Source organism: Narcine bancroftii, chromosome 4, assembly GCF_036971445.1.
Source record: "Narcine bancroftii isolate sNarBan1 chromosome 4, sNarBan1.hap1, whole genome shotgun sequence".
Taxonomy (NCBI): Eukaryota; Metazoa; Chordata; class Chondrichthyes; order Torpediniformes; family Narcinidae; genus Narcine; species Narcine bancroftii.
The window spans coordinates 122820987-123397702 of NC_091472.1; the positions used below are offsets into that span (position 1 = coordinate 122820987).

The 576716-nt window shown below is 41.5% G+C and overlaps 5 protein-coding genes and 2 long non-coding RNA genes across 16 annotated transcripts; 2 read left to right on the forward strand and 5 right to left on the reverse strand.

The window, feature by feature from the left end:
• Positions 1 to 1240: 1240 nt before the first annotated feature.
• On the reverse strand, positions 1241 to 14823 carry slc7a4 (solute carrier family 7 member 4). Its single transcript, XM_069932670.1, has 5 exons — positions 14760 to 14823; positions 8428 to 9564; positions 6841 to 7508; positions 3711 to 3819; positions 1241 to 1837 (listed from the first exon to the last, which is right to left on the reverse strand). Exons 2-5 carry the CDS (start codon positions 9407 to 9409, stop codon positions 1644 to 1646), a joined length of 1953 nt encoding a protein of 650 aa, XP_069788771.1. The 5' UTR covers positions 9410 to 9564; positions 14760 to 14823; the 3' UTR covers positions 1241 to 1643.
• A 5616-nt stretch (positions 14824 to 20439) lies between these two features.
• Positions 20440 to 40261, reverse strand: dgcr6 (DiGeorge syndrome critical region gene 6). Of its 2 annotated transcripts, XM_069932675.1 has the most exons (7): positions 40175 to 40261; positions 38169 to 38329; positions 28627 to 28650; positions 25298 to 25458; positions 24011 to 24111; positions 23033 to 23173; positions 20440 to 21432 (listed from the first exon to the last, which is right to left on the reverse strand). In XM_069932675.1, the coding sequence occupies exons 2-7, from the start codon at positions 38276 to 38278 to the stop codon at positions 21355 to 21357; spliced, it is 615 nt and encodes a 204-aa protein (XP_069788776.1). In that variant the 5' UTR covers positions 38279 to 38329; positions 40175 to 40261; the 3' UTR covers positions 20440 to 21354. The 2 variants fall into 2 exon arrangements, with proteins under 2 accessions (XP_069788776.1, XP_069788777.1); XM_069932676.1 differs by lacking the exon at positions 28627 to 28650.
• A 6150-nt stretch (positions 40262 to 46411) lies between these two features.
• Positions 46412 to 106090, forward strand: hps4 (HPS4 biogenesis of lysosomal organelles complex 3 subunit 2). 4 transcript variants are annotated; one of them, XM_069932672.1, is made up of 15 exons: positions 46412 to 46698; positions 61658 to 61728; positions 62565 to 62666; positions 67198 to 67288; positions 72570 to 72713; positions 72828 to 72935; positions 75228 to 75344; positions 76298 to 76392; positions 78462 to 78534; positions 80183 to 80201; positions 89641 to 89740; positions 90167 to 90962; positions 92882 to 93011; positions 100460 to 100562; positions 104391 to 106090. In XM_069932672.1, coding segments are annotated over exons 3-15 (1950 nt in total). In that variant the 5' UTR covers positions 46412 to 46698; positions 61658 to 61728; positions 62565 to 62664; the 3' UTR covers positions 104563 to 106090. The 4 variants fall into 4 exon arrangements, with proteins under 4 accessions (XP_069788773.1, XP_069788772.1, XP_069788775.1 ...); XM_069932673.1 differs by lacking the exon at positions 46412 to 46698 and adding an exon at positions 57375 to 57487; XM_069932671.1 differs by lacking the exons at positions 61658 to 61728; positions 62565 to 62666.
• Positions 106091 to 128757: 22667 nt separating this feature from the next.
• asphd2 (aspartate beta-hydroxylase domain containing 2) lies at positions 128758 to 166102 on the reverse strand. Of its 5 annotated transcripts, none has more exons than XR_011356107.1 (8): positions 165694 to 166102; positions 157844 to 158974; positions 143230 to 143343; positions 137454 to 139327; positions 136843 to 137196; positions 136644 to 136741; positions 135944 to 136101; positions 128758 to 128861 (listed from the first exon to the last, which is right to left on the reverse strand). XR_011356107.1 is itself a non-coding variant. In XM_069932678.1 (4 exons), exons 2-4 carry the CDS (start codon positions 158727 to 158729, stop codon positions 139218 to 139220), a joined length of 1110 nt encoding a protein of 369 aa, XP_069788779.1. In that variant the 5' UTR covers positions 158730 to 158974; positions 165968 to 166102; the 3' UTR covers positions 137204 to 139217. The 5 variants fall into 5 exon arrangements, 2 of the variants coding, with proteins under 2 accessions (XP_069788779.1, XP_069788778.1); XR_011356108.1 differs by lacking the exon at positions 128758 to 128861 and adding an exon at positions 128955 to 129742; XR_011356106.1 differs by lacking the exon at positions 128758 to 128861 and adding an exon at positions 128955 to 129747.
• Positions 165777 to 412857, forward strand: LOC138761089 (uncharacterized). 2 transcript variants are annotated; one of them, XR_011356110.1, is made up of 7 exons: positions 165777 to 166069; positions 182617 to 182759; positions 391275 to 391408; positions 391591 to 391729; positions 391836 to 391939; positions 411595 to 411699; positions 412576 to 412857. It is a non-coding gene; the product is annotated as an uncharacterized lncRNA (long non-coding RNA). The 2 variants fall into 2 exon arrangements; XR_011356111.1 differs by lacking the exons at positions 391275 to 391408; positions 391591 to 391729.
• LOC138760233 (seizure 6-like protein) lies at positions 186172 to 312584 on the reverse strand. Its single transcript, XM_069930565.1, has 17 exons — positions 312413 to 312584; positions 309394 to 309643; positions 307926 to 308049; positions 285657 to 285849; positions 278652 to 278837; positions 274224 to 274392; positions 262433 to 262599; positions 255529 to 255723; positions 244910 to 245048; positions 231666 to 231862; positions 222436 to 222630; positions 213590 to 213781; positions 202724 to 202918; positions 198499 to 198531; positions 196939 to 197053; positions 194574 to 194676; positions 186172 to 190561 (listed from the first exon to the last, which is right to left on the reverse strand). Exons 1-17 carry the CDS (start codon positions 312582 to 312584, stop codon positions 190532 to 190534), a joined length of 2655 nt encoding a protein of 884 aa, XP_069786666.1. The 3' UTR covers positions 186172 to 190531.
• LOC138759947 (uncharacterized) lies at positions 410711 to 411185 on the reverse strand. Its single transcript, XR_011355266.1, has 2 exons — positions 410906 to 411185; positions 410711 to 410822 (listed from the first exon to the last, which is right to left on the reverse strand). It is a non-coding gene; the product is annotated as an uncharacterized lncRNA (long non-coding RNA).
• Positions 412858 to 576716: the final 163859 nt, after the last annotated feature.

Below are 576716 nucleotides of genomic sequence, written 5' to 3' on the forward strand. Positions count from 1 at the left end.
TCAGATATGAAGCTTCAGAAAGGTTTGCTAATTTACATTCCTTCCCCTCTGTGATAAGTTAAAAGATCAACTGATTGATAAAGTTTCATAAGCACATAATTTGAAGTACAACATGTTCTATGACCCTTTTAATGCTCAAAATCTAATGACTAGTACTTCATCTCAGGGTGATATTATCCTTTGGGCTGCCTGTGTTATGGGGTTCACCCCTCTTTGAGCTATCTATACTCTCAGTGCGATGGCCACAGGTGAAAAGAAACATGGGAATACACTGAGGCAGGGAAACTTTGAGTTGAGAAGATCATTGGCCACATGCAATAAGAAGACTTGGGGATGGAGCTAGGCAGGAATAGGTGCTTAGCTTCAAAGGAGGAGGAAGGAAAACTGAAAGAGGGATAGGGCAGATGGTTGAAGATATGAATGAGGTTTGGAGAGAAAAGCAGGAATGTTATCTCAGTGTCAAAGGTTGAAGCGAATCAAGACAGGATGTCAGTAGATGATGAAAGAGAAGATGATGGTGATAAAGAGAAGAGAAGGCAGTATGTATTTAAAATCCACTGTACTGCAGAGAACCTTGAGAAGCCAAATTAACTTTAATGGAGCCTGGTTGGAAACAAAAGTAACCAAAGGGAACTGATTCTAATGTCAGTGTTGCAAGAGTAGATGGAATTAGGTGGCAAGCCCAAAATGCAGAGCATTAAAGATGAAAGAGTTGGCAGGCCATTTTGCGAACCCTTGAACCGGGATCACATGACAGAGATTCAATGGTTACTAAAATATATATGAACCCATTGAGCTGATTTATTATTGATGAGACCAGACTAGTGGCATTGTGCAGTTTCCTAGTGCAGACAGGGATGTTCCTAAGATATTTTCTTTCCCCATTTTCATATGATGGGACAGGAAAAACTAGGGTCAATGGATTAAGGAATTGGGGTCTGTAAAAATGAATAAATGATACCTTCCAATTTGCTTCATCCTCAATTTCGGGATGCCCTATCTCTGCTTCTGACAATCCCGAAGGGTGCTCACTGTTGTAATACAGGAAACACAGCAACCGATTCACTTATGTTCATAAACAGCCAAGTGTCAATGACCAAATCGATTTTGTTACTTTCAGTGAGGATTAAGTTTAAACTGGAGGGTTCAGGTTCTCTCCTCTGTCCTTCAAAACAATTGCACAAAATCCACTTGAGAGAACAGTTAGGGCTTGGGTTAGACATCCCAACCACAAACCAACTCAAATGTACCTATCTTTATTTGATGTGCTAAAGCCTCAGGAGTGGACCATGAACTCAAAACCATCTGCTCATGACACAGGAGTTGTTTGGCAGTTTGCCTGAAATGGTTCCATTTGTGACTTCTGATGGTGATGCTCTCCCACTAAAACTAGAATTCATTCACATTTCCTTCTGCTTCACTCCAGGACTCTCTTCAACAACAGCTCCGAATGCAGGTGGATTGAAATGAACAGCTCAGCATCAAATAGTCAGAACCTGGCCTCCAGCAATTCCGGTGATGTGTGGAGCACCTTTGTCCAACTGCTCCTGGGATGGAGGGAGGCCAGGAGGAAAGGGTGATGGTGGTTGTGGGGCGAGTGTTGAGGGAACCTCCCCACAGAGCTGATTGGCTGGTGCTCGCCACTATCTACTCTCCTCTTCCTCAGTCACTACCTCAATGCCGGTGACATCCTGCGACTCTGGCTGCACAGTCTGTACCATCTCCACCAAGCTGCCACTGGGGAGCACAACATAACGGGCAGAGACATTCCGAGGCTTGGGCTCTTTCAGGTTTTCCTTGCTGTGCCATATCCCGTATCCAAAATAAAGAAAAAAACCTTTCAACAGACAAGACGGCATTAGAAGTTTCCAAGTTCAAGTTGACGCCAGTTCTCTCAACAACAAAACAATCTGCATTTATATCATGTCTTTGAATAGTAAAATATAACATAGTTTGGAATGATCTCCTGATGACACAAACTGAAAGCGCATCATGCCAGCTCAGTGTTGTCCTCTCTGTTTGAATCTATTCCACAAAGAGCTACTCTCTGAAATATACTGAATCTGACGAAGCGGACTGCTCTCCAAACCATGGCAGAATGGGGCCAGTCTTTAGTTTGATTAGATTAGAATTTGATTAGATTATGATTAGATTAGTCTAAGAGTGGACTGCAGCAGAATCATCCAGCATGAAGTGAGGCCATTCAGCCCACAAGCTCCATGCTGGCCATCAAACACCCATTTACACAAATCCCATCTTAATCCCTTTATCATTCTCCTCACATTCTAATGAACTCCTCCTAGATTCTATCACATTCTAGGTCATTTGAAGCAGACCATTAACATTTCAACAGGGAGAATATGCAAACTCCGATAGTCAATTACAGTAGCTACTTCACTTCCTAACCCCTTTGGAATGTAGGAGAGTGAACCATCAGAAGGGAACCCACCTAGATGCAGGGAGAAGGTGTCAACTCTGCACAGATAGCACTGAAGGTCGGGATCAAACCTGGGTTGCAGGAGCTGAAAGGCAGCAGTTCTACCTGTAGTGTCACTATTGCAGTCTTCTCTGCTCCTTCATTCATTGGCTGTAACATATACCATTCCCTTTAATCAGATGGATTGTTCATTCCTGGGTTATTCTCTGTACTGCCCTGGAGGTTTGCAGAAATCTCCCAGACAGTCTGGCACTATTGGTAATCAAATGCCAGCCACAGAATTTAAGTTAAACTATTAACTCTGAAATGAAGAAGTTGCCAATGTGCCTGTGAATTGGCATGGTGGAGCAGCGTTTAGTGCTGCTGCTTCAGAGCTCCAGGAACCTGTATTCAATCCTGACCTCTGATGCTGTCATTGTGGAGTTTGCATATTTTCCCGTTTTCCTCTGGGTGCTCCAGTTTCCTTCAAGATCCCCAAAATGTGTGGGTTGGTCGGTGAATTGGTCAGTGTAACTTGTCCCTAGTGTGTAGATGAGTGGTAGAATCTGGGGGTAGTTAATGGGATTGTGTGGGGAATAAGAAATGGGAGTAGTGAAGGATTAGTGTAAATGGGTGGTTGATGGTCAGTGTAGAGTTGATTGGTCATATCCATGATACTATTAGAGGCAGTTATCCATGGCAATAGGTTACTGCTCATATCATACCACTACTGCCCCATTTCTTATAATCTATATTTGTTTTTAAGTCTGGCATGTTCTACCTAGTACAGTGAGAAGTATTCATCTGTGAACAGTTTAACACATTTTCTCTAACATCCATATACTGTAGCCTTTTAAAGAGCATAATTTACAGAGTATGTAGTAACAATGAAAATAAAGATCAATTCGCACCAAGCAAGGGCAGCAAAGCAGCACTGTTGTGGGGTTCATTTTGTTTATGTAGGGAAGAAATGGTCTTGAAGCCTGTTGATGTGTACTTTCACACTCTTGACCTTCTCAGTGGGAGGAGGGAGCAGAGAGTGTATCCAGGCTGTGATGGGTCCTTCAATAATATTGGCTGCCTTTCCTAGGCAGCAGTAGATGATAACGTAACTTCATGACATTTCTGTGTACAACTGAGGAGTTGTTGATGAGTTAGGAGTATGACAACAGTAGCCCAGACCCCCTGATCCACAACCTCCATGAACTAGTCAACAGAAACTAACCGATAGAAAGCAATTGTTCAAACAGAAACTTGAGATAAAGAAGAGAGCTTCAGAGTAAAGTTGTCATACCTACAGCTATCCAAATGGAAAATCTCACCCAGGTCATCAAACTCAGCTTTAACATCAGGAACACATTGAGGAAAATACTTACAGCAGGAATTAAGGGTACCAGTGGGACCTGTGAAGATACAAGTTGTCTGATTGGTGATACAACTCATTGTAACTTACATTAAAGTCCCTTCCCCAGAAGAACTGGGGTGGCACGTTTAGAGTAGCAGTTAGTGCAAAGCTACAACAAGCTACCCATGTTCCAATCCAATGCTGTCTGTAAGGAGTTCTCCCTGTTTCACCATGGATCCGGATGTTCTAGTTTCTTCCCACTCTTCAAAATGTACAAGGGTTGTAAGTTGATTGGGGTATTTGGACGCCAAGGGCTCGTGGGCCAAAAAGGCCAGTTACTGTGCTGTATGTCCAAATTTAAAAAAATTAATCTAAATTTTTACTGATACAAAGGGGCAGAGCATCAACAATTAACATTGTTTAGTTCAGAGAGGGAAAAGAGCCTGAAGGATAAGTTCAATTAAGCAGGGATTCTGGAGATTGAGAAAAGAATCCACAGTTGGGGTGCGGACACCCTGCCCAATGAGCTGGAAGTGATGGACAAGGGTACAATATTCTGTAGAGCTCTGAAAGTGGAACAGAGGGAAATGGAGCCAGACCTCTGCTGAGGACTGATCTGCTGAGGACTGATCTGCTGAGGACTGATCAGAAAGGGTAAGATCAGGAGAGTAGGGCAAAGAGTGGAGATGAGTGGTCAGAGGAAAGTGCATGGGGTGATGGGTCCAAAGGAGTATTTTGAGTTCAAAAGCTGTTGGACTTTGCAACTGCTGGTGTTTGAGAGGAAGTACTTTTGCTGTTAAAACACTTCATGTGATTCAGGATAAAGAGCAACTATGGAGCAGGAGAGTCCTGAGATAGAGTCCATGCTGTTGCAAAGAGAGGTCAAGAACGTACTTGTGCTGATGCCTGGCACAATGTGAAGTCGCTTTGTGAGAAAGGCAGTGATTCAAGAAGCTTCCACACCCTGTGATCCTAGGGATCTTAGGTGGATCCAAACCATGGTGGGCAAGATTTCATTTGGAACCTATGCAGAAGAATTGATTAATTGTTCAAAATATATGGGATTGTAGGTTAATTGGATGCGATTGGACAGCATGGGTCTCAAAGGGTGGAATTGGCTTCTTTCACGTTGTAAATAAAATTTAAATTTAAAAAGTCAGGGTCATGTTGTGGGTGCTCAGTGAGGCAGTGTGCTTATAGTGAGAGGCTTTCTCCAGCAATAGAAAGAGGCTACATAGCATACAGACGAGTTCATCTACGTTGTCAGTTTCTCTCACGGTGTCAGTTCCTCTTAGCACCAAGGGTTATTGTTGCCATCTCAAGCAAACCTCAAACACCCAGGGATAGATCTAACATTTTAAAACTACTTTCTCCTAACCTTTGATTAATTAATCATTTAATATCTGTGTGTACTTCTGGGCTCAAACCAAGAAGCCTTTCACCCCACTTTTTAAGCAGTGTTTAAAGAAGTATTCTCACTCCATTGCCTTCTCTTCCAAATAAAATTGTGCCTTCTGTTCACAAACTGCCACTTTTAACTTGGAATGATAATTAAAATTTCCCTTCATAGGGTCACAGAGCACAGAAACAGGCCCTTCAGCCCACCTTGTACATGACAACCCTTTTGCCCATTAACCAATTCCATTTGCCCTCATTAGTTCCATATCCTTCAATGCCTTGTCAATTTAAATTTATGTCTAAATACCTCTTAAACCTTGTAATTGTAGCTAATTCCACCTCTTCCTCTTCTGAAAAAGAACACACTGTTCAAAGTGCTTTGTTCAATAAAATAGCATCCCAATTACTTGAGTAGGTAGGAATTATTGATCTGCAAGGTACAGATGCATGGGATCCATGGTGAATTGATAGTCTGCATTCATAATTGACTGACCCATTGGTAGTGGAAAGGTGTTATTCTGGTTGGAGGCCCATGACCCAAGATATTCCACAGGGATTGGCGTCGGGACTCCAGTTGTTTGTGATAATATACAAGTGATTTTGATTTTAAAAAGTAGGTGGGTATGTTATAAAGTTTACAGATAACACTAAGATTGGTGGAGCTATGGACAATGTAGAGGTCAATGAAAGAATACAGATGGTCCTATATCAATCTCAGATTTGGGCAGAGAAATGGCAGGTGAAGTTTAATTTGGACAAGTGTGAGGTATTGCATTTTGGGAGGTCAAATGTAAGAAGAACATGGCAGGACTTAAAAACAGTGATGTGAAGAAGGATCTGGGGGTTCAGGGCCATAGATCCTTGAAAGCACCCATACAAGTTATAGGGTGGGCAAGAAAGTATATGGTATGCTTTCCTTCTTTGGCCAGGGCATTGATTACAAAAGTAAGGAAATTTTGTAGTAGCTATATAAACTACAGTTATGCTACACACAGTACAGTATTTAATCCTGGAGGCTTTCAAAAGGGGACGGAAGAGATTTACCAGGATGCCACCTAGATTAGAGGATATGAGCTATTACGAGAAGTTGAACAAATGGGTTGTTTTCCCTGGAGCATCGAAGGCTGAGGGGAGACCTGACAGAAGTTTAATCAACATGTGTTTAAAGGAGACATGTGGGGTAGTTTTCTTTAAACATGGTGGTAGGTATTTAACCAGAAAATTGGCAGATTCTAGCGTCTAGTGCAATGCACAAAAGGAGCTGCCTCCTGCATCCGAGATGAGCTTGTCAACTTTTTTTATCCACATCACTGCCATTCTGTCAGAGTGATGCGCCTGCAATGGGCTGACAGGATAATGTTGAAAGCAAATACAATAGTTGCATTGAGCAGGCAACTAGATAGGCACCTGAATAAGCAGGGATCTTGTGCAACAGCAAAATTTTAGTTTAACTTGGGCATCATATTTAGCGTAGACATCATGGGCTAAAGGTCTTGTTCCTGTGCTGTGTTGTACTTCCTGCTAAGTGTAGTTATAGAGTACCATTTCAGCTCAGAACTTGTGGTATTTTCTGTTATGATCAATTACCGACAGTAATAATTCAGGCCATTATGTGGTGCCATGCAAAACAATGTCTGAGCTGAAGGAGCATTTCCTGAAGATCAGCTTGCAAAGCACTTACCTGAAAGGTATTCAGCTTCTGATGTTGCTCATGAATCCATATGAGGAACAAACTGACAAGATAACCAATGGCAAAGAGAGTGACAAATAAAATGAAAGCCCACTGTGGAAGATGGAGGTAACTGCTACCATATATCAATGTGGAGCTCAGGCAGATGGAACAGGCAACTAGAGTGACAACTGCCACTGTCACGAGCTCTCCTGGTGCAAAACAGCCCAGGAAGTGTAAATGAGGCTCAAAAGAGGACTTAATTTGCCCTGGTTCCCTCTTCTCTTTGGTTGACTTTTGCTTCTCCACCAGCTGAAGCTTATCTGAAAATGACTCATATTCTTTTAGCCCCCCACTCTCCTGGGGTTGGGGGCTCTGAGTGGAGGTCGGCAGCTCAGAAGCCTCGGCTTTTCCCATCCGGTATCGTAGCACAATGACACTGGCAGCAACAAAGGTATAAGCAAGCAGTGTTCCAATGGACAGGAACTGCACCAGAGCTTCCAGGTCAAACACCAGTGCCATGACGGCCATCAGGATTCCGAAGACCACGATGCCAATCACAGGGACCTTGGTCCTTGAGTTCACCTGGGAAAATATCTTGAAGAGCAGCCCATCCTCAGACATGGCATATGCAATCCGTGGGAGGGAGAAGAGGTTGCTGAGAAGAACCGTGTTCATTGCTTGAGAGGAGGAAAAAAAAGGGGATTGAGGATGTTCAAGAGATGGGATTCATTTTTCTTGCATAATGGTTTCTGAATATTGATTATCTATGTTCCGTACATATTATCTATTTTGAATTTAATTGAAGTATTTTTTAATGAAGCACCTGTTCAATTGCAGCAAGTAAAAATTTCAGTGCATACTGAATGTACATTGTGTGATGTATATGACAAAAAACTCATTACCTGTATCAAAATCACCGTAGACCAGATCATCCACAATCTCCCCTCAATCTCACATTGATCTCATTGGCTCAGTTTAAAAGGAGTTAAACTAGGGCTGAAATGTTGGTTACCTTTTCCTTCCTATGGATGCTGTGTGATGAGTCTCCAGCAGGTTTGTCTATTGCACTCAGGTTGAAAGGAATTTTGATCGATCACTGGATTAGAAGGGTTTAGAAGGATATGAGCAAATGCAGGCAAATGGGGCCAGATACCAACTTGGACGGCATAGATAAATTGGGCCGAAGGACCTGTTCTGTGCAGTATGGTTCTATGGGTCTATCTGGGATATTCACCATCACATTTAGCTTTCACAGTTATATGACTGGTCTACCAGGTGCAGTGTTCTGTAAGTAGCAACCAACTTAGACCCACCCTGATGGTCTTTCTACACCTCATATCAGAGCACCTTTTCCAGTGTCTGTCTCTGAAAGTTATGATACTTTTATCTTTCTTTTTAAATGATTTTTAAAAATATAATCTAATAATAATGTCTAAAAAAGTTGCTTTTGCTCCATACCCACTGATCACTCTGTAGCTCTGCACTTCATCTTACATGTTGTACTATGCTTCAATGTCTCCTGTTCTGCTTACAAAACCTCTATCTCTGCATCTTTGAAACACGTGACAATAAACTTGAAAGGTCTCCCACTCTTACCACAGATGGATCCCACAGCAACGATGAATCCAGCCCAGGCATATCCTCGCCTGTAAAAGGCATCTGAGAGGGCGGAGTCTGGGTTCAGGGAGTGCCAGGGAACCATCAGGGTGAGCACCGTGGACACCAAAGTGTAGGCAACGGTGGCCAGGGCCAGGGAGATCGCTGTTGCTATGGGGACAGACTTCTGGGGATCACGAGCTTCTTCGCTGGAGGCCGCTATGACATCAAACCCTACAAAGGCGAAGAAGCAGGTTGCCGTGCCAGCCAAGATACCCGAAAATCCAAAAGGGGCAAAGCCACCCTCCTTGGCACTGTAGTTCGTTGGATCAGCCAAAATGAAGCCAAATATCAGGATGAAGAGAATCACTCCCAAACTGATTGCAGCAAATACATGGTTCAACCAAGAGGACACTTTAGCCCCACAGGTGATAAATGCGGTGGCAACCAACAATATCCCTGCAGCTAACAAATCTGGGTTGTGGGACACGAAGGGTATGCTCCAAGTGATGATGTATGTTTCGGTGAAATTCTGTATCTTGTGGTTGAAAATGGAATCCAGGTAGCCACTCCAGGCACGAGCCACAGCAGCGCCACCAATCATGTATTCCAGAATGATGTTCCAGCCAATCATGAAGGCCCAGATTTCTCCAACGGAGACATAAGTGAACATGTAGGCCGACCCAGTCTTTGGAATGCGGGATCCAAATTCCGCATAGCAGAAAGCAGCCAGTAGAGAAGCGAAGCCCGCAAATATGAAGGAAATGATGACAGCAGGACCAGCAATATCTTTTGCAACTGTGCCTGTAAGGACGTAGAGACCGGAACCAACCATTCCACCAATGCCAAGCATGGTCAAGTCCAGAGTAGACAGGCACCTATTCAGGGCGGTCTCCATCATATTGTCCTCCAAGGTTTTCACTCTGTTTAGCTTTTGGCAGAACCGAGCCAGAGAATTTCCACTGAACAACCTGCTCACCATCGTTGCTCACTAACTGTGTCCCAGATACTCTGGTTAAAACTGAAGGTTTATTTACAGAAGAGATGGAGAGTTTGCCTATCTGCAGTTCATCTTGGTATCCAGTTCATCAGAGAACATCTCATCCCAAGAAGAAGAGTAGTTGTCAGACCTGTGAACTAAAGGAAAAAAACAATCTTTAATTTCTAGACATGACATGGTAGCAAGCCCTTCTTGGCCATGAGTCCATACCACCTATAAAAACCTATATGACTAATTAACCAATAAGCCCCATACATCTTTGGAACATGGCAGGGAACTTGAGCACCTGAAGAAAATCCAAGCAGACATGGGGAGAATGTACAAGTTCCTTATGACAGTAGCTTATTCAACCCTGGGTTACTGGCACTGTAATACCATTGCACTAACTGATATATTAATTCTGCCATCCATAAACCTTGTAATCATATTCCTCCTCAACAGCCTTAAACTCTCCTTCCATTTTCATTTTATATCTAACCCTCCCCCCCCCACCCCCATCCAAGTGGTCTCTTCCCCAGCTTTTCTCTCCATCTCTCCCACCTTCCTCTGCCCAGCACCCTATTACCTCTGAGCTCTTCCCCTTTACATACTTGAAATCTCCCTTTTGCACTTTCACCTGAAATGCTGACTAACGATATCTCTCTTGGATGCTGCCTGATCTGCTTCTCTTTGTTCACTCAAGAAAACAAACCAATCAACTGGCAATCACTCTCTTTCAAGCAACCTAGAATCAATATTGAAGAACGGATTCAATAAGGCTTTCTTAGAATTATCTAATTTTTTTTATGTCTTGTTATCAGGACTTTATTTCTAAGCAAGCATTTTAGATTCAAATTGGTGGCTTACATCATGTTTACATTCAGACTATGTTCGTTTTCACGTAATGTTCATACACCACTTGTGAGTTCTGAGCAGCTCCACAGCCACCAGCCACGTTTAACTGGATATTATTTGTGCTTGTATCTACTGCAAGGGCAAACTTAAGAATTAAAGAATCAGGAGCAGGATTAGTTACAGGGGGCCCCTTGTGTCTGCTTTGCCATTCAGTGAAGTTGCTCGACCTGCTGAGTTGCTCCAACAGATCGTAGCAATGTTAAAAATGATGTACTAACTGCAGTTGGAATCCTCTAACTCAAAGTTTTATTAAATGACTAGGATTAGGAGGAGGCCATTCAGCCCATTGAGCTTGCTTTGCTGTTAAGATTATGGATGAGATCTCACTTCCCACCCTATCGTCATGACTTGAAAGTCTTTGCTTCCAAAGACATTGATCTGCATTGAATATACTCAAAAGAAAAACGAATATCCACAGCATCTGGGAGTAGGGAATTTCAATAATTCACAAGCCTGAGGGAAAACATTACTTCTCACTCCTAAATAACTGCCTTTTACCCCCAAGACTCTGCCACTTAATTTTAATCTGATCATGATCTTACTGTCATAAACATGTACAATCCACATATGCACTGAAATTCCTACTTTCTGCAGCCAAACAGGTACTTTTGTTTAAAAATAAATTACCAGAAGATAGTGTCAACACCTCCGTATAAGTTGTGCCTTATTCTGCCATAGAATTCTATTCATTATTTCCTCATTGTAGAGCGCATCGAAAGAATCAAAGACTTGTTGATCCAAACCAAGGCTTTTATTAACTAAAAGACTGGAGCATATCACATGTAGGTCGACCAGTCCAAAATGACCTGGTCTGGCAAGGAGCAATCCTTTTAAGACCTGCCAGTAGGTGTGACTACACTCTCAGCCAATCACAGTCATCCTACACTACCATCTGCATATATACACATTGGTGATAGAATCTGTACTATCACACTCATGTTACAGTTCTGTCAACCCAAGGATCAATCCAATGAATCCTTGTTGGATTCCCTTTACGGCAACAATATCCTTCTTGTGCTCAGGCAGTAAAACTATGCCTTTGGTCAGCAAGGACAATTTGGGCTGAAGGACCTTTCTGTTTGCAAAACTGTGCGTCTATTTCTCCAGCAGTGATCTCACAAGAAAAATGCAGTGAGAAGTAGGTTCATGGTATTATAGTAAATATACATCAGGCCTGTATTGATCAAAACAAAATAGTTCCACTTCCCTGCACTGGTTCCATTGTCATACACATCAGACCAATCAATTGTTCATATTTATTTTCTCTGCCATCCTAGCAGTGAGTTCCAGACTCCCACAACCCTGGGTAATAAAGATCTCTACATCCCAACTCTAATCCTTCAATCTTTATGCTAAATCTGTGCCACCCAGCCCTGATGAACTGCTCAGGCCTAACACAATGACTGCCTGTTGCTTTCCGTGGACGCTGCATGACCTGCAGTGTTCCTCCAGCATTTTGCTGTATTGTTCCAGTTCTCCAGCAATTTGTAACCTTGTTTACCACTGCTTCCTGGGATTTTCTTAACCTCTTTGCTATGGGAAACATTCTTCTGTCTAGATTCAAAATTCAATGCATTGTCCTGGACACAAAATACACAAAAATTGTTTCCAGCGCCATTACTGAAACAAGAAAGAAGCAAAAGAAAGTCTCTTCAGAGACATCAAGCGGCCGTGGACCCCAAAGTATAGGAATGGAATGATTTAAAATAAATTAAACCCCCCCCCCAAAAAAAAACTCTGGTATCCTTGTTACTCACTAATCAAGTCAAACAAAGAAAAAGCTTTATGCTCCTAACATTGGAAATTTTTCAACCATTATAACTTTCCTTCTTATTCATTCATTGTTTGGAATCTGAATATCATTGTGAATGCCAATATTTATTGCCTTCCCATCACAGTGATTCTTGATGGAAACCTGCCTTCATGTCATTCTGCTGAAGGAAGTCTCACAGTAAGGGAATTCCACTGATTCTGAAGGAACAGAGATTTATTTAAAATTGTCATTAAATACAGGTGAGGTGTCAAAGTACTGGAGGATGGAAAATATTGTCGCTCTATTCATGGGCTGCAGAGAAATGCCTGAAATTACAGGCCAGTGAGCCTAACATTTGTGGTTGGTATGTTACTAGAGAGTATTCTAAGGGAGAAGATTACATGCACTTGGATGGACAAGGACAAAGGCTGATTGGGGATAGTCAGCAGATTCTTTAAGTGGTAGGACATGTCTCACAGATCTGATTGAGTGTTTTGAAGATGTCACCGAGAAGGTTGAAGAGGATAGAGATATATATGTTGTATATATGGATTTCAGCAAGGCCTTCAATAAGGTTAAAACAGTAGGCTGCTCTGGAAGGCTAGCTCACATAAGGGAGAGAGAGAGAGCAGTCTGGATAGGAAATTGGCTTCATGGAAGGAGAAGGATAATGGTGGAAGTTTCTTTTTACAGACTGGAGGTCTGCGACATGGCGATATAAATGAAAACATACATGATATGATTAACAAGTTTGTGGATGACACCAAAGTGATATCCAAAGATTGCAAGAGGATCTTGATCAGTTTGCCAGGGGGGCAGAGGAATGGTTGATAAATTTTAATACAGAGAAATGTGAAGTGTTACATTTTGGGAGGTCTAACATGGGTAGGACCTACACAGGGAATGGTAGGAATCTGGGGAGTGATGCAGAGCAGAGGGATCTCAGACTATAGATATATGGTACATATATGGCATCACAGGTAGATAGGGTGGCCAAAAAGGCTTTTGTCACATTGGCCTTCATCAACCAGAGTATTTATAGTGTATAGAAGCTGGGAGATCAGGTTGCAGCTGTATAAGACATTGGCGAAGTCCCATTTGGAGTATTGTGTTCAGTTTAGGTCACTGTATTTGCAGAAAAGATGTTATCAAACTGGAGAGAGTACAAAGAAGATTGACAAGGATGTTGCCAGGACTCAGGGGCCTGAGCTATATAGGTAGTGGTTGAGCAGGCTAGAGCTTTATTCCTTGGAGCTCAGGAGGATGAGGGGTGATCACCTAGAGGTATACAAAATCATGAGAGGAGTAGATTGGTGAATGTCCAGGGTAGGGGAATTGGTAACCAGAGCATAGATTTAATGTGAGGGATGGAGAGATTTAACAGGAACCTGAGGGGTGTCTTTTTTTCAATCACAGAGGGTGATAAGTGTATGGAAAGAGCTGGTGGAGGAGATAGTTGAGGCAGGTGCTATCACAATGCATGGCTACATGGATAGGATAGGTTTAGAGGCAGGTGGGACTAGTGTGGGTGGGTCATTTTATTTGGCGTGGGCAACTTGCCTATTTTCATATTGTATGACTCTTATGTTCGAGTCTGTTGAGTTCAAGGGCATGAGGGAACATCGAGAAAGCAGTGAAGCCAATGACTTTCTAACTGATGAACATTTCAGGGTTGAGAAGAGTTGAGAGGGTTTTTTTTCAATCATCTGGCTGAATATGCAGCGCGCAGATTCTCATTGAGACACTGCCATATGGGACATTAATTCTTTCTTTTAAAGCCAACTTTACAGAGCACGCTTAGTTCATTCACGAACACGTAAAAAAAAAATTCATGGGAATTAAAGTGAGGCAAAGTGACATTTGGACAGATATACAGATCAGAAAGATTTCAAAGGATATGGACCAAATGCAGGAAAATGGGACCAGCCCAGAATGCCAATTTGGTCAGTCTGGATGAGTTGGACCAAAGGGCCTATTCTGTGCTGTCTGACTCTGTGGCCACGTTGTCAGCTAAAGGCCAATGGTGTAAGTTAACAGAACCAGCTGAGCTGGAGACAGAGAAATGGAGTTTAGACAAAACGATTCAAACCAATCATTGAGCAGAGCAGATAAACCGCAAATGATCACACCATGAATTCAAGTGTCCATCGTTTAACATGCAAAGAGTGCCATTTGCATCGATCCAGATAGTGTCCTTTCTTTTGGTATCTACTTGGTTACATTAACGTCAAACGCCTGAGGGAGCCATAGGGTGGGTGGTGTCAATGTCACCCTATGGACAAAACCATTTGCATTACATCCTAGGTTACTCGCCGGCTTTAGACTCGGAAACAAGTGGAAAGATATAACAGTGACAATAATATTTCCGTTCCAGCTCCATCAATAATTTAAACCCAGCGATAGCACATAGGATGTTGTATTTAGGGGAGTAATATTACAGACAACACACACAATGTAAAACTGAGCATCCACTTAATTCCGGGCCGGTAAAATTAGCAGTTTAATTTCCACAATCGTACAAACCAGCTCCACGAGCGGCCATGGAAAGCTTTCAGTGGGAAAGAAGCTCGCCGCTGCTTGGAGAGGCTGTCTGCTTCAGGGAAGGCACGGTAAACACAGTACGGCAATGGTCCTTCCAAAAAGGGCGTGCAGACATTGGGAAGGGTGCAGACAGAGACGGTGTACCTGGTTCTCTTAGTCCTTTGTCCCGCCGCTTCTGACAGTCACTCTCTGCTTGTCTCTCCGGTGAAACTGACGTCAGAAAGTGCTGACGAGAAGGAAATAGAGAGAGAGAGAGAGATAATACTGGGAATGTTCAGCATTGGGCGATCACCTGTAGAGAGATTGACGTCTTCGGGAGGTGTGTGTAAGAGAGAAAGACAGAGGGGGGAGAGAGATACAAAAGGAGAAAGAGAGCACTGGGAGTAAAAGGACGGAGTTCAAGGGACACGGGTTTTAAGGTGACCTTCCAGGACCAGAGGACCCTTGGCCAATTCAACAGGTCTTCTGAGTCAAGCATCCTTGGAGAAGAGAGACTCCACCAGCGACTGGATCTGCGGCTCCTTCATGGATCGGGCACTTCAGTGTGTTCCGGTGGACAGGGGTCCAATTTTTAATAGGTTGAAGACACGATGATGAATTTATAAAAAGCGCGTTAAAAAAGGGATAAAATATCTGGTTTCCGAGCGAGAAATTGTTATAAAAAGCCCAAAGCCTTTTGGCCTTTCATAATGGAACCTACGAGCACTTAAACGTGAAACAACCCGATCGACTTTGACCGCTGGAAAGCCGGAGTTCGAGTTACTTCGCCGACGAAGAATTAAATCGCCGAGTCTGTGTTCCGATTAATGACCACTGTCACCAACCCAAAAACACCATGAAATCTATCGGACGCGATGGGAAGTGGATCAAGTCGGGGAGGACGGATGAATTGATTTTTTTTTCTTCTTCTTTATTTAATCCTTCTGCTTGGATTTATAGATGGGCGGAGGCGAATTTTATCCAGTAATTTTTGGGGAGTGAATGTTGCCCTGTAATTGGCTGGGGGCGAAATTTGCCCTGTAATTGATTGGGGGCTAAATTTGCCCTGTAAATGGCTGGGGGCGCATTTTGCCCTGTAATTGGCTGGGGGCGAATGTTGCCCTGTAATTGATTGGGGGCTAAATTTGCCCTGTAATTGGCTGGGGGCGCATTTTGCCCTGTAATTGGCTGGGGGCGAATGTTGCCCTGTAATTGGCTGGGGGCTAAATTTGCCCTGTAATTGGCTGAGGGCGAATGTTGCCCTGTAATTGGCTGGGGGCGAATGTTTCCCTGTAATTGACTGGGGGCGAATTTTGCCGTGTAATTGGCTGAGGGTGAATGTTGCCCTGTAATGGCTGGTGGCAAATTTTGCGATATAATTTTTTTTGGGGGGTGTGAATTTTCTGCTGTAATTTGCAGGGGGAAAATTTTGTGCCTGTGGTGATGTTTCCTCCATTGTATATAGATATGGCTGACCAATGAATATATGCAGCTGGACACCCACTAATGACTCACCCTATGACCCCTCCCTCATGGTCCTGGTCCATAAAGGTCCAGCCACCTTTTCTTTCCTGCCATTACTATACCTAGATCTGGGCCAGTAAGGTTCTTCTGTACATTAAAGCCTAACATTCCCTCTGCCTAGTCTTTGTGGTTACTGGTAGTGCACTACAGTGCCATAATTTGCTGGGGGGTGAATTTTGCCATGTGGATTTGCTCAGGCTTAATTTATGCTGTAATTTGCCGGGGATCAAATTTTGCTCTGTCATTGCCTGGAAGCAAACTTTGTAATTTTCTGGGGGTGAATTTTTCACTCCAAATTTTGCACTGTAGATTTAATTACAAAAAGTGCAGTGTTGCTTTAAAAGATGTCTAATAGACTAGAGCACCCATTCTGAATACCTGGACCCTAGAGAGTGGAGCAACAGGGCGACCATGTGCTGGAGAAGCAGCAGATCACGCAGCATTCATGGAAATCATTGGGCAATCGATGACTTGGGTTTGAGCCCTTCTTCAGGTATGCTGAAAGATGGTAGGTGGGTGAAAGAAGAAGGGGGTTAAATAGGCTATCAGCTAATATATGGATTTTGGTGGGAGGGGGAAGAAGCTGAGAGGTGATGGGGAGGAAGCAGAGGACTGAGGAAGATGCGTTCTGATAGGATAAAGGAACGAAAGGGGTTGGGGAGCTGAAGGAAGTGAGTCAGGTGGATGAGGGAAAGCAAAAGAAAGGAGGGGGTTTGTAAGGATGCTGTAGACCTACAACTCCCTACAGCTGGGAGCTCCAAGATGGAAAATAAAGCTTTTTAGTATTTGACTGGAAGATCATGCTACAAATGTATAAAACTGGGTCAGCTACAGCTAGAATAAGACACACTTTTGGTGCCATGCAAAAAGGAGAGGGTGCAGATGTTGAAGAGTTTGGACTGGAAACTTCGACCATTTTTCATCTACTCAAGCTGGTCCACCCCCCCAAGTTCCTCCAGCAGTTTGTGTTTGGTTTAAGATTCCAGCATCTTCAGTCTCCTAACGGTCTGCCTGGGAATGGAATGTTTCCTTTATGAAGAATCAAAATCAGAATTTATTGTCATGAACATGTAACAAAATTCATTGTTTTGTGGCAGCTTCACAGTGCAAACATTTATGTAAAGCACCTTACAAAATAAATAAAAATAGCGCAAGAAAAAGTGAAAGTAAGGCAGTGTCTGTGGATCATTGGATCATTCAGGAATCTGATGGCAGAGAGGGGAGAAGCTGTCCTATGCCACTGAGTGTTCATCAGGCTTCCATATATTTTTCCTGATGGTAGCAGAGTGAAGAGGGCAAGGGCCTGGGTGGTGGTGGTCCTTGAGGATAGAGATTGCTTTCTTTAGACACTGGCTCCTGTCACAGGCTGAATTAACAATTCTCTGGAGCTTTTCTTGTTCTAAGCGTTGGCATCTTCATACCAGACAGTAATGCAACCTAACAGAATGTTCACAGTACATCAGGATGATTCAAATGCTCAGTATTCACAGTGAGATATTAAACTGGGTTAGACATTGGCTATACAGGAGAAGCTAGAGTGGTAGTGGATGATTGCTTTTCAGAGTAGAGGCCGGTGACTAGTGGTGTGCCTCAGAGATCAGTGCTGGGCCCATTGTTGTTTGTCATCTATATCAATGATCTAGAAGATAATGTTGTAAATTAGATCAGCAAGTTTGCAGATGACAAAGATTGGAGGCATTGTGAACAGTGAGGAAGGCTATCAAAGATTGCAGAGGGATCTGGATCAGCTGGAAAAATGGAAGGTGGAATTTAATGCAGATCAGTGAGAGGTATTGCACTTTGAAAGGAGAAGGCAAGGTAGAACATACACGGTAAATGGTAGGGTACAGAAGAGTGCGGCAAAACAGATGGATCTAGGAGTACAGATACACAATTCCCTGAAGGTGGCATCATAGGTAGTTAAGGTTGTAAAGAAGCTTTTGGCATATTAACCTTCATAAATCAAAGTATCGAGTATAGGAGTTGGGATGTTATGGCAAAGTTGCACATGGTTATTTTGGTGAGGCCAAATTCGGAGTATTGTGGTCACCTAACTACAAGAAAGAAATCAATAAATTTGAAAGAATACAGAGAAGATTTACTACAATGTTACCAGGTCAGGAGATTTGATGGAGGTATATTACGAGGGTATAGATCAGGGGTGTCAAACTCAAATTCACGGAGGGCCAAAATTAAAAACTTGGACTAAGTCGAGGGCCGAACTAGATATTTATTGAAAATTTTCAACAACATCTGCATGTTTTCTCTTCTTTCAACATATGTAATGTTAAACTTTTTCTTATTAAAATAAATGTTTAATAATAGTTTTGGATAAACTCTTTCCAAAAGCATTAACAAATGAGAAATAAAATATTCAATAAATAATATTTCTCTATAGAGGATTTGTCAAATGTTGCTAGTGTGCTGTCGAATAGTAAAATCTGAGGGCTATTGAGAATGTGGGAGAATAACATGATTCCTGAAACAATCAAATGGGTGACTGATTGTGGGCATGAACTCTAGCAGGGTTTCCTAATGAGCTTGTATCCAGGTGCAGGACCATTTTTAACCAGGAATATATTTATCACTTTGACACGAAACTATTGGAAGATCGTTTTATCCTGAGATTAAAGTTCATAATCCTTACTCAGGCTTGTGTGCGGGAGGGCGGGGTTTGCGGGCGATCGGGTTGGACAACGACAGTGTGGGGGTATCGGCTCTCGCTGCAGGGCGGCATCTCGGCGGATCAGCGGCCCCGTCACCGTGAGTCGTGGATCGGCCTGCGGCAGGGAGGGGGAGTGGGCTACGGTCCTAGCGAGGTCAGGCCCGAGGCCTCCGGTTCCGGGCACCGGGAAGCAGCCTTGGCTTCCCCTGACACCGGCCAGGCCCCAAAACCAGAGTCCACAGTGAGACCCTGCAGAGGAGGTGGGGGCGATTAGCGGGCTGACGCCAATGCATTCTGGGATTTGTCGTATTACTGTGCATGCGCTATACTGGCACGGCGGCCAGCGGGCCACCTCCAATACATTTTTGAAATGATCTTGCGGGCCAAATATAATTATATCGGGCCAGAGTTTGACATGTGTGGTATAGATGAAGTAAATGCAAGAAGGCTTTTTCTAGTGAGGTTAGGTGAGATTCAAAGCAGCTTCTTCACAGAGTGGTGGGAGTGTGGAACAAGCTGCTAGCTAAACTGGTGAATGCAAGCTAAATTTTAACATTTAAGAACAATTTGGACATGTTCATGGTTGGGAAGGGTATGGAGGAATATGGACTGGGTGCATAGGGACTAGGGAGAATAGTTTGGAACAGGCCTTTTCTTCTGTGCTGCAATGTTCTCTGATTCTTGGTATGTGGTTTTCCGCATTTCTGATAAAGGGCTCAGGGCCAAAACATTGGTTGTCTTTTATTTTCTATGGATGCTGTGCAACCTGCTTAGTTTTTTCTGAACTTGTGTATTCCACTCGATCTCATCGTCTGCACATTTTCTTATAAGACACAAAAAAATTGTTTAAAAGGAACTAAAAACACCACATGAAAGATTATGTGCTTGAAACTCAACCCACTCTCTCAGGTGAGTTTGCAAGTCAATTGATGCAAAGGCACTAAAAGGATGGGCAAAAAATCCTAGACTGGTTTGCAATGACTCTCATGGGGCTAGCATGAAAAAAAAAAGTTGATTAAAAAACACAAATGACTGAAATATCTATCCAAAACATCTGATTTTTCACTATTTTGTGCAAAGGGTAGAAATTCTCATCTTCCACTCCATGGAAATGCACCTCAAATGTAATCAAATTCAAACACAAAATAAATGGGGATTTAACCCATTACAAATCTTGTTATTTTCTGATGACATTTCACCACCAGTTTTAAGGGGAAAACACAAGATAACCAGTTTAATGGTGCTAATTCTTAGGTACTTAAAAAAATATATCATCTTCGGATCACCTGACAATCCTTGACTAAGGAGCAAGTCCTATCAAGATACAATCTCACCAGAGCACATTAAAAAAAAAGCTACTGCAGATATTCCAATCAATGTTTAAGACAACCTGTTATCAGGTTCTCAAAATAAGAGAAATGTCACCTTAAAATATCAAGTTGAGATACTGAATACTAAAGATAATTGGACACCAAGTTACATTCATGGAACTTTTAAACTCTAAAAATAACTAATGGCTTCTGGTCTCAGCCATTTTGTGATGTCTCATGATTCTATTTGGTTCAGCTGTACATTTCAGTTATCCAATTAAAGAAAGCAGGGCTACGAGTGTGTTTACAAGACCAGAATTTGATTGACACCAAAACACAACATTGATAGAATTCTAAGAATTTTATTCAGCAATGTGAAAAGTAAATTACTGAGTTATTTAAAGAACCACATGCAGATGTAGAGCACACCAAATGCAATAAATAACACTGATTTGTTAAGGCAATTTCAGAACCAAACCAAGGAAAAATTTTGGCAGCTCAATGAGTGATTCTGGTAAGATAGCCAAACCTCTGGCTTTCCTGTTGGTGATTTGAACTTATCTTCTTGTACGAGTTATTTTCTAGCTTTGTACTAACTGAATATACTTAGGCAAAACATTTCAGATATTTGGATGCCAGGTTCAGTACCCAAGTACATTTAACTTTTAAAAAAAAACAATGATTATACACAATTTTGCAATGAATCACAATTTTTAGCATCAGTTATAGTCTGAAAAACTAATTACAACTTTCCCTCATCAGTACTTCATTGATTTAAATTTGTTCCACTTACCTTAAGATTAAAGGAAAACTGGACATTTATTTATTGATCCTTTCAAAGATCTTGGTCAATTTGGACAAAATAGACTAGACCAGACTGAAAGGTCAGGTGCAAGTTGTGCCATGAGAAAACAATGCATTCGCAAAGTGGTACAATGCATGTTAAACATCCCATATATAAAAAGCAACAGTGAACACACAAAAGGATGAAATAAAACACTGATGTGGGCATTATTTAAACCACAATCAGCTTTCATGGTTTATATTAAATACCTTGACATGACATTTAATACTGGAGACATACAAAAACCTTGTGAATTAACCAAACAGGATTCATCTAAGTACATACTGGGCAAATTAGCATTGTTCAGTGGATAACAAAGGCTTTGGCTCTGGCGCCATTTCCAATGACTGCTGGAAATTTTGTGATGAAACTAGTCTTCCTCCACTGTACTTTTTCCAAACTGGACCCAATCCTGGATCAGCAGATCCCCAACTCAGATACTTTCTGTTGCATTTTTAAGATCAGTTCCAGCAAATTCATCTGTAACGTCAGCTCCTGCACAATGAAGAGTAACAAAACTGGTTAAATCATGAATAAAAGTTTTCCTAAGCTTTAAATACATATCAAGGTTATAATTTTTTTGTCCATAATTCTGTATCTTATAATCCTATCATCTAAAACATCGCCTATACTATAAAAAAAAATCTACCCAAGGAACTCAACTGGTCAAACATCATCAATAGGGAAGAAAGGAATCGTAAATGTTTTGAGCCAACTCCCTTCATCAAGGTTGTATTTTTTTGATAGTTTTTTGCTAAAGATCCCAGCATTTATAGGTTCTTGTGTCTCCTATCCTTACCCGTATTGATTCCTGACATGCTACCATTCAACTATTGACCAGAGCAAGCTTGTCATATCAGCCTATTGTTGGCAGGCTACTTGATTTTGCATCGTAGCTGATTCCAGATCCTCAGGATACTCATTTGCACTTCCAGGATAGGCTGCTGAATGGCAAGAATAAGCTTTTAATCCTTTCCCTAACTCAGGTGCAATCCACCAATTATGGTCAGAAATGACACAATTTATCAGAGATTGTCACAAGGCACACAAATGCATTTGTTATTCATTAATGATTTTTCACAAAGCCTTGCAAGTATAACTGGCCTTAGTTAAGACCTGCAAGGAGCTAGAATGCACATCTTGTAATTTGCTGAGTGCACTTTCTAAGCTTCAGCTCGAATCTGCCAAGGCAAAATATTGAAAACATCATGAAACTAAAATAAAATCAGGGTATAATAGAAATGCTCAGCTGGTTAACCAACATTTTTTTTTTATTTTTTAAATTTTTTATTTTTCACACCATAAAACACGTTAGCCATGATATACACTTTTTCATTTTCACACATATACAGTGACTTTTTCTCCCCCCCCCCTCCCTCCTCCCAAGCCACCCCCCCCACCCCCCCCTCTCATCCATTTTAGGTATACAATCTAAGTTGCATTAAGTCAGTCAGACAATGTTGTCATTCAACAAAAATACACCAGAAATTCTACTGAGTCCATTCTTTTCTTTTCTTCTCCTTCCATCAACTTAGGTAATGTTTGTTCCCGGTAGGTTTTCGCTATTGTATTTAATGTAAGGCTCCCATACTTGTTCGAATATTTCAATATTATTTCTTAAACTATATGTTATTTTTTCTAATGGAATACATTTATTCATTTCTATATACCATTGTTGTATTTTCAAATTATCTTCCAATTTCCAGGTTGACATAATACATTTTTTTGCTACGGCTAGGGCTATCTTAACAAATCTTTTTTGTGCATCTGTTAACCAACATTTTTGAAGAGGAAGTGTTCACATCTCTTTAAAGACTTCTTGTCAGAACTGGAGAAAGGTTACTGATTAGTCTGGATTTCTTTGTCTACTAAATGCAGCCCATCTGTTGAGTATTTTTTTTAAAAGAAATTATATCTGCATATTTGAGTTAGCGTAACAAGAGCTTGTGACTGAAGCATTCACAAATTTAAAAGTTTAATGGTAAATGCATCTCGTTTATTTTCTGAAATGTAATCAACAATGAACTAGCTGAAAGAAAAGCAACTCTTTAAGACAGATAAATATTAATACTCGAGACAATTTTTAAAGATTTACCTGAGGATTTGTAGTAATATAAAATCCTGGAACACCAGCCTTCTCCAGAGTGTTCTGTTGATCAATCACTTTCTGATCCAGTTCTAAGACAATTTTCTCATCCATCATCCTTTGTTCTTCTTTAATTCTTTGCTCTAGAGCCTAGAAAACAGTGATCAATGAAAGAGAAGAAGAAAGAAAACAAAGATTTGTTTTAAAAGGACTCAAAACATAGTTTAATCATCCCTTACTCTACTATAATTTCATTTCAGCAATCGGAAGAATGATACTCATGAGCCACAATTAACATTGACTCCCTCCATTGCTGATGTACCTCATCATGCACTGCAGTAACACATCAGCCTTTGCTAAACAGGATCTCAAATCCCTTGCCATGTGCATCTAGCAGCACATCCAGAATAAGGACCTCCACAAATTGCATACTTCCCTTCCAAGTTGCACAGACCAGAAATGTAAATGTATTGGTGCTCTTCCCTCAGTCAATACCTTTCAACCCAATAGTTTTTTGCAGCACCTGTGCCACACATATTTGAACGGTTCTAGGCAGCAGGTCTGCATCCCAGTCTCTGGGGCTATTATAGAAAGGTATTGACTACGTAATTTGCTAGATGTTCAATGGTATTAGTTTCCAACCTATCACTGTTAGGAGGTGACCACTTGAAAACTCAAATTATAATCAGCTATGTATTGGGCAACCTGAATATTTCCAATAAAGGATAAATATTCAGAAATTAAAATTCGATTTGAAATAAAAATGAAAAGAAAAATAATTATGGCATTTACCTTTGTCATTTATATTTAAGGACAGGAATGCTTTGTGATAGGAACAGATATCTCAATACTTTTATTAGTCTGCACTTTCTGTATATTATATTAAAATTACCAACACAATAGTCGACAAAGTTCACATGCAGACTTGAAAATAAATCAAGATAATCCCTGAACTGTGCCAAAATCGGATGATCAGAATAGACGTACCTCCAGCTCTCTTTGCTGTGTAGTACGGAGCACTGTTAGATTGTGAATCTTACAGCCTTGCAGGGCTTCCTTGTGTTTTCTTAGCAGCTCCTGTTTAAGAGCTAAAAATCAAGAAAAAGTGTGCAATATATTTTTCCAATAAGTTATTTTATCAGAATATTGCAATAAAGTTCACATTTAATTTTTTTTTAAATTTAGACATTCAGCACGGTAACAGGCCCTTTTGGCCAATGAGCCCATGGTGTCCAATTACACCCAACTGACCTACATCCCCTAGTACCATTTTTAAGGGTGGGAGGAAACTTGACTCCCCCAGGAGAAACACATGCAGACACAGGGAGAATATATAAACTCTACAGAGAGCGCAGGATTCATACCCTAGTCCCAGCATTGCACTAACCGTGATTTCTAAGTGTTGATTTCTAAGTCAACATTTGAAATAAAGTCGTTCTCATAAATTATGTAGAACTAACACTGTATCATAACCATTTTAGTGTTACATTGGATTCTTGGATCAACTAATGTCTCTTTGTAGCACATCAGGTTATGGTCTGATAGTACATCTTTATGGATTTCAGAATGCTTTAGTGCATTAAGGGCAACATTTAAATGCAAGTTGGTTTAAACCTGCAGTAAGGCCACTGAACCCACATTGAGGAAATAAGGCAATGGCTCCAGGAACATTCATTTGATGGAATAAAGACTTGCTCCCTTCATGATGGGATATGGCTGACTGTTGTTATTAGCATATGAAATGGATTCAGCCAAGCGAAACAAACAGTAAGTATCCATATTCCTGAATATGAAGGGATCATACTCTGACAGAATGCAGGCCCTTGCCTGTCTTGACTTGTCTCAGAGCATCTTTTGATGCAGTGGCAGATTGAAGCTAGATGAACTTTCACAACACAATACATTTGAGTATTCATTTCATGATTGCCTGAGGAAGTGGATGATTCAAATAGCTTGCTAAGTTTACCACCCAAAGAGAAACTCGACAGAACCAGTAAAATTTCATGCTCTATTATGAAGGTCAGCTGATCTGAAATATTAACCATTATTCTCTCCACAAGTGCTCCATTTTCTTATTTTATGTCAGATGTTCAGGATCTGCAACATTTTCTATTCTTGGAGAATCTTGATCATTCGTGTTTGAAGCAAACTGACAAACTAGTATTCAGCCAAGTGTCAGTCTCGCTAAAGGTAACTGAGGCTTTTGTGCTATTGGCTTATTCTGTTTCACCGTTTAAACTGTTCAAGTTCTGTTCTCAATCACAGTATTCCTACCTCTGTGCTCACTGTGCAGTTTCAGGCGCTGGTTGTAGAGATTTTTCTCAGTCAAATGTTGAATCTCAAGCAAACCCTGCACAATCTCAAAGACAGTGCCATCAATCAAAGCCAAGGCCAGGTTACTCAGTGTGTCATAGGACAAACGTTGTTGGCATGAGCTTTTAAAATAAAAGACAGGCATTAATCAAAAGTTAATCTCATCATTCAGGATCTATGGTTAGAATAATAAAAGGTCTTTCAACACAGCTGGTTATAGAAAGGAAAGCAGAAGGTTCTGTAAATTGCTTAATGAGAAAAAGGAGATGATTATATGGCTGAACTGAGAGCCATACAAGCCAATACAACATGGAAAATTACAGTATGGCAATCTATTTGAATGAATATGCCCAATTCAGTCAAAATGACAGCTTTTTAAAATTATTATCCTCTCCCAGCTTGCAAAATGACAATTTCATGGTAGTTATGCTTCTTCCATTCCAAACAGGTGACAAAGGTTTAAACTTTCTTTTTAGGCAGCGAGATTAGATTTTATGTCATTGATTAGCAGAAAAATAATCCTCAATTCCCCTTTACTGCTTGTCTCAAACCTGAATCTCCCAGTTATTGACCTATTAACTGAGGAAAACAGAATGCTTTTGTTTAACCCTGACTCAGCCTTTCTTATTCTGATATAGCCTGATTAAATTGTCCATCATTTTAGCAATACAAATCAAAATCTAAAAATTAAACACAATGCTTCTCTCTTTTCTCTTGCTCTCTGGCCTCAGAAATACTCAGCTGAAATCTATCAAGTTTCTCTCTGAAAAGTTACCATTTTGTGCTCATCTCTCTCTTCTAGACATATGTAAAATGCCTTTTTTTCCTATAAAGAATAAAAAGGCTACTCCTAATTTAAAATTTATTTTTGTCATCCATTTGCAAGAGGTGCATCCAGCTGCAGCTTCTGGAAGACTGCATGAAGGAAGTGGATGAATTTGGGATCATTCGAGAGGCAATTAGAGAGAGGAGCTTCAGGGAGACAGTCACCCCTAAAGGGCAGGTGACAGGTAACTAGGTGTCTGTTAGGAGAGGGAAGGGGAAGAGGCAGAGCACTCCTGTGGCTGTTTCCCTCAGCAACAAGTATAGTCTTGGATACTGTTGTGGGGGGGGGGGGGGGAAGAGAAGGGGGTCAATCTACCAGGGAGAAGTCATGGTGGTTACGTCTCTGGCACAGACTGGCCCCTTGGCTCAGAAGGGAGGGGGGAGAAGAGGAGAGCTATGGTAATTGGGGACTCATTGGTTAGGAGAGCAGATAGGAGGTCTGGTGAATGAGATCGAGGCTTCCAGATGGCATGTTGCCTCCCAGGTGCTAGGGTCAGGGATGTCTCTAATCGAGTTTATAACATGCTGGAGGAGGGTGAGCGTCTTGATGTCGTTGGCCACGTGAGATAAATTACATATATAGGAGTAGGGATGAGGTCCTGAAGAGAGAATATAGGGAGTTAGGAAAGTTAAAAAGCGGGTGGTAATCTCGGGATTGCTACCTGTGCCATGCGCTAGAGAGGGTAGAAACAGGAAGTTGTGGCAGATGAATGAGTGGGTAAAGAGTTGGTGCAGGGGACAGGGGATGAGATTTCTGGATCATTGGGATTTCTTAAGGGGAAGGTCTGACCTGTACAAAAAGGACAGATTGCACCTAAACTGGAGAGGGATCACTATCCCTCCAGGTTTGCTGGAGCTGTTGGGGGAGGGCTTAAACTAGTTTGGTGGGGGAGGGGAGGTGGGAATCAGAATGCGAGTTCAGAGGTTAGGGTAGAAGGACAAAAGAATGATGCTAGGAGTTGGTGAGGAAGGACAGGCAGGGGTCAAAACATAGATGTTGCCAGTTAGAAAGGTTGAAATATGTCTATTTCAATGCTAGGCGTGTTAGGAATAAAGGAGTTGAACTTGGAGCATGGATCAGTACGTGGAACTACGATGTCATGGCTGGAGGAAGGGCAAGATTGGCTGATACTGGGGTTTAGGTGTTTTAAAAGGAATAGGTAGAAAAGGGGGTGGAGGGGAAAGAGTATCAGGGTTAGTATCATGGCTATAGAAAGAGGGGGACGCTGCAGAGGGAGTGTCCACTGAGTCAGTGTAGTGGAAGTCAGAAATAGGAAGAGATCCATCATTGTGCTGGGAGTGGTCTATAGCCCCCCAAATAGCTCTCGGGACACTGACGAGGAGATAAGCAGGCAGATTTTGGAATGGTGCAGGAAAAACCAGCTTGTAGTTACAGGTGATTTCAACTTCCCTAATATTGACAGGCACCTCCTGATTGCAAGAGGTATAGATGGGGCTGAATTTGTCAGGTGTATTCAAGGACACATATGTGGACTGGCCAACAAGAGGAGATGCCATACTGGATCTGGTTCTAGGTAATGAATCTGGTCAGGTGGTGGACCTCTCTGTGGGGTAGGATTTTGGTGAGTGACCACAACTCCCTTAGTTTCAGCATAGCTATGGAAAAGGATAAAAAGACAAAATGGGAAAGTGCTTAACTGGGGAAGGGCTAATTATGAAGGGATGAGGCAGGACCTACCAAGAGTAAATTGGAAACAGATGTTTAAGGGTGAAAGCACAGAAGTAATGTGGAGAAAGTTTAGGGACCACTTGTGCAGGGTTCAAGATAGGTTTGTCCCACTGGGACATGGAAAAGGTGGTAGGAAAAGGGAACCATGGCTGAAAAACAGGTCAAGCAATTAGTCGAGGAAGAAGGAAGCCTATGCTAGATATAGGAATCAGGAAAGAGGAAGGATTCATGAGAAATATATGGTAGTCAGGAAGGAGCTTAAGAAAGGACAAGAGAGCTCGAAGGGGGCATGAGAGGCCTTGGCATGTAGGATTAAGGAGAATCCCAAGGCGTTCATACCTATGTGAAGAACAGAAGGATGAGGAGAATGAACGTGGGGCCACTAAAGGAAGCAACATGTGCCTGGAGGCAGAGGAGGTTCTCATTTTTTTTGAATAATTTATTTATAATAAACACATACAGTTTTCATATATCAAAATAGTATACAAAGAAAATGATTAATACATGTTGAATTTATATATAGAGTGAATAAAGAAAACACCATCCCACCCCCCTCCCCAAAACCCTCCTACCTATCCAAAAAAAACTAAAACTACAAAATACATATTAAAAACACCAATATACTAAAAGAATAAGAATACATATTGATTTGGGATTACTCTTGGAAACACTCAAAGATCTCTCATAAAAACATTACCACAAAAAGATAATTCATTAAGGGAAGACTTCATGAAACCAGAGAAATCAAAGGAATTATTTATAAATTTAAACCTACTATTTGAGCATACAGGCTCCAAATCTGTAAAAAAAAATAGAATATTTACCTCTCAGATTATACGGAATACAACTTTGAATTTCTACAAGCCATCTTCCTAATGTTGTATTTCCAAGTAATGGCAATGCATTTTCTCACTATTACCAGAGCTAATTTAGCAAATTTTAATTGAGAATCTGATAAATCTAGTTTAGGAATTATATTTCTAAAATTACCCAACAAAAATAATTCAGGATTTAACAGAAAAACACCAGTTACTTGTTGCAAAAAGTTACTAATAGAAATCCAAAATGGTTTAACTTTTGTACAAGACCAAGTTGAATGTAAAAATGTTCCAATCTTATTATTACACCTGAAACACTGATCTGAAATATATGATTTCCATTTATTCAATTTTTGAGGTGCAAAATATAGTTGATGTAAAAAAATTATATTGAAACAACCTATAACTTATTTATTGCATTAATTATATCTTTACACAAATTTTGCCATGTCTGTTGATCTATCAATGGGGAGGTCCTAAATTAATACTTTGCCTCAGTATTCACAAGAGAAAAGGACCTTGATCACGGTGAGGTTGAAATTGAACAGGCCTGTGTGCTGGACAATGTGGAGATTAAGGAAGAGGAAGTGTTGGATCTTCTTAAAAACTTCAATATTAATGTCCCCAGGGCTAGTTATGATATACCCCAGGTTGCTGTGAGAAGTGAGAATCCTCTTTGGGTACAAGAGGTGCCAGAGAATTGGAGAATGGCAATGTAGTCCACTTGTTTAAAAAAGATAATAGGGAGAATCCTGGGAATTATAGACTGGGAGTGTTACATCAGTGATGTACAAACTATTGGAGAGGATCTATGATCATTTGGAGAAGTATAGTCTACTCAAGGATAGTCAGCATGGCTTTATGAAGGGAAGATTATGCCTCACTAGCCTAATTGAGATTTTTGAGGAGGTAACAGAAGAAATTGATGAGGGCAAGGTGGTAGATGTGGTCTACATGGATTTTAGCAAGGCATTTGACAAGGTCCCCCACAAGAGACTTATTCAGAAAGTCATGAGGGATGCAGTTGGGCAGAAAAATGGCAGATGGAGTTCAATCCAGATAAATGTGAGGTAAAGCATTTTGGAAAAACAAACCAGAAAGCTGAGTACAGGGTTAACCGTCGGTTACTTAAGAATGTGGATAAACAGAGGGACCTTGGTATTCAAATCCATACATCCCTCAAGGTCACTGCACAGGTTGACTGGATGGTTAAGAAGGCCTATAGGATGCTGAGATTCATTAATAGGGGGATTGAGTTCAGGAGTAGATAGGTCATGTTGCATCTCTACAAATTTCTGGTAAGACTACATTTGGAATATTGTGTTCAGTTCTGGTCACCTCATTATAGGAAAGATGTGGAAGCTATGGAGAGGGTGCAGAGGAGATGTACAAGGATGTTGCATGGATTGGAAAACAAGTCTTATGAGGCAAGGTTAGCAGAGTTGGGACTTTTCTATTTGGAGTATAGGAGGATGAGAGGTCTACAATATTATGAGAAGCATAGATAGGGTGGACAGCCAGTTCCTGTATCCCAAGGCAGAAACAGCAAACACCAAGGACATGTGTACAAAGGGAGGGAAGTCTAGGGGAGACATCAGAGATTTTTGTTTTAAAAACAGAGAGTTGTGGGTGCCTGGAATGCCTTGCCTGGGATGGTGGTGGAAGCTGAAACAATAGGGGCATTTACGAGATGCTTAGACAGGCACATGGATGAAAGAAAAATAGAGGCTTACAGGGTAGGGAGGGTTTAGTACTTTTTAAAAAAAAAGAATATATGGATTGGCACAACATCAAGCGCTGAAGGGCCTGTACTATGCTGTAGTATTCTATGTTCTATATGTTCACCCATCACTCAAGGCTCTAGACTTCCTAGCAGTTTCAGAAGTACAAGCTAACACCACATGCTCCTCATCTTGGACCACTCAGGCATGGATTTCCATAGAAAACAGGCTGGGAGTCAGAGTGATCACATTCAACCTACACCAGGGGTGTCAAACTCAAATTCACGGAGGGCCAAAATTAAAAACTTGGACTAAGTCGAGGGCCGAACTAAATATTTATTGAAAATTTTCAACAACATCTGCATGTTTTCTCTTCTTTCAACATATGTAATGTTAAACTTTAGGATATAACTTTAGGAGGGTAATGTTACAGGTCAGGAGTAGGTAGCTCAAGTTCACCCTTTGCTTAACCTGAGGGAAACATATTTGGTCTCTGTGGAGATGTAGTCAGCATTCACAGGCTGTGTCCATTTTGGCCTGCATGAGGACTCAGCATTTCCTGCTCACTCCTCAGGCTCTAGGCCTCTATTCACCCTCGACCCACCATCCCTCTACCTGACCAGTCCTTTACCCAACCTCTACTCACCCCTCACTCCACTCGCTCTGCTTCTTCCCACCCCATCCTATACACGCCCCTCTACTGCCTCTCCCCTCAACCTGTTCCTCCCTCTACCCGTCTCTCACCCTCTAATCACCCTCCCCTACTCGCCCTGCCCCTCCCCTTTTACCTCTTCCCTATCCACCCCTCCTTCTACTCATCCCTCCCTCTAACTGCCCCTCGCACCACCATAACTTCCCCTGTCCATTACTCCTCACCTACACACTCTGCCCACCCCTGCTTACCCACCCACTCAGGCCCAGCGCGCTGCCGATCAGCCTTTGCGGACAGCCACCATCTCTCTCTTCACGTGCAGGGCCGAACCAGCCGTCCCTGGGGTCCGCGCAGGTGCAAGCGCTGAAGGCCGTGGCGACCGGGAGAAGTGCGCTCGTGCTGTGGAAGGGCCGTCCGGTGCCAGTCGCGCAGGGCTCGTGCTGCCCGGGGGCCGTGCGCAGCCTGACATGCCCGTCGCGCCGACAGGAAATCACAGGCGCTCGCCCATCCGCCGCCCTGCTCGACAGGTGGGAGAAGTGACTGGTTGTGCGGGGAGCCTTCCAACTGGCTTGCCGGCTGATGACATCGACAGACTTCTCGTGTTACAATTTCTCGTGTTACAATGGGGAAGGATGTGCAATGAAGGGGGAGGATGGTAGGGGTGACATTACCAAAAAACAGCATCGGCTCTCGCTGCAGGGCGGGCCACCTCTAATACATTTTTGAAATTATATTGCGGGCCAAATTTGGCCTGCGGGCCAGAGTTTGACATGTGTGACCTACACCATACAGACCACAAAGGGATTATTCCAGGCCAATAAAATTTTACTTGAAATCTATTTAAAGGAAATGTTTGTTTTCACACATTCTATTCACCAGTGCTGTTGGCGAGAACTTCCATGATAATTATTATTTCAGGAACAGATAGCTCTGTTCAAGAGCAACAATTGTTAATATGCTTATTAAATACTTAATTATGAAAATTAATTCCATCCAGTAAAATTTTGGCTCCTTAAGGGAAAGGTTGGATGGAAAGATCAAATCTTTCCCTCAGTTAATCCCTTCTGAAATTGTGATGTTTGAAACCAATCAATCTTGTTGCAGATTCCAAAAAGAATCACTTGCATCTTTCCTGGAAACAAATGCAGATTACACCACAACTTTAAATGAAAGTACACAATGGGACAACAAGGTTACATTTACAGTGCCCTCCATAATGTTTGGGACACAACTCCCTTTTTCCTTTATTTTCCTCTGTGCTCCAGTTTTAAATTTGTAATCATACAATTCACATGTAATTAAAGTGCACATTCCTGATTTTATTCAAGGTTATTTGTATATATTTTGGTTTGACATGTAGAAATTACAGCACTTTTTATACTTAATTCCCCCCATTTCAGGGCACCATAATGCTTGGGACATTTGGCTTCACGGGTGTTTGTGAGTACTCAGGTATGTTTATTTGCTTCATTGGTGCAGGTATAAGAGAGCTAGGGTTGCCTCTAAACTTTTCATCATCTTTGAAGTCTATAGTTGTCATTTTTCAACACGAGGACCAGTTATGCCAATAAAAGTCAAATAAGCCACTATGAGACAAAGAAACACTAAGACACATCGGCCAAACCTTAGTATTACCAAAATCAACAGTTTTGACTGTCATTAAGAAGAAAGGGCACACTGGTGATCTCAGTAACAGCAAAGGGACTTGTATTCCAAGGAAGACCTCCACAGCTGATGACAGAAGAATTCACATCGTAATGAAGAAAAATCCCCAAACATATGTCTGACAGATCAGAAACACTCTTAACAATCTCCAGGAGGCAGGTGTGGATCTGTCACTGACTACTGTCTGCAGAAGACTTTATGAACAGAAATACAGAAGCTACACTGCAAGATGGAAACCACCAGTTAGCCACAGAAAGGATGGCTGGATTACAAATTTGTCAAAAAGTATTTAAAAGAGCCTGCCAAATTCTAGAAAAAGGTTGTGTGCACAGATGAGACCAGAATCAACCCAATTCAGAGCAATGGCAAGAACAAAATGTGAAGGCGTAAAGGAAATCACCAAGATCGAAAGCATACCACCTTTGCCATGGTTTGGATCTTGCTGTGTAGCCTCTGTATATCTGCTCATGAAGTCTAATGCGGACAGTATTTATTGACATATCTACATCTGCCTCCTGAAGAATATTTCTGATCAGTCAGACATACGATTGGGGATTTTTCTTCAATGATGAGAATTCTTTTGTCTCAGCAGTGGAAGTCTTCCTTGGAATACCAGCCCCTTTGCGATTACTGAGATCACCAGTACGGTCTTTCTTCTTAATGATGTTCCAAACTGTTGATTTTGGTAATCCCAAGGTTTGGGTAGTCTCTTACTGGTTTATTCTTGTTTTTCAGCCTCATAATGGCTTCTTTGACTTTCATTGGCACATTTCAGGTTCTCCTGTTGAAAAATGGCAATCACAGACTCCAAAGGTCATCAAAAGCTTAGAAGCAAAGTTAGCTCTCTTGCACCAATGAAGCAATTACACATACCTGAGTAATCACAAACCCCTGTGAAGACAAATGTCCCAAACATTATGGTGCCCTGAAATGGGGGAACTATGTATAAAAAGTGCTGTAATTTCTGCATGGTCAAAATAAAATGTAATCAAATAACCTTAAATAAAATCTAGAATGTGCACTTTAATCACATTGTTTGATTCCAATATAAACTGTGAAGGACAGAGACAAATAAAGAAAAAAGTCTTTTCCCAAACATTATGGAAGGCACTGTATAAACAAAACTGGTTTATGAAATGACATCCAAGAGTTTTGTGAAATATGTCAGAATTTGATTCATACATAAGATACAGAATTTTTTAAAGTACAAATTTGATGTTCTTCTGGCAGATTTCTCACGTGAATCTTAGATTTGATGCAATACAGTAAAATCCCCATCATCTGGAATTAAATCAACTGGAAACTCAAATAACCAGCAAAAAAAAGAAAAAAAAACCGAGGAAATGAATAATAAGAAAGTAAAATAAACAAGACTGGGTGGTGGGACCCTGTGGGGGGAGCACAGACCTCGTTGGATATGCACAGATTTGCCCAGCAATACCCCTGAATTCACACCCATTCTTTTCACTATTGTTACTTGCATGGAGGGGGGTTGGGTTTGCGTGAGGAAGGTGTGCCAAGGGCCTGTCAGGGACATTTGTGTGGAGACGAGTCAGACTGTTAGCGCAAGGAAGGTGCATCAAGGGTCTGACCGGGACATTTGCGTGGAGGAGTCAAATTACCTGCGTGAACATGGGTGGAAACATTCAGCCAGTGGAGCGCCCCGGTTGCGTCCCAGCTGCAGCAATAAAGTTGTGTTAGATTAAAATGGCGGGGGTCAGGATGAAGAGCAGGTTGATGCAACTCGCTGTTGGGATGACTGTTCCAAATTGTCTCAAGTCAAATCAACTTTATTCATCGTTCATACCATGCTCGCATGGTGGGACAAGATAGTGTTTCTCCAGGACCACAGAGCATATTTACATAGATAACTTATTTCCACAAGTTAGAAAAACAGTTAACACATTAAAATATTAAGGTACTAAGATGTATAGACTGAAAGTCCACAGTATACTATCCACCTCTATACTGGGAGTTCAGAAGCACAATGGCTTGGGGGATGGGAAAAAACTGTTTCCCACTCTGGACGCAAGTGCCCGAGTGCTACAGGACCTCCTGCCAGATGGCAGAAGAGAGAACAGTTTACATTCAGGATGTGTGGAGTCTTTCACAATGTTTACTGCTTTCTCCCTGCATCGAGTGTAGTCGGTGTCCTTCATGCTAGGAAGAGGTTCTCCAATAGACCTTTCTGCTGACTTCACTATCCTCTGCAGGGTCTTGCAGTCCGAGGTGATGTAGCTTCCCAACCAAGTGGTGATACAGTTGCACAGGATGGTCTTAATACATCCTATGTGGAATGAAGTGAGGATGGAGGGAGAGAGATGGACTTATCCCAGGAAGTAGAGGTGCTCCTTGGCTTTCTTGGCTCTGGAGTTGGTGTTAAGGGAGCAGGAGAGATTTTCTGACAGGTGCACTCTGAGGAACTTGATACTCTTGACGACCTCAACGGTAGTGCCATCAATGGTCAGGGGATCGTGATCACGCTGGGCCCTCCTGAAGTCGACAACCATCTCTTTTGTTTTATTACGTTCAGATACAGGTTGTTAGCTCTACACCAGTTTGTTAGTGTCTGCACTTCATCTCTGCATGCTGCTTCCTTATTCTTGTTGATAAGGCCCATCACTGTTGTGATGTCAGCAAACTTGATGATGTGGTTCGAGCTGTATTTGGCTGTACAGTCACGGGTCACAGCATTGGACTGGGCATGCAGCCCTGGGGGGCCTCCGCGCTCAGTGTGATGATCTGGGTGCTATTTCCGATCAGGACCATCTAAGGTCAGGAAGTTGAGAATCTAATTGCAGAGTTTAGATCCAGCAGGCCCAACTTCCTTATCAGGTACTGAAGTACGAGCATATTAAATGCCGAATTGAAGTCAATAAATAGCATTCGAACACATGAGTCCTTTTTTCCACATGGCTGAGGGCTAGATGTAGGGCAGCAGCAATAGCATCATCCGTGCAGCAGTTGGATCTATGTACGAACTGCAGGGGGTCAGCAGGTATTTGATGTGCCCCATGACGAGCCTCTCAAAGCACTTCATGACGATGGATGTGAGTGTTATAGGGCAGTGATCGTTGAGGCAGGACACAGACAACTTCTTTGGTACAGGGATAATGGTGGCGGCTTTGAAGCACATTGGGACCACAGCACTTCTCAGGTAGACATTAAAGATGTCAGTGAGAACATCTGCTAGCAGAGCAGCACAACCCCTGAGCACTCTGCTGAGAATGTTATCTGGTCCAGCAGCTTTCCTTAGGTTGACTTTGTCTAGTTCTCTCTTAACATCAACCACTGTAAGACACAGCACCTGATCATTTGGAGGAGGGGTGGTCTTCTCCACTGCCATATCATTTTTCACCTCAAACCGCGCGTCGAAGTTGTTCAGTTCATCTGGGAGGGAGGCATCACCAGCACATGCAGATGTAGTAGTCTTGTGGTTAGTGATATCTTGGATCCACTTCCGTGTGCATCATGTGTCCTTGCTGTCCAGAAAGTGAGTATGAATGTGCTGAGCCTGCATATGCTTACCCTCCCTGATGGCCTTAGACAGCTTGGCTCTTGCAATCCCTAGGGCTCCCTCGTCGCCCACTCTGAAGGCCACGTCTCGGTTCCTGAGCAGCACCCACATTTCTGTAGTCATCCATGGCTTCTGTTTAGAGTGAATAGTGATGGACTTGGGCACAGTGACATCATCGGTACACTTACTAATTTGGCTGGCCACTGTTGCTGTATGCTCGTCCAGATTTATGCAATCACCAACTGTTGCTGCTTCCTTGAACATGTGCCAGCCAGTGAGCTCAAAGCAGTCTTGAAGTGCATGAATGGCCCCCCGCTGGCCAGGTTTTAACTTGCTTTAGGACTGGAGGGGGTCAGCAAGTGATTGATGTACTCCATGACAAGGAGGGGGGAACTAGTGGAGTTGTTCAAGTGAACCACCGTGGACTCGAAGGGCCGATATGCCCTGTTTCCGCGCTGTACACTGTTAAAATGGTCTAGCATCTATCAAGCGGTCTGTATGCTGGGATTAGTATTACAGAGATGTGGTCTGAGTATCTGAGGTGGGGTCAGGGCTCCATTCGATATGCATTGAAGATGTTCATATAAATGAGGTCCAACCTGTTTGCCTTCTCATAGCAAAGTCATCATACTGGTGGAATCTGAGTAGCCCTGACTGGAGGTTTGCCGGTTGAAATTCCCAGCGATGATGATCAGTCCATCAGGGTATGTGGTCTACAGTTCGTTTATCGCCTCATACAATTCCCAGATCGCTTGGGTGGTGGGGTAGGGTGGGGATGTACACAACTGCTATGAGGACTGTGGTGAATTCCCGTGGTAGATAAAATGGTCTGCACCTGACAGTCACAAATACCACCAGCGTTGAGCAGTGACTGGAGACTCGTACCAAATCCTTACACCATTGCATGTTGATGTAAATGAACAGGCCACCACCACAGGCTTTTCCACTCTGAGCAGCATCTCTGCCAGCCCAAAATAAGGTGAGCCCATCGAGATGAACCATGTCACTGAGCCATGTTTCAAGTAGTCCTTGTACTCCCACTGCTCCGACTTCTGGAGTCAGATGTTGTCAATTTTATTCACCAGGGACCAGGCGTTGGTGATCAGGATTGATGGGAGAGCCAGGCAGCAAGGGTTTGTTCACAGCCTAGCACAGACCGCTGCTCGCTTACTGCGCTTTCTCCACCTCACGCACCATTTCCTTCTCCTCTGCAATCCCACAGCAGCCTATGGTCGTGTAGCACAGCCCGGAGGTGAGTTGCTGCATTTCTAACTAACTTTAAGTTTTTTTTAAACTGTAGCAACAGGTAGTCATGACTTAATAAACTTAAAATTATATAACTCTACAACACTTTAACTGAACTATTTAACTGTCATTAAAAAAAAAGTAAAACTACTGGTGTCCTGGAGAGGCCGCTGCATCCGACGTTGTGCCACCTCAACTGTCTCCCTATCCCTCTTTATTTTTATTTGTATTAAGAATATTAGTAAGGCTTTATCTGTAAAGTTAGGAGAGGGGGTTAATTATGACAGCGGCACAGTTAATACAATGCTATTACAGCACGAGCAACCAGGGTTCGAATTCAAATTTAGTAAGTTAAAGGAATAATTTGATTAACGTGAACTTTACATAATTAATGACTAAAATACTTTTTAAAATTACTTTACATTTTGCAGTCTTTTAAAAGGTGTATTCTTAATGAAGATGTATTAGTTAGGTATTGTAAGTGTGTCTTAGTCAACTGGAAAATATGAATTTCCAGCATCCACAAACCCTGTAGGTGCCAGATACTGGGGATTTTACTGTATTCTAAAAAGGTACACAAATTACAGAATCAGAGCTTATGCAAAATAGTTCAATACTTTAAAAAAAAACAGGTCTTCATTTTCAACATGGTGCCTAAATACTACAAAAACGGAGACTTGAAAATCATAATTCCACTACCTTGTTAAGTCTTTGACCAGACTCTGCAGTTGAGAGAGAAGGAAGTAGTGCTGTTCCTGCTGTTTAGCAAGATCTGCTGAATCTTCATATATCCCTGTGCTTTTGTTCATATTTGATTGGATGTTTCATAATACTCACTGCTTTCAAAATGAAGCCATTCCCTGAAAGGGAAATCCAGTAAGTTTAAAAGTTCACTAACAATGTAACTAGCGCACAGGACATCATCTTCAGTGATCACTGTTGACCAGATTAACTGATTAACAATGACCACCTCCATTAAAAATGCAGTCTTAAATATATAACAAAAATGAGGTGTACTTTTTGGCTCTTAATAGAATCTTACCTGCCTTCAGAGCTTTAAGTCAGTGTAATGGAATAATGCATCCACCTGCAAGCAGGAGCAGCAATATCCCAGCATTCCACAGTCAGTAGACTGATGTGGCAGTTTGTTAAGTGATAGTGAAAACTCATTAAAATTATTTTTGTCATTACTTTGCTGGCTTTGGGCCACCCCTTCCAAGGTGAGCTGTAGCAGAAGTATTAAGGGAAAGAGCACCTAAAGGTTACGCACCTAATATTAAATACTCTCCTTCATTACTGATGGGCCAATATTACATAATCTCCACACAGGAATTTTGTATCTCTGCAGCTGTTTTTCCATACAGGCACCTTACTAACACCTTTCCTAAACAGTTAGTACTGAGGTAATAAATGTCTAGCAGGGTTTGTAACTCGTATACCATTTGCAGAAACAGCTTTTCAATATTCTTTTCAATTTGCCACTTTCACTGCAAATAGTAGGATAGGAAACATTAAAAGAAAAAACATGCCTGTAAGTAGAGGAGTACAAAGAGCAAGGAACTTTGAAAACAAGAGCACAATCTCTCCTGATCAATGCACATTCATCAGAGATGAACACAGAGAAGGAACATCTGTTGATAGATTGGGCCAGCCATCTGAACTATGTACACTAATCACAGTGATTAAACCCATTCTATTTTGCCTCGATTTACATTTATAAATTTGTAACACCAGTGACCATGACACAGTGACCACAATTTAATTTTCACTTCTCCTGAAAGTAGCACACAGAGTAATACCAATGGAAAAGGAGAAACAGATTCATCATCTCGTTACACACCCTCATGAAAATTTACCTCGACAACTCCAATAAAACTGTTCGGGAGGGGGAGGGGGAATTCTTGTGTCTCAACAACATGCTTGGTTATCACTATGTGAAATTAAAACTTTAGAAGCAACTCAACCAATGATAGTGAAATTACAAGATTCCACCTCATTCACTATACTACAAATGAGGAAAGAGACACAGAAAAGACTGCAAAATCTGGATCAATAAAACAATCTGCTGGAGGAGCTCAAATGGTCCAGCAGTATGGATGGGGGGGGGGGGGGGGGGAATAGGATGGTAATATTTTTCTCTCAGTGATGCTGTTCAATCTGCTGAGTTCCTCCAGTGGGTTGTTTTTGCTATCACAGACTAGGAAATCCTGTGGTCGTAAAAGGCACTAAAAAAAAATCCAATTTATTTTCTTCCTTTAATTCCTCGTTACTGAAGCACTTTAAAATATATCACACCCACGGTTGGTCTAGAGTTGCTCAGGAGCCAAAATACAAGTGGAGAATTCATGTTCCCTGCCATCCAGTCTTCAAAACATCCCTCCCAACCCACAATGATCAAATATTTAAGTGTAAATTCAAAAAAAAAAGTTTTATGCGTTCTTCTTCCCAAGTGTAGAAAAAAACAGCAGAATTTCGTGAAAAGAGGCAATCCTAAACCAAGGTGAGATGGTAAGTGGAGGTGACAGAGAGACTCAGTATATGGATGAGCACTGAAGAGCAATCAGTGACTACAAGACCCTCTTCAAACCAGTTCACGTAAGCAGGGTCGGACTGAGGGAGAAGGAGCATAAAAACCAACTAAAATGCATTATAAAATTCTACTTAAATCCAACAAATCCAAATGAAATGTAAACACTAAGACGCACCACTTTAATCATTCACAACACACGCTACTATTGCAGCCATCTTGAGTGCGGCGTTCCACGTGACGAGATAAGGCTTCTGGTGACGTCACCCAAAGGCCGAAACCTATGGCGCCGCGGATGATTGGGCCATGTGATGTGATTGCGGATGATGTCGGCGCACGTCCGCGAGTCTGTCTGATCCGCCATCTTGTGTGTGGCGATCTCTCACCTGAGAGGCGGGGCCTGGGTGCACTGCTGAATTATCACTCCAACGTCAGGGAACTTTTGATTTGCAGGTAATGCTCGAGTTCTTGTCTATTTGCAACGTTTTCCGTTGTTAGTTAAAATGTCCTGTATCTGCCGTATTCCCCTTTGGGATTTCTGACGCACAAGATGAATGTTGGACCAAATAGTCATGAGGGAAGTTGTTGATGTTACAGATTTAGAACCCTGCATCAGGACTCAAAGGAAAGACTGCCAGTCTTCAGTAGGAAGAGGGCTGGGACTGATGTTTGCTCTCACCCCTTCCCACTTCAGTCTCAAAAAAGGGTCATGACTCAAAACATTGAATGTTAATTTCTCACTTTGGATGCTGCCTGACCTACTGAGTCTGGTCATGCAACAACTTGTGCAGATTCTTGACAATGAAATGAAGCTCAATGTACATATGGATTCAATCCCACTTCATAGATCTTAGCCAAATTTCAGGCATTGGCAAGACTTTTCTGTATATTGTTTGCTTGAGTCCATAACCTCTTGTCAATAATTATAAACAATTCATATTTTTACTTTAATTTTGCATCATGCAACACCTTTACCAATTGGCTAGCTGCTACTACTACTTTTGACCCCATCTTTTTGATATCTTACACAAGAGCAGGAGTCCATTCACCTTAACAATATTATCTCACAGAGCAACTGGCTGTCCAGCACTTGTTTATAACAAGAAGAAAGATGTTGTCGATGCTGGAATCTGGAACAACACAAAAACAATGCTGGAAAGCTTGGCAGGTTAAGGAGCATCTGTGGTGGCAACTGTTGGAAATGTACATTTCAGGTTGGAGCCTCTGCTTCAGTACTGAGAGGGAAATGGAAAGACTGTCAGGATATTAGAAGGTATGTGTTGAGGAAATCATCAGATCTCTCTGCATGATGTGACTATTCTTGACCACATATCATTCTACCTATCCAGTTTAATCATGCTGTTAACCCAAATTGGCAATAGCCAGAAAAGGCAAAAAACAAGGCTTCTACAGCAAATGTATCCCTTTTTGTTTAAAAACCTAACTGAATCATTGTACTAATTTCTTTTAATTGAATTCTGTGTTTTGGTAATAAGGACAGGACTTGCTGCGCTGGTTCACTGTTTCAGGAAAAAGGAACTTGTTTAATCATGTGTATAATTTTGAGCGGAACCAGGACTGATGCAAATGACAAAATGTGGATCAACAGGAAATCCACTAGAAAAGTTGAAGTATGAAATCCTACAAAATGACATATTACTTAAATGTTAGTCAGCCACACGAAAAGCAAAGCAGCTTAGAATTTGGAAATATCAGGAAAATGTAAAAAAAGGCAAGGGTTGTTGACATTCTGAGACTTAAGTAAAAACTGTCCACGGGCTAGAAGGATGAAGGTTACTGGGAAGTGTAGTCAAATTTGAATCGATCGTTAACATTTCCTATTGTTCCCCCATCAATCCAGCCTCCAAGAACACCAAAGTCCTAAATGCGTTGATCGAGCTTCCTAGTTGTTGTGAAATGTTGGCAAATTGAGTGATGGAGCTTGAAGTTTCCAAAGGATCTGTCAACTGAATCTGCCGAGTGAGTCTTCGCACAGGAAAAGTGAACCCTTTAATTTCAATGGATGATGCTCTATCAGTGACTCCAAAGACTAGAAGTTACCTGACTGATTGGCTTTAATTACCATAAACTGATGGCACATCTCATGCTGTTGACCCAAGACCCAAACTTGTTCTTGGGGTGGGATTATGGCATTGCTGTCTTTATTAGGGGAATCAAAGGGGAGGAGCCACGGGTATAATCATCAAGGGGCAGGTCAACCATACATGTACGAACAGTAATACAGTGGTTCCATCACATTCACCCCCCTTTTAAAAAAATGTCTGGCAGGGTGAGGTGGATTGATGTCCATCCAGGTTCAGTCTGTCCTGTGGTCTTGTCTGCTGTTGTGCTCGTTAGTGCCAGTTGTGACTCACCTGTGGTCTCCAGGACAGTCTGGCCATTGTCGGCGGGTGGAGTGTCCAGTGACTGAACTGAAACAGTTGGAGCTGGGGTAGGGTGATTGGAGGGAGTAGATGTACTGGTTGGTTAGCCGGAGTCCCCGCAGGGTCTCTCGCGAGTGCCAGATCCCATTTGGACACTGTCCGCAAGCCCTTCTGGGTATGCCAGATAGGCATTTTGGGGGTTTGGCATGGAGGATGTGGACCTTCTTGACCAGTGGGTCAGACTTGTGGCTTCTCACATACTTCCGGAACAGGACTGGCCCTGGGGATGTCAACCAGGATAGCAGCATGGTCCCCGACCTGGATTTCCTGTAGAAGGGAAACATCTTTTCATGAGGGGTTGTATTGGTGGTGGTGCACAGGAGGAATCTGATCACTTGGAGCGCTTTGGGGAGGACCTCTCATCATTGGAGACAGGCAGGCATTTTGATCATGGCCCTCCAGACGATGGTGTTCTCCCTTTCCACCTGTCCGTTCCCTCGGGGGGTTGTAACTGGTGGTCTTGCTAGTGATGATATGTCTGGCCAGCAGATATTGGCACAGCTCATTGCTCATGAAGGAGGACCCCTGGTCGCTATGAATACAGCAGGGGTATCCGAATCAGGTGAAAGGTTGCAGCGGTCACGTCTGGGCAGGGAATGGCAAACAGGAACCGTGAGTACTCATCAATGATGGTTATGAAGTACGTGTTGCTGCTCGAAGAGGGCAGGGGCCCCTTGAAATCCTTGCTCAGCTCAAGGGGTGGGTGGCCTTAATCAGATGTGACCTGGTAGAAGTGTGGTTTGCTCTCTGCATGGTCATGGCAGTTCCTGGTCATCGTCCTGATGTCCTCAATTGAATAGGGAAAGTTGTGGGCTTTGATAAAATGGTAGAACCTGGTGACCCCAGAGTGGCAACATTCGGCTTGGAGGACTTGCAAGCGGTCTATGTGCGCTCTGGCACAAATCCCTTGGGACAGGGATCCGGAGGCTCGTTGAGATTTCTGGGCTGGTGCAAGATATCATAATTGTAGGTGGAGATTTCGATTCTCCACCTCAGAATCTTGTTATTCTTGATTTTGCTCTGCTTCAGGGCAAATCGTTTGCTTGCCAGATAGTGCCTCCAGTGCCGTACCGCCTCAATGATGGCCTGGGCTTCTTTTTCAGTGGAGGAGTGCCAGATCTTGGGGCCTTGGAGGTTGTGGAGAAAAAAAAATGCTATGGGTCTGCCTGCCTGCTTAAGTGAGCATCCAGGGCAAAGTCAGACGCATCACTTTCCATTTGGAACAGGGTGGATCTGTCCACAAAGTGTATTACGGCCTTGGCAATATCACCTTTGATGCAGTTGAAGGCCTCCCAGGCCTCTGCTGACAGGGGAAAGGAGGTGGCTTTTACGAGGGGGTGGGCCTTATCTGCATAGTTGGGGACCCACTGGGCATAATAGGAGAAAAACACCTGGCTGCTTTTCAGGGCCTTGAAGCTGTGGGGAAGTGAGAGCTCCAACAGGGGGTGCATGTGGTCGGGATCAGGGACAATAACTCCATTCTCCATGACACAGCCAAGTATAGCCAGGTATAATGTGCGGAATACACATTTATCTTTGTTGTAGATGAAATTGAGGGCTTTGGCTGACTGGAGGAATTTCTTGAAGTTGGTGTCATGCAGGTCGTGACCACAGATGGTGACACGAGGTAGGGAAATGTGGCCAGCATCCTGTGCTCGACCACCATTCAGTCCATCTCCCTCTGGAAGACGAAGTCTCTATTGGTGATCCCGAAGGAGACTCTCAAGAAGTGAGAGAGGCGGTCATCTGCTTTGAACAAAGTGTGCTGGCGGTCCTGCAGGTGGATAGGGAACTGGTGGTATGCCAACTATTTACCATGTCGGCTATGTACTTTTATCCTGGGGTGAAAATGGCAAATAACAGAAGAATTTGTTTAAGGTGAGTGGAGGAAAGTTTAGGGGAAATTTTAGAGGCAAGGTTTTTTTTAACAGAGTTTAGGGTGCCTGAAATGCATTGCTGGGGGTGGTGGTGGTGGAGGCTGGTACAATAGAGATATTCAAAACACTCTTAGATAGACACATGGATGAAACAAACATGGATGGTTATGTGTGTGAGGTAGGCAAGGATTAGATTGTTATAGTGTAGGTTTACATAGGTCAGCACCTCTTTGAGGGCTGAAGGGCTTTTGCATTATGCTGTAATGTTCCATGAAGAATAGAAATAGCCTTTTGGGGTAGGGAAGTCCAAAACAAGAGGACATAGGTTTAAGGAGAGTGGAAATTTTTACCAAAGAAGGGCCAATTTTTTTTGATACAAAGTGTGGAGTGTATATGGAATGAACTGCCAGAGGAAGCTGTTTGAGACTGACACAACCAGGACTTTCAAAACATTTGGATAGGTACGTGTATGGAAGTTTAGAGGAATAACAGGCCAAGAACAAGCAAATAGGACAAGCTCAGGTTCAAATTTTATGACATTTGATCAATTAAAGGAGAAATATGGGCTATTACAAAATACAATATTTTTCTATTATCAATTACGATCCTGTTTGAAGAAGAAGAAAATAGGAATGGACGAGACTTCTGAAGTTGAGTCAATTTGAATATGTTATAACAGATATTATTATTCAAAGATTTATAACTACTATGTATAATAAATTACAAGAAATAAAGGAAAAGGATGATTTGTATAAAACTAATTGAAGTGTGAACAGGATTTAAATATTCAAATTCAAGAAGAAATATGGATGAAACTGTGTCGAGATAGTGTATCTAATACAATCAATGCTAGATATCAAATGGTTCAATATAATTTTTTACATCAAATGTATTACACACCCTATAAGTTGAATAAATTTAATCTAAATTTTTCTACTCAATGTTTTAGATGGAAAAAAAAGAGGTTGGTAATTTCTTGCATTCAGAATGGTTGTGTGGAAGGGTAAAAAATTTCTGGAAAGAATTATGTGTTATGGTAGAGAAGATATTAAAAGTGAAGGTTAAATTAGATCCAAGAATTTTTTTGTTGGATATATATGATGAAGATATTAAGTTGGAATTAGATAAATATAAAAAGAGATTCTTGAGTCTAGCAACAGCAATAGCGAGAAAGTGTGTAGCTAAAACGTGTAAATTGGAAAGTCATGCAAAAAATATAAGAATGGTTTTAATGAAATAAAATATTGTCTCCCATTAGAAAAAAAAATTGGGAGCCATGTATGACATTTATGAATTTAAACTAAACCAGACCTTCTAATCCAATCCCACACCCACCCCCCACTTTGAAAATATGGAACTTTCATCAAGAAATGTATTTTGGTATTATTAATGTGGTTATAATTATTGCCATGAATGTGTTCTTTTTTCTATCTTCAGGGGACGGGGTGAAAATTGAAAATTATTTAGTATCTATGATGTCGTGATATTGCAAGTTAATTTGAAATGCATGAAAGATACTAATAAATAAAATTTTCACCAAAAAAAAGCTCATGTGGGCAATTTAGTCGGTCGAGGTGGACGGGTTGAGCCGAAGCCTGATTCCTTGCCTTTCGGTTCTATGACTACGCAAGTTCGCTTACAGATGTTATCTTCTGGGAAACCTCAGAGGCAGCCTGGAAACATACAGTGTGAATCAAATCGATTTCCCTTCCAGTCCTGAAACCCCTCAGACCCACTGGAGTTCAACGGTATCGGGAACGATCACGGTTGAAGGAGCTGTAAAACGTGTGATTTATTCCCATCGATTTACAATTCATAAATCAACCACATGTGGACGTGGGTTCGACGTTGCCCTTAAATTATCAGGAAGTGCCAACTTCACCAAATGTTTGGTGCACAGTATTATCACTGGACAAAGCGGGTGATTGGTGCAGGGTCCCACTCGAGATCGGAAACTAGCGTCCAAGAAGCGAGGTTGAAAAATTCCACTTTCCTTCTGCTCTATGTACATCACATTTAAGTAAACGACCAAAGCTGTCAACCATGCCTCTGTTAGCCAATGCTATCATGTGGGCGTGGAGGGAGGGAGGAAGCAGAACGATTCTGCTCCTATGAATTAACAACGCACAACAGGAAGTTTTATTTTATTTGACAGTCGTGGGAGCAGTTTTTAGAGTTTGATCCCCAAATAGATATAATCTTTCCTTAAAATGCATTCAGTCGGGAAATGAATTCGTGACAGTTGGCGTCTGCTTTTTACTGGAATTCGCTACGGACCCATACCTGATGCCAGCGTTGGTACTGCTGTTAACTTTGGGAGGGACCTATTGCTGGTAGTAAATGGCCACCGCTGTTGCCACAGAAAAGAAAGTCACAGCGTGGTAAGTTGATGTTCTCCTAAGCTGCGGTACAACAAAAACAAACTCCTGGAGGAATCTGTGGGGTGGAAATGTGGGGTTTTCTGGCAGAGACCCTGCATCAGAATAAAAACAATCTCAATGCAAAATACAGGGAAGAAAAATTGGCATCCTGCCAGTTAACGTGGTATTGGAAAAGATCTGTCTAAAGTGATTCCCAAAAAGAGAAGGTTGTGTGATAGGTAAAAGGAACTCAAGAGTGCAGTCAAGTGTGGATCCTTCTTGCCTAAACGATAAGATGCTGGAAGAACTCAGAGGGACAGGCAACAAACAGAGTCAGTGATTGTTGCTTATCTGGACCCTTCATGGAGATCAAAGTACAAAGAATGATAGAAATTATATTAAGGGGGAAAAGAACCTGGCAGGGCAGAGAGGTAATAGGGTGTTGGAGAGATGAAGAGACAGATAGAGGGAGAGACAATGGGATGGAGAGAGGTGAGGAGAAAAATGAAAACAGGAATGTAGGTGGAATAGTTAGAAACTCTGAAGAATGGATGGAAACTTCTCTCTAACTGTCCCTTCCCTAAACCATCTCTACGCCCTGAATGGCCCCTGACCTGACCCCATTCAGCATCTCATTGTTTGCTCAAGCTTCCAGCATCTGCGGTTTTTGAAGGAATTCAATTTTCAAAGAATTCCTGCAGCAGATTGTGTTGCTCCAACATCCAATAACAACATCTGCAGTCTCTCATGTGCTTACAGTTCCTACAATGAAGGAATTTGTAAACCAGAGCGAGAGCATTAAAATCAAGACCTGGCTAACTTGGAAGCTAATTATTTGCATTGTGCTGAGCCGTGAAAAGGTCTCAAAAGAATCGCCCTCTTCTTCATGAACTCTTCATCTTATTATCACTGCAAACATATTGCACAATGAAAATTTAGTCTTTGATGCATTTTAGATTTAGGTTGCTGCATCAGATGTCCAGGTTTATTTCAAGCAGTATTACATAATGGAATTCTTTCTTTAATCTCTCTCATCTTCATTTGTGCAGTGCCCTGGTATCTCTTTGCCCCTCCCCTATTTTATGCTTACTATCTTTCCTTCCTACTTTAGTCATAGCCCCATAATGTTGACTGACCATATCTTTTCATGGATGCCTGCCTAACTTGCTGAATCCTTCAGTTTCTCTTTGTTCACTTCTCCAGTCTTCACAGATCTAAAGTTTCACATGTATAGTAGGTCAGTTCAGAAGTTTTCTTTATTAAGTACTTCTGCTCAAGTCTTCCAGGATCTGATGATATCCACACAAATTCCTCCCACCGTTGACACTCTTGTCTTCCCAAACTCTGGAATTCCCTTTCTCTTCCCTCTTCCATTACTAGCTCCTTGAAGCCTCCCTAATCTTATCTAAATCTTCATCTATCAAATTCATTGTACTACTTGAGTGTAATGTTCTTCCCCAAAAATTGCAAACGGCTTTTTCACCAGAGTTAATTATGTAATGATGAGATCACAGGCCGATTCTTTCTGTTCCATCAATCCAAGGTTCTGAAATTTAGGCTTTGCTAGTTGCTGAGATCAGTTTTTTAAAATATTCACATTGCAAAGTTTTTTTTCCCCAATCTTAAATTCTTCCTCTTCTCCCACCCCAGAGGTTAGAAGTGCATGAATCAAGATGAAACTAGCATTTGAAATGTGTTAGTTCGTCAGCACTCCCTGCAGCCAATATAATGATTGCCAGGGACAGGATAACATAGTTATTTAATTATTCTCTTTTCCCAATTACAAGATGAAGGAAAGATTGGCTTTTGTTGCTAATTGCTGCATAGAAGGTGAAATGAGATGTAATCTGAATATGGCTTTGGACCGGCAATTCCATGATTTTGAATTGGTGACAATGTAAGAACAGTTATATATTTTCAGGTTCTATTTAGGTCAAAGTCATCCAGCACTGAACATGTCCTCAGCCCAACTCATCCTTACTGACCTAGTTGGCATTCTGGGCTAGTCCCATTTGTCAGCATATAGTTCTTGTTCTAAGCCCTTCCTGTCCATAAACCTGTCCAAGTGCCTTTTAAATGGCAGAATTGTGCCCATTTCTATAGATTCCTCTGGCAGCTCATTCCAGAGACAGACCACCCACTTGAGTGAAAAGCTTCCCCTCCATTCCTTCTTCTATATCTCCCCTCTCACTGTAAACCTATGCCCTCTAGTCTAGAATCTTCTACCCTGGGGAAAAGACTCGTTTCATAGCAGGTTATCTCTGTGAGGTCGCTAAGATAGGCTGTTGCAGTGAACTGGAACTCACTGTCTATGTATTGTTCAGATGGCTGGCTCCTCCCCTGACTCCACCCTCACCTACCCCAATATAAACCTTGATTTTCCTGCCTTGCCGTAGATTCACCTGAGGACTATTGTGTCTGCTAGCCCTTGATGGTAAGCTATTAAAAGCCTATTTGTACTCCTCACTTGTCTCTGAGGGCATTCAGTCGCGTTACAGCTGTTTAAGATCAAGTGCTGAAATTTTTATCACAATGCTTCATAAGTGATAGGGACAGCTTTTGGTAATAAAATATCTTTTTTTTGTTCATTGCACCATGAATCATATCAACAACAAGTGTTCATCATTAAAATATATCCAGTGACATTTCCTTTTTTTTCTCCCCCCTTCATCCCTCCCCACCCCTTCAAAAACCAATAAATAATAAAAAAACACACAAAACAAAAGAAAACAAGAAAAAAAAAGTTGTATCGTCCACATTTCCAAATTTTAGTCTTATCGTGCTTGTATTCATATCACTTTAGGAAATGGAGGTCTGAGGTCGGCATTTTCTTTTTAAAAAATTTCTTGCACTATGAATCATTTCAGTAACAACATTCACAAATGATCATCACTAATATATACACAGTGACCTTTCCTCTCTTCGCTCCTTTTCATCCCTCTCCCCCTCCCCACCTCTTTCAAAAACCAATAAAGAATAAAACACATACAACTTCTTTTCTTCTTGTTATTTCTTTGTTTTATCGTCCACTTTCACATATTTAAATCTTAATGTGCTCATAATCATGTCGCTTTAAGAGATGGAGGTCTGTGGTCAGCATTCTCTAACATTTTATGTATGGTTCCCAAATTTGTTCAAATAAAGTACATTTGTCTTTTAGATTGTATGTAATTTTTTCTAATGGAATACACTTGTTCATTTCTGTATACCATTGTTGTATATTTATGCTTGTTTCCATTTTCCAAGTTGTCATTATACACTTTCTTGCTGCTGCCAGCGCTATCATAATAAATTTTTTTTAGGCTCTATCTAATTTTAGGCCTAGTTTTTTGTCTCTTATATTATTTAACAGAAAAATTTCTGTATCTTTTGGTATGTTATTTTTTGAATTTTGTTTAATATTAGGTTTAAATCTTCCCAGAAAGTTTTCACCTTTGGACATGTCCTAATTGGATGTAATGTTGTTCCAATCTCTTGTTTACAGCGGAAGCATCAATCCAATGCTGTTGGGTCCCACCCTTTTAATTTCTGAGGAGTAATGTATAATCTGTGTATCATACGTAACCTAGTATTTATCGTGTTCCTCATTGTTCCTACACATAACTCCTCCCATGTTTTGTTCTTTATCCTTATATTTAAATCTTTTTCCCAACTTTGTTTACGTTTACAATCTTGTTTCATCCTCTTCCTTGTATTGCAATTTGTTACACATTTTTTTTTACTATCATTGTGTCTGTGATTAACTATTCATAGCTGCTACTTTCTGGTAATCTCAAGCTATGTCCCAGTTTATCTTTTAAGTTTTTAACTGGTACTATGCAAACATTGTACCATACGTTATTCCATGTTTGTCTTTTAATTGTTCAAATGTTAAATTATTTCCCAAAAAAGCAGTCTTCTATTTTCTTAATTCCTTTTCTAGCCCATTCTTTGAAAAATAAATTGTGTATTGTAAAAGGGATTAATGGGTTTTGTGTCAAAAACATTTATGGCATTTGATAATTTATCTTTTTTTCTTCCAGGTGTATTCTCTTCCATATTTTAAGTATATGATGTAATACTGGTGAATTGTTGTATTGCACCAGCTTCTCGTCCCATTTATAAAGTATATGTTCCGGGACATTTTCTCCTAATTTACCTAATTCTATCCTAATCCAGTCTGGTTTTCTCCTGTCTGATAAAAAATCTGATAAATATCTTAACTGCGCTGCCCTGTAATAATTTTTGAAGTTTAGTAACTGCAGCCCTCCTTGTTTGTATCTCCATGTTAATTTTTCTAATGCTACCCTTGATTTTTTTTTTACCCTTCCGTAAAAACTTTCTTATTACTTTTTTCAGTCCTATAAAAAATTTCTCTGTTGAGGGAATTGGTAAAGCTTGGAACAGATATTGTACCCGTGGAAACACATTCATCTTAATACAGTTTACTCTCCCTATTAAAGTTAACGGCAGCTCTTTCCAAGTCTCTAAATCTTCCTGTTTTTTTTTATTAGTGGTTGGTAGTTTAATTTGTACAAATGGTTTAGGTTATTATCTATCCTGATGCCAAGGTAACGTATTGCCTGTGATTGCCATTTAAAAGGGGATTCTTTTTTAAATTCTGTATAATCAACTTTGTACATTGGCATCACTTCGCTTTTATTGCTGTTAACCTTATATCCTGATATCTCTCTATATTCTTTCAGTTTCATATATAACCTTTTTATTGATTTATCTGGCTCTGTTAAATATACTATGATATCATCTGCAAATGGTCTGATTTTTAATTCTCTTTTATTTTTATTCCTTTTATCGTAGATTCCTTCCTTATCAGCCCCTCCAATGGTTCTATATCCAAGGGAAGGGGACAATGGGCATCCTGTCTAGTTGACCTGCTCAATTTAAAGTGATCTGACACATATCCATTCACTACTACCTTAGCTAAAGGTCCATTATACAATGATCTAATCCAATTAATAAATTTTTTGGTAATTTAAATTTCTGTAGCACTTTAAATAAATAGTTCCATTCTACCCTGTCAAAGGGTTTCTTTGCATCTAGCGTAACTGCCACCATTGCTGTTTTATTCATTTCTGCTGCATGGATTAAATTAATGCTTACAGACATCTGCTGCTCATCTTTTTTTTAAACAAATTCAGTTTGATCCTACTGTATCAATTTTGGTACCCAGTCAGTCAGTCTATTCACTAGTGGTTTTGCTATTAATTTTTAATCTGCATTTAGTAAGGTTATTGATCTATATGATGCTGGCGACAGCAGGTCCTTTCCCATTTTTGGAATTACTGTAATTATTACTGTTTAACATGATTCGGTGCCTTGTGGGCAAAGCCTCTTTATCAAAGGCTAAGAGACAGTAAACTCTGAATTCAAACCACTTGCTGCCTTGCAGGTTTTGCCTCTTTAGGCAAAGGTTAGGAGAAGGCAACTCTGACTTCAAATTCCCAGGCTCGGCTTGCCCAGCCATCAGTAACTGGAAAGGGCCCAGCTATGGGCAAATAGCACATGTCAGTCTGGCAGCAGGGGCTGGCAGCTGTGACAAAGCGCGGGAAACAGTCCATAGCGGTCTGCAGCAGCAAACCCAGTGACAAAGGATCTGTAAGGACAACGGTCAGTGAGTATGATCTTGAAACAGACCACTGTGGGGCAATCCCACGTCACTCTGGCTGTCGTGCCTCGCACTCCGCCAGGCTCAGTGGCATGGGACCCAGAGGGAGGCATTTGTCCTGGGCAAGCACTTTCCTCCAAGTCCTTGCCCTGGCACATGGTGTCTAAAGCTGAAAAGCTACAAGGCACTGTGTTCATCTTTGCTTGCGAAGGGATGGGCCATGGATGGTTGGATGGATGGGACATGATTCAGGTAGATTTTGGGTCTCTTCCACCTGTTTCATTACTTTTAGAAGGGCGGGGGGGTTAATGTTCTTAAATACTTTATAAAACTCTGTAGGGAATCCATCTTCACCTGGTGTTTTATCGTTTAGTAGTTTCATTAATATATCCTGTATTTCTTCAGTTTTAAAGGGATTTGTCAATTTATTTTGTTCTTCTAATTGTAGTTGTAATAGTTCAATATTGGATAAAAACTCGTCAATTTTATCATTCTTCCCTGTATTTTTGGTTTGATACAAATGCTTGTAGAATTTTTTTTAAATTTTCATTAATCTCTAATGGGTTGTATGAGATCTGCTTATCATCTTTTCTTATTGCTAAATGGTTCTTTTTGCTTGTTCTGTTTTAAGTTGCCAGGCCAATATTTTGTGGGTTTTCTCTCCTAGTTCATAATATCTTTGCTTTGTTTTCATAATGTTTTTGTCCACTTTGTATGTTTGTAGTTTTTTGTATTTTATTTTTTTCTCTGCCAATTCTCTTTTTTTTCTGTATCTTCTCTTTTCACTAATTCCTTTTCTATAGTTACCATCTCTTTTTCCAGCTCTTCTACTTCCCGGTTGTATTCTTTTGTTAATTTTAGTCGTATAACTAATTATTTGTTCTCTAATAAAGGCCTTCATTGCGTCCCATAATATAAATGTATCTTTTACTGACTCTTTGTTTATCTCAAAATATGTTTTAATTTGTTGTTCAATATATTAACGGAAATCCTGCCTTTTTAACAAATAAGGTTTAGCCTCCATCTATGTTTTCGGTGGAATATCCTCTAATTCAATTGTTAAAAACAAGGGTGAGTGATCAGATAAAAGTCTTGCCTTGTATTCTGTCCTTCGAACTCTCCACTGAATCTGCGCTGACAACAAGAACATATCTATTTTTGAATAGGTTTTATGTCTATTTGAATAATATGAATACTCTTTTTCTTTTGGATGTTGTTTCCTCTATATATCAATTAATTTCATATTCTGCATTGATTTTAGCGTAAATTTGGTTACTTTTTTTAATTAATTGTCTTCCCTGTTTTATCTATCACTGGATCAAGGTTAAAGTTAAAATCCCCCCCTAGTAAGATGTGCCCATGTGTATCCGCTATCTTTAGAAAGATGTCCTGCATAAATTCTTGATCTTCTTCGTTAGGTGCATAAATGTTTAGCAAATTCTGAATAAATCTGGCACTTCATCATTACAAACCTACCTGCTGTGTCTGTTATGACTTAATTTATCTTAATTGGCAAATTCCTGTTAACTAGTATAGCTACTCCCCTGGCTTTTGAGTTGTATGATGATGCCACTATATGACCTACCCAGTCTCTCTTCAATTTACTATGCTCTATCTCAGTTAAGAGTGTGTTTCTTGTATAAATGCTATGTCTATTCTCTCCTTTTTTAAGTAATGTCAGTAATCTTTTCCCTTTAATTTGGTTGTGAATTCCATTAATATTTATGGTACTCAATGTACTCCTCTTATTCATCAGCTTTAAATTCTATCTTGCCTCTTCAACCCCTCCATCTCCCTTTTTTCAGAATCACTCTTTAAATTTTTCTTACTCTTTCCAGTACACGACGATACAACTAACAAAAAACCACAGAAGCCCCAACAGAAACAAACACAAAATATACTCTTTAAAAAAAACATTTCCTCTCCCCCCCCCCCCACCCGCAGTATTGAGTTTGTCTTTGGCTCCTTGCAAGACAATTGCAACTCCCTTTTCTAACTGGGTTGCGATAATGACCGCAAGCGTCAACATATTTCACAGTGGTAGATCATCCCCCTTCCCCACCCCAACTCAGAGAAACACTATACATTTTTCTAAAAATATAACAAAGCTCTTCCTTTTTTCTTTGCCTCCCTATCTTTTTCAACCCTAAACATCTGTATTCAAATTATCAACTTTTCAATTTATTTCTATACATTGTCTTAACAGTTTTTTTAATACTCCTCACCTCGCTGTCTGTTTGGCAATCGTTCAGCAAAGCGATGGGCTTCTTTCGGATCTGAAAACAGTCTATTCTGCTCACCAGGGCTGAATACCTTTAGCACTGCTGGATGTTGTAGCACAAAATCGTAGCCTTTTTTTCCATAATACCACTTTTGCCAAGTTGAATTCCTTTTGTTTCTTTAAGAGTTCAAAGCTAATGTCCGGGTAGAAAAATATTTTTTTCCTATTATATTCCAATGGTTCTTTATTTTCCTTCACTCTTTCCTTTGCCAGCTCCAATATTTTCTCTCTCATTGTGTATCGTAGTAACTTTTTTGATGTGGTTGTGGCTTTGGTGCCAATGTTCTATGGGCTCTTTCGATTTCTATTTCTTCTTGAGTTCTTCCACTCCCAAGATTTGTAGGATCCATCTTTTTATAAATGTCTGTCCCTTCTTCGCCTTCTTTCACACCCACTATGTTTATATTGCTATAATTCACCAAAACGACAATTTTTTGAGCTAGCAAATCTTGTGACTCCTTAATTTCCTTGTCTCTATCTTCCAGCTTTTCTCTTAGGTCATTCATCTCCATTTCCACAGCTGCCACTTCAACTCTTTTTCCTATCTCTGCTATACCAAGTTCCATTCTCTGCATTCTGTCTTCTGCCTTTTCCGTTTTTTGTTATTGTATTAAATTCTATCATTAAGATGTCCATTAGTGTCTTTATTTGTTCATCAAAATATTCCTTATCTATTAGCTGCTTTTGTTTTTTTAACTTCTCTCTTCCCATGTGGGTTTTTCTCTTTCTCTTTGTCTTCCTTCTCTGGCTCTCTTTCTTGTCTTCCTGGTGCTTCCTCCTCCATCGATGTCTCCTCTCCGGTTCCTCCAGCTGTTTCTGCTGTGTCCCACTGCCAAGCTCTGCTCCTATCAGCATCGGCACTGTACTCTTCGCGCATGCACAGTTGCGCTGTTTTTGGATCTGTGAGCCATCTTTGTAGTCTGTCCCAGGAGCCACCCAGCTGGCCACTTACTGGCTTCGGAAGTTGGCCCAACCTTTTGGTGGGAGCTCCCTGCTCCCGTGTACAGGTAAGGCCTTCTTTTTTTCTGGAGGTTTTCTTTCTTCTTCTTTGCCTGTCATTCTGATCTTCTCTTTCTTTGGAGCCATCGGTTGTCTTGCAGCTTCTCTCTGTTTTCTTTGTTCTGCTTTGTTTTTTTACTCTTTTCAGTTTCTCCGTGGAAAGCTGGTTTTCCCCTAACCAGCCACTACTCCATCACGTGACTTCCCTGGTTGTAAAATATATTTGAATTAAAAAAATCTGTGGACTATTCATCATAATCTTAATATATTAACAGCAAAACGCCTGTTATATGACGGAGTCTACATTTCACAATGAAAAGGGCAAAGTTATTCTGTACATGTTTTTTCCACCTCAGATTCTCATCTCGTGTATATAAAAACAAATGTGTGTTTAAAACCGAAAATTCTGGAAATACTCATCTCTTGTAGAAAGGTCAATGGCTCATCTGAATGGTTTGGGTTTGATTATTGAGTATTTTTGTAAAAAATGTTTGAGACACCCAATATTAGATGACATGGACAAAATATTGAGCGTGAAACATTTATCTCTCCACAGATGCCTTTTGACATGCTGAGTGTTTCCAGCGTTTTATGTATTTGTTTCAGATTTTTTTAGCAGCTGCCAGTTTTGTTGCTTCTCAATTATAGTTGGTTTGTCTAAGGTGATGACATAATGAAATCACTGACTATACTTTGTGAGAAGTTTGAGGAGATTTGGTATGTCACCAAAAACTCTCAAAAATTTATATAGGTGGTACCGTGGTGCATATTTGAAATCCTAGTTGAAATCCCATGAAATCCCAGATTGGATCAGGGCCCCAGGGGACGGGAAGATCATGCACCATCTGAGAGGGAGAAGTGGAGGAGATGACCCGTGGGGACGGTGACCAGGACTACGAACCCGGTGGGGGGGGGGGGTGCTTTGTGGCTGAGGGCAAGAACCAGTGGAAGCAGTGGGTTACTGAAGATTGCTGTTGGGAGACTTGCACCGGCCGGGCTGCAGACTGCTGGAGACTGGCTTGAACTGGCTGGAGGAGTACCAGGTCTTGAAACCGGGATGTGAGGAGGTGTCGAGGGTGCAGGAGGATCCCTGACCACGTCGGAGGTTAGCCAATGATTTGGACAGGATGGCTGCAGAAGCACTGGAGGCGAATCTCCGGACACTCGGTGACTCTGGGAAGACTCTCTTTTGCTTTTCTCCCTCTGACTAAGACTATAAGAGGTGCTTAGGCAGATCCTGCCGGTGGCGAATCTGTCTGCCTTGCAGCAGGCAGAAAGAAACTTCATGTAATATGACACTGTGAAAATAAATTGAAACCTGAATCTTAGTTGCATCACTGAGTGGTATGGAGGTGGCACTGAACACGACAGGAAAAGAAATCCAGCAAGTTGTTAACTCGTCCAGCGCCATCATGGGCACCAGTCTTTACTCCATCGAGGACATCTACAAGAGGTGGTGTCTTAAGAAAGCAGCCTCTATCCTCAAGGATCCTCACCACCCAGACCATGCCCTCCTCACATTGCTACAATTGGGAAAAATTTTACAGGAGCCTGAGGATGAGCACCCAGCAACAAAAGGACAGCTTCTTCCCTTCTGCTATCAGATTTCTGAACGGACAATGCTGGATATTGATACCAGACACAACCTCACTTTCTCCTATTTTCTTGCACTATTTATTTATTTTTGACAGGTAATTTTTAGCAATATTTGCTCTGTAATGTTGCCACAAATCAAATTTCATGATGTGTTCATGACAATAAATTCTGATTCTGTTTCTCCACTGTTTTCATTGCAGGATAGTTGAAGATTTCTGAAGTCTTTGAATATTTCTTGGACAAGAGTCTAATGACTATACAGCAGCTACTAGAGCTGCCATCTCATAGCTCCAGTGATCCTCGTTGAATCCTGACCTCAGGAGAAATGTGTATGGTGTTTGCACCTTCTCCTTATAATCCCATGGGTTTGCTTTGGGTGCTCTGGTTTCATCCCTCATCCCAGAGAAGTGCATTAGTAAAGTTGTCCTTGGTATGTAGGTGTGTGATAGAATCTGGGGAGAGTTGATGGGAGTATTGGCAGAATAAACAGTTGGGGAAGGATTAATATAAAAACGTTTGATGGTCAGGATGGATTCAATGAAACAAAGTCCCTATTTCCATGTCCTAAATGACTTAAAACTAAAAATAGAAAATCTTGGAAAGCAATCAGCTGCCCAAACAGCATCTGTGGAAAGAGTAAAGGAGTTCATGTCTCTTGTCAGAACTAGGAAAGAGAGAAAGTATGTTATGTTGCAGAACAAGAGGGATGGGAATTTTCCTGATAGGCTGAGACCAAATGAGTTCAGGTGTCTAAGCTTTGCTGAAGGAACTCATTGGGTCAAGCAGGGTAAGCGGGAGAAAAAAAAGGTTGATGTTTCTAGCCAAAACTCTTTATTCTCCCATTTCCCTGTCTCAATAAAGAGTTTAGTCTCGAAACATTGACCATTCCCCCACCCCCCCACTGATGCTGCTTGACCTGCTAAGTTCCTCCAACAGTTTGTTTCTCTTCAGAATCCAGCATGTGCAGCCTCCTGTGTGTCTTGAGTTAAAAGTATGAATTAGAATCAGAGAATGATGCATTTTCTATGATGTGTAATTAATAGCCAAGGCTCTTGGCATGCCCAGCAGAGCAGGCTGTACTAATGGAGAAAGAAAAACTAATCACTGATTCACAACAGACAGAAATAGCCGATTCTGACACAGGCAGAAAGAAAGAGTGCATTGCCTAATATTGGAGAATTTAGTAATGAGTCCAAGAGTCTGCAATGAAAAGCATTTAAAGATATTGAATAGCATAACATTCCAAACTAGAGATTGATAAAACAATGAAGCAAGACATGTTTGGAAGCCATGATCTGGGTTTTCTGTTTTCTATTTCAGTTTAGAAGTAAGTGGGCAAAGCCCAGTGTTTTGCTCCACTCATGTCCCAAGGAAAGGAATGGTGTTAGTATAAAGCACTGCCATTGACGATGTGTGTGAAGTTTGGATTGGGAGTTGGGAAAATTCTTCACCTCTGGCATTAGAAACAGGGCTTTTAATGGTGGAACTTAAATGAGGAAATTAATATTGTATAGAGACTAGAATTATTGGAGCCATTGTATCTTGGAAGAGTGTATGGTTGGCTGAGATTATAGAGAATGAAAGGAATGAAAATATGTAGGAATTTGAAATAAAGATGAGAATTAAGATAGCAAAATAAAACTGCATCATGCTGTGGAAATTTAACAATGCCATGTTTCCTTTATAATGGTGATGTCAAAACCAGGGTTGCAAATGAAGGGAGCTCTTTATTTGTGAACTTGCATCTCAGAACTACTCCACTTCCACAGTAGTGTGGAAGATGTAGATCTCCAGTTAATCCCATCTCCCCACAGGAAAATGATTTGACATTCTCCTCTTCTCAATGTGTTATTACGATCAATGGTGGAATTTTTCATTTTGTTAGTAAAGTTGTTTTTTCCTGATCATTGTCCTACTGGTTTAATAGATTTCTCTTCCACAATATAGAGGATATTTTTTTGAATATTTAATTAAAAAATTATAAACCACAATATTAATTACATTTCATTAAATTTAAAAATTAATTCAGAAAGTTATACATGTGGTATATAACAACCCTCCTCCCATCTCCCTCCAAAACCCTTAGAAATAAAAATAAAAATAAGAAAAAAAATTAAAGAAAGAAGAACTGGAGAAAGCCAAGGGAATAAAGCATTTACAGTAAAACTCTGATTATCCGAAATCGGATTCTCCGAAATCCTTAGTTATAAATCCAAAATTAAAAAAAAAAATTTGGATAAACGAGGATATCTGAAATCCTCATTTATCTGAAATCCTCATTTATCTGAAATTTTTTTTTAAATTTGATAAAGGAGGATATCCAAAATCTCTTCGGACCCAAACTGACCGGGAACGTCAGGCTTCCGGCGGCGGCAGCAGTGGACCTCGGGGTCCCAGTGGTGGCAGGGACCTCAAGCTTCTGGGGAGGAGTGGGATCCTCGAGCTTCTGGCACGAGCAGGGCCTCGGTGGGAGGTGTCGGTGATCAGCGGAGGCCAGCATTTTTTTTTAGTGAGATTTAAACATTATTTTAATGCTTAAAAAGGCTTCCCTTGTTGTTTGTTGTTGTTTAAACACTGTTACAAGTGATTTGCTGTTGCTACTGGGCTGTTTTTTAAAAAAATGGCCAGTTCTCCAAAAGAAACATTTATCCGAAATGGGCCCGGTCCTGACCATTTTGGATAATCAGAGTTGTTTATCATAAAATCTAATATGGAGGTTACCAAGAAGTGAGGTCAAATGCACAAACCCACATTTTGTAAATGTGGGTGCCATATTTTCCAAAACAAATGATACTTATTTCATAAACTATAGGTAATCTTCATTAATGGTATACAGCTATGAAGTTCTGCTTGCCACCTTTCCATTACTAAATCTGTATCTGACTTCCATAATATTGCTATGTAGTGTTCGCTCTACACATACTCCAAGAATGACACATACTCCAAAGCCTTGAAGTCAAGATTGGTTTATTACACTGACCATTGCATTTATATGGGCCTCAGGCACTGATATCAGGGCCCTGAGTCATTGGGGCACTGGCCTGGGATTGGTCGGCGTTCCTGCCACAGTACTCTGCTTTCCTGCTGTGTGGGAGGTTACCTAGGACGACGGCCGGTGTCATCACCAGGTCTGCACGGTTGCCACGTTCATCAGACATTTTGTAGGCTGGTCTGTGTTTCCATGCATGGGCTGCTCCACCACTGCTCACCCCCCCCCCACCCCCAGCACCTGTAATTGGGCCGTTGTCTGCTAACTTTGGCAGTCTGCCTTTGCATTGTGGGGGAGGAGTGTAGACCAGCTGGTCACAGTCCAGATATGCTGGTTTCAGGCAGTTGATGGTAAAGATCTCCTCCTTATCGCTGATGTTCAGGACAAAAGTGGTGCTCTGGGACCCCAAATCTGGACACCCATATGTCGATGATTGCCTTGGCGCAGGTTTTTGTGGTATTATCAGCCAGTGGGACCGCCTCAGGCCACCTCGTAGAACGGTCAGTAATGGTTAGAAAATATCTCGCCCCACGGGAAACTGATAGCGGCCTCACTATATCAATATGTGCGTAGCTGAAGCTGCACCATGCTGGTTCAAAAGTCTATGTGGGCGCCTTCGTGTGAGTCTGCACTTTTGAGGACTGGCAGTTCTGTTCAGGTCTTGGCTCACTGGCCGACCTGCTGGTGGAGGCTGTGTCAGACAAACCTGCTAGCCACCTTCTTGAATGAGTAGAGGTAGAGTCTGAGAAGTTATGATGTGCACAAAGCACCGTCCCTTGAGGTCTGCAAGCAGACAGTGGGCACGAAGGAAATCAGCCCCCAGGAACGGTTGTACCACTGCTGTGAGAGTAAAGGTCCATGTTGCCGAACCAAAGAGGGATGGTGCAGGTACCAAAAGTCCAGATGGAGCAGCTGTTGGCTGCCCTCAGTGCTAGGCCATGCTTGTCGTTATGGATATTGAGGACTGCGGAAGTTAGGACGCTTATCTCAGCACCAGTGTTGACCAGGAAATGCTTGCCCGACAAGGAGTCTGAAACTTAGAGGAGGCTATCACTTGGGCCAACCGCTGCAGCCATCAATGACAGTGGGTCAGGGCATTTCCCGGAAAACCACAGGGAGGGCAGTATCGATGGGCCTCATACCTGAATTTGTAGAATCAAACTTTTCTCTGAATAATAATTGTAGGTGACCTTCCCAGCTTCTAATATTTCTCAATCTCAAAACATGTCACCTTCCAAGAGAAGCCTCGATATTCCGAATTGTAGCTTATTCATCCAAATCAATCAAACTTTGTAATTGCAACTGTAAATAGTTTTAATTTGTTGTTGATAAAAGCGAATAAACATTTTCATAGCTCCCCACTTCATAACGATGAGTAAAACAAAGCATATTGTAAATGATAATGATATTACTTCAAACAAATATAAATGAATTAAAATGATACTGTACCTTTGATTACTGTGCCTTTAAAAAGACAAAATGTTAAAGTATTTAATTTCTGATAATGCAGATCTTTGAATGCAATTCCAGAGTAAGTTTGCAAGAGCCAACAAGAACATAACATTTACAGCACAAAAAAAGGTAATTGTGCTCAACTTTTGTATGTAGCCCATACGTATCATTCTACCCTAGAGTAATAGGGTTATACAGCACAGAAACAAGCCCTCTGTCCCATCTTGGTAATTCCATTTGTCTATTGGAGCCAATCCCATTTGTTTAATTTTGGCTCATATCCCTCAGATCCAGGTACCTGTCAAAAAGACTTTTAAACATCACAATTGTACCTGCCCCACTAGCTTCCTGTGTCAACTTCTAGAACGAAAGTATATCATAAATAGGAGGACAGCTGGTCAATATGGGCCCTCATACCTGCAGAGGCCATGTGGCCCAGCTGTGATAGGGAACTGTGAAAATGTTTTTGGAAGTCATAAGGTCAATCACTTTTAACAGGACCCTCAATCTCTGACTCATTTATGTAACCACAGGATTTATGTAGCTTATAGCTGTTGATTTCTTAGATAATGGTGCTCATTGGGATATTGATATTGGGGGAGGGGGAACGATCTCAGCGATGAAAATTCCACTGAATGTGAAGTCATCACATCCCCCTTGGACATGATCATTGCTTTGCACATATCAAACCTCAACCCGTATTTTTCAGTATCCATTCCTGAATTTTGTCTGGGTGTTGCTGCACTCGGATATGGACTGCTCCATTTGCTAAGAATTGTGAACTTTGCAGAGTCATCAGTGAAGATCCATTCTTTTTCACCTCATGATGGAAGGAGTGAAACAAATGAAGATTGTAGGGCTTGGGATATTGTTCTAAGGAACTTATGTAGCAATGCCCCAACAACTGATTGGGGTGGTTGACTTCCAACAATCATAACTATCTTCTCTTTGCCCACTGACTTCAGTTTTACCAGGCCACTTTGATGATTAGGACAGTAACTCTCGTCTATCATTTGGATTCTACTCCTTCGTCTGTATTTGGACCAGAGTGTTAATGAGATCTGGATGTGAGTATGCTGGTTAAGTACAAATGAGCATCCTTGAGGAGGTTAATATTTCTTGTACATGGTTATTGATACCACAGCCAGCAATATCTTACAAAACTTTGCAGCAAAGAATAAAGTTGGGCTGGGCTTTTGTTGGAAGGGTAAGAATGGGGAGGAAGGTGGGTGAGGGGGAGGCAGAGCAAGAGCTTGAGAGAAAGGGAAAAGGACAGAAGTAGGGAGGGACAAAAGGAAGTGAAGCCAAGAAGGAAAGTGTGAGCAAGACTTTTACTTTGATCCCATGTGGTTTGTACATACACTCAGAATAAACCTATATAGAAAAATTCTACTAACAAACTAATTGAATCAAATTAAAAGCCATTAAAAACATAAGATAGTTAATAAATATTCCACTGCAAGACCTGCACGCGGACATTCTGTGGTATTTGGAACATGATCAAATGTTATCAAACCAATCTGCAGTGAAGCAGAAGGAGGCCATTGTTTTCTTAAATCTTTGCATTAATTGTGATCATGAGATTGGAACGCAGAGGGAAGGTCATTTGGCTTTTGGCTAAACTCTCTAGGATTACCTATAGCTCACAACCCCCATTATGCTCTCCAGTTTTCACCTCCAACTGTAAGAATCTGCATTTAACTGGACCCTTTAAAGTAATAACATCTTCCCAAATCATTCAAAAGGAAAATTATTGTGAGAGGTGAACTTGTAAAGTCCTTAAATGAGTCTCTAATTAAGTTTGTCATTGAGGAGTGGGTGGAAACAGGAACACACAAAGGAACCCACGCAGACCTATGGAGAATGTGCAGCACTGGATTCAAACCTGGGTCACTGGTGCTATAATAGCTTTATGCTAACTGCTACACTAGGCTTAGTAAAAAATATTGTTTATTCCAAGGATAAGGGTTCCCTCAGGAAAAATCTGCTTTGTTGTATACACTTACCAGCCAGGGTGTCATTGGTAGGATCCTTCTTCCTCCTCTTGAACACTGGTAACTGGGACGGCACGGTTGGTGTAACGGTTTGCACAACGCCTTTACAGCACCGGTGATTAGGGCCAGGCTTCGAATCCCGTGCTGTCTGTAAGGGGGTTGTACGTTCTTCTGGTGCTTGTGTGGGTTTTCCCCAGGGTCTCCGGTTTCCACCCACCATTCGAAATGTACTGGGTGTGTAGGTCAATTAGGTGTCAATTGGAGAGCACTGACTCATGGACTGAAATGACCTGTTACCATGCTGTATGTCTAAATTTAAAACTTAAATAAAATTCAACACCTCATCCTGACCAGCTGCCCGCTCTGGATCTTTATATTTCCAATTGCAGTTGAGACATCAACCGTCTCAACTTTATCATTTCACATTCTAATCTCACCCCGTTCTGAACGCTCTGCCCTCTACTCTCTCCACACAAATCCCAACCTCCCAATCAAACCGCCAGCAAGGGTGGTGCCATTATGGTCCGTTGCACTAACCGCAGCATTGCCGAGACTAGATGACAGCTCTCAGACCCCTCCTCTTACTTACACCTTCACAGGACCCCACCAAAGAACATCAAAACACTGTCTCACATACCATCTCTAACCCCATCACTTCTGGTTATCTCACACCCACAGCCTCCAATTTCATTGTTTCTCACTGCCCGGTTCTACCTCCTACCCAAGATACACAAACCCAATTATCCAAGTAGACCTATTGTTTCCACATGCTCCTGCCCCACCAAACTAGTATCATCAACCTCAGCTCCATTTTTTCCCTGGTCTAGTCCCCCCCTACCAACATCTGAGAGACCTCATGTGCCCTCCATCTCTTCAGTAACTTCCAACTCCTTGACCACTTTATTTTCACTATGGACATCCAATCTCTCTACGCCCCCATCCCTCATACTAAATGTATCAAAGCCCTTTGTTTCTTTCTTAACCACAGGCTGAACCAGCTCACCCTTCCTCTGCCTGACAAAACTTGTTCTTGCCATCAACAACTTCTCCTTTGACTCATTCCAGCTATGCCTCCTTTTTTGTTGGCTATATGGAGCAATCCATGCTACAAGTCGACACAGACAAGGCTCCACAACTCTTCCTCCGCTGCATTGATGACTACATTGGTGCTGCCTCATGCACCCATGATGAGCTTGTTGACTTCAGACACTTTGATGCTAACTTTCACCCTGACCTCAAATTCATGGCCCATCTCTGGTGACACTCTCCCATTTCTTCATCTTTCTGTCTCCTTGAAAGGCAAACTTTCTACAGATTTTTTACAAATTACCAACTCCCACAACAACCTTGACTACACTTCTTCACATCCAGTCCCCTTTAATGATTCTATTCTTTCAGTCAATTCCTCTGTCTCCATTGTATCTGCTCCCAAGAAGATGTCTTCCATTCCAGATCATCCAAGATGTTCTCCTTCTTCAAAAAATGTGGCTTCGCCTCAAACATGAACTCACCTCTTACCTGCACCTCCTCCATTTCCCACACATCTGTCCTTGCAAACCTCCCCCCCCCCCCACTACTGCCCCTAGGTTCAACAAGAACAGGCTGATCCTTGTTCTCACCTATCACCCACCAGTTTCTGCATCCAACATGTTATCCTCCATAATTTCCGTCACCTAAAACATGATCTCAACACCAGACATCCCTTCCCCTCCATTTTTTTGTAGGGACTGCTCCACATTTTTGTAGGGTCCATTCATACCTTTCTACTACTTTCCCCCTTGGCACCTTCCCCATGACTGCAGGAAGTGCCACACTTATACCCACACTTACTCCCTCACCACTATTTGGGGTTCCTAACAGTCTTTCCAAGTGAAGCTTCATTTTGTGTGTACCTGTATAAGTCATCTACTGCATCCTGTTGTTGGCTTTTCTACATTGGAGAGACAGGATACAGACTGGGAGATGGCTTCGCTAAGCACTTTCACCCTGTCCACATCAATGGCAGGGATCTCCCAGTGGCCAACCATTTGAATTATATGTCCTACTTCAGCACCAACTTGTCTGTCTATGTCCTTGTTCACTGTCAAACCAAGGCTACACATAAATTGGAGGAGCGACACCTAATATTCTGTTTGGGCACTCACTAACCAGATGGCATTAACATCAATTTCTCTGTTTTTATGCTCGACCACTTCCTGTTCTCCCTCTCTTCCCTGTCCCTCTGTCACCTTTCGTTCAGCTTTCCACCCCCTTCCCTCTCCAATTTCCTCTTGCTTGTAGATCTGTGCTCCTTCCTCTCTCCCCCACCATTTTATTCAGGCGCCTGCCTACGTTTTGCTCACAAGGGGCTCAAACAAGAATATTGGTTATGTATCTTTACCTTTGCTGTGTAAAGTATTGTTTTTAACTATATTCCAAATTGTTCAACTCATGTTTTAACTTAATTGAGATGAAACCTTGAAGCTTGTCCAGGAATTAGTTACTGGGTTGTCAAAATTCATTCCTTTTGGCACATGGAGCAAATAGTCTACAAATAGAGTAAAATCTTTCCTGATTATGATGAAAATCATTTCCTCAGGCACTTTTCATGGTTTTATTGTTTTATATATTTTGTATTTACCTTTTGATACTGAAAAGGTTGGATGAATTGTTTAATTGAAACTGATTCCAGCTAATGGTGAAGAATTAAGGAGTGAATATGGAAAAGGGATGTGAAATTAGAAAGGAATTTGATTCTGTGGAATGAGTTGGAATCAGGCCCAGAAATCTGGGACTGCATTCAGGAGGGGAGAGAAGAGTTGCATTTGAAAGATAACTAATTTATAATAGCAGTTTAATTTATTTTGCATTTTCTCTCTATATTTGGACATGCAGTAGTTTTTCTCTCTGTATTCCTTATTCTTTGCACTAGAATAATGAGATCAATTCTGAATAAAACTACTGCAACCAACTACAAAGACTGAAAGCAATTCATTATAGGAGTGAATCCAAGTTGATGATGTAGATGTTGTAGCACATCTTAAAGATATATGACCTGGCCTCTGATCCAGTCCACATTGATGGCCAAAGTACCTGTTAACAGCGAGTATCCTGCATAAAGTGCGTTCAACCATTTTTAATCCATTTCTCCAGAGTCCCCAAACTCATTGTGATCCAACTTATTGCATAAACTGTTTTCTTCCAACAAGGTAGGTGATCCTGAGAATACTTTGTTTTATTGAATAGAGACTGAAACATGACTTCAGCTGTCTTGATCTTGGGATATTTGACAAAGACATTGAGTGGTTGAAAAGCAGTGTTTAATTCCCAATCACCAATATCTTTCCTTGTGTTGAATATGGACATAATGTGATATGATATGAGATTTATTGCCATATACCTAAGTATAACGTGCAGATGCATTAAAATTCTTAGTTGGTGCAGCCACACAGGTAAGAACACATGAGGCATGGAAAAAAAATCTAGTCTAAAGCATCATTTCCAAATTTGATTTGGAGCAGTTTCTTAAATGTAAAAATGTACAGTTATTAGAGCAGTGCAGTTATTATCAACATCTGTACATTTGTATCTAATCTTTCTCCTTTTGTTTTCCCACTTTCTCCAGGTGTGATTATTTTTTCCTTTATGATTCTTCGAAAGTGAAAGAGGAGGGCGATCCAACTCGTGCTGGGATCTATTATTTTTTTCCTTCACAGGTGAGATAGTTTCATTAGTTTTGAAAAAGGTATGGGGAAGAAGTGTCGAGAAACTGATTCTTATTTAATTATGGATATCAAACTTCACTTGTTGCTCAGGTGGTGATTTGGTTTGTTGTACATTTGAGATTTCTGTTATGTCTTAGAAGAAAGTATCACATGCACTTGTTTTTTTTTAATTTTTTTGTTTTTCACACTATGAACCATATTGACCAAAATACACATAAACATTTCCCTCTTGAATATACAGTGTCATTTTCTCCCCTTTTTCCCCCCTCCCTTCCCACCTCCCTCCCCACCCACTAAACGTTCAACATATACGATACATTAAACCCATTAAACAATGTCATTACACAATAAAAATAAACAAAAAAGTTGTGTCATCTACTTTTACACACCGGGTCAGTTCATTTCATCTTTTTCTCATTCTGTCATTTTAGGGGGTGGAGGTCCGCGGTAGGCCCTCTCTGTTGTGTTTCATGTACGGTTCCCAAATTTGTTCGAATACTGTGATGTTATTTCTTAAACTATATGTTATTTTTTCCAATGGAATACATTTATTCATTTTTATGTACCTTTGCTGTATTCTCAGGCTATCTTCTGATTTCCAGGTTGACATAATACATTTTTTTGCTACAGCTAAGGCTATCATAATAAATCTTTTTTGTGCTTCATCCAAATCGAGGCCAAGTTCTTCTTGTATTACTTAGAAGAAAGATCTCTGGATTTTTTACAAGCACTTGTTGATGTTACATTGATTGTCACTGTCCAGACATTTCATTTCCCATTCCCATTCTAACACTGACATATCTATGCTCGATCCTCTCCATTGTCACAATAAAACCAAATACAAACCAGAATAGCACCTCATTTTCTCTTTCTTTTTCAATCTGTTTATTGAATTATATTGAACATATATACAAGAGGAGAATTACAAACATGTTTTTACAAGTGTGTAAGAAAGAGAACATATTAGCATTTAACAAATATATATTAGCCATAGATTTCTTCTCCTTTCATAAAACCAAAAGAAAAAAAAAGAGAAAAAAATTAATTTTTAATGCAAAATCTCCTCTAACTAATCTGAAAAAAGGAAGAGGGTCTGGGCAGTCCGTTTTGAGAGTAAAGTATAAAAACAAAGGGTATCCTGGTTAAAACCAAACTTACCATAAGGAGCTAAGAGAGATTCCAGTATAAAAATGATTCTTAAATTATATGAAAATATTGAATAAATGGTTGCCGAGTTCTTTGAATTTAAAAGCTGAATCAAATATCCGACTCCTAATTTTCTCCAAACTTTAACATGACATGACAGCAGAGAGCCATTGAAGTAGAGTAGGTGGGTTAGGATTCTTCCATTTAAGTAATAAGGCTTTTCTAGCCAATAATGTTGAAAAGGGCAATTATTTGCTGTGTGGAAACAGGGATAGTGGAGGCCTAAGCTCCACTGGTATGATTCCAAAAATAACTATCTAAATTTGGTTGCAATTCTGGAACTTTTGTTCGTGTTTCAAAGACACCTTTCCAGAAATTATCTAGCTTTGAACATGAGCAGAACACGAATGTTAAAGTGGCTACCTCAACTTTGTACCTATCTCAAGAAGGGTTTACATTGGGAAAAATACAGACCAACTTATCTTTAGACATACGTGCCTGATGTACCACCTTGAACTGAATCAAGGAATGACGGGCACAAATTGATGAAATATTTACGTTGAAAAATATGATCCCATTGATATTACCTTAAGTACCTTTAATTTTATCATTGAATATCAGGTGCAAGTTAAGTAACCGATTATATATTGTAGCTATTAACCGATTTTGAAGTGGATACACCTGAAAAAGGGTGTCTATCATATTAGATGAGTAAGCAGAAGGATAATTTGGAAGTAAAATGCGCAGAAAGTCCCTAATTTGCAAATACCTAAAAAATTATGCCTTGCTCAAATCATATTTGTCTGCTAACACCTCATTCTATTTGAGCAGCCAATACACTAGTGGTATGAAAATTGAATTTTCCAATTTCAGGTAACCCTCTCCCCCAGTGTTCCTTTCCATCTCCCACCAGCCCACCTGTTCTCTCTCCCTCCATTCGTATTTTCCACCTCTCTCCCTGGCTGTGTTATCAAGACATCACCCACCCCACCTCCCCCCTCCAACTCCCATCTGTCATCTATCACAGACCTATCCATCAGGTTTTCCTTTCTCTTGGTTCACCTTTCCCATTCCCAGTTCCCATCTGCCCATCATCGCTCCCACATCTGATTCTGCTCATCACTTCCTTTGTGAACAGTTTCCATAATCTACAGCAGTTTGATGTCTCCATTCATCATTCTCCAGCCTCTGTTCCTGTCTCCATCCCTCTCTCCCCCACCTGCCTCTATCCGCTCATCAACCCATCTGCATCTTTTATTTACCAGCTCCTGCTCCACTGCTTTCCCTTCATCTCTTTGTGCTGGCTCTCTCCCTTTCCCACTCTCAGTCCTGATGAAGAGTCTCCACCTAAAGAATAGTCAATTCCTTTGCTTCCATCAATGACCCACTGACTTCCTCAGCAGCACAATTCTACTATAATGTATTGACAGGGCAGCAAGAACTTGAGAGAAGGATGTGCAGCCAGAACCAGTCACAAACATTTTCCTGCATTTATACAGACAGTAACAGCTACCTGTGACTCCACCTTCAGGGAACGATGTATCTGTATTCTCAGATCACTCTGTTCTACCACACTCTTTAGTTCCCTACCATTTACTGTGTATGTCCTTTCTTGATTTGTTCTTCCAAAATGCAACATCTCACACTTGTCTGCAGTAAATTCCATCTGCTATTTTTTTTTTTTTTTAGCCCATTTTTCCAGCTGGTCCAGATTCCTCTTCAAGCTTTGAAAACCTTCCTCACTGTCTTTGCCTCCAATCTTTGTGACATCTGCAAACGAGCTGATCCAATTTACCCACATTATCATCCAGATCATTGATACAGATGACAAACAACGATGGTCCCAGCACTGATCCATGAAACACACCACTATTCACAGGCCTCCAGTCTGAGAAGCAATCATCCACCACCTGTATCTGGCTTTCTCATATAGCCAGTGTTGAATCCAGTTTATTATTTCACCATGAATACCGAGCGTCTGAATCTTTCTGATTAACCTCCCATGTGGGACCTAATTAAAGGTCTCACTAAAGTCCATGTAGATAGAATTCACAGGTTTTTTTTTCCATCAACTTTCCTCAAAAAACAATCAGATTGGTTCAAAAATGACCTACCATGCACAAATCCAGGTTGATTGTCCCTAATCAATCCTTGGGTATCCAAACGCTTGTATATTCAATCTCTTAGAACACCTTCCAATAATTTACCTACTACTGATGTTGGGGTCACTGGCCTATAATTTCCAGGGTTACTTTTGGAGTCTTTTTTAAACAACGGAACAACATGAGCTACCCTCCAATCTTCCGCCACTTCACCTGTGGCTAAGAACATTTTGAATATTTCTGCCAGAGACCCTGTAATTTATATATTAGCCTCCCTCAAGGTCCGAAGGAATATCTTGTCAGGCTAATCCATCCTTATTTGCTTTGACAAGGTCCCAGAATGTTAGAGCATGGAATCCAGGATGAGCTAGTCCATTAGATACAAAATTGACAAGGTGGTAGGAGCCAGAGAGTGGTAGTGTAGGGATGTTTTTCAGAGTGAAGGCTTGCGATCAGTGGTCTGCTGCAAGGTGGGTTGGGTGTCATGTATTTTAATGATTTGAGTGAGAATGTAGGTGGCATGGTTATTACATTACCAGAAAACAAATTGGTGGTATGGTAGATCATGAAGAAGGTTGTCTCAGTGTACAACAGAATTTAGATCATCTGGGAAAGTGGACCAAGGAATGGCAAACGGAGTTAACTTGGAAAGTGTGAGTGATGTATTTTGGGAAGTTAAAAAGTGAATGCCAGGGCTTGGAGAGTCTTTGAACAAAGACTTGTACACAGTTCCCTGAAAGTGGCAACACAGGGAGCTAATGTAACAAATAAAAAGAATGAAATTCTTGCCTTCATTGCTATCACTGGGTACGAGAGTTAGAATGTGTTGTTACAGTTACACAAACCATTGGTCAGAAACTGAAAATAGCACATAGCCATTCAGACCTTTGAACCTGCTTCACCTTTTAATGTGATCAAGTCTGATCAAATGATTTCAGTCCCCTATTACTGCTTTCTCTCCATACCCCTTGATCCCTTCAGCCAATAGGGCGATATCCTTTTGAATATATCTAATGAATTGGCCTCAGCAACTTCTTGTGGTAGGGAGTTCCGTGTGTTTAGATCCCTTGAGTAAAAAGTTTTACTACATTCAGTCCTAAATGACTTCTCCCTTATCCTTAATCTATGACCCCTCGTTCTGGAAGGTTGCTCTTGCAGTAGTCGTGGTTGCCATGCTTCAGAAAAGATGTGAAGGCGAGGAAAAGATTCACAAGGATGTTGCCTGGAATGGAGGGCTTGGGTAAAAGGCTAGGTCTGTTTTTCCAGTCACAGATAATGAGAGATGAATGACAGAGGTATATAAATCTATGAGGTACTTTGATAGAGTAGAGCAAAAGTCTGTTTCCATGGGAGGGATGTCTAAAACGAGAAGGCATAAGGTGAAAGGGTGGATGTTTAAAGAGTGCCTGAGGGAGAAATTTTTCACACAAACAGTTGATATCTGGAATGAGCTGCTAGAGGAGCTGGTGGAGACAGCAACAGAAAGAATATTTAAGAGACATCTTGACAGATACTTGAATGAATAAGTTATAGAGGGATATGGAATTAATGTAGGGAAGTAGGAATAACATAGAGAAGGTCAACCCAGATGCAATGGACTGAGGTCCTGTTTATATGCATTAGAACTCTCAGTAACCAGAACTGTCTTGTTTTATGCATCTACATTATAAAGGCAGTCAGGTGATACCTTACTTGTACTTAATAAATGAATAACCATTTTAAATGTTCATTCTACTTGTGGAAACTTTACTCAGTTCATCTCTTAAAAGCTTTATTATTTATTTTGCATTAGACATTTAACAGTGGCCCAGTCTGCTCTGTGGAGTGTAAATGCAAAAAAAAAATCTCTTCCTTGAATGGTGGTGAATAATTGTTTTTTTCTCAGTCTTTTAGGAACTCTTAAGTATCTATTCATTATTACAGTGTGGACACTTTGCAAAAATTCACAGCAGGATATTTCATGAGCTATGTGGCATCCTAAGGTTGCTAAGTAAATACGTCTTTTTTTCTTGTCTCTGGAGCAGACCAGCATTGACCAACAGGAACTGCTCTGCGGGCAGGTCGCTGGCGTAGTTTGCTGCATTACTGAGATTTCAGGAACTCCACCCTGCCTAATCCGCTTGCGAAAGCTAAAGTTTGCTATCCAAGTGAATGGGGAATACCTTTGGGTATGTATGATATACCTTTGCAACCAAGACATGATTGGCTCTTGAGAATTTCCACCCTCTGTTGATTTTAATTACTTTTAAATATATATAAATATTTTTTGTGGTCTATTAAAGGCTCTTGGATGTGCCATAGATACCCCTGATGTGAGCTGTAAGCACTTTCTGGATCAACTTATAGGCATCTTTACATTTTACAATGGATCCAATAAGTATATATACCAGGTAATGCTTTGCATATCTATCCAGGTGTGAAAGTTTATACAAAATCTCATTCACTTTGCAATGATAAACTTGTTGCAGTGGTATTCAAAAATATGAGTTCAAGCCCTTCAATTTAGGAATTGCCTACCTTCTGAAATGACCTGGGAAGCCATTCAAATCAGAGGTTGCATAAGAATGGAAACTAAGAACCGGTTATACCCTAAACCTATAAACAAATAAAGAAGAGTTTGCTTTTCTCTATTGCATGCAATTCTCTAATCAAGGTCAGGATCTTGCTCTTTTGATTGTATTTTTCTGGGCTGGGCTGAGTGTGTAAGTTATTTGCATGAACAGTCAGGCAATTTTATGTCCACACATGATCTTTACAAAGAATGGTTTTTGTAACACTGTTGAATCACTTGTTATTTTCTTAATACCGTGCCCCTTAAAAGGGGTAAGTGTTCAGTACCTGAGATGACTTGGTATCACCTTTGTTAGTCCTATCAAATAGAATTGTAATGGTTTACAGCATGGAAACATGCCCTTCGGCACATCCTCCCCATCCTGACCATGCTAGTCACGTTTGCCTGTGTTCAGTTCATAATCCCATAATACCCTTCCTGTTCATGTAACCTGTTCATGAGTAAATGTTTCTTGAACATAACAGTTGTCCCTGCTTCTACACTTCCTCTGGCAAAGTAATCTATATGCCCACCACTGTGAGAAGGTGCCACTTTAGGACGCTAATAAATCTTTCCCTTCTCACCTTCTGGTTTTAGATTTGCCTACTCTGGCCAACAGGCAATGACTATTAAAATGATCTCTTCCCCTCATAATTTTCTAAACCTCCGTTAGGTCTCCCCTCAATCTCCTAATGTCCAGCCCAATGTCCTCTCCATGGAGAAAAATCACAACCTATCAGCCTCCTCTTATAATTCAAGTCCCCAGTCCCAGCAGCATTCTCACAATTTTTTTGTGCTCCCAGTCAAAGCATTGTTACAGATACAACTAGTGAAGGAAACCCGAGATTACTTTCACAGAAATGTTTCAGATTTGTACATGTGTATAACTTCCCATCCATGTCTAATCAATTTGCTCAAAGTTCAACATGTTACTCATCAAAGGAAATCAGCCATAGTTTTAACTGAACATAAATAAGTTGCTTGAGAAATTCAGCGAGTCCAGCAGAAACTGTAGAGGTTAATGAAGAGCTGTCATTTTGATTCAAAGTTTTCTTCATCCCAGGCTTGATGAGGATGTTGATTCAAAATATCAACTCCCTGTTTAGCTCCACAGATGTTCTCTGACCCTCTGAGTTCCTCCAGCAACTTGCTTTTTGCTCCAGATTCCAGCACTTCAGAATCTTGTGTCTCATGGTGTTATTTGCAGCCCATGGGCACTGGTTGGAATCAAAGCAAGCTCAAACCATTGAGGATCCTTAACTATCAGATAAGTTTTTCCAGCACTTTTGTGGACTGCATTCAACCCTGAATCTGCAGATTTCCTTGTTTATGTCACACAAATGCTGGAGAAACTCAGCAGATCAAACAGTGCCTTTATGTAACAAAAGTGAAGATACATCACCAACATTTCGGGCTTGAGCCCTTCATCAACGTGTGGAGGAACATGAGAGATGTCAAGCCTGAAATGTTGGTGATGTATCTTCACCCTTGCTACATAAAGGCACTGTTTGGCCTGCTGAGTTTTTCCAGCATCTGTGTGTGGGTTTTTCCCCCACTTCATCACGCTGTCAACAAAACACGCTTCTTGTTTATAATCATCAGTTGAGTTCTCTGAAAATTTAAAATCAAAGATGAGCTCATTTGATGGCTTAAACAAGTTAGTCCGCTGGTCATACATTGCTTCAATGCAAAATTGTGCAATTCAGTTGTAAGAAATACAATGTCTGAATTTCTTTGGGTAATGCACTTAATTTTGGGCAGAAAGGTTATAAGTAAATAGGAAGCTGTGCGGCCATAGGTCAGGGCAATTTTGTTACCACTAACATATAAAATCAACAGGGAAAGCTTTCAGCTTTGAGATGACCATTCCATGTGGAGACTGAGATCCTGAGATCAAAAGTACATCTCTTGTACCAGTATGCAGTTTTCCATTTCAGGCATAAAATTGTCAGCTTGCATCAGATTTTAGCCATGCCCTTGTGCCAACTAATATATCGGGTCTTTAAGTGAGAGTTGCTATCCCATTGGTTTGCGCCAGGTTCAGTAAGACCAACACCTTGTTTTTCAGAATCTGTCTGAATGCAGCTTGTGTTTTTCCAAATTATTGACATTTCTTGGTTTTCCATTTCAGGTGCAGGAACAAGCAGAGCTGGCCCGTCAGTGGGATCTGTACATGGAACATATCCAGCAAAACAGCTGTGGTCTACATCGGACTTTCAACTCCTTGTGGAACCTGGACAGAACTGATGTAATGCAGGGAGATATTCAACTTTTGCAACTTACATTTGAGGATTTATTTTGAAACAGTACTTATGAATAGTTAAAGCAGAAATAAATAATAAAAAATCAATTTGGTCACTAAAATGCAAGTTCAACTTGATTGTCTCATATTTTGTGAGCAGTTCAGTTATACATAGTATAGCAGTAAAAACACAGTAATCAGTGCAGAAATACAGAGAGAGACCAGTTCTCTCTGTAGTACAGAGCAAAGCCAATGTTATTTAACTTGTGTGAATTTTGTGCAGGATTTTGTAACAGAGAGAAAGAAACTGTTCTTGAATCTAGTGGCGCATGAACTCACACTTGTGAATCCTCTTCCCACCAGGGGACGCAGAGGAGAGTATGGCTGGGATGGGATAAGGCTTTAAATAAGTTGGCTGGTTTTCCAAGACACCGGGTAGATAGAGTTAACAGAGGGAAGGGGCATGCTTGTGTGATGGTCTGAGCTGTGTCCACAGCTTTTTCAGGTATCTTACCATTGACTTTCACTATAGGGAATGCAGTTACCATTCCTGAAGTAGCTGTAAAGCCACAATCGTAAGAGAGTAAAGTACTTGAGTAAAGAACAGTTCTAGGTAAGTGGTACTGAGTAAGTTGTTACAGCTGTCAGCTCTCAAGTCATTGCGTCCCAGTACACTTCATCCCAATGCCTTCCAGAGGTAGAACTGATGGCATAACCTGCGTATACTGAATAATCAGGGGAAGTAGTTTGGCTACTGACCTGACTGCATGCTGGTAATGCTTTTCTGCTCAGCATTATCTGTATGCTGAGTGAAAAAGCTAACTACTGGAGGAACTCAGTGGGTCAGGAAACATCCATGGAGGGATATGGACTGTCAGACTGGTGGTCTGAAGTTACGTTGTTGCCATCTGGATGGGTGAAAGGGTGGTGAGCAATTTTCTGTTGTCTCTCACCACCAGGTGGATCCCCTCTTGCTGTTGAAAGCTGCACTTATTCTACAGAGCTGTCAGCGCTGCCCAGAGATCCTGGCTGGTTGCATCCTGTATACAAACCTGTAAGTCTACACTCAAACATATGCAACACACCAGCATCCATTAATGGCTTCTGTTTAAGGATGCATGAATTTGTTGAGGTAAAACCTTTTAATTACTTTAATGTACGTAAATTGGCTTTGTTTGTGCGTTAAGTGTGTGAGGTGGGGAAGGTCTGAGCTTCTGTCTCCAACTTGGGCTCTGGCTTAGCATGCTCTAGGTTAATGGGAACTGCTGCATTTTGGCAACTCCTCCTCTAGTTGTGTTGGGCAGACTTTGGATGTTGGGGAACTGGAGGATGAGGAGTTTATTGCCACCAGGGCCATGTTGGGGTGAAATGTCCTTCTTGACTTCTTGCTTTTGGCTCAAACTTCACATGCTGTGGAAACTCCTTGCTGTACTGGGGTTAAACAAGCTTCTTGAGGACACCATTTGGCCTATCAGCAATGGGGGCAGAAGGAGGTTAGGCCATGCTCAGTGAACACCCATGCCCCTCTCCCATCATGTGGTTCCATCGGCCATGCTCTTGAAGGTTGCAGGAATCATTGACCATTCCAGATTTATTGTCAGAGTACACGTATAACATCACATACAACCCTGAGATTCCTTTTTCTTCAGGCGAGGCAGAATTATCATTTATTGGTAGTGCACAACAAAAGACTGTACATAACATACACATGTAAACAAATAAAGAAATGTAAACCAACTGTGCATTACAGAGAAGAAAGCAATGAATAAAGTGCAAGTGTCCTTAAATGGGTCCCTGATTGAGTTCATTGTTGAGGACACTGATGGTGGAGGGGTAGCAGCTGTTCCTGATGGTAGCAGCGAGAGCAGAGTATGTGCTGGCTGGTGTGGATCCTTTATGATTGCTGCTCTCTCCTACTGCATCGTACCCTGTAGATTTTCTCGTTGGTGGGGACAGTTTTACCTCTGATGTCCTGGGCTGTGTCCACTACCTTTCACAGGGTTTTTGGCTCAGGGATGTTTGTGTCCCCTTACAGACTGTGATGCAGCTGGTCAGCACAATTGCCACCACACATCTAGAAATTTGCCAGGGTTTCTGATGTCTTACCAAACCTCCTAAACTCATGAGGAAATGGAGGTGCTGACATGTTTTTTTTTCATGATGCCATTAGTGTGTTGGATTCAGGAAAGATCCTCCAAGATAGTGACTCTCAAGAACATAAATTTGCTCATCCTCTACATCACTGATCCCCCAGTAATCACTGAATTGTACACCTCTGTTTTTTTCTTCCTTGAGTGTGAAGTTGTTGTTGGTGGACAAATCAGCCAGGTTTTCAATCTCCTGCTAACTCATCATCTCTTTTTTTTTTACAACTCACGACCATGGTATCATCAGTGAATTTGTAGATGGTGTTCTCATACTGAGTAGAGCAGGGGATAAATAACACAGCCCTGTGGAGCTCTGATACTGATGGAAATTGTGAAGGAGATGTTCTTAGCAATCTTCACTGATTGTGGTCTGCAAGTGAGGAAATACAGGATCAAATTACACAGTGGGGTGTTCAGCCCCAAGCCTTGGAGTTTGCTGATCAGTTTTGAGGGGATGATGGTGTTAAATCCCGAACTGTGGTCGATAAAGAACATCCTAATGTATGTATCTTTGCTCTCCAGGTTTTCCAGGGCATTGTGTAGAGCCACTGAGTTGGCATCTGCCATAGACCTGTTGCTATGATAGGCGAATTGGAATGGTTCCATGTCACTGTTCAGACAGGAATGGATATGTTTCAACACCATCCTTTTCAAAACGTTTCATCACAGTTGGTGTGAGTGTCATTTAGGCATGTTACCATATGCCTCTTGGGCACGTTGTTTGAAACAGGTGGTACCATGCCCTGCCGGAGAGATGTTGAATATATCCATGAATACATTGGTAAGTTGGTCTCTGAGCAGGGGTGACGCTGGCAAAGCAAGGCAGGCTGGTCTGGCATCACCACCTGCTTCTGCCTGTGGGCCCGATCCTGGTTGAGGTGGCAGAGGGGGGAGCAAGGACTTTTAGATGGGGGAGAAAGAATTCCACTTCTTACTAGGGTCAGAATGTTAACATACACTGTTTAAACTTTCACAGAATCGTGAGCTCTCAACTTCCACCTGAACTAACAGCCAAAATACTGGCTTATCAACCAAGAGTTTGCAGTCAAGTGAGTCACCAAATCTTTGTTTACACAGTGACAATTTGTAAATACTCTAAATTGATGAGTAATTTTCTATAGATTTACTTGGTGAAAATTTGAAGCTACTCTTGAGAAGTTTCCCTCTTTGAAATATCCAAAATATTTTATAGCAATGCAAGGGTTAAGTCTTTCCACCTTGTTGTCTGCTTGCTACAATGTTTGTGTGACAGGAAGCATTTTTCTCAAACATTTCTCTGTGCTTTCTTCAGTGTGTGGCAAACCAAAATGCTCTAATGGTGTACTCCACTTCAATGATACAAGTTTTTATCTTTTGGCTTATTTGATGATTAAAGGCCCTCTCCTGACTGCTGCAGTTCTGGGATGTTCAATAATTTAGCCTTATTGAGAAGAGAGTGCTTCAACATGGTTTGCTTTAATGACACAAGCAGTTTGGGAAAGGTTTTTCAATTTCGAGGAATTATTTCTTCTGCCATCTTCACTCAACATTCAACAGTGTAAAGTCAAGGTTTACTTATGTTAAATTAACATAGCCCTTAGATATACACAAAGACTTGCTTCCGAAGGAGGCTCTCCTTCTCTCCAACATCCTCAACTCCTATGGCTCGATGACTGTCCTGCACATGCTGTTCCCCAGTTTTATAAAGATCAAGTTCAATGTGTGCTCCTTATAACTCACACTGAACATTTGTTTTTGCATTGTTAATTACTCTTGTTTTTACTATCAAGAAAATAGGAGCAGGTGTAAACTGCTTGGTCCTTCAAACTTATCCTTTCATTCAGTATACCATAATTATGGATGATTTGGCCCAGCTTTATTTCCTATTTTCTACCAGTTCCCCACAGCCACAGTCTTTCAAAAGTTTATCTACCTCTTTAAATGCCTCCAATTATCTAGAATTCAAAATCCTCTGGGATAGGTATTTCCAGAGATTCTCCACTCTGAGAAGAAACTCTCACATCCTTTCCACCTTTCCACCTATTTTAAATGTCACCCCTAATCTTGCAACCATGCCCCCTCTTCCGAGAGATTTCCCCCCCATTCCACCCTTGTTATATTCTTGTTATATTCATTTACGACTTGAGTATATTTCAATAAGATCAGCACTCATTCTAAACTCCATAAAATGCTAGCCAAACTTATTTAATAGTTTGTGATGGGAGAGCTTTTCAATATTAGGAATTAGCCTCGTGAAACTCATTTGATCTTCTTCCAATGTCAGTGTATCTGTACAAGAGATTTTTCATAGTTTTCATCATTTTGCCAATCCTCTTTCTTGAACAAGGGCCATCGCATTCATAGTTTTCCAGTCCACTGCTTCAAACATCTGACAATGCCTTCCACTCCGAATCAAAACTCCAAAATCTCATTCCTCCCTTGATTTTTAAATTATGCAAAGCTTTCATTTCCCCCCCCCCACCGGCCCCATCTCCCCTTATTCTTTTCAAAAAGATAAAGGCAAGGAGAAAGTTTCTGTCAGAAATGCACAGGTAATATTTTCAGGCATTGTATATTTTAGAATATATTATTCACTATTTTTCATTTGTTACAGGATTATGCACACCAGAGAATAGACAGTCTCTGGAGTCTGATATTGAATATTTGTGCATAGTGTTTACAGGGTTTAATTATGTCACACTGCCTTTTTCTTTCTAGAATCGGACAGCAAGATCAGGTATGATTAATTTTTATTCAATTCCTTGATTCACCCCACCTCACCAAAGCTAAGTTTGTTACACCCCTTAATATGTTCTTGTGTCCCACAGTTATAATTTCCTTGCATTTGTAGGATACAGATACCCTGAACCACTTACCAATATTTCACCCAAAAGCACAGATTTTACATATGAGCTTAGAAAGTGAATGTGGCGGAAAATTAACCACATTACACCATTTATTCTATGAATTGCATAATGTCTTCATGGTTTTCAAAATAATCGCTTATGAAAATAACTGATTATCTTTGTGCGAACATTCTCCATGTGTTCACTGGCCCCAGCCATGCACCTACCATAAAGTTAAAGTATGTCACAGAAGAAGCTCCTTTTGATCTTGTGTATCTATGCTGATTCCCAAAATTAATGAAAGGTGTTCTAAGAGATCAGATATGCAATTATTTGGATAGCTAGGGACTGATTAGGGATTAACAGCATGGGTTTGTGCATGGTAGGTTGTTTTTAACCAATCTTATAGAATTTTTTTCGAGGAGGTTACCAGGAAAGTTGACGAAGGAAAGGGTGTGAATGTTATCCTCATCTTTGTTGAGGTCCCACATGGGAGGTTAGTCAGGAAGGTTCAGTCACTGGGTATTCATGGTAAAGTAGTGAACTGGATTCAAGGATGGCTGGACTGGAGAAATTAAGAGAGTAGTGGTGAAAGATTGCTTCTCATGTTGGAAGCCTGTGACTAGTGATGTGCCTCATTGATTGGTACTGGGACTATTGTTGTTTGTCATTTATATCAGTGATATGGATGATAACTTAAATTGGATCAGTAAGTTTGCAGATGACACTAAGATTGGTTGTGTTGTGGATAGCTAAGAAATTTTTTCAAAGCTTGCAGAGGGATTTGGACCAACTGGTAAAATGGACTTAAAAATGGCTGATGGAGTTTAATGTAGGTGTTGAGGTGTTGCATTTTGGAAAGACAAACCAAGAAAGGACATATAAGGTAAATGTTAGGGCATTGAGGAGTGGGGTAGAAGAGAGGGATCTGGGAATACGGTTACATAATTCACTGAAAGTGACATCACAGGTAGATAGGGTTTGAAAAAGAGCTTTTGGCATATTGGCCTTCATAAATCAAAGTATTGAGTATAGGAGTTGGGGGTATTATGGTAACGTTGTACAAGACATTGGTGAGGCCCATTTGGAGTATTGTGTGTCTAACTACAGGAAAGAAAGCAATAAGATGGAAAGAGTGCAGAGAAGATTTACTAGGATGTTGCCCGGACTTCAGGAATTGAGTTACAGGGAAAGGTTAAACAGGTTAGGACTTTATTCCTTGGAGCATAGAAGAATTGAGGGGAGATAGACAGAGTAAATGTAGATAGGCTTTTTCCACTGAGGTTAGGTGAGATACAAACCAGAGGGCATGGTTTAAGGGGGAAAGGTTTAGGGGGAATTTCTTCACACAGAGAGTGGTGGGATTGTGGAATGAGCTGCCAGCTGAGGTGGTGAATGCAGACTCAATTTTAACCTTTTAATAAGAATTGGGACAGGTACATGGATGGGAGAGGTACGGAGGACTATGGGCAAGGTACAGGTCAGTGGACTAGGAAAAAAATGGTTTGGCGCAGACTAGAGGGGCCAAGGTAGTCTGTGCTATAATTGTTCTGTGGTTTGCCCACTCCTCAGCTTTTGGCCCAGACCCTGACAAAGTTTGGTTTTTCAACTTTTCAGCAAGTGTTCCCTCCCAGGCAGGGAGTTCCAGAACACAGCCTCTCTATAAATGAAGAGCTACCTTCTGGTCCTCCTACCAATTAACTTCAATGGAAATTGGTTCCTTCTGTTACATCCATATCAACCTCTCATAATGTTATGCACAATTGGATCTTTGCTCAAAGTCCTTTGATTTAAAGAATATGCCCCAGTTTGGCAGTGACCTATCATGGACACAGCATCTCCTCGCTTGTCAGGAAGACACAACAGTGACTGCACTTCCTGAAAAGACTGAGGCAGGCAAGGCTACCAACACTATCTTGTCAACCTTCTACAGTTGTTCTATTGAGAACATCCTGGTCAGCTGCTGTAGAGAATTGGATTGGAAGTCAATCCACAGGACCATAAGAATGGCAGAGTGGATTACTAGGGTCCCCTGCTTCCACACTGACGTGATCTACCAGGATTGTTGTTTGAAGAGGGCACACAAATTTGTTGAGAACCCTACCATCCTGCAAACAGCAGGGTTCTCAATTATTTGGCTACTCCCATTGGGAAAGAGATACAGAAGTATCAGAGCCAGAACCACCAGGCTGCAAAACAGGTAGTGAGACTGCTGAACAACTGTATGATTGCTGATATTAACTCTCTGAGACACATCTATTTATTAAATGATATTTATTTTCTTTTATGTATGTATACAGTAAAATCTCTGTTATCTGGAATTCTAGCAACCAGCAAAAATATTGCAGAAAATAAATCGGGTAAAAAATACAAAAGTTTAAAATTGGCATCCCTAGCAGTTAGTTTACCAATCAACCCAACACGCAATCTCAAGCAAATGGCAAATACACTTTTACAGCATCTACCAATCTCCATCGGTGCCATATACTGAAGGATGTACCATATATGTACTGTATATCTATCCCTTGTCTGTCTGGTTGTGTGTTTGCATATTTTTGCACCGAGAACCAAGAATACTGTTTACTCATGTTGTACCAGTACAATCGAATTATAATAAACTTGATCTTGGAGTGTCAGGTTTTTGGAAACATCAGGAAATAAAAAATAAACCGATGAGCTGAACACCTATGCCTGTTTTGAGAAAGAGAACCAAACAGTGCCTTCCAGGCTGAGGACCCTGTGATATCTGTCTCTGAGGATGATGTCAGAACATTATTCAGAAGGGTGAACACTCGCAAGGCATCCGGCCCTGACAGCATACCTGGCAGGGTACTGAAACTCTGCACCAACCAACTAGCTAGAGTATTCATGAACATTTTCAATTTCTCATTGCTGCAGTCAGAGGTTAACACCTGCTTCAAAAGGGCATCAATCATCCCAGTACCCAAGAAGAGCAGGGTGAGCTGCCCCAGCGACTAATGTCCAGTCGCACTAATTTATACTGTGATGAAATGCTTCGAGAGGCTGGTCATGGCCAGAATTAACGTACCCACTGCAATTCACCTATTGTCACAATCGCTCCACAGCAGATGCAATATCACTGGCTCTCCACTCAGCTCAGGCTTAACAACATTATTCCCTCCGTACCCCCCCTCTGCAACTTGATCCTTGATTTTCTCTTTGGAAAACCACAGTCAGTATGAATTGGAAGCAACATCTCCTCCTCACTGATTATCAACACAGGCTCACCTGTTATGAGCCCAGAGGACCCCAAAACCTATCAGCAATAGAAATTCACCAAGATAAATGGTTACTTAAACAAAAGTTGCTTTTAATTATCTTTAATCATGAAAACAGGATCAAACTTTAACTTATTACTATTAACTTAACCTAACCTAACTTAACCCCCTTCTAATTCTAAGCGCACGAGTATGTAATGTGTGTGTAAGTTCAGAAAAGTTATTTGATTCTTAATCCAATCTCACATTTCACTCCTTCAAGTTCACTGGTAAATTTTTATACTGTGCACAGAATTTAACATTTATAAAGTTCACCAGGCTTTGGTGATTGAAAGGTAAATGGTTACTGCTCAGGAAAGTTCTTGTCAGTTTTCAGAGAGGGATTTGTTGGTCATTGGACACCCACAACTGATTCCTTCTGATCAGCCACTTCAGTGTCTTGCTGAAGAAACTTGCCTCATCAGAGTTTTCCATATGATAACCTTTCTTTCAGGTCACTATTGAGTTCCTTTTTGTTTCCCTTATTTCAAGTGAAACATTAAACAGCCAGCCATCTCCTCTTGTATGGACCAACACGACTTTGACCAGGCTGAACTAAGGACTCACAACCCGTCTTCAAAATGGGGTTTTTCTGCCAGCTTGTCCTGTTCCAGTCCCAGCTGCTGCTGTAGAACTGAATTCTCTCGCTCTCTCTCTCTCCCACACGACCCTCTTAGAACAGCCAGCTGCACTGAGACAGATTGCGGTTCTGCATCTAATATAACCATATAACCATTTACGGAGCGGAAACAGGCCATGTTGTCCTTTCGAGTCCGCACCGGTTCACTGATTTTGTGCGCCCTCTTCAGGCATTGGACCCGATAGTCTTTCAGCAACTCCTGTCAGGAAAGAGTAAAAATAAATCCAAAGGGTTTCTATAAGTACATTAAAAGTAAAAGATTAGTGAGAGATAAAATTGGACCCCTTGTAGATAGAGAGGGTAGGCTGAGTGAAAAGTCTGAGGAAATGGGGGAAATTTTGAATGATTTCTTTGCCTCGGTATTCACTAGGGAAAAAAATGTTGAACCAGTTGAAGTAAAGAAAAATAGTGGGGAGGTCATGAAGCATATAAGGATAACCGAGGAGGTAGCGATGGCTGTGTTAAAAAAGATAAAGGTGGATAAATCTCCCGGACCGGACAAAATATTCCCTAGGACACTCAGGGAGGCTAGTGGACAGTTAGTGGGGCCATTAACAGAGATATTTAGGATGTCACTGGTCACGGGGGTGGTACCAAAGGATTGGAGGGTGGCGCATGTGGTTCCTCTGTTTAAGAAAGGGTCCAAATGCAAACCTGGGAATTATAGGCCTGTAAGTCTGATGTCTGTGGTGGGCAAGTTGATGGAAAGTGTTCTGAGGGATGCTATTTACAAATTTTTGGAGGTACAGGGATTGATAGGGAGTAATCAGCATGGTTTTGTCAGGGGTAGATCATGCTTGACAAACCTGATTGAGTTCTTCGAGGGGGTTACAAAAAAGGTTGATGAAGGGAAAGCTATGGATGTTGTCTATTTGGACTTTAGTAAGGCTTTTGACAAAGTTCCCCACAGGAGGTTAGGAAAAAAGTAGGCATTAGGTATAAATAAGGAGGTAGTGAAATGGATTCAGCAGTGGTTGGATGGAAGGTGTCAGAGAGTAGTGGTAGAAAATTGTCCAATTGGAGGCCGGTGACTAGTGGAGTTCCTCAGGGTTCGATCCTGGGTCCACTATTATTTGTTATATATATTAACGATCTGGATGTAGGGGTAGAGAATTGGATAAGCAAGTTTGCGGATGACACAAAGATTGGTGGTGTTGTGGACAGTGAGGTAGATTACCGTAGATTAAAAGGTGATTTAGGAAGGCTGGAGGTGTGGGCTGAGAAATGGCTGATGAAATTTAATACAGATAAATGTGAGGTGCTACATTTTGGAAAGGCAAATTTAAATAGGTCATATACATTGAATGGTAGACAATTGAGGAGTGCAGAGCAACAAAGGGATTTAGGAGTTATGGTAAATAGTACCCTCAAGGCTGATACTCAGGTAGATGGTGTGGTGAAGAAGGCATTTGGAATGTTGGCCTTCATAAATCGGAGTATTGAATTCAAGAGTAGGGAGGTTATGATGAAATTGTACAAGGCATTGGTGAGGCCAAATTTGGAGTACTGTGTACAGTTTTGGTCACCAAATTATAGGAAAGATATAAATAAAATAGAGAGAGTGCAGAAAAGGTTCACGAGAATGTTGACAGGATTTCAGGGCCTGAGTTACAGGGAAAGGTTGTGCAGACTGGGGCTTTTTTCTCTGGAGCGTAGAAGATTGAGAGGGGACTTGATAGAGGTGTTTAAGATTTTAAAAGGGACAGACAGAGTAAATGTAGATAGGCTTTTTCAATTAAGAAAGGGGGAGATTCAAACTAGAGGACATGGTTTAAGATTGAAGGGGGAAAATTATAAGGGGAACATGAGGGGAAATTTCTTTACGCAGAGGGTGGTAGGGATGTGGAATGAGCTTCCGGCAGACGTGGTCGAGGCGGGATCATTGGTTACATTTAAGGAAAGACTGGATCGTTACATGGATAGGAGGGGACTAGAGGGGTATGGACCGGGTGCTGGTCAGTGGGACTAGGCGGGTGGGGATTTGCTACGGCATGGACTAGTAGGGCCGAACTGGCCTGTTCTGTGCTGTAAGTGGTTATATGGTTATAAGTATCAGAGCCAGAACCACCATGCTGAGAAACAACTTCTTCCCATGGGGAGTGAAACTGCTGAATGACTGAATGAACTGCTTATACAACTCCTCTGAGACTCCACTATAAATTAAACAATATTTCTTTATGTTTATATATGGATGAGAATCTTCTGAGTTTGTTCATCTGTTGCTTTCCAAAACAATAATGCAATACTCCACAGCATATCCAATTAACACCTACTTGTGAAGTCCTTAGGTATTCTTCAAAGTTTTTGCAAAGGCACCCGGAGCCTGAACTGTCTGGCTTGAGCAGAGCTCTGGCATTTTAAATTAGATCCGTTTTGAAGTGTTTGTACGTGACCTACACTAAAAAACCTGTCACAATTTATTTCCTTTAAAACATATCTTTATACAATACAAAATATAACATGAACTGTCACACACCCGAAGGATGTGTGTTCAGCCCACTGCTCTACTCGTTATACACCCATGACTGTGTGGTCAGGCACAATTCCAATGCCATCTACAAGTTTGCCGATGACACCACAGTTGTCGGCAGAATCACAAATGACAATGAGGAAGCGTATAGGAAGGAAATAGATCAGCTTGTTGAATGGTGTAACAGCAACCTTGCGCTCAATGTCAGCTAAAGCAAGGAGATGAATGTGGACTTCAGGAGGAAGTCAGGGGAACATGACCCAGTCCTCATTGAGGGCTCAGTAGTGGAGAGGGTCAAAAGCTTCAAATTCCTCAGTGTCAACATCTCCAAGGAGCCTCCATGTTGATCCAATCACAAAGAAGGCTAGCCAGTGAGTATACTTTGTGAGGTGTCTGAGGAGATTCGGTATGTCACCATAGACTTTTGTAAACTTCTACAGGTGTACCTTGGAGAGCATTCTGGCTGGTTGCATCACTGCCTGGTATGGAGGCACCAACTCTCAGGATAGGAATAAACTCCAGAGGGTTGTTGACTCAGCCTGCAACATCACAGGCACCAGCCTTTGCTCCACCAAGGCCATCTACATAGGGCGGAGTCTCAAAAAAACCAGCCTGTCTCCTCAAAGGCCCCCACCACCCAGGCCATGATCTCTTAACTCTTCTACCATTGGGAAAAATGTACAGGACCCTAAAGACGAGCACTCAGCGGCAAAAGGACAGCTTCCCCACTGCCATCAGATTCCTGAATAATCAATGAACCAAAGACACTGCTTTGTGTTTCGTCCACTTTTTTAAAATTTATTGTTGTAAGGTGGTTTGTGTGAATGTTTGCTCTATGACGCTGCCACAAAACTCTGAATTTCAAGACTCGTTCATGACAATAAATTCTAATTATGACAACAACAAAACCCTCCCAGAGGGTTGTTAACTCAGCCTGTGACATCATGGGTAACAGTCTTCACTCCATTGAGGACTTCTACAAGAGGTGGTGTCTTAAAAGGCAGCCTCTATCCTCAAAGATCCCCCCACCACCCAGGTCATGCCCTTTTCACACTGCTACCACTGGGGATAAAGGTACATGAGCCCGAAGACAAGCACCCACTGGCACAAGGACAGCTTCTTTCCTGCTGCTATCAGATTCCTGAATGAACAATGAACCACAGACACTGCCTTATTTTTTCTTGCACTATTTTTATTTATTTTGTGTGTATGTTGGCTTGGCTTCATGAATGAAAATTTAGGAAGGAGCATAGACATGGGCATGTCCTTTGAGCCCATGCAATGGATATTTTCGGTGAAGAGCTGTGTGTGCAGTAGTGGCCCCCTGGCCTAGCATGCTGGATGGTGACAGTCAGGTCCTTGGGTCGTAGGTGTAAAATGTGAAGTGTCTTTCTCCTAGGTGGATGGCCTGACAAGGCTAATGAGCCCCATCTGCCTGGATTTGAAATCAGAGTTTTCCTTCTCTTAGGCTGGGCTGCCAACCAAGGCTAACAAGCCCAGCCTACCCGTCCATGGCTGGACTCTGGGTCGCGCCATGATGTAGCAAACTCGGTGAAAAACTTGAGACACTGGCGAGAAGGTGTGGCTACAGCTGCAGTAATGTAGGAGAGGCCATTTGCAGTGACCTCCTGCCTGGCAAGCCAGATAGTGGCCACGCAGCGATCATTACACTGAGAAAAGAGAGGCCATGTATTACGCGTGCACTTTCCCTGGGTGAGTGGGACATCAGACCCAGACTTCACCCGCCCCATAAGGTGTTTCTATAAATGTTTGCACTATTGATACTGCTGCAAAACAACAAATTTTGTTGCATGTTCATGACACTGAATTTTGCTTCTGATCATATTGGAGGTTTGGACCTGGAGCTTGGGTTGCCATTGGATTGAGCAGGAGTCTGTGCAGCTGCGGGAGTGCTAGAGGCAAATCCATTGATCCTCTGTGTCTCTGAAGTGACTCTCTTTTGTTTCTCTTTCCCTCTTACTGTAAGGGGCACTGGGTTTTCCCCAGGTGCTCGGGTGTCCTCCCTCTCTTCAAAACATGACAGAGTTGTAGGATAATGTGGACTTAATTGGGGCAGCACAAACTTAAATGGCCCAGAATCAGTTTCTACTGTGCTTTAAATTAAAAAAAAAAGCTTCTTGGGACATTTAAAATTTGGAGATATACTCATTTTTTCTTTCTGCTCTGCAGCCTTGACTGTGGTCTTTCTTGGTTTGGGAATTTCAGCGCATCATTGTGGGCGAAAAGGCCTGTACTGTGCTGTGATGTTTTATCTTCTGTTGCTGTACTGTGAGTGTCAATGGCGAGGCCTGCCTTAATTGCTCCTCAGTTGGTTGCCCAACTCCTTGAACTGCTGCTCTTGTCTGATAAAGATACTCTCCATGTTCTATCAAGGTGGAAAATTACTTGGGTAGGCCACTTCACAATAGGCAGGACATATCCGATCTGACTAATCACTAACCTATTCATCTAACATGAACCAAATTGCTGAATTGCACACTCGACATCCCAGAGGTTCATGTACTATAGACTAATTAATATCAGATTTGGTGCTGTTTTATAAGTGATGTGGCATCATTGCAGCAATAACTAGCGTTGACACTCTGTCAGTGCAAAATTCCCATTGGAAATAGTCTCACAATTCATTAACGTGATTGCCATTTCAATCCCTATTGATGTGGCCACCCAGTCTGCCGGGAACTAATTCCAAATATTGCAAGGTAGAATTAACCTAGTGTTGCTTTATCATCTGTAACCTCGGATCCAAGTGCAGCAAGTTACAACCTTTGTAATATTAGGAATTGGATGAGGGCAGCTTGCTTGGAGACCAGATACTGGCATGCTACACCATGATTGTAATTTTCCAGTGAATACAATGGGATTATCTTATTGATCTGTGTAATGTTTCACTGCATATTTGCACCTTTGTCTCTCATTTACAGATAGTGCTCCATTACCTCAGGATGTAACAATTTTGACTGTATTTGTTACTGAAGAGGAATCTGCAGTTCTACGGCAGTACTCAGTTGAATGGATGTCTGGGTGAGCTGGAGTTTTATAAGGGAGTCTGGCTTGTCATGCAGTATGCATCACTGTAATACCCTAGCCAATGGCCACAATAACATTGTGAAGCCAGATGATGTCTGACGTTCAAGTTACCAAAGTATCTAAACTACACTAATGATGCACATTTTTTTCTGCTAGTATCTTTTTCTCCACAAGGAAAGCAGCTTGGCTGTGAAGATGCACACTGGAAATATGTGTGTTCCTTGATCAGAATATTCTGGGACTTGTTAATGACAGAACTGGTAATAATGTCCATGAGATTGAAGTTATTGGAGGAACCATACTCCAGTAATGTTTTAACAACTGGGTAGAAAATTGGTGAAAGCTCTTCTGTAGCTCAATGGAAAACTGAAAATTCAAAGTAAAATCTGGAGTATTTTCCATGTTTTCGCCATTTTGCAGGTTACCCAAGAGCCCAAAACCAGATCTATGTGAGAAAAGGATTCAGAAGCTGCTGCTCTCCAGAGCATTGGCAGACAGTCCAGATCCTGAGGAACTGAGAACCGAGTGTAGCTGCTCCGAAGCAGAGTGTGGAAACTCCTCTGAGTTTGAGAGCTCTTATCCAAACTCCAAAGACAGTAATACACCAACAAACGTTGTGGATCCCGCTGAAAATTATCAAGGGAAGCTCATCACACAATCTCATCCAATGGAGTTTGACCACAAGTCTACAAGAAGCGTAAACCCTCATCCACAGAAAAAAACCACGTTGTCTTCCTCTCCTAGACACTCTTGGTTTTCACTGCATTTGGATGAAGGGAAGACTGAGGATGACTCCAAGCACTTTGTTGATCTCTACATGGAATTGACAGAAAACAAATTAGATAATATAAGTAGTTATCCAACCTCTGATTCTGCAACAGAGCCCCTTGCGCCTTATTCTGGAAGCAGTTCTGGTTGTGACCAGAAAGAGGCAAATGTCACATCTTCTTCAATATGCTTGACTGATGACCAAAGTTCACCCCCGCAACAACGTCAGAGCTCTCTGCCTCATAATGCTCAGAAGACCCACAGTGCTGTAGGTTGCAGTGAGGATGATGCAGACATTAAGCAGGCTACGTCCCCAATACATGATGAATCCAAAGACCATGAGAGCTTGGTGAAACTGAGCATGTACGTTCATACAGTGAAAGGGTTGGTAATGTCGCTTCTGGCTGAAGATGGATTTAGAACCAATCACGGAGCAATTGAAGATGTTGTAAGTAACTGTTAATTAGTGAAGCTAAACTATGAATTATCTTCTTGCATGTACATTGGCTATAAATGAGACAGTGATATTATAAATCCCAACAGGCTCTTGCCAATAATCTTATTACTGCTGAGTGAGTCCCTGGTATTGAGTGTTTTCAAAAACTGAGATGATCATTTTATCCTCCATTATCACTGAATATGCTGGTTTCATCCACCCTTGCCTTGAATTCATTTATTCCTGTGGATTCAACCATGAGCTTCCCTATGAGGTTGATTCTCAAGGATTTGGTAAATGCAGTCCAAATACCCATGACATCGATAATAATTCATATTGCAATTATGCTGCATCAAGAGCTTTGGTGCCTGATGCACCATCAGTTCTTCTGGGTCAACCTGTTGAGCCGTATAGTAGTACAGCATGGACCAGGCCTCTTGGCCCAACTCCTCGATGCCAACCAAGTTGGCATTCTGGAAAAGTCCCATTTACCTGCATGTGGCCCATATGCTTATAAGCCCTTCCTTCCTATTTCAAATATCTGAGCATATACGTTTTGAATATTGTAATTGTACCATTTCTATAGGTGCTGTTGGCATTACCTTCCAGATATGGACTACCTTCTGAGTGAAAAGGTTGCCCCTTAACTGTACGGCCATCTTAACTGAAATCCGATATAGGAGAAGGTTTTGGAGGGATGTTTGCTCACTCTCTCGTCACATCTTGAGAGTACAGTATTATCCTGAAACCAATTTGATAATAATCACTGTTACACTCACTGGCGTCTAATATCAGTGAAGATAAGCTTCATTTTCCAAATAAGTGCTTTACATAAGTTGATTATCTACCAATCAATCTTCTGATGTCCTATGTGAATAGATGCAATATGAAGATGAGTGTCTTTTTAGATAATTAAACAAATAGTAAGCAATAAAATTTTATTTCTGCTCTATTTGCAGCCCAGGACTAACATGATTATCTTAAATTTGTGTGAATTTAATGTACTTCCTAATCTATTTAATATTGAAAGTGTAAGCACCAAGACCACAGAACCTAAAACGATTTTCCTATATTTTAACATCTTACAAACTTTAGATGCATCTCCAGGACAGCAATTGCAATGCGCAGCATTTCACTCTATATTTTATTCAGTGATAATGGAGGATAAAATGATCGTCTCAGTTTTTGAAAACACTCAATACCAGGGACTCACTCAGCAGTAATAAGATTATTGGCAAATAGTGACCATTTCTCGTTCTCCCTAGCGTAAGTTATCCTCCCAACTCAATTTCTGTGTCATTTGTCCAGGTTTTGTGGTCACACCCTTTGGAATGCATTGGGCAATTACTAAGTTGTGCCAGAGGTGACATTTAGTGGTTATCCAAGAATAATTAGGAACTGGGAAATCTCCACTAAAAAGCAGAGAACGTTGGACAGGTTAGGAGCATCCCAGCATAACTGGAAGCCCTTTCTGTTAAATCTAGTAATTATCTCCGCTCCCCAGTCGCTACTGATCCTCCCCATGATGCCAGTGGAATTCATCATCTCTATGCTCATCCATTCCTAAACATATAATCGTCCTTCCCATCCACCCCTATCTGGCCCAATTTTGTCTGCAACCACTGTCCAAACTCCTCTACTTTCAGGAATGCTTTCAGATACAAAGAATACATCACTGAATTGGTTCCAAAAGCTGCTGAAATTCATGTCGCTGCTGAAGTTCCCGTGAGTTGAGAGAGCCATCAGCACCCCACTGCGTAACATGGGTCCACTAGTATCTCAAGACCAGGACATTTCTAAGCCAGCATCCATTGCATTTACACAACGTTACTGTATGATTAGAATTAATGATCAATTATCTAATTATTTTATTTATGATCTCTCTGTATTTCTTGACCAAGGGACTCTAACCACCTCTGCTTCCTCCACAGTACCACAGCTCATTGGCATCCTTAAATGGGTTGGAAGTGCACTTGAATGAAACTTTATTCAGCAGGAATTTCTCCAACTTACTTGGCTTTAACTTTGCACATTATGACCGTATTCAACATATACTCACAGGTCAGTAGAGGTGTGTGTGTGTATGTATATCTGTGTGCGTGTTCTCACACATGAGTGCTGTCATGGTTCAAGTGGAAATGATCTGGGGACACCACAGAAAGGTTCTCTGAAACCCCATAGTTGCAACAAGTCCATTTTTCATTTAATTTAGATTTTTAAAAAAATACACAATAAAATTTTCAATATTCTTACAATATATCACAATATATTGAACTTTTTCTTAAAAACAACAAACAAAAACAAAACAGTCTCTCCTTCCCTCCCGCTTCCATACACTATTTCACAAATTCCATACACCATCAGAACTTGCATATCTTTTAAATATATACAGAATACAATAGGGGAAACCACGCTTAAATATATATCATAGTTGCATTTATAGTCCTTTTTCTCTTTTTTTAATTACTGTATTTGGGCCCCTTTGTGGTCCATATATGGCTGACAGATATTTACAAAAGTTTCATATTTATTCTTTAAATTATATGTGATTTTTTTTTCCCATAATATACAGCTGTTCATTTCCACAGTCCATCGTGTTATCAGTAGAGGGGAGTCAGACTTCCAAGTGATCGCAATACATTTTTTTTGCTATAGCCAGATTTATTTTCAAAAATGAGATTTGATATTTAGTCAATTTGTTGCTTATTTCCATAAAATTACCTAGCTCTGGGTCATCCGTGAAGGCCATTCCTGTTATCCTGGTTAATTTTTCTGTTATGCCTTGCTAAAATGGCCTCACCTTGACCCATGACCACGTGACAGCGTACCTGTCTCAGTTCCACATCTGAAACACATCTCTGATATTTCTGCTTTAGATCTGTGTAATGTCTGAGGGGTAAGATATAATTGGAGTTTTAAAAAAAATTATACTGAGCCTGTCCATATCTTACATTTATAATTTATGTCATGCTGTTCTTACACCAATCTAACCAGCTTTTTTCTGAAATCACCACACCCAAGTCTGACTCCCATCTTTCTCTTGACCTCCTTAATCCTGGTTTTGCAATTTTGCTCTGGAGAGCATAGTACATTTTTGTTATAAATTTGGGTGTATTCTCCATCCAGACCATTCGTTCCATTTCACTAATTTCAGGTGGGGTCAACACTGGTCCCCATCTTTCTCTTAAGAACAATCTGAGCTGAAGAAAACAGAACAAGATCCCATTGGCTACTCAGTATTTGTGTTTAAATTATTCAAAGGACCTAAGAGTTCCTTCCATGTAGCAGTCTTCAATATATCTTATACCTTTTTCATACCACGAATTTAATATTCTATTGCCCATGTTCAAAGGCAATAACACATTTTTAGACAATAGTGCTTTTATTGATCTCCCTGCTTTGTTTTTCCTATACATTCTTTAATTTCTTGCCACGTTCTGATCATATGTATTAGTATGGGATTATCTGTCTTTTTTTGTAGAGATTTTACACTCAGTTTAAAGATAAAATTCTTTGCTTCCCCCTCCTTCATTGAGTACATTCCCTTCTGAATTTGGGCGGGGTTGTCTTCAATGAAGAAGGCTGCGAGAAATCTTCCCTGTGCAGCTAAGTAGTATTTTTTAAAATCAGGAAGTCTAAGTCCTCCCAGCTGTAGTCCCATGTCAGTGCAATTTTTGGTACCTTATTATTCCATAAGAACTGTCTAATATGATTGTTTAGTAGTTTAAAAAAGTTTGTAGGTAACAGGATAGGCAACAATTGAAAAAGATACTGCAGTCTTGTCATCACTTTCATTTTTACGCAATTAATCCTTCCCACTAAAGTAATCAGTAAGTTGTAGCAGGCTGGGTCAACCCCACATATGACGGGCCGAATCACTGTAGTGAACAGTCAGCGTGGCAGGCCATGGGCTTTCCCCCACTGTGCAGAAGTTCCAGGCTGCAGGAGCGCGTTGCCAGGGGAATGGCCAGGCCTCACAGCAGCATTATGACATCACTCCCATGAGCTGTCACCTCACATAAAAAGGAATGCACATGGTTTGAATAAACGGCAGTTACTGGTTTACTTGCTTGGTGAGGACAGCATTTATTTCATCAGCCCTGCATTTAGCAGTGCTACAAAGTCTCTCCATTTCTGCAGGTCCCTTTCTATCTTCCCATATTTCATAAGTTTTTGTCAGTTGCTATTCCAAGATATTTTCTTCCATCTGTCTTCCATTTAAATTTACTTCCTTTTTGGTATCTTTCATATTGAAAATTTGTTAATGGCATTATCTCACTTTTGTCCATATTTATTTTATAACCTGATATTCTTCCATATTTTTCTATATTGTAATTTTTCCAAAGATTTAGCCAGGTCTGATAGACATAGTAGCACAAAGTTAGCAAATAGACAAATTTGATGTTCTTCTTGTCCAACTTTGAAGCCCTTTTTTATCCAGATTCCCCCTTGTTATCTCTGCCAGCTCTTCAATTGATAAAATAAAAAGTGCTGGGAACAGGAGGCATCCCTGTCTACTAGATCTACTTAAGGGGAACACCGCTGTCATCTGATTATTGGCTATAATTTTAACTTGCGGTTTATGTTATAAATTTTTAATCCAGTTTATAAATGTTTTACCTACACCTAATTTTTTCCAGTGTTTTAAATAGAAAGGGCCCTTCCAAATGGTCAAATGCCTGTAACACTTGGATTCTGTTTGAATTTTGCTGTATGCATTACATTAAATAATTTTCCTAGATTATGTGAAGAATGTCTTCCTTCAACAAATCCTGCTTTATCTGTATGTATCAATTTTGATAAATATTGTCCTAACCTTTTGGCCAAGGCTTTCACTAGTATCTTGTAATCAGCATTTAATGGGTCCCTCTTTTTTGGTAACAGTGTATTAATCACAGTTGAGAATGATTTCAGGAAGGTCTGTGTTTCTATTGCTTGCTTCAGAACATCCATTAACAGGGGCATTAATAGTTCTTTAAATTGTCTGTAAAACTTAGGTGGGAATTCATCCTCCCCCAGTGATTTATTAGCCTGTTGGGTACTCAGGGCCTTTTTAATTTCTTCCTTTGCAAAAGGAGTGTCTAGTTCTATCCTTTCTCTCTCTCTTCCAGTTTTAGAATTTCAACATGCAACAAAAATTCTTGCATTTCATTCTTGTCTCCTAGTAACTCTGATTTGTTTAATTTTGTGTAATATTATCTAAAAAGGTCATTGATTTCCTTTTGTTTATATGCTAGAGTGTCTATCTCTGTTTTTATAGCATTTATCATTCTTGACGACTCATCTGCTTTAATCTGCCAAGATGAAACTTCGTGTGCCCATTCACCCAACCCATTGTATTGTTGTTTAGTTTTTAATATAACTTTTTTCTGTTCTATATGTTTGTATGGTAGTGCTACAGAATCAAGAGATGCCCACATGGTGCGAGGATGAACTGATAACTGACTTTATTGTTTGAATTCTTTGCGCTGTGCACAGAGAAACACCCACTTCTGGTGACTTGTGCGCCAGCTTCTGGAAGTGACATCAGTACATCGCGGTGTCACTCCTTGACCAGTGGTACACCACCTGGAAGTGGTGATGTCCCCTGGGCTGCGTGTCATTAACCCCGTGCTTCTCGGGAGTGAAGGAGGACCTGCGCCATTTTGAGTCCGACGACTGGGGCGGCGATTCGGCCTCTCTAACTGCGTGGTTGCTCAGCCTGCTACACCACCCCCCCCACCCCACCCCAGGATCGCTGCAGCCCTCTGAGTAGATTATTGTACAGTCTTTGAGTGGGTGTCCTCTGCATCTGACCTGGGGGTCCGGGACAGGCTGGCCTGAGTCCAGATATTCTGCCTTGAGATGGTCGATCATGAACTTGTCCTGTCACCCGCCAATGTCCAGTGTAAAAACGGAACCTTGAATGGGCCTTCGTAGGGGCATTCCTTGCTGACGTCTCCACACAAAAACGTAGTCAGCAGACTGTAGGTCCATGGGGATGTGGCAGGGTGGAGAGCCATGTCAGGAAGGTGGCGGGGGGCTTCTGTTTACCTGCTTGAACCCTCAATCGTTGGAGGACGTCTAGGGCACTAGGCTGTGGGCGGGGGGGGGGGGAGGTTTGAAGTGAATGTCCCCAGGGATGGTAATTGGGAAGCCATACACCATCTTAGCAGATGAGGCTGATAGGTCCTCCTTCGGTGCTGTGCAGATGCCTAAGAGCATTCATGGGGGTTCTTCCATCCAATTCGGGCCTTGTAGTTGAGCTTTTAGGGCTGCCTTCAAGTGGCGGTGGAAACGCTTGACTAGGCCATTTACCTGAGGATGGTAGGTAATGGTGTGTTACAACTGGCTGCCGCAGAACTTGGTTAGGTCAGCCCAGAGCGAGGAGGTGAATTGGGCCCCTCAGTCTGAGGTGATGTGCGTCAGGACTCTGAAATGTGTGACCCAAGTGGACAAGAAGGCACTGGTACAAGTCTCTGTGTCACATGTGGGTATGGGCATTGCTTCCGGCCAATGGGTAAAACGGTCAATTATTGTGATCAGATACCACATACCTTGGCTCACGTGGAGTGGGCCGACAATGTCTACATGCACATGCTCAAATCAGCACTCCGCCAGATTGAAAGTTTGGAGTCGGGCCTTCGGGTGTCTGTGCACTTTGGTGCATTGGCACTGCAGCGGCTGCCCTGCCTGTTTCCCATCACTGTGTTTGGTCTGGCGGTAGGGTAGGAGCATTGGGGGGGGGGGGGTGGGGGTGGGTGCACTGCCACGAGTTTCAGCGCCATCTGTGGTGGTAGAAGCAGTATTCGCTTCATTTGTCTGGGCGCTCGTTGCGCTGTGCTTGGGCCGTGACTACTGCTGGGGGGGGCGGGGGGCCAGCAGGGGTGTTGAAGTGGTGACGCCGATGGCATAAATGGCTGCACGTGGATCGAGATCTGTTGTGGGGTACCGAAAAGTCCATCTGCTTCCTTGGCTACTAGGTGTGGGTTACTGAAATCCACATTGGAAACTGCCAAGGAAACGTGTACCGGCAGCTTGGAGAAGAACAGGGGCTCAAAAAGGAAACAGTTCATGTGTCCATCCTCTAGGGCCATCATTTTGTGCATGAGCTCGAAGGCGTTCCTTTTGCCCAGGCCTTGCATATTCAGGATGCGAATGGTGCGCTCATGCAGGCTATTCCAGCGAATCAAGGAGGAAATGCTGGAAATGCTCATACTTGCGCTCCATGGGAGGATTTTCCACGAAGGAGCTTACTTTAGCTGCGGTGGTGGCGTTCAGGTCGCTGACGATGTTCCAGAACCTGGTGTCCTCTGAGGCAATGCCTCTGATGTGGAACTATGAATCGGCCAGAAGGGCAGCAAATGCACGGCCACCATGTTGGTTGCAGCCATCGCGACTGTAGCGGTAGCAGCATCCTGCCTTCTGTCGTGTTCGAGGTGGATTCCAAAAACGTTGGACCATCCGGGTCACCACTGTAGCGTCTGCTACGGCAGTGCTACAGAATCAAGAGATGTCCACATGGTGCGAGGGTGAACTAGTAACTGACTTTATTGTTTGAATTCCTCACGCTGCACCCAGGGAAACACCCACTTCTGGCTTCTGGAAGTGATGTCAGCGCATCGCGGCGTCACTCCTGACCAGTGGCGCGCCACCCAGAAGCGGTAATGTCCCTAGGCAACGTGTCGTTAACTGCAGGCTTCTCCTCAGGAGCGAAGGGGACCTGCACCATTTTGAGTCGGACAACTGGGACGGTGATTCAGTCCGTCTAACTGCGTGGTTGCTTGGCCTGCTACAGTATTGTATTATATCTTGGCTTTTTATTCTCCGATAATCTATATTCTTCTTGTAATTCTGTTCTTTGATTTTTTTTTTTCTAATTCTATAATATCTTTCTCCAAACTATTTACTTCTGCCATATATTTTCTCTCAAGATTTTTTGAATAGGATATAATTTGTCCCCTCAAATATGCTTTGAGTGTGTCCCATATCAAAAAAACTGTTGTTAGTAGACGGCTGATTTGTTTCACAAAATATTTCTATTTGTCTCTTTATAAATTCACAGAAGTCTGTTCTTTTAAGTAGCATGGTATTAAGACGCCATCTATATACATTTTCTTTTCCGTTATTGCAATAGTTAATGTTAGTGGTGAGTGCTCTAATTGAAGCCTCACTCGGCATTCTGTTTTTATCACTCTACTTTTTAACTGGGCAGACATAAAGAATAAGTTCATCCTTGTATGTGAATCGTACACCCTTGACTAAAAGGAGTAGTCTCTTTCTGTGGGATTTAATTGCCTCCATATATCGATAAGATTTAGATCCTTCATGTATGAAATTGTGGTTTTTTATGCTTTCGCCCTCATTACTGTTCTTGCAGTAATCAAATTATTTGATTGTGAAGAGTGTGAGAAGAGCAAACAAAAATTAAAATCTCCTCCAACCAATATATTTTGTCTTCCCTCTGTTGTTTATAAGATATCCTTCATAAAGGCTTCATCATCCTAGTTTGGAGCATAAATGTTCATAAATATCCATGCGTCCCCATAAATTTTATAATGTTCCATTACATACTTCCGGCTTGATCGAATTATCTTCTATTTACACTGGTGTATTTTTATTAATTAGAATCATTACCCTTCTTGCCTTTCAACTAAAAGAAGACGATATTATTTGTTCTACCCATAGTCTTTTTAATTTATCATGTTCCAATTTTGTTGCCTTGATCTTTTAGCACTAGTTTTATCAATTTTTGATGATAAAATTCTGTTTTTTGAGCTTTCAAACCATCTTTTTAATATTTTCTTATGGAGGGCTCTTTCAAAATACGTCTGCTCAGATCCTCAGCATGGCCACGCTCCCATTTCCCCCAAATGATTGAACCAATAAAAGCCAATTGTAATCATTCCCACTGTGACATTGTTTAGTTCATTAGGTATGACCATCCCCAGTGCTGAAACTTTTGGGCTTAAATCCAGGGATAACATGGAAATATCCATCTCTACAGTAATTTGGTTAGCGATATAGAATCTTTTCCTCATCTAGTTTGTGCCAAACTATCTGCCTAGTCCCATTGATTTTCAGGTTGTAATCCTAGAATTGATTGTTATTGTTTTCCTAGTGCAACATCTGAGGGGTGGTTTTCTATGTTCTATACTTATGATGAAAAAATGTAGGAAGAGATGTAATAGCAGTTTATCACAATCATCATTTTGCAGCAGTCACTTCTCAGTTGAATGCAAGTCAGCAAAGACACGATTGAAGAGAATTTACAATTTGAAAATGGACCAGCAGATGTCCTCAGTGGTCTCTAAAACAGATTGTCACCGCTTTTGAGTTTGTTCATGAGGAACAGATAAACTCTGGGTGGGAGGACATTAAGGGATTTGACCAGTGCATGATTTGAGACTTTGAAGAAGTATCACATCCAATATGACACACTCGAGCAGGACATGTATTGGTAAAAATTCTGTCAACAAACAATCCTTCCCTTTTACGATTGAATAACCACTGTCATATTTTCTTTAAAGCTCAGCTCTCTCCTGGGGAGCAGAAGGATGTCTTTCTCAGAGCAACTTCCTTGATGCACACTGACTTGACCCTCAACAGTGGCATTCGTGAGATGACAGTCAGGTATGCAGAGTAGTAGTACACTTTGCAAGATTCTGCGCGGTTGGGTTGGCTGCACATTTGTAGTTGCTTGTGCTGGTCGATCCATTCAAGCTGGAGTTTGAAGTGAAGGGAACGGCAACAAGAAGACAATGGATGCCCCATATAATGAGATGTCTGATGAGGGAGCACCATCAATTGTCCTGCATGAAGCTTCACCTCATTGCTGGAATTAGTGTAAAAACAGAAATTGCTGAAAATACTCAGCAGGTCAGACTACGTCTGTGGGAAAAGAAACAAGATTAACAATGTTGAAAATGCTTCATCAATTGAAATTAGTGGATTTTCTTTATGCCAGCTCCACAATCAGTTACTTGGCAAATTATTTGATTGTGAAGAGGGTGAGAAGAGCATTTTTGTTTTTGCACTACACAACTGTACAGCCATTTGTACAAGTATATTTATTCATTTCTTTATTCACTTTTATTTTCTCATGGCACATTTTGTTAATCTAATTTATAATTATTGTTTGTTAATGTGGTTGAAGTACTTTGTAGCTGCAGCAAGCAATATTTCATTGCATTTGTGCATTGTTCTGATATATATGACAGTAATATATTAACAGGGCAGCCTAGTGGTTAGCATGAGGCTCTTGCAGGGCCAGCGACCTAGGTTTGAATCCAGTGCTGTCTGTAAGAGGTTTGTATGTTCTCCCTATGACTTGTGTGGGTTTCCTTCCACCCTCCAGAAATGTACGGGATTGGTAATTTAATTGAGTATAATTGGGTGGCAAGTATTTCATGGACCTGAAATTAAATTAAATTCTGATCTCAATTAGGCCAACCATCATCAATGAGGGTTGATTCATAGTACTAGCTATTGCAGCCTTAAGTGATGTCTGCTTGGAATTTGGTCATTCTCCCCATTAAGTGGAGTTCTGCCAGGTGCTCATGTTTCCTTCCACATTCCAAAGACGTGCTGGTCGATTAATTGGCCCGTGTAAATTAGCCCTTAGCTCATGTATGTATCAAAGGAATCAAATGGGAGTTGCTATGAATACGAGTTAGAATAAATTGCAGGGCTATATGAAAATAAGGAGAAGGGGAATGAAACTGATGTGATTTATTATTTATTGTGTATCATTGTGTGTCCCAGGATGCAGTGAAAAGATTAGTTTGGATGCTATCCATGCATCACAAAAATCTCCTGCTCCATTTTGCATTTAAAAAATTCACAGTGGTAGGATTAATTAGAACAATGGTCCAACCGGGTCTCAAGCATTTTATTGTAACAGGCAAATCAGAGTCATTCACGATGGCTTCCTTCCACTTCTGTTGTAGTCCAGCAGCCTTCCTGGTTTCCTTTTCCACCCAAGTACTGGGAGCCAGCAATGACCCAATAGGCCGAACGTTTCTGTGTCACAATAAGTACTGTAAGTAAATACTTTGCTGGGCAACCTGGAATCAGCATGTTGCTAAATAATCAGGAGTGAAACTGGAATCATCTTGATGGACTTATTCACTGGGCACAGGAGCACTATTGTGATGCTTTTGAGGTGAATGCACAACTGATACATGTGACACTTCATGCACAATGAAGTACACTTTTGTACAATGCATCATAGATTCAACGAGTTAATACAGCATGGAAACAGGCCCGTCAGCCCAACTTATCCATGCTGACCTGGTTGGTCTAATTGAATGAGTCCTATTTGGTCCCCATTCCTCTAAATTTTTCCTTTCCATGTACCTACCCAGATGTCTTTTAAACATTATAATTGTACCAATATCTACATCAGTGGTTCTCAACCTTTTTTCCCCACTCACATACACCTTAAGTAATTCCTTACTAAGCACAGGGCACCTATGGCATCCTATTAGTAGGGGTGAAAAAAAAGATTGAGAACCACTGCTCTACATCTCTGGCAGCTCATTCCACATCCTCACTACCCTCTGTATGGGAAATATTTGCCACTCAGTTCAGCTCTAAATCTTTTGCATCTCAGTTTAAATCTATATGCTCTAGTACTGTATTAGCCTTTCCAATCCTGGGGGAAATAAAGACTGTCAATCCATCCAATCCATGCCTCCTAATTTTATAAAACTTCTAAGAGATTACCCCAGCCTTCTTTGCTCCAAGGGAAAACATTTTCAGCCTACAAATCGTACTTTTTCACTCAATCCCTCCATGAAGGCATTATTCTTGTAAATCCATTCTGCTCCCTCTCTTTTAATCACATCTTTCTTGTAGCATGACAACCAGAACTACACATGTGATCTTGCCATGCCTCCATGTCTGTACACTTCCACAGTTTTTTTTTTCCCTAACATCTCAAAAAATGGACCCAATCCAAATGTGAGGTTATCCGTTGTGGACGCAGTAACAAGAGAGCAGAGTATTATTTAAATGGAGTCAAGCTAGGGAGTGGGGTACTGCAAAGGGATCTGGGTGTACTTGTACACCAGTCACTGAAAGCTAGCATACAGGTTCAGCAAATGGTGAAGAAGGCAAATGGTATGTTGGCTTTCATAAAGAGGGGATTGGAGTATAGGAGCAGAGATGCCCTTCTGCAGTTGTACAGGGCCCTGGTGAGACCTCACCTGGAGTATTGCATCCAGTTCTGGGCCCCATATTTGAGAAAGGACATACTTCCTATAGAGGGAGTGCAGCACAGATTTACAAGGTTAGTTCCCGGGATGGCAGGATTGACATATGCTGAAAGGTTAGAAAGACTGGGCTTATATGCAATGGAGTTTAGAAGGATGAGGGGAGACATGATTGAAGTATTTAATATTATCGAGGGGCTAGACAGGGTGAAATTGGATTATGTGTTTCCAGTGTTGGGAGAGACTAAGACTAGAGGGCATAGTTTAAGAATACAGGGAAGGCCCTTCAGGACAGAGATGAGGAGAATTTTTTTTTACCCTGAGAAGTGTGGATCTGTGGAATGCTTTGGCACAGAGGGTGGTAGGGGTAGATTTGTTGGATATGTTCAAAAGGGAGTTAGATAAGGCTCTTATGGGCAGGGGAGTTAAGGGTTATGGGAATAAGGCTGAGAATGGGTACTGATAGTGAATGATCAGCTATGATCTGAAAAATGGCGGTGCTGGCTCGTCTATTGTCTATTGACTCTCTTTCTCTCCGTGGATGCTGCCTGAGTACCTCCGGCTTTTCTTTGTTTCCTGCACTACTTCATTGGCTGTGTGGTGAATGGATAAACTTGAATCTTATTTCTCTTTTTAGTTTTCAAATTACTATATTTCCATGGTAGTTTCAATGTTTTAATGTAAAAATAGAGCAGTACAATACCAGAATAGGTCCTTCAGCTCACATGTCTGAACTGAACATGATGCCAAATTTAACTAAATATTTTCTACCTGCACAATATCCATATCCTTCCATGTGTCGATCTAGAAGCCTCTTAAATGTTTCTATTATATCTGCTTCCTCCGCACCCTCTGGCAGCCTATTCCAGGCACCTATCGCTCTCTGTGCAAAATAAAACTTCTGCTTGTCGCACATCTTTAAACTCTTCCCTTAAATAACTATATTTGATCTTAAATGCATGTGTTCCAGTATTGTTGATCCCACATGTAGAACATTTGCTTAGAGGTATTGCTTGAGGGATATGTGTTGGACAGGGCTCTTGGGAAAACTCCTATGCTCTGCAAAATAATGCACTGTATATTTTTATTATCTATGCGAGGTGTTGAACCTTAGTTTAACATCTTATCTGAAAGTTGTCATTGCTGATGTTCCAGCACTCCTTTGGTACTAGCAAGTATAAACTCAAATATACAGGCATAAAATTGAAGAACTGCCTTCCTTAATCATTATCCCTTTCTTTAACAGAAATGCCTCCACCGCTGTTTACAGCTGCCGTAGCTCAGCCCAAGAAACTCACTTCCAGTACCTCACAACTCCCGTCCGCAACTCTGGAGTTCCAAATCCACACGACAGTGCATTTGCTTTACCAGGAAGAGCCAAACAGAAACTGCTAAAGTATGGAGTGAACCTGCTCTGAGGAATATCGGTCTCTGAGATTTGTCTGTGGTAACGAACATTTGCTGGCGTGTTTATATTTTTTAAGAAATAGTTGAAAATACTTTTCAAAGTATTTACTATGATAACTTGGGTCTCAGGGACTGCCTCACTGTTTTTCTGCTTAAATTGAGTGAGGCCTGGATCACGAATGATTTACTTTCATTTTGTTCTGAAGAGAAGCGATGCCAGACATCTTGCTGAACTTGAATCAAGCTCTTTGACATTAGGCAAAATGATTGCTGGATCTGCCCTGAGCATCGGTCAGGTGTTTTCTTTGTTTGAAGTTGAGAGTAGCTTCAGGTATTATAGAATAAATCGTATTGGCAAATTACTAACGGAGGAAAGAAACACAAGAAGCTGCAAAAGCAGAAATATGGAGCCAAAAATCAATCTGCTGGAGCAACTCAATGGCAACAGTGGGCGATAGAGAAAGGTTAACATATTTGACATATTTTATCGAATACCAGGTTTTAAAACAGGAATGAGGGACATGGGAAGGCTAAGTGTACACTATGCCGATGACAGGTTTTGTCAACACCATTCCATTTTAGATACTGAGCAGCGCTATTTTAACACTAGTTCACAATCCCTTCTTCAAGTCTCAATGAAAGGATCCAACGCAAAACAGTAACCTTTTTTTTCTCCCACTGATGCTCCTCAACCTGAATATTTCCTACAACAAATTGTTTTTTTTTCCCTTGTGGAAGAAATTTCAATTCCTCTAACCTTTGTTTAACTGTCACGTCAGTCAAAGAAAAATAACATTTTGCATCTTGGTCATAAAATGTCCCAGGCTCACAGATAGGTGATCAAACAGAATTTGATCATGAGGACGTTTGGAATATATTACCCAAAGTTTGGTCTGATGAACCCTTCAGGACCATCTTGAAGTAGTTTGGAGAAGCAGATTATTTGAGAAGGTGAACTTCAGAGTTTGTGCCTGCTGAAGATGGATAATATCACTTTCAGTTTTCAGGTCTTGAACAGAATGACACTACTGGAGCACTTTTTAGTGTTTTTTTTAAAATTTTCAATATTTTGCTTATTCTTCTGTTGTACTATGAGTGTTGACCCGTGTGAACCAAGGTAACATTGAGGACATTGCAATCAACTTCAATCTGACATTCAGCAATGTGTGTTCATTTTAGTCAGGAGTATGAGCCCATCCACACAAGAGGTACTGAGGCAAATACTTCCAGCAGTACGGTGACACATCAGCTTGAGAAAGGTTCCGGTCTTTGATGCTGCTCAGCCTTGCTGGATTCCTCCAGATTGTGTTTTATTCTACCAGCAAGTCCGTTCATCGTTCTGTATCACTGGACATGTTCTAATTGATCTGTATTGCACCTGGATCCGGGTTATTATGCTGATTTGACAATCTATTATGCAGATGGGTTTTCCATGTCTACTACTGTAGTATTTTTATATTAATGTGAAAATGTCTTTATTAATGTTTACTTTTTATTTAAGTTTTGCATTGTTCACAATAGCAAATGATTTTAACATTATTAATACTGTTAATTTCTGGTTTTATTAATATTCACAGTTTTTCCACAAACCATATAATGTAATATGGAACACATGAACAGGTATTGCAAGCAAATACAAGAGGTTCTAATGTGGGGATGAGAAATATGGGGAGGTGGAGGTCCCACTTAATGGTGATGGCAGGTTCTGACAAAGCCATTCCAATTTAGAAACTAATGGCTTTTAGCACCAGTTCACAATTTGTCTGATCTTTCCTTATAGCTCAAGCCTTCTAATCCAGGCAACATCCAGGTAAATCTCTAATGTACCCTTTCCAAACCCTCCAGATCCTTCTTGTAATGTACACAGTACTCCAAGTGCACACTAACTAAACATTTATCTACTATAGCCGCAACATAACCTCATTAGTCTTGTACTCATTGCCTCAACCATTGAAGGTAAGCATGTCATACACCTTTTTTCGTACCTTATCTACTTGCATGGTCACTTTCTGGAAGTTATGGACATCCGTTTAGATCTCACTGCACATCAATGCTGTAAGAGTCTTACCATTCATTTTTCCCTTTATGATACTTTCCTTTTATATTTGACCTCTCAATGAGCAATGCTTCATATTTGTCATCTGCCATTTCTCTGTCCACATTTCTAACCATTCTATAATTATCTTGTATTCTTCACTAGCCCTCTACACTTTTCACAACTTTACCAACCTTTGTGTCATCTGCAAATTTAATAACCCATCCACTTACTTTCTCATGTAAGTCTTTAATATGTATCACAAACAAAAGCCACTTTCAGGTGGCCAGAATACCCGAATATAAAGCCGTCTAAAATACCCCAATGCGGCTGTCAGATCACCTGAAAGCGAAAAACCCGTCCCCGAGGTGTACTTACTCAACCCACCTCGGGGAGGTATATTCTCCGCTTCTGAGTGCTCCCCCTAGGCACCTGAAAGCAGCAACGCAAAGCCGGCTAGCAGCTTTCAGTTGCCTAGCAGGGGACGGGCTGATGACAGTCAGCTGGCGACCCAACTCCCCACCGCCTGACAGTTCCCCCCAGCGCGGGACTACGGTGCTGGTGCGGCCAGTGTGGGACTTTGGGCCCCATAGTCCCGCAGCAGCCGCCCCAGCCCCGTAGTCCCGTGCTGGCCACTCCAGCCCTGACGTCCCGCACTGGGGGACTGTCAGGCAGCGGGGAGGGGGGCTGTCAGATGCTGCCCTGCCCCAAATCAGGAGCCGGCATTTGCTCCGTGGCACCTCTCCCCACAGCGGATTTTTCAGATAGCAGAACACCACCTTCAGCGCTGCCACCTGAATGTCCCTTCGCAGAATCCCGCAGCCGGCTCTGGAGCTGCATTCTCCCAGTGATTCCACCTAAAGTGGATCCCTGCAGAACACCACTGATCACGAATTTCCATTCTATTACTACCCACAGCCTTCTATGGACCAGCCAAGTCAAAATCAAAACTATCAATTCAAGATTCAAAGGTTTGTTTTAAAAAGTCAAACGCTCTGAAATGGCTTTAACTAGTGTGTATTTGGGATGGGGAGGAGGGAGGACAGACTTGAGCAAGCTGATACACTCAAATTCTGGTTCCAATGAGCAACTAATAACAATACAGAAAACATCTATTCAGCTGTAGGTCCTACCCTGGGAGAGGAGCCATGCGTCTGCATTGAAATTGTTAATTTGATGTGCACAGTGATGGATGTCTTACACTTACAGTAGATTAGAGTTATTGTGGTTTGGCATTGAACAAAAGGTGATAGATTAGAGAAAACAAATTAACAAGGGAGCTCATTGAAACCCCCTTTATAGAATGGCTCCAGATATATGGCTGGAAAGGACCAGTGAATAGCAATGTTGTATTGAGACATGTAGCAGACTTTAGGGTTGTAAAGGAATGAGCTTAATGCATCCTTTCTTATTCAGAAAACCTTTCTTTGCTTTTCCACCCATCCCACATACATTCTGGGTAATGAATTTACAGAGCTGGTGACTTTTCAGGCATAGGTTTTTTTAAAAAAAGCTTTACCTAATAGGTCAAATTTAATTTTTTTTAATTTTTAAATGTAGAGATACAACATGTTACTAGCCCCCTTGCGTCTCAGGACACTCCAGTACACCCATGTGATCAATTAACCTACTAACCCTGAGTATCTTTGTAACGTGGGAGGAAAGTCAGGTGAACAGTGAGCTGGTAGCAGTAACTACTGTTTAACCTTTTACCCTGAAGATCACATAGAATATGGCGCAGTTCCTCGCTTTAATCATAAACCTCCTCCATTAGATTTATTCAGCATTGTCTCAGTGAAAAGTTTCCCTTTGCATGCAGTTCAATGGCTGACGAGATAGTCACCACGTTCTGGTGCTATCTTGCAAACTAAAAAGATAGCAAGTGATAGTAAGTGGTTGAGGATCACACCACCTCCTCTGATTACCCAGATGCACTGCCACATAACTGCCACCATAGCAGGGTGACTTGTTCCTGCTGTCCTGCATGTTTTTTAGCTGCTGGGTACATGTGGATACTGAACTTGAGCCCCCGTATTCATCTGCCTGTTCTCTATCACACCTCCTTGACCCTCAGATCAGGTCAAACACTATTTAGTGCCATGTAATAAACAGAAATGTCACATTACACAAATTTGCCTTTAGTCTGCCATAAACATTGCCTGGCGCTCCTTATGATCAGAAAAAGAAGCAAAAGAAAGTTCCCTCAGTGTTTGTGGATTCGCTTCTGTCAATCCCACAGGTGTTGAAGCTGCACAAGACTCCAGTTCAGATCAAACCATCTGCAACCTGAGTCCAGATCCAAATCTGACTTGATGAGGAAGTCTTCAGAACCTAGAGCCCTTCTTGCCAACACACCCTCTTGAATCCCGTTTCCGAAACCTGGTTGTCGTGAGCAGGTCTCCTGATGCGAGTCCATTGACCTCAAGTCGCGAGCAGCCTGCAGCTTGTGTGGATTCCTTGCCCACAAGTTGCGTGTGTGTGTGTCCTTCAGCCACAGAGCCCCTTGCGGGTCCACCACTGTGGTCACCAACCTTGCGGTCATCTTCTCCACTTCTCCTTCTCAACAGGGGGGTGGGTGGATGTTCTCTCGGTTACTTCTGTCCTGTGCCAATCCATTGTGCTCCCCCGATCTCTGCAACCCCTCGTAGCTACTGCCGAGTGTAGGCACCCCCATCTTGGGCACAGACCTTGCTGTCGCAAGATTTTAAATATAGTACCGTCTGCTCCTTTAACAGGCTGTTTAAAGCCTGCATGGAGCAATCCGCAGTCAGACTAGATGGTAGGACCCTTTGGAGGAGTGATGTGTCCTGATTCTCCAAAGCTTTTGGTCTTTTGAAACAACACTGTGTCTTTGGCCACAAATGACTGATGTTTTTTTTCAACCTGCCTCACCTTTCAGCTTCCCAAATGAAAGGACCAGGTTTATTTAACATGATTCAGACAACTCTAATTAGCCTTGCAGTTTTCTTGCGATTTGATAAATTTAGTATTTATTGAAAGACTGAACTGCAATCTGACCAAATCATTTTTTTTAACTACCTGCTAACATATTGATTATCTGTTAGCCATGATACTGATGGATACTTGTTTTAATGGTGCAATAAATCTCCAAGACTTGCCTGCGCTACTGCTGTGGAACCACTGGTCATGGAATGCCCATGGAGACATTGTACAGAACGGTGCCCTCACTGCGAGGAGTCGGGAGGTCCTGGAACCGCAGGTCTGTGATGGCAGTCCTGAAGGCCCAGGTCTCCTTGTCGGACTTCTGGTCCCAGGCGAGCTGGTCAAAGTCGAAGCTGGGTGTCTGTGCGCAAATGGCCATGAGAGTCCGTTAGTGACCACGCTGTCTTTCCCCGCATTGTGCCGAATGTCGGTGGTGAACTCCGACACAAAGGAGAGGTGACGCTGTTGGCGGGCCGACCAGGGATCTCTTGCCATAGCGAGCGCCTGAGTGAGGGGCTTGTGGTCGGTAAAAATGGTGAAAGGCCTCCCTTCCAAGAAATAGCGGAAACGACGATGGCCAGGTACTTGCCCAGCAACTTATGATCGAAAGCGCTATACTTGCGCTCTAGCGGACGAAGAAGTCGGCTAAAGAATGCCAATGGTTTCCATTGTCCATTCACCTGCTGCTCCAGGACTGCGCTGACGGCTGAGGCAGGGGCATCAACGGAGAGTGCCATATGCAGGTCGGTGCATGGGCGGACGAGCAGGGTAGCCTTCACGAGGGCATCTTTTGTGGCTTTGAATGCCCTTCTGGCCTCTGGAGTCCAAGCGAATGCCTCATCTTTGGCCGCGATGAGGGCGAAGAGCGGCTGCATGATGCGCACAGCGTCTGGAATGAAACGGTCAGGTGTGACTCCTTCGGCTGTGATGGTATGCCCCAGGAACTGCATGGACTCTTTCCCGAACTGGCACTTGGCTGGATTGATCGTTAGGCTGAAGTCGGTCAGTCGGGAGAAGAGGGTGCGCAGGTGAGACTCGCGTTGTGCCCGATTTCTGCTGGTGACAAGGATGTCGTCCAGGTAAATGAATACAAAATTCAAATCCCTGCCCACTGTGTCCATAAGGCACTGGAAGTCTGGGCGGCATTCTTGAGCCTGAACGGCACGCATAGGAACTCGAACAAGCCAAAGGGGGTGATGATGGCCATTTTGGGTATGTCCTCAGGGTGCACTGGGATTTGGTGATACCTGTGCACCAGATCGACCTTGGAGAATACCCTCGCGCTATGCAGGTTGGCTGTAAAGTCCTGGATGTGAGGGATCGGGTACTGGTCAGGTACCGTCGTGTCGTTAAGCTGTCGATAATCTTCGCAGGGGCACCAGCCACCGGAGGTTTTTGGGACCAGGTGGAGTGGTGAGGCCCAAGGGCTGTCAGAGCTCGAATGATCCCCAGCTCCTGCAGATGCGAGAACTCTTCCTTCGCTATCTGGAGCTTGTTCAGCGGGAGCCAGTGTGCCTTGGCATGCTGACCGTAGCCATCTGCAGCTGCTCTGTGCGGGAGGTGTTGAGGTGAATGGATTGGAAGGTACGGGCATCTACCAGTCACCTACCTCGAATGTCAACCAGGGGTCCGTGGGCGAGGAGGAAGTCGACACCTAGGATGGCGGTTGGAAGGGACGAAATGGTGAACCTCTATGTGAACTTCCGCTGGCCGATCTGGAAGTGGATGGTCTTGTCTCCATACGTCCGGATCTCCATCGAATTGGCTGCACAGAAGGGAGGTCCTCGAGGCAGGTTCTGGGTTTCGATGGCTGTGGCTGGGATGACGCTGATCTGGGCCCTGGTGTTGACAAGGAAGAGTTGGCCGCTGACTGAATCCCGCAGGTAGAGAAGGCTGTGTTCTTAGCCAGCCACTGTGGCCATTAACAGCGGCCGGCCTGCTTGTTTCCCTGGAACGAGCAGGGCTAACAACACTTCCGAGCCTTGGCTCCCCAGAGCTGGTGGAAGAAGCAGAGGCCTGAAGTGGATGACTTGCTTCTGGCCATGCTCTTTCAGGCCCGTGTAGGGGCCGGGTGTTCCACCACAGCACTAGAGGAAGGCTTGGCGTGGTCATGCCAGTGACTCGTAACCTGCTGGACTGCTGAGCCCTCCGGAAATCATTCGAGCCATAGCTCCTGAGCCTTTTGAGTGACCTTTCTAGGGTCGACAAAGCACTCCTGGGATAGTAACGGCTGGATGTCTTCAGGCAGATGGTTGAGGAAGATGCGCTCAAAGAGTGGGCAGTTGGTGTGATCGCCCATGAGCGGGAGCATCTCGTCCATCAACTCGATTAGAGTTCTGTCTCCTAAGGTGTCGAGGCACAGCATCTGAGCGGCACGCTGGCGCCTGGAGAGGCCTAGGGAGCCAGTGAGCACCCGCTTGATGGTCCCGTACTTACCTTCCGCGGGTGGGTGCTGAATGAGGTGCAGCACTCGTTTGGAGATGGCCTGGTCCAGGGCAGCGACCACATGGTAAAACTTGGCCGAATCCGATGAAATCTGGTGGAGGTGAAACTGAGCCTCTGCGTGGCTGAACCAGGTCTCCAGCTCCTGAACCCAGAAGTCAGGAAGCTTGATGGCTATAGCATTGATCGAAGGGTTGTTCATGTTGGGTTCAAAGTCGTTTGAACCTGTCGGGGTCACCAATTTTAGCGAGCTACACTGCTAAATGAAGGATCGCACAACCAGATGGGTTGAGTTCAGTGAGCAAAAACTGATTTATTGCAGGATGCCTGGCTGGTCTTATACTCCCAGCCCAGACCTGGCTGAGAACCGCGCTGGGGGGCCCCAACGTCACTGGGGCATCACGTGGATCCCCAAGCACGGGCTTCTGAGCCCGGTGCTGAGATTGGGAGGAAACCCCCCCCCCCGACGGCGCCATTTTGGCTGGCTGCACTGCCGTGTGCGTGACAAACAGGGCCTGCCTAATGGCGTACAGCCACAGTGGTATAATAAACTTTTCACTGAAGCCAAGAGTTTAAAGAATGTATGGCATAGAACCTCTTGATGGTCAACGTGGCCCTTGTGGGCTGATATGCTTCTTTTGGTTCTGAGACTCTAGGCCCTTTCAAATTGCCCAGTTAGTGACCCAGTTACATGGTGATTTGAAAAACTACAACCAGGTCAACCCAGTCAGAACTCAAACGGGTCCCTGATCTACCTCAGAGGTGGTCAGGGAGCCCAGTAAAACTTAGCCAGGTGTCCTGCTCTGATGGTTTGAAAAGGAAAATGGCTGACCCAGTTACTCTGGTGATGTCAGCACTTGTGCGCTGGCGTCACAGGGACACCCCTGGCTGAAGTGCCTGCTACAATCGGGAGGAGAGGGGGGATCGCTGCTGTGGGGGGGTGGGGAAGAGGGGGCTCGTTGCTGCGGAGGGGAGAGGTCACTGCTGTGGTGCCGTGATCGGCGGGAGAGGGGTCGCTGCCGTCGGGGTAGAGAGGTCACTGCCGTGGTCCATGATGGGTGGGGGGGGAAGAGTGGGGAACCATGAATTGCTGCTGCTGTGCAGTGATGGCTCAATGTTCATGGCAGTGGAATGTTGCTGGGGGCTGTGTGATTGACGGGGTGGGTGTAGATTGACGGTGGGGGAGGGTGCCTGACTCGGGGGGTGGTGATTGACGGTGGGTGGTGACTAACAAAGGGAGCAACTGATGACCTGTGGGGGTCGGGGGAGACTGACTACCGGTAGTTCCTGTGAGTGCGTGACGCGTCATTTACTGCATCATCGCGGGTGTGGGATTTCCCCTTAGACCGCCGGGTTGGTGTTTAGAAGGTTGATCCCCCTGTGAGTTGAAAGGTGTTTTGCCCCAGTAATTACATCTGGGTCCCAGGAGGATACCCAAGAGCTGCAATTGAAAGGGGCATCTGAAAGCCTAGTGAGTTAACAATCACTTTCCTCTAGCTGGGTGACCAAAACTGGGGGCAGCACTCCGTGTGGTTCAGCACAGCCGCATCACAAGTCCTTGTTCCTGCACTCCTTGTCTTGACTGATGGAGGCAGGTGTGCCAAATATCTTCTTCATTGACCTGTCTACATATGTCGCATTGGTTGGCATGGACAAATTGAGTCAGAGCCTGTTTCCATGCTGCAGAACTCTAAGACTCCAATCAGTCCTTGCCATTCCAAACTCTGCTAGACCTTGTCCCTCAGGATCTCCTCCAGTAACTAACTTTCCCACCACTAGGCTCACCAGCCTGTAGTTCCCTGGCTTGTCTTTGCAGGCTATCTTAAATAAAGGACCATTAGCCACACTCTCGTCTTCCACTATCTCACCTGTGGCTAAAGATGATGCAAATATTTGTGCCAGTGCCCCAACAATTTCTTCCCACAATGTCTAAAGATGTACTTGCTCAGGTCCTGGGGATTTATCCACCTTAATATGCTTAAGTATTGGGACAGCACAGTTGGCATAGCGATTAGTGCAATGCTGTTATAGCTCCAGCGATCGGGACTGGGGCTTGAATCCCACGCTATCTGTAGGGGCCTGTACTTTCTCCCTGTGTCTGCGTAGGTTTTCCCTCGGGGCTCCAGTATCCTCCCACTGTTCGAAACATACTGGGGTGTAGGTTAATTGGGTATAAATTGAGTGGCACAGACTCATGGACCGAAATAGCCTGTTACTGTGCTGTATGTCGAAGTTAAAAATTTTAAAATGTAAGTATTTGGAGAACAGGTATGTAAAGACTTGAAATATCGGAGAATAGAGAACTGGCACAGAAGAGCAGTTAAAGCCTTTGGGCAGGTCAGCCAAGATCATATTGAAAGGGCAGCAGGTTTGAGGTACTGAATGGCTTGCTCTTCTTCCTACCTTCTCATGTGTTTCCCTCATGTTTTCCCTCCCCCTACATCTTCATGACATCGCTAATTTTAAGCAGACTTCACATTTAGCTCTGGCCTTTTCAGTTGTACTTTGTTAATTATTGGATTAACTGGCTGAGTCATCGATGTGGGATGGGGTGGGAGAGTGGGGGCTCATATTTTCTGCTTACTGATTAGATTTAAAAGATGCTTACTGGTAAATCTTTGAGAGTATACAGACAGATGGACCTTCCCCAGTTGAGAAGCCTGACAGATGGCAATGGACAAATTTAGGGCTTTCACATAAAAGCACTAAATCCTGTACTTTGCATTAAGCATGGCCACGAATGTAGATTCTACATAACAATTTAGTTTAGGTGGGTTTAATTCAAAGAGCTACAGGAGGGTCTTTGGATTTCAGGCTATTCATCCCCAGAAACATTCTCACCTCATTACTCTCGAGGTAAGGGCTGGGCTATAGATCTGCATTTGAATGGTAGCCTGACTAAAGAGAGATATTGCCCTCCCTTTCTCAAGGACCAGCTCCAGTTCAAAACCAGAGTATACAGGAGTTTTGTTTTAAATTAACTTAAAAATGAAAAACAGAGAATGCTGGAAATAGTGCGGTCAAAGAAATCAGGTCAACATTTTCTATTGATAACTTTTCAGAAAACTTTTCTATTATAGTTTATAACCTCTCACTGGCATTTTATTAATGACTGTTTTATTGCCCTTTTGGGTGTTGTGTTTAAAATCATAAATGAGTTGGGCCATAGAACAATTTGAATACAGGAATAACCAGAGACCAACATTAAATGTTATAAATTCATCCAAGGATTGCAAAACACCAAATTTCATGGTTTGTTCATGACAGTAAATTCTGATTATAAACATTTGTGATTTTCACATTCTTTTTTGATATCATCATAAGTTATGATTATGGCACTATCTTCCTGCTGTTATTTCCATTCCCACTTTTCTTGCTCCACTTCCCCTGCTTCAACTCATCTAATATAATGGTTGTCTCATTGTAGGAAGGATGTAGATGCTTTAGAGAGGGTACCTGGTTTGGAGAACATGTCTTATATTTTTTTAGATAGACTTTGCATGATTTTACCGGCCTGAAGACTTTCCGACATCTCAACATTGGTCACGTACGAATGACAAAAACTCCAAATCCTCGTTTCTTTACATGAGTTTAGACAGCATACCGGATGTGTGGTAAGTAAAGAAGCGGGGCTTCCAACGCCACTATGGTGACTTCCAATTCATTAGCTCGTTGTTCACAGGATGCCTGAAGTTCACATTCTGGGAAATTGACAAGGGGTTTAGGAGGTAAAATGTCAGAACGGGAATGGCACCCACATTCCCGTTCCAAGCTTTTTACACAGTGTGCGTTCTGAGAAAATGGATACATTTGCCTGGAACACAGTGGCTGTGTAAAAAAACAAAACATATATGAAGCTTTACTCTTTGGACTGACGAAGAATGAGAGGTAACTTAATAGGGGCATATAAAATTAAGAGGGGCTTTGATAGGGTGGACAGCCAGCACCCATTTCCTAGGTTGACAACAGCAAACACCAGAGGACATCTGTTCAATTTGAGTGGAGGAAAGTTTTGTGGGGAATGACAGGTATGTTTTTTTTCCACATGAAGTGGTGGGTGCCTGGAATGCATTGCCAGGAGTGATGGTGAAGTTAAAAGCGCTATTAGTAGAGACAATGCAAGAGCAAATTGTGCTTTCACACCCCCAGAAGGCAATTAGTGAGATCACTTAGTCAGACTCTTGACACTTGCCCCCACCAAGTGCCAGAGTTTGCCTGAATTTAACAGGAATTTAGCTTGCCCTGCCAAATTGGGACATTTCACACCACATGGACAGACCCGCTAAATTCGCCAGTTAACCCACACGGAATCAGCAGTGTGAAAGATAGACGATTATGGGAAAGGTGGCAAAAATGGGATTGTTGTAGGTTTATACGTCAGCACAACATAGTGGGCTGAAGGGCCTGTACTGTGCTAAACAGTCAAAAGTGCTTCAGAAATGTTCTTTTTCTTTGGCTTAACTCAGAAATGTAGTCTGTTGAAAAAGCCATTGAATGATGTAACAGGGAAAAAGGTCCTTCAGGCCAGAGTTCAATCTGATCATTTTCATATTACTCCTAAACCCATTAATTTCTCCCAACATTCTCACTCACTCTCCCAGATTCTCCCCCTTCCCTATAGACGAGGGAGATTTGCAGAGGCTGTTTCTCAAACGAACTAACATGTTTTTGAGATGTGGGAGGAAACTGGAGGACTCGGGCTGAAAGAATATACGAACTGACCTGCGGTGCTGCCTGTGCAGTTTGCACCTTTGCCCTGAGTCTATGGATTTTGTCCAAGTGCTTCAGATTCAAGGGCAGAAGGGATGTGCCCATACAGAATTAATGTCTAATTTTAGCAATTCATAAGTAATGAAGCCTGTTGAAAGTTGATGTGATCAATGACATTTATAGACCATTTTGTGATTTTAAAAGACAATTTTTAAACATTGTGCCAATTTCTTTCGTAGTTTAAGATCTATGCAGTGGGGATTTTGGCAGATCCTGTCATCAAACTATAATGAATGTAATGGTTGAGTGATGAGTCTGGACACAAATGTTACAATCACACAGAACTTTTATTAACATATGGGAAACAAACGAGAGAAAGTTAAACAATACTCTTACCACTATTTCACCTCAAGTGATAATATAGACATTCACCTCGGACTTTGGTTGGACTCCAACAACAGAAAACCTATACTTGACACTCTTACACACATAGACCTGGTTCCCTGACTTCTGGGGATGCAGCTCTCTGCAAGTACTAACCAATCACAGTACTAATAGCTCAGCTTTAGTGTAATGCACACCTTACCCGCAACACTTTTAATGATGTCGACAGTAGCAACCTGGCATAGAGCGATGTCTGGGGCTTGGACCAAGAGGCTGTACGTTGGTAATCTGTGCTTCTAGTTTAACCCTAGGTGATTTAAATTAGCCAATGGCAAGGTGTGCACCAATGGGTGGCCAGAGTCCAACAGGTAATGTGATGTGACTTCCAAATGAGTTTCACCAACAGGTAATGTGATGTGACTTCCAAATTAGTTTCAGACAGGGAGGATACCCGCAATGCATATTTGAGACAGGCACGGAGGCCACGTTTCTTCCACACACACCATCACATGTAGGAACACAGGCCATTCGACCCATCAAGTCTGCTCTGCAATTTGAATTATGCCTGATGTATTTTTCCTCCCAACCCTATCCTACCTTCTCCTCATAACCTGTATCACCCTTATTAACTACAAACCTATTAACCTCTGCTTTAAATCTACCTGGTGACTTGGCCTTCAGATATCTTCACCCTCTGGCTCTAGAAGTTTCTCATCTGTTCTCCTTTTCAACCTCACATTCATAATCCTCTATTTTTCTTGCATCCATGTGCATATCTAAGTCTTTTAAATGTTCCTATTGTACCAGCCTCCATCACCCCTGCTAATGCATTTCAGGCACCTACACTCTCTTCAATTAGATCCCACCTCATCCTTCTAAACTCCAGAGTACAAAGAGCCATTAGATACTCCTCAAACATTAACCCTCTCCAGAATCCTTCTCGTAAACCTCTCCAATCCAAGGTTTCCTTAGATATGGGGCCCAAAACTACACACAATACCCAAATATAGTCTAACCACATCTGAAGAAGCATCACGATTACATCCTTGCTTTAATATTCTAGTCCTCTCAAAACAAGGTTAACATTGCATTTGCTTCCTTATGACTGACCCAGCTCATAGGTTGACCTTTAGAAAATCAAATCCTTTTGGACCTGTGCTTTTTGAGTTATTTCCCCATTTAGAAAACAGTATACATCTTTAATTCCTACCAAAAGATCATGAACATACACTTGCCTACACTGTATTCCATCTACCACTTCTTGGCCCAACTTGTCCAAAGCTCCCAGTATCCTCAACCCTAATTAAGAGTTGTGTTCAAAACATAGAATAAAAATCATCTATCTTGGATGAAGGATAGTGGCTTCATTCCATCAAAGTTTCATCTTGTTGATGATGCTCGGCCACACCACCCACCACCACAGCTTGCAGAAGATTGGCATCCAAGATAAGATGATCTTGAGCTGTTTTCCTCGCAAGGAATTTTGGCAAAAAATAAGAAAAATATAAGAAACAGCAAATTGGCCTTGAAGAGATATGATTTTCTTCCAGAACAATCAAACACTACAGCAGAATCAGGCCCTTTGGCCCATCTAATCTATACCAAACTATTATTCTGCCTAGTTTCAATGACCTGCACCTAGACCATATCCCTCCCCCATCCATGTACTCACCCTCCTTCCTCAAAGACCCCTACCCTCTTCACACTGCTACCATTGGGAAGGAGGCACAGGATAAACACACTGGCACAAAAAGCTTCCCCTCTGCCTCAGATTTCTGAATGCATATTGAACCAGACATTACCTCACTTTTTCTTTTTGCAATCATTTATTTTTAAATGTAATAGCAATATTTGCACTTTAATGCTGAAACTAATTTTGTGACGTGTTTGTGACATTAAATTCTGATTCTGATACCTGTCCAAATTTTTCTTAAAGTCAATATTGAGCCCACATTCACTTTAGCTGGCAGTGCATTCCATACTCTCACCACTCTCTATGTGAAGTTCTCCCTAACGTTCCCTTTAAACATTTCACCTTTCACCCATAACCCATTTTCTTCAGTTCCTGTTTCACCTAACCTCAGTGGAAAAAAAAAAGCCTACTTATATTTACTGTCTTCTTCTTTGGCTTGGCTTCGCGGACGAAGATTTATGGAGGGGGTAAAAGTCCACGTCAGCTGCAGGCTCGTTTGTGGCTGACAAGTCCGATGTGGGACAGGCAGACACGGTTGCAGCGGAAAATTGGTTGGTTGGGGTTGGGTGTTGGGTTTTTCCTCCTTTGCCTTTTGTCAGTGAGGTGGGCTCTCTTTATATACCTTAGTAAACACAATAATGACCATACCTGGGTCATTTTGTGCCAACTCCAGAAATTCAGCTGGTTGCTTCTGTCCTTATTGCTAATAATAAACATGGCTTCCTTGGGTGAACCCTATGGAACATTTTGGGGAAGCTAGAATATTGTTGACCAACTGGTCTTCCTTCCCAAGGCACCACTGGATTGGTACCAATATCACAGAAGTCAGTCAAACAAACACTAACCAATCTCCATTATCATTTCATTTGCTGACTTCCCACTCAGTTGACCACAGCCCCTTTTGTCAATACCACCCCCATTTGAATCTGTGGTTACAGATCATCCCAAACTCTGATACTGTCACAGGCTAGAGTATCTAAAGCACATTTCAGAATTTGAAAAATTAGATTACCACACACACCCAGTAATTTAATTGTCATCAGTTTTTAAGATGCTAAATACCGATACACAACACAATAAAAAAAGATTTAATCACTTCTCAAATTTATTTAACTAAAGAACATCAATTTTAAACATAAATAAATTCAATCTGTATTTACAGGTTATGTTTGCCCAAATTCTGTACATTATTTCCATTCTAAAGTGCATGTAACGAGAATGTGCCCAACCATTTTCTTGGTCTCTAACCCAGAGATCACATTGTAGTATTAATATTTAAAATGTTCATTAAACGTAGCAAAAGTAAGCTAACATTTGAATGTTAATATCACAGTGCAATGTCTGGACCATTATTGATACAAATGATGACACGTAGTAGTGATTATAGCCTAAATGACCATTTACCCAAATGGATCATGAAGACAGTTCTGTTGGATCCCACAAACTACCAGTGTGATTCAGGTAAATTGTTATGACTCCAATAATTTCTTGAGGTTTAATCATAAGTTTCGATATTTGTACTTGAGATCTTCAAGTTAACACACAGGAAAGAGACCATTTGTTCCCTATATCTTCACATCAGCTCTAGCAGATATACTGTGAGCTTGATAAATCCCATTTCCAAAGAGCTAGCAATCCACCTGAATTCTTAACCCCTTGCTCCAGCATAGTTTGTCCGTGAACAGTGTGGCATCATTGCCAATTTTTCTTCAACCATGTTGAGCCGTCCGTTTCTTACCGAGATACCAAAACCACTTATTCGTGTTGAAGAGTCAAACCATTAACTTGATTGTGATTTTAAACACTTGTTGCATGAGTGAATCTCATCTTCAGGATTCTCATTCACACTGTGTCAGTATTCTCTATAAATGAATGAATCTGACCATGAAAAATCCCTTTATTAAAAAGCAGGTCCAAGCACTGATCTCTTGCTAAACTGTATGCCTCACAAGTCTAAAGATAAGGTCCCCCAGTCATTCAAAGGCTCTTTGCATCAGGTGTCTCCTTGCTAAAAAGTGCAATGTACTGTTATTCTCTTAAAGAATGAATCCCACAACAAATTACAAGGCTCAACATTCAGACCTCCTTACTCCAGATTCACTGTCAGGCAGACTAAAAACTGGTGGAAGTTTGAATGAATTTTGACAGGGAGCCTAACAATGCACCAGATGCAAGGTGCTTTAAACGTAACCGATGGCCATAAATGGGGCACGCAACACACTGATGCCATGGTCTCGACAGGAGAGAGGCTGATTGTTCAGAGAACATTTCAGTATCAGCAAAAACTGGGTGGTCCCTCCACCTTCCTTGAGATGTGTTTCCTTCATGAATTTGAAGAGGAAAAGGGTGTCGAAGGCCAGCTCGGACTCAGACATGGTGTGCCAGATGATGTTGCTGCAACACAAGGATGGAACAAATAGTGATATAAGCAACAAGCGATCAAAATGTCCAAAGCACTTGCAGGAAACCTGTACGGGCAGGATGTTCAAACTCAACACCACTGAACACAGACACGCTGCAAGGCAGTGGTTCTACCAGCCGGGTGACTCTACCTCTCAAACAATCTACTGGCCTCCTTAGGTGAGTTTAGTGACACAGCTGTAGTACCACTGCTTCACAGTGCCAGGAGGCCAGATTTACCCCTACAATCCCTGGACGTGGGGGTTCTGAAGTTAACTGGGTATTGTGGGTGACAACTGGTGGAAAGGTCAGTGGTAGAACCTGCAGGGAACAGCTGAGAAACTGGGGAGAATAAAAAAGCACATCAAACTGCTGGAGGAACTTAGTGGGTCAAGGCTGAGTATGAGCTTCCCTAGTTTATTTGCACCCCTCATCAGCACAATCTGATTACCTATTCTGCAAACCCCTCTTCTCTACCCCCTCACCACCCTCCCTCTCCCTGTCAGTCTTCTCTATTCCAACACTGACAGGGATCTGTCTGCCCTGATCAGTTACCATCAGTCAATACATTTTTTCCATCCCAGTTATTCTGGTGATCCAGTTTAAGCCAGCTGCCTCACGAAAAAAGTAGGGAGAGATCTTAAATTTGCAATTTGCATATTCCTATAGCTACATAATTTGTATTCATTCTAGAAGAGAACCTCGAATTTGGAGAATTCATGAGTTCAGTGAAGTTCCAGAACAAATTACCATTGATAAGGAGAAAGAAAATGTTGCTTAGAAGGCTTAAAGGTAAATAGATGCCCAAGCCCTGATAGGATATAGCTCAATGCTACGTAAGAAAAGAGACATTGCTGGGACTTTAATAGAAATGTTCAAATCTTCTAAAAGAGACACAAGAGATGCCAGATAGCTGACAGACTTATTCAACAAAGAGAAGTAGTGAAATACAGGCAGCCTGGTCTCTCCAGTGCAATGAAAAAGATTGGGGAAAATTTGAATGAACGAGATTAATTGGAGAGCAACTGTAAACAATGGCAGTGTGGTTACATTTCAGGGGAAATCTAGATGAATTTTTTGAGGGGATTGTGTGTTAGTTAGTGAGGTAGCCCATTTGGATTTGAGAAAGGCTTTAGAAAAGATCCCACATGTGGGATAAAAGGTAAAAGGTACATGATCCAGGACAATTTGTCTAATTTTACACAAAATCTGGCTTGGTGATAGGAGGCAGTGGAGATGGTGGGAGAGTTGATTCTGTGAGTAGAAGCCTGTGCTAGGGATCAGTGTGGTGACCCTTACCAGTTATACATATATACATACACACACATACATACATACACACACACATATGTTTGAGTGTGTGTGTGTGTGTGTGTGTGTGTGTGTGTGTGTGTGTGTATATATATATATCTATATACACACACACACACACACATAAAATAAGTACTGAAGAGCAGAAGGACCTAGGTATACCTGTTCCAAGGTGCTTGAAGGCAATAGCACTGGAGTTATGATGGATAACATGACAAACAGGATATTTACCTCCATTAGCCAGGAACAAAGTATAAGATCAAGGAGATTGTGGTATAATTATAAAAAACATTAGTTAGTCCAATTTGAATATTGTATGCACTTCTGTAAAGGAAGGTTGTGACTGGAGTGGATAGGGTGCAGAGGAGATTCACCTGAACATTGCCGAGCATGGGAAGAGACTCAATGGACTGGGCTTGTTTTCTTTGGAGCTGAGGAGGAACCTAATTGAGATACAAGTTGTGAGGGGCATAAATGGGGGCAATAGAGAATTCATAATCAGAGGCCACGTTGAGACTAGGAGATTCAAGGAGGATTTGATGAACAATTTGTTCAGCTAGCAGCAGATACTTAGATAGGGCAGGATTTGTTAGGTGATCCAGGAGTTTCCTGAAGGGGCCATACTAGACCTTTTGCTGGAAAAAGTCTGGTCAGGGGAGTCAATGGGGTAGCACTTTGGGAAGTGAACATAATGCTGTAAGTCTTAAGATATTGTGCAGTGCATCAGTGTTCACTAAGGATGAGGACATGGAGGACAAATTGGGGTGGTGTACAATGAGGGTCAAAATCCTGGATCAGGAGTGAGAGTGTACAAGAGCGAAAACCATTGTAAAGAGGTGAGAGTGAGGAGCAAAGCAAGGGCTGACATGCAATAGATAGAACCAGGTAAAGAGAGAGATGATAGGCAGATGGAGCCAAGTTTGGGAGAGGATGGTGAATGTAGAGGCAGAAGGTGGAAAGTGATAAATGGGAAATGTAGGATTTCTTGTAGATATCCCCAGGGCCTGATGGAATCTATCCCATGATATTGAGGAAGGCAAAAGAAGAGATTGCTGGAACCTTGACAATGATCTTTGTATCCTCAAGAGCTACAGGCAAGGTCCCAGAGTACTGAAAAATAGCCAGCGTTCTTTCTTGGTTGAATAAAGGCAACAGGGACAAACCAGGAAATTATAGCTTGATGAGCCTTAAGTCAGTGGGCAGGAAATTATAGAAGATTCTTAGGGATAGGGATTTAGTCAAGTTGGAAATGAATGGAATTAGAGATAGTCAGCAAGTGTGGGGAAGGTCTTCATTGAGTTATTTCAGGATGTGACAAAGTTGATGAAGGTAAAACAATGATAGGCTAATCTATTTGGTGGAGAGGAAGGTTGCAAAGGATACATTAGCATGTAAGTCAATTAGAAATTGGGGTGGAGCAATGGCAGTTAAGTTTAATCCAGACAAGTGTGAGATGTCGCACTTAGGGAGGTCAAATGTAAGAGGAAAACATTCAGTAAATGGAAGGTCCATGGGAAAATTGATTTAGAGCGGCATCTAGGGGTCTAAGACCATAGCTCCTTGAAAGAGGCAACACAAGTGGATATGGTGTGTACCATTGGTTGGGGCAAGAGCACCAGCTACAAAACTTTGGTTAGGCGGCACTTGGGAGTACTGTGTGCAATTTGGGACACCCCCATTACAGGAAAGATGGGGAGGTTACAGAAAGGTCTGGATAAGAGGAGTCTGAGATACAGAGATTGGACAATTTTCTCTGGCACATCGATTGGTGAGGGAAAACTTGATGGAAGTTTCTAAACTATGGGAGGCATGAGTAGAAGGTCTTTTTTCCCCATTGTTGAAATGTCAAATACTAGGAGGCATTATTTTAAAGTGAGAGGACAAAATTTTAAAGATTTATGGGCAAATTCTTTTCCACAGAGTGACAAGTTCCTGGAATGCTCTGTTAAAGGGAGTGGTAATGGAAGCAGAAATTATAGCAACATTTAAGGTTTTTAGACAGGCTAAACATTTGTATGAACACAAGTGGAATTGAAGGGGTGTGATCACTTGTAGGCAGGTGGGGTTAGTTTAATTTGATGTCATGGTCAGCAAGGATATTGTGAGCCAAAGGACCTATTCTATTTCGAGAGGATGGTTGGAATCTGGACGCGCTACCTGAGTAGGTGATGGATGCAGAGGGAGACTCTCTTGATTATCAAGTAGTATTTGGGTGAACATCTGAATAACATTGGTATATTGAGAAATAGGATTTTTATTGACGGCCGCCAAAGTGCCTGTTTCCGAGCTGTACGAGTCTGACTCTAAATTGCTGCACTTGAGATGCACTAGTGATTTCTATCACTAAATGTGCCAAAACACTGAAGTCATATGATCCCAATCCTTTCTCAGTGGGTGACCAAAGTAATGAGGATTTGCTGCACCAAAGCACTTGATCGATGTAACTTGTTAGTAGATGGTATTTGGAATTTTATCTCTTCCTTCCCTCAATGCAGTTGTGCTGGAATTGCCTCACTGTCTCAAGAATTGTCATAAACAAAACAGCAACTGATCACTGAAAGACCAATGGGAACATCACAGCTTGGACTTCCAGCAACAGTCTCTGGATTGCTTCTACCCCAGGAAAATGTGACTATTCTTTGGCTTGGCTTCGCGGACGAAGATTTATGGAGGGGGTAAAAAGTCCACGTCAGCTGCAGGCTCGTTTGTGGCTGACAAGTCCGATGCGGGACAGGCAGACACGATTGCAGCGGTTGCAAGGGAAAATTGGTTGGTTGGGGTTGGGTGTTGGGTTTTTCCTCCTTTGCCTTATATCATTTGTATGGTTGAGTTGTGAAAGATCAGCCCTTGGGTTCCCCAGCCCATAACCACTTGGTCACCAGTGCACGTACACCTGCAAGTCTGGTGGATTGGCCAAAATTCATCCATATTGTTGATGCCTCCTTACCGTGTCTTTGTGGCAACAGTAGCCCCCTGCATTTTCACTCTGATTTCTGCCTCCAGCATCACTCTGTCCGGATTGGCAACGTTCAAGTGCATCTGTGCTCTGAGTACATTCACGAATAGGTACTCTGGTCTCAGGAAGAACTCCATCTCCCTGTCATCATCTGAGGAACAAGAAATACTTTGATGAGACCTTTGCTCCCCAGGACTTCATCTGAGGCAGACAGCATAACTGTATATCATTCTATAGGTTCATACTATTCATTACAAGACCTGGAATTCAATTGTACTTCAGTCTAAAAAGGTGCTTAAGTCACTGCTAAACAGTGAGGTTTTCCCAGACTGGCCTGTCATCACACTCCACTCATCCATCACGGAACAGGCCCTTTGGTCCAACTTGTCTACACCAACCACGCTTCCATTTTGAGCTACTCCCACATGATTGCATTTTGTCCATTCCAAGCTCTTCCTACCAAGTTATCTGTCCAAAAGCCTTTGAATATTGTGATTAACATTCCAGACCCTGACTTGCACTCTGGTTTCAGAATCTTCTACTCTGGGAGCATTCACTCTATCCACATCCTATACGATTTTATAAAGATCTATAAGGTTGCCTCTACACCCCCCCCCCCCCCCCCCCCACCCAGGGAAGTCATCAGAATGGTCTCCGTTTAGACTGAACCGTGCACGACAGAGGCAGTGGCCAGAGGTGAACGAATTTCCATGGTTTCGCGTCCACAGTTCCGGAATCTCACCAACACTTGGGTTTCTCACGGAACTCGTGTATCAATAAATTCTGCGGTGGATTCATCTCCTCTCCAAACCCTCCTCATTTTGAAAGCTGAAAAACAAACCAGCTTCACTCCATCTCCCAACACACCAAGTCTTGCCACACGTCCCTCTATGATCACTTAGGTGGAAGGAAGGGCTGTTATCATCCAATAGCCCACACAACTCCTTGCTCCAATTCCCTCCACCAGGAAATCCGTTTCCATGAAGCTCTCACGTGAATGTTCTTGTTCAGACCAATGTGCTGGTCTGCCTGAAAACCACAACCTGCGAGAGGTCAATTCGCCCGTGATTCCTAAATCGTGAACACGGGTGGAGAACATGGGCCATTCTCTGGTTCGCCGTCGCTGCTTGCTTGCCCCCAACTTTCCCACTCGCCCTCTCTCAACCCGAAATGGGAGAAATTGTCCGCTCCAACACGACCACAAGTCGATGGAAATATTAAAAAGCAAAAGCGAATGCTGGAAACCTGGAATAAAGACAATCTGCCAGAAACACACAGGCAGCATCTGCGGAGAAGTGGAACAGCTCGGGACTTAAATAAATGAGAGAATTCACATTTTCAACACCAAATCTCATGTCGTGTGATTCCCCCCCCCCCCCCCCCCTGCTGTATCAGCCTGAGACTGTTGACTCCCAACTCCTCTTTCTCCCTTTCCTGCCCCCAGTGGGATCTCATAGCCCCCCCCCCCCCCTTTATTGATTAGGGAGGCACAAAAGATGGGGAAATCTGGAACACTCCGTGGTGGTGGGGGGGAGGGAATGCTCCAGCAGGGTGATTTATTTTGTTCCGTGTTGCACTTACGTCCGATTAGACGACCTTGATACCCTTTGATTTTCTTGCAGGGATATCCAATCCTGCAGCAGTTGTAGAAGCGCTTCATGAACAGGATGAGATGCCAGAGTGGGAAAACCTTCCACGGGGGTTCGCTGGAGGCGGTGGTGACAGTGACTCGGTACAGGATGCTCTCGGAGAACAGGGCAGTGCTACTGGATACCGCCGACCAGTGCTCGCTTGGTTTGGAGCAGTGGTGTCTCAGCCCGACGAAGGTCTCCCTCCGACCCATCCGCTTGCTGCTGGCGTCGTCTTCCACCTCCACCTCCAGGCTCCCGCTGAGAAAATCGCGGAATAGGTGGTGGTCTTCAAGCGGGAAGGATCTGGCGCGCCTCTCGGACTGGACGGGCAGCGCCCAGGGAACAGACGGGAGGCTCAACAGAGCGCCGAGGACGAGGGCAATGCGCTGCATGGTGGGGCCCGTTTGAAGATTCTGCGAGGTCTTGGCGGCAGACTGGCGTCTACTGTCTTTAAGCCACGCATGAGAGTTGGTGCCACACGGCTTTCCCCTGCCTGCGAGCTCCGAGGGTGTGCCTCCCTTTTGTGACAGCCACTGGTCTGAAAAGTCATTTGCCTATGAATGGCAAGAGGAAGCTCTCATGAGATTTCCCACCTGAAAGCGCCCCATTGACACAGAGATGGGTACATCTTGTGTCTCCGATTCAGCTAACCCACCCCCCGCTTATTGTTTAATTGGAGAGTTGAGTTCACAAACGAACTACTGCTTTCTGGGGGAGAACTCGAACACGTCCTGAAAGGTTGACCATTCTTTTCCTTCCACTGATGATGCCGAGCAAAAGCAAAAGGCTTTTGGACCTGACCTTCTCTTACTTGAAGTCCTCGGATCATATGAAACAGGAGAGTCTGCACACGTAAACCACACAGAAATGCTGGAGGATTCAGCAGCCTCCAGAGGAAATAAAGATATACATATATATGTATATATATGTAACCGACCTCTCGGGCCTGAGCCCTTCTTCAAGGTATCCTCCAGAAGCAGGACTGGAGAAACAGAATGGTGAATACTGGCACACAATAAGGTGGGGGAACTCATCAGGTCAAACAGCATCCATGCAGAGAAATGAACAGTCCATGTTTCTGGTCAGAACCCTCTCCCAGAGACCCAAAAATGATATTGTCAAAGGATATGACACCCCCCACCAAAACAAAGTATGCTCATTTCTCTCCAAGGATGTGACCTCACCAGCTGAGCCATTTGCGTTATTTCACACATGTCAAACTCTGGCCCGCGGGCCACATTTGGCCCGCAAGATCATATTAAATATATATTAGAGTTGGCCCTCTGGCCGCCGCGCAAGAATAGCACACGCACAGCAGCAAACAATACCATAGTAGTTTTTAGCACTTCCACAGCAGGCACAGCAGTACACCGATATAGTTAACGGGAACGTTAATTAGATATTCACAGCGGTGCCGATACAACGGACCCGCCGCCTAGCTCCAACGGACCTGCCGCCTAGCTCCATGTGGCTGGACGTGGTGGGTCACCTCCGCGTCTCCTTGAGCTTCATCTGTGGGTGGGTGCTGCTGGGCATCGGACTTTCCGCTGGGGTGGAGGTCGCGGACGAGTTCCACCGCTCTCACGGTATTCCCGGTGAGATGGCGAAACCAGCGGGGACTCCTTGGGTTGTTGGCGGCGGTTGCGGCAGGCGGAGGCGGGGGCGAAGGAGGGAGAGGGGGCGGGGGGGGGGGGGGGGGGGGTGGGGGATGCCGCTCGGGTGTGCTGGCTGGGCTGGGGAGGGCTCCCTGCAGACCTCCGCTCCCTGGCATGCTTCTCGGCAACGTGCGATCCTTGGCTTAAAGGCTAGAGAGAAATATTATTTATTGAATATTTTATTTATTTGTTAATGCTTCTGGAAAGAGTTTAACTAAAACTATTATTAAACATTTATTTTAATAAGAAAAAGTTTAACATTTCATATGTTGAGAGAAAACATGCAGATGTTGTTGAAAATTTTCAATAAATATTTAGTCCAAGTTTTTAATTTTGGCCCTCGGTGAATTTGAGTTTGACACCCCTGCTTTATTTACTCTTGTTCAAAGTTCAGAGTACATAACCCCCCCCCGCTGGCCAGGCAGAATGACCACTTATTGGTAGTGCAAAAAAAAACTGTACTGAACATATCACATGTAAACAAATAAAGAAATAGAAACAAACTGACTGTACTATATAGGAGAGAGAAAAAAACCCCAATAAAGTGTAAAATTAAAAGTCCTTAAATAATCTGTTGTTTGGGAGTCTGATGGTGGAGGGGTAGCAACTGTCCCTGAACCTGGTGGTGTGAGTCTGAGTTAGGGATGTTCCAGGTGTCAGTGAGGAGGTCACATTTCAATAAATAATGAGGCAACAGCTGGTATTTTCAAATCCACAGAACTATTTGAAAATCCATGGAACTTCAGAATAATGACCTCCAGGCCACCCGACATTTCCTCTTTCAAAATTATGGGATGTAGATTTTCAGGTCCTCAGTAACTTTTCAAATACAGAATCAACTGAGAAATGTAATATTTCTTCTTAAATAATACTTTCATTCATGATTTGCTTTTGGCACTGCAGCAATTCTGACAGGTGTGATCTTTCCTGAAAACAGACGCCGTGTTGGTCTAATTCATCTTCCATTTCCTTCCACGAGACACCAGAGTTTAACAATCCAGGCAAAGCACAAGTGTGGTTCCCAGTATGTGCTGCACTGTGGATAAAACAAGATTTATACCCTCAGCTCCTTCCAATCTACTGAGACCTGCTCCTTCTAAGTAATATATGACCCCCCCCCCCCCCCCCCCCAAACAACCAGGTCACTTTTAACTGATCTTTTCTTCTTTATCTCAAAGTTTGTAAGACATTTGATGCTCCTGTTCTAAATGCAGAAATGGAAGTCAGATAATAGGCCTTTCTACATTTATTAATACTTTATTGTAATTTATTGGTCTCCACACTGGAATCAGCTGCATAGCTGATTAACTGCAAAATCAACTATTGTGTTCCTGATACAAAACCATTCATGTACATTCACATACATTCATGCAAATTCACAAATTCACTGGCATGTAGCTCTTTCTTTTCAGGGATGCTTGCGAGTTTACTATAAGTGGTCAAGGAGATGGGGAGAATAAAATGGATTGTGGGGAGGAGTTGAATGTTGATGTCACATCAATAGTGAAGAAGTGTTTTGAAAGGCTGGTGTTGAAGCATATCAGATCCTGTCTGAGCAGTGATGTGGATATGTTCCAGTTGACCTATAGTAGCTGATGCCATCTCACTGGATCTACACAAAGCCCTGGACAGCAAAGATGAATACATCAGGGTGCTCTTTTCAACTAAAGTTCTGCATTCAACACCATCATCCCCTCTAAATTGATCTGCAAACTCCCAAGATCTGGAACTCAACACCCAACTGTAATTGAATCCTGGATTTCCTCACCTCCAGTGCCCAATCAGTGACAATTGGTAAGAACATCTCTTCCTCAATCTTTATCAGTACCAGAGCACCATAGAGCTGTATTCTTAGCCCCCTGCACCTAAAACTGTGTAGCTCAGTACGACAACAGCATCTACAAATTCGTGGATGACACTACGGTACTGGGTTGTATAAAAAGGGACGATAAGTCAGCATACAGGAGTAAGATTGAAAACATGGCTGAATGGTGCACCAACAACAACCTCACTCTCAATGTCACCAAAACCAAGGAGCTAACTGTTGAGCAGGAAGGGAAAACCAGAGTGTACAAACCAGTAATGATTGGGGGAATCAGGAGTGGAGATGATGAGCAAATTTAAGTTCTTGGGAATCACTTTCTCAGAGGATCTTTTCTAGCCCCAAGACACTAATAGCATCATGAAGAAAGCACGTCACCGCCTCTATTCCTCATGAGTTTGCGAAGGTTTGGTATGACAACAGAAACCCTGGCAAATTTCACGCTGCATCATGGTCTGGTATAGGAACACTAATACCCCTGAGTGTAAAGCCCTCCAAAAGGAAGTGGACACAGCCCAGGACATTACAGGCGAAACCCTTCCCACCATCAAGAACATCTACAGGGAATGCTACCATAAGAGAGCAGCAGCAATTGTCAATCCACAGTACCCAGCACATGCTCCATTCTTACTGATTCTATCAGGAAAGAGGTTTAGGTGCCACAAGACTCACACAAGGTTCAGGAACAGCTGCTGCCCCTCTACCATCAGACTTAATAAATTCAATCAGGGACTCATTTAAGGATTCTTACTTTTGCACATTTTTTTTTCCTTCTCTCTGTGTATTGCACAGTCAGTTTACTCTCATGACCTATCTGGCCGTGGACTGAGCTCCACTTAAGAGATGAGGAGGATGAACTGCTATTCCTAGAGTGGAGAATCTTTGGAAGCAAGTAGCATAGTGGTTCCAATTACGTATCATTAAAACTGTGCTTTTGAAACTTTTTCTTTCCACTCACATACCACTTTAAACAATCCCTATGCCAGGTGCTCTGTGATTAATAAGGGATTGCTTAAGATGGTATGTGGGTGGAAAGAAAAAGTTTGAAAACCACTGTTTTAATCGTACCTAACTGACTCGTTATGTGCAAGGTTTCATAAGTCCAAAGGAAATGGGTCAATGACAATTTTTCTCAAGCAAAATATTTCAGTAACAATTGGGGCGAAAGCGGTGATTCTCAACCTTCCCTTCCCACTCGCACGCATCCCACCTTAAGCATTCCAACAGATCTATACTAACAGTTATTTTTCATGAAAACTTTCTTCAACCACAGTTTATTTAACACTATCATATCCTCAATTCATCTTTTGATCTATCTTTCCTATGTATAACTCAACTACAGTTTTATCCCTGAGTGGGTCAGATTCACACCTTTACCAACCATATGAGTAGAAGATTCTCAAAATTTATAAGGATCTATTTGTCCTAATCGCCTGGCACAGGAGTCGTATAGGAGACTGCAGATGCTGGAATAACTCAGTAGGTCGTGCAGCATCCATCAGTGGGAGGAAAAGAATGGGCTGGAATGCTTCATCAGGACTTTATAAAAGATCCCTATCACCCTGGCCACAATCTCTTCTCGCTGCTGTCTTCAGGCAGAAGATACAGGAGCTTTAATCCAGCATCTCTAGATTCAAGAAGTCTTTTATGAGAGGGATAGATAGAATATTTCAGACAAGCAGGAACAGGTTTAGAGGACCTGTACTGGTTTCTTCCACCATTCAAAACTTACAGGGGTACAGGTCAATAAACTAATGGAGAGAGCACAAAGTCCAGCTACCATTCTTCTTAATCTTTTGTTCATTTTAATTTGTTACTCTGGACAATTATTTTACCCTCACTGATGCTGCTCGGCCCGCTGAGTTCCTCCCGCAGATTGTTGGTTGCTCGGTCGGTATTCATGCATCTCCTGTGAGGGTCCTCGTAAATCTTTTTTTTTCCCTCTCTACCTTAATCAACCCAAACTGCACACTATTATTTTACTTCAATAAGGAGACCCTGATTCCTCCACATTAAAGGTCGACATTTATAGATCCCATCACATTAATAGTCAATGGTCAGTTTCTGGTAAAAATATTTCAGTAACAATTGGGGCGAAAGCAGTGATTCTCAACCTTCCCTTCCCAGCTGCAGGCTCGTTTGTGGCTGACAAGTCCAATGCGGGACAGGCAGACATGGTTGCAGCGGTTGCAGGGGAAAATTGGTTGGTTGGGGTTGGGTGTTGGGTTTTTCCTCCTTTGCCTTTTGTCAGTGAGGTGGGCTCTGCGGTCTTCTTCAAAGGAGGTTGCTGCCCGCCAAACTGTGAGGCGCCAAGATGCACGGTTTGAGGCGTTATCAGCCCACTGGCGGTGGTCAATGTGGCAGGCACCAAGAGATTTCTTTAGGCAGTCCTTGTACCTTTTCTTTGGTGCACCTCTGTCACGGTGGCCAGTGGAGAGCTCGCCATATAACACGATCTTGGGAAGGCAATGGTCCTCCATTCTGGAGACGTGACCCATCCAGCGCAGCTGGATCTTCAGCAGCGTGGACTCGATGCTGTCGACCTCTGCCATCTCGAGTACTTCGACGTTAGGGATGAAAGCGCTCCAATGGATGTTGAGGATGGAGCGGAGACAACGGTGGTGGAAGCGTTCTAGGAGCCGTAGGTGGTGCCGGTAGAGGACCCATGATTCAGAGCCGAACAGGAGTGTGGGTATGACAACGGCTCTGTATACGCTTATCTTTGTGAGGTTTTTCAGTTGGTTGTTTTTCCAGACTCTTTTGTGTAGTCTTCCAAAGGCGCTATTTGCCTTGGCAAGTCTGTTGTCTATCTCATTGTCGATCCTTGCATCTGATGAAATGGTGCAGCCGAGATAGGTAAACTGGTTGACCGTTTTGAATTTTGTGTGCCCGATGGAGATGTGGGGGGGCTGGTAGTCATGGTGGGGAGCTGGCTGATGGAGGACCTCAGTTTTCTTCAGGCTGACTTCCAGGCCAAACATTTTGGCAGTTTCCGCAAAGCAGGACGTCAAGCGCTGAAGAGCTGGCTCTGAATGGGCAACTAAAGCGGCATCGTCTGCAAAGAGTAGTTCACGGACAAGTTTCTCTTGTGTCTTGGTGTGAGCTTGCAGGCGCCTCAGATTGAAGAGACTGCCATCCGTGCGGTACCGGATGTAAACAGCGTCTTCATTGTTGGGGTCTTTCATGGCTTGGTTCAGCATCATTACTTTTTACCCCCTCCATAAATTTTCGTCCGCGAAGCCAAGCCAAAGAATTCCTCACAGTTCGGCAGGCAGCAACCTCCTTTGAAGAAGACCGCAGAGCCCACCTCAATGACAAAAGACAAAGGAGGAAAAACCCAACACCCAACCCCAACCCACCAATTTTCCCTTGCAACCGCTGCAACCGTGCCTGCCTGTCCCACATCGGACTTGTCGGTCACTGGGAAAGGAAAGGAATAAAAAACCTATCTGATTGTTTTTTTTGAAGGACATTTTTGTTCTTTTGAGGAATTACAAAAGAAATTTGGTATTAGTGGAAATTCTGTATTTGTGTACTATCAGTTAAGATCATTTGTAAAACAGATATGTGGTCGGCAAATGACTTTATTGCCCGAAACTAGTTTTGAGAAATATGTACTTTCAATACCAGAAAAGGGGTATATATCTGATTTTTATTGTATTTTTACAAGAAAATGAAAATAAGAAAGATTGGGATAAAGATAAGTTGAATTGGGAAAAAGATTTAGGTTCTACAATAGCTGAAGAAGTTTGGATGGAAATTTGTCAAAACAGTATTCGGAAATTGATTAATGCTAGATTAGCGATGATTAATTATAATTTTATACATCAATTATATTTAACACCAGAAAAATTTAAAAAATTTGGTCTTAGTAAGTCAGACTGTTGTTTTCGTTGTGATCAGACAGCTGGTACCTTTTTACACTGTCTGGTCCTGTGACCGATTGCAACAGTTTTGGAAAGGTATTCAATCTATATTTAATAGATTATATAATATTTGTGTTGTATTAGATCCTGATATATTTTTATTAGGAATATGCAATCATTAATTGATTTAGGATTAAATGATTATCAGATTTCTTTTATCTATTTAGCTTTAGCAGTGGCCAAGAAATGTATAGCATCTACTTGGAAAGATAGAAATATACTAACTTTGGATAGGTGGTATTTAGAGATGAAGTCTTGTTTAATTATGGAAAGGATATCTTTTTCAATTCAAGATATCTTTTTATAAGTTGAAGTGGACTCCATTTGTTAAGTATATGCAATTAAGTTTGATTTAAGCATGTTCTTAGATGTGATATTTTAGATCTGATAAATCTTTTTTTAATTATTTTTATTTGTCATATTTTTCTTTTTCTTTGTGTGTGTTTTTTTAATACATAATATTGTTAATTTTACAAATTCTTCGCTCTTTATTTTGGGGAGGGGAAGGGGTTTTTTTATATATAGATTTTTTTAGTTCTTGTATATGTGGGGGGGGGTTAGGTTGAATTAAGTTAGGTTATTAATGTTGTATTGTAATTATATTATTTTATTTTATATCCTTTCTTTAAAAGTAATTTTTCTTTTTATTCCTGTGATAAAATCTTTAAATAAAGTTTTAAAAAAAAGGACTTGTCAGACACCAACGAGCCTGCAGCAGACGTGGACATACCCCTTCATAAATCTTCGTCCGCGAAGCCAAGCCAAAGAAAGGATTTCTGTGGGTTTTCTTGCTGCTGAAAGGTGCCCCACACACAAAAAAAAGATTGGGATTGTGGTAAAACAACTCACAACTCTATACCCACTGTATTTTTCCAAGAGCATAAGCACACTGATTAGGAGGTTCCCATTGTTTGCCTGATTAGTAATTTAAATTGTCATTCACACGCTGTTTGAGTATTTAATGACCAATTCACACCAGTCATTGCTGAAGTAACTTGGTTTTGTTCCAAGTTTTTTTTGGCATTCAGCAGTTAAGGCCAATGGTTTGTAGTTCCAACCAAGTTAATCCTGCAAAGCCACAGTGAAATCACATTAAATCCTTCATCCTACAAAATGTAGGCACAATTTCACATAATGCAGTCTTTGCAAACCAATAGGCTCAGTTAGGAAAAGCAGCTGAATCACAGTATGCAGTTTTTAGAACAGCAGGACCATCTTGTGGAATATAAATGAGATTTGACTTCTTCAGAATCTGATGCACCCCATGGCCATACTGCAGGGCCTCTTAAATAATTACCTCATTGATTGTGACTGCAGAGAGACAAAACTAAAACTGGAGATAAACGTGCATTTATTGAGGAAGAGAGAATGCTGAAATGCTTTCCCCAGTGGCCAGTTGTCTCTGTCAGTCTGATAGTATCAGGAAAAGGAAAGAATACAGTTCAAGGACAAGACTCAATGGCAGAGGCTGGTGGCCTACTCACCTTGATTGGATGGTGTTTACGGAAGAGCGATTCAGTTCATTCAACAAGACAGCTTCAGCTGGAAGGGCAATTTAGGTCCCTGGTGCGACACTTTGAGAAGACGTGCAGTTTGAATCCTTTTGCATTTTAACAGCTCCGAAGGAATTTTCTGCACATGGCTGGAATTTTAAATAAACACAAGTACAGGAAATACTCCAAAACACAGCTGGTGAAGTTGTATATGTAAAGCAGGTAACAGAGTGGATACTTTTAGACATACATACATGCTGCACGATTAAACAGACCCTTTCAGTTCACAGGCCTGTGTTGGAAATTACACCTAATTGACCTGTCCCCTTGTAAGTTTTGAATGGTGGAAGAAACTGGAGCACCCAAAGAAAACCAATGCAGACATGGGGAGAACTACAAACTCCTTACAGACAGTGCTGGATTCGAACCCCAGTCCCGGTTGCTAGCACTGTAATGGTATTGTGCTAATTGAACACCATTAATAACTTGGAGAAAGGGCCTGATACCGTGCTGTTCGTCTAAACTAAACATAAGAGGCATCTTCATCACCCCTGCCTCCCATTCTAAACTACAAAACAAAACTGAACACTAAACCATAACAAAATTAAACAGACAGAAGGTAGGGAGAAGAATATTCGGGAAACAGGGCAGTACGGTTAGCATAGCGGTTAGAGGAACACTGTTACAGCACCTGAGAGCCGGTTCTAATCCAGTTCTGTCCATAAGGAGATTGTATGTTCTCCCTGCGTCTGCATGGGTTTACTTCAGGTGCTCCAGTTTCCTCCCACCCTTCAAAATATACGGAGGTTGTAGGTCAATTACCAGAAGATTTCAATGCATGTAACTGACTTCAAAATCTGCATTTTAAAAGAGCGAAAGACAACACTTACTTTTGAAATTGTGCATATTCCTCAACCTTTGGTCTGCACACCGTTGGTGGCCCATGGGTTTGTTATAGGTGGTTCTCAATGAAAACAAATATTACTGATGCAATAATATAATAAAACATGGTCACTGCAGAGGATTTAAGGGTAGGTGTCAAGTTAAGTTTGGGATTTGTTTCACGACTTTGACAAGGCAATCTCAGCTCAAATCAGCTGCAAAAATATGAATGTGGCATATTCCAAAGATGAAAACATCTTAATTTTGGATTTCCAAGTTGTTTGGTTCAGAGATTATTACGCATGACAGCTGAATGCTTTATTGAGCAACACAGTATTTCACAACTTGGGATAACTTCATGGCTACAGAATGAAAGGTAAAGGAATATTAACTTTGGGAGAAAAAACACAGCAATTAAAACTTAATATGTGTGGTTTATTTATTCAAATCTTGCGCCAGCATAATTCCATGTGTAGACATGCAACACATTAGCTATCATATATATAATAAAGTGCATCAATAGAAGTAATTCACCCCACTGTTTGGGGAAATCTTGTGGACAGCAGAGGTAAGCATTCTTATGAAAATATAGTTCATCAAATGGAAATGTCAGACTCACAGAAGGAGGCAAGCATAATGTTGCATCATGAAGATCACAGATGTTAAACTGAATTCTGTGGCATTGCATTAGTTCCTTTTAGTCGCAAGTTCACATAATGCTAATTCACTGGTGGCACAAGTAGAAAAGTAATATTTTACAACATTTGTAATTGAAGTAGATAACTAGCACTACAAGTTCACATGGTACACAGAGCATAGGCTTGGTCACAGCTGAATTAGGAAGATAGTTTCTCCTGATCAGGCAGCTGCTTAAATGTTCCAAATTCAAATCGATTTCATTTCAACACAAATCTACCACTCAAAACTGCCAAAAAATCTGTAGTGGTTAACCTTTTTTAAAAAAACCCACAAAATTGGACAATCTTATTCAGAGCTCATTGGGACAGATAAGGCTTGATCGAACTAAGTATTTACGACATGGAGTTAGTGATGGGAAATAATTTACAGTTCCTTTTCTTGCATAGAGCTCCTGTCCATTTACGTGGCACAGTGAAGCCTATAGCTAATGCAGTGGCACATCAACCTTCACCGCAGCCTGAAGTTCTGCCCAAGTGGAAAAATAATCTTCTAATTCGGTTAACCATTCTGTTTCTTTGATTATGCCAAAAGGAATAGCAAAAATAATTCTACTTAACTTTCATTTTAATCCTGAAGTACATTGATAAAATTAAAAATAATGACCCAAATGAGTATTCATCAGATTGAAGAAAGTGATAAAAATAAATGTACATCTGTCATGTACCTGTTTATTATTGAAACTCAATGATGGTATCTTCTCATTTATTTCCCATAAAGTCAATGACTCATAACTTAATATTCATTCCCACTGAATGGGACAATGAATTGTACTTTTTTATAATAAAGGACTTGCATTTCAAAAGTAATTGTGATAATCACAGCAACACTTTCTAACGATGTCTTTCTATATACCTAACACCCTGGTATGACCAATCCATCTGCCATTTTCCCCGATGAGAACAGAGCAAATTTTGTGTGCAACTTTCCTTTAATCCATTCAATTTTTTTAAAAATAAAACAAATTCTTATTTTAAATGTTGCTTTCCACTGCAAAATACATTAAAATCGCTGAGGTACAGAAGCGAGACAGTAAGCATTCTGTGTGAAATCGCAAACCAGTCGAGAAACTCTGAATCAGAGTTTTTAACATGCTCAATTAGGATCCTACTTCACTCATCTGTACATGGGCACACAATCCCAGGAATTTCTTTGGAAAATTCTTGGACAGCAATTGCATTTTTCCCCCAACTCTTTTCCCCACCCACCCCTACTAAAATGAATACTAAACAACCAGATAAACTGGGCCAAAAAACCTTCACTGTCGAACTAGCTCTCAAAATGATAGTTTTTTTAAAAAAAAACTAAAATACACAGCTCAAGGAAAATAGTTAAATAGTTCTCCTGGCTACAATTCAGCGAGAAAGAGAGAGAAAAAAATCAAGGCGGCAGTAGCGACCAGTGGAAAGAAAGGAAATTGAGCCTGATTCACTTTGTTAAAAAAATAAATCCGAAGCAGTACATAAATAAATTAATCTTGGACTGTTTTTCTCCATCTAACCATTAACACGACATTGCGTGCAATTTCAGCAAATAAAGCTTATATTTTCCTTATTTTGCCCACTTCTTCCTTTCTCATGAAATGAGAAGGGGCATCAGGTCTAATATCCAAGAGCCCTCCATCCAGTGCACCATTCCTTCCAAAGTCTGCCACTCAGGAGGAAGAATAAGAAAGGACTAAGTGGAGTCAGCGGGCTGGAGAAAAGATGAAGTCTAGAGCTTGGCGCTCAGTGGCCGCAACGTTCGGGTGCCACAGGTCAATCATGAAGACGACTCGGGGACCATCTTCAGCTGAGCCTGTAATCAAAAGTAACAAAATCTAATCATCAGAATTGGTTTAGACATTTCTTGAATAGTCAGAAGAGAGAATGAAGGCTGTTCAAGAAGTCCTCATTTTGTCCAACAAAATCAGAGATCCCATTTCCAATCATTACCCAGATACCTCTACTGGAAAGTATTTGTGTGAATGAGATGATGGGAGAAGATGAGAGAACAAGTCTATTTTTTTTTAATTTAAAAAATGTAGACAGTAACAGGCCCTTCAGGTCCTCAAGCCAGTGCCCCTTAAATACACTAATTAACCTACATTTGGCATGTTTTTGAAAGGTGATAGGAAAATGGAGCACCTGGAGGAAACCCATATACGGGATGGTAAGAACGTACAAACCCCTTACAGACAGTGTTGGATTCAAATCCGGTGGTTGGCGCGTAATTGCCTCGCATTGATCTCTATGCTAACTTGTCACCCCGAGTGAGGAGACTTTCACTAGAACAGGTTCAAATACTCCGAGCATTGATTAGAAATGAATTATGACCACAATGAATGGACAGAGGGTATCCAGGACAACTAGATGAGCAGCAGCAGATAACAAGATGCTGGAGAAACTCAGAGGGTCACACAGTATCCATGGGCAGAAATGATCAGTCAATGTTTTGAATCTGGACCTTTTATCGAGATGGGGGACAGGAGCTAGAAGAGAGCAGGAGGTGATAGGGTATTGGATAGAAGTTTCGCCCAACACCTTCACACTCTCTGTAGGTCTAAGCTTGAACTTTCTGTAGGCAACCATTTCAATTTCCTTCGCTATTCCCTCAGAGACACATTTGTTCTTATCCACTGTCAGGGTGAGGCCAAAGATAAACTTGAGGAACAACATGTATTCCTCCTAGACAACCTTAAACCCAACAGTATGAAAGTCAATATATCCAATTTTAGGTAGACTCCCATCTCTACCAGGTTCCACTGTTTCCAGCTCTTCCTTACTGACTGATATCCTTGATTTTGTTTTTAAACTTTCCTCCTCCTCCCCCCCCCTCCATGTACTTTCCCTCACCCTATCTCCTCTCCCACCTCTGTCCAATACCCTATCATGCTCTTTTCATTTTAGTCTTGATAAAGGGTCCCATCTGAAACATTGACCGACTATTTCTAACCATGGCTGCTGTCTGACCCACCGAGTTTTTCACAGGTCAATATTTGTTCTCAATGCCAACATCTGCAGTTTTTGTTTCTCAACCAGCAGCAGGTCCTAATTCTAATTTCCATAGCGCTCAACAAAAGCCACGTCACTGGCCTTTAGACCACAAAACATTGGAGCAGAATTAGGCCATTTGGCCCATCGAGTCCACTCTGGCATTTCATCATGGCTGAGTTACAATCCTTTTCAACCCTATTTTCCTGTCTTCTCCCCGTAACCCTTGATTCATTTCCTAATCAAGAACTTATTTATCTCTGACTTAAATATACTCATTGACTTGGCCTCCATAGTCATTGCTGCAACAAATTCCATAGATTCACTACCCTCTGGGTAAAGAAAGGATCTATGGATCTCTGTTCTAAAGGGATATTTTTGTACTCTGAGGCTGTATCATCTGGTCCCAGACTCCCCCACCATAGGAAACATCCTTTCAATATCCACTTTATCCAGACCTTTCCCAGCACTTGGCCTGTTGTCATCTTTGTTGAGACATTTCAAAGGCTCTCCTGAATAGTTCTCAAATGTTGTGAAAGGCCCTACCTCCACTCCTGGAAGTGTGCTCCAGATTTCAAAAACCCTCTAGTTATAGGTAGCCCTGCAAAAAGGGAAAAAAAAAAGTGTTCCCCTACATAACATATCTAGGAGTCTCTTGGTTTTATTTATCTCAACCAGATCACTCCTCAGCTTTCTCTTCTTCAAAGAATAGAAAGTTAACATAACCAGTTACTCCATGCTGTGAATGTGTTTGATCTCAGGTAAGATGGTGAATCTCCTCTGGTGCAATTACATACTTCCCATATTATAGGAATCGGAACTGTAAACAGTCTTAAAACTGTGGTCTAACTAATAATTCATACACAAATAGTTCTTGACTTCCAATCTACGGGACCAAAATTAAAAAAAAATCTTTATTAAAACTACTGTACAAGTACATATTTTGTATTAAAAGTACTGTACACAGTAGTCCCCGTTCCCCATGGGAACCTGAGGACCCTGTTCCCCGACTTATGACCAAACCTGAGTTGCAACCAATCCTTCTGTCTCCATTATGGTCGTAAGTCAGGGACTACCTGTATGTACCAAAAGCTCCTGCTCTTGCATTCTATGCTCAACTAATGAAGGCATAATGGCCTTTTTAACTGCTTTACCCATTGATGTTACAACATTCAGGGATCCTCTGCACCTCAGTAATTCCTAGGGTCCAACCATTAATTTGTATATTCTAGTCTTATTAACTATCTCAAAATGCATCACCTAGCATTTAACAGAATTAAATTTGATTTTCTATTGCTCTGTGCATCTGACTTGACTAAGGAAAAGTGCGGTGTCTCTAGTGCAATTGATGGCATAGAAGATGATTTATTGTGGGACGCTGATGACGAAGCTGAAGCTGCCTCATCAGATATAGACTGGGACCCATATGATGACTGTTTAAACAGTGAGAGTATGGATGTGGTTGCCGCCATCTTTGCTTCAGACGATGATAACGAGAGTGATTTTGAAGGATGCTTATTATGTTGTTGCTTTCAATAAAAATCTCAATGTATATCTGTCTCAGTCGGGTTTTTTTTGGTTTCTCAAAGGACGACTTATACGCTGAATTGGTTTTTCAAGGGTCGACTATGCACTGGATCAGAGTGGATTGGATTTTGAGCTGAATTTAAGGTCTCAAAAGTATATCAGGCGTACATCCACCACAATTTTTGAGAGTTTTTTTTTGTGTTTTTCGACTTATACGCCAAAATATACGGTAATTCAGTAACCAAAAAGCACCTGCTTATTAACAACAGCATCCATCTTCATGCCTTGTGCAAACTTGTTAATCGTACTCTCTACATTCACATTCAGATCATTACTGTACATAGCCAATTAGAGAACTAGCATCAATCCTTCTGGTGCACCACTTCTAATCACCTGATTATCAATCTGTGATCATCAAGCTAATTTCAGAACCAACTGGAAAATCGTTCTGGATCTCATTTTTTGAAGTCGGGTCCCATATAGGACCTTATAGCTACATCCATTATATGAAGTCCATGAACAGCGTTATCCTTGGGTACACAGTTGGTCATATCAAAAAGTTCAATCAAATTAGTTATACCCTAGGGTACTGGTGTATAGTTCTTTGAAACTGGCATCTCAGGTGGACAAGGCAGTGAAGATGGCTTTTGGAAAGAGTATAGCATACAAAAGTATGGATCTTGTGATTCAGCTGCACAAACATTGGTGAGACCACACTTGGGGGTACTGCATGCAATTCTAGTCACCCAGTCATGGGAAGGATATTATTAAGTTGGAAGGGGTGCTGAGGAGATTCAACAGGATACTGGCAGTACTGCAGGGGTTGAGTTACTGGGAGACGTTGGATAAGTTCCAAATGACACCATTTTAGTTGGGAGTCTCTTGCAGATCTTAATTCCCTCGAGCAAAGGAGGCCGAAGGGTAAACCTCAATGTTTATAAAATCATGAGGGGCATGGACAAAGTGAATAACCACTATCCTTTTTCCAGGGTTGATGATTCCAGAACCAAAGGCACTGGTTTACAGTGAGAGGGAGAGACTTAAGAGGGACACAAGAGGCAACATCCTCATTTGGATGGTAGACCGTATCAGAAATGAGCTGTCAGAGGAATTTGAACCCGAGACAATGGTGGGATTCAAATCTGACAGTGAAATAGCAACCACAAGAAGTTAACAACTCAGTGACCACAGTAGCCTTACCTCCATGGTATGCCGTGTGAAGGAAGGAATCATCAAATAGCAAACACCGCCCGTCCGCCCAGCACTGAGGCTCTCCACCTACCACCAGTTCACAGTTGTTGGGAACCTTCAAACCTATCACAGCATGAGACTAGAGTTACAAATCAATATTCAGACAGAACATATCTGAACAGCATTAAAAATAGAAAACAAAATAATCTTAAATGTGGGAGAAAAAGAATGTTCAACACTCTGGGTCAGAACTCTTCATCCAGGCTGCCTTGATGACGGATTCTGACTGGAAATGTTAACCAATCCTTTTTCTCCCACTGAAGCTGCTCAACCTGCTGAATTCTTCCAGAAGATTGGGTTTTTTTTGCTCCAGATTCCAATATCTGTGGTCTCTTCTCATGTGTCTCCAAACTTAAATGTGTTCAGAATGATTGGTGCCATCTGCTAACCCACATTTGAATATACAGCAGGCTGAGAGCTCGGGTTTGTGATATGTTCAACACCCTAATCACATTTAAAATTAGAAAATGCTGTAATTATCTGTATGTCTTCAGTGGAGAATTAGCATCAAAAGGTTCCAAACTGCCTTTCTTCGACTTCTCCAGTTTCTATTTAATCTTCTGAATAGCTCCAGCATCTTTTGCATTTAATTTCTGATTTCCACCATCTACAGTATTTTAACTTTGTACCAGTATTAGAATGACATAGAAGATTACAGCACAATACAGGCCCTTCAGTCACAATGTTGTGCCAACCTATGAAAACTTACTCCACAATAATCTAATTTTTCCCTACCTCACACACATAACATTCTCATTTTCTTACATTCAGTGCCTACCCAAGAGTCTTTTGAATGTTCCTATTGTCAGTCAGCTAGTTTAGTAAATAGGATGTTATGAAAATGCCAAAGCAGGTATCAACATTTGCTGGGTTCTGAACAAGTGGTGCTACCAAGTTCTGCATTGGCCACATCAACAAATTAACTATTCAGTTTGATGGAACTTTAATGCCACAGCACATCTGGTTAAACTTTAGCAGAAACTAGTGCATGTAGCACAGAACCTCTCTGTTTACTGACTCCTGACATCTCACTGCCATGGATGTTCTTCCTATCCTTACACAAAGATTAAGCCAACAAACTGGGTTGGTTTCATTCCAAATGCATAAACAATGCAGATTTTATAGTTCATTCCATTACTTGCCTTCAATTCTCATTCCATGGAAGCTCAACTAACTGAACAATCTGTTCTTGTTCCCAAAATGTAAATTCACTGGCACTTTTATGTAAAAATAATTTTAGCCAGAGCTCTTCTTGCCTCTTACTTCTGCTGAGTACAAAAGATAATCGATTAGCCAAGCTGCAGATTGTTCAGATAACTGTACATTGTGACCAGATATCAGCATGGGTATTCTGGGAAGATAAGGTCACCATAAAACAACAAGCCATTTTTTAACCTTCACCTCAAATACTAAGCTTAAATCTAGGTGGGATACAGTTATGTAGCAGTTAGCACGACACTACTACAGCAGCAGCGACAAAAGTTCAAATCTGGAATTGTCTGTAATGAATTTGAATTTTCTCTGTGTGCTTTGGTTTCCTCCCACCCTCCAAAATTGGACAAGGTTGGTAAGTTAATTGGGTGGCACCAATATCATGGGCTGGAAAGGCCTCCCACTTAGCTGCATCTTTAAAACTAAAATTGTAGAAGAGTTTCTTTGAAAAGCACATCAAGAATCTGGAGTGGATACGGACTAGCATTACAGGATCAGAACCATTACTGAAAGGCTTTCTGTTGTGTGGACTAACAAGATATTGATATTGTTTTTAAAGAAACTAAAGAGAGATTTAAATGAATCTATTCTAAATTACAAACCAGTGTGGTGGATGGATGATTTTCCAGAGATTCAAGAACCATATAATAGAATTAAATCTAGTGCCAAAAAATAGAAAGTGAAATAAGCTTTATTTTAATCCATTATTAAACCATTGTCAATGGAGAGCTTTGCTTCATATGATGATCCAACATGTTGCAAAAGTAACCTTCAAAATAAGTAGATACATGGTAAAGGGAAAATCTGCTGGACTAATTGGACACATTTCCCAGAGCTGATAGAGGGACAATGGCCTCCCATTTCCCTGTATCATCTCTGATTTTATGACTATTAAATTCACATGTTGTTACACAGTGGCATTGGAAGAAAGCCTAATGTTGAAATATTGCCTCTTAGACTATTTAATTACAGAACAAAAACAGTAGGATTAACAGCACCTTCACTCTAAACATCACAGCAACTGTGACATTTAGCACCTAACACAAGATAAATAGCAGAGCCAAGCAAGTGGAAATGCAAATAATCTTAGGGCCATTTTATTCTCTCACACCTTAAAAATAGAGACATACACCAGAGAACTCGTTTATCCATTGTTTTCCACAATACTGCCTAACCTGCTGAGTTTCTCCAGCATGTTGCGTGTGGCGAGAGTTATACAGCATCTGTAGACATTATCTCTTTCATATTCTCGAGAAACAGGTCCTTTAGTTCACCATATCCATGTTAATCATCAAGAATTCATCTATTCAAATCAAATTTAGCAGCACTGGCTCCTTGGCACTTCAAACATTGGGAGAACATCACTACAGACCCCAGATCAGCGTGCCCCAAGTTCCAACATGGGAAGTAAAAATTAACAAAGTCCCCCTAACTCCTCCAAACCTCCCATCTCTGATTCATATACATCTCTGATAAATCATTGTGAAAAAATTGGAAACAAGTGTGTGTGTGGTGGATGGGGGGGGGGGGGGTGGAAATGCGCTTATTTGATTGTTTTGTGAGCCAGCATAGCTGATGGACTGAATGGACATTGTTGCAAGGAAAATATGAAATAGGAATGTGTAGAATTGGAATTAATCTACTGGCTGAGGGAAATCGAGGGCAAAAATGCTAAACAGTGAGCAATCAGGTGTCAGGACCATTTTGATTAAAACTCATTGAGCTGAAATATTAACTCTGTCACCAGATAGTGCCAGACTTGCATCTGCAATATTGTCAGGTTAGTTAGAAATAGATGGTAGAGAGAGTAGGAGTATGAGCCAGGTACCATGAAACCAGGACTTAAACTGGAGCTTTCATTGGTATTCATCTATTGCCTGGATGAAAGAAGGGCCACTGACTGCTGAGCAAACTACTTCAATTGACACAGTCAATAGTGTAGCAGGGAGCAGGTAGGCAATGCTGAATTAGATTAATAGGCAAAGCTATGGCAAATATTAAAGTGTGGAAAAAAGACTAATTTGTCTTTTTGTCTTACAGAGAACAATTTTGTCTTTTTGTCTTACAGAGAACGATTACCAAAGTATTTTCTAAAGACACATCCTCTTGCAGAATATGGATCATTAGGGATGCCAACACTGTCCCCAATGACTTCATCTGTGAGAAGTGCACTCAATTGCAGCTCCTTAGAGACCATATTAGGAAAATGGAGCTGGAGTTGGATGAATTCCTGATCATTCTACTGCTGATATGAAAAATTACATGGATAATTTCCAGCAATCTGTGATGTTATTAATGGAAGAAGTTAAAAAATATGGAGAGTATAGCTGAAAACAAGCATTTTATAAGGAAAGTGGGAAAAAAAGATGCAGCACGTGGGCAAAAGATTTGAAGTTCTGGATAGAAAAAATAAAAGAAACAAATTTGAAATTCATGGCATTAAGGAACAAATGAAGAAGGTTCAACTAGAAAGCGGCTGCAACAAAATTTCAATTAATGCAAAAGATTGACATTTTAGAAAATTTTAGTAGAAGGAAAAGCAGAAGTAAGACTTAAAAAGGCAATGAAGGACAGGAAATTAAGAAGTTTTTACAGCATTGGATTCCAGAATCTTGGGGGGGTAACTGAATTTCAAGGAGACATTGAGATTGAGAGAGCACTGAGACCAAAGCCACAATCAGCTCAGAGACCTCATCTGATACTGGTTAAATTTCTTTGTTATGAAGTAAGAGATAAGATCTTGGAACTGGCAGCTAAACAGTCACCTTTGATTTATAATGGGAATAAGATTTTCTTTTACCCTAATATAAGTTTTGTTTGTTAAAAAAGAGAAAAGAATTTAATGCTCTTAAAAATATATTATGGAAGAAAAGGTTATACCTTTGCCTTGAGGTATCTGGCAGTTTTTTTTTGTAACTTTTTACTTATTGCACTATGAACCATATCAGCAACAATATATACAAATATTCTTCATCAAATATACACAATGACATTTTTTTTTTCTTTTAGGTATCAGGCAGTTTTGAAAGTTTTCGTTCCAGATGGGAAAAAGAGGTTTTTTTTTATAAAAAATGGAGCCTAATGAGGGAAAGGTGTATGCTGATTCATTGCCAGAAGGTGGATGTTGACACTTGAAAGGAATCTATGACTGACTAAGTTAAGATGTAACTGAAAATTTCAAGAGTTTAATTGGGAGGAGTGTTTTAACCACTTGATCCATGTATGTGTGCATATATATATATATCTCTATATCTATAGATATAGAGATATATATATAAAGGGCTTATATAAAGGGCTTTGGCAAATACTAGAGCGCCTCGGATGCCCCCCAAAGTTCCTCAACATGGTTATCCAACTGCACGAAAACCAACAAGGTCGGATCAGATACAGCAATGAGCTCTCTGAACCCTTCTCCATTAACAATGGCGTGAAGCAAGGCTGCGTTCTCGCACCAACCCTCTTTTCAATCTTCTTCAGCATGATGCTGAAACAAGCCATGAAAGACCTCAACAATGAAGACACTGTTTACATCCGGTACCGCACGGATGGCAGTCTCTTCAATCTGAGGCGCCTGCAAGCTTACACCAAGACACAAGAGCAACTTGTCCGTGAACTACTCTTTGCAGACGATGCCGCTTTAGTTGCCCATTCAGAGCCAGCTCTTCAGCGCTTGATGCCCTGTTTTGTGGAAACTGCAAAAATGTTTGGCCTGGAAGTCAGCCTGAAGAAAACTGAAGTCCTCCATCAGCCAGCTCCCCACCATGACTACCAGCCCCCCCACATCTCCATCAGGCACACAAAACTCAAATCGGTCAACCAGTTTACCTATCTTGGCTGCACCATTTCATCGGATGCAAGGATCGACAACGAGATAGACAACAGACTCGCCAAGGCAAATAGCGCCTTTGGAAGACTACACAAAAGATCCCAAAAAACAACCAACTGAAAAACCTCACAAGATTAGCGTATACAGAGCCGTTGTCATACCCACACTCCTGTTCGGCTCTGAATCATGGGTCCTTTACCGGCATCACCTACGGCTCCTAGAACGCTTCCACCAGCGTTGTCTCCGCTCCATCCTCAACATTCATTGGAGCGACTTCATCTCCAACATCAAAGTACTCGAGATGGCAGAGGCCGACAGCATCGAATCCATGCGGCTGAAGATCAAACTGCGCTGGGTAGGTCACGTCTCCAGAATGGAGGACCATCGCCTTCCCAAGATCGTGTTATATGGCGAGCTCTCCACTGGCTACCGAGACAGAGGTGCACCAAAGAAGAGGTACAAGGACTGCCTAAAGAAATCTCTTGGTGCCTGCCACATTTGACCATCGCCAGTGGGCTGATATCACCTCAAACCGTGCATCTTGGAGCCTCACAGTTTGGCGGGCAGCAACCTCCTTTGAAGAAGACTGCAGAGCCCACCTCACTGACAAAAGACAAAGGAGGAAAAACCCAACACCCAACCCCAACCAACCAATTTTCCCTTGCAGCCGCTGCAACCGTGTCTGCCTGTCCAGCATCGGACTTGTCAGCCACAAACGAGCCTGCAGCTGACGTGGACATTTACCCCCTCCATAAATCTTCGTCCGCGAAGCCAAGCCAAAGTAGAAAAGATATATATATATATAAAAAAAAATATATATATATATATATTTTTTTTTTAAAATAAGAATGTATAGTCATAATGCAACAGGGGTCTGTATTGCATTTCAAGTGAGCTAGTTGGGAAAAAGGAGCTGACTACTATGGAATCACGTGAACAAGTGTGGTTTTAACTACATCCCGTATAGATCAGGGTTTTAAAGAAGTAAATTCATCATGCACCTTTGGAGGGGGGGGGGAATGGGGGAATTTCTTCTCTTATTTTCTTTCTTTCTCTTTTCTATTGTACACCTAGATTAATTAAGAATATTATGAGATATGTTGTTAATACTATGAGAGTGGGAGGTTAGGAGAGGAGGGATGTACAAAGGATTTTATAAAGGTACTTGATGGCAGGGCAATTGAATTTTACTATTATTAATATAAATGGAATACAGAATCCAATAAAATTGAAAATATTGTTAATGTACAAGAAAAAAACAAAAGTAGGTATAGCTTTTTGACAAGAAACTAATTTAACGGAAAAAGAGCATAAAAAGTTGAAAAGAGATTGGGTTGGATTGGTATTGGCATCTTCATTTAATTCAAAAGCTAGAGGTGTGGCAATATTAACCAGTTAATATTTACCAGTTAAACTATTAGATACAACTATAGATACAGTGGGAAGATGTGTAATGGTTAATTGTCAAATTTATTCAGAATATCGGACTTTATTGAATTTTTATGCACCAAATGTAGATGATGGAAAATTTATACAAGATTTATTTATGCAATTAGCAAGTGCAAAAGGAAAAATATTAGTAGGGGGAGATTTTAATTTTACCTTTGATCCAAAATTAGATAGATCAGATGGTAAAACTATAAAAAAGTAAAGTAGCTAAGATTGCAACAGGTTTAATGAAAGATATGGGAATTATAGATATTTAGAGAATAACTCTTCCAAGTGATAGAGACTATTCTTTTTATTCTTTTAGACATCTGCACAGCTACAAGCTAGAGTTCGAAAGGTTGAATATCAAGTGAGAGTTTTATCAGATCATTCACCTTTAATTTTGTCATTTGCATTGGAGGAAGAACAAAATATAGATCGTGGATGGATATTTAATACAATATTATTAAAGACAAAATATTTTTAGTGATTCTTATGTAACAACAAATTTTTTTCTAGAAACTAATAAAGGTATACTTAAGAGGTCAAATAATAAGCTACACTTCTAAGATAAAGAAAGAACATATGAAAGAAGTAGACCAATTGGAAAAGGAAATATTAAATTTAGAGAAGGCCTTACATATCCAAAAAATGAAGAGAAAAAAAGATTGTGGAATCAAAAAATTAAGATTTAATACAATACAAACATAAAGTAGAAAGAGATATAATGAGAACATGCTAGAAGTATTATGAACTAGGTGAAAGAGCTAATAAATTATTAGCATTGCAATTAAAAGCTGAATAAGTATCAAGATCATAAATTGCTACGAAGAAGGAAACTGATCAAATCACATACAAGATGCAAGAAATAAATGATAATTTTATGAATTTTTGCAAAGAATTATCAATCAGAATCTCTGAAGGATGAAAATAAGAGAAATATTTATTACAAGTTAAATTACCTATGTTAAATATGGATGAAAAATTAGAGTTATCTAATCTTTTTTCTGAGATAGAAGTGCATGAGATTCTGATGTCATTATAAAACAATAAAGCCCTGGGAGAAGATGGTCCTCCTCCCCCCCCCGACCCCCAACCACCACAGAGTTTTACAAAGAATTTAAGGAATTGTGAACTCCTGTATTAATGAGAGTATTAGAAGACCGCAGAGCCCATCTCACTGACAAAAGACAAAGGAGGAAAAACCCAACACCCAACCCCAATCAAACAATTTTCCCCTGCAACCGTGTCTGCCTGTCCCGCATCGGACTTGTCAGCCACAAACAAGCCTGCAGCTGACGTGGACATTTACCCCTCCATAAATCTTCATCCGCGAAGCCAAGCCAAAGAAGAGATCAAATGAGAGTCACATGATCTGCTAGAATTTTTTTTAAATTTCTTTAAAACAGCATTAATAAGTTATTCCAAAATAAGGAAAATATCCTTTACAATCTTCTTCTATGACCTATATCGTTATTAAATTCAGATTATAAAATTGTATCAAATTATTAGCTAATAAATTAAATATTTACCAAAATTAATAAATATGGATCAAACTGGTTTTATTGAAAATAGAAGATCTGTAGATAATATAGTTAAATTTATGAGTTTATTAAGGGTAGCACAATAAGAAATCAGCAGTAGTGGTTGCATTAGTGCAGTGGTTCCCAACCTTTTACTTTCCACTCACATACCACTTTAAGTATTCTGTATCCCGTAAGTATTTTGTGATTAATAAGGGATTACTTAAAATGGTATGTGGGTGGAAAGAAAAAGTTTGAAAACCACTGTTTTAATCATTCCAAATTGACTCGTTACGTGTACGGTTTCATAACTCCAAAGGAAATGGGCCAATGACAATTTTCCCTCAAGCTAAATATTTCAGTAATAATTGGGTCGAGAGCAGTGATTCTCAACCTTTCCTTCCTACTCACATACCACCTTAAGCAATCACTTACTAATCACAGAACATTTATGGCATAGGGAATACTTAAATTGGTATGTGAGTAGAAAGTAAAAGGTTGGGAACCACTGCATTAGATGAAGAAAAAATATTTGATAGGTTAGAATGGGATGTTTTATTTAAAGTATTAGATAAATTTTGAATTCCAAATGTTTTTATAATCAACCAAAAGTTAAAGTGTCACAAATGGCAAATATCAAAGCCTTTTCTATTAGAAAGATCATCTAGGCAAGGATATCTGTTATCACCATTTTTATTTGCTCTGGCTCTAGAACCTATGGTGGAAATAATTAGGAGAGACAATGAGATTAAAGGTTTTGACATAGATAATAAAAAACATAAAATTAGTTTATTCGCAGACGACGTTACAGTCTATTTAACAAAACTAGAAATATCATTGTGCAAACTAAATGTAAGATTAGCAGAACATGGTTTAGTTTCAGGCTACAAAATAAATGTTGATAAGAGTGAAGTGATGCCTATGGTTGATATGGATTATACACAAAGTAAAAAAAAAAGACAAAATTTAAGTAGCAAAAAGAAGCAGCCCAATTAAGATTCTGGTCTTCCTGTTATCAAATTGGAGACAAAACAGCATGTGCCCAGATTGAAATTAATAAAATAGGAGAAATTAATTCATAACAAATTTTGCATAAATAGAACAATGAGTCATTGAAAAAGACAGAAGTACCGATTTTAAAGTATTTGCTTAAGGTATGGAATGGAATTCATATGGAAAGGGGAATTAAAAATTATCAAATATCTAAGATTATGTTAAAACAAAATCAACTTATTCCTTTTACTTTGGATAATTCTTTATTTGATACTTGGTAGAGTAAAGGTTACACAAGATAAAAGATTGTTTTTTTAGGTTCCTTCTTTACGACTTTTGAACAAATGAAAAAGAAATATGAAATACAACATAATACAATTTTTTCATATTATCAACTTAAATCATATTTAACAGGGAAATTAGATTCAAATCTAATACTCCTGGAAAAAAGTAAATTTGAATATTTAATTACAGATATATTTATTGAGAAATTTATTACTAATATGTATATAAAATTACAAGATACTATGGGGGGGAAGAATTATACAAATCAAAAATGGGAAAAAGATTTAAATATGCAAATTCAAGAAGAACTTTGGTCAAGGTTGTGCCAACAAATACAATTAATGTTAGATATCAAATGGTACAATATAATTTTTTACATCAATTATACTATATTCCATATAAATTAAATGGACTTAAAATTATTCCTATAAATGCTTTAGATGTAACAAGGAAGTAGAGACCTTTCTACATTCAATTTGGTTCTGTGTTAAAATGGAAAATCTTTGGAAAAATTTGATGATATTATTAGGACAAATTATGAAGATAAAAATACAAAGACCTGAAAATATTTTTACTTGATAATATACATGAAGCAGATATAAAATTGACATGAGATAAATATCAAGTACAATTTTTGAGTATAGCAATAGTGGTAGCAAAAAAATGTGGCAGTAAAGTAGAAAACAGAAAATTTTATAATGATGGAGAGATACAAAATTGTATACCATTAGAAAAAAAATTACTTATAGTTCAAGGTATCAGATTGGGAACTTTTATAAGATTTGGGAACCATATATGGAATTCATTAACAAAAGTCCATCCACATCATCTACTCCTCTCAATGAATAATTAGAAGATACAAAACTATGTTAGGAAAATATGAATAGTGACTAATATATAGTTTAGGTGCTTTCTTTCTTTTTTTTATAGGGGAGGGGGTGGGGAGAAAAAATTGTATCATCTTGTATTGAATAGTATTGTAATGTACTATTTATATACAATTGAATAATTGTTTGTCATTGGTACAAGTGATAAATAAAATTTTCAAAAAAGCCTTCATGAGAAACTGGAGTGCATTCAGTGGATGAAAGATACTACATCTGCGGTCCAAGGGTGGTGGAAAAGTTGAAGAATGTGGAGGCATGTCATTTAAACACAATCTCTATTATGTAGCAGTCATTGTATAATCAATTAATTGGAGTAGATTGTGAAGGATGAGGTTACAGAGTACCTGGAGGTGCATGACAAGATAGGCCAAAATCCTTAAAGGAAAATCTGCCTGACAAATCTCACATATTTGAGGAAACCACAAACAGGTTGGACAAAGGAGATGCTGTAAATATTGTATGAGTTTTCAAAAGGCCTGTGGCACATGAGGCCGCTTACAAGAAGAGAGCTCACGAAATTAGAGGATAGATACTCGAATTAGAGGGTAGAGAATTGGCTGATTGGCAGGAAACAGAGAGTGGAAATAAAGGGATCGCATTCTGGTTGGCCACCGGTTACCAGTAGTGTACCACAGGGGTCGGCTTTGGGGGTCACTTTTTTTACGTTGTAGGTTAACAATTTAGATTGTGGAATAACTGGATTTGTGACTAGATTTGCAGATGATGCAAAGATAGGTGGAGGGCAGGTATTGTAAGATGAAGAGAAACTGCACAGAAACTTGGATAGATGAGGAGAATGTGCAAAGAAGTTGCAAATGAAATATGGAAAGTGTATAGTCATGCACTTTGGTGAAAGGAATAAAAGGGCAGATTATTATTTGGATGGGGAGAAAATTCAAAATTTAGAGATGCATAGGGACTTGGGAGTCTTCATGCAGGATTTCCTAAAGGTTAATCTCCAGGTGGGGTCGGTGGTGTAGAAGGCACATGAATGTTGGCATTCATATCTAGAGGAATAGGATACAAGAGCAGAAATAAGATGGTGAGGCTTTATAAGGCACTGGTGAGGTCTTCCTTGGAGTACAGTTTATGTTCCTCAATTAAGAAAGGATGTGCTGGCATTGGAGAGGGTTCAGAGAAGATTCCTGGAATAAAAGGATTAGCATACGAGGAACATTTGTCAGTCTTGGTCCATACTCCGTAGAGTTCAGAAGAATGAGGGGAGGACCTCAATGAAGCATTTGGAACGTTGAAAGACTTGGACAGAGTAAATGTGGCTTGGTTGGGGAGAATAGGATAAGAGAGCAGAACTTCAGGATTGAAGGAACCCATTTAAAACAGATGCAGAGGAATTTCTTTCGCTTGAGAGTGGTGAACTTCTGGAATATGCCACCATGGGTAGCAGTGGAGGCCAAGATGCTGAGTATATTTAAGACAGAGATTGACAGGTATCTGAATAGCTAAGGTATCAAAGGTTAGGGTGAGAAGGCTGAATGGGAAAATGGTCAGCTCATGATAAAATGGTGGAGTAGATTCAATGTGCTGAATGGCCTACATCTGCCCTTATTTCTGCTCCTATATCTTATGGTCTATTGAGTGAAAAGCACCTAATGAACTCTCCGCCTGTTGTTCTCAAGATAGATTGCTCAAAATTTGCTGCCACATAAACCAGTGAGGAGTTGCTCGTAATTACTTTCACCTATCATTTATTTTTGAATATATGTACTGATGGTACAACAATTTGGTAGTCACTTTCTCGACTAATACCCCATAACACAAACCAATAAGAATAATCATATCATGAACATTCTAATCTTTCAGCAACTGCTTATTAGTACTGGTCAAGAAGCTCCAAATCCTGGGCCTCTTCACTCCCTTCTGCAACTAGATCCTTGACTTCCTCATCAGAAAACCACAGTTGGTATGAATTGGAAACATCTTCTCCTTATTGACTATCTACAAGGTGCACCTCGAGGATGCGTTCTTAGCTTAATGCTGTACACCCTTGAATGTGTGGCCAGGCACAATTCCAATGCTATCTACAAATTTGTCAATGTCACCACAATCGTCAACAGAATAACACACGGCAATGAGAAAGTGTACAGGAGGGATATAGATCAGCTCGTTAAGCCAACAACCTTGTACTCAATATTAGCAAAACTTCAGAAGGAAGTCCAGAGAACACGATCCAGTCCTAATCGAGGGCTCAGTAGTGGAGAGGATCAAGAACTTTGAATTCCTGTGTCAACATCTCAGAGGATCTGTCCTGGAGCCTCCATGTTGATGTAGTCATGAAGGTGGCTCGCCAGCAGCTATACATTGTGAGGTGCTCGAGTAGATTCAATATGTCTCCAAAACTTCTACAGCTATACCGGGGACACATTCTGGCTGATTGCATCACTATCTGGTACAGAGGTTCCAACACTTAGGACAAGAAAAATAACTCCAGAGGGTTGTTAACTTGGCCTGTGACATCACGGGCACCAGACTTCACTCCATCGAGGCCATTGACCAAGCAGAGTCTTGAGAAAGCAGCCTCTATATTCAAAGAGCCCCACCACCCAGGCCATGCCCTCTTCACTTTGCGACCATTGGGAAAAAGGTACAGAATGATTAATTAACTAAAGACACTGTCTGACTTTGATTATGAATGCACTATTTTTATTTATTGATGTACGGTGGTTTATATGAATGTTTGCACTGTGATGCTGTCATAATACAATGAATTTCGTGACTGGTTCATGACAATCACTGATTTTGAACTGCTTAATAACCCTAACCAACATCAACAAAAACAAGACCTTTAAAATAGGTGTCGTAAGGCACTTCATCATACCATAACTCGATCGTGATCCCACATTTTAGAAGGTAGTACAGTACAGCATAGGAACAGGCCATGCTAAACAGGATGACAAATTAAACTACAGCTCTTCTGTCTGCACACGATGACCTCCTCACATCCTAATCACAATGATAGTTTTTGAAGGTTGTTACTGCTTAAAATGCAAGGTACAGATTTGCATGCACACTGTGAGTTCTTACAACTAGAAGTTTGCAACAAGAAGACAACATGCTAACTATTGGCCATGATACAATCCCAATGCATAAGCACAGAATCTGTACTCAAACCTTGGCAGTGGATGGAACACATAAATAACTGACTTATTTATGGAGAGAAGTTCGTGATGAACTGCACCCAGAATGAGGAGAAATAAAAACCAGTCCTACGACCAATGCTCAACAATTGCATGCTCTCACACACTAATGGGCCTCCTTCCCTGTGAAGCAGTCAAGTTTAGTTGGTTTCTTCTACTACGGACTACACAAAAAAACCTTTATGATTGCAGTCCATGGATCCCCTTATATGTGCTGTGCACCCCCCCAAGCTAGGGATGGGGGTAATATGGCCTCCATTAAGAATGGCTGCTTTAGAACACTGCACATCCAAAATAGTTAAAATATTCACAGCAAAACAATAGTTAGAATGTCACTGAAGCTTTGTTGTATTAGAACATGAATCTTTCCTCAAATTAGCTCCATAACATCAGTATGCGGTACACAGCACTGCAGCACAGAAACTTGACAAAAAATGGAGGAACAACTGTTAAAGCCATTTCACTGTCTTTTTCCACAGTCAATTCAGTTCAGTTTATGAGGAGGCCTCAAACCACAAGTGAAAATAAATTTTCAGAAATCTTCACAAAGGACATACAAGTTGGTAAATAATCTCAATCACACTGACAGCATGGTCCAAAACACAAAAGAAATAAATAGGTGTTAAAAAGATTTTTTTTCAATTCAGAAGGCTCTGGGGTGTTGCAGAAAATGGATGTACAGGTTAATGGGAACATTTGGGATTAGGACGGTGCAGTGGAGAAATAAACATCTGCATGGACAGGTTGCCCCAAGGTGCTTGTTTCCACATTGTAACACCCCACAGGGAAGTGATGATGCTTGAATTGAAAGATCCAGCATCCTTCATCTGAATGAAGATAAAGTGCAAAGCAAAGAGAAAAATACACACAAATGGCACTATTTAATGCTGCTCTATGTATGATTGTAATAAATTATTCAAATCAACACTGTCCAAGGTGGATGATGGGAAAAGCAGTTTAGAATAGTATTTTGCTCTACGATGTCTGGCCAGAATGTGATGCCCAAATTAACCTAAAAATTCTTTGCTTGTACATGATCCGTACCCTTCAGTTCCCTGCATATTCAAGTATCCATCTAGAAGCCCCTTAAATTCTTCTAATGCGTCCGCTTCCCACTTTTCCTGGCAGCCCTTTCTAGGAGCCGTGCCCTGCACACTTCCTTTGAACTCCCTCCCCCCCCCAATAAAAAAGCCACATTTAAAGACATGTGCCATACATAACAATTATTATGTCAATAATCAACTATTCGCATACCTAAGTGACAGCGGATCCGCACATTTGTGGGGCCATAGTGTTCAGTGATGAGCGTTTCTGGGCTTAGCACAGAGAAACAGGCATTCCCAAAGACATTATTACTGATGAAAGTGCGAAGACTGCCCAATAACCGGTACGTCCGAGGGCACTTTCTGCAATTACTGGGAAGGCAGATGCCCTGGTTAACCAGATAGAAGGTGAACCAATCGCCTCTTGGGGTAGTGTTCACCTTCCAGCCCTGTGGAAGGCTGCAGTTTGAGAATGCCTTGAAAATCAACTCGAATTCGGCAAGGATGGCTTGGTAGTTTCTCTCCAGCAACTCCACATCGTGCTTCTGAGCATCTCTGGAAAAATAAGGAGTTGTCGGCAAATCAGGCAGGAAGAAAACTTCTGGTTTCTGAATGGATGGCCTGTTGTTCAAATATCGGCTTTGTTCCCTGATTCCTTTGTGGATCCGTCCCATTCCTGACCATGAGTAGTGCTTGGCATACTCCTGCAGATTGTGATAAAGTTTCTGATTGCGCCCCTCATTATGAGTGCACCTTATGCAATCAGCAGATTGGCAACTTGCATAACCATTTTGCAATCCACTCATGTCCGTGCTCTGCATCATGGCATTCACTGGTGTGTGGCTGCGGGGCTGCTCACTGCCGATGTGGTAACAGTACCATACAAAAAGCCCCAAGATACAGGCAAAGGTGGTCACTGCAGTTACATCACACTCTCTCATTGCTTGCACGCTCGCCAAGAGCAAGCCCTTGATTTGGTCCAGTGTCAAGTCCCAGTCTATTAACCATTCAATCAACATATTCAAGAGATTCTTGTTAGATTGCTGTAGCAAGGCAATGTTGTCAGCCCTTGACTTCTGCATAGGCATCCACACCATGCAGTGTTAGTAATCTTCTATGTAGAAGAAAAGCAGTTGTGGTCTAATTGACAGGCAAAGATGGCATTTTGGCTCCAAAGCAGTATACTGGCAGCCAGGAAACATTTAGTCTGTCTGCTTGTCTCATAGAACATACACATAACCGAGATCTTCCTGCTGCATAGGAGAAACCAGCAAGCCTCGATTTAAATTGTTGTATTATGGAGCATTGGGTTATAAATCAGCATTGCTAAATGCTCCAGATCCTACAAACGAGAACACAAAACAAGATACATACTCATTAGTTCTGTAACAAACTGGATTCAAAGAATATTACAAACAAGTCTAGCATTCAAACATTGTTTTAAATCAGCCTTTTCACACTGCATATATTGTTAATGCCAGGAGTGAGTTTGCAAAAATGGAGAACTGAGCACTTGACATTACAGTATAGAACATGCCAGTGAAATAAAAATGTTAATGAAATGGCATTTTAAAACAATCATTTTAAAATGATAAAAGTATAGAATAAAGAAAGGATGCAAAATTGACAAAAAGTATGCAGGTAGAAATCATTTGGTCTTGCATCAAACTAACTAAAAACTGTGAACTTCAATCATTCCAATTACAGACAAGAAGACAAATTACTCACTAACCTTTGATTGTCACTAGCTTGGAAAACATTGGACTTGGAGAAGAGCCTTCATGTAGTGACATTTCCAAACAGTTTCTGGATTCTAGGAAGTGCAGGCTGTGAAAATGGGAGTTGCTACAGCAACCAATTGCATTAGAGGTTGCAACTACTATATGGAGGAGGGCATGCAGTTTTTTTAAGGCTATGCTAGGTACCATTTATGACAGCTGCTTTATCTTGGCAAGTTTGAGCTTCTTTAATGTTGCTTAACAGACACTTATACTCTGGATTTGCACTTTAAACAACACACAGGATTTGGGAAGTCAAAGTGAATTTTCCTTCATCCATTTCACGAAAATTAATCATTGTCAATTTCCCAGGTTAGGTGATTCCACAACTAGGGGACACAGATTCAAGATTGGAGGGGCTGAGATTCAAGAGAGACCTTACGGAAAAACCTTTTTATACAGAAGGTAGACTGTACTTGGAATGAGCTGCTAGAGACTACTGGAGAAGTGAGCATTCGAAAGGCATTTGAACAGATCTATGCATAGGAAAGGATGTACTTTATTTCTTTATACGAAGAATGATATCGACCAAATGCAGATAAATGGAGTCAGCTTTGGAAATAAGCGATATTTTATCAGTAACAAAATATTATGAACCTGAGAAATAATACAGAATGCAGCTGATTAGAGATTACAAAATAATTATACCAGAGATAAGGGATGAAGGAGCTGGGGAATCTGCAGCACATAATAACTAAAGTAGGAGGGGAATAATTTTCAGTGCAGTCCACTTAAATCTAACAGTCTACTTTAGCACAATGGGTTCCAATGCAATGCTGGATATTATTTATCTAATTATTGATTTTTGCTGAATGAACTGGTCTTGCTTTGGTTATGGAGTTTGCAAATCAAGGTCAAACAATGAGCTGCTGGAGGAACTGAGTGCATCATACAGCATCCATTGGTTGAAATGGTCAATCAATGTTTCAGATCTGGTACCTTTATTGAGACCCTTTATTGGGAACTTAATAGAGTCCACGCTGCTGAAGATCCAGCTGCACTGGGTGGGTCACATCTCCAGAATGGAGGACCATCGCCTTCCCAAGATCGTGTTATATGGCGAGCTCTCCACTGGCCACAGTGACAGAGGTGCACCAAAGAAAAGGTACAAGGACTGCCTAAAGAAATCTCTTGGTGCCTGCCACATTGACCACTGCCAATGGGCTGATATCGCCTCAAACCGTGCATCTTGGCGCCTCACAGTTTGGCGGGCAGCAACCTCCTTTGAAGAAGACCGCAGAGCCCACCTCACTGACAAAAGGCAAAGGAGGAAAAACCCAACACCCAACCCCAACCAACCAATTTTCCCCTGCAACCGTGTCTGCCTGTCCCGCATCGGACTTGTCAGCCACAAACGAGCCTGCAGCTGACGTGGACATTTACCCCCTCCATAAATCTTCGTCCGCGAAGCCAAGCCAAAGAAAGAAAGAAGAGAAAGAATGCTTGTGAATATAAAGAACAGGATTGCTTCATATTTTAATTGCTTCCATGATCCTTTTAAAAATCACCTGACGTAAATAGGATTTCAGCCATTTAATTTTGAGACAGAGTATTTAGAGGTGGTTTGGGAGGAGTGGCCAGAGCAGCTTGCGCGCGCACACATTTTAAAACACAGAATATTTGCAGGACTTTTGCAGAATGTTTTTTGCAGGACTTTTGCAGAATGTTTTTTGCAGGACTTTTGCAGAATGTTTTTTGCAGGACTTTTGCAGAATGTTTTTTGCAGGACTTTTGCAGAATGTTTTTTGCAGGACTTTTGCAGAATGTTTTTTGCAGGACTTTTGCAGAATGTTTTTTGCAGGAGGCAACAAAGTACCAATGGCAGGAGCTTGCCTGGGAGAGCATGTGATCTTGGCAGGCAGAGGAGAAGAATTTTGCTCTCAGAGAGGGAGGGTGTGAAACAGATAGAGGAGTCACAGAAATTATTTCCAGGGCAAAGCTGGCACACTTTGGAAGGCTGACTGGTCAAAGGAGAACATTGGTGATCTGAAAGGTGACCTGAAAGAAAGAGGATCATCTGGAGAACCCTGAAGGGGGCAAGTTTCGTCAGCAAGACTGATTGAGAAGGAATCAGTTGAGGATGTCCTGGAAAAGGAATCTCTCTCTGCAAACCAGCAAGAACCCTCCTGAGTGGTATCCATTTGCCTGTTAAGCACCAAAGACTGGTGAACTTTGTTAATGCTAACTTATGTGCCTGCAACCAGTGAGATTGGACTGTGATCCAAAGAACTTTTCTAATCTTAAATATACATTACACACTTAGTATTGGGGGGGGGGGGGGAAATTAAGTAAGTAGGTTAAGTAATAAGTTAAAGTTAATTCTGTTTTCTTGTTCAAATATATTTAAAAACTACTTTTTTTTTTAAGTAACCCTGTGTTGTAGTGAATATCCTTTGCTGCTGGTTTTTGGGATCCTCCGGACTCCGTAACAATTTCCTTTCTAACCACTACTGCTTCTGACAATGTTTTATCAAAAATCTTCACATCATGAGGCATAGGATCTACCCTGATCTCACTGAAGAGTGGAATAAGTCATAGTCTAACAGCACAGAACAGGCTTTTTGGCTCAACTTGTCCATACCAATCAAGTTGGCGTTTTGGGCTGGCCCCTTTTGTCCACATCATTCTCAGCCCCTCCCATTCATGAATCTGTCCAAACATCAAAGCCATCTCACTTTAGCAGTCTCATTTGGCAGCTTATCCTTGACACAAACTGCTCTGAATGAAAAAGTTGGCCCTCTAAAATCTCTTTTCTCTCATCTTAAACCAATACCCTCTTGTCCTAGAATCTTGGGAAATAGACTGCAACTATTTACTTTATCTAAGCCGGTCATGATTTTATCAACCTCTGTAAGAATCCACTCTCCTCAGCATCTATGCTCCAATAAATGAAGACCTAGTCTATCTAACCTCTCTCTATAACCCTCTAATCCCAATAACAAACTGGTGAATCTCATCTGCACCTTTTCCAATTTATTAATATCATGCCTAAAGCTGGGCAGCCAGAAGTGTACACAGTACTACTCCTTGTGTGGTCTCATCATTGCGCTGTATAGCTGAATCATGAGGGCCTAATTTTGGAACTCAATTCCCTGCCTAATAAAAACAAGCATGTCAAATAACAACTTTATCACTTTGTCAACTTGAGTTGACATTTTGAGGGAACTATGCATGTGCACCCAGAGGATTATCTGTTCTGCAGCACTCTCCAGGCCCCTACTGTGCAAGTCCAACAAAATGCAGACTTACAAAAATGCAGCAACTCACACTTGTCAAGAGTTCAATTCCATTTGCCACTCCTTGGTCTGTTTTCCCAACTGATCTAGATTCTGTTGTAAACCTCAATATCCTTGGTGCTGGATGTACTAATCCTGCTTCTATTTCTTCTGCTCCTATTCAGTTACACATTTAGTGTAGCATGATGCTATTACAGCACCAGCGACCCAGATTCAAATCTGCCGCTGTCCGAAAGAAGCTTGTAAGTTCTCCCAGTGTCTGTGTGGGTCTTACCCAGGTGCTCCGGTTTCCTCCTACCCTCCAAAACATATGGGATTGTAGGTCAATGTGGGTGTAATTGGGCAGCATGGATTTAAATGGCTTCACTATTCCATTTGCTCCACTGATGGTAGGAGTATTTTCTGTCTTGCACAGAAGTTCCAGCACATGACATGTTCATAGGCCAAAGGTGCTGATGTCCTGACAAGAAATGCGGGAATGCCTGCCAGAAAAGTCTGATTTAGCAACTTTATTCTAAAGGGTTAATAGGGCATCACTCACCCACATAAATTGAGACATTTTTCCACCCATCAAAATGTTATGTGCTAATATTCTTTAAGATCAATGACATAACTCAATTTCATAACATGTTATTTAACAGCTGCATGGCACTTTGAAGATTATAATACTGACCGCTTGCATTTAAAAAAAGCACCAATTAAATTGTCACACAGTGAGTGAATGAGTAAATGGCTTCAATTTGTCATGCAGTAACCCATCCTTATGCTCGTAGTGTGTAATCTGAAGGTTAAAAACAAAAACCTCATCTTTAAAAACCTGCAAGATTCACAATGTTGGGAAGTAAACAACCTCTTATTGAGAAAAAAAAGAATCTGAAGGTCACAGTGGTTCAAACAGAAATGATTATGATCCTACCTAATTAACACCCCTTTATAAAACAGTACATCGCAATGGAGATTTCAAACTACAATTAAAACATTGCTTAACTATAATTTCCATAAAGAGGATTAAATAATACAATTTCCATAAAGAGGATTAAATAATGCATTTCCCAAGTCTATAACCTCCATCCAGAAGGAAGAGGACAGTGTGCAAATTGGAACATCATCACCTCCACACTTTGCTGAAAGTCACACACCACCTCATATGTAAAAAACATTTCCATTCCTTCATGGTCACTGGTCTAAATCCTGGAACTCCCTATCAACAGTATTGTGGAGTACTTTCACCACTTGGACTGCAGCAGGTCACAGTTGGAGTTTATTACCATCTCAATGGAAACTGGATTAGGGCAAGAAAAAGATGGATTTGCCAGATATATAGACAAAATGTATATCTCTTTGGCTTGGCTTCGCGGATGAAGATTTATGGAGGGGTAAAGTCCACATCAGCTGCAGGCTCGTTTGTGGCTGACAAGTCCGATGCGGGACAGGCAGTCACGGTTGCAGCGGTTGCAAGGGAAAATGGGTTGGTTGGGGTTGGGTGTTGGGTTTACATAAATAAACAAACAAACAGACTTTTGAAGCACGTTTGATTCTGAGACTACAATAAAAAGTGTATCAGGACAACTGAAGTAACACCAAGGGAGTTACAGCAAACAATGGTAAGTTAAGTATTTCAAGGGAAGATCACTGAAATGACTTTTTTGTGAAAATTTGTAAGTACAATTTCTCATATAGAAAATTGTCAAATCGAAACCATAAACACATGAATTTACTTGGATATGTTCACCACTTCTGGAGTCATGAACCAATTTACCAAAATACAAGATCCTACAAAATAGAAATCATATAAAATAAAAACAGCTCACAAGATAAATACTGCAAGGACAAAAGAGAGTATTTCCAGTTCTTCTTCAGTATATGTTGAGCATTTTTTTTCTCCTTGGAAGACTGGGCTATGACCTCTCATAAGAAAGGCAGCACCTTGTCAATCCAGTTGCCCATCAATAAGGCACTCAAGATTGACCCAGATTCTTGCTCAGAGGACTTTAGAAAGGGACTTGACAGATAAACCTCAGACTTGGGAATGAAAACTGTGCACCAACAGGTTTAAAGATAGTATCTTTGCCACAGTCATTAGGCTCTGGAACTAACCTCATGCTCCCCTTGGCTTGGTACTACATTTCTTTTGTTTCCCATTGTACTCTGAACTCAGAGAAATGCAAGTTTCATTGACCCAAAACATGAATCCTCTTTCTCTCTCTATATTTACTCACCTTCCTCTACCAAACGTCCATGTCTATTATTTCAGATTTCCACCATTTGCAGTTTTTAAAAAAAATTGGTAGAACTTTCTAACAGCAGGGAACGGGGGAATTGGGCTTTGCAACCTTTGTATTACTCACAACCTATTACTTCAAGTCCTACTGAATAAGTTTCAGGAGCAAGAATCCTGGATTGAACCACTTTTGCATTAAGTAGCAGTAAAGGAATGAACTATAATGCAAGCAAACCAAAAATTCTACAGTGAATCAACATTATGAATTTATTATAGATATTTTGAAACCTCTCCATAGTGGAAGAGCAAAATGCATTCAATCTTACACGAGAAAAACAAGCTCTTCTAAAAAGGTTTCATGACAAAAAGAAAACTCTTTCTGCGATGAAATGAACATTTATTCATTTGTTCGCTTGGAGGGCCAACTCGTCCGTTTTCAGCATTACATGTGCATTGTACCTGCACCAGCATCAAGGCTTGCATTTGCAGTCTGGCCTTGCTCAGAAACAGGAGGGAAGGGGGTGGGTGTTGACACACACCTGTGACCTCCCCCCCCCCCCAACCACACACCACAATAAAGTACTATCATGCTCACCCCTTTTTGCAGGTGAGGAAACCGATCAGGCCCGAGTTTGATCCTGCATTAACGAGATACAGGGAGATAGGAGGAAAGGACAGAATATTGCTATCAATACAAGCTGAGTCGCGGCTAGGCTGCAAATACATTGGTGACTGCATCTCTCCAACATAAAAATCAAAGATGACTGCATTTATACCCTTCCCCCCCCCCTCCAGCTTTCCCACCCAATGCAGAGACAGTGCCCACCTGAATAATGCCACCGACCCGATTCATTAATCTGCAGATTCCTCTCGCCAGCCAGCCGTGACGTCATGGCGTCGCTCACCCCGGCCAGCGAGAGCCCCCGTGACGCAATCGCGTTGCGCGAACGGCCTCGCCCAGCTCCTCCCTCTGCCACTTTCCTGACGTCTGGGACTTCCAGCCGTTTCCCTGGTGATTGTGACCCCTCCGCTCGGTCCTGGCTTGGAGATTCAAACCTTCTCTCTCCTCTGGGCAAAGGCACCTTTTTGTTCCACTTTACCTATCATTTTCTCTTCATGAATGAGTTCTCCGCTCTTTGTGGCTCTGAAGTTAAGACGCCGTGAATGCTGACTTCAGCCAACACCGCATCTACCGTAACACGGCAAGTAGATGAAAAACTACAACTCCCGGCGATTATTCCTTATCTCCACTGCGCAAGCGTATTGCCGGGGCACATGACAGTTTAACAGGCCTCCTGCAACCGCGCCCCTTGAAGGGTCGCAGAAAAATTGCAGCTCTAGTCTTTTGCAGCTTGAATATCTGTCATATGAATGCAGGCAAAGAAAAAAATAGATACACAGTGTGACGTTTCTTTAATTATAATAAATAATCTTGGGTTCTTTTAAAACAACTACATTAGCTAAAGCACACGATCATCTTGAAGCTGCAACAACTAGTCACCAACTCCCTCAGGAGTGTCACTAGCACTCCATCACAACATCCCTTTTCCTTGAGATATTTAGCAACATGACATACTAATACAGTTTTCATTTCAATTTAAAGTTTAACACAAATGTAAGTGCAAACATCAGCAGCACAAACTTTTTAAGTGTGCAGTTCTTTTTCCTTTTGAGATTCAATCTGTCAGGTGCTTTGATAACGCGTGTCGATCTTCTTAACACAGGTGCTTGTGTTGGCTCTGCTGGTCCACTACCGTCTAGCGCTGGTGGTGTTTCCTCTGTTCCTGTGCAGCTGGATCTTCATTTGTTCCTGCAATGTCTCGAGAATTTTCAGCAATTCCTTCTCAGTATTTTACTATCCTCTGTTCTGACAGTGCAGAATCTTGGATTTACTGCCTCCAGAACAGTAGCCTTTTTGTCCTAGGTGTTGGAATCTCTGAGTCTCACTGTGTCACGTGGTGCCAGTGTGTTTTATAGTAGAATAATGTGAACTATTTTGTAACCGTGTAAGAATACACCCTTCTCACTGTAGTAACTGTAATGCACCATTGTGGAGTGTATGTATATGTGTGTGGGGAGTAGTTTCCTGAGATGGTGAAAGACATCAGTAAGTAAAGGCTCTTCTGTTATTGTTTATTGCATCTCTAAGTTATTTAAGAATCCTCCCAAGTATCACACAGTGGCCCTAAGCTTCTTGCTGACTTGCCATAGTTTGCTTTTTGTCTTCAATACAGATGCTTTTGTTTCCATTCAACATCTTCAACATCTCTGTTCTTGTTTGGATCTGCAGAGTAGGGAAGTGTGGTGTGTAATCTACATCGCATCAGAAGGTCATACCATGTTCAAGTGGCGAAGCTCTGTAACTGAATAACGCTAGATGCAGATCTGAGCCACTATCTTGTGCTTTCTTGAGCAACTATTTAACTATGTGAACTCCTTTCTCTGCTTTGCTGTTTGACTGTGGATGCAGAGGACTTGGTCACATGTCAGAAAGCATACTCTTCAGCAAGGTTCTGGAATTCTCTACAACTGTAGCATGGTCCATTGTCACTGTAGACAATTTGAAGAATTCCGTGTCTTGCAAAGATCAATTTCATATATTTGATCACACATGCAGCAGACATAATAGAAGCAGCACAATCTCTGGATAGTTCGATAGATAATCAACAACCAGCAAGTAATTCTTTAATTCTATGTGGAACAGATCAGTCCCAACTTACTGCCATAGTTCCACTTGTAAGTCAGTTATTATCATGGGTTCCTTTGTCTGCTTTGCATGATATTTCAAACAGATCACACAGCTTGAAACCATCCTGTCAATGTCAGCATTTTATCTCCGGCCATTAAAGAGCAGTTCTGGTCCTCCTCTTGCATTTTTCAATTCCAAGGTGTCCCTCATGCACCCTTTTGTCACAGTGACTGAGGAATGACAATTGTACTCTGTCTGAGTAGGAGCCCATTGACAACACTCAGCTCAGCTCTGATCTTGTAGTGTAGCTGACATTTACCTCTAGCCATCCTTCATTCAGATTCTTGATGACCTTCTGTAGAACTGCATCCTTTTCTGTTTCAGCTGTGATCTGCTTGGATTTCATGTCAGATACGGGAGGAGATTTAGTGATCAGATCACATAGAGATTCACTCATTGTGTGCTTCACTCTGCGTTGATGCCCTGGATAATGCATCAGCTAACACAATAAGTTTCCCTGGTGGGTACACCAATTCAAAGTCATAACTTTGTAGCTTCATCATCAGTCTTTGGATTCTCGGTGACATTTCACTGAGATTTTCCTTGATTATTGTTATTAATGGCTTGTGATCTGTCTCTGCTATGAATGTTGAATTTCTCAAGTCCATAGACCAGACCTAGATCTGTGCACATCGACATTCAGATATGGTCATGGTCATTGATGCATGTGCTACTGACCTCCAATCTTCTCCCACAGCCTTAAGTAGTACAGCACCTATTCGATCTTTTGAAGCATCCATGGATATTTTTGTCTTTCTGGGTGCATGAAAGAATGTCAAAAGTACTTGTTCTGTAGTTAGAATGGTCTCTAGTCATCCCCATTCTTTCTCTTGGTTGTCTATTTACTTGAATTCACAAATGTCCTGTACATTGTTTAGGAAGACAGATTTGGTGTGAATTTACCAGTGAAATTGCCTTTTTTGTTAGTGGGTCTGGGGATCTCTAAAATTGTTTTCACCTCACTCTTGTCTGCCTCTACTCCTGTCTCAGACAGTTTATCTCCCAAAAAAGGTGATTTCCTTCACACCAAACTGACATTTTTCCCCTGTTTAACTTTAATCGATACTTCTGGATGTGTTGAGGCACTTTGATGAGCCTCTCGTTGTGTTATTCTTGTGTGGACATGTCATCCATGTACACACATGCCCCATTTATGCCTTCTATGATGTGCTCCATTGTCCTGTGGAACACTTCTGGAGCTGAGGAAATTCCAAAAGGCATTCTCAGACAGGAGTATCAGAAAAATGATTTATTAAATATACAGTATTTTGTGCTATTATCATAAAGTTTTATTTTCCAGAAGCCCTGGGATGCATCCAATTTAGTTAAAAACTTTGCACTTGTAATTTCACCCTGGTTGGAATCCGATAATGTTCCCTCTTTATATTGGATTTCAGGTCTTTTAGGTCCATGAACACGGTTCTTCTTTGTGACACATACAATTGAATTCACCCATTCTGTGGGCTCCTCTACTTTATTTATGACTCCTAGTGATGTCATTCAGTCGAGTTCCTGGTTGAGCTTTTCTTTTAGTGGTGCTGGATCCTGCCTCAGGGCATGCACTACTGGCTGTGTGTCCTCCTTTAACTGCATCTTATAGGTATTCGGCTCCGAATAATGGGTCCTCTACCGGCATCACCTACGGCTCCTAGAACGCTTCCACCAGTGTTGTCTCCGCTCCATCCTCAACATCCATTGGAGCGCTTTCATCCCTAACGTCGAAGTACTCGAGATGGCAGAGGTCGATAGCATCGAGTCCACGCTGCTGAAGATCCAGCTGCGCTGGGTGGGTCACGTCTCCAGAATGGAGGACCATCGCCTTCCCAAGATCGTGTTATATGGCGAGCTCTCCACTGGCCACCGTGACAGAGGTGCACCAAAGAAAAGGTACAAGGACTGCCTAAAGAAATCTCTTAGTGCCTGCCACATTGACCACCGCCAGTGGGCTGATATCGCCTCAAACCGTGCATCTTGGCGCCTCACAGTTTGGCGGGCAGCAACCTCCTTTGAAGAAGACTGCAGAGCCCACCTCACTGACAAAAGGCAAAGGAGGAAAAACCCAACACCCAACCCCAACCAACCAATTTTCCCCTGCAGCCGCTGCAACCGTGTCTGCCTGTCCCGCATCGGACTTGTCAGCCACAAACGAGCCTGCAGCTGACGTGGACTTTTTACCCCCTCCATAAATCTTCGTCCGCGAAGCCAAGCCAAAGAAGAAGACTCTGTTCTGCACCACCATGCCCATGAAAAGTGTATCACTGAGAGTAGTTTCTTCTATAGTGTGTACACTTTTACTTCTGTTCAGTTTCCCTTTGAAAAACATCACTTTGCATAGTGATTCTTCCCTTAGAACTTGTTACAGGCTTTTCCATAAGTTGGGCATTGGTTTTCCGCATGCTTAGTTTCGTATTGTTTACAATTGAATGCCTCTCCATCTTTTTGTTAGTTCCTGTATCTCATTTTTTGCTTATGTGTGTATTCAGACACTGTGGCTATGACTATGCTTTCATTTTCACTGGCTTTTACAATATCACTGAATTTTTTCGCATGCTGCAGAACTAGTTCACTGGCATGGCCTGTCTTCACAGCTCCAGCTAAAGTAAACTTTGTCTCTCACAGCAACCTCTGCCTCACTTTCTTATAATTAATTCTGAACCAATTTGATCACGGATCATTGAATCTTGCAGCAATTCAAAATTACATGTTTTTACTTTTAATTTTAAGTCTGTTAATAAAGTATCAAAGTTCTCTCCCTGCATCTGTGTGTGCGAGCAAAACACATACCTCTCGACGGTTTCATTTTTCTTTGGTCAAACACCTTGATAATCTTGTTGAATTTGCTCTGGTCTTCTGCCTCAGCAAAGACAAACATGTTGAAAACCTCTCAAGCTTGAGTTCCCACCATGTTAAGCAGCAGTGCAATCTTCCATGCATCTGGTTTGCAATCGATTCCAATGGGTTGCAGGTCACTGCAGGTACCACATAAAGCTTTATTTAAATAGCCTCCACTTGTGATCGACATGTCCAGTCCATTTTACAGCATTAGGAGTTTTTAAACTCTCCATATTTTCACTATTGATATCGACTGTTACTCACTATGCACACTATGTGTTTCTTTTTTTTTCTTTCACTCCCATGCACAGCAGAAATTGGCTGTTTCTTTCTCTCCTGGCTGTTTCTTCCACTCCTTGTACCATGTGATGTTTCTTGTATTACAATAAAGAAACAGGTTCCTTTTAAAACAATTAGATTTATTAACTAAGCAAGCAGCACAAAGGACAGAACATACAGACCTCATGTGGAGGCATGCATCTTGAATCTATCCAAGATGCAACAGTATTCCCCAGATGCTACACACGCTATCTCCGATTCCTCCTAGTAGTAGTACTCTATCTCTACTTTGGTTGTCCGTTCTCCTGGGGCCGAGGTTCTGATGGGCTCCATAAGTAGTTTTTCTTTGAATTTTCCTACTCCTTGCACTTGTGGGATCCACTCTTCAAAGAAATTCTCCAGGTCCTTCCCCTTGGTCCCATCTCTCAGCCCGACGATTCAGACATTATTTCTTATGCTGAAATTTTCCATGTGGTCAATTTTATCCAGAAGCAGTTGTTTATCTGCTTTCCACTTCCCTCCAGGGTTTTAATTTGTTCTTAGGTCATTATCAGGTCGTTTTCAACCTGGCTCACCCGAGTATTCAGGTCTTCAATCACCATTGTCATTGCTGTTATTTTTCTTGCTACCTCTCTTAGTACATTTTTCACCTTGGAGAATCGTTCACTCAGAACCTCCACAGATTCTATCATATTTTGCAAATAGGTTTCAATCCCCACTTCCTTGGGTTTGTGCCAACATCTTGGCTGCACCTTCTCCACCACTCCCTTGTGGACTTTCTGTCAATGAATTTGACAACTTTTGAGCTTTGTCAGTTTTATTTTTCTGGGTTGTGTTCTTCTTACCCATCAATCCTTTATTTTTAAATATAATTTTTAAAAATTTTGATGACTTTAAATCAGTCTTTTAATCAATCTTCACAGAGAACTCTTCCAACCTACATCTGTCCAGGTCCTCAGCATGGCCACGCCCCCACACTAGTCTCTCTTTAAGATTGTGAGAAATCAATTTACTTATCTTGGAAAACAGTTACAAAGAATCATAAGTACATTTTTAAAGAAAATTTCCTTCCTTTATTAAAACATGTGAAACAGTCTTTAACGTCATGGTTGCCTCTGTCTATATCTCTGGTCAGTTATATTAATTCTATTAAAATGAATGTTTTACCCAAATTTTTATATCTTTTTTCAATCCATACCAATTTTTGTTCCTAAATCGTTTTATGATTCATTTGATTCAGTTCTATCATCTTATATATGGAAGGATAAACACCCTCATCTAAATAAAGTTCATCGTCAAAAATTCAAAATTAACGGAGGTATGGCATTACCTAATTTCAAATTTTATTATTGGGCGGTCAATATACGTAACCTTATGTCCACGCTGCTGAAGATCCAGCTGCGCTGGGTGGGTCACGTCTCCAGAATGGAGGACCATCGCCTTCCCAAGATCGTGTTATATGGCGAGCTCTCCACTGGCCATCGTGTCAGAGGTGCACCAAAGAAAAGGTACAAGGACTGCCTAAAGAAATCTCTTGGTGCCAGCCACATTGACCACCGCCAGTGGGCTGATATCGCCTCAAACCGTGCATCTTGGCGCCTCACAGTTTGGTGGGCAGCAACCTCCTTTGAAGAAGACCGCAGAGCCCACCTCACTGACAAAAGGCAAAGGAGGAAAAACCCAACACCCAACCCCAACCAACCAATTTTCCCCTGCAGCCGCTGCAACCATGTCTGCCTGTCCCGCATCGGACTTGTCAGCCACAAACGAGCCTGCAGCAGACGTGGACTTTTACCCCCTCCATAAATCTTCGTCCGCGAAGCCAAGCCAAAGAAAGAAAGAATGTCTTGGTTACATTTTAATAACCGAGTGGACTGTCCAGTGTGGGTAGCAATGGAGTTGAACTCTGTTAAAAGTTTCTCCATTTGAGCACTTCTGGATCCTCACTTCCTTTTTCTTTAAATAAATCATTTGTCAATTCGGTTGTCAGGCAGACTCTTAAGAGTGTGGCTGTAGTTCAGAAAATGTTTTAGACTTTGTGGTTTTTGTCCTATTCTGTTCAATCATCTTTTTCAACCTTTTTACATGATTTTGCTTTTCATGATTGATACAGGTTGGGTATTGAACGTTTCAAAGATCTTTTTATTGATGACAGCTTTGCGTCATTTGAAAAGTTTTCTGAAAAGTTCAATTTACCAAATACTAATTTTTTCAGATTCTTGCAAATCAGACATTTTCTTCCATCTCAGATAACTAATTTTCTTATGACACCTGATGCAAATGTTATTGATATGTTTTTTACTTTACAACTTTATTGCACATGTCTAGTATCCATTATTTATGATAAGTTGGTAGATTTAAGACATACTCCCTTAGTTAAAATTAAAAATACCTGGGAACAGGATTTAAGCCTTTCAATATCGGACGAGGTTTTGGAATCAAATTTTATATTGGTTTTATATTGTAGCGATGTGCTACACACAGCACTGAAATATCGACAACATCCATATTTAAAGTCGTACTCAAGAATGCTTTATTTGGACCTGCAGGCCCAATTTTATACGCACTTCCGTTTCCGCTGTTGTCAACAGAAATGACATCACCAGCGAATACAAAAGGTTCTTCCCGTCATGGGCTTCTTCTCCTCAATGAAGGAAGCCCCACACCATCTTGGGAGCTGGCCCCTTTGCCAATGTGTAACTGCCATTTTGGGGGAGCTGGTTCACGTGCATTGTGAGTGGGCCGCCACGTGACACAGCCTCCCAGAACTGGCAATGCCCCTCCCAAAACCTAAAGTCTGGATTGGTCTCTGTTTTGGCGGTCTGCCCCTGTGCCGCGGTGCCTGGACTTCCACCAGCTGGGCCAGGTCTTCATGAGCTGGTTTAAGTCGATCTATCATGAAGACCTCCTCTTTCCCCCCCAGTGTCCAAAACGAATGTGGACTTATTGTTCTTAATCACCTTAAATGGCCCCTCGTATGGTCTCTGCAATGGTGCCCGATGATCCCCCCTTCTTACAAAAACAAATTTACAGTTCTGCAGGTCTTTGAGCACACTGGTCCTGCTCCATCAGTGATGTGATGTCAGCATGGGGTCCAGGGTACCGAGCCTCTCATGTAGTCTGTCCAAGTCTGCTGCAGGTTCTTCCTCTTGCCCCCAACTTAAATCAACTTGGCTGATGAGGTGTCCAGTTCTTCCTTGGGTGCTGTGCCAATTCCTAGTAGGACTCCAGGGAAGTTCATCTACCCAGTCGAGCCCCTTTAGGCAAGCTATAAGCACCGACTCTAGGTGTGGTGTAGCTGCATTCCCTAAAGGCTGGCTAGGGCTTACCACAGGCTAGAGGTAAATTGAGTACCTCTGTCAGAAGTTATGTGGGCTGGTTGTCTGAAACGTGCTGCCCAGGTTGCAATCAGTGCTTGTGCGCAGGAATCAGTGGTCATGTCAGTGAATGGGGCTGTATCTGGCCATCATGTGAAGCGATCAACTATGGTGAGGTGATAACATTCCCCTTGTGACACCGGCAGGAGCCCCACAATATCTACATGGATGTGGTTGAACCTTCAGTGGCTGCGAGCAAATTGCTTCAATGGGGTTTTGGTGTACTGCTGAACCTTGACTGTTTGGCACTGTGTGCATATTTTTGCCCATCTGCTGACTTGTTTCCTGAGCCCATGCCACATGAACCTGTCGGCAACCATCTGCACAGTTGTCCTGATAGACGGGTGCGTCAGTCAGTGTATGGAGTCGAAAACTTGCCATCTCCATGCTGCTGGGACGATGGGGGAAAGGCTGACCTTTACCATCATCGCATAAGAAGGTCTTCTCGCCAGGGCCTTCTAGTATGTATTGTAGTTGTAAACCCGAGACTGCGGTCTTGTATCTGGGCATTTCATCATCCACCTGCTGTGTTCCGCCAGTGCTGCAAACCTACCCCTGGGACACGGCCTGGATAGTTGGCCTGAAAAGTACGCCTGTCATGATGTTGTCTTTTCCCAAGATGTGGTTGAAGTTTATTGTGCATTCGAAGATGTAGGACAGATGTCACTGCTGGTTGCTGACCAGGAATCGGACCTCTTCGCCAATATGAAAGTCAATGGCTTGTGATATGTCAAAGCAGTGAAAGGCCTGCCTGTAAGAAGTATCTGAAATGTCAGATGGCCAACAACTCCTGGTCGAAGGCCCTGTACTTAAGCTTAGACAGACTTAGGAGTCTGCTGAAGAACGGCAGGGGCTTCCAGTGCCTTTCGATGGACTGTTCCAACACCCCACCAACTGCTGTGTTAGGGGCGTCCACTGTGAGGGAGGTTGGGATGTCTGTCCTGGAATGGGTCAGCAACACGGCATCTCCTAGGGCTTCTTTTGCTTGCACAAAGGCAGCTGCAGAGGCGTCATCCCAAGTGACGTCTTTGGCCTTACCTGACCTCAGAGCGAACAAGGGGCGCATGATGCAGGCCACTGTATGGGTGAAACGGTGATTAATCCCTTGACTCTGTTGGGCCTGGCAAATTGTCGGATGGTATCTACTTTAGCAGGCAGTGGCTTCACTGTCTTCTGTAATCCTGTAGCCCAGGAATTCAATGGTGTCAAGTCCAAACTGGTATTTGGCCAGGTTGATTGTGAGGCCGAACCCTCTCAGGCAGGTGTGGAGTTTATGGAGGTGGAATACATGTTCCTGGAGACTGCTGGCTATCAGGATATCATCCAGATAGATGAACGCAAAGTCCAGGTAGCAATCCACCCCGGGTCCATTCGCTGTTGGAATGTCTGTACGGCATTCTTCAAGCTAAACAGCATGCAGAGGAACTCAAACAAGCCAAACAGGGTGATGATGTCTTCGAGGTGTACCGGGATCTGACGGTTCAAGGTCCACTTTGGAAAAAATGTTTGTCCCGTGTAGGTTTGCTGTGAAGTCCTGTATGTGTGGCACAGGGAAGTGATCTGGACTTATAGCCTCGTTCAGCCGGCAGTAATCCCCACATGGTCTCCAACCTCTGGCTGCTTTCGGCACCATGTGCAGAGGGGAGGCCCATGGGCTTTCGGATCGCCGTTTGATTCCTAATTCCTCCATCTGCTGAACTCCTCCTTCACGAGGCAAAGCTCGTCTGGGGGAAGTCTCTATGCTCTGGCGTGGAGTCATGGTCCCTGGGTCAGTATGTGATGTTGCACTCCATGCTTTGGCATGGTTGATGTGAACTGTGGGGCCAGCACCAAAGGGAGGTCTGCCAGGATTCTGGTGAACTTGTCCTCTAAAAATGAGTCCAGATGTGGGGCTGGTAACCTGGTTTAACTCAAGGAGCATGTCTGGAACATCTTGGTATAGATCAGTCTTCTCCCCTGTAGATTGACCATCAGGCTGTATGCTTGCAGAAAGTCTGCCCCTAGGAGTGGTTGGGCCACAATGGCCAGTGTGATGTCCCACATGCAGCTGGACTGCACAGGTGCCATAGGTCTGTATCGCATTGCTGCTTGCTGCCCAGTCTTCCTGCTGCGGGTGTCATGCCCCGTTGGGGGCAGAACGCTGATCTCCACTCCTGTGTCGACCAGAAAGTGGCATCCGGACTGTTTGTCCCAGATGTACAGGAGGCCGTCCGGATGGCCAGCCGCCACAGCTATCAGTGGCGGCTGGCCCCGGTGTTTCCCGGGAACGTGCAGGGTGGACAACAACTTCTGTTCCCCGTCGCTCATGGTAGAAACACCACTGGTCATTTAGTGGTGAGCATTCTATTGCTGGGCCTGGTCTGGCCTGTTGCTGCCCAATGGCCTAATGAGCAACATATTTGCCCTCTTCCAGAGGTAACTGTATAAACTCTGCGATCTGGCTTGCTGTCTCCTGGACCTTACTACATAATAGTAGTATGTCGAGTTTGAGGTTACTTGCGGGATTGAAACTGGGCTTCAGCTTGGTCGAAATACAGACGTGGCCGCAACATCCAGAAGGTCAGTAGTTTCAATGCGACTGCGTGTATGGATGAGTCATTCATCATTGGTCCAAATAGCTTCTGGACCGTCGGGGTCACCAATTGTAGCAATTTCTACATAGCGGGGAAATAATGACAACGTGCCCATTAGGAGTCGTACTCAAGAATGTTTTATTTGGGCCTGCAAGCCTGACTTTATACGCACTTCTGTTTCCGCCGTTGCCGCGGAAATAATGTCACTGGCAAATACAAAATATTATTCCAGTGCACAGGCTTCCTCTCCTTGATGAAGGAAGCCCTGCACCATCTTGGGAGCTGGCCCCTTTGCCAATGTGCAACTGCCACAACATCTTTATGCACATGTCACTGTTTGTTACAGTTTAATGTTGTACATAGGGCTCAAATGTCTAAAGTTAAATGATCTTGTATTTATTCCGATGTAGACCCTTGCTGTGATAAATGTAAGAGGGGAGAGGCTTTTCTAATCCACATGTTTTGGACGTGTCCTAGTCTCGAAAGTTATTGGAGAGATGTGTTGCAAACTTTATCCTTAATCCTTAATTTAAATTTAGAGCCTAATCCTTTGGTTGCTCTATTCAAAACAACTGGAGAGGATGAGGTTCTTAATATTTTATTAATTCAACATATATAATGTAAAAAATTAAGAATATTATAGCATAAGTACACAATAAAATACTAACAAATATATGCTGAAACTTTATTTATAAAATCTAAAAACTAAAAAAATTACAAACTACAAAAAAACCCTATTAACCCACCCTTCCCCCAAACTAATCTAATCCCAAAACTAAAATATAAGATATTTCATTTTAAACAATTGCAAGTAATTAATTTGGATTGTGTCAGTTGACACTCAAAGACCTCAAATACATCATAAAGTTGTTATATTTTTAGGGGAAACTCCATTGATCAAAAAAGAAATTAATAAATTTACCTATTACAGTTACAAAGAATCATAAGTATCTTTTTAAAGAATATTTCCTTGCTTTATTAAAACATGTGAAACAGTATCTAATGCAATGGCTGCCTCTGTCTATATTTCTGGTCAGTTGTATTAATTCTGTTAAAATGAATATTTTACCTAAATTTTTATATCTTTTTTCAATCTATACCAATTTAGCATACAGACCCCAAATTTGCAAAAATGAAGAATATTTATCCCTTAAATTATACATATTTTTTTTCTAATGGTATACAGCTTTGAATTTCAGCATGCCATCTATCTAATGTTAATGAAACTCGTATTTCCTTGCTATTACTAAAACCAAATTAACAAACTTTAATTGGAAATCTGACAATGCTAATTTAGGAGTAATACTTTCAAAATTTCCAAACAAAAGTAATTCAGGATTCAAAGGAAAATTCACTCCTGTTATCGGTTGTAAAAATTTGCTAATAGATACCCAAAAAGGGTTGACCTTTGAGCAATACCACATAGAATGAAAAAAAGTTCCAATTTCTGTTACATTTAAAACATTGATCCGATAAATCCGATCTTCATCTACTCAATTTCTGAGGAGTAATATATAATTGATGTAAAAAATTATAATGAAGTAATCTATATCGTACATTAATAGTATTTGTCATAAACTCTTTACACAAATTTTGCCAGACTTGTTGATCCATTATTGTGTCCAAATCCCATTCCCATCTTTCTTTTGAATTAAACAATCCTAATTTTGGTGTCTGTTCTTGTAATACTATATATGCAATTGAAATAAACTTTTTAATCATTCCATCAACCATAATTTGTTTCAACTTTTAAAATCATTTCCAGTCCTAATTTTTCTCTCAAATAAGCCCTCAGTTGAAAATAACAAAATAATGTACTGTAAGGTATACTATATTTAATCATTAATTGATCAAAAGACATCAATCCATTATTATCACAATATCCAAATTAGAGATTCCCTTGTGATATCATTTATTTAAAAAAGATTATCTTTTGAAAAAAGCATTTTAATGAAATAATATATCCATCAATTTCTAATTTAACTTTATTACAGATGTTCAACAAATGTTTTATTATCGAAGCTTCCTTACCTATTACATTGGATTTAAAATCCCATTTATAAATGAACTCATCTGGTTTAACTTCTTCTATCTTATTTAGTTCAATATCCACCCATGATGGTTAAATTTTAACAAACATAAAAATAAAACTCTTAATTGTGCTGCTCTGTAATCATTCTTAAAATTGGGAAGTTGTAATCCTCCTTGTTCATATTTCCATGTTAATTTTTCTAATGCCTTTCTTGCCATCTTGCCTTTCCAAAGAAATTTCCTAACTTGCTTATTTAAATCTTTAAAAAAATTGAGGTAGAGATATAGGGAAGAATTGGAATAAATATTTAAGTCATGGAAAAATATTCATTTTAATACAGTTAACTCTCCCAATTAATGTAATCGGTAAACTTACCCATTTCTTTAAACCTTCCTCTATCTTTTTAAGTAATGGAATATAATTTAATTTATATAAAGTTTTCAAATAGCTATCAATACATATACCTAAATATTTAATCTTATCTCTCTATTTAAAATAAACCTTTTGTCCACATTTTAATCCAATTTATCTTATATCCCAAAATTTTCCCATAATCTAACAAATGACTATAGGGTCTTGGTAATGATATTTGTGGTTGAGTTAAATAAACTAATACATCATCAGCAAATAAACAAATTTTATGTTGTACCTTATTTATCTCAAATCACTTTGTTGATCATCTCTAAATTTTTGTGCTTCTTTTGCTAAAGCAAACAAAGCTGGTGATAAAGGACACCCCTACCAACTAGACCTATTTAATTTAAAAAATTGAGATATATGTCCATTAGTAATCACTTTAGCTTTGGGACTTCTATATAAGGCCTTAATACAATTTATAAATATATAATTTAATATAATTTATAAAGTTAATACCAAAATCAAATTTACTTAACACTTTAAATAAAAAAAATCCCACTCTAACCTATCAAAAGCTTTTTTGGCATCTAAAGCTACAATAAGACTTAAATCTTCTTTTTTCTCAGCTCAATGAATTATACTTAATAACCTTACTATATTCTCCAAAGTTAATGAATTATACTTAATAACCTTACTATATTCTCCAAAGTTTGTCTATTTTTAAAAAATACCTGTCTGATCCATATTTATTAAATCAAGAAGATATTCATTAATCCTATTCGCCACTACTTTTGCTACAATTTTATAGTCTATGTTTAACAAAGATATAGGTCTATAAGAAGTAGGCTTTAATGGGTCTCCATCTTTTTTAGGAATAATCATAATTATTGCCAGAGAAAATATTGTTTAGAAGCCTATTCTATTATTTTCATAAATCATGGAATCAATAAATCTTTAAACACTCTATAAAATTCAACTGGAAGCCCATCTTCATCTGAAGATTTATTATTTTTTAAACTAGTAAGTGCATCATAAATCTTCTGCTCAGTAAAAGGACTCTCTAATTGATCTAAACATTTTTGAGTCAAAGATGGTAATGTTAATTATGACAAATCTATCGTCTCTTCATCTTGTAGTGATTCAAATTCATTAAATACATTATTAATTCTTTGTGGCTTATATGTCACTTCATCATTTTCCTCTTCTATAGCATTAATTGTTTTAGAAGATTGTTCTGCTTTTAATGGCCAAGCCAAAACTTTGTGATCTTTCACTTTCTGCTTAGATTGTAATATCATTTTCTCTGCTATATATGATAACATTGTATTATATTATAATATTTTATTTGCTAAAATTCTATATTAATCCTCAAAGGGTGATTTTTGAATTTCTTTTGCCAAGAAAGTTATCTCCTTTTCCAATTTGTCTATATCTTTCATATATTCTTTTTTGTTTTGATGAATAACTTATAATTTGACCTTGTAAATAAGTTTTCAATGTATCTCAAATTACAAACATATTATCTACTAAATTTAAGTTAGTTTCACAAAACAATTGACTATGTTGTGTTATAAATAAACAAAAATCCAGTCTCTTCAATATTAAAGAATTCAATCTCCATCTATAAATTAAATGTTGTTTTACTGCAAATTCCAACTCAATTAAAAGAGAATGGTCAGATAATTATATAGGTTTATAATTCATAGCAATCATTCTTCATTGATTTTGAGCAGAAAGCAAGAAAAAAATTCAATTCTAGAATATATATCAAATCTGTTAGAATAAAAAGAATAATCCCTTTCTTTAAGATGCATTCTTCTCCATATATCAATTAAATTAAAATCTTTCATTAAAAATAACAATGTTTTAGCTGCCTTTGATTTCACTATATGTCTTAAAGACCTATCCAATACAGGTTCTAAACAAATATTAAAATCACCACCCACCAAAACATTTTTGTGTACATTCACTAAGATTAAAAAAGTATCCTGTATAATTTTTTGATCATCTAAATTCAGTGCAGAAATAGTCAATAAAGTCCATTCTTCAGAAAATATTTGACAATTTACTATAAGATACCTTCCCACTGGATCTGTAATTACATCTTGAATTTTAACTGGTAAAATTTTAAAGTAAAATTGCCACTCCCCTAGCTTTAGAGTTAAATGTAGAGAAATCTATTTGACCTATCCAATCTCTTGTCAATTTTAAATGTTCACCTTCAGTTAAATGAGTCTCTTGTTAAAAAAAAACAATATCTACTCCTAATTTCTTGATATACGATAATATCTTCTTTCTTTTTATGGTTCCATTAATCCCATTAATATTAAAACTTAATATCTTAACTGTTTTACCCATTATTTTACAAATTATTAACGTACATTCCTATCCAGGAAGAATTTGCATACATTAAATTGGTCTGAGATTTCATCATCTGCAATCCAAAAGCAATGAACTTATTCAAAATAAAAATATTATGTAAAAGTGTTAAATTAACAAATAAAAACCCTCCCTCCCCAAAATGCCAGATAAATCAGCATTACTCCCCTCCATTTTACGGGTCATAGTTAAACCACAAAAGCACATGTCGTTGTCAGAAACTAACAAACACAATCCCTGACTTCTGAGGAAAATGAAAAAAAAATTATAGAAAGAGGAGAACATACTCCCCATTTTAATAAATCATTTCAACAAGTCCTTTTGTGGTAGGCAAACCATGGACAGATCTTTAACAAAATCTTTGGTCTGAATATAGTTGTTGAAGAAGGCATTCGGCTGATTTGGAATTAAAATCTTTCAAAGTTGCTGAATATCGCAACACAAATCTATAACCTTTATCATATAAAGCCTTCTTAACCGGATTAAACTCTTTCCCAAAAGAACTTGACTCAGATCTGGATAAAAAAAGATCTTGTCACCCTTGTAATTCAAAGGTCCATGTTCTTTAGCACTTCATAGTTTAAAAATCTGATCAATATAGACTGATGTCTTTGATTTGGTTGCAGATTTTGTTGGAGAGCTCTATGGGCTCTCTCAATAAAAATTTTCTCTTCGAAGTTTCCTTGTCCAAATATTTGTGGAATCCAATCTTGAAAAAAATGAATTACATCTTGACTTTCTTTATCTTCAGATATTCCAACAATTTAAAGATTATTCTTTCTACTATAATTTTCCAAAATATCAACCTTCTCTAATAATTTTCATTCATAGAAACCAAAGCAGTGACAGAGTCCTCATTAACATTTGTTATTTCTGCTATGTGTTGAACTTCACGGCCATCCTGAATTATTTCTTCTAATTTATCGACCCTTTCTAAAACATTATTGATTTAGTTAAATCAATTTTAACTTGTTGTATTTCTCCAGTTAAAAATTTAAATTATTCTCCATTGCATTTGCAAGATTATCAATTTTAGCCTCAATTTTATCAAATTTTTTCTTAAACCCGCCTTGCCTTTAAATTCTTCTTCTATAGTTGTGTCTTCATCTTCACTTGTAGAGTCACTAGAATCATCTTCCACACCAAGTAAGTCTTCTTCTTCTTCTTGCAGACCTGGAGTGCTGGACTGGCCCATTAAGAGAGGTGAAGATTTTTTCCCTTTAATTTTTTCATCCCCAGCGTGCACGCTCAGTGAGGAAGTAACTTTCGGGATGGCGCCATCTTTGTGGAGAGCCACAGGGATGAGTTGAAGAGGTAGGCCCGGGTTCTTTTTCTTTCCTTGGTTCGTGTTTTTCTTTTGGTGTACTTTTCGGAGTTTTTTCTTTTTTCAGTGACATTATAATTAAAGTTGTCAGTGTTTTAAAAAGACTTTAAGTTAACTTTAATGGTAAAAACAATTAGCATTTTTAAAATGAAAATCCCCATGAGTCGTAAGGGAGCACTGCGTTCCCTACAGCATCATGTGACCTCCCCTCTGCCCCAGGATGAGGTTCTTTTAACTCCAATCAAATGTCAAATTCTGTTTTTTGCCTCTCTCTTAGCCAGGCATGCAATATTGCTTCGATGGAAGGATACTGCCTCGCCTACCATGCTCGGTGGTTAAGGGACGTTATGTCCTGTTTAAGTCTAGAAAAGATTTGTTTCTCAATTAGTAACTCAAATATAAGGTTTCAAATGTTGTGTGAATAATTTTTGAATATTTTCCATAACCTCTAGGCATAATAGAAATCCTAAGCTTTAGTACTTTGGTGTTTAACTTCAGGAGAAACATACCTTCCTCTGTTTTCTTCTTTTAAGCCATACAACATGGTAAGGGGTTTAGAGACATGTCTAACCATGTTAAAATAATTAGATGTGTTTTCTGTGTTATATTATTGTGGATTGAATCTATATGCCTGTATAACTTGCTGAGCTATGTAATTTATCATTTTTATTGTGCATGCCATAAATGTATTATATATGCATTTTTATGTGTATATAAAATCAATAAAATATTCTACAAATATTATTAATAATAAATAAAAATTATAACCCCTCTGGTTTATATGTATAAAGCTGAGGGGTTATAAACAGAAAGATTGAACAGGCTGAAAAATTTCCCTTCAGAAATGAAAAGGATGACCGAATAGAGGTATTCTTATTTACAAAGATATCTTCAAGCGAGGGTTTAGAAAAATAAGATTATCTCTAAAAGATGTAATAAAGGTAGGAAAAAAACTACAGAGAGGCTATTTAGAATTTGAAATGTATAACTGCAAGGCAGAGTTGAGACAATGTTTAAAGAGAAACTAGATTAGGCCCTGAACAAGAAAGAAGAGGATGTGTTGTCTAGGTGAGATTAAAAAATTGGGAGAAAGCATGTTACATAGAAACTCCTGCTTGTATTGATTGATCTGATTCTGTACTGTAAATCCTACATACTTGACACCTTAGCTTTTTAGTTAGAAACAAATTCTCCCTTCTACATTTATCCACATTACACTAAGAATTTCATTTATCACTATTCTTTTGCATTAGTACAAACTCATTTCTGAGAATTTCCTCCAAGATCGATCATCTGCAAATATGCAGTCGTAGAACAAACGTTCGCAACCAAGCTGATGATTATATTACCAGTCATGGAATACATTTCTCTCCTTTTATTTTGTTTCTCCCTTCGTGGCCTGTGGGATATCCCATGATGAGCAGTTGAATGGACTTTTCACTGAATGTTAGAGATGTGAGAAGTGATCTTGTTGAAACACACAAATTCTGAGATGGGATCACAAGTCAGAATTCAGAGCCAGTTTCTTCTGGCTCGTGAATCCAATTTTAGGGTAAGGGCTCAGATATACATGAGTCTTTGGAATTCTTCAAGGGGGGGCAGTTGATGCTCAATTATAAAGATGTTCAACACAAAAACAGGTCCTTCACCCATCTCCTCACTTCCATCATTCAACATCAGTTCATTCTAATTGCGCATTAAACCCATTTTTAAAAACTTTCCCTACATTCCCATAGGAGAATTAAACAGGCTATTTGGTCCATCAAGTCATGCTGACCATCAATATTCAGTAAATTAGTCCTACACCATCCCACCTTTTATTCTCATCAACACCCTCATATTCTACCACTCACCTATATGCTAGATGCAATTTATGGCAGCTAATTAACCTAACAAGGCAATCATCTTTGGAATGTGGGAAAAAAATCAGGGCGCCGAGAGGAAATCCACACTGTCAAATATTTTTACAAAGTAGGGGAATTAAGGGATATGGGGAAAAGGCAGGTAGGTGGAGATGAACCTGTCATCAGATCAGCCATGATCTCATTTGAATAGTGGACCAGGCTTGATGGGCCGGATGGCCTTCTCTTGCTCCTATTCTTATGTTCTTATTAGAAGAATATTAAATTAAAGCACAGATAACACCTGAGGTCAGGGTTGAAGCATGTCTCAGCATTTCTTATGGAGTTAAACAGGAAAGTCTGCAGATGTTGGGATTGTAGTGCAATCAACAAAAGTGCTGGAGAAACTCAGCAGATCATGCAGCATCTATAGGCAGTTTGATGAAGAGCTCTGGGCTGAAATGTTGGTTACTTCCTGTATATGCTGTGTGATCTGCTAAATTTCTCCAGCCATTTTGTTCTGCATTTTTACGACTGTTTTGATTCAATTTTGCAAAATGGATAAAAATATCTTGTGTTCATTATAATTCAGGATGAAGATGGTAACACAATGATGTGTTTGTAGGGCAAAACAATTAGACATCCGCAATACACAAACGTGCTAAAGAAACTCAGCAGATCACACAGTATCTAGAGGAGGTAAAGGGTTAACAATGTTTTGGGTCTGCGCCTTCACCAGGCATAATACAGGCAGGTACCTGAATAAAAAAGGTGTGTGGGGCGGAAAAGAGAGAGAAAAGGGCAGGGGAGGAGCACAGTTTAAAAGATCATGTGGCTGTAGAACTCGAGAGCAGCGGGGATAATGGGGAGCGATGAGAGAGGCGCTCACAGAACTCCCTTCAAAGAGAGAAGAACTTCCTCATGGGTGGGCATCCCTTGAAGAGACTTCTGAGTAAGCTTTGTGTTGTGCAGGACCTGCTGACAAGAATAATCAGAGCAAATTTTAAGGGCAAAAACTTTAACTGTAAAATGCCATCCAAACAGATGCAAATATGCCACAAGGGAAGGTAACTTATGGAGATATTTAAATAAATAGAGGTTCCTGAGTTGCAAGGGATTTAGAAAAATAAGGAAAAGACAGGAAGGTGGGCTGAAATCTGCCAGAAGTAAGAAATTAATTCCAATTCACCCCATTCTGTTGTATTTAGATAATGCATGGTCAAGTTTGGCTTCATTCCACGTTTTGGAGCATGCTGCATAATGTATGATTAATATAGGATTCATTTCTTCATTCTATCAGTCATTTATTCATATTGCATGCCATATGTAGAACAATCATTGCTGTAACATCTGGTAATTCTGATAAAACTTAAAATTAAGTTACTGCGAATGTCTGTAGGATTTCAAAATGTGCACATATCAGAGCAGATTGTCAAATTATAGCACTGGGAATGGAAAGTTAGATCCACAAAAAGTGAATCACAATTATATGGAAATTCATTTATAATTTATAATTGACCCTATACTCCAAATAATACATTACAAACCAGCAAAGACTCCATTACATTTACAGGTAAGGATACCACACAATTAATTGCCCAATTTTAAAAAAAGTGTCAAACATCATAAATTTAGAAATGGTCCCTTTTATTATCTCAGAAAAATGTGGCATCCATAAAGGCTGTTAGCCTTGTTAAGGAGAAAGGGTGGTTATGTTAACAGACTGTATAAATAACAACAGCAAGACAGCAGTTATCAGACAAAACTTGCATTTATATGGTATCTTTCACATCATATCAGAACACTTCACAAACAACAAAATACTTTTTGAAGTGTACTTATAATCTACTGTAGGAGGCACAGCAGTTGATTTGCACACAGCCATCTCCAACATATTTCAATGTGCTAAACTAATTTGAAAATGTTTAGTGATCTACACCTATGACATTCTTAACCCACAGTACTGGAGAGGTTCCAATGAATGTAAAATTCTGCTTGAATCTGTTACCAATGCCTGATCTAATCAATGTTAGTGCAGTCTATCCTGTTTTTTTTTGTTGTTGCAAATTTAATGTGAACAACTCACTTTCTTTATGTCAAAAGGCTGACCATTTCTGTTCAAGATTGAGCTGTTGGACTCCAAACTAACATTGCATCAAGTTATGTAATTGTATTGTACAGGAATATATTGATTTTTTTGGCAGATGCTTACCTAATTGGATCTTCTTACTATATGATAGCAGCAGGAATCAGTAATGGCTATGCACGCACCTTGACAACCAACACAATTATCCATTTTTCACATGAGTGGCAAATTGTGTTGGAGCATAGGTGGATCACAGATCATCCTGACCTCTAGTGCCTGATATCAGGTAACTATTGACTGGACTATATCTCCTGGACGTGAATAACAAGTAGCCCAATATCAGATGGCAGAGGCCTTTGTACTTAGGTATGTGGTACGGGAGAGGTTTTGAGAGAGAATCACCCATGTGCAAGGTGAGTGATAGGAGAATCAGGGGCAGTAGTCACCCTGTGGGAGTACTGCTCTCTTTTCTGATCTCTCACCAAAGAGCCATAGAAATTTACAGCAGAGGAAGGGAGGCCATTTGCCAATTGTGTTCACGATGGCCAAAAATAGACCTTAACTCATCTCAATCCCTGTTGTTTGGTCCTTGGCTCTATTGGTTACAACAGTTCAAAAACTCTTGAAATAAAGAAGTAATGAAATAAAAATAATCCAAATTATTTTGGACTACTTCTTCACCTTGTTCCTCTATCCATGGTTTCATCATCATGGGTAAAGTAGATGTCAGGCCTTGATGAGAGCTTGAGCAGTAAATGTACATACATATAGGAACCTATTGCATCTGTTGGCTCTCCTTCCCAAATGTTAGGATTGGCTGGTTAAAGCTGATGCTTGTGAGAAATGATCAGAGTGTAGGGCACTGAAGAATTTTAACTGTCCACATACCTGCTGAGAGAACGATTTTGAAGCCATTTCTCAATATTAATGGGCTATTTAGCTTAGCTTCTTGGCAGAAATTACTGCACAATCTTCATAGAAAGGCTAGTATCCTTATACTGTAGTCATTTTCACCAACTCCCTGTGTTCCAACTTCACATGTAATAAAAAAACTTTTAAGAATGTATCCATTGTTATAATGTAGGAAATGCAGTAGCCAAATTGCACACAGCAAAATCTCAGGGACACAAGACCGAAACCCATCTCAGCAATTCCAAGGATAAATGTAGAATTCATTCAGGTGAATTGGATGAAACACAAAAGTCTGCAGACACTGTGATTATAGGAAAAGCATGAAAATGCTGGAGGCATTCAGCAGGTCACCCAGCATCCATAGAAAAAATATATAACCCCCAAACTTTTTTTTCTTGTTCCATACATGCTGCCTGTGCTGTTGAGGTTGTTGAAATAAATGCAGCTTAACAACTAAAGAATACCAAAGTAATAGTTGACATAATTTGTAGAACTTTTGCTTTTGACTCAGAAGATTGTATGTACCAGTCTGATCAAAGAAAACTGTAGCCTGATGTACAAGTGGAGTATTAAAGTTTATTACAAGGTATTAGATGTCCCTACACATAAATCCAAAATATTCCCTCACACTCTTGACTAAAATCAACCCCAAATTCAACATGAAAGGGAATCACTTCCTCAGGTCATTGTTGTCCTTTGTGTGAGGTTGCTGCTTGTAGATTGAACACCACATTGTAGTACCAGAAGTACCTCACTGACTAAAGCTCATTTGTACATGATGGATCACAGAAAGTCACAGTGTTCATTCATATTTAAACTCCACTTTTGCGATCATTTTCCTACCTAAGCCAAGCCAACTGGAGGTAAGACAGAATATTGCAATTACATCCTTGGTGAAGAAATATTGGGTAATCTTTGTAGAGTAAGGAGTACAGAAAGTTATTTTAAAAATAGTGATCTCTTGCTGCATAATTATCCACCTTTCCACGCAGTTCTCCCTTTAACCATACCTGTCACACCATGGTACAATATCTAGTGCTCACTCTTTGTGGGTAAGGTTAGACAAAGTGTTCACCAGAATGTATTGTTATTTAAGTTGAACAACACAGCTGAATTTTTCCAGTCCATACCTACCTGTGTCTGTGGACATGGATGGGAAGCAAGATCTGAGCTGATGATCACCTCAGCTTCTCAGCTTTTAGGGCAGCTCCAAGACTCATGTCTGTTCTTAGGTGATATAGCTCAGCTTTGATCTGAGACTTGTTTCCTCAATGGAGAGAGTCAAACAGTGCCATTTTAACATCATTAGCTCTTAATATTTATGTATTTGGGGCAAGGGATGAAATAGCAATATATTTTGTAACTGACCACAACAACATTTAATCAGAACAGAATTCTCCAAGATATAACTTTATCAGTAGAATAAAAATCTTCATTATCAAGTAGCAAAGGTTCAGGTCCAAAAAATTCCTTCCCTATCCAGGTATGCTGGTGTCATGCACTTTGTTTTCATTTATGTTCCAAATATAAGCAGAAATATTAACAAAATCTATGTTACCAAGGGCATGTATGGATTCTGTGGATGTACAGCAAGAATATACAGATGCACATTACATCACATCAGAAGCCTTTTAATTAATTAATTTACACAGACATACAGTACATGCATGTATACACATGTATGCGCCTGTATACAGATAATATATACACAGGGAAAGTACGTACACAGATGGTGTACAGTTAGACATAAAGAGACTTTCGAAAAATATTTGTCAAGCAATTCTCCCATTATAGGGACATGTAGAAACATAGGGTCAGACTCAAGTCAAACCAGTCTGTCATTAAATCTTATCATGGGAGATCATGGGTGAACTAGGTTTTTCCTCATTGTCCTTCAATGCTTTTGGTTTACAAAATACTGTCAATCTCAGACTTAACAATTGGCTCACTTGACAAACCCAAATACTTTGAACATTAAAGAAGAGGGGTATTTTGCAGTTAACATCTACATTACATGTTATCAAAATATTCACTATTGAAGCTACTGTTTTGAACTATAAGAAGTAAAATTCCTACAGAGGCAGTACACAAAAGTGCTGGAGAAACTCAGCAGGTCACGCAGCATCCATAGATAGTAAAAGGCAGTTGACATTTCGGGCCTGAGCCCTTCTTCAGCACTTTTGTGTACTGCACTAGACCCCAGCATCTACACATTTTCTTGTTTACCAAGTAAATTTCCTAATTCTCCACATAAGGGAGAACCACCATGTTGGATCATCTTCATCCCAAGCCAACTTTGTGAGATTAAGTGCTGCTTCCACATGGATACCATGCCTGGAGGATAATACATTTTCCATAGGTGAGACTGTGAAAACCTATTGCACCCACCACCACATTCTTCCCACCAGCCCCCAGCTCAAACCTAACATCTGGAGTCACACAAAACAGTTTTACAAAATACCTGGGCCCATTTGGTAGCAGTGTGAAAATGTTGTACTGTGCTTCCAAAGTCAATGTAATGAAATTTAGTGGCAAAGTACAATGAACTGATGCAACCAAGTGGGAATTAATTTCTAGGAATTCACTACTTTAAGTGGACATTTAGGAATTGCTTTGACCAGAAATAAATTGCTGCATAATTTTTCTAAAGTCAAATGTTAATTTGGTCTCCTTTAAATACTCAGTTTTGCTTCCGAATAACATCTGGAAAATTTGAGGAACTTGTCCCACACTGAGATGCAAGGCTTATTTACAGGGGAACATAGCTGGGTGCATTACACTTAGGGGAGCATCCAGGTCTTGGAGGTCAGTGATTGCTACTCTGGAATGGAAAGCATGGAAAAGTTCATTCTCTGGGTTCAGGACTTGCAAGGCTCTGGCAGTTTTCTGGAATCTCCTCATTGTGCCTCTTCCTTGTCTTTATTCATATGGAAACTTCATACTCTCTAGTGTCCTGGAATCAAATGGAGGAATAAAGGTAGAATATTCAGAGCATTGCTTTACCTAGCTACCTCAGCAACAATGACAACATTGTTATATCAACCTCAGACCATCTTGGTAGCCACCATTAAGGGATTTATCAAAAGAGAAGCAGAGGTAAGAAGTACCACCTGCTGTCTTGGAAAAGCTGTAACCATATTGAAGGACACACCCCACCCCACTCTTCTCCCCCTTCCTTCAGACAGAAGATAGTGGAGAGGGTCAAGAACTTCAAATTCCTGAGTGTCAACATTTCTGAGGATCTGTCCTGGAGTCTCCACATTAACGCAATTACAAAGAAGGCTCGACAGTAGCTATAGTTTGGAATGTCACCGAAGACTCTTTTAAACTTCTACAAGTATATTGTGGAGAGCATTCTAGCTGGTTGCATTACAGCCGGGTATGGAGGTGCCAATTCTAAGGACAAGAATAAACTCCAGAAGGTTGTTAACTCGGCCTGCGACATCACAGGCATCAAGGACAACTACATGAGGCGATGTCTTAAAAAAGCAGCCTCTATCCTCAAAGACCCCCACCATCCAGGCCATGCCCTCTTCCCTTTGCTACCATTGGGAAAAAGGTGAGCCCTCAATGGCACTGCCATCAGATTCCTGAATAATCAATGAACCAAAGACATTGCCTTACTTTTCGTGCACTATTATTTTTATTATTTTTTTTAAGTAATGGTTGTCAGATGGTTTGCACTATAATGCTGCCACAAAACATCAAATTTCATATTTGTTCATGACAATAAATCCTGATTCTGAGCTTGAAAACACAAACCTCTAAATCTAGGACAGTTCTTTCCTCCTGTTATCAGACTTTTAAATGAACTGCTCATTGGTAAAGAACAATGGCTTTAGCCTGTGTTAATTATACTTTCCTGAATACCTTCCACTCTTTGACTTACTGTAGCATTATGCCCTGCATTTTGTTTTATTATTGCACAATCTTCTGTACTTATGGGTAAGTGTTCTTTTGGATCTCAACTCGGGGTTGTGGGAACAAGCCGCGAGAGAGGCAAAGTGAGAAGGTTCCAAGCAGATAAATTGGCAATGGGATTGGTAAGTATTCTCTTGAATCTCTCCATTGGCCAATTAGCTCCAGCCAATAAAAAGAGGGGAAGCACAATTGGAGTAGCCAGTGAGGAGCTGCCAGTTTGTGAATGGATCAAGGTAGGATTGGGACTTTGAGGCTTCGACAAGCAGAGCCTAAGGAGAATAGGGCCACCCTATTCGAGGATCAAAATTGATTCAGCTATTAGGCACAGGTAAGGGCAGGTTTTATTTATATAATTTTTTTCATCTAGTCATAAGCAGTGGGAATGGCAGCCAAGGGGAATGCTCCTCTTGCAGAATGTGGGTCAGGGAAGCAGTATCCTTGACGACTGCATCTGTGAGAAGTGCATCCAGCTGCAGCTCCTGACAAACCATGTTAAGGAATCAGAGCTGGAGTTGGATGAACTCCAGATCATTTGGGAGGCAGAAGGGGTAATAGTTAGGAGTTACAGGGTCATTATCACACCAAGAAGGGAGGAGAAGGGTAGCTGGGTGACATTCAGGAGAGGCATCCCTGTGACCACTCCCCTCAATAACAAGTATACCATTTTGGATACTGTTGGGGGGGACGGGACACTGACCTACAAGGGACAACCCAAGGCAATCAAGTCTCTGGCATGGATTCTGGTCTAGTGTCTAAGATGGGAAGGGAGAAGAGGAGGCGAGCTATAATGATATGGGATTCCATAGTTGGTACAGATAAGAGGTTCTGTGGAAGGGATTGAGAGTCCTAAATGGTATGTTGCCTCCCTGGTGCCAAGGTCTGAGATATCTCAGATTGAGTTCACAGCATTCTCAGGAGGGAGCATGAGCAGCCAGATATCATGGTCTCTGTGGAGATCAATGTGATGTGGTCCTGCAAAGAGAGTTCAGGGAGTTAGGTGATAAGTTGAAGGATAGGACCTCTGCGGTTGTGATCTCAGGATTGCTCCCTGTGCCACATGCTAGTGGGGTTAGAAATAGGAGGATTATGCAGATTAACATATGGCTAAAGAGATCATGCAATAGGGAGGGCTTCAGGTTTCTGGCTCATTGGACTCTCTTCTAGGGAAGGTGGGACTTGTTCATCTGAACTGGAAGGGTACTAATATCCTTGCAGGATGGTTTGCTGGCATTTAAACTAGATTTGTAGGGGGGTGGGAATCAGAATTCCAGAGCAAATAGGGGAGTGGAAGAGGAAAAAGATGAAGTGAAGCTGGCATGTAACATCAGAAGTCAAAGGCTGTGTACATGGAGGAAATATTCTCAGGTGCGTCTATTTCAATGTAAAAAGTATTGTAGAAAAGGCAGATGAGCTTAGGGGGTGGATTGGCATGTGGAATTATGACATTGTGGTCATTAGTAAAACTTGTTTGCAGGAGGGGAATGAAAGGGGGAGGAGTGGCATTGGGTGGATAAATCCCCAAGGTCTGACAAGATATTCCCTCAGTCCTTGAGGGAGGCTAGAGTACTAATTGCAGGGACTCTGGCAGAATATTTAAAATGCCCTTAGCCTCAGGTGTGATGCTGGAGGATTAGAAGGTAGCTCATGCTGTTTCATTGTTTAAAAAAGGCTATAAAAGTAACCCAGGAAATTATAGGTCAGTGAACCTGACATTAGTAGTAAGTAAATTATTGGAATGTGTTTTAAGAGATTGGATATTCAAGTATTTGGATAGCCAGGGACTGATTAGGAATAGTCGTCATGGCTTTGTGCATAGTAGATCGTGTTTAACCAATCTTATAGAGTTTTTCGAGGGAGCTTGCCAAGGTCCCACATGGGGGTTGGTCAGGATGGTTTAAACACTTGGTACTCATGGTGAGGTAGTGAACTGGATTTGACATTGACTACAGGAGAGAAAGCCAGAGAGTGGTAGTGGATGATTGCTTCTCAGATGGCAGGTCTGCGTCGAGTGGTGTGTCTCAGGGATCAGTACTGGGACCATTGTTGTTTGTCATCTATATCAATGATCTGGATGATAATGTAAACTGGATAGGAGGGGTATGGAGGGCAATGGACTGGGTGCAGGTCAGTGGGATGAGACAGAATAATAGTTCAGCTCAGACTAGAAGGACCTGCTTCGGTGCTGAAATGTTCTATGGTTTTATGGCCTGGGTTGACTTGCCTGGACAGAATGCAAAATAAAGCTTTACACTGCATCTTATTAAACATGACAATGAATATCGGCTTATTCATTCAATCATTCATATTTTCTGACAAGATTTTACTTTACCTGGCAAGTTGTTAGGACCTAGAATGCACTAACAAAAAAAGGTCTGGGTGCAGACACTTCATTGATTTACAGATTTACAGAAGTGTACTGCACTGTACTGTACCAGCACTCTAGCTATGGGGAGAGATTAGAGAGGCTGAGCTTGTTTTTACCTGAAGCAAACTAAGCTGAAGTGTAATCTGATTGGGTATATAACATTTTGAGGCTTAGGAAGGGTAAATAGTCAATCTTTTCTTCTCTGATGGTAGGACTATCAAAAACAAGAGGGCAGATTTAAAATGAGGGAAATAAGTTTTAAAGGGGATTTATTGTGTGTCAATAAAAGTTCTCCACCTGAAACATTGACTGACCATTTCTCTGCTACTTGACTTGCTGAGTTCCTCCAGCCTCTCCTTGTTTATTGCTCATTGCCTTATCCCTTGAATGAATCATACCTCTACTTGCTGCTCTGCACAGTTGCTTACAAGAACCTTGTTATGTTCATTTATTAGCACATACTTTGAAGACGTTGTCCACCATAGGGGAACAAAGCAACATCATCAGCTCATTCTTGTCGCGTCATGTTATCTCTGTAACTGCACTTGACGTGTCCAGCCCCAATAAACGTTCTATCTCCAAATTTTCCCCCATCCCTTTTTTAAGAATATGGATGCAATAAGGTCGTTGAAACCACACTCCCTTCTACATTTATAAGTGAGATAAATAGAATACATACACCTGTCTCAAAGATGGGATTGTCGAAGGCTGTTTCCACCGTGATTTGACTGTATGGATGAGAGGACATCAGAGGCAGGCGCAGGTTTGAGTGATATCGGCACCTGGATAGAGTGAGAGAAAGGAACAATGACTGGACAACAGCTGTGCACAAGACTTTTAAAGATCTATTGAGTAGCATGTGAGAGCCCCTCCAGAATACGTAACCATAGACTGAATGAAAAGCAAATCTATGTATATCAGCCTCTTCATGATAAGCAATATAACAAGTCAATTTACTGGCAATAATTTTGATTCCTTCATAATGCGAGAATCATCTGCACCAAATCCCATTCAGCTAGTAAGTGACCTGGTTTGTCTGCTACAGGCTTGATTTGTGATTTTTATCAACAATCTGGGCACAACCCCAGAACCCAAGCCCCATCACGAAGAACAGTTGTCAACAGTATCACAGTGGTTACATTACTAGACAAATACTCAGGGACAAGGATTTTAATTCCAACCTGATACATGGTAAATTTTATAGCACTATTGGGTTGTTGGAAAATACTGGCTCATTTCCTATGTCTTTTAGGGATGAAAATCTACTATTCATACCTTCTATGGGTAAAAATTACCTCGAGATACTCAATAATGTGAGTGACTATCAACAATTCAGCAAGGCACTTGGTTCATAAGACCATGGACTTTGGAGCAGAATTAGGCCATTTGGCCCACTGAATCTTCACCATTTAAACCATGGCTGATAATATTAATCCTTTCAACCCCACTCTTTGAAGCCCTGAGTAATCAAGAATCTATCAACTGTGGCGGCTCGCCCATGCAACAGGCGAACTGACTCACGGAGTCACGGGAAAGTCCACAGCAGATCTGACCATGAGAGCTCCGGGTGTAGGGCAAGCCCACAGCTTAGCGGCTGATGTCATAAAGGTCCCAAGAGTCACAAGCGTCATCCAGTTCTGAGGGATTTAAATGCATGTGAGAGTTCTATTAAAGTTAGTTGGATCAACTCAGTTTCAACTCTGTGTGGTTCTTTCGCTCGCTGCCTGCCTAGTGCGAATACACAACCTCTGCTTTAAAAATACCCAATGGCTTGGCTTCCACAACCCTCCAAGGTGCCTAATTCCACAGATTTACCACCCTCTGGCTGAATAAATTTCTCCTCATCTTTGTTCCAAAGGGACATCCTTTCATTCTGAGGCTGTGTCCACTGGTCCTAGACACTCACACTGGTGGAAACATCTTCTCCACATCCATTCAATCTAGTCCTTTCAATATTCAGTATGTAAATATTTGGTTCATGTGGTTTTACCCTTTCACATCCACTGAGTGAAATAAAAAAACATTGTGTTAGCATTTCCACCATCTAGACTTTTTTGCCAGAATTGTGCTTGTGGTTTCCTGTTGGATGTGTTCAGGGCAGGTATGATCACCACATTTAAATGATATTTGGTCAGATACATGGAGAGGAAAGATTTACAGGATATTGAGCCAAGCACAGGCAAATGGAACGAGATCACACAGATAGCTTGGTCAGTGTGGATGAATTGAGTCAAAGGGCCTTTTTACCATGCTATGCAAGTCTGTGGGTTTTTTGTATGTTTTAGACACCCAAGAACTTTAAATGCCTCTCTCATGCTTCCAAACAGAGAGTATGCCAAATTTGATTAATCTTCCATCTTAGGAAAACTCCCAACTTTCAGAAATCAATCAAATCCATCGTTTCAAAGGAAAATATACCTCATCTAAAATAAGAAGCGCAAAAATGTTCATGGCACACCAGGTGTAGTTTCATCAAGGTTTGGATTTGTCCCAGAAGGTTTGGAGAGTTTGGAATAGAAACTGGCTGCTCAACTGGCATCCAATAAAACCTGACCACGTTCTGGGTTTAAGTAGGATCTGTACTTTATGTAGGTTGTGATAATTTGGTACATGTGATTTCTGTCCTTGATTGATGTGCATGCATGCAGCAGGGCAAGTCTTTTTCACCTGCTTTTTCTGCAAATGTCACTAGGATGGGATGGAGTTTAAAGGGGGCCTGAGGGTTAATATTTTCATCGAATGGTAGTTATGTGGGACTAGTTGCTAGAGAAATTGGTAGAGGCGGGGAAAATTACATTTAAAAGGAAGGTTCATGAATGGGAAAGGGTTCGAGGGATATGGGCGAAGTGCAGATAAGTGGAAATCGGGCACTTGGTCATCATGGACAATGGGCTGAAGGGCCTTTCTCTCTTTGCTGTATAACTCTACAGCACTAAGTCACAGATTCTGCATTTGGGTTGGGTTCAAGTCAGGCTATAATTTTATTCATAAACAAGTTTTGTATTTGAATATTCAGAAGGGTTAAGAGAATTACTGTGGCTTACCTGGTAATGTAAATGTAGGCGCTTCCCAGCAGTATGGAGATGATGAGAATGGGGATGAATATTGCCAGAGCCATGTTTCCACCATCTATAGGTCTTTCTGCAGCGGCCTGTGCTGCTGGTGAATGGGGAAGAAGCAAGAGAAACACCACTTTATTCTCACAAAGCTCCCTCAATCCAACGTCAAAGCAGTGTGGGACCTTCCTCTCCCCCTCTTTCCCTGAAGCTACTGAGACACCTCTTCCACTGAGTAAAGACTGAGAGTGTTGGCTTTGTCAGACAAATACGTAGAAGCTCCAAATATGCCACATTTTGATTGGAAGAAGGATAAATGCCTTTTTGTCCTTGCTACTTTAATCCCTTTTGCTCTTTTAACACAGAAGAACTGGTTTAACAATGATCAAAATAAATTAATAGTTAATGGAGAGGCTGGCTAATGTATGAACTATTCCCACCAATTTGATTGGAGGGCTGAACACAGTACTCCCAAGTCACTGTGGAAGGGAAATCGAAACTTGGCCTCTACTGTTACCCAATAAATCATTTGCCTCTTTCCAACTTAACCAGGTAACAACTCATCTTTTCTAGTTTCCATTCTACACACCAGACCCTCGGCTGCTTGTGGTGAATGCTGTCATTGCCTTGTTTGTATTAGGCCTCCATTCTCATCTCAGTGCACGTCAATATAGTGAGCACATCAGGCTTTCAGGGTGCAATATGGGCTGTAAGAAGGTTTGATTAAACAATGGCCCAAGAAGAGGTGAGTATCCAGAGAATCAAAATACAAAATATAATTAGGCTTTCACTTGAATTCCGCCAAATGATGTTAGAAACAAATTTTTTAAAAGGTGTAAAAAGATGGTGCCAGATCTGCTGATTGCTTCCAGCATTTTCTGATTTCACTTAAAATTTCTACCAGTCGTAGTTTTAAAAATTTTTTATGTATTGGGTCTTCGATTCCTTGATGTGAGCACAGTGGCAATGGTTTAAACACGCGCACAAACAAGTTTGGAGCAGGAGTATGGCCAATTGGCCACTGAATCCTGCTCTTTCACTCTGGCTGCAACCTCAACTCAGCATTCCTGACCACTCCTGCCCCCCCCCCCCCCCATAACCTCTCATCTCCTTGGTTATCAAAAGTCTATCTATCCTTTGATTAAACTATTTAAAAAATCCACAGCTCTTTGAGGAAGAGAATTCCTTAGACAAACACCTGTGAGAGAGAAAAAAATTGCCTCATCCATTTTAAATCAGTGACCCCTTTATTGTTAAATAATAACCCTAGACAGTCCGACATGCTTAATTTCTTCAGCTTCTAATGTAGTGCATCCAAGCTGAGAGTGGTTAATGAGACATTACAGAGACCTCTTCTCTGACCCCAGTGCATGCAGTTACTGTTATCCGTGAACGTGTGGGCAATACGTAGAAAGTTTCTATCTCCATCCCATCCCATCTTGCATTTTCTTAGAACCTCTGCATGTAACATTACATTATTTGCCTGATCATTTCTTGATCCTATTCATTCTCACCAAAATATCAGTTAAAACTCTGCTATCAACTCACCTTCCAATGAGTGCTCGAAACCAAACTGGGCAGCTGAAAACAAAAAAAGAATGAGTGTTGTTTTGAAAATAAAGAAAATACTTGAAGTTGAGTCATGTGAACCTGTACTCATCAGAACAATCGTGCAAAAAGTTGATCAAGCAACAATATCGTGTTGAATAAAATTCTGGCCATAAACTCATGTTTAATTTAAAAATAACCCTGTATAGAGCTAGAGCAAAAAGAAGCTAAACAAAACCTGGAGCTCCTGCAAGCAGATTGTGTTTAACTTCATATTCCAGTGGCTGCAGTCTCCTGTGTGTCTTAAGCTAAAATCAGTCTTGTACCCTGCTAATACCACATAAAGCATCATCATGTCTGTAGCTTTGGGAATTTAACAAACATATTTGAAGATATATGTCAGGGATGGCTGAACAGGTAGAATCCAATCCAGAGTCAGAGGTTCCAGACATTTACTGTAAAACCTGAGCACAAAAGTTCAGTCTGGCACTCCAGTGAGGGAATACTGTAAGAGGAACCATCTTCTGGATGAGACAGGAGGAGGATGTAAGAGATCCAATTGCACTATGATTAAAGCAAAGCAACTCTCCACACTGTCCTCACCAGTATTAATCTCTCCGTCAACATCACTTAAAAGCATCTTATCCAGTAATTAGAATATTGCTGTTTGTTGAAGCTAGTTAATGGCTCTGCAAAAAGTAATTAATTGAAAGTGTTTTGGACAGCAACGTGAAATGCACGCCTTTTAAGATTATGAAAGACAAGTTTCAAGTGCAGTAAATCTTAGCCTGGGCTTTCTTGGAGCCAATTCCTTCAGTCCCACCACCCAATAATTTCCCAGTATTTTAGAATTTACAATGAAATGCCTTGAAACATATGGGAAATGATGCTGCATAATATGGTTGTAGCTTGAAATTCAGAAGTCAAGCAAGAAAGAGGAAAAACACCTCAGGGGTTTCAGGACTACAGTGAAACCTCGTTAGAACGCGATTCGTTAATCCGCGGAATTGCTTATAGCGCGGGTGTCTGTTGAATCCAAACGTTGATTTTAGGATGCCAGACAGTGGCTAACAGCCAAAAACTCAAAAATGGACTTTTACGACAGGTGAGGGGGCGGGGGAGACCGGCAGCGTGAGTCAGGTGGGCGAGGGGGGAGACCAGCAGTGCTAGTTGGGCAGGCGAGGAGACTGGCAGCATGAATAGAAGGGGGTGCGGGTGGATACAGCAGCACAATTCAGGTGGGCTTAAATCTGGCTTTCCGAAATCCGGAAAAATCTGAAATTCGGAACACACTGTCCCCCAAGGGTTTCGGATAAAGGATTATGTACCTGTGTGTGGAGTTTAAAGGTCTTATTATAGGGTTTGAGTCACAGTATTCTGTTTTCCTGCTTCCTGAATCATGACCTATATGCATCTGCTCCATGACTCGGCTGTAACATGGTTTGAAATCTTGGACCCCAACTACCGTGTTCTAACGAGGTTTTACTGTATATCTCAGTCTTTAATATGTTTAGTGGCTGTACCTCTGCAACTTCAAATGTTGCCTTTCAGGTTTATTACAATGAAGCATTTTTAACATCACCATTGCCCTGATTGCAGAAGACAGCTGTCCATTTATTCCCAGCAACCACTCAGCAGGGTGATATTGGGCAAGTGCATCCAAACCATCATTCCCCGGTCTGGTAATTGAGACAAATGGGAACTCTTCAGCCAAATCTGAGATCAGGTACCAATCCTCCAGCCTCCCCCTCCAGCACATTATGCTAGTCTCACTGGGACACATGACAGATCATGAGAGAGCCTTCAGGAGAGCCTTCTCCATCCTCCCCCCTCCCACCCCCCCCCCACATAAAACATTGTGGCATTGGATCTCCTGAGTGGTGACAATGAAATCAAGTGAGTGTGAGACTTTCTGCCCTTGCTACTTATAACCTGTGAAGTTCAACTGAAAATCAGAATATTTCTGTTATGTCAGGAATTTTGAGAGTGGGACAAGTGCTGCAAATCTTTCAGAGCATGCAGTTGAGCACATGCATGGATGGTACAAGTTGCTTTTGATTAATTACACACATATAAATGTTCTGAGGCTCAACCGTGTTGCAAATTATATGTAACATCAATGCTCAATGTAGGTGAATCTCATTAAAGATTGCAGGCAAGAGAATAGGCCGTTGAATTCAGGACATTTTAGAAACAAGAATAGTGATAGGAAATGCAGCTTAAAAGTTAAGATTTTAAACACAAGTGAGGTGAAGGAGTGGCAAATGTACTTGCTAAAAATGGCTCGGATTTAATTTGGATAGAGGTGTAAGGTGTAAGATATAAAACCACAATTTGACAATATTGCATAGTTCTGAGGGAACTTAAGTTGAAGGTTTGAGAGACCAGGAAAAAGACGGAGCACTACCAGGAAAATAATGGCGGTCATTATAAATTGAGTCACCACAGCCGAAAAGTTTGTATTTATCCAAGAGTGCTTCAGGGTTCTGAAGGAGTGCAGCAGGGCAAATGTAACAGACTGCTCAGCACAATGCTAATAGGAGAGAAAAATGTAAGATAACCTTGAAAGAAAATAAATGGGATTTTTGTAAGCCTCTTCAGGTGAAGGATGATGACAATTTGGAATTCACTACCACACAGCTGCTGATATAGAGCTCTTCAGTTTTTTTCATGAGGCACTTAAGCGGAACCTATGCTGAAACATTTTCTGATAATTTAACGCTGCTGGCAGATACTCAAGGGAGCAGTTTTTGGAATATTGTTTATACTTGCAAAATATTATTGGATACCAGTACCATTCCAAGAATCTACAGCACTAGCATGTAAAAATAGAGCAAAACAGAACAAGCTAATCAATGGTTAGACCTTTTATGCTAACAATGCAAGAATAACGAAGAAATCTAAGGGAAAATTATCGAATAGCTAAGGTATCAGAAAGAAGACTCAGACTCTGTACAAGTTGTGGGATAGTTCTTTCCCTATATCCCATAGCTCTACCCAGAGTCCTAGACTGTTACAGGTACTGCTGTTAGCATTTCAGGACATCTTTTCATTGTACTTATGTGTAACTCTCATACTCACGTTGAGTACTGCACTGTACAGCCAGCCTTTTCTTTAATGTTATTGCAAAGATATTAGCTGTGCCCATGATGTAATTAGCAAACTCATGTAATTATTTCCTGTCATGTTCCATTAGCTTACGGTTAAAGCCATTTTTGAGAATAGAACCATTTTGGGTTTTGCTTCTTTCTCTTCCACCCTCCCACCTGTATTCACCCATTAGTCTGTGCTCCCTCCCCTTCACCCCCTCACTCACACCTCTATATTTAGGCATCTGGCTGATTTTCAGCACTCTTGAAGAAGGGCTGAAGCCCCACACATTGACTGCCTTTGACTTACTGTGGATTATGCATGACCTGATGAGTTTCTCCAGCGCTTATTTGCCTCAGCACCTACAGACTTTCTTGTTTACATCCTGGTTGAACCAGCTGTTTGGAAGCTTTTGACTTGGTTTCCCGGTTTGTTACTGCAGGTGTACCTAAAAGCCTGTTTCTTTTGTTGTGGGTTTTCAGACTTGGACGCTGCTTCATTAAATGCCCGTGCACTGAACTCTTGATGCTTGCGCTGTCTCTTGTTGCTCTCATTCTTCCTCCTTCCCCCGTCACAATTGGCAGGTGGGCTATATTTTTCATCCTCCACGATGGTGAACTGGCTTATAAACAGCACAGTTTACACTGGCATCTTGACAATGTGCCGACACACAGCAGAATCTGGAGCAAGACACCATCTCTTGGAGGAACCCAACAAGGCGAGCAGCATCCGTGGGAGAGAAAGAAATTGTCAACATTTCGGACCAGAACCCTCGATGAAGGGCTCCGACCAAAAATCTTGACCATTCTTTTTTCTCCCACTGATGCTGATCATCTGCTGAGTTCCTGCAGCAGATGATGTCTTGAAGAATAATCGTCACGTTGTGAGTGTGGCTAATGAATGGGCACCATGCCAACTTTCTCTCATGGGCACTGTCCAAAGTACAGGCAACATGCCAGTTCAGACTGAACTCTCAGCTCCTTCCCCATTTGTTTGCACTCTGGATATCAATTTTCTGTTACAGCCCCACCCTCCAATCCCCTGCGAAATATAAAGGCATTCCAGGGCTGCGCGGAAGATGGTGAAACCTTTGGGCGCTTGGGAGTGCCCAAGTGGGTGCAGAATTTGGCCTTACCTTTGCATAAAGGCAGTGGGCCACTCCAGTGGGATGGATGAGCAATGATGCATCTGATGGTCACCTCTCCAACCAGCTCAAACCCTTCATAGCACATGAAGGTCAAAGTCTCTCCCGGCAGGTACAGCCGCTTGTACAGAATCTGATAACCATTTTCTGGTAGTCCAGGGTTCTCACATGCTACCGACTCCTCCGCTGAAAGAGAAAATGTAGATGGTTGGAAAAAGAACATTACAGGACACATTTATACAACGGTTTTCAAATCATCCAAGGATATATTTTTGAGCAGAAGAATTATCAGGTGTTCTATTGAAGAATTCACTGACAGCTTGGTTGATAAAATGGCCTCTAGAACAGTGGTTTTCAATCCTTTTTCACCAACAGACTACCTTAAGTATTCTTTTACTGACTGCAGACCACTTCTGATCACCCATAAACCACCAAAGGTCCAAGGACCACAAGCTGAAAAACACTGAATATAGAACTGTAGACCCTTCAGCCCTTCCAGTCTGTGCCAAACTATCATTCTTCCTCAATCTACTGACCTGCACCTGGATCAGATCCCTTCGCACCTCTCCCATCTATGTACCTGTCCAAATTTTTCTTAAATGTCAAAATTGAGCCTGCATTCAACTGGAAGCTCCTCCCACATTCCCACCACTCTCTACATGAAGAAGTTCCTCCTAATGTTCCCCTTTCACCCTTAACCCATGTCCTCTAGTTTTATCTCTCCCAAGTAAAGGGTTTGACTGAAGTTCCAGGAATACGTTCACATTCCACCATGTCAACTAGGAAAATTGCATTTCCGTTATCTTTGTTCATGTTTGGGGCAGTCTGGTTTCACTGGCAAGAGCAGTTTTTTTTAGCACTGTTACTAACTGCAAATATTTATTATTATTATTTTGCATTTACCTGTTATATAATTTTTTTCTCTCTTTTCTCACCTGTTGTGTCCATCTATTTAGGAAGATGCAGCACGTAAGACATTCATTGCATTTGTACATTGTATATATGAATATGATAATAAACTATTCATTTATTTATTGTCTATCTATAAGTGCTCTCGAGAGGCCAGTTATTTTGAATCACAGCAGTCCTTATTTCATACTTCATCCCAATGGAGAGGGAGGCCGTTTATCCCATCAAGTTCCTGCTTGGTGTCAGAGTGTCCCTATCAATCCAATTCTATCGCATGCCTACCAAACCCACTAATTCTTCTAGCAGCCACCTGCACAAAAGGGTTCGTTCACAGAAGCCATTTAGCTACCCACCACCAGCATTGTCTTTGGGAGGTGGGAGGGGAAACTCTGCGCAGATAACACTCAAGGTCTGAAGTGAACCTGGGTCACTGGGGTTCAAGCCACCTGCCAATGGCACAGTGCCACCCTGGATATCTTTAAACCTCCTGCCTCCCTCTCACCTTATATTCTTGTATTTGACATTTTACCATGGGGATAAAGATTCTTGTCTATGCCCTTGCTTATGAGTAATTAGTATTTCTTTCTCTACTCTGTATATTGCTGTTTATGTGACTGTATGGATGTTAGATGTAACCTGTTAGCCTGTTCACAGAATAATCCTTTTCACAGTATAGGTATCATGTGACAAATAGACGTATGAAAACTGACTTTTGACTTATGATCTTGTTAGCTCATATTTGAGCCTAAAGTCTTCACGGAATCAGCTGGAAAGAATGGGCAGGGCAGCAGTCTTATCTCTTCGCTTGTCCCCAAGGAATCACAATCTGCTCTGCCATCTGCAAACACCAGTCATAACTGCAAAGGTAAATCTGAATGACAGGTAGCACTGGGATCACAAGCCCAATGCCATCTGGCTCAGGAAGCCACCTTGTGGACACTGTTTGATGTCTGTTATCTGTTGTTGAGGGGATTGGAATAATAGCCTCTCTTTCTTCTTTTTCCATTAGGTTAAATAATTTCCATTGCTTCTTTAAACAAAGGAGATATGTTCATAATTTAAATGCATTCCTTCATAACAAACATTCTTCTCTGATCGACTGCAATTAAATTATGAACTCATCATCTCTCGATTGAGAATAGACTGGCTGTGTCTAACTGCCACACACTTATACTTACACAAGAGCATTTGGTTCCTGCAGAAGAACACATGGCAATTAAAAAAAACTATAACTTTATGTTCCATAGAGATTTTGGATCATGATGGCATAATTCCATTGATTTCATTTAATTAATTAGACGTACTTCTGGCCCATGAGCCCGAGCCCTGTATGTTTTAAAGGGTGGAAAGAAATTAGAGCACAAAGGGAAAATCCATGCTCTTTGGCTTGGCTTCGCGGACGAAGATTTATGGAGGGGGTAAAAAGTCCACGTCAGCTGCAGGCTCGTTTGTGGCTGACCAGTCCGATGCGGGACAGGCAGACACGATTGCAGCGGTTGCAAGGGAAAATTGGTTGGTTGGGGTTGGGTGTTGGGTTTTTCCTCCTTTGCCTTTTGTCAGTGAGGTGGGCTCTGCGGTCTTCTTCAAAGGAGGCTGCTGCCCGCCAAACTGTGAGGCGCCAAGATGCACGGTTTGAGGCGTTATCAGCCCACTGGCGGTGGTCAATGTGGCAGGCACCAAGAGATTTCTTTAGGCAGTCCTTGTACCTTTTCTTTGGTGCACCTCTGTCACGGTGGCCAGTGGAGAGCTCGCCATATAATACGATCTTGGGAAGGCGATGGTCCTCCATTCTGGAGACGTGACCCATCCAGCGCAGCTGGATCTTCAGCAGCGTGGACTCGATGCTGTCGACCTCTGCCATCTCGAGTACCTCGACGTTAGGGGTGTGAGCGCTCCAATGGATGTTGAGGATGGAGCGGAGACAACGCTGGTGGAAGCGTTCTAGGAGCCGTAGGTGGTGCCGGTAGAGGACTCATGATTCGGAGCCGAACAGGAGTGTGGGTATGACAACGGCTCTGTATACGCTTATCTTTGTGAGGTTTTTCAGTTGGTTGTTTTTCCAGACTCTTTTGTGTAGTCTTCCAAAGGCGCTATTTGCCTTGGCGAGTCTGTTGTCTATCTCATTGTCGATCCTTGCATCTGATGAAATGGTGCAGCCGAGATAGGTAAACTGGTTGACCGTTTTGAGTTTTGTGTGCCCGATGGAGATGTGGGGGGGCTGGTAGTCATGCAGACACGGGGATAATGTACAAACTCCTTACAGACAGTGCTGAATTTGACTCAGGTCACTTGCATTGTAATAGCGTGGTGCTGACTTCTTGCTAACTGTGGCGCCCAAAGAATGATTCTGTGCCTCATTTTCTCTGGTAGATCAACAGAGCCATCAAGCCATGCAACACATCAATGGTTGCTGGAAGTACATCTTAAAAACTGTGATACAATATACAAAAGTGCTGGATAAACACAGCAAGTCATGGAGCATCAATAGGAAGCAAAGGGGAACCAATGTTTCGGGCACGAGCCCTTCGTCAAGGTATGAGGAAAATATAGGCAGGCGTCTGAATAAAAACAAAATCGCTGTGAGCATTGTAATGTCTTCAGAATGCATTGAGATGCAGGACATATATTTCACAAGTAGATCTGATGCAGGGTGGCATTCTATGTACATAATGAGCCTCTGGTTTCAAAATTGTATATTCTGCACTGCATGTAGGGCTGATTCATTCTTTGAGAAGCACAGACACATCATTTAAAATCACAACATAATCACACTGATAAGACACAGAGGAAATAGCTTGAATCATGCAGCTAACCTGACAAAGGGCTCAGGCTCAGAATGTTGGTTACCCTTTACTTCCTATCAATGCTGTGTGACCTGCTGAAATAGAAACACTGCGTTGTGGTCTCCTTCTCGCAATCTCTTAATGTGCAAAGCCTTAAAGCACCAGGAGATGGCAGCAAGACGCTATTCACTGCTACTGGTTGGAAAGTGGTGATTTGATGTCCAGCAACTACATAGAAAGCATCACATTTATATTCAGCAGTGCTAATTCCATGATTGTCCATTTCCAGCTGTTTAGCTTCTTCTTGTTTCTTGATGCATTCCTTTGACGCACATCAAGAGCATTTGTAAAGAAAAGCAGGCTTGCATTCATACAGTACAGGTCATATTCCTGTCAGGATGCCTGGTGTGTGCTCTGCTGCCCATGAGGTTCTTTTGAAGCAATCATTGTTGGGATCATTGAGGCCAATCCTCAACAGTTGTGTGAGAATGAGATGACAATCTGGTTTTGGCATGTGATTTTGAATGATGGAAAAATATTGTCCAGGATACTGGAGAGAACTCCCCACCAAACCCCCCCACCCACCCATGATCTCCCCCACCCTGTCCTCCTTCCTTCCGATCTTTTCTTAGTCCATGAAATGATAGTCTGGATCTCTCTTTAATGTCTCATCTGAAGACCAGCATCCCCAGCCTGGTCTACTCCCACAGTATGGAATTGGATGATTGGCCTCATACTCAAATCTTTTCACTGAACCTAAAGACCTTCCAATTGATCTTCCAAAATCAAACCCTGCTTCTAGATAAAGAGGAAGATAAGGAAAGGTAATGATGTTCATGATAGCTCTGTTTCTGTTATCCTTCAACCTTGCTGCAACATGATTTTGTTACATATTCAATTTCCTAGCATAATACAGCATGTGTGCAATATCCTGCCTCATTCCACTGTCATATTGAGCAGTAACATCTATTGCTCAGCGCCATCGAAGCCTGACAGCTTGGAAATAACATGGTTGAGTCACACAAGAGTCACACAGTGTGGAATGGGTCCTTCGGCTCAAGTCGTCTGTGCTGACCGAGTTACTATTTTGGACTAATCCCGTTTGCCTGGATTCGTTCCAAATCCTTCAAAACATTTCCTCTCCAATACATCAGTCCAAATATCTTTTGAATGTCAGAAACATGCCCACTTCTAAAGCTTCCTCTGAGAGCTCTCTCCAGATACGGACCACTCTCTGAATGAAAAAAAATATCCCTTTGGTCTCCCCTCTCACCTTAAACCTATGCCCTCTAATTCTAGAATTGTCTACCCTGGGAAAATTTACTGTGAGCACTGAATTTATCCATGCCTCTCATTATTTTATAAAGCCCTCTCAAGTCTCCCCTCTGCCTCCTATTCTCAAAGGAATGAAGATCCAGCCAAAATGACCTCCCGACAACTCAAGTCCTCCATTCCTTTTAATTTCTGTTTTTTTGAGATTGAGGCTTGAGTGGGGCATTAACCCCATTGGAGACCTTATTAGCCCAATGACTAGCTTTGAGTTGTGGTTTCTGTCCAATTATCACACTGATATTTGTGTAGAAGCTTGCTCTGCCCAAATCGACTGTCTGGTTTTTATCCCAACGTCAGCAACGCCACTTGGGAAGACTTTTGTTGGCTAGCATACACTTGGGAACATGCTGAGGCAATAAAAAGTACAATCTCCATTCAAGTCTTCCAAATGACTTGATGTGAGAGAGCCAATAGCCATTTCACACCACACACACTGCAGCTGCCTACATCTTGATGCCATCTGTCTCATTTTGATTGGAACCTTGGTTTGTGACCAACGGCACACTAATTCAATGCACTGAATTACTTATCCTTGCAAAAGTTTCATAATTGGATCACATATTAATAATTGTAGACTGAAATATGAAGTGTGACAATTTATGTGCTATATTTGAATAAACGTCTCAAAGATTTATGAATGCTCTCTCTGGGGAAATTATTAACACAGTGGTCTGTTTGTTGATACATTGTTGCTGCAACTTGTGTACGGCCCTCTCCCATGGGGAATGTGAATCTCTTGGTTAGTTTTCTTTTTGTGCTGTTAGGCATGCTTGATACGATGTGTGCAGCCAATCTGTCTGACATCATTTGGGAGTCCACCTATAAAAATGGACAGGTCGCAAACCATCAAAGCAAACAATGCGTTTGCTTCCCCACAGAGCAAAAGCAAAAGCAGTGAGGGGCAAACAAAAAAACACAATTGTTAAAGAGATGCTGAATGGTGCAAATCTGCAGGTCCTTGCTCCTGGTCAGATACTAGAAGTAGTTCCACAGTCTTGGACATCCCCAAGTAAATACTTTAGACTGTGGTAAGGTTACCTGTTGTTGGAAGTGGCATTTCTACCCCACATAGGTTATCAACATTACTCAATGTTATTTATAAATGTTGTTATCTATCTGTGACATCATCTACCCATGGCATGGAAGCACCATCTTCCTGTCACAGTGCTCAACCTCACACAGTTCCTAGTGACAATGAAACATCTCATTAATATTAATCACCATATGAATTATCATTAATGAAGTAATATTCAAACATTTGTACCTGAACATTACCTTGAAGATCCCTTAATTCATACCTTCTCTTTCCAATGCGCAGTTCAGCTCCCTGTCTCCTCGGAGACCATGTTGGATGGCCTGGCAGTTGACATTGTTTCCCTCAATGAATAGTTCTGAGGTTAATATTAACTATGCAACTAGCTTCGGACTTTCACAGGGAGAATCTACATCCAATAATCACATGCAAGTTTTTGTATAGAAAGGTTCTTGTCTGATTTTTCACTCTGTCATTTCACAGATGGCAACTTTAGACAGCAGACAGTTCCATGTTTTACTGGGCCAAATGTATGATTCCAGCCTCATTTCTCAAATTACAACACAAGAGGAGGATATGTGGTTCATTAAGTTCAAGCCATTTTGTAGAGATCCCCTCAATGATATTGCCTGATATTATCTGTAGCATATTCTCACATGTCCATCAACTTCATCCTCTTCTTCTACCACCTACCCATACTGGGGGGTGATTCACACTAACCAATTAAGATTTAACATTCAAGATTCTTTTATTGTCACGTAATAAAAAGGAAAATGAAATGTTACATGAATTTTTCTTTAGTCTGACGTAAGGCATACAGTCTTATGTACAGTCAGTATGACTCAGAAACAATGTCTCCTCCTCACTGACAGTCAACACAGGATACGTGCTTAGCCCACTGATCGTCAGCAAAATCATAGACAGTAAAGAGGAAGCGTACAGGAGAGAGATAGATCAGCTCGTTGAGTGGTGTCACACCAACAACACTGCACTCAATGTTAGCAAATCCAAGGAGCTGATTGTAGACTTCAGGAAGGGGACATCAGGAGAACACAAACCAGTCCTCATCGAGGGAGTCAGCAGTGGGAAGGGTTAAGAACTTCAAGTTTCTGGGTGTCAACATCTCTGAAGATCTGTCCTGGGGCCCCCATGTCAATGCAGTCATGAAGAAGGCTCATCAGTGGCTATAATTCTTGAGGAGTTTGAGCAGATTTGGTATGTCACCAAAGTCTCTTGTAAATTTCTACAGGTGTACTGTGGAGTGTATTCTGACTGGTTGGATCACAGTCTAGTATGGAGGTGCCAGGAAAAAAAAAACTACAGAGCTGTGAACTCAGTCAGGCTCATCATGAGCATCATTCTTCATTCCATTAGGATATCTACAAGAAGCAGTGTCTCAAGAAAGCAGATTCTGTCATCAAGGACCCTCACCACCCAGGCCATGCCCTCTTCACAATGTTACCATCATGAAGGAGGCACAGGAGCCTGAAGATGAACAAATATCAGAATCACAGATACTACCTCATTTTCTCTTAGTTGTGCATAAATTTATTTATTTTTTAAAATGTCATTTATAGCAATATTGCTGCCACAAAAAAAAACTAATTTTGTGACATGTTTCTGACAATAAATTCTGATTCTGATGCATTCTGTTTTTGAGTTCCCATTAGTATTGCCCAGCGCCCTTTATAGTAAGGAAAGAGAAGCAAATGGGAGTCCCTTCAGGGTCACTGATTGTGTGTGGATTCATCTCCAGTGCTCCTACATCCCCTGTTCTGTCCTTTGGCAATCCAAGCTGCAGATCCAAACCTCTGATATGATTAGGAAGGCTTCAAGGCCCTTTGGGAGCCCTTCTTGCCCTCAGCACCCTCTTGATTTCCATTTCAGATACCTGGTTTCCCAGAGCCAGTCTCCAGCAGCCCATGTCCTGTGTAGGCCCTTTGACTGCAAGTTGTCAACAGCCCACAGCCTGTGTGGGTTCTTCAGCTGCTGAGCCCCTTGCTCACTGTCATGTAGGGTAGTGTACTTGCTTCTTCTTCTCAATTTGGGGTGTTTCTCCCATTTCTGGTGCCCTGCGCTGGTTCATTGTTCCCATGGAGTCTGCGACCCCTCAAGACTACCAGTGCAGGTGCCACCATGTTGGGAACAGATCCCACAGTTATAGGATTTTAGATAAAACACCATCAGGTCATTTAAAGCCGTAGGTCAGCAGTAGGACCGGCGGTTGGACCTTGCAGAGCAACTCTGTGCCTCCGCTCCCCGTTCTCCTAGGTCTACACCAGCAGCAGCCCTGCCATTACAGCAGCATCTCCCAAACTCTGGGATGCAGGTGGAAACAGGTGCTCTCAAGGAGAAGCCATTGTGTCCCAAAAAAAAACAACAGTGGAGCTCTGGATCTGGAGGCAACTGCTCTAACTGCCGAGCATTTCATGTGGATTTAAATTCTCCAGGGTGCTGTGCTGAGATTTTATCCTACCTCTCCAGTTCATCGTTTACTAATCCAGGGACAGAGCTACCAAGCCAGTGATGAAGTACTGTAAAATCAGCTTCTCTCTTGGAGAAAAACGTTGTAAGGGGTATCTTGTAGGCGATTAATGGGCTACTTTTATTTGAGGCAGGGTTAGGAATTCAATGGAAAGCGGGAAAAGAGTAATATTACCTTGATGAAGGACTCAAGCCCGGAACATTGGTTTTGAATCTATATCCTTGCTATATATAGTACAGTTCAACCTGCTGAGTTTCTCCAGCATTGTGTTTTTCATACAATCCTTTCTTGTGGAACATGAAACCTAATAACAAAGTGGCTGTGTTGAATTTTCACATTGTTATCAGTTCTCTGATGCAGTTTTTGGAAACTCAATTATAGAACCTTGCAGTGGCATTTTAAGCAGAATTTTTCTTTGGATTGCAGTTTCTCAGGAGGAAAGATGTTTAAAAGTTAAAGCTTTCTGTGTTGAGAAGGCTATTTTGCTGAAGGGTGCTGGCTTTCCATTTATATAGAGTCTTTGATGTTGAAAGCCCAAAGCACTTCAGTCAAAATAATAAGGGCTGCATGCTACAGAGGAAGATATGAGCGTGGACTGGGAGGATTTTAAGGAATGTCTTAAAGGAAAGGAATGATCAAGTGCCAATGGTCAGGGTGATGGAGCACAAGCCCCTCAACAGAAGAACAATTACATTCAGGGAAGACAGAATTGAAAGAGTGCAGCTGTCCTGGAGGTTGGTAGGGCTGGGGGAGAAGAGTGCAGGGAGTTAAACAAGAAAGTCTGCAGATGCTGGGGGCGAGTGCAATGTGCAAACATGCCAGAGAATCTCAGCAAGCCATCCACAAGAAGTAAAGAGTTACCAACGTTTTGTGCCTGGGCCCTTCATCTGGTAGCAGAGTGCAGGGAGAGATGTGACCATGGTAGAATCTGACAGCCAATATAGAAACTGAAACTTTAAAATGAATGTGTTACTTACCAAGGATGCAATGAATCTCAACAAGCACAGGGGTAGTGAATGAATCAGGTCTAGGAGAGACTAACCAGGTGTGAAATGGCCTGGTCAGATTTGGAGCTGCTGCTACAAAGAGGCTTTGAGTGATTACATGGTGACTAGATAGCTTTGATTAAAGATAATTGTGGAAAGAATTGGTTCCTGTGCTACACTGTTCTATGTTCTAAGGAATAGCAAACATAGTTAAATGACCTTCTGTGACAATTGGTTAGTCACTTCTAAAGAGAAATACTAAGGAGGTGTGGGAGGTGAGGGATAACAACCAAGGGCAAAATAATCAGTGTGGGTTGGATGGACTGGAATATTTGTCTCCGTGGTGTCTCCACTCTAAATCATTGCTGAAAGTCAACAACTGCTACCAGAGGGATGTGTGTAATACATTGTAAACACATAAACATGAAACATGCATCACACAGACTAGATTTTACAGGAACTTTATTCCCCTGAAGTTTCCATCTCAAGCAATGATATGCTTCTTAGTCAGACAAACACAGGAGTTAATGTTATAATGCATCCTTTGTAAAACGAGGACGAAAAGGAATTTGCTCGAGAGTGATACCATCTATCTTGTATCACTGAAATGAAAAGGGGACAGAGAGAGTGGGGAAGAGGGTCAGGGAGGGATGAGAGGTAAGTGGTCAGTTTAGAATAGAGTAATGTGGCATGGAAAAGGACTCAGGCCTACTAACCTTGCTGACCATGAACACCAATCCTAGACCAATCCCATTTTGTTCTCCCCTTAGGGCCATCAACTCCACCCAGATTCTACCCCTGACATGGGCCTGTGAGGAAACTTACAGTGGCCAATTAACCCACCAACCTGCACAACTTAGGGATGTGAGAAGAAATCAAAGTAGCCCTCATGGTCACAGGGAGAATGTGAAAGTCAACACAGTCAGCACCAAAGGACGGGATCAAGCCCAAGTCTTGCCTCTAGGCTGTTAGGAGAGGGGATGATGAAGGAACTGAGGAAGGGAAGAGCGGAGTCTTTGATGTCAGAGGGAGCAGAGGGAATAAGGAGGGAGAGGGAGGGATAGAGAAAAAGGGTTTGGGAAATGATAGGGGTGTAGAGGAGAGCAAGGGAGGAAATCAGTAAGCTAAGAGAGGCAGACAATGTAAGGGGTAAGAACTTTCAGGCCAATATTTCCATTCATTGAAACAAATTTATTGACCCAACCAGTACCTTAGGTTTGAGTAATTACACCATTAGCAGTAATTATAAACTCTGCTTTGTATTTCAGATTTTACTGACATGAGTTCAAACAACAATGAAAATGCCGTTTTTGAAGGTCTTTGACTTACGTGCACAGTGCGGTAGGGTCGATGTCCATAATGGGGTGCCAGTCTCACGGCTGTAACAGGTCACCAGCGCATTTCCATCCAGTATGAAACCTGGATCACAGCTGAACTGTATCGTGGATCCCACCAGCAACTTGGTGTCTGAAATTGTGCGACTGGCATGTTTCACATCACCTGGATCGGTGCAGTACATAACTGGGGGGCAGGAAGGGGAGTCAGAAAGAAGGAAGGGTGAAGAGAGGGGATAGAGGGAAAGAGAGGGGGGAGGGAGCGGGGAGAGAGAAAAAGGGGTTAGAGATGGGGATAGGGAGGGAGAGGGAGAAAGAAAGGGGGAAAGAAAGGAAGAGGAGAGAGGTGGAGAGATAGGGAGAGAGATGGAGAGAATATGAGAGAATGGGGAGAGAAAGGGAGAGAGAGGAGGGGAGAGAGTGATGTTATCTGCAATAATTTCATGGTCAAGTTTGCATTCTTACAGAATATTAGATGATCTCAGGACATGATTTTGTGTTTTACAACAAACAATGAATACTTTTGATGTCACTGTTGATAAGTAGGAAACATAACAGCCAAACCTGATGCATAAAGCCCTCACAAGCAGCAATATGGCAATGCCAAATGATCAAATATTGATTGAGGGATGACTTTGACACAGGAGACAGGTTCTGTGCTCTTCACAGTGGAATAAGATCATTTAAATCTATCTAAGAGAGCAAATGGGACTTCAGTTTAAAATCTAAGGCAACAGCTCCATGACGGAAGCACTCCCTCAGCACTCTACTGATGAATCCCCCAAGAATTTTGTGCTCAAACTTCTGGAATAGGTCTTAAATTAAAGATGCAAACATCAGAGTTATTTTTATCAACTACATTTTGGCATTCAACACCATCATCCCTCAAAATTGATCAGCAAATTCCAAGACCTTGGCATCAATACATCAATACCCACTGTGTAATTGCATCCTTAATTTCCTCATCTTCAGACCACAATCAGTGAGGATTGGTAAGAACATCTCCTCCACAATCTCCATCAGTACTGGAGCACCACAGGGCTGTGTTCGTAGCGCCCTGCTGTACTCACTTTACACCTATGACTGAGTGACATGGTACAACAGCAACACCATCTACAAATTTGCTGATAATACCATGATAGAGGGTTGTATAAAAAGGGGCATATAGGAGGGAGACTGAAAACTTGGGTGAATGGTGCACCAACAACAATCTTGCACTCAATGTCACCAGAACTAAGGAGCTGATTGTTGACTTCAGGAAAGGAAAACCAGAGGTGTACGATCCAGTGATCATTGGGGAATTGGAGATGTAGAACATGAGCAAATTTAAGTTCTTGGGAGTCAACTGTGAATTCTGAGGGAAACATCTGTACAGATGTTTCTTGCTCTTGAATGTTAATCCATACAAAGTCTTTTTGCATTTTTCTATCAGACCTCCTTTGCAAATCAGGGTCTGATAAACATTCCTGACCTTCCCTATGGAACCTTAGCAGGAGATACTTTAGTTGGCGATGATGCCATCAGAAACATGTTGATAATCTATACTTGTCTGGAGAGCAAGAACAAAGTCCATCCATGCTTGTGCATTGGGAGGTTGGAGGGAAGATCTTAGAACTATATTGTGCATTGATATTTTGCCTTGTCGCTTTGGCCACTGGGCAAATTTTGCAGCTCTCCAAGCAGAATTGAAATTCTTCTTCCCTTACTTGTTCTGCTCATTCTCTGCACCCTCTCCAAAGCCTCGAGATTTCTCCTGTGTAGAATGTCCAGAAATTGATGGAAGGCTCAACCAAATTCAGGCCTAATTTTGACATAAAATCCTCATTTTCCATCCCAGTCTTTCTCCTTCTGTGGAAATACAGTAGCTCTATAGTTCTACAGGCAATGGCCACACTTCATCCATATCTAACAAGCATAGAGACGGACACTTAAATAGGAAAGGCATAGAAGGATATGATCCTAAGGTGGGCAAATGGAATTAGTGCAAAAGGTAAAAAAAATGAGCATGGCCATGATGGGCCAAAGGATATTTCTGTGCTGTACTACTTTAAGACTTCATGACTTCTGTGATAAGTTTAGCTGCAATCATCACTTTGTTCTTTCTTCCCACCCAGCATGACTCGATCATGAAGATATGAATTATCCAGCAGCTGGGGGGAGGAAAGTGAATCCGTCTACAATTGAGAAATGAGGATTTCATGCCTTATGTTTGTAATTCAGATTGTGGCCACACACAATGATAGATCTGATGGGATCTGGGATTGTGTTTTGATTGGAAATTTTCACACATGTGAGGACTTCTCCAAATCTCAAAGTTACCTTTTGCCTGAAATCTGCAGATTTTAAAGTCATTTATCTTAGATTAGACCATAATATATAGGAGCAGAAGTAGGCCATTCATCCCATTGAATCTGCTCCACCATTCCATTGTGAGCTGTTTATTGTCATCTAATTGTACAAGTACAACCTGACAAAACAGCATTCTCCGGTCCTCGGTGCAAAACAAGACACACAACCAGACATAACACACATACAGATAAATAATACACATGCAAGATAAGTATTTTACCTCTAAAAATAAACAAATAACTGTTGTTTTGTGCAAATTAGAGTCTTGTGAGCAGTTCCTTTGTTCATTCAGCATTCTCACTGCCCGTGGGAAGGTGTTCCTCAGCCTGGAGGTGCTGGCTCTGATACTTCTTCCCCAATGGGAGTAGCTGAAAAATGATGTGTGCAAGGTGGAAGGGATCCTCAATGATTTTGTGTGACCCCTTCTTTCTCCCACTCAGGAGTATTGTCCAAAAGCTGTCAAATGTCCCTCATATGCTCATCCCTTCATTCCAGGAATCATTCTTGTAAATCTTCTCTGAACCCTCTCCAATGCTAGCACATCCTTTTTAAAGTCAGGTGCCTTGTCGCTTGGTGTGGGCAATCATGTCTCTCCATCTGGCATGATCTCTGACCCTCTGAATTGTAGTTGTTGCCTCCCCTGTTCTTGTTTGGTGAAGGCTCCATCTTTGAGCTGAGGCCATATTCAATGTTGAGTTCATAATTATACAAGGGAAAAATACTGAAGTGGTTTCCTGTTCCCTTCTTCAGTTGCAGTATCCATATTGGATGGGTAACTCTGGCCATTGATCCACAGATTCATCTGCCCAGCATTTTTAGTTTTACAACCATAAATTCTAATTTATAGAATCTCCTTGAAAAAATCATCTGCAATCCATGGCTTCATGTGACCCTGATTTGTAGGCTAAACAGGTACGACACCTTGCCCAAGGGTGATCTGCAGGCTATTGGATGGAAGGAGATCCTTACACCTCCTTTTTGCTGAGTAATTGCTCAGTGCTGACACTAACCTTTATTTAAAATATAAGGAGTCTAAAACTGTACCCCATACTCCAAGTGAGGCCTCACCAGTGCCTTACAAAGCCTCAACATCACATCCCTGCTCTACTCTCCTATTCCTCTCGGTATGAATGCCAACGTTGCATTCGCCTTCTTCACCACTCAACTACCTTCCTAATGACCATTTTACTTGCCTTCTGTATGCTTTTAAAAGCTTCCCAGTCCTTTATCTTCCCAGCTATTTTTGCTTTCGAGTATGCCACTTTGTTTCCCGTTACTTTGGCTTTTTTTTCTCTTAACAGCCACAGTTGTGTCATTTTTTTTCCCATTCAAATATATCTTCTTTTTTTGGTATATCTGGCCTGTAAATTTCTTATTTCTTGCAGAAACTCTAATCATTTGCTGTTCTGCTGTCCTCCCTGATAGTGTGCCTTTCCAATGAACTTTTGCCAGTTCCTCTCTCACACCTCTATAGTCCCCTCTGATTCTAGTTTCTCCCTCTCAAACTGCAGGGCAAATTCTATCATGATGACTTCTTCCTTAGGGTTTCCTTATCTTCAGTTCTCTTATTAATTCTGGTTCATTACCCAATACCAATTCAGAATTGACATTTTCCTGTTGTAAGAAGTCATCTGTAGGCATTTTACAATTTCTCTCCTTTGAGATCTAGTCCCCCAACCTACTTTTCCCAATCATGTTAAAATCCCCCATGACTACCATAACATTGCCCTACTGATATACCTTTTCTATTTGCCTTTGTAATTTGTGCCAACATCTTGGCTACTATTTGGAGGTCTGTATATAACTGCCAACAGTGTCTTTTTCCCCTTGCCATTTCTTAACTTAATCCACGATTATGTCACATCTTCTGATCCTATGTCGCCTCTTTCTAAGGATGCAATGTTATTCTTTACCAACAGGCATCTTCCATTTACCACCTGATGCACCTTTGTGTGAGGTCCTCTCAAAGGCCTCCAATGAGTGCTGATCTCTCTAGTCATTTGCCATATCAAATAAACTTGATATTGAAGATGGGAATTGAGGCTTTTTTTTAATAAGAGTTGAGGCCCTTTTGATCATGAACACCACTACATCCCTCCCATTGCCCACTCCTCCCACATATGCCTGGAATCTTGGTGGACAGACTTATACTAATGTGGATGGAGTGTCTAACAAAGACCCTTAAAGTTTAATCCTTTGATATAGATTCTCTGACTTTGCTTGTTGATTTTTGTTAACAACAGTTTTTTGATACATTGAGTACAGAACATTAGAATTCCAGTGCTTCTTTCAATTTTGTCTGTAGCCATTTTGAAATCATTTAGAGAAGCAGTCAATTTTTATGGTTGGACTGTCTGCATTAACCTAAGTTGCCTTCTTTTTGACCCAGTAACCACAACTGCTGTCACTTCCATTGTCTTCGCAGTTTGGTGACGCCAGTGGTCTGATCTATTTGCAAATTCTTTTCTGACCCTGGAGCTGAATATTAACCTCCAAAAATTGATAAGTTGATGCTGGATTGATAATAAAATTGAAAAGTATAATCTGAGTCCCTACCTTGGCCTGAGTGGCTGACAATTTACCTTGCAACTATGATCTTTGGTTTTCAATTCTCCCATCTGAAGGGAGAGCCTCCGGGTTCCACCCTATCAGGGATCCTCTCTTTGTCCCATTCATCTCTCCAAGCTTCTAGTTGCCTGTCACTTTCATTCTTCATTCCACTCCTACTCTGACTTGCTTGTCTTCCCCCACTGTTCCATCAGGGTGCTATGTAAGCTTGCAGACCAACAACTTATCATCTGTCTGGGCACCTTACTCCCTTCCAGACTCAACATTGAATTCAAGAAGCCCTCATTGAACCAAACCAATTTTCTGTTCATTACTTGAAACTTGAACCATGTAATCATTAAAAATGATTATTGGCAGTGCTACTGAACATGCCTACAGCGATGGTGAACTGTTCAAGACTCCATGTGCACTTGAGCTGGTTCATCGATTTAACACAGGAGTCATAAGAGACTGCAAATACTGAAATCTGAAGCAAATTTGATGCTGTTCAATTGGATGAGTTTCTGCAGGAGGAACTCATTTTAACTCATAGTTAATTGAGACAAGTTGTTTCTAGAGAGAACTCAACTGAAGACTTCAAGTTGTGGAGTTTTATGGCAGAGGAATAGACACTGTTTCATAGCAACATTCATCGCGAACCATCTACCCACAAACTAATTGCATTCAATAACATTTTTTTTTCCATTTCCCCTCTGCATACTAGAAGGATTTATTTTCGTTATTCCTGAAGGTGTGGACAAGAGAAAGAATTGCTGTTAGTACCCTACACAATTATATTGAAAGCTTATTTTTTTCAGTATCATTCTTGATCTCAAGCAAAGTACCGAATGTTTAATCTGTTTCCTACTTGGTACGAGTGTCTGCAAATGTTGGGGGTTGATGGGTATGGCACTGCAGCAAGAATTTGCATCAGTATTTCCTGAGGTCCATCAAATGGAAAGGAAATAGCAGTGGGTTGTAGGCTTCCCTTGAAATCCTTCTGAAGTGAAGACATATGGTTATTTCTTCACCAGTTTTGGTTGCCCGGCTATAGAAAACATATCATTAAGGAGATTTACCAGGATTTTGCCTGGATTGGAGAAAATATCTTATGAAGCAAAGTTGACAGAGCTAGGGATTTTCTCTTTGGAACAGCAAATATTAAGAGGTGATTTAGGAGGGGTACATAAGATTAGGAGGGGCTTAGGGTGGACAGCCAGCACCTTTTTCCTATGGTGACAATAGCAAATGCTAGAGGACATCTGTTTAAGGTGAGTGGATGTAAGTTTAGGGGAGGTGTCACAGGAAAGCTATTTTACACAGAGAGTGGTGGGTGCCTGGAATGCATTGCTGGGGTGGTGATGGGGGCTGGTACAAAAGACTCTTGGATGCAAGAAAAATAGAGGGTTATGGATGTGAAGTAAAAACACAGGAATGCTGGAGGAACTCAGTAGGTCACACAGCATCCATGGGAAGTAAAGAAAAATTTCCGATGTTTTGGCCCTGAGCTGTTCCTCGAGATGGGGAGGAGGTTTAGATAGGTCCGCACAACATTGTGGGCTGAAGAGCCTGCACTATGCTGTAATGTTCGATATTCTAAGCTGGAAAGGGTGAAAAGATTCATAACAATGTACCAGACTTGACTTTAAAGGAGAGGCTGGAAAGTCTGAGACTTTTCTCCCTGGAAAGTAGAATGCTGATGGTGGGACCTTAGAGGTTTATAAAATCCCCCCCCCCCCCAGAATTAGGGAATATAAAACAATAAGGCATAGATTTAAAGTGAGAGGGGAAAGATTTAAAGAGACCCAAGGTACACTTTCTTCATTCAAAGGGTGGTGTGTATATAGAACGAGCTGCTGGAGGAAATGGTAGAGGCATTTATCATTTGAATGTTTAAAAGGCATTTCAGCAGATATATGAACTGGAAATATTAAGAGGGATATGGGCCAATTGCAGGCATTCATTTAGAAAGGAATAGAAGTGCAGGGATGTGATGTTGAGCCTTTATGTGGCTCTGGTGAGACCTCACCTGGTGTATTGTGAGCAGTTTTGGGTTCCTCGTTTAAGAAAAGGTGTGCTGAAGTTGGAGTGAGTTCAAAGGAGGTTCACAAGGATGTTTCCAGGAATGAATGAATGTTACCATTAAATTGGCCTGTACTCGTTGGAATTTAGAAGAATGAGGGGAGATCTCATTGAAACACTTCAAATGTTGAAATGCATGGACAGAGTCAATGTAGAAAGGTTGTTTCCCATGGAGGGAGAATCTAGGACAAGGGAGCACAACTTTAGGATGGAAGGCCACTTGCTTAGAACAGAGATGCATTGGAAACCTCTTCAGCTAGAGGGTGGTAAATCTGTGGAATTTGTTGCCACAGGCAGTTTGGGAGGCCAGGTCATTGGGTACAGTTAAGACAGAGATTGATAGGTTCTTGATTAGCTAGGGCATCAAAGGTTATGGGGAAAAGGCTGGGGAGTGGAGCTGAGTAGGGAAATGAATCAGCTCATGATTAAATAGTAATGCATACTCAGTGGGCTGAATAGCCTATTTCTTCTATGTATTGTGGTCTTATGCATGGACAAGTCAGGCAGAAGAGCCAGTTTTTACACTATACAACTCTTACGATTCCATGACCAGGTCTAAGTTCTGTAATTCCCCAACAACTCCATGGGAGCAGCTTAACCAGGAACAGCTTGAGTGGGCAACTCACCATCACCACTATCTGAAGATTAAGTAGGAGTGGGCAATAAATAATGGCCTTTCCAGCAAATCCCACATCTTGTACATGATTGAATAGAATAAAAATTCAGAAGGCCTAAATAATCGGCGCAGGAAATTAATAAATGTGCTAATATCATTTGCTGGCCTGTATTACATTAATTGCCTTTGACCATTTTCATAGAAGATCTCCTATCTTTTTTAAGGTTGGACAGTCTGCTACACCCACCAGCTGAGAGCTGGTGAAGCAATTCACATTCATCTTGCTGAAACAGATGCTTGTGCTATCAATCACATTTATATCGTCAGTCACTATGGCAGAATGATGGATTGCTTGTGGAATCTAAACAATAGTTTATTTTGGATATATCAGGTGCCATATATTCTTGTCTCCAGCAATGATTTGGTTTACAAAATAAAAAAAAGACCAGTAGATAATATCCTTGATGATAGCTCTCTTGAAAACCTCTCCAGCTTTGGTCTGAAAATGCATCCCAGATCAGTGATCCATAGAATATTTATCAAAAGCTTGACACTGGATAACAATTCCCCAGCACTGCAAACCTTACTTTTAAAAACATTTCCACTTACCCAATGGTTAAAACGTAAACGTACAAGTATTCAATGCTCTCTGAACACAAATTCCAAACGCTGACGTGAAGGGTAATTTTTTAAAATTCCATGTCACACTCAGTTTACACATACAGCTCACAAAATGGCACGGAAGGAGGCCATTCAGCCCATTGTGTCCTTGCTGACTAAAAGGGGGATAATTGACTTCACACTTCCCACCTCTGTTCTTGACCCTGCAAGTTCAAATGGTTCATGTTCCCATCCAAAGTGTCCTGAGAGCTTCTGCCTCCAGGCCCGTGTGGTTCTCTAGGTAAAAATGAAATTGCCTCAACTCCCTACAATTCTCCTATGTATTGTCTTAAATCTATTTCTCCGTATTTTCTCTTCAATGGAAAATAAGTGTTTATTAGTCATCCCATTTAGAACCAAAGAACACATAAGTTCTTCGGTCCATCTAGTCCATGCAGAACTATTTTTCTGCCTAGTCCCACTGACCTGCACCCAGACTATAGCCATCTGTACCCCTTCTATCTAAATTTTTCTTACATGTCAAAATCGAGCACGCATTCACCATTTCAGCTGGCAGCTCATTCCACACTCTCATTACTCACTGTGTGAAGAAGTTCCTCCTAAAGTCCTAAACCATGGACACTTACTCTTCTCACAGAATGGAGGATCGCTGTTCCATGTGAGATCCCACTGGCAAGTGAGGGTGTCGCTCCCAAGGATGTCATATCCTGGGTCACACTGATAGGTTATCATGGTTCCTCGGACCATTTCTCTGTGTGAAGTGGTTTTCCAGCCATTGGGAATCTCGGGAAGGTCCGAGCAGGTATCATTTCGAGAGACCTCTGGAAGAAGAGAAAAAAAATTTAGGGATCAGATATTCAAACCATCTTCAAGACATACAATGTGGGAGAAGGACATCTGATCAATAGCAGAGCATGCTCATTCTCTGCAATTGATTCTCTCTCCCATGTCCATCAGCTGGCCTTTGATTCTTTCATCACGACCTACACTCAGTGGTAATTCACAGCACTCAGTTAACATACCTGCATGTAATACACAAAATTGTGGAGAAACCTAGCAGGTCAAGCAGAATCCATAGGAAGCAAAAGGCAGTCAACGTTACCGCCTGAAGCTTTCTCAGGAATTCCTGATGAAGGTCTTAGGCCTGAAACATCAACAGCGTTTTACTTCTTTTGGATGCTGCGAGACGTGCTAATTTATTCCTGCACTTTTAGGTATTGCACTAGACCCCAGCGTCAGCACATTTTCTTGTTTAATAAGCTAATTTATCATCTTGTGGGAGAAGATCAAAGCACCCAGCAGAAACCAACACAGTCACAGGGAGAACATGCAATCTCCACACAGGCTGGATCCAAGGTTAGCATCCTGAAGCTGTTTGCAACTGCATCGCTGCCATGCTGCTGGTCTTATCTCATCGCTGATTTAATTGAAGATTCTGGGAAACCATTCCACACTGAGACTCACTCTCACCACATTTATGAGGTCTTGGGTTCCAGACCCACTCCAGAGACTGTGGCATGTAATCTACAACCTACTGAGGTACTGAGATAGTTGGAGATACCATCTTACAGAGCAAATGATAAACAGGGCTCTGTTTGCTTCCTCAGATGACACACAAACCTCAAGGCATTTTTCGAAGGTGGAGATTAAAGAGATCTGGTGACAAAGTGGCGGGAGGTACAAGATTGAATGGTTAAATCGAAATAATTTACAAAGTTTTACTGCATATCTCGCATCAATAATACTGGACAACAATTTTTTTCAAAAAGTTTGCTTCCTGAAAGAAAATTGGGGATTATGATAGACAACTTCAAGTTGAATACAACATTATTTCATATTTGCTGTAGGAAGTTGGAAAAACATAAAAATACTTTTTATTGAATTTAGCTTGTTTAATAACATAATGATGCTGACACATTGTGTTAGTTCAACTGATCTAAAAATGATTTGGCATTGATGTTCATTTGTACTCAGGATTTGATACCTCTCGTGTCAATGTCCAACAATAGTTGGCCAGCATTGATGGATTCTAGTTGCCCAGATACTGCTTTTTCATGGTCGCAATGTCCTGGTAAAACCTTTCACCATATTTGTCATTGACTGCATCAGATCAGCAGGGAGGAAGTCCAAATACAAATACTGAAAATGAATTTTCAATGATATGTTGCTCTTCATGGTTTGTCTGCTTGAAGCATGTTGTCAATCAGCTGGATGTAGCTTGGTGCTCTGTAGTGGCCAAGATCTTTAAATGCCTTCCAAGCATGGCCCAAGCCTAAGACAACAATTACATAGCACCTGCACTGAGTGCAAGCCTAGGTATGCTTGGACTGTCCAAAACAGCTTGCTTTGTGGGCAATATACTGTAGACTTAAAATAGAGTAGGAAATCACAAAAATAGGTTATATCTAAAAATACAGTACGTGATAGGAAAATTTTTAAGGAGATTTTCATGATTGGCAGCCCAAAATCCATAAAATACACCCAAAAGTGTTTAGGAAGCAAAATATATGTGGTCCAGTGTAACTGGAGTTTCATCTTCAATCGGATGAACAGCATACTTGAGAATGGTTTATTTCTAGCAATTGTTGGTTCATCTATGGTAAAAATGATCTCCTAGGTCAATTTCTGTTTGGCTCCGGATAGGTTGGGTTTGTTGTTCAGTTATAATTGTAAAACGTCCTTGTGAATCTTTTTTTCACCCTTTCTAGCTGGAACTGTACAAGATGCCATTCTTTCATTTAGACCAGTGGTTCCCAACCTTTTTCTTTCCACCCACATACCACCTTAAGCAATCCCTTACTAATCACAGAGCACCTAAGGCATATAGAATACTTAAAGTGGTTTGTGAGTGGAAAGAAAAAGGTTGAGAACCACTGTACTGCATTTCCCATGTGTGATAGTACAGATTGTATCACCAATGTGTATCCCTTACTAATCACAGAGCACCTATGGCATAGGGAATACTTAAAGTGGTATGTGAGTTGGAAGAAAAAGGTTGGGAACCACTGATTTAGAATATTATTGCAGTGTGGATAAGAAAGGCAATGGAAACTTTTTAATGCACAGATGTATTTGGCAATGTTTCTCATAACTAAACAATGTCAGACCAAAAAAGCTCTGCATTCAATGATGGGCTAATTCTGGGATAATTGACCCACTGTCAGAGGCCTGAAGTTGGACTCAATGCACATTGGTTGAGAAAGAATGTGAAATAAAGAATTGATGAGGCTTACCCCTGGCTGCCATTTGCAGTCAGGGAAGAGTAGAGCTGAGACATGGGGATTCTATATGCTTTGCCTCGCTGTGGCAAGCCATAGCAGTGGAGATGGCAGAAAGCTGGGCGATCTGGCGAATCATTCCCCAGCCCAGAGTGTCTGTGGTGGAGGAGGGGAGAGAAAGAGGATGCTGCTCTGAGTGAAAATAAAGTAGAATGGAAAATCATGGGTCTCTGTCTGTTTCTGAACTGTAATTTAATTTTGTGCCTTCTCTCCATTCTCATATATCACTCATGCTTCACTGTGTATGTTTATGTCAGAGCAGCCAAGACTAAATTAGTATCTAACACATCATTGCCAACAAATTTACTGTCCTGTAATTATACAGTTTAAAATGTGCATGAATTATTTAGTTTAATTGAAACCCTTGGATGTGTTTATATGCTATATCCAGCTTACTGCTGCTGTGAATGTGTTAAAAATACTCACCTGACAAGAAAATGGACAAGTTCCAATTATCAAGTGAAGGGAGTCTCTCAGGGAACTGCATATTATATGCAAATCACACCAGACGATTTTGTTGACAAAGAGATGATTTTATTTACTCAAGGCAGGGTCTGTGCCAGAACAAGTCTTAGCAGGGTGCAATAGGGTAAGGGGGAGGGGGGGGGGTGGAATTTGCCACTTGAAAACTCTCTCAGTGGGGTAGGGGGGGGACTTACCATTTTAAATGTGATGTCCAGGAGTCCATAGGCCATGCGTGGCCATGTTTCTTCCTGTGTGCATGTAATACTGCCAGCTTATACATGCCACTAGCATCACTTCCCCCACCCTCTGGCACTAATGCATATGCAGAAGAAGAAACATGGCCACGCATGGCCTATGGACCCCGGGACGTTCTAAATGGAGGACAGCCTAAAACTGTGGGTTTTAAAATGTTGTGGGTTGGGTGGGTCATAATATCTCGTTTGGGGAGGCAGTGCCCTCAAATGCCCTCCCTTGGCGCCAACACTGACTCAAGGCTCTACCAACCAGTCTTCTACCTGTTGTCTGTTTTTACATGATATAAAATGAACTAAATCTGCACCAACCAATTTATTCCAAAATCACGTTATTTAAAAAAAATCTCATCTTTGTCAATTATTTGAAATCCGTGTCCTCTATTTCAAGTTTTATCTTTCTTGTGATAGGCCATTTGTGAGTAGTACACCAAATCTCCAAGTAACGAGCTCTCTCGAGGAAAGTTGGGCATTTTAGCATTAAGGTTAGCGTAATGCCATTGCAGCGCCAGTGACTCGGGTTTGAATCCGCCGCTGTCTGTAAGCAGTTTGTATGTTCTCCCCATGACTGTCTGGGTTTCCTTCGGGTACTTTGGTTTACTCCTATGTTCCAAAGATGGACATGGTTTGGAGGTTAGGTGGTCACATTGGGTGTAAGTGGGTGGCGTGGGCTCCTGGGACAGAAGGGCCTGTTACCATGCTGTGTCTTTGAAGTAAAAGCAAAATATTATAACAAGTTCTGACAGCTTTGAACCGTATTTCACAACATTTAACTTTCTTTTTCTTTCTAACTTCCCTCATTAATCTATCAGACTTCATCACTGTGGCAATCTTGGCTTCATCTTATCAGAGATATTCTTTTTGCCCTATCCATCTCTCCCACCCACTCTGCAATTTCAAGTTAACTTGTTATGACTCCTAGTTCTGTTAAAAGGACTTTAGCCTGAAACATTAACTGGATTCTCTTTCCTTAGAGATCGCTGAGTGCATGCAACATTCTCTGTTCTTTTTTTCATTTTAAAGATCTGTAACCTCTCCTGCTTTAAGGAGTACAGGCCTGTCCACAGAATGAAAGCTCCTTATCCCTTCATTGTTTGTTAAATCAATGCACCTTCTCCAAACCCAAGACAACCTTTCTTGATTCCATTGACCAGAAACTAAGGGTTAATTTTGAATTGCTACTCTCCCAGGTTTTCTCCTTCCTTGGAAATACCATAGCTCTACTGGCAATAACCACACATTGTCACCTCATGCACGCTGAGGAGACAGTGGAATGAATGTACACCCAAATAGCAGGGCTTAGGAGCATAGGGCTCTAATGTAGGCAAATGGGGTTAGTATAAATGGACAAAAGGGTTGGCCTGGACATCGTCAGCTGGAGAACCCATTGTGATAGTATGGAATCCTATCACCACTGTATACATTTACATATAGCGATAGTGATTGGCTGAGAGACCTACTGGCAGGTCATAATGACCTAACTAGGCCCAGGTCATTTGACGCGCTACACCCATCTCCATTATTGTAGAGCTCGATGATAAGGGATTCTTCTTGTGTGATCCCAGACATCTGCTTTAGAGGGAATGAGTAATGGGGAGAGGTTGAACCTGAGTTGAGGCTGAGGTGCGACCTGATCGTAGCTTATAAAATCACAAGAGGCATTAAAAGAGTAGAGAGACAGTATCTTTTCCCGAGGGTAATATGTCACTGACCCGAGGACATACATTTAAGGTGGGAAGTTTAAAGGAGATGTGTGGGAAAAACCTTTTACAAAGCAAGTGTTGAGAGCCAGAAGCGGTCTTGGAAGCAGAAACAATATTAATATTTAAGAGGCTTCTAGATAAACACAACAATATGAAGGGAATGTGGGGATATCAGAATAACAACATGAGTCTCAACATAGACAAGACAAAGAAGATGACGGTGGATTTCAGGAGGACCATGGATGACCAGCCTCCATAACACATTAATGGGATCGGTAGTGGTGAGAGTAGAGAACACCAAGTTGATCAGAGTCCACTTAATTAGTGACATATCCTAGACACATATCTCCTCACTTGTCTGGCAGGTATTACAGCAACTGCACTTCTTGAGAAGACTGAGGAAATCAAGATTATGGCTACCATCCTGTTAACTTTCTACTGGAGATTTGTTGATGGCATCCTGCCTGGCTGCATTTCAGTGTGGTACAGTTATTGTAGAACATTGGATGCACAGGACCATAAGAGCAGCAGTGAGGATTCTCCACCATCTCCTCCCCCCGCCACCCCACCCACCATCAACATGATCTACATGGAGAAAAAAAAAAAAAAAACATGATCTACATGATCTCCCAGGATTGTCTGATCCCTCCCACCCTGCACACAGCATCTTCCAGCTACTTCCATTGGGAAAGGTATTAATGCCAGAACTATCAGGATGAGGAACATGGGCAGTGAACTGCTGATTGACTGATGAACTGCTCACACCAACCACCCAAGACTCTATTATTTAACAATATTTATTTATTTTTAGATATGTAGTGCATATAAATAGCTTGTAAATCTGTGTGCCATGTTATGTATGTTTGCGTGTTTTTACGCCAAGGACTGAAGACCACTGTTTCATCCAGTTGTACTTATACAATTAGGTGATAATAATAAACTTGAACGATTAAGTTCAAGCAGCAGGGTTTTAGTTTGATTTGGTCATCATATTCACACACACATATAGCCAAAGGACCTGCTCGTGGGCTGACCATTCTATGTTCTACCTACTACCCGCCAGATGTCTATCAGAAACAGGAAGCTTGGGCGCTACAAACCTTCTCCTGGAAAGGCTGAAGAACAGACATTCAAAAATGGGTAGAGCGGCAAGGAGTAATACGGTTAACATGGAGAGGCTGGAGTAATTGAAACAAAGATGGTTCAAAAATTAGTGGAAGAGGACGAGATCATGACTGCTTAAGAGAGCAATCGAGAGAGGGAAGCTGTTTTTATTAGTGATGGCTCAAGGACAACGTGACATGGATTTAAAAAACATGGCAAAAGGTACAGATATAATGGGAGGAGTTAGGATTTTACTCAGGGAGTACTAATGATCTGAAATTTTCTGCCTATTGGGATAGAGATAACAGCAAGTCAGGGTATTTGAGTTGATACTTTAGTGGAAAATAATTTAAGAGAAGGAATAGGGAGAATGAGACTAATGGTTTTGCTGAACTAGGATCTAGCATAGACTCAATGGGCCAAATGGTGTAACAATTCTATGATTCCTCTTGCACAGCGCATCTCCAAGAGAAGTCACCTAATTCCACCCAGAGCAGAATTCACGCTGGAAACCTATGGGTTGAAATCGTTTAATTCCACAGGGTGTTTAGGGTCACCAATGTCCCTTGAAACAGATGGCATCTTTATTTTCCATTCCCAATGCAGTTAATTCAAGTATTTAACATTCATTTTGGAGTTAAGAAGAAATGATTACTGTGCAGCAGAATTTACTGGGAGTTTGTTCATCTGCCAAGCCCTCCAATTGCCCTTCATATTATTAAAGTCATTGCTTGTCACAATTGTAGTACCGTACTTCAAATCATGATTCCTGTTGCATTATTTTCAAAAGCATATTTTGTTTCAAGGTCAGCACATTCAGCAAAAGATTCTCCTCACAAACTGGGCTAATTGGAATCTGACAAGGAGTCTAAAAATGTGAGCACAAGAATATCTTTTGTCATGGAGAGCTCAGGTCATCACAATGAGTGAGCTGGAAATGCCAGAGGCTCACATGCACAGTCCCTGTCACACTGAAGTCAGCACCTGAATTTTCACATAGGTCATGATCCATTTCAGACCTCTCCTCGATGAGTATGTGGGAGAGATTTTGTTTTCTGTCCTACCCTTTCTCTGAATTCTCCAGCCATGCCTTTATCACCCACAGTTAAAACATATTTCAAAGGCTTCCAGTTTGTGTTCAGCAAACTGTAAAAGGATACCTTATTTTCCACTCTTCCATGAGCAAGCCCGGTTTATCCACTACAGTGTAGTTCTGTCCTCTATTGGCTCCTGTTTTCCTCAAAGTCCTAAATGCAAGATTGTCTTCACTGTTATGGACTTGCTCCCACCTTTCTAGTACTGTAAACACCTGAGGCCATATATCCTTTGCGAGGTATTCTTTCAGAGTTTAATCCAATGATAACTGAACTGTGACAATGGACACAAGGGCCAAATCACTCAAGCCAAAAAACGCTGCCTATGTACCTTTATCTTTGCTATATAAAGCACACTGAATGGGCAACTAAAGCGGCATAGTTGCCCATTCAGAGCCAGCTCTTCAGCGCTTGACGTCCTGTTTTGCGGTAACTGCCAAAATGTTTGGCCTGGAGGTCAGCCTGAAGAAAACTGAGGTCCTCCATCAGCCAGCTCCCCACCATGACTACCAGCCCCCCCACATCTCCATCGGGCACACAAAACTCAAAATGGTCAACCAGTTTACCTATCTCGGCTGCACCATTTCATCGGATGCAAGGATCGACAACGAGAAAGACGACAGACTCGCCAAGGCAAATAGCGCCTTTGGAAGACTACACAAAAGAGTCTGGAAAAACAACCAACTGAAAAACCTCACAAAGATTAGCGTATACAGAGCCGTTGTCATACCCACACTCCTGTTCGGCTCCGAATCATGGGTCCTCTACCGGCATCACCTACGGCTCCTAGAACGCTTCCACCAGCGTTGTCTCCGCTCCAACCTCAACATTCATTGGGAGCGACTTCATCCCTAACATCGAAGTACTCGAGATGGCAGAGGCCGACAGCATCGAATCCATGCTGCTGAAGATCCAACTGCGCTGGGTAGGTCATGTCTCCAGAATGGAGGACCATCGCCTTCCCAAGATTGTGTTCTATGGCGAGCTCTCCACTGGCCACCGTGACAGAGGTGCACCAAAGAAGAGGTACAAGGACTGCCTAAAGAAAGCTCTTGGTGCCTGTCACATTGACCACCGCCAGTGGGCTGATCTCGCTCAAACCGTGCATCTTGGCGCCTCACAGTTCGGCGGGCAGCAACCTCCTTTGAAGAAGACCGCAGAGCCCACCTCACTGACAAAAGGCAAAGGAGGAAAAACCCAACACCCAACCCCAACCAACCAATTTTCCCCTGCAACCACTGCAACCGTGTTTGCCTGTCCCGCATAGGACTTGTCAGCCACAAACAAGCCTGCAGCTGACGTGGACATAACCCCTCCATAAATCTTCGTCCACGAAGCCAAGCCAAAGAAATAAAGCACACTGTTTGATCTGTTGGGTTTCTCCAGCGTTGTGTTTTTACTTCAATCACAATGTCTAGAGACTTTCGTGTTTTACCTTTTTGTGAAGTATACCTGACAAAGGGTGCAGGCTCGAAACAGTGATCACCCTTCACTCCTCTGGATGCCGTGTGACCTGCTGAGTTTCTTCAGCACTTTTGTGTATTTCAATATCATTGACTCTAGGATTCGGTACTCCTGTTTAATTCATCCCCATTCAGCAGCCCAAAACATGCTCAAAGTTATGGAGCATGCATCTAAAATATATTCCACTGATTTCCATGAATTTAATTTGGAGGTAGAGTCCAAAGTGAGGTAGGGTTCCGCTGACCAGAACCAAAGTTTCCAGATAATAATGCCTCAGATGTTGCCTCCCTGCATAACCATCAACAATGGACTTTCCTTCCTTCATTCCTTCATTGAGCTTTTGATCCTCCTCTCTTAATATTCCCTTTCATCAGTTTTGATTCCATTTTTTAATGAAGCAACTTAGGCCAATTTACCAAAGGTATCTGATCAATTAAAAATCAGCTATAGTGTCAAAACTTAGTTGGCCATTCTTTAAAAATAAATGTTCTACACACCATAATAGTTCATGATAAATCCTTGGCCCTTCCCAAAAATTAAGCCAGCTGGATCAGAATGGAATCGGACAGTGAGATCGGAAGTGGTGGAGTAAACCTTCAATGGGGCATTGGTTCCGACGAATTGACCGAGGATCCTCATGGTTAAGTCATCTCCATCATACAGGGACAATATATCGCTGTTAGTGAGGTTCAGTCTGCAATGGAGGATGGAGAGAAAACAATTATTAGTATTTCCACTCTTGTTTGGTCAGTTCTCGTTCTGGAGTTGCTGTACCACAGCAGGCTGAAATCACATAGGTATCAACCAGCCTCCATTCTCTTGCCCAGTATAACACCCCTTAAGCTGCAGATTGCAACCCAATTTGGTGCTATAACGCCATCAAAGTAGACAGTATGGAAGCAAGCCAGCCCTTGCGGACCAATTGACTCCCTAAGCTAGTCCCATTTGTCTGGCTTTGGTGCATGACCTGCCTGTCTATGTACCTGTTAAAGATATTTTAACTGTTGCTCTCCCCCCCACCAACTCTACCACTTCCTCTGGCAGCTCATCCCACATACTCACCATCCTCTATGTCACACATGTCAAACTCTGGCCCGCGGGCCAAATTTGGCCCGTGATATAATTATATTTGGCCCACAAGATCATTTCAAAAATGTATTAGAGGTGGCCTGCCCTGCAGCGAGAGCCGATGCTGTTTTTTGGTAATGTCAGCCCCACCATCCTCCCCCTTCATTGGACATCCTTCCCCATTGTAACACGAGAAATTGTAACACGAGAAGTCTGTCGATGTCATCAGCTGGCAAGCTGGTTGGAAGGCTCCCCGCACAACCAGTCACTTCTCCCACCTGTCGAGCGGTGTGGCGGATTGGCGAGCGCCTGTGATTTCCTGTCGGCGCGACGGGCATGGCAGGCTGCGCACGGCCCCCGGGCAGCGCAAGCCCCGCGCGACTGGCACCGGACGGCCCTTCCACAGCGCGAGCGCACTTCTCCCGGTCGCCACGGCCTTCAGCGCTTGCACCCGCGCGGACCCCAGGGACGGCTGGTTCGGCCCTGCACTTGAAGAGAGAGATGGTGGCTGTCCGCAAAGGCTGATCGGCAGCGCGCTGGGCCTGAGTGGGTGGATAAGCAGGGGTGGGCAGAAGCTGTAAGTGAGGAGTAATGGGCAGGGGAAGTTATGGTGGTGCGAGGGGCAGTTAGACGGAGGGATGAGTAGAAGGAGGGGTGGATAGGGAAGAGGTAAAAGGGGAGGGGCAGGGGGAGTAGGGGAGGGGTGATTAGAGGGTGAGAGACGGGTAGAGGGAGGAACAGGTTGAGGGGAGAGGCAGTAGAGGGGCGTGTATAGGATGGGGTGGGTAGAGGCAGAGCGAGTGGAGTGAGGGGTGAGTAGAGGTTGGGTAAAGGACTGGTCAGGTAGAGGGATGGTGGGTCGAGGGTGAATAGAGGCCTAGAGCCTGAGGAGTGAGCAGGAAATGCTGAGTCCTGATGCAGGCCAAAATGGACTACATCTCCACAGGGACCAAATATGTTTTCCTCAGGTCAAGCAAAGGGTGAACTTGAGCTACCTACTCCTGACCTGTAACATTATCCTCCTAAAGTTATATCCTAAAGTTTAACATTACATATGTTGAAAGAAGAGAAAACATGCAGATGTTGTTGAAAATTTTCAATAAATATTTAGTTTGGCCCTCGACTTAGTCCAAGTTTTTAATTTTGGCCCTCCGTGAATTTGAGTTTGACACCCCTGCTCTATGTGAAGGAAGTGTCCATTAGGTCCCTCTCACCTCACCTTAAATCTGTGCTCTTACAGAACTCCCTCCCCAGTATGTCTAGAAAAGATTATGAATATTTGTCCTATCTATGCCGATGATTTATATACCTATATCAAGAAGTCCACCTCTCCTTCACTCCAAGGAAAAAAGTCCTAACCTATCCAGCTTCTCTTTATATCTCTCATTGCAAAGACAAGCAGAATAATATGGCAAAGGCTCCTCAAAGTGTGATATTAGTTGGATTTTTTTTCAACTTGACAACATCTCCTATCACCAGCACCTCAACATTTGCACATTCAGCAAAACCTTTTAATTAATACATTTATTTACAGTTCCAAGGCACAAATAAATATTCCAGGTGCATTATTGGAAATGTACCGTGCGGAGAGAGTCCACATTATCTTTTGTCATACTATCTGCAGATAAAATCATAAAGCATAGAACAGGCTCTTTAGCCCCACGCCCATGCTGACCAAGTTGGTATTCTGGTCTGATCCCTCTTCCCTTCATTTCATCCAGATCCTTCAAGACCCTTCCTGTCCATATCTCTGCCAAAATGTCTTTTGAACATCTTAATTGTATCCACTTCTGTTGTTTCCTCTGCCAGCTTGTTTCAGATCTGGACTATCCTCTGAGTGAAAGGGTTACCCCTGAATCTCCCTCTTCAATCTCTCTCCTTTCACTTTAATCCTATGTCTTCTAGTTCCAGAGTCATCTCCCTGGATAAAATAAACCTGCAAACATTCATTTTATGCATGGCCCCTCATGACTTTATAAACCTCTGTAATGTCATCCTTCAGCCTTCTTCACAGTAAGGAATAAAGGCCCAGACTATCCCTATAATCCCTATAATTCAAACCTTCCTGTCCCAGCAACATCTTGGTGAATCTCCTCTCCACTTCTTATTGAAATCCAGTGTCTAGAGTGCTGACAATACCAATGCAGCCTCACCAATGCTAGAACAGCTGAATCATGAGGTAGCAACCTTTGTATTCAATGCTCCTCTCAATGAAGGCAAGCATGTCAAATGTGTTCTTTACCTCTGTCCACCACTTTCATGGAACATTGCACCTGTACCCCAAGGTCTCTTTGTTTTACAACACTGTCCAGGTCCCTGCCATTTACTGTGCAAGTCTCAGCACTTGCACTTGTGAGAATTAAATTCTATTTGTCATTATTTGGTCATCCTTCCCAACTGATCTAGATCCCATTATATACTTGGGGTAATCTTTCTCACCTTCCACTACACAAAGTTGGTTGCATTACTGGGAGCTTTGGTAAATATGGTGTGTTCCTTCAGTGTGTAGTATGGATTATGGAGTGTCATTTGACCCCTTGTCCAGAATCTGGTGAGAATGTGGATTGCGCAGGGGCATGTAACTTCTCTGAATGGGAAGTCACTTCACCTGCCAATCAAGGTCAAGCCTTGCCCACAGGTCCGCGCAAACCTGGTTATTGGTCCCTTTAATTGCATCATTGATACCTGGGCCAGACTCTCCCACTAATGGTACTTTTATATCCACTACATGTGAGCCATCATTCTCTTTCACTTCTGGGATGAACCCAAGCTCCACTCCAGGATCCATGGGCAATGCTGAAGGATAATTGGTAAGGTGTGCACAGACAAAGGGTTGGGAGCTGTAGTATTGTGTTCCTAGTTTAGTTAGATAAGAGCTGTCCCTGCCAGGGATATCAAGGGGAGGTGGACATCGTATGTTGTTACATGATTGTTAAGCCTTCTACTGGCGAGTGGTTGCGAGTGTACTGTTTAACCCAGTGAGTGTGTGTGTGTGTGTGTGTGTGTGTGTGTCTTTTACCCTTTTTGTGACTCCCATACACATGTAAGTAAAAACTACTGTTCAGTCAGCTGTGTTGAGACTCATTACTCTTGGGACCCATTGAGCTGGTTTCACACACACAACATAGAGTCCAGTGAATCCTGTTTGCTGTGACATGGATTGCATTGGAAACTTTGTGCTGACAAGTGGCAAAACATCAATCGTGAGATGGGGACAGGAGGTGGGTGTGTCAGGAAGTTGATAGGTTCTGGTCAGAGCCAGGGTCCAGAATCCTTGTAATCTTATTTTGACGGTGTTAAAACTACATATAAGCAGCAATATCCACTGTACATCAGTGCAGCCTTCATATCATGCCAAGGGGTTTAGTGGCATCTGTTATCCTAATACCTGCAGGAAGTTTACGTTGCTATCCCTTATAAACAATGAGGAATTACAGTACTTTCATATGACAGGTCACTTGGCCCATCAAGTTCATGCAAACTATCTCATTAATCCCATGCTCACTTTTAGTTCCTTGTAACATGTTCTTCCACATCTGCCCATTAACACCACATGGATTCTCCCAGCTACCTGCACCAGGAGTAACCTACAGTGAACAGGTATCTAATGACCAGGATGTCCTTGTTACATGAAAGGAAGCTGGAGCAAATGGGGTAAACCCACAAGTCACAAGGAGAACGAGAGGAGTCACGTGATGGAGTAGTGGCCGGTCAGGGAATTCCAGCCCTCTCCCGAAAAGTTAAAAAAAAAACACACAAAGCACAAAGGTACAAGATTAAAATTTATAATAAAGTAAAAATAAAGGTGAGAAGAAAATGGCAGCGAAGACAGAAAAGTCAAAAACAACGGGAAGAAAAGAGGAAGAAAGAATGTCGGAAGAAGAAGGTGAAGGCCTTACCTGTCCGAAGAGGCCCGCCGCGGAGAGAGAAGCCCGCTCCCGCAGGTCAGTGGAAATCCCGGGCTCGGGACTACAAAAATGGCTCGAGGAGCCGAGTAAAAGTGCGCAACCGCGCATGAAAAAAAACACACTGACGGGAGGGGGGAACAGCTGCGGAGTCGATATCCACAGTTGAGAGAGACACCTGCAACACAGCAGCAGGTGCAGAACATGGAAAATAACGACAACAAGAAAGAAGAGGGTAAAAAGAAAACAAGGAAACAACAGATGGTCAACCCAGAGGAAGAAGAAGAAGAAGAACAGAAAGAAGTGGAAGAAGAAGAGAAAGCAAGACAATGGATGTATCTTTTTTTAAAGAATATATGGAATCAGTGAAAGAATGGCAATTACAAGAATTTGATGAGATAAAAAGAAGAATTAAGAATGCAGAAGAAAAAATGAATAAAATGGAAATGGCCATGTCATAGATAGGAAAAAGAATGGAAAATATGGAAGAACGAGAAACAATTGTAGAAATGGAAGTAGAGGAATTAAAAGAGAAATTAGAATAATCTAATAAAAAAGTTAAAGAGGCACATGAGCTGTTAGCTCAGAAGATAGATATAATAGAAAACTATAATAGAAGAAATAATATAAAGATAGTGGGCCTTAAGGAAGATGAAGAAGGCAAGAATATGAGAGAATTTATAAAAGATTGGATCCCCAGGGTCCTAGGAAGACCAGAATTACAGGAAGAAATGGAAATAGACAGGGCACATAGAACATTAGCCCTGAAACCACAACCGCAGCAAAAACCAAGATCCATTTTAGTAAAATTCTTAAGATATACAACAAGAGAAAATATATTGGAGAAAGCAATGAAGAAAGTAAGAGAAGACAAAAAGCCACTGGAATATAAAGGTCAAAAAATTTTTTTCTATCCAGACATAAGTTATGAACTCCTGAAGAAGAGGAAAGAGTTCAATACAGCAAAAACGATCTTATGGAAAAAAGGATACAAATTTATGTTAAAGTACCCAGCGGTACTTAAAATAGTTATTCCAGGGCAACAAAACAGACTATTCTCGGATCCAGAGGAAGCAAGGAAATTTGCAGAACAACTACAAAATAAGCAGAGAGATGAAGACATGTAATGAGAGTTAAAAATGACCACGAACTATATGTATGTGTGTAAAGGGGTATATGTGTGTATATATATAGTGTGTAGACATGAATGTATCCGTATTTAGAGGAAAATATATAGAGTATAGACAAGAATTAATAAGGGAGGGAAAGGGAATAGAGGGAATAAGGAGGGAATTAAAAGAGTGACCTTTGTTACATATGAAAATTGAAATCTTTTCTGCGGGGGGCTGGGTGGGGAGGAGTTACGGTCACTACAAAATCAGTTGACGTTTGCGAGTGAATTCGCAAATCCAAATGGAGAGGGGAGATGTGGTTGCCCGACAAGGGATAAAGGGCAACTCAGGAGGGAGAGGGGAGAATGGGGTTAAAGAAGTTTTAAATAAGAGAATAAGGAAAATGTTTGATGTTTTAGAAATGTTGTCTTATAAAGTGTTCAAAACAAGAAAGCAGAAATGGATAAGAAGGAAAGGTGATGATGGAGAAACGGAAAGGGAAGATAAACAAAGTATAAAATGGCTACACTGAACTATATGACTTTAAATATTAACGGAATACATAACCAAATTAAAAGGAAGAAACTGCTAAATTTACTGAAAAAAGAAAAAATTGATATAGCATTTGTGCAAGAAACACATTTAACTGAATTGGAGCACAAGAAATTAAAGAGAGATTGGGTAGGACACGTAACAGCATCGTCGTATAATTCAAAAGCAAGAGGAGTAGCTATATTAATTAGTAAAAATGTGCCAATTAAAATAGAAGAGGAAATAATAGATCCAGCAGGGAGATATGTAATGATAAAATGTCAGATATATTCGGAGTTTTGGAATCTACTCAATGTATATTCACCTAACGAAGAAGATCAAAAGTTTATGCAAGATATTTTTTTGAAGATAGCAGATACGCAAGGGAACATATTAATAGGAGGGGATTTCAACCTGAATTTGGATTCAAATATGGACAAAACTGGGAAAAAAATTAACAGAAAGAACAAAGTAACCAAATTTATAATTAAATCGATGGAAGAAATGCAACTCTTGGATATATGGAGGAAACAACACCCAAATGAAAAGGAATATTCATATTACTCGGCTAGACATAAAACATACTCAAGAATAGACCTATGTAAAACAGCAATAATTACAGTAATACTAAAGCAAGGGAAAGATCCACTCACACCAGCGTCATATAGACCAATATCATTACTTAACACAGATTATAAGATAATAGCTAAACTATTAGCAAACAGATTAGCAGAGTATGTACCGAAAATGGTAAATCTAGACCAAACTGGATTTATTAAAAAAAGACGCACAACAGACAATATTTGTAAATTTATTAACTTAATTCATGCAGTAGAAGGGAGTAAAGCGCCAACAGTAGCAGTTGCTTTAGACGCAGAGAAGGCCTTTGACAGAGTAGAATGGAATTATTTATTCAAAGTATTGCAAAAATTCAGTTTACCAGAGAAGTATATTAATTGGATTAAAGCATTATATAAGGGGCCATTGGCGAAAGTGACAGTAAATGGATATATATCAAAGCAATTTAACTTAAGCAGGTCAACACGGCAGGGATGCCCACTATCACCCTTATTGTTCGCGTTAGCTATAGAACCACTAGCAGAATTGATAAGAACAGAAAATAATATAAAAGGGATAAAAATAAAAGACAAGGAATATAAAATCAGTTTATTTGCGGATGATGTTATAGTATACTTAACAGAACCAGAACTATCAATAAAAGAATTATATAAGAAATTGAAGGAATATGGAGAAGTGTCGGGTTACAAGATTAACGTAAATAAAAGTGAAGCAATGCCAATGAATAATGCGGATTTCTCAAAATTTAAGAAGGAATCAACATTCAGATGGCAAATGCAGGCAATAAGATACCTAGGTATACAAATAAATAAAAATCTCGGCCATCTATATAAACTCAATTATTATCCACTAATGAAAAAATTACAGGACGATTTAGAGCATTGGAAAGATTTACCATTAACACTAATAGGAAGGATAAACTGTATTAAAATGAACATTTTCCCAAGGATATTATACCTATTTCAGGCATTGCCAATACACTTGACAGAGAAATTCTTCAAGGAGTTAAAGAAAATAATAAGGAAATTTTTATGGAAAGGGTGGAAACCGAGGATAGCACTAGATAAATTAACAGAATGGTATAAACAAGGAGGCTTACAACTGCCAAACTTTAAAAATTATTATAGAGCCGCACAATTAAGATACCTATCAGATTTTTATCAAACAAGGGAAAAGCCAGATTGGACTAGATTAGAATTAGATAAAATAGGGGAAAAGATACCTGAACACATATTATATAAATGGGATGAAAAATTGGTACAACGTAGGAGTTCTCCAGTATTACATCATCTACTCAATATTTGGAAAAAGATTCATGTAGAAAGGAATAAAACAAATTACCAATTACCAAAACTAATATTGACGCAAAATAAGTTATTCCCTTTTACAATAGATAACCTTTCCTTTGGAGAATGGGAGAAAAAAAGGATCAAAAGAATAGAAAATTGTTTTTCAGGAAATAGATTATTATCCTTTGAACAAATGAAAGATAAATACAATATAACTCAAGATACAGTGCTGGCATATTACCAATTGAGATCCTACTTGAAGGACAAATTAGGAAGCAGTCTGAGGTTACCAGAGGGAAGTAACTTTGAATATGTGATTACAGATACAATGATAATCAAAAGATTTATAACAAATATGTATATTAAACTGCAAGAAAAGGAGAATGAGGAAACAAATGGTAAAACTAAACAAAAATGGGAACAAGATTTAAATTTAAGATAAAAAAGGAAACATGGGAGAAGTTATGTTCTGGAACGATGAGAAATATAATAAATATGAGGTTACGTATGATACAATATAACTGGATACACAGGCTATACATTACACCTCAAAAGTTAAATAAATGGGACCCAACAGTATCTGACAGATGTTTTCGATGTAAAAAAGAAATGGGAACAACAATTCATGCAATCTGGACATGTGAGAAAGTAGAAAAATTTTGGGAAGATCTCAATCATATATTAAATAAAATAACAGAAAACAATATACCAAAGAATCCAGAGATCTTCCTCCTAAGTAACATAAAAAACAAAGAATTTGGAATTGATTTGGATGGTGCACAAAAAAAGATTTGTTAAGATAGCTCTAGCCGTAGCAAAAAAATGTATTATGTCAACCTGGAAATTGGAAGATAATTTGAGAATACAACAATGGTATATAGAAATGAATAAATGTATTCCATTAGAAAAAATAACATATAGTTTAAGAAATAATATTGAAATATTTGAACAAATATGGGAGCCTTACATGAAACACAATAGAGAAAACCTACCGGGGACATTCACTACCTAAATTAACGAAAGGAGAAGGAAATGAAAAGAATTGACTCAGTGGAATTTCTTGTTTAATTTTATTGAATGACAACATTGTTTGACTGGTTTAATGTATCTTAGATTTTGTACTTTAAATGGATGGGGGGGGAGCTAGGGAGGGTGGGATGGGAGGAGTGGGGGGGAAGAAAATGACACTGTATATATTTGAAAAGGAAAATCTATGTATCATGGTCAATGTGGTTTATGGTGTGAAAAATAAAAAAAATTAAAAAAAAGTCACAAGGAGAACATGCAAATTCCACACAGATAGCATTGAAGGGTCAGGATCCAGCTTGGGTCACTGGAGCTGTGAGGCAGCAGCATTACCTGTGGCATCACTCTACCGTGACCGGTGCTTGGGTGAGATAAGTAATTCTATGAAGGGATACTTCACCAGATGTAACACATTTAAGTGTCCAAATACCTTTTTTTTTAGGTTTCAGTATCTTTATTCCACCGGTGGAGTTTGATAAAGGCACATATCAGCTCACTCAATCCTGGCCTGAACTCAATGCTGGTGTTTAGTTGGGATTGGAAAGGACCATTCAATGGGCAGCAACTCCTTCAACATCCCTTGATCTTTACCATTGGGTGAGACTGCAAGCTAGGGCTCTAGGTGGGGAGGCTTGATGTCCAGAGGTCTCACCACCACTAACTCAAGTGTAGAGTGTCCCATCACATCTAAAATGAGTCAGGAGAAATGAAAGACTGGAGATGCTGAAATCTAGGGGAAAAGCCAAACTGTTGGAGAGACACGGCAGGTCAGGCTGCATCTGTGGAGAGAAAGGGACAGTTGATGTTTTGGGTCATGACCCAGCTTCAGGACTGAGGGGCCGTCCATTTCCTTCCATGGATGCTGCCTGATCTGCCGAGTTCTTTCATTAAAAAAATATATTTTTATTGGTGTTTATATTATAAATACTTAACCAGTACAGATATATATTGTGCTATAAGATTCAAAGGAAAATAAGATATTACAAAAAAGCTTTTCATGGTAAAAAGAATTCAGAGTACAATCATATTCACCACACAAAAAAATGCAAAAGAGAAAAAAAATAATCAAAACCCCCTACAACTAAACAAGGTTAAAAGTTAACATATAGGAATCAAATGACAACTACTTGGAAATGGACAGCACAGCACCAACACTTCAGAACAACCCTCATTGTTAAGATTATGTGAATGGTCCATAAAAGGGCCCCATAGGACGAAGAAATAACGCAGTATTGCTGAGTTCTTCCAGCAATTTGTTTTGTCGCTAAACACAAGGCAGCTTTCTTTGTGTTGGACTGTAGCAGAAAATTATTAATAAAGACAAGCCAATGGGGACAGAAGAACTAAAATATACGAAGTTGGGTTTAATTAGATTGCTGCAGGGAAACAAAATGTCCAGGGGTTCGCATCAAACATGATGGCTAAATTTAACTCAGACTCTGCTGCTTCTACATGATATCTGTTTCTGTATATTTGTGTGTGAAACACAAAAGTCTGCTGACTTTGTATTATAGTAAAAACACACAGAAATGCTGGAGGAACTCAGCCAATATCTCAACATCTATAGAAGGTAAAGATATACTACCGACATTTCGGGCCTAAGCCCTTCTTCAAGGAATAAGCAAAGAGCCGGAAGGTGATGGAATAAAGACTGAAGACTGGCAGAGGGAGGAGTCCAGACCAACAAAAGGTGTTAATTGGATATGATAAGAGAACTGAGAATTTATTTTGGTTATGTGAAAGGAGACAAAGGGAAAAGAAAAAGACATACATAGAGAGACAGAACTGGGGGAAAGGTGACATGGGGAAGAATGGAGGGGTGGTGGTTTTAATGGAACCCGGAGAAGTCGATGTTGGAGGGTGCTCAGAGATGAGGTGTTGTTCCTCCAATTTGCGGGTGGTCTCAGTGTGGCAGTACATGAGACCATAGACAGACATGTCAAAAAGGGAACAGGATGGGGAATTGAAATGGGTAGCCACTGGGAGATCCACACTATTGTGACAGACAGAGCCGAGGTGCTCAACGAAGCAATCTCCCAGTCTGCAACCAGTCTTTCTGTTGCAGTCGAGACCACAGCAGTAGATGACCCCTGTAGATTCACAAGTGTTGCTTCACTCGGAAGGATTGTTTGGGGCCCTGAATGGTGCTGAAGGAGGACGTGTGGAGCATTTCCTCCAGTTGCAAGGGATGGTGCCAATGGGACGATTGTTGAGGAGGAAGGAGTAGCAAGGGAATCATGGAGGGAGCGCTCCCTGCAGAAGGCGGAGAGGTGAGGAGAGGGAATATGAGTCTAGTAGTGGGGTCAAGTATTAGGTGGCGGAAATGGCGGAGGAGGAGGATTTGAGGCCGGAGGGGTGGTAGGTGAGGACAAGGGGAATCCACATATTCATGTGCCTATCCAGAAGCAGTTCAAAAGGTATCTATGGTTTCTGCTTTCACCACTACTCCTGGCAGCCCGTTGCATGCACCTACCACTCTATGTGATTAAAAAAAACTTGCTCATGTCTCTCCTTCAACCAACTTTAAACACATGGCTTTCTAGTATGTGATATTTTTACACTGGGGAGAGAGAGATTCTGACTCTTTACCCTATCAATATCTCTCACAATGGTTATTGTGGGGATGCACAGTTAGCATAGCAGTTAATGCAATGTTATTACAGCATCAGTGAGCCAGATTTGAATCTGGCACTTTCTGTAAGGAGTTTGTACATTCTCCCTGTGTTTGCGTAGGATTCCTCCGGGTGCTCTGGTTTCTTCCAACATTCCAAAGTACATGGTTATGAGGTTAGCTGGTCACATGTAGAGAAGTATAGTCTACTCAAGGATAGTCAGCATGGCTTTGTGAAGGGAAGGTCGTGCTTCACAAGTCTAATTGAGTTTTTTAAGGAGGTAACAAAGAAAATTCATGAGGGTAGGGTGGTAGATGTGGTCCCTATGGATTTTAATAGGGCATTTGACAAGGTCCCCCATGATGGACTTGTTCAGAAAGTCATGAGGCATGGGATCTATGGATAAAATGGCTATGTGGATAAAAAAAATTAGCATGCTTGTAGAAAGCAGAGAGTAGTAGTGGATGGAAAGTATTCTCCTTGGAGGTCGGTGACTAGTGGAGTTCCGCAAGGATCTGTTCTGGGATCCCTGCTCTTTGTGATTTTTATAAATGACCTGGATGAAGAGGTGGAAAGATGCTGATAATAGGAAGACTGGAGGAGTTGTGGATGATGCTGAAGGTCATTGTAGGTTAGAAAAGGATATAGACAGGATGCAGAGTTGGGGATGGAGTTCAATGTGGATAAGTGTGAGGTGAATACAGGGTTAATGGTCAGTTACTTGTGAGTGTGGATGAACAGAGGGACCTTGGGGTCCAAATCCATACATCCCTCAAGGTCGCCGCGCAGGTTGATAGGATAATTAAGAAGGCCTATGGGATGTTGGGCTTCATTAATAGAAGGATTAAGTTCAGAGTCAAGAAGCCATGTTGCAACTCTACAAATCTCTGGTGAGACCACACCCGGAGTATTGTATTCATTTCTGGTCACCTCATTATAAGAAGGATGTTGAAGCTATGGAGAGGGTGCAGATGAAATTTACCAGGATGCTGCCTGGATTGGAAAATATGTCTTATGAGGCAAGGTTAGCAGAGCTGGGACTTTTCTCTTTAGAGTGTAGGAGGATGCGAGAAAATTTAATAGAGATTTGCAGAATTATGAGAGACATAGATAGGGTGGACAGCCAGTTTAGGGAAGTTTAACACAGAGAGTTATGGGTGCCTGGAATGCCTTGGCAGGAATGGAGGTGGAGGCTGAAACATTAGAGTCATTTAAAAGACTCTTATATGGGCACATGGATGGAAGAAAAATAGAGGGTTATGGGGTAGGGAGGATTTCATATTTGTTTAAGGAATATATGAGTCAGTACAACATTGAGGGCTGAAGGGCATGTGCTATGCTATAGTGTTCTATGTTTGTATTTGAATGGTGAGGGTTCATGGGCCAGAAGGACCTGTTACCATGCTGTATCTCTAAATTAAATTAAAATTTAAATTATATTTACATTTAAATTTGTCCATTGCTACATGGCTAATTTTTCTTACAACAGTAACACCACAGGAGAAATACTTCGTTGCATGCCAAGTGCTTTGAGATGTTATAAGTAACACTACAGGAATGCAAGGCTTCCTTAATTGTTTTCCCAATGATAAATGAGCACATCGGTGTGAAATACTCACAGCTGAACATCAAGCAACACACGCTTGTCCTCGCCAACGTGAATCTTCCAGATACAGTCTTCTCCTTCATCGTATGGTTCTGGCCAATTTGGTGAGAGAATAATTCCAACCTGGGTGTTCAGTTCTCCACCGCACAGTGCTAAGGCAAGGCGGGGGTGGGGGGGAGGGGTGCAAATCAGTTAAGATTAGGCTTAACCACCAGCCAAACCAATGATACAAAACTGAATACACGTCAGTAACACTGAGGTCCTCTTGTCAAAGGAAACTCATTGTCTCTTTCTAATGTTAGCTCATTGGTCTGAAACATTCTTTTCTCTTTTTATTTTAATAGACTCCAACTGACCTCCTGAACATGTCCAGCATTTTGTGCTTTTATTTCCAATTTGCTCTCAGTTGTTGGATACAAAATGCACTTGGATTTCATGAGATCACGAAAGGCATTACATATTGCAGATATGTCCAATTACAATGGACAACAAAGATTTTGCTTCCTGAACACTTCTGGGTGTATTTGGGCTGCTGATCATGAAAATCACCTTAAAATTTCCTATCATGTACTGTAGTTAGATATAACCTAGTTTTGTGATTTCCTATCATATTTTAAGTCTATTTGTCTATTGCTTACAAAACAAGAGGTTGTTTTGATCAGTCCAAGCATGCCTGGGCATGCACTCAGTGCAGGTACTATGCAAATGTTGTCTTAGGCCTGGCCACGCTTAGTCAGAATAGATGCAGACAGGCTATAAAAGCAGCTCACATATACAGATTCTGTGCGTTACATTAGATTGAATGCATATTGATGCACTTGTTCTTCAGGCAATAGCGTAGTGAATGTATGTAACAATAGCAACATGTCTGGAACATCTGGTGATCAAGTGTCACCCATTCTACCTGCTGAGGGTGTTCACCTCCATCATCCTTGTTGCAGTGAACATTCTGTCCCAGGCTAGCGTCAGGTCAGCACTGGAGGGACTGAGCACTGTGATAAACAGCCTAAAGGACGGAACACCATGATGCCTTCCTGATCATTGTGAGAGACTTCAATCAGGCCAACCTGAAGAAATTTCTGACAAACTACCACAAATACGTCACATGCGAGACCAGGGGAACCAACACATTTGACCACTGCTACACCACCATGAAGAATGCATACCAAACCATACCATGACCGCACTTCAGCAAGTCTGATCACCTGGCTGTATTTCTACTCCTGGCGTACAAGCAGAGACTGAGGACCACAACACCAGTAATAAAAATGGCGAAAGTATGGTCGAGGGAGGCAAAGAAGCTTTTGCAGTTCTGCTTTGAATTGGTGGACTGGAATGTATTCAAGAACTCATCCATAGACTAATGAATATGCAACAGGTGTCATCAACTTCATCAAGATCTGAGTGGACAAGTGTGTGCCCACATGCACATACCGGGTGTTCCCCAACCAGAAGCCCTGGATGAACCAGAGAATTTGCAACTTGCTGAGGGTGAAAACAAGGGTGTTTAAAGCTGAGATCTAGATCTTTACAAGAAATCCAGGTACGACCAGTGGACGGCCACCTCTGAAGCAAAGTGGCAGTTCCAGATGAAACTAGAGACAGAGACAGATACATGGCAGCTATGGCAGGGAATGCAGGCCATTACAGGCTACAAAGGGAGGGCAAACACCATGGATGTTGCGATGCTTCACTACCCAATGAGCTGAACACCTTCTATGCCCACTAGAACCAAAGAACTAAACATTGCCTTCAGGTACACAATCCTTTATCCGGACATCTAAAATCTGTAAAGCTCCAAAATCTGGCAGGTGGGGAGAGAGACGGCAGTGCGAGTCAAGTGTGCGAAAAATCGGCATCATGATTCGGGCGGGTGAGGGGGAGACTGGCAGCATAAGTCGGGCGGGCGAGGGGGAGAGACTGGCAGCGCTAGTCTGGCAGGTGAGGTGGGTAGAAAAGATGGCAGCGTGACTGGAAGGGGGTGGGGGGTGGATATGGCAGCACAATTCGGGTGGGCTTAAATCTGGCTTTCCAAAATCCAGAAAAATCCAAAATTCAGAACACACTGTCCCCCAAGAGTTATGGATAAAGGATTGTATACCTATAATCCCTGCACTAGAATCCCTGCAAAGACTGAGGATCCTGTGATAGCTATCTCTGTGGGCGACATCAGAACATTAATCAAGAGGGTGAACCCTCGCAAGGCGTCAGACCCTGACAACGTACCTGGCAGGGTACTGAAAGTTTGCGCCATCCAACTGGCTGGAGTGTTCACGGACATTTCAACCTCTCATTGCTGCAGTCAGAGGTTACCACCTACTTCAAAAGGGCATCAATCACCTCAGTACCCAAGAAGAGTAGTGTGAGCTGCCTCAATGGCTATCACTCAGTAGCACTAACTTCTACTGTGATGAAATGCTTTGAGAAGCTGGTCATGGCCAGAATTAACACATACCTAAGCAAAGATCTGGACCCACTGCAATTCGCCTATCATCACAATCGCTTTACAGCAGATGTAATATTACTGGCTCCCTACTCAGCTCTGGATCACCTCGAAAACAGCAACTCATACATACAGCTGCTTTTCAAAACTACATCTCGGCCGTCAATACCATTATTCCCTCAGTGCTGGTCAAGAAGCTACAAACTCTAGGCCTCTGCAACTTGATCCTTGACTTTCTCATAGGAAGACCACAGTCAGTATGAATTGGAAGCAACGTCTCCTCCTCACTGATCATCAACACAGGCGCACCCCAAGGATGCATGCTTAATCCACTGCTCTACTCATTATACACCCATGACTGTGTGGCCAGGCACAATCCCAATGCTATCTAAAAATATGCCGATGACACCACAGTTGTTGGCAGAATCACAAACGCCAATGAGGAAGCGTACAGGAGGGAGATTGAATAGTGTAATGGTCAATGTCAGCAAAACCAAGAAGATGACTTTGGTCATCAGGAGGAAGTCAGGGGAATACAGGCCAGTCCTCATCGAGGACATCAAGAAAGCTCGCCAGCGGCTATACTTTGTGAGGTGTCTGAGGAGATTCGATATGTCACTGAAGACTCTCATAAACTTCTACAGGTGTTCTGTGGAGAGTATTCTGGCTGGTTGCATCACTGCCTGATATGGAGGCACCAACTCTCAGGACAAGAATAAACTCCAGAGGGTTGTAAATTCAGCCTGCGACATCACAAGCACCAGACCTCACTCCATTCACGACATCTACCTGAGGCAGTGTCTTAAAAAAGACCCCCACCACCCAGGTCATGCCCTCTTCACTCTATGACCATCAGGAAGAAGGGATAGGAGCCTAAAGATGAGCACTCAGCAGCACAAGGACAGCTTCTTCCCCACTGCCATCAGATTCCTGAATAATCAATGAACCAAAGGCACTTTTCGTGCAATATTATTTTTACTTTTTTTTAATAGTAATGTCATAAGATGGTTAGAATATGAATGTTTGCTCTATGACACTGTTGCAATCACCAAATTTCATGTCTTGTTCATGACAATAGATTCTTTTGATTCTGATTCTATGTCATTGAAAATTTATTTTCTGTTTTCACTCTTGGACTTCTTCCCTGCTGATCTTGGTGCAGGCAGAGATGAACATGTTGAAAGGTTTCACCGGGAAAAGTGGAATCAGGGCAATTGGAATCCATCAAGCTGGCCAACTATTTTTGGACATTGACATGATGGGCATCAGATGCTGAGTGTAAATGAAAATCGGCGGCAACATTTTAAAGTCAGTTGAACTCACGCAATATGTCATCATCATTATGCAATTAAACATGCCAAATTCTTTTAAAGTTAATTTAATGTTTCTCCAATTTCCTTTGTGATATAGCAAATCTGAAATTATCTCTGTGTTGAGCATGAAATTGTGTATCATAATCCACAATTTTTTTTCAGGAAGCAAAACTTTTGTAAACATTTGTTGCCCAGTGTTATTCTTTGAACTGGTCTTGAATTTGAGCAGAGACCTGATATCAATTGCGTTAGGTGAAGGCTTGGTTTGAGCATCTAATCTGATTTTTTACATCCAACAACTCTGACATGGGTTTTACCCCACTGGATAGAAATCGTAACCAAATTTGCCAATAATACAAAGCTTCAAAAAGGTAAAATACTTATAAAACCCTTGGTAGATCCTGTGGATAAGTGTGAATTCTTTCATTCAAAATGAACGCATTTCTTTTGAAGGTCAATAGAGAGAATTGTTCTGTTAGGGATCTTGCAGTGCAGTTTATTTGATTATCTGCATCATTAGGCATTGCTCTGAGCTGTAACTGTGAATATCTGTTTATCTTTATTGCCTCTTTTTCTGCACATGGCATGTTGTAATTTAATTTATACTACTAGTTGTTGGTGCTTCTTACATGGCTACAGCAAGTAAGAATTTCAGTGTATCTGTACATTGTCTTTGCCCTCAGACAGCTCCAAGAAAAGTGTAGAGAACAAAACAAAGGACTCTACATCACCTTTGTTGACCTCACCAAAGCCTTCGACACCGTGAGCAGGAAAGGGCTTTGGCAAATACTAGAGCGCATCGGATGTCCCCCAAAGTTCCTCAACATGATTATCCAACTGGTACTTATGTATATGACAATAAACTCTCAAATTGTACTAGTAACCAGAAGGCAAATGAGTGATAGTTAGATTTAATCTTAATCTGTTCAATATACTAAGATCAAAGACAATCAGCAAGGTAGATAACTTATTGAGGTTCCGTTGCCAGGTATGTTGTCACATGAGTGGAATTCATTTTTGACCTCTATTGGGGGGGGGGGGGTAGATTGGGACAAACTATTTGCCGGTAGTACTCCCCTCTCAATATGTGGCTCTGTTGTTGCCAGCAGATGATCATTATTATAGCACTTGATTGATGTTGCTGATCAAAAATGAATTCTTACCTCTCTGTTCATTCCGATATTAAAGATTTTACAACTGTAATTAACAGAGGGAAGCAGCAGCTACACTGCTCCTGCAATAACACACACAACCGGACGGGTTGAGCTCAGTGAGCAGACTAGTTTATTGCAGGCTGCTTGGCTGTACTTAATACTCCCAGCCCGGACCTGGCTGAGAACCGTGCTGGAGGGTGCTGACGTCACCCGGGCGTCACGTGGTCCCCCAGCACGGGCTTCTGAGCCCCATGCTGGGAGGAAGGGAGCACCCCCGACAGCGCCATTTTGGCCGGCTGCCCCGCCGTGTGGCTTACAAGCGGGGCCGGTTCGCCTGCCGAGTGGTGAGCCGCCGCACAGCCGCCTCCAGAACCAGTCCTTTTTCGCCGGGTGGCCTCTCTTCTTGGGCTGGGCTACGACCACGGGCTCAGTGGGATCGAGGTGCCCTGGCTTCAGCCTGTCCATGGTAAACAGCTCCTGCCTGCTGCCAATGTCAAGCGTGAACGTGGAGCCAGAACGCTGTATAACCCTGTTCGTCCCCTCGTATGGTCACTGCAGAGGTGCCGTGGTTGGTCCCCGCTGAACGAAAATGTACTCCACGGAAAGCTGTTCGCCAGGAACGTGAGATGGGCAGGTACCATGCCTGGGTAGTGATGGGGGTTTGAATGAGTCCAAGCATGCCCTGAAGTGAGGAAGTAGTTCATGCGGCGACTGCTAGGGATTGTGAGGTGCATTGACGAACTCACTTGGTAGTGCCAGCGGCACACCATAGACCAGCTCAGCTGATGATGCCTGCAGATCTTCCTTGGGAGTGGAGTGGATGCCTAGGAGCACCTAAAGCAGTCGTCTGCCCAGTCGGGACTGGTGAGGCAGGCCATGAGTGCTGACTTAAGGTGGTGGTGCAAACGTTCGACTAGTCCATTGGCCTGCGGGTGGTAAGCCGTGGTGTGGTGTAGCTGGATCCCCAACCTGTTGGGGAGCTGCGCCCAGAGCGCAGATGTGAACTGGGCACCCCGATTGCTAGTGAGGTGACCCGGGACGTCGAACCGGGCGACCCAATCATGCAACAGTGCCCGGGAGCAGGAGTCGGTGGAGGTGTCTGGCATCGGGATCGCCTCAGGCCAGCGAGTGGTACGGTCCACCATCATAAACAGTTAACGGTTGCCCTGGGAAATGGGTAAGGGCCCGACGATGTCCACGTGAATGTGGCTGATCCGTTCCTGGACATGCTCGAACTCCTGTATGGGCGCCCTGGTGTCCCTGTGCACCTTGGACATCTGGCAATGGTGCATGTTCTGGCCCTGCCCGCAATCTGCTTCCTCAGCCTGTGCCTTATGAACCATTCTACCACCATCCGGACCGTGGACCTGATGGACGGATGTGAAAGGTCGTGGATGTGACGGAAGACCTGCATGCACCACTGCTGGGGAACCACTGGTCGTGGGGTGCACATGGAGACATCACACAGGATAGTGCCTTCGCCACTCGGAGTCGGGAGGTCTCGGAACTGCAGGCCCGGGATGGCAGTCTTGAAGGCCCTCGTCTCCTCATCAGACTTCTGGACCCGGGCAAGCTGGTCGAAGTCGAGGCCGGGCATCAGCGTGCAGAAGGCAGGCCATGAGAGTACATCGGCAACCACATTGTCCTTCCCTGCCTTGTGCCGAATGTTACATAGAAGATAGGAGCAGGAGTACGTCATTCGACCCTTCGAGCCTGCTCCGTCATTCAACGAGATCATGGCTGATCTTAAAGTTCAGTACCCCGTCCCTGCCTTCTCTCCGTAACCTTTAATACCCTTATACTGAAGAAATAGATCTAATTCCCTCTTAAATAGATTTAATGAACCTGCCTCTACTGCCCTCTGTGGCAATGAATTCCACAGATTCAACACCCTCTGGGTAAAGAAATTCCTCCTCATCTCGGTCCTAAATGGTTTGCCTATTATCCTCAAACCATGGCCCCGGGTTCTGGATTTTCCCATCATTGGAAACATCCCATCTGCATCCATTCTGTCCAATCCTGTCAGAATTTTATATGTCTCTATGAGATCCCCTCTCAATCTTCTAAACTCCAGGGAGTGTAATCCCAATTTGCGCAATCTTTCCTCATAAGTCATTCCTGTCATTCCAGGTATCAGCCTGGTGAATCGCCTCTGCACTCCCTCCTTTGCAAGAACATCCTTCCTGAGATAAGGTGACCAAAACTGCACACAATTCTCCAGGTGTGGTCTCACCAAGGCCCTGTAACAGCTGCAGTAAGGTATCCTTGTTCCTATACTCAAACCCTCTTGATATGAAGGCCAACATACCATTTGCCTTTTTAACCGCCTGCTGTACCTGCATGCTCGCCTTCAGAGACTGATGTACAAGTACTCCTAGGTCTCTCTGCACTTCCCCATCTCTTAATCTATTGCCATTCAAATAGTAATCTGCCCTCCGGTTTGTATTACCAAAGTGGATAACCTCACATTTATCCACATTGTAGTGCATTTGCCATGTATCTGCCCAATCCCTCAATTTATCCAAATCACACTGGAGCTTCCTGACCCCCCTCTTCTGTGCACACAACCCCTCCTAGCTTAGTGTCATCTGCAAATTTGGAGATATTACATCCAATCCCCTCATCCAGATCATTAATGTAAATTGTGAACAGCTGGGGTCCCAGTACAGGTCCCTGTGGTACCCCACTGGTCACCGCCTGCCATTCAGAAAACGAGCCATTTATCCCAACTCTCTGTCTTCTACCTGCCAGCCAGTTCTCAATCCACATCAATACTTTGCCCCCAATCCCAATGAGCCTTGATTTTGGAAGCCAGTCGTTTATGCGGGACCTTATCGAAGGCCTTTTGGAAGTCCAGGTGGTGGTAAACTCCGAAACGAAGGAGAGGTGACACTCCTGGCGGGCTAACCAGGGATCATTTGCCATCGTGAGCGCCTGGGTGAGGGGTTTGTAGTCAGTGAAGATGGTAAAAGTCCTCCCCTCCAAAAAATAGTGGAAATGCCGCATCACCAGGTACATGCCCAGTAACTCGCGGTTGAAGGTACTATACTTTCATTCCGGCGGGTGGAGCAGGCGGCCAAAGAATGCCAGCGGCTTTCAATGTCCATTCACCTGCTGCTCCAAGATGACACCGACGGCTGTGGCAGAGGCATTGACAGAGAGTGCCATATGCAGGTCGGTGTGCAGGTGGGCAAGCATGGTGGCCTTTGCGATGGCGTCCTTGGTGGCCTTGAATGCAATGCAGGCTTCTGGGTTCCAAGCAAGCATTTTGTGCTTGGCTGCGATGAGGGCGAATTGCGGCTGCATGATGTGCACAGCTCCCAGGATGAAGCAGTTGTAAAAGTTGACCACACCCACGAACTCCTGAAGCAGTTTGAGACTGTACGGGCGTGGGAACTCCCTGATAGCGGTGAAATTCGCAGCGGTGTGCATGGCTCCTTCGACTGTGATGGTATGGCCCAGGAACTGCATGGACTCTTTCCCGAACTGGCACTTGGCCGGGTTGATGGTAAAGCCGAAATTGGCCAGCCGGGAGAAAAGGTGGGCCTTGTGTTGTGCCTGGTCCTTGCTGGCAACGAGGATGTCATCCAAATAAATAAAGACAAAATCCAAGTCCCTGCCCATAGAGTCCATGAGGCACTGGAAGGTCTGAGAGGCATTTTTGAGCCCGAACGGCATGCGCACGAATTTGAACAAGCCAAAGGGGGTGATGAATCCGTCTTGGGTATGTCCTCAGGTTGCACCGGGATCTGGTGATATCTGCGCACCAGGTCAATCTTGGAGAAAACCCTTGCACCGTTCAGATTGGCTGTAAAGTCTTGGATGTGAGGGATGGGGTAACGGTCAGGAACTGTTTTCTCGTTGAGCCGTTGATAGTCTTTGCAGGGACAGCAGCCGCCGGAGGCTTTTGGGACCAGGTGGAGTGGCGAGACCCACGGGCTGTCAGACCGAGGAATGATCCCCAGTTCCAACAGGCACGAAAACTCCTCCTTCACCACCTGGAACTTGTCAGGTGGGAGCCAGCGTGCCTTGACGTGAACCGGTGTGCCCTAGGTGGGGATGTGGTGGGACACCCCGTGGCGCAGTGTGGCATCGGAGAACTGTGGCTTGAGGTGTGTCGGGAACTTGACCAGGATTCGCTGGAACCCGTCTCTGGGCGTGCTGATCGTAGTCATCTGTGGTTGCTCCGAGCAGGAGGTGTTGAAGCAAATGGCCTGGAAGGTACGGGTATCCACCAGGCACCTACCTCGAATGTCCACCAGAAGCCCGGTGCGAGGAGGAAGTCTGCACCCAGGATGGCAGTCGGGAGGGATGAGATGGTGAACCTCCACGCGAAATCTCGTTGCCCAATCTGGAAGTGGACTGTCTTGTCTCCATACGTCTGGATTTCTGTTGCGTTGGCCGCACAGAGGGGAGGTCCATGAGGTCAGTTCCTGGACTCGATGGCTGTGTTTGAGATGATGCTGATCTGGGCTCCAGTGTCAATGAGGAACCGCTGGCCACTGACTGAGTCCCATAGGTAGAGGAGGCTGTGTCCTTGGCCAGCCACCACAGCTATTAACAGTGGCCGGCCTGGTCGTTTCCCTGGAAAGAGCAGGGCTGATGACACTTCCGAGCCTTGGCTCCCCAGCGCGGGTGATAGAAGCAGAGGCCTGGAGCGGATGCTGTGGCCTTGGTTATGCTCTTGGGGGCCCTTGCAGGGGCAGGATGCTCTACCGCAGTTCTAGGGGTGGGCTTAGCGTGGTTGTGTCTGTGCCTTGTGACCTGCTGGACCGCTGAACCCTCCGGGAATCACGCGAGTCATAGCTCTTGGGCTTTCTGGGCCACCTTCCTCGGGTCGGTGAAGCTCTCCTGAACCAGCAGGGGCCGGATGTCCCCGGGCTTATGGTCGAGGAAAATGTGCTCGAAGAGTTGGCAGTTGGTGTGCTCACCCATGAGCGCGAGCATCTCATCCATCAGCTCCATTGGGGACCTGTCCCCCAGGGCATCGAGGTGCACCATCCGAGCAGCACGCTGATGTCTGGATAGTCTGAGGGATCCGGAAGCACTCGCTTGATGGTCTCGTATTTGTCTTTGGCAGGTGAGTGCTGAACAAGGTGCAGCACACGTCTGGAAGTGGCCTGATCCACATGGTAGAATTTGGTCGGGTCGGACGAAATCTGGTGGAGATGAAACTGAGCCTCCGCGTGGCCGAACCAGGTCTCTGACTCCTGAACCCAGAATTCAGGCAGTTTCACGCTATAGCGCTGATCCCAGGCTCGCTCATAATGGGTCAAAGATGTTTGAACCAGTCGGGGTCACCAATTGTAGCGGCGGCTACACTGCTCCTGTAACCAGACGGGTTGAGCTTAGTGAGCAGACTAGTTTATTGCAGGCTGCTGGGCTGCACTTATACTCCCAACCCGGACCTGGCTGAGAACCGTGCTGGAGGGTGCTGACGTCACGCGGGCATCACGTGGTCCCCCAGCGCGGGCTTCTGAGCCCCATGCTGTGAGGAAGGGAGCACCCCCGACAGCACCATTTTGGCCGGCTGCCCCGCCGTGTGGCTTACAAGCGGGGCCGGTTCACCTGCCTAGTGGTGAGCCGCCACAAGAGCAATTTATTCTAGTGCCAAACATTCAGCCTGTTGGAGATGCTAATCACCTTGCTTTTTTGTGAGTCTTAGCTCTACTTCATTGGCTCAAGAACTGTTGGCAGGAAACACATTGAAGCTTGTACTCACCCCGACAGAGTGGCTCAGACCCATTCCAGTAGGGGTCCCTGATGTCAATGCATTCAATGATGGGTGATCCGTGTTCCATTGTGTAACCTGGATCGCAGGTGAACTCCACCACTGCCCCTACACTGTAGGAAGGATTGGTTGTCGTGAAGTTCCCGTTCTGCATGTACGGCTCGAAACAGTGTCCGCGCTCAAAGGCTGTGAAGAAGGAAGAAACATCTCACTCAGTTTGGGGGGAATAAAGCTACAACTTTGAAGGATTTGAGATAAAAAGCAGACAAAAAGGGAGATGTCTTTATTTAGCAAAAAGCTTGAAAGGCTTGAATAGAAGCCCCTATGGTAATGGAAAAAGCATGGCTGCCATTTGTGCCCTGCAAGTTCCCAAATGCTGCAAGGTAATCCTTTGCTCTTCTATCATATTGACAGAGCAAAAAATGCCAGCTGGGACATCAGAGAGGAAGCACACATTGAGTCTGTCTGAACCTCAGGACCATAACCCCAATTTTGAGGCTGGTGATTTCATTTGTTCCTTTTCTCTGATTATCATGTCAGTCAAAGGTTATAGCACTGCACTCTGGCAATGAAAGAACTGAAGGAGCATTTGGCCCTTTCAAATTGCCATGTAAAATGTAGTTAACCAGGAAATTTGTATGTTTATCAACCCAGGTACATGGCAATTGAAAGGGTTCAACTGGATCAACCTGGTGAGAACCAAACCAGGTCCCTGACCGACCTCAGAAGTAGTCATAGAACCCAGTAAAACTTACCCTGATATCCTGCTCCAGTGGTTTGAAAATGGAAATGGTGATGTCAGCACTTGCTGAAAAGAAAACCTCTGGCTGAGGTGGCCGCTGGCGCGATCAGGGGAAAGTGGTCACTACCGCAATAGGAAGAGAGGGGTTGCTACCACGATCTGGGGAGAGAGGTCACTGCTGCAATTGGAGGGAGAGAGGCCGCTGCCACGATCGAGGGGTGGGGGAATGTGAGGAGTCACAAGTGGTGGCTGCTGTCACAATCAGGGGGAGAGTGGGGGCTTCTGGGATGTGCCGCTGCTGCGAATGCCACTCCGGTTCGCAGCGATGGCTTAATACAAAAGCAATGGCTGTCTTCCTTACCCATAATCCCCTATGCCGCTGGAACTGCTCTGGTACTGGCAGAGTGGTTCCAGTGGCATGGAGCATTATGGGTAAGAAAGATGGGATTGCTCCCACACTCCCGCATTGAGCCGTCGCTGCGAACCGGAGTGGCGTTCACAGCAGCACCCCGCCACCCCATTCATGGCAGCGGCACGTCGATGGGAAGGATGACTGAAGGGGGGGGGGGGGAATGAGGTGACTGACAGTGTGGTGGGGGTGACTGACAGGTGGTGACTGATGGGGGGGGACTGACGGGGGTTGGCGGCTGATTGGAGGGGGGGGCTACTGACAGCTGGTGAGGGAGGAAACTGCCGACCAGTGAGTGCGTGACATGTCACTCACCACGTCATCATGGGGATGTGGAAGTCAGCCTGCACCTTTGAAATGAAATCAAACGGCAAAAGAACACACAGCAGAAATATTTCTTCAAAGCTGCAGATTTTATTATAAATGTTCAATTCGTATATGGGAAGTGAGGATGACGAGTCAAATATCTCAAGCAGAAATCTCCTTGAAGTCTCAGCTCTCACATCAAACATACAGATGGTTGCTTCTATATTTATACAATTTCAAATGAGTAAGGGGCAGAATGACCCTCATTTTTAATGTTACATCATTCTATATATGAAAAAATGGTTTTCCAGCCCTGGCACCTGGCTTTTTGGTGTTTACTTTTCATAAGACAGAATAGAATGATGTTATGCTAACTTTATCTTTGCTTTTCATTGTATCAGTGCCAATTCTCAAAGCATTGCAAGATAATATTTGCAGCTGTCTAACTGTATTCAGCCATCTTATGTCACACTAAAGGTTTGTCTCCCATCTTGTGTTAAAAGCAAAAGTTTTAGCATTGAGATGCAAGTTAAAAGCCTTAAAATATAAGTGAGATATAATTCATTCTTCTACATGGGCGGGATCCCCCTTAAATCACTGGGTTGGCGATTTATCAGGTAGGTCTGGCTGCTATCCTGCACCTACAACCCAGTTATTGCACCTGGATCCCAGGAGGGCTACCCGGGTGCTGCAATTTGAAAGCACCTACTGAATTATAACATTGTATAGGCAAGTGTTCCACTTCTGGGTGAGACCAAATTGTCTTTCCTCTCTTGGCAGTATTTTAATGAAGAGTGAGCAGATTATCCCTGGAGTCTTGGCAAATATTCAGCCCTCAGCTAAGACTTGTAACAGGTGATCTGGTCATTGTGAGAACAGTTTGTGAATAGGGTGTCATGTAATTTTCTACATGACAACAGAGACTCTACACCAATGACATGATGCTTTTTGACATCCAGATGTTAGAGAAAGTGTTACATAAATAGAATTCATATTTAGACCCAGCAGTTTTGCTGTTTCTTTTATCTGTCAAATCAGGCCTCTGTCAATCCGGGGAAGTGTGAAGTGATACATTTTGATAGGTCAAACTTGTAATTGGAGTACATGGTTAAAGGCAGGAAGAACAGAGGGAATTTGGGGACCAAAACCATAGATTTCTCAAGGATTGATAGGATAGTTAATAATGCTTGTGGTATTCTGCCTTTCATTAGTCATGGGAGTAAGTTCAAGAGCAATGAGATAATGTTGCAGATCTATAAAACTCTGGTTAGACCACACTTGGAACACTATGTTCAGTTCTGGTCACCTCATTGCAGGATGTGAAGCCTTGGAGAGGATGCAGAGGAGATTTACCAGGACATTGCTTGTATTCGAGAACATGTCTTATGAGGAAAGGTTAACAGAGCTAGGGCTTTGGAGTGAAGAAGGATGAAAGGTGACTTAATAAGGATCTAAAAGATTAAGAGAAGCATAGATCAGGTGGACAGCCAACACTTTTTTCCCCAGGGTGACAGTAGCAAACACCAGAGAACATTTGTTTAGGGTGAGGGAAGGAAAGCTTAGGGGAGACATCAGGGGTAAGCTTTTTACATGGAGAGTACTGTGTGCATAAAATGTGTTGCCATGGATGATGGTGGAGGCTGGTACCATGGGGATTTAAAAATTCATAGACAGGCATATGGATGCAAGAAAAATAGAGGGTTATGGGTGTGAGAAAGGGAGGTTGAGATTGTGGAGTGGGTTTATATTGGTCAGCACAATATCATGGGCCGAAGTGCCTGGACTGCGCTGTAATATTCAATGTTCTATGTTGCATCTCTCAATTATAAACACAAACTTCTGTCTCCTCCATTGACTCCATGTACATCTCCGGCTCCTATAAAAGTCAGCCAACGTTCTAAAAGACTCGGCACTAGCAGGTTTTAAGATAATTTCTTCCCTGCAGCCATCATGCTCCTGTACAATCCCACAATAGTGCTCCCCTTGAATGTAAATAAATAATTAATGAATTGGCTGTATGAATATTAGATAGAACCTGATAGTCTGTTTGCAGAAGAACTTTTCTCACTGTACTAGGTAATTTGTGACAAATAAATTGTAACTTATATGCTTAAGTGTTTACATTAAGCTTGACTTTATTCTTTACAAACCTTGCCTGAATTTTCCTGAACTTTTTCTTGATGTGTTTTCTAAATGTGTGAGAACTAGTGTTTCCACCAATGCTTTTCCATTTATATAAATTGGAATGCAGTTCATTACAACACATCAATAGGCTGAATGATGGGTGTTCAAATTTTTGTCTATTAACATGAATGAAAGCTATTAACTTTTCAACAATCAACAAAAAAAAAGAGAAATATAAAAACTGCAGATGCTGGAACTTTTATCACCCATCATTCAGTTTATTGCCAAGGTCAGTGTTGTAATAGTCAGAGCTCCCAGAGATTGAGGACCTTGGAAATATTTTTGAGCCAACAATGAGCTGTTGGATGAATTCAGTGGGTCAGCATCCATGGGTAGAAATGAGACTTGAGTTAGGGTCCTGATCCAAAATATTCTGTCCATGGATACTGCATCAAAAAATTGGGAGAAAAGAAAATAAGAAATAGGAGCAATAGGGCCATCTGGCTATTCGAGCCTGCTCCGCTATTCAATAAGGTCATGGCTGATCACCTACCTGCCTTTTCCCCGTTCTCTTAATTCCCTACCCACTTTGGCTAATTGAATCGGAAGTGCATGCACGTACACAACCCAGCTCCCCCACACACCCACACCCACAACCACACACCTGAAATTCGATGGGCCTAGGTGGAATAAACAGTTTGCAAAAAATTAGATGGGCCAATGGTTTCTATGCTGTAGTGTTCCACGGTTCTAAATTCTAACCAAATTGCTTTAGACCAGGGGTGTCAAACTCAAATTCACCGAGAGCCAAAATTAAAAACTTGGACTAAGTCGAGGGCCGAACTAAATATTTATTGAAAATTTTCAACAACATCTGCATGTTTTCTCTCAACATATGTAATGTTAAACTTTTTCTTATTAAAATAAATTTTTAATAATAGTTTTGGTTAAACTCTTTCCATAAGAAGCATTAACAAATAAGAAATAAAATATTCAATAAATAATATTTCTCTCTAGCCTTTAAGCCAAGGATCGCACGTTGCCGAGAAGCATGCCAGGGAGTGGAGGTCTGCAGGGAGCTCTCCCCAGCGCAGACAACAAACCTGAGCGGCATCCGCCCCCCGCCCCCTCTCCCTCCTCCGCCCCCGCCTCCGCCTGCCGCAACCGCCGCCAACAACCCGAGTCCCCGCTGGTCTCGCCATCTCACTGGGAATACCGTGAGAGCGGTGGAACTCGTCCGCGACCTCCACCCCAGTGGAAAGTCCGATGCCCAGCAGCACCCGCCCACAGATGAAGCTCAAGGAGATGTGGAGGTGACCCACCACATCTAGCCACATGGAGCTAGGCGGCGGGTCCGTTGTAGCTAGGCGGCGGGTCCGTTGTAGCTAGGCGGCGGGTCCGTTGTAGCTAGGCGGCGGGTCCGTTGTAGCTAGGCGGCGGGTCCGTTGGAGCTAGGCGGCGGGTCCGTTGGAGCTAGGCGGCGGGTCCGTTGGAGCTAGGCGGCGGGTCCGTTGGAGCTAGGCGGCGGGTCCGTTGGAGCTAGGCGGCGGGTCCGTTGGAGCTAGGCGGCGGGTCCGTTGGAGCTAGGCGGCGGGTCCGTTGGAGCTAGGCGGCGGGTCCGTTGGAGCTAGGCGGCGGGTCCGTTGGAGCTAGGCGGCGGGTCCGTTGGAGCTAGGCGGCGGGTCCGTTGGAGCTAGGCGGCGGGTCCGTTGGAGCTAGGCGGCGGGTCCGTTGTAGCTAGGCGGCGGGTCCGATGTAGCTAGGCGGCGGGTCCGTAGTATCGGCGCCGCTGTGAATATCTAACTAACTTTCCCGTTAACTATATTGGTGTACTGCTGTGCCTGCTGTGGAAGTGCTAAAAACTACTATGGTATTGCTTGCTGCTGTGCATGTGCTATACTTGCGCGGCGGCCAGCGGGCCAACTCTAATATATATTTAATATGTTCTTGTGGACCAAATATAATTATATCGCGGGCCAAAGCACACGCTTTAGAGCCTCAATATTTCCATGTTATTCGCTAATTTAAATCTACAAATTTCAGCACCAGGATTGGTCATACCTAATGAACGACACACAATGTGGCAGTTTTATTGCTTCAATCATTTGGAGGAAATTTCTTCTTTGGCAGAACACTCTTGCTGAAAAATTGACTTGTTGCAACTACAGATAGACCCTGACTTATGGTGACCCAACTTGCAATATTTCAAAGTTACAATACTCACAATCTGGTACTTTCAGTTTCAAGTTATGGTGACAGGCGGCGTGGTGACGCAATGATGTTACTCTTTCACAATGCTGGGCAATTGCAGCATAGCACGAGAGTAGCGTTCAGCACACACTAGCAGTCATGAGTGCACTGTACAATACTGTACAACAAACTAGCCAAGATATAAAATTTGCTTCGCGTCCAAGTCGCGTTGTGTCAGAGCTGAGTTGCGCCAAATTTGCATTGTGTAAAAATGCTCATTGTGTCATGTAAAACTCGGGTCGCATCAAATCAGAGTTATGTTATGTCAAGTTTGTGTCGTGTCAAATTTGCGTCGCATCAGATTGTGTTATAATAAAGGTTTTCAGCATCTAAATAAAATTTAAATTAAAAAATGGTAGGGTGAATTGCAGTAATGTTTTTTTTTCAGTTTAAATTGTGTTGTAATAAAGGTTTTCAGCATTTAAATTACTGGTAAAGTACCATATTGTTTCAACATGATAATTTCAACTTATGATACAAGTCCCAGAATGTAAGTTGGAGTCTACTTGTATGGGGTTTCAGAGAACCTCTCTGTGGTTTCCATAGACCATTTCCACTCTAACCATGAGCAGTAATCATATGTGAGAATACACACACACACACACACACACACACACACACACACACACACACACACACACACACACACACACACACACACACACACACACACACACACACATGAGAGAAATGTGGAGAATCTGCAGCAATTCCGTGCAGTGACTGGGAGATCGTACAAACTCAATCACCAGAGGTCAGGATTGAACCTGGGTCACAGGAGCTGTGAGGTAGCAGCTCTATTAGTTGTGCTACCATGGTTACAAATGCATTTTTGTCATTTTTCAAAGGATTGGTGACATTCAAGTTCCCATCTCGAGATATTTTCACTGTTATCCTTGGGGCGAGTCTAAATCCTGTCTCTCACACAATATCTACTTCTGCACCCATTTCCCCAATTGCAATGAAAGGGAGTTAGTTGGGGTGTGAGGGGAAGGTTGAAATTCTTTTCATTTACTGGACCCATTGATTGTATGTATGACTTGAAGTGAAAAATGATTGAATACCTTCATATCGAATGTTGAATCCTCCTGCTGTCGATGTTTCATCAGAGGTGAACTCAATCTGGACAAAGTGACCATTGCTAATCAAGCCTTCGAGTGGGAAGAATTCATTCTTTGAGGAATCGTACAACACTGAGGAAGAGGCACCTTGTCCACTGTAGATGATGAGTCTAATCAATAAAGAGAAAGCAAAGGAAATAAGAAACTAATGTGTCACATCCGATGAAGTATAATCAAGAGTGAAGAATCTTGAGTTGTTCTTGGAAGAGCGATTGTTGTGAGAGGTTCTGATGAAAGAAGGTCACGACACAAAAGGACTGAACAGAGGGTATAGAAATTACTCTCAATAGCGGAAGATTTAAAGGGATATTGCCCAAATGCAGGCAAATTAGACTATCTTAGGTAGTCAACTTGGCTGGCATGGACAAGTTGGGCTGAAGGTCCTGTTTCCTTGCTGTACAATTCCATGTGTCTAAAAAGCAGAATGAAAGTCTGGCATAAAAACAAAAGCTGGCAGGAGGAATATCTTTTCTATGCACTGTGATTAGGATCCATAATGAACTGCCAGAGGGAATGGTGGAGGCAAATTTGGTGGCAGCATTTAAAAGGAAATTAGACAAGCTCTGGAAGGAAAAGAAAATAATTGGACAACGAAGAAAGGGCAGATGAGCAGGAGTAGCTCGATTCCTCTTGCAAGGAGCTAGCATGGACTCGGGCTGAGTGATCCCTCTGTCATTCTGCCAAGCAGGACACTGAATTTCTAATCCAGCGATTTAATGAACAATAGGACAAGAGTTCAAACACTTTGTTCCCTCTGTCCAATTCCCTGATTGAATTGCAAAGGATTTGGTGTTTATAAAAGGTTCTGTACAGGTAGAAATGCATCTTTTCCTTCAATTATAATACTGCACTGGTGATTGAATCAGATTCCCCCCAAAAAAGATCTGTTCATAAAAATTAGCAGAATATAACAGCTTTACAATGTTAGGGGCTGTTAAAAGCCTCCTTAACACAGATGTCAATAAATTATTGTCAATTCAGAACTCCAGGAGGTTCCTAGTGTCAACGGACTGATTCAAAAAGCAAATGAGTGAATGAAGAATTCATCATCATTTGCATAAAAGTGTACAGATGCAATGAAGGTCTTAGCTGCTGCAGCTTTCCAGTTACATAACAAGAATTTAAGTATAATTATCACATAAACATCACCAAAATTTAAAAAAAGCGTGTGAATATAAAAGGAGGAGAAAAATATTCACAGATGGCAGGTAATGCAAAAAGTGCTTATGTCAGTGATGCAGACAAATCTTTGGTTTAAATAGTTGATGCAAATTATAGTTAACCTTGCACTTAACTCAAGGACACCTGAGGACAATATGTACTGTGTTTAAAGCATCAGACATTGAACAGTACAGGTATAGGGTCTTCGACTCATGTGTTTGTGCTGAACATGAGGTCCAAATCAAGGGGTTGCTTGCACATGATATCCCCTTCATATTCATGTTTCTATACTGACCTTTCTTAAATACTACTTTTTTTAAAATCTCCTTCCACCACTACCCTGGCAACCTGTTCCAGGTGTTAACAAAGCTTGTTCTACACATTTCCCTTAAACTTTCTCCCCATCAGTTTAAAAGGATGCCCTCTCGTGTGCGACGGAATTTACCCCCCCCGGGTAAAGATTCTGACTATCCACCTGATTTGATTTGATAATGATCAATCAGGTCTCCCATCGTCCACTAATGCTCCAGGAAAAATAACTCAAGTTTGTCCAACCTCTCTCCATAACTCATACCCTTTAAGACAGGCAACCTCCTGGTGAATCTCTTCTGCCTCCTTTCCAAAGCCTCCACATCTTTCGTGTAAGGTGCCAAGCAGAATTTCACACAGTATTCCAAGTGTGGCCCAAACAAAGTCTTACTGTAAGCAGCTGCAATCTGACTTCCTTATTTTCATACTCAATGCCATGCCAATGGGGCAAGTATACCAGATGCCTTCTTTATCACCTGATCTATTTGTGTGACCACATTCAAGGAGTGAAGGACCTGGACACCAGACCCCTCTGCAGATCAATAGTAGAAAGTTTAGAGTGGGAGGGGTGGTGGTGTACTCCCACCATTAGTTGTTTGCTGCTACTTCTTTTATACACTGGATAAGGGAATCCCAGGAAATGGACTTGTCCCACCTTGGCACTCAGCCACCTGTGAATTGACTGAGCTCAGACAATTCACAAACTGTTCATTACTTTTCATAAGCTGGTTGAATGGGTTGTTAACTGCCAAAGAAGTACAAAAGGATAATTTTCATAGATGCACTGTGAATGAATTATTTTTGCCAAGTTCTGCCAACTGGATTGTGATGGTTTGAACTACCATATAACTATTTAACAGTTTACTGCGCAGAAACAGGCCATATTGGCCCTAAGAGTCCATGCTGGTTCACTTGAACAACTCCACTAGCTCCCCCACCCCCATTCTCCACCCATAGCTCTCCAACTCCCTCATATCCATGTACACATCCAGCCTTCTCTTAAATGACAGAAGGGACCCTGCTGCAACTATCTCCTCTGGAAGATCATTCCATTCTGCCACCACTCTCTGAGTGAAGAAGCATCCTTTAACATTTCTCTTAAAGTTTTGCCCCCTTACCCTTAACTTATGCCTTCTTGTTCCAACCTCCCCTGCCTCAGGGGAAAGAGTCTACTTAAATCTAGTCTATCTATTCCCTTCATAATTTTAAATACCTATATCAAATCACCTCTCAACCGTCTACATTCTAATGAATAAAGTTCCAGTCTCCTTAATCTTTCTCTGTACTCTAGATGTTGTAAGCCAGGCAACATCCTTGTAAATCTTCTCTGTACCCTCTCCACCTTATCTATATTCTTTCTATAATTTGGAGACCAGAACTGAACACAATACTCAAAACCTGGCCTCACCAATGCCTTAAACAGTCGCAGCATCACTTCCCAGCTCCTATAATCTACACTATAATTATTGAAGGCCAGCACTCTTAACCACCCTGTCTACATGGGAATCCACCTTCAAGGAACTCTGTGCCATAACCCCAAAATCCCTCTGTTCCTCTGCATACCTTTGTGCCCTCCCCTTGACTGCATTTGTCCTATTCTGGTTATTTTTTCCGAAATGCAGCACCTTGCACTTGTCTACATTAAATTCCATCTGCCACTTTTCCAAATCCTTCTGTAATCCAAGAAATCCTTCCTCACTATCCACCACTCCCCATATTTTTGTATCATGTGCATATTTGCTTACCCAGTTAACCACCCCCTCTTCCAAATCATTAATATAAATGATAAATAACAGGGGACCCAGTACCGATTCCTGAGAAACACCACTCTTCACAGGCTTCCTTCCTGACAGACAGTTGTCCACCATGACTCTCTGCTGTCTATCTTCCAGCCACCTCTGAACCCATCTCATTATCTCTCTATTAATTCCTAGTGATTGAACCTTCCTTACTAACCTTATATGCGGAACCTTATCAAAAACCTTACTAAAATCCAAATTTATATCACGTCAACCCCCCCCAACCTTCATCCACTTTTCTTGTCACCTCTTCAAAAACTCAACAAGATTCATCAAACATGACTTTCCCTTCACAAATTATGCTTGGTGCCCTGATCAATCCCTGCCTCTCCAGATATTTGTACATACTATCTCTAAGAATACTTTCCTAACACCTATCTGTCTTTCCTTTACACTGAAACTTGCTGAATTTCTCTGTTTGCTTTGTTTTGTGCTCCCATTTTCAGATTTTTTAAAATTTGTGTGGGACTGTCCCTTTAAGAGAATAACTTTTGCACTGCCCTGCAGGCTTTTGGAGTGTCTGTGAAACTGGCAGTAGGCTTTGAACAGCATATTCCTGAAATGGATGCATTTGAAGAGAAGCAAGGCAGTGTCCCTAAATCCCATGTGCAGAGACCATGTGACCAGCATATTGAAGAAGCAGTACACGTCTTTGTTCAGGGGCCACGTTAAGGAGACAGCACAGGAGAAAACAGCTCTCTGAAGAAGAAATACTGTGCTGGATTGGTGTCATACATGGTTATAGACAATCTGTCTGATTTCCTCCTGTTAGTTGTAGAGGATGGAGTTATATAGGCAATCTGTTTGATTTCATCTTGTTTATTATATAGGAATTAGAAGACCACTCCATGCCCGAAAAGAGTTGAGGACACTTTTGTCCAATTGACCCACGAAAAGAGTTCTGGGAGCTTTGTATTCATCATTTGCTTTGTGTTCCCTATGCCAAAGAAGGGGGAGTTTTGCTTGGCACTCGTCTAAAAAGGACATTTTGTTGGAAGCACCTCCACAAGGGTATCATAAGTTAATCAACATTCTGTTATCCCCAGTCTTTTTCACCCACTTCATGCACTGCTAATTTCATCTTAAGCCTGCATGTCGCATCCATCTAAAGCCTGCGTGCCACGTCAATTTCAAGCCTATGAGGCAACATTAGGATTTTCTGAAACTGAACTTTGAACTTCCTTTTGAGAATTGAGCCTTGAGGTGTAGTGGCCTGGGGTATTCCACACACATATACACCAGTATATTCATGCAGAGTTGGGGGTTAAGTTAGATAAGTATAGATAAGTTTAGTTATGTTTAGATACATGTAAATGAATTAGATGAGATGTTATAGCATTGTAAATTAATAATTAAAAATATTATTTTAAATACATCACTGTCTGGACTAATTTCTATTGCTACTGTCTGGTACATAACAACCTCACTACAGAGAAGTGCAGCTATTATGTGTCAGTGGTAGACTGAATGGGTGTGGATGGGGTGCCATCAAGCTTGTGTTGAGCTTTTTGTGTGTTGTCAAAGCTCCACTCATCCAGGGAAGTGGAGGATGTTCCATCACACTACCGACTTGAGCCTTGGACAGAGTTGGGGGAGTTAAAAGGTGAGTTTCTCACCGCAGAGGAGATTTGCAGCACAGTTAGTGTAATGGTTCATGCAATGCTATTACAGCACCAGCAACCCGGGTTCAAATCCAGAGCTGTCTGTAAGGAGTTTGAACGTTCTTCCTGTGACTACATGGGTTTTCTTTGGGTGCTCTAGTTTCCTCCCACAGATGATGTTGGTTGGCTAACTGATCACAGGAGTGGAAGGATCTGTAACCATGCTCTATCTCTAAATATAAAATATTTAAAAAGTCAGTGGTTTATTTTATATAAATAATTTATTTAAATTTAATTAATATTCACGTTGTAATTAATTTCCAAAAGTTGAATGTGATTTTAAATTAATGCATTATTTTAACATTGTTCTTACTTTTTTAATGTTCATAAATTATTGAGTTTTTTTTCATCTGCTTCTAAATTCAGATCATGGATTGAAATAGCAATTTTTCTGAGGAAGCTTTTCAAGTGTATAAACTCATATTTAGTTTGGTTTTAGGAGAATTTCTGTAAAATAGCTCAGCAAAGTGATGTGGCCATGCAAAGGACTTAGACGTGTTTTGGTTGAGCTCTCCGTGAAGAGTACTAAATAGACAGTTAAAACTTGAAAATCAAGATTTTCTTCATCAAAAATGGATAAAACTAGCACGAAGAAGCCAAGGCAGCCAAGAACAAAGATTGAAGAAGCTCCTAATCAACCAGGAACATCGGGTGAAAGTCCGAAAGGGAGCCGTGCAAAAATGGCGACAGGACCGGCAGAACCAGGTAAAACTGGGGAGTCGGGTCAAGAATGAAGCTTCATCCTCGAAAAAATGGAGAATTTGAGTAACAAATTCATAAGTGTTAAGACGGTGATGAGAGATATGATGGAGTTTATAATGACCGAAATAAAAGAGATTGTCGAAGACCTGATGGAGAGAATGGACTGAGCAGAGCATGAAAAACTTGAGGCTTTGGGGAAAAAAAAGCCAAAGAATGGGAGTCGGATAAACAAGGACTGCTTGACAAAATTGACCAGATGGAGAACTTTAGTTGACAGAATAATGTCCGAATTATCAGACTAAATGGAGGAATCAAGAGAAGAGACCCAATGAACTTTTTTTTCAAAAATGGATCCCACAAGTATTGGGAAAAGACAAATTTGGAGAAAATCTGCATATTGAGAGAGCTCACTGAACACAGACCCAGAAGTCTCTGGTGAGACTTTTAAGCTACCAAGAATGGGAGATAATTTCTGGGACCAGCATATGATTACTCTAAGTAGAATAATGGCCCGCCCGAGGTTGATCATGAAAAGGTTCTATTTTTTCAAGACTTTAGCCCGACCTTGATTAAACAAAGAAAAGAATTTGAAGATGTGAAAAGACAACCACGTGCTAAAAACTTGAAATACTCAATGATTTATCCTGCAACCTTGAAGTCAAAATAGCAGAAGGAAACCGGTGAATTTTCAAGACCAAGAACAGAATGAGGTGGAAGACTTTCTGCGAAGTTTATAATGAGAAAAAGATCAAGGTTGTTGAGGGAGAAGATTGTGAAAATATTTATAATGGAACTAAATAAAAATACTAAAGGTTGTATTATTTTATTTGAACAGTAAATACAAGATGGTTTTATAAAAAGCTAAAGTGGATAGAAATGCTAACGGAGAGTTCAGTAAAGGAAAAAAACTGGGAAAAGTGGTAGCAGGGTGGAGCAGGTTGGTGCCTGGAAAGGAGTAACAAAAAAACATGGCGCTAAAGGGAAGGGTTCTTCTTTCTCGAGAGATTCCATGGGCTTTTGTCACATGCTTTCGGGGCTCTACCTATAGGTCACTGTTGGGGCAGGGACAGTGTTTGTTTTTCTTAAGGGGGAGGAATTAATTTGTTATTTAAAGAGTCAAAGAGATTTTACTGTTAAAAAATATTGCTCTAAAGAAGAATATGGATAGAACATTAACATTTATTGGTTTTAATGATAATGGAATTAAAGGCTGGTGAAAAGAAAACAGGTCTTGGCATAAATTATAGACAGAAATAGTCTTTTTACAAGAAATACATCTTACCAAATTTGAACAAGCAAAATTAAAAAGAGGATGGGTGGGGCAAGTAATATCATCTTCATTTGGATCAGAAGCAAGAGGAATAGCAATTTTAATAATAAAAATATACCAATATTAATAGAAGAGACATTAAATGATTAAGCTGGAAGATTTGTCATAGCACACTGTAAAATTTATGCAGAATCATAGATGTTTATGATCATTTATGCCCCAAATTATGATGATGAAGTCTTTATGAAGGATATCTTTTTAAAAACTGAAGGCAAAGTATATTGATTGGAGGAGATTTCAATTTTTGTTTTGATCGAGTATTGGCCAAATCAGCAAGAATAGTTACAAGGGTGAAATTTGAAAAAAATGACATGAACATTTATGAATGATTTAAATTTAGCTGATATATGGAGGTGGCTCAGAAAGAGACTACTCATTCTATTCAAGGGTACATGATTCACATACAAGGATTGAGTTATTTTTGATGTCTACCTAGTTACAAAGTAGAGTGGTAAAAATGGAGTATTTGGCAAGACTTTTATCAGAATACTCGCCGTTAACTATTGCAATAATGGAAAAGCAAGAAAGTATGTATAGATAGCACCTTAATGCTATATTATTAAAGAGGAAGGATTTTTTGTGATTTTATTAAGAAACAGATAGAAATATTTTGTGAAAACAATCTTTCTTCCCCTGACAATGGTTTTCTAATATAGGATACTGTGATGGATTACATCTATTTTATATTGTATATAGATATGTTTTTGAAGGAGATACATTGTGGGGGCAGTGTAGGTCACAAACAAACACAAACACTTCACAATACCGATCTCATTTAAAATACCAGAGCTCTGATCAAGCCAGTCAGTCCAGGATCCAAGTGCCTTTGCAAAAACTTTGAAGAATGCCAATATAGACTTCACAAGTAGGTGCTGTGGAGTAATGGATTATTGTTTTGAAAGCAACAGATGAACGGACTCAGAAGTTTTGGTCCAGTGCTCCAAATGCAGTTTGCTTTTCTAAGAAGATCATGTGGTTTTGCAAGCAGAGAGAGAGTAAGGAAACCAAACAGGCATTTTCTAAAAGAGAGAGAGAGAGAGAGAGAGAGAGAATTGGTTTCTGCAGCATGGCAAGCTGGCAGGTTGTTTAAAAACCCATTGTGAAGACGAGTTGTGAGTTCTGAGTTCAGCCCGATGTGGTCCATACGAGAGGAAATGGCTGGCTAGAATGTTTCACCTGAAATAAGGGAAACAAAATGGAACTCTGTGGGGACTTGCAGAAGAAGAGGTTATCATTTGGAAAACCCTAATGGAACAAGTTTCTTCGGCAAAGCACTGAAGTGGCTGATTGGAGGGAATCAGTTTGTGTGTGTCCAACAAGCGACAACTCTCTCTGAAACCAACAAGAACCTTCCTGAGCAGTAACCAATAACTTTTAAACTCCAGAACTTGGTGAAAATTCATAAATATTAAATTCTGTGCACAGTGTAAGAATTGCTTGATACCGGTGAATTTGGAAGAGTGAGAAGTGAGATTGGACTGGGAATCAAAGAACTTTTCTGAACTTATGCACATTACATACATGTGCGCTTAGAATTAGAAGGGGGTTAAGTTAGCTTAAGTTAATAGTAATAAGTTAAAGTTTGATCCTATTTTTATATTTAAAAAAAATTAAAAATACTTTTGTTTAAGTAACCATTTGTCTCGGTGAATCTCTATTGCTGCTGGGTTTTGGGGTCCTCTGGACCTGTAACAATACGTTTAAAGCTTATTTGATGGGACAAATGATTTCTTACACTAAAGATCTTGAGAGAATATGTGAGAGAATTAGAAGGCCTAGAGAAGGATATATCAAAATTGGAAAAAGAATATCGGATATCAGGAACACAAGAAAAATATAGAATATTAGAGAACAAAAGGTTACAATATAAAACACTACAAACATATAGAACAGAAAGAAAAGATATTAAAAACTAAACAAAAATATTATGAACTAGGAGAACAGGCACATAAAGTGTTAACTTGGCAGGTTAAAGCAGAGGAGTTCTCCAGAACAATAAATGCAATAGAAACAGAAGCTGATACTATAACATACAATCAAAAACAAACAATAGTACATTTAGACAATTCTATATGAAACTATATAAATCAGAATTAGTAAGAGATGAAAATGAGATGTGTGTGTGTATATATATATATATATATATATACATACACATATATCTATATGTTTTGAAAGTGGAAAATTTTGATATGCATATTTGTGGAAAAAACAAAAATAAAATATTTAAAAAAAGCTCCTTGAAGCATCCAATTCTTTTATCAAATACTCATATCCCCTAGGCTAATTTTTCACATCTCATATCCATCACTTCATAACTTATTCAGCTGCAATATTTACTTAGGTATAAGCATTTGAGGAGGAAAAGCACTCTGACCACTAGGTAACTCAACAAATAATTCAGTTCCATAACACTTAATAGAAATTCTCTCTCTCTGAAGCATCAGATTTCAGATTTATTGTCAGAGTACATACATGATATCACATACAACCCTCAGGTTCCTTTTTCCTGCTGGTGCAGCAGAATTAGTCGTGCAAAAAATAAACTGCACACAGCATAAACAATGAAAGCAAACAAATAACTGTAAACATACAGAATGTAAACAAACTGATTGCACAATACAGAGAAAATAAAAAGAAAATTAATAAAGTGCATGTAAGAGTCCTTAAATGAGTCCCTGATTGAGTTTGTTGTGGAGGAGTCTGATGGTGGAGGGGTTGCAGCTGTTCCTGAACCTGGTGGTGTGAGTCTTGTGGCACCTAGACCTCTTTCCTGATGTTAGCACCAAGATAACCAAGAACCGAGCGTATGCTGGGTGGTGAGGGTTTTTGATGATTGCTGCTGCTCTCTGAGGGCAGCGTTCCCTGTAGATATATTCAATAGTGGAGAAGGTTTTCCCTGTGATGACCTGGGCTATGGTCCACTAACTTTTGGAGGGCTTTACGCTCAGGGTGTTTCTATACCAGACTGTGATGCAGCCACTTAGCACACTTTCTATCACACCTCTGTAGAAACTTGCCAGGGTTTCTGATGTCATTCCAAATCTCTGCAAGTTCCTGAGGAAGTAAAGGCGCTGATGTGCTTTCTTCACGATACCATTGATGTGTTGGGCCCAGGAAAGATCCTTCAAGATAGTGACTCCCAAGAACTTAAATTTGCGGACCCTCTCCACCTCTGATTCCCCCAACTTACATTTGCTCACTCTCTTCACCTCTGATCCCCCAATGATCACTGGATTGTACCTCTTGCTTTCAATGGAGTATGCTCAATTTACAGGTAGAACCAACCAAGGAAATTCCTGAGGAATGAGTAAAACATGAAAGTCTTCAGACACTGAGTAAAAACACAATGCTGGAGAAACTCAGCAGGTCAAACAGCGTACTTTAAAGATCAAAGAAACTGTTTGACTGACTGAGTTTCTTCAGCATTGTTTTTATTTTTAAATTCCTGAGCAATACTGGATAGTACTCTGAAGATAGTACTCTGGATTATTAATAAGAAAACATTTGTTCAAATGTTTATAACAGCATGAAGATGATGCTGAAAGGAGAAAGCTTTATTTAACTTTAAGTGGCACTTGGGTAATTGTGATCAGATTATGTGATCATGGGCTTCATACAAGGAGGCAGAGGTAACAAATGCAGGATTTGATCACAACACTAAATGTCACAGTAAAGGTGCACGAGATTATTCATTGAGTAGTTCATAGTTTATTTATATTCTCTACCTTGAATATTTTTTTTCCTTTTTGATGTGTTAATTGTACTCAAACTGTTGTTAGTGTTTTATGTAACTGGTAGCTGCAGCAAGTAAGAACTACATTGCTTCTATACATTATACTTGGGTATGTGAGAATAAACTGCATTCATTCATGGATCTTCTCTGCTGTGGAGGACTCAAGGAGCCTCAAAAACATGTGATCTGGTGATTAACTTTGCTTTGCTATGTATAAATAGATTGCCACAGATCTTTAATTTCAATGGAAAGTACACATCAAAATTACTTATTTCTCTGTGAAAAAAACATCCAAAGGCCATGAAAGATTCCATTGGAAATACAAATAGAAATTCACTTTTTAGATCCTGGCAAATGATCTTCTTTCTTATTATGAGCAATAGCTTGCATTGGGTTCCCAAAGGGCTCCCAAAGGATTCTCAAAGGACATTGGGCACTGAAGGCTTTTCATTGTGTCAGAGGTTTGGATCTGGGCTCAGGTTGCCAATGTTTTAAACTGAACTGAAGTCTTGTGTGGCTACAGAGCTCAGGGGAGGACCACAGAAGAATCCATGGACCTTCAGTGACTCCTGGGGACTCCTTTTTGCTTCTCTTTCTCTAACTATAAGGGGCGCCAGGCAAAACTAATTCTAACACAAATCTTTGTCTGCCTTATGCAATTCATGCAATTTCATTTCATATTACAGCTCAGTTTTATTACATGACAATAAATAATATCAGATAATGGTTCAAAAAATGTTCAAAAACCACTGTTTTAATCGTACCTCATTGACTCGTTATGTGCACAGTTTCAGAACTCCAAAGGAAATGGGCCAATGACAATTTTTCTCAAGTAAAATATTTCAGTAACAATTGAGTCTAGAGCAGTGATTCTCAACCTTCCCTTCCCACTCACATACCTCCTTAAGCAATCCCTTACTCATCACAGAGCACTTATGACATAGGGATTACTTAAAATGATATGTGAGTGGAAAGAAAAAAGTTGAGAACCACTGTATTAGACAATGAAGGAAAATGGCTCAGTCCTCACTCTTACCTATCTCCTTTCCCAGCAAGGGAGACCTTTTCAAAATGCATGTGGAACTTTTGTCCTTTGGTTCCTTCGATTGTCCAAGTGCATGTTAAGTTGTTGCTATAGTTTGCTGGATAATTGGGCGACAGTACTCTTCCTATTGTACCATTTGATATTGTTCCACCACAGAGAGCTAAAGAGAGAAGGACAAAGATATTACATGTTATCTAGGGAGACCATAACTCCACATCCCCATCTTTGTCTCCCATCCCTCCACCCACCCACCAGTTTCCTTCCTTTCAAAGGCATGGGTGTTTGCAGGGTTGGAGGCAATTTCTGTTACTGTTTGTGTACAGCCATCCTCCAAGTTTTGGTAGGCTATCAAACTTTGGAGGGTGCCAGAGCCAAGCCTGAGTCTGTAGTCACATCACACGTCCATATATAGACCAAGACACGCACACACACAAACTCACACCCTCTTGCAGGATCATTGCAACTTTGTATGAAGGTATGCAACTTGATCGTGAGCGTATTATTGAAGTCACTGGATTGAACCATTTGATGGGGAGTTAGTATACTGGGCTTCAAATGATCTATTACTTATTTTATACCAATAAAATTCTTATTATTTCTGCATTCCTGTAGTATGGAGGGTTATGAGACCTAGTCAGATGTCACCACATTAGTCAACCAAGGTTAAGACCACCCATGGTGAGCTCACACCATGCCGTTGGCTCCTTTAACAGAATACATACGTCACCTCCCGCTCCTTTAATCACCTGCCGTATTTTGGGCATACCTGTGCTGGCCCCCACTGACCAGCCTGGGGTATAAAGCCCAACACGTGGAGCAGCTGGATCTCTTTACCCCTGAGGATGAACCCAAACTCCACTGCAGGTCACGACCCAGACTGCGCTGGTTAATGTTCCAGTAACGGTTTGGGGGTGGGGCCTTATTGTTGTCATGCACATGTAAAAATCAATCATTGTAAATTCTTTCCCTCTGAAGTAATTGGGGTGCTGTACCTGCACCAGATTGAGGGGTGGTTGATACTGCAATTTTGTCTTTGTACTATATTGTCTAGATCATGGTGTGCAGGGATTACTGGTTGGTAGTTGCATCTGATGCCAATGTGTTGCATGTGTCTTGTGTGTGTGTGTGTGTATGTGTGTGCGTGTGTGTGTGTGTGTGGGTGGGTGTGTGCGGGGGTGTGTGTGTGTGTGTTTGCAATCCTTGTGGAGATTTTCCCTCTTTTGCAACAATCGACTTGTTTTAGACTCATTGTTTCTTGGACCTGCCAAACCTGCTCCTCACCTCACAGTTCCCTAACCCTGCTAATACTGGGGAGTCATGTGATGGAGTAGTGGCTGGTCGGGTGGAAACAGCCCTCTCCAGAGAAAAGGAAAAGAAAGTGTGAAAAAGCAGAGCTCAATAAACATAAAATACAGGAAGAGAAAGATAAAGTTACAGAGAAGAGATAGAAGATGGCATCCAAAAGAGAAAAAGAAAGAATAACAGAGAAAAGGGAAGAAGGAAAATCACTGGAGAAGAAAGACGAAGGCCTTACCTGCACATCAAAGCAGAGAGCCACCGTGGAGAGGAGTGGCCGATCTCTGGTGTTGGTGAGTCCCCAAAGGAGCAGTGTCCACCCAGCCAGCAGACTCCAAAAATGGCTCTCAGAGCCAAGAAGAGGTGCGCAACTGTGCATGTGCGAAAAGTTGCACATGTGCAGTGCGCAAGTAAAAGAAAAGGTTAACGCCGACGGGAGGGGGACTCAGCTGAGGAGCGGCCTGCTGCGGAGCGGTCAGCTGAGAGATGCCCGGGATTGGGGCGTTCGGCTGGGGGAAGTAAACAAGAAAGAAGAAAAGAAGAGTGGTGAGAAAGAGAATGAAGGGCTGGAAGAGGGTAAGTGGCAACGGGGCGATCGACAGGGGGACGACCTGCAGCAGGAAGCCCAACGACAGGAGACACAGCAGCTGGAGGCCCAACAAGGATACAGAAGCAGCTCACCAGAGAAGGATGAGGATACAAAGATACAGAGAAGAGAAGAAGATCACACAGACATAGATATAGACACAGAAGAGGAGGAAGAAGACCAAGGATTTCAAAGGAAAGAAGAAGGTAAAATAGAAGGACAAAGTTTAGATAAAACCTTTTGTGAAGAACAGATGAGGTCATTAAAAGAATGGCTATAATTAGAATTTAGTTCAATCAAAAGAAACAATGAAAAGAGCTGAAGACAGAATGCAAAGCTTAGAGTTGGTCATGACTGAAATAGGGAAAAGAGTAGAAAATGTGGAGGAACGAGAATCTGCCGTAGAAATGGAGATAAATGATTTAAGAGGGAAGTTGGAAGAGAGCGGAAAAAAAATTAAAGAGACACAAGATTTATTGTCACGAAAAATTGACGTATTGGAAAACTACAGTAGGCGAAACATAAAAATAGTTGGCCTGAAAGAAGGCAAAGAAGGGTCAGATATGAAGGAATTTATAAAAGGATGGATCCTGAAGTTGATGGGAACGACAGATTCACATGAAGAAATAGAAATCGAAAGGGTGCATAGAGCGCTAGTACTGAAACTACCACCACATCAAAAACCGAGATTCATATTGGAAAATTTCTAAGATATACAAGAGAAAACATACTGGAGCAGGCAAGAAAGAAGGTTAGAGAAGACAATAAGCCATTGGAATATAAGGGACAAAAAATATTTTTTTACCCTGACATAAGCTTCGAAGTTTTAAAGAAGAGGAAGGAATTTAACACGGTGAAAACAATCTTATGGAAGAAAGGGTATAACTTTATATTAAGACATCCAGCAGTACTCAAAGTATTCATTCCTGGGGAATGGAATAGACTGTTCTTGGACCCAAAGAAAGCCCAAGAATTTGCTGAACATTTGCAGGACAGGAGAAGAGACAAGAAGGATGACCTGCAAGAAAATGTACAAAAATATGTAAAAATATAAAGTAAAGATAATGTACATATAAAGATTTAAAGATGGATAAGAGAAAGGGAAGAAGGAAAAAAGAGAGAGCGAGCTTTGTTATAAGTATAGGAAAATAGTATTCTCTGGGGGGGGGGGGCTGGGGATGGGAAAATAATGGTCACTGCGAAATCGGTTGACGCCTGCGAATAAGTTCACAAACCGAATAGAAAAGGGAGTTGTGGTTGCCGTCAAGGGACAAGGGGCAATCCAAGGAGAGGAGGTTCATTTGGGGTTAAAGGGTTATTGATTGTGGGGATTGTTGGGGTATTTCATGTCTTAAATGCGTTGTCATATATTGAGATTAAAAAGGAAAACTTAAAAAACAGTAATGGAAAAAAAGGGGATGGAGGTGGTGAAGAGGCGGAAAAGTGAAAATAAAGATATAAGATGGCTACGTTGGACCATATGACTATAAACAATAATGGAATATATAACCAAGTTTAAGTGTATCCCATTGGGGGGAAAAAACAATCACATATAATTTAAAAGACAAAGTTACAATCATTGGGGAAACCTGGGAACCATACATGGAACATGGCAGAAAGAGCAGGCCGAGGACCTCCAGCACTTAAAATGATAAGAAGATAAACACGATCAGATTTAATGTGAATAAGTAGATGATGATACGTCTTTTTTTGTTTGTATTCCTTTTGTATAAATATATTGTTTTATTGTATTTTATATGTCCAATATCTACTGTTTTTGGAGGGGGGTGGGAAGGGGAAAGGGAGGTTTGGGGGGAAAAAAGAGAAAATGTCACTGTGAATATTTAAAGAGATGCATCTGTAAATATATTGGTTGATATGGTTCATAGTGCAATAAATAAAGAATTTAAAAAAAACCCAGCTAATACTTTGCCATGCAGGATGAGACGAGAAGATGGGAACCACTGCTGAGCTATTGACCCTTCCAAACACAGGGTTACTAAAGTCAGTTGAACTGAGTAGATCCCACTCAGTTAGCACTGAATTAAATCTAGACTTCACTGGATTGGCCTAACACTGATCTTCCCCAGAAGGGTTCTACTGCTGCCCTACTCCTGCGGCAAGCCTCGAGCTGATTTTTTTCTAACTCCACCTTACATGCATTTTTTTCTATTGAAATCCTTAAGAAAGATTGCTCATTTTGCACTTACAAACTTTAATGGGGATTCCTATTTATCATAGTCAAAAAAGCTGAGGTCAATCATTGCCAGAAAATGGATGATTAATAGAGTGGCAGTTTGCTATTCACCTTGTCCACTTATCATTGATACACTTTTATGGACACTTGATAGGTTACTCCCCATTTCAAATAAAATTGCTACATGATGATATATTGGATATTCTATGGATTCCAGAGCTAGATGGAAAACTGAAAATAAAATATTTAGGATTGCTGTGGTTGGTAGGAGGATGATAATTTTAATGCATTTTTTTTTCCATTGTTACAATCTAAACAGTTTAAACCTTATGACGTTTACCTAGACAACTTGGTTCTTTCGTGCTCCAGTGTGGCTGTGATGCATTCATACAAGTCAGTGTTTGCAGCCCCTGCAGTTGGTAACCAGGGTTGCAACGGAAGTGTGCAGTGCCATCAGCATGCAAGTCCAAGACGGACACGTCTCCGTAGTCAGGTCTCCGTGGAAAGATGCAACTCAACATGAAAACTGGGGGAGCAAAATGACAGGAGTCACACCAACATTTTGTTTCCATTCCCAATCAGCTCTGGGTGCATCTCTCTCTATATTTTTTTATTACATTTAAATTAAATTTAGATGCATGGTAATAGGCCTTTTTGGATTAATATTGTCTGCTTTGTGGAAAGGAACATGTTGGCACACAGATAGGGAACAAACATCAGCTACCACAATAAAAATGTATCACATTTAAAGTCCAAAATACACTTTTGAAATAATTTTGAGGTCCCCTTTTGAACCAGAGACTCTACTTCACTGCAGTAAGGACATCATTGGGCCCAATTTGTCCCTTAATTGAAAGTAGCAAAAGATAGTATTTATTAGTTATGCCATATTTGGTTTTTCATTAATCAAATGACATTAATTTCCCTACTCGTAACAATCCTCAACACACCTTATCTCGTTTTGAGACCAGGTGTTCAGGATTTTATTGTCCATTGTAAAAGGAATAAACCTATTTTGAGCTAGAGACATTTTAGGAGATAGGCCCCCTTTATTCCCAATTTGATAATTTATTTAATTCCAATTTGATAAGGGGGTGTTTTTTACACCTGAAATTAATTTTTAATTCATTCATATATATAAAATTTTCTGCTAACCTCTTTCCAACCTTATGCAGCTCTATTTTTGCCCAAGAAGGCTTGTCTCCTCCATCAAAGAGGGAAGTGACAAACTTCATTTGGGCTGCCTAATAATATTTCTTGGAGTCTGGGAGGTTTGAACCTCCCATCTCATAATACCATGATAATTTATCAGTACAGACTCTGGGTGGCTTACCCTTCCAGAGGAATTTCCTGATGCTTTTGTTTAAGTCTTGAAAAAACTTCTGAGGTAATAGAATCAGTATTGTCTGTAAGAGATATTGGGCTCTTGGCAACACATTCGTTTTTATACAATTGACCCTGCCAATAAGATTTATTGGGAGAATCATCCATTTACCACAGTATTACCCAGTTCTCTTAAGCAAGTAGAAATTTATTTCAAAAGTATACTTCCTACTTCAAATGGGTACCTCGAAACAGGGGTTACATAAATCTAGACAAAGGTGGGAGACAGATTTGGGTAAACTGATTGATGAAAAAAATCTGGTCCAACTTATGTCGGGACAGCATGACCATTACTGTTAATGTAATATATAGATGGACACAATACAATTGTTTGTACGAACTATATCTTACACCACAAAAATTACACAAATTAAAATCAGAAATATCAGATCAATGTTTTAGATGCAGCAAAGAAACAGGAACATTTTGTATTCAACCTGGTCATGTTCCAAGGTGAGGCTTTTCTGGGAAGATTTGGGAAATCTTCTAGAACAAATCACTAAGATTTGATTTATGCAGATACTGGAATTGTTTATACTGGGAAATATAGCAGATATAAGACCTAAAATGAGGCTGTCAAAACACCAATTAGAATTTGTAAAGACTGTATTGGCAGTGGCCAGGAAGTGTATAACTGTTACCTGGAAATCTGATTCCCATCTAGATATGACTCGTTGTATTCCCCTGTAGAAAATTACTTATAACCTTGGAAAAAATACCACGTTTTTCTAAAAATTTAGAGTCCATATCTTCAATGATGCCCCCCACTGCCCTCAGCTCCCTGCATCTGGGAATCACCTAGGATTCTGCGTAAGTCAGGATATTTGTCTCTTGGCTTTAGATAGATGAATCCAATGAAACTTTTTTTTTCTTCTTTTCTTTTTTCATCTTTTTTTCTTTTCTCTCTTCAATTCTAATGACTATTTTTCTCCTTTTTTCCCTGCATGGATATTAAGTTTATTTTATGTAATTGACGAATTTCATGTTGATTTGAAAATATAAATAAAATATCAAAAAAAGAAATTTATATCTCAGTATAAGGCAGCAGAAGATTTAAGATGTAGTTCAAACTAAATAGCATCTGCAGTTCCAGCAAAATGCCAATCGTTGATTCTAAAGGCCTTACTTGTTGGTAGAAATTTTGAAAGCCAATAATCCAGCTAACCTAATACTCTAGCCATTCCCAGCTTTGAATACTGATGGGGACATTCAACCCTTCTTAACTTGGATGACAAATTTTGTCATTAACTGGGAGTTTATGAGCATTCCACTGCCCCCTTTCCAACACACTAATGGCCCCCCTCTAACATTCATTCTGACGCCAACTCTGAGAAAACCGACCAGCTCTATTTTCCCTTAATCAGGCATAACATTAATCAGGCATAACTTTTGTTCATATTTGTTCATATTTGCGGTTTTAATCTCCCAGATGGTTTTTAAAGAAAAAGGGAATGGCCGTTTTCTTAAGTATACAATATATATATATATTCCATCATAATGATTCAATCTTATTTTACTGTGTCTGGGACCACACAGTGTACAAATAGCCTGATGTGTAGTTTACATTTCAGCAATGTCTATACTTCAATAGCACCTAATTTATAAGGTGATTTAGGATTTCCTAAGGTTATGAAGGACAATGCAGAAATGCAAAACATTTTCTCTTTGCTTGTGGATTAAGATGCTTGGCAAGATTACTTGGAGTAGAATTAGCTCTATCTTCTTCTTTGGCTTGGCTTCGCGGACGAAGATTTATGGAGGGGGTAAAAAGTCCACGTCAGCTGCAGGCTCGTTTGTGGCTGACAAGTCCGATGCGGGACAGGCAGACACGATTGCAGCGGTTGCAAGGGAAAATTGGTTGGTTGGGGTTGGGTGTTGGGTTTTTCCTCCTTTGCCTTTTGTCAGTGAGGTGGGCTCTGCGGTCTTCTTCAAAGGAGGTTGCTGCCCGCCAAACTGTGAGGCGCCAAGATGCACGGTTTGAGGCGTTATCAGCCCACTGGCGGTGGTCAATGTGGCAGGCACCAAGAGATTTCTTTAGGCAGTCCTTGTACCTTTTCTTTGGTGCACCTCTGTCACGGTGGCCAGTGGAGAGCTCGCCATATAACACGATCTTGGGAAGGCGATGGTCCTCCATTCTGGAGACGTGACCCATCCAGCGCAGCTCTATAGAATGTTATAATTATCATGGCTTAGCTTGACAAATGAACATTTAGCAAATGGGCTGTCCACGTCTGCTGCAGGGTCACTGAAGGCTGATGAGGACATTGCGGGACAGACATGCCCGTCATCCATGGCTGGAAGGGAAATTCTGTTCTGGATTTGGTGCTGCTGTATCATGGTTCGTCCTCCATCTCCCTTTGTCCTCAAGGCCAGCCCTGTGTGCATTCTCGAAGGAGGAGGCAGACTGGTGAATGGTGTGTTGGTATGTCACCAGGTCGCGCGGTGGAAGGCTAGAGCAGACTACTGGTGATGGTCAATGTGAGAGGCACCAAGGGATTTCTTCAGAGAGTCCTTCTATCTCTTTTCCAGAGCCTCTCTGTCATGGTGGCCAGTGAAGAGTTTGCCATACAGCTCAATCTTGGGCAGGCGATGATCCTCCATTCTAGAGACATGCACTGCCCAGCATAGTTGTGTCTTCAACAGCATGGTATCAATGCTGGTAACCTCTGCCTGTTCAAGGACTTCAATGTTGGTGATAAAGTTTTTCCAATGGAAGTTGAGGATGGTGTGGAAGCAGCGTTTGTGGAAGCACTCAAGGAGTTGTAGGTGGTAACTGTTATGTAGAATGTAGCCACATAACAAAGCCATAACCAGCAAGAGTGGAGATTATCAGATAATTTCCCCATCAATCAAGCCAAAAATTATTTAGATTAATATTATACACAATATTAAAAGGTAATTTTTCCTTCACATTGGATTTTTTTCTGGAAAAATTATCCTGTTAGAAATTGCTGTAGTTTCAGTTTCCTATCACAATGTAAATAAAAGGATCTAGTTTCCTGTACTGATTGCTCTATGTCATAGAATTCTCATTTGTTGATGCATGTGGTATCTATATGTTTTAATTAAAAACACTATTTTTGTTTCCTTGTTTTCATTGTATCCTCGTATCCTCGTGGTGGCCTGAGTCAACAACCGAATATTACCTCTTATATTCTCAAATTGTTAGGGCCACCAGGCAATGCTCGGAAAATTTTTTGTTTTGCTTACTGCAGACAGAAGTTGAAGTATATCAAGTATATTACATTTTTATATATTATTATGTGACAATAAAAGGAACTTTGAAATAGTCTTTTGATAAATTGTTTGGAGTGGTGCAAAGGATTCAATTCAAAATAATTATATCACTGGATTCTGAACCAGTATCCACTGTGCATCAGGATTATGCATGTTTCACAGATTTTATATATAAAGCAGTGACTATGTTGCACTGGATAATGGATTTATAATGGGATTGAATGTGTGCTCGTGCCTCACTGGACATTTAGTCAACCTGTAGTTTTGAGAAGTTATTTTGAAGATTCCAAAAAAATATGGAGACATGAAATTGTTGCTCATCTTTTAACGTCAGCCTCAGAAACTGGGTTTTGAAGGAAGTGGAAGAGATGGTTCACAGTTAAACTGCCTTGTTTCACCTTCTATGGCACGATGACATGCAAGCCCTGCCACAGCTGCCGAGCATCAATATGAAACCTCAAATTTGTCCAGAACTCTTATTGCATTGGTAATGGCCTTTTGGATATTGGACCTACACTTCCTGTGCACCTCTGAATTGCCTGATCTGAACACCACAGATCTTTCTCTCTCTTCCCTTTTCCCTCTGCCTCTTTTCACAGAGCCAAATCAATTCTCACCTTTCCTGTAAGCATATCCAATTAACACCTTTTGCTGGTCTGGACTCTTTTCCCACCCTCTCTTTAATCTCTTTATTCTTATGTTTTCCTGTTCGCTGCTTCTTCCTTGAAGAAGGGTTCAAGACTGAAACGCCGATAATATATCTTTACTTCTCATGCAAGACCAGTTGAGTTTCTCCAGCATTTCTGTGTGTTTTTGCCACAGATCTTATCTTCAACAATTAAAACATCTCTTGGTTCAACCATGGCTTCTGGTTAGGATAGAACTAGATAATCTTCATAGGAACACATTCATCCAAGCCTTTCCTGGTAAAGTCAGTAACAACTGTGGCATAGTCACCCACCATTTTATCATTGGACTGAAATGTCAACATTGTTTTTCTCTACAGACTGTGTGGAGTGTTTCCTGGATGTTCTGTCTTATTTCAGATTTTCAGCATCTGCAGTAGTTTTAGGTTTTGGTTTTATCTTGATCTCCCTTGTTTTTCAGAAGGCACGACTCTCGCCGAATTGAATTCCTTTGAATAAAAAAAAGGGGCGATGGGACCATTGCAACCAGAGAGAGTTGTGTTGAATGGTTTGGAGGGAGGTACATGTTGGTGTTATTTTCTGCTTATTCTAGGAGTACCACTGTTTTTTGATGCATGTTAATGATTTGAAATTGGAAGCCAGGCTACAATTTCAAAATTTGCAAATTATACAAAATCTAAATGCTCTATAATTTGGAATAAATATAACTGTGGAGATCAACCCGGATGTTAAAATAGACAGTCACGGAGCAGATGAAATTCAACCCAGAGGTCATTATTTTTTTACTGAAGGAATGAAGAGTGGCAGCACATAGTAAATGATCCAACTTTTAAAGAAGGTTCATGGAGAGATGTTTACATAAAACTCAGTTACCTCACCTCTATCTCGCAAGCACCGTTCTGTCTGTGGGTCCAAGCTAGTGCCTAACTAAGTTCATTCCCCTCACTACTCCCACACAGGCATGTCTGTCCTTGGCCTCATCCGTTGCCAGGGTGCGGCAAAACAAAATCTTAAGAAACTCATCACATTTTTCCCAGTCAGCCTTAAACCCAATGGCATGAACATTGATTTTTCCAGTTTACATAACCCCCTCCAAGAACCATAGAACATTACAGCACAGACATAGGGGTTTTGGCCCTTCTAGTCTGTGACAAACTATTTTTCTGCCTAGCTCCACTGACCTGCACCCAGTCCATAGCCCTCCCATCTATGTACCTGTCCAAATTCTTTTTACATGTTAGAAATGAGCCCACATTCACTTCAGCTGGCAGCTCATTCCGCACTCCCAACACTCTATGTAAAGAAGTTCCCCCTCATGTTCGCCCTAAACTTTTGCCATTTCGCCCTTAACCCATGTTCTCTGGTTTGTATCTCACCTACCCTGAGTGGAAAAAGCCTACCTATATTTACTCTATCCATATCCCTCATAATTTTGTATACCTCTGTAAAATCTCCCTCATTCTTCCACACCTGGGAATAAAAGCATATCCTTTCTCAGTTCCTGAAGTCCAGGCAACATCCTAGTAAATCTTCTTTGCACTCTTGTTCCTCGATTGGGATGTGTTTACCTCCTGCAATACCACCTCAGTCTTTTGAGCCAAAGCCTTTCCACTCTGACTCAGTCCACTCCAACGATGGCCACTCCTTCTATCAGGTTCCATTGAATCATCTCTTCTTTACCTGCTCTTGTTTTCATTTTTCTCTGTAACCTGACCCCCTCCCCCAAGTAGTCTCTCTTTCTACCCATCTCTCCACCTCTCCCACTTTCTGTCTCATACCCTTTCAACTCTTTGCTCTCCCCTAGTCTTTCCCCCCCACTTACCAACTCCTTTTTTACACTTGATATTTCTTCTTCCTATTTTGGTCTCGATAAAGGGTCTCAACCAGAAATTTAGACTCACCATTTCTCTCCATGGATGCTGCCTGACCTGTTGAGTCCCTTTGTTACCTCATCTCCATTGGCTACACTTTTCATCTGGTTAGCTTTATTTTTCCCTTGCAGTCATTTCACATGACCCATAGATATGATCATCAAAATGCTTTTTCCCAGTTAGTCCAACACTGTGCCCATCACTTACTCTGATAATGGAGTCGAAACGATCCAATGCCTCCGTACTGGAAAGAGCGGAAATGCACTGAGATAGTATTAGTGGGACTTCGAATGACCTGGCCTTCAACGAGCAGAACTTGATTGGCCAGAACTATCCACTTGTCCTCTTCCAACCCACGGATAGAGAGCTGTTCTCCTTCAGAGAGGTTCAGAGTCTTAACCTGAAACAGAAAGAATAACAACTCAGCAAACAATTCGTGTAAGAAGCTTACAAGAAGCTGAAATGAAATCATGGCAATTAAAGAAAGAAAATTACTCGATCTTTATTTCAGGGGCATCCAATCACAGACCACACTTGGAATATTGTGAGCAGTTTTGGGCTCCATATCTAACGTAAGATGTTACAGTACTGAAGATGGTCTAGAGGAGATTTGCAAGGATGATCTCTGAAGTGAAAAGGTTTTTGTATGAGGAGCATGTGAAAGCTCTGTGACTGAACGATGGAGTTTAGAAGAATGAGGGGGAATCTCATCAAAATCTATCAAAAAGTTAAAGGGCTGGATAGAGTGGACATGGAGAGGATGTTTCCTATGGAGAGGGAGTCTGGGACCACAGAGCACAACCTCAGAATACAAAAACATCCCTTTAGAGCAGAAATTAGGAGGAATTTCTTTACCTAGATGGTTATGAATTTTGGGAATTTGTTGCCGCAGACAGCTGGGGAGGCCAAGACATTGGGGATATTTAAGACAGAGGTAAATATGTTCTTGTCTCGGAAGGGAATCAAGGTTTACAGGGAGAACACAGGAGAATGGGGTTGAAAAGGGTAGTAAATCAGCCATGATAAAATGGCAGGGTGGATTTGATGGGCTGAATGGCCCAATTCCACTCCTATGTCTAATGATCTCATTCAATTTTGGAAGTGATCCATTGACTCTCCAAATGGCATAGGGACAGCTTGACCCTTTATGCTTGTGCAATTAACATTCTCAATTTTAGAATTACTGATGTCTCCTAAATGGACATCTATCCATTACCAACTGACACGAGAAAAGGTATGAATAATGTAAAACTCTGTGTGATGTTAATTGGATTGTTGCCTCACATTTGGGATTTGGCTGTGAAGTAATGAAGTAATGAAGCATGATGCTGAAACAAGCCATGAAAGACCTCAACAATGAAGACGCTGTTCACATCCGGTACCGCACAGATGGCAGTCTCTTCAATCTGAGGCGCCTGCAAGTTCACACCAAGACACAAGAGCAACTTGTCCGTGAACTACTCTTTGCAGACGATGCCGCTTTAGTTGCCCATTCAGAGCCAGCTCTTCAGCGTTTGACGTCCTGTTTTGCGGAAACTGCCAAAATGTTTGGCCTGGAAGTCAGCCTGAAGAAAACTGAGGTCCTCCATCAGCCAGCTCCCCACCATGACTACCAGCCCCCCCACATCTCCATCGGGCACACAAAACTCAAAACGGTCAACCAGTTTACCTATCTCGGCTGCACCATTTCATCGGATGCAAGGATCGACAACGAGATAGGCAACAGACTCGCCAAGGCAAATAGCGCCTTTGGAAGACTACACAAAAGAGTCTGGAAAAACAACCAACTGAAAAACCTCACAAAGATTAGCATATACAGAGCCGTTGTCATACCCACACTCCTGTTCGGCTCTGAATCATGGGTCCTCTACTGGCATCACCTATGGCTCCTGGAACACTTCCACCAGGGTTGTCTCCGCTCCATCCTCAACATTCATTGGAGTGACTTCATCCCTAACATCGAAATACTCATGATGGCAGAGGCCGACAGCATCGAATCCACGCTGTTGAAGATCCAACTGCGCTGGGTAGTTCACGTCTCCAGAATGGAGGACCATCGCCTTCCCAAGATCGTGTTATATGGCGAGCTCTCCACTGGCCATCGTGTCAGAGGTGCACCAAAGAAGAGGTACAAGGACTGCATAAAGGAATCTCTTGGTGCCTGCCACATTGACCACCGCCAGTGGGCTTATATCGCCTCAAACCGTGCATCTTGGCGCCTCACTGTTCAGCGGGCAGCAACCTCCTTTGAAGAAGACCGCAGAGCCCACCTCACTGACAAAAGACAAAGGATGAAAAACCCAACACCCAACCCCAACCAACCAATTTTCCCTTGCAACCGCTGCAACTGTGTCTCCCTGTCCCGCATCAGACTTGTCAACCACAAACGAGCCTGCAGCTGACGTGGACATTACCCCTCCATAAATCTTCGTCCGCGAAGCCAAGCTAAAGAAGAAGAATGAACTCTGGTGAACCGTCAAGGGATATTGAGGCTCTGGTCAGGAAAAAGGCGGCATCAGGTATAAGCAGCTGGGATCAAACTATCGTCTTGAGGAGTTTAAAGGATGTAGTAGTCCACTTAAGGCGGAAATCAGGAAGGCAAAATCAGCTTTGGCTGATAAAATAAAGAAGAATCATAGATTTTCCAAGAATACAAGAGGGTATAGATCAGCTCAGGAATGGGAGGCAGAGTTTAACTCAGACAAGGAGAAAGGTTATTAAGTTTTTCCATGGAAGCCACTTTTAATGAATGCTCATTTAAAGAGGGTGGTTCAAATGTATTGGGAAGATACAAATAGAGTAAAATTCAAACATAAAGACTAACGGCATGTTTTGGCCAGGAGACGGTTTTTGAAAAGGGTGAGTAAAAATCAAATAATTACATTAGCTGTTTTAGAACATAGTTACGTTTATTTGTCACAAAATACCTAAGTACAGTGAGAAGGGTTCTTATGTGAGCAGACTGACAGGTTATCTCTAACATTTATACAGCCATTTAAAGCGTACAAGTTCACAGAGTGCAGTATTACAGTGAAAAGGAAGATGAATTAGCATTAAGCAAGGGAAGCATGGGGCACAGTTGTGGGGCTCATTTTGGGGCTTGATGGCTACAGGGAAGAAACTATCTTTAAGCCTGTTGGTGTGTCCTTTCACATTCTTCAGCCTTAAGAAAGGAGGGAGAAGAGAGTGTGTCCTGAGTGTGATGGGTCTTTCAGTGTGTTGGTTGCCTTTCCTTGGAAGTCGGAAGTGTAGATGTAGATGGAATCCATGGCGGGTAGGGAAGTTTGATGATCCTCTGACCGTCACTTCTTCTGATCGTGAGCAGCTCCAACACCCTACTGTGATGCATCCAATAGGACTGCTTTCAATCGTGCACCTACAGTATAGACGTTGTTGAGGGATAAGGAGGACACGCCAAAGTAAATTATTCTAATTGTAATACTGGGACCCAATTATATTTTTCCTGTGAATCACTGTAAGACTGTTCTTGTGAAGATTTGTAACAATTTATTGATCTTTTACAAGTATTAACACATTTTATTCCAACCTATCAGAAACACAGAGAATTAACCTGCTATTTCTAGTTTTACCATCAATCTCCTGTGGAGGCATCCGGTAAGATCTTTTCACTTTTTACAGAAGCCTTGTCCCTGGGAGTGTGATTCTGGAAATAGTAGATGTGTAGACATGGTGGACTGGATGTTCACCTTTGGTCATGTGATCTAGAAACTATCCACCTGATTACTCATCTCCAGATATTCAGTCTCTTTTCTTGACATCAAATAAATGAGAAAATAAAGCAACATTATCATCTTGCTCCATTAAGACATCAAGTATCATTTTTGAAGAAATTCCTCACTAAGGAGAGGCCATATTTGATTAACAATCCCACAGTCCACAGCATGAATTCTTCATTTAGTGGAGCATTTACAGTGGAATGATCTTTTTAAATGACAGGTAGCATTAAGTTTAAATCCTCCAATACCTTAATAATGCTCCTAAACATGATATATTTTTATTATTATGGGCAGAAACAAAGAGTATACATAAGAAATGACATGGCGTCTGAAAGGTTCAATATTGTGATCACTGATTGGTTACTCATATATTTTAAGCTAGAAGTTATCAAGAGGTTTTCATGAATGATACTCATCACCAGTGTGATAATTAGCTGGCCAGATGACGCTAAGGCGAAGGCAACCCTTAAGAGGAAAGACTGAAATTAAATAGACAAGACCTGTCCAAGCACAAGAGCATCCAATTGTATACAAGACGTTTGTGCCTGGTGCTGAAATATCCCATGATCTCTGGTTCCAGTGTTTGCTTCTGTTGGGAAGCAATATAGCACGTTATGTTTGAAGAACAAAGATCATGGCTGATCTATGCTGTTGTGCCAGGGGCAGGGAGTTTCAGATAGTTGTTACCCTTTTTGAGGAAAAAAATGACTATATACAAATAAGTGGTCCCTTACTTGGTAGCTATGTCCCCTTATTCATAACTGTCCCATCAAGCTTACAGAGGATTTTTTTTTAACAAAAGGTTACCCTTAATTCTTCTAAACTGCAAGACCTAACTGCTTTGTCTCTATTGATGGGAAAATCCTCTCATTCCAGGAGTTAGTCTGGTAAATCTTCATCAGTCTGCATTCATGCTTGGCTCATGGAGTCATTGAGTTGCACAGCAGAAAAAACAAACCCTTTGGTCTAACTGGTTCGTAGAACACTTCAGCACGGAAACATCCCTTCAGCCCATCCAGTCTGTGCTGATCTACTATTCTGCCAAGTCCTATTGACTTGCACCCAGACCACAATCCTCCACACCCCTCCCAAATTTTTCTTAAATGTCAAAATCAAGTTTGTATTCACTACTTCAGCTGGCAACTCATTCCACAATCTCACCACTCTCTGCATGTTCCCTTGAAATATTTTGCCTTTCACTTTCAATGCTGGTCTTGCCCAACCTCAGTGGAAAAAGCCTGATTGCATTTACTGTATCTACACCCCTCATAATTTTGTATACTCTTGTTTGATGATAATCAGGGTGTCTATCTAAGCAAGTTCCATTTACCTGCGTTTGACCCATGTCTCTCTGAACCTGTCCTCAATGTCGTTTGAACATTGCAATTGTACCCACCTCTACCTCTTCATCTGGAAGCTCATTCCACATATCCTCTGTGTGAAAAAAGTGCCCCTCGAGTCTCTTTTAAACCTTTTCCCCCTCATCTTAAATCTATACCCCCCCCCAGTTTTAGACTCTCCAACCCTGGGAAGTAGGCAATGATCTTTACCTTAAGGTCACCCTGTTATGTGTGGAGTAAACATGGCCTTCCTGACTCTCAGGAATGTATGTATTGTGGGTGGTCACGTGTCCTCCCTGTCTGAAACCTATTCAGAAGTCACATCACCTGTCAATCAAGATACGACTCTGACCACACCTTGCCGTTGGCTAATTAAAATCACCTTTGGTCATTATTGGCTAAAAACACGGATTAGCACAATATATAACACCAACACACAGCACATTCTTTCTCTCTGCCTCTTGGTCCAAGCCCCGGACATCACTTCATGCCAGCTCACGACTGTGGATATTGCTGGGAGTGCCATAGGTAAGATGTGTACTACACTGAAGCTGAGCCGTAGTATTGCAATAGATCAATACTTGCAGAGAACTGCACCCCCATTGGTACAGGAAACTGGGTGTGTATAAGAGTCCCTGTTTGTAGTATATGTACTCAAGTGCATGAGTGTGTTGAGTATAGGTTCACTATTGTCAGAGTCCAACCTAGGTCTGAGATGAATGTCTATATCGTTGCTTAAGTGAAATAATAATTGAGTACTGTTTAACATTCTCCCCGTTTGTCTCTCATATGTATGATTGTAACACTTGTATCCAGACTCGTTTCTCTGTGAACCCACCAAACCTGATACTCTTCCCAATAAGACACAACCCTCAGCCTCTTTTGCTTAGTGGGAAAAAAGTCCCAGTCTCCTCATAACTCATGCCCACTGGTCGCTTGAACCTTTTCTGCACATTTCCAGATTGATGAAATCCTGCCTATAATTGCACTACTAGAAAAAGTTTGTCGTCGGAAACCTTGACAAACTTCTGCAGATGTGTAGTGGAAAGTGTGCTAACTGACTGCATCGTGGCCTGGTATGGGGGCACCAATACCCCTGAGCAGAAAGCCCTGCAAAAGCTAGTGGTCTCAGCCCAGTACATCAAAAGCAAATCTCTCCCCACCATTGAGAAAATCTACATGGAATGTTGCTGTTGGAGAGCAGCAGCAATCTTCAAGGGTCCACACCATTCAGGACACACTCTGTTCTTGTTGCTCCCCTCAGAAAGGAGGTATGGGTGCCACAGGCCTCCGACCACCAGGTTCAGGAACAGTTGCTATCCCTCTACTATCAGATTCTTGAGCAATAGACTCATTTAAGGACTCGTATTTTGCTCATTATTTATTTCTGTATACATCTGCATTTACACGGTCAATTTTTCAAAGGTGGTGGTGCCTCTGGTGGGCAGAGTACTGCAAGTGGTGGGATACTTTAGGGGGCAGGGACCACCACAGGGGTCCAGAAACAAGGTGAACACCCTCTCATTGGGAAGGATAAGTATAGGAGACAACCCTACAGGATGTTGACTTTGGCAGCGGACCAGTGAGGAGCTCAGTGACTGAAGGACCTACAGAGACTATGGGCTGCTGGGAACTTGCAGTCAAAGGATTCATATCAGGCTGTGGGTTGATGGAGACTGGCATATGGGAAGCAGGTATCAAGAACGGGGATTTGAGGGGGTGCTGAAGGCAAGAAGGGCTCCTGAAGGGTCTTGGGTGCTAAAGCCTTCCTGATTGTATCAGAAGTTTGGATCTAGACCTTGGGTTACTGATGGATTGAATCGGAGTCTGCGTGGCTGCAGGAGTGCTTGATGCAACTTCTTGGACACTCAGCGACTCTGAAGGGATTCTCTTTTGCTTCTCTTTCTAATATTGTAAGGAGCACCGGGAAATGCTCATGCCAAGTCTTTGTTTGCTTTATGGCAGTCAAAAGTTGAAGTATATCACACTTATTGCATTTTTGATATAACAAAATAAATATTTGAACTTTTTGCGTAGCAACCAGAACTGTGCACTATTCTCAAGTATGATCTAATCAATGTTGTGTACAATTGTAACATGATGCACAATGCCTCAATTGATGAAGGCAAGGGAAAAAGACTGTCACCATTTCCCTCATCTGTGCCCATGCCTAGTTGCCTTTACTCCGCCATTTCCAGCCACTCCTTTTAACTCGTACCCTCCAGTCCTGATAACATGCTTGTGAATCTTTTCTGCTCCTTCTTGCTTAATGGAATCTTTCCTGTCTCTAGGCCGACCAGAACTGTGGCCAAAGGTCCAAATGCAGACTGACCCATTGTTTGTACAGCTGAAATGTGGGGACCCTAACTTCTGTACTAAATGCCCTGACTGATGACGACAAGTGTGCCAATTACCTATTCCACTGACTGTTCTGTCTACAGGTGTCACCACTTTCAGGGAACCATGGGCCAGGTTCTGCTGCCATTTTGTTCTTGGCTACTCTGACCCTTTACACGAAATTTGGCCCAAAGCCCGTGTTAGAACAGTAAGGATGTTGTACACTATTTGCCAGCTCAGAAGTCCAGGGATGAGGAGGGGGGAAAGGTGTCTGGGATCAGAGGATGAGCACTGGGCTGCTGTAGTTAGCCAGAACTGGAGGGAGATGTTCATCAATGATCTGGGGCCAAGGATCAGTGGCTGGCTTTGTTCAAGGTGGACTGATTCATAGTGGAGATGGGTATTTATTAGGGACCACAGGGCTTTGGGATGTTGGTGCATAGGAATGGCATTGGAAAATCATGTGGTTTGTGAGTTATTTATTGGAACAATTGGATTTGTCTTGGAGGACTTGGCTATTGGGGTTATTGGAGGGATAGGAGTTCAAGAAGTGAAGTTCTAAATCTTGGTGTTGAGAGAAGGGTCAATTGATGGTTGAGAGTTGGAAGAGGAGATGTTTAGGATAGGCATCAAATGTAATTAAACTATTTACGTTATATTGGCCAAAACCAGTCAGTGGATCCACTGCCTCAGTGTGTAGGATTCTTGGGTTCAGTTCCAACCTCAGGTGCTGTCTGTGTAGAGTTTACAGGTTTTCTCTGTGACTGCATGGGTTTCCCGAGTCCCCAGAGTGCTTTGGTTTCCTCCCACATCCGAATAGCGTGCAGACTGATGAGTTAGTTGGCCAGTGTGAATGGCCTCTGGTGTGTAAGTAAGTGGCTGAATCTGGGTGGATGTGTGTTGATGGGAATGTGGGAAGAATAAACTGGGATTAATGTAGGATGTGTGGTTGATGGTGGAGGTGGACTCAGTCAGTCAGAGGTCCTGGTTCTATATATTTTAAATTTAGACATACAGAATGGTAACAGGCCATTTTGGTCCAAGAGTCCATACTGCCCAATTTGCGTTTGATTAACCTACAACCTCAAGTACATTTAGAACAGTGGGACGAAACTGGAGTCCCCGGGGAAAACCCACACAGATACGGGTGGTGGGGGGTGGGGGGGGGAAGGAATGTATAAACTCCTTACAGACGGCACGGGATTCAAACCTCAGTTCTGACTGCTGGTCCTGTATAGGTGTTGTGCTAACCAATATGCTGCACATACTGATTCTATGATCCATGCTCTTCAGACAACCTTGTTCCTCTCTAAAGCTCCAGAAGTGTTACTAGGTGGAGAACAATTGCATCCTCTGCTCAATTTATGTGAGAATCACATCAGCCAGGTAAAGATGACTCTTGCAAAAAAGAACTCTTTCTGCTTTCTGGAATGATGCAAAATCAACTGAAAAAGGTCAGTATCACATTGATGAACTGTGAAATAGATCACTATTGGTATTGAAGAAAATAATGTTTTGTACTTGAACATCTCTAGGCAGTCTTTTCAGGAGGCCAAGACAAACGTAAACAAGTCACCTTTTGCTTGATGTCATAAGAGTTTTACAACCAGTGAGGCACATTTGAAATGTATCTGCTAATATAACATAGAAAGCCTGGCAGCATCATGCCATCTCTCTGTGGTTAGTTCAGATAACCCTGCACCTACTTGTCTTGGGAGTGCTTGATATTTCCAGTGGATAAAAAGCACTTTCCCTGTCAATGTTGCTCTTCAGTTTAATGAGAAGGTGAACAAAAGAAACCAATTATTTTTGTTGAACTTGGTGCATTGTAATTTGAAACCTTTTGCCAGACACCATGAGTCACAATACTCCAGCATGCAGCTCAAAGACATGCTCAATGATCCAAAAAAAGTCATTTCATTAATTGCCATCCCAAAGCAGGGAAATTCAATTCCTGTGCAATATAATTCAATTTAATTCTGCGCTGTCATTTATTTCCTGCAGTAATTGTCAGAGCCAATCAAAGGAAAGCAAAATAGACTATTCCAACTGCACAAAAAAAAAATCTGGGATTCTGCAACTTGATCAGAAAATATGGATTTACTCTTGCAAAGTGTCAAGAAGCTAGAGATTATTTAACCTCAATAAATAGACCACAACTGTTTTAAGTTATTTAGCAGTTCATCAGTCATGTGAAATTCTTCATCCAAAGCTGTAAGAAAACAGCTTCCGTTCTTTCGAAGTGGAAGCTGTCAAAGTTTCACTCAGTGGTAAAAAAATAGTTCTGTGTCCAGTGTTTGTGAATGTATCTTCAATTGATTTTGAAGACGTTAGCAGAGGACGGCACGGTTAACTTAGCGGTTAGCACAATGCTGTTTCAGCGCCAGTAACCGGGGTTCGAATCCGGGTCTGTCTGTAAGGAGTTTGTACATTCTCTGCCTCTCTGTGTGGGTTTCCTCCAGGTGCTTCGGATTCCTCCCACTGTTCAAAAAACATGAGGGGATTGTACATCATTTGGGAGTAATTGGGCGTCACAGGCTCATGGGCTGAAAGAGCTTGTTACTGTGCTGTATGTCTAAATTTAAAATTTAAATTTAAATCCCACTCTCTACTAGCTTCAAGTTTATCTTTATGGTCATGTTTATTGTCAACTCACATATAGTACAGCAATTAAAACTGTACTGAGTGCAGTCACAGGGAGAGAGTTAGTATAGAATAAGGGCAACATTATTTTGTCAATGTGAGGTTTGTTCAAGAGTCTGATAGCAGCAGGAAGAAACTGTCTCTGACTCTGGCTTTGCATGATCTCACACTCGTAATTCCTCTTCTCGATAGGTCAAAGGAGATAAGAGTGTGACCAGGATGAGTCCTTTAATATGTTGGCTGCTTTTCTGAAACTGCCGGGAAGTGTAGATGGAGTCAATGGAGGGGAGTGAGGTTGGGAAGAGGTGGGGGGGGGGAGGTTTGTGCGATGGTCTGAGATTTGTTCACAACCGTTATGAGCTGAGTTTACAACTCCACTGGAAAGTTCAGAATATGCTCTTACCCACCCATTCATCTGCTAATAGCCACTATTAATTAGAAGTGACTGCTCTGCAAGATTCCTGTGATCAATCTACAGGGATATTCATTTAGATAAGCTTTCCTGTTCTGGTGTTTCAGGTTTCATAAGGAAGTAGGTTCTTTTTTACATTCTATCTGGTCAACCGGTACGGACTCGAAAGGCCGACATGGCCTGTTTCCGCGCCGTAAATGGTTATATGGTTATGGTTATGTTCCTGAGCTTCCACTTACCTGGCACTTTAATTCCAACCACTCTGACCTCCCTTTTGTTGATCCCCTACATCAGGGGTGTCAAACTCAAATTCACAGAGGGCTAAAATTAAAAACTTGGACTAAGGGCCAAACGAAATATTTATTGAAAATTTTCAACAACATCTGCATGTTTTCTCTTCTTTCAACATATGTAATGTTAAACTTTTTCTTATTAAAATAAATGTTTAATAATAGTTTTGGTTAAACTCTTTCCAGAAGAAGCATTAACAAATGAGAAATAAAATATTCAATAAATAATATTTCTCTATAGCCTTTAAGCTCCTTTTAAATGTATTTTTTTTCACAAGCCAACAAGTCAAAAAAAATAACAACTTGCTTCAATGAAAATCCAATCTTTCAACTATAAACAGTCCAAAGTTAACCAAAGAAAATATGAATCCAAGCTTAGCTTGCTACACTGTGATTTACTCTGATGCACCTGGGTCTAAACCAGATACTTGGCATCTCTTCTTAGATGCAAGTTCATCAAACTCTGCGGTCAGAGTTTGCCTCCCACCTGTCTTGAAAGGTCCTGTTTTCTGTCTTTCGTTTGGCCATTTTTCGTAAGGGGTTTATTACATGTGAGTTGGGCGACAGGTCGCAGATGCTAATGAAAGTAAAGAGAGGATTAGCGGGCTGACAGGCCGGCGCCAACGCATTTTCAAAGCATTCTGGGATTTGTAATATTAGCTGTGCATGCGCTATACTGGCGCGGCGGCCAGCGGGCCAGCTCTAATACATATTTGATATGATCTTGCGGGCCAAATATAATTATATCACGGGCCAAATTTGGCCCACGGGCCTGAGTTTGACATATGTGCCCTACATTGTTTCCAAACCTGTCCTCTTTCTGAATCCAACAATTTCACACAATTAATCACTCCAGCATTGCATCACATTTGTCCAACACTTGGTTAATTTCTCTTTACACTTCAGGTAATTTAGACAGCCGTCACATCCTCCTTTTCCCAACTGTTGCATTTGCTGAGTATTAAATATATTGCACTGCTGAGGACAATTTATTTCTTGCAAAGAAATTTAAGCCACACTATTTAGAAACATGTCATTCAGTCCAACTGGTCCAGTGTTGGATTTAATATCGTATATCCCTATTGGACTTTATCAGTGCACTTTATCAGAATATCACAAATGCAAACTAATAATAAATAGACATTTTGCTAATCAGAAATAACAAAGTGAGGACAGAGTCACAAGTGTGGACTAACAATGTCCTTCAGAAGAGGATGATTTACTCTGTTTCATTGCTTATAAGTACAACATTACTAATGTTACTTTAAATTTTATTTATAGTTTTATAAGCGTTCTTTTAAATGATATTGTAACTAGCACCAGATCAAAGTTGAACTGTATAAATTCATTATCTATATCTTTTGAATTCATCGCCTTTTTAAATTCAAATTATGTATTCAATTTTAATCCTTTTGATATGAAGTACCTGTTTGGCTGCAACAAGTAAGAATTTCAGTAGACTTGTTCAAATGGATTGAACATTGGCTGAAAAGGAGAGGCCAGAGTGGTAGTGGATAATTGTCTGTCAGGTTGGAGGCCGGTGACCAGTGGTGTGCCTCAAGGATCTGTATTGGGCCCATTGTTGTTCGTTATTTACATTAATGATCTAGATGATGGGGTGGTGAATTGGATTAGTAAATATGCAGACGATACTAAGATAGGTGGAATAGTGGATAATGAAGAAGGTTTTCAAGGATTGCAGAGGGATTTGGGCTGCTTAGAAAAGTGGGCTGAAAAATGGCAGATGGAATTTAATGCTGATAAGTGTGAGGTGCTTCATTTTGGTAAGAAGAATCAGAATAGGACATACGTGGTAAATGGGAGAGCATTGAGGAATACAGAAGAGCAGAAAGATTTAGGAGTAACGGTACATCGTTCCCTGAAGGTAGAAACTCACGTGAATAGGGTGGTGAAGAAGGCTTTTAGTATGCTGGCCTTTATCAATCATTGCATGGAATATAGGAGTTGGGAGGTGATGTTGAGATTGTATAAGACATTGGTGCGGCCTAATTTGGAGTTCTGTGTGCAGTTCTGGTCGCCTAATTATAGGAAGGATATAAACAGAGTGGAGAGAGTGCAGAGAAGGTTTACCAGAATGTTACCTGGGTTTAAGCATCTAGAGTATAGGGAGAGATTGGACAGATTAGGTCTTTATTCTTTGGAGCGTAGAAGGTTGAGAGGGGATTTGATAGAAGTATTTAAGATTATGAAAGGGATAGACAGAGTGGATGTGGATAGACTATTTCCGTTAAGAGGAGGAAAGATTAAAACAAGAGGACATGAGTTAAGAATTAAGGGGCAGAGGTTTAGAGGTAACATGAGGGGGAACTTCTTTACTCAGAGAGTGGTAGCCGTGTGGAATGAGCTTCCGGGAGAAATAGTGGCGGCGGAGTCAATTGTATTATTTAAGAAAAGGTTGGACAGGTATATGGATGAGAAGAAGATGGAGGGTTATGGGCATTGTGCAGGGAGGTGGGACTAGAAAGGGGTGTTTGGTTCGGTGCGGACTAGAAGGGCCTAATGGCCTGTTTCCGTGCAGTAATTGTTATGTTATGTTATCATGAAATGTATATGACAATAAACTAATTATCATTTAGAGAAGTTAGGATCTTTGATTGAGAATGTCACTGGCAAGCCCACTATCCATCACCCTGTAGCATGAATAAAAGCTCTCACAACTGGAGGGAGAATAAAATGCTTTTATTAGCTTATATGGGTAGAACTACTCTTTGCAGACGATGCCGCTTTAGTTGCCCATTCAGAGCCAGCTCTTTAACGCTTGACGTCCTGTTTTGCGGAAACTGCCAAAATGTTTGACCTGGAAGTCAGCCTGAAGAAAACTGAGGTCCTCCATCAGCCAGCTCCCCACCATGACTACCAGCCCCCCCCACATCTCCAACGGGCACACAAAACTCAAAACGGTCAACCAGTTTACCTATCTCGGCTGCACCATTTCATCGGATGCAAGGATCGACAACGAGATAGACAACAGACTCGCCAAGGCAAATAGCGCCTTTGGAAGACTACACAAAAGAGTCTGGAAAAACAACCAACTGAAAAACCTCACAAAGATTAGCGTATACGGAGCCATTGTCATACCCACACTCCTGTTCGGCTCCGAATCATGGGTCCTCTACCGGCATCACCTACGGCTCCTAGAACGCTTCCACTAGTGTTGTCTCCGCTCCATCCTCAACATTCATTGGAGCGACTTCATCTCCAACATCGAAGTACTCGAGATGGCAGAGGCCGACAGCATCGAATCCACACTGCTGAAGATCCAACTTCGCTGGGTAGGTCACGTCTCCAGAATGGAGGACCATCGACTTCCCAAGATTGTGTTATATGGCGAGCTCTCCACTGGCCACCGTGACAGAGGTGCACCAAAGAAGAGGTACAAGGACTGCCTAAATAAATCTCTTGGTACCTGCCACATTGACCACCGCCAGTGGGCTGATATCGTCTCAAACCGTGCATCTTGGCGCCTCACAGTTCGGCGGGCAGCAACCTCCTTTGAAGAAGACCGCAGAGCCCACCTCACTGACAAAAGACAAAGGAGGAAAAACCCAACACCCAACCCCAACCCACCAATTTTCCCTTGCAACCGCTGCAACTGTGTCTGCCTGTCCCGCATCGGACTTGTCAGCCACAAACGAGCCTGCAGCTGACGTGGACATTTACCCCCTCCATAAATCTTCGTCCGCGAAGCCAAGCCAAAGAAAGAACTATTGGTAGGGTTTCACAGTGGTCTTTAGGAGAGTTCTGGGTTTAGAAAGGAAACCAGGGTTATATGTGACCATATGGGGGAGGAGCCAGGAGGCGGAGCCAGCCATCAGCACAACACACTTCCAGTGAATCCCAGTTCACTGCACACCCCTAAATAACACCAGATGTAATGAATGCCGTGCTAAGCCATTTGAGATGCTCATTGAGATCCAACGACCATAGGGGTATTTGAATCATGGGTCAGGATGGCAGACTACCTTGAAGATTAATAAACCAGGTGGGGTTTGAGGTTACCTTTCTCAACCTATTCCAGATTTATTTAATTTTTTGGATTTTAATTCCCAGCTGTTTTGGGAGGAGAGGGATTTCAAATATAGCTCTGAATCAACAATCCAGGCCACTGGATGTTAGCCCCTATCCCACCATAAGAAGAAGAAAGAAATGGGAAGAGATGCTACTGAGATAGATGGCATCAGCTTCCTGCCACTGAAATCCATCTATCTCAGCAGGATCTCCTTGTATTACTTTCTCCTTCATGTGGTTGGGTGTTGTTTACCTAGATTGTGACTCTGTCCTCACTTTGTTATTTGTGATAGGCAAAATGTCTTTATTATTGCTCAGCATGTGTGATAGTCTGGTAAATGACACTATTAAGTCCAACAGGTATACAGGGAGAAAGCAATTATTTTATTTAACTGAACGAGATTGCTGTTTGAATGGTCTTGGAATTGTAGATACAAACAAAACTTTGATGAATCAAAAGACCAGAAGGAATCTTTCATTAGTCCATGACTCCTTGTCAGCGGTAATTAAAAGAAAAACTCCTCTTTACCAAGCAGGTCTATCTCTGTTGCTATGGTTCCAAGTGTCGATGGCAGCCTCCTGCTTCCCATTCATCACCTTGACAGTGTGTGCAATTATCGTTACATACGTGCTTCCAGAGATTATATAGTACTATCTCTTAAAGGAACAAGCCACCTCATGGGATATTGCCACGTTGTGAAAGCTAACCCTCTAAATTAGGGAACAGAATTTTTATGTCAATAACAAAACCCCAGACAATGCTGAAAGCACTCAGCATTAGGTAGGCTCAGTGCCACATTCCTCCAGAGATGCTACCTGTTCTGCTGAATACTTCCACCATTTTAGATTAGGTTGGCTTTTTTAATTTTTAAAAAACTTAATTTTTAATTTAGACATACTGTGATAGTACAGACCTATCACCAATGTATAGAGTTACAGTATCTAGAGTATGTAATGACTGTGCTGACAGCGATTGGCTGAGAGCTAAGCCACGCCTACTGTCTGGGCCTTAAAGGGTTGTGTCCCTAGTGTTAGGTCTGCTTTGTTCATGAATGAGTGAGTCAAACACCAGACTGAGTCGAAATCAAGGTTCTTTGTTCTTTATTGCCGGATTGTAACACTTGCAACTAACAGTGTTAGTTGGAGAAGGCGCATTCTGCCGTTATCAGCAAGTGGTGTTTTTTTATACCTCAGGATACGTACTTAGTAAATTATCATACCATGACGTTGTCCAATGAATAAACTGTTGCTATCCTTCTCTGTTAGTCTGCTGCACATCATTCTTGTTAGTGCAAAGCTTATCTTGAGTGTACAAGGTCACATCTGCATTCCGTTACTCCTTAGTACTGGGTGACTCCTTCTCCGGTCCCATCTCATGATGTTTTTACCTTACAATCCCTCCTTTGTCCTCTTTAGAGGACAATCTTGCCCTGACTATGCTACCACCACGTTACATTAGTTCGCCTTCTATTGCCAAGCTCTATACGGGTTCTGTTCACGGGGTTGTTCGGCTGGTGGGCGAGGGCTCCCCCCAACCCTCCTTTGCGTATACCCCCCATCCGTTTCCCCGATCCCATTGCCCGTTTACAAGTTTCATTCCCATTTGCCCCCAAGCAAATAACTAGCTAACCCCCCCAAATATTAGTAAGTACCCAAGTTAACATATGGTCTACAATCTATTTTATAATGTTTGTGTTACAATCAATGTTATAATATTTGTGTTACAATCTATTTCATAAACCCTCCTCCTTGTCACATTCTCCATCAGACTCCAGATCGATCTCTGCAACTTTTGATGCCTCCTGTGATGTGAGATAGTCCCGCTCCGCAGCCTGCACAGCTTGATATTTCGGAGGCAGCTCATCGTGGTTGGCAAAGGCTCTCTCAATGGTCCTCGTGACCAGCGTTCGAATGCATGGAATACAACAACAGCCACAAGTGATAAAAATCGAGACAGAAATGAACAATCCTAGGAAAAGTTGTCCTAACATTGTGCCCCACTTCCCAAGCACTCCCTGTAACCAGGACAAAACAGGGTTAGAGACTCCAGATTGGGCTTTTAATTCCTTCGCCAATGCCTTAAGTTTTGTCAGCCCCTTAGTGAGTGACCCATCTGCCCTGTGTTATTTGAGATAGAAGTGCAGCATAGATCGAACTGGAATCTGATGGAGAATGTGACGAGGAGGAGGGTTTATGAAATAGATTGTAACACAAATATTATAACATTGATTGTAACACAAACATTATAAAATAGATTGTAGACCATATGTTAACTTGGGTACTTACTAATATTTGGGGGGTTAGCTAGTTATTACATTACTGTGATAGTACAGGTCTATCACCAATGTACATAGTGTATATAGTTACTGTACCTAGACTGTGCTTACAGCGATTGGCTGAGAGCTAAGCCACTCCTATTGTCTGGGCCTTAAAGGGTTGTGTCCCTAGCCAGGTCGGATCATTCCGGACTGGTCGGCCACCTGTGAAGAGCTCCGGTCTTTTGCTAATAAAAGCCTTGGTTTGGATCAACAAGTCTTTGGTTCTTTCGACGAGCTCTACAATTACATTACATTGTCCAATGAATAAACTGTCACGTCGGGGTCACCAAATTGTTAGGTCTGCTTTGTTCATGAATGAGTGAGTCAAACACCAGACTGAGTCGAAATCAAGGTTCTTTGTTCTTTATTGCCAGATTGTAACACTTGCAACTAACAGTGTTAGTTGGAGAAGCCGCATTCTGCCGTTATCAGCAAGTGGTGTTTTTTTTATACCTCAGGATACGTACTTAGTAAATTATCATACCATGACATTGTCCAATGAATAAACTGTTGCTATCCTTCTCTGTTAGTCTGCTGCACATCATTCTTGTTAGTGCAAAGCTTATCTTGAGTGTACAAGGTCACATCTGCATTCTGTTACTCCTTAGTAATGGGTGACTCCTTCTCCGGTCCCATCTCATGATGTTTTTACCTTACACTAGCCAGGTCGGATCATTCCGGACTGGTCGACCACCTGTGAAGAGCTCCTGTCTTTTGCTACTAAAAGCGTTGGTTTGGATCAACAAATCTTTGGTTCTTTCGACGAGCTCTCCACATACATCATGGTAACAGGCCCTTCCAGCCCACCAGCCCATGTCCCCCAAATACCCCAATTGAGCTACAGCCCTGGTATGTTTTGAAAGGTGGTAGGAAACCCACGCAGGCACAGGAAGAACATACAAACTCCTTACAGACAGTGCCAGATTTGAACCCAGGTCGCTGGCTCCATAATAGCATTGCACTAACCGCTACGCTAACTGTGCTGCCTTAATGTTATTATTAATTTGGATATTGTTCTCGCTGTTTGCTCCAAAATATTTCCAATTCCAGGCAAGAACTGCAGGTGCAAAGAGGAAGACCATCTTGTCCGGGAGTTTAACACCTACCCAGTTAGTAATGAGATGAGCCAGAGTGCAGCAAAATATATGGCCATTTTACTTTCTGATGGACCCATCTCCACAGCCAGCAACGGAGTATCTTAATACCTTGACATGTCATACAGTTCCCATCTGATCTAGAGTGGGAGTCCCTAATCCCATTTGGCAATGGATCTGAGGCAGAGGAAATCATTGGGAGGAGGTGAGAGTGTGCAATGAAGAGGAAAATGTTTCCTTGCTGGAGGTAGACAAGTGACATTGAGGAGAGACAAGGAATAATTAATGACAGAACATGGGAGAAGAAGATGGAAGTAAAGAGGGAGAAATGGCAGGAGAAAGGAAGGAAGGGTTGCATTGCTATAGTATCATAACTTATAAAATTATGCATAGATGAGATCTTGTTTCCAGAATAGAGAGGTCTAAAACTAGAGAGATCATAAGACCATAAGATACTGGAGCAGAAATAGGCCATTGAGCTCATCAAGTGAGAGAGGAAAGTTTTAAAAGGGATTTGAAGACAATCTTTTCACTCAGAGAATAGAAGGTATGTGAAATGAGCTGCTCGGGGAAGTGTGGTGGATAGGAAAGGGTAAGAGAGAGGTGGGCAAAATGAAGGCAAATGATGCTAGCTCATGGAAATAACTTGGCAGCAAAAACAAGTTGGGCTGAAGGGCCTTTTTCCAAGCTTCCACCAGCAGCAGAGTGATGACCATATAGTCTGTTCTCGTGCTGTTGAATGAGAGATGAAAACTGGCTGGGATGATAGTAAGAATCCCACACCCTCTTTCCAGTACCATCAGAACATTAATTAAAGATCTCATCTAATAAACAGCACCTCTGTCAGTGCAAAACTCTCTGCAATAGTTTGCAGGTCTGTTTTAAGGTATTTGGAATGGTGGCCGAGAATGGAGGCCTGTAGTCATAAGGTGGTTTAAGTCTGACTTCGTAGTCTGACTTAAAGAGGGTCTGATAATCTGCACCTGTGTCAAAATAGATATAGTAATGGAATTAGTGGATGGTCTACTTGTTCTCTCCCAAAATTCTATTGATTAGGGAATCTCTCTGTGAATTCAAGGACAAAATAAATTCACCTATTAAACTGAAAGAGAGAGAGAAGGAGAGTGTGAGTGTGTGTGGGAGGGGGGAGGGAGAAAAAGCAAGGGAAGAGATGTGGCATTGAGAGAAAGTATAGCCATGGTCATATTGAATGGTGGAGCAGTTCAAAGGACCAAATAGCTTTCTCCTGCTCCTAGTTTTCAAAGTCTATGAACACTGGCATGGATGACCTTCTCCTATAGAATATCTTACTGTATTATTCTGTCAAATCCATTGTAGTTCTTTGTAAATCCATCCACCATGTATCTGCTCCTCGATGTGTATAATATAGCATACAGAGGTTTGTTTGCAAAGCATCTGTCCTACCCTACAACTGGTCAAACATGATATCTTCTTTCTTTGGCTTGGCTTCGCAGACGAAGATTTTTGGAGGGGTAAATGTCCACGTCAGCTGCAGGCTCATTTGTGGCTGACAAGTCCGATGCGGGACAGGCAGACACGGTTGCAGCGGGAAAATTGGTGGGTTGGGGTTGGGTGTTGGGTTTTTCCTCCTTTGTCTTTTGTCAGTGAGGTGGGCTCTGCGGTCTTCTTCAAAGGAGGTTGCTGTCCGCCGAACTGTGAGGCGCCAAGATGCACGGTTTGAGGCGATATCAGCCCACTAGCGGTGGTAAATGTGGCAGGCACCAAGAGATTTCTTTAGGCAGTCCTTGTACCTCTTCTTTGGTGCACCTCTGTCACGGTGGCCAGTGGAGAGCTCGCCATATAACACAATCTTGGGAAGTCGATGGTCCTCCATTCTGAAGACGTGACCTACCCAGCGCAGTTGGATCTTCAGCAGAGTGGATTCGATGCTGTCAGCCTCTACCATCTCGAGTACTTCGATGTTAGGAATGAAGTCGCTCCAATGAATGTTGAGGATGGAGCGGAGACAACGCTGGTGGAAGCGTTCTAGGAGCCGTAGGTGATGCCGGTAGAGGACCCATGATTCGGAGCCGAACAGGAGTGTGGGTATGACAACGGCTCCTATCTCGGCTGCACCATTTCAAGGATCAACAACGAGATAGACAACAGACTCGCCAAGGCAAATAGCACCTTTGGAAGACTACACAAAAGAGTCTGGAAAAACAACCAACTGAAAAACCTCACAAAGATTAGCGTATACAGAGCCGTTGTCAAACATGATAAGATTACAGAATATGACAGAATGCCGACATTGTCGACAGCACAGCACAAAACACCCCCTATAAGCTGGCAGAGGGAAAATAAAGGAAGGGGAAAACAAGCTGAGCACATCATAAACTTGTTTATCACAGAAAACAGCAAAGAGCCTTTTCACTAATTGAGATACAGATGGAAATTGACAAGACAAACTTCATTTATGAAACAAATCCCAGATTGTTTAAAACTTAACAGTGGAACTGTCAAACCACTCAGCCAGGACCTTCAGAGGGCAAATAAATCCATGTTTTGGTGTAAATTAGCAGAGAGCACAGAGAATACTGGGATCAGACTGGAAAATATTCTTATTTAGTGTTGTCAAACCATCTTACTATCATACCAGGTCCAGTCTGATTTTTGGTGGGTTCAGAGTGTCTGGTTTCAGCGAAGCTCTTGTATTTTAAATTTGATCTATTTTATGAAGTGATTGTGTTTGTTTGTGACCTACACTACCCCACAATCTATCTCCTTCAAAAACATATTTATATGTATTATAAAATATGATATAATCTGTCACACTTTCCTTTCTGATATCTGGAGGATTATCCAACGGTTTGGATAGGAAACTGTTCCAAACAAATGGATTTCCATGTACTTGCTCCTGGAAGGTCATCTGACCAGGAAGGTCAAAATTCTTTAAAGGTTAGCCCACCCACAGATGAGGACACACCTTATGATTGGCTCTTTTGAACACCTTGCTTCATTCAGGCACTCCTGAGCCAACCCTTCCAGCCAGCTGCAGTATAAAGCCAACCAAGTAGAGCTTTGATCTTTAATCCTTTAAGTTCTCCCTGAGCTCCACACCAGTTTGTGGGCCACGGGCGACACTGGAAGATCAATTGTTAAGGGTCTAATCCAGGTAGTGAGCCGTGGGAAATTCTGGAGAAACAGTTGTGAGGGGTATGCCAGTACAGAGTGGGAGCTATTTGTGGCATACGCCAGGAGTGGTTGTTGTGTCTCACCCATTGTAGATTGTAACCAGATTTGTACCTTTTAGTTACTAAGTACACTGCTAGTTAGTGAGGGTTGGTGGCCAGGCACTGATTGTTTTGTCCTCCTGTTTTTTAGCCGTGGGAACCAAGATTAGTACTGATCTGTCAGGATTAGCAAGTATTTGTGTGTAGCTGCTTTGTCTGAGTGTGTGTGAGTATGTCCCCTGTTGCAAATTCTCCCACGTGTAAATAAAGGCCATTATTTGTGAATAAACAGTGTCTGGGACTTGTTACTTCTTGAACCCTCTGAACTTGTTCTCACCATCACATCTTCTCACTTTAAATCAATTCATCCAGTTTGAGACTCCCTTGGTTTAAAATAAAGACTGTGTACATTCACCTTCTCTGTCTCTTGTGATCTGTGAAGTCATCCTACAGCCTCCTACATTCTAGGGGAAGAAAATTCCAAGCTATCCAATTTTTCCTTATAACTTAAGCCCATCAGTCTCACCAACACCATAATAATATTTTCTTGAACTTGCAGTGCACAAATTGGTTGCCTTGTTTTTTAATGCTGCAAGAGTGTTTCATAAAAGAACTATAATGTGTGCATTAAATTAAATTAAAGAGATAATAAATATAAAGATAGAGAATAATATTTACAGATGCCATAGTGCAAGAAAAATTGGCATTACAATTGTGCAGACAGGCCTTATTGTAGTGTTGTAGTGTTGGAGTAGTTTAAGAGCCTGATAGTTGTTGGATGAAAACTGTTCTTAAACCTAGTGGTGGTCTTGAAGCTTCTTCTGAAGGTAGTAGTGAGAAAATTCACTGGCTACAAAATGCTGTGAAAATATGTGAGATATTAGATGGATTGGAAACTGAGGTTTCCTCATCTCTGTGCCTCAGTTTAATAGGGGATGGGAGGTACTCTGGAGACAAACAGTGGATGCCACAAACTTGTCCAATTTATGTAAAAGTCAAAAGCTTCTGCAATCACACTCAAGAGGAGGACAATAAGTGTGTATGCTCAACAAAATGAGAATAATAGAGCTAGCCAGTCTTACCTGGAGCTCCACTCCATATCCCATGAAGACAGTCACATTAAAGGTACACTGCAGAGATCCATAGGCAGAGAGAGGAAGGTAGTCCATGGAGTCTATATATCCTTCAGAGCCAGATAAAGTTATGCTGCATGGAACTGAAATCAGAAGGTTCTTTAATAAATACATTCACATCTCTTTTTTTTCTCTTAACAGTCTTAAAATGGAAACATCTCATCACATGATTAGTGCTGCTGCCTCATTGTTCTGGTGACCTCGGTTCGTTCCTTACCTCTAGTGCTGTCTGTTTGGAGTTTGCATGTTCTTTCTGTGGATTTTCACCTTAGTGCTTTCATTTCCCCAAGATGAGCTATGAATTAGCCCAAGTGTAAGAGGGTGGTGGAAAAAGTGGGCTGGGGGTGTGACATGGGAGTGCTTGATGGACATGCAAGAGAGAAATGGGTTTCAGGGAGAAGAGGGAAATAGCAATGTTCTACAGCTGACGTGGACTTTTTACCCCCTCCATAAATCTTCGTCCGCGAAGCCAAGCCAAAGAAAAAAGAAAAAGTCGATACAAACTCAATGGGCTAAATGACCTCTTTTCTATTGCACAAGCAATATAGAGAAATAAGAAGGGTTGGTAAGTTAGTTATTGCTTAATGTTGATGAATTATAGAATCTGGAGGGATTTGTTGCAATGTGTAGAGTAGGATTCAACTTGATGGTCAGTACAAACTTGCTGGACCAAAGGGCCTTTTTCCAAGTTGTATGTCTTTGCATGAAATTCAAACTCAATAATGTCTTCATTGGACATAGACACAGTATTAAATGTACTACTGAATGAAACATACTGGGCCTACTTGCTACTCTTTCCCAGCTTGGAAGATGAGCAAGCAGGCCCTGTTATACACCAGGGCAGTGACAAAGCAATTTTCCAACCAGTAAAAACAGAGAAGGTTGGAGATACCAAGCAGCTCAGGTAGCTCTGTGCAGGAGAAGCAAAGGGACAGAATGAACCCCATCACAGACTTTTGCCTACTGATGGTCCCATTCCATGCTTAAAGGTAATGATCTCATCAACATGAAAAGTTACACATGCTTCTTATTCCATTGACCATCCATGTGCCTTTGGAATTTTCAGTTTTTATTTCAGATTTTCATTATCTGCAGTCTTTGCTTTGTAACTACCATAAAAAAAAGTTACATGTGAAAATAAGATATTCTTCCTTCCTTTTCAACTTTAGAGTTAGTGCTTGACATTGATGCAATTGGCTTTTCTCCAATATATTGTTGGTCACAAATAAATTGTTTAAGTTGTCAAACCCGATTTAGTGCAATAATAATGCACAGTTAACTCTCAAGTATCTAGGGTAATGGTAGGGAGTGCTTTTATGAATGATGCAAAGGGACCTAGTAACCATGGTAGCAGCCGATACCTTACTTCACCACAGCAACCTCTGCTTGGAGACACCCATTGATCCCAATAACTCACAGGAGCACAGCCGACAGAGTCACAATGAAGAGCGAGAGGGAGGGGTGGTGGCCAGGAATGGTCTCGCCTCCTTCTACTCCACTGCCAATGGGCTGAGCTGCATTTTGAAGCAGCGAGGAGTTTCTGGCTCCATGTGAAGTTCGAGGCCGAGAGCAAGAGGTGCACACTGGAGATTTGTCCCAGTGTGGTCCCTGCAAATACCATTTCTCACCAATCTTCTTCATCACCAGCTCCCACCATCCCTGGATTTCTAACAACCAAAGTCAGCCCAACACAACCAGAGTAGATGATTACTGAACCACAGTTGTTCCTGCTGTCCAGGAACTCACTGAGCTCAGCAGGGTTGGACCCAGAAACCCAGGCTTTCCCCTACCTCACACAGTTAATGTTGTGGCACGGGTGGAACAGTTTTTGCCTCACAGGTCCAGAGAACCAGGTTCAATCCTCATCTCGGGAGCTGTCTGTGTGGCATTTGCAGTCTCCTTGACCACTTGTGCTTCCTCCTACATCCAAAAGATGTGTAGGTTGGAAGGTTAATGGTCAACCCTATATTGTGCAGATGAATGTGTAACTAAGTGGTAAAGAATCAGGTGGGAATTGACAGGAACGTGCAGAGACTAAATCAGAATCAATATTTATTGTCATGAACAAGTCACGAAATTTGGTGCTTTGTGGCAGCATCATCGTGCAAACATTCATATGAAAAATAAGCCAGTGGGGAAAGTTATGGAGGGTATTCTTTGAGATAGTATATACGCATATCTGGATAGGCAGGGATTGATTAGGGGCATCCAGTATGGGTTTGTAAAAGGAAAGTCATGTTTGACAAACCTTGTTGAGTTTTTTGAGGAGGTGACAAAAAAAGATGAAGGTAGGGCAGTTGATGTGATCTATTTGGATTTTAGTATGGCTTTTGATAAGGTTCCACATGGAAGGTTAATAAGGAAGGTTCAGTCATTAGGAATTAATAGAGAGATTGTGACATGGGTTCAGAGGTGGCTGGGAGATAGACAGCAGAGAGTCATGGTGGACAACTGTCTGTCAGGTTGGAAGTCTGTGACCAGTGGGGTGCTGCAGGGATAGGTGCTGGGTCCCTTGTTGTTTAACATTTATATTAATGATTTAGAGGAGGATGTGTTTAACTGGGTAAGCAAATATGCAGATGATACGAAAATAGGGGGAGTGGTGGATAGTGAGGAAGGTTTTCTTGGATTACAGAGGATTTGGTTTGGAAGAATGGGCTGAAAGATGGCAGATAGAATTTAATGTAGACAAGTGCGAGGTGCTGCATTTCAGAAAAAAATAACCAAAATAGGACATATGCAGTTAAGGACATTGAGATACACAGAGGAACAGAGAGACCTGGGGGTTATGGTAGAGAGTTCATTGAAGGTGGATTCCCATGTAGACAGGGTGGTTAAAAAGGCATATGATATGGTGGCCTTCATAAATCATAGTATAGAGTATTGGAGCTTGGAAATGATGCTGTGGCTGTTTAAGGCATTGGTGAGGCCAGGTTTGGAGTGTTGTGTTCAGTTCTAGTCTTCAAATTATAGAAAGGATATAGATAAGGTGGAGAGGGTGCAGAGAAGATTTACAAGGATGTTGCCTGGCTTACAGCATCTAGATAATGGAGACTGGGACTATATTCATTGGAACATAGACGGCTCAGAGGGGATTTGATAGAGGTATTTAAAATTATGAAGGGAATAGATAGACTAGATTTAAATAGACTCTTTCCCCTGAGGGCAGGGGAGGTTGGAACAAGAGGGCATAGGTTAAGGGTAAGGGGACAAAACTTTATGAGAAATATTAGAGGATGCTTTTTCACTCAGAGAGTGGTGGCAGAATGGAAAGATCTTCCAAAAGAGATAGTTGCGGCAGGGTCCCTTCTGTCATTTAAGAGAAGGCTGGATGTGTACATGTATGTGAAGGGGTTGGAGGGTTATGGGCGGAGAGCAGGAGGGGGTAGCTAATGGAGTTGTTCAAGTTGTGCGGCCTGTTTCCGCATTGTAAACAGTTATATGGTCTTTGGTTTATTGATTATTCAGGAATCTGATGACAGCGGGAAAGAAACTTTCCTTGTGCCATTGAGTGCTCGTCTTTAGGCTCCTGTACATTTTTCCCAATGGCAGCAGAGTGAAGAGGGCATGGCCTGGGTGCTGGGGATCTTTGAGGATAGAGGCTGCTTTTTTTAAGACACTCTCTCATGTAGATGCCCTTGATGGAGTGAAGTCTGGTGCTTGTGATGTCTCAGGCCCAGTTAAAAACCCTCTGGAGTTTATTCTTGTCCTGAGAGTTGGTGCCTTCATACCAGGCAGTGATGCACCAACCGGAATGCTCTCCATGATACACCTGTAGATGATTTTGAGAGTCTTCGGTGACCTATCAAATCTCCTCAATCACCTCACAAAGTATAGCTGCTGGTGAGCCTTCTTTGTGATGCATAAATGTGGAGGCTCTAGGACAGATCCTCAGAGATGTTGACACCCAGGAATTTGAAGTTCTTGACCCTCTCCACTACTGAGCCTTTGATGAGGACTGGGTCATGTTCCCCTGACTTCCACAATCTTCTCCTTGGTTTTGCAGATGTTGAGCGCAAAGTTGTTGTTGTAACACCATTCAACGAGCTGATCTATCTTCCTCCTGTATGCTTACTCATTGCCGTTTGTGATTCTGTTGACAACTGTGGTATCATCGGCAAACGTAGACAGCATTGGAATTGTGCCTGGCCACACAGTCATGGATATTTAATGAGTAGAGGAGTGGGTGAAGCACACATCCTTGGGGTATGTCTGTGTTGATAATCAGTGAGGAGGAGATGTTGTTTCCAATTTATACTGACTGTGGTCTTCCAATGAGAAAGTCAAAGATCCAGTTGCAGAGGTGGGGTACAGAGGCCAAGGGTTTGTAGCTTCTTGACCAGCACTGAGGGAATAATGGTGTTGAAGACACCATGTAGTCGATGAAGAGCAGCCGTATGTATGAGTTGCTGTTTTTGAGGTGATCCAGAGCTGACTGGAGAGCCAGTGATATTGCATCTGCTGTGGAGCGATTGTGAGATAGGTGAATCCCAGTGGGTCCAGATCTTTACTTAGGTACATGTTAATTCTGGCCATGACCAGCCTTTCAAAGCATTTCATTATGGTAGATGTTAGTGCTACTGGGTGGTAGTCATTGAGGCCACCCATGCTTCTCCTCTTGGGTACCAGGATGATTGATGCCCTTTTGAAGCCAGTGGGAACCCCTGACTGCAGCATTGAGAGGATGAAAATGTCCGTGAACATTCTGGCTAGTTGGTTGGTGCAGATAGAGGCTGCTTTTTTAAGACACTACATCATGTAGATGTCTTCGATGGAGTGCAGTCTGGTGCCTGTGATATCGCAGGCCAAGTTAACAACCCTCTGGAGTTTATTCTTGTCCTGAGAGTTGCTGTGTCAGGGCCTGATGCCTTGTGAGGGTTCACCCTCTTGAATGATGTTCTGACATTGCCCTCAGAGACAGATATCATAGGGTCCTCAGCCTTTGCAAGGATTCTAGTTGGAACTATTTGCTTCTTCTTCTCAAAGTGGGCATAGACGGTATTCAGCTCATCGGGTAATGAAGCGTCACAGCCATCTATAGTGTTCACCCTCGCTTTGTTGACTGTAATGGCCTGGATTCCTTGCCATAGCTGGCATGTATCTGTCTCTAGCTTCCTTTGGAATTTCCACTTTGTTTCAGAGATGTCTTCGGCAGGTTGTACCCAGACTTCTTGTAAAGATCCTGATTCCCGGCCTTAAATGTCCTTATTTTCGCCTTCAGCAGGTTGTGGATTCCCTGATTCATCCAGGGCTCCTGGTTGGGCTAGGATGGGGTTAATAGGTTTTTCATGGTTATCATTACAGAGTGAAAGGTCTGTTTCCATGTTGTTTGACTCTTTGACTTGAAATTCACCACCAAATAATCAAGAGTTGTCTGAACTGTATTATATTTTATAATTTCACAGTGTCAGGTTTAATAAACCCTCAAAACAGATCAGCAAACCCCAAGACCTGGGACTCAACACCCCACTGTGTAATTGGATCCTGGATTTCCTCACCTCCAGACCAGAATCTGTGAGAACCTCTCCAAAATCTCCATCAGTACTGGAGCTCATCAGGGCTGAGTTCTAAGCCCCCTGTTCTACTCACTTTACCCCTATGTCTATGTGGTTCGGTAAGATAATAATACTATCTACAAATTTGCTGACGATACCAATATAGTGAGTTGTATAAGAGAAAGTGATGAGTCAGCATACAGTAGGGAAAACTTCGTTGAATGGTGCACCACTAACAACCTTGCACTCAATGTCACCAAAACCAAGGAGCTGATTGTTGACTTCTGGAAGGGAGAGTCAAAGGAATACAATCCAGTGATCATTGGGGATAGAGGTTGAGAAGGTGAGCAAATTTTTAAGTTCTTGGGAGTCACTATCTCGAATGATCTTTCCTGGACACAACACATTGATGGCATAGTGAAGAAAGCACCATTAGCACCTCTACTTCCTCAGGAGTTTGCGGAGGTTTGATATGACATTGGAAACCCTGGCAAATTTCTGCAGATGTGTGGCATGGGAACACCAATACCCTTTAGTGTAAAGCCCTTAAAAAGGTAGTGGCACAGCCCAGGACATCACAGGCAAAATCCTCCCTACCATCGAGAACTCCTGCAGGCAGGGAATATTGCCAATGGAGAGCAGCAGCAATCATCAAGGATCCACTCCAACCAGCACATTCCCTGTTCTGCTGCTGCCATCAGGAAAGAGGTACAGGTACCACCAGGTTCAGGAACAGCTGCTACTCCTCCACCATCAGACTCCTCAATGACAAACTCAATCAGGGACTCATTTAAGGACTCTTACCTTGCACTTTATTGATTATTTTATTCTCATTGTATTTCAGTCAGTTTGTTTACATTTCTTTATCTGTTTACATTTATTTATTTGTTTACATGTGGATATCGTGCACAGTTTTTTTTTGCATTACCAATTAATGGTAATTCTTCCTCGCCTGCAGGAAAAAGAATCTTAGGGTTGTATGTGATGTCATATATGTACTCTGACAATAAATCTGGAATCAGAAATCTAAACATAAAAAGAATTCCACTATTACCCATGGTAAATGACAGCCATTAGAAATGTTCATTAAACTCATCATGTAATTATCTGATGTTCACATAAACCCCTGCTCCCCCCCCCCCCTACCACTGCCACGTGCCTCGACACCCAGTGGGTGGGCAGCTCAGAAAGTAATAGGCTCATATCCCACTGATAAAACAGGAGCATGGAAATCCAGGATAGTTCTGGGGTGCAGTGCTGAAGGATTGCTGAACCATCAGTGAAGTTGGGTTTCAGATGGGATATTAAACGGAAGACTTACTGCTCTCTCTTTGTAGTAGACCCCAGAATCTTCTTTTTAGGATGAACAGAACTTCGGGATGTAAAAGTTCACTCTTCCCCATTTGGAGCTTTGCTGTCTTGTGACCCTATCTGGCAGATGCAGGAGACTTGGACACTCTTACTGCCCACAGTGAACTAATTTCTTATTTTTAATTTTAATGATGCACCACAGTAGAAGGCCATTCCGACTCATGAAACCTGTGCCTTCCAATTACACCCATTTTACCAACCAACCCCATACATTTTGGAGGATGGGAGCACCCGGGGAAAGCCCACACAAGTCACAGGGAGAATGTTCAAACTCCTTACAGACAGTGCCTTATTTGAAGCTGGGTCACTGGCACTGTAATAGCATTGCGCTAACCACTACATTAACTGTCCCACTGGTTTCATTGACCAGATACAGTCCAATCTGGATCATTATTATCTCTGATCACATTTACTCATGCTCAAAATAAAATTGACCACATGATGGAGACAACACTGAAAGCTCCTCCCAGGACCTTGGTTTCCTGATGCTGTGCTTGTTTAAATCCCAATTCTGAGTTCCATGTGTGTGAAACGATCTCCCTATCCTTCACCAACGTGAATGTCAGTCTGATGCCATCGTGGTTACACATCTGTTCCACCACTGGCAGCCTTGCCTTCAGATGATGCACTGCACTCTAGATACCCTCCAAATTCCACGACATCATGATGTCTGTCGGGTTCAACTAGGGCAGAGGCAGCTAGTTACAGCCATGTATTATGCTAGAAAATCGAAAAGGGTGGATCTACAATGAGGCATTTAATATTTTGACCATATTCTAGTGGCCAGTGCAAATTATTCACTCGATAGGAAAAATATACTGTAGTCAGATTAGATCATGGTTGGTCTGTAAGTGAAAGTAGAGAGAGTAAAAATATCTGCTGGAGGAACTCAGTGGGTCAAGCATCATCAATGTGAGACAAAGAATGGTCAATATTGTGGGCCAGAATTCCCAATGAAGGGATTTGAGCAGTGATGTTAACCATTCTTGAAAGTAAACAAGAAAATCTGCAGATGCTGGGGATAAAGAAGTTAGCACAGAGTCCCAGATGACAGAAGAAGTGTTCAGCATCATGGCGTCTAAGAAACTCCTCGGGGCCAGTGGGGAGGGGAGTGATGAGGAGTCAGAGGGCAGAGGTGGAGGGTTATGGAGGTCAGAGAGTGGAGGTGGAGGGGTGGGGAAGTCAGGGGGAGGTGGGTTGTTGGGGAGGTCAGAGGTTGGAGGGGAGGGCAGGGAAGGTCAGAGGGGGAGGTGGAGGGTTGGTGAGGTCAGAGGGTGGAGGGGAGGGTATCTAGAGTGCAGTGCATCATCTGAAGGCAAGGCTGCCAGTGGTGGAACAGATGTGTAACCGCGATGGCATCAGACTGACATTCACGTTGGTGAAGGATAGGGAGATGTCAGAAAGGGTGGAGGATAGGAGAGTCAGGAAGAGAGGGTGGTAGGTTGGTGGGGTCAAGGGGGAATGTGGAGGACTGGGAAAGTCAGAGGGAGGAGGTGGAGGTTTTGGAAAGTCAGAGGGAGGAGGTGGAGGTTTTGGAAAGTCAGAGGGAAGAGGTGGAGGTTTTGGAAAGTCAGAGGGAAGAGGTGGAGGTTTTGGAAAGTCAGAGGGAAGAGGTGGAGGTTTTGGAAAGTCAGAGGGAAGAGGTGGAGGTTTTGGAAAGTCAGAGGGAAGAGGTGGAGGTTTTGGAAAGTCAGAGGGAAGAGGTGGAGGTTTTGGAAAGTCAGAGGGAAGAGGTGGAGGTTTTGGAAAGTCAGAGGGAAGAGGTGGAGGTTTTGGAAAGTCAGAGGGAAGAGGTGGAGGTTTTGGAAAGTCAGAGGGAAGAGGTGGAGGTTTTGGAAAGTCAGAGGGAAGAGGTGGAGGTTTTGGAAAGTCAGAGGGAAGAGGTGGAGGTTTTGGAAAGTCAGAGGGAAGAGGTGGAGGTTTTGGAAAGTCAGAGGGAAGAGGTGGAGGTTTTGGAAAGTCAGAGGGAAGAGGTGGAGGTTTTGGAAAGTCAGAGGGAAGAGGTGGAGGTTTTGGAAAGTCAGAGGGAAGAGGTGGAGGTTTTGGAAAGTCAGAGGGAAGAGGTGGAGGTTTTGGAAAGTCAGAGGGAAGAAGTGGAGGTTTTGGAAAGTCAGAGGGAAGAGGTGGAGGTTTTGGAAAGTCAGAGGGTAAGTGGATGGTTGGGGAGGTCTGAGGGCAGAGATGGCGGGTTGGGGAGGTCAGAGGGCGGAAGGGGACCATTATATGTCATTTTTTTTTCCCCACTGATGCAGCTTGACCTGCTGAGTTTCTCCAGCAGATTGTGCTTAGTTTCAGATTCCAGTGTCTGCGGTCTCCGGCTGCACTTGGAATGTTGCCTGGAACCTACTCCCAACCAGTAATAAAACAATAACTCTGATGATGGGAATAGACCTGTGCTGAATGATTGTCCCCAGTCCCCTCTTGTTCATCGTATCAGAGCTGAAGGGGACAATGGGAATGAAGAAAGAGCCTGTAATAATTCAATGGGATGAATGGCTTTACACTATGTGAGAACAATTCTAGAATTCTATGAATCCACCTCTATGACTGCAGCTGGTTGTTTGGCTTACATTACCCTCCAGTTTACACCCTGGGATGCTTGTTGTTGCTGATCATACCTGTTGTGGGCAGGGTGGTGGTTGTAAGGATGGTTGTGGACCTTGTGTCTACACCTCTTTGCGTTGCCATTTCTATTCCGCCCACATCAGACCTCTTGCCAGGAAGAACCGTTGCTGCGGTTGTTGTCTGCTGATCAACGAGGGGAGTGGCTGTGCCTTCAGGTGGGAAGTTAGTGTTTGTCTTGGGTTTAGCCTGAGTGCTGACCAAGTTGGTCGGATCTGCAAAGCCAAGTTGGTCAGATGGCCTCGGTGTGATTTGGTGATCACCGGAGCTTGGCTGTGGAGTTGTGGTGCGGTGAATTCCCTCTTTAGTGGTCGACAGATCATCCTCACTTACAGGCCTGTCCACCCCATGGAGGTCTGGAGAAGAAGATTGAAGGGTAGTGTAGAGAATCCTTGACGACGATGGAGCTGGGGTTGCGAGCTCAGTCCCGAGAACAACTGTCGGCTTCCCTCTGACACTCAGGTGCTGGCGCAGCCTGTCCATCTCTCTTGGGGAAGGGAGCTGCTGACTTTGAGGGAGGGGCTGTATAGTTCGTCTGCTGGGAATGGCGGAAGGCTGCTCTTTCTTCTGCAAGACCGTTCCAAAGAAGCTGGGTGTAGGGCGCCTGCCACTTGGAGGGACTGTGAGCTCCTGCTTTGCTTGATGCTCCTCAATGCCCTGAGCCGTTTGACTATGCTCTTGTGGATGGGTTGTGGCAGTGGTGACAAGGCCTTCCTGAGGACCAGCATCTGAGGCAAGAAACAAACAGAAACACAATCAAAATGATGCAAACTACTTCACACACAAACACACACACACACACACACACACACACACACACACACACACACACACACACACACACACACACACACACAAAATCAACCTATTTAGGAATCTTCACATAATATTTCACCTTCAGATTAATAGCTTCTCCTATAGTTTAAGGTTTAAACAAATTCAAATGGGAAATCTCCTTGCCCTTAAATGTATAAGGCACAATGGATGCATTCATTGCATTCAATGGGACTGAATTTCAAAACTAGAATATGACACAAACATAATACATTGCACCTTTAGCAGATGCATTGGAGGACAAATTTATCCACCATCTACTTAATGCTCGCCCATCCCTGCTGCCAGCCCCATCCATTTATGCAGGTTATTGCCTAGATTTGAGGTTAGAAATGTCCAGGAGATTAAAGGTTTAACTCCATGAGATTTTGTAGAATCCTGTGGAAGAAACAAACTGCTGGAGAAGCTTCGAGACAGACCTTATTCTGTGCTTAAAAAGAGGACAGCTTGAAGATCTTGCTGATATATCATTGCAGATATATATTTATAGCTCATGATAGAACTGAAGCAATCAATACAAATCTATAAGCCTTTTCATATTAAAATTGACATTGTTTAAGTGTGTAATTGGCTTCAATGCAGATCACCTGTTAAAGCTTCACTCAGTGGGATAACAAATTCAGATTCATATTAATTTGAAGGAATTGCTTTGATTTTTCTTTCACTGGTAATTAACCATGGATCAGCTTGTGGCTCGAACTGATACACCAGGACATTCATCTTATGTGGTGAGAACATTGGTGGTTGATTTAGCTATAAATGATGTCAACCATTGTTCAGTATGAGAAGTCACTAAGTCAGAAGATTTTTGGGTTCAAGTCCTGTTCCAGAGATCTGCGAACAGGAGGGGCTGACAATCTAGTGCAACTTCATCGCACACTCACTTTTCAGCGGTTGCTTGTCACATTTTTTTTCACTCAGAGGGTGGTAGGAATCTGGAATGCATTGCATGGGACAATGCAGACAGACACTCTCACAAGAAATATCTGGATGCGCATTAGAGTCACCAAGTGCAGCAAAATCTAAGATTGTTGACAACAGTAAATTGAGTAGAAAAGCAGTTCATGTTCAGGAAGTCGTTTTTGCCATTTACTCTGGACCACTTCTCCAGGTCCTTTCACACTCATCACAAAACATCCCCCTCAGACACGGGACTCTTTCCTTCACCGGTGACATCTGAGTGACGCATCAAGCGATGATGGACCTGCCCAAAATCCTGATCAATGTATTACGATCTTGTATTTAAACAAAATTAATCATGCCTAATTATAACATAATTAAGCTTTATGTATCACAGAGTATGAGCTCTTCAGTCCCTGCTGTTGTGCTGATTTATAGAAGCTTTTATAAGTTTATAAAAGACAGTGGGAAAATGTTATAAAACACACAGCCGCACAATTGATCAAAATATGGGAAAGTCCTAGCAGCAATGGCGCACAATTTATAAAGATCTTGGGAAAGAGCGATGGTGGGCCTGCCCTCAGAATTTCCTGTGGCAGAGAAAGTGCTATATGCACGGAGCACTCCTGGAGGGGTTTCTCTGATGCACGGAATTCTAGGAGGGCAGATCCGCCATCTCTCTCTCCCGCTGTGACTTTCCCACAGCCCTTTAGACATTTATAAAGGTTTATATAGTTCAGTAAAGTTTATACCTTTTTAATCTTTTGTTTCCTTCACATTCCTGCACTCATGCAAAAACGTAATCAAAGCATCACTATTTTATCCCAGGATGACCTATGTCCCTTTCACATTAAGTTAATCGGCACACAGATGTCATCAGACGCCAGGGATGATACTACCTATCTAGATTGTATCATCCTTGGTGTGATTTAACACCTGCTTGCTGAGAAGGAGCTTTCACATTGGACCCTTAATTGGTAGATTGGCCATCAATGATCAGGACAAGGTGCCAGTGTGAAAGGGGCTATAGGTAGGTTAAGTGAGTGAGCAAAGATCTGGCTGATGGAGTGTAATGTTAGTAAATATGAGGTCATTCAAGGCATTAGAAGGCTAAGGACCTTGTGCTGGTAAATGGAATTAGCGCAAATGGTATTTAATGATCAACATAGACGTGATGGGTTGAAGGATAACAGATAAAAGGTGATAATTGGACATGGAGAGGAGGACAGATTGGGTAAGGGGGTGGCTCTGTGAATGGGGAGCTGGGGGAAAGGAGATAGATCCACTCTGAAGGGTTGAAGGGCCTGCTTTGGTGCTGTATGATCCAACATGACTTAAGACTCCATTCTTGCCTGTACTGTATATGTTTTGAAACATATAGTTGTGTGCTTGAAACGAACTACACATCCAACACTGGCAGACACTCCACCCAAATACACGCCTACTCACTACAGGCACTTGCATGCAAAGATATATGCAAACATATACATTACCCACTAATACATATAAATCCACACTCACAAATGCATACACAAGGTCCACTGTAATTTCAGAAACACACACACACACACACACACACACACACACACACACACACACACACACACACACACAATCAAATATACATAACCATATTCTTGGCAGTTGTATAAATTTAGGTTTTCTGTTTAGATCTATTAAAATGTTTTGCAAACAACAGTAGCACCTGGATATGTAGTGCTTTTAATGCTTTAAAATTTACCTTATTCTTCCAATGAGTTTAAGTTTATGAGGATTTTAACTTAAAGCTTTGTAAATGGTTCATCAAGCATTGAATAACAGTGCAAAGAAACCTTGTGAAATTGGAGGGCAAGTGCAATGTGGGTACACTCTAGAGCAGGGGGAACCACTGTAATGTCAATTTTCCTTAGTTGTGATCTGAACCAACAGCATTTTTTCACAAAGTACATACAATCCCTTTGGAACAAAATGTGCTTTCTGAAGAAAGAGGAGCTAATGCTCCTCCTCCATCTACAAATGCAGCGTTAGCAATATTATTTATACATTCGGAAGGGATTTGTGATGGGTCCCTGAATTACTGCCACCATCAATATCCTAAGGGCAGTGCCTCCAGATATAATCTATTTTATTAAAAATTCTGTTGCTCACAATGCTATTATTAGGCGAGCAGAGCAGCGTTATTCTTCAGTGCTACATTGCTTGATTAGTTAAGGTAATGCCTATGGAGTGAAATGATCTTGCATTGATATGGAAAGAATAAAGGGTGTTGAGAGGATGAAAATTCATTTAGCAATGAAACCAAAGATACTGGAACTCATTCCAAGTGACTAAGAGGAGAATTAATTAGATGATTTTTAAAATTAGGCATGTTTTCAGAAGGCATGAGGCAGAGACTATTTTCTTGACTATGTTGCAACCTTCTGAACTCAGCACTGAGGTCCACAGTTTTCGATCATGAGAATTTTGTGTTTTTATTTTAGATGTCAGCATCCATAGAACCTTGAACAACAAAATAAAACCGAATACTGGAAATTACCCAATGGACCAATTAACATCCATGGAACCAAAAGGAATAGGCTAAATGAATAAAGGGGCAAGGAGTGAAAACACGATAGGTACTGAAATAAAAACACAATGTTGGAGAAACTCAGCAGGTCAAACTGTGCACTTTATATAGCAAAGATAAAGATGCATAACCAACGTTTCGGGCTTGATGCCTTCATCAAGGTATGAGCAAAATGTAGGCAGGTGCCCGAACAAAATGGCAGAGAGGAGGGGAGGGGAAGGAGTACAGGCATACAGACAGGAAGAAATAGATGGATAAGGGAGGGAGGGCACAACAGCAAATGGGGGAGGGGGGATGGATCGGAGAATGGAGAGGGAAGGGGTAGAGAGCTGGATGAAAGAAGACAGAGGGATGGGGAAGAAAGGGAGAATGGGGAGAGATCTATCAAAAACCAGAGAAGTCATTTTTAATGCCATCCAGTTGGAGAGTGCCCAGGTGGAATATTAGGAGTTGCTCCTCCATTTACGGGTGGCCTCGGTTTGACAGTACAAGGCCATGGACAGGCATGTCAGTGTGGGACTGGGGTGCAGAATTATAATGGTTGGCCACTGGGAGATCTCTGTCATTGATGCGAGCAGAGTGAAGGTGCTCAGCGAAGCCATCTCCCAGTCTACATTTTGTCTTTCCAATGTAGAGAAAGCCATAACAGTAGCACCAGATGCAGTTGATGACTCCCACAGATTCATACGTGAAGTGTTGCTTCACTTGGAAGGACTGTTTAGGTCCGTGAATGGTGGTGAGGGAGGAGGTGTAGGCACTAGCGTGGCACATCCTGCAGTCACAGGGAAATGTTCCAAGGGGGCAATTGGTGGGAAGGGATGAGTAGACAAGGAGTCACAGAAGGAACAGTCTCTACGGAAGGAGGAGAGGGAAGGAGAGAAGATGTGTCTGGTAGTGGGATCATGTTGTGTTTTGTTCAGGTGCCTGCTTTCATTTTGCTCATACCTTGATGACAGGCTTAAGCCCGAACCATTGGTTATGTATCATTAACTTTATAAATTACCCTATCTGAACAGCTGAGCTTCTCCAGCATTGTATTTTTACCTCAAATCATGGTGACTGATGACTTTTGTGTTTTATTGTTAAGGTATTGAAGTTGTTTGTTCAGCCATGATCAAATTGAATGGTGGAACAGACTTGAAGGGCTGAATGACCTCATGCTGCCCCTATTTTCTATGTTCCTACATATGAATTGATATTCTGGGTTGAGAACCCGCACCAGTCCTTCACATGAAGGCTAATTAAGTTAAAATGCAAACCTGTTTCTCTCTCTGTGGATGCTGCCTGATTTACTGAGTATTTCCAGCATCTTGAAGACTGTTTACTTTTGTCCACTGCAGCCGCTGCAACCGTGTCTGCCTGTCCCGCATCGGACTTGTCAGCCACAAACGAGCCTGCAACTGACGTGGACTTTTACCCCCTCCATAAATCTTCGTCCGCGAAGCCAAGCCAAAGAAGAAGAAGAAGAAGTGATGGGGAATGGTTGACAGATGCAGTATGACATGGAGAAATGTGAAGTGGTCCACAAAGGGAGCAAAAGCAGAGAGTCAGGGAATTGTCTAAATGGTGAAAGTTTTTGATGTGCAGAGGGATCAGGGTGACCTTCTACGTAAGTCACTGAAAGGAAAGATGTAAGTACAGCAAATAGTTATAAAAGTAAATTGTATGTTAGCCTTCATTACAAGGGGATTTTGGGTATGGGGCAAAGTATCTCTAAAGTATGTCTTCCTGCAATTATATGCAGCTATGATGAGACTAGACCTGTAGTATTGTGTGTAGATTTGGTCTCCTTATCAAAGAAGGAACATCCTCGCCACAGAGGAAGTGCCATCAAGATTCACAAAACTGTTTCCTGGGATGTAGAACCTTAGCATGGCTGAGCCAACGAGGCCTGGGTTCACTGGTGTTTATTAGAATGGGATGGATAACTAATTGAAGTGAACAATCTTCCTACAGAGTTAAATAGCTGGAAAGTGAACATTTTTTTCCCTGCTGGGGGATTGACAACGCCCAGTCACCCAGTCAGGCAAGACGTTCAATACTGAGATGAGAAAAAGCTACCTCACTTAGAAGGTGAACCTTTTGAATTTTCAACCACAGCAGGTTGTGGAGACCAAGACATTGAATATGCAGGTATTTAAGAAGGAGATGTACAAGTACACCCTGCTTTACGAAACTATAGCGTTCCTAGGAAACCTTTCGGAAGCCAAAATAATGTAAAGTGAAGACCCATTCACTACTATTGAAGGCTATTTTCATAAAAGCAAAAATGCATTCAAATCCTTATGTAAAAATGAATACAGGTTTCTTTGTAAAAGTGAATTTTTGTAAAGTGAGTATTCGTAAAAAAGGGTATATCTGTATATTAAAAAAAATAATTTCGAGATACAGCACAATAACAGCAACATTTGGAAATGTGTACTTTGTACTCCCAAGCTTTCTTATTTTACCACACTCTCCAAGACATTGCTATTAGAACATAGATCATTGCAGCACCACGCAGGCCTTTTGGCCCATGATGTTGTACGGAACCATATATACCTACCAAAAAAAACCGAAACCCGCCCTACCTCATAAGACTCAATTTTACTTTCATCTTTGTGACTGTCTAAGAGTCACTTAAATTCCCCTATTGTTCCAGCCTCCACCACCACCCCTGGCAATGCATTTCAGGCACCCACAACTCTGTAAAAAAACTTATTCCTGACATCTCTTCTAAACCTTTCTCCCTTCAATTTATACAGATGTATTCTGGTGTTTGCCTCTCCCATCCTGGAAAAAAGTTGCTGACTGTCCCTTATCTATGTCTCTCATAATTTTGTAGACCACTATTAAGTTACCTCTCATCCATCTTCTCTCCAAAGAGAAAACTTCTAGCATGGCTAACCTTATTTTCCAATCAAGGCAACATCCTGGTACATCTCCTTTGCACTCTCTCCATGGCGATGCAACTTTCCTGTAATGAGGTGACCAGAACTGAATACAACATTCACTGTGTAACTCCTGCCCTGGTTTAATTCCTCAAAGTGCATCGCCGGTACTTGTCTGAATTAAATTCCATCTGCTATTGCTTGATCATTGAACATAACATTTTCAGCTGTCTTCCTGTCACCCCAGTTGTGTTTTTGAACATCCCCATACCAAAGCCATCTCCTTAACCTGGGTTCATAGCTGGCCACAGACATGCTAAGAGGCAGGATGAGGGAGGGGAGGAGATAACTGAGGGGCAAAAAAAGAACTATCGAGCTTGCCAATGAAAATACTCTGATGGGCGATTCACTCCCCAGTCATTGAATGGAAGTAAAAGTCCTCTGCAAATTCAGGGACAGTTATTAAGAAAAGACAAGTCAACTGTGTTTTAATTTAAACATCCATGGTGATGAAAAGCCAAGCTGAACCACAACCTTCCTTCTCTACCATGCATCAATATATTGCATGACAAAACAAATAAACCATTCATCATAGTGACCTGTTCTACCTGAGTAATGCTATTATTAACAATGCGTTCCCTCAGTGGCAGTGATAGAGGGCCATGTGTTTTTATCTTAGTGCAACCAGTAAATGATAGCCACACCAGAAAATTATCTAGAAGCAAACACTAATCATGGTTCCAAAACAAAGAAAGACAAAAACTGCAGATGCTGGAACCTTGAGCAGACAAATCCTTCCGTGAAGCTGTGCTTCTATTGTCTGAGCAATTTAGAGGTGGAAAACTGCAGTGAACTGGGATTCACAGGAACTGTATTGTCCTGATGGCTGGCTCCGCCTCCTGGCTCCACCCCATCTGCTCACATAAAACCATGATTTCCCACCTAAACCCAGAACCCTTCCGAAGATTGCTGTGAAACCCTACCCATAATTATGTTAATAAAAACATTTGTTCTCCCTCCAGTCGTGAGAGCTTTTATTTGTGCTACAATTTTATTAACTTATTCCCTAAATGATGGAAGTGCTACTCAAGCCAGGTATGTTACTGATAGCCCCTCTGTCCCCCCAATGTGGCTGAGGAGTTCACATACTGGCTAGACTGCTTCCAGGCCTACCTGAACGCAACCAGATCGCTTCCACACTGATAAACTCAGGAGATCTGCACTCCATTTCGAGGATAGGAACAAAGGGGTATGTAGACATCAGGGACTGCACTACATATGATGCTGCCATCGAGGCACTGAAGACTAGGTATCTGAAGTCACAAAATGAGATCCTAGCGAGGCACTAACTCGCTCTGCGTCGCCAACAGCCAGGAGAGACCATCAATGTCTACCTGCTGGATCTGTGGACGCTTGCCAAGAAGTGCAGGTAGGAAGCGGCTACAGGCCACATTCATGAGGAAGAACAGATCGGCGACACTCTAGTCGCGGGGATCCACTCGAGGTACATGAGGCAGCACCTGCTTGAGTCAGGAAAGAAGGACCTGGCCAGCCACGTTGAACTGGCCAAATCGTTGGAACAGGCCAAAATCAAGAACAATGACCTCGAAGCCAGCGAGCTCGCTCACCCAAGTGACCCCTTCCAAGGACTGGCTGCTCCCGTTACCCCAGCCCTAACAGCTGCCGCTTCCCGTGCTAGGGAGATCTCCAGCGCTAGGGAGAGCTTTTTCTGTGGCAAGAGCCAGCACTCCCTGATCTCATTGCCCGGCTAAAGACTCAGTGTGTTCCAGCTGTGGCAAGAAAGGGCATTGGGCGAGGGGAAGCCCGGAGAAGTCCGCAGCCTGCACCACTCCCGGATCCGATTCCACCCCCAAGCCATCTGCCCTGAATTCACCCAAACCCACTTGCTGCGCTACATGTCGATTTAGAGTGGCAGTGGCAGTGAAGAAACGGTGTGAAAAGGCTCAGCGGCCATCTTGCTGTGACCCAAATTCAAACTCGGTCCCATCATCATCAGAGGAGAAAGGAGGGCGGCCATCTTGTTGTGCCATGAGATGGACGTCATTTTACCCATAAGGTAACTCATAATGGTGGGGGCCACTCGAGTGAGGAGTATGGAGTCTCTGGGGACCTAACCTCAATGGTCCTAGACCAGGACAGACCTCACCAGCTCAGCAACTCGATAGTGATAGTGATAGTGGCATTCCACTAAATGCCTGATTGACACAGGCTCTACCGAAAGCCTCATAGACTCATGGACTATGTAAGAGTACAACCTAAATATGTATCCTTCCAATTTTTGCCTATTCCTTGCGTCCCATTCGCATTCTATGAGTATTCAACAACATTGTATAATACGTCTGTCATTTGAAGGGCGGGATTTCTGTAAATTTTCCCAATATATACTTGATGAATTGTGTTGGGTCTGGACTTCCTGTGACACCTTAGAAGCGTGACCTTGGAGTATTCTGGTCCCCTCCCCCTGTAACAGTTTGGAACGGAGGGCCCCTAAAATCAGAACCCACAGGCAGCCTCTCACACTGAATATCAACACCCCTCCTCCCTTCCTGAATCTGTCCTCAGACTGCAAACCTATTGCTACCAAGAGCAGGAGGTACAGCACAGCAGACCAAGATTTCATAAAGTCTGAGACACAACGTCTGATCAACTAAAGTATCATTGAACCTAGCACCAGTCTGTGGAGAGCGCAAGTGGAAGTGGTAAAAGAGGAAAACAAGTCCAGGCTAATAATTGTCTATAGCCAAACTATTAACTGGTACACATTCGTAGACGCATACCCCCTCCCTCGTATTTCGGAAATAGTGAATGATATTGCACAATATTGGGTTATTCCACCATTGACCTGAAAGCTGCTTATCACCAGCTGCCAACCTGTTCCGAGGATCATCCATATATGGCATTTGAGGCAAACAGTCATCTCTATCAATCTGGAGGGTCCCTTTCAGCATCATTAATGGGATTTCTATCTTCCAGATGCAGTTGGACAGAATGGTGGATGAGTATGGGTTGAAGGCAACCTCAAAAATGTCACCATCTGTGGTCACAACTTGGAAGACCATGACACCAACTTCCAGAGTTTACTCCACATGGGGAAATCCCTGAACCTTACTTATAACTCTGACAAATGCGTGTTCAGGACTAAATGTCTGGCTATCCTTGGCTACGTGGTGGAGAATGGCATCATTGGCCCTGATCTCAATAGGATGTACCCCCTGCTAGAGCTCCCCATTCCCAGGACCACAAAGGCTTTGAGGAGATGCCTGGAGTTTTTCTCATATTACACGCAGTGGATCCCTCAATATGCTGATAAGGTTTGCCCTCTCTTAAAAGCCATTTATTTCCCCCTCTCAGCTGAAGCCCAAACGGCTTTTAATTACCTCCGAAATCTCATTGCGAAAGCCGCCATGCATGCGATGGACGAGAATCTACCTTTCCAAGTGGAAAGTGATGCTTTGGACATAGCCCTGGCCGCTACCTTCAACCAGGCGGGCAGGCCGGTTGCATTTTTTTCTTGGACATTGCAAGGCCACAAGCTCCAGAATCCATCTGTGGAAAAGGAGGCTCAAGCCATTGTAGACGCCGTGAAGCACTGGAGATCCTGCCTGGCTGGTTCAAGATTTACTCTCCTCACTGACCAGCGCTCAGTTGCATTCATGTTTAATAATGTCAAGAGGGGAAAAATCAAAAATGACAAGATTGCTGGGTGGAGAATTGAACTCTCCACCTACAAATATGAAATTCTGTGCCTCTGCACACACTGGTCAACTGCAGTCTCTACATAATGAGCTCTGCCATCCAGGGGTTACCCGCATGGCTCATTTTGTCAAGGTGCGCAAACTTCCCTACTCCATGGAGGATGTCAAGGAAATGACCAGGTCTTGCCAGGTCTACACGGAGTGCAAGCCACACTTCTACCACCTCGCAAAGGTGTACCTCATCAAATCATCCAGGCCCTTCAAACAGCTAAGTGTCGATTTTAAGGGACCTCTCCACTCCAAGAACATGAACATTTTCTTCCTATCATTGATGAGTATTCCCACTTCCCATTTGCCATTCCATGTCCAGACACATTCATTTCGTCAGTCATAAAGGCCCTAGATTCCATTTTCGCCTTGTTTATCCCAGCGATCGGGGCTCATCCTTTATGATGAGCTACGTCAGTACCTGCTGGTGAGGGCCATTGCATCCAGTAGGTTTACTAGCTACAACCCCCGGGGGAACAGGCAGGTTGAAAAGAAAAATGCAACAGTCTGGATGGCTGTCAAATTGGCCCTGAAGTCAAAAGCCCTTCGAGACACATGCTGACAGGAAGTCCTCCCCGCATCCAGTCGCTACTATGTACTGTGACCAACACCTCTCCTCACAAGCCCCAATTCAATTTTGAAAGAAGGTTGGCATCGGGAACTAAACTCCCAACCTGGATCACCACTCCTGATCCAGTCCTTCTCAGGAAGCATGGGAGGAGAAGCAAGACCGACCCCCTGGTAGAAAGGGTGAAACTGCTCCATGCCAATCCCACTTATGCCTATGTGGAGTATCCAGATGGCAGGGAGGACACCATCTCCATCAGGGTCCTGGCACCCGCCGGAACATTGCCTCAAGTGCCCTGCGAGCCACGGAGCTCATTCTTGCCACCCCCAGTCAGGACCTCAGGGGATCTGGTTCAGGAGGAAAGTGCATCCCCCTCCACATTTGAGCCAGAGACCCAGCCCACCTCTCCTCCCTCACAAGGGGATCAGGAGACCCAAGGAGTCCAAGACCCCCCCCCCCCAGTGCTAAGGCACTCCACCAGGATCTCTGTAAATTTGTAAATAACTGTCTATCTTTCAACTTTTTTCTGAACCTATTTTCTCTGTCTTCATTCACAGACCCTAAATTCTACAGGAAGGGGTGAATGCAGTGAACTGGGATTCACTGGTTGTGTGTGGTGCAGTTGGCTGGCCCCGCCTCCTGGCCCCACCCCATCTGCTCACATATAACCCTAGTTTCCCGCCTAAACCCAGAACCCTTCTGAAGACTACTGTGAAACCCTACCCGTAGTTATAAGCTAATAAAAACATTTCTTCTCCCTTCACTTGTGACAGCTTCTATCTGCGCCACAAGAACTTTAACTTCAGTTGATTGTCCTCTTCACCATCAGCCACCTGTGATTGACCTCCTCTTGACCTTCAGCTCCAATGATATTCTATGGAGTTGTGCATTGACATGGGAATTCAGTAGCTCTTCATTTATTGCTCTCACTCAGCTTATGACTGACATACCCTGTAGGAGACTCACTTATCTTGAACTGCCATCCTGGAGAATAAGGAGGAAAGGAAATTGGGAGGTAAAAATCAGATGCCAAGCCAACTGTTTTGACCAGTGCTGAGGCAAAAGCCAGTAAACATAATTTGTCAAAGAATTGCTGGAGGAATTCAACAGATCAGGTAGAAATGGTCAATGTTTCAGATTGGGATCATTTATCAAGACTACAGGGAAGGGTGTTACATCACCCCTTTCCCTCTCCTCTTGAGTGACAGTTTTCCTACATACTGGGCAGGCTGAGGGCCCATGAAACATGATTCAATATAGAGAAAGTAATTCTCTGAAATGCATGAAGGAAGAGATTTCACAAAGAAATAAAATGGGGACGGGGTGAAAATTGAAAATTATTTAGAATCTATTATGCAATGATATTGTAAGTTAATTTGAAATGTATGAAGAATACTAATAAATAATATTTTCAAAAAGAAATCAAATAGGAGCTTTGGAAGAATCTCCATTGCATGTGGAGTGCTCAGAATATGGAACTCCACCTCCCAGAGAAGTTGAGGTAAATAGAGCAGATTTTGAAAGAAAGCAGACTGAGACAAAATAGGAATAGAGGGCTACGCGTGGAAAGATTCGACTGTGTCAAACATTATGCTTTTGCACTGAATGTCGAGATACTTTGATAACCCATGTGCTATCAGAAACCTTAAAACTGAAACTGCATGTTAACTGGAAGAAGATCAGACTTCTCAAGTAGATTACTGAAATGTCCCCAAGGCTGGGCTGAACTGCAACAACTCATTAAACTGTTTGTACTCAACCTCATCAGATGTTTTTTGTTAGCAAAAATCCATCAATTCTAACTGCTGCAAGAATTCTTTACAGAGAGAAATACAAAGAGAAACATACTGAGAAAAGCAAGAGCTTCATTGCCACAGGGTGTGCAGAATAATGGTTTGTTTATAAAAAGAATTCTAGTCTCTTCATCTACTTGTTGCTATGATTTTTCTGATTATTTGTTGTGCATGTAATTGTTTTGTTGAGAGAGATGGAGCAGGGCGGATTCTTGGACTGAGCGTTTGGCACTGAAAAGAGATTGGAAGTGTTCTGACCATCGGTTGAGGATGGAGATCTTGTCGCTGAGGAGGACTTTTCCGTCTGAGCTGCGCAGCGGGCTTTGGACTTGGGGTGAGGGGCCATACACAGCCTTTAGAGCCTCGTAAAAACCCCTGAAGTCGCCAATGTCCGCGCTGAGCTGGGTTCATTTGGTGAGGCTAGTCCACCACTCATTTTGGATCTCCCGGAGTTTGCGCTGAAGATGGCTGCATGCGCGACGGAAGGCTTGTTTCTTCTCTGGCCAGGATGGCTTTGCAAGGTGAGCCTGGTGGGCAGCTCGCCTGCCACATTGACCACTGCCAGTGGGCTGATATCGCCTCAAACCCGTGCATCTTGGCGCCTCACAGTTCGGCAGGCAGCAACCTCCTTTGAAGAAGACCGCAGAGCCCACCTCACTGACAAAAGTGAGGAAAAACCCAACACCCAACCCCAACCAACCAATATTCCCTTGCAACCGCTGCAACCGTGTCTGCCTGTCCCGCATCGGACTTGTCAGCCACAAACGAGCCTGCAGCTGACGTGGACATTACCCCTCCATAAATCTTCATCCACGAAGCCAAGCCAAAGAAAGAAAAGAAGAATTGTTTTGTACATTCAGATACCATTCAGAGGGGTGGGTGTGTGTCTTGCTGGAATTAAGGGTGGGAATTTCTAGCTTTTCTTTTTTAGTACTGTGGAGTTCCAATACTCTCATTCATTGAACATCATGCCCGAAACACTGAAAAGACCAGCTGAGTTCCTCCAGCATTTTGGTGTGTTTTTCAGACTCTCTTTGTAATGAATGCGCTGAAACAATTATGTTTTTTACATAGAATTTGCGTGATTTTTCCTTTCTGAAGTGTCTTCCTACCTTCCGGGAGTGGCCGTTCACACAGGAATAACCAAAACTTCAAATATCTGTATCACACCACGAGTTTAGACATGTGAGAGATGGAAAAACTGATCTAAAATTATGAACATGAAGGAAACTGAAATTCATGCATCAGTTAATGACTGTAACCAGTACAAGCAGGATGAGCTTAGGAATTAGGATGCAGGAAAGCAGAGTCAGCACGATTAACATAAGTCTTTGTGACAAGAGCCACCATAAGACTAAGATAAGGAGTGGTAAGGAACAATAGAATGTAGGAAGCTGAGGTAGTTTGGATCAGATAAGGGTCTCCTAGCCCTAGTCAGAAGTACCAAGTCCTACATATCTAATTAGTTAACCTTTCACAGATTTATACATATTAAATTAGCCAACCCTAGACAGGATGAGCCAACTCTACATACCAAGAGACTGTAGCTCCGAGAATCAGGAAGGTGTGAATAAGGACAATAACATGAAGGGACACCGACAGGATACCCCCTGGTCCTCCAAGTATACTGAAACTGCACGTAGGCAGGAAGGATTGCCTCTGCCAAACCCATCCAGGGGGCAGAAGAATGTAAGGGGGAGGGTATTCTGATACTGAAATTTACTGTATAAAAGTTGGGTGAGCCCCAGTGTATGTGTGTATTCCCAAGGTAAGGGGAAGCACCCAACTTTGCATTGTTGTTATAATAAATGTTCTTTGTTCTCAATATTTGTCTCGAGCAATTTCTTTAAAGGTAAATTCTGTTTCTAACAAATGGGGGCTCGCCCGGGATCACACTCCCTCCACTGACAGAGTGCCCCGACGACGAGAGTAGGTGCACCCCGGCTGATTCAGCTGGACTCACGGGCGACGGGTGGCTGGTCAGTGGAATAAGCGAGTGATATCCGAGAAGAGGCATTGAGAACAAACGACGGGAGGAAGCGCGCTAGAACATTGCTACTAGAACCCGGTAAGAGGAATTTTAATTGCCTATCAGTATGGGAAGTATGAGTAGCAAGGAAGAGAGTCCTGGTACAGGATGTGAAAACCAGATAGCTACGTACAGCCCGCTTGGATTGATGTTATCTGAGTGGGGCACGGGAAGGACCCGTGGGAAAGACAAACTGACAATGGTCAGGTATTGTTGTATTGAATGGGTTAAAAGCCCGGTTAAAGGGAGCTCCGTGTACTGGCCAAAGTTCGGATCCGAGGATGACTGGATGTGTCAAGCTTTGAACATCTGGCTCTATCAAAACCAGAGGGACAATGTTGAGAGCAGGGAATATGCAGCCTGTTGGCTCAAGGGACCCATTGACCAACTGGTTTTGAACGAGAAAGAACTCAGGGATAAGAGAGAGGAGGAACCTTTTGTCCCTGAATCACAGGGGTGGGATGTGCTACATTCCCTCCCTCCACCTTATGTTCCTCCTATGCCGGCTCCTATCTTCGCTCCCCCTCCTATGCCCTACCCTTCTGCACCTTCCCCTCCTCCCCCACAGCTAGAGAAAAGAGAAGAGAATAGGAGTGGTATGATGACTCGCTCACAAAGCACTCGATTACCACCTCTGTTGACAGGAGAGAGAGGTAACTTTAATTCAGAACAGTGTGAGACTCTTCAGGAAGAAAGGGCAGAACCCTTTGATTCATTTCCCAGGGAGCAGGAACCCAGACCTAATAAGCCAGAAACCAACTGGATGAGACCACTGCGGGAAGTTCCCGTGGGAGAGGGTCACGGTTTCGTAAATGTGCTCCTGACCAGTACTGAAGTGCGTAACTTTAAGAAAGAACTGACCTCCCTGATAGAAGATCCCCAGGGATGTGCCGAACAGTTAGACCAATTTTTGGGACCATATATATATACAATATGGGGGTCTCGACATAGAATCCCCAGCAGGGGAACAATTGGTACTAACAGGTTTTGTTACCAACTCAGCCCCAGACATTAGAAGAAAATTACAAAAGACAGAAAATTGGCATGAGCAGGGAATAACCCAGCTTCTACAGATCCCACAAAAAGCATTTGTCCAGACATCTGAGGATAAGCAGAAAGCAAAGGCTAACATTTTGATGCAAGCAGTTAAAGGAATAGTAGATGAGTAACATGAAAAAGGCAGGGACTGTGTGCCAGCTCCTGAATGTTGGGAGAAGTGCAGGGAGTGGGAGAGTAGAGACCAGAGATAATTTCATAAATCACGACTTCCCACTTCAGTCACTGACCAATATTGATTAAAATTCATGCTAAAATTTAAATGTCATAAATGATCGTTTATCAATACTGTAGAATGAGCGAATTTAACTACCAGTTAATTCCAGTTTATGAAATAAATTGTATTCAAATGTGATTTTGCACAGGGAGTACCTGAGAGTTGAGTGATGTTATAACATTTGCAGGGAGAAATGTTTGCGCAAATAGGGTGAGTTCTATACATCTTAACTTTAAGTGTATGTGAGATAAAGAAAGGATCTGATGTGTTAAGTTGCTGGATCAGCCAGTTGAAGGGGGAGTGTGCATGTCCCTTTAAGTACACTGTGGCACTTGAAATTGAGGCTTCAGGCTCTTGTCTTGCAGTTAGAGGTATGGAGCCCTATCAATAGATTTAGTACATTCCTTCTACACATTCAGCAATCAAGGTCCGTGAGTTTAAAGATCACCCACCTCTGGTGAATAAAGATACCTCTGGTGATTCCCATAAGTTTAATCATTCATTTCTCTGGTGCATTTTCCTCCGGAGTGAAATTAATGCCTCAGCACAATTTTTCTGTATTGCCGCTGTAATCTAATTCATGATAACTCTTCCCCCATTCATCAGGTTTATATTTAAATCTGGTAGTGCGGAAGTTACAGTGTAAATAATCACGGAGGTAAACCCTGCGTGACGGGATTTAGCTTAATGGAGAAATAAACCTGCGAACTGGTCTATGGTGCTGTGTGAGTACTGCAATAGGTGGAATATGATTTAAATTTGTGGCATAGTTCAGAACAATTGGGTGCATAAGAATAATAATATCATTAATAACTCACAGATCTTGTACCAGATGCTATTCAGTACATCTTGACTTAAGGACTGGAGAAATTGGCATGTTAGAATGAGATTGGCATGGCACCAATATTTCTTGATTCAATAATGACTCCACAAGCTCCAGGATTCATGCAGCAGAACTTTTAAGTGGAATATAATAGAAACTAGCCTGTACTTAAATGATTGTGTGTGCACTCTTCATAAGAACATCTTTTAAATTTTTTTGGTGCCGGTTTTACAGACTGTTTTAAATAAGGCCAGCTCTTGTGAGCTGTGGCACAAGGCATTTAATTTTAAAATTACAATAGCGATGTTAAATAATCGTCAAATTCGTTGCTGTCGGCAGTGACAAAGACATGTCTTATTCCCACTCGGCTATTTTAAAATAAATTCATTTAGAATACAGTTAATATCACTCGCCGAATCATTATGGCTAATTGTGTACTTAAGGCAGAACTAAAGGTTGAATATGTTTCAAGTTCTCTTGCAGGGGCTCTTGTGCTGCAATGTCTGTTATGTACTCACTCTAACAAATTGGAGGGTTGTTGCCCCATACAGACAAACAACTCCAACCGCATTTTAATAAGGTCTAATATATTCAAAACCCATGGAAATATGGTTTGTGTTTCATTTTACAATTTTTTACACTAACACAAAGAAAAGTCAGATTGTTATTCATTTTATTAAATCTAGTGATTGGTTATATGTAAAAGCATGCCAACATCACCAACTGAAACCCGCCTGGGATGGTGCCTACTGTGTACTTTTAATTACAGACACCGCCGTACGAATAAGAGAAATAGGCTGGACCCACATTCAAAGAATCAAACCAGCTTCCGAACCACAACATCACGATGCACAGACTCAACCCTCAACCTGGCGTGCAGTTCCTCATCCTTCAGACCTGAAACTTACACTGCGCCGCGACAAAGTGCTGTAATGTTACATTTATTGTTGTATTGTTTTTTTAACTGTTGATGTCAATTAATTACTCTCTATGTTTTAAGTCCTCCTGGAATAGGGGCAGCAGAGGTGACAATTATTTTCCTTTAGAATGTAGACAGGGCATAGATTTAATGTATAGTCATAGTGGGATATGGGTTAACAGGGGATTCCAATACGGACCAGGGGAACTGAACAGCTTTAATGGAGTACATCTAATTTGTATCTTAGCCTACACAGGTATTAAAGACAGGAGTTTTAAAGCGATAGCACAAAGGACATGGTGGGACAAAGACAGACAGAATGGTAGTCAGGATTGTACATGTCGCAGAGAGAGAGTTAATACATATGCTAATGTACACAGACAGGCTTGCACTCGCAAGTTCAATAATACTCATGCTAATGTTAGCAGACAAGCTGCAACAGGTTAAATCACAAGAAACAATCCCCCCCAGCCTGGTCTCTTCTCATCACAAACACCACCCCGTGAAGGGGAGCACCAGTTACAAACAACATGAGCTGCTACAGTACTCTAAAGCTGCTTGGCATTTCAATATCAGACTCCAGACAGCCTTCGGAGATCGGTGGCCCTAGGATTCGGGGCTGAAGAGGAACGGCAGATACGAGCCACAATTCAACGGAACCGCCTGACTCTCGACTATTCGTTCGCTGCTGAAGGCAGCGTTTCTCACAGACTTCTACAGGACAATGCTTACAACAGTCGGGCGGTTAAAGACACTGCTTCAGGACTTCAACGAGAATCTGCCCATGCCCATGTTCAGACTTGGCAACCTCGGACTGATGTGGGATGGACTAGACTCTTTACTGAGAACTGGAGCCTAATACTCACAACCCTAATAGCAGCTGGACTCGCTACTCTGATCTTTATGGTACTCCCCTACCTAAAGACTTTAAATTCATCGAATCCTTCGTCAGAACACTACACCCCAAACCCTTAACTCTCCAATGACAGCAACGACTGCAATTCGGTTATTGACCAGCTGGGAAAAACAACACCTTACACTTTACAGCATCAGTAATACTGATCTAAAAGAAATGTGAGGATGGGGTGGGGGGGGATCAGTCACACTGAGACCAGTAACCAAAGATCAGTAACACTGATCATGGTGAAAGATCAGTATTACTGATCTAAAAGAAAAGTGAGGATTGTGAGAGATGGGAAAACTGATCTAAAATTACGAACATGAAGGAAACTGAAATTCATACATCAGTTAATGGCTGTAACCAGTACAAGCAGGATGAGCTTGGGAATTAGGATGCAGGAAAGCAGAGTCAGCACGATTAACATAAGAATCTTCTAGTCTTTGTGACAAGAGCCACCATAAGACTAAGATAAGGAGTGGTAAGGAACAATAGAATGTAGGAAGTTGAGGTAGTTTGGATCAGATAAGGGTCTCCTAGCCCTAGACAGAAGTACCAAGTCCTACATATCTAATTAGTTAACCTTTCACAGATTTATACATATTAAATTAGCCAACCCTAGACAGGATGAGCCAACTCTACATACCAAGAGACTGTAGCTCCGAGAATCAGGAAGGTGTGAATAAGGACAATAACATGAAGGGACACCGACAGGATACCCCCTGGTCCTCCAAGTATACTGAAACTGCACGTAGGCAGGAAGGATTGCCTCTGCCAAACCCATCCAGGGGGCAGAAGAATGTAAGGGGGAGGGTATTCTGATACTGAAATTTACTGTATAAAAGTTGGGTGAGCCCCAGTGTATGTGTGTAATCCCAAGGTAAGGGGAAGCACCCAACTTTGCATTGTTGTTATAATAAATGTTCTTTGTTCTCAATATTTGTCTCGAGCAATTTCTTTAAAGGTAAATTCTGTTTCTAACAGACAGAGAACCAGAAGTGCGGTATTTAAGGAGGCTGGATTCATTAGCCTGTTGTTCACAGATCACCTGCCATTCAGTTCAGTCAGCAGGCGATCCACGAAAATATCTAAGGGTTGAGGAGGTAAAATATCGGAATAGGAATGAGACCCTTATTCTCTTTCTGAACTTTTTACACGGATTGTGCTCCAGAAAATTGGGAATAATTTCCTGGAATGCAATGGCTGTGTAAAAAAACATAATTGTTATCTTGAACTCAGAGAGTTACAGGTTCAAATCCCTCTCAAATGACTTGCTTTGGTGACCTGGTGTGAGGGAGTGCTACACTGTTGGAGGTGCAGTTAGAAGAATATAACAGATTCCATGACATTATTTAAAGTTCACTTGGAACCACAGCCCAAAACAAATTCTCAACCAAACTCACTAAAACAGTTTAATATTTATGAGACCTTACTATGCACAATGCAACTACACTTCACTGGTTACAGAGAGATGGATTGCACCCATACTTAGAACATTCCAAAGCACTTTACAGTACAGGATTTCCTTTCAAAGTGCAGCCACTGTTATAACGTAAATTCAAGTGATGTATTTGATGAAGCTGACGATATTGTTTTTTTAAATAATTTTTTATTTTTCACACTGAACCATATCAACCAAAATATGTACAAACGTATCTCATGAAATTTACACAGTGGTCTTTACTCCCCTTTTCTCCCCCCCTTTCCCTCCCTCCCCTTTACCCACCCCCCCAAAACTCATAAATATTCAACATATACAATAAAACCATAAAACAATATTTTCACTCAAAGGAAAATAAACAAGAAAAATGCATCATCTATTTATTACACACTGAATCTAGTCGTTTTGTCTTCTTATCATTTTCATTCTCATTTTAGGGGATGGAGGTCGTAGGCAAGCTCTCTCTGATATGTTCCATGTATAGTTCCCAAATTTGTTCAAATATTGTGACTTAATTTTTTTAATTATATGTTATTTTTTCCAATGGAATACATTTATTCATTTCTTTTTTTTTAATTTTTTATTTTTCACACCATAAATCACATGGTACACACTTTTTCCTTTTCACACATAGACAGTGCCATTTTCTCCCCCCCCCCTCCTCCCATCTCACCCTCCCTACCTCCCCCCTCCCGTCCATTTAAGGTATACAATCAAGGATACATTAAACCAGTCAGACAATGTTGTCATTCAATAAAAATACACCAGAAATTCTACTGAGTCCATTCTTTTCATTTCCTTTTCCTTCCATTAACTTAGGTAATGATTGTCCCCGGTAGGTTTTCACTAATGTAAGGCTCCCATATTTGTTCGAATATTTCAATATTATTTCTTAAACTATATATTATTTTTTCTAATGGAATACATTTATTCATTTCTATATACCATTGTTGTATTTTCAAATTATCTTCCAATTTCCAGGTTGACATAATACATTTTTTTGCTACGGCTAGAGCTATCTTAACAAATCTTTTTTGTGCATCCTCCAAATCAATTCCAAATTCTTTGTTTTTTATGTTACTTAGGAGGAAGATCTCTGGATTCTTTGGTATATTGTTTTCTGTTATTTTATTTAATATCTGATTTAGATCTTCCCAAAATTTTTTTACTTTCTCACATGTCCAGATTGCATGAATTGTTGTTCCCATTTCTTTTTTACATCGAAAACATCTATCAGATACTGTTGGGTCCCATTTATTTAACTTTTGAGGTGTAATGTATAGCCTGTGTATCCAGTTATATTGTATCATACGTAACCTCGTATTTATTGTATTTCTCATCGTTCCGGAGCATAACTTCTCCCATGTTTCCTTTTTTATCTTTATATTTAAATCTTGTTCCAATTTTTGTTTAGTTTTAACATTTGTTTCCTCATTCTCCTTTTCTTGCAGTTTAATATACATATTTGTTATAAATCTTTTGATTATCATTGTATCTGTAATCACATATTCAAGGTTACTTCCCTCTGGCAAACTCAAGCTGCTTCCTAATTTATCCTTCAAGTAGGATCTCAATTGGTAATATGCCAGCGTTGTATCTTGAGTTATATTGTACTTATCTTTCATTTGTTCAAAGGATAAGAATCTATTTCCTGAACAACAATTTTCTATTCTTTTAATCCCTTTTTTTTCCCCATTCTCTAAAGGAAAGGTTATCTATTGTAAAAGGGAGTAACTTGTTTTGCGTCAATATTAGTTTTGGTAATTGATAATTTGTTTTATTTCTTTCTACATGAATCTTCTTCCAAATAGTGAGGAGATGATGTAATACTGGAGAACTTCTATGTTGTACCAATTTTTCATCCCATTTATATAATATGTGTTCAGGTATCTTTTCCCCTATTTTATCTAATTCTAATCTCGTCCAATCTGGCTTTTCCCTTGTTTGATAAAAATCTGATAGATATCTTAATTGTCCGGCTCTATAATAATTTTTAAAGTTTGGCAGTTGTAAGCCTCCTTGTTTATACCATTCTGTTAATTTATCTAGTGCTATCCTCGGTTTCCCCCCTCTCCATAAAAATTTCCTTATTATTTTCTTTAACTCCTTGAAGAATTTCTCTGTCAGTTGTATTGGCAATGCCTGAAATAAGTATAATATCCTTGGAAAAATGTTCATTTTAATACAGTTTATCCTTCCTATTAGTGTTAGTGGTAAATCTTTCCAATGCTCTAAATCGTCCTGTAATTTTTTCATTAGTGGATAATAATTGAGTTTATATAGTTGGCCGAGATTTTTGTTTATTTGTACACCTAGGTATCTTATTGCTTGCATTTGCCATCTAAATGGTGATTCCTTCTTAAATTTTGAGAAATCGGCATTATTCATAGGCATTGCTTCACTTTTATTTACGTTTATCTTGTAACCCGACACTTCTCCATATTCCTTCAATTTCTTATATAATTCTTTTATTGATAGTTCTGGTTCTGTTAAGTACACTATAACATCATCCGCAAATAAACTGATTTTATATTCCTTGTCTTTTATTTTTATTCCTTTTATATTATTATCTGTTCTTATCAATTCTGCTAGTGGTTCTATAGCTAACGCAAACAATAAAGGTGATAGTGGGCATCCCTGCCGTGTTGACCTGCTTAAGTTAAATTGCTTTGATACATGTCCATTTACTGTCACTTTCGCTAACGGTCCCTTATATAATGCTTTAATCCAATTAATATATTTCTCCGGTAAACTGAATTTTTGCAATAATTTGAACAAATAATTCCATTCTACTCTGTCAAAGGCCTTCTCTGCCTCTAAAGCAACTGCTACTGTAGGTGCTTTATTCCCTTCTACTGCATGAATTAAGTTAATAAATTTACAAATATTGTCTGTTGTGTGTCTTTTTTTGATAAATCCAGTTTGGTCTAAATTTACCATTTTCGGTACATACTCTGCTAATCTGTTTGCTAATCGTTTAGCTATTATCTTATAATCTGTGTTAAGTAAAGATATTGGTCTATATGACGCTGGTGAGAGTGGATCTTTCCCTTGCTTTAGTATTACTGTAATTATTGCTGTTTTACATGAATCTGGTAAGCTTTGTGTTTTATCAATCTGGTTGATTACTTCCAGGAGGGGCGGAATTAATAAATCTTTAAATGTTTTGTAGAATTCTATTGGGAATCCATCCTCTCCTGGTGTCTTATTATTTGGTAATTTTTTTATTATCTCTTGTATTTCTACTATTCGAAATGGCTCTGTTAATTTATTTTGTTCCTCTATTTGTAGTTTTGGTAGTTCAATTTTAGTCAGAAATTCATCTATTTTCCCTTCTTTCCCTTCGTTTTCAGTTCGGTATAATTGTTCATAGAATTCTCTAAAGTTTTCCTTAATTTCTTTTGGATTATATTTAATTTGTTTGTCTTTTTTCCTTGATGCCAATATCATTTTCTTAGCTTGTTCTGTCTTAAGCTGCCATGCTAGGACTTTGTGCGTTTTTTCACCTAGTTCATAATATTTCTGTTTTGTCTTCATTATATTCTTCTCCACCTTATATGTTTGTAGTGTTTCATATTTTATTTTTTTATCTGCCAATTCTCTTCTTTTAGTTGTATCTTCCTTCATTGCTAATTCTTTTTCTATATTTACTATTTCCCTTTCCAACTGCTCTGTTTCCTGGTTATAGTCTTATTATTTGCCCTCTAATGATGCTTTCATTGCATCCCATAGTATAAAATTATCTTCCACTGATTCCGTACTTATTTCAAAATACATTTTTATTTGTTTTTCAATAAATTCTCTAAAATCCTGCCTTTTAAGTAACATGGGGTTTAATCTCCATCTATACATTCTTGGAGGGATGTCTTCTAACTTTACTGTCAATATTAAGGGTGAATGGTCCGATAGTATTCTAGCTTTATATTCTGTTTTTCTTACTCTATCTTGCATACGAGCTGATAACAAAAATAGGTCTATTCTTGAGTATGTTTTATGTCTAGCCGAGTAATATGAATATTCCTTTTCCTTTGGGTGTTGTTTCCTCCATATATCCAAAAGTTGCATTTCTTCCATCGATTTAATTATAAATTTGGTTACTTTGTTCTTTCTGTTCATTTTTTTCCCAGTTTTGTCCATATTTGAATCCAAATTCAGGTTGAAGTCCCCTCCTATTAATATGTTCCCTTGCGTATCTGCTACCTTCAAAAAGATATCTTGCATAAACTTTTGATCTTCTTCGTTAGGTGAATATACATTGAGTAGATTCCAAAACTCCGAATATATCTGACATTTTATCATTACATATCTCCCTGCTGGATCTATTATTTCCTCTTCTATTTTAAATGGCACATTTTTACTAATTAGTATAGCTACTCCTCTTGCTTTTGAATTATACGATGCTGCTGTTATGTGTCCTACCCAATCTCTCTTTAATTTCTTGTGCTCCAATTCAGTTAAATGTGTTTCTTGCACAAATGCTATATCAATTTTTTTCTTTTTTCAGTAAATTTAGCAGTTTCTTCCTTTTAATTTGGTTATGTATTCCATTAATATTTAAAGTCATATAGTTCAACGTAGCCATTTTATACTTTGTTTATATTCCCTTTCCGTTTCTCCATCATTACCTTTCCTTCTTATCCATTTCTGTTTTCTTGTTTTGAACCCTTTATAAGACAACATTCCTAAAACATCAAACATTTTCCTTATTCTCCTATTTAAAACTTCTTTAGCCCCAATCTCCCCTTCCCCTCCTGAGTTGTCCTTTATCCCTTGTCGGACAACCACATCTCCCCTCTCCATTTGGATTTGCGAATTCACTCGCAAGCGTCAGCTGATTTTGCAGTGTCCGCAACTCCTCCCCACCCAGCCCCCCCCAGAAAAGATTTCACTTTTCATATGTAACAAAGGTCACTCTTTTAGATCCCTCCTTATTCCCTCTATTCCATTTCCTTCCCTTATTAATTCTTGTCTATACTATTTATATTTTCCTCTAAATACGGATACATTCATGTATGCACATTATACATATACACACATAAACCTCTTTACCCACATACATATAAATTGTGGTCATTTTTACTCTTATTACATATCTTCATCTCTCTGGTTGTTTTGTAGTTGTTCTGCAAATTTCCTTGCTTCCTCTGGATCCGAGAATAGTTTTTTTCCATAAGATCGTTTTCGATGTATTGAACTCCTTTCTCTTCTTCAGGAGTTCAAAACTTATGTGTCTTTTTAGTTCTCAGTCTTTTGTACTCTCGTTACACGTCTTCATCCCTCAGTCTATTTTGTAATTGTTATGCAAATTTTCGTGCTTCCTCTGGATCCGAGAATAGTCTGTTTTGTTGTCCTGGAATAAATATTTTCAATACCGCTGGATGCTTTAGTATAAATTTATACCCTTTCTTCCATAAAATCGCCTTTGCTGTATTGAACTCCTTTCTCTTCTTCAGGAATTCAAAACTTATATCTGGATAAATGAAGATTTTTTGCCCTTTGTACTCCAGTGGCTTGTTGCCCTCTCTTACTTTTTCCATTGTCTTCTCCAGTACCTTTTCTCTTGTAGTATATCTTAGGAATTTTACTAAAATAGATCTTGGCCTTTGTTGTGGTTGTGGTTTAAAGGCCAATGCTCTATGTGCCCTTTCTATTTCCATATCTTGCTGTAGTTCTGGACATCCTAGGATCCTGGGGATCCAATCTTTTATAAACTCTCTCATATTCTTGCCTTCTTCATCTTCCTTAAGACCCACTATCTTTATGTTATTTCTTCTGTTATAATTTTCCATCATATCTATTTTCTGAGCTAACAGTTCTTGTGTCTCTATAACTTTTTTATTAGATTCCTCTAATTTCTTTTTTAAGTCCTCTACCTCCATTTCTACTGCTGCTTCCCGCTCTTCCATCTTGTCCATTCTCTTTCCCATTTCTGTTAAGGTCATATCTATTTTATTCATTTTCTCTTCTGTATTGTTTATTCTTCTTCTTAAATCATTAAGTTCTTGCGCTTGCCATTCTTTAAATGACTCCATGTATTCTTTAATAAGAGAAAGTATATCCTTTATCTTGCCTTTCCCTTCTTCTTCTATTTCACTGTACTCTTCCTCTTCCTCTTCTTCTTCCTCTGGGTTGGCCATCTGTTGTTTCTTTGTTGCCCTTTTCTTCTCTTCTTTCTTGTTTTTGTTGTCTTCTATGTTCTCCTCTTGCTGCAGGTGTTCTGCAGCTGTCATTGCCGGCTGTGGAGATCGACTCCCCAGCTGGTCACCCCTCCCGTCGGTGTGTTTTTTTGCATGCGCATCGCGCATGCGCGAGGAGTCGCGCATGCACGGTTGCGCACTTTTACTCGGCTCAGCGAGCCATTTTTGTAGTCCACTTTCTACCAACCTGAGGGAGCGGGTTTCTCTCTCCACCGCGGGCCTCTTCGAACAGGTAAGGCCTTCTCCTTCTTCTTCCGTTGTCTTCTCTTCCTCTCTTCTTACCGTTGATTTCGATTTTTCTTTTTTCGTCTCCATCTTCTTTCCACCTTTATATTCACTTTTCTTTAATTTTTATTTTTGTGCCTTTGTGTTTTCCTTTGTTTTTTCCGACTTTTCTGGGGAGGGCTGGAGTTCACCGTCCGGCCACTACTCCATCACGTGACTCCTCACATTTATTCATTTCCATGTACCTTTGCTGTATACTCATGCTCCCCTCCATTTTCCAAGTTGACATTGTACATTTTATTTGCTATCGCTAAAGGTATTATAATGAATTTTTTTGCATTTTATCCAATTTGAGGCCTAATTCTCTACTTCTTATGTTACTTAAAATAAATATCTCTGGTGTTTTTGGTATGTTATTTTTTGTAATTTTATTTAGTATCTGATTTAATTCTTCCCAAATATATTTACTTTCGTACATGCCCAAGTTGCATGTAGTGTTGTTCCCATTTCCTTCTTACAGCGAAAACATCTATCCGATAATGCTGAATCCCATTTTTTTTAATTTTTGAGGAGTGATATATACCCTGTGTAACCAATTATACTGTATCATACGTAACCTTGTGTTTATTGTATTCTTCATAGTTCCAGAACACAACTTTTCCCATATTTCATTTTTTTTCATCTTTTTTACCTTTTCCCACTTCTGCTTAGGTTTTTAGTTTATTTCATTTTCCCTATCTTGCAGTTTAATGTACATGCTGGTTATAAATCTTTTGATTATCATTGGGTCTGTAATCACATATTCAAAGCTGTTTCCCAATTTATCCTTTAAATAAGCTGAAGATATTGTTGAGGAGAGAGGGATGGAGTCTACTTGCATTATATAAAAGCTCCCCCTGTCAGGATACTAAATCTCAGATGTTACTGTATCATCCTGAGCAAACACCACATCAGGCATTGCAATCCTTTATAAAGTGACTACGTCCAGTTTTGGACCAAAAAATCACATCCAGTCAAATGCATAGTACAAAAAAAGTAAAGAACCCTGCTGAAAAACATCTTGCTATGCTTTTTGTGGCACAAATGCCACTCAGAGGCCAAGTTAGTATTTTAGAGTTAGCAGAATCAGCGGCTGGTGGTCGATTTTCAGCTGAGTCTCATTAATGATAATCCACTCTTGCTCCATCTTCATTACCAGGTCAAAACTTCAGGGAGCCATTGAAGGTTTGGTGTTAAAGTAGTTTCCCGAGCTCCTAAACTCCCTCTATGAAACCCCGCACCAATCTCAAATCATAAAACATTTTGACTTTCCTCTGAGAAGATGGTAGGCGGGTCACCTTCTTCAATCCCTACAGTCTCCCTGTGGCAAGTTCCCCGGTTTCTGCTGGAGCACTCTGCAAATGGATGGCATTAACATTGACCTCCATTTTTTGCGAGCCAACTCCAGCTTTCCACTCCCTTCCCTCTCCATTCATAGAGCCAGACCCTCCCCCCCCCAACCACCACCTCCGTTTGCTGTGGAACCCTCCCTCCCTTATCCACCTCTTATCTTTTGCCTGTGGGCCAATGCTTCGCCCCTACTCCTCCCCCCTCCATTTCATTCAGGTGCCTGTCTATGCTTTGCTCATACCTTGATGAAGAGCTCAAACCCAAAACATTGGTTATATAGTGCCCTCCTTAATGTCTGGGACAGACATTTAAAAAAAACTTTATTTGCTCCTGTGCTTCACAGTTTTAAATTTGCAATCAAACAATTAACATGTGATTAAAGTACACATTCCAGATTCTATTGAAGGCTATTTATATACATTTTGGTTTGACCATGTAGAAATTACAGCACTTTTTATACATAGTTCCTTCATTTCAGGACACCATATTTTTTGGGACATAACAATGATATTAGTCATGTTTAGTACTTTGTTGCATATCCTTTGCATGCAATGACTGCTTGAAGTCTGGGATTCATAGACATCACAAGGTGCTGAGCATCTTCTCTGGTGATGTTCTGCCAGGCCTCTACTGAAGACATCTTCAGCTCTTGATTGTTTCAGGGGCTTGTCTCCTAAGGTTTTCTCTTCAGCATATGGAAGGCATGCTGAATTGGATTTAGATCAAGTGACTGACTTGACCATTTATGAACTTTCCAGTTTTTAGCTTTGGAAAAACTCCTTTGCTGCTTTAGCAGTGTGTCTGAGATTATTATTCTGCTGTAGGATGAGGCACCGTCCAATGAGTTTGGAGGCATTTGCTCAAACTTGATCAGATAAGATATTCAGAATTAATTTACTACTGCCATCATCAGTTACATCATCAATGAAGAAAAGTGTACCATTACCTGTGGCAGCCATACATGCCCAGGCCACAACACCCCACCACCATGTTTCACAGATGAGGTGGTATGCTTTGGATCTTGGGCAGTTCCTTGACACTTCCACAGTTTGCTCTTGCCACCACACTGATACAGGTTAATCTTGGTCTCATCCGTCCATGAGACCTTTTCCCGGAATTCTGCAGGCACTTTTAAATACATCTTGGCAAACTGTAATCTGCGCGTCCTGTTTCTGTGGCTAACTAGTGGTTTGCAACTTGCAGTGTAGCCTCTGTATTTCTGTTCATGAAGTCTCTGTGGACAGTAGTCATGGACATATCCAAACCTACCTCCTGAAGAGTGTTTTTGATCTGTCCGACAGGTGTTTGGGGATTTTTCTTCATTATGATGAGATTTCTTCTGTCATCAGTAGTGGAGGTCGTCCTTGGCCTACCAGTCCCTTTGTGATTACTGAGATCACCAGTATGCTCTTTCTTCTTAATGTTGTTCCACCCTATTGATTTTGGTCATCTTAAGGTTTGGGTGATGTCTCTTATTGTTTTATTTTTGTTCTTCAGCCTCATAATGGCTCTTTGACACATCTCTGATCCTCATGTTGAAAGATGGCAACTACAGACTCCAAAGGTAACCAAAAGCTTAGAAGCAGCCTAGTTCTCTTATTCCTGCAGCAATGAAGCAATTAAACATACATGAGTACTCATAAACATCTGTGAAGCCAAATGACCCATATATTATGGTGCCCTGAAATGAGGAGACTATGTATAAAAAGTGCTGTAATTTCTACATGGCCAAACTCAAATGTATACAAATAACCTTGAATAAAATCTGGAATGTACATTTTAATCACAAGTGAATTGTTTGATTACAAATTTAAAACTGTGGAGTACAGGGACAAATAAAGGAAAAAAATGTGTCTGTCCAAAACATAATGGAGGGCACTGTATAACTTTATCTTTGCTATATAAAGTATGCTGCTTGATCTTTGAGTTTCTCCAGCATTGTGTTTTTACTAGACTCAGAGACTTATTCCTGGACTCTTACTTTGCGGATTATATATTACTGAATATTTATTTTTTCTCTATTTACAGAGTTAGTTTGCTCACATTTATCTCTTTTGTAAATATTTTTCTTGAGTACAATTTACACTACCAATAAGTTGAAATTCTGCCTGTCCCACTGGAAAAAGAATCTCAAGGTTGTATATAATGCATGGATTCTGTCAATAAATTTGAATTTTAAATGTTGACTTTATCTTTAAATGTCCACATTACTAAGATTTGCTCATTGTGCATCACTAATCACTCCAGATAGTAGTCTCTACCTGCCTCTCCACTTCTTCCACCATCTGTCCAATAACCAATTGTCTCTATCTCTTCCCCAGCTTCTTCTGCCCACTTTTTTCCACCTTTGATATACTGTATTTGATATTGTCTTATCCTTCTTTAGTCTCCATATAAGTTCCTAACCCGAAGCGTCGATTATTTTTACTCATGGATGCTGCCTGACCCACTAAGTCCCTCCGGCTTTTCAGTGTTTGCTCTTAGAGAGAATGACGGAGATGCAGCCAACACCTAAGAACACCTCCCCCTGCAGGTTTACACCTGATTCAGAATTGGAAATTTATTGCTATTCTTTCATTGACACTGGGTCTGCACCTTCAATTTTCTCCCCAACAACACTTTGAAGAGCATTGATTTTGCTGCCTCACACCTTGAAGATAGCTGGCTATGTCATAGAGTTGTACGGTTTTACAGCACAGAGAAAGGCCCTTTGGTCCATTTGGGTCATGCCAACCAAGTTATCTCTCTAAGCTATTTTCTGTGATCGGCCCATTTCCCTCCAAACCTTTCCAACCCATTCCCCTCGCTTAATTTCTTTTGAATGCTGCACCTCTACCATTTCTTTTGTCAACTCATTCCATGTACCTTCCACCCCTCTGTACGAATAAAGGTGGCCCTCACATCGCGCAGTAGAGCAGTACAATGGAGAGATGCTGGAATCTGGAGCAAAGCTCCTTCAGAAGTTTATTTTTTGCCCAAGATTCCAGCATCTGCAACCTTTCATATCTCCAAAGTAGCTTCATATTGGGAATCCTTATATGGGACTGTGCAAATCATACATGTGTGATAGAGAGCAGCCAGGGACTGTGCAAATTATTCAGGGTTGGTGTAATAAGCAGCAATGTGGATCCATGCAATTCCTGCAGTGTATGTGCAATAAACATCATTGGGACCTATGAATTAAATAAACAACTGTCGCAGTTGAGTGATACAGCATCATGGGGTTACATTAGTAGAGAGATGTGATTTAGAACAGAGAGGATAAGCGATCTTTCAGCAATGAACAAAAGTTGACAATCTTGGCAGTGCAGCTAAAGGAAATTATTTCACAAGGTGAGAGTTTGCAGACTCAGCAGTTGTTAAAACTTCCTCTGACAGCCTAGAGATAAATAAGTCTATGAGGTAGTCCAGTCCAGAAAGCCAGCATCACCTCAGGCCTCAACCTAAGGTGATCTGAGAGCAAGTAGTGTAACAGGCTGGTGTAGCATCTTTGGTTTAGTGATGAATTTCCTTAACTGGGATTTCTGCAGGGGTGTAGTACTGCTTCAGCTCACCGGATCGCCACTCCGGCACCTCATGTCCCCTCCTCCACTGAACATCATTCTGGACATCCAAGGAACCTGTTTCTTCCACAACCGGTTGTCCTCATTCCGTGTCCTACCGTTCACTCTCAATTATACAACACCAAATACAATATAGTGGCCACCAAGGTCAGCCCTTGCAAGACCTCCTTGTTGCTGTTTTTGGTGAACTCTGGCACCTAAAAAATTAGAACTGCACCCCTGGATTTCTGTTTGTTCCTTCTGTGACGATATGACCTTCCTTTGTACCATCTTCTTGGCTGCCAAATAAAGTGGGATGTACTTTGGCATTACATGATTGATCTGCCACCCATTTACTAACCTCCTTCATTTATATTTTACATCACTTATTTATTTTGTATTCCTCAGTGATACCCATGCCCATCGCTCACTATTATCCCCATGCCCATCGCTCACTATCGTCCCCATGCCCATCGCTCACTATCGTCCCCATGCCCATCGCTCACTATCATCCCCATGCCCTTCGCTCACTATCGTCCCCATGCCCATCGCTCACTATTGTCCCCATGCCCATTGCTCACTATCGTCCCCATGCCCATCGCTCACTATCGTCCCCATGCCCTTCACTCACTATCGTCCCCATGACCATCGCTCACTATCATCCCCATGCCCTTCGCTCACTATCGTCCCCATGCCCATCGCTCACTATCGTCCCCATGCCCTTCGCTCACTATCGTCCCCATGCCCATCGCTCACTATCGTCCCCATGCCCTTCGCTCACTATCGTCCCCATGCCCATCGCTCACTATCATCCCCATGCCCTTCGCTCACTATCGTCCCCATGCCCATCGCTCACTATCATCCCCATGCCCTTCGCTCACTATCGTCCCCATGCCCATCGCTCACTATCATCCCCATGCCCTTCGCTCACTATCGTCCCCATGCCCATCACTCACGATTATCCCCATGCCTATCTTTGCTGCACATTCACACTGACACGGTTTTTTAAAAAATAACCTGTCCTCCAAGTTCCAACTGGCCTAATTCCATATACCAGCTTTTGTTCCATAACTATGAAGATCATGGAACATAAAGTACACATTAGACATGATGAGGGTCTCTGCAGGGATTTCCATCATCTCATCTTTCAGCTGCCCTCACTATTATCCCCATGCCCATCGCTCACTATCGTTGAAAATCAAAATACCACAGGTTCTGGAAATCTGAAATTAAAACAGCCATTATTCAGCAGGTTGAACAGCATCTGTGGAAAAAGGATCAGATCAGGATGAAGATGAAGGGTTTATTCTGACAGGTGGGTCTTTAGTCTGAGACGATCACCTTCCACAGGTGACGACCAACTCCCTTGTAAGCTGGACCTTTGCCAGTTGTTCCTTTGGAAACTCCTCTTCATTCTTCAGGTTTCTCACTCATCTAGTTGTCTCCTTGGGTACTGTGGGGAGGACAGGGTCTGTTTGCTCCTCCTTCTTAGTTGTCTTTGGGTGTCAACGATCTGAGGTCTGGAGTGTGCTCACAGTCTCCCTAGCACAGGTAAAAGCACATGGGCGCAGCCTCCAAACAAAGAGCGACCGAAGCTCCTTTTCAAAAGGAGATCATGCCAGAAGATATTTTCCCCAAACTTTGCCGATGCTTCTCTTTCCCTGGTATCCACCTGTTATTGGGAGCTGATCGTCACTGGGTCTGGAACTCCAGCCAGCCAAAAGGAATGGCAGCAGTTCACAGGCAATGACTGTGAGGGCAGGATGGGCAAGGGTTCAGGCGATCGATGGAGGTTAGGGGTCTAACTGAGGGGCCAGATACCAATGAGACAAGGCTCAGAGCTCAGACAGAGAGAGTAAAGCAGTGGTGACAGAACACTGTTTCAGTGGTTCATTGTGATTTAATGTCTGGGAGTAAAGTGGAATTGAGAACCCCTGGAGTGTTTCCCAACTTGTCCACAAAGTGAGAGAGGTCATCAGGCTGGTGACTGTCCCAGGGCTCTCATAGTTGTGTTAACACTGAGAATCACAGCAGATCGTCAGTAAACATTTTTTCATGTATGTTCACTTACACACATGAAGAAAACACCTATATGTGTTCACACAAGCAGCATGCACACACCTAACAGCTTTGTACCAAACACCATCACTAATTAAATTCAAAATTGTGCTCCAACATCCTGTAACTGGCAATATCACTTTAGGGCCCTGTCATATTCTATGCTAAGAAGATGTAGTTACTTCCTATGGTGGTACACCACTGGCCTACTGCAGGGGGCAACCTCTATACCTGCAGAAGAGCATGGGGACAAGACAACACCTGGGCGGCTGTCAATCAGCCGAACTGAATGGACCAAGCCCCACCCGGTCGGGTGTCAATCACCCTCTGGAATATAAGCCTGAGCCGTCCCTTTGAAGTCACTCTTAGAGTTTACAGCAGCTCTCCTCACATCTGGCTGTGTGGAAGTTTACGTCGAATAAAGCCTGTTGTACAGTCTTTTGGTTTTGTGTGTTTGCTTCTGACCGACAGCGCACCACACTCTCTCACAGTGTGTCGCATGCACTGGTTCTGGCAAGGTGATTTCAGAAAAGTCATGTTACCCAATTGGAGAAAAAGAGGCCACTCATTGTCCTGACTCTTCCTCGATGGAATTCTGTCATATAATCAGTGAAACATCAATACCTAAATCCTAGATGATACTAGCCCATTTAGGCTCCGAGGAACTAGCAGAATTTCAAAACCCCTCCCGAGCATAGGGCTCCCATACTGTCTAAGTGAACAAAATTGGAACGCAAAAAAAAAAAAATTGCACATGCTGGGAATCTGAAGTAGAAGCAAGTTGAAAATGCTGGCCTCTCTGACACTAACCAGATCCCCAAATTAATTTGCGAAGAGGATTTTTATAAATATCTTAGTATTGGCGTAGAATAATATGCAACGTCTCTTTGGTGACGGTTAGATGGCCAAGAGCTCTGAAAGTTTTCTCAACCTCGGTCACAATCCTCTTTATTGTAAGTGAAATCTTTCCATTGGGGCACAACTTCCAGCTGCCTTGTGTTCACCTTGAACACCAGAAATAATGTTTTTTTTTTTTTGTTTTTTTTTAAAGTAGAATAGCCTGTATTTAATCAATCTACAATAGCCTGATATAGATGTTCTCTGGTCCAGTGGACTTAATACAGAGTGGAGAGCCAGAAAGACAGTACTTGCAGTTGAGCTATTGGTAAATTGAAATGGGTCCAGGTGGCAGTTGATTTGTTTCATAACCAACTTCTCAAAGCACAGTAGATCTAAGTACCTCCTATGGTTATTGAGGCAGCCCACCTTGCTGTTCTTGGGCACAAGTATGATTTTTTTTTTTTTTTAAATTTTTTATTTTTCACACCATAAATCACAATAGCCATGATATACACTTTTTCTTTTCCACACATTTACAGTGACTTTTTCTCCCTCCCCCCTCCCTCCTCCCAAGCCACCCCCCCACCCCCCCCCCCCTCATCCATTTTAGGTATACAATCTAGGTTGCATTAATTCAGTTAGACAATGTTGTCATTCAACAAAAATACACCAGAAATTCTACTGAGTCCATTCTTTTCTTTTCTTCTCCTTCCATCAACTTAGGTAATGTTTGTTCCCGGTAGGTTTTCGCTATTGTATTTAATGTAAGGCTCCCATACTTGTTCGAATATTTCAATATTATTTCTTAAACTATATGTTATTTTTTCTAATGGAATACATTTATTCATTTCTATATACCATTGTTGTATTTTCAAATTATCTTCCAATTTCCAGGTTGACATAATACATTTTTTTGCTACGGCTAGGGCTATCTTGACAAATCTTTTTTGTGCATCTTCCAAGTCAATTCCAAATTCTTTATTTTTTATGTTACTTAGGAGAAAGATCTCTGGATTCTTTGGTATATTGTTTTCTGTTATTTTATTTAATATCTGATTGAGATCATCCCAAAATTTTTCTACTCTCTCACATGTCCAGATTGCATGAATTGTTGTTCCCCTTTCTTTTTTACATCGAAAACATCTATCAGATACTGTTGGGTCCCATTTATTTAACTTTTGCGGTGTCATGTATAGTCTGTGTAACCAATTATATTGTATCATACGCAGCCTCGTATTTATTGTATTTCTCATCGTTCCAGAGCATAACTTCTCCCATGTTTCCTTTTTTATCTTTATATTTAAATCTTGTTCCCATTTTTGTTTAGTTTTACCATTTGTTTCCTCATTCTCCTTTTCTTGCAGTTTAATATACATATTTTTTATAAATCTTTTGATTAACATTGTATCTGTAATCACATATTCAAGGTTACTTCCCTCTGGTAAACTCAAGTTGCTTCCTAATTTATCTTTCAAGTAGGATCTCAGTTGGTAATATGCCAGCGCTGTATCTCCAGTTATATTGTACTTATCTCTCATTTGTTCAAAGGATAAGAATCTACTTCCTGAAAAACAATTTTCTATTCTTTTAATCCCTTTTTTTTCCCATTTTCTAAAGGCAAGGTTGTCTATTGTAAAAGGGAGTAGCTTATTTTGCGTCAATATTAGTTTTGGTATTTGGTAATTTATTTTATTTCTTTCTACATGAATCTTCTTCCATATATTGAGGAGATGGTGTAATACTGGAGAAGTTCTATGTTGTACCAATTTTTCATCCCATTTATATAATATGTGTTCAGGTATCTTTTCCCCTATTTTATCTAATTCTAGTCTCGTCCAGTCTGGTTTTTCCCTTGTTTGATAAAAATCTGATAGGTACCTTAATTGTGCGGCTCTATAATAATTTTTGAAGTTTGGCAATTGTAAGCCTCCTTGTTTATACCATTCTGTTAATTTATCTAGTGCTATCCTCGGTTTCCCCCCTCTCCATAAAAATCTCCTTATTATTTTCTTTAACTCTTTGAAGAATTTTTCTGTCAGTTGTATTGGCAATGCCTGAAATAAGTATAGTATCCTTGGAAAAATGTTCATTTTAATACAGTTTATCCTTCCTATCAGTGTTAGTGGTAGCTCTTTCCAATGCTCTAAATCATCCTGTAATTTTTTCATTAGTGGATTGTAATTGAGTTTATATAATTGGCCTAGATTTTTGTTTATTTGCACACCTAGGTATCTTATTGCCTGCGTTTGCCATCTGAATGGGGATTCCTCCTTAAATTTTGAGAAATCCGCGTTATTCATAGGCATTGCTTCACTTTTATTTACGTTTATCTTGTATCCCGACACTTCTCCATATTCCTTCAATTTCTTATATAGTTCTTTTATTGATAGTTCTGGTTCTGTTAAGTACACTATCACATCATCCGCAAACAGACTGATTTTATATTCCCTGTCTTTTATTTTTATTCCTTTTATATTATTATCTCTTCTTATCGATTCTGCTAGTGGTTCTATAGCTAGCGCAAACAATAATGGTGATAGTGGGCATCCCTGCCGCGTTGACCTGCTTAAGTTAAATTGCTTTGATACATGTCCATTTACTGTCACTTTCGCTAACGGTCCCTCATATAATGCTTTAATCCAATTAATAAACTTCTCCGGTAAACTGAATTTTTGCAATACTTTGAACAAGTAATTCCATTCTACTCTGTCGAAGGCCTTCTCTGCGTCTAAAGCAACTGCTACTGCCGGTGCTTTATTTCCTTCTACTGCATGAATTAAGTTAATAAATTTACAAATATTGTCTGTTGTGCGTCTTTTTTTGATAAATCCAGTTTGGTCTAAATTTACCATTTTCGGTACCTGTTCTGCTAATCTGTTCGCTAATAGTTTAGCTATTATCTTATAATCTGTGTTTAGCAGAGATATTGGTCTATATGACGCTGGTGAGAGTGGATCTTTCCCTTGTTTTAGTATCACTGTAATTATTGCTGTTTTACATGAATCTGGTAAGTTTTGTGTCTCATCAATCTGGTTGATTACATCCAGGAGGGGCGGTATTATTAGGTCTTTGAATGTTTTGTAGAATTCTATTGGGAGTCCATCCTCTCCTGGTGTCTTATTATTTGGTAAATTTTTTATTATCTCTTGTATTTCTACTGTTCCAAATGGTTCTGTTAATTTATTTTGTTCCTCTATTTGTAGTTTTGGTAGTTCAATTTTAGTCAAAAATTCATCTATTTTCCCTTCTTTCCCTTCGTTTTCGGTTCGGTATAATTGTTCATAGAATTCTCTGAAGTTTTCCTTAATTTCTTTTGGATTATATGTAATTTGTTTGTCTTTTTTCCTTGTTGCCAATACCATTTTCTTAGTTTGCTCTGTCTTAAGCTGCCATGCTAAGATTTTGTGTGTTTTTTCACCTAGTTCATAATATTTCTGTTTTGTCTTCATTATATTCTTCTCCACCTTATATGTTTGTAATGTTTCATATTTTATTTTTTTATCCGCCAATTCTCTTCTTTTGGTTGTATCTTCCTTTATTGCTAATTTTTTTTCTATGTTTATTATATCCCTTTCCAACTGCTCTGTTTCCTGATTATAGTCCTTCTTCATCTTGGTTGCATAACTTATTATTTGCCCTCTAATGAATGCTTTCATTGCGTCCCATAGTATAAACTTATCTTCCACTGATTCCGTATTTACTTCAAAGTACATTTTTAGTTGTTTTTCAATAAATTCTCTAAAATCCTGTCTTTTAAGTAGCATGGGGTTTAATCTCCATCTATACATTCTTGGAGGGATGTCCTCTAGCTCTATTGCCAATAACAGGGGTGAGTGGTCCGATAATAGTCTAGCTTTATATTCCGTTTTCCTAACTCTCCCTTGAATGTGGGCTGATAACAGGAATAGGTCTATCCTTGAGTATGTTTTATGTCTAGTCGAGTAGTATGAGTATTCCTTTTCTTTTGGGTTTTGTTTCCTCCATATGTCCACAAGTTTCATTTCTTGCATTGATTTAATTATAAATTTGGTTACTTTGTTCTTCCTGTTAATTTTTTTCCCCGTTTTATCCATATTTGGATCCAAATTCAGATTGAAATCCCCTCCTATTAGTATGTTCCCTTGCGTATTAGCTACCTTCAAAAAGATATCTTGCATAAACTTTTGATCTTCTTCGTTAGGTGAATATATATTAAGTAGATTCCAAAGCTCTGAATATATCTGACATTTTATCATAACATATCTCTCTGCTGGATCTATTATTTCCTCTTCTCTTTTAAATGGCACATTTTTGCTAATTAATATAGCCACTCCTCTTGCTTTTGAATTATACGATGCTGCTGTTGCATGTCCTACCCAATCTCTCTTTAATTTCTTGTGCTCCAATTCAGTTAAGTGTGTTTCTTGGACAAATGCTATATCTATTTTTTCCTTTTTCAGTAAATTTAGTAGTTTCTTCCTTTTAATTTGGTTATGTATTCCATTAATATTTAGAGTCATATAGTTCAGCGTAGCCATTTTATATTTTGTTTATCTTCTCGTTCCGTTTTTCCATCATTACCTTTCCTCCTTTTCCATTTCTGTTTTCTTATTTTCAACTCTTTACCAGACAACATTCCTACAACATCCAACATTTTCCTTATTCTCCTATTTCTATCTTCTTTATCCCCAATCTCCCCTTCCCCTCCTGAGTTGCCCTTTATCCCTTGTCGGACAACCACATCTCCCCTCTCCATTTGGATTTGCGAATCCACTCGCAAGCGTCAACTGATTTTGCAGTGACCGCTCTTTTTCCCCACCCAGCCCCCCCCAGAAAAGATTTCGCTTTTTATATGTCACAAAGGTCACTCTTTTAATTCCCTCCTTATTCTCTCTATTCCATTACCTTCCTTTATTAATTCTTGTCTATACTCTCTATGTTTTCCTCTAATTACAGATACTTTCACATATGCCCATTGTCTCTATTCACTCTTATACCTCTTTACCCGCATACATATCAATCGTGGTCATTTTCACCCTCCTTACCCGTCTTCATCCCTCAGTCTATTTTTGTCTTTACCCACATACATATCAATCGTGATCATTTTTGCTCTCATTACCCGTCTTCATCCCTCAGTCTATTTTTGTAATTGTTCTGCAAATTTTCGTGCTTCTTCTGGATCCGAGAATAGTCTGTTTTGCTGTCCTGGAATAAATATTTTCAATACCGCAGGATGCTTCAGTGTAAATTTATATCCTTTCTTCCATAAAATCGCTTTTGCTGTATTGAACTCTTTTCTCTTCTTTAGGAGTTCAAAGCTTATATCTGGATAAATGAAGATTTTTTGCCCTTTATACTCCAGTGGTTTGTTGCCCTCTCTTACTTTTTCCATTGTCTTCTCCAGTACCTTTTCTCTTGTAGTATATCTTAGGAATTTTACTACAATAGATCTTGGTTTTTGTTGAGGTTGTGGTTTAGGGGCCAATGCTCTATGTGCCCTTTCTATTTCCATTTCTTGCTGTAGTTCTGGACATCCTAGGGCCTTAGGGATCCATTCTTTTATAAACTCCCTCATATTCTTGCCTTCTTCATCTTCCTTAAGGCCCACTATCTTTATGTTATTTCTTCTGTTATAATTTTCCATTATATCTATTTTTTGGGCTAGTAATTCTTGTGTCTCTTTAGTTTTTTTATTAGATTCCTCCAATTTCTTTTTTAAGTCTTCTACCTCCATTTCTGCTGCTATTGCCCGTTCTTCCATCTTGTCCATTTTTTTCCCCATTTCTGTTAAGGTCATATCCATTTTATTTATTTTCTTTTCTGTGTTGTTTATTCTTTTTCTTAAATCATTGAATTCCTGTGTTTGCCATTCTTTAAATGACTCCATGTATCCTCTAACAAGAGCAAGTATATCCTTTACCTTGCCTTTCCCTTTATCTATTTCACTGTATTCTTCCTCTTCTTCTTCCTCTGGGTTGGCCATCTGTTGTTTCTTTGTTGCCCTTTCCTCCTCTTCTTTCTTGTTTCTATTGTCTTCTGTGGTCTCTTCTTGCTGCAGGTGTTCTGCAGCTGTCGTTGCCGGCTGTGGAGATCGACTCCCCAGCTGGTCCCCCCTCCCGTCGGTGTGTTTTTTTTCATGCGCGGTTGCGCACTTTTACTCGGCTCTGTGAGCCATTGTTGTAGTTCTTTTTCTACCGACCTGAGGTAGTGGGGTCTTCTCTCCACAGCGGGAACACCAGAAATAATGTTGACACCAATATTGAATCCTTGATTCGAATGTTGATATAAATTCTTTAGTTCATTATTATAAGACGTATTAATTTATTTGTTTAAATGGGTTTTTTGTCTTCTCCAGAACCAGTGGAAGGAATGACTTTGAGAGGTGTGAAGAATTTTTGCATTGTTGAAGCGAAAATAAATGTAATCTTTTCTCATTTAATTGTAGTGTCTCTTTTGAGCATAGAACATGCTGTTTTCTCTCCAGGAATGTGTCTGTTTAGATTCCTATTATATTACTAAGCCAAATCATGTTGTGTGGCTGCATCTCAAACAATGTAACAGTTTCAGTTTGCACCAGTAATTTAAATGTCAATAGTTAGTGTGATGTCTTGTAAATAAGCCCCTAACTACCTCGTTGGATAGATGTTAATGTTTTCATTAAAATCCTTCAACTATCTGCATTTCTGATCACATTACTTTGATCATTGATACTGAAATTCTTAATTGCTGCTGCCAAATAGTTTTTTTTTGCAAAAGTACAAGAGTATATATCAAATTAAAAAGAGATACAGGATAGATAATAAATATTCTGTTTCCTTCTCCTTTCCCTGCCTTGCCTCACTCTGTCCCTTTATGTTCCTGTCTGTCACTTTTCACCCTGAATCAGACATCCAGTCTTCCTCGTCTGCAATCTCAGCAGTTATGGTTTTTAGACTGCAGGTGTGTAACGGCACAATCAAGGAATTTTGCGGCTACACGGGGCCGTCTAAAAAAGAATATGCAGGAATTTTGAGTCAATTCCTGCATTGCGATTTATCCTCCAGTAAGCCCCTGCAACTTCTTGGAGGGAGCTGCAGTGTAAATCTTACCGGAAAAATTGACAGTCATCCACTTTACTGCACGTCCAACAACACCTGGACTCAGTACTTGCAGTCTGAAGAGCTCCCAGTGTGAACGACCACACGGGCAGTAATTATGTTAATTTTTTCCACAATTTTCCCAACACTGCAGTCTTAAAACCATAAGAACTTACAGTGGCAGAATAAACCTCCACTCTCAAGGCATGAGGTGACCCTGGTGGAAGAACACTGATCTAAATCATTGTACTTTTAACACACAAGCAATTGTAAAAGGAGTAAAAGAAATGCCAGTCATCAAATTAGCCATGAACATAAAATGTGCAAACATTGATTCTATCCTCCTACCCATATTCAGAATCATAACTATTGTCATGAACATATCACGAAATTCATAGTCTTGCGATAGCATCACAGTGAAACCATTTAAATGAACCACCTTACAAAATAATTAAAACCCTGGGCCTCTGCACCCCACCCCTGCAACTGCGTCCTTGAATTCCACATCAGAAGACCACAATTTGAATTGGAAACAACGTCTCTTCCTCACTGACTTTTAACATAGGCATACCTCAAGGATGTGTGCTTAGCCCACTGCTCTACTCACTCTAAGCACAATTAAAATGCTATCTATAAATTTCCCGATGACACCACGCTTGTCAGCAGAACCTTAGACAGCAATGAGGAAATGTACAGGAGGGAGATAGATCAGCTGGTTGAGTAGCATCAAATCAACAACTTTGCACTTAATGTTAGCAAAAGCAAGGACGAAATCAGGGAGAACAAGAACCGGACCTCTTCAAGGGATCCGCAGTGAAATCAGAATCAGAATCAGAGAGGATCTAGAACTTCAAATTCCTGGGTGTCAATATCTCCAGGATCTGTCATGAAGCCTTCATGTCGATGCAATCACGAAGAAGCTCATCAGCGTTATAGTTTGTGAGGAGTTTGGGAAGATTCGGTATGTTACCGAAGACTTGAGAAAACATCTGTTAGGTTGCATCATTGTCTGGTTCAGAAGTACCAGTGTTCAGGACAATAAAAAACTTCAGAGTAACTTGGCCTGCAACATCACAGGCACTAGTCTTCATGACATCGAGGACATCTACAAGAGTCGGTGTCTTAAGAAAGCAGCCTCTATATTTCAGGACCCCCACCACCCAGGCCATGCCCTCTTCACTGCTACAATTGAGAAAAAGGTAGAGGAGCCTAAAGACAAGCATTCAGCAGCAGAAGGACAGCTTCTTCCCCTCCACCATCAGATTTCTGAATGATCAATGAACTACAGACACTGCCTCACTTTGATGCGGTGGGGTGCAGAGGCCCAGGGTTTGGAACGTTGGTCAGCACTGAGGGAATATTGGTATTGAAGGATGAGCTGTAGTCGATGAGGAGCAGCTGAATGTATAAAATGCTGTTTTCCAGGTGATCCAGAGCTGAATGGAGAGCCAGGAATATTGCATCTGTTGTGGAACAATTGTGACAGGAGGTGAATTGCAGTGGGTATAGTCCTTTACTTAGGTACATTTTAATCCTGGCCATGACCAACCTCTCAAAGCATTTCAACACCATAGATGTTAGTGCTATTGGGTGGGAGTCGTTGAGGGATTTCACTCTGCTCTTCTTGGCACCAGGATGATTGATGCCCCTTCGAAGCAGGTGGGGACTTCCAACTGCTGCAGTGAGAGAATGAAAATGTCCGTGAACACTCTAGCTAGTTGGTTGGCACAAATTTTCAGTACCTTGCCAGGTAGGCCATCAGGGCCTGATATCTTGCAAGGGTTCACCGTTTTAATAGATATTCTGACATCGACCTCAGCGACAGATATCGCAGGGTCCTCAGCTTTTTCAGGGATTCTTGTAGGCACTGTTTAGTTCTTCTTGAAGCAGAATTGGAAAGTGTTCAGCTCATTGGATAATGAGGTATTGCAGCCCTCTATGATGTTCGCCCTCACTTTGTTAGATATAATAGTCCGCACTCCTTGCCATAGTTGCTGTATATGTCTCTGACTTTAGCTTTTTCTGGAATTTCTTCTTTGTTGCTGAGATAGGTCTCTGCTGATTATACCTGGACTTCTTATACCGACCTTGATCACCCCTTAAACACCCTTAATCTTACTCTCAGCAGGTTGCAAATATTATGATTCATCCAAGGCTTCTGGTTGGAGAACTCCCAGAATATGCACTTGGGCACACACTCATCCACACAGGTCTTGATGAAATCAGTGACACCTTTTACATATTCATTCAGATCTAAAGATGAGTCCTTGAATATGGTCCTGCAGTCCTGCAGGTGCTCCACCACCTCACTCTAACATACTTACGCCGACTTCTCCACTAGTGCGGTGGTCCTCAGTCTCTGCTTGAACGCCGGGAATAGAAGAACAGCCAGGTGATCAGACTTGCCAAAGTGCAGTCGTGGGATGGCTGCTCGGTAGCCATCCTCAGTAGTGCACCTGTGACTTCTTGCTGTGGGCTCCTCACTCCACTGTTATTTTTTCAGGTGCCTGCTTACATTTTGCTCAAACCTTGATGAAGCCCATTATCTGTCATAAGGAACGCTTTGTGACCTGCTGAGTTTCTCCAGCACTTTTGTGGATTGAATTACAATCGCAGCATCCGCAGACTTTCTTGTTTAACGTGCAAGCATTGAAACCTGCTCACTGAACTCCCTCATCTGAATTGGGTTCCATGGAGATGAAGCAAGCGATTGTGAATTTGTACCCATTAGCTAGAAAAGGCACCACTCCAGAGCTCTGTGCTAATGTTTTCACGCCATGAAAGAGTTTTCTTTCTCTGTGCACTTTTATAATCTGCTGTCTCTTTAAAAATAGCTGTCCATTCAGCCAACAGGAAAGCATGCTCCACATTTTTACCACTCATTGCTTCTTGGTGTTTCTTCCAAATGAATTATTAGATGTTATCTCACATATATGGACCTTCGCTTCAAATCCCTTTCTGCTGGTATATGATCAAATTCCTTCTCCTAATGCTAGTTAAAGAAGGTCTGCAGTGCTGGAGTAACTCAGCAGAGTTCTTTATGTAACAAAATTATGTAACCAACTTTTTTTTAACCAAAAATAGACTTATTCATAATAAATTATTTACTAAAAGGAAAACCTTTCAAAGTCTCTTCCTACCCTTAGCGTCGTACCCATGCCTTCCCATCATTGTACATGGTTAGAGTACATTCATTTCTAATTGCACCATTACCATCACTATGGCATCTTGTCGTTACTCCCTCCTCTATTGTTTGAGAGGGTTCCCCTTGATCTCAGCTTCTCAATGCCTGATAATGGGATAACTCTAGACTGTGGTCCTTCCCCACAGCACCCTCACGTTACCTGCACCAAGCCTCAATGCATCCCTCATCATGTACTCCTGCAGCCTGGAATGTGCCACTCTGACATCTCAGTGTGCTGAAAGACCAACAGGTTTTGGGCGGACCAAAATGTGTCTTTCAATGTGTTGATGGTCTTCCAGCAGCTCTGGATGTTTGACTCTGTGCACATCTCTGAGAACAGCCCATAAATTAGAGCCCCCTGTCTCACTGTTGCTGAGGATGAACTTTAACAAGGACCCTTGTATCCTTCTCCATGCACTCTTAGCAAATCTGTATTCTGCAAAGAGATGAGCGACAGTCTCCATTCCATTGCAGCCATTTTGGCAACAGCATGCATTGTGGATGATGTTCTGGTTGAACAGTAAGGATCTAATGGAGAGGGCTTTTCTTCTCCGCCAGCAGGCCAAGTCCTCGTGCTTGTTCATGAGCACTAGTGATGAGGCATTCTGCTAGATGTCCTGGATGGTCTGCTCAGGGAACCACCAGGTCCATCGAGTCATCATCTCTCAGGACATTCCGTGGTGAACACTACCTTCTGACCTTGTGGACAAAGACGTTTGTCTGGAAAAACTTTTCCAAGAATAGGTAGTGTTGCAAAGCCCAGCTGATTGGGACACTGCATGCACTGCAGAGCCCGGCCCATTCTTTGCATATGTTCAGAAGGCACAGAGCATCACTTGGTGCTCTCATACTTTGGCTCCATACACAGCCTGATCCAGCCACACACAAAGGTAGTTATCAAGATGAGGGTCACATTGGGTATGCCCATTCCCCCATTGTCTGGCGACTTGTATACAGTGACCCATCAAACCCTTTCTATCTTGGATCCCCATATGAACCATAAATCTGTTCTGGTAATCACCAGGGTGGCGGTGCCGGTGATGGGCCACACCTGCGCCACATACAGGTGTCCCAAGAGCACTTTGCATCGAATTACAAGGTTCATCCCTGTTATTGAGAGAGATCGCTGCACCCACAGACCCAATTTTTGCGATCCACTCCTACCAATTCTTGTTGCATGCCATGGCTCCTCCAAACCAAATTCCCCAACACCTTCAGGAAATCAGGTGTGACTGTGAAGGGATGGTGCACTGGTTTGGCCAGTTACCGGAGCATTGTATTGCTCTTCTTCCAGTTTACTCTGGGGCCAGATGGAGACTCAAAATGGCCACTGATCAGTCTGCAGACCAATCACATGTCCGAACATAAGACGGTGACATCATCCATGTATATGGAAGCTTTGACCTGAATGCCTCCACTGCCTGGCAATGTCATTCTTCTTATGCCTTCGTCCTTTCGGATAGATTCAGCAAAGGGCCCTAGACAGCACACAAATAAGACTGCAGAGAGTGAGAAACTTTCTCTGACTCCAGATTTCATAGGGAAGCTATCTTCTTCCCACCCACTGATTTGAACTGCATTATGGATGTCTTTGTAGAGCGGTTTCATTCAATCCCAACGCCCATTTTTGAGATCATGACCATCATGTACGTACAAGATATCTGACCAAAAGCCTTTTCCTGGTCTAAGCTGACCAGGCAGGTGTCCATCCCCCTGTCCTGTACATCTCTGAGCAGTGTGAGGTATCAGAGATTTTCGTACCCGATACTGTGCAGGTTTGGTCTGGGTGGATTACCTGCTCCAGGGCAGACTTGACTCAATTGGTGATAGCCTTGAATAGATTTTGTAGTCAATGTTTAAAGCATTTAGGGCCTGAGCCATTCATCAATGTATGAGCAAAAAGTAGACAGGTACCTAAATGAAATGGTGGGGGCAGAGACAGAGGGAGAAGCATAAGTCCACAGGCAATAGGTCATAGGTGGATATGGATGGGTGGGTAGAAGATAAAAAAACTGGAGAGTAATAGAGGGAGGGGATATCTTTCTGAATGGAGAGAGAAGTGGGTGGGGAGCTGGAGGAAAGTGGATATATGGATAGAGAAGGGGTCTAACAGAAAATGGAGAATTTGCCATCTGGTTGGAGGTGCCCAGTCAGAATATTAGGTGTTGTTTCTTCGATTTGCAGGTGGCCTCTGTTTAGCAGTGCCTGGAGAGACATGTTGGAGTAGGAGTGGGGTGTGGAATTGAAATGGTTTGTCACTGGGAGGTCCTTTATGTTACATGTTTGAGAATTTGTGGTCATAAAGCATATATAGTAAAACCCGTGGTATCCAGGCACCTTGGGGATTGGTAGATGCCGGTTCAATGAATTTGTCAGTGGCTTGAGATTGTTACGAGATTGGCAAACTGACTGCTAAGGGGTGTCAATGTTAAACTTTTGTATTATTTTTGCCTATTTATTTTCCATGGTTTTTTTTTGCCAGTTGCTTGAAGCTGCTGGTTTTTGAATTCTGGATAACGGGGATTTAACTATATACAAAACTTTGGAATTTTTTGGCAGCTGGCTCTTGGATAGTTATTCCCTTTTTCTTCCAAGGCCAAGCGAGCAATTGACAGCATTTTTCACCTCTGATAGGCTCAAATCACAGACATTTACCTCCCAATTAAATATATTGAATCCTTTTCCAATTCAAACCATTCACATTCAGACTATTTATTTAGTTTAGTTTATTAATTACACTGTTTAGAGAGCTTAGGGAATATCAAATGATCATATATTTTATTCCTCAGCTATATTTCACAGATGGTGGCTGTTCTCTTTGCTTGGGTGGGCTGAATTGTACAGAATTGCCCATGTCTGACACTGAATATCCAAAGTTGCAGAGTGTAGGTGGACAGTAAAAGTGAGCAATTAAAGGTTCACTGTTTTTAATGGTTTTTATGAGGGTATCTCCAGCTTTGGTGCTGATACAATACTGAGTGAATCCTGGGAGAATTCGGAAAGGCTTTGGCACCATACATCCAGATTAAATGAATAGGCAAGGGAATGGTAGATAGAATGTATGCAGCAAAATGTGATCTCATCCTCTTTGATAGAAAAAGCATATTTTAAATGGTGAGAGTTGAACAGTATTAGTGCGCAGAGGTGTCTTTTTATACATGAATCACAAACAGATAACTTGCATCAAGCAGTTAGGAAGGCAAATTATTGCAAGGGGATTTGTGAATATGAATAGAGATATCACGGCCGCGTACTTACCTGCATTGGGAGTGGTGCCAGTCACAACTGATGACGCATCCAAGGGGACGCACGGGAGTAACAGCGCATATGTGCAGAAGGCGTTTCTCTGCCCTCAGTGTGACAAGTTAGAAGATGAAATTCAGTTTACCTGTGGCGCGTCATTCAGAGCAGATTGCCTGTGAAGTGGAGGATGTTTTAGTGGATCCGCATGATAATCTCCCAAATGACATCCTTAATCAAACCATATTGCTGAATCACTAGCTCATGATAGCCTAGGGGATAGGCAACTATTGTAGTTGTTGAGGAGGTGGTGCAGGCTAGCTGGAACAGGCCCTGTTTAAGGAGATTTTTGGAAACAGAGGTTCCTTCAATATTTACCTTGTCAAGTTCAAGGATATTTGGAGTGTCTTTCGAATGTCCACCCTCGATCATGCGACCTCAGTATGTCCCTCCAACCCTTGAGGGATGAACACACCCTAATAAGTCATGTGTTCTTTCATTCGGGAATGATTCTCATAATCAAAAATATGGCCAGAGGTCACTCACGTTGGATTTCGGTCTCAACAAACTTTTCAGTGGGTTTTCACATTTGCAAATATGGCAAATTCCATTTTGGGAGCTGATTTCTTATCACATTATTCTTTGTTAGTGGATTTGAAAAATCACTGCGTCATGGACCGCAGCTCTTGCATGCAAGTGAGCTGCATCTGTCATCCCTCCAATGTCATCAGCCACCTGACAAGCCTTCAACCTGGCTCCTGCCCTTTCTGACCCTCACCTATTAACCCCATTGTATCACCATACAGATATTAAACATACAGTAACCCATCATGTAGAGACTCGGGTTCCTTCAGTTGCCACATGGGCTCGTAGATTACTCCTGGACCATCTTAAAATCACCAAGGCAGAATTTGACCACATGCAAGAGCAGGGTATAGTGCACAAATGTGACAGCTGCTGGGCTTCATTGTTGCATATAGTTCCAAAAAAATCACCTGGGGATTGGTGGCCTTGTGGTGACTATCATGCCCTGAACAATTCCCCGTGCATGACCAACGCAACATCCCAATTTACAAGACCTTTCAGCAAACCTCCATGGCAAACATGTATAGATCTAGTCCGAGCTTACTATCAGATTCCAGTTGAGCCATCTGATGTTGCCAAGACGGCGGTAATTACCCCTATCAGTACATTTAAGTTTCTGTATTTGCTGTTTGGTCTACAGAATGCAGGTCAGATATTCCAGTGGACCATGTACTCACCGGCCTCGATTTAGTGTTTATTTATTCCACGATATTCTAGTTGCAAGAGTGGATAAAGAGGAGCACAAGTGCCACCTTATCTCATTGTTTCAGAGGCTTAATGAGTTTGGCATTGTGATCAATCCCAGTAAATGCGTTTTTGCCGCTGCTGATCTTATATTTTTGGGACTAGAGTTATACAACATGGTATTTTGCTTGATGAATCGAAAGTGCAAGAAATTTGAGAATTTCCTACACCTGTTACATTTGGCCAGTTGCAATGTTTTTTAGTCCTTTCAACAATGTGAAGACTGACTTGCAAATGCCATGATGCTTGTACATCAAAAGCCCAACACCTTGCTCTTTCTTACCACAGATGTATCTGTCAATGTTGAGGGAACAGTGCTTAAACAATGAGTCCGTGGGCAACTGAAACCTTGTCACTGGCTCAGGCAAAGTATAATATGTTTGGTCAAGAACTCTTTGTCATCTATCTCACAGTGAAACATTTCCACTTTTTATTGGAAGGTCGTCCTTTTATCATTTATACAGACCACCAGCTTCTTAAGGATACTGCGAGTACAAGCACACATCTCTACTCACTCTGAAAAATTTGGCACTTGGACTTCATCCTACAATTTTCATCAGACATACAGCACATCCGAGGAAAAGTGAATGCCATGTCCAGGCTCAACATTGACGCCTTACATACATCTACTGCCATCGATTTCACCTCCGTGGCTCGTGAACAGCACACTGATCCCCATCTCATCTGGTATCATCAGATCAACTCTGGTCTTCTTCTTCAAGTTGTGAGGCTGGATGAATTAGGTGAAATTTTAGTCTGTGATTTTCCCACAGGAAGGCCTAGGCCTTTTGTGCTGGTGGCTATAAAGTGGGAGATTTTCATAATCTATCTCACCTTGGTGGAAGAAAATCAATCAAACTAGATATGAAACGTTTTACTTGGCCTCACGCTAAATGGGATGTTGGATTATGGGTGAGGACCTGCTTGTCACTGCTCTAAAGTCTCCAGACACATGAAATCCAAGCTGGGGGTTTTGTTGTTCTGGATTCCCATTTCCAGCATGTTCACCTAGACTTGGTAGGCTTGCTTCCGCCATCTCGGGGATATACTTATCTGCCTGCTCATGTGTGAGGACCAGACCAGCAGGTGGCAGGAGGCCATTCCTATCACTGACATCTCTGTGGAGAAAATCTCTTGGGCTTCCATCTTTCAGTGTTCCGGGCACAATTATGGCAGACCAAGGAACTCAGTTCAAGTCAGGTTGAATGCATAAAGGTTCCAGTCTGCACACCACATCTAAAGCACATTGCTGAGATTTCTGGTTTAGCTTTATATAATTTTTGTGGTGTGAGGTACAGTTGGAAATTGCACCAACCTGTACCTGGTATTAATAACAGCTGTCATGCTGTCCAGACACAGGTTTGACCAGCACTGCTCAGGGAGTGTTGTGCCCAATTCTAACTCTCACCTTTCCCTTGACTTGTGTAAGCTCGGTTCAGGCCCTCACTTTGGAATAGGAAATACATGGTAGAGATAAACTTGCACATATTTCCCTTTCGAATTAGAATCTTCATATCACTACACATGACAGGGCCATAGATCTTAGCTGAAGATAGCAGAAGAAAATTTTATGCGGGAAATCATATTTATTCATCAGCTGTTTGAATGACACGAGGTGTCCTTGTTCATAACAATCCTCGATACACCTGATCCCCTTCTGACACCAGGTGTCCAGGATCTTATTATCCAGAGTCATGGGTATTAACTTGTTCTGGGTCAAGTGCATTTTATGAAATATCCCCACCTTTAATCTGATACATTGATTTATTTTTTGCCATGTCTGAATTACATGTTTTAATATGGGTTATCTATTTTCCCTGATATCAATTTGGTATCTCATTTATATATAAACTCTCCTGCTATCTTTTCTTCTACCATGTGTTGTCCAATTTGTGCCCAGGAGGGGGTACCACCTCCCTCTAAGTGTGAGACGATAAACCTCGACTGGGCAGTCCAATAATATTTTTAAAAATCCGGCAATTTCAGACCTCCCAATTTATAATCCCAAGTCAACTTTTCCATGGAGATTCTAGCCACCTTACCATTCCACAAGAGCTTTCTGACATATCCACTAAGCACCTTAAAGAAACCCTGAGGCAATGGAATAGGCAAGGATTGAAAGAGGTACTGTTGTCTTGGCATCACTTTCATTTTAATACAATTAACTCTGCAGGGCAGGTCCTCCTCAATCTTCCTGAGCAAAGGAAGATAAATGAGTTTATATAAATTGCATAGATCCTTATCCACTTTTATCACCAAATATTTAATGCCCCCTTGCGGCCATTTAAATTGACTCCCTTGTTGGTATTGTCTGTAATCCCCCTCTGTCAAGGGCATGATTTCACTCTTATCCAGATTTATCTTATACCCAGAGATCCTCCAGTGTGGTCCGCAGTTTTGCCAACGACCTCCCCCCCCACCCCACTGGGTCAGTCTAATATACTAACATTTTATCAGTGAATAAATTGATTTGATGCTCCTCCTGGCCCTCTTTAAACCCCTTTATATCTGGTTCCCGTCGAATGCTTCTGCCAATGGTTCAATAGCTAGTGTGAATAATTCTGAGGACAATGGGCAGCCCTGTCTACTGGACCTGCCCAGCAGAAACACTAGAGATGTTTGCCCGTTCATAATAATTTTAGCTTGGGGTTTACAATAGACCGCCCTTACCTATTTAATAAATGGTTGTATAAATGTATTTCTTTATCAGATTCTTGGAATACCTAATTCCCTGATCTGTCATATATTTATTTAACTCCACTTTAAATATTTCTAATAAGTGAGCATAACTCTCACACGGGCTCGTAGATTACTCCTGGACCATCTTAAAATCACCAAGGCAGAATTTGACCACATGCAAGAGCAGGGTATAGTTCACAAATGTGACAGCTCAGAGAATTCCAGGATAAACTCAAGCAATCAATGACAATTGTTCTCAGAATAAAAATAATGAAGATCAAGTTCAAGACTAAACTTTTCACATAACTAGCCAGTTGGACTCTCTTACCAAGCATCTAATAGTGAAGACCAAAGTAATTAGGCCGCATAGAGATGGGCAAACATGCTGCCTTTCTATCCATGATCATATTAAACAGTGGGCAGTTTTATGGGGCCTGCCCTTGGTCCTTTTTTTGTGTTCCAGTGACACCCACATCCCATGAACAAATGGAACGGGATGGAGATCATGCAGAAGATAAAGTAAAAGTGCAAAGGAAACCACAAGGTAGACAATCATTTATCAAAAGAGATAGCAAAATAATAAAATCTACACATGAATGCAGAACAAGGAAGATATGAAGAAGGTGAAGACAAAGAGATGGGGAGGTGAAGGATCCTGGTTAAGGGAATGACAGAATCTTATATTTATTTACAGAGGCTTGTTTTAAAATTCTGCTGCTTTTATAATCCATCATAAAACCTTTGTCTTGGGTTCAAAAGACTCTCAGAGCCGATCAGACCTCATTTCAATTGGAAAAACACTCATTTAAAAATATAAAAAGGAGCAGATTAAATTTTGAGACAATTCAAAAGCAGGTGTAAGTGTCGGCTGATAATTATTGTTTAACATTGTATGTAGAAAATGAGATTAAATATTGGATTGAAAGAGTTGAAATTCAGTTTAGTTTCTTTAAAATTTAAAAATAAATTTGGACATACAGCACTGTTATAGGCTCATTTGACCCTACGAGTCTGTGCCACCCAATTTACACCCCATTAACCTCCACCCCTGGCACATTTTGAAGGGTGGGAGAAAACCAGAGCCCCTGGGGAAAACCCATGCAGACATGGGGAGAACATACAAACTCCTTATAGACAGCGCGGGATTCAAACCTTAATCCAGTCCTGATCGCTGTCACTGTAAAGCCGTTGTGCTAACCACTACACCAATGGTGCCATCTTTTGTTTATTGTCCTTTATTCTGAGATGCAGTGAAAATCTGAATACACACACACGAGAGACCTGCAGATGCTGGAATCAGGAGCAATAAACGATCTGCTGGAGTAACGAACTCATCAGACTGAACAGTAGCAGTGGAAGAGAAAGAACAAGCAACTTTTCAGGCTATAACACTTCATCAAGTATAAATCTTAGTTTGATGTGCTATCCAGGCACTGCAAAAAAGTCAGCACTATTTGGCACCATTTTGGATTTACAGAAAACACAGCAAGATTAGTCATGAAGGACATAAATTAATTATAAATGTTTAAACTATACAGAATAAATTATAAAAAATAAAGATCAAATTATATAATATAAAATTATAGGCTTGCCAGACAGACAGAGAGCTAAATATTGATTGAGGATGCTTAACATAGATGAAAGAAAAGGTTCTTTACTTTAAAGTTGTTGTAAACAGCCATGAGGCATGCCATGAGGTTGCAAGCCTCCATTACAGATCTCTCATGCAGCAGTCTCACCATCTGTGACAACCCCCTGCTGGCAGCCAAGTATAATCAAACAGGAACTATGATCTAGTAGCAAATGGAAACATGATCACTATCATTACATCTCCCTTTCTTAAAACAAAAGTAGCTTACTTGAACTAACCTGTTTTCTTTATATAACTCTGCAATTTTAACTTTAACACCAGGAACTTACATTTTAATTATTATCAACATCTGTTGCTGTCTGTAAGGGGTTTGTCCTGTTATGAGCCCAGAGGACCCCAAAACCCAGCAACAATAGATAGGCACCATGACAAAGGGTTACTTAAACAAAAGTTGCTTTTAATGATCTTTGAACATGAAAATAGAATCAAACTTTAACTTATCTCTGTTGACTCACTTAACCTACTTAACCCCCTTCTAATTCTAAGCGCACATGTGCGTAATGTGTGTGTAAGTTCAGCAAAGTTCTTTGGTTCACAGTCCAATCTCACTGGTCGAAGGCAATTTTTGTACTGTGCACAGAAGTTAACATTAATAAAGTTCGCCAGGCTTTGGTGCTTAACAGGTAAATGGTTACCACTCAGAAGGTTTCTTGTTGGTTTTCACAGAGAGAGAGAGAGAGAGAGAGAGAGATTTTTTCTTGTTTCAGGTCACCACAGAGTTCCTTTTTGTTTTTCCTATTCTGAGGGAAACACCGGACAGCCAGTCCTCTCCTTTGACCAGGCCATCTTCCAAAGCTTGCCAGCATGTCCCTCTGGAACCGATGTCTCTCTCTCCTCTCTCTCTCTCTCACTCCCTCCTCTCTGAGAGCAAAGCCTGCTTTTTTTCTGCTCTCTGCCTGCAAAGATCACATGACCTTCCAGACAGTAAGTTCTGTTTTCCAGACAAAGCTGCTACATCCTGTTGTTACATTTGTTGCCTTTTCAAACATTCCATCATGAGCCTCTGAGCATCTTGCAGAAGCTCCTGCAAAAATTCTGTGTTTTAAAGTGTTTGTGTATGACCTGCTCTAACAAACCTTTCCCAATTTATCTCCCAAACACCTCTATATACTGTCACAGTATGTTCTCCCTGTGTCTGCCTGGTTTCTTCTGGGTGCTCCGGTTTCCTCCCAACCCTTCAGAACTTACGGGGTTGTATCTCAATTATGTAATTGGACGGCATGGGCTTGTTCACCAGAGTGGCCTGTTACTGTTCTGTATGATCTAAATTTAAATTGAAAAAATTAAATTAAATTTAAAATTAAATTTAAAGATGTAAGAGATGTTGTTGAGACCCCGTGTTAATCAGATCTGTTAAGACTCTGAAGCATTGTATGTTGTGTCCTGCCCTGGATCAACAACTTGTTAAATATGCTGAACGACTTTGATTGTAATCATCTCACCATCAGTTTGTCCCCATTTAGGCCTATTCATTTGAAACCTTATTGTGTGAATGAACTTCAACACAGTCCATGACTAATTTGATAAAAACATTATTAATCAGTGCCCAAAAACAAATTAAATTTTATTCCACAGATGTTGGTGCTGGAATTTTCAAAATAATATACAAGGTGGAGATGTTAACCTTTTAATGTCAAGTATTACGAGCTCCCATTTCATTTAATGTGAGTATCACTTTAAGGGCAACAATTCACAGCTTTGGAAAGACTGGGTGGCAACAGCTTGTGCAGGCTGTACCCAAATTTGCTACTTCATAGAAGATAAAGAACTTTGGGTGCTTTCTCCAGGGACACAGGTGGTGACAGAGTCATGTGTGTGTAACACTGAAGGAACAGGACTAATTGACCAGTGACCATCTCATTGAACATGGAGCAGGAGTGACTCTCTGTGATAATGGACAAATCGGCTGATTCTCCCTGACATGAGAATTATTGAACCCCACCATGACCAAAGGAAAGGTCACTTTGATTGACCCATGTTTCACCTTGTATTCGTATGTATGAGTTCTTAGACAACACATAGATGAAAGAAAAGGTTCTTTACTTTAAAGTTGTTGTAAACAGCCCATGAGGCATGCCATGAGGTTGCAAGCCTCCATTACAGATCTCTCATGCAGCAGTCTCACCATCTGTGACAACCCCCTGCTGGCAGCCAAGTATAATCAAACAGGAACTATGATCCTTAAGACCTTGCTAGTAGCAAATGGAAACATGATCACTATCATTACATCTCCCTTTCTTAAAACAAAAGTAGCTTACTTGAACTAACCTGTTTTCTTTATATAACTCTGCAATTTTAACTTTAACACCAGGAACTTACATTTTAATTATTATCAACATTGTTAACATTTTTTAAACATTTGCACTAAAACTTGAAGCGCGAATAAGATAGCACTACTTCATTCCATAAAAGGAGTCTTTAAATTTGCTCAATGAGTCTCTTAGGAGGATTCACATGTTTTGACGATCTCCTAATTGATTGTCCTTGAATCTGAGTTGTTGCCTCAGACGATGTCTTCTCAGCTGTGTATTCAGGTTGTTCAACAGTATCCGTCTTTCCATCTACTGTGGCTGGTACCAATTGAAGATCTCAACGATTTCTTCGCAGAGCAGCACCTTCATCTGTCTTAATGGTGTATGATCTTGGCTGGACTTCACTAAGGTCAGTTCCCTTCTGAATCCATAAGTTTGTTTTGTCTTTTAGCCTTACTTGGTCACCAGTATAGAGTTCCAGAAGGATTTTTGTTCCTCTGTCAGAGTAATACTTTTGCCTTTCTTTCCGTTGTTCTTTGAATTTCCTCACTTCCTCCCCGTTTTTGTTTTTAGGAGATTCTCCTGAATGGGTAGGTATGATATTATTCTACATCCCATAAGAAGTTGTGCTGGTTACATAGCACACTTGAGTGGCACTGTGCGGTATACTAGTATGCTCTGGTAGAAGTCTGTTCCACTGTCATTTGCCTTGTTCATCAGTCTTTTCACTGTCTGCACTGATTTTTCCACTAGACCATTGGACTGTGGAAAATGAGGACTTGACGTAGTGTCACTCTTTGGCAAAATGTTGGAACTTTGAATTGTAAAACTGGGGTCCATTGTCTGTGAAGACTTTGCTTGCCACACCATGTCTGAAGAATATGGCTTTCATACCTGTTATTACACCATCTGCAGTGGTGGTGTTTAGTCTACACACCTCTGGATACAGGGATACAAGATAGTCCTTCCCTTGACATTTGAATAGGTCAGTGCCTACCTTCTGGTAACGTCTGTATGGTGCTGGGTGAGGCTTTAGTGGTTCTGCAGGATTGCTTGCTTGATATTTCCAACATATTGTACAGTTCGACACTTCATTTGCTATATCATTGTTGATTCTTGGCCAGTGCATCACCTCTTGAGCTCTTGCATTTTTCAATTCCAAGATGTCCTCCATGGAATCTTTTTAGCATCTCTTTTCCCCGAATCTTTGGGATAAGGATTTTACTTCCTTTGTAGATAATGTCTTCAACCACTGATAGTTCCACCCTGCAGTTCCAGTACTCTGCATTGTAAGGTGAGCAGTCCTGCTTCATGTTGGGCCATCCATCCAAGATGTTTTTTTCGCTCAGTTGTCTTAGCGTTTCATCTTTGTTTGTCTCTAACTTCATGAGCTCCATTTTTGCATCTGATATGGACAGTGTACTTGTGATCATGTCCAAGAAAGTGTTCACTTCTTCATCCATTTTGATTTTTGTGGGCTCTCTTGTGTCAACAGCGCTAGACAACGTGTCTGTGTGTACGTTAACTTTCCTGGAGTGTACGGCACATTCAGTGTATAGTGTTGCAGCCTAATCATCATTCTTTGTATTCTCAGTGAACATTCATTTAACGGCTTTTGGAACAATGCAAATAAGGCTTATGGTCAGTCTCTACATTGATTGCTTGTCCTGACACAAACTGATGAAATTTTTCACAGGGGTATGTGATGCTGTGCAGCACCTTATCAGTTTAAGCGTATTGCGTCTCCGTGTCTGTCATTGAGCGTGATACATACACAATGGGTTTCCAGTCATCATATTTTTGGAGAAGAACTGCACCGAGCCCACTACGTGATGTGTCTGATGATACCTTGATGGGTCTCGCTGGGTCGTAAAACCTCAGAACTGGTTCCTCTGTGAGCAGTTTCTTTAGTTCCCTCCATGACTTTTCATGGTCATGATCCCACTCCATTCAATGTTCTTTTCTGTTAGTCTTCTCAATGGAGCCATCTTTTCTGAGATGTTGGATATGAATTTACCCAGATAGTTGACCATTCCATTAAACCTCTGTACATCCTTTTTGAATTGTAGCCTTGGCATGTTCCCAAATGGCAGACACTTTTCTGGGATCTGGTCTGATGCCATCACTGCGAATTATATCTCCTACAAATGTTAGTTCAGTCACCCCGAGCTGGGATTTCTCTCTATTCTGCTTCAGGTTTGCTTTCCTTGTTGCTTCCATCACTTACCGTAGTCTCTCATCATGCTCCATTCTTGTAGTTCCCCAAACTGTGATGTCATCCATTGAGGTATCAACTCCGTCCAGGGGCTCATAGACCATATGGATAGTTTTGTGATACATTTCAGGAGCTGAGGCAATTCCGAATGGTCACCTTAGGAATCTGTATCTGCCAAATTGACTATTGAATGTGCACAGTCTCGAACTTGCTTCGACCAATTTCAACTGCCAAAATCCTGATGATACATCTAACTTGCTGAAAAACTTTGTATTTGCAAACTGTGACATGATTTCTTCACATGTTGGAAGGTTAAAGTCTTCTCTCTTTATTGCTCTGTTTAGATCTCTTGGATCCAGGAAAATTCTAAGCTTTCCATTCTTTCTGTCCACAACGACGAGTGAACTCACCTATTTCTTTGGCTCATCTATCTTCTGAATCACGTTTAGGCTTTCCATTCTGTCCAACTCTGCCTTTAGTGCCTTTTGAAGTGCAAATGGAACTTTTCTGTATGGATGTATTATTGGTGGCACACATTTATCCACTATGATCATGTGTTCTCTTGGAAGACCCTGAAATAGGTCATTGCACTCTTTCATGAGTTCATCATAGACTGCCTCTCCTTCACTTTCCACAATGAGGACTCTTTTTACCAGGTTCAGTTACAGGCTGTTAAACCTAGTATGGCCTGCACATCCTTTGGTACCACGATGAATGCTAGCATGTGCTCTTTGTCCTTGTGTTTCACTTTGACAATACATTCTCCTTTCACTGGTATATCGGTACCTGAATATCCTCTCACCTTCATTTTTGTTCCATACATCTTTGATCTGGGTCTAATCTTCTTAAAATCAATCTCTGATTTTACATTAATTTGTGCTCCAGTATCCAATTTATCTGAAATGCATATGTCATTCACTTTTAATCTCAACATCCAGTCTCTGTTTTCTTCTTGTTTTCAGTTACAACATCTACATAGAATTCCTCTATCTCCCTTTCATTTACTGCATGAACCTTGCTTTGTTGCACATATTGCATGTTTTACCATATGCTGGACTCTTTTTTGCTAGGTGTTGTGTACCACATAGACAACATGGCTTTCAATTGTCCCTTTAATTTTTGTTCACTGGCTACACCTCTTTCCACTTTGGCGCTCTTTTTGTTAATGTCCGTTCTTGCTCATTGCATCCACGTTGCAGCTAGTTTCACTGAACAGTTCATTTGCCTGTGCTTTTAGTTTCTGTCGCCCTACAGAGTGCTATGAATTTTTCCAGGTCTAGATTAGATTATTATCTGGAATACAACACACAAGTCTGTCTTTTATCAGCGAGTCAGTCAGTCCACAAAATTCACACATTTTGCTTCTGTTTCTCAATTCAGTCACATACTGATCAATACTTTCTTCCGTTTTCTGTACACATGAAAAATCTGTGCCTCTCAAACGTCACGTTACATTTAGATATGCAGCATGTCTCAAACGGTTCCATTATTTTTTCCAGTTTAATTTTGTCTCTTTCAGCAGCAAATGTGAAGTTATTATACATCTAGTGGCTGTAATCTTTCCATTTTTCACTTTGTTAGCTTCTCTTCACTGATCAGTTGCTGACTTTAGATCTTCCCTTTTAAAGTATTTCCTTCATCCCACTTCTGACACCATGTTTCATCTGCACTCTACTCTCTTTTTTTTCTTTGGCTTGGCTTCGCGGACAAAGATTTATGGAGGGGTATGTCCACGTCTGCTGCAGGCTCGGTGGTGATTGTCAAGTCTGATGCGGTACAGGCAGGCACGGTTGCAGCGGTTGCAAGGGAAAATTGGTTGGTTGGGGTTGGGTGTTGGGTTTTTCTTCCTTTGTCTTTTGTCAGTGAGGTGGGCTCTGCGGTCTTCTTCAAAGGAGGTTGCTGCCCGCCGAACTGTGAGGCGCCAAGATGCATGGTTGGAGGCGAGATCAGCCCACTTCTGCACTCTTATCGACTGATCCACTAAAAGGGTTATAATTGCTGAAGAAGGCACTCGTCTGAAAAGGACATTTCTCTGAAACACCTTAACCAGGGTGTCATGAGTAATCAACATTCTGTTACCCCTGGTCTCTTTCACCAACTTCACTAATTTCATCTAAGGCCTGCGTGCTTCAACCACTTAAAGCCTACGTGTCTCACCATTTAAAGCCTGCATTGTCCTACCATTTAAAGCCTGTGTGTCTCATTATTTAAAACCTACGCATCTCACCATTATAACAGACTGAGAAAGCTGGTGTTAGTTGAGGAAATTAAAAGATGCATTCCTAATGCCATAAAAGCATATTTAGATGAAAAATGTTTGGAAACTTGGCAGGAATCTGCTAAATTAGCAGATGCATATGCTTTAACCCACAAGGTTAAGTTTTTTTTTACCAAGTAGAACCTTCCAAAAGGGTGGACTATCCAAGTAAATTAGAAAATATATTGGGAAGTAATGAAAGGGCTAAAGATGAAGGAAAGCCTTTTCTACTATTGTAAGAAACCTGTGCTGAAAAAAAGGATGCAGCACCAGATGCTTGATTTAAAGAGAAGAAAAACATAGAAATCAAAAAGGTCCCAGACTTGCTGATAACATTAGGGATGAATTCAAATATTTTGTATCAGAGAGTTTGGTTTCAGTCAAGGAAGGGTCACCACAAGTGCCAGTGGAAATCCTTTGCGATACTGGGGCTGCGCACTCTTGCTGGAGAGTGTTTTGCAGTTTGGTGATAAGACAGCCACGGGTAAAATAAATTTGATATGAAGTCAGGTGGGGGGGTGGAGCCAGAGTCAATACCTCTGCACAGGATAGTGTTTAAATCAACATTAGTTGATGGACCTGTTACAATGGGGATCCAATCAAGTTTACCAGTGGAAGGACCTTAGTTGTTATTAGAAAATGACCTTGCAGAGGGTAAAGTTGTCCCTGTGGTGTGGTTGACAGCTAAATCAGTCATTGATGAGACAAAGACAGATTCTGATATATATCCTGCCTACACTGTGACTCGTGTTATGTCTAAAAAGCTTGCCAGTGCAGATGGTCCTATGCAGACTGATTTCACAGGGACCGCAATCTGTAATAGTCCAAAACAGCACTCAAGTTGTAATGACCTGCCAAAGACTTTTCATTCTTTATTGGACCAGAGTTCTGGTTTTAAACCTGAGTGCAAAGATTTGTCGTTATCCCAAAAATAGTTTATAGTGGGGCTGAATAAAGATCCTGATCTTACTAAAGTGAGAGATAAGGCTCTCTCTGATGATGAAATTAAGAAAATACCAGTTGGATATTATTTCAAGGATGACATGTTGATGAGGAAGTAGAAACCACTTGATATCCATGCCAGTAAAGAATAGCCAGTTGATCACCAGATTTTCTTTCCTAAAGGCTATAGGAACAAAATTTAATCTTGGCCCACAGCACGCCCTTGGGTGGTTATCTTGGTGTAAGGAAATCTATGTCTAAGATTACGAAACAATTCTATTAGCCTAATTTAAGAAAAGATGTAGTGACATTTTGCCAGACATGTCACATTTGCCAGGTTGTGGGTAAACCCAATCAGGTTTCTCCAGTACAACCTATTCCTGCTTTTGACGAACCCTTTTCTAAAGTTATTGTAAATTGTGTTGGCCCATTGCCCAAGACAAAAGCTGGGAATCCGTTTTTGTTAACTGTCATGTTTCCAGAAGCAATACCATTTAGACATATTAAAGCTAAAGCTGTGTCAAAAGCTCTTATAAAATATTTCACTTTAGTCAGTTTGCCTAAAGAGATTCAATCAGACCAGGGAAGTAATTTCATGTTGGGGCTGTTTCAGCAGAGAGTTACATCCAGAATCTCACAAAGGGCCTTGGACAAGTTCCATTTGACCCTCAAAATCATGATGAGGACCCATTGTTTTGAGAATGAGAAGGACTGGGATGATGGTGTCCATTTGCTTTTGTTTGCAATGAGAGTCTGTACAAGAATCAGCCCTTTTGAACTGGTGTTTGGACACTAAATTAGAGGACCTTTAGTGTTGTTGAAGGAACAATTGGTTAATGAAGATATGCAGTTGAATTTGTAAATTATTTGTTTCAAAGTTTAAAGATCATTTGCAGAAAGCCTGTAAATTAGCTGGAGAATTTGAAAATGGCGAAAGGCAAAATGAAGGTCTGGTATGATAAAAAGGCTTGAGTGAGAACTTCTAAACCAGGGGATAAAGTGTTAATCCTTTTCCCATCAAATTTCAATCCCCCTTAGACCTAAATTTTCAGGCCCGTATGAGATAGAGTCAAAGGGGAATGAAATCACCTGATCAGAGACATAAAACGCAGAGTTGCCATGTCAACATGTTAAAACTTCATTTTGAGAACTTGGCTTTTAGCAAAGAACAGCTTTCACCATCAGTATTGGTTGTTGATAGAATTAAGGAGTCTAGGGACCATGAAATGATACAAGCTGACTCTTGTTAGGGCCACTTCAAATAAAACATTGTCTCAGTTCCTCTAATTCGATTGTTTTGCAGAATTTGGATGCTAAGTTGGCTCATCTTCAGCCCCAGGAAAAGGAACAAATGGAACAGCTACTTTTAAAATTTAGGAACCTGTTTCCAGATGTGCCAGGAGAACCTCAATAACTTGTCATGATGTTGATATTGGAGTTGTAAAACCTATCAAACAACATCGATATTGAATGAATGCTGAAAAGTGCAGACTGGTAGATCAAGAGATTGGATATATATTAAAAAATGACATTATTAGATGTTCTGCCTCAGATTGGAGTTCACGTTACGTCCTGGTGCTTTAACCAGATGGGACGGTTAGATTTTGCACTGATTATAGGAAAGATAATGCGGTAACAAAGACAGATGCTTATCCTATCCCAAGGTTGGATGATTGTGTGGGCAAAGTTGGAAAGACTAAGTTTCTTACGAAGGTGAACTTCATAAGAAGTATTCCCTTAACAGACGGGCGAGGGAAATTTCTGCATTTGTGACCTCGTCAGGGTTATATGAATACAAAGTGTTACCATATGGAATGAAAAGTGCTCCAGGGACATTCCAAAAAATGATTAATTCTGTGATTCAATGTTTAGAGCATATGAATGCTTATATTGATGATTTGGCTACGGGAAATGACATTTGGGAAGCATATATCCCTGAATTGGACAGACTTTCAACTTTCAAAAGCAAACCTTACTATTTAGCTAAAAGTGAATTTGGCCATGCTACTGTTACTTATCTTGGTTATATTGTTGGTCAAGGCAAGTTGGCAGAGGATTTCTGAATTTCCCCTTCCAATGGGTAAGATAACTGTTAGGAGGTGTTTGGGAATGGCAGAGTACTATCGAAAGTTCTGTAAAAACGTTGCCTTCCTTTGGCTAAACTTCTGAAGAAGGGTGAAAAGTTTGTTTGGACGGGACTTTGTCAGGAAACATTTGATAAACTGAGAGCCATTTTATGTCACCAGCCTGTGCTTAAGTCACCTGACTTTGAGAAGCCATTTTCTTTAGCAGTAGATGCTAGTGACAAAGCTGTGGGAGCAGTGTTATTACAAAAGAATGGTTGTGATTATATTGACCATGCAGTGGCTCACTTATCCAGCAAATTCAATGAACATCAAAACAATGATTCTATCACAGAGAAAGAATTTTTGTCACTTGTACTGGCTTTGCAATGTTTCTATCTGCACAGCTTCGGGACCACTTGTTGTGTACGCTGACCATAATCCCTTAGTAAAATGAAAAACAAAAATAGATCATTATTAAACTAGTGTTTAATTCTGTGGGAATATGATTTAATGATAACTCCTTAGAGGCAAAGATAATGTAATTGCTGAGAGCCTTTCTAAATGTTGTTTGCAATGTTTTGCAGCAAAACGAAGTTTATTAATTCATATGTTGCTGAAAGAAATATATTTGTCTCTATTATATCATGTAACAATAGTGAAAGTATTATTTCAAACAATGTAGTTTGCAGATAAAATTTTGCCCTTACAGAGCAACATTTTCTTTGTTGGGGGGAGGTATTAAGAACTCCCGCTTCATTTGCCGTGAGTATCATTTTAAGGGCGATTACAGGTTGCAATGACTCACCGGTTTGGAGAGACTGGGTGGCAACAGCTAGTACAGGCTGTACCCAAATTTGCTACATTGTAGAGGAGAAAGAACTTTTTCCAGAGACTCAGTGTGTGTAACACTGAAGGAACAGGACTGATTGACCAGTGGCCATCTCATCGAAGACGGAGCAGGAATGACTCTGTGTGATAATGGACAATTCAGCGGATTCTCACTGTCGCGGGAATTATTAAACCCCACCATGACCAAAATAATTTTTATTGACCCGTACCTGGGTGCTGGAAGCATCATGGAAGCCACGCGTTTCGTTTCCCCTATGCAAGGAAAAGGGGAGTTGTGACAGCCATTCATATAAAAGGATATTTCTCTCGAAGAAACTTGACAAGGATTTGTGAGTTTTTAGCGGTCTGGCCACTCAGTCGCTCCCATCTCCTTTATGATTACTTCTGTGCATCAGTTAAAAGTCTGTGTTTTGACAGTGGATTTCTAACACCAAATTTTGGAATGACTTTCCAGAATTGTGCCTAAGCTGGAATGTTTTGGGTATCACACACACACACACACACACACACACACACACACACACACACACACACACACACACACACACGGACACAAGTATATTCGCACATGGTTGGGTTGATTTGACAAAAAAATAACACTGCCTTGGTGAATTTCCATTGCTGCTGGTCTGCGACATAATACTCAGAACTGAGTATAAAAGACCAAACACATAATGCTGTAGTGGCGCTATGTCAGCACTACAACTCCCAGGATGCATAGAACCGGCCATGTGACGTCAGTGTGTGAATGACATCAGCACGTGTCAAGCAAGTGGTTCTGGCTTTTAAAATGTTGGGTGGGTGATGAAGAGTAAATCCATTTGATTCACTCTAGAAACACCTTGTGTGGTTATTTTGTCGTGTCCACTGCAATTCTATTGGCTACAATTGGTGACCTCGATGAGTTCAAAAAATGTATTTTTGGACAAACATGGACTTTACAGCTGTTGCTGTGAAGCTGCCACCTTTCCGGGCAGCTGAGCTTGAACTGTGGTTCCAACAGGCTGAAGCACAATGTCACCTTCACAAAGTCGAATTGGACACCACTCATTATTACCATCTTGACAGTGCCCTAGCCAGGCCATTGCTAAGAGGGTTGGCGACTACCTACGGGATCCACCACATACTAGCAAGTATAGCACTTTAAAACCACTTTTATAATGGGTATATGGAATGTCCTGTAGGAAAGCACAGCCAAACTACTACATTTTGATGGATTAGGAGACTGCACCCCTTCAGAACTAATGGATGAGATACCCAGGAACTGAGGAATGCAGCTACCTCACACCTATGGTAGATGCTTCTGCCTCCAATAAACTTGCTTCAATTCTGTTCTTTGGTGTTCTTCTGTGTGGAGTTCACATGTTCTCCCTGTGTCAGCATGGTTGTTCTGGATTCCTCCCATATCCTAATGCCAGTAGGTTTAAATTGTACATTAAAATTTTAAGTACATTATAAATTGTGTTGTACTTAAAATTCACCAGGTTCACTTGGCGTTTGCAAGTGAACACAGTATCGGAGTACTTGATAATATTTGAAAGGTCTGTCACCATCTCTGACCTAACCTGAGAAGGAGGTGAAAAATTGACTTCAGCATAAAAATCAAACACTCATATTTGGTCTGGCTGTTTTCAAGATGTGCCTCTGGGTGCTCCAGTTTCCTCCCACTTACCAAAGACAAACAGGTTAGTAGATTAATTGGTCACATGGGTGCATTTGGGGAGAGCAGACTCATGAAAGGCCTGTTTCCATGCTGTTAACAACCATTTGGTTACTCCAGGGACTTGTAAGCACTTCATTTTGGACACCTGAGGAGTTCTGAATTGTCAAAGGAAATGTAAAAGCTTAGTATTTACAGGACAGAAATAGGCCCTTTGGCCTAACTTGTTTATGCTGATGAAGTTTCCTACCCAAGTTGGTCCCATTTGCCTGTGTTAGTCCCACATCCCTAACCTTTCCTATCCATAAACTGCCTAAATATCTTATAAATATTTTAATTGTACGTTGTATAGAGTTAGATATAATTATAATGATTTAAAGGCAATTGGATGGATACTTAAGACAGGAAGGGTGTTACCAGGATACCAAGTGGGATAAAAGGATTTGTCACTGTGCACATCTCTGATTCTATGGGGACATAATAAACTGCAGATGCTGGAATTTGGAGCACAAAACAAACATTAGGAGCAAGTCACCAAGCCAGGCAGTGTTTGTGAAAGGAAAGAGATGGCCCTGATGCAGATGCTCAACTAAAAACACTGACAATATCTCCTTCCCTCCACACACGCTTTATGACCAGCTGAGATTCTCCAGCAGATTGTTTTTTGCCCTGTGACCATGTGACAGAACGTTATCTTGGTGTCTGATGTGCTATGAAGCAATGCTGTGTGTAACTCAGTCCTTTTATTTATTTCATTTAAATAATTGAATCCATTTGAAGGCCAAATATCTCTTTTAATTTTCAATTGCTTAGGTAGAACTATAAGGGGCACCATCTGTTCCTCATTGTGTTTATCAAGATACCTTCCAGTGGAACTTCATCCTGTACTTATTCAACAAGTGACTTACAATGGGATAGGGGGAATGTTTCCTCATTAAGTGATCAAAACCACACCTATTTTCCCCAGCACCAAAGTCCACTGGTCCATGATGCTAACAGTACTTTTACCATCCTCCATGCTACTGTGGGCAGAGTTCAACTGAACTCAGCACTTTCAAGAAATGAAAGTAAACAAAAAGGAATAATTTACAATATTCAGGAGGTCATAGATTTCAGATTTATTGTCAGAGTACATACATGACATCACATACGACCCTGAGATTCTTTTCCCTGTGGGCCAGACAGAATGACTACAGAATTCAGCCTATAATGTTTGTACTGGATTTGTTAGATGGCTTAGTATCTACCAGCACAAACAGAATGGACTGAATGGCCTTCTTCAGTATCAAAAATGTATTGTAGTTATGAGAATTATAGTCTTTTGTGTTTCGAAGCAAATTTGTATAATTCCAAAGCTTCTAACCTGAGGAAAACTCATTTGTGGCTGACCTCATTTTATTGGCTCTCAAGGTCATGCTGAAGGATACTATGATCAATATCATATAGCTTTGCAATTTTTAAAAATACGATTGATCCCCATGACAATGAGATAGACAACAGACTCGCCAAGGCAAATAGCGCCTTTGGAAGACTACACAAAAGAGTCTGGAAAAACAACCAACTGAAAAACCTCACAAAGATAAGCGTATACAGAGCCGTTGTCATACCCACACTCCTGTTCGGCTCCGAATCATGGGTCCTCTACCGGCACCACCTACGGCTCCTAGAACGCTTCCACCAGCGTTGTCTCCGCTCCATCCTCAACATCCATTGGAGCGCTTACACCCCTAACGTCGAAGTACTCGAGATGGCAGAGGTCGACAGCATCGAGTCCACGCTGCTGAAGATCCAGCTGCGCTGGATGGGTCACGTCTCCAGAATGGAGGACCATCGCCTTCCCAAGATCGTGCTATATGGCGAGCTCTCCACTGGCCACCGTGACAGAGGTGCACCAAAGAAAAGGTACAAGGACTGCCTAAAGAAATCTCTTGGTGCCTGCCACATTGACCACCGCCAGTGGGCTGATAACGCCTCAAACCGTGCATCTTGGCGCCTCACAGTTTGGCGGGCAGCAACCTCCTTTGAAGAAGACCGCAGAGCCCACCTCACTGACAAAAGGCAAAGGAGGAAAAACCCAACACCCAACCCCAACCAACCAATTTTCCCTTGCAACCGCTGCAATCGTGTCTGCCTGTCCCGCATCGGACTTGTCAGCCACAAACGAGCCTGCAGCTGACTTGGACTTTTTACCCCCTCCATAAATCTTCGTCCGCGAAGCCAAGCCACAGAAAAAAAGTCTTTTGTGTTTCGAAGCAAATTTGTATAATTCCAAAGCTTCTAACCTGAGGAAAACTCATTTGTGTCTGACCTCATTTTATTGGCTCTCAAGGTCATGCTGAAGGATACTATGATCAATATCATATAGCTTTGCAATTTTTAAAAATACGATTGATCCCCATGACAACTTAAACTCTTGGCACTGAACAAAGCAAACCCTAGTTATTTATTTGTGAATTTTTATGATTAATATTGAGTGTGCAAAAGAAAGGTTGTGTGCACATGAAATAAAGTGTTATGCTAAATAGCAGTCGAACTATTCTGAGTGATTTTCTGTTTTCTTTTCTATTCCACTGCCTTTGAGACCAGATCATGATCAGAAACCCTAGCTATTTATCATCATCTTTCTCCACCACACCAGACCCCTTGGTATGCAGGTACCAATGCTAATTTTAATGTTCTGTGTATCTTGGTTTGAGGTTAGTCAACAGGCAGAGAAACACTGGATTATACTGGAACTCCAAGGCTGGTAGAATAAAAAGGAGGGACAAGGCTGTTTGATACATGATAACCATGAAAAATCTTTTTGCTGCTATGCTAATATTTGCTGCATGAAAAAGGCTTCTCTTAACCTCAAATCAACAGCACCATGGTGAAAATGAATGAAACAAGAGGTAAACAGTCGATTAGTTTGAGTCACACTTTCCACAAAGGAAGATGGTTGTGGTTAGTGGAGAAGATAGTTATGGTTGTAGGGGAATGTAATGATGGTTATTGGGGAAGGTGTATGTGGTTATTGGGGAAGATGGTTGTAGTTATTGGTGAAGATTATGTGGTTATTGGTGAAGATTATGTGGTTATTGGGGAAGATGGTTGTTGTTTGTGGGGAAGATTGTGTGGTGTGGTTATTGGGGAAGATTGTGTGGTTATTGGGGAAGGTGATTGTGGTTATTAGGGAAGATTGTGTGGTGTGGTTATTGGGGAAGACTGTGTGGTTATTGGGGAAGATGGTTGCGATTTTTTGGAGTGGGGGGGTTGAAATATCACCAGCTCAAGGCATTACGCAGGAGTACCTCTGAGGAGTGTTTCAGACCAAGCTCTCCAATTATTTCATCAATTATCTTCCTTCCTCGATGCAGGAGTGGGACAGCTCACTGATAGCTGTGTAACATTCAATTTCATTCATGACACCCAGCAAATAAGGCAAAAAATAAATTAAAACAAACCTGAAGGAACTCAGTGGGTTAGACACATCCATGAGGGCGGGGTGTCAACATTTCAGGTTGAGAGGGTCCAGCAGAACTGAGAGCACAGAGTGAAAATAGCCAGTATAAAAAGGATGTGGAAATGGGAGAGGCAGGAGCCAGTAGGGGATTGGTGGACTGAAGAAGGTTGAAGAATGATGAGCAATTGGAAGTAGGTGGGAGAGATGGAGGGGTGGAGTTGGGAGACGGAGACTGCAGGAAGCGGGGGTGCATGGTGGGATGGGGCTTATCAGTGGAAGCAGAAAGACAAAGGAAAAGAAGAATTAAAAACCTGGTGCAGAAAGGGAAAGATGAAGGTGGAGATAGTAACTGGAGGGTGATAAGTGAGATTGCAAAGACAACTGATGCTGGAACCTGATAGGTAAAGGTACCATTATTGTCATGTAATACTACATTTAGAATGTAACATTCCTTAATTTTGTCTACCATAAGGAAGACAGAGAGTTGCCAATTTGTCCAGCACCCCTCACAGAATTGAGGCCTCAGTGAGGAATAAACTCACGACCCCTGGTTTACAAGACCAGTACTCTAACCACTGAGCTATCGGAACCTCTAAAAGGGGTTAGAGATAATGGGAACCAATAGGGGAGAGGTGAATAGCAGATGGGGACCAGATGTGAGAGGGGATTTGATGGTTGAAATGTGTAGGGAATAGGTGAAAGGAAGCAAAAGATCACAGGGATGACTGTGGGGATGGTGGGGGGAGATGCTGGGATTTTCCTTAAATCTGATTCTAGCACTGGTAGCCTTTGACTCCCCACTTACCCTCTTCCAGGAGATTTCCCCACCTCCCCCTCCTGTCCCTCCATCTGCCCATCATTTTCACCCACATGTTGGTTCCTGTCTCATCTCTCCCTCTCTCCATTTTATACTGTAAAAAGAGAATTCTGTGGACAGATCAGAGAGTGGAATTAATTTAATAACTAACAAATATCTACTCTGGGAGATTTAATTCTCTGTTTATCAATGTGCAGTGCTCCTTTTGGACAGTAGATTGTTGTGGTGTGTCTACTAGGTGACAATGTAACACTGACTCTTATTGGAACGCAGCATGAAACAGGAGTTTGAAGACTCAACACCATAGGTTCAGTTTTCTGCCTTCCTCTGATATACGTACAGTATGGCCTGCCTTGATGTTCAGTGAAGAAATTAGAGTAGCTATCTCGTTCTTGGGCTCAAAGGCGGGTTGCCAAAGAGGAGACCATTTTGTTCATTGCGCCTCTGCTGGTCAAAACAAATTTTGATATGGGTAGATTTTTCTGTGGAAGCTGTCTGATCCTTGGAGTACCTCCAGCTTCTTGTTGTGTGCTTCCAGATTCCAGCAACTTCAGTTTTTCTGTTTCTTGAGAATGTTAAAATGACAGGCCCGGTGAAGCTTTTCATGTAAAGGACACTCAGATCTCTCTGAACACCAATAAAGTAATAAATACTCTACTTTTCTATTCTCCCCTGTCCAAAGTAGATAATCTTATGGGAGCATTGCTTAAAAAAGAATTATTGAGGATTCCTACCATCCAGCACACAGTATCTTTGATCATCAGAAAGGAGGTACAGGAGCATCAAAATCAGAGCTGTCAGGCTGGGAAATAGTTTCTGCCCATAGGCTATGACACTGATGAACACTGTGATGCACAATCAATTACACAAAGACTGAAGTTGCTGAGATTGAAGGCTTTTATTTACAAGGGATAGACAGCATCCCTGTGTTGGTCACTCACATTGACTCGGACTCGAACTGGAGGCAGGCTTGTAGCCTTTATGGGGAAGAAAAAGGGAGGAGTCACGAGCCAGCCAGTGAGACCAGTGTCAACCAGGAAAGGTCATGACATTTACATATGGCATGCAAATATATACAATCGTGGTTTAACCACACAGTGTCCTGTGACCTTACATCTCTTATAACTGAAAACAAATTACATTATTCTGAAATATTCAGACATATTTTTATATATACATGTGATTATTATGTGTGTGTATTGTGTGCACTCCATGATTTGGAGAAACTGTTGCATCTGGTTGTATATGTACAGTCAAATGATAATAAACTTGAACTTGTATCTTGCTGCACCCACGATACTTCCATCAGCCTATCAGGTAGTGAAGCTGTCTTCTTGTGACCAATTGGAAAAAGGAGTGGACAAATTTGATACCCACGGATTAATTTTGGCGAGTTTCCTTCCAACTTACTACTTTTTGACAATGAGTAACCTTGAAGTTTTGAACTGTGAGAAATATAATTTTATTCAAAACCTCTAAGATATGTTTTTCTGGTATGTAATTAATCATAAGTTCCTAGAGTTTCCAGGATAGTCTTGGGAATTGGCAACTCTTGCCGCAGCCCAGATGGTGCTGCATTCTCAAGCAAGGAGGCAAATCAAAATCCAGTACATTGCTCTCATGAAGGACTGTTGCACTCTCTTCATACGCTGCCAAGCACACAACTAAATTTTAATTCACAGAACAAGTCCCCCTGCTCTGTAGCTAATTGAATTTGAACAGTGAGGAGGTAATTAATAGGTAGAATGAAATTCTACAGGATGTGATTAGCAGGGTAAAAATAGGTTTTAGTCGAGATTACAGTGAGGTTGAGAAAGGGGAAAGGTTGGAGGGAGGGAGTAGGGTGAAATGAAAGTGTTCTGATCTTACCAGTGTAGCAAGTGTCAACTAATCATTGAGTCATCAAATTATACAACACAGAAAAAGACCCTCTGGCCCACTCTGTACATATTGATGACCAAATAAGAAAGTAAAAAATAGGAGCAGGAGTCGGCCATCCAGCCTGTCGAGGCTGCTCTGCCATTCAATGAGATCATGGCTAATCTGATGATAGGCTCATCTCCACCTACCCCCCTTTTCCTCATATTCCCTTAATTCCCTTCCTATATAAAAATCTATACCACCTTGTCTTAAATATATTTACTGAGTTAGCCTCCACTGCTTCAACAGGCAGCAAATTCCATAGATTCTCCACCCTCTAGGAAAAGCAGTTCCTCCAAAATGGTCTCCTCTTTGGCAACCCGCCTTTGAGCCCAAGAACAAGATAGCATCTCTGTCCTACATCTACTACCCTGAATCTTAGTTCTAGTTCCCTAGTTCTAGTCTCTTCCACCAATGGAAACAACTTACCCACCTCTATCTTATCTTTGCCTTTCATAATTCGATATGCTTCTACAAGATCCCCTCTCTTTCTTCTAAATTAAAGTGAGTGTAGTCCCAGACAACTCAATCTCTCCTCTTAGTCTAATCCCATCATCTCCAGAATTAACCTGGTCAACCTCCTCAAAACCACCTCCAGAGCCAGGGCATCCTTCCTCACGTAAGGAGACTAGAACTGCATGCAGTGCTCCAGATGCAGCCTCACCAGTACCTCACACAGTTGCAGCATGACCTCCCTGCTACTAAATTCCATTCCTCTAGCAATGAAGGTCAACATTTCATTTGCTTTCTTGATTGCCTGCTGCACCTACAAAACCAACCTTTTGTCATTTATGCACAAGCACTCCTAAATCCTTCTGCATGGTAGCAGGGTGCAATCACTTATTATTTAAATAATAATCTGATCTCGACTTTTCCTTCCAAAGTTGATAACCTCACATTTATCAGCATTGACTCCATCTGCCAGACACTTGCCCACTCACTTAACCTATCTATATCTCTCTACAGACTCTCCATATCCTCTGCACAATTTGCTTTTACACTCTGATCTGTCTATTGACTCAATTCCATGTAAATGACCATCTACACTAATCCCATACACTGGAAAATGTATTGACTAATTTATTATTGACCTAAATATATACGCTGTGACATCACTTCAAGAGGAGTTGGTCCTAAAGGATGGTAAATTGCCTCAGATATGCTTTTCAAGATAGTGGAGACCAACATATCAGTATGTATTGTTCTGAATTATTCTTTAAGATCCAGAAAAATAGTTGCTACACTATACTGACAAAGTATGTTATTAATAAATAAGTCTTTCTCATGTCAAGACAGCATTATGCCTGTGTGTTTCTTCCACAGAAACTCTGGAAGTTTTTACAGAGATGTTCAGCACAGACTAGTAGGACCAAACTGGCCTGTTTCTGTGCTGTAAATGGTTATATGGCTATATGGTTATAATACGGACATAACCAAAATATCAGGACTGAACAAAAGTAAGCACAACCTTCTTCATGCCACAAAGACCCAATGTCTATCGCTGGAAGTAAAACTATTGCAAAATTTATCTTTACTTCCCCCCCCCCCCCCCCCCCCACCCCTCACCGTTCCCTTGCACTTTGCAGATATGCACATTTTTAAGTCAGGAAAAAAATAATTCCAAATGACTCTGTTTCAGACTCATTTCAGACTCAGCTCACGATAAATGAAGCTTTTGGCCTTCACTGCTGCTAGATCAAATTTTCTGCCTTGTCATTGGTATAAAATGTTGAAACCAGCAGACTCAATGTTGGCAGCCCTTGTCTAATCAACTAAAGGTAAAAGTCATTTCTTTTCTTGGACTTCAATAGCGGAGTCCAAGAAAATTTGCTGTTACTGCATTTTTGTTTATTGTGATCAGAATTCATTCATATTTCTTTGCAGAATATCTGAAATCAGAACCTGGGACTGTCAAACACTCTCAGGATAAAGCTGCTTTGAATCTGGGATGTCACAGGTTTACCCAGCATATTTGGATCCACATTAAGGTGAGATTCAAGAGAATTTTCAAATGATAGAGATTATCTCTTTCATGGTGTTGCTTGGAGGTTGATGGTAAGGCAAAATTAAATTTTCTGCTCATGGTGTTGATTGGCATTGAATTGGAAAAAGTAGATAAATTCCTTCAAGTTCTTCAGAGTAAGCGTGTCCAATCATCTCACCTGGACCCATCACAGTCATCACTGTCATGAAAATGCAGCATTGCCACTACTTTCTTCGAAGACTGAAGTTTGGCATTTTGCCTCCATCCCTTAGCCATTTTCACAAGTGCGTTATCGAAAGTTTACTTGCTGGATGCATCACAGCTCAATGAGGGAGCTGCTCTGCTGAAGATTGGAAGAAGCAGGGAATGTAGCTCAGGACATCATGCAAATTTCTCTCCCCTCCATGGACTCCATCTTCCTTTCTACAGACCATATGAAATAGAACCAAGAGTTTCCCATCTGGTCCATTGAGCCTTCTCTGTCATTCAATAAAATTCTGGCTGATCTGGCAGTTGACCACAGCTCCATTTACCCGCCTGTTCCCCATAACCCTTAAATCCTCTATTTTTCAAAAGTCTTAAATATAATCAATGAGACAACCTTCTACTACTACTTGGACCAGAGAATTCCACAGATTCACTTCTCTCTGGGAGCAGCAGTTCCTCCACATCTCTGTTTTAAATCTGCTCCCCTGATCTATCTTAGCTATTCCTTTCATAATTTAAATGTCTCAATAAGGACCCTGGTACCCTTGTACAAGACCCACCCTCATCATTCTACATTTTGTAATGGTGAAGGATTGCCGATTAGGATCTGTGGAACACGTCCACCTATTGCAAGTGGTTCAGACTCATGGCACCCATCTCCAAAAGTACCTTCTTCTTTCCTGATCTATAAAACATGAGTCTCCTTTTTTCAGCATTGAATTGTGGATGAGTTTGACGCACTCTTTCGTGCTTGATGGTTCGTCCAACTTCAAGTGCGTAAGAACAAAAATCCAGGTTATTGGTGCAAAGCATTGCAGGTGGAGGGCTGCATTCCCTTAAAATTAGCCTGTCTTCTCTCTAAGAAGATAAAATAACCCCCTTTTCCTCTGAAAGGCACTAAGTTATGGTGCTTTACAGCTTGGAAACTGAAACAACACCATTGTTGCTTTTGCCCTCTAAACCTTCTCATCCATGTGTAAGTGTACCCAGCTCTACCACTTCCATGATTCCATGTATGCAGCACCCTCTGTGTGGAAAAAAGTCTCGCCCTTGGGTCCCTTTTACATCCACTCCTCTCTCAGTTTAAAGCCTGAGAAAGGAAGCAAGGAAATTCCTTGACAAGAGGCTCAGGTCCGATACGTTGGTTATGTATCTCAGCCATCTTGGACGCTGCATGACCTGCTGAGTTTCTACATCACTTTAGTGTATTAACCAAAAAGGAAATTCCTCTCTATGGTCTGGCCAATATATAACCCTCAACCAACACCAGTAAAACAGATCAAAAAAGATCATTATCTAATCATTATTTTGGAGCTTGTTATGTAAATAATTGGCTGCTGAATTTCCTACATTTCCTAGAAATAAAGTAATTGGCTTGGAAGCACTTGAGTATACTCCAGGTCATGAAAGGTGCTGAAAACTGAAAATGCTAAAGGTGCTCAGCAGGTCAGGCAACATCAATGGAAAGAGAAACAATTAACGCATCAAATACTGAAAGTTCAACAGTTTCTCTTTCTACAGATGATGCCTGACCTGCTGTCTTTCCAGAACTTTCCTGTTCTTATTTCAATTTTCAAGCATCTGATTTGAAATTAAAAAAAATTGATAGATAAATCTATTTTTCACACACACACTTGTCACATTCTGTAGTTTATCAAGTTCAAGTTTATTATCATATATATATTGTACACTGATGAAACAGCATCTCTCCAGACCATCGTACATAGAACTGTAAGTAAACATCACACAAATAATCAAAATAAATATACACGAATATTTGGGATGATTTTCACAGTTACAGGACACTGTTCATAGAGTGGGGGAAGAAACTATTCCCCAGCCTGGTAATCCTGATTTTGATGCTTCTGTACCTTCTTGATGGTAGTGGATTGAATGTACAGGCACACGATCCTTTATCCGGAACCTTTCGGGGACGGTGTGTTTCGAATTTCTGAGTTTTCCGGATTTCGGAAAGTCAGATTTAAACCCACCCGAATTGTGCTGTCTTATCCACCCCCATCCCCTTCCAATCACGCTGCCATCTCCCCACCCTCCTCGCCTGCCTGACTCGCACTGCTGGTCTCTTCCCCCGCCCGACTCGCGCTGCCAGTCTCTCCCTTCCCCTCGCCCACACGACTCATGCTGCCAGTCTCCCCCACCTCGACCGCCCGGCTCTTACTGCCGGTCCCTCACCCACCTGAATCGTGCTGCCGGTCTCTCCCCCCCCACCCACCCGACTCATGCTGCCGGTCTCTCCCCCTCCCTCGCCCACCCGACTCGCACTACCGTCTCTCTCCTCAGTTGTTGGATTTTGGAGCTTTCTGGATTTTAGATGTTCGGATAAAGGATCGTGTACCTGTACTGTGCACTAGATGGAAAGGGTCTTCTATAATTCCTCAAGCTCTAGTTAGACAAGACTCCCATAATTAAAAATAATATCCTTCCTATCCTCACTGGCCCAGCTCTTCTCCTCTAAAGATTTCAAAACTACAAAACTGTGACATGGAAGAGATCGGCAGAGAGGCATCAAAATGCTTTTTAAATTTTTTGATTCTTTTATTTTTGATGTGAATTTTCCAGTCCTTTAGCTGGTTTCTTTTACTCTGCGTCTTGCACCTCTAATTAGAGTTAAAAATAAATGCTGACTCGTGAAATATTAAGTAATTAATCATTTTTCTCTTGGTTCTGAAATCTAAAATCTAAATGTTTAGTTTTGATATTTATTGCCTACTATCTGGTGATTATTAAAATAATAAAGAAGGTATTCAGTATTCAGTAGTAAACATCATGGAATATTTTTATATCTTGTCCAATTTGCTCTACATTAATGTCAATTGAGTAAAAATAGTCTCCTGTACATCAGTGAGACCAAATGTAGATTAGGTAACCCTTTCCTCTGAGTAGCTAGAACTCCCAGTTGCCAGCCATTTTAATTCCTCACACCATTTCCACAAAGACATATCTATCCTCAGCCGCATCAATTGCCAGGATAAATCCAAGCATATACTCGAGAAACAACACACCATATTCCTCGTGGACAGCCCAATGGCCTGAATATTGAATTTTCCAATGTTAGGTACCCTGCCCCCTCCACCTCTGTGCAGTTTCACTGTTCCTTCACTCTTTTACCTGGTCCTCTTCTCACTTTTCTCTCTAATTCCTCTCCACCACCTTCTTCTATCTAGTACCCAGTGCACTCGGCTCCTCTACAACCACTCTGTCTTTCCCCCCACTCCTTGTATATCTCCCCTTCCCTCTTCAATATCAATAAAATGTCCCGATCCAAAATGTTGACTGCATATTTCTCTCCATGGATGCTGCCTGACCTGTTGAGTCCCTTCAGCCACTGTCTGTTAACTTAGGTTAAAAAAAAAGCAGCATAGGGATGGGTGCGTAATATGTGAAACCAAAAAAGTCCCTATGCTGTCAGTTTCCTTCATGAGCAGACAAGATGTAAGTTGTTTCGAAACTGCAGAACGACAGCAGTAACATCGATTGAACTGGGAAGTGGCAGTAATATACAGGCAAACCTCCAACTCCCTCATCCCCTCACCATCTCCCTGCTCACCCCCATTTCCCTCCACACTCCCCAAACATTGCATCTCCCATCGCTGCAAAATTCCTTCTAACCCTTTCCCTTCCTTCTCTCCCACTCTGCCGTGCACCTGTATCAGTACCATGTTCACTCCATCATTTGCCCTTTGACTTCACATTTCATATTTCTCGATGATAAAAAAAGGAAACCATTCAGCCCATCAAGCCTATCAACTGCCTTCCCATCCTTATTTTCCTGCACCAATCCTCTTTCACATGTCCATCAATATGCACAGCCAACATACGCTAGCAGCCAATTAACCTCACAACAAGCCCAGTCGCTCCAATCTTTCAACATATTAATTCCAGGAATTAACTTCATGAATGTACGCTGTACACTATCAATAGCAAGAATGTCCTTCCTCAAACTTGGAGACTAAAACTTCACACAATACTCCAGGTGTGGTCTCACAAGGGCCCTGTACAACTACAGAAGGATCTCTTTGCTTGTATACTCAACTCTCCTTGTTATGAAGGCCAACATGCCATTAGCTTTCTTCACGGCCTGCTGTACCTGCATGCTTACTTTCAGTGACTGATGAACAAGGACACCCAGATCTCGTTGTACTTCCCCTTTTCCTATCTTGACACCATTCTTGACACCTGTTCTTGTCACCAAAGTGGATAACTTCACATGTATCCACGTTAAACTACATCTATCATGCATCTGCCCACACACCCAACCTGTCCAAGTCACCCTGCATTCTCATAACATCCTCCTCATATTTCACATGACCACCCAGCTTTGTGTCATCTGCAAATTTGCTAATGTTACTTTTAATCCCTTCATCTAAATCATTAATGTATGTTGTAAATAGCTGCGGTCCCAGCATCGAGCCTTGCGGTACCCCACTAGTCACTGCCTGCCAATCTGAAAGGGACCCGTTAATCCCTTTAATCCTATTTTTTGTCTGCCAACCAATTTTCTATCCACGTCAGCACCCTACCCCCAATACTATGTGCACTAATTTTACCCACTAATCTCCTATGTGGGACCTTATCAAAGACTTTCTGAAAGTCCAGGTACACTACATCCACTGGCTCTCCCTTGTCCATTTTCATATCCTGTTACTGCTATCCAAATGTGCTGCTAATTCATCTTATATAATTGATTCCAGCCTCTTCCCCACCACTGATGTCAGGCAAACTGGTTTATAACTCGCTGTTTTCTCTCTCCCTCCTTTCTTAAGAAGCAGGATGATAACATTAGCTACCTTCCAATCTGCAGGAACTGATCCTGAATCGATAGAACATAGGAAAATGATGACCAATGCATCCACGATTTCTAGAGCCACCTCTTTAAGTACCCTGGGATGCAGTTCATCAGGCCCTGGGGATTTATCAGCCTTCAGTCCCATTAGTCTACCCAACACTGTTTTCTGCCTAATGTGAATTTACTTCAGTTCCTCCATTACCCCAGGTCCTCTCTCCACTATTACATATGGGAGATTGTTTGCGTCTTTGCACATGAAGACAGATGCTCTTTTACTCTCCCCAACAAACTAAAGATACACTAATGCCATTAACACAGGACTGAGAAAGAGTACCCTCACTCTTGCCGGAGGAATGATTCCTTCAGATTCACCATCACTAAGGGCTGCACAGAGTTGGGGGGGCGGGGAAGGGGGAGGGGAATGACAAGATGCTACATTGATGGCAATACTGCTAAAGAGAAATGAATGGAACAATGTGCAGTGATAGAAATTATGAATACAAATAAATTTTGAACAGTTTTCCTTTTGTGAATAATTTATTGTGAATAATGTGTACTTTTGGTTAAAAGTAATCACAAAGGGCAGCAGGAGCGTGGAATTTTGGCACAGCCAACGTGAGGGCGCTGTGGGGGAAGGAAGACAATCTGGGGTCCTTCCACCACCAGGCATTGAGGGGTTGAGACTGAGGGGAAGTCACTCAAACAATAAAGGGGAGAAATGACAAGGTTCCACAGTGGTGGCAATTGTGTAAATAAAGAGCATGTATGACAATGTACAGTGATGGGAATGTGTGGACAAATAACATGTCCTTTCTTATCCTTTTCTCTTGTATTTATGGTCTCAGCTATTCTTACACACATGCTTTCTAAACATTAAATGGATGCAGTGCCACAGATTCCAGCTTTCATCCTTGACCTTTTCAACTCTGACCTCACATTGACTAAAAATCAAATCTACAATGATATGGTTTACATTTCCTTATCCAAGTCTCCTAAGTAGATCTTTCCTTGTGGCTCAGTTGCCCACAAGCTGGGGTCCAAAGTTTAGTCAGAAGGTTGTAGGTTCAAGTCATATTTCCCTGACTTAGACATTTGTGATAATGAGTTTATTGTCATATACATAAGTATAGTTTACACATGCACTGAAATTCTTACTTGCTGAAGCCAAACCAGTGCACACGATACACCAACCACAAAAGTATTCATTCACTTCAAGAAGAAAAGAATAGAAGGGCAAGGATGTGAAGTTGAGGTTTTATAAGGCACTGGTGGGACCTCATCTGGCGTACTGAGAGCAGTTTTGGGCTCCTCATTTAAGAAAGGATGTGCTGATGTTGGAGAGGGTTCAGAGGAGGTTCACAAGCATGATTCCAGGAATGAAAAGGTTCTCATATGAAGCCCTGTACTTGTAGGAATTTAGGAGAATAGGTGTGTGTGTGTGGGGGGGGGGGGGGGGGGTGGTGTATGGAATCTCATTGAAACATTTTGAATGTTGAAAGGCATGGACAGAGTAAATGTTGAAAGTTCATTTCCCAAGGTGGCAGAACTTCAGGATTGGAGTGTGCCCACTTAGAAAAGAGATGCAGAGGAATTTGTTGCCAGAGGTGGTTGTGGAAGCCAGGTCATTGGGTGTATTTAAGACAGAGATTGATAGGCTCTTGATTTGGCAGGGCATCAAAGATTATGGGGAGAAATTCGGGCAATTGGAAAAATGGATCAAATGGTGGGTAGAAGTAATGGGCTGAATAGCCTATTTCTGCCAAGTCTTATGGTCTTGTGGTCAAAATTGCCCCAGTAGATGAAGAGGTAATAAATACAGAGGATAGATTTATAAATAAGTATTTAATTATTGTTAGTGTAATTAAAAAATTGTCATTTCAATAGTGCAGATACTTGTTTTTGTGCTCCGGGAATAATTTATGATCAGGGTAATAAGGGATGGTTCAAGAGCCTAATAGCCGTTGGATAAAAACTGTTCTTGAATCTGGAGGTACTGGTCTTCAGGCTTCTGTACCTTCTTCCCAAAGGCAGCTGTGAGAAAAAGGTTGTTCCTAGGGTAATATGCATCCCTTATGTTGGTGGCTGTTTTCTTGGGTGACACAGTTAGCGCAAGGCTATTACAGCATCAGCGAACTAGGTTTGAATCCTCCCTGTAAGATGTTTGTGTGTTCCCCCCATGTCTGTATGGGATTCCTCCAGGTGCTCCGCTTTCCACACACCTGCTGAAGACAAACTGGGTTGGTAGATAGATTGGTCATGTCATCTTTTCTTCTTTGGCTTGGCTTCGCAGACGAAGATTTATGGAGGGGTATGTCCACGTCTGCTGCAGGCTCGTTGGTGTAAGTTTAATTGGGTGGCATGGCACATAGGCTGGAAGAGCCTGTTACATTGCTGTATCTCTAAAAATATTTTTTGAAAATGTTTTCAATGGAAGGGCGGTTGAGGCCCAAATGGATTTGTTCCTGTTAACTGCTGTTCCTTCATCTTTACTGGGTCTGAACTTGATTTAATGGAACTCTACTGTTAAAACATCACTTGGCTGCTTTTAACAACATTGAGCAGAAGAGAAGGCAAGGAAAAAACTTTGCTAAAATATAAACAGTAAATCAGATGTACATTTCTAGATAATCAGGCCAAGCACTTCAGAACATCTCTTTCTTTTCTTTGGCTTGGCTTCACGGACGAAGATTTATGGAGGGGGTAAAAAGTCCACGTCAGCTGCAGGCTCGTTTGTGGCTGACAAGTCCGATGCGGGACAGGCAGACACGGTTGCAGCGGCTGCAGGGGAAAATTGGTTGGTTGGGGTTGGGTGTTGGGTTTTTCCTCCTTTGCCTTTTGTCAGTGAGGTGGGCTCTGCGGTCTTCTTCAAAGGAGGTTGCTGCCCGCCAAACTGTGAGGCGCCAAGATGCACGGTTTGAGGCGTTATCAGCCCACTGGCGGTGGTCAATGTGGCAGGCACCAAGAGATTTCTTTAGGCAGTCCTTGTACCATTTCTTTGGTGCACCTCTGTCACGGTGGCCAGTGGAGAGCTCGCCATATAATACGATCTTGGGAAGGCGATGGTCCTCCATTCTGGAGACGTGACCCATCCAGCGCAGCTGGATCTTCAGCAGCGTGGACTCGATGCTGTCGACCTCTGCCATCTCGAGTACTTCGACGTTAGGGATGTAAGCGCTCCAATGAATGTTGAGGATGGAGCGGAGACAACGCTGGTGGAAGCGTTCTAGGAGCCGTAGGTGGTGCCGGTAGAGGACCCATGATTCGGAGCCGAACAGGAGTGTGGGTATGACAACGGCTCTGTATACGCTTATCTTTGTGAGGTTTTTCTCAACAGCCCCTAAGGCTAGAGCTGGATGAGGTTCCCACCCTGGATGAGACATATAAGGCAATCGAACAACTGAAAAGTGGCAAAGCAGCAGGTATGGATGGAATCCCCCCAGAAGTCTGGAAGTCTGGCGGCAAAACTCTGCAAGCCAAACTGCATGAGTTTTTCAAGCTTTGTTGGAACCAAGGTAAACTGCCTCAGGATCTTCGTGATGCCACCATCATCACCCTGTACAAAAACAAAGGCGAGAAATCAGACTGCTCAAACTACAGGGGAATCACGTTGCTCTCCATTGCAGGCAAAATCTTCGCTAGGATTCTACTAAATAGAATAATACCTAGTGTCGCCGAGAATATTCTCCCAGAATCACAGTGCGGCTTTCGCACAAACAGAGGAACTACTGACATGGTCTTTGCCCTCAGACAGCTCCAAGAAAAATGCAGAGAACAAAACAAAGGACTCTACATCACCTTTGTTGACCTCACCAAAGCCTTCGACACCTTGAGCAGGAAAGGGCTTTGGCAAATACTAGAGCGCATCGGATGTCCCCCAAAGTTCCTCAACATGATTATCCAACTGCACGAAAACCAACAAGGTCGGGTCAGATACAGCAATGAGCTCTCTGAACCCTTCTCCATTAACAATGGCGCGAAGCAAGGCTGTGTTCTGGCACCAACCCTCTTTTCAATCTTCTTCAGCATGATGCTGAACCAAGCCATGAAAGACCCCAACAATGAAGACGCTGTTTACATCCGGTACCGCACGGATGGCAGTCTCTTCAATCTGAGGCGCCTGCAAGCTCACACCAAGACACAAGAGAAACTTGTCCGTGAACTACTCTTTGCAGACGATGCCGCTTTAGTTGCCCATTCAGAGCCAGCTCTTCAGCGCTTGACGTCCTGCTTTGCGGAAACTGCCAAAATGTTTGGCTTGGAAGTCAGCCTGAAGAAAACTGAGGTCCTCCATCAGCCAGCTCCCCACCATGATTACCAGCCCCCCCACATCTCCATCGGGCACACAAAACTCAAAACGGTCAACCAGTTTACCTATCTCGGCTGCACCATTTCATCAGATGCAAGGATCGACAATGAGATAGACAACAGACTCGCCAAGGCAAATAGCGCCTTTGGAAGACTACACAAAAGAGTCTGGAAAAACAACCAACTGAAAAACCTCACAAAGAACATCTCATACATCTAAAAAAAATGGCAGCACTGCCGCTGGTGTGGACCGTGGAGAGTGAGGAGAGGAGACACAGCAGTCCTCCACAGAGTCCTACTGCCCAGTCAGACTGCGCCGGCTCCATACAGGCCTTAAACAACCTGTTAAAAGAGCCCACAGTAGCTTATTTTAAAATCTTGCATCCATAATGTCTGGGGCCAAGATAGCAGAGCCTATGTTCAGCAGTGACCTCGAGGGGTTGCAGGTTCTGAGGAACCAGAGGACTGGTGCAAGGAACCAGAAAACAGGGAGAGCCCCCTCTGTTTGCGAAGGGGAGGAGGAGATTACCCTCAGGCCAGTGACTACAGAGATGGACCAGCGAGGAGTCTGCAGCTGAAGAACACACAGGTGGTAGGTTGCTGGTGACTCGAGGCGAGAATCCCACGTGGGCTCCAGGCTGCTGGTGACTGTGGTCAAGGGACTTGCACCGGGCTGTGAACTGCTGGAGGCTGGCTTGAGACTGGTGGAAGGGGTACCAGGTAATGGAAGTGAGATGAGAGAGGGTGCCAAAGGCGCTGAGGGCTTCTTGATCATGTCAGAGGTTTGGATTTGGAGCTCAGATTTCCAATAGTTTGTCTGAAGTCTGTGTGACTGTGGAAGGTATGCGAGCACTGGACGCAAATGTGTGGACACTTAATGATTCTAGGGGGGATTCTTTGTCTGCTTTGTGGTAGATTAAAGGAAATTTACATTTTCTGCTTTATCACATGACAATAAAAGTCTTGAATACATCTTCTATGCTCGCTTTGAGAAGAAGAACCAAAGCCTACTAGAATCCCTGAAAAGGTTGAGGACCCTGTGAAATCTGTCTCTGAGGGGGACGTCAGAACATCATTCAAAAGGGTGAACCCTCGCAAGGCATCAGGCCTGATGGGGTATCTGACAGGATACTGAAAATCTGCACCAATCAACTAGCCGGTGTGTTCACGAACATTTTTAGCTGGTCATGGCCAGAATTAACATGTAGCTAAGTAAAGATCTGGACCCACTGCAATTCACCTATCATCATAGTCACTCCGCAGCAGATACAATATCGCTGTCTCTCCACTCAGCTCTGGATCACCTCGAAAACAGAAATTCATACATACGGCTGCTCTTCATCCACTACAGCTCAGCCTTCAATACCATTATTCCCTCAGTCCTGGTCAAGAAGCTACAAACTCTCAGCCTCTGTACTCCCCTCTGCAACTGGATCCTTGACTTTCTCATTGGAAGACCATAGTCAGTATGAATTGGAAGCAACGTCTCCTCCTCACTGATCATCAACACCGGCACACCCCAAGGATGTCTGCTTAGCCCACTGCTCTACTCATTATACACCCATAACTGTGTGGCCAGGCACAATTCCAATGCCACATACAAGTTTGCCGATGACACCACAGTTGTCGGCAGAATCACAAACAGCAATGAGGAAGAGTACAGGAGGGAGGTTGATCAGCTCATTGAATGGTGTAATGACAACAACCTTCTGTTCAATGTCACCAAAACCAAGGAGATAATTGTGGACTTCGGAAGGAAGTCAGAGGAGCACGACCCAGTCCTCAGCGAGGGCTCAGTAGTGGAGAGGGTCAGGAACTTCAAATTCCAGGGTGTCAAGATCTCCGAGAATCTGTCCTAGAGGCTTCACGTTGATGCAATCACCAAGAAGTCTCACCAGTGGCTATACTTTGTGAGGTGTTTGAGGAGATTTGGGTGTCATCGAACACTCTCATAAACCTCTACAGGTGAACTGTGGAGAAAATTCTGGCTGGTTGCATCAATGCCTGGTATGGAGGCACCAACTCTCAGGACAAGAATAAACTCCAGAAGGTTGTTAACTCAACCTGCCACATCACAGGTACCAGACTTCACTCCATTGAGAACATCTACGAGATACCTCTTAAAAAAGCCGCCTCTGTCCTCAGAGACCCCCACCACAGACCATATCCTCTTCACTCTGCTACCATCGGGGAAAAGCTTAAAGACGAGCACTCAACAATACAAGGACAGCTTCTTCCCCGCTGCCATCAGATTCTACAGCTCTATTACTGGCTGGGGCACAGGTGTTGAATCCTGGACAGACTGGAACACCTGTATGTTGCCATCGGAGTCAGCTGGGTGGATGGTGGTATGCTGCCCAACACAGGTACCACCATCTTGGGCACAGATACTGAGTTTGCAGGATTTTAAAAAAAGTAATACCTTACTTTTTGTGCACAATTATTGTTATTATTTTTTTTTATATAGTAATGTCATAATATGATGGTTACAATATGTATGATTGCAGATGCTGCTGCAAGACACCAAATTTCATGACTTGTCCATGACAATAAATCCTGATTCTGATTCTGACTTTCACAGACAACGAGGGGTGGTTATTATTGTAACGTGTTAAGTTCAGGGGATGTTAAACAGTTTAAGCATATCTTCAACTATGAAGGTCTCAGGATTTGCCATTTGCCCTTAAACACCCCCACCTCTTTACCAAGCTCCTTCCTTCGTTCAGATGCTCCTTACGCTTTGACACATGCCAATGTTTCCTGCAAGCAGCTCAGTGTCAAGTCCGGTTTGATAGTCTTGATGAGCTTTATAAATGCAAATTGTTGTGGTCCATGAAACTTAGTGTCACTGGTTAAGTTCAAATCATACGGTGAGATGGTTTCTATCCCTCTGAGCCATGTGGACAACTTCATTTAAGATGAAGCATGCTGTAACAAAACAAAATTCGCACTGGCATACAGAATGCTTGATGGTTTGTCTCTGCGATATTGAAACCCATGGCAATTTTTGGCTGCACCATCAGACACAACGAAAGACTTGAATTTCTGGAACATCGCCCGCCGAATCAAACCACCTCCTAGGTTCAGGGTGCTACAAATTCACCAGATGGTGCTGCTTCTCTTCTGGTTTTTTTCTGATTTCTGCCGTCCAGCTGATGAAAATAAGTGCTAATACTCAAACATGATTTTGAAATATGGTGATGTGTGTGTATCCCTTATGGGAGTTTGGAAAATAGAGTTAAAATACCTGCTTGTTTTCTGCGTGCTTGTTCGGTTCAGCTGCGTGAATTACATCAACAGCAGACGTTCACCTTTGGATGTTTATTATCGTTGTAATAATACAGGTTTGGATCATTTATTCAATTCATTAAATTTTAACCAAATACCTCCGGAGTTAGCAAGACACAGTGGGCTCATATTCAACTCATCGGAAGAGTCTGGTGCCGGCATCGAGTCCGTAAGCAAAGACGAGGGAAGCGTGGAGGTCTGCGTGCTAGGCTAAGACTAAATCCACTCTAGCCAGTGTAACCTTGCATCTTTCTCGCTAATGTTTGGTGTTTGATGAACAAGCTGGATGAATTAAGGATTTGGACCCTCACACAAAGAAGGCTTATGGCTTGCAACATTATGTTTTTAATGGAGACTGGCTAAATAGAGATGTATCTAACAATGTGGTGGAACTGGAAGGGTGCATGGTCTACAGGGCTGACAGGGTTGCAGAAGTGACAGGTAAAAGTAGAGGAGTTGGTTTCTGCATCTATGTGAATCAATCGTGGTGCACTAACTCGAGCATTACTGATACTTATTGCTCTGTGGATCTGGAATACCTGATTATCAAATGTAGACCTTCTTATCAACCATGAGAGTTTATCATGTATCATTGCTGTTGGAGTTTATGTACCACCAGACACTAATGCCAAAGTAGGTTTGAAAGCCCTCAATGCTGCTATCAGAAAGCTGCAGACATTGCATCCAGACAGAGGCTTTATCGTGACTGTGGACTTTAATCATTGCAATCCTTACCAGACCTTACCAAAATGTATCATGTACCATGAGGGGAGATAAAATTTTAGATCAGGTTTATACAAATGTGACTGATGCTTATAAAACCATTGCACTGCCTCACCTGGCATAAAGTCTGACCATCTTTCATTGTTTCTTTTTCCCAAGTGTAGCCCACTTATTAAATGTGTAAAACCCACAATGAAGACTATCAAGATCTGGCTTAAGGGTGCTGAACTTGTTCTTCAGCAACATTTTCAACAGACAGATTAGAGTGTGTTTGTTATCCATGCTACTAGAGACTCTCAGATTGATTTCGATTTATATACCAAATCTGCCCTCGAGTATATCAACAAGTGTGTGGATGGAGCGACATCACAAAAAGAAATAAAAATATTTGCTAATAAAAAATCATGGATGAACAGAGAGGTTCACCGTCTGCTCAAAGACGGAGATTCAGCCTTCAGATCTGGAGACTGGAAGACTTGTGGCTCAGTCAGGGCCAACCTAAGCAGGGGAACCCTTCAGGCTAAACATACATACAAACAAACAAAAGATTGAAGAGCATTTCTACTCCTCGGATCCCCGGCGTATGTGGCATGGCATAACAGAATATAAACATCTAGTACTGTGCCCCCTTCCAGCTGTGCCTCCCTCTCTGAAGAGCTTCATTATTTCTACGCTCGCTTTGATCGAGAAACCAAGGAGGTCACCTTCAAAGTGGATCTCCCACTTTATGAACTGCCTCTTTCACTTTCCATCTCTGATGTTTGGGCCACCCTGAGAAGGGTGAATGTACAGAAGGCAGCTGGTCTGGATGGTATACCTGACCGTGTGCTTAGAGTCTTTGGAGTTCTGTTGGCCAAGAGCTTTGCGGACATTTTCAATCTGTCCCTGGCCCATGCAGTTGTTCCCATGAGCTTCAAGATTGCCATAATCGTGCCAGGGCCAAAGCTTCCCACCTCCACGAGTCTGAATTACTTCTGTCCAATTGGACTCACCCCCATCATTGCAAAGTGCTTTGAGAGAATGGTTTTATCACATTTGAAATTCTGTTTTCCCATCACCTTGAAATCTCATCAATTTGCCTATCCCATCAACAGGTCGACTGAGGGTACCACCCACTTGGACAGCTCCAACTTTTATGTCAGAATGCTGTTCATTGACTTTAGTTTGGTATTCAATACTGTGGTTCCCTCCAAACTGATTGCCAAACTTCGTTAGCTTGGTATCAGCTCTGTAATTGTATCTTGGAATTTCTGACTAACAGACCCCCAATCTGTTAAATTAAGGCAATCTCTTCTCTTCCACTTTCAAATTGTAACCAGGTGTGTGTGTTAGTCTTCTCCTGTATTCCTTTTTCACCTATGATTGCATTCCTGTATATGGTTCTAATTCCATAATCAAGTTTGCAGATGACGACGGTTGGCCTGTTCCGAGGGGATGATGAGATGGCCAGGTCAGCACCTAGCCATGGAGTGTGCCAACAACAACAACTTAGCACTTAACACTCAAAAGATCAAGAAGATCATTGTGGACTTAAGGCGAGCTGGAAGCCACACCTCATGTCCTTATTTACATCAAGTGGAACGTATATCAAGCTGATCAAGCTGATCATCCTGATCAAAAAGGCACAACAGCATCTTTATTTTCTGTGGAGCATGAAGAAAGTACATCTATGTACAGGATATTGATGGATTTTACCACTGTTCCATTGAGAGCATACATACCTATGGCATCTCAGTATGGTACGGCAATTGCCTCGTATCGTACCTTAAAGCACTTCAGAAAGTGGTGAAAATTGCCCAGCGGATTATTGGCATTCAATTGTCCACCACTGAGAACATCTATCAGGAATGCTGTCTGAGCAGGGTGAAGAGCATCATCAAGGATGCATATCACCCTAACTATGGACTTTTTAACTCTTCCTCAATCTGGTAGGCCCAACAGGAGCGTTCACTCTCAAACCAGCAGGTTCAAGAAGAGCTTTTATCCCCGAGGCTGTGACCCTGCTGAACATTAAATCACAGGACTGAGTGGTACTGCACTCAAATTGCACTGTCAGTACTTTTATAATTGTTTGCTTGCTGAATGGACTTGTTTTTATTCGCTCGTAGTTATTTGTATATAAGCACTATTTTTTTTAACTTCGGATTGGATGCTAATTGTATTTCATTAGCTTCGTATTGTACATGGCACAATGACAATAAAGTTGAAACTAATCTAATCTAAAACACCCAAATGTTATTAATGCTGTTTTATGCCATATATTTGGATTAGAAATCGAACAGAAGATGTCAAACTGGAATGTGGTCCTCTAAAAGGTTCAAAAGATCTTTATTGTTGCATAATAATTCATTAAAATGTAATATACATGATCTACCTCAACTTTTGTCTGCTGTAAACCAAACAAAGAGTCACCATGAACATTTCCTGGCACCCCCCCCCCCCCCAATAATAAGAGAAAGGGAAACAAAAGAAAGTCTCTTCAGCAACATTGAATGTCTGTAGATTCGCCTCCATTGCTCCCGCAGCTTCTGCAGCCACACAGTCTTTCGTTCAAACCATTAGCATCCAGAGCTTCAGATCCAAACCTCTGATACAATTTGAAAGCTTTCAGTACCCGAGGCCCTGTGGGAGCCCTCTTGTCCTCAGGACTCTTTCGAATTCCAGTTCCAACACTTGGTTTCCATGAGCAAGTCTCCAGCAACCCAGAGCCTGTATGGGTTCTTCAACTGTAAGTCGCCAGCACCCTGTCAGAGTCTTTCAACCACAAGCTACCAGCAGCCTGCACCCTGTGAAGGATCTTCAGCCGCTGAGCCCCTCGCTGGTCCTCTGCTAAGGTCACCATCCTGAAAGGTTATCCATGTACCTGCCCAAATTCTTCTAAAATGTTAACATTGAATCCACATTCACCACTTCAGCTGGCCGCTCGTTCCACACTCTCACCACTCTCGTTCCACTCTCCCAGCACTCTCGTTCCACACTCTCACCACTCTCGTTCCACTCTCCCAGCACTCTCGTTCCACACTCTCACCACTCTCGTTCCGCACTCTCACCACTCTCATTCTACTCTGCCATCACTCTTGTTCCACACTCTCACCACTCTCGTTCCACTCTCCCATCACTCTCGTTCTACTCTCCCATCACTCTCGTTCCACTCTCCCATCACTCTCTGCGTCGGCATGGAAATGGTGCACCAAGGAATCTGTGTTGTATGGCTACGATCCTTCATATTGTGCCAAGGGCGCTACACTTATGGAGACACAAAAGACACGCTGACACTGGAAACTAGAGCAGAAAACTAAACAGCCAAAAGAACGCAGTGGAGTCCCTACATCAGGGCTGGAGAGCAGAAGGAATATAGCCAATATGTAGAGAGAGGTTGTGGAACCATAAGAGGGAAGGGATGATGGGCAAACCATGCCAGGTGGCCAGAGGGTGGAAACTAAAGTTAGTAGGTGATTGGTGGAAACAGGAGGGGATGATGGGTAAGTAGAACCAGGCAGAGGAGAGGAAAGGGAAGAGTCAGAATGAGCTAAAGAAAAATTGTTGCACCATCAATTACTTCAAAAGACTTGAAGTTATATAGAAACTAATATGCTTTTATTGACAACAGACTGGAGGTACGTCCATGCTGGTCAACTGTCCTGAACTGAGGAGAGGGCAAGGTGAAGTGAATTACATATTCTTACAAATTGAGTCTTTCAGATGGTCTGGTCTGCTGCTGCGACCATTGTAATACTGGCTGGGGCACAGGTGTTGAATCCTGGACAGACTGGAGCACCTGTATGTTGCCATCGGAGTCAGCTTGGCGGATGCGTGGTGACGAATCTAACGTCATCCACCTGAGCAGGGGTAACATGCCATGGCCCTGGTGCATCATGGGTACTAATAGGTGAAGGGGGTGCAGTGTGGTCGGCAATGGTCTCAGGGACTCCTGAGAACACCAAGTCCCGAACGGAGACCATTTCCGCGCGCCCATCAGGGTACACCACATAGGCGTATTGGGTGTTGGCGTGCAGGAAATGGACCCTTTCAACCAGTGGGTCAGACATGGCTCCTCATATACTTCTGGAGTAGGACCAGCCCTGGGGACATCAGACAAGATGGCAGCATGGTCCCTGAAGTGGACTTCCTGGAGAAGGAAAAAATTCTTTCATGTGGAGTGGCTTCGGTGGCGGTACATAGGAGCGATCTGATTGGCTTCAATGATCCTCTCATTCAGTAGCCGTCACACCTTCGACTCTGTCCCCGGCATGTATCACCTACTTTTGGTGGCAATGCTTTAAAAGTTGGGGGTGAGGTTAGCGAACAGCGGAGGAGGGGTAATCGTGAGGATTGCAAGGCTGCAGGTCGTGTGCGGTGGGCAATCTGCAAGTTGCTGGCTGGAAATGGTGGGAGGAGAGGCCAGGGAATTTTTTCTGGTGAAGGTCAGTGGGTGGTTAAAAACTGATGGTTACTGACAGTGAGGGGGTTGGGGGGAGGAATAGGGTCCATCGTACTCTGTTGTCACACTTTTAAGGTGGCATTGAAAGTCCAGTCCCAGCAGCATGGCAGTGTAGAGCCATGGCATCATGAGGAGTTTAAAGTCTTTGTATCTATGCCACAGTAGTCACAAATATCTGCCATATAGGACTTTGAGGCCATAGAGACTTTGTGGCTTGTAGGCCTTACTGTAAGGGAGTAACGCTGCAACATGTTGGGATGGATGAAGCTCTCTGTGCTCCCACTATCGAACAGGCAACTCGTGTCGTGATCATTTACTTCCATGTCCATCATTGATCTTATGGCGTGTTGGTGAGAGCTATCTTGATCCAGTGTGATGGAGGCTGTGTTTAATAACTTTTAGACTCCGTGGATGCGGTGGAGTGTTCGGGTGTTTGGTTCCTTTGCATAATCCCACTTCTTTCCACAGCTATGGCAAGCCGCGTCTTTTGCTGTGCAGTGTTTTCAAGGGTGCTTGTACAGGCCATAGAAGTAACCCTTTGGGTGCTCGCAGAGTACAGCGGCCATGATCAGGTCACTGGGAGGACGTAACGTTGGCAGTGTTCCGCAGGCCTGTGGCCCTCCCACTCGTGGTAACCATAATGCAGCCATGTAGTTGGCTGAGTATGCATCCATATTTTGGAGGGCTGCCTCCAGCTTGCCTGCTAGTTTGACTGCCCTCTGCAAGTTAGCTCACCCTGCTCCAACAGTCCCTGCTGGATAAAGCTGGATCTGATGCCTACAACGTAGGCATCTCTGATCCAGTCCTCCATGTTCATCATGGCTGTAATGGCCTTCCAGGCGCAGGCCCGTCCAAGAGCTCGCAGGGGCCGAAGGTACTCGGTGCTCAATTCTCCGATTGTCGGTCGAGTTCCAGCTTTTATGGTTTCAAAGTTTGCTCCATTATCAAATAAGAATTTTGTTAATAAAATTGATGCACCATCAATTACTTCAAAAGACTAGAGATTACATAGAAACTGATAGGCTTTTATTAACATCAGAATGGAGGTACGTCCATGCTGGTTGACTATCCTGGACTGAGGAGGGGGCTGTGGCACAGTCACCTTTATTCAGGGGTCTGTGGGAGGAGCCACAGGCACAGTCAGCAAGAGGTGTGACCAGACAAACTATAACAGCCAAAACATATATACAGTGATTTACCACAAAAGGTCTTTCACATTCATTGTTCTTTCCAAGTGTAGCCACCAACACTATCCAGGGAACAAGCAGCTAATCTACCCACAACATGTTAACAAGTTGATAAATTGTCATTGGCCTTCCAGTTTCTTGGTTTTCAATCAGCTCAAGGATTGTTATTTAGTTAATTGTCATATTCTGGCAAAATTTACGATCCTTATACTGTAATAAATTATAACTTAGTATGACATTATGTAAAAATAACCTGTTCATTCAAAGTTGTGGGTTTCATCTATTTCTATTCCATGAGTCACCCACCCATGCCTCTTGTGATGTAATTTAGAATGTGCTTGCAAACAATTGTGACTGATAAGTAGCTTCAGCCTATTTAGAATGATTATTTTTTGAGGGAAAATGGATGGTTGGCACTTTATTGCCAACATGGAGTTTTTATTGATTTTTAAAACAGGCCCACATTTTTTAAAGAGGATTTTGAAGAGGTATTAAAATCACATTGCTGGAGCAACTACGTCCACAGAAGTTTGACCTGCTGAGTTTCTCCAGCATTGTGTTTTTACTTCAACCATTGCGTCTGCAGACTTGTATATTTTACTCTCTTGAAGATGTAGCATTGGTCAGGGAAAACAAATATAATTCATGTCCAAGTGATGTCGAGGGATATCTTTTTATTATCTTTTTCACTCATTTTTCAGGATCTGAGTACGGGTGGGAAAACCAGCATTTATTGCTCATTCCTGATTGCCCCTGCTCTTGCTGAACCATTTTGCACTTAACCGCATTGACAGGTTGAAGAGCAGGTAAGGTTGGCAGATTTCCTCCCATAAAGCAACTCGGTTTTTAACGACAATCCAGTAGAAATGTAATGATCAGAGCTTTTTTTGGAATTTTAATTCCACGGCTGCCATGGTGGGATTTGCACTTAGATCTCTGCTCGTCATTGTTAGTTTAACTGCTTTGCTAGCAGTATTACAGGGCTATGGAACTGCCCTGATTTACATTTGATATGCACTGGGAGGGCAGACTGGAAATTAACTAATTTCACAGTGCACCACAATCTCAAGTTCAAGTTCGTTTATTATCATCTTATTACAACCCAACAAAACAGCATCTCTCTAGATCATAGTATATGCACCAAAACACACTGCATCCAGTAGATAAAGATCACATAACCAATAAAAAAAATTGGAATGATTTTCAGGTTACAGTATACCGCTCATCAGTCTCACAGCCTGTGGGAAGAAGCCACTCCAAATGCTGGCAGTCCTGATTTTGATGCTCCTGTACCTTCTTTTTGATGATAGTAGTGGGTTGAAGATATTGTGCACTGGATAGAAAGGTTTTTCTCTAATTTCTTAGGCCCTATTTAGACAACGCTCCTAGTAAATGTCATCTATAGAGGAAAGGGAGACTCCAGTGATCCTCTTGGCCATTTTATTGACCCTCTGAATTGATTTCCAGTCTGATGCTTTTCGACTGCCATTCCACACAATGATAACCAGGCAGGACACTTTCAATTGTGCTCTAGTAAAAGGATGACAAAATCAGGGCAGTTTCTCAATGATGCATAACCTAGATTTTAATGCGCAAGTCACCGACATGGGATTTGAGCCACTGCAGCACAGCTCAAAGACATGAAAGCAACAGCTGGTACACCAGAGCTCTTCCAATTACAGGTACAACCAAGAGTTGATGCTCACCTTCCAAGGTAAAGGATCTGCAAGATGGATTCTATTCCAATCTTCTCAGCATTACTGCATATCCAACAGGAGAGTATGTGACCAATACATCACAAGCTGATATTGCAAGATCCTGAATAATTCATAATTGATGTAAAGGGCTGTTTTTGTGACTTACAAGTTTGTGCAGAAATAAGCTATTTTAATGAGCCCAAACTCTCTAATTCTATGACAAAGGTACCTGTTTGAAACATAATTCCTTTAATAAATTTCTGTCAGCTGGTCCAAACTCAGCACTTTCTGAATAATTTCTGTTGCTCAATTTTTTTTTATGTGCCATCATTTCTTTTCCCAAGGCTACAAGCATTTTCTTCTGTAATAGTCAATTAACTCACATCCCTAAAGGCCTGTCCTGATGTTCTGCTAACATCAAACATCTCCAAAAATAAACAGACTGCTTCTCTGACAAATTCTATTTCCTGACCTATCAAGGTTGTTGAACATTTAAAAGTGGGAACAGGTAGAACCTCAAGACTGGCCAACCATTCATTTACATCTGGGACGATCTGCTCTTGAAATTCAGTTCGATGTCTAGGTTCCACATGCTGTTTCCAGCTGGCTTCTGCCTGCTTAACCCACCCTGGTTTCATGTCCTGAATTGATATGGATTCACTCAGAGTTTATTATGTCCTAGAGATATACAGAAAAACCCTTGGTATCCAGCACCTATGGGGATCCCAGATAAGTGAATTTTCCGGATGCAAGAGACTGTGTGTTGCATGATTGGTGAACTCACGGTGAGGTGCGCCAATTTTAAACGTTCATATTTTTTCTATTTATTTTCTGCTTTTTTTCTGCCAGTTGTTTGAGGCTGCAATTGCTTGAATTCTTGATAACAGGAGTTTTACTGACCATCCTGACCACTAACCATCTGTTTATATGTATCCTTCATCACTCGCATTTCTCAAAGTTCTCTCCACATTCACATAAGCTTCCCTCTGGATTCTACTACTCACCTGTAGACTACGAACATCTTAGTAACCAAGTAATTTACCAGAAAACCAGAGAATACAGAGGAAATCCATGCAGTCACAGGGATAACATGCTAATACCCCGTAGACAGCATCTAAGGTCAGGATTGAGCTTAAATCTTTGGTGCTGTGTGGCAGTGGTACTAATAGCAGTGTCTCCCAACCAGCTTTAACACTGTTACACAATTCCCTAACCCGTTTTGTGATTGCTTCAGCCTTAGACCCACCTGCTTTCTCTGAGAGCTCCAACCTTGGATATATTGCAAACCCTTCAGTCGTATTGCAGAATAAATTTGCCTCTCTGGCATGTTGAGAGGGTAAAACCTATATCCTTATAGTCAACTCTCTTTTGAACCAGTCCTCGGGGCTGTTAAAGGGGTACGTTAGTTGAAGCGGACCTTGGTGGGACACCTTCATAACATTGGGAGCAGAAGCACGGACAGCGTAATTTCAGCACCATCCTTTTAACAACACTGGATCTCATTCTGTCTCATCCTAGAATTTGATAAAGGTGCACTCCAAGACTAATATTAATGAGCGGAGGTGGTGTTTGGATTGAGAGTAGAGAATTTCTTTTCCCTCCTTTGGTCCTGAGATATCAACTGTGATCCTGACAGGAGGCAGGTGATTTTCATCTTCCATCATTGACTAGACCCCTCCTGAATATGGGCCAAACTACCTCAGGTCCTTTGGCCTTGTATATTAGTCTTAAGCTAGTGTTTTGCATTCATGATGTATCTTGCTGTTGTGACCATGTCCTCCCCTTATAACTATCTACAATATCACTGCAACATTATTCTCATGACATTCCCAAAAGGTCAGAATATCTTCTGGATAAAAGAAAATACTTTGCAGTTCTAAAAAGTCTGTTCCAGGGAGTGAACAACACAGACGGATTCTGTTGGAATTTATTAGGTCCTTGGGCATTGCAGAAGCCTTGCACCAGCGGCAATAAGAACATAGGAGGAGGATGCTTTCCAAGCATGTTTCTCCAACCAATGAGTTCTGATCTTGGCCTCTCCATCCCCATAACCCTTTACCCTCCCCTCTCGACCTGCCATTCTTTGTCCTGATGACTCAACCTCTACTCCAGAAAATTCCAAAAATCAGTACCTTTGGGGGAAGAAATCCCCCCCCCCCCCCCCCTCATTCCTCACCCTGCCCTTGTTTGGCTGAAATTGGTATTTCAAAATTGCATAATTTTAAACACAAATGCATTAGCAAGGCAGGCAGTGCGATGAGATGAGGTTTAGAACATTGGTGGATTTGTCTGCGGTTGAGATATGAAAAGAACTGTAGTGCATTTGGCCCTTTGGGACTGTTCTGCTAGTGAAAAGTGACACGCCACAGATTAATTTTGGCCAAGTAGCTCTCTGCTTAATAACACTCTGTCTGTCCGTCTGCAGGAAAAGATTCACTACTGAGATCTCGGTGGCTTTAAGTGTGCAAATAAATTTACATTCATGTTTTCTATTAAATTCCATTTGGCAGTGCACTGAAATGTTGCTTTGAGTGAAAACATTGCAGCAATGGACAGTGCTGTCTGAAGTAACAGAAAACATTTGAAGAGAAAAGTAAATAAATCCGTGAAAATGGAAAATACAGTGGGAAAATGTTAACACAATGGGACAAAATGTAAGAGAAATAGAGAGTAAATGGTGTGAAGTGGGGAAAAATTATTGTGCAATTATTGTAGGTTGGCACAACCTCGTGGGCTGAAGGGCTTGTACGCTGCTGTAATGTTCTATGTTCTAAAATGGATAGTTCTTTCAGAAAGCAAGAACTAGGATAAATAGGTACCTTGCGCAATTTAGAAACTCAAGTAATTGTGTCTTTAGCAAGTGTGCTGCGCATTCAAAGCATTGCTCATGCTGTGGCCCAGTGACCATATTAATGAGGTCCTTTTACTGTTGGAATAGAAGTTCTTTCCTGCTTAATCTTCCTAGTTGCCCCTAAAACTTGCCCTGATGGAATTAGTAGGTCAGCTCTCTTCTCTCACAACTGTTAACAAGGTATTCACTAGGCATATGTGATACACTCTATCAATGACTCCAAAGACTGAGAAGGAGACGATAGGCTTTAATACACTTTAAGTTGTAGCTGGCCCAACTCCATGTACTCGAATGAATGGATAGGGGGAGGGAGGTTGATCTTTAAGGCCAGGTCACAAGGGGAGGAGCTACTGGGGAGCGAGTCATCAGTGGACGGGCCAGCCACTCAAACACAGCAGTATATACATATCACCACAATATGGTGGGGCCAGATGGGCCCAGCATTCAGCAATGGTGATGGTGCAATCCAGATGGCATCCTGGCCTAAAGCCACAGGTGGCCCCAGAGAGTGAGCTACAGCCAAATTTGCCAGCTGTCAGGTTTTAAATTCAACAACCCGAGGATTATTATTGTGAATGAAATCTGTCATTCTCGGCCTGTTATTTCTCCACCTGTGAATGGATCATGATATGCCATTCCTGACCCATGGATTTCAGGAAAGCAGACTCAGAAGTCATGGCTTGGCAGAGAGATTGCTGACAACATGAATTCTGGACAGGGGAAACTAAACCACACTGAATCTCATAAGGAGCATTATTTGGCTTTATTTATTTGTTTGTTTATTTATTATTGCCCCACTTGGTGTTTGAAGCAGTAAGAGGAACTCAGTAGGTTGAGCAGCATCAGTGGGAAAAGAATGGCCAACATTTCAAGTTGCAACCCTTCATCAGACGTTGATGAATGGATCTAGACCAAAGTTTGACCATTCTTTCCTCCCTCTGATGCTCCTCGACCCATTGAGGTCCTCCAAAAGATTGATTTTTATTCCTGATTCCAGCATCTGTGGTCTCTCATGCATCTATCTACTATATGAGTTGTGCCTGGGTAGCACATGAGACAGCTTTTGACAATAAAACCATAGAATTCAGTTCAACCAAAACTTAACTAGAATGAAAGTGAAAGCTAATGGGAGCACATGTCACAAAGTTGGCAAGGTTGCTCTTGGAAATGGGATGCTGTTGAAATAGGATGACAGAAGAGGCATCCATTTAATGGCCCTGTCTGTCCATCCCGCTGTCACTGAGTTTGCCAACACCATTGTGTCCCTGACTGTCTATCCCACTGTCACTGAATTCGCCGATACAATTGTGTCCCTGACTGTCCAACCTGCTGTTACTGAGTTCACCAGCACCATTGAGTCTGTCAGTGGAAGAATTTGTGATTATGGTACTAAAAAGAAGGCAATGGAATAGGGCTTCTGAATGATTAGATAAAAGGTTGCAGGTTCAACCTTTCTACTAGCAGTAAATTATCTTTCATGAACTACAGGTCATCAAACTTAAAAGATTCATCTTGTGAAGAGTGGTTGTTTGATGCTATCTATATACATCTCTCTCCCTGTCTTTCTGTGTCCCTCTCTATCTCTCTCTGTCTATCTGTCTTGCCAACATCAGTAACTCTGCCAAGAGATGAAAACTGACTACCAGTCACTGGAATTGATCATGAATAAACAGCCTAAACAATACTGAGTCAAAGGCTTAATTATATAAGACATTATGAATCTATCCTTTTTTGTCAAATAAAACATCATTTGGATGGGGATAGTTGATCCCAAGCTCAATATTAAGGAAAGTAAATTACAAAATTCTGGAGACACTGTGGTTGAAGTTAAAAACACAAAATGCTGGAGAAGCTCAGCAGGTCAAACAGTGTCAAACAGTAGCAAAGGTAAAGATACAGAACCAACGTTTCAGCTTGAGCCCTTCGTCAAGGTATGAGAGAATGCCAGCGGGCATCCGAACAAAAGATAGTGGGGGAGGTGATGGTAAATGCAGGAGATGGGAAGGAGGGGACAGCAGCAATCGGGGGGATGAGGGATGGCTAGGTGAGTAAGGGAGAAGGGAGAGGTGTAGTGAACTGGGATTCACTAGGTGTCTTGTACTGACGACTGGTCCCGCCTCCTGGCTCCTCCCCCAGGAGCCCGTATATAACCCTGGTTTCCTACCTAAACCCTGAAACCTGTTCATGAACCCTACCTGTGTTGTAAGCTAATAAAAGCGTTAGTTCTCCCTCCAGTCAAGTGTGAGCTTTTATCTACGCTACAAGAACTGGAAAGACTGGAAAGGAGGAGGGGAAAGAAGGCAAGAAAGTTTAGTGGAAAGCAGAGAAGTCAATGTTAAGGCCATCTGGCTGGAGAGTGCCCAAAAGGAAAACAAGGCCTTGTTCCTCCATCTGTGGGTGGTTAGGGTGGGATAGTAGTCAAGGCCATGGACAGACCTGTGAGTGTGAGAGTGTGACTCTGAATTGAAATAGTTGGCCACTGGGAGGTTGCTGTGATTGCAGATAAAGTAGAGGTGCTGAGCGAAGTGACCTCCCAATCTGTGACCAGCCTCTCCGATGTTGAAAAGGCCACAAAGGGAACACCGGATGCAGTAAATAAGTCCTGTGGATATACAATGAAGTTCATTTGAAAGGTCTGTTAGGGGCCCCGGACTGTAGTGAGGGAGGAAGTGTGGGTACAAGTGTGCACTTCCTCCAGCCACAGGGAAAGGTACAGGGTTGGGGGAGGGGTGGCGATAGGTGGGGAGGGAATGAGTGCACAAGGGAATCATGGAGGGAGCGGTCCCTACGGAAAGCCGAGAGGGGAGGAGAAGGAAAAATGTGTCTGGTGGTGGGATCCAATAGTAAGTGCCGGAAATTCTAGCAGATAATGTGCTGGAAACTTGAGCTTAATGTTGCCCAAGCTTAATATTAATCAAGTTTGATATTGCTTTATGTAATGACACTGAAGATGATTATGCAAGGCAAATGCTGGGAATAGTCAATGCTCAAACAGCATCTCGAGAAGGCAAATAATTAACATATCAGGTCAAAGATTTTTCACCAGATCCAGAAAAACAAGATGGTATAACAATCATTAAAAAGTCCAATCATTCGTCGAAGGTTGAAAAAAGTAAATGGGTAAAAGAGACAGGAAAAAGAAAAGTTGCTTCAACGAAGTATTTTCTAAATTGCAACAAGATCCTTACTGTATGTTTAACTACTGGATTATCAATCAATTTATTTAATTCATTCATTTAATCAATGAATGAATTAAAGAAAAAGGTAGTGTATATCCAAGAAGTGCAGCGTAATGGAGAATTTTCTTGCCAATTTTAACTCCAGTGTGACCCATGTTGGAAAATCCAATTGATTAATGTTATATGTCCAAAACATGATATTACATATGTTAACTTCCCAATAGGAAAATCTGAAAAAAGGTAGAGCCTAACATTCATTTCTTTTAGATTTTTAAAGGTGGATTTTATTTAAATGAGGATGTTTATTCTTCCATATGTATGACAATAAAATAGAATCAAGTGAGTAAAAAAAGATTTAAGAATGAAGGTTGGTAAAGCTTGAGAAAGATTAAACAATTTAGGTAAAATATGAATTTAAATAGAATTAATTTGTCCAACTAAAGACAAAGAAAGGGGTCACCATTTCATTAATGACTGCCTCACCTGTTTTAGTAAAGTAAGAAAATTTTCTTTAAATAGATGTTAATAATTTTTTGCAATTATAAGTGAATTGATTTCTCACAAATTTTTAAAAAAGATCAGTATAAGTAGGTACAAACATATTTAAAGGAAAAAGTTCATTTTTATGAATATTTAATTTATAACCTGAAAATTAACTAAATTGAGAAAGGAAGGATAGCACTGAAGGAGTAGACCAGTGGTTCTCAACTTTTTTCTTTCCACTCACATATCACTTTAAGTAATCCCTATGCCATAGGTGCTCTGTGATTAGTAAGGGATTGCTTAAGGTGGTATGTGAGTGGGAAGGGAAGGTTGAGAATCACTGCTCTAGACCCAAATGTTACTGAAATATTTTGCTTGAGAAAAATTGTCCTTGGCCCATTTCCTTTGGAGTTATGAAACCGTGCACATAACGAGTCAATTAGGTATGATTAAAACAGTGGTTTTCAAACTTTTTCTTTCCACCCACCTTAAGCAATCCCTTACTAATCACAGAGCACCTATGGTGGGGAAAGTGGCATGTGAATGGAAAGAAAAAGGTTGAGAATCACTGGATTAAAATTTTCAGGGTTAGAAATCAAAAACAGAAGATCATCTGCATTAAGAGAGACTTTTGACCTATGTCAGGACAATACAATATTTTGCACCAGCTGTATCTTATGCCACAAAAACTGCACAAGCTAAAACCAAAAATCTCAGAATTGTGTTTTAGATATGGCATAGAGCAGGGGTTCTCAACCAGTGGTGTTGTAATCTGCAGTCAGATTGCACAATACCATTTTTTTTTATCCTTAATTTTTAGGGGTACACGGGAACCTATAAAATGCCCAAGGGGTACAGAGGAACAAAAAGGTTGGGAACCCCTGGCATAGAGGAACCTTTATGCATTCAACCTGGCTATGCGCCAAGGTGAGGCCCTTTTAGGGGACATTTTGGAAAACAATTACAGGGGTGAAATAGCCACAGGATCCAGCATTGTTTCTGCTGGGGGATATTATGAATGTGATTCTGAGGCTGAACAAACACCAAATTCAATTTGTAAAAGTTGCCTTGGCGGTAACAAGTAAATGCAAAACAGTTACCTGGAAATCTGACTCCCTACTAAGCACAATGCAATGGAACATGGAGATGTGGATCTGTGTCCCCTGGAGAAAATTACTTACAATTTAAGAGGGAGATATGACATATTTGTTAAGGTGTGGCAGCCATACTTGCAATACATTGAAATGAAAATGTGACAATAGGCTCATGCAAGTCCTGAAATGCTAAGAATGCTGGCTGGCACCCCTTTTTTTCCCCTAACATATTTGTATTGTTTTTCTTAGTAATTGATACATATTTGTCTTTGTTAATGTTGGGGTGGGAGGGAGGACAAAGGGTAGGGGGGAAGGAAGGGAGGGGAAAAAAGAGAGGACTCAATATAAAATGATCTGTAAAAGGGGAGGATTGATCCCCTATTATATTTGTAAAGTGTGAGTCTGTCAAATTATAAATTTTTTTTTAAAAAAGTGAGACTTTATGAACAATCTTCTTTCTACAAATTCTTAAAATGCTCTCAGATTCTCGAAATGCAATAGCTAAAGGCTCTAAAGCCAAATTGAATAGTAAAGGACTAAAAGGACAGCCTTGTCTAGTACCATAATTAAGATTAAAAGGTTTAGATTGTTGAAAATTGGTAAGAATAGATGTTGTCAGATATGAATATAATTGCTCAATCCATGCAATGAAACCAGATGCAAAGTTAAATATTTTTTAAAATCTCAAACAAAAATTTCCACTTAATCTGCCCAATAGCTTTCTCTGCATCTAAAGAAATAACACATTTCAGGACCGCAGTGGAAAGTGAATATATAATATTCAATAACTGACGAATAGTAAAAGGTGAGTAATGATTTTTAATAAAACCCATCTGGTCTTCTGAAATGATAAACAGCATGATATTCCCCAATATGTGGGCTAAAATTTTAACATCTTCATTTAACGAAGAAATTGGCCTATAAAAAACACAATTAGACAGGTCTTTGTTCTTTATCGCATTTAGAGAGATTGCACAATACCGTGTTTTTTTTATCCTTAATTTTTAGGGGTACACGGGAACCTATAATGCCCAAGGGGTACAGAGGAACAAAAAGGTTGGGAACCCCTGGCATAGAGGAACCTTTATGAATTCAACCTGGCTATGCTCCAAGGTGAGGCCCTTTTAGATAGAGTTAGGGGACATTTTGGAAAACAATTACAGGGGTGAAATAGCCACAGGATCCAGCATTGTTTCTGCTGGGGGATATTCATAAAATTTCATTGGCAATTTACCCAATTTAAAAGAGTCAGAAAGGACAGAGCATAAGTGGGGTGCCAGTACATGAGAAAATGCCTTAAAAAAACTCCCCAGGGAATCCATCAAGGCCGGGTGCTTTTGCGAATTGTAAGGAAAAAATTGCTTTTGCTACCTCTTCATGATACAAGATCATCTAACCAGTTTTGATTATCTGAAGATAGCTTAGGGATATTCAACAGATCGAAAAGGTTATTCATTCAACTGCTATCATTAGGAAATTCAGAAGTATTCATTTTAGAATAAAAATTTCTGAATGTATAATTTATTTCTGCATGGCATAGTGATATTACCATTGCTTTTTACAGCTCTGTAATTTGCTGTTTAGCAACAAACCCTTTTAACTGATTGGCCAAAAATTTTCTGGATTTGTCTCCGTGTATATACAATTGACTCTTACTTTTTAAGAGTTGATTTTTGATTGGATATGTCAAAAGAAGATCAACTTTAGATTTAAGCACAACACGCTTCTTATACAAATCAAGGTTTGGACCCAAAACATATTGTTGATCTAATTGTTTCAATTTGTCAGCAAATTCATTTTTTTTTCCTTTTTAGCCTTTTTCTTAACATTTTCAGTATAAGATATAATTTGGCCTCCGAGGTAAGCCTTCAAAGCATCCCAGACAATCAGACAAGAAGATTCGTCAGGGATATTAGTTTTAAAAAATTCAAATATCTTTAGCAGATAATAAGGTTGAATTAAAACACTAATGCCTATTAATTTGAGGTACACTGGGAAAATTTAATGATAATAACATGGGATCATGATCATAAATTAGTATGGTCTAGTAGTCACTGGATCAAGTTAATAAACATTTTGACTATCAATAAAAAAATCATCAATCCATGAATAAATATGATGGACATGGGGAAAAAAAGCAGAATATTCACTGGCCTTTGGTTGAACAAAATGCCAAACATCTAAAGTATCACATTTTAATAAGAAAGAATGAATAAATAAGGCTGACTTGTTCAGAACAGTTGGGTTGGAGGACAAGCGATTTAAGATAGGGTCAAGCCAGCAATTAAAGTCTCCACCCAGGACAAGGGAATATCAAATCAGGCAAAAGAGAACACAAACATTCAAAAAATCTCAGGTCATCAATATTAGGAGCATAGACATTGGCAAAAACCACCATCATATATCATTTGCCTGATACGATCCTAAAATGACTATTAGTATCAGACACAACTTTATGTTGAACAAAGAGAATGGTTTGCTCCATAAGAATTGACACCCCTCTGGCTTTAGCCTGAAATGATGAAGGAAAGTGCTGCCCCTTCACTGTCTGATAAGCCACAAATGATCACCACATTGAATGTGTGTTTCCTGCAAAAATAAAACTGTAGCCTCAAACTGTTTAATGCATGCAAATATATATTTTTAATTTTACAGGATGTTTAAGGCCATTAATATTCCAACTAATTAAATTAATATCAATATTCATTTTCTGTAATTAATAATGAAAGTTGTTCTAAAAAAAATGCACACACACACACAAATTCCAAATGGCTAAAATTAGCAAAGAAATCAAAGTAAGCCATAAAGGATTAAGATAAACAAGTCTATGAAAAGTCAATACAATTCCCAAAGAAATTCCAATCCTTCCCCCACCCACCACCCAAAACCAGAAAGTTGTCCTAAAGGAGGGCAACATGCTATAAACTAACTGAACTAACCCTCAAATCTTCCTATTGGCATAGCTCCAATTCTAATGTAATCTTATTAGTATTTCCAGACCAAACAAACAGAACCAAAATACCCAAGGACAATTCATGACAGTTTAAAATTTTTTCACAAGTTTAAAAATACTGAACACTACCTAAATGTCCTTGTCCTAAATACATTCTTACGACTTATATTATTGAAACAGCAAAGAAAAGAAAATCTGTAATGTCCTTACACTTAAAAAATCTTGTATTGATTTTAAAGGGAATTTAAAAATAAGAAATCAGAGAGTTTCAGTCCAGTTACTGAGGTCAAGAAATAGATGAAAGGTATTTAAAATATTCTTGGGCTTCCTTTACCGAACATAGCCGCTTCTTAGATTTATCAAGAAGTATGACTCAAAGACACATAGGGTACAGCAATACAAGTTTATGTCCACGTTATACAGTTCTGACGTAATGACTTTGTAAGCAGCAAGTTCCCTCAATACCTCAGGGCAGAAGTCTTCCACAATTCTGATACATTGACCACGATATGATTGAGTAATGATTGAGTTTAAAGACCCTTCACCAGAACTGGGAAGACTGGAAAAGAAACATTAAGCTGCAGAGGAGGGAATATTCCTGACTGGGTAAAACTGGGATAGACCATGGGGATACATTGAAAATAGGTAAAAAGAAAACTATCTGTGGGAGGAACCCAGCAGGTCAAGCAGCATCAGTGGGAGAAACAGAATGCTCAATGTTTTGGGCCAGAACACTTCATCAAAATGAATGTGTCTCAACCATCCAATTCTTTTTTTAGACGTACAGCATGATAACAGGCCATTTTGGTCCACGAATCCGTGCCACCCAATTTATACTCAATTAATCTTCACCCCCAGTACGTTTTGAAAGGTGGGAGGGAACCAGAGCCCCCAGGGAAAACCCACGCAGACACGGGGAGATCGTACAAACTCCTTACAGACAGCGCGGGATTTGGATTCCGATTGCTGGTGCTGTAAAGCCATCGCACTAACTGCTTCACCAACTGTGCCGCCCGTTTCCTCCAGCAGATTTGCTATTTGCTCAAAACACCAGCATCTGTGATCTCCTGGTAACCTGGTCAATGAATGAACAGGAGCAGTTAGAAAGTGAGAACATGGGCAAAGAAACACCATGGTCAACACGACCAATCCGTGCATGGATCCAGACTATATATGTGAGGCTCTAACTGAATATCTTTCACCAGTATTTACAAAGTACTGTGTAGTTTGACAACTCAGTGATGAGAAAGGTGAAATTCTGGTGCAAGTCTCTGTACAGAAAGAGGTGCTCAATACTTTACTGGGGCTTAAAGGCAGATAAATCCCCAAAGCCAGATTGTAGTTATCTCAGGCTGCTATGAAAGCCAAGTAAATTGATTGTTATGGCTCTAAGATGATGAAGTGTTTGCTGACTACACCACAAAGTAAATAGAGGAAGGAAATGTCATTCCCCTTTTGAAGAAGAGCAATAGGGAACAGTCTGACAATTACAGATGTAACATCAGTAGCAGGGAAGTTATTAGAAGCAGGATGATGAGCAATGGGATTCATGATGTCTTGGAAAGGCAGGGGCTGATCAGAAATAGCCAATATGGCATTGTCAAAGGCAGATCTTGACTGTACAATTTGATTATGAGTTTTTGAAGAGGTATCAAAAGCATATTGATGAGGGCAGTGCTTATGTAGAATTTAGGAAGGCCTTCAATAAGGCTCTATATTGGATATCAATCTAGGGGGCCCAGGAGTTGTAGGCAAATTATATCCAAAATAGATTGGGCAATAAGTGACAGAGAATAATGGTAGAGGGCTGCTTATGTAATTGGATGGTTGGGACTGGGGTCTTCCACATGGATGCTGGGACTCTTGCTGTGTGTAATAAACAATGGTTTGGCTGTAATAAGAATGACCAGGCAGTTCATCACCTAGTATGGACCAAGTGCTGGCATAGATGGGTGCTTGATCAATGGAATGGACAGGATAGACCAAAGCTCCTGCTTCTGCGCTGTATGACTTTTGAGAGAGGGACTGCAGAACAATGCAGTGCATAAAGGAAGGTCCAGGTAGGAACCGGATGCCTTCAAAGCTCAGTGATCATCCACAACAAAGGAAATAAAAGCTTAACAGAAAAAGAATGCTTGAGGCAAATGTCAGGATAAAGATTCAGTTCATAATTCCTAAAACAAAGTATGAAAAATACAATGAGCTCTTAATAGTTTAATCTGGCAACCATTTCAGGAATAACAATTAGTCAATTACATTTTGCTTTCCAGATCAAAGCCAGCAAAACAGATGGCTGGAATTCCTGAATCCTGGCGTCAGAATATTTCTTTTTCACCAGGCAACCAGTGATAAATTAAGATCTCACACTCATTCCTACCAATCTGGTACAAGAAAATGAAAACACAGCATTTGGGCTGGAAAGCAATTATATAAGGGATGAACCTGCCTAATTTCTACACATGATACTATTTCAATTCACATGGCCTTCAGAGGTATTGTTTAAATATTTATTGTTATAGCCTCTTCAGCCTTGTGTCCTTAAAGCAGACATAATTTGTAAACCAATTTTTCATCCTCAACAGCTTGCCATACAACATACTCAAATTAGGTTGGTATTTGCTATGAGACATCATTATAATGAATCCAAGTATTGCAGCTTTTCAAATTCCCATCTGTTAAAACAAGTCCTTGTTGCAATGGGCTTGTTAGTTCAGCAGTACTTTTAGCTGCATTTGAACAATTCTTCTGAGCTTAAATAAAACTGATCTCAGCAAATAATGGGAAGAAGATAATGGCTTATGTGGTAGGTGAAAGTAGAAGACGAGGAAGACAAGATGAAGAGATATCTGGTATGACTTTTATCAACTTCAGGATATATATGAACATAAAACAGCACACAACAGGAACAGGCCTTTCATTCCATGAGCCTGTGCCAAATATGATGTCCAAATCAAACTAAAACTCTGCCATTAACTGTATACATTTCGCATACATTTAACCTCCAAGTTGTAACACCTCATGCTTTGTCCAAATTAAACTTCATCTACCTATATTTGTAACAAATCTCGATTCCGTTGACTACTTTGATAGCCCTCTACACCATCCACATCTCCACCAATCTTTGTACCATCTGTAAATTTGATAAACCACCCACCTATCAGTCATTTATACATGTATCACAAACAAAAGGGATCCCTATACTGTCCCTGTACAATACCTCTGAGCATGGTGCTCTAACCAGAATAATTCCCTTCACCACTACCCTCTACCTTCTCTGGGCTAGTCAATTTTGTATTCAAACTATCAATTCACTGTGGATCCCATGAGTATCTTCTGGATCAGCCGACCACAAGGAAGATACATTGGAGGAAGAAGCTGATTGGAGCAAGAGAGGTCAGGTGACCTGAGGAGCAGCAGCAGTTAAAATTTGAAAAGGCGGCGAACAGCAGCTAGAAGCTGATTGGAGGAAGAAGCTGAGTATCATTATAAAAGCGAGAGTAGTCACTGAGGGAGCAGTTATTGTCAGAGATTATCGAATCAGAGTGGTAAAGCTTTGGTGAGAACAGGTAAGTAGGATTTGAAAAAGGAAAGGGCAACTCTTTGGAAGGAACAAAAAGGATTCAGCAGGTAGGCACAGGTAAGGACAGGTTTTATATATCATATATTTTGTTGCTTTAATCATAAATAGTGGGAATGGCAGCCAAGGCAGGGGAATGCTCCTCTTGCAGACTGGGGGTTTGATGGGGAAGGCAGCAGTATTCCTGATGACTTCATCTGTGGGAAATCCATCCAGCTGCACATCCTGACAAGCTGAGTTAAGGAATTGAAGCTGAAGTTGAATGAACTTCAGATCATTCAGGAGCCAGAGGGGGTGATAGACAGGAGTTACAGGGACACTGCCATCCGTGCGGTACCGGATGTAAGCAGCGTCTTCATTGTTGAGGTCTTTCATGGCTTGGTTCAGCATCATGCTGAAGAAGATTGAAAAGAGGGTTGGTGCGAGAACGCAGCCTTGCTTCATGCCATTGTTAATGGAGAAGGGTTCAGAGAGCTCATTGCTGTATCTGACCCGACCTTGATGGTTTTCGTGCAGTTGGATAACCATGTTGAGGAAATCCGAGGCGCTCTAGTATTTGCCAAAGCCCTTTCCTGCTCACGGTGTCGAAGGCTTTGGTGAGGTCAACAAAGGTGATGTAGAGTCCTTTGTTTTGTTCTCTGCACTTTTCTTGGGGCTGTCTGACGGCAAAGACCATGTCAGTAGTTCCTCTGTTTGCGCGAAAGCAGCACTGTGATTCTGGGAGAACATTCTCCTATTTAAGAGAATCCTAGTGAAGATTTTGCCTGCAATGGAGAGCAGTGTGATTCCTCTGTAGTTTGAGCAGTCTGATTTCTCGCCTTTGTTTTTGTACAGGGTGATGATGATGGCATCACGAAGGTCCTGAGGCAGCTTTCCTTGGTCCAAGCAGAGCTTGAATCTGAGGCTTGAACTCTTCAATCTGAGGCACCTGCAAGCTCACACCAAGGCACAAGAGCAACTTGTCCGTAAACTACTCTTTGCATACGATGTCGCTTTAGTTGCCCATTCAGAGCCAGCTCTTCAGCGCTTGACGTCCTGTTTTGCGGAAACTGCCAAAATGTTTGGCCTGGAAGTCAGCCTGAAGAAAACTGAGGTCCTCCATCAGCCAGCTCCCCACCATGACTACCAGCCCCTCCACATCTCCATCGGGCACACAAAACTCAAAACGGTCAACCAGTTTACCTATCTTGGCTGCACCATTTCATCGGATGCAAGGATCGACAACGAGATAGACAACAGACTCGTCAAGGCAAATAGCGCCTTTGGAAGACTACACAAAAGAGTCTGGAAAAACAACCAACTGAAAAACCTCACAAAGATTAGCGTATACAGAGCCGTTGTCATACCAACACTCCTGTTTGGCTCAGAATCATGGGTCCTCTACCGCCATCACCTCCGGCTCCTAGAACACTTCCACCAGCGTTGTCTCCGCTCCATCTTCAACATTCATTGGAGCGACTTCATCCCTAACATCGAAGTACTCGAGATGGCAGAGGCCGACAGCATCGAATCCACGCTGCTGAAGATCCAACTGCGCTGGGTAGGTCACGTCTCCAGAATGGAGGACCATCGCCTTCCCAAGATCGTGTTATATGGTGAGCTCTCCACTGGCCACCATGACAGAGGTGCACCAAAGAAGAGGTAGAAGGACTGCCTAAAGAAATTTCTTGGTGCCTGCTACATTGACCACCGCCAGTTGGCTGATATCGCCTCAAACCGTGCATCTTGGTGCCTCACAGTTCGGCGGGCAGCAATCTCCTTTGAAGAAGACCGCAGAGCCCACCTCACTGACAAAAGACAAAGGAGGAAAAACCCAACACCCAACCCCAACCAACCAATTTTTCCCCTGCAACCTCTGCAACCGTGTCTGCCTGTCCCGCATCGGACTTGTCAGCCACAAACGAGCCTGCAGCTGACATGGACATTTACCCCTCCATAAATCTTCGTCTGCGAAGCCAAGCCAAAGAGAAGAGACAGGGACACTATAGTAGAGGGAACAGGAAAAGGCAGGTAATGCAGGGGACCCCTGGTGGCCTTTCCCCTCAATAACAAGTGTATCATTTTGGATTCTGTTGAGGGGAATGACCTATTAGGGACAAGTCATGGCAATTTGGTCTCTGGCGTAGAGTCTGGTCCTGTGGCTAAGAAGGGAAGGGAGGAGGAGGTGAGATGCAGTGATAGGGGATTCCATAGTTAGGGGGACAGATAAGAGGTTCTGTGGAAGAGATTGAGTATCCCAGATGGTATGTTAACTCCCTAGTGCCAGGGTCTGAGAAATCTCAGATTGAGTTCACAGCATTCTCAGGAGGGAGGGCGAGCAGCCAGATGTTGTGGTGCGAGGGATCAATGACGTGGGTAGAAAAGGTGAGGATGTCCTTCAAGGAGAGTTCAGGGAGTTAGGCAATAGGTTGAATGACAGGACCTCCAGGGTTGTGACCTCAGGATTGCTACCCATGCCATATGCTAGTGAGGTTAAATATAGGAGGATAATGCAGCTTAACGTGTGGCTAAAGACATGGTGCAGGAGGGAGGGCTTCAGGTATCTGGATTATTGGACTCTCTTCCAGGGAAGGTGGGACCTGTTCTGATGGGGCGGTTTGCGTCTGAACTGGGACTAATATCCTTGTGGGAAGGTTTGCTGGTGCTGCTCTGATAGGTTTAAACTAATTTTGCAGGGGGAGGGGAATCAGAGTGCCAGAGCCAATAGACAAGTGGAGGAGGGAAAAGATTATGTGAAAATTCCATGCACAGTTACAGGTCAATGGGTTGTACATTGTGGAAATTTTCTAAAGTGCATTTATTTCAATGCAAGGAGTATTGTAGGAAATGCAAATGAGCTTAAAGCATGGATTGGCACGTGGAATTATGACAATGTTGCCATTACTGTAACTTGGTTGCAGGAGGGGCAGGACTGGCAGCTCAATGTTCCAGGCTTCCATTGCTTTATACACGATAGAACAAGGGGAGCGGGTGTGTGGAGGGGATGAAAGTGAGAGGAGTGGCATTGCTTGTCAGGGAAAATATCACAGCTGTGCTCAGGCAGGACAGACCAGAGGGCTTGTCTACTGAGGCTATATGAGTGGAGCTGAGGAACGGGAAATGTATGACCACACTCATGGGGTGGCATTAGAGACCGCCCACTAGTCAGCAAGAATTGGAGGAGCAAATCTGTAGAAGGATATCAGTCAGCTGCAGGAAACATAAGGTTGTGATAGTAGGAGATTTTAATTTTCCACATATTGTCTGGGAGTCCATATTGTAAAGAGCTGGATGGCTTGGAGTTTGTCAAATGTGTTCAGGAAAGTTTCCTAAATCAATATATAGAGGTACCAACTAGAGGGAGTGCAATACTGGATCTCCTATTAGGGAATGAGACAGGACAGGTGACAGAAGTATGTATAGGGAAACATTTTGGATCCAGAGATCATAATGCCATTATAATTTCAAGTTAATTATGGACAAGAATAGGTCTGGGCCTTGGGTTGAGATTCTAAACTGGAGAATTTTGAATGAGAAAGGATCTAGAATGTGTGGAATGGGATAAGTTATTTTCAGGTAAGGATGTGCGAGATAAGTGGAGAACCTTCAAGGGTGAAATTTTGAAAATACAAAGTTTGTCTGTTCCAGTCAGGATCAAAGGCAAGGTTAGCAGGCATAGGTAAACCTGGTTTTCAAGGGATATTAGAGGAAGAGAGTGTACAGCAGGTATAGGCAACATGGTGCAAATGAGGTACTTGAGGAGTATAAACATGCAAGAAAAACCTCAAGAAATAAATCAGGAAGGTTAAAAAAAAGACATGAGGTTGCTTCGGCCGACAAAGTGAAGGAAAATCGTAAGGGTTATTCTTTAGGATGAAAAGGATAGTAAGGGATAAAATTGGAAGATCACAGTCGTCAGCTTTGTTTGAAACCAAAAGAAATGGGGAGATCTTAAATGGTTTTTTTTCATCAGCGTTCACTCAGGAAACAGGCACTGAGTCATGGGAAGTAAGTAAAACAAGGGGTGTGGTTATGGAACTTGTACAGATTAAAGAGGAGGAAGGGGTTGCTGTCTTAAAGCAAATAAGGGGGGAGGGGAGGTAAATCCCCAGGGCCTGACAAGATATTCTTTCAGACTTTGAGGGAGGCTAGTGTAGAAATTACAGTGGCTCTGGCAGAAATATTTAAAATATCCTTAGCCACAGGTGTGGTGCTAGAGGATTGGAGGGTAGCTCGTATCCTGTTTTTTTTAAAAAAAGGCCCCAAAAGTAACTCTTGAAATTATCGGCTGGTGAGCCTGCGTCAGTAGTAGGTAAGCTAGTGGAAGGTGTTCTAAGAAATTGGATATACAATTATTTGAATAGCCAGAAACTCTTTAGGAATCGTCAACATGGCTTTGTACATGGTAGTAATGTTTTACCCATCTTGTAGAGTTTTTCGAGGAGGTTACCAGGAAAGTTGATGAAGGAAAGTCTGTGCATTTTGTCTACATGGACCTCAGTAATGCCTTTGACAAGGTCCCACATGGGAGGTTAGTCAGGAAGGTTCAGACACTAGGCATTCAACAATGGCTGGATGAGAGAAGCCAGAGAGTAGTTGTGGATGATTGCTTCTCAGACTGGAGCCCTGTAACTAATGGTGTGCCTCAGGGATCAGTGTTGGGCTCATTGTTGTTTGTCGTTTATATCAATGATCTGGATGATAATGTAGTAAATTGGATCAGCAAGTTTGCAGATGACACTAAGATTAGAACCATTGTGGACAGTGAAGAACGTTTTGAAAGGTTGCAGAGGGATCTGGACCAGCTGGAAAAATAGGCTGAAAAATCACAAATAGAATTTAATGCAGACAAGTGTGAGGTGTTGCATTTTGGAAGGACAAACCAAGAAAGGATATACACATTGAATGGTAGGACACTGAGGAGTGCGGTAGAAGAGAGGGATCTGAGAATACTATAATTCCCTGAAAGTTGGGTCACAGCTGGATAAGGTTGTAAAGAGGGCTTTTGACATATTGGCCTTCATAATTCAAAGTACTGAGTACAGGAGTTGGGATGTTATGGTAAAGTTGTATAAGACATTTGGAGTACTGTGTGCAGTTTTGGTCACATAACTACAGGAAATATATCAATAAGATAGAAAGAGTGCAGAGAAGATTTACTAGGATGCTGCCTGGACTTCAGGAACTGAATTACAGGAAAAGGTTAAACAGGTTAGGACTTTATTCCCTGGAGCACAGAAGAATGAGGGGAGATTTGATAGAGGGATTTAAAATTATGAAGAGAATAGATAGGGTAAATGTAGATAGGCTTTTTTCCACTTAAGGGTAGGTGAGATACAAACCAGAGGACATGGTTTAAGAGTAAAAGGAGAAAAGTTTGGGGGGAACTTCACACAGAGAGTGGTGGGAGTATGAAAGTACCTGCCAGCTGAAGTGATAAATGCAGGCTAAATTTTAATATTTATGAAGAATTTGGACAGTTACACAGATGGGAGAGGTATGGAGGCCTATGGGCTGAGTGCAGGTCAGTGGGACTAGGCAAAAAAAATTGTTTGGCACAGACTAGAAGGCCAAAGGGGCTTATTTCTGGGCTGTAGTGTGGTATGGTTTCTAAAGTTCATGTAGACAACGACCTCTGCCCTAACCTCATCAACCATTTTGTGTCATCTGCAAAATGTCAGCTACGCTGCAGCCACCTGGGACCTTGCAAACTCCTGGCGAGCTCTGTGCCGACCAACTTACCAACTTATGCAGGGATATCTTCAACATCCCTCTCTAGCAGGGATTATAGTTTAGGACCTGGCATGTTCCAGAGCATGCCAGGTCCTAAACTATAATGTATGTCAAACAGTTGTCGATCGTACCAGTGCCCAAGAAGAGTTTGACAACCTGCCTAAATGACTATTGACCAATGACACTCATATCAATGTTTTGAAAGGCTGGTGTTAAAGCACATCAGCTCCATTCCAATTTGCCTACTGCAGCAACTGGTCTTTGACAGATGCCATCTCATTGGCTCTACACAAAGCTCTGGAACATCTGGACAAAAGAGATGCCTGATCAGAATGTCTTAATAAAGACTACAGTTTGGCATTTAATACCATCATCCCCTCAGAACCAATCAGCATACTCCAAGCACCTCAACAACAAACTCACGCACGGTCTCATTAAAGGACACTTACTCTTGCACTTTATTGTTAGTTTTTAGCTCCTCTGAATTGCAGTAATCCCTATGCCATAAGTACTCAGTGATTAGTAAGTTTACATGTGTACATTGGTAGTGCAAAAAATAACTGTACACAATAAGTGGTAATTCTGCCTGGCCTTCAGGAAAACGAATCTCAGGGTTGTATGTGATGCCATGTATATACTCTGACAATAATTCTGAAATTTCTATCAAAGATCTTCATCGAGATCCCAGGAATCTTTTCACTTTGAATAATTGTGGATGCTTCAGAGAAGCTACTAGCTGCTATCCCATCAGGGCCTGGGGACTTATCCACTTTGGTCCTCCTTAAGAGACCTAGAACCAACTCTTTCTAGTTTTCAAAGTGCCCTAATACATTAGCATTCTCCACATCATGCTCCCTACCAGTGTCCTCCAGTTGGTGAATATCAATTCAAAGTACTCATTTAGTACTTCATTCACTTCAAATATAATTCCTTGTTTTGCACTGATTGATCCTGTCCTCTTACTAATTATTCTCTTGTTTTAACACAAATATAAAAATCCTTGGGGGTTCTCTTTAATCCTGCTCACAAAGGAAATTTCACAGCCACTTTTGACCGTTCCAATGCCCTGCTTGAGCTCTTTCCTGCAATCTTTATATTCTTCCAGGGGCCTGTCTAACTGTAGCTTCCAAAATCTTGTATACTATTTTTTTTCTTTTTGGCTCATCATCTTTTTCTCATCATCCAAGGCCATTTCTGCCCTTCCTCTGCTCTGGAACATGCCAGGTCCTAAACTATAATGATCTGGCCCTTAAGCATGTCAGTCATGAGCTTGCCTAGTTAATTCCCCCTAGCTCCTGTATAATGATGTCATGTTTTGCCCTCCTCCAATTAGAATTTTCCAACAAGGTTCAAGTTTACCTTAATTCATAATTATCACTATTCCCCAAATACTCCCCCATTAAAACTCCCATTACCTGGCCAGGATCATTTATCAATATGAGATCAAGTGTGGCTTCCTTCCCGGTTGGACTAGCTCAGTGGTTCTCAACCTTTTTCTTTCCACTCTCATTCCACTTTAAGTATTACCTATGCCACGGGAGCTCGGTGATTAGTAAGGGTTTGCTTAAGTGGTATGTGGGTGGTAAAGAAAAAGGTTGAAAACGACTGTTTTAATTGTACTTAATTGACTCATTATGTGCACAGTGTCATAACTCCAAAGGAAATGGGCCAATGACAAATTTTCTCAAGCAAAATATTTCAGTTACAATTGGGTCCACAGTGACTCTCAATCTTCCCTTCCCACTCACATACCACCTTAAGCAATCCCTTACTAATCACTGAATACTTATGGCATAGGGATTACTTAAAGTGGTATGTGAGTGGAAAGAAAAATGTTGAGAACCACTGGATTAGCTACATGCTGCTTCAAGCAACCTTACTGGATGCATTTAACAAATTCTAGCACAAATTACTATTGGGAAAATAAAATCTCTCACTCCAACAACCCTGTTGCTCTTTCAACTTTCCATAATCTGTCTACATATATGTTCCTCCAACCCCCACTGGCTGTTGGGAGATCTGTAGAATAACCTTATCAGAGTGATTGCTCCATCTTATTTCTGATCTCTACTCACACTGCCATAGTAGCTGTGACATTCTGATTATCAATGCAATTGTTCCACCTCTTCCCTCTCTATCCTATCTAAACCAACTAAATGGAAGAACATTGAACTGCTAAACCTCTTCCACTTGCAGCAAGTCTCTGAAATGTATTGATCCAGGCTCTAAGTTGATTTGTCTCTCCCATTACACTTGTTGCATTAAAATAAACACACACCAGCCCATCAGTCTTACTATGATAAATGACTTTTCCTTTCCTCTCCATCCTTTCAGATTTACCTGACTCATGACATGGGTCATTCCGGAGTTAGCTTGCCCAGAGAATCCACAGGAGTTAAGATTGAATGGAAGGCATATAAATGACTAATTACACAGATTCTTGGAGAACCATGAGTAATCTCCCTGTGCTGACTCCAATTCACCATAGCTGCAACAGTAGGACCCTTCAACAGGGGTCCATGTGTTTATCACAGAGAATTGAATGCCAAAATTTAACTCATAAGCACCAATCTCCTCAAAATCTAATCAAAAGTAAGAACATTCCAAAAGCTTTTGCAGTGATAGCAGACGATGTTACAATTTCAGGATAAAACCCAACTAATAACTTTTTTTAATTGCAAAAATAATGAGTACAACAGCATGATTCCACAAGTAGCAATGCATCAAGATGATGAAGTAAGCCCTGCTGCTATGGTGGGATTTGAACTCTGGTCCCTCGATTTTTAGCACAGTAATTGAACCCCTCAACTACCACCAAACACTCACGCTGACACCCTGCTGAGTATTTCTACCCATTTCTGCTTCTTCAGAATGATAATCAGGTTTATTGTTATGAATGAAAGTGATTGTTTTGTGGCAATAATATTGTGCATTTTAGGTGCAATATTGCAATAAATTATGGTTCCATAATTTTAGAATATTTGAACATAAATAATTAGAGCAAAAAAAGAGAAAAAAAGTGAGGTGGTGTCTATTGGTTCATTTTCTGTTCAAAATCCTGATGGAGGAGGGGAAGAAACTGTTTTTGTAATGTTGGGTATGCGTCTTCAGTCTACTGCACCTCCTTCTTGATGGTAGCATTGAGAAAAGGCAATGGCTTGGGTTATGAGAGAGGCTGCTTTCTTGAGTCACCACCTCTTGTAGATGTCCTTAATAGAGTTAAGACTAATGTCCATGATGGCACTGGCTGAGTTCAGAACCCTCTGTAGTCTTTTCCTAACCTGTGCATTTGTACCTCCATACCGGACAATGATGCAACCAGTGAGAATGCTCTTCACTGTACACCTGTAGACAGTTGCAGGAATCTCTGGTGACATACCAAATCTCCTCAAATCCTTAACAAAATTTAGCCGCTGGTGGCCTTCTTCATGATTGCATTGACATGATGGCCCCAGGATAGGTCTTCAGAGATGTTAACACCCAGGAATTTGAAGTTTTTGACCCTCTCCACTGCTGACCCCTCGATGAGGACTGGTTTGTGTTCTGATTTTTTACAAAATGATTAGCATTGGCCATTGATACAAGATGAGTAACATTGGCTGGTTATTTAGTGGCTACTTATCAAACGACATTGATGCAATTTGCTTCATCTCCATTATCGGGAATTGTACTTTATGAGCTTCAATATTTTCCAGATTGAAATTCAGTCCAGAGCTTTTATACAAAAATCATAAAGTAATAGAACTGAGGATGAAAACCATTGTGGACTACACACAAAGCTGCACTCATTCATTTCAGCAAGACAAAATTGGTTTTGAAGGAGAAAGAGAAAACAAAATAAAGACTTCTCATCCAGCCAAGCAGCATATATAAAATGCTGAAAACCTACTAAAGCACAACATCTGAAGGAGAAAATAAAGTTTAACATTTTCAATGTCAGTTACAGTGTGCATTCTGAAACACTTATGGGTGAGTCTCTGTCCAAGACATTCGGGAAGCTTTTTTTAATTCCATTCAGCTAGTCACACCAAAGGAAAATCAGACTTGGAGGAAGAGGCAGAGGGTGTGTGTGAATCTGCATACTCTCACTGACCTCCACCCTCCTTCCCCAGCTCCTGTCCCTCCACTTTTAACATGGCCCTGAGTTCTCACTTCAATTTTCACGGGTACATTATAGAAACCATCTTGTTGAGATGCATAACAGCTTGGGGCAGGAACTGTTCTTTCCACCAAGGTCGCAAGAAACTGCAGAGAGTTGTAAACACGCCTCAGGCCATCATACAAACCAAGTTCCCCTCCATTGTCTCCTACTATACCACTTGTTGTCTTGGAAACACTGGTAGTATATTAAAGGATCCATCTCACCACAGTCACACTCTCTTCACCTCCCTTTCCTTCAGGTAGAAGACACATAGAAGATCCTTGAGATTCATTTTCTGTTGTTAATCAACCCTTAACTAGATTTTTCACTGACAAAAGATGATGCCCTTGCACAGTTTTTAACTCTTCTCTATACCCTGCATTTGGCATTGTAATACTACTCCCTGTACTGTTGTTTAGTTATTTGTTATTATAGTACCACCTCTTGTATGAGTTGACTTGACTGGATGGCACATAAACCAAAGCTTTTTACTCTACCTTTGTAAGCATGGCAAAAAAAACCCCAATTTAATTTAATGAGCATACTAGGACTAAAAATCCAGGTTCTGATGTAATTTTAAAAATAGAATCTTACTGAAAATCTGATCACTAAACCTGTTCATCCTGTACATGGAAGAGCATCTGCAGATTTTTAAAATATATTTTATTCAAGTTTTAAGAAAATACAGAATATAGGACTCAATTAATATAATAACAATAATACATTGAATATAAAATCATAGAATAACATTCACAAGGTCCAAAAAAAATAAAAAGGAGAGTCTCTCATCACCCAGCGCCACCTCCCCAGATTTGAAAGAGAAGGGGACAGAAGCGGGGAATAGAGAGAGAGAAAAAGAAAGAAATAAAAAAGAAAAAGCGACAGGAGCAAGGTTCGACATCTCAGAGCCACATCATTAAAAAGTATTAAATTTCTAGTAAGGAGTATACCAACTGAAAAATATCAAAATCTGGGCATTTAAGTCATCTAAATATGATTGCCAAATTTTGATGAATATACTCTATCTATTTCTAAGACTATAAGTGATCCTCTCAAGGGGATACAACTTTGCACTTCCATGTTGCAACGATCAATGTGAGGTAGGGAATCGGATTTCCACATTACCACTATACTTTTCCTGGCTATTGACAACACAATTTTAATAAATTTAGATTTACTTCTGGAAAAATTAACTTTTATAACTGCCAAATCCCCAGAAGAAACAATTCTGCGTCTAGAGGGAAGTTAACACCTCCAGCTCTTAAATAATTATCAGTATATGATTTTATATTCAATGTATTATTGTTGTTATATTAATTGAGTCCTATATTCTGTATTTTCTTAAAACTTGAATAAAACATATTAAAAAAATCTGCAGATGCTCTTCCATGTACAGGATGCGCAGGTTTAGCGATCATATTTTCAGTAAGATTCTATTTTAAAAATTGCACCAGAACCTGGATTTTTAGTCCTAGAATGCTCATTAAATTAAATTGTGTTTTTTTTTTGCCATGCTTACAAAGGTACAGTAAAAAGCTTTGGTTTATGTGCTATCCAGTCAAGTTAACTCATACAAGAGGTGGTACAATAATTTCAAATAATTAAACCACTGGGCATATCCAGTGAAAGAATAAACATGTAATTCTTATTTGATATTAGTAGTACGAATGCTGCAACTCACTTGGGGCCTGCCAACACCACAAGTCTTAGACTGGAGGGCTGAAGCCTGGCTCAGCTGCTATGAAAGTAATCTTCTCCACCATGGGTTCTGCCAGGTATCCCAGGAATCCTTTGACATTACATCACACCACATCCCCAATCCACCCCAATCCCTCTTGCTCAGGTCACCTGGCTTCATAAGCATCACAATGTTCCCTGCTTTCCATGAGCATCTCCCAAGTAATGTCCGTCCCTACTGTTATCTCTGCCTTCACTCTTGTCATCCACTATACCTCCCATTGCCACCGCAATCCTTTCTCCATCTCCCCACTTTTTCTGCTTCTTTCTTTTACCATTGCGCCACAACCCAAAATGTGGACAAGTCCACTCTTCACTGACATCAATCGTTGTTGCAAGGTCCTGAGCACATGAGAACTCTTTGGATATTTACAAACGTGTGATACAGAAAAATCCACAGTACCCAAAATTCAAGCAATCGGCAACCCAACCAACCAGGAAAAAATCCCCAGAGGAAATAAATAAATAAATAAATAGATTTTAATCAATAAAAATTCAAATAAAAGTTTAAAATTGTAAAAGTAAGTGTTCCCACAGCAACACACAACCCCTTGGTGAAGATGGGAGCAAACATTCAGTCGTGCCCTGCAGCTGTTTGAATAAAGTTCAATAAAGTTGTATTTGAATAAAATGGCAGCACCCAGGTTGAAGAGCCGGCTGATGCTGCTCGCAGCTGGGGCGACTCTTCCAAAATGTCTGCTTTCTGTACTGCTTTCTGTAGTTTAAACTATTTATTCTTCATGCAGGTGTATTAGTTAGGCATTGTAAGAGTGTGTCTCAGTCAACTGGAAAATCCATATATCCGGCACCCACAATCCCAGAAGGTGCCGGATACTGGTGATTTTACTGTACTTCGATTTGAGACTATGATCCTTGGCCTTGGATGTAACGGTTACAGAGATTCAAACTTACAACAGGGAATGCTTTGCTTGACCTTCACCTGGAGGTCACCAATATGGAAAATAGTTTGTCCAAAGAGAGCAACCCCCATGAATGCCAAGAGCAAATCTTGAGAACAAGAGTGAGAAGATGAGATAATTAACAGAATCACACAGATGCAGCACAATTGTCCTTTTCAACTTTCCAGAAAATCTCTCGACAGCTCAACAAATAGGGAGCAGTATTGTTATGTATTTTACTTTATTAACACGAGCAAAGTTTCCTTTAATCTACAAACACAGGGTGAGATGGGAATTGCTTTAAACATACAGAGGCTGAAGCTATTTCCACTTTCCAATATTGAGAAATCCTGAACAAGAAGTCAGATAGTACATGCAGAAAGGGAGCTTTCATTAAATCCCATTACTTAAAATGTCTTTGCAAATGTCATTGAATTTTAACTTAGACATACAGCACAGTAACAGGCCATTTGGCCCACGAGTCTGTGTCACCCAATTACACCCAATTAACCTACAACCCCTGGTACATTAGAGTGGACATTAAACTGTGAGGAAGAGGAAGATGGAATGAGATTTTGTAAGATATTTCCTCAGTAGTCAGTGTAGCAATTGGGATTAGATATTAAGTATATCAACCTAACTACAACAAGGTTTCTTTCTCAGTTCTGATAGCCTGAAATGTTCATTTATTTTATTATTTGACAACTTGTTAGAAGACAATTCCAGCCATTGAAACCCATGTTGTCCAATTAACCTATCAACCCTATATGTTTTTGAAACATGGGAGGAAATTGGAGCAACCAGGAAAAACCCACGCAGGTCACCAGGGAAAGCAAACAAACAGCTTACAGACAGCGGCAAATCCAAACTTGGATCACTGGATCACCTACACCATAGGAGCTCTGTGGTTAGTAAGGGATTATTTAAGGTGGTATGTGAGTGGAAACAAAAAGGTTGAGAACCATTGGTCGAAAGATAGATAAGCCTCCATGACTATATGGATTACACACTCAGGTTCTGAAGGAAGTAATGGTGGAGATTGTGGAATCATTGGAAATGGTCTTTTAGGAATCAATAGATTCTGGCATGGTCCTGGAGGACTGGAAAATCCCAAATGTCACTCCACTATTGAAGAAGGGATGGAAGCAGCAGAAAGGAAATGATAGACCGATTAGCCTGACGTCAGTGGTTGTGAAAATGTTGGAGTCCATTGTCAAGGATAAGGTTATGGTATACTTGAGTGCACACGAGAAGACAGATCAAAGCCAGCATGATTTCTTTAAGGGAAAATCATACTAGACAAACCTGTTGGAATTCCTTGAAGAAGTGACAAAGTGGCTGGATAGGGAAGATGTAGTAGATGCTGTGTATTTGGATTTTCAGAAGGCTTTTGACAAGATGCCAGACTTGAGGCTACTTAGCGAGATAAGAGCCCATGGTATAACAGGACACATACTAGTGTGGGTAGAACCTTGGCTAATTGGAATGAAGGATAGAGTCAGAATACAGGGATCATATTCTGGTTGGCTGCCAGCTGTTAGTGGTGTTCCAAGGGGTCAGCGTTGGGGTCACTTCTTTTTACTTTGTATATCATTTAGATAATAAAATGAATAGCTTTGTGGCCAAGTTTGCAGATGATGCAAAGGTAGATGGAGGAGCAGGTAGTGTTGAGGAAACTGAGGCTGCAGAAGGACTTAGACAGATTAGGAGATGAGCAGAGAAGTGGCAAATGAAGTACAATGTCAGAAAGTATACAGTCATGCACTTTATAAGAAGAAATAGACGGGCAAACTATTTTTTTAAATGGGGAGAAAATTGAAAATTCCCATCTGCAAAGGGACTTGGATGTCCTTGTACAGGATACCCTGAAGGTAAACTTGCAGGTTGAGTCAGTGGTGAAGAAGGCAAATGCAATGCTGGCATTCATTACAAGAGGAATATAATACGAGAGCAGGGATGTGTTGTTGAGGATTTATAAGACACTGTGGGACCTCACAGAGTATTGTGAGCAGTTTTGGGCTTCTCATTTAAGAAAGGATGCACTTATGATGGAGAGGGGTTCATAGAGGTTCAGAAGTAAGATTCTGGGAATGAAGTGGTTATCATACGAGGAGCATTTGACAGCTCTTCTGCACTCGTTGGCACTTAGGAGATTGAGGGGGGGACTCATTGAAACATTTTGATTGTTGAAAGGCATGCACAGTAAATGTTGAAAGGTTGTTTCCTCTGGTCATAGAATCGAGGATAAAAGGGCACAACTTTGGGATTGAAGAATCTTAGAACCGAGATGCAGAGGAATGTTTTTAGTCAGAGGGTGGTATATCTATGGAATTTGTTGCCACAGATGGTTGCAGAGGCCAAGTAATTGGGTGTATTTAAGGCAGAGATTGATTAGCCAGGGCATCAAAGGTTTTGAGGAGAAGGCCAGGCAGTAGGGCTGAGCAGGAAAATGGATAAACTCATGATTAAATGGCAGGAGAAACTCGATGGGCTGAATAGCCTATTTCTGCTCCTATTTCTTATGGTCGCTTATGGACACGATACAAGTCCAGCAACAATGCAGTAACAGCAGCTCAGAATCATGTGTGATTTGGATGGTTGCATAAGCATCAGGCTATCTACCCACGAGTCAAGTAAAACATACAACACAAGCAAAATCCTAAAGACATGAACATTGAGTTTTCTAATTTTAGGTAAACTTTACCCCTATCTGATTCCTCTGTTCCCATCTCTACTTACTCTATTTCATTTTTTTTCTCTCTCTCTCTCTCTAACTTTTCTCCCTCCACATTCTTTTTCACGGTTTCTCTGTCTATGTCTCTCAACCTCCCACACCTTAAGTTCAAGTTCATCTTACTAGCAGCGCTGCTGGAGCTGTGAATGGGTAGAGCAGGGAGAGGAGACACGGTGCTCCCCTGGAGGATCCTACCATCAGTCCTACTGTCGACAGCTCTTTACAGGTTTTAAATGGCCTGTTAAAGGAACCGACGGTGTTTTATTTCAAATCCTGCACCACAGAGTCTGGGCACAAGATGGTGGTGTCTGGGTGTAATGCGATGCAATGGAACTAGAAAGACACGGACCGGAGGGCTCCCCAAGGGAATTCAAATTAGAGCCCTTAAAATGCCAAAACTTACCTTTAAATTAATTGAACAGCAATAATACGAGCAGGAAACGACAAAACAAACATGGTGATTTAGTCAATTATGGATTTTAGACTGCAGGCATGTAATGGCACAATCAAGGAATTTTGCTGCTAAAAAGGAATGTGCAGGAATTTTAAGTCAATTCCTGCACCACAGTTTATCCTGCAGGACCATGCAACTTTTTGGAGGAAGCCTGCAGTGTAAATTGTACCGGAAAAATTCATTGTCAGTCATCTACTCTACTGCACGTCCAACCACCAGAACTGTTGCATTCAGGTACTTGCAGTCTAAAAAGGTGCCCAGTGTGAACAACCACATGGGCAGTAATTATGTTAATTGTTTTCCATGACTTTCCTGACATTGCAGTTTAAAAACCATAAATGATCAAAACTCGACGTCTGCAGGAACAGGCTGTCGAGAAATCAGCAAAATGGTGGCTGCACAAGAACAACTAAAAGAAGGAGACACACTTATCCTCCTCCAGGAAATAAGGAAAGGTAATAACATAACATAACATAACAATTACAGCACGGAAACAGGCCATTAGGCCCTTCTAGTCCGCACCGAACCAAACACCCCTTTCTAGTCCCACCTCCCTGCACAATGCCCATAACCCTCCATCTTCTTCTCATCCATATACCTGTCCAACCTTTTCTTAAATAATACAATTGACTCCGCCGCCACTATTTCTCCCGGAAGATCATTCCACACGGCTACCACTCTCTGAGTAAAGAAGTTCCCCCTCATGTTACCTCTAAACCTCTGCCCCTTAATTCTTAACTCATGTCCTCTTGTTTTAATCTTTCCTCCTCTTAACGGAAATAGTCTATCCACATCCACTCTGTCTATCCCTTTCATAATCTTAAATACTTCTATCAAATCCCCTCTCAACCTTCTACGCTCCAAAGAATAAAGACCTAATCTGTCCAATCTTTCCCTATACTCTAGATGCTTAAACCCAGGTAACATTCTGGTAAACCTTCTCTGCACTCTCTCCACTCTGTTTATATCCTTCCTATAATTAGGCGACCAGAACTGCGCACAGAACTCCAAATTAGGCCGCACCAACGTCTTATACAATCTCAACATCACCTCCCAACTCCTATATTCCATGCAATGATTGATAAAGGCCAGCATACTAAAAATCTTCTTCACCACCCTATTCACATGAGTTTCTACCTTCAGGGAACGATGTACCGTTACTCCTAAATCTTTCTGCTCTTCTGTATTCCTCAATGCTCTCCCATTACCACGTATGTCCTATTCTGATTCTTCTTACCAAAATGAAGCACCTCACACTTATCAGCATTAAATTCCATCTGCCATTTTTCAGCCCACTTTTCTAAGCAGCCCAAATCCCTCTGCAATCCTTGAAAACCTTCTTCATTATCCACTATTCCACCTATCTTAGTATCGTCTGCATATTTACTAATCCAATTCACCACCCCATCATCTAGATCATTAATGTATATAACGAACAACAATGGGCCCAATACAGATCCTTGAGGCACACCACTGGTTACCGGCCTCCAACCTGACAGACAATTATCCACTACCACTCTCTGGCCTCTCCCTTTCAGCCAATGTTCAATCCATTTGACTATCTTAAAATTTATACCCAAAGACTGCACCTTCCTAACTAACCTTCCATGTGGTACCTTATCGAAGGCCTTACTGAAGTCCATATAGACAACATCCACTGCACTACCCTCATCCACATTCCTAGTCACCTCTTCAAAAAATTCAATCAGATTGGTCAAACATGACCTTCCTCCCACAAATCCATGTTGAGTGCTCCTGATCAGACCCTGTCTATCCAGATGTTTATAAGTACTATCTCTAAGAATTTTCTCCATTAATTTACCTACCACAGACGTCAAACTTACAGGCCGATAGTTGCCAGGCTTCCTCCTTGAACCCTTTTTAAATAACGGAACCACATGCGCAATGCACCAATCCTCCAGCACTATCCCCATATCTAATGACATTTGGAAAATTACCGCCAGAGCCTCTGCTATTTCCTCCTTCACTTCTTTCAATGTCCTGGGGAAGATCCCGTCTGGTCCCGGAGACTTATCCACCTTTATATTCTTCAAAAGCCTTAAAATTACACCTTTTGTAATCTCTATATTCCCCATATTTACCCAATTTGCTTTTTTTATCTCACATCTCCCAATATCCTTCTCCTTAGTGAATACCGAAGAAAAGAAACTGTTCAATATCTCCCCCATTTCTCTAGGCTCCACACACAGTTTTCTGCTCTGATTTTCTAAGGGACCAATTTTGTCTCTAGCTTTCCTCTTACCATTAACATATTTGTAGAACTCTTTTGGATTAGTTTTCACCCTGCTTGCCATAGTTTTCTCGTACCTTCTTTTAGCTTTCCTAATTCCTCTCTTAAGATTCCTCTTACATTCAATGTATCTTTCAAACATCTCCTTAACTCCATGCTTCTTATATCTAATGTACGCCTCCCTTTTTCTTCGAACCAAGTTTCCAATATTCCTTGAAAACCATGGCTCTCTCAAACCTTTTGCCCCTCCTTTTAACCTAAGAGGAACATAAACCTTTTGCACTCTCAAAATCTGATCTTTAAAAGACTTCCATCTCTCTACTACATCCTGCCCATAAAACAAATTGTCCCAATGCACACCCTGCAAGTCCTTTCGCATCTCCTCAAATCTAGCTTTTCCCCAATCAAAAACCTCAACCCTTGGCCCTGACTTCTCTCTTTCCATAATGACATCGAAGCTGATGGCATTATGATCACTGGACCCGAAGTGCTCGCCAACACTAACCTCCGTCACTTGACCCATCCCATTTGCCAACAGTAGATCTAACACTGCTCCTTCTCTGGTCGGCACCTCTACATATTGTTGTAAAAAACTATCTTGCACACATTTCACAAACTCTAACCCATCCAGTCCTTTCACAGAATGTGTTTCCCAATCTATATGTGGAAAATTAAAATCTCCCATAATTACAACCCTGTGCTTATCACAAATATCTACTATCTCCCTACAGATTTGCTCCTCTAGGCCTCGGTCCCCTCTGGGTGGTCTATAATACACCCCTACAAGTGTAACCTCTCCTTTCCTACTCCTCAGTTCCACCCAAATAGCCTCCGTGGATGTGCCCTCTAATCTATCCTTCCTAGGCACCGCTGTAATATTTTCTCTGACAAGCAATGCAACCCCACCTCCTCTTGCCCCTCCAACTCTATCACACCTAAAACAACAAAACCCAGGGATATTCAGTTGCCAATCACATCCCTCCTGCAACCATGTCTCACTAATCGCTACCACATCATACTTCCAAGTATCAATCCACACCTTCAGCTCATCCACCTTTTTTACAATACTCCTGGCATTAAAATATATGAATTTCAGAGATTTCCCAATTTTTAATCCCTGTTTTCCCTCATCTTTAATAACAACATTATTTACTTTTCCTGCCAATTGCCCTTCATCTTCTTCCAGAGCATTTCCCTTCTCTATCACCTGCCCATCCATATTCAAATACTTACTACATACTTTCTTTGTTTGCATTCTAACCTTCTCCTTACTGCTCTGTACTATTTTGTTCCCTCCCCCCAACCATTCTAGTTTAAAGGATCCTGAGTAGCCCTAGCAAATACCTCTGCCAGGATTCTGGTCCCCCTGGGATTTAAGTGTAACCCGTCCTTACTGTACAGGTCACATCTCCCCCAAAAAAGGTCCCAGTTATCCAGAAACTTAAAACCCTGCCCCTTACTCCACCCCTTCAGCCACGTGTTAATCCTCCACCTCATTCTATTTCTATTCACACTGTCACGTGGCACAGGGAGTAATCCAGAGATTACCCCCTTTGCGGTCCTTCTTTTTAACTCCCTACCTAACTGCCTGTACTCACTTTTTAGGACCTCTTCTCTAATTCTCCCTATGTCATTGGTACCTACATGTACCACGACCTCTGGCTCCTGTCCCTCCCACTTTAGGATATCTGGGACACGAGCAGCAACATCCCAGCCCCTGGCACCAGGGAGGCAAACCACCATCCGGTTCTTCTTGCTGCATCCGCAGAATCCCCTATCCATCCTCTTAACTATGGAGTCTCCTACCACAATTGCCCTCCTCTTCCTTTCCCTCCCTTTCTGAGCTACAGGGGCCGACCTCGTGCCAGAGGCACAGCCACTGTCACTCCCCCCAACCTTGATGTCCCCCTCAACAGTGCTCAAAGAGGCATACTTATTGCTGAGGGTTACATTCACAGGGCTCGTCTCTGGCACCTTACGTTCTTTTGTCCCTCTCCTAACAGTTACCCACCTTTCATCCTCCCGTGGCCCTGGCGTGACCACCTGGCTGTAACTCCTGTCTATGACTACCTCTGTTTCCCTAACCAGCCTGAGGTCATCGAGCTGCAGCTCTAGTTCCCTAACACGGTCCCTGACAATCTATTTCTAACCAAATGGGTTCTAAAACCACAGAAATCAACCAATCTATCTCTGGACTTAAATCTATGCTGGATAAGTTGAGCTCCCGTGTGGCTGAGGTGAAGGAAGCTATTTCTAACCAAATGGGTTCTAAAACCACAGAAATCAACCAATCTATCTCTGGACTTAAATCTATGCTGGATAAGTTGAGCTCCCGTGTGGCTGAGGTGAAGGAATGTGTTGGGGTGGCAGATAAGGCTGAGACAGACTCTTCCCTTAACACATTAAGGAAAGAAAATGGCATTTTAATGGGGAAAAATTACCAACTGAAAAATTGTAGCGGATACAATAACATACATATCATCAATCCTCAAGAAGGCTGTGAGGGAAATGACCCCATAAACTTTTTTATCAATTGGATCCCAGACACCAGGGGACAAGAACATTTTAATGCACCTCTTCTATCTGAAGTCCAGAGACTGAGACATGCCCTGATACGTTGGCTTAAGTATCAGGACCAGGAAAAAAATCTTACATATCACAGCGTGGCAGTCCAAGGGTCCCTTCAAGGGCTATTTTTTCTTGACTTGAGTGTCAACTTAATGAAGTGCAGGAGGGAGTTTGATCAAATTAAGAAGGAACTTCGATCTAGGAGCATTCTGTTTGCTTTATTTCATCCTGCAACATAGAGGATCACACTCCCAAATGGAGGGAGAAGATTCTTTAAAATGTCCAGGGAAGCAGCAACGTTCCTGCGTGGCTCACCAGGAGGAAAATCAAATAACGGACAAGAACAGGGGAAGGAAAACTGGACAGGCAGTCATAGTTTTTTTTACGAATTGCCATGGATATACAGTAAAACCTCGTTAGGATGCAGTAGTTGGGGTCCAAGATTTCAAACCATGTTACAGCCGAGTCGAGGAACAGATGCATATAGGTCATGATTCAGGAAGCAGGAAAACACAATACTGTGACTCAAACCCTATAATAAGACCTTTAGGACCTTTAAACTCCACATACAGGTACATAATCCTTTATCCGGAACCCTTGGAGGACAGTGTGTTCTGAATTAAACTGTTGTCACATTTTCAATTACATTTGATAGCCAAGTTCCAATTTAAACCAACTAATTTCTATAGTAGTTATTTTTTATAATAATTGAATGCAGAGTACACATCCCACTTTGATGGGGAAGGCAAAGCCGAATTTTCAGAAGTCAGCTTGGGTGGGTGGGGGGGGGGGGGGGGGTTTATTAACTTTGTGAGTGCTTTATCCTTTTTTAAAATTATTTTATCACAAGAAACACATTTTTGCTTGCAGACCAATTCTACAGAGTGGTCATAAAACTTTGGTGTATGCATCCAACTATCATTGATGAATAAGGTAGTGAAATTTGTCAGCTTTAATGTGAATGGGCTAAACATGAAAGTAAAAAGCAAAAGAGTCTTGGCACACTTGAAAAAATGCAAACTGATATTGCTTTTAAACAAGAAACACACTACACTGAGTATTAGTGAACAAACCCATTAAAGTGGTCCTCGAATGGTATAAAATATCTTGGTATATTGGTAGATAATGATCTCCAGAATCTGTATAAACTTAATTACCTCCCATTAGTAGAATCTTCAGTAGAAGATTTTCAGTAGAATTGAAGATGATCTACAAAAGTGCATGAGTTTGCCCATTACTCTAATTAGCAGAGTCAACTGTGTGAAAATGAACAGATTACTGAAGTTACAGTATCTTTTCCAGATGGTGGTGCCAATGTCTGGCTATGGCCACAAGGAGTTGCAGACTTCAGGCACCACTAATGGGGAGAACACCCCCCCCACCCCCCCCCCCCCCCTCCTTGAGAAGGAGAAGTAGAGGAGGTGGCCCTAAGGACAGTGACCATGGTGACGGACTAGTGAGGGACTCTGTGGCTGATGGACACACAGAGGCAGTGAGCTGTTGGTGACTTGAGGGAAAAAAACCCACACAGTCAGTGGCCTGCTGGCAACTTGAAATCAAAGGACTCACACCAGGCTATGAGACTGGCTCATGAGAACCAGGTATCAGAACCAGGATTGAGAGGGTGCTGAAGGCAAGAAGGGCTCCCAAAGGGCCCTGGGCACTGAAGGCTTCTTCATGGTGTCGGAGGCTTGGATCTGGATTTTGGTTGCCGACGGTTTGAATTGAACTGAACTGGAGTCTTGTGAAGGTGCAGAGGCTGTGGGAGTGCGGGAGTTGAATCCAGACACTCAGTGACTCTGGAGGATCTCTGTTTTATTTCTTTTTCTCTAACTGTAAGGGGCACCAAGCAATACTAATGGTGAATCTTTATCTGCTTTATGGCAGATTAAAGGGAATTTTATCTAATATTACATTTCTGTTATATTAAATGACAAGAATTAGAATCTGATCTGATATACAACTAATTGAAGCAGCATTTCTCCAGGCCATGGTGCACACACACACACACACACACACACACACACACACACACACACATTCACGCACACACGCATGCACATACGCTTGCCCAAAAAACACACACACACAAACCCATACCCACTTGCACAAAAAACACACACTCACACATGCACAAATGCACACACACACTAACACACAAAAAACATGCACATACTTATACACACACATGTACAAAAAGACACACACATGCACAAACATAATAATCACATATATACATAAAGATATTGTTTAAAATAAATATATATAAATATTTTGGGATGATTTGCTTGGTTACAGGATACTGTTTATTAATCTTGCAGCCTGTGGGAAGAAGTTATTTTCTAGCTTGACAGTCCTGGTTTTAATGCTCCTGTATCTCCTTCTTTATGGTAATGAGTCAGAGATGCTGTGTGCTGGATAGTAAAGGTCCTCTATAATTTTTTGAACCGTATTTAAGCAATAGTGGAAAGGGAGATCTCAGTGATCTTCTCCGCCATTTGGAAAATAATCTCTATTGATGTCTGGTTGATGCTTTGCAGCTACCCTTCGATCTGATACCCTATTATCTCTAGGGCCCCAGCACAGTTTCTCTCTCTCTTTATATATGTAATTTCACCTATTCTATCTCAGTCTGATAAAATGTTCAGACCTGAAATGTTGATGGACCACTTTTGCCCATGGATGCTGTCTGACTTACTGAGTTCCTCCAACAATTATTTGTCTATCCAAAATTTATCTAATTCCTTGATTGGATTGAATATCACTACATTTTTGATATTGTGGCAATAAACATGAACTTGAATTAAAATTATGGGCTGAAAACCAGTAGTACTGTGTAAAATAATGTTTGAAATTATTTTCACATTCTTATTCATTAAGCAGATGTGTAAGTAACAGAACTGGGGCTGAATTCCAGTTGGATTTATTCCTAATTCAAGCAGAATTCTAATTCAAAAACTAAATTCAATCAAAATATTCTACTCTTTCCCAATAAAACACCACTAGAAATTGAAATAAAAAAGCAGGATTTTATGGTTTTGAACAGTGGTTTTCAAATATTTTCTTTCCACTCACATGATCCCTTACTTATCACAGAGCACTTAAGGCATAGGGAATACTTAAGGAGTGGAAAGAAAAGGGTTGAAAACCACTGATGTAGAAGATCTGTCACATTTTCACTGAAAGACAGTGCATTTTCAAGGGGCTGAATGGTCTATCCCTGCTTTTATTTCTTGTGCTGTTATATTCTAAAGTAAAAAATTTGTTCACTTTCTTTTGTGAGAATTTGCTGTACATATTAATTGTCAAACGTGGTTGCCTTGATAATTACAATGATCGCACTCCAAGATTAATCAAGTGTAATACCCTTTGGATTGTTTCATTGTTGTAATAAACAATATAACTTGAAGGTTAACAACATGAAAGATTAACTTTATTGGATGTACCCTCCCCTGGTGAGAATGGAGTTCGATCACAGATCAGGAGTGATCTCACTCACTGGTGAAACAGACCTGAGCAGCTGGTTATTTTATGTTCCTAAAATGCACATTCTGTTTCTGTTACCTCGAGGAAATTCTACACTGAAATTAAGAGGAGGGTGGGGGTGGGTACAAGGGGAAGAAATCAAATTTCATGAAAGAAATAATCCATTGGGAAACAAATAAAAAACAAATTAATTATCTGTAATTCATAAATAAGTGGGACATTTTCCATTTATCCCTTAAATCAGCCTTTCACAACATCTAACTTCTTGACTTGACTCAGTAAAGTGAATGATTAATGCTTGTTTGCATGGGTGACTTTCTTTAAATCTATAGAAAAGGAGTTTGAAGACATTCATTTAATGTGAATCTGAGTCAGAATCAGAATTTATTGTCATGAACAAGTCACGAAATTCATTGTTTTGCGGCAGCGTCACAGTGCAAACGTTCATATAAACCACCGTACAACAATAAATAAAAATAGTCCACATAAAGCCAAAGTCAGACAGTGTCTTTGGTTCATCAATCATTCAGGAATCTGATGGCAGCGGGGAAGATGCTGTCCTTGAGCCGCTGAGTGCTTGTCTTCAGGCTGCTGTAGCATTTTCCCAATGGTAGCAGAGTGAAGAGGGCATGGCCTGGGTGGTGGGGGGTCCTTGAGGATAGTGGCTGCTTTTTTAAGACAACGCCTCGTGTAGATGGCCTCGATGAAGTGGAGTCTGGTGCCTGTGATGTCAGAGGCCAAGTTTACAACCCTCTGGAGTTTATTCTTGTCCTGAGAGTTGGCGCCTCCATACCAGACAGTGATGCAACCAGCCTGAATACTCTCCATGATACACCTGTAGAAGTTTTTAAGAGTCTTTGGTGACATATCAAATCTCTTCAAACCCCTCATGAAGTTTAGCAGCTGGTAAGCCTTCTTCATGATTGCATCGGCATGGAGGCTCCAGGACAGATCCAGGAATTTAAAGTTCTTTGCTCTCTCCACTACTGAGCTTTCGATGAGGACAGGATTGTGTTCTCCTGACTTCTTCCTGAAATTCACAATCATCTCCTTGGTTTTGCTAATATTGAGTGCAAGATTTCCAGTGTGACACCAATCAATGAGCTGATCTATCTCTCTCCTGTGCACTTCTTCATTGCTGTTTGTGATTCAGCTGACAACTGTGGTTAGTTTTGGAATTATACCTAGCCACACAGTCATGGGTGTAGAGTGAGTGGAGCAGTGGGCTAAGCACGCATCCTTGAGGTGCGCTTGTGTTGATTATCAGTGAAGAGAAGACATTGTTTTCAATTCATACTGACTGTGGTCTTCCAATGAGGTTAGCTTGTTAGAATCTCGCAATACCTTATCTTAAAATTCCTTCTTGGTAAAGACCCCATGAATACCTTTGTTATCTTAAAAAAGCCTCTATTCCACTGATTGAAATTTGTGGTTGGACACATGAATTTTAATATTGGAAGTTGTGGCATGTTGGGGAAGGATGAGGGCTGAAACTTTTTATTCCACCTGCTAATTGAAGGTGAACAGATAGTCCACAGAGAAAAAAATGCACCATTTCTGTGTATATTGCGATATCTTTTCCTTGGCAGCATTGGAAAGCAAGTCAGGCAGCACAGTATGAATTTTACCTGCTTTACAGTCTCTCCAGTACATGAGCAATCATCCTGTTCCTCGATAAAACCTATTACCAGGTTCTAGTCTCCTATCAATGGAAACAACTTAGCTGCCTTTCATAATTTTTTAATTTCATAAAATTAAAAAAAATATTTTCAATATAATAAAGTACTGAAGCAATTTATGGAGGCAGATTAATTTACCCAAAGAACTATTCTTAGATAATGGTTAAAAAGGTGATCTTTAAATTTTAAATCTTAAAAGGAAGAAAACTAAGGGTTTTCTCCTTAATGATTCGAGAGCCTGAGGATTTGCGAGAGGTTAAGGCTGAAGTAACAAACTCACCCAAGCAAATAGAAATAACAAACTAAAATATTAGATCAACAGTAAAGAAATAATCTGGCATTTTGTAACTCCATCTTTTCTTTCTTCTTTTTCTTCAATCTGTTTCTTCCTTATTTTTTTCTGTTGTTTTTTTTGAGGGGTTTTTGTTTGGGGGAGGAGGGATTGTTATTTTTCTCTTTTGGAGATTTGAGCAACATGTATCAGTGAGTCCTTTTCATTTATGTATATATTTGTGATGGATAATTATTGATACTCATTTGATCATAAAATTAAAATAAAATATTCAAAAAAGAACCCCAATCCTATTATAATTAATTCAAGAGGTTTCCTGCTCATTGGCAACTACCAATTGAAACAAAGCTATGAGGCAGCCAATCACATTGAAGTATTCGGACAGGCACCAAACCACAGAACAGTTAACTGATATTTTAAATACTTTTAAGTTTAGGGATTTGAGGCATTTCCCCGCCCCACCCCCAGCCTTCCCTCCTCCCAGTTGTAAGGACCACTGTTTTGGAAACTGTTGATACTTTAAGATGATTATTTCATTAATTTGAAAATTGCTATTAGCTATTTAAATCTTACTTAGTTAATTTTTTTAAAGTTGCAATTCTTTGATTTAAAATTCTGTAATGATTTTGCTTGTGTAATAAACATTGTTCAAAAATTTTAACTTAATGAAACATCAAATAATGTTAACAGTACTATTACTACTCCAGCCTCACATTTCATTTAGTGAGACTGTCATTTTAAGGATTATTGCAAGCTGCTTGTGGTGAGATGGACTGGCACCGGCAATTATTGACTATAAACAAAAGTTGATACAATGGAAGGAAAAAAGAACAATGGTTATTTATTTAGGAAAAATGGAGGGTAAGAGAGAGTCATGTGATTATGAGTCATGTGATTGGGACACTTAAAGAAACAGGATACAGTTTGATCAGCCAGCTATCTGATGAACACAGAGATAGAATGACTCTGTGTGAAATGTACAATTCTGCTGATTCTCCTTGTCAGGAAAATTATTGAACCACTGTGACCATTATAATGGTCATTTTGATTTACCCATATCTGGGTAAAGGAAGCAGGAGAACTGCTTCATTGGATCATGACCATTGTGATGGTCATTTCATCTGACCCATGCTTAGGTTTTGGAAGACTCATGAAAACCACACGTTTAATTTCCCCTATGCAAGGAAAAGGGAAATTGTGATTGTGACCATCATATGTATGAAAGGACATTTCTCTGGAAGCAACTTGACAAGGATGTGTGAGTTTTCAGCAGTCTGATCACTCAGTCTCTCTCACCTCCTTTGTGACTACTTCTGGCATCAGTTTAAAATTCTGTGTTTCAATGCAGGATTTCTTAGACTGAACTTTGGGATGATTTTCCAGAATTGAGCCAAATCTGTAAAATGGTTTGGGTATTCCACACACAAACACACATACACATAGTTGAGGTTAAGTTAGCTAAGTCATCATATTATTAGTAGTTGTTAATAAAAATATTGTTTTAAAAGAAAAACAATAACAGTCCCTTGGTGAATTTCTATTGCTGCTGGTATGCAATAAAGTTGCGACTGGTCTCTATAAAGTTGTAAAAAGATAAATTTACAACATATTATGAAATGTTTATCTTGGGTCATAAAGTTATTTCTTACAGGATTAGAGAATTTGATAAGAAGGAATGATGGCTTTGTTTATTATTTGCAGTTCATGCTGCAGAGTACAACATCCTCATAGATATCTTACAATAGGACAGAAACCTGCAGTTTCCATCAGTTCAATGCTTCTCAACCATACAGTGAAAAATGGAAAGAAGGAGCTCACTGCAGAGCAGCAGGTAATCACTGACAGCAATTTTGGAGCATCTAGGTTTAACTGTGCATGTGCTATTTTCTTGTTAATGCCAAAGTGAAATGATAACACCCATTGACATAGTCACTGGCAGAACCCTCGCCATACTTTTTGCACTTGAGCCATATGAGTGTTTGTGGTTTGATGATGCAACACATTTTGTGTTGGCAACTGTTTAATGGAACTAAGGAAATGGCTGTTCATTCAGGTACAGCTCTCAGAAATAGCATGTCAGTACTACTAAAAATAAAATGCTCCCAAGGCTTTCTTGAATGTAATTATTCATGTGTTTGAAGCCGAAGATCATTGCGGATCTAAGATGGCATTTATATAATAATATCACTTCTTTTTAAAGCCTTCAGGAAAAGTCGTGTTGAAACTACCTCTAGAGTTCATCAGTAGAATATACAATGCAATACACAAACATGTTGGAGAAATTCAGCTGGTCACACAGGAAGTCAAAGGTAACTAATGTTTCGGACTTGAGCCCTTCGTCAAAGTATAATATTGACCAGGCAAACACCTGAATAAAAATGAGGGGGGCATGGAAGTGGGTGGGGTGGGGGTGGAAGGTGGGGGGGGGGGAAGAAGACAGGAGGGAGGAAAGGGCAAGGGAGAAGCACAGACCCAACAGGTAAGAAGTGGGAGGGCAGGAGAGAAAAGAACTGAGGTGATGGAGAGAGAGTAGCTCTTTGATAAAAGAGGGAAGGGAATGGGTGGAGAGCTGGAGGAAAGGAGACAGAAGGATAGGGAAAAAGAAAAACTCAGGAGGGGTTTAACAGAAATCGGAGAAGTTATAATGCTGTCTGGTTGAAGAGCGCCTCGACAGAAAATAAAGTTTCTCCAGCACATTTGTACATTGCACTCAGCCTCAGCGTCTGCAGACATTCCTGCTTAACAGAATATGTAATGCTGACCTCTAATAGTTAATGTCTATGTCTTTCAGTTGTTAAATATTTCCGTCATGTTTACTTTTTGTTAACCTTTACAATAATCTGTGACATATTCACTATTGGCTGTTGTTCATGTTTCTCCCAAACCACTGTTTAATTGGCTATGAGAGGTGAGAAGTATGTGTGCGCTGCTAAACAAATGCCCCCTCTTTTAGGGGTAAGTAAGCTTCATCTTCTTAACTCAATCATAAACCAGGAACATGGATTCAAGAACAAATTGCTATCTTCCTCAATCACCCATTCAATTCTCCCATAGCCTTTCTGCTTCTATCTTCTCCCCAAGATGTCCATTCTGCTTCTATCTTCTCCCCGAGATGTCCATTCTTCACAGTCACTGTCTTCAAAATGAAGTAGGATCAAAAATTGTTTGCTATTCTACCTTCAGCGAGTATCCTCTGTTAGAGTGTATGGGAAATGAGATGTGTGTTAGTATTCTTACTCCCTCTTACACTTGTCTGCTTTTCTTTACATGCTCATTAACAAATAGGTTTTCCCATTCTGATGGATGATCCACATCTGAAACATTGATTTGTTTTCCAGAGATGTAGCCCTAACTTGTTGAATATTTCCAGCAATGTCCCAAATTCTTTACAAACTCTTCTCATTGAATAAGTACCGTTGACCAGGATTCTTTCTGCCCCATGTCTGCATATTGGCTCAGCAATCAAGATACCATTACAAAACAAACTCATAAAAAGGTGATACCATCAAGAACATCAACGGGGAATACTGCCATCAGAGAGCAGCAGCAATCATCGGGATTCCACACCACTCAGCACATACTCTGTTCTTGCTGCTACCTTCAGGAAAGAGGTAGAGGTGCCACAAGACTCACATCACCAGGTTTAGGAACAGCTGCTACCCTTCCACCACCAGACTCCTCAACAACCAACTCAATCAGGGTATTATTTAAGGACACTTAGTTTTGCACTTCATTGATTTTTTTCTCTCTGTATTGCACAGTCAGTTTATTTACATTTCTTTATTTGTTTACATGTATACGTTTTTTTGCCCTGCCAATAAGTGGTAATTCTGCCTCTCCCACAGGAAAAAGAATCTCAGGGTTGTATGTGACGTCAGGCATGTACTCTGACAATAAATCTGAAATCAGTAACTATTTCCTGGATGCAGTAGATCACACAGTGTTCATAGGAAGCAAACTTATATTACAAATATTTCAGGCTTGAGCCCTTCATCGAGATATGATCAAAAAGCAGGCAGGTCCCTAAATAAAATGATGGGGGAATGAAGGAAAAGGGGGAGGAGAAGGCAGAGGAGTATAGGCCAAGACGCAAGATGTCATTGGTAGATATGGATGAAGAAGGTAGAAGAAAAGAAATTGAGCAGTGATAAAGGGAGGGGGTAGCTGTCTGAATGGGGAGGGAAGGGGGTGGGCAGCTGGAGGAATGGAGACAGAGGGGTAGGGAAAAAGAGCATGACACAGGAGGGGCCTAACAGAAACTGGAGAAGTCGATTTTAATGTCAGCTAGTTGGAGAGAGCCCAGACAGAATATTAGGTGTTTTCCCTCCATTTTGCAGGTGGTCTCTGTTAGGCAGTGCATGAGGCCATGGACGGATATGTTGATGTGGGAATGGGGTGTGGAATAGAAATGGTTGGACACTGGGAGGTTCCTGTTATTACAGAGAACAGATTGAAGGTGCTCAAGGAAATAAACTCCTAGTCTGTCCCCAGTCTTTCCAATGTAGGTGAGATCACAACAGGAGTACTGGTTGCGGTAGATGACCCCTGCACATTCACAAATGAAGTGTGGCTTCACTTGGAAAAAGAAATCTTTCTTACTTTTCTCAGATCAGCCGCAAACCGTTGAAATAAACTTGTTGTTTTATTATGGAAAACAGCACAGAAGATTTGAATGCATAAAATTTAAATACTATTGTCCAAAGGTCATTACTAGGGATGCTTCACTGATGATAGGATAACTTCAATTCCACTCACCTCCTCAGCAAATGAAGTAGCCCATGCTTCCATACAGCAAGAGTGAAATGGCATTCAAGCATCAGCTGACCAGAGACAAGTTACATTGACAATGCAAAACTGCCGAGCAATGACTTATTCCATCCACTAAGAGAGAGTCGAAGCACATCCTATTGCCATGTCTCCCTCCATCAATATCCTTGGGATCATTGACCTGAAACTCAATTTGACAGCCACATATGGTTATAAGAGCAGGCCAGGAACTGGATAACCTGTGTTGAGCAACTCACCTTTTGTCCCTCAAGTTCAAGTTTATTGTCAGATGTACAATATCCACGTTTTACAAGGCGCAACACCATCCAGACAGAGCAACCCATTTGATTAGCAGCCTATCCACCACCCTAAATATTCATTATCTTGTCCACCATCTTGGCTGCTGAGTTTACCATGTATGATGTGCATTCCTGAGTTGATCCTGAAGCCTGATTGATTATATGACTTCCATGGCATCACTACATTATATCAATTCAAGCTACTCATTTTCAATATTGGTTTTGCAGAATTCAATTTTTTATATTTTATTAATTTCAAAAGTTAATATTGATGTTTATTTTTAAGCATTTATTACAATTTTTATTGATTTTAATTTTCTGGATATGCAGAAAATTGTGTTTAGTGACAAGACTAATACTGTATTCAATTGGTGGCAAACACAAGTGTGTAGAAACTCAGCAGGTCACGCAGCATCCATGGAAAGCAAAAGGCAGTGAGGGTTTCTGGGCTGAGCCTTTCTTCGGGTATGCCAAAAATTGGGCAAATGACCGATTAGCTAAGTGGGGGAGGTATTGGTGGGGGAGGGGTGTGGGGGTGGAGGGGATGGTGGGGGAGAAGTGCTGGGGGAAAGGCTGCAAGTTTGGAATTGGTGTGGAAAGACACTGCCCTCTTATTCCCTCTGTACCAATGCCAACCTTGCTCTCTTCTCCATCCTCACCTTCTTGGGTGCTAGTCAAATGGGATGCTCTGTTTAGATGGTATTGAGTTTCTTGAGCATAATTTATTAATTATAGTTTCTATTGCACCTTTTCTGACTTCAGATGATTCCAGAATGAGATGAAATACCTCTGAAATGTTGCCTCTGGTGCAACGTTGAAAACCAGTGGATCCCACAAACGTTTCAAAATTGTATGGAATGGGAGACAGGCCAAGTTACAGAAACAAGGCACCCACTGGACACTCAAAGTAACCACTATAGCTGCCCAAAGAGCTGTACTCACAACAGTCCTTTTATACCTTCTGGTTTAGTCCATTTTCAATAATTAATTTAATCTCCCATCCTATGATACATTGGAGACAAATCACTGATGTGGCCTTGCAGAATTCAAAATGAGTCACTTGAGTGGTAGGGTTGTTGACATTAAATTTCAGAATATTTGATAGCCAGGTCCTCCCTCACATAAATCTGCACTGAGTTCCTTTTTTTAAAGCTTCAGTAAGTCCCTTTTTTTTCCAGATTAGAGAGTGTGGTCCAAATGAATGTTATGTAAAGCTAGGGTGTGTAATACTGTAGGGTGTCACACAGTTGATATTTCTGAAATGTGGCTGCAAGATTATCAAGACTTGGCATGAATGCATCCTGTTCCAATGTCTACTAGGAACGCAGGAAAAATGGCAGAAGGTGAATAAGTCGCCTGAATGATTGATCATGAAATAAAGTGGTTGATGTGAAGGTACTGAATAGGAGGAAGCAGCCAGTAAAAAACCTCAAAGGCAGAAATTAGAAGAGCATTTAAAATCAAGGTGAAAGTTGTGGTTTTGGCTCCCTGGTGGAAGCTCCAAGTTGTGATAAAGTACATCAGTGCAGAAATTAGACAGGCATATAATAAATGAAGATTTGCTTTAATGAGAACTTCAGCCTGTAAAGATTGGGATAGCAGTCTCGCTTATACTTTAGATGAAGTGAATTTCTGGTGTGAATTCAATGGTTTTCTCCATCAATACATCTTAGAACCAATCTGGGAGCAGAGCTTATTAGGTTTAGTAATGTAATGAGCCATATTTAATTAGAAGCCTAATGGTGTGTGAATAATAATGATTATAATATGATCCAGTCAAAAGTGGGCAAAGCTTCCAGGTTGGGGTGAGGCTAACTGCTGTGCCGTTAAAGGACTCTCCATAGCAATCTGGGCAATTCTGCTACTCAGGAAGCCCTTTGAACATTGTGAGGGGTGAAAAGAATTTAATGTGATACAGAATTATTTTACTCTTCAGAGAGTATAGTTCAACATGACAAAAATATCTATGCATGACTAAAGTGGAATAAACAAAATAAACCAAAAAGCAAATGTGTTCATAGCAGTAAAAATCTATCACAAATTCCATCAAAGAGGTAGAGAGAACACAACAATCCAATAAAACCGGCAGAGGTATGGAGAAGCAGAATGATAAAGCTTGAAAGAGTTATTAGAATCAATACAAAATCACTCTACATTGCATTTGGGAAAAACCAAGTAGTCAAGAACAATGTATTTCAACAAGTAATTGGGAAGCCAAATGAGAAGTTGTTTTTTTTATTGGAAGAGGGGTGAAATGTAGAAGAAAGGAAATCTTGCTACAGCTATACAAGGCTTCAGCAAGTCCACAGTTGGAGTCCTGCATGTGGTATTGATGTTCTTACTTAAAGAGGAATAAGCTTGCATTGAGATGTTCAATGTTCAAATAATGTTTTCTCTTTTGAAGAATCTAGAACCAAAGGGTGGGGGTACAGTTTTAGTGCAAGTGACCATCCATGTAAGAAACTGAGGAGGGTTTCTTATTCTCTTCCAAAGGAGTTGGCTTTTGGAATATAGCCAATGTTGAGAAATGAAAATATTTGGAACTGCAAGAGTCAGGGCTAGGGTTTAGCAAGAAAAGTTCAGCTGAGATCAAGACAATCAATTTTGATCATATTGAATGGTGGAACATGCTCAGGGGACCAGATGGTCTGCTTTTATTCCTTGTGTTACTGTGTTCTCACCTGAGAAGAGAAGGCGGAGATTCTCATTAAAATACCACAAGCTTCTCTATCCTACCCTCAACTTCTGAAATGTTGAGGCAAACAAGAGAGAATGCAGATATTGAAAAAATGGAGCAAGACATAAAATGCTGGAAAAACTAAGTGGATCATACAACATCCATGGAACATAGAATTCCACAACACAGTACAGATCCTTCATCTCACAGCGTTGTGCTGTTGGAATAACCCACTCTAGCAACTGCCTAGAATTTCCCTACTGCATAACCCTCCATTTTTTTTCAGTTCCATTTACCTATCTGATAGTCTTTAAAAAATCCTATTATACCTGCTAGCATTGCATTCCATACACCCATGACTCTCTGTGTGAAAAATCTATCTTTTACATCCCCTATATAGTTACACCCAAGCACCTTAAAACTCTGTCTCCTCATCCCCTCATGAAATGTTTCTGGCCAAAACAGTTGACGATTTTCTCAGTTAATGCATTAAATAATTTATTGAGTATGATTGCTGATCTTTGGTTACTTCACATTATATCAAATCTGGAATGATTTCATTCAGAATTGTTTATATAAATGATTGATGCTTCCTTTAACATGCCCTAATTTCCTAGCCTTATTTTTAAATTTAGCTCTCCTTGTCTGTTTCTTAGCCTCCTTTTTATATTTATATATACCTCTCTCCTGTAGTTTTGCATTTTAAAAAGTGCATTCCTATTCCCCTCCGATCCTACATCATTACTGACCAAGCATAATAATCATCAATTTGCAAACATTTGCTCAATTGTACAAATATTGAAGCTCCCAATCTATTACCGATATTGACAAGGCTTTGATTAACTAAGCAAAATAATTTTGCAACGTATTTAATGCTTTTCATTGTCTACATATACCCATAAGGTGATACACCACATTGACATTAACGTTACTTTGTGTGCAAAATGGCTTATTTTAATCAAATACAACAGAAAAGTCAAAGGGATTTAAACAACAAAGTGGAGTTGCAACCTCTCGTAATCTGTACAAACTGAAACATATTCTGACAAGTGAAATCTTGATTTCCATTCGTAATAATGATTTTACATCATAAATTACTTAAAATGAACACATTTTTATCAAGCTTAAGTGCCCATCTACAATTGGCTCTGACAAGAGAAGGTACTTCATAATCAGAATTGATGTTGGCCATTTAGATTGCCCAGGCAACTGTTGGACGGTGGGGGTGATGGGCGGGGGGGGGAGATGGGAAGACGCTAACAATACAGTAACGGTCTTGGATGATTATTATTCCTCAATATGCCAAATAATTGCAAAATGGTCCCCAGCAGGTTTGCAGTATCTTGCGGGAGTCTGAATCACAAGATCTTAGATTAGGTTTTTCTGTCCTCAACCTTAGCAGATCTAACAACTGCCCTCTCCCTGTAGAGGGGAGAGGTTATGACAGCCTCCAATGTCTCTACTAGTTATGGATAACTATTGATCCTTCCTTCAGTGTGTGGAATCCAGGTGAAAGCGGGATTTGCCATCATCTCTGAGCACTAAAGAATACGCTTTCCAAACTCAACGCCTCAATGGAGAAGGGCAGTTTGGCAGCATACCCGGGGACAGAACACTTCCAGCAAGAGTTATTCACAGGGACGGGTTAGTGGAAATACTGCAAAATAATACATTACTTATTTTATTCACGGCAACACTTAACAAAGCAGGGGATTTTTCGTTCACGCAGCGTGAATGAACACATAAAAGGGGGCGGATTGATACGACGTAATCATTGGAAAAATGACACATCTTAAAACAAGCTGGGTCGAAGGCTCTGGTTTAATCGTATAATTGATGTTTCTTATATTTCTGGCTTCAATTGTTATTGAGGCACTCCAAGTAATTTATAACTGGGTACACACGCGCGGAATGTAAATGTGTTGGACAATGTCCTTATAACAGTTGTATTATGACTGACATACAAAGAATTGGGGAGGCGTGTCTGCCACAACATTGGTCCGTGTGTAGCACAGAGCAGGGAACGCTCCGCTGATTCTCTGCCAGCACACTCGGCAGAATCCCGGGTTCATGCTTCGGGACTGAAACGGAGTCACAAACTCCATCCACGGGCTTGACGCTGTCCGCGGTGCTGAATCACCACATTGCAGCACATATAACATTGAAAAGGCAGTCACGGTGCAATTAACCCCAATGATCCAAATGGTTAGACGGAAACAATCTTTTTTTTAAGAAAGCAATGCCAGGGAGATCACAGGCAGCTTTAAACTATAACGCGGTGCTATATAATGATAAGCATTCACAAAGTACCGGCACCGGCCATAGATTAAACTGGGAAGATTGTAACCCTGGCTGCAAACCATGTCTGGCGTCCTTGGGTTGTTATACATCAGGGCAAACTTTATCGCTCTTGTCGCAAAGTAGATTGTTTTGACGACCCTGCGGCAATGATGCCCCTTTTATTTCGTACATTTCTTGTTGGGTAACGACAGAACAGAGAAGCAGCAAGAAGTTGGTCAACATGCAAAACAATTTCCATGCAGAGTACAACTTCTGCTCACATTCTTTCAGACCGTCCGCCCTTTCCATTTGCTTCTAGAAAATTAACTAACTCGCAACCGCATGCAGGAAAGCACCCCAAACAACTCTACTTTTAAGACATTATGCGGCTGACAAAGTGACCAGTTCCCCCGATACGTCTCCAAACCCCGCACCTCGAAGCGGTTGTGATTAGTCCTTGCAGGGACCATTAATTGGATGCTAAGGAAATCTTCAGAGGAAATAGGGAATTATTCCACCTCAAATGGGAGTCATGATAATAATAAACTGAAACAACAGCTCCATTCTCAATCGCTGATGCAATGATTTCACAGATCAGTCGGCAAAACATTCATTTGGACGATGCTTCATTCTCGTTTCGGCAGGGTATGGTTATCTGGACTATATTATTTCTATTGTATAAAAGTGGTAATTACATCGCAAAGATTCGTTCTCCAGAGACCGCCTGAGGCTTTCATTGTAATGGGGAGGGGGTGGGGTGGGGGGGGGGGGGGGAGGTGGTTGTCACAGAATCTGTGGTACCAGATTATTAAGAGGTTTTGCGAGAGGATGAACCAAGTGAAACGTGAGTCGATCCCTCTTTATCTTTTAGTATCTTAAATGAAAGTGGGGAATTCTGAGGCCGAGGAAATAAAGAGGAAGCCGAGAGGGGCATTGGGTGGAGGGGAGGGAGGAGTTACGAACAGCTAGTGTAACATAATGGAAAGAGAATAAAGCACAAGACAGTTGACGGCGGCCTGACAAGGATAAAACAAACAGATAAGCGACGGATAAATAATAGATGGAGCGATGTTACCGAAATATGTGCAGAGAGCAAGACCAGAAGGGAAGCAGGCACAAAGTGGGCACTTAGTTCAGCTGGGTGATCTTTACAGAGTCAAACAGTCTGAGAAACACACAAGGAATAGGATCTTTTCCAAACATGTTTTAAGTCTTACCTTGCACCCGGGCTTGGGTTCCCAACAGTAAGAGTGCAAGAAACGCCCACAGGCCGGAGTTGCCAGCACCCAAAGATACCATCCTGGGCTCGCAAGTTCCACCGGGTCCCTTGGATGGGTTTTATATTCTCCTCAGCTTCCTTTCTGTGGTCGTTTCTCCCGAAATTGCAGCAACGATCAGCGACTGCAGTCTCTCTCTCTCTCTCCCCTCCCCTTTTCACTCACAGTCTGGGTGGGAGACCTTGTTGGGGAACCAGCCTGAGATCGAAACCACTTTTGGTATCTCTGGGAATCGATTCTTTGCGTCACAGCTTCGGGGGCTGTCAGCTGGAAACTGGGCAGTGCGGAGGCAGGCTGCGGCTGGGGGTGATCGCTGACTCCCTCGTCCTGCTCCTCCGCTTGCCTTCTTCCATCTCACGTTAAATCTGCCCCCTCGCTCTGCCTGCGGCTAATCGCGAACGTGCTCCTCGCGTAAACGGAGAGGGCCTGGACATCGTTTTGTTTTGTTACGGTTCGCCTCTTTACGCTTAGTCAATCTGTCCATTTTACTTTGTGGAGACCACGGTTTGCATGCTAAGTATTCAGCGAGGGGAAAAAAAAACAATTCAGAAGAGTTGGATGTCTTTTCCAAGGAATGAGAAAATGCAGACCCCATTTCCCTCCTCCACAGACAGAATTGCTTTGCTAATGTTCCACGCAATGCCCAATAAACGCGCTGTCTGCAGTTATGTGGGACAGTGTGCCCTTAACTCCAAAAATAGTTTGCGCAGGTTTAAAAAAAAAATCCTGTGGAGAGACTTTCTCTTGAAAAACATTTTCTCTCAGCTAGAACGAGACGAACAAAGAGGGAGAAGCTGGACGATCTCATCGGGCATGGACAGAAGTGATACGTCAACATTTCAGGTCCGGACCACCGAGCCTCAAAACAGCCTTGAGAAAGGGTCCCGACCCGAAACGCTGATTGACCATGCCTACTCACCAATGATGTCTGACCCCTGATATCCTCCAGCTTCACATTGTTTGCTCAAGAGTTCATTTTTTATGTTTGTCCAAAACTAGACTTGGTTTGCTTGAGATTTGACAAAGCCACTGCATCTGATAACTCTGCCTTCAACTCTGCATCGTGGCGAAGTCAAACACGTGCGAGGTGTCAAACGCCTTTGGTTAGACTCAAATAGAATGCGCAATTTTATTCCATTTTCATTGCATCACTAGAACGAGATGTTGGCTGGTTCTCCACCATCTCCACACATTTCACCAACAGCCTCAGTTATCATCAGTTCAAGATATGGTCTTCTTCCTTGGCCATTTACGTCTTTCTGAAATCAAATGACTTAACACAACCTTACACTTACTCCTTGGTGTCAGCTAATAATGGAAGAACTGTTACAGAGCTGGCGCATAGTATTCAAATTCCTTCTTACAGAGCATGGGTCCCTCACCAAAAAAAAAAGTGAAAGCCAACGATGTACATATTATGGAGTTCTGGGAATATTAGATGCCAGAGGCTGATTTCCAATCATAGTTCAACTCCAGAAAAGAGCTGCCCAAATAATCATTATTATTCCACTGAGGTCTGAGGGAGAGGTAGAATCCTCTTACTTTCCTCTCAGCAGGATACATTGAACTCTCTTCCTGTTTTATGTTAACTAAACCTTTTTTTTCCCATTTTACTACCTCACAAGCAGTATAATTGCTACTATTTTTCATTCATTCAAGATAAAGTGTAGTTAGCCCCTTCATCTAAAATTCTCACATGCCATGTCATTCCTGCATTCTGGGAAAAATTCCTTAGAGTGCAACATTTTCCGTAATTTGAGTCTTAATGTAAGTTTTATTTTATTGGCCATTCAGAGAGAAATACATTTCTAAACACATAGACACATGATTTTTATATATGTACATCTACTGTGATGAAATGCTTTGAGACGTTGGTCATGGCCAGAATTAATTAAGGACTGGACCCACTGCAATTCACCTACTGTCACAATCACTCCATTGCAGGCTCAATATCACTGGGTCTCCACACAGCTCTGAATCACCTAGAAAACAGCAACTCATACAGACGGCTGCTCTTCATCGACTACAGTTCAACCTTCAACACCCTTATTCCCTCAGTGCTGGGCCAACAAGCTCCAAACCCCAGGCCTCTGCACTCACCTCTGCAACTGGATCCTTGACTTCCTTATCAGAAGACTAAGGTCAGTATGAATAGGAAACAATGTCTCCTCCTCACTGACAATCAACACAGGAGCACCTCAAAGATGCGAGCTTAGCCCACTGCTCCACTCACTATGCAGCTGTGACTGTGTGGCCAGGAACAATTCCAATGCTATCTATAAATTTACTGATGGCACCAGTTTTCATCAGAACCACAGACAGCAATGAAGAAGTGTACAGGAGGGAGATAGATCAGCTTGTGGAGTGGTGTCACACTAACAACCATGTTAGCAAAACCAAGGAGATGATTGTGGACTTTGTGAGGAAATGAGGAGAACATGAACCAGTCCTCATTGAGGGCTCAGTAGTGGAGAGGGTCACGAACTTCAAATTCGAGCATGTCAACATCTCCAAGGATCTGACCTGCAGCCTCCATGTTGATGTAATCGCGAAGAAGGCTCGCCAGCAGCTATACTTTGAAAAGGGTTTGAGTAGATTCGGTATGTCACTGAAGAGTCTCAAAAACATCTACAGGATGTACCTTAGAGAACATGCTGGCTGTTTGCATGACTGTCTGGTATGGAGGTGTCAACACTAAAGACAAGAAAAAAACTCCAGAGAGTTGTTAATTCAGCCTGTGACATCACAGGCATCAGACTTCACTCCATCGAGGACATCAAGGGCAGCATGTTTGGTGTATCAGTTAGCACAATGCCTTTACAGCACCAGCGATCAGGACCAGACTTGGGTTAAATCCCGCACTGTCTCTAAGGAGTTTATACATTTTGTCCATGTCTGCGTGGGTTTTAAATGGAGGCTCTGGTTTCCTCCCATCCTTCAAAACATACTGGGGGTGTAGGTTAGTGGGGTGTAAATTGGGCAGCACGGACTCATAGAGCCTAATTGACCTGTTATAGTGCTGTATGTCTAAATTAAAATTAAAAATCTACAAGAGATGGTGTCTTAAGAAAGCAGCCTCTATCCTCAAGAACCCCCACCACCCAGGCCATTCCCTCTTCAGTCTGCTACCATCAGGATAAAGGTGCAGGAGTCTGATGATGAACGTTCAGTCACACAAGGACAGCCTCTTCCCCCCTGCCATCAGATTCCTGAATGAACACTGCCTTACTTTCACTTTTTCTTCACTATTTTGATTTATTTTGTAAGTGTGGTAAACCACTGCATATATATATATTTGGCTGTGTTAGGACACAGTTCTTGATGACTGTTCCTAAGGCTCATGCCACAGACCCCTGAATAAAGGTGACTGGGCCACAGCTACCTCAGTCGATCAGAAAGGACATGCCTCCAGTCTGTTGTCAATAAAAGTCTATCAGTTTCTCTATAACTTCAAGTCTTTCAAGTAATTGAGAGTGTATCAATTTTATTGACAACAATTTTTTGATAATGGAGTAGATTATGAAGACAGAAAATCTGGATCTCAACCACAATTGCCTGACGCATCCAATAGCTTTGAACTCTGCATTGCTTTGAAGTGTTTCTACTATTGTTCGATCAGAGAATGAAAGACGTATTCAGGCCCCTGGTATATTCAATGATCAGGGACACCGAGTCATAACCAGAGGCCATGGAAATACTGAAAATCCAGTACCTGAGTAAGGTAATTGAGATCAATGCTAGGCACCTCATGGCTACCCAAAAACAGCAACCCGGGGAATCAAGCACCGAGTACCTTCAGGCCCTGTGAGCTTTCAGACAGGCCTATGGTTGCAAGGCCATGATGGCATGGGTGAATGTGGAGGACTTGATCAGAGACTCCTATATCATGGGCATAACATTCAGCTATATCCAGCAGGGACTGTTGGAGCAGGGTGAGCTCAATTTATAGAAGGCAGTCAAACTAGTGGGCATGATGGAGGTGGCCCTCCAAAATAATGCGGCTGCCTCATGGTTATCCCGGGCACCACCATCTTGGGACATGGGAGGGTAACAAGCCTGCGGAACACCGCCATGTCCAGCTAGCGACCCTACTGATGCTCCCCACACCTCCGGACACCATCAACTGCCGCACGCTGCTCCCCACAACCATATCCCTCTGGGATATAAGCCTGCGCCAGCCTCCCAAGGCCTCACTCAGAGTTGCTGCAGCTACAGCCAGCCTAGCTCTGTGGAAGTCTTGGTGGATTAAAGCCTGTTGTACAGTCTTTACCTTGTGTGTGTCTGATTCTGGCTTGCAGCGCACCACAATTTAATCCACAAAATTTTCTCACGGCTGCCATGGAAAAACTCCTGAGCCCGCCCCAGGCCCATGTCAGAAAGGCCACTCGGCCCTTTGAGTGTCTCAGCATGCACTTCAAAGGGCCCCTCCCTTCCACGAACCGAAACATCTACTTCCTCACTATCCCTTGCCTGGACACCTCCACAGCCACCGTCACCAGGACCCTGGGGTAGATCTTCACCATGTTTGGCTACCCCGCTTTCATGCACAGCGACCAAGGGTCTATTTTCATGAGTGACGAGCTGCGCCAGTACCTGACGGCAAGGGGCATCGCGACTCGCCACACGACGAGTTATAACCTGAGAGGCAATGGGCAAGTGGAACAAGAAAATGGGGTGGTCTGGAAGGCAGTCCTCCTGGCTCTCAAGTCGAAAGGGTGGGCCATTGAGTACTAGCAGGATGCCCTGCCCGAGGTGCTCCATTCCATTTGGTCGCTGCTACAAACAGCTACAAACGAGACCTATCATGAATGTTTGTTCACATTCCCAAGTAAGTCGGCGACTGGAATGTCCCTCCCAGCATGGCTCACGTCCCCAGGACCGGTGCTCCTGCGTAAACACATACTGACACACAAGGCCAAACCCCTGGTCGAGCAGGTCTTCCTCCTACCCGCGAACCACAACTACACCTACGTTAGGTTCGGCGGTGGCAGGGAGGACACAGTCTCAACCAGGGACCTGGCACCAGCTGGCACACTCACCACTCCACGGCATCCTTCAGCCCAGGATGATGCCGACCGGGCATACATCCCTGTCCCCTGGCAGCTATGGGGTGCACAGGATCTCCTTGACCACCAGGGGCCCGCTTCAGCCCTGGGGGACGAACCTGCCCCTCCACCCATCCAATACGACTCGACCCTGGCCCCCTTGGCCACCCCTCCACCCGGCACCACACCAGTCACACAGACCCCTGTTGCCAGCCCCCCCCACTTCCCTTCCAACCAGTGACCAGGAGCCAGTCCTATAACCCTGGCAACCGCCGGACCGTCTTAATCTGTAAACATTGTATTTTATATAGTGGGTTTTTACTGCCCCCCCCCCCCACCCCCAACCAGGACAATTTTAAAGAAGTGGGTGAATGTGGTGGTACACCACTGGCCTACTGCAGGGGGCAACCTCTGTACCTGCAGGAATGTAAGGGGACAGGACAACATCTGGCCGGCTGTCAATCAGTCGGCCTGAATAGATCAAGCCCCACCCGGGATATAAGCCTGCGCCGGCCTCTCGAGGCCTCACTCAGAGTTCCTGAAGCCACAGCCAGCCTGGCCCTGTGGAGGTCTTTGTGGATTAAAGCCGTTGAACAGTCTTTACCTTGTATGTGTCTGATTCTTGCTAACAGCGCACCACACAATCTCCAAAAATGTCTCCAGACTGGCAAACTCCTTAACCCTGCATACAATAAGGATAAGTGTGCATTTCACGCAACCTGCCTTGGCTGTGTTGTAGAGAATAGAGTCATTGGCTCCAATCCCGACCGCATGCGCACTCTTTTGAAACTCCTCCTTCCCACAGCCTCTGGGCTTCTTCTCCTACTGTGCCCAGTGGGTCCCCAATTATGCGGACAAGGCCCATCCCCTTATCAAATATATCTCTTTTTCTCTGACATGCAGCTGAAGGCCGCATGGGCCTCTAAAGATGGACATTACCAAGGCTGTGATGCATGCTGTGGATGAGTCCACCCCATTCCAGGTGGAGAACGATTTGTCTGACCTTACCCTGGCCGCCACCCTTAACCAAGCGGACAAACCAATAGCCTTTTTTTCCTGCACCTTCCAGGGCCCCGAAATTTGACACTCTGTCGAGAAGGAGGCCCAGGCCATTGTCGAGGTGATACTGCACTGGAGACATTACCTCGCTGGCAAATGGTTTACTTTGCTGACTGACCAATGTGCAGTTGCTTTCATGTTGAACAATCAGCAGCGAGGTAAAATCAAAAATGATAAGATATTGAGGTGGAGAATTGAACTTCCACCTACAATTATGATGTAGTGGTCCGGGAAACTCAATAATCCTCTAGATGCCCTATCCTGCAGAGCATGTGCCAGTGCAGAAATAGACTGATTGCAAGCCCTCCACAGTGACCTCTGCCACTCTGGAGTCACCAGATTCTTCTACTTTATCAAAGCCCACATCCTACCTTACTCCAATAAGGAGATCAGGACCATGACCAGAAATTGCGAGGTCTGCACTGAGTGCAAACTGCACTTCTGTCAACCAGACTAAGTGCAGCAGATAAAGGCAACCTGCCCCTTTGAATGCCTGAGCATTGATTTTAAGGGGCCCATCACCTATTTTGCCTGCAACATGTACTTTTTCAATATCATCAATGAGTACTCACGTTTCTGTTCATCCCCTGCCCAGAAATGATCACTGCCACAGTCATCAAGGCCCTGCACAGCCTCTTCACCCTGTTCAGGTACCCCTGCCTATATCCATAGTGATCGGAGGTCCTCTTAATGAGTGATGAGCTGCGCCAGTACCCGCTGGCCAGAGGCATTGCCACAAGCAGGATCACCAGTTACAACCCCTGAGGGAATGGGCAGGTGGAAAGGGAGAATGCTACTCTCTGGAAAGCCATCCTCCTAGCCCCGAGGTCCAGAGATCTTCCAGTCTCCAGCTGGTAAGATGTTCTCTCCGATGTGCTCCACACAATCAGATCGCTCCTATGTACTGCCACCAATGCCACTCCACATGAAAGGATATTTTCCTTCTCCAGGAAGACCACTTCAGAGACCATGCTGCTGTCCTGGCTGACGTCCCAGGGCCGGTCCTACTCCAGAAACATGTGAGGAGCCATAAGTCTGACCCACTGGTCAAAAGGGTCCATCCCCTCCATGCCAGCCCCCAATATGCCTATGTGGTATACCCCGATGGGCGCGAGGACACAATCTCCATTCAGGACCTGGCACACCTACCACTATCCACGATGTACTAGGGCCATGGCATGTTACCCAGCCCAAGGGGATGACGTCAGATCAGTCGCCACGCATCCACCAAGCCGACGCTGACGCCAACATACATGCGTTCTAGACCGTCTAGGATTCAACAGCTGTGCCGTAGATGGTCGCAGTGGCAGACCAGACCTCCCGAAAGACTCAACTTACGAGTACATTTAATTAAATTCAGCCTGCCAGACTCTTTCTAAAACAAGGGGTGAATTTGGTTAACCACTGTATATATCCTTGGCTGTATTAGGACACACCTCTTGCTGACTGTGCCTGAAGCTCGTCCCACAAACCCTTGAATAAAGGTGACTGTGCCACAGCCCCCTCCTCAGTCCAGGACAGTCGACCAGCAAGGATGTCCCTCCATTCTGTTGTCAATAAAAGCTGATCAGTTTCTCTACAACTTCTAGTCTTTGAAGTAATTGATGGTGCATCAGTAAGGTAGTTTATATAAATGTTTGCCATATGCTCCTACTGCTGCAAAATAATGAATTTGTGACATGTTCATGTCAATAAATTCTGATACTGAGTCTGAAAATTTATGAGGGGAAGAGAGAGAGAGAGGCCTGGATGTGTGTGGGGGATCTGCTGTTACATGCAGTTCAAGGGTGATCTATATAATAGATCAGGAAATAAAGCAGTCAATTTATACCACCCAAAACCAGGAAGCAATGACAAAAATTTATAAGCTGGATATTTTCCTGAGGGGTAATTATTGTGGGACTGTGAAGACTACCCATTCTCTTTCGTGGAATAGTTTCTCAAAAGTTTTTCCCTTTACCTGGTTGTGTGGATGGGGATTGGATTTAATATGCCTTCCCTGACAGCCAAGAATATATGTGTAGGACCTAAACCCACATATATGGCTGTTGTTGACAGAGTGGTTTAATTAATTACACCCTTTTCTCTGAGTCACAGAATTTGTATACGGATCAGAATGTAATTCAGAATAATGTTTTAGAGCCGTGTGAGGGAAGGATTGCATTGTGTGTCATTTCTTGGGTTTGATGTTAACTCTTACATACTCAAATGCACCATTGAAAGCAGATTTGCTCGCTGAATCACAGCGTGAGATGGGAGCTGCTCTGCTCAACACCGCAAAAAGCTACAGAAGATAATGAATATAGTTCAGACCATAACAACAACTTCCCTCACCTTCATGGATTTTATCTGCATCTCCCACTGTCTAGGAAGGGCAGTTAACATACTGAAAGACCCATCACACCCTGAATACAGTCGCTTTTCCTTCCTCCCATGTGGGAGAAGGCTTAAAAAGTTTGAAAGTATACAGGCTTAAAGATAGTTTCTTCCCTGCAGCCTTCAGGCTCATGAATAAACCCCATAACAGCTTTGGTCCTAATTGATCTTCCTTTTCATTGTAACTATATATTCTTTAATTGTATCTTTACAAAGCTGTATGTATGTTGGAGATAATACTGGACAATGAAGATTTTGTTTCCTGAACATTTTGCATGTATTTTATGGATTTTGGACTGCTGATCATGTAAATCACCTTAAAATGTTCTTGTCATGTACTTTTTTTAGTTATAACCTGCCATATTTTAAGTTTACTTCAAGCATACAAAACCACGTCATTGAAAAATTTTCTTCTGCATTCGCATTTGGACTTCTTCCCTGCTGATCTTGGTGCAGACAGTGATGGACATGGTGAAAGGTTTCACCAAGACATTGCGATGATGGAAAAATAGTATCAGGGCAGATGGAAGCCATCAATGCTGGCCAACTATTGTTAGACACTGACACGATAGGCATTAGATGCTGATTAGAAATGAAAAGCAACGGCAAAACATTTTTAGGTCTCTTGAACTAAGTCAGCATCATCATGCAATTAAACATATTAAATTCAATAATAGTTTATTTAATGTTTCTCCAACTTCCTACATGATAGAGCAAATCTGAAATTATCTTTGTGTTCAACATGAAATTGTCTATTATCCCCATTTTTCTTTCAGAAAGCAAATCTTTTAAATAAAACTAATTGTCCAGTGTAATCTGTTGGTCCTTTTGCAGAAGAACCTTTCTCATTGTGCTGGGTATTTTTTGACGTCTTAAAATGAAAGGAAATTCTAAAATCGTATCCTTCTTACCATTTATTTGCCTCTGCCTGCTCCCTCACTTGACTGAAACTGTACTTAGGAATATATTTTATATTCTGATATATTTTGGGGTTGTCCTGAGAACAGGTAAAAAAAAATGCCACATCTTCCCGGCCTGTGTGTGAAAATTTGGAAAGGCTGATTGAATAGTGCATCAGTAGTTCTGGAGATTGATGTTTACATGGGAAGTTATAAACCAATTTTAAAATGTTCAAGCCAGTTTGATCAAGAAAGAATGATATTTTGGCTTCCTTGACTTTCATTGGCACAACTCTGGTCCTCATGTTGAAAAAATGGCAACTACAGACTCCAAAGGTGATCAAAAGCTTAGAAGCAACCTAGCTCTCTTATACCTGCACCAAGGAAGTAATTAAACAGACCTGAGTACTCACAAACACTTGAGAAGCCAAATGTCCCAAACATTATGGTGCCCTATAAAAAGTACTGTCATTTCCTCATGGTTAAACCAAAATGTTTACCAATAAGCTTGAATAAACTCTGGAATGTGCACTTCAATCACGTGTTTTTTTTTGGTTTACAAATTAAAACTGGGAGCACAGTGGCAAATAAGGGAAAAAAGTGTCTTTATTCCAAACTTTATGGAGGGCACTGTATGTACAAAGGTGTATTTTCTATTTCTAAACAGAGCAGCTCACAGATATATTCCAATCCTTCAGAAACTAAATTGATGAAAGGATTTGACTGAAAATATGAATCCCCTCTCTCCCCTCTACTGCTTCTTGTCCACAATTCCCTCAAGCAGATTGGAGTAGAGTGACATTTCATCAGACGAGATCAATGGTTCTGATAGATTTTTTCCACTCACATTACACCGTAAGTCTCTTCTCTCTTTGGCTTGGCTTCGCAGATGAAGATTTATGGAGGGGTAAATGTCCACGTCAGCTGCAGGCTCGTTTGTGGCTGACAAGTCCGATGCGGGACAGGCAGACACGGTTGCAGGGGAAAATGGGTTGGTTGGGGTTGGGTGTTGGGTTTTTCCTCCTTTGTCTTTTGTCAGTGAGGTGGGCTCTGCGGTCTTCTTCAAAGGAGGTTGCTGCCCGCCGAACTGTGAGGCGCCAAGATGCGCGGTTTGAGGCGAGATCAGCCCACTGGCGGTGGTCAATGTGGCAGGCACCAAGAGATTTCTTTAGGCAGTCCTTGTACCTCTTCTTTGGTGCACCTCTGTCACGGTGGCCAGTGGAGAGCTCGCCATATAACACGATCTTGGGAAGGCGATGGTCCTCCATTCTGGGGACGTGACCTACCCAGCGCAGTTGGATCTTCAGCAGCGTGGATTCGATGCTGTCGGCCTCTGCCATCTCGAGTACTTCGATGTTAGGGATGAAGTCTCTCCAATGAATGTTGAGGATGGAGCAGAGACAATGCTGGTGGAAGCGTACTAGGAGCCGTAGGTGATGCCGGTAGAGGACCCATGATTCGGAGCTGAACAGGAGTGTGGGTATGACAACGGCTCTGTATACGCTAATCTTTGTGAGGTTTATCAGTTGGTTGTTTTTCCAGACTCTTTTGTGTAGTCTTCCAAACGCGCTATTTGCCTTGGCGAGTCTGTTGTCTATCTCATTGTTCATCCTTGCCACAAAGCATCTATAGCATAGAAACACAGAAACGCTGGAGGAATTCATCCAGTTTTGTAGCGTACATAGGAGGTAAAGGTATATTACCAAAATTTTTGGGTCTGAGCCCTTCCTCAAAGTATAAGCCAAAAGCAGGCAGGTGTCTGAATTAAAGACAGGAGCGAAAATGGGAAGAATTGGAGGGGAAGGAGTCCAAATCAACAGATAAAAGGTGTTAATTGGATATGATAAGAGGAAAGGTTAGAATTGATTTTGGCTCTGTGAAAGGAGACAGAGAAAAGGGAAGAGAGAGAGAGAGGGGAAAGGGGACAAAGGGAATGAAGATGCGGTGTTTAATAGAAACCAGAGAAGTTCATGTTAATGCTATCCGGTTGGAGCTGTTGCTCCTCCAATTTGCAGGTGGTCTCATTCCAGCAGTGCACGAGACCATGGACAGACATATCAGCAAGGGAATGGAACAGGGAAATGAAACAAGTGACCATTGGGAAATCCGCACTATTGTGGCAGACAGAGCCGAGATAGTCAATGAAGCGATATACCAGTCTGTTAACATATTTTGTCTGATGATTTGGACTCCTTCCCCTCCCAATTCTCCCCTTTACCATTCTTTAATTCAGATTCCTGCCTGATTTTTTTGCTTATATCGTGAAGAAGGGCTCGGCCTGAAATCGGTAATACACTGTATCTTTACTTCCTATGGACGCTGCGAGACTGGCTGAATTCCTCTTGCATTTCTTTGAATCAGCTGGGCCAGCTTTCTCGAGTTTAGAAGGACTAGGGGAGATCTCGTTGAGAGGAGACCTAATTTCTGCTTCATGTACCTCTCTACGTGTCTTTTAAGCATGGCAATTGTATCTACCTCTACTACTTCCATGGCAACCATTCCAAATATATAAAATCTGTCCCTCAGGACCATTTTAATTCATTCCTCTATCACCTTGCCCCTCCCCTCTCGAATTAAATATTTCTGCAAGGAAAAGACTGACTATCTTATCTATACTCTTAAGATTTATTAAAAGTCTATAATGTCCTCCCTCAGTCTCCTACACCCCAGGAAGAAACTTCCCAACTTATTCAAATATAATTCAAGCCCACAAGTCCCAGTGACTTGGTGAATTGTTTCTGCAGTCATTCCAGCTTAATGATATGTCAGCACTATGTACAATACTCCAAGTGTGGCCTCTCCAATGTCTTGTACAAGATGTCCTAACTCCAGTACACAGTGCCCTGACCAATGAAGGTAAGTTCAAGTTTATTTTACTCAGTACAAACTGATGAAACAGTGTACTCTGGTCCACGGTGCAAAAACAGTGCAAACGCACATAACAACAGTCAATACATGTGCACAGCACCTATACACTATATTATTAACAATATTTATTTTAATAGCGTCATGGAGAGTTGTTTTAGCAGTTCAACAGTCATTCAACAGACTCGCTGCCCATGGGAAGAAGCTGTTCCTCAGCCTGGTGGTTCTGGGTTCGATACTTCTGTATCTCTTCCGACAGGAGTAGCTAGAAGATGACTTGTGCAGGATGGTAGGGGCCCTTACAGATTTTGCGTGTCCTCCTTAAACAAAGATCCTGGTAAATCACATAATTGTTGGGGGGGGGAATCCTCTCTGCCACATTTATGGTCCTGTGGATTGACCTCCAATCCGATGTGCCACAGTATTCCTCCAACTGTGATGCATCTGGGCAGATAAAACTCCTATAGAAAGTTGACCAAATGGAGGCCAGTAGCATTCTCAGAAAGTGCAGTTGCTGTTGTACTTTCCTGACACGAGGAGATGTTTTGTGTCCAGGATAGGTCAAGTGGACCCCGAGAAACTTGGTGTTCTCCGCCAATCGTGGAGGGTATTTGTCTGTGGTCCTCCTGAAGTCTACAATCATCTCCTTTGTCTTGTTGGTTGTTATTCTCATACCATTTCACGAGATTTTCCACCTCTTCTCTAATTTGCAACACTTCATTGTTGCTGACGAGGACAATTACTGTCATCTGCAAACTTGATGACTCTGTTGGAGCTGGATCTGCCGTTGCTGTCTTGAGTCAGTAGCAGAACAGTAGTGGGCTGTGCATTCAGGGCTCTGTGTGATGGTCCTCAACCTTCTGCTCCCAATTTGGACAGACTGTGGTCTTTCAGTCAGAATCCATTTACAGATAGGGATGTTATATTCCTGCGAGGACAGTTTCTCCAACAGCCTTCTGGGTATGATTGTGTTAAACGCTTAGCTGAAGTCAATGAACAGCGTCTGGTGTATGGGGTGACATTTTCCAGGTGGGTCCAGGATGGAGTGAAGGGACAAGGCTTTTACATTGTCAGTGGAATGGTTCCATCTTTTGATGAATTGAAATGGGTCCAGCATCTCTGGGAGGTGCGCTTTGATGCATTCTATCACTGGACGCTTGAAGCTTTTCATTGTGGTGGAGATCAGTGGCACTGGGTGATAAATCATTGAGGCCTGTTACTATCACCCTTTTGGAACTGGGAAAATGGTGGCTGTCAATAAAACCCGCATGGACGATGTGGCCAAACATTTCCTTCACTCCCCATGTACACGAGTTTTCGGTTTCAAGGAGTAATGCATCGGCACCCCTTGGTCACTCTGTTCCCCAATGCTCTCTAGGGCCTGATGATTTACTGTGCAAGTCCTGTCAATATATTTACCCAAATAACTCCTGAATGTTGTAATTGTACACACTTTCACAGTTTCTTCTGGTGGCTCTCTTAAAAATTTATTCTCTGTGAGATAAATTTCTCCCTTCTCGTCTTTCACTATACCATCCAGTTCTAGAATTGTCTACCCTGGAAAAAAAGACTAAATATTCACTTTATCTATGGCCACAATTTTATATGCTTCTATATGGTCACCCCTCATCCTCCCATGCTCCAGGGAATAAAGGCCCAGCCTATTCCTATAACTCATGTCCTAATTCTGGTGAATCTCTTTGTACTTTTCCCAACACTAACATCTTTCCTAGAGCTAGGTGTCCAGAAACGCACAGTGCTCCAAGTGTGGCTTCATCAGTGCCTTGTACAGTGGTATCATGATGTCCCAATTTTTGTGCTCAATTCTCTGCCCAGTGAAGGTAAATGTGTCAGATGTGACCTTCACTACTCTGCCCACTTGAGTCACCACTTTCAAGGAATTATACACCTGTACCCCAAGGAGTCTCTCTCTTCTAAAACATGCCAGTCACTGCAAATCCTACCCTGACAATAGGAAACAAGGAATTTTGGCTGTCTGGCCTTTGTGTTTATTTTGAGGGAATTGATGACTGATATTTTTGATGTTACTATTTTTTTTGAGCCAATCACCTTTTCACCAAGTCTCTTTAAATGACATCACTCCCTTGCTATGTCTTTTCATTGCCTTTATCCTCTGGGCATGTTTTTTCTCTCTGTTTCATTTTGAACAGTGCTTGGATACAAGTTACCAATTGTGCACCATGATTCAGAACTATTTTTAAACAGAGGAATCAAAATACTGTATTTATAAACCAAATTATTGAGATTCCAAGTTTTAATCCTTGGGATATTAACAATGCAGCAAGGTAATATTTATTGTTTATCCCTATCTAATACAGGCTTTGAGAAGTCAGCATGTTATGTTACGTCCATCGAAGAAAACTGTTGGATCATTGGGCTTTTAAAGGCAAAGTGGAGGAAATGGATTGAATTCCAGGTTATGCTATTCCAGGGAAGACTCAAGTTTCCAACATTCAGTTGTATTTAGCTACCATGGATATTTGGAGTCATAAAAAGGATACAGGAATGGAAACACACCCTTCAGCCCATCAAATCCATCCCAAATATTAAGCACCCATTTATCCTACTTTTAAACTATTTTATTCTCCTCCATTTCCCATTGAAGACTCTTCCTATGACCTCAATTATACACTGGTGGGCAATTTACAGTGGCCAATAAACCAATGTCCTTTGGGATGTGGCGGTAAACCAGAACACAGGATGCCATCACAAGGAGACCATGCAAACTCCCCACGAGGTTAGGATCGAACCCATGTTGCTAGTGGTGTGGGGCAGTGGACCTACTAGCTGTGCCACTATGTTGCCTCTCTCCAGCTCTAATTTCAAGGCAACTGGTAAGATAAAAGGGTCTTGTCACTTTCCTAGGGATCGCACGAGTCACGAGTCATGAGAACTTACAGGATTCAGTAAAATGTCTAATTACAAAGAAAGTATTGTATTTACAAATTGTAAATACAATTGTACTCAGCCAGTGAATTACCTCTGAAATACTGCATGGACGTGGCAATACAGAGATATTTTTTTATTACCTTATCACATGATATTGTTAGACTGATGCAAGAGCTAATGGATAATTGTCACACATATAATAGGCAACAGGCTGTGAGACTGGGAGTGTCGAGAATTGCAGTCTCAGGAAATGGCAAGACATTTAAGACCGAGATGAGACAAAATATCTTTAAACCTGTGGAAATCTCTACCACACAAGGATGTGATAGCCAAGTTGCAAAATACATTTATCTTGTATATTTTTCTGAGGAGTTCAGAGCAAGCCATTTGGCCAACTGAGTCTCTGCTGGTTTTCAGAGCACTTCCACTAATCACATTTTTCTACTTATTTCTATGGAAACCTATTCTCTCTCACATGCCCGTCAAATTCCCCTGAGTATCCTGCCACCCACCTATTCCAGGGGCAATTTACAGGAGTGAATTAACCTGCCAACATGTCTCTCAGATGTGGGAGGAAACGAGAACATTTGGAGGAAACTAGGCTGTCACAGAAAAGAATGCGCAAACTCCGCACAGATATGGCCAGAGGTCAGGATTAAACTGGGGTCTCTGGAGCTGTGTTGCTGAGGCACAAACTGCTGTACAGCTGCGCCACTCTTTGAGATGAAGCAAATGGATTTCAGGACACTGAAGTCAATAAAAACTTCTGAGATAAAGAATTAGCGACAGACTTATTGAATTGTCTGGAAGGCTTGAAGTTCTGAATGACCTACTCCCACTCTCATTTTTCTACACTTTTTTTTCTAGAAGTTTCAGAATTTTCAGACACTGAATATTAATTCTGGAAGAATGTGATTATGTCATTTTGGTAGTGCACTTCAATAATTTTAACTGCTTAATCATTTTTTTTGTTGCCAGATTACAGATATTCAGGAGTGAACATAAAAATATTTACTTATTCAGAGCAACACAGGCATTGTTGACGAGGGTAGCATTTATTGTGCTTCCCTTTATTGCCTCTTGAACTGAGTGTCTCAGTGTAACTATTTCAATGTCAACTATATCAGGGACCCAAAGTCACAAGTGGACCAGAACAAGCAAGGACAATAGATTTTCACTTCTGAGGGACATTAATGAACGACATTGGCTTTTATCTCACCCAACACAGCCAGGAGCATCATCACTAAACACGAGTTTCTTCCATTCCAGATTTACAGTATTTAATTATTCCAGATTTACTAAAATGAAATGCCCCAGCTGCCATTTGACCTCCAAATCCAGATCCCTGGATTCAAATTCCAATACATGACCATGATACTACCATTATCATCACAGCCAAGGAAGGGAGGTGAAGATAGACTCCACTTTTATTATTATAAGGATATTCATTCCCAGTATCCAGGGAGTCCATTTGCAGATAAAGACACGAGGTTCAAGAAGCCTAGGAAGAGTATATTTTGGGTTGCACAATTGGCATAGCGGATAGCAAAATGCCTTTACGATGCCAGTGATTGGGACCAGGGTTTGAATCCCACACTGTCTGTAAGGAGTTTGCACGTTCATCCAATGTCTGCATCTAGTGAGTCTGTTATAATCAGATTCAACTGCGATATTGTTAAATATGTTTTATTATATATATATATTAGTGGTATAAATATACTATATATATGTTTGTCTACCCAGACTATTTGAAGAGTGTCTTCCTTTAACAAATCCCACCTGATCAGTATGTATTAAATTTGGCAGATATTGCCCCAGTCTATTAGGCAGCACCTTCGCCGATATCTAATGATCAGCATTCAAAAGTGATATAGGTCTACATGATGAGGTTTTAATGGATCTCTACCTTTCTTTAGTAGCACAGTAATTATTGTAGTTGAGAAAGATTCCTGGAGGGTCTGGGTCTCCACCACCCAGTCCAATACATCCATTGTAAGAGGTAAATTGTCTATAGAACTCGGGAGGAAACCCATCCTCCCCAGAGGATGTCTTAGATGTAAAAGTGACCAAAGCTTTCTCAATTTCTCCTCTTGTGAAAGGGGCATCTACATTGATCTGTTCTCTGTCCTTTAATTTTGGAAGTTGTTCACTAAAAATCTGTACATGTCATTTTTGATCATAATAATTCTGATTTGTATAATTTTATATAGTATTGTCTAAACATATTAGTTAATTTTGATTATATGTTATAATATTGACCTCTGTTTTTATTTCATTTATCATCCTAAATGACCTCTGCCTTTACCTTCCAAAATGGAACTTTGTATGCCCGTTCTCCTAATTCATAATATTTTATTTAGTTTTAATATTGGTTTTTCCATTCTATTCATTTGTGATGTGTTATACCTCAATTTTTTATTCTCTGATAGTCTATATTTTTCTTGTAACCACGCTCTTTGATATTCTCTTTCCAGTTTTTTTACATCTTTCTCCAAACCATCCAACTCTGTAGCGTATTCAAGATTTCTAAAAGAAATAATTTGTCCTATTAGTTAAGTTTTAAGTGTATCCCATATTAAAAAGCTATAATCAGTAGGAGAAAGCTTGGTTTCACAAATTAGTTCTATCTGTCTCTGAATAAACTCACAAAAGTCTTTCCTTCTCAGCAGTGTGGCATTGAGACACCATCTATATACACATTCTTACTTTTCCATTATTGCAGTAGTTAAAGTTAATGGCGAGTTAATGCCAAATAATTCCATTTTTACCACTCTACTTTTTAACTGGACAGACAATAAAAACAAATCAATTCTTTTATGTAATTATGTATCCTTGAGTAGAACAAATAGTCTCTTTCTATGGGGTTAAGTTGCCTCCATATATCAATCAAATTTAAACCCTTCATAAACAGTTGTGTTGTTTTTTTCAACTCTTGCCCTTGTTATCATTTTTTGATTTATCCAATACTGGATCGAAACAGAAATTAAAATTCCCCCCCACCCATTATATTTTGTATTCCCTCTGCTGTTTTTAAAAAAGATATCTTTTATAAATTGGTGCATAAATATTCATAAACACCCATGATTCTGCATAAATTTTACAATGTTCCATTACAAATCTTCTGGTTTGGTCAATCTATTATTATTGGCATATTTTTATTAATTAAAATCACTACTCCTCTGACTTTGGAGCTGAATGAAGACAATATTACTTGTCCAATCCATTTTTTAATTTAGTATGTTCAGATTTGGCAACATGGGTTTCTTATAGAAAGTCTACATCTGCTTTTCATTTTAAAAAAAGTGTGCCAAGCCCCACTTTCTTTTCACTCTTCTGTTTATCCCATTAACATTAAGACTAAAAAAATTTTAAAATTCTATCCATACTGATTTTTAAACAAATCGTTCAACAATAAAACTTTTTTAATAATAATAATAATAACAATTACAGCACGGAAACAGGCCATTAGGCCCTTCTAGTCCGCACCGAACCAAACACCCCTTTCTAATCCCACCTCCCTGCACAATGCCCATAACCCTCCATCTTCCTCTCATCCATATACCTGTCCAACCTTTTCTTAAATAATACAATTGACTCCGCCGCCACTATTTCTCCCGGAAGATCATTCCACACAGCTACCACTCTCTGAGTAAAGAAGTTCCCCCTCATGTTACCTCTAAACCTCTGCCCCTTAATTCTTAACTCATGTCCTCTTGTTTTAATCTTTCCTCCTCTTAACGGAAATAGTCTATCCACATCCACTCTGTCTATCCCTTTCATAATCTTAAATACTTCTATCAAATCCCCTCTCAACCTTCTACGCTCCAAAGAATAAAGACCCAATCTGTCCAATCTCTCCCCATACTCCAGATGCTTAAACCCAGGCAACATTCTGGTAAACCTTCTCTGCACTCTCTCCACTCTGTTTATATCCTTCCTATAATTAGGCGACCAGAACTGCACACAGAACTCCAAATTAGGCCGCACCAACGTCTTATACAATCTCAACATCACCTCCCAACTCCTATATTCCATGCAATGATTGATAAAGGCCAGCATACTAAAAGCCTTCTTCACCACCCTATTCACGTGAGTTTCTACCTTCAGGGAACGATGTACCGTCACTCCTAAATCTTTCTGCTCTTCTGTATTCCTCAATGCTCTCCCATTTACCACATATGTCCTATTCTGATTCTTCTTACCAAAATGAAGCACCTCACACTTATCAGCATTAAATTCCATCTGCCATTTTTCAGCCCACTTTTCTAAGCAGCCCAAATCCCTCTGCAATCCTAGAAAACCTTCTTCATTATCCACTATTCCACCTATCTTAGTATCGTCTGCATATTTACTAATCCAATTCACCACCCCATCATCTAGATCATTAATGTATATAACGAACAACAATGGGCCCAATACAGATCCTTGAGGCACACCACTGGTCACCGGCCTCCAACCTGACAGACAATTATCCACTACCACTCTCTGGCCTCTCCCTTTCAGCCAATGTTCAATCCATTTGACTATCTCAAAATTTATACCTAAAGACTGCACCTTCCTAACTAACCTTCCATGTGGTACCTTATCGAAGGCCTTACTGAAGTCCATATAGACAACATCCACTGCGCTACCCTCATCCACATTCCTAGTCACCTCTTCAAAAAATTCAATCAGATTGGTCAAACATGACCTTCCTCCCACAAATCCATGTTGAGTACTCCTGATCAGACCCTGTCTATCCAGATGTTTATAAGTACTATCTCTAAGAATTTTCTCCATTAATTTACCTACCACAGACGTCAAACTTACAGGCCGATAGTTGCCAGGCTTCCTCCTTGAACCCTTTTTAAATAACGGAACCACATGCGCAATGCGCCAATCCTCCGGCACTATCCCCATATCTAATGACATTCGAAAAATTACCGCCAGAGCCTCTGCTATTTCCTCCTTCACTTCTCTCAATGTCCTGGGGAAGATCCCGTCTGGTCCTGGAGACTTATCCACCTTTATATTCTTCAAAAGCCTTAAAACTACACCTTTTGTAATCTCTATATTCCCCATATTTACCCAATTTGCTTTTTTTATCCCACATCTCCCAATATCCTTCTCCTTAGTGAATACCGAAGAAAAGAAACTGTTCAATATCTCCCCCATTTCTCTAGGTTCCACACACAGTTTTCCACTCTGATTTTCTAAGGGACCAATTTTGTCTCTAGCTTTCCTCTTACCATTAACATATTTGTAGAACTCTTTTGGATTTGTTTTCACCCTGCTTGCCATAGTTTTCTCGTACCTTCTTTTAGCTTTCCTAATTCCTCTCTTAAGATTCCTCTTACATTCAATGTATCTTTCAAACATCTCCTTAACTCCATGCTTCTTATATCTAATGTACGCCTCCCTTTTTCTTCGAACCAAGTTTCCAATATTCCTTGAAAACCACGGCTCTCTCAAACCTTTTTCCCCTCCTTTTAACCTAACAGGAACATAAAGCTTTTGCACTCTCAAAATCTGATCTTTAAAAGACTTCCATCTCTCTACTACATCCTGCCCATAAAACAAATTGTCCCAATGCACACCCTGCAAGTCCTTTCGCATCTCCTCAAATCTAGCTTTTCCCCAATCAAAAACCTCAATCCTTGGCCCTGATTTCTCTCTTTCCATAATGACATTGAAGCTGATGGCATTATGATCACTGGACCCGAAGTGCTCGCCAACACTAACCTCCGTCACTTGACCCATCCCATTTGCCAACAGTAGTTCTAACACTGCTCCTTCTCTGGTCGGCACCTCTACATATTGTTGTAAAAAACTATCTTGCACACATTTCACAAACTCTAACCCATCCATTCCTTTCACAGAATGTGTTTCCCAATCTATATGTGGAAAATTAAAATCTCCCATAATTACAAACCTGTGCTTATCACAAATATCTACTATCTCCCTACAGATTTGCTCCTCTAGGCCTCGGTCCCCTCCGGGTGGTCTATAATACACCCCTACAAGTGTAACCTCTCCTTTCCTACTCCTCAGTTCCACCCAAATAGCCTCCGTGGATGTGCCCTCTAATCTATCCTTCCTAGGCACCGCTGTAATATTTTCCCTGACAAGCAATGCAACCCCACCTCCTCTTGCCCCTCCGACTCTATCACACCTAAAACAACGAAACCCAGGGATATTCAGTTGCCAATCACATCCCTCCTGCAACCATGTCTCACTAATCGCTACCACATCATACTTCCAAGTATCAATCCACACCTTCAGCTCATCCACCTTTTTTACAATACTCCTGGCATTAAAATATATGAATTTCAGGGATTTCCCATTTTTTAATCCCTGTTTTCCCTCATCTTTAAGAACAACATTATTTACTTTTCCTGACAATTGCCCTTCATCTTCTTCCAGAGCATTTCCCTTCTCTATCACCTGCCCATCCATATTCAAATATTTTGATTGTTTAAATAATAGTGATCTTTCCCCTTTAAGAAACACATACAATGTCCTTGCCTGACGGTGATGAAAACAGGAAACCCCAAAAGCCCACATGAAAAGCTCAAAGAATCTTTTGAGTAAGAAGTACCCCTCCCTTTAGCACCATCTTTTACAGATACTCCTCTCTGGGTCACATTCTCCACTTAGAATGGAGCCTCCACCTTGCTACTACTTTTGCTAAGATTGTTCTTTCCTGAGCTTTCCATGAACATTTCAATAAAATTTCCTTTTCAACAATAATTACAAGACAGTTTAAAAATACAACTATTACTTAGTCCCATTGTAAACATTTTTCTCAGTCTTCTTATTTGATCATCTTAATCTTTTCACAATCCTTGCAAGAAGTCTTCTACCTCATTCTTAGTCTTGAAAAATCAATGATTACCTTCCTCTATTTCAACCCTCAGAGTCGCCAGGTATATCATCGAGTATTTCAGATTTTTAGAACACAATTGTCTTTTTACATCATCAAACTCTTTCTTTTGCTTAATCAATGCAGGACTAAAATCTTGAAAGAACAGCACTTTTTCATGGTCAGTCTTGTGTTTTCCTTAAGAGATTTCATATACTGCTCCCAGAATTGTCTCACGTTCCCGTTAACTCAAAAGTCTTACCATGACTGGTCGAGGTTGGTGATCGCTGTCTCTTCTGGGTCTAAGGGTCCGGTGAACCCTTTCAATATGTAGTTTTTCTCTGAATTTGTCTTCATCTAGCACATGTGGAATCCATGTTTCAGAGAAGTTTACCGGGTCTCTCCCCTCGATCCTTTTTTCAGTCTGATAATTCAGACATTATTTTGTCTGCTAAAATTCTCCATGTAGTTGATCTTCTCCAGCAGAGAATTGTCTGTCCAACTATTTCTTCACAGCTTTTTCCATTGATTTTAGTTCATCTTGTGTTTTTATCATCTATTTCTACTTGGGTCATTCTTTGCATTAAATCTTAAACCATTTCTTTAATTTCATTGATCCTCTCAGACACGTCTCTCATTACTCAGGTTTTCCATTTTCTCAATGATAATATTTAGTTCTTGACCTGACTCTCCAGCTCTGCCGAGGTCAGGCAGTCCTGAGGCCACTCTTACACTGCTCCCTTCTGGGCTTTCGCTCGATGTTCCTGGCTGAGCAGAAACTTACTTGGTTTTTGATTTTTTTTGCTGCTTTGGTCTCTTGATACTTGTTCTATTCATTTTGGTGAAAAAATTCTTGATTTGAGATTTTAACCATCTTTTTGATATTCTTCACAGAGAGCTCAACCAAAACACATCCTTTGCATGGCCACGTCCCCAAGTTAATCCCAACCTCTGCCGCTGTTGACGTACAAGGTGCTAATTTTCCTCATGACCTTTCTCTGGCTGATTTGGTTTCCTCTTACATTGTGATGATGTTGATCCCCCACTACAAATTTTCCTCTTGTGCAGACAGAAGTGGAATAAGGACCTGGAGGAACTTGGATGGGCATGAAGGACCCAACAGGGTACAGGAAATTGAGTAGGGAATGAGACTGATGGCAATACACTGTGAAACAGCATTGATTTGATTTAAAAAAAACACACACAAATGTTGGAGAAACTCAGTAGGTCAATCAGTGCCTTAATGTAGCAAAGGTAAAGATACATCACCAATGTTTTGGGCTTGAGCCCTTCATCAAGCCTGAAATGTTGATGCATCTTTAACTTTCCAAATTAAGGCACTGTTTGACCTGCTGAGTTTCTTCAGCATTTGTGTGTTTTTTTCTCTTAACCATGGTGTCAACAGAATCCTGTGTTTTACCTAGCATTGATTTGATGGGTTAAATGTCTTCTATATTGCAAGGAAATACAAGATAATGTGATTGTACGCTCATTATAATATTGAGGGAGTGAGTGGAAGTGAGGATTCTGTTGGCCTTCCCCATTTCCTTATCATTGAAAAGTTATACAAAATACTGGGGTGGCGCAGTTAGCACAGGGGCAGCGCTGTTACATTACCAGCATCCGGGTTTGAATCCAGCTCTGTCTGTAGGAGTTTGTACATTCTCTATGTCTGCATGGGTTTCCTCTGGGTGCTCCAGTTTCCTCCCACCATTCAAAACGTGCCAGTTGTTGGTCATTTGGGTGTAATTGGGTGGCAGGGCTCGTGGGCTGAAAGAGCCTGTTCCTGTGCTGAATGTCTAAATTAAATTAAATTTCACTGCACACACAAAACAGCAGGTTGTGGTTGGACAGGAATAGCAATAACCAAATAATTATGAGCAGCAGAGGGAAAACTAGACTGCTGATCTCTGACAGCAGTTTCTATCTCCCCTTCAGTAAGAATAAGGTATTGATAGGTGAGGTGAGAAGATTTTACCAGTTTCTTTATTGTGACTTGTGCTGAGATACAGTGGAAAACTTAAGTTTTGCGTGCTTTCCAGACAAGTCAACTTACCTTCGAATGTAACAGGCCGAGCAAAGTGAAAGTGCAGTGCACAGCATTACAGAGAAATTATATTTATATATTTATTTTGGATCACTACGTATATATGTCATTTGTGTGCAGATTGCATTGTGTGTGAGTGTGTTCTATGGTCTGGAGATATGGTATTTCATCAGTCTGTACATGTACAATTAGGTGACAATAAACGAACTGGAACTTGAAAAAGTTCAGTTAGAAGAGTACAAGGACAGGAACATTTCACTAATAAGAGACTCATTCATCTAATTGACAAAAATATTGGAAAGAGACATAGGATCAGAAGAGGAAGAATCCTTATGGATTGTGTTAAGCAATGGTAAAGGTAATAGGACCCCATGGCAGTTATATCCAGGCCTCCAAACCGCAGCTGGGATGTGGACTACAAAATACAACTGGAAATAGAAAAAGTCATCAGAAGGACAACGTTACGATAAACATGAGGGATTTTAAAATGAAAATAGATTGGGAAAGTCAGGTTGGTATGGGATCTCAAGAAAGAGAGAGTTTGTGGAATACCTATGCAATGGCTCTTTGGAGTAGCTGGCTGATGAGTGCACCAGGGAACTGGCCGTTTTGGATTGGGTGCTGTGCAATGAACCAGAGGTGTGGTAGTGAGCTTAAGGAATAGGAACCCTTATGAGGCAGTGATTACAATATGATCGAGTTCACTTTGAAATTTGAAAAAGAGAGGAAATATTTCAGTGGAGTAAAGGAAATTACAGTTGCATGAGAGAGGAACTGGTCAATGTTGAGTGGAAAAGCACACGAGAAGGGAAAACAGCAGATCAGCGTTGGATGGAGTTTCTGTGAGAATTAAGGAAAGTGCAGAACAGGTACACACAGTCCAACTCCGATTATCCAAAATGGTTGGGACAGGACCCATTTCAGATGACTGAATTTTTCAGATAACTGGCCATTTCTTAAAAACAGCCCAGGAGCAACAGCAAATCACTTGTATCTAATGTTTAAAACATCAACAAACAACAAGGGAAGGCTTTTTAAGCATTAAAATAATGTTTAAATCTCACCAAAAAAAATGCTGGCTGCCACCGATTCCTGAAATGTTCCCAAAGCCACCCCCGATCATCAAGACCTCGCAACTGCCACTGCCAATCCCTAGAAAGGTTTCCTGGGCCACTAGAACACTCATGGTTGAGATGGTGGGCTCCTGTCTCCTCACGGGCTCATTCCAGAAGGGGCTGTTCCTGCTTCACATCCTGGTTCTCAATGTTGGAGCCCTACACAGAACCAGCCAGATCCTGCGCACACTTCCCTTCCCAACCACTGCCGATGATCACTGACACCTCCCCACCAAGGTCCTGCCCCTACCTGGGGGCCCGCATTGATGATGCCGGCACAGCGAATTCTTCCTACTGCTTGCAGATGGGAGAAATCAGTATGGTTTACGTGAAGGAAAATCATGCCTGACAAACCTATGGCAATATTTTGAAGAGATCAAAATAGTAGGAAAGACTGGAGATTCGGTAGATGTTGTATAATTGAATTTTCAAAAAGCCTTTGGCAAGGTACTACACACGAGGCTGCTAAACAAGATGAAAGCACATGGAATGAAATGGAATGACTGGAAGGATACTAGCGTGGGCAGAGAATTGGCTGATTGGCAGGAAACAGATTGGGAATAAAGGGATCCTATTCTGGTTGGCAATCAGTTACCAGTGGTATTCCCCCAAGGATCAGGGTTTGGGCTGCTTCTTTTTACATTGTATATAAATGATTTAGATTATGGAATCAATGGCTTTGTGGACAAATTTGAAGATAATACCTAAATGAGTGGTAGGGTGGGTGGTGCTGAGGATACAGAAAGGGTACAGAGAGACTTGGATAGATTAGGAGAATGGGCAAAGAGGTGGCAGATGAAATATAATTTGCTAGAAAAAATTGATGGGCAGACTACTATTAGGATGGGGAGAAAATTCCAAATTCTGGAGGTGCAAACGGACTTGGGAGTCTTCGTGCAGGATACCTTAAATGTTAACCTCAAGGTTAATTTGGTGGGGAAGGCGGCAAATGTATTGTTGGCATTTATTTCTGGAGGAATAGCATATATAATTTTGAGACTCGAAAGCCCCTTTCACACTTGCAAGTGGTCCCAAGAATTAATGGCCAATCGGCTGAAAATGGGTCTATTGTGGAGTGAAAATAGTCTCAATGTCAGTGTGAAATGACAATCTCACAACAGGGATAGACTGCCTCAACCCCTAGTCCAATCCCTGGTGTCTACAGATGCAACAGTAGAATGGGGATTTGCATTCTAGGACAGAAATGACGTCTTTGTATGAGTGCAGAAATGTGAAGATTAAAATGATATAAACTTTGCTGTGGATAAATGGCAGCGGGACACAAGTGTAAAAGGGATTTAAAAGGGACAAGTGAGATCTCACTTGGAGCACTGTGTACAGTTTTGGGCATCTTATTTGAGAAATGATGTGCGAGCATTGGAAAGGGATTAGAGAAGATTTACTGGAATGATACCAGAAACGAAAGGGTTAGCAAATGAGGAACATTTGATGGCTCTTGGACTGTAACTGTTGTAGTTCAGAAGAATGAGGGAGGACCTCACAGAGACATTTTGAATGCTGAAAATCCTGGACAGAATAGATGTTGCAAGGTTATTTCCCATGGTAGAGGAGTCTAGGACAAGAGGGCGTAACTTCAGTATAGAAGCATGTCAATTTAAAACAGATGCAGAGAAATTTCTTTTGGCAAAGGATTGTGAGGCTGTGAAACTTGTTGCCATGGTCAGCTGTGAAAAGGAGGTTGTTGGGTATATTTAAGGCAGAGAGTGACAGAAATTTGATTAGTCAGGGCATTAAGGGTTATGGGGAGGTGGTCAGGGAGTGGGGCTGAGTGGGAGGCTCAATCAGCTCTTGATAGATGCCGGAACAGACTCGATGGACCAAATGCCTACCTCTGCTCCTATATCTTGTAAATAGGGAAGAAACCATCTTTGAACACAGCAAAGCTCCTCAACTTGTTGCCCAGATCTATTCAACATTCTAATCAGGAAGTAGGTAAGAAGAGATAGCACAGGTTTTATTACCAAAAGATGAATGGCCTGGAATGATGATCCTCTTTGAGGAAGGTGAGCTGGGAAAAGACTGAGAAAGAATCTGCTCAATACACTGGAAGGGAGATCTAGGGTGAGTTTTCTGAATATTCCTGAAAACATACAACTGATGGAGTATGGGTGCCCCTGATAATATCCCAGACAGGGACCTGACAACATAGCCTGATCTGGAGGACTCTCCCACCATGTCCACTTATAACTGATCAGGAAGGACAAGGATGTGGTAAAGATCTTAGCTCATCTCAGCTCTGAGTTCAGACAATCTGGTTAAAGTTAGCCTCTTGTTGAACACAAAAGAATTATCTGGTTCACAAGTAGTAACAAATGACAGGAAACTGCATTGAAATTAAGCTTCCTTGGAGAACCAATATAAAAATTAAAACAAGATTGTTCATGGCTTTGAGCCACAGCTTGCTTCAACTTTGTTTGTTTTAAACAATAAGCACTGGGGAAGTGATATTTACACTGGTCCCTTGAGAATCTTACATATGGAAATCCACTCTATTCGATTTAATTGCAATGGCACCTGTGGATTTCACTCCCAGAGATTCTGTCACACAAATATCATGAATAGTTTCATCTCTCAAAAGGGAATCCTGAATTTGAACCATAAAGTAACAAAATGTATGAATCGAGAGCTGGACATGTTGCTTTCATTTAACACTATCTTGGGATTCTTACTTGCTGTGTTTTGTGAATCAATATTGTAACTACTCCAAGTTATTTTTTTCCAGTGTTGAAGTAAGCAAAACAAACATCAGGGAAGCCACACTCCAGTCTTGAGAATATAATTAAAGTGTATGTAGGGAATGGTGCTCCCTTGGCAATTCTAGTTCACTCAGAAGGATAAGGTGGAGTGGCATTGCCAAAAGGTGCCAGTGAATCATTCTAAAGGAGCATTTGAATAGGAAATGTCCCACCAAGCATTCAGTTCCAAATTTAGGTACAGGAATAGGGATGGTGGTTGACTGAAATCTCATTTGACCCCACGTGCAGGCCATTGGAGTGAGATGCATTGCAAATTTTTGTTGGGGGTTTGTGGATCGAGACAGCAAGATCTTTACCACAAGTCAGAGTGAGAGAGACAAGAACAGCCATGCCAGTGACCAGATCGCAGTTGAATAAGTGGCTGGGTGTTGGCCGTCGAGGCTTCAATCAATGTGAACTGCGGGGGTCAAATGGCAGAAGATGAAGCTTAAGGAATGTTGTATTTGGGGATGAAAATAGGGGATGGGTGTTCTGCTGTGATCTCTAATAAGATCAGAGTGCAGCATTGATAAGATCCAAGTTCCCTTGCAATGCCCAATAGAAGCTCTACACAGGGAATGCTGTCATCCTGTGGAAATCAGTTCAAGGTCAAGGGTTGAAGAGTAATTCATGCCTTGAAATACCTGCTTAAATAAACAGAGCAGTGAGGCATGGCCACATTGGGGGGAAAAAACCATTAAAATAAAACTTTACTGATTGTGTTGCCAGGGAGCCATCAATCAAATGAGGCTTTAAACCAAGGCTTTGTTAAGGTGACTGTGAAGAATCCCATGACAAGAGGGCATCGAGTCTGGGTTTAGACAAGGGTAAAGAGATTGAAAGGAGACACAATTCACAGAGGATGGTGGAGTTTGAGTGCATGATCAGTGAGAGGGTGGAGAAGGCAGCGACTCTTACAATGAGGGAGTCGTACCTGAATGACCACTTGAATCATCAAGAAATAGAAAGCAATTGACCCAGTAATAGTTCTTAGGATCAGTATAGTTGGGTTTTGGCATGTGCTTGGTGGGTTTTGTGCTATGGGATTCCATAGCTATGATGATTTGAAGTCTAGTAAGGAAATCTTTCCTGACCTGGTCACCAATTAATTCAAGTGATGTCAGCTCTGTTATCACAGTACAGTAAAACCCCCAGTATCTAATGGGGATTGGTAGTGGCCAGATAAATGGATTTTCTGGTTGTTTGAGATTGCATGTTGAGTGATTGGTGAACTGACTACTGGAGGCACCAGTTGGAATCTTTCTTTTTTTTTTAAAAAAAAACCTATTTATTTTACGTGGGGTTTTTTTTGCCACTTGCTTGGATTCTGGATAACAGGGGCTTTACGGTATTTCTGATTTAAAGGGGACATTAATTAAATTTTACAAAATGAAGATTGTTAGTAGGCAATAGTGTGACAAAGTATTTCATTCCTGAAATAAAGTTACACCATGTAAATGAATGATAGGGTAATTAGTTTTTCTCTCTGCCCTATGGTTTAACAGTGAATTTATAATTACCAATTATATCAGTATGCAAGAGACAGGATCTTGGGCTTGTACACTGTTCATTAAAATCAGGAATTAATTCAGTGTATTTGTTTATATCCTGCCTGAGGATAGTTAACTTCAAATGCACCATATACATCAGTTATAAACAATGGCAAGAGATCCCATGACCACAAGACACAAGGTTTGTCAGGGTCAGGAGGAACAACAATTAGTTACATTCTGAGTCTAGAATTAGAAGCAGGTCCAACCCTTTAAGCCTTCTCTGCCACTCATCTGATTGCATTTCCTTAATATCCTGAAAATAATCATCCTAGGCTTTGAATGGACATAACAGCTGAGTCTCCTCCATCATCTAGCTTGGAGACTTCCAAAGGTATTCTGCTCTGAGTTGACAAATATCTCATCATCTCAATCCTAAATAGTCTTCCACTTATTCTGAAATTATGCCACCATTGCATAATCCCATCATCTCTCATCCTCCTTGCTCTCAACCCTTGAACATTTCTATATTTTTATTGCTATCTCTCTTTACAAAGAGAGTCCTAGTCTAGTCTACCTCTCCTCATAGGACAGATTAGCAATCCCTGTAAACAATCCAGTGAATCTCTACTGTTTTACCCCAATGGCATGTTTTCATCTTTTAGTAATGAGACATAATACGTCAGGTGCAGCTTTAAAGGGCAATACATTTCCTTACACCTTTGTTCAAATTCTCTCACAATAAATACAATTTTCCTCCCAAATCATTTGCTTCACCTGCATGATGCCCTACAGTCTTGTGTACAAGCACTTCGAACATTAATATTTACACTATTTCAAAATGAGCCTGCTTTTATGTTTGATGCATTTAAGTGGATGACCTCACACTTCTTCACATTATGTTCCATCAGCCACATTCTCACCTACTCACTCAGCTCTTCCATGTCCCATTGAAGCCTCCACAACCTCCTCTGTACTCACAATCCCACTCAATTTAGCATCATTAGGAAATCTGGAAATATAACAGAGGAAACTATCGACTTGTCCACATCTCTCCATGGATACTCTCTGACCTCACAGAAGATAGTTTACTGTTATTCTCGAAGAAATATATTTGGTTTCCTCAACCAAATCATTGATACAGATTGTGAACAGCTGGGACCCAGATCTCTGTAATACCTTATGAATCACAGCCTGCCCACCTGAGAATGATCTATCTATTCCCATTATTTGGCCAATATGTTAATTCCTCCAACTCCAAGTGCTCTAAACTGACCAACTTCCTTTTAAAAATCCTAGTCATATTCAATGACTTACCTTCTTCTTTTCTTTGGCTTCACGGACGAAGATTTATGGAGGGGGTAAAAGTCCACGTCAGCTGCAGGCTCGATTGTGGCTGACAAGTCCGATGCGGGGCAGGCAGACACGGTTGCAGCGGTTGCAGGGGAAAATTGGTTGGTTGGGGTTGGGTGTTGGGTTTTTCCTCCTTTGTCTTTTGTCAGTGAGGTTGGCTCTGCGGTCTTCTTCAAAGGAGGTTGCTGCCCGCCGAACTGTGAGGCGCCAAGATGCACGGTTTGAGGCGATGAGGAACTACTGACATGGTCTTTGCCCTCAGACAGCTCCAAGAAAAGTGCAGAGAACAAAACAAAGGACTCTACATCACTTTCGTTGACCTCACCAAAGCCTTCGACACCGTGAGCAGGAAAGGGCTTTGGCAAATACTAGAGCGCATCGGATGCCCCCCCAAAGTTCCTCAACATGATTATCCAACTGCACGAAAACCAACAAGGTCGGGTCAGATACAGCAATGAGCTCTCTGAACCCTTCTCCATTAACAATGGCGTGAAGCAAGGCTGTGCTCTCGCACCAATCCTCTTTTCAATCTTCTTCAGCATGATGCTGAACCAAGCCATGAAAGACCTCAACAATGAAGACGCTGTTTACATCCGGTACTGCACGGATGGCAGTCTCTTCAATCTGAGGCGCCTGCAAGCTCACACCAAGACACAAGAGAAACTTGTCCGTGAACTACTCTTTGCAGACGATGCTGCTTTAGTTGCCCATTCAGAGCCAGCTCTTCAGTGCTTGACGTCCTGTTTTGCGGAAACTGCCAAAATGTTTGGCCTGGAAGTCAGCCTGAAGAAAACGGAAGTCCTCCATCAGCCAGCTCCCCACCATGACTACCAGACAGAGGTCCTCCATCAGCCAGCTCCCCACCATGACTACCAGCCCCCCCACATCTCCATCGGGCACACAAAACTCAAAATGGTCAACCAGTTTACCTATCTCGGCTGCACCATATCATCAGATGCAAGGATCGACAACGAGATAGACAACAGACTCTCCAAGGCAAATAGCGCCTTTGGAAGACTACACAAAAGAGTAAGGAAAAACAACCAACTGAAAAACCTCACAAAGATTAGCGTATACAGAGCCGTTGTCATACCCACACTCCTGTTCGGCTCCGAATCATAGGTCCTCTACCGGCATCACCTACGGCTCCTAGAACGCTTCCACCAGCGTTGTCTCCGCTCCATCCTCAAAATTCATTGGAGCGACTTCATCCCTAACATCGAAGTACTCGAGATGGCAGAGGCTGACAGCATTGAGTCCACGCTGCTGAAGATCCAGCTGCGCTGGGTGGGTCACGTCTCCAGAATGGAGGACCATCGCCTTCCCAAGATAGTGTTATATGGCGAGCTCTCCACTGGCCACCGCGACAGAGATGCACCAAAGAAGAGGTACAAGGACTGCCTAAAGAAATCTCTTGGTGCCTGCCACATTGACCACTGCCAATGACTTACCTTAGCCTCTTCCCTAACCTAGGAGTCACTTCTTCAAAGAACTCCAGCTCATTCGTCATTCATGGTTTTCCTTTCATATTGACTGTTCATTCCTACTCTTCTTTTCAAAGTGTTGTCATTGCATCTTTTGTTACTGATTGATCTTTATCCCAGTCATTGTCATGATGAGGCCAGCAGTGCATACTTTTCTTTCTTTCCTTGTCTCCCTCTCTCCTTTCTTGACAAGTGCAGTTATGTTAATCTCCAATCCACAGGAATAATACCAGAATCTAGAGGTGATATCAGAGCTTCTATCATCCCCAAAATCACCTCTTCCAAAACTCTGGGAAGCAGATTATCAGGTCTTCAGGATTTAAGTGTTCAAGCTCACCATCTTCTCTACTGCTACTTTTTGACTGAAACTTAATTCCTTTTGTACTATATTTTATCTTGCCCAGGATTCCTTTAATATCTGGAAGTTTTGTGTTTTTTTTTCCCATGAAGACAGCTAAAAAGTATTTGATTCCTCTACCATTTCCTTAGTCCTCAATTATAACTTCTCATGCCCCCGTAACAATTTTGCCCTCACTAGTCTTTTCCATTTTCCATGCCTCATAAATTCTTACATTATACATTACAATTCTTCCAGTCTACTCCCAAATTCCAGTCTTGCTTTGCTTTATGAATTTCTCGGTCCTCTTTTGCGCAGTTCTAAAATGTTTCCAATCATCAAGCCTGACGTTTCTTCTGACAACCTTGAGCTTCTTTCTTGGAGTAAACACTTCCTTTAATTTTGCTTGTCAACTGCAGATTAACCAATATTCATTTTGGAATTTTGTGCTTTGAATGAATATAGAACTTCAATTTATGCAGGATGTCTTTGAATGATGGTCATTGTCCACCCACTATCATAACTTTTGCAGCCAACAATCCTCTCATATCTTTACTGTTTCCTCTGCTTAGATTTAGGTTTGCACTGAACCACATCACTTTCAATTTCAATGTGAATTTCTATCATATTTCTCCTAAGACCTTTTGACCACAAACTTATAAATTACCTGATCACCTTACACAATACCTGTTCTAAAATTGTCTTTTATTTTATTGGTTCCCCATAATAATCACCTCATGTTCTATTTTGCACATATTTTAATAGTCCAGTGCTATGCAACCTGAAGCCTCCCATGATTTATTGCATTTCCTGTCATGCACACACCTCCAATTTTCTCAGTTATGTGATGCCCAACATTGCAATTTAGTGAGCTATCATTGTTTTCTGCCCTTTGCTATTTTTAAGTTTGACTAAAATGGAATCCAATTCAACATCGTGACCTGTCGAGACCATTTCTCATGGAGGCACTGATCTCCTTAATTATTAATGCTATTCTGCTCCCTTTTCTTACTCATTCTTTCTAAAGTTTAACGATCTTGGAGCATTCCGCTCCCAGTTTTGAATATGTTTCCGCAGTGGTACTTAGATCATCCCATTAATTAACTTGTTGTTCCTCTGTTTGCTTTCTCACTGAATTATACAGCACCGAGAAAGGCTAGCAGTCCATCATGTCACACGTTGAAATCTTTTTATGTCGACCCAAGGACTCAAGTTAACTGAATTTCATATCTACAAACAGATAGGTAACACAGTGTGACATTTTCTCAATACTGCATTGGAAATGCAGGCTTTTACTTCGGAGGGGGATGTAAATGATAATCTTCTGCTTCAGATGCAAAGGTATTCCCTCCTGAGCCATAACTAATATGACAACATATCTCAGGTTGGGCAAAATGATTTATGGTGTTTGTGCCAAACAGGATGCATATTAAATACCAGCACCTCATTAAAATACAGTCATATTATTCATGTAACATCGAGGCTCATCCCATGTGCAAAGGAATATGCAATGATAATGCTTCAGAGAAGCTTTACTTTCAAAAGGTCAGACCAGGTTGAAATGCATGTTTTTTTAATGGAATGAAAACGCCATCCAGAAACAAAAGAACAAAGAACAAATTTCCTTCTATGATGTGCACAGTGTCACCAGAGGAAACCTCTTCAGACGAAGGAGGGGTGGTGAGAACAAGCTGGAATAGTGTGATACATATTAAAATATCATAAAATTAGTAGGCAGAGAGATGACCATTCAGCCCATTGAGTCTGTGCTAGCTTCTATTGGAGCAGTAATGGTGTACTTCTTCTAGATTTTTTGAATTAGGTTTCTAATTTATTCGGTTTTAATAAGTTTATCCCTTTCTCTCTCTGTTTCTCTCAACTGAATCCCAAAAACTGCTGAATTTTTATTCATGCTTTATCATGAATCAGTATCCATTGCCCTCATAATTTCTGGTGAAATTAAGAAGTTGGTTCAGGATAAGAGGGAGGCCTATACCAAATATAAAAAAAACAAGGGATTGAGGAGATGTATGGTCATTACTTAGATTGCAGGAAAAACCTTGAGGGAAATTAGAAAGGCAAAAAGATACGAGGATTCCATAGCTAAAAAGGCGAAGGTGAATCCTAAAGGTTTTTACAGATATGTGAACAGTAAAAGGAGGGTTAAGGATAGAATAGGTCCACTGGATGATGGTACCGGTGAACTGGGGGTTATGGTACAGAGTTCACTGAAGGTGGATTCCCATGTAGACAGGGTGGTTAAGAAGGCATATGGTATGCTAGCCTTCATAAATCATAGTATAGAGAATAGGAGCTGGGAGGTGATGCTGCAGCTGTTTAAGGCATTGGTGAGGCCAGGTTTGGAGTACTGTGCTCAGTTCTGGTCTCCAAATTATAGAAAGAATATAGATAAGGTGGAGAGGGTGCAGAGAAGGTTGACAAGAATGTTGCCTGGCTTACAACATCCAGATTACAGGGAGAGATTAAGGAGACTGGGACTTTATTCATTGAAATGTAGATGACTGAGAGGGGACTTGTTAGAGGTATTTAAAATTATGAAAGGAATAGATAGATTAGACATAAACAGACACTCCCCTGAATGCATGGGAGTTTGAAGCAAGAGGCCATGAGTTAAGGGTAAGGGAGCAACACTTTAGGAGAAAATATTAGAGGTGGATTTTTCACTCAGCAAGTGGTGGCAAAATGGAGTGAACTTCCGAATGAGATAGTTGCGTCAGGGTCCCTTCTGTCATTTAAGAGAAGGTTGGATGTGTCAAGGAGGTGAGGGGATTGGAGGGTTATTGGTGGTGAACAGAAGGTTTGAGCTAGTGGAGTTGTTCTAATGAACCGGTGCGGACTCGAAAGGCCGACATGGCCTGTTTCCGCTCTGTAAATGGTTATATCAGTTAAGATTTTTCCAATTTCTCCTTCTTTAAAGAGCAGAGACTTCAGGTTTTTAAGGTGACTTGACTGAGGTATCTAAGAGGATGAGGGACATAGATAGGGCAGACAGTCTGGGGTGACAAGAGCATATACCAGTGGATATATATGTTTAAGGCAAGTGGAGGAAGGTTTATGGGAGATGTCAACACTAAATAGAGAGTGGTGGATACCTGGAATGGATTTCTGGGAGTGGTGCTGGAGGCTGGTACAATAAGGACATTTAAAACACCCAGGAATGTAAGCTTATTTTATACACCTGAAAGGCTCAACAGAGCACATAAATGGCAGCAATGAAGACACTGCCAGCCTTTACAATATTCTTATCTTGTACTACACACAAGCGGGGTTAGGTGCCACACAAGCAGCATAAAAATCAACCTAATTGGGTTAGTGAGCTCTCAACCAGGAGCCCTGCTTTAAATTCAAACCTTTCCTCTTTGACCATTTTCTACTTTTCTCATTTCAAGGTGTGATACAGCGATAAATTGTAGCACATTAATATAAGCAGAGAGACACCAGGAGAGCAAATGCATAATCAATACCTGCACATCCTTTACTGTCAGACCCCTGAAGTAGATGATGAAGAATGCCCAGCCATTTGCTGATTTCATTTATAAATAATTGTCCTTGAAACTTTTCATCTGAGAAGCAACTTCAGGAATTAAAAAAAGAGGGAATAGGCTTGATGCCTCATCTCAGAGCCCAACACCATCCTTGTTTACAGGGAAAATGTCTGAAATTTTGATGTGTGACCTATGATAGTTCTCTCTTCACATTTTGAGACCAAAATGATGGCTTCACATCATGATTAAGTTCTGCCCCTGTAGAAATCAAGGAGGGATAGACTTGCACAGCACTGAAATAATGGGGTTTTAGTTCCCTTTCTGAACTTGACCTGTAAAGGTATTGGCTGATGTTCCTGAAGATCCAAAACTGTGTATTGATGTTTTTGGAGAAATGTTTAGAATTCACACATTAAGACGTTTGAAAAGTAAATAGTGTGCCATTTTAAAAACTGACTGTTGAGCTGTCAGATTGCCATGAAAACACAACCAGCTAAGCAGGCTGCTTGAAAAGAGGCCTCTATCACTGACCAAAGGGCCTTGTAACAACAAAATTTTTTCTTTCTTAAATTCAGCTCCCCTCTCAGAAATGTTCAGAATTATTTTGACAAAGCCGACATCCCCATAATCTTCTGGCAAAGATACGGTGTGCGGCCTCACTCATTATATCATCCACTATGTCGCAACACTAATTTAAATTTACACATACAATACAGTAACAGGCCCTTCCAGCCCATGGCCCCTTGCCACTCAATTACACCCAACTGACCTACAAGCCTAGTACATTTTTGAACGGTAGGAGGAAACTGGACACCATGGGGAAAACCCATGCAGACATGGGGAGAACGTACAAACTCCTTAGAGACAGTGTTGTATTTAAACCTGGTTTTCTGGCGCTGAAACAGCATTGTGTTAACTGCTACGCTAACTGTACCACCCCACTCTTCCACCTCCATCACCTGCTTTAACCTTTTCCTACTCTCTCAACCCAATCTTCAGAATCCTGAGATGTCTCACATCCCTCTTCACAGTCAAAATCCATCTTAACCTCTGGTTAAGAGATCAGGGAGATAAGCTCCAGATTTGCAGTCATTGTCACCTCATTTGCCACATTGGTTTAGAATAAATGTGAAGATAGCAGGATTTAAATAATACCCATCAGTAAACCTAGGCCATACAAAAATTGCATTTGTAAATTCATCTTGCGTCTTAACCACTCAGTAACTAGTTGGCAGTGCTCAATTGCAAAACTATGCAATACTGTTGTAGCAGCCCGCGCATAGAAACGCGGACTGGTCCACAAAATGGTCCACGTACGCAGTGACCGTGTGGACCTGGGGGTGACACCGGCCATAGCCCCAGGTGACCTCCCACACATCGGAAAGATGGTGAACCGTGGCAGGAACACTAGCCAATGTTGGGCCAGCGTACTGGTGTTGTGGTGCCCTGACATCAGCACCTAGGGCCCATATAAATGGGATGACCGGTGCAATAAACCAGTCTTGACTTCAAGTCTTTGGTGTTTGTGCCATTCTTCTCTATGCTCGTGAAGCACGAATGCTACAGTGAATTAGCACCCAAGGATTGATCATTAAAATTATTTGTGAATAATTAACCTCCTCTCATGATTACTTACACATCTTGCTACTTTTGCACTCCTAATGAAATTAGAGAATCAGATTCTATTAAACCCCTTCTATTAAATTTTACTATTTGTATATAACCAACATTCATTTCTAAACATACCTTAATCCATTGTAAATTTAAATATGTAAAGTTATGCCTATCCAATTTCAGGTAATCCATTTCCTCTTTGCTCCTTTCCCACTCTATCCAGACCACCCATAGTGAATTACTCTTAGTGCAAGTTGGTGGTAGGTCGAAGAATTGGGCAAAGGGTGTCAACATGTATGTGATATTGAGTAGGTTAAAGGGAAATAAGGATTGCATTGCTAACTAGCAGAGACTTTAAAAACAATATTTATGAAAGAAAACCATGATTACAAAAAAATATCAAAATTTAACATGGTTACAGACAAAAAAAACTACCCAAAAAAATCTAAAACGACACCCTCCCTCTATCCTACATCAAAACCCTCTACCCACCAAAAAAAGAGAATACCAAGCAAAATTCTTAAAATCTGCTAAGGAGTCTCAGTGGCATTCAAAACCCTATCTTTATATTTTAAAATTAAAATATTCCAAATATGGGCTCCAAATCCTTTTAAATACGTAATATTTATCCCTTAAATTGCAGGTTATCTTCTCCAATGGAATGCACAACCTCAATTCTAAGTGCCATCTTGGTAAATTAAGATCCATTTGATCTTTCCACAGAATAGCTATACATTTCCTCGTCACTGCTAAAGGTAATCTCAAAAGAGCCCTTTGAAATTTATCCAATTTATAAAACAACCCATTTCACTAATATCTCCAATTAAAAAACATTTTTGGATCGAAAGAAAATTTTATTTTCAAAATATTCTGTAAGCATCTCTTACCCTATACCAAAAACAGCTAACCTTTTCACAAAACCATAGTGTAAAAATGTACCTTTCTGATAATTACAACAAAAATACAAAACAGAAACACTCAAATTATATCATTTCAGTCATTCCAGAGTCAAATATAATTGATGTATAAAATGATAGGCTACAAGTCTATACCTAACATTTACAATCTTATATTATCTCTACAAATATTTCTCCAATGATCATTATCGAAATCAACTCCTTCTCCCCTTTAAGCCGTGATTTATGCAACTCAATTTTAGACATTGTCTGCTGCAGCAATTTATACATTTCAGAACTAAAACCTTTCTTCCCTCTACCTTGAATCAACATTTCAAATTTTGACTCTTTAGGTAAAAGCAAATGTCTCCCAAAATAATCATACGACATTGATTTAATTTAATAATAACAAAAATTGTGAGTAGGTATTTGATATTTTTCCTTCTATCTTTCAAATGATAAAAAACAACTCAGTTTAAAACAATCATTTATCGTCTTAATTCCTTTCTGATCCCAAATTTTGAGAAGGTTATTATTAACCGTAACAGGTAAATATTTATTCTGATATAAAGGAATAAATCTAGACAATTTACCTTGATTAACAATTTCTTTATTTACCTTTTCCCAAATACATATCAAATGAAATAGGTGATTTATAAAAACACATTAATTTACCATTCCATTTATATATAAAGTAATCTATTTTCTCCAATTCTATTTAGTTCTATATCTGCCCAAGTCAAAGGGCTATCTAAATCAAACATTCTATTTACAATTTTTAATTGAGCTGCATTATAATAATTTTTAAAATTTGGAAATTGCAAACCACCTAACTCATATTTCCATGTTAATTTATGCATAGAAACTCTCGCTAATTTTCCCTTCCATAAAAATTTCCTAACCATTGTATTCAAATCCTGAAAAAACTTTCTAGGATCATTACAAGGTATATTTTGAAAAAAATACTGAAGTCTAAGAAATATATTCATTAAAAAAAAAAGATTTACTCTACCCACCAAAGTTAAAGGAAAGTCCCTCCATTTATTTAAATCATCTTTTATTGCAGAAATTATGATAAATAATTTAAATGATCTATTTATTTACTTTAATACCTAAATAATGATTTGATTTGACTATTTAAAGCCTACTGCTACTTTACAACCAGAGTAATCAGCTTCAGACAATGACAAATTCACTTTTATTCCAATTCACTTTATAACCAGATAATTCCCCATTCTATATCAACTTTTCCTGCAACACCTTCAATGATTCTAATGGTTCAGATAAATAAATACATCATCTGCAAATAAACTAATCTTATATTCATCCAACCCTGATTTAATACCCTTTATATTCCTTTCTTGTCTTATTAATTGAGCTAAAGGTTCAATCACCAATGCAAATAATGCTGGTGATAAAGGGCAACCCTGTCTAGTAGATCTCTCTAAATTAAAAGACTGACAAAACCCATTTGTCATAACTTACATAACTTATAGGGTTGAATGTTTATTACAAAGATCTAATCAGAAATATTACGAGTTAGGGGAAAAGCGCATAAAGTTTTGGCATGGCAATTGTAATCTGAACGAATGTATAGACTGATAAAGGCAGTTAAGAAAAATTCTGAAGTTTCTTACAGACCTCAAGATATTAATGCAGTTTTTAAAAAAAATTATAAATTATATACTTCTGAAATGAGACAATAGAGAGTTTTTTTTTAAAATTGCAGTTACCCATGCTGAATGATTGGACTAGGGAGAAACCAATAGATTTGAAAGAGATTAAATCGGTTTTGAATTCTATGCCGAACGGTAAATCTCCAGGAGAAGATGGGGTTACTGTGGAATTTTATAAGAAATTTCAAAATTTAATACTTCCAGTGTTTGGTGAAGTTCTACAACAAGTTTCGGATGCACAATCTGTACCGGAATCGTTCTCACAAGCTATTATTATGGTGATTCTTCAAAAAAGATAAAGATCCTTTGAATCCTGATTATAAAATCTTGACTAAGATTTTGGCTAATAGATTGGCAGAGTATTTACCAAAGTTGATTCATATTGATCACACTGGTTTTATTAAGGGTAGATATTCTCCAGCATTGACTTGATGGGCCACAAGGTCTCTGGGGAACGTAAATTCAAAGCAAATAATAAATCACAGTAATGGTGACTTGGAGAGTACAGGATGTCATTGAAGAAAAAAGTCAAGAGAATCTGCGGCCTTTATTTAACCAGGCTGATAGAATTCCAAATGCCCCAATGAGATTGTGTCCTAACTGTCTTTTTCAATCAGGGCAATTAATGCAGGCTGGAAAACGAATTTCTTATGTCAATTGTTTTTTTTATAATAGAAATTTGAATTCAGTCTTGTTGGGTTATGCAATATAGATCCAAGATGGAGTCAAAAGCCCTGAAGATCTATGGAAGAGAGAAAGGCTTCCATTTATGTATTTTATTAGTGCTGCATCAGATTTAGCTTATAATGATTACATTTCTTTCAGTCCATTTTAGTTATTACAAATATCATCTATTGTTCCAAACACTCTGGCTTTGGCATAACTTGCCTAGTATTTCTTTAAAACACATCAACGACAGCACCTCACTTGAAAGCCATTGTTGACATTTTGTACACAACATAGGCCACAAAATACGACCATCATGTTATCAGTGTTGCCTCTTTGAGACTATCATCTCATTCGCAAGTCAGTTTTTAAAACACCGTTGCATCCCCTGAACTGTGTACTAAAGGGTCTAACTGTTCGAGTCATTGGAGTCAGGGTCTGAATCTACAACTTTGTGAATCGGGGGCAGCATGCCAATAATAAGCAGAAACAACAAAATGAGCCAATCGAGAAAACCTGCTGGAGAAACTTAGTGTGTCACGCAGTGTTCTTTATGCAGCAAAGAGAATGAGAACAGACTTGGGGAGGAAGAGGAGAGAACAGGATGTTTTCTGCAAAGAGAGAAGGACTGATAAATATAGTGAGACACCTATTTATAGATAGCTCTGAAATCAACCAAAACAAATGGGTGCAAAAATCTTTTCTCTTGAAATAAACACAAGGTGAGATGTAATCTTCCACGCTTATATAATGTGAAAGTTGGAAGTCTAAGTGGAATATTGGTTTGGGACATTCTCTTGCATCTGGAATTAGAACCATTGTACATTACAGCTTAGAAACAGGCCCTTTGGCCTTTCTGGTTAGTGATGAACAATTTTTCTGCCTAGCCCCACTGACCTGCACCCAGTCCATAGCCCTCCAAACCCCTAACACCCATTTACCTGTCCAAATTTTTAAATATTAAAATTGAGCCACTTTCACCACCTCAGCTGGCAGCTCGTTTCACACTCCCATCATATTTCCCCTTTCACGTTTAACCTATGTCCTCTAGTTTGTATCTCACCTACCCTGTGTAGAAAAGAAGCCTACCTACAGTTTCTCTGTCTATCATTGCATAATTATAAATATCTCTATTTATCCATTTTAAATCTCCCCTCATTCTTCTACACTCCAGGGAATAAAATTTAATCTTTCTCTGTAACTCAGTTCCTGAAGTCTGGGGAACATCCTTATAAATCTTCTCTGCACTTTGTATCTTATTGATACCTTTCCTCTAGTTAAGCGACTAAAACTGTACACAATACTCCAAATTTGGCCTCACCACTGTATTATACAACTTTACCATAACATCCCAACTCATACTCAATACTTTGATTTATGAAGGCCAATATGCCTCTCTTTACAGCCCTATCTACATGTGATATCACTTTTAGGGAATTATTTTTCTGTATTTCCAGATCCCTCTATTGTATCACACTCCTCAGGGCCCTACCATTAATTGTCCAGTCTTGGTTTGACCTTCCAAAATACAATACCTCATTCTTGTCTGCATTAAATTCCATCTGCCATTTGTCAGCCCATTTTTCCAGCTGGTCTAGATCCTGCTGTCCACAACGCCTCCAGTCATTGTGTCACCAGCAAACTTGCTGATCCAATTTACCACATCATCATCCAGATCATTGATATAGACGACAAACAACAATCGCTGAGGCACACCACTAGCCGCAGGACTCCATTCTGAGAAGCAATCATCCACCTCTTCTCTCTGGTTTCTCCAATATAGCCAAAGTTGAATCCAGTTTACTACCTTCCTGACTAACCTTCTACATGGAACTGAAGCAGCAAGTGGCCCACTACACGGGCCGACACAGCAAACAGTCATTGAACATTGGGCAGACAGCACACGGAATGAGACGCTCACTTCCATAGGTTGCAGGATAGTGGGCGAATCGGCCAATCACAGTCAATAAATCACTGGGTCCAATCTGGTGGTCTCGGATGCACAGGCCCAATCAGCCACTGGCCTTTCTCAAGCCACACCCCGATAGTGACATAGCCGGCTGCTTATAAAAGGCAGAGTTACAACCCAATAAAGTCACTATCGATTACACTCCCTTGGTGTGTAGGTTTTCTTTCTACCTCGAGCTATAACCGTAGTGGCCTCGCTACAGTGGTGACCCTGACTGGTCCAAACAGTGCTTTGGATCCAACGATGGAGGAACAGCCTACAATCAATGCCATAACGTTGAAGTTGCTGGGTTTCTGTACGTCGCAATCACAGGTGTGTTTCCAGCAGGTCGAGACAGTTTGCCATTTGCTGGATCTCGGCAGATGACATATACTACTACCATGTGATCAGTGCCCTTGATCAAGACACTGCAGCCCGCATTATCGACTTCCTCCAGCAGCCCCCGCAGCAAGGAAGTATGTGGCCATCAAAGAGCTGTTAACCCACACTTTCAGGCCCTCAAAGCGCAAGCATACGGCTGACTGTTGCATATCAACAGTTTGGGGGGACAGGACTCCTTTCACCCTCATGAGCCACATGCTCGCTCTTAATGATGGCATACCTCTCTCCCCCTGTTCCAGTGGATCTTTCTGGAGTGGCTACCTGAAGACATCTGGATGCTCATTGTGGAAGAAGACTTTGATGACCCCAGGAGGGTGGCTGCCCAAGCAGAAGTGCTATGGGAAGCAAAGAGGGATGCCTGTGCTTTGCTCAAACAGGTGACAGCACCTCGTCAGCAACATTAAGGGGTGTTGGCTGGTACACACCTGGGCATTTCAGATATTCTTGCTCAAGGGCACTGAACTTACTAACTCCCCATCTACACTCTGTGAGTACTGCCGACAATGAATTCGCTCGAGTCTTAACAGAATTCCCCTCTATCACTATGCCCCATTTCAACTCGACCGAACCCAAACATGGGTTGAGGCACCAAATTATTACGGTGGGCCCTCCCCTCCAGGTCATGGAGTCTTCCCCCCCAGAGGAACTCAACCTGGCTCGAGAAGAATTTCAAAAGATGGAGGAAATCTGGATTGTGCGGCGCTCCGATAGCCCATGGGCCTTCCCCTTCCATATGGTACCTAATGCAGCAGGAGGTCGGAGACTGTGTGGAGTCTACTGCCACCGAAATGAGGCTATTATGCCTGACAGATGTCCCGTGCCCCTTATCCAGGACTTCAGGATATTCTCATCAGGGGTTGTCATCCAATCCACCCCGATCACATTTCCAAAATTGCCATCATAACCCTCTTTGGATTGCTTGAATTCCTCCGCATACTATTCGGGCTGAAAAATGCAGATCAGATTCTCCAGAGGTTGATGGATGCTGTGGGCCGGGATCTGCACTTCACCTTCAATGACATTTTAATAGCCAGCCACACCTGCACTGAGCACGGCACTCTCTTAAGGCTATTGTTCTCCAGGCTAAGTGAGTTCAGTTTAACCATCAGTCTGGCCAAGAGACAACTAATTTCCTGGGCCATCACATTGACCAACATGGGGCCAGGCTGTTACCATCAGATGCTATTCGTTCCTTCCCCAGATCAACGACCATGAAGGGACTGCAAAAGTTTGCAGGTATAGTCAATTTAAAAAAAATTATCGTTTCATACCTGCAGCGGCCTGCATCATGAGCCCACTCTTTCCCCTCATGGCAGAGCCCAGTAAAGACATTCAATGGACACAGGAGGCTACCAAGGCTTTCCAAGCAACCAAAGACACCCTAGCCAAAGCCAGCCTCCTTGTGCATTCCAGAACAGATGACCCGACCGCCATCATGGTAGACACCTCCAGCACAGTGGTCGGGGGTGTACTTGAGTAACTGGTTAACGTAGAGTGGCAGCTGTTGGCCTTTTATCAGTAAACATCTTAGACCACCAGAGCTCAAGTACAGTGCCTTTGATAGGGAGCTGTTTGCGCTACACCTGGCAATTCAGCATTTCCATTACTTCCTGGAGGGAAGGAAGTTCAAAATTTATACAGACCACAAACCACTTACCTTGGTCTTCAGTAAGGTGTCAGACCCGTGGTCAGCCAGGCAACAGTGGCATCTGTCCTACATATTTGAATTTTCGACGGACAGTGTACATATCACTGGCAAGTCCAATGTGGTATCCGATGCCCAATTCTGTCTGGCTATCCTAGCAGTGCATGAACCCGCCCCATACCGGCCTGCAACTGGATTATATCCAGATTATCCCAGATAACCGCACGATGCTCTGTGATACCTCAGTTGGTAAACCGTGCCCCGTCATTCCAGTCACATGGAGGTGAGATTTCGATTCAGTCCACAATTTGGCTCACCCCGCTATCTGGATGACAGTTAGAATGGTGGCCAATAGGCATGTCTGGTATGGCCTCTGTAAAAAGGTCATTCAGTGGGCCAAAACACTTACTCAGTGCCAGGCATCCAAGGTCCAGACCCACATTAAAGCCCCTCTGCAGCCTTTTGAACCAGCATGCCATCATTTCAGCCACGTGCACATAGATGTTGTGGGGCCTCTACCTATATCCTGAAGTGCGCGTTATCTATTGACCATAGTCGACCGGGTGACTAGATGGTCAGAAGCGGTGCCGCTATCTGACATCTCCTCAGAGAATTGTGCACGTGCATTACTGAACACCTGGGTGGCACATTTTGGGATCCCCGAACACTTAACATCTGATGGGGACCCAATTCACTTCCAGCCTGTGAACAGCCTCACCAAATGCCCTGGGGACTCAACTCCACTACACCACAGCATACCACCCATAGGCCAACGGGCCAGTGGAGAGGTTCCACAGGCACCTGAAAGCAGCTCTGGAGGCATAACTCCCCGGACCGAACTGGGCAGATGAACTCTTAGGTCCTGTAGGCATTCACACCACCCCAAAAGAGGATATCGAGGCATCCACTACCAAGTTGGTCTATGGCATGCCCCTAGTCACCCTGAGTGAATTTGTGACAGCTTCTGAGGACTTGGGGAACTCCCGGCAGCTACACTGTCTTGACTGCACGAGCACCTGGACTCACTAGCCCCAGTTAAGCCCAGAGCACACAGTCTGGGTTTTTTGTCCCAAAAAACTTTGCAGACTGTCACTATGTTTTTGTCTGACAAAGGGCCTACTGGCCACCCCTTCAACCACCTAATGAAGGCCCATATCGTGTCAAGACACAATGGCTCCACCTGTGTGTTGGACATTGGTGGCAGGGATGAGACCTTCATGCTCAACTGCCTGAAACTGGCCCATTTGGACGTTAACCAGCCAGTTACTCACCCGACCCCAAAGTGCAGGGGTCAGCTGCCTAAAGACAATGTCCTAATCATCAGTTCTGGGGGGGGGGGGGGGGGTCATGTAGTGGCCTGCAGCCCACTCCAAGGCCGACATAGCAAACAATCGAACATGACGACTGGGCAGACAGCATGTGGGATGAGATGGCCACTCCCTTAGGCCACAGGAATAGCGGTCAAATTGGCCAATCATAGCCAGTGGATCACAGGGGGTCCAATCTGGTCCCACGCATCCAGGACAACCAATTAGCAAATTAGCAGCTGGCCTCACTCGAGCCATGCCCCAATGGAGATAAGGCTGGCTGCCTATAAAAGGTAGCGCTGCTGTCCAATAAAGTCAGTGTCAATAGCACTCCCTTGGTATGAGAGACTTCTTTCTACCTTGAGCTAGAACCCAAGCTATAACCGTAGTGACCCCACTACAGGACCTTGTCAAAGGCCTTACAACATCCACAGCCTTAACTCCATCAATTTTCCTGGTAGCCTTCTCACAAGATTGGTTAAACAAGACCTACCATGCACAAAGCCATGTTGACGACCCCTAACCAGTCTCTGGCTATCGAAATACTTGTATATCTGATTTCTTTGAATAATTTGCCTACTACTGACGTCAGTCTCACCAGCGTATAATTTCCGGGGTTACTTTTTGAGCCTATTTAAAATGAAACAACATGAGCTACCATTCAATCCTACTGCATCACACCTGTGGTGAAGGATATCTTAAGTACTTTTGACAGAGCCCCTTGAATTTTTACACAAGCCTCCTTCAAGATCTGAGGGAATATCTTGTCTGGATATGGGGATTTATCCACCCTTATTTGCTTTTAGTCAGGAAGCACTTTCTCCTCTTTAATCTGTTTATTATATTTTCCTAACTTCCCTTGGCTCTGTGCCAGTTTCCTGAGAAAATACTGATGCCAAAAACCTATTTAATGCCATTCAGGCCAATAAGACACTTACAGGCGACAGAGAAGGTATTAACTGAAGGGGATTGTTTGAATATAGTTGGCTCCCAGATCATAGGAGTTATAGAGCGTAGAAACAAGTCTTTCATCCCAACCTGGCTATGTCGACCAAAATGTCTCACCCACACTCCTTCATCTGCCTGCATTTGGCCTATATCACTCTAAACCCATCCTATCCATGTGTCTGTGCAATTTTCTTCAACATTGAGTACCTGCCTCAACCACCTCCTCTGGCAGTCCATTCCATACACTCATCACATGCAGTGTAAAAAAAAGTTACTCCTCAAGTTCCTGTTAAATCTCTCCCCACTCATCTAAAACCTATCTCCTTTGGTTAATTATTCCCTTGCTCTGGGCAAAAGACTCTGTGTTCGCCTAATCTATTCATCCCATGATTTTGTTCATCTCAATGAGATCACCCTCATCCTCCTGCACTAGAAGGAACAGAGCCCTAGCCTGCTCAACCTCTTCACCCACCCCCCCCCGCCCGAGTCCTGGCAGCATCCTCGTAAATCTTCTCTGCATCCTCTCCAGCTTGTACAAACACTGAACACTGGCGTGAACAAGGCAGACAGATGGAGAATATCAGACAGCAAAGGAGAAGTTTTCTAATGGTCATGAGAAATTATAGGGTGCAAGAGTCTCAATTGATCACTGTACTCTCGGTGTTCTGAATAAAAAGGTAATTGAGATAAATAAATGTTAACTTCCTTCTCTTATTGTAATTTCCAAGGAGTCCAAACCTGCAGTAAAAAATAAATTTAAAAAGTGACATTAATTGGATCTACTGTCTGTCGTTTCCAACAGAGAGGTTGTGTTTAAGTATTATAAGAAATTGAAATAACATTTTATTGCAATGTGGTTTCCCTCCTTGAGGTTAGTGGATACAACGTGTGCAGAGAAGATTTGCTCCACAACTAAATACTGAATAACCCTTTATGCAGGACTTTTTTATTAAACCATGTTCCACATTTCACCTGTTCTCTCAGAGATAAGGTGGAACAGACAATGCCATTTTCTTTATCCATTTTAAACCACAATGTGGAATGTTCACTCTAGAGCAATAAATGCACAGCAGATTACTCGTATCCCATCCATGAAGGGCACAGAACATAACGATAACAGAAACTTCTTCCCTGACCATTAACTTTTTTTTAATTTTCCTTTCTCTTCTTGAATTACCAGCAATGATTTTACACCAAATCCATGGTAGAATTTGAAGTCAATTTTCAGTTAGTGACATGCAGGTCTTACAAGTTAGATCACTGTGGCTGCCAGCTTTGCATCCTGGCTTGACTCATTGGTTCTGACACTTTTCAAATGATTCACCAAACTGAAAGAAAGCCCTTTAGTTGAAGGAAATGTGAATCACTGGGGCAGGAATGGGCTACAGTTGATTAGTGTGGTTGAATTTACTGTGGCCTTTTGTCACTTTGATTACATGGCTTGCTGTCACCCAATACCCATTAATCTAGCAGGGAGTACCAATGTTAGCAAAAGTGACTTTATGCTGGTGATTCATTCTGGAAAAATTTTCACAAAGACCAAGTTTAGCCTTTGACAGCCACAACATCCTAAGCTTGCTCCCCTACTCCGGAGGTCATTTTTCTTCCTTTTTGACATTGCACAATTCTTTTAACCAAATCCTTTGTGTTGTCTACAAGTATCTACTGTGTATCGTGCTCAGTGCTACACACAAAAGAAGATAGAGCAGCTATAGAAATGGTTGGATCAGAAAATCAAACTACAAGTTACACAATGAGAAGCACAAAATGGCTTTTGAACCCCAATGGGACAGTTTAACTGATCACACTCACCTACAGTTTTGAACAGTGCCCTTGAACTCCCTTTTCCTCCATGTAACTTAATGCACACCATTTGATTCAAAGGTGACCTCTCATTTCCTTTTCATTCTATCTGAAAACTTTCAATAAAAATTTTCTTGATTCGTTTTTCTGATTGCAGCACTCTCCAAAAGTCCACACTTCCCCCACTCTCATACCTCTTGACATTATCCAAGCGAAATGTTAGTCTTCATAATTTAACATTCCTGTCACCAAAATGACTAAGGAGTAAGATGAAAGTGTTGCAGACATACAAAATAACTTAACAGATTTTTGTATGCTGTACTTGCACAGGCAAACTATTGGCTAGGTTTTCAGATATTCTTATCTCTGAAATTTGCACACTGCAATGCAAACAATCCTTTAGAACACAGAGAAAGTTTGACACTCTCAGATTGATTTTCAGGGTATATCGGGAAGGAAAAGTCTTCTCCCAAGCTAGCAGATATAAGTATACACATCTCCTCACTTGTCAGAAGTACATTCCCTTGTATTTGTGTATTATCAATTAAGATCTTTTGTAAAATAGATATGTTGTCGTCATATGATCTTACTGCCTGATTCTAATTTTGAGGAAATATGGACTTTCAACACCAAAAAAGGGATATATATCTGATTTGTATTGTATTTTACAAGAAACTGAAAGTAAAAAAGATTGGGATAAAGATAAGTTGAAATGGGAAAAAGATTTAGGTTTTACAATAGCTGAAGAAGCCTGGATGGAAATTTGCCAGAATAGTATTTGGAAATTGATTAATGCTAGATTAGCGATGATTAATTATAATTTTATACATCAGTTATATTTAACACCGGAGAAACTAAAAAAGTTTGGCCTTAGTAAGTCGGATTGCTGTTTTCGTTGTGACCAGACGGCTAATACTTTTTTGCACCCTGTCTGGCTTTGTGATCGATTGCAACAGTTTTGGAAGGGTATTCAATCTATACTTAATAGTTTATATAATATCTGTCTTGTATTAGATCCTGGTATATTTTTATTAGGGAATATGCAATCACTAATTGATTTAGGTTTAAAGGATTATCAGATTTCCTTTATCTATTTAGCTTTAGCTATGGCCAAGAAATGTATAGCACTTACTTGGAAAGACAGAAATATATTAACTTTAGATAGGTGGCATTTGGAGATGAAATCCTGTTTGATCATGGAAAGGAAATCTTTTTCAATTCAGGATAGGATGTCTTTTTATAGGTTGAAGTGGACTCCGTTTGTTAAATATATGCATTTAAGTTTGCTTTAAATATGTTTTTAAGTGTGATATTTTAGTATTGATAACTTTTTCTTTGTTAGTATCTTTACTTGTTATGTTTTATTTTTTTTGTAAGTGGGCTTTTTTTTCTTATATATATTGTTCACTTTATTAACTCTTCACTCTTTATTTTGGGGGGTGTTAGACTAATTTTAAGTTTGGTTATTAATGTTGTGTAATAATTATTAGGGGGGGTTAGTTTATTTAGTTTACCGATGTGGTACTGTAATTTTATTATCTTACTTTTATTCTTTTTAAATGTAATCTTCTATTTTATTCATGTTATAAAATCTTAAAGTTTAAAAAAAAGTACATTTCCTGAGAAGACTGGTGTGAGCAAAGCTGCCAGCCATCTTTCTGTCATATTTCTACAGGAGCTCTATCAACAGCATCCTGGCTGGCTGAAACACAGTGTCACGCGGTTACTGTAGAGGATTCGATCGGAGGTCAATCCACAGGATCTTAAGAGTGGCAGAGAGGATCCCTGGGGTCTCCCTCTCTCCCCCCCCCCCCCCCCCCGACATGATCTACCAGGATAATTATTTGAAAAGGGCTTGCAAATCATTGGATCCCTACACCACCCCCCACCCCCCACCCCCCACACACATCATCGTCCAACTACTCCAATCGGGAAAGATACAGATGATCAGACCAAGATCTACCAGGCTGAGAACTAGCTTCTTCCCATGGGCAATGAGAATGACTGATGAACTACTCATACAATCACTCAGAGAATCTATTATTTAGCAATATTCATGTGATTTTATATGTGCTATGTGCATGATTTTACAATGAGGACCGAAGGAGGCCATTTTGTCCAGTTGCACTTATACAATTGAATGATTATAATAAACTTGATCTTGAACTCTTGAGTAGGACCGTTAGTTTCCTAGTCTTGACTGACAGGAAGGGGGTTTTGTTCCAGTTTACCTGTGCATGGATTTTAAATGAGAAAGGATTAGAATCAGTGGGGCTCTAAATAAATTATTTGGTTAACCTTTCCACCAAGGCCCGAGGACACCACTTCTGCATACAATCCTGCAGGTCCAGCAGGGATGCTTTTTAATCACATTCTGAGATTTGGATATTGCTGGAAAGGTCACCCCAAATTGCTCTTGAAAAGAGGATGATGATCCATCTTGAAAAGCAGCTGGTGAATACATTCTTACAGATCTCTTGAGTAGAGGGGAGAATGAAATACCTGCTGACATCCCTCCCCTCCCTTCTATTGATGCTTACGATTCCAGCACCTCCAGTTCTCATTCTTTTCACTGGAAATGCAATGTAGACATTAGCATCAATATCAAAGGTCCGACACAAATGCAACTATAGCTGCCCTCCAACAGCCCTTGGGACCCATTCACTTTGACCATTACAATTTCATGTGGTGAAGGTATTCTGTTGACAGAAATGCAGCAACAATGAAGGATCCGGGCTATTTTTCCAAGTCAGGATGGTGTGTCAGTAGGAGGAGAATCCATCAGAGGCCATCTTACCATGCATTATTTTCCTTTATCCTTTCAGTTGGTGGCTTTTTGAGGGGAGGGGTGGGATTTTTGGCAGGTGATTTAGCAAGGTGCTGCAGTCCATCTTGTCGAGGCTGTGAATACAGTTAAATGTGGCAAACCCCATGAAAAGCTGTCAGTTAGTAGGTCTAGCCACATGCAAAAGACAGGATGAGGCTATTCAGCCCCTTCAATGTGTTCCATTATGTAATGATATCACAGCTGAACTGCATCCTAACACCATCACAAGCATGGGTTGCTCCCATGGTTAACTGGGACTTGGCAGAAGAATAGTTCGGCAGACTAGACAGGCCAAAAAAAGGCCTGTTTTCTGTGCTGCAATGTTCTATAGTTCTAAATGATCTAATGTCTATTTCATTTTCTAGGCGAGTCTTTCAGTTGTAGAGTCGTACACTACAGAAACAGTCCCTTCAGCCCACTGAGTGTATGCTCAGGTTTCAGATTTATTATCAGAGTACATGTCACATGCAACCCTGAGATTCCTTTTTTTTCCGCCAGGAACAGCACAGCAGAATTATGACTTATTGGTAGTGGAAAAAATAAACAGTACTCAGCATAAACATGTAAACAAAACTGTAAACCGATAATGAATGTAGACTGTAATACAGAGAGAAAAAAAAAATCAATAAATTGCACAAGTAAAAGTCCTTAAATGACTCTGTGATTGAGTTTGTCATTGAAGAGTCTGATGGTGAAGGGGTAGCAGCTGTTCCTGAAACTGGTGGTGCGAGTATTGTGGCACCAATACCTCTTTCCTGATGGTAGCAGTGAGAATAGAGTGTGTGCTGGGTGGCGTGAATCTTTGATGATTGTTGCTGCAACCACAGGCAGTGTTCCCTGTGGATGTACTCAATAGTGGCGAGGGTATTGCCTGTGATGTCCTGGGCTGTGTCTGCTATCTTTTGGAGGGCTTTATGCTCAGGGGCATTGGTGTTCCCATACCAGAGCTTGATGCAGGTGGTCAACACCCTTTCCACAACACCACTGTAGAAATTTGTCAAGGTTTCTGGCATCATACCAAACCTCTGCAAACTCCTGAGGAAGTAGAGGCAAGGAGGTGCTTTCTTCATGATGGCATTGGTGTGTTGGGCCCTGGAACTATCCTCTGAGATAGTGACTCACAAGAATATCCATCCATCTTCATTAATCTTGCACTTATTTTGTTTTATTCTCCCCACATTCCTATCAATTCTTCCCAGATTCCAACAGTTTTACATGAAGTGCAACTTGTCTAGCAACCCATACCTATTTGGGATATGGGAAATAACTGGTGCTCTCAGAGAAAATACATGAGGCCAGAGAGAGAACATGCAAACTCCACACAGACAGCACCAGAAGTCAAGATTGAACCTGAGTCACTGGAATTGCAACATAGCAATTCTTACAGTTGTGCCATCAATTTTTCAATTCCAGAAGTTCCTTACCAAATTAAACCAAAATTAAATTAAAACCTAATTAAACCACCACAACCCTCCTTTGGAGTTGCAAATACTGCGACTGTAGTAAATAATGTAGAAACACAGTATTTCTCTCTCTAACCAGATTGCATTTACATCTACTTCTCTAATTTCTGTTAGTCCCCGCTTCTTTTTTCCAATCCCTGTGTCTCACTTTCTTTCTTTTCTTCCAGCATTGCATTCAGAGCCATACCCCTTCCCCAATCAATTCTCACCTTTCCTCCCCCATCCTCTCCATGTCCAATTGTGGCCTTTTGCCTGTTGGTCTGTGCTGCTCCATGAGATCTTCCTTTCCTCTTCTCCCAGCTTTCATCAGGCACCTGCCTGTTCTTTGCTCATACCCTGACAATGGGCTTAGGCCCGAATCATTGCTTATATATCTTTTTCACCTATAATTGCTATAAGACTTGCCGAGTTCCTCCTTTACTTAATAAAAGTAGGACTAAAATCTTGAAAGAATATCGCCTTTTCTGGTCAGCCTTGGGCGGACCATTTTTATTTGTTTAGCATATTTATATGCTGCTCCCAGAATAGTTTCCTGTTCCCAGCAACTCAAAAGTCTTACCATGACTGGAATTTTCACAACAATTATCCTTTAATGGGCGTGGCCATGCAAAGGACTTAGACAGACATGTTTTGGTTGAGCCCTCCATGAAGAGCATCAAAAAATGGTTAAAACCTCAAAATTAAGAATTTTTTCCACCAAAAATGGATAAAGCAAATAGCACAAGTTCAAGGCAGCAAAAAAAAAAAAGAAAAACTGAGGAAGTTTCTACTTAGCCAAGAACATAGAGTGAAAGCCAAAAGGGAACAGTACAAGAGTGGCCTCGGGTCCAGCGGACACCGGCAGAGCTGGGGAGTCAGGACAAGAACTAAATATTATCCTGGAGAAAATGGAAATTTTGTGTAACCATTTTTCAGGCATCATGTTAGAGATGTTAGAGAGGATGATCGAATTTAAAGACATTGTCGAAAATGTTATGCAACAAATGACTCAAGTGGAAATTGACTTGGTGAAAACACAAGCTAAAAGCTATGGAAAAAGGTGTGAAGAAATGGGAGTTGGGCAGACAAAGTCTGCTGGACAAGATCGACCACATGGAGAATTTCAGCAGATGTAACAATATCCAAATTATTGGATTGAAAGGGGGGATCAAAGGGAAAGACCGGTGAACTTCTTTGAAACATGGATCCAACAAGTGCTGGGATTAAATAAATTCAGAGAAAAATTACAGATGGACAGGACTCACTGGACCCTCAGTCCCTGGAGAGCCAACGATCAGTGACCACGACCAGTCATGGTAAGACTTTTGAGTTACTGGGAACAGGAGAATGCTGGGAGTAGCATCTAAATACTCTAAACAAAAAAAAGTGGTCTGACCGAGATTGACCACAAAAAGGAGATATTCTTTCAAGATTTTAGTCCTACTTTTATTAAGCAAAGGAAGGAGTCTGATGATGTAAATAGACAACAGTGTTCTAAAAATTTCAAACACTCAAAGATATACCCTGCAACTCTGAGGGTCGAAGTAATGGAAGGTAATCGGTGATTTTTCAAGAATAAGAATGAGATGGAAGATTTATTTCCCCCCGAAGATTATGAAAAGATTAAGGTTACCAAATAAGAAGACTGAGAAAAATGTTTACAATGATACGAAGTTGGATTTTTGAATCATTTTGTATTTATTGTTAAAAAGGAAATATTATTAAAATGTTTACAGAGAGCTCAAGAAAAAGAGCAAAAACTTGGAAAAAGTAGTAGCAGGGTTGAGACTCAGGGGAAAAATGGTGCAGCCAGAGTATCCATAAAAGATAGTGCTAAAGAGAAGGGTTCATCCTCAAAAATGGGCTTTTTTCGCAGCTTTTGGGATTTTCTAGTTATGTCAATATCAGGGCAGGGTCATTATATCTGTTTCCTAAAGGGAAAAGACCACTATTATTTAAACAACCAAAAAAGTTTTACTGCTAAACAATATTTGTTTAAAAATTGGTATGGATAGAATGTTGACATTTATTAGTCTTAATGTTAATGGGATAAAAGGGAAAGTGAAAAGGAAATGGGTCTTGGTACACTTAAAACAAAATTAAAGGCAGATGTAGTCTTTCCATAAGAAACACATATTACCAAATCTGAACATGCTAAATTAAAAAGAGGATGAGTGGGACAAGTAATATTGTCTTCATTTGGCTCATTGGCAAGAGGATTAGCAATTCTAGCAAATAAGAATATACCAGTAATAATAGAAGACATCGACTAACCAAACCAGAAGATTTGTAATGGCACATTGTAAAATTTATGCAGAATCATGGGCATTTATGAATATTTATGCACCTTATGAAGCCTTTACGAAGGATATATTTTTTAAAAGCAGCAAAAGAATGACAAAATATATTGGTTGGGGGTGGAATTTTAATTTCGGTTTGGATCCAGCATTGGATAAATCACCAAGAATGGTGACAAGGGTAAAAGCTGTATAAACAACTATCAATTACGAAGGATAAAAAATTTAATTGATATATGGAGGAAACTTAACCCTGTTAAAGAGATTATTCATTCTACTCAAGAGTGCATGATTACATACAAGGATTGATTTGTTTTTAATGTCTGCCCAGTTAAAAAATAGTGGTAAAAATAGAATATTTAGCGAGGCTTCTATCAGATCACTCGCCATTAATTTTAACCACAGTGATAATGGAAAAACAAGAAAATGAGTATGGATGGTGTCTCAATCCAGTGTTGGGAAGACGATTGTGAGTTCATTAAGAGACAGATAGAACTATTTTTTGAAACTAATCTCCCTTCCACTGATAATAGTTTTTTTTTTAAATATGGGACACGCTTAAAGCTTGCTTGACAGGATAAATTATTTCTTATCCAAAAAAATCTCAAAAGAGAATTTACAACAGAATTGGGTGGTTTGGAGAAAAATATAACAAAACTGGAAAAATATCACAGAATGGGATTACAAGAAAAATATAAACTATTGGAGAATTTAAAAACTGAGATGTAACACATTACAAATGTATAGAACATAAGAAAACTATATAAAAACTAAACAAAAATAATATGAGTTAGGAGAATGGGCACTCAAAGTCTCTTCTTGGCAAATAAAGGCAGAGGAGTCATCAAGTATAATAAATGGAATCGAAACAGAGGCTGATATGATTATATTCTCATAAAGAAATAAATAATGTTGGTATGAAATCATACAAATCAGAATTATTAGAAGATGAAAAGGAGATGGATGAATTTTTAATGAATGTTAAATTTCCAAAACTAGAGAATAGAGAACAGATTGATTTAGATTCCCCTTTCACTACGGAAGAAATTGAGAAAGCTTTGGGCATTTTACAAGCTAATAATTCCTCTGGGGAGGATGGGTTCCTGCCCGAGTTCTATAGACAATTTAAAGATTTGCTGATGGCTCTTATGGTGGATGTACTGGATCAGGCAGTGGAGACCCAGACTCTCCCAGAATTTTTTTCAACTGCTATAATTACTGTGCTACCAAAGTAAAATAGAGACCCATTAAAAAACTCATCATATAGACCTATAATCACTTTTGAATGCTGACTATAAGATATTGGTCAAAGTACTAGCCAATAGATTGGGACAGTATCAACCAAAATTAATACACTCAGATCTAGGCAAACTATTTAACATAATACATATGGCAAAAACCAAAGCTGAATTCTAGTATAAACAGTCTCCCTAGATGCAAAATAAGCATTTCAATGCTTAGAATGGCCTTTCTTACTTAAAAGATTGGAGAAATTCGCCATAGGTATAATATTTAAAAATTGGATAAAAACTCTTACCATAAGCTGCAAGCTAAATTTATAACTAATAGTCAGATGTCAGGTGTTTTTCCCTTGAGTAGATCAAGTAGAAGGTAATGTCCCTTGTCCCCAGCACTTTCTAACCTGGCAACTGAACTGCTGGCAGAGATTACAAGATCCAGATATAAAAGGCTTCAAAATCAGACAAGAAGAACATAAAATTTGCTTATTTGATGATGATGTGCTATTATATACTTAACTGATCCAGCTGGGTCCTTGATAAAATTACAAACAACATTAGAAAAATATGGAAGAGTTTCAGGTTACAAAATAAATATGAATAAGAGTGAGGAAATGCCATTGACAAATTTTGACTATGAAAGATATGAAAAAGACAGATTTAAACTGAAGAATCAAATATTTAGGAATAATGACATAATAATTTGCAGAACTTGTATTTAGTAAATTACACTGCTCTTTTAGAAAAAAGAGAAAGATTCGCATTAGTTCAATACAAGTTCCTATACCAATTATATCTTACACCACAGAAGTGCATAGATCAAAATCTATTAACAAGGGTAATGGGTGGCCTTCACGGACGACCCAGAGCTTTATATTTTGAGCAACTTAGAAATGAATTGCAGTTACTTGGAAATTGGACCCTCCTCTACATATAGCATGGATTGCAGAGATGAATAGATGCATACCTATGTAAAAAAAAAAATACAATTTAAAGAACAAATGTGATGTATTTGTCAAGATATGGCAGCCATATTTGGATCATCAGGTGGGGGGGGGGGTATATAGAGAGAAAAGTATATTATGTATATTTATGAAAAAAATATTAAACCCAACTCTCCTTTAATTAATGTAGGTAAATCTGCTCTCTCCTTTCCTTAAACTAGTTAATGATCTGGACTATTATTCAAGAGTGAGGCCAACTCTCAATGTCTCAGTCTAATGAACAATCATCATCTGCATAGGGCAGATAGGCATCATAAAGACTGTACAAAACATAACCAAGTGTACTATCCCAGAGGATCTGGATCCAAAATATTCTGCAAAGTGAAACATGAAAGTGTGCAGATGCTGAGATTGTAGTAAACACAGAGATGCTGGAGGAACTCAGCAGGTCCGCAGAACCCATAGGATGTAAAGATATACAAATTGGGCTGCTGCAATAATGGGGATCTCCAAGTCACCACCATTTTCAGTTCTATGCCATTTTTTCTTGCTGACATGTCTGTTCACAGTCTCATGAACTGCCCGACTGAGACCACCCGCAAAATGGAGGAACAACACCTCATGCTCCATCTGGGCACACTCCACCAATGACATTAACGCCGACCTCACCAGTTTCTGTTAGCACCTCCCCCCCTCCCATATTTCCCCATGTCTCCTTTTCTCTTGCTCCCTCTCTCTCTTTTCTTTGTCCTCTGTCTTTATCCCTACTCTGCATTCACAGAGCCAATTCCCCCTACCCCAATCAATTCTTACTTTTTCTCTCTCCTGGTCTCCTCTCCATATCCAATTAACACCTTTTGTCTGTTGGTCTATACTCCTTCCCCACCCCTTTACTTTAATTCAGATGTCTGTCTGCTTTTTGCCCTTGAAGAAGGGCTCAGACCCGAAACATTGGTTATATATCTTTGTCCTATGGATGCTACGAGACCTGCTGAGTTCCTCCAGTATTTCTGTGTTTTTAACCAACACTCTCCCTACTAATTTTCTCTCCCAAGGCGTAGCTGAAACCACATTTAAGGTTCTATTCCTCTGTTTTAGAATATCTTTCCCCAACACAAAATCAAAGGAGATACCATTCCACAGTATCTCACCCATGGAAATTCCAAGATCATCAATAGGGCCACCCATGAACTCCCTAAGAATAGAATCCTATTCCCTTCTAAATCTGGAGGATCTACACGATCAGACTTCCAAAGGACAGGCAAGATCCTGGTGTAAACAGCATGAATCTTACGGGAATAGAAAGATAAAGTTTAAAAAGTAAATATAGAGCATTAGATTAAATTCCATTCCTCATTCTTTGTGCTTGTTTGGCATTTTAATGCAGAAATTAAAGATATGACATTCTGGCTCTCTGTTTTAATAAGTATCAGTTATCTGAAGATTTTAAGGCATTCAGAAATGCCAGTTGGAACCCAGTAGAATACAATCTTCTGTTTACCATAGAATTTCATAAGAGCATGAATGGGATAATAAACTGGAATTTTATCAGTCTCAGATCATGAATTTAACAAACACACACGCACACCAGATGTCAGATTACTATGAATGAGGCTTGTGGAACGCCATCCACAGAAGGCCCCAACACTTGCAGGAGAAATAATGGCAGAAACTGGGGATGCAATAAAAATACAGCACAAGTGAGAAAAATGCTTGCCCTGATTTTGAAATGAGAGGCTATGATTCATTGATTAGAGGTTTCGCTGCTGGATATCGTCTTCAGGAATTTTTAAACAACTTGCACTTGTATAACCTCAGGTTGCCCCAATGCACCTTTCAACTAGTGTGATTCTTATGCTTTTCAAACTCCAGTTTTGGAAACAAGTTATCCAAATTTTTCAAAATGCTACAGGATCACAAAAATGTTTCAGCACAGAGAAAGGCTATTCAGCCTATCAAATCCATGGTGACTCCTGCTTAAAGCAATCCATACATTGTTCCTTCTTCAAATCTTCCTCCTTCAACTTCTTCATACTGGCATTGATTGATTCTGGACCCTCCATCTCACATACAATGAATTCCAGACTCTGAGCGTCTCTGAATGAAGTTTAAAAAAAAGTTTACAGACACTGTGGTTGAAGTAAAACACAATGCTGGAGAAACTCAGCAGGTCAAACACCGTATTTGTATAGGGTGGTGAAGGGCTCAAGCCCAAAATGTTAGTTATGTACCTTTATCTTTGCTTTGTAAAGTACATGGTTTGACCTCCTGAGTTTCTCCACCATTCTGTTTTTATATCTCTGAATAAAATTGAGCTTCTTCACTGCCCCAATTCTCAAAATCCTCAGGTCATTTATTTTAATTGGTATTGGCTCAGATAAAATCATACAACTGTGGGCCATTTTATGTCCAGCCAAGAACAGATGGAGCCTCAGTTTAAGAATGTAAGCAGTAGATAGTCCACTTTTCAGCTTTGCACAAGTCTTGAAGTTGGATTCAAATCACAGGAGAGGAACGTAGAAATCTAACGCCTTTGAAACAGAGACAAGAGGGCTACCAAGTTGTACTGTGGATGCCTATACTACAATGAAGGGTTTATTGTTTTTATTTCACAGCTTTGAAAGAACAAAATCCCCTTTTTAACATATAAACCTGCATCCTCTAACAGCACAAAGAGCAAGGACATTCTTCATAGTCACTGGGGCTGCAGCTTGAAATTAACCCATACTTGGGTGTGGGTTAATTTACTTTAAAAATGGATAGACTTCCCTGGATAGCACACAAAGCAAATTCTTATTACGGTATCTTGGGATACATGACAATGAGCAGCTTAATTCAATTCAACAAATGTTTTATTCAATATGCCTTCATCATAAAAGAAGTTGAGTGGTTAAGGAAAGCAGCTCACCACAATCAAGGTACAAAATTCATATTCATTGCCCGAGTACATACATGACATCACATACAACCCTGACACTCTTTCATGTGACCCCAGCAAAAATTCTACTAATTCTAAACTGTCCTCAAGAAATGTGAACAAACTGTGCAATACAGAAAAAAATTCAGAAATAAATAATGTCCAAAGACTCCTAAAATGAGTGTCTGATGATTGATGGGTAGCAACTGTTCCTGAAGCTTCTCATCCAAGTCTTGTGACACCTGTGCCTCTTTTCTGAGGTCAGCAGTGAGAATGAAGCAAGTCCTGGGTAGTGTGAATCCCTGATGATTAGCTTTGCTCTCCCATGGCAGCATTCAATGTTCTCGAAAGTGGGAAGAGTTTTGCCTCCGATGCACTGGGCTGTGTCCACTTCCTTTATCAGGCTTTCCACTCAGAGGTACTGATGCTGCCAAACCGGAGAGTCAGTCAGCCCACTTTCCACTACACCACTGCAAAGGCTTGCCAAGGTTTCTGATGACATGTTGAACATCCGCAAACTTCTGAGGAAGTAGATGCACCAACGAGCTTTCTTCACGATGACGTTTATATGTTGGGACTAGGGAAGGGATAGTGACTCCCGGGAATTTAAATCTTCTCAATTGTAATGACATGCAAGATTAAAGTTACCTTTCATGGTCATGAATGCCAGATACACAAAAATCTTTGCTTGCCCTGCAAAGAACATCAAAGTGTCATTGTGTAATCCAGCTCCATCATTAAAAGGAGAAGCAAGAGACAGTCCCTTCAGAGGCTCGAGTAGCCATGGATTCTCCTTGATGTGGCTGTCTCCAGTGTCCTTGTAACCACACAGCCTGTGTTGTTCAGCAGTGAATCCAAACTTGAGATATTCAAATCACATTCCTTCAAACCTGGTTCTAAATTCTTAGGAAGTCATCCACACCGGAGGCCTGTCAGTAGGACTGTTTGCAATCTCACCTTCACAAATCCAGGACCTGATTCTTCACTCCCAGAAGCCAGTTACCTGCAACCTGATGTGAGGTCTTCACCTGCTGAACCCCAAATGGAGCTTGCCGCAGCATAGCCACAGTGTCCACCACACAACATCGACAGAAGCCTGGCCAGATGATAGCTCTGGCTGGACCTGGTCCTTTGAAATTTTAAATCTTACATGTCATTGCCTTTGTGAAGATGACTTTTTCAAACACTAAAACTGCTTCTATGAACTTTGTTTTGCTGTTATCCAGGCCATTCAACCCATCATGAGTGTTCTGTGTGGAGAAGGATTAGTAAGAGGTGTGAAGGGTAATGGGGAGAAGGCACAAGAATAAAGTGGAGAGGAAAAATGCATCAACCATGATCCAAATGGCAGGAGAATTGATGGGCTGAATAGTGTGATTCTACTCCTAATGACATGATTTAATGGAGCTGTCTCAGTAGAAAAGCATGCAAGCAATAAATTTTAAACATTTTAACATACTGCATGGGAATAGGTCCTTTTGGCCCACATGCTGCCCAGTTATACCCAAATACATGCAAAATCCAACCCCTGCACGCTTTGAACAGTGGGAGGACACTAGAGCACCTGAAAGAAACCCACGCAGACATGGGGAGAATGCACACCCTCTTTATACACAGTGCCGAATTCGAACCCCTGTCACTGGTGCTGGAACAGCATTGGTGTCCTAATTACAGAATGAATTAAAATAAATAAATAAATAAATTTAAATTATCAGAATTTCATTGGCTCATCAATAGTAAAACTCGTGATTATTAATGCCTCTAATAATGTCTTTGTAGGAATAAAGTAACTTGGAATAAATAAAAAAAGTAACAAATATGAATCTAAAGCTCCAGGAGCATTATGCAATCAATGCATGTCAGAGTTGTAACTATAACAGTCCTGTGTGGGTTCAGGCTGACGTTGACACCAGTTTGTTAGCTTTAAATTGTGACCACCATATAACCACATAACCATAAACGGAGCGGAAACAGGCCATGTTGGCCTTTCGAGTCCGCACCAGTTCACAGATTTTGTGCGCCCTCTTCAGGCATTGGTCCCGGTAGATCTTCATTCAATAACGATGGGAAAAGCTATGCTCCAGAACTATGAGAAATACAATAAACACGAGGTTATGCATGATACAATATAATTCAATACCAACGTATGGAAGAAAATGTGGCTTTCTGGTCACAGAACTATACAGCTCAGAAATAGGTCCTTCATCTGAGTTTCTATGTAAGAGACAATATCTCGGTCACTGAGTATCATTTAATTAAAGCCATATCCCATCACTTAAAGAGGAAATTGGAAACTCAGATCGGGGACATTTCACAATCAAGCTATCAAAGAACTCTTTGCAGAGCATTAGCCAGTGAGTGACTGTTAAAATTACAATTCAGTACAAAAACGATGCTCAGTTTCTTAATCATGATTTACTCTCATTAGTAATGGCTTTGTTGCTAACACATCTCTAAATATGCAAAAAGCTTTAATCTCAAATCAAAATGTACCTTTTTTTCTCTCTTCCTTCCAACACCATCTACTGTCAAAAAGAACCAGATATCTCACTTGTGCACACAGAATATCAACAACAACTTTGCCCATTACCTTGGTGAGGTTCTGTAATATAGAATTTTGGTATAATTACAGAAATACCAAGGGAAAAGGATTTTGATCTATCCCCAGATAAGTGTTCTGTGATGGTTTTGCTCTTTTCTATCACTTTAGGTTATAGGAGCATGCACTTCATCCTGGGGATCTTTCTGATAGGCAGTCCCACAACCACCACACACACATGTCATCCAATGTCTATGTGTGACTGATCTGTGAATTCAGTGGAACAATTATAGGATGAAGTCAATTTGCATCATTACCACCCTGCTCGGGTTGGATTGACTATATTCAACATTTTTACACTGATGAAGTCGTCTGAAAAGTTGATTTTAAAATTATGGGCTGCTCTGCCCAGAAATCAGTTTTCTAAACCGAAGTTACTCGGCATCCCTCTGTGTTTAGCTGATTCAGGCTATGAGATTAAGTTCAGACTGCATATTTGATGCACAAAATGCTGGAGGGAACTCAGCAGGTCAGGTAACATCCATGGAAAGATTTAGACAGTGGATATTTTGCATCCGAACCCTTCATCGGGTTTCCCTGTTGAGTTTCTACAGCACATTGTATATTGCTCCAATTTTACAACCTCTCCAGACTTTTTGCTCATCTCAGATATTGCAATGGTCAGGATATCTGTTGCTACAAATGGTTTTGAAGCCCTCCAGATTGGAGGAAGAACCCTCAGCCAGGGTGGTTGTTGAAATGCTGCTGACAGTCATCAGGTAGGATATCATTGTAGCTGAGTTACTCTGCAGGTAATCCAAAATTAATATAAAGACATGGTAGGTAGGGAGTTCTTCACCCTGCCCAGACAGCGTTCCTGATGTTCTCAGTGGCGGACAATTGGATGCCGATAATCCATTAGGTAGTTTTTAATGCACAATACAAGAAGGGTTGGGATAAAATATTAGTGTGGGTAGGGATGGCAAGTTAATGGAAAACAGGAAGTCAGAATGAATGGGTCATTTACAGAATGGACCTTGGGATCAATGCTGGTACTCAACACATTACAAGTTTGATGTCATGTACACATGTGCAGGTACACTGAAATTCTTACGTGCTGCACTCACACAGATATACCAGGAACAATAGTAAAAATTAATTATCACAACGTGGCACGAGACCAAAAAAAACCTTCTTGGATGAAGAGATTGAGTGCACTATAGCCACATTCATTGGCAGGTGGATCACAAAGAGCCCAAAAAGAGATACAGTTGATCTACATGGGTGAACAAGAAGTTGGCAGAAGGATATAGGGAAACTACAACATTTTGCAGTGTGATGGGATACAGGATACCTAGTACTCGGAACAAAGTACCTAACACATACAGTATGCAATTCGAAATATTAATTGAAACATAGAATTTTTATGGGTTTGACAGAGTAGAGGCCAAGGTGATGCTTCCCCTACTGAAAGCATCGAGGAGGAGGGTGCATTGATTCAGTATAAGATTCAGTACAAGAGGATGCTCATCTATGACAATGTTGAGGAAGAATTTCTCCTCACAGAGGATCCATTTGGAATGGTCTATTCAAGGGAACGGCATTAGTAAAGATTCCAGAAGGAAATTGATAGGTAGAACATGGGGCGGCACGGTTGGCACAATGCTTTTACAGCGCCGATGATTGGGACCAGGATTTGAATCCTGCTTTGGCTATAAGGAGTTTGTACGCTTTCCTCGTGTCTGCATGGGTTTTCCCCATGGACTCTGGTTTCCTCCCTGTAGAGCACGTCGAAAGAACCAAAGACTTGTTGATCCAAACCAAGGCTTTTGTTAACTAAAAGACTGGAGCATATCACATGTAGGTCGACCAGTCGAGAATGACCGGGTCTGGCTAGGAGCAATCCTTTAAGACCTGCCAGTAGGTGTGGCTACGCTCTCAGCCAATCACAATCATCCTACATTACAATCTGTACATATACACATTGGTGATAGAATCTGTACTATCACACTCCCACCATTAAAAAATGTACCGGGGTGTAGATTAATTGGGTGTAGGTTAATTGAGTGTAAATTGGACAGCACGGAATGGCCTGATAGCATGCTGTATGCCGAATTTTTAAAAAATTAACTACTGGTGAATCAAGAGGAATAGAAAGAGAGCAGGAAATTGGTGGTGAAACCAAGTCTGGATCAGCCATGATCTTATTGAATGATGGTGCACACATGATGGGCCAATTGGTCTATCCTGTTCAATTGATGTACTGTGTCTAATGACAACTGTGTAACACAGGAATTGCTCAATCTCAATCTCGTCCCTGTAACCATGCATCCACGGTGCCGTTTATGTTGAGGTTATTAGCTGGACAAGTAATCTAGTGATGGAAGCCCAAGACTTAATTTTTGCCCTTGGGAAATTTTAAAAAAATCAGTAATTTTATCTAGAACTAAATAGCCTATAACGGTGATCAAGAAACTAGTCGACTTTTTTTAAAAATTATTTTTCTCATTCACTCATGTCCTTCAAGAGAGAAGAATCTACCTTCCTTGCATAGTTAAATTATGTGTGACTCCACACTCACAGCAAAGAACCTTAAATGTGGTAGTCCCTGAAGACTGATTCAAAACCATAAACAGCAAATAAAATGCTCACCAGCATTTTGTCAAGAGCGGTTGGAGATGTGCCAAATACAAAACCACATTGGACAAATGCAAACATGACAAGAGATTTTAACAGTGTATTAAGCATTGGAGATGTTGCTCAGAACAAACCGACATCACAATGCTGAAATGAGTGTATATAAAATCTTGAGGGGCATAGATAAGGTGAATGAATGGTCACAGTATTTTTCCCAGGACAGAGGGGTTAGACATAGATTTAAAATGAGAGGGGAAAGATTTAAAGTGGACCTGGGGCAACTTTTTCAAATAGAGAGTGGTGCGCATGTACAACGAGCTGCCACTAGAAGCTGGAGAGGGGGAGCAGTTACAACATTTAACCCTCAGTTCGAGAGGAGTAGGAAAGTTTTGGAGGAATACGGGATGTGCTCAGTTAGAAATCCTGGTCAGTGCTGATGAGTTGGACCCAAAAACTGTTTTGTGGCTATGAAAAAAGGTGTCAATAATAGAGTAATTCTATGCCCTCAAACTGAAGTGAGAGATCTTGACTGAAAGGGGGAAGACCAGGCTAGTGTATATGAAAACATCTGCAGGTTTTATGGAGATCATCTGTGATTGAGGATTCGATCACGTAGTCACCTCAGGAATGCATCTTGTCCTTCAATCTTGGGATCACCGTCACCAATGAACGCCAAGAGACAATTACTACCAAATCACATCTCAGTCCGCAAAGCAAGTTGTGTGAATTCTCATTCCCTTAGAATAACCTAAAAGCACTGCAATTAATTACAAAATTTTTTTCCTAAGTTTATGTTATTTCAGTTTGTGAATGTCCTAATCTTTATTATACTCTCCACATCATGTAAAAAATGTTGTAATGCTTCATGCTCTCTACTTGCTGGCTTGCTTGAGAATCCTTTATTCTGATTGGCTGAACATGCAGTCTGATGACATTACGGTTGCTGAGTATAACTCTCCTTCCCCCCCCCCACCCCACCCCGATCCCCTCAGAAGGCTTCAGGTTACACCTTACATCAGGAAAGGCCATTTTGGGGTGGAGTCACGTGATGGAGTAGTGGCCAGTAGAGTAAAACCAGACCTCTCCAGAAAAGAAAAAAAAGTTAAGAAAAGACAAAGTTCAATTAATACAAAATATAAGAAATAAAAGATAAAGTTGCAGAGAAAAGAAAGAAAATGGCACCCAAGAAGGAAAAAGTAAAAACAAACAACAGGGGAAAAAAAAGACAAAAGAAAGGAGAAGACCTTACCTGCATGAAAGAACAGGGATCGTGGTGGAGAAGAGCGCCCGATCTCTGAAGTTGGTGTCGGCCCTGCAGAACTGCGAACCCCCCCGACCACAAAAATGGCTCTCTGAGCCAAACAAAAGTGCACAGTGCACAATCTAAGGTGAAGGAAAACATCGACGGGAGGGGGGCTCAGCTGTGGAGCGGGCAACCACGGCGCGACCAGCTAAGGGATGCTTGACACCAGGGCTCTCAGCTGGAAGATGAGGATAGTGGCAGGAGAGGAAGTGAAATACCAGGCGAGAAAGAAAGTCGATGGGGTGAAAGGAAAGAGGAGCAGCAGCAGGAGGCTCAACAGATGAGCAGCTCAGAAGAAGAGGACCAATAGCCAGAGGACAAGCAAGAAGAGACCCGACAAAGTGAGACAAGCTACATATCAGAAAAATCAGAAGAGACACAGATACAAAGAAGAAGACAGAGGTACAGACACAGAAAAGGAAAAAGACCAAGATCTTCACAGATAGAAGGTAAAACAGATGGACAGATATAGATAAAGCTTTTTTTGAAGAACAAATGAGAGCATTAAAAGAATGGTTGTCATTAGAATTTAGTGCAATTAAAATAAAAATGAAAAGAACAGAAGATAAAATGCAAAGATTAGAATTAGTCATGACAGAAATAGGAAAAAGAGTAGAAAATGTGGAAGAACGAGAAACGGCTGTAGAAATGGAAGTAAATGACTTAAGAGGAAAATTGGAAGAAAGTGATAAAAAAAATTAAAGAGACACAAGAGTTGTTAGCTCAGAAAATTGATATGTTGGAAAATTATAGTAGGAGAAACAAGATAGAAATAGTGGGTCTAAAGGAAGATAAGGCGGCACAGATATGAAGGAATTTATAAAAGAATGGATTCCGAAGGTCCTGGGAACAACAGAAATGCAAGAAGGGATGGAAATAGAAAGGGCACACAGGACACTAACTCCGAAATCACAGATACATCAAAAACCAAGATCCATTTTAGTAAAATTTTTTGAGATCTACGACAAGAGAAAATATTCTGGAGAGGGCAAGGAATAAAATTAGAGAAGACAATAAACCTTTGGAATACAAGGGTCAAAAAATATTTTTTTACACAGACACAAGTTTTGAACTCTTAAAGAAGAGGAAAGAGTTTAATACAGCAAAATTGATCCTATGGAAAAAAAGTTATAAATTCATGTTAAGACATCCAGCTGTGCTTAAAATATTTATCTTTGGGGAGCAAAACAGACTGTTCTCGGATCCGGAGGAAGCACGAGAATTTGCAGAACGCTTGCAGGACAGAAGGAGAGATGAAGAGATGTAATAAGAATGAAGAATGGCGATAAAATATATATAAAGATGAAAAAACAATATATATGTAAAGAAGTAAAGAAGGGAAAGAGAAGGAAGTAAGGGGGAAAAAAGGGAGAACTTTGTTATATGTGTAAAAAAAGTGTTTTCTGGGGGAGTTGGGGGGGGGGGAGAAGAATAACCATCACTGCAAAATCAGTTGACACTTGCGAGCAGGTTTGCAATCCAAATGGAAAGGGGAGTTGCAGGTGCCCGGCAAGGGATTAGGGGCAACTCGGGGGGGGGGGGGGGATTATTTGGGGTTAAGGGAATATTTGATGTGGGAGTTGTTGGAGTATTTTGTTTTAAATGTGTTGTCATACATTGTGTTTAAAAAGGGAAAACAGATGAAAATGGGGAAAAGGGGCATTGTGGTGGTGAGGAAGTAGGAATAAGGTGTAAACAGGATATGAGATGGCCACATTGAACTATATGACTATAAACATTAATGGAATACATAACCAAATTAAAAGGAAGAGGCTATTAAATTTACTGAAAAAAGAAAATAGATATAGCATTTGTGCAGGAAACGCATCTAACTGAAGTGGAACATAAATTAAAGAGAGACTGGGTAGGGCATGTAGCGGCAGCATCATATAATTCAAAAGCTAGAGGTGTAGCTATATTAATAAAAATGTACCAATCAAAATAGAGGAGGAAATAATAGATCCAGCAGGGAGGTATGTAATGGTAAAGTGTCAGATATATTCAGAATTTTGGAATTTGCTCAATATATATGTACCTAATGAGGAGGATCAAAAGTTTATGCAAGATTTTTTTTTGAAGATTGTAGATACACAAGGAAATATATTGATAGGAGGGGATTTTAACCTTAATTTGGATCCAATGTAGGATAAAACTGGACAAAAGAGTAGCAAAAAGAATAAAGTGGCCAAATTTATGGTTAAATCAATGCAGGAAATGAAATTTATGGATATATGGAGGAGGCAGCACCCAAGAGAGAAGGAATACTCATATTATTCAAGTAGGCATAAAACATACTCAAGGATTGATATGTTTTTGTTATCAACCCATATTCAAGGGAGAGTTAGGAAAACTGAATATAAAGCTAGATTACTATCTGATCATTCATCCCTGTTATTAGTAATAGAACTGGAGGACATCCCACCAAGAACATATAGATGGAGGTTAAACTCCATGCTATTTAAAAGGCAGGAATTTAGAGTTTATTGAACGCCAAATTAAAACATATTTTGAAATAAATACAGAATCAGTGAAAGACATTTATATTATGGGATGCAATGAAAGCCCTCATTAGAGGGCAGATAATAAGTTATGTAACTAAGATGAAAAAGGACTACAATCGGGAAATAGAGTAATTGGAAAGGGAGATAGTAAGTACAGAAAAGGAACTAGTAAAAAGGGATGATATAATGAAAAGGAGAGAATTGGTGTACAAAAAAAATGAAACATTACAAATGTACAAGGTAGAGAAGAACATAATGAAAATAAAGCAAAAGTATTATGAGCTAGGAGAAAAACAAAATATTAGCCTGGCAACTTAAAACAGAACAAGCTAAAAGAACTGTATTGGCATCAAGGAAAAAGGACAAACAAATTACGTATAACCCAATAGAGATAAATGAGAACTGAGAATGAGGGGAAAGATGATAAAATAGAAGAGTTTTTAGCTAAAATTGAACTGCTGAAATTGCAAGACAAGGAACAAAACAAACTGATAAAATCATTTGAAATTGAGGATATATTAAAAAAAGCTGCCGAACAATAAAGTGCTTGGAGAGGATGGATTCCCAATAGAATTCTATAAAACATTTAAAGAGTTATTAATTCCTCCTCTCCTGGAAGTAATGAACCAGATAGAAGAAACCCAAAACTTGCCAGATTCACAAGACAGCAAATAATTACAGTAATACCAAAGACAGGGAAGGATCCACTAACACGAGCATCATATAGATAATCTACTTAATTCAGATTATAAGATAATACCAAAATTATTAGCATACAGATTGGCCGATTGTGTACCAAAAATAATAAAACAAGATCAAACTGGATTTATTAAGAAAAGACGAACAGCGGATAATGTCTGTAAACTTAATCTAATTCATGTAGTTCAAGGAAATAAGAAGGCAACAGTGGCTGTTGCTTTAGACACAGAAAAAGCCATTGACAGAGAAGAATGGAATTATTTATTTAAAGTATTACAGAGGTTCAATCTACCAGAAAAATATATTAATTGGATCAAAGCATTATTTAGTGGACCATTGGCGAAGATAACAGTAAATGGATATGTATTGAACCAATTTAAATTAAGTAGGTCAACTAGACAGGGATGTCCATTATCCCCTTCACTGTTCACTTTAGCAATAGAACCATCGGCAGAACTGATAAGAACAGAAAATAAAAGGGATAAAAATAAAGGAAAAGGAGTATAAAATCAGTTTATTTGCAGATGACATCATAGTATACTTCTTCTTTGGCTTGGCTTCGCGGACGAAGATTTATGGAGGGGGTAAAAAGTCCACGTCAGCTGCAGGCTCGTTTGTGGTTGACAAGTCCGATGCGGGACAGGCAGACACGATTGCAGCGGTTGCAGGGGAAAATTGGTTGGTTGGGGTTGGGTGTACTTAACAGAACCAGAAATATCAATAAAAGAATTACATAAGAAATTAAAGGACTATGGAGAAATATCGGGGTACAGATCAATGCAAATAAAAGTGAAGTGATGCCAATGAGTAATGCGGATTATACAGAATTTAAAAAAGAATCACCATTAAAATGGCAAAAACAAGCAATCCGATACCTAGGTATTAAGTTAGATAATAACTTAAGCCACCCGCACAAACTAAATTATCAGCCACTGATAAAGAAATTGCAGGAAGACTTAGAACATTGGAAAGAATTACCGCTAACTTTGATAGGGAGTGTAAATTGCATTAAAATGGACATCTTCCCAAGGATACAATACTTAGCTCAATTGTTACCAATTCCCTTAACAGAGAAATTCTTTAATGAACTAAAGAGAATAATAAGGAAATTCTTTTGGAAAGGGGGGAAACCGAGGATAGCGTTAGTTAAATTAACAGAGAGGTACAACCAAGATGGTTTGCAGTTACCAAACTTTAAAAATTATTATAGAGCAGCATAATTAAGGTTTTTAATCACATTTTTTACCAGACAAGGGAAAAGTCAGACTGGATTAAGATAGAGCTAGATAAAATAGGGGAGAAGGTACCGGAACATATACTTTATAAGTGGGATGAAAAGCTGGTGCAATATAAAAGCTCACCAGTACTGCATCATTTACTCAATATATGAAAGAAGATCCACTTAGAAAGGAAAAAAAGCAAATTACCAAATATCAAAACTACTATTGACACAAAATCCACTAATCCCTTTTACAATAGCTAACCTTTCCTTTAGAGAATGGGAGAGAAAAGGAATCAAAATAGAAAACTGTTTTTTGGGAAATAATTTATTAATATTTGAACAGTTGAAGTACAAATATGAAATAACTCATGGCACAATGTTTGCATATCATCAATTGAAAGCTTATTTAAAGGATAAATTGCAAAACAGACAGATTACCAGAAGGAAGCAGCTTTGAATACGTGATTACAGACACAATGATAATTAAAAGATTTATAATGAACATATACATTAAGCTGCAAGGAAAATGATGAAATAAGCTATAAACCCAAACAAAAGTGGGAAAAGGATTTAAACAAAGATAAAAAATGAAACATGGGAAAAGTTTTGTTCTGGAACTATAAAGAAAATAAACACAAGGTTACGCATGATACAGTATAATTGGTTACACAGGTTATATATCACACCCCAAAAGTTAAAAAAAAAATGGGATCCAACAGTATTAGATAGACGTTTTTGCTGTCAGAAGGAAATAGGAACGACAGTACATGCAATTTTGGCATGTGAGAAAGTGAAAATGTTTTGGGAAGATATAAATCAGATATTAAATAAAATTACAAAAAATAGCATACTAAAAACTCCAGAGATCTTTCTTCTAAGTAATAAGTAGTAAGGAATTAGATAAAGCGCAAAAAAGATAGCGGTAGCAAAAAAATGTATAATGTCAACTTGGAAAATGGAAGAGAGCCTGAGAATACAGCATTGGTACATGGAAATGAATAAATGTATTCCATTGGAAAAAATAACATACAATTTAAAAAATAAAGTCACATTATTTGAACAAATTTGGGAACCGTACATGGAACATAACAGAGAGGGCTTGCCTCGGACCTCCTCCCCCTAAAATGATAAGACAAAACGACTTGATCTAGAGTGTAAAAGTAGATGACACATTTTTCTTGTTTATTTTTCATTGTGTGATGACATTGTTTAATGGTTTTATTGGAAACGTTTGTATATATTTTGGTTGATATGGTTCACGGTGTGAAAAATAAAAATTATATAAAAAAAGGAAAGGCAAATCTTGGTTCTGAAAATGGTTGCATATTATTCTCACGTCACAGAATATCCATTGCCAAGATCTCTACATCAAGAGTAACAAACCTACGCCACAGATATTATTTAATGTTCAGAAATATATCACAAAGTACCTAAAGAAGCAACACAACAACAAATAAAACCAACAAAATCTTCAAAACCTTGTTATTTTATGCTGTGATCAATGGTTTTTTTTGAAAAAAGGGATCAAGTGGGATTTAATCAGCAGGTTTGTGAAAATGCTGAATAACTAACAAACTCATTTTCTGGACACTCATCTTGCTACTCACATGGTTAGTACACAAAAATGGGCAAAGATAAAATGGATTAAGATAGAGGAGAGGCAAAACTGACAGCCTTATAAAACTCATGCCCAGCAGTGACCTATCCGTGAGCTGCACTTTGAATCATTCAAAAGAGTTGGATTCTCTCCAAGTTCCCAGAGCCATAACCAGCAGGGCTGATGAGATAGTTGGCAATGTGAGCACTCTCCTTTCCTTATTAAAGGCATTCTAAGCATATTATATTTATAAAGCTCATTATATTTATCCGCACCTTGGGGGTTGATCTAGAAAAACTTACAAATGATGGAGCTTGTGGACCACAAAATCCTGTTGCTTTGATGCTTTGGGTTGTGTACTTAATTCTGAAGAACAAACTTAACAATGAGACAGATGGTGTTGTAATAGTGTGCTCACTATTCCTGCCTCAGTGGGAAGGTTGCATTGACTCTTGCAAAGGCAGTTGACAAAGTCACTTAGTTTATTAAAAAAAAGGAAAAGGATTGAAGATGTAACACTCTGGTTATGTGACTGGATTAGTATCCAGAGCCATACACTATTGATCAGGAGATATGAATCGCACTTTAGAAAGACTCAATAAACAATTAAACAATTCTGGAATAAACAACTGGAATCAAGAACAAAGTTCATCAATCCGCTGTAAAAACCCCATCTGGTTCATTAAAGTCCACCAGGGTAGGATATCTGCCATCCTGTCCCATTCAAATAACCATATAACCATTTACGGAGTGGAAACAGGCCATGTCGGCCTTTTGAGTCCGTACCAGTTCACTAGAACAACCCCACTAGCTCAAACCTCCTGCTCACCACCAATTACCCTCCAACCGCCTCACCTCCATGTACACATCCAACCTTCTCTTAAATGACAGAAGGGACCCTGCCGCAACTATCTCATTCGGAAGTTCATTCCATTCTGCCACCACTCGCTGAGTGAAAAAGCCACCTCTAATTTTTCTCCTAAAGTGTTGCCCCCTTACCCTTAACTCATGGCCTCTTATTCCAACCTCCCCTGCCCTCAAGGGAAAGAGTCTGTTTATGTCTAGTCTATCTATTCCTTTCATAATTTTAAATACCTCTAACAAGTCCCCTCTCAGTCGTCTACGTTCCAATGAATTAAGTCCCAGTCTCCTTAATTTCTGAGATTGAAGATGGCAAGCTTGCCTTCTAGTTTTATGGTCCATATTTGAATTCAATGGCCCACCAAGCTCCTGTGCTCAGAGGGCAGGTAGTCAATAAATGCTGTTCCTGTCAGTCATATCAGCTAACCATGAAAGATTAAATCTAAGAAATTGCAGCTTAAATCTTGGCATTTGTGCAACACACAAGTTCTGCATGAGCCCATTTTATTGATCAGTTCCCTGCTGAAGAATTTTAAAGTTGGTAGTGTGCTTGCTATCAGGGAACAGAGCAGTGATTGTAGGAGAAGATAGCAACATCAAAGGATCTGCCAGTACCATTGTGTACTTGAAAGGAGGAAATATTGGATAGTTGCAATGGTGAATCAAAGAGAGAAAGAAACTGAAATGTTGCAAAGGGTCAAGTTTTTATTGCCATTCTTCATGGAAGTAAGCCAAGGTTATGGAAATGACATTGAGCACGAATTTTTAAAGAAAAACCAGTGAGATAACACTTTGCTGCTTCATTAAGATTAAGCAACCTGATAAGACAATCAAACATTTAAAAGATACTGACAGAGAAGCAGGTGCCTGGGATGGGCCGCCAGAAATAAGTGGTGGAAGCAGATATGATAAAACACTTCGAGATAGACACACGGATATGTGGAGATTGTAAGGGTATACTTTATATCACGTGCAAACTGCAGAGTTATGGCTTAATTTGGGCATCATGTTCAGTGCCATTTGGGTCAATGAGCCTGTGCTGCTCTATGTTAAGACTGAAATCACCAGATTATTTTGCTTCTCTAGCTCAATTGAATTGCCTGGTTCGTACTGCTGACCAAAGATAATATTTCTGTCCTTGCGAATCATTTCAGAGCAGTACTTAGATTATCAAGCAACTGCCATTCATTACTTTTATAAAATTTATTTCCCCATATCTTGAAGACATAAACCTATGGTTGACAGGTCAGGTTCACAAACCTCACCCTAACCTTTAGGAATAAGTTTGATTTCACTCTCGCAGGTTAAATCATACTGTATATGTATTTAATAGCTCCATTAGTGTCCGTGAATAAATCAGACTGATATGGCAGTGTTTAATCTTGTTTCAATGTTATTCAAATGATTATTGAAACATCTTAATATGTAAAATTCATATATCTGTGACAATGCAAAATGATCTGGCTGGACAGTTTTGAGTTAGGACAAAGAACATAGAATATTTTAGCACAGTACAGGCCCTTTGGCCATGATGTTGTGCCTACCTATGTAAACCTGCTCCACAACAATCTAATCGTTCCCTACCTCACATCATAACCCTCTACTTTTCTTGCATCCATTGATTTGACGAAGAGACTCTTAAATGTTCCTATTGTAGTAGGTTCCACCACCACCCCAGCAATGCATTCCAGGCACCAAATACTCTGTGTAATTTAAAAAACCCTGATGTCTCCTCCAAACATTCCTCCTTCCACCTCTGGTGCTTGCTACTCTCACCCAGAGAAAAAAAAAGATGCTGGCTGTCCACTATCTAATATTGTAGGACTTCTATTAAGTCACCTCTCAGCCTCCATTGCTCCAAATGTTCGAGCTTGCTCAATTTTGTTACATAAAACATGTTCTCTAATCCAGGCAACATCCTGGGAAATCTCCTCTGCATCCTAACTGAAGCTTCCACATCCTTCCTATAATGAGGTGACCAGAATTGAACACACCATTCCAAGTATTGACCAACCAAAGTTTTATAGAGCTGCAACATTACCTGAGCTGAATGAAGAAATATGGAAGATTGAATGAAAAACAGTCTGCATCTGTTGTTTTAGACTATTTCCATACATTCTGATTGTCTTATTCACGATACCACTAGTCTTGCCATAATTAATTAGCAAAGACAAGCACTGGTAAGAAGCAGACCACAGAGATTTCAAGCTTTATTTAACAAGTTGTAACAGGATTGATTTAGAAAGAGACAATGGCAAGATTATACTCTATTCAGGGAAGGAAGACAAAGTTATTGTTTAATTTTCAGTGCGTTCGCTACTTAAAGCTTTGGGCTAGATTGCAGTGAGCGTTCATGCAGAAATGACCAGCAAGCGCCAATCCATAGGTTTGCAAGTTCTGCTAATGCACTTCAGCAGGGGAGAACAGAACTTGCTGCAATCACAAACCAGCACTATAATATTCTTAGTTGAGTAGCCAGATGCACTTCATATCTGACCCCCTCATCTTTATGCTAGCCCCCTGGATGGCACATCAAGCTTTGCCTACACTCATTGAAAAGGTGTATTATTTTTACTTTATGTAATTTTACATGAATCTGGTTTAAAGGATTATGCTATTTTTACATTTTATATTCAAAAAATTATAGTAATTAAAATTATTAAACATATTTCAAATGCTTTTGAAATTATCTTCCCTTTGTAAAATACTCAAGCACACTTTAGGGATATAGAGATCATATAAACCAGATCAGCAAACATCCCTCTCTGGAGGATAGGAAGGTTCAAAGGGATGTGAGCATACAAACGGGATGAGATTGGGTAGGCAACATAGATGACATGGGCATGACTTGCTTCCATGCTGTAAAGCTGTATGACTGATACAGTAAAATCTTTTATCTGGAATTCAAGCAACCAGCAGCCTTAAAGCAACTAGTTAAAAATCACAGAAAATAAATAGGTAATAGGAAAGTTTAAAATTATCCTCCCCCCCCGCCCCACCCCGAGGTCAGTTTGCCAATTATCCAAGATGCAGTCTCAAGCAAATGGCAAATTCACTATCTGACATTTAACAATCTCCATAGGTCCCAAATATTGAGCATTTTACTGTATTAATGAACCAGATGTTTCTTGATAAACAATCTGATCATTTTGTTTACTGGTGTGAGCAGCTTTATTCTCAAATTTTCAAAGTAAATCAATACAATTCATGCTCTGGTGTTGATAGAATTATAGATTCATACAGCACAGAAACATGCCCTTTGGTCCACCAAATTTATGATGGTCAACAAGCTCCCTCCTACACTGATCTCATCCTTATTCACCTCTCTAACTAATCCCAGATTCCACCACTCACCTGCACATCAATTAGTTTACCAACTTGCATATCCTTTATATGTGGGATGAAAACAGAGCACCCACTCAGAGAAAACAGGCAAACTCCAAAGAGAAAGCCATCAAGGCCTTTGGATACTTGTCGCATAACATAACCTCTGCTCATTTACCCCTCTGTGGAATTTCACATTCTTCATGGAAATAATAGGCATGGAATAATTGTCTTCAAGTAGGATTGCTTTCTCTGGAAAATACTTCATATTAACATTTTTCTCCTGGGTTCCCTCTGATTTGCAGAAAGTAGAATGATATCCAGGGAAATCTAATGCTTTGGAGCAAGCCTTTCAGGCTAACATTTACAGACCCATCTCTTTTTTTTTACTCCCCACATTTCCATCACCTACCCACAGAGTTGCAGGGAGAGAGTGCAAGGCAAACAACACCCAAGGTCAGGATTGAACCGAGGTCTCTGGCAATGCGAGGCAGTAGCTCTATTGTCTGCCCCACAGGCAATGCTGAATCAGACAAGATCTTTCATCTTCAGCATGGGCTAAACTAGTCTGAATTCTTTCAAACAACACATTAGATTGGAATAACCTTCAACTGAAGCATTAAGAAATGACATATGCCCTCTTCTTCTCTCCAATAAATTGTTGCCAAACGATCTTATTTCAAACACCAGCTCTTTAATTTTTAATCAATTTCTACTCTGTTTACTTTCAGCTACAAACACTTAGGAAAACAATTCAACCCATTTAGAAATGTCACTTGGAGTATTGTGCACTGTTCTGGTTACCCAGCTATAGGAAAGATATCATTAGGCTGGAAAGCATGCAGAAAAGTGTGAAGCAATGCACTTTGTAAGGTCACACTTTAAGGTGAAGTACGTGGTTAATAGGATTTTTTTATTTTTTATTTTCCAAGAAACTCTCACAAATCCAAAACAACAATCTTTCTCAACAATGATATATTACAATACATTCAGAGTCCATTCTCCCCCCTCCTCTCCCTTCCCTCCTATACCAGAATACCACAAGGAAAAGGTTATGTAAATTAAACAAAGAACTAAAAATCTATAGTCACCGACCCTTGAAGGAACCAAATATAATCTGAATTACAAAGTAAAATGAAAAAGATACAAAGCAAGAACATGTCACTCTGCCACAACCCACCATTTCTCTCAATTGTTCCATTAGTATGGATTTTTGCCATTCTTCTATTCCCACATGTGTTGCAGATAGGCTGATATATATACCTTAACAAATGTGTCACATTTTCTCTTAAATTGCACATGATTTTCTCCAGGGGAAAATATCTCTGTGTCTCTGTATTCCATCATGTAATGTTTAGTTGGGTGTTGGAGTTCCATGACACTTCCTGGCTACATTAACAAACTGAATTTGGTATCTGGCCAGTTTAAGACACATGTCCATAATGTTCCCCAAAAGGTACAATTCCAGATCCTGTGAAAAATCCACTTCAGAATGTCCCTCAAGTCCTCCCAGAAGAATCTCACCTTTGAAAACAGCCAGGTTGAGTGGATAAAGGTTCCAATCTCCACACCACACCTAAAGCACATTTCCAAAATTTCTGGTTTAGATTTATGTATTTTTTGTGGTTTGAGGTACAATCGATGCACAAAATTGTATTGCACCAACCTGACCCTGGCATTAATGACTGCTGTCATGCTGTCCAGATGCAGGTCTGACAATTTGTGCCCAAGTCTCTCTCCCACATTTCCTTTGCCTTATGCAAGCCCAGCTTTGGGCCCTCACTTTGGAATAGGAAATACATCATAGAGATGAATTTATGCATATTCCCCTTTTGAATTAGAATTTCCATGTCACTACTCATGGACAGGGCCATAGACTGTTCCAAATTATCCCTTAAGGTCTTTGCTGAAGAAAGTTTTATTGGACAAATCATATTTATTTCTTAGTTTGAATGACAGAAACTGCCCTTGTTCATAAGAGTCCATAATACACCCAATCCCCTTCCAGCACCAGGTGTCCAGGATTTTATTACCCAGAGTCATGGGTATTAATTTATTCTGGGTCAAGGGCGTTTTAGGAGATATCCCTCACCTTTAATTCAATACATTGATTTATTTTTTGGCATGTCTTAATTATATGTTTTATCAGTTTTCTTTGACATCAATTTTGTGTCCCATTTATATATGAACTCTCCGGCCACCTTTCCTCCTACCATGTTTAGTCCAATTTGTGCCCAGGAGGGAATACCATCTCTCTCAAAGAGTGAGGTGATAAACCTCAACCGAAAAAACATTTAAAAAATCCAGTAATTACAGGCCTCCCAATTTATAGTCCCAAGTCAATTTTTACTGGAAATTCTCACCACTTTACCATTCCATAAGAACTTTGACATTCAGCATCTTAAAGAAGCCCCAGGGCAACGGAATGGTCAAGGACTGAAATAGATACAGATGTCCCAATCCAAATTTCTCCAGTACTTTGAATAGAAAGTCCCACTCCAATCTATCAAAGGCCTTCTCCGCATCCAAAACCACTGCCACTCCTGGATCCATCCCTGACTCTGCCAGATGCACTATATTGAGCAATCTGCTTTGGTTTTCTGTCCATTGGCTCTTTTGTACAAATCCAGCTTGGTCTGAATTTGTTAACTTTGGCAAATATTGGTCCAATCTATTGGCCAATGCTTTTATAATCTGCATTGAACAATGAAATTGGTCCATAGGAGAAGAGATTTAGTGGACCCCTATCCTTTTTCAGGATTACCGTAAAAATTGCCGTTGAGAAAGACTCTGGGAGAGTATGTGTCCCTGCCACCTGATCCACCATCCTCATAAGGGGCATTAAGAGATCTTTGAACTCTTAGTAAAATTTGATGGGGAATCCATCCTCCCCTGGTGATTTGTTGGCCTGCAATGGGCCCAAAACTTTCTCAATCTCCTCTCTAGAGAAAGGAGCATTCCACCCCTCTCATTCATCCTGAACCAAATTCGCTAATTCCAATGTAACCAAGAAATTGTCTATTTTAACAGAACCTTTCACTGATTCTGATTTATACAATTCTTTATAAAACTTTAAATGTTTCATTTATATCCTTTGGTTTATGTGAAATCTTACCTCTTCCCCCCCCCCCCCCCCAAACCACGGTTTGGATGATCGCATCGACTGTCCTCGAGACCACTTCTGCCCTGACCTGCCAGGACAAGACTTTATGGGCCCTTTCCCCCCCAGCTTATAATACTGTTGTCTAGATCTTAAAATCATCTTTTCTATCTTATGTTTGGATTTTAGTGTATTTGAGCTTTTTGTTCATCAAATTCCTGTATTTTTCCTCAGAAGTTGATCTTATATAATCTTTTTTCCAACTGGGTTATTTCCTGTTTCAAGTTGTTTATCTCTTTTATATGCCCCTTTTTGATACCCTTGGTATATCCAATTATCTGGCCTCTTAAATAACCCTTTAGTGTATCCCATAATAGAAAACTTTTGGTAGTAGAGGGACAGATCATCTCACAGAACAAATCTATCTGAGCTCTAATGAAGCTAAAAAAATTCCAATTTTCCCCAACAGTAATGAGTTAAGGTACCATCTATACACCATGGCATGCTTATCTGGCATTATAATGGATAGATAATATCAGGATTCTTGACCATGAAGAGGAACAGAGGGATCTTGTGGTCCAAGTCCATCGATCCCCTCAGCTTGATAACGGGGCAGCATGTTTGGCGAACAGTTAGTGCAACACCTTTATAGAGTCAGCGATCAGGACCGGGGTTTAAATCTTATGCTGTCTGTAAGGAGTTGGTATGTTCTCCCTGTGTCTGCATGGGAATTCCTCGGGGGCTCCAGTTTCCTCCCACCATTCAAAATATACTGGGAGTGTAGGTTCATTGGGAGTAAATTGGGCGGCAGTCTTGTGGGCTGAAATGGCCTGTTACCATGCTGTATGTCTAAATTTCTTTTTATATATAAAAAGATGGATAAGAAGACCTTCAATAGTCTGGGGAGTGAGGTCAAGAGCTGCAAGGTAATGTTACCGCTCTCAAAAACTCTGGTTAGACTACACTTGAAAAATTGTGTTCAATTCTGGTCACCTTATTGTAGGAAGGACATGGAAGTTTTAGAGAGTGTGCAGAGGAGAATGGAGAACATGTCTCATGAAAGATGCTTGACCAAGCTAGAACATTTGGAGCGATGGAGGTAAATTAAATGTATACAAGGTTAGGAGAGACACAGATAAGTTGAACAGCCAGCATCCTTTTACCAGGGAAACATTACCCAATCCCAGAGGACATCTATTTAAGGTGAGTGGAGGAAAGTTTCAGGGAGATTTCAAATGCAAGATTTTGTTCACAGAGTGTGGGTGCTTGGATAAATTGTCAGGGGTAATGGTGGAGGCTCATGCAATAGGGATATTTAAAAGATTCTTAGATGGACTCATGGATGTAAGAAAAACAGAGTGTGAGGCAGGGTAAGATTAGATTGGCATAGTCAAACAAGAAAGTCTTCAGATGCTGTGATTGTAGTTTACACAACAATGCAGAAGAAACTCAGCTAGTCTTGCAGCATTCTTTATGTAGCAAAGATAAAGATACATAACCAACGTTTCGGGCCTGAGCCCTTCATCAATACTGAATACAATGATGGGGGGAGGAGCAACACTTCACTTGTGAATCTGCAGGTGTCATCTACTGTGTCCATTGCTCCCATTGGAGAAACTGGACATAGACTGGGAGATGCTTTCATTTAGCACCTTTGCAGCAATAGGGAGGATCTCTCAGTGGCCAACTATTTCAATTCCGTGCCATGTCCATCTCCTCCCCCAACCATTGTATTCAGGTGCCTGCCTGAGTTTTGCTCATACCTTAAAGAAGGGCTCAGGCCCAAAACATTGGTTATGCATCTTTATCTTTGCTGCATAAAGGATGCTGCACGACTTTGAGTTTCTCCAGCATTTTTGTGTAAACTTGTATGGATGTTTTATACAGGTTGATGCAACATCATGGGATCAAGGCTCACGATAACCCAAACCAAAAACTACACTGGGACCACCAAAAGATCAATTTGCATTGTTGAAACATTTTATTTTCTTGCACTAACTATCTATCATTTATATTTGTTTTTTTTTGACTTGGCATACTAAAAAAATGTATACTATTGTAATTGGTGTATTGTGTTCTCATGTGGATGCAGTAAAGCAGAACTTTGGTGCATTCGCACATTGTGCCTATGACAATTAACTCTCAGATCAGAAACTCAATTATAATTACAAGATTACATGGGAGAAGACAGGGTTGTTTGGAACAAAGATGGCGGAGTGTTGTGTCCTACGTGTACAAAGTCATAGTGGGCTTAGAAAGGGTTAATAAAGGGAGGACCTTCCCATTAGCAGATCATTCAGATTCAAGGATAAAGGGAGGAAATACTTTATGACCAGGGAGTGGTTACATTTGGAATTCTCTGCTTACAAGGTTAAGGCAATGGAATCAGAATCAATCAGGGCCTCCAAGAGGGAAAACTGATTGGCAATGCTGAGTGGACAGATGAATGGGACTGGAGAAACGAAGGCACCAAATGCTGGAATCTTAAGCAAACAAAAGGGTGGCCCGGGTTGGCATAGCAGTTGCAGTCCCAGTGACTAAGGTTTGAATCCAGCGCAGTTTGTACATTCTCCCCCATATCTACGTTGGATTTCCTTGGGTGCTCCGTTTTCCTCTCAGCATTCAAAACCATACTGGAGTTGTAGGTTAATTGGTTGGAAAGTCTAAATTTTAAAAGAGAGGAATTGGGGGACTCAGCAGGTCAGGCAGCATCTATTGGGAGAAATGGTCAGTGTTTGGGGTCGGGACTGAATTAGGTGGTTTGGAGGAATCTACTGTGCACTCATTGAACCTCATGGCTTCTTTCCATATCATATTAGCTCTATGGCTAAGAGTTTATAATTAGAGCAGAGCCAGAAATGCAAATGTTCTGTGAAAATGAAGTTTTTGTTAATGATAAACCCTGATCCCAAAATTAGGGAAGAATTGGGTTTAATTGCATGAATCTATCAGACAGAGTTTCAATGAACAACAGTTTCAGGTCCATGAGAGCAAACCCCACTACAGGGAAAGGTCATTCTTTGAAAATAGAAGAGGTTAGCTGCAGCTCAGAGACCAGCCAGCATTAGACTGAGGAAGTTAAATTGCATGGGCACCTGTCTTCACCAGAACTGACACAAGGAGGTAATCAAACGGAGAACAGGATGGTATTGAGAATGGGTCACACGCGTAAACTATTTCACTGATGCATTAACTGGGTTCAATACATTGCAAATAGGTTGAAAATTCTGTTGTATTATACAATACTCTCTGTAAAGGAAGTGATTCAGTAAAGGGGAGGTTAAAATTGTGCTTCCATGTTATCAAAATAAACAATGATGAAATTTATACTAAAAACAGAAATGCTGGAGGAACTCAGCAGGTCTCACATCATCCAGGAGGTAAAGATATATTAAGACCTTTCGGGCCTGAGCCCTTCAAGGTGCAAGCAAAAAAAAGCAGGCAGGGGTCTATATTAAAAAGGGAAGAATGGGAGGAGGACTTCTGTACAAACCAACAGAGAAAAGATATGGCAAGAGGACACGGAAGAGTAAAGATGAGAATTATAGGGGGAAGAGGGGGTAGCTTTTGGCACTGTGAAAGGAGAGAAAAATGGGGAGAGAGAGAAGAGGAAAGGAGACAAGGAAAGGATGGAGTGGGTTGCTAATGGAAACCAGAGAAGTCAATGTTAATGCCAGCCGTTTGAAGGGGACCCATATGGAATATGAGGTGGTGTTCCTCCAATTCGTGAGTGGTCTCGGTCTCAGTCTGGCAGTGCATGAAACTATGGATAGCCCTGTCAGGAAGGGAATGAGGTAGGGAACTGAAAGGTGTTGCCACTGGGAGATCCATGTTATTGCAAAGGACAGAGCCAAGATGGTCAGTTAAGTGACCCCCCAATCAACATCCAGTCTCTCTGATGTAGAGGAGACCACAAAAGGAGTACCAGATGCAGAAGATGACTCCCTGCAGATTCACAAGTGAAGTGTTACTTCACTTGGAAGGACTATTCGAGGCCTCAAATGGTAGTGAGGGAGGAGGTGTGGGCATGTCAAACACTTCCTGTGGTCACAGAGATAGGTGCCTCAGCAGAGATTGGTGAGAAGGGAAGAGTGGACAAGGGAGTCACAGAGGGAGTGATCCCTGCAGAAGGAAGAGAGAGAGGAAGTGGGATCACTAGTAGGCGGCAGAAATGGCAGGGGAAGATATGTTGGATGCGGTGCCTGATGGATGGTAAGCAAGGACAAGGGGAATCCTAGCTTTGAGTGTGGGGGCAGAAAGATGGATAAAGGAAGAATGAGATAAGGGTCAAGTTGATGGTGGTAGAGGAGAAGCCACATTGTTTGAAGAACATCTCTGATGATCTAGAATGGAAGATCTTGTCCTGGGAGCAGATGTGATGGAGACAGAGGAATTGGAAGACAGGGTGCGAAATAGTGTTGTCAAGGTAGCTGTGGGGTGTCAGAAACAAATTCTCACAAATGAGTCTCTTTAAGATCGGTGACACGACAAGCTTTATTCACAAGTCTGCAGAGTTGGACTCAACCGGCTTCTAGCCAAGTCAAGCCCCGATACATACAGTGCATTGTTTTTTATACAATTTGCTTGTCCTTCAGCATCTCCACTACACTGCTTTAATTGGTTAGTTTTTGCAGAATCATCCTGATTACTGTTAGTCACGCACACCACGATCATTCATGACCTCTGCTCACACCAAATTCTGTTTTTCACTCTTTATCAATCTTTGGCTCCTGCATGTCTCTCTGTAGTTAAATCTGTTGCAAGTCTGTTGTAACATTTTCCAGCTAAACTCTAGTGGTTAGCCCCCTTTTATGACTAATCATCACATTTTAACTTAAACCCTTTTTAACCCAAATTCTCTATCTATAACATGGGGGATGGTGGGTTCGTAGAAGTTTATACCCCAGTATAGATGCAAGAAAACATTTCTTTCCAACGATGAGCTGATTCACAAAGCTTCCCCACAATGGCAGGATTAGATGCAAATAGAACACTAACCCCAAGGAAAATATTAACTAATTATGACTATATTTCTGTTAATTGCAATTAGCTTTGCATGAGAACATTTCATGGTTTAAGGCTAAGTTTATGTCCTTGGCTTGTCTCAGTTGGGTCAGTTCTGGGCAAACATCAACAGGGCAATAACCAGCAAGAGGCTGCTTGATTGTTCATGCAGCATCCATGAGGAAAGGGTTAGTATGTTAACCTTTCAAGACAATGACTTTTGAAATAAGGGGCAATAGCTGCTTCGGGGCTATGCCAGCATGTTTATCACCCCACAAGCACTCCAATGAGGCTTGCAGAGTTTTGGAAAGGGCCCATTCTCAATATAGTATATGAAGCTTTTTGGAATTCTGTTTGATTGTAACATAGTATAATCTAGTAGTCCACTGGATTTCTCCCAATTTAACAAAGCACATTTTACTTCATTAGTGTTGTTAATCTGTGCAAAAAATCTTAATTGAATATTTATATAATAAAAGCAAGAATCTGGCTTTGCACTGATAAACTCAAACTCTCACAGTTAGAGCAGGATATGGTGTGGTAAGGAACAAGGTCAACAAGATTATTCTATTCAACAACAGCCAAGGAACAAATATTCCCAAACCTCTTGTATTAGGTTAAACAGAATTAGTAAATTTACACCATCCACATAACATTCAAGAGTGTTATTTTTAAATTAAAAAAATATAACAACAATAGGCTCCAGCCCATGAAATCAATGTAGCCCATTTACACTCTATTAACCTGCTAACCCCATATGTTTTGGAGGGTGGGAGTGTTGGGCACTACCAGTTGCCCCAATAACCACAAGGACAAAGGCTGAGGGGAACGATAGGCTTTATTGAATAGAAGACTTGAGCTGGCCCAGATCCAAGCTAGGGAAGTGCAGGAAAGAGAGAGGTGGCTTGACCTTTTCGGCCTAGGCCACAGGGGAGGAGTCTAGGGGAGAGTGGCATCAGGGGGTGGGCCGGCCCGAACCTTTACCACCCAATGACTATATACAATCCATATCATTACAGGGAGGAAACCAGAAGCACTCAGAAGAAACCCACGCAGGTTATGGGGAGAATGTTCCAATTCCTTTCGGACAGTGCAGGGATCGAATCCAGGTCACTGATGCACTACATTTACTTTTCTCAAGATAATGCAGACTTACAGATTTTGTAAATATTAATGAGTAGAAATGAAACCTACAGGGAACAAGCTCCCAATTCCCCCCACACTGAACCATCTCAGAGAACAGCAAGGGTGGGCAGAGATTTCCGGTTTGTTCTTTCACACCTTTGACTTGCCTCTAAATCCAAGGGGTATTGAAACCTACTTGTCAACAAGTTAGTGACCTCAGCCCACGCTATCACTGAGACCACATTAAGATGAACTATCCCTCCACTTGGCCCAGCAATCATCCATCTGATGACCTGTAGAGAAGGACTAGTAGATGGATGGGACAGTCTTCCTTATCCACTGCAACACTTGGGCCAGAAGTTGTGCTTCTGCTCGAGGCATTAACCCTTTTTATGCTGAAACCCTGCATTAAAGCTGGATCAATTTTAAAAAAGTGAATTTACCATTTATGGAAATGAACTATAATGCAAATTCCACGTTGCCTTTACAGAGTAAAGGCAGAAGCCAGCTTCCAGAGCTGAGGGAGGAGGGCAAGTGGCACAGTAGCACCGCCCACCACTGTGACATCAATCATATACCCCGGGAAGTGAAAGTGTCAAGTTTGCAGATGGGTCCAGCATTGTGCTTTTACTCCATTGACCTGCTGAGTTTCTCCAGCATTGTGTGTTTTCACTTTAAAAATCATGCTTGGGCCGTGGGCTGACAATGTCATCACGACGTCATCAGCCCTCCCCTTTGCAGCTGCTTTCAGCAGCATTCCTTTTAAGGAGGAGGTGGAACAACTTCATTCCACCTCCAAGTGTACCCCCCGAAGCGGATGGAAGCTGTTGCGAGTTCGAGCAGTCCATCCACCTTCAGACCTTTAATGGAGGTAAGTGCAGCTATGTAAAGATGGGGAACCCGTCTTTAGTTTTTTTTCCTTCATAGAAGAGCCCATTGATGGAGAATGCTCCTCGCCATGCTGCCACCAATATGACACAGGCACATGGCTCTATGCTACTACTAGGAAATAGGGACACTCATGAAAGACTCTCAACCCTTTCACAGTACAGTGCACATCTTAGTACCAACAACTTACCAACAATTTCTCCAGATCCACAAACCCAATTGTCTGGCAGACCCACTGTTTCCACATGCTCCTGCCCCACCAAACTCTTATCTGCTTCCCTTCCCCTGCAATACACCAATTAACCTACAAATCCCATATAATTTTTGAATGGAGGTAAGAAACCAGAGCACCCAAAGAAAGCCCATGGAGAATGTACAAACTCCTTACAGGTATTGCTGGTCACTAGCACTAACTGCTATGTTAGCTGTGCCACTCTTAATGGGTTCCTTGGTGTTGCCTTGGATTTCGGGAAACAAATTAATAACCATGTTTACATTCATTATAACAAGTCCTAAAACTAAAATGGTTTCACCTAAAATGTGGAGTCTGTTCTATATAATCCAGTTTAGAGCATCTTGGATTGGAAGCCACGGCCTCCAATCCCATTCCAAAATTCACAGCTTAACCCCAAGCATAGGATCAAGCACCTCAAAGGAAATCTACATTAGAGACATGATCAGGTCACAGAATACTAGGAGATCTCTTCAGCTACTTCATTAAGTAACCTTTTTCTCCGTTCAATTGTAATCTTTGCTTTGCTCGTCTGCTGACCAAACATTTGGTTCCAGTAATGAATGTATAAATATTATGCAACTTGTCCCACTTTTCAACATTGAAAAGTGCATCAATTCAGATGGTAGTGGTCTCCTGAGGGAGACTACGGTGCTTGAATCTCTTCTCCAGATATTGGAGATGCATTCTATTCTGTTGACTTTAGGTAGTGTTCCAAGTGTGGCACCGTTAGGACACATGTTCAGGCTGAGATGCAAAACCAAGTCACTCTACCTGGGCAGAATCTCACTCTCTCCACAATTTGCTTTGCAAGTCCTGTCCTGATTTGACTTGGCAAGGTGAAACACCTCAACCTTGTCATTGTTAAATGTAATCTGTCGTTCCTTGGCCAACTTCCCAACTGATCAATATCCTTCCCAACTGATCAATGTAAACTTAGATATCCTCCCTCATTGCCTACATGTCACTAATTTTCATACTAACCATGTCACTATATTGTCACTAAGGATAACAAAAGTGGAACACAGTAATCTGAACATTGCTGGCTGGAGTAAAGCACGCAAGTCTGCAGATGCAATGATTGAAGTAATAACACAATGCTGGAGAAACTCAGCAGGTCAATCAGTGTTACTTTATATAGCAAAGATAGAGATACATAACCAAGGCTTTGGGCTTGAAGCCATTATCAAGATAGTATCACAATGTAGGCAGGCATCTGAATAAAGTGGTGGGGAGGAGTGCAGGTCCACAGGCAGGAGGTAGTAGGTGGATCAGGGAGGGAGGGCACAACAGCAAACAGGGGAAGGGGGAATGGCTCAGTGAATGAAGAGGGAAGGGGTAGAGAGCTAGAGGAAAGGAGACAGAGGAATAAGGAAGAGGGAGAATGAGTAGTGGTCTAGCAGAAAGCAGAGAAGTTGATGTTCATGCCAGCAATGTTGAAGAGTGCCCAGACTCAATATTAAGTGTTGCTCCTCCAATTTACAGGCCTTTGTCTGGAAGTTCATAAAGCCATGGACAGTCATGTTGGCATGGGAGAGTGTGGCACAGAATTGAAATAGTTGGCCACTGGGAGATCCCAGTCACTGATGCAGATGGAGCAAATGTGCTCAGCAAAGCGATCTCTCAGAGTGCTTCTGGGCTTTTCAATGTAGACCAGGCCACAATGGAGGCACTGGATGCAGCCGATGACACCTGCAGATTCACATGGAAGTGTTGCTTCACTGACTGTGATCACAAGATGTCAACACATCCCTTCCGAATTATTCCCCCTTTGGCACCTTCCTCTCTGACCACAGGAAGGGCCATACTTGCATTCACACCTACTCCCTCAGCACCATTTGGGGCCTTAAACAGTGAAGAAACACTTCACTTGTGAATCTTCAGTAGTCAGCTACTCCATCAAGTGCTCCTGATGTGGACTCCTCTACATCGGAGAGACTGGACGCAGACTGGGAGATCACTTCTTTGCGCACCTTCACTTTGTCCACATTAATAACAGGGAACTCCCAGTGGCTAACCATTTCAATTCTGTGGCCCACTTCATGCTGACATATCTGTCCATGACCTCATGCACTGCCAAACCAAGGCCACCCATAAATTGGAGGAGCAACACCTAATATTGAGTCTGGGCACTCTGCAAGAGGTGGCATTGGCATCAACTTTTCTGGTATCTGCTAGACCATTCTTCCCCCATCCCTCTGTCTCCTTTCCTCCAGATCCCCACTCCCATCACAGAGCTAGCCCCCTCCCCCATTTGTTTTTGTGCCTTTATCCACCTATTATCCCCTTCCTGTGGGACTGTGCTCCGCTCCCACCATTTTATTCAGGTGCCTGTCTATGTTTTACTCATACATTGATGAAGGGCTCAAGCCCAAAACATTGGTTATGTATCTTTTATCTTTGCTTTTAAGTTCACTGTTTGACCTGCTCAACTTCTCTAGCACTGTGTTTTTTTTAATCTTTATTGCTGGCTAGATGATAAAGGAAAGGTCATGGAGAGATTTAAAAGGATTTAAAAAAAAAATTAAAGTCAAATGACAACATTATGGAGGGAAAACTGCAACCTCGTGATTCAGTGGGGTGCTGAGAGTAGTTTGGAAAAAGACAGTTACCTTGAGGCAGCAAGAATTGCTGGAACACTCTGCTCAATTTTTTTAAAAATCAGTGAAACACTTCAAAGTAACTTAGCTAGACATGATTGTTTGATGCTTCTCTTTGTTCCAGCTCATGTTGATGTATAGTCAAAAGGATGGGCCCATTTCTTAGCAAGTCTACCATACATCACCCTGCATTGAATTCATTCACCTTCCACCCCAACATCATTGCAAGGTGCACTTTGATTTAAAAAATGGCAACAAAAGGTCATTTGCATAAACTAGGCAGTTGAAGGGAGAAGTTTATCAACTCTGACCTTTGAACTCAGACTTCAAGGTAAAATCCAGATGAAATTTCTGTCCTTTTATTTTGGGAGAAGTTCAGCTGTTTGTTTATCAGAACTAGACAGCATGGAAAGAGAAGGTTTGTGCCTTCAAGTCCATCAGTTTTCTTTTGAAGTTAAATGAATTTCATTCATCCAAGGATATGTCACCATAGGGGGCAAAGTCACAGAGCTAAGATCAGAAGCCTGAACCAGTGATCCTGAGATGCAATTTAATCCAATGGTCCAAGTTCAAATCCCACGACAGTAGCAGGAGAATTTAAGTACAAGTAACTAAATAATTTAGGAGCAAGGTAAGAGCCCATGGAGTTAAAAGACAATAAGTAGCAGATGCATGAAACTATCGGTTTCTGAGAATCAGACCTGCACAACAGATATCCTTCAACCCGACTCATCCATGATGATTTTGATGCCGATCAATACCAGTCCCATTTGCCTGCATTAAACCCACATCCCTCTATGCCTTTGCTATCCAAGTACCTGCCCAAATGGTTCTTAAACATTGTCACTGCATTTGCTACCTTCTCTGACAGCTTGTTCCAAGTAACCAACACTGAAAAACCTACCTCTCAGCTCCCCTTCCAAATTCTCCCCACTCACATCATCCACTTTTAGATTCCGCTACAATGGGGGGGAAAAAAGACTCCATTTATCTATCCACCTCACCTGTGTTCTTCGTAATCTTCTAAGTTTCTATGTCACCCCTCTGACACTCCAGTGAGGGAAGGGAATGGATGTGGGGGGGAGGGGGAAAAGGGAGAACATGTTAGCAGAAATCAGCAAGGCCATCCGGCTGGAGAGTGCCCAGATGGAAAAAAATCAGGTGTTGTTCCTCCAATTTACCGTGGTCTTGGTGGGATGGTCATGAGGCCATGGATAGAAATCGGAGTATGGGAATGGGATGCAGAACTGAAACATTTGGCTACTGGGAGATCCATGACACAGGTGCGGACAGAGCGAAAGTGCTCAGTGAAGCCATCTCCCAGTCTCCGATGTAGAGAAGGTTACAAAGGGAGCACTGGATGCAGTAAACCAATCCTGTGGATACACAAGGGAAGCGTTGCTTCACTTGAAAGACTTGTTTGGAGCCCTGGACTAGGGAGGAGGTGTGGGTGCAAGTGTGGCACTTTCTGCGGCCACAGGGGAAGGGAGGAGTCCTTCCAGAAGGGGGAGAGAGGAAGATATGTCTGGTAGTGGGATCCTGTCACAAGTGCTGGAAACTCTAGAGGATAATGTGTTGGATGTGGTGACTGGTAGGGTGGTAAGTAAAGAAAAGGGGAATCCTGTGTTTTTGTGGTGTCTGGGGGCAGATGAGCAGAAAATGGAGGAGATGTGAGTGAGGGCTGAATTGATGGCAGTGGAGGGGAATCCATGTCTGTGGAAGAAGCCAGACATTACAGAACATCTGGACTGGAAGACCTCATCTTGGGAACAGGTGCAACAGAGACAGGGAAATTGTGAGAAGGGAATAGTATCCTTGCAGGGTACAGGGTGTGAGGAAGCGTAGTCGAGGGAGTTGTGGGAGTTGGTGGGTTTGTAATATATACTGGTGGAAAGCTAGTCTCCTGAGATGGAGACAGAGAGATCCAGAACAAATGGGACATTTAAAAGACTTAGACAGGCATATGAATGCAAGAAAAAAAAAAGGGTTTGGGTGTAAGGAAAGTTTAGTTTGTTGAATAGATTTAAAAATATAGATCAGCACAACATCATGGACTGAAGGCCCTGAGAATTATGTTCTCAATAAATATTCACAGTTGTAGCTAAGTCAAGAAAATTGATGTTTCAATAATCATCCTTCAGAGAAGAAAATCTGCCATCCTCCAATCTTCAGGGGTCAGCAATGTTGTTGATCCTCAACTGCCCCTGAAATGATTCGAGCTTCTTTGTTCATTATCTAGATAAAGACAATAAGTCCGGGCTTTGCTACGAAAACCCAATGCTCATGAAATAATAAACCACATTACCACTCCCTGGCCAGATGAAACTAATCCTGAGTTTCCCATTCATTTCCACCCCATAATACATTTTAACTCTAGCAAAGATCTTCTTGCAGTTTTTGAACACCCACAAGTATATGAAACAATCCAAGACTGCTCCCTTAGGTTCCTTTCTACCTCATTTCACGGTAGATTTCCGTCAGGTGAACAGTGCTGGCCTGAGATTGCTGATATTTAAAAGAAGCAGTCAACAATTTTCAGCAACATGTATTATGCACATCAAGGGCAGGGAGTTTATAATACTTAAAAACATCTTCGTGAGTCACAGCTTGAAATGTGAGCAACTCATTCACACCAACCACAAGTCTGGCTCTTGCAGCCTTTTCAGGTTCTATAATATGCCTTTGGTTTGGGCAGCACAGTGGAGAAACAGGTATTCTGCTTCCTCTCAGCTCTGGCAACCTGGGTTCAATCCTAATCTGCACCCCCAAATACATGGAACATTACAAGAGTGTAGGCCCTTCAATTCACAATGTTGTGTTAACCTATGGGAACCTACTCCACAACTATCTAAGCCTTCCCTACCTCACACAAATGAATAGGGTTACAGGGTAACAAATGGAGGAATAACAGGATTAACCTTTAGCCAACGTAGACATGATGGCTGTTGAGTGAGGGAGGAAAAAGGTTTGGTAGGGCTCAAGGGCAAGGACTCCAAACACAATTTAAGTCGTGAAGGATTTTATTGCACCACGTGTGCACACACATTTTACATCAGTCGTGGGACAAAAAAGCAGGCAATTAATAACAAACATGAGGAAAATAGTCTGGGAACAAAATACACACATGTATGCAATGAACTGGTACATAGAATGTTCAAGGGAAAATCATTTCAATGCCCCACCACCCCTTGACTCAGTTCAAGAACAGCTCTCTGCCACAAGGGACACTAATTAAACACTCTGAACCCTTTGAACAGTATACATCTTACCAACAGTTTCTCCAATACCCTTCCACATTTCTAGGCCTGAAGTGAAGCAGAGTGGTCCCAAGCTGGCAAAAGAAAAATAAAGAATGCATGGCACCTTATCTAGATAAAGACAATAAAGAATGCATGGCTGGAGGTCCAGCCCACCTCGTTAGCAGAGACTAATGGCTCAGTGCCAGGTGGGTTAATCCAATTACAACAGCCAATGGCCAAAGTACAGGCAGGCTGGAGCATGCAGGCCAGGTAATTTACAAGAGACCAACAGCAAGCTGTGCACTAATAGGTGGGGTGGAACCAAACCTTGATTGGCAGCTGGTATGTCCTCCAACAATATAGAGGGCAGTCTGACAATGACAGCCACAACCCTTCCAATACAATAGCAAACAAATATAAAAAAGGTGTGACCTGCAGAATGCCATTTCTTTACAGACCCCAATCACTGAACTTCAAAAGACTACAGCTGGCCTGACCTCAACTCCCTGCCACCCACTCCCCCTCTTACTTATTATTCATATGGGCCCTGTGCAGCTCACAGCTTTTTGCCTTCACAAACACAACAGGAACAGATGTGCAAGTGGTTGCAACTGATACACTGGAACACCACCCAGGGCACACTTTGTTCTTGTTGCTGCCATCAGGAAAGACATATAGGTGACACAGGACTCGTACTGCCAGTGTCATCTGCACTCCTTATTTCCGAGCTAGAAACCCAGTACACACCACCGTGGTGACCCCAACTGGTCTAGATGACATTTTTGGACCTGACGCTGAATATCAAAATGGAAGACCAACCTTCAAATCAACACGGTCTCCCTGAAGTTGTTGAACTTCTGGACATTGGAGCCATGTGTGTGGTTCCAGCAAGCCAAGACACAGTTCACTTTTGCCGGATCTCTGCCGATGACACACGCTACTACCATGTAGTAAGCAGCCTCGACCAGGACACTGCGGCCTGGATCATTGACTTCCTTCAGTAGCCCCCAGAGCAAGGGAAGTACATGGCCATCAAAGAGCTACTAACCCGCACTTTCAGGCTCTCGAGGTGCGAGTGTGTGGCCTGACAGTTGCATATCGATGGTTTAGGGGACAAGGCCCCTTCTGCCCTCATGAGCAACATGCTCACTCTCAATGATGGCCACACCTCTTGTCTACTCTTTCAGCAGATCTTACTGGAGCAGCTGCCTGAAGACATCTGGCTGCTCATCGCAGAAGGTTTTGACAACCCCAGAAAGGTAGCTTCCCGAGCGGTGAAGAAAGATGCCTGTGCTACATTGGAACAGGAGACGATACCTCGACAACAGCGATCAGCCAGGAAGCCCGCCGACTGACTACCCGAGTGAAGGACCCCACTGGTGAGCCTTATTGTTTTTAAATCACTAACACTGGGGTTCAAAGGCCAGCCGATGCTGCTCCCCCTGCATTTTCCCAGGAAACGCCAGAGCCGGATGTCGTTGATGGCTGCTGTGGCCGGCATATGTCAAAGCCTGCTTCATATACGAGATTCCTTATCGGGCTGTCAGTTCCTGGTCGGCATTGGGGCGGAGGTCAGTGTTCTTACCCCTTCCACATCCGATGCCCACAATCGAAGGATAGTCCAAGAACTAAGGGCTGCCAATAACTCAAACATATGCACCTTTGGCACCTGCACTATTCCCCTTCATTTCGGCAACTGCCATTTTACCTGGAGGTTCACTTTGGCATCCATTTGACACCCACTCCTGGGGGCCGAATGCCTCCAAGCCTACTCTCTACTGGTGGACACTAAGGGTCAGAGGCTGGTACACTCAAAGACTTCCCAGTCCCTTTCACTCGGTGGCACTAGGCTCAAGGCCCTGCACCTCCATTCTGTGATTGCTGCTGACAATGCATTTGCACACATTATTGTTGAGTTTCCTTCCATTACAATGTTGCATTTCACCTCTAAAACACCCAAACATGGGGTGCGGCACTAGATCCTCACTAAAGGACCTCCCCTTAGATGACACTATCCAGGTTCTAGTATTTCCTAATTTCAAAACTTGTCATCTTCAAGGAAACATGGGGACGACATTCCAAATTACTATCTTATTAATCCAATTAAACCAAACTTTTTAAATGCAGCTTTATGTAGTTTTAATTCATTGATAAATTGGATAAACATTTTGCATAACTTTGCATTAAAATTTTCTTAACAATGACTAAACAAAGCATATACTGTATTTAAAGATAACAATATTCAACTTTAAAGAGATATACAAGAAGAAATAAGATGAAATAAGGAGAATTCAAAGAAAATTATCTCGAGCTTATGTTCTCTTCATAGTTCATCGAAGAATGCGATGCAAACTCTTAGTCTTCATGGATATTACAACATAGTCACTATGGTAACACTACAAACAATAGTTTTTCTTAAAGACACAGGCACAATATTAACTAAGAATCAAAAATACAAGGTTTTAATCTTTAGACTCCCTTCCACGCCAAGGTGTGCTGAGAAACTTAACCTGGCAAGGGAGGAATTCTGTAAAATGGAGGAGCTTGGATTGTACACAGTCTAACAGTCTATGGGCCTCACTGCTTCACATGGTGCCCAAAGCATCAGGAGGGTGGAGGCCATATGGAGATTACCAACACCTCAATGATGCCACCACATCTGACATGTATCCGATGTCTCACATATACGATTTCACCGCTAACCTTCAGGGGGCTTGGGTATTTCAAAAGTTGACTTAATTCGGAGTCTATCGTCAAATCCCAGTCCACTTGGATGATATCCCCAAGACTGCCATTATAACCCCATTTGGACTTTTTGAGTTCCTCCCAATGCCTTTCAGATTAACAAATGCAGTTCAAATTTTCCAGAGGTTAATGGACCTAGTGGGCCGGGATCTCAAATTTGTTTTCATCTATCTCAATGATATTCTGATAGCTAGCCATGACCATGCCAAGCACGCTACTCATGACTTTTGTGCACTTGCCGTTGTGAGTTATAGGTTGATCATCAACCCAGCAAAATGCAAGTTTGGACATGAGACTATTCACTTTTTTGGGTACTGAATTAATAAAGATGGAGCCAGGCCACTGTCCAAGAAGATAAAGGCTATTCAGTCATTTGCTAGGTCAAATACAGTCAAGGGCCTACAAAAATTTTCTGGTACTATTAATTTTTACTACCGATTCATACTGGCAGCAGCCCACATCATGAGGCCATTATTCTCCCTCATTTCCAGTCACAAGAAAAACATTATATGGACGAATGAGGCACGTGAGACTTTCCAATCCGCTAAGAATGCTCTGGTCAATGCAATGCTACTGGTGGACCCTAGGCCTGAAGCCCCAACAGCCCTCGCACTGGATGCTTCAAACACAGTGGTCGGGGATGTGCTTGAGCAGCTGGTGCATGGACAATGGCAGCCACTAGCCTTTTTTAGCAAGCACCTCTGGCTGCTGGAACTGACATACAGTACATTCAACCGCGAACTGTTGGCTCTGTACCTGTTGGCAGTGAGCAATTTTCATTATTACCTAGAGGGCAGGAAATTCCAGATCTTCCCCAATCATAAATCACTTATCTTTGCTTTCGCCAAAGTTTCAGATCTATGGTCAGCAACTGAGACACCTATCTGATATTTCGGAATTCTTCAGCGACATTAGTCACATCGCGGGAAAATCTAATGTGGTGGCTGATGCATTGTCCTGACCTGCCATTTCTGCCATACATGCCCCCAACCCCAGCATTGACTACATGGCCCTGGAAAAAGCACAACAAACGGATGCCAACATCCCTGCTTATTGGATTGGAGTAACCGGCCTGTAGCTGGAGGACGTCCCAATCGGTCCAGGTGAAACTCTTTTGTATGACACAGCTACCGGTAAGCCATGCCCAATCATCCCAGCCAATTGGAACCGACAAATATTTGACATGGTCCACAATCTGGTACACCCCTCCATTAGGACCACTGTCAGAATGGTAGCTAACAGATTCATCTGGCATAGCTTCCAAAAAGAGGTCAGCCAGTGGGCAAGGTTGTACACACAATGTCAGTCTGCTAGGATCCAGAAACACGTTAGGGTCCCCCTCCAGATTTTTGAAACACCATGGTGAAGGTTCAACTACATACACATGAACGTTGTTGGCCCACTACCGGTGTCACAGGGTTCCCGATACCTGCTCACTATTGTAGACTATTTTAAGCAGTCCTATTACCTAAGGTATCCACTGAGACATGCTAGGGACCTGCTAAACAACTGGGTGGCATGCTTTGGGGTCCCAGAACATCTCACCTCTGATAGAGGAAGCTAATTTACCTCCAGTCTATGGGCAGCTTTGGCCAATGCCCTGGGAACCCAACTCCACCAGACAACAGCATATCATCCACAAGCCAACAGATTGGTGGAGATGTTCCATAGGCACCTGAAATCAGCCCTTATAGTCAGACTCTCAGGGCCCAACTGGAGAGATGAGCTGCTGTGGGTCCTCCTGGGCATTTGAACTTCACCCAAGGAGGATTTCAATACATCCACAGTGTGATGGTGTACGGCTCGCTCTTAGTAATCCTGGGTGAATTCTTGGCTAGTACCCTGGAAGACCCACCAGATGCCGCCCTCACCAGACTGCTTGGAAATTCTCACCCCCAACACTTCCCAAAACACGTGGCCATGCCCAATCTATAATCTCAAAGGCCTCAAGAAATGTAAATATGTTTTCGTGAGGCACCGCTACAAAGACCGTATGAGGGACCATATCATGTCCTCTGACACAATGGTTCTGAACATTGACAGCAGGGAAGAGACTTTCATGAAAGTCAAAACAGGCAATGTGGACAGCAACCAACCAATTATACTCCCAATCCCTTGCTGCAGGGGCAGGCCTTCCAAAGGTACTAATACATCTCTGATTGCGGTTTCTGTGGGTGGGGGGGGGTCATAGCCGCCCATGGCCGTCGCCGCAGGCCAACACAGAAGACTCGATTCAAAAAACACAGCAATTGAGCAAGTTGCACGAGGCATCAACGACCAGTTCCCATAGGCTGCTGCAAAGCAGGCTCTGCCAGCCAATTGCAAAAGGGCCAATCAGTGCCCAGGGCAGCACAATCCACACCCATCAACAACGCAGCAGCAAAACAGGACTATCCAGCCAATCGCCAATGGCAGGTCATAAGGATACTAATCAGAGCCTGAAGGGACATGGGTTAAGCCTGTCGGTCACCTGGCAGCCAGGGTCTGCCTGACTACATAAAAGACAACAGCCAGTTCATTAACTCAGTGTCAAGTGAACTCCTTGTTGTGTGTGTCTTAGTTCCGAGCTAGAACCTCGAATCACACCACAACAGAATATTTATTTTTTCTCCATTGCACAGCCAGTTTGTTTACATTTCTTTCTTCATTTACAATTCTCTCTTTGGATATATATTTATTCTTGCAAACAGTCTACAGTCACTGATAAGTAGAAATTCTGCCTGGCCTACAGGATTACATGTGATATCATGTATGCTCATGGGCAATAAATTTGAACTTTGAACCATAAAGTTGGAGAAGTAAGATCACCAAGGGGGCTGAAAATAAGGATGTGACCCACTACTACCAGGAAGGAGGTACAGGAGCATCAAAATCAGGACTGCCTGGCTGAAAAATAGCTTCTTCCTGCAGGCTGTGAGATTGATGAACAGTATCCAGTAACCTGGGGTCCCTATAAATGAAAGAAATAAAAAATTCCAAAACGTTTATATATCTTTCTATTTACGTGATTTTTTTATGTGCTGTATATTATGCATTTGTGTCTGCATCATGGTCCTAAGAAATGCTGTTTTGTATATTTGCACTCATATAATAAATCTGAAGTTGAGAATATTGCATTTTCAGGTGGGAAAATTATGCAGCCCAGCCAGTGCAGGAGTAATTGGTGAACAAGACACAATGCTGATGTACTTTGTCTGCTGCAGAATGCTTGCTGTCTGGATGTATTTTAAGATCCATCTGTAAATAAAGCAAATTTCAGTATGCATCAGACCAAAAGCAAAGTCTCGCCCAGCTATTCATCCTTCGTTAATCACACTAAAGATGCTTTATAACAAAGTCAGTTCATGGTGCTCAGCAGCTACAATTCATTCTGTTGGATTCACTTTATCAATGCCAGGGGACAACTTTCAGAGGGCAGTATATTCAAAATCAGAATTTATCGTTACACACAAGTCACGAAATTCATTCTATTGCAGCAGCTTCACAGTGAAATTTAAATGTATTCCACATCTATCCTTCATTTTCACAGTTCTACAAGGGTGAATGTTTAAGCAAGCCTGCCGAAGGATTCATGCTTATGAATTAGGAGTAGAGGCTGCTTTGACATTTAAGCAGAGATGCAATGTAGCCAGGAAGGGTCAAGTAATCAACCTAATTGTATTTAAGTACAAGTGACTGCATTGTAACACTAACATCTATTGTAATGAAGAAGGCACGAGAACAGTAGATGCTGAAATCTTGAATGAACAAAGAGAAACTGGAGGGACTTAGCAGGTCAGGCAGCATATGTGGAGAGAAATTTGCCTGGTTAGTGCCCCACTCACAAGGCAGCTTGAAAGGGTCTGACTCGGTCAGCATTGTCCAAAGTCAACCAGGTCCCTAACCTACCTCAGAGGTAGTCAGGGGACCCAGTTAAACTCACGCAGGATGCGTCCACCAGTGGCTGGAACAGCGCTTGCATGCTGGTGTCACAGGAAAATCCCTGGTTGAAGTGCCTGTCGCGATGGGGAGAGGAAGAGCAGGGTTGCTGCCGTGGGGCCCGGGGTGGAGTAGGGGTGGGGGGAGAGGTCACTGCCATGGGGGGAGAGGTCGATGTCGTGATAGGGGGCGTGGGGTGCCACGATCAGTGGGAGAGGGTTTGCTACCATGGGGGAGGGGAGAGGCTGCCGTGGGGGAGAGATGAGAGGGGTTGGCTGCCATGCGGGCAGAGGGGTCGGCTGCTGTGGGGGCAGAGGGGTCAGCTTCCGTAGGGTGAAGGGAGTGAGATTGATGGTGGGAGAGAGACTGACAGCTGGCAGGGGGACAGGGAGATTAGTTTGCATGATGCATCACTTACCCCATCATTGCGGGGGCGGGATCCCCCTTAAATCACCGGGTTGGCAATTTACTGGGGCTGTTGCCCCTCAACTTAAAAAGTGCTGGAGGCACCTTTGTCCCACTAATCACACCTGGGTTCGAGGAGAGTGCTGCAGCTTTAAAGTACCCAATGTTTCTGATCAGGACCTGTTACCGAAACTATTGCCAATATTTCAGATCAGAACTGGTGTCAATAAAGGGTCCCTACAAAAAACTTTTGTCCATGGATGCTGCCTGTCCTGCTGACTCCCACCAGATTCTCTTTGTTCCCCCATTGTAGTGGCTTCATTGCATCAAACATATGTATTCGGATCAGGAGTAGGTCTCTCCATACCTTTGCCACTTCATAAGACCATGGCTAGTCTGACGATAACATGAACTCCACACTCTCTTTTTAAAATATTTTATTATAATTTTTTTGAAAACTCATATAAAACATTATTACATATATCATATAAATAGTATTTTAAAATTAGAGTCTCATATGATGCCCAAATCCCAATTCCTCCCTCCCAACTGCTAACATTAAAAAAAAAACAATTTTCCAAAAAGAAGAGGTGTTTGAGCATGCCTTCATTAATTAGTCCATGTCTTGATCTTCAGGAATTCAATGCTATTAACATAACTATATTATTTAAACCTTTTCAGGAAAGTTAATTATATCCTAAAGCCAGTATGATTCAAATAAGGTTGCCATATTTTAACAAACATGTTATATTTTTTTCTAAGATTATGTTATCTTTTCCAACTGGGTTGGGGGGGGGGCAAAACTTTGCATTTCCATATTCCAGTGAGTAATAAGTAGGGGGGAGTCAGACTTCCATGTAACAGCTGCACATTTTCTGATGACCGCTAGTGTATTCATCACGAACTATATTTGATAGTTTTGGGCCAATAACCATAAGATTGCTCAATAAATACAGTTCTGGTTCCAATGGAAAATCCACTTCTGTAATTTTTTTCAAAATTTCTAACACATAAGTCCGGAATTTCAGAGTTTAAAGCATGTAATTTTTGCAGTGTAAGGTGTAATTGGTGCATAAATTTGTATTGTACCCATCTATATCTGACATTAATAAATGATGTCATATTTATCAGAGCACAATTTTGACCAATATTGTTCTTGAATCCTTTTCCCCAAGTCCATCTTCCACCTTTCCTTCAATTTGTGCAAGCCTGGTTTTCGGCTATTCCTCTGCAATAGGAAATACATCTTAGATATAGATTTACTTGTGATTCCCTTTCGAAGAAGAATCTCAATGTCACGGCACTTTGGTAGGGTCATGGCTGGTCCTAAACTATCTCTTAAAAAAAATCTTAATTGAATATAGCAGAAGAAAGTTCTATTTGACAAATCATATCTATTTTTTAGCTGTTCAAATGTCATAAATTATCCTTGTTCGTAACAATCCTCAATATACTTGATCCCTTTACGGTGCTGTCCACGATTTTATTTCCTATTGTCAGTGGTATTAACTCATTTCGATACAAGAGTGTTTTTGAAGATAATCCCACTTTTAGACCTATGATATACATTTATTAATTTGTTGCCATATCCAAATTATGTGTTTTAGAATGGAGTTATCCAGACAATAATTTAATATTGGGATAATTTAATATTGGGATCCCAAGATCGTGTTATATGGCGAGCTCTCCACTGGCCACCGTGACAGGGGTGCACCAAAGAAAAGGTACAAGGACTGCCTAAAGAAATCTCTTGGTGCCTGCCACATTGACCACCACCAGTGGGCTGATATCGCCTCAAACCGTGCATCTTGGCGCCTCACAGTTTGGCGGGCAGCAACCTCCTTTGAAGAAGACCGCAGAGCCCACCTCACTGACAAAAGGCAAAGGAGGAAAAACCCAACACCCAACCCCAACCAACCAATTTTCCCCTGCAACCGCTGCAACCGTGTCTGCCTGTCCCGCATCGGACTTGTCAGCCACAATCGAGCGTGCAGCTGACGTGGACATTTACCCCCTCCATAAATCTTCGTCCGCGAAGCCAAGCCAAAGAAAGAAAGAAGAATTTAATATTCCATTTGTAAATGATATCTTCTGCTATCTTCTCACCCGCCATGTGTCGACCAATTTGAATGCAATCAGGAATAACACCTCCCTCAAAAAAAATGCTATAAATTTTTATTGGGTGGCCAAATAATATTTTTTAAAAATCACTTAATCATAATCCACCCAATGAATAATCCCAAGTAAGTTTTTCCATGGAGACTCTTGCCTTTTTAGAATTCCATATAGATTGTCTGACATGCTTGTTAAGTGCTTAAAAAAACTTTCTGGTATAAGAATGGGCAAGGATTGAAAGAAATATTGCAGTTTTGGTATCTCTTCCATCTTAAAACAACTGATCCTGCCATCAAAGTAAGGGCCAGGCACCTGCATCTACGTAAATCTTCCCTAATCTTTCCAAGCAAGGGGAGGTAATTCAATTTATATAAATTCTGCAAGTTATTGTCTACCCTTATCCCTAAATATTTAATACCCCTTTGAGACCAATCAAATTTACTTCCTTGTTGCAATTGTCTATAATCTCCTTTTGTCAGGGGGATAATTTGGCTTTTATCAAAATTTATTTTGTACTCAGAAACCTTACCATAATCTTTCAAGATATCTTGCAACTTAGCCAGAGATTCAGTCAGATTTGTCAAATATATTAATACATCATCAGCAAAACAAAATTACCGTATGTTCTTTCCTGTTCACTCTGAACCCCCTTATGTTGGATCCCATCGACCAAATTTTGCTCGTGGTTTTATTGCTAAAATAAATAGAGCTGGATATAATGGACAGCCGTATCTACTTGACGTACTGAATAGGAAAACTTGAGACGTCTGACCATTGGTGACAATCTTAGCTTGAGGTTTATAATAAAGTATTTTTATCCAATTAATAAATGATTGGCCCATTCCAAATTTCTCAAGTACTTGGAATAAAACAAAATCCCACTCTAGTCTGTCAAATGCCTTCTCAGCATCCAAAGCCATGGCTACACTTAGGTTCTCCTGGACTGTGCTAAATACATAATATTAAATAGTCTATTGGAGTTGTCTTGTTTTCACAAAACCAGCTTGATCTGGATTTGTCAATTTTGGTCAATATTGTGCCAGTGTTTTTGCTTTAATTTTTATATTCCACATTTAATAATGAAATAAGTCTGTATGAGGATGGTTTTAATGGATCTTTATCTTTCTTGAGCAGACCTGTAATAATAGCTATTGAGAAAGATTCCCAAAGTGTTTGTGTTTCTGCTGCCTTATTTACTACCCTCATAATGAGAGGTAACAACAAATCATTAAATTCTTTATAAAACTCAGCAGGGAAATGCATCCTCTCCCAGCAATTTATTAATCTATAACACATTCAGAACTCTCTCATATTTCCTCATTAGAAAAAGTGGTGTCTAAATTCACCTGCTCTTCTTGATTTCATTTCAGTTTTTCAATCTTATATAAAAATTCTTCTTTTTTAAAAAAATGTCATCCAATGATTCTGACTTATACAATTTTTCATAAAATTGTCTAAAAGTTACATTAATTTCTTCAGTTTATATCAAATTTTATCAATTTCCATTTGTACCACATTAATTGTTCATGAGGTTTCTTCTGCCCTTAACTGCCAGGCTAAAACTTTATGGGCTCTTTTACCTAATTTATATTTTTGCTTAGATCTTAAAATAACATATTATATTCAAATATCTTATTTATCAATTCTTGATATTTTTCTGGTGAGCCAAATTTTTGAACTCCACACTCATCTACTGTTCACCCCCTTGCTTATCAGCAACTTGTATGGTGAACTAAAACCAGGGTTGGTGCCAAGTGGGGGGGGGGAGCATCTGCGGACATTCCCCCCACCCACCAAGCAAGGTGCTGTTCCCCTATATGGTCGCGGCCATCCTCCCGCGCACCCACTCCGGCTTCACTATCATGCATCAAGCATCACCAGCATCTAGCTTGATTCGCGCTAGCGACTCTCCACCCACCTCAGATCGTGTCACTAGTATGCATCAGGCGTCACTAGCATCTAGTGACCCCTGATGCAATAAAAAACATCACTCTCGTCGCCTACATCGGAGGGGGGGATAATGTTAATGTTTGTCAGCAGGAAGGTCTCAGCATCCAACAGCACCTCCCACCACCACCCTGCTGAGTGAGTTTATGAGCATTGCACTGTGTCCCCTCCCCCCAACATGTTAATGCTCCCCTCTAACATTCACTCTGGCACCTACCCTGACTAAAAGACCAGTCTGCCAGGAATTCAAATTAAATCACAAAAAGCCATGTTAAAATAACCTTCACGAGAATCTTACAAAAATTCATTACCTCTAGCCTCTTACTGGGCTAAGGCCAGAAATCTAACGACAACAAAATCAACGCATATTACGTCATGCAAAATAATTAATTACATGATGGAACTATTTTATATGACCCCAATGAAAAATATAGAAAGATAAATGGGATCCAGGGAATTTTGTTCCAGTCCACAACCAACATGAGGGTGAGAAAGAGGCATTATTGCCTGACCCATCTCTGGAGGGCTATTTCAGAAGTGCCATCTGGTAGAATTGCAAGCATGAGACAACTATATGGCTTATTCAGTAATAAATATTTAAACAGTTGCTGCTCCATTCCCCACAGGGTAAAAAATGGAAATATCATGCTACTGGAAATAACTTTTTGCCGGCAGGTTTCAAACCCAAAAAAATATTGGGCCAAGCTGCTGGAGGGTTCAATGTTCCAGGAACAGACTAACCTTGGAGACTGATAAATACGTAACAAATAGGGACATAAAACAATACTGCACAGTTCAGGCCACAATTTTGTGCAGACCTGTATCATCTTACTCCACAATATAGAATGTAGAACAGTGCGACATGGTAACTAAGGCTAATTTTGCAAAATCGTGTCAATCATTTCTACTTTTAGCATTGATTAGTGATGCTAATTGAAATGTACATGGGCACTATATTATTTGATTTGGTGTTAAATTTCCTTGTTTAGCTGCTTGCTGTAGGTTTAATGGGAAACACAAAGAGAATAAATTCCCTCAGAGTAGAATAGTTCTTATTGCTGCCTCACAGCTGCAGAGAACCCGGGATCAATCCTGACGCCCGTTAGTATGTTTTCCTCAGAAACAACTAACGTTTTTCCTTTGTATGCTTCCATGTCCTCCCACATCCCAGGAAAGCACAAGTTTGAGGACTTATTCGCCATAGTAAATCGTCCCTTGTGTCCACACAAGTGGTAAAATCTGGGGGTAGTTGATAAGATTGTGGTGCTGGGGAATAAATCACGATGGCCTGGGATAGACTACAAGATTATGAGGCTTGATAGGGTGGACAGCCAGCACTTTTCTCCCAGGGTGACAGAAGCAAATACCAGAGGACCCCTGAGGGGAGGGAAGTTTGGGAGGGGGGGAACGTCAGGGTTAATTCTTTTTACAGAGTAGTGGGTGGCTGGAATCCATTGCTAGGGTAGTGGTAGAGGCTGGTACAATAGTGACATTTAAAAGAGTCTTGGACAGGCACGTAGAGGCAGAAAAGAAATAGAAGGTCATGGCTGTGAGGTAACGAAGGTTTAGATTGTGGACTAGGTTTATATAGGTCAGCACAACATCGTGGCTGAAGAGCTGTTTTGAGCTGTAATATTCTATGTTCTATACTAAGAACCTACACTAAAAATGGTCTAGAATTTCCATACTGCATGACCCTCCATTTTCCTATTCCATGTACATGTCGCTTAAAAGATCTTACTTGTGGTAACTTCTGCTTTGAGAAGGAAGCACTCAACATTTTCAAGCTCGGAAGAACAACTTTATCGGGAGCAGCAAAACCACTCATCTTCTTCCTCTGTTGTTTCTCCTCTGCACACGGCATGGCCTTCAAGCTATATACAAGGCACACAGGAAGTAAAGATAACAGACAGGAAGTAAACCCCTCCCAGCCTCACTTTGAAAACAGCTCACATTATAACATTATTGTTCCTGCCACCATCACCGTTTCCGTCAGGGCATTCCATGCAGCCGCCATTCTCTGAAGAATCAACCTCATATATCCCCCCTGTACTTACTTCCATGCTCCCTGGTGTTAACAAAATAATAGCTGATGCAAGGGTCTCATCCACACTTGGATGGGGGAAGAAAGAATGAAAGTGACCATACAATCTCTTCTTTCCAGCTAGAAAGCTTGTTCAAGTATTTATTTTTAAAGAATGCAATTTAAAAAAAAAATATTTCCTATTACTGACAGAGATAATCTTATGGGTAAAATTAACCTTTCACAGTTTTAATTAACCATTTATTTTCCTTCAGCAGCCATGGAAACAAACAGGGGAAAAAACAGGCCCTTTGGTCCATCCAATCCATGCCAAACATCAACCACCCATTTGCACTAATCCTACATTAATGCTTGGAATTAACAGTACATTTCATACTGTCTACTACAATGGAGCCATGCCTTTGTTTGTTCTCTACACTAGTATCTTCTCCTTGGTTTAATTTGTCTCTCCCAACCAACATATTGCTCACTCCCTCATCAATATTATCAATGTTGCCACAATGCAAGCTTGAGAGGAAAGGTTATTAACCAGCACAAAATGTTCATTTGCAGCAACCAACTAATCTACCAACACATCATTTGCAGCCATGGCCTGTACACTGTTTTCAAAATTAAGAGCCACCAATGTGATTGGTGGTAAGTTTCAGGCAGGAGAGGAGGACACAGAGATGGGAGAGGTTGAGGAGGAGGTGTTTGAGAGAGAACATTATTGACATATATAAAATGATGACACATAGAGATAGGAAAGACTGCAGGAAAATGGTCCCATATCAATTGTGCATAAAACAAAGAGGTACAAGCTTAGGGTAAAGGACAGGAGATCTGAGGAGAGCCATATTCACCCTGATAGTGGTGAGAATCTGGACTTCACTGAGCAAGAGAGTGGTGAAAGCAGAGTCGCTGACTGTAATGACAGTGATCGTGGTTGCAAGGCAACTAGCAATGCCTTACTGGTTGATTATACTTGGCTGCCACCAGGGGCTAACACAGAGCAGGATACACACAGTATGCAGATCTGTAATGGAGACTTGCAGCACCATGGCATGTCTCGTGCTGTTCCTATCAACTTTAAAGTAAAGAATCTTTTCCTTCATCCAGTCTAACAACTCACACACATGAATACAAGATGAAACATGGTGTCAGAAGTGAAATGAAGGAAATTAAAAGGAAATACTTTAAAAGGGAAAATCTAAAATCAGCAACTGATCAGTGAAGAGAAGCTAACACAGTGAAAAATGAAAGGATTACATTTACTAGCGAAACTTCAGTTGACAGATAATGTGGCTGAAAATTGAAACAGATTCAAAAAAACATTTTGGATTGTATTTAGTAGCAGTCAGAGCTGACGAAAAAAGTGATAAAGTTAAAGCATCAGTTTTCTTCCATGTCATGGGTGATGAAGCCCTGGAGGTTTATAATAACTGAAGGAGACAAAATGAAATGGGAAAAAAAATAATGGAACAGTTTGAGGCATACTTCATACCTAAATGTAACATGACATTTGAGAGGCACAGATTTTACTCATGTGTACAGAAAATGGAAGAAAGCATTGATCAGTATGTGACTGAATTGAGAAGCAGAAGCAAAATGTGTGAATTTGGTGGACTGACTGACTCGCTGATAAAAAACAGATTTGTGTGTGGAATTCCAGATAATAGTCAAAGGGAAAGTCTGCTAAGAGAGAAAAACCTTGACCTGGAAAAAAACTATAGCACTCTGTAGGGCTACAGAAACTGTAAAAACACAGGCAAAAGAGCTGTTCAGTGAAACTAGTTGGAATGTGGATACAGTGAGCAAGAACGGACATAAACCATTTTAAAAAAAGCACGCCAAAATGGAAAGAGACATGACTAGAGAACAAAAATGAAAGGGACAATCAAAAGCCATGTCATCGATGAGGTACCAAAAAAGTGTCCACCATATGGTAAAATATGTTATATGTGCAACAAAAGCAACCATTATGCCCATTGTTATAGGAACCAAGTGCAACAAAGCAAGGTTCATGCAGTAGATGAAATGAAGTTAGGAGAATTCTATGTAGATGTTGTGACTGAAAACAAGAAAGAAAACAGAGACTGGATGTTGAGATTAAAGATGAATGACATATACATTTCAGTTAAATTGGATACTGGAGCACAAATTAATAGAATATCAGAGACCGATTTTAGGAAGGCAAGACCCAGACCAAAGATGTATGGAACAAAAGTGAAGGTGACAGGATATTTAGGTACTGATATACCAGTGCAAGGAGAATGCATGGTCAAAGTGAAACACAAGGACAGAGAGCGCATGCTAGCATTCATCATGGTTCCAAAGGATGTACAGGCCTACTAGGTTTAACAGCCTGTGAGAAACTGAACCTGGTAAAAAAGAGTGCTCATCGTGGAAAGCAAAGAAGACACAGTCTATGATGAAATCATGAAGGAGTACAATGACCTATTTCAGTATCTCGGCTGCCTTCCAGGAGAACACACAATCAGAATGGATAAACGTGCCACTGATAATACAGCCATACAGAAAAGTTCCATTTGCGCTTCAAAAGCAATTAAAAGCAGAGTTGCACAGGATGGAAAGCCTAAACGTGATTCAGAAGATAGATGACTGGGTGAGTTCACTCGTCGTTGTGGACAAAAAGAATGGAAAGCTTAGAATTTTCCTGGATCAAAGAGATCTAAACAGAACAATAAATCATGTCACAGTTTACAAATGCAAAGTTTCTCAGCAAGTTAGATGCATCAGCAGGATTTTGGCAGTTAAAATTGGATGAAGCAAGTTCAAGACTGTGCACATTCAATACTCCATTTGGCAGATACAAATTCCTAAGGTTACCATTCGGACTTACCTCAGCTCCTGAAAAAAAACTATCCATATGGTCTATGAGCACATGGATGGAGTTGATATCTCAATGGATGACATCATAGTATGGGAACCATGAGAATAGAGCATGATGAGAGACTAAGGAAAGTGCTGGAAGCAACAAGGAAAGCAAAACTGAAGCTTAATAGAGAGAAATACCATCTCAGAGTGACAGAATTAACATTTGTAGGAATATTATTGGCAGTGAGGGCATCAGACTAGATCCCAGCAAAGTATCCGGCATTGGGAACATGCCAAGGCCACAATGCAAAAAGGATGAACAGAGGTTTAACAATATGGGTAAATTCATATCAAATCTCTCAGACAAGATGGCTCCATTCAGAAAACAAAAAGAAAAGAACATTGAATGGGAGTGGAATCATGACCATGAAAAGTCATGGAGGAAACTAAAGAAACTGCTCACAGAGGAACCAGTTCTGAGGTTTTACGACCCAGCGAGACCCATCAAGGTATCATCAGACGCACCACATAATGGAGTCAGTGCAGTTCTTCTGCAAAAATATGATGATTGGCGTATGCATCATGCTCAATGACAGACGTGGAGACGTGATACGCTCAAATTGAAAAGGAGCTGCTCAGCATCACATACGCTTGTGAAAGATTTCATTAGTTTGTGTCAGGAGAATCAGTGTAGAGACTAACCATAGCCCTTGATTGCATTGTTCCAAAACCCATAAAATGAATGTCCACTTAGAATACAAAGAATGATGATTAGGCTGCAACGCTATACACTGAATGTGGCGTACACTCCGGGTAAGCTAATGTACACAGCAGACGCCTTGTCTAAAGGTGTTGGCATGAAAGATCCTGCAACCAACAAAATAGATGAAGACTTGAATGCCTTTGTGGACATGATCACAACTGTACTGCTCATATTAGATGAAAAAATGGAGCTCATGAAGTCAGAGACAAACAAAAATGAAACACTGAAACAACTGAGAAAAAACATCTTGGATGGATGGCCCATCATGAAGCAAGACTGCTCACCTGACAATGCAGAGTACTGGAATTGCAGGGCAGAACTATCAGTGGTTGAAGACATCATCTACAAAGGAAGAAAAATCCTTATTCCAAAGAGTCTGAGAAAAGAGATGCTAAAAAATATCCATGGAGGATTTATCGGAATCAAAAAGTGTAAGAAAAGAGCACGAGAGGTGATGACTGGCCAAGAATCAAACCAGAAATATCAAGCAAGCAATCTTGCAGAACCACTAAAGCCACACCTAGCACCATACAGACCTTACCAGGCGTTCTCCTATTCGAATGTCAAGGGAAGGACTATCTTGTAGTCACAGAGTATTACTCCCTGTATCTAGAGGTATGTAGACTGAACACCACCACTGCAGATGCTGTAATAACAGGTATGGAAGCCATATTCTCCATACATGACATGGAAAGCAAGGTCTTCACAGACAATAGACCCCAGTTTTGCAATTCAAAGTTCTGACTTTTTGCCAAAATGGGACTTTGTACACACCACGTCAAGTTCTCATTTTCCACAGTCCAATGGTCTAGTGGAAAAATCAGTGCAGTCAGTGAAAAGACTAATGAACAAGGGAAAAGACAGGGGAACGGACTTCTACCAGAGCAAGCTATTATACTGCACAACGCCGCTCGAGTGTGGTATGTCACCAGCACAACTCCTTATGGGACGTATGCCAAGATCAAACCTACCTATTCAGGAGAACCTCCTAAAAACAAAAAAAGGGGGAGAAGGTGAGGAAATTAAAAGAACAACAGAAAGAAAAGCAAAAGTATTACTCTGACAGAGGAACAAAAATCCTACCAGAACTCTACATTGGTGACCAAGTAAGGCTAAAAGACAAAACAAACTTATGGACTCAGAAGGGAACTGTCCTTGGTGAAGTCCAACCAAGATCATGCACCATTCAGACAGATGAAGGTGCTGTTCTGCCAAGAAATAATCAAGATCTTCAAATGGGACCAGCCACAGTAGATGAAAAGACAGATACCGTTGAACAACCTGAATGCACATCTGAGAAGACATCGTCTGAGACAACAACTCAGATCCAAGGACAATCAATCAGGAGATCATCAAGACACGTGAATCCTCTTAAGAGTCTCATTAAGCAAATTTAAAGACTGCTATTATGGAATGAAGTAGTGCTATCTTATTTGCTCTTCAAGTTCTGGTGTATGTAAATGTGAACACACAAAACAAGTTTAAAAAATGTTAACAATGTTGATAATAATGAAAATGTAAGTTCTTGGTATTAAAGTTAAAATTGGAGATCTAATGATAGTCATCACGGTTGCAAGGCAACTAGCAATGCCTTACTGTTTAATTATACTTGGCTGCCACACAGAGCAGGAGACACACAGTATGCAGATTTGTAGTTGAGACATAGCCTCATGGCATGTCTTGTACTGTTCATATCAACTTTAAAGTAAAAAACCTTTTCTTTCATTCATGTGTTGTCTTAAGAACTCACACACATGAATGAATACAAGATGAAACACTAACAGTGTTTAGATGAGCTCTTCACTTACCCAGGTGTAAAAGCAGTGATGCCAGATGATGGGATTAATGTGAATGGATACCAAATGGTCATTAGATTTAGTGGGCTGAATGTCCTTTTTTCTTGCTGTATAACTGTGGCCGAGACTCAACAATATGCAGTAGATGGAGGTTTCCTCAAATAACCATGTGGAAGTGTTAATCTGACAATCCTGCACCTTGTCAGTCTGATGTGTTAGTATATCCTTGGCACATCTCCATGTCAAGGCCAGAGTTTAGGGAGGCAGAGTGGGAAGAGGAGTGCTGACCATTGGGTATTGTCTAGGTTGTTGGAGTGTGCAATTATGGTGTGGATAGTATGGATATTAGATAAAGAGGTGTTTCATGTTCAGTGAAATGTTGGATGGGAGAATGGCCAGATAAATCAAGCAGCAATGCCTAGATTTTCCTTCATGGATGTCCAGCAACGGTTGCTCACAGGAATGAAAGTTGTCTGCAATGCTCTAAAAATGCACCCAGCTACAAGGTCACTCAGTAAGATGGAAAGGGTGCAGGGTTTGGAGAACCTATGTTGTTGGGAGAGGTTGCATAGGTTGGGTCTTTATTTTCTAGAGTACAGGTGGCTGAGGGGTTGTAGAGGTTTACTAAAACACAAGGAGCCTGGATCAAATGAGTGCTTACA

What these genes read in the sequence shown, in the direction of transcription:
- slc7a4 (XM_069932670.1), bottom strand. Translation starts at nt 9,409, where the DNA reads ATGGTGAGCAGGTTGTTCAGTGGAAATTCTCTGGCTCGGTTCTGCCAA. An exon ending in AGAAGCTGAATACCTTTCAG is followed by an intron (nt 3,820 to 6,840) that starts GTAAGTGCTTTG and finishes GTATCTTCACAG; the next exon opens with GTCCCACTGGTACCCTTAAT. An exon ending in TTCCATTTGGATAGCTGTAG is followed by an intron (nt 1,838 to 3,710) that starts GTATGACAACTT and finishes GTCTGTTGAAAG; the next exon opens with GTTTTTTTCTTTATTTTGGA.
- dgcr6 (XM_069932675.1), bottom strand. Translation starts at nt 38,278, where the DNA reads ATGAACAAAAGCACAGGGATATATGAAGATTCAGCAGATCTTGCTAAA. An exon ending in ACTGCACAGTGAGCACAGAG is followed by an intron (nt 24,112 to 25,297) that starts GTAGGAATACTG and finishes CTTGATTTTTAG; the next exon opens with CTCTTAAACAGGAGCTGCTA. An exon ending in CACAGCAAAGAGAGCTGGAG is followed by an intron (nt 23,174 to 24,010) that starts GTACGTCTATTC and finishes ACTGTTTTCTAG; the next exon opens with GCTCTAGAGCAAAGAATTAA.
- hps4 (XM_069932671.1), top strand. Translation starts at nt 46,658, where the DNA reads ATGGCCACCGCTGTTGCCACAGAAAAGAAAGTCACAGCGTG. An exon ending in ATTATTTTTTTCCTTCACAG is followed by an intron (nt 67,289 to 72,569) that starts GTGAGATAGTTT and finishes TCTCTGGAGCAG; the next exon opens with ACCAGCATTGACCAACAGGA. An exon ending in ATTCGTGAGATGACAGTCAG is followed by an intron (nt 100,563 to 104,390) that starts GTATGCAGAGTA and finishes TTTCTTTAACAG; the next exon opens with AAATGCCTCCACCGCTGTTT.
- asphd2 (XM_069932678.1), bottom strand. Translation starts at nt 158,729, where the DNA reads ATGGTGTGGATGCCTATGCAGAAGTCAAGGGCTGACAACATTGCCTTG. An exon ending in GCGGATCCGCTGTCACTTAG is followed by an intron (nt 143,344 to 157,843) that starts GTATGCGAATAG and finishes ATGCTGTGATAG; the next exon opens with GTTTGAAGGTTCCCAACAAC. An exon ending in TCACACGGCATACCATGGAG is followed by an intron (nt 139,328 to 143,229) that starts GTAAGGCTACTG and finishes TTTTGATTACAG; the next exon opens with GCTCAGCTGAAGATGGTCCC.
- LOC138760233 (XM_069930565.1), bottom strand. Translation starts at nt 312,584, where the DNA reads ATGGGTGGCCTCAATGACTACCACCCAGTAGCACTAACATCTACCATA. An exon ending in GCAATATCACTGGCTCTCCA is followed by an intron (nt 309,644 to 312,412) that starts GTCAGCTCTGGA and finishes TTTGGTTGTTAG; the next exon opens with AAATCCAGGGATGGTGGGAG. An exon ending in ATTCAACATTCGATATGAAG is followed by an intron (nt 255,724 to 262,432) that starts GTATTCAATCAT and finishes CCTTCTTCACAG; the next exon opens with CCTTTGAGCGCGGACACTGT.